This window comes from Oncorhynchus tshawytscha, linkage group LG02 (genome assembly GCF_018296145.1).
Source record: "Oncorhynchus tshawytscha isolate Ot180627B linkage group LG02, Otsh_v2.0, whole genome shotgun sequence".
In the NCBI taxonomy this organism is placed as follows: Eukaryota; Metazoa; Chordata; class Actinopteri; order Salmoniformes; family Salmonidae; genus Oncorhynchus; species Oncorhynchus tshawytscha.
Window position 1 is genome coordinate 27,332,193 of NC_056430.1, and position 576,716 is coordinate 27,908,908.

Here is a 576,716-nt window from a genome sequence, read left to right on the forward strand (position 1 = left end):
CATCATGACGCACTCTGTGTATTTGGGCTGTTTCCATTTAGATGGGTTCAGGTGTAGTTCACAAAGGCCGCCTCCAAACCATATGACTAGCTCTCAGGCCTTGGACTAGAGAGGCCAATGTTTATGGAATATTGCATTGCCAGGGATTGAGAGGTTTTCCAAGCCAAGCCAGCAATGAAAGTGCAGTTTGACTATACCATCCTCTTTATTCCAGCAGACGTTCCTGTTAATAGTAACAAATGGCAAGAAAAGTCCACACAAAAGTTCACATCTGGTGTCTCACTCGGTTGTGATTTGGATGGCGTGTTTTAGAGAGAGTGCATAAGCTTTTTAAGCTGGTCTCCTTTTATGCCTGGGGCACTGAGATGAGGATTCTTCCCCTTGACCCACTTGTGATTCACCTTGATCAAGGCAGGCTGCTGGCAGGGCAGCAGGGAGAGGATAGTCTGATCTGACAACAGAGTTCAGTGGAGCTGTGGCACCATTGCGTAACCTATGAGGAAGCAGTTCAGTAATAAATTATCCGCCTGAGACAGTCCATCTGGGAACAACATTTTTCAGCCTAACCTCCTGACGTGATGCCTGGTGAGCTTTATAAATATCCCCAGCCCATCCACAGTGTGAACTGTGTTTCACCCACACACACCCACACACAACCTCTGACTGTTTGCCTTCTCCTCTTTCTGAAAAGACAGCTTTGCTTTGTTTTCCCCCTGAGCGCTTACCTCCCACTTTCTCTAGTTAACTGTCAACGTTCAAAAGCATAACATTCAAGGTCACATGTACACTAGCCCCTACCCAGGTTGAATCCAATCATATTGGACCTTTAGAAGATCATACCTTAAGCTAAGATCAGAAAAGATGAACACATTTCATCCAAAATTAGGGTAGAAAAACAGAAACAAATGGAAACCATTGATGGACCGAATCCAGGCCTTTTATGCCAGTATCAGTCTGTTTCAACACAGCAGAGAGATGCTTGAAAGCAATACGTTTATTTCACGAGACTCTGTTATGCAATTCCTTGTCAGATGTGCATGGCGCTCTCTGTGATCTCCGTGGCACTGTTGTTGTTCCTGATCAGATGTGTCGACGCGATACGCTGTTCCAGAAATGAACCTTAATGAAAAACAAGAGATAGGAGGAGAGGAAGTATGCAGTGCGGCTCCGAAACCTTTACCCCCCAAAGATCATAGGAAGATATGGTGTTCTGCACAGATTGTTAGGAGACCTGTACGGTGTTGTGTGGCCAGCATCCAATAATAAATTACACTACTCAGTAGGTCTCATTTCAAAGCTTTTAATATTGAATTGGTCCCATTTCAGTCAGCTAGTAGTATAAAGAAAATAATTAGATATCTTGAATTTTTTAATTAACATTTATCATTTTCAAATAACTGTCAATGTTTAGTAGTAGTAGTAAATCAATGAAAAGCAATCACATTTGACAATCATGAAGCTGTAGTTGCTTGGCTTTCCAGGTCACCTTCAGTGTACACTAACACTACAGCCACAGTGTGTGTTTTACCACAGCTATAACCAAAGGCATTTACTTGCCCTTAACACCCTCTGAGCTCACTGGTCCTTTGACCTCTAACCACTGCTGCTCAATATTTCTTGTTGTTTGACAGGCCAACCGAGCTGTGGAGGCGGGCCCCTTGCTGGGGGTTAGTACTGACCCTTTTATCACACAACCAACCTGCCTCTTGATGGATGAACATAGCATTAGACTGGCAAGAATGCTAACAAAAAACTAACGAAATTTTGGGACATATTTAAAATAAAATTGTATTTATCACGTCCACTGAATACAACAGTGAAATGCTTACTTACAAGCCCTTAACCAACAATGCAGTTTTAAGAAAAACAAGTGTTAAGAAAGTATTTACTAAAAAAAAAGAAAAAAAAAGAATAATTAAAGAGTAACAATAAAATAACAGTAACGAGGCTATATACAGGGGTACCGGTAGAGAGTCAATGTGCATAGGTTAGTCAAGGTAATTGTGGTAATGTGTACATGTAGGTAAAATGACCATGCATAGTAATAATAACAGAGTAGCAGCAGCGTAAAAATGGGGGTGAGGGGGGCGGGGAGTCAATGCAAATAGTCCGGGTAGCCATTTGATTAGTTTATGGCTTGGGGGTAGAAGCTGTTAAGAAGCCTTTTGGACATAGACTTGGCGCTCTGGTACCACTAGCTGTGCGGTAGCAGAGAGAACAGTCTATAACGAGGGTGGCTGGAGTCTTTGGCAATATTTAGGGCTTTCCTCTGATATGGTGATGCAACCAGGATGAGACATTGGTTTCTCTCATTGGAATACAATGACTGTATTGTCAGAATGTTTATTGCAGGATAATTCCATTCCTCACTGTCCTCCTAGCACCGATCAATAGTTTGTTTGCCTAGGGCTTTGCTAATGCTGCAATGCCCCAATATCAGGCTGTGAGGAACCAACGGCCAAGAAAATCAGAGTCAGGGGATTAGATGAAGTGAGAGACGACAGAATGCTGCACTGCCCAGAATTTTACATGCATTCGGCATCACTGTACTACTAGCTAAATGGACTCCAGAGCCAAAGGCCTATAACGTATTTAATAGATCATTGGAGGGGGACTCTGAGCACCTCTGTTGGGTTTCCAAATGCTTGGCAAGAATTTAGGAAAGTACACTCAGGCTTGCAGCTTTAAAGTGAAGCACAAAGATGGCAGATTATTACAGTTCACTTAAGAGCAATGCAACAATAGTTTCTGATTGCTGATGGGGAAGAAGGCTGTGAGAGAATTTAGAGGACAGTGGACCATGCCTGTCTTCGATTAAAACATATGCTTTAATGATATCAATCTAAGACAATAGATGTGCTGAATTCTTCCTCAGCTCAAATCCCTTAACATTACTGAAAATGTTGTTACCCTACATATATCTGCATCTAATTTCTTTGTTACTTCATGCCAGAATGTTCTGAGTGTACCGTTGTTCTTGGTGAGGCCAATAAGACAGTGTGACATGTACTGTAGTTCTCTCTCTATGCATCAACACCTCTACCCTATTCACACCTGCTTCCACCTATGCCTGGTACCTCAGGCTCAAAGACTGTTTGTGGTTGTGTGTATCTTCCCAAGCCTCCCTCTGATTTATCCACCATTTGGCTAACCTTGCTCTCTTCCATCATACTTGCACTACATAGCTCCCTCATCGACCTAGTTCAGTCTCAACATGCCTCAGTCTTCTCCCTCTTCTTTAGCAACAACTATAGCCCAGTCAGGGAATGAAAAACAGGCCCTTAACAGAGGCTCAGGTTTTCTCCCAGCAGAGCACATTCTCTCTCCCTCTGACCAGTGCGGTGCGGGTCACCTACTAATCATAATGAACGGCCCTATCTTGAGCACACAGTAAGGTATTTATGGTTCGCTGGGATTCAAATGAATGTTTATGAGTCTTGTCTGGCAGCCAAAGGGTAGACACTTTCCCTGTTTTTACAGTTCTCTTATTGGTTGGCCTGGGGCTTTGTGTGTGCGCTTGCTTTGCCTTCTGCTCAGACAGAAGGCAAAGCAGCAACACAGCTCTGGGTGTTTATCTGTGCACTATACTATAGATCACTTTTTTAAAGATGCAGTCCAGGATCTTAAGCACAACAAATGTGTAACATATTGTATGAATTGGATTCGTAACATATCATACAAATTGTAAGTACACAAGTGCATGACATTGTATACAAAAACGGGGACCCGTCTTGTCTTGTGAGCACCACATTCAAAACTACTAGCTGAAATTATAGAACATTTCAGAGCATCACTTTAACTAGAGGAAGGGTCTCTCTCACACAGTAAGGAGGGCAAAGATAACTGTACATTTTTCCCCTGATGATACAGTACAGCATGGCAATGTCATAAAGATAACCAAGGCCTATTTATTAATCATTAAATACCTCCACTCTGGAAGATGAAAGCTTGTCCTTCTAAATCAGGTTTTCCCCGACACCACATACTGTAATTTACAAGGTTCTCTTTGATGATATCAGGGATATCCTTTTTAAACCGCAAGGCCTTTTTAAACCGTGTTTTCAATTATTCAATAAAACATGAATGGTTTAATGGTTAATTATTTTCCAGCATGCAACAACTTGTGGCCGGGATTCAATCCGAGCACTCTAGTCGTCAACGCTACTTTTAAAGGCAATGTTAGCGCATTTATGGTCAACGCTACTTTTAAAGGCAATGTTAGCGCATTTATGGTCAACGCTACTTTTAAAGGCAATGTTAGCGCATTTATGGTCAACGCTACTTTTAAAGGCAATGTTAGCGCATTTATGGTCAACGCTACTTTTAAAGGCAATGTTAGCGCATTTATGGTCAACGCTACTTTTAAAGGCAATGTTAGCGCATTTATGGTCAACGCTACTTTTAAAGGCAATGTTAGCGCATTTATGGTCAACGCTACTTTTAAAGGCAATGTTAGCGCATTTATGGTCAACGCTACTTTTAAAGGCAATGTTAGCGCATTTATGGTCAACGCTACAGATGTGTCGGCTTGGAAATTGCCTTTAAATGTTGTTTTGGATTTAATCCCGGCCCTAATCTTCTTTATAGTGTATAAGTGAGCAGTGCATGGATTTGTCTTGCCTTTCAATGAATGTTGCTCATTTGCTGTTTTGACAACACATCCTGGCATGGTCAAAGATCTCATGGTTTGCATAACTGTGTTATCATTCTCTACCATGTGAGAATCATCCGGTTAACTCGGCTGTGTTGACCACTCAGTAGACATTTTCCAGTCTACATGCACAAAGAGACACCTTGGTTCTCTGAAAAAGTATTTTATTAATGTGATTCCATTCAAAGACACATTATTGGTAGGTTAAAGAAAGGATCATCAAAAAAAATGACTTGTGGAAAAAAGGCTGTTGATCCAGGCAAGTTTCGCATGGCTTATGTTCAATGTGTGAATGGTATTAAGTCCGTCCAACTACACACAGGAGATCAAGAATGTGACCAGGATAAGTTCCAGCAGCTTGTAAGCTAAAGTTACCTGCCGAAGCAACGATACATGCTGAAGTCCCCATGGCACTATGCTGCATACTTTCTAAAGGCTTTCATTGTTTCCCAATGTCCTGTAGCCCATGTATACTTCCCTTCAACATCCTCTGGAGTTAATGAGGTTCCTCTGATATGTATTGACATTCAGGATCATTTGTGTTTATGTCCTCCCTTTGAATGTATTCATGCAGGTATAGGTTCCAGAAAACTTGTGGATCTCTTCAAGTGCAGCCTGTGGCATAAAGCTAGGGTGTGGAGAAAATACAGAGATAGGGGGTTACCTATGAGTGAAAAACATGTGTTTACTTTGAATTGGTCAAAATGACATGAGGCATTACCTTTTGAGGACAACGAGAGCATGCATGGTCCAGGGCATGTAAAGGTAGGCTGTGTTAGTCCTGACTGCATCCACAGTCCTTTCAGCAACTGTCTCTGGCTTGAGGGGAGGGAAGAGCGCTGGAAACCTACAGGACCAGAAAAACCAGCAAGATTAGGTATGCAGTAACTGCAATACATGGTTTCATCTAAACTAGGGTGTGAAGAACCATGTTGCTCACCTGACTCTCATACCCTGGAACATCTCAGTGTTGGTGTGGAAGGGGAGCACGGTGGTGCAACCCACCCCGGGACAGTCCAGCAGGCCCAGAGTCAGGCTCTCCATGAAGGCCAGGGAGGAGGCCTTAGAGGTGCAGTAATCTATGGCCCCGGGGATGGGTGATTGGGAGAGGATGGAGTTTATACAGACTACGTGGCCATGCTGGAGCTCCAGCATCCGTGGCAGGAAGGCCTTTGTAGTCTGGATGGGGGAGAAAAGGGGAGGGAGGGTGGATATGGAAGAAAATGTGCCGTTAAAGACATGAAATAGAGACACACAGGGGAAGCAGGCCCGAGTGGAGCCACAGATTGAGTATACATTTATTTTTAGCTGATGATTGCATTTCTGTCTGCACACAACCTGACAGTTTGATCTATATTCAAACAGAGTGCCATAGGCCTTCTGATTTTCTACCTAGGGGCTGAAGCAGTAAGCCTATCATTTGGAAATACCACTATACTCATGTAAATGAAGCTGAGACTGACATGCCTGCTGGGCGCCCACCTCTGTCAACATGCAGGGTTATTGGCCACTAAAAGCACTTGTGGAGAATGATAAGATTGATCTATCTATAAGGAAACCCACACCTCTCTAAACCTCAACAACACTTACCCAGAACTGCCCCATTGTGTTGATGTGTTGAGATTTCAAAAGAGCGTCATCGTCGCAGTCCATCAGACTTTTCCCATGGACCACTGCCGCGTTATTCACCAGGATCGTAACATCTCCCACCTGGGGAAAAGAATAACATAACAAACGTCAAAAAAAAGACTGCGTTTCTATTTCCCCTACGGAAGTTATCCACTTTCTACCTACTTTCTTTTCATATGAAGTTATGTAGTAGACCTGACAGATAGTCATATTCAACACTATTATCTTATCCAGACATTGCAATTGAGGTGTAATCTATATGTCAGATGGTGAAGAGGAATTAAGGAGCTATGAAACCCTGCCAGTTCTGTGGAGGGAAGTAAACAGCAGTGATAGAAACCTTGACCTGTGAGCGTTTCACTGGCTCAAAACAACTTTTTTTTATTTGTGTGGATAAAAATTGCTCATTGGATTTACTATGGATCTACTGTAAACAGCATACCTTCTCTCTGACCACCTTGGCCTGCTTGTAAACCTCCTCCCGATTGGCGACGTCGCACAGAAAGTAGTGGCACTCTGTTCCTGATTGGGAGATCTCTTCGCATGTCTCTTTCAGACACTTCTCTGTGCGGCCCCACAGGATCACCTAAGAAAGGAAACATATTGAAGGTAAACTAGCCATGGGTTACAAAATAGGGTTAGAAAATGACTGACAATGAAGTTGTGTTATACTCTATGTAATATGCTCTGAATAGAAGGCGAACAAGTAACTCAGCTGCTTGAATAGTGATATTTAGCTTTTTAACAATCAGCGATCTGTATATTTATTGTTGTCCAAATCCTGAGAAAAACGTGACTAAAATAAGTTTAATGGTGTTGGATTCTGGCTTGAAATATACTTATTCATGTTGCCATACTAGAACTTATTGATTACTTTACATGTAAAATAAATGTATATGTTGGGGCTCAATGAAGGGTGAACAGGGACTTTGTGTATGCAAAGTTACTGAGTGAGACAGAAAATGTATTATGAATTATTAAACATGTTATTAAACATGGATATTAATATTCTTAAGGAAGTAGGCAAAGAGCAACAGTCTAGTCTCAGTTCCTGATAACGCAGGCCAGTTGCTGTGGAACTAGGACAAGGAAGGATGTGGAACTCAACTCGAAATACGGTCAACAGTTGAAGAGAGATGAAACCTCTGGGAGGGGGGCCAGAGGGGCCCGCCCCGAAGACCATCTAATGGAAATGGAACTACTGTCCTATCTCACACACACACACACACACACACACACATACACACACACACACACACACACACACACACACACACACACACACACACACACACACACACACACACACACACACACACACACACACACACACTTCAAGGATTATGTGGTTCTAAACTTAGGGAGGACCATGACAATACCAGTAAGAGGAACCTACTGAGTTTCTGCCTAACAACAGAGAAGGATGTTTATCTTAGACATACAAAGAGGTGACTCCTAGTCAAAAGGTGTAAATATGTGCTTGTGTGACTTGTATGTTGTGTCTGCAGCTAAAGCACCCAGTGGGTTGAGTAAACCTTGGTTTGAGCTTTTACTAGTCGTCCGTTTGAGTTTTTACTCTCTTTGCTCAGAAGCTAACAATGGGTAGCCAAAACCAAATAACTATACCAACAACTCATGCTCTCAATAAGTGCATAGACATTTCATGTTTGCAGCATTTGGTCCAAAAGGATGAGAAGACATCGTTTGGTTGAAATGTTCATTTAATTCATAGAACAGAGAGGCCATTTTTAGGTGCAACAAATAGTTTTAGAGTGGGATAAAGCGGGTGGAGTTGCAGTATGAATGAACTGTCTCTTCATCAGCCTGGTGAGGCTAAATGAAGCTCAGTCATTAGAGCAGAGAACATGGGGTAGGATGGAGGTGGGGGGCAGCGATTGGGCAATTAGATCTGTCAGTCTTTGGGGTCAGGGAAAGGTAATGAAATAAGGTGTCGAGCCCCCCTCATCTCTCAAACACACATTCTCAAAGAGATTACACAGCCTGTTGGGCACATGAGCCCAGTCATTTCTGGTCAGGGAGTCTGAAAACAGTGAGTCTGTGAAGTACTGAGGGGGCCAATGTAGGGCTTGGCTGGTTGCCTGTGACCCAGGTTAATATTTGAGCAGAAAGAAAGTGATCCTGTGTGTATGTGTGTGTTTGTGTGTGTCTGGGTGTGTGCAAGAACTTGCATGTCTTTCACCCACCCTTACAGTATGATATCAATGTTGTGTAACTATAACAATCCTAATTCTAATAGGGAAGATCACTTAAACACAAGTACAGGTCACAGTGACATCCTTGTCCTGATGGAGAAGAGCACAGTGACAGCCAGGGGCTATAAGCACATATTTCTTTAGGGATTAATAGGAGGATAGTATATCTCAACCTCTCAAACATGCATAGCTTTCCAAAGGTTGCCTAAGGTTTTGCTGCTATCTGTCTTGTTTTACTGCAACACCACATCTAGGGCAATCTGATCAGCTGTCTGTGATTTACATAATGGAAGCACTAAGCGAATGAGACTTTAAAGTGAAACGTTTGCTTTGGGGCCTTCATTCATTTGAGTGGGAGGATCACAATCTGCATGACATGTAGTTTCTATCAGTTCCAAGACTTCAACATGGTTGTCTTTCCACTGGATGGGTCTTTGTTTGCTTCCTTTGCCAGCCCAGTTTAGTAATCAGAAGAGATGGACAAGTGGCAAGTGGGTCTAGTTAAATGACTGAAAGCCTTTTATAGGATTTCATCCTAACAGTATTCACACTGTGTTTTCCTGTTATTTAATTCATTATGCTTATCTGCCAGTGCCAACACAAACAATGGCCAGTTAAATCTAGAGCTATCAGTTTAGGATGCCTACGTGTTGAGGTAAAACTAATTCTAAATCTCTGATAAACCAGTGATTACTCTGAAGCGCCATATCTGACAAGATGAAACAACATTCACCAATTGTGTAAAACTGATGGTCTATTCAAGGACAGTAAGTCTTCGCCATTACAGAGGGCTGATGTGTCAGGGTGCAATGATGAACTGGCGGTGTGGTCATCCACATGCCTACACCACAACACAATTATATTTCACAAGGGAAAACCTGGGTTCAAGGATGGGCATGAACCCTTCTCTTCACAGCAGCTGTAGAGGATAGGGGCAAACAGGGAGAGAGGGCTTTGGGAGTTCAGGAGGCAGTCGCCTGTCCTGCTGCTGTCTAATTAGTGCAGAGATAGCAGGGTCAGTTGCAGGGCAATACCCAGCTGGGAGCAGCGTGCTTCCTGCACACACACACGCAGCACACACACAAGCACAAACACACACACAAGCACACACACAAAGACACACTATATAGTGCTTCAACTAATCAACCTGGGTAGAGGCATATGTTCCCAGTTCTCCAGATGAGAAGCCAGGGCTGAGAAAGATTGCATTATCTCTTAGTTTTCTAAATTGTACTTCTTCCACATGTTCACAATATTATGATCAAAATATTGAGTTTCAAAACTGACCCCCCTTTGTTGTGAAGAAGCAAATGATAGCTTTTAAAAGCCACAGGTTTCCTCCGGGTTCTTCCATGAGAAGATGTTGATGGAAGGATGATGAGCGAGGCCAAAGCACTTTAACTTAAAATGTTTTTTTTATTTATTTTTTAGCTCAGACAGTAATAAGCTGCAATTTTACATGAGGAAAAGGCCACATAAAAGAACAGCAATTATAAACCGGTACGTTTGAGGCATGAATGCTGACAAAACATTTATTTTTACTGCTCTAATTACGTTGGTAACCAGTTTATAATAACAATAAGGCACCTCTGGGGTTTGTGGTATATGACCAATATCCAGGCACTCTGTGTTGGGTCGTGCATAAAGACCCGCCCTTAGCCATGGTATATTGGCTGTATACCACACCCCCTCGGGCCTTATTACTTAAATAACAACTACGACTCTGTCGTTTGAAACATGGCAATTCATAAAGCTAGTCATTATTGGTCTAAGTTACATGGCGAACATGCAACTATCTTTTGATTTGATTTTGATTTGTAAAAGGGGGATGTGGTATTCATATGAAATCCTTGTGACATGATTATGTTTCAATCTGTGTCCGAGAGGTGTAAAATAGACTGGACTCTGTCCATTACACGTGAGAGCAAACAGAACACCACGGTGGCTCACTATGCACTCAGCTGTGTAATGTTTGAAGGAAGTTATAATAGGAATAGTGGGTAATCTGACCAGTAGTAGAGGCTTGGCGGGGACTGTCAATGTAGTCACTGAGGTATTTCAAACCTAAGTGACTGCTCCTTGTTAGGGAGGGGGATGGGGGTGGAGACAGGCTATTTATAAGACCCCTGGCTGGATGGTGAATGTTTAGGATGGGCGAGGCAGCTAAAACATGTCACCTTCCTCTGTAGGCTTCATTTCACCTCAATAATGAACTCAATGTAAGGTCATTTCTGCCTTTCTGGTTTGCTTGAAAAACACATCTGAATCTGTTTTAATTCTGGCAATGTGATGTTTTATGTTGGCACTTGGCATAGGTAAGTGTTCCTTTGCTGGTCCCAGATGAACAACAACACTTATTCTGTGAGGATTATGTGATTAGCTTTCAAACATGTTTCTTCAGAGAGTTTCAAGTAGAAAAAAGAAGCACACATTCATCCCAAATCCATAGTAGGGTGTTGTTATCAATTGATCAGTTCTGCTGGCAGTCATAAACCAATAAAACTTTCTTCTGGACATGAATGATGCCTGATCTCATCCACTATACATTTTCAGCCATAACTCCTATTCCGGAGCTTTGGATGAACAAATATAATTCTGTGCTTCACTATATCATGGCAGCGGTCAAACGGTCAGAGGGGGACCATCGATTTCTGCAGACATGCCCTCTGGTTGACCTAATCTGTTGTGCAACTTGTACCAAAACTGAGAACCCTGTCCTGCAATCTCAATGGCCCATTTACTCCTAAAGTCATGGCACCCTGCATTCATATTGGAAGAAACAATAGTAACACATGGGCAAACTGATGTCTTTGCCCTCACAATGTACCTAGGCAAACATATGGAGATTTTGGTAAAGGAGGATGGGGGTGGGGCAGTACTACATCAATAAAAAATAATAGTTTTGTCAAGAAATGTGTGTAAATAAGACTATGTATAGCACAGGAGGTGTTCAGAGGTACAGGTTGGTACAGGGTTTGAACTCAGTCATTGTTATAACCATATAATTAACAAGTACTAATTCAAAAGATATGAAAACCTGCACAGGTGTGGGCTAATACTGGCTATTTTGAGTACTCCTATTGTCTAGGCTAAGTAGACCGACTCACTTTTAATGCGCAACAAGTTGCATAATAAAAACAAAAAATTGAGAAACTAAACGCATGCATCTGTTTAATTTACCTTTTTAGCGCCCTGCTTGGCAAACTCTTGAGCCAGGTGACGACCAATACCTCGCCCCCCGCCTGTGATCAGCACCACCTCCTTGGTCAGGGTTCTCCGTCTACTTGGTTGCAGTAAGCACACGCTTGCTTTCAATATGTAGTATAGAATGTGGATGGGGAACAGCACCATACAGCCCAAACACTTAAAATCCATGTTACTTCTTGTACAGTAACCTAAATTCTCAGAACAACTTTCGAACACAGAAACACAAGTTCAGTAACGATATCCTCCAATCGTGACGTCCTTGGCAGAGCAGAGTTCAATATTAGGTTTTTAGGTAATTATCGGGTTAAAACTAATAGCAGACTAAAGTAGGATACTGCAGCACTTGATGTCAAAATTTCCTACAATTGATAAGCTCGTCAATATACGGAGCTCAAGCATGTTTCTCGGTTTATTCAGAATACTGGCAAAACTATGTTATTTGATTCAATACCTCTTTACACCGGTAGTACTTTGTTACTTTTAACAAAACTGAACTCGAGTAACCTAAAGAAGGCGCGAGTGTCTCCAAAGGCATGCGCTACGGAATCGTCTACAACAAGTGTGTTGTGTTCCTTCCTTTAGACGTTACCGCCTCTGACTCTGGCAGCTTAATTTATAGAGCTCTGACTACCCGTTCTCGCAGTGCTGGAAAGACCTGCGATCTGAAGGGAGTTTTTTAAAGACCATTAATCCTGATTGACTGGTTGACTGGTGAGGAATATATTTATTGACTGTGTCGGCTGTGAATGGTTGTCTCGCTCCCCACCCCCGAGAAACGTTGGCCACCACTGCTGTGAAGACACATTTCAGTTGCTCCCACTCTGTGATAAGTAATAGTTGGATACGTTTCTCATGCACTTTAGAAGTGGCATAACCTGCTTTGATAATTTACTTGGATTACTTTGATGGCACTTTGATGAGGCAACATTCACCCAAACTGGTTTAAGGCGTTGGTCACAGTATCCAGGTTGTGTGCACACACACAATCTCTGAAACTGAGAGCTGGCGGGGAGTAGATGTGTCAAGTGACTGGATTCGAAAATATTTGGTGGAAAAAAGTGAAGGGAAAATAGGAACCACAAAATTCTGCAGGAGCAAGCAGCAAAGAAACAAAATAAGTTAACATGCCAGCAGCAGATTCTTTCAGATACCTCCAAATCAGGAATTTCTTAAGGACACATATCCCATATCCCACATTAAGCCAAACAATCCTAGACTTTATGATGTGCTACAGGCCCACATTGAGGCGTCCACAGACACTATTAAAAGGGCTTGGGAGCAGGAACTTGGTTCAGAATACTCAGATGAGTAGGACTGGGTAGAAGCTCTCCGGAATATAAACCACAGTTCAGTGAATGCCAGACACAACCTTGTTCAGTTTAAGGTGATACACAGGTTACATTACTCAAAAGTTATACTGCATACAATATTCCCAGACACCTCACAACTGTGAGAGGAACAAGTAGGATGAGGGGACTATGACCGACTTATTTTGGACATGTCCTAAATTACAGTTGAAGTCGGAAGTTTACATTCAGTTAGGTTGGAGTCATTAAAACTTGTTTTTCAACCACTCCACAAATTTCTTGTCAACAAAATATAGTTTTGGCAAGTCGGTTAAGGCATCTACATTGTTCATGACACATGTAATCTTTCCAGCAATTGTTAGACAGATTATTTCACTTATAATACACTTTCTCACAATTACAGTGGGTCAGAAGTTTACATTCACTAAGTTGACTGTGCCTTTAAACAGCTTGGAAAATTCCAGAAAAGTATGTAATGGCTTTAGAAGCTTCTGATAGGCTAATTGGCATAATTTGAGGTGTACCTGTGGATGTATTTTAAGGCCTACCTTCAAACTCAGTGCCTCCTGACTTGACATCATGGGAAAATCAAAAGATCAGCCAAGACCTCAGAGACCTCCTTGGGAGCAAGTACCAAATGCCTGAAGGTACCACATTCATCTGTACAAACAGTATGCAAGAATAAACACCATGGGACCACGCAGCCGTCATGCCGCTCAGGAAGGAGACGCGTTCTGTCTCCTAGAGATGAGCATACTTTGGTGCGAAAAGTGCAAATCCATCCCAGAACAACAGCAAAGGACCTTGAGAAGATGCTGGAGGAAACAGGTACAAAAGTATCTGTATCCACAGTAAAACGAGTATATCGACATAACCTGAAAGGCCACTCAGCAAGGAAGAAGCCACTGCTCCAAAACCGCCATAAAAAAGCCAGACTACGGTTTACAACTGCACATGGGGACAAAGATCGTGCTTTTTGGAGAAATGTCCTCTGGTCTGATGAAACAAAAATAGAACTGTTTGGCCATAATGACCATTGTTATGTTTGGAGGAAAAAGGGGGAGGCTTGCAACCCGAAGAACACCATCCCAACCGTGAAGCACGGGGGTGGCAGCATCATGTTGTGGGGTTGCTTTGCTTCAGGAGGGACTGGTGCACTTCACAAAATAGATGGCATCATGAGGATGGAAAATTGTGTGGATATATTGAAGCAACATCTCAAGACATTAGTCAGGAAGTTAAAGCTTGGTCGCAAATTGGTCTTCCAAATGGACAAGGACCCCAAGCACACTTCCAACGTTGTGGCAAAATGGCTTTTAAGGACAACAAAGTCAAAGTATTGGAGTGGCCATCACAAAGCCCTGACCTCAACCATATAGAAAATTTGTGGGCAGAACTGAAAAAGCGTGTGCGAGCAAAGAGGCCTAACCACCTGACTCATTTACACCAGCTCTGTCAGGAGGAATGGGCCAAAATTCACCCAATTTATTGTGGGAAGCTTGTGGAAGGCTACCTGAAACATTTGACCCAAGTTAAACCATTTAAAGGCAATGCTACCAAATACTAATTGAGTGTATGTAAACTTCTGACCCACTGGGAATGTGATGAAAGAAATAAAAGCTGAAATAAATCATTTTCTCTACTGTTATTCTGACATTTCACATTCTTAAAATAAAGTGGTGATCCTAACTGACCTAAAACAGGGAATATTTACTAGGATTAAATGTCAGGAATTCTGACATTCTGCCCACAACAACTTCTCCTCAGACGCCAGTGACGGAGGATGTTGATTAAGGCAGCCCCCCACATCTCTCTGATTCACAGGGGTCACGTTAAATGCAGAAGACAAATATCAGCTGAATTTATCAGCTGACAATTAATCTTGATAATCTTGATGGTTGTACAGTCATCTCAAATAAAACTGTGAAGGACGTCGGCATTACTCTGGACCCTGATCTCTCTTTTGACGGACATATTAAGACTGTTTCAAGGACAGATTTTTTCCCATCTACGTAACATTGCAAAAATCAGAAACTTTCTGTCCAAAAATGATGCAGAAATACTAATCCATGCTTTTGTCACTTCCAGATTAGACTACAGCAATGCTCTACTTTCCAGCTACCTGGATAAAGCACTGAATAACCTTCAGTTAGTGCTAAACACAGCTGCTAGAATCTTGACTAGAACCCAAAAATGTTATCATATTACTCCAGTGCTAGCCTCTCTACATAGGCTTCCTGTTAAGGCTAAGGCTAGGGCTGATTTCTAACCTACAAAGCATTACATGAACTTGCTTCTATCTATCTTTCCGATTTGGTCCTGCCGTACATACCTACACCTACGCTACGGTCACAAGATGCAGGCCTCCTTACTGTCCATAGAATTTCTAAGCAAACAGCTGGAGGCAGGGCTTTCTCCTATAGAGCTCCATTGTTATTGAATGGTCTGCCTATCCATGTGAGAGACATGGACTCAGTCTCAACCTTTAAGTCTTTATTGAAGACGTATCTCTTCGGTAGGTCTTATGATTGAGTGTAGCTTGGCCCATGGGTGTGAAGGTGAATGGAAAGGCACTGGAGCGACTAACCGCTCTTGCTGTCTCTGTTTTTCCTCTCTCTCCATTGGGATTCTCTGCTTCTAACTCTATTATGGGGACCGAGTCACTGGCTTACTGGTGCTCTTCCATGCTGTCCCTAGGAGGAGTGCGTCACTTGAGTGGGTTGAGTCACTGACATGATCTTCCTGTCCTGGTTGGCGCCACCCTTGGGTTCGTGGGCTATATTTGGCCTTGTCTCAAGATAGTAGTTTGGTGGTTTGAAGATATCCCTCTAGTGGTGTGGGGGCTGTGCTTTGGCAAAGTGGGTGCGGTTATATCCTGCCTGTCTGGCCCTGTCCGTGGGTGTCGTCGGACAGGGCCACAGTGTCTCCCGACCCCTCCTGTCTCAGCCTCCAGTATTTATGCTGCAATAGTTTGTGTCGGGGGGCTAGGGTCAGTCTGTTATATCTGGAGTAGTTCACCTGTCTTATTCGGTGTCCTGTGTGAATTTATGTATGCTCCCTCTAATTCTCTCTCTCTCTCTTTCTCTCTTTTTCTCTTCTCTCGGAGGACCTGAGCCCTAGGACCATGCCTCAGGACTACTTGGCCTGATGACTCCTTGCTGTCCCCAGTACACCTAGTTGTGCTGCTGCTCCAGTTTCAACTGTTCTGCCTGCGGCTATGGAACCCTGACCTGTTCACCGGGCGTGCTACCTTGTCCCGGACCTGCTGTTTTTGACTCTCTCTCTCTCTCTACCGCACATAATGTCTCTAACTCTGCATGATCAGCTATGAAAAGCCAACTGACATTTACTCCTGAAGTGCTGACCTCTTGCACCCTCTACAATCACTGTAATTATTATTATTTGACCCTGCTGGTCATCTATGAACGTTTGAACATCTTGGCCATGTGCTGTTATAATCTCCACCCGGCACAGCCAGAAGAGCACTGGCCACCCCTCAGAGGCTTGTTCCTCTCTAGGTTTCTTCCTAGGTTCCTGCCTTTTTGGGGAGTTTCTTCTAGCCACTGTGCTTCTACATCTGCATTGCTTGCTGTTTGGGGTTTTAGGCTGGGTTTCTGTATAGCACTTTGTGACATAAGGTGATGTAAAAAGGGCTTTATAAATACATTTGATTGATTGATTGATGAAAGAGGAGGATGGCATTGGCATTTCTCTACAAAGTGACTCAACATGGTTTTTTTCTACTTGCACACACACATAAATCAGTGCCATGGACAGCCACATCCTATATAGCTTACATTGATTGGGCTAAATAATTCTTGGTATCTTTTAGTTGTCACTGTATTAGACTAAGCATAGTTGATTAGATGTTGTTGAAATGGTGCTGGAATGGTGGAGGCAGCGCCTGTTTTCAATGCAACTTGCTGTAAATCTCTGTGGTTCTAAATCAATAGTTGTTTAGTAGTCCGAAAATGTGGGAAACGTTAACTTGCTTGACCATGCTGTAGGTAACGTACCTGTTTATTTTTGCAATATGCTTTGTGGATTTCATCGGACAGATGTTGCTCTCCGGTTTTGTAATGAAACAAAGCTGTGGTTGAATTTATTTGGTGACTGTGTCACTTATTGCCTCGGCCATAGGCCTATATATCATGATGTCAAGGCATAAGAACTAACAGGTTATGGAGCAAACAATCACAACACATAGGTTGTAATATGGCTATTGTATCCCGGCAATTTTACCCACACATCGCTACTACAGCCACTACCTGGGCTACAACACTATGCAGGACGTCTTCTCCACTAAGGCCATGAAGGCCAACCCCATGTGTGTTGACCGCCACTGCAGGAAACAGCAGAACAAATACACTGAGCAAAAATATAAACACAAAATGCAAGTGTTGGTCCCATGTTTAATGAGCTGAAATACAAGATCCCGGTGAGTATTTCTCCTATGCCAAGATAATCCGTCCACCTGACAGATGTGGCATATCAAGAAGCTGATTAAACAGCATGATCATTACACAGGTGCACCTTGTGCTGGGGACAATAAAAGGTCACTCTAAAATGTGCAGTTTTGTCACACAACAGAATGCCACATTGTCTCATGTTTTGAGGGAGCATGCAATTTTTTATTTTTTATTTTTTTTTATTTCACCTTTATTTAACCAGGTAGGCCAGTTGAGAACAAGTTCTCATTTGCAACTGCGACCTGGCCAAGATAAAGCATAGCAGTGTGAGCAGACAACACAGAGTTACACATGGAATAAACAATTAACAAGTCAATAACACAGTAGAAAACAAAGGGGGGAGTCTATATACAATGTGTGCAAAAGGCATGAGGAGGTAGGCGAATAATTACAATTTTGCAGATTAACACTGGAGTGATAAATGATCAGATGTGAGGTAGAGATATTGGTGTGCAAAAGAGCAAGTAAATAAATAAAAACAGTATGGGGATGAGGTAGGTGAAAATGGGTGGGCTATTTACCAATAGACTATGTACAGCAGCAGCGATCGGTTAGCTGCTCAGATAGCTGATGTTTGAAGTTGGTGAGGGAGATAAAAGTCTCCAACTTGGCTGCAGGAATGTCCACCAGAGTTGTTGCCAGCGATTTGAATGTTCACTTCTCTAACGTTAGCCGTCTCCAACGTTGTTTTAGAGAATTTGGCAGTAAGTTGAACTGGCTTCACAAATGCAGAGCACATGTAACCCCGCCAGCCCAGGACCTCCACATCCGGCTTCTTTACCTGCGGGATCGTCTAAGACTGAAACTGTGTGTTTGCACAACCAAAGAATTTCTGCACAAACTGTCATAAACCATCTCAGACAAGCTCATCTGCGTGGTTGTTGTCCAAGGTATTGACCTGACTACAGTTCGGCGTCGTAACTGACTTTAGTGGGCAAATGCTCACCTTCGATGGCCACTGGCACGCTGGAGAAGTGTGATCTTCACAGATGAATTCTGGTTTCAACTGTACCGGGCAGATGGAAGACAGCGTAGCATGTATGACGTCGTGTGTGCGAGTGATTTGCTGATGTCAACGTTGTGAACAGAGTGCCCCATGGTGGTGGGGTTATGGTATGGGCACGCATAAGCTACGGACAACGAACACAATTGCATTATATCGATGGGAATTTGAATGCACAGTGTGACGAGATCCTGAGGCCCATTGTCGTGCTATTTATCCGCTGCCATCACCTCATGTTTCCGCTGATAATGCATGTCGCAAGGATCTGTACACAATTCCTGGAAGCTGAAAATGTCCCAGTTCTTACATGGCCTGTACAATAACCAGACATGTCACCCATTGAGCATGTTTTGGATGCTCTGGATCGACGTGTACAAAAGCGTGTTCCAGTTCCCGCCAATATCCAACAACTTCGCACAGCCATTGAACAAGCTGATCAACTCTATGTGAAGGACATGTATCACGCTGCATGAGGCAAATTGTGGTCCCTACTTTTTTTAAACTAACAGATGTATATCTGCATTCCCAGTCATGTGAAATCCATAGACTAGGGCATACTTAATTTATTTTAGTATATGAGCATGCAGCCAATAGTGTTGAAATTCAATTTGAAATGTAAATTACATTTACATTTTTGTCAATTAGCAGACACTCCTATCCAGAGCAACTTACTAGTCGGTGGTGATATTGATTTATCATTATCATCAAATTATCATTATCCAATTCAAATTGAATTTCAACAGCTACTATATGCTTCCATAGATGGTACAGAGACCTGTTCATTTAATTTGGACATTTTTGTGAATATGGAATAAAAACAACTTTATAACCTGAGTTTCAGGCCCTGACAAGTGTGATATTGACATAATTGCACATGATTTTAAAATATGAAAAACAAATCAATAAAAAAATCTGCATTTTATTTTATTTTTATTACTGCATTACAATTAACAATACAATATATTTCCATAAAGGTAGTTAGCAACTGCTTAACAACTGCTGTGGAATAGAACATCAGTTGGTCTGGGACAACATTGACATTAGCAACCTCTAGAGCTTGTTGAATAGATAACGTTAGTCAGAATCAAGGTGACAGAATCATTGAATTTCTCAGCATTTTTAACATAAGAGAAGCCCTTAATAGATTAAAATAAAAAATCACTGACACGGTGTCCCTCTTTGAGATGTTCTTTTTTTAAAGTGGTAGTTGTCGGAAGATGACAAATGTCTTAGCAATTTGCTGAGGTACACACTGGGTGCCTCTAACTAAGTTTAGTAATGTGGGGTTCCCAGTTTCAAACATAAAGTTTCATGTGCCCCACAAGGGACCCCAGTTCTCCACCGACTCTGTAATATGAAGTAGTTGATGAATATGAAAGGTCATGTGATTCATAACATATAAATCTGGGACTTTGTGAAAAAGGTTGTCAACAATTAATTTGCTCTCAACAGGTCATTTGGACTTCTTTATTCTAGAAGCAGCAAACCAATACCTTCAACTAGAAAGTGCCTTAGATAGATCATTGGAAGAATACCATTGTCATGACGTTGGCCTGGGGGGTAGGTTTATGACAGTCATAAATACCTTTTCCCCCTTTTTCCTCTCTCTACCCTACTGAGGTTACATTTGCAAAACCCTTGGTTAACATAGAGATTCTGGGAACGTCAGTAGGTGGGGGGAAATGAACTATATTCTGGGAATCCGAACAATTGAACATATGCGGTGGTACTTAATGAATATGATTTCAGTTCAGTCTTCATCTGAGACATTTTCATCAATGATAAGATGACATAAACTCTACAGTGGAAAGTCTACATATCAGAGTTATCGGATTCACATGGAATTGTTGTTCAATGTAAATGTTTGAATAGGAAATTATTTGTGATGGGATGAACTGTGATTTTAGCTTCTAAAATGTAACATTTGGGTTTTCATAAGATAGAGCTGCTCAATCAGTGGCCATCCCCTGTGAAGGGACAAGGGCTATAAACTTTTCAAACACATCCTCCTCTCCCTTCCTATATAAGCCCTTGACGACAACATAACTTCCTTTTCCGAGGACGACGGTCCTATGTCAGAATGGTTCAGATAATAACTACAGAATGAAGCCAATATCAGCGTGAGCTTTGGTTGGGAATGGTATGAACTTTGAACTCTTATTGACTACAGAAGTGATACCTCCTAGCCATTGAGTTAGCAACAGCAGCTGCAAACGAGGGTTAGGAAGCAACAGACAGAGTATCCCGTCTATCACACAACGACGTTACTACAACTTATCCAATTGACTACCAGAGACATTCTTCAAAGGTTAGAGGACTCGGTTTGGCAACACGGTCTTCCATCTACCACCAACCTACTGAAGCGCAACTCAGAGTAAATATTTATTGCATTTTCCTTTTCCAAATGGGCGGTCATTTAGAATGCATAAGATACTGTATTTACGATAGCACAGCTTCGCCTTTGTCCCCGTCTTCCCGCTCTTTCACTCAACCCAGCCCCTTTTCCTTTGTTTAACAAGCTAAGCTTCATGATGTAATTTGTAATCAAGTTCTGATTTAATTATGTGTATGTGTGATTCGTTAGGTATTTAGTAAATAAACAATTAAACCCAATTTTGTGTTGCTGATTCAAATTGTTAGCCAGGGTTCGTGCAGATAAAATAATTTACAACTTTCAGATGAGACTGAATTAAGATGATAATTGATATTGACAGCTATTGATGTAAAATATTATTAGGTCTTTGGGAGTTTATTCGGAAGAGAACAGCTCTATAAATATTATTTCGTGGTGCCCCAACTCTCTAGTTAATTACATTTACATGATTAGCTCAATCGGGTGATATTAATTACGGAGAAATTATTTTATAGAATAGCATGTCATATCAATTAATCTGGCATAGCCAAAGACACAACACCATTAACACAAATGAGTGGGTAAAACAAAAGCCAGTTCCTCCTTTCAGAATCTTTACAAAGTGCTCTTTCAGATAATGACCTTGGAGTTCTGGTAACACTCTTTGTAAGCATTACACTATTCAAGCGATTGTCAACGTCACCAACTTCTCTACCAATGTACCATGGGGATATATGATGTAAAGAGTCAAACCACAAGTTGTTCATGTACTTAGTATCACCTAAGAGGAAAGCCATTGACAATGTCAAATGAGTCAATAAGCAACAGAGGGGATGCACCTTTAACACAATTTCGTATTGCATTATATCTTACTGCATGATGGATCTTAAAGGGCAACTCATTAATAACAAAGTGTATTGGCCATATGGACAGCTTGGAGATTTGAAAACTGATGCACCATCAGAATTCTATGTCAATTAAATATTGTTTGCATCAGATAATGCTTCAATAGTTTTGCATTGTTTAACAACATAAATGCCTTCAATGTTTTCCTCAGATTATGTGATAAGATCCAACAGATTGCTATTCTCAAACATATCACGTAGTTGTTGCTTCATTGGAATTACAATGAAAAAACTTTTTTATAGTGTGTTCGACCTTGTCTCTGTATGGCAAGAACTGCACGTAGCATTACAGTTAGAACCTATGTGTGTAGAACATTCAGGGCAAACAAAATGAAACTCCACTATACCCTTACATACCTTGAAGACTTATGAACAGGTACTTTGTGGTTAGCAGGTTAGAGTTTGGCTTTAATGCAGAGAGCAACGTAAGCAGCCCTTGCTGCTGACAGATTGAGCCATACAACAAAACACATGATTAGAACAATAGCCCCACCAACAGTAAGGCTTGATCTGTCAAATAGCGGTCTTCCATATGCCTCTTGCTCTCTTTCGTCTGAGGGGTCTTCATCAGTATCCGTATCTTCAAATGTTGCCTGATATTAAATTATGTCAAGAATAGTGTGAGACTAAGTAAGCACTTATATTCTGTTATCTAAATAATATAGAAAACATGCTCTCCATTGCATAAGATGGCATATTGATATGTATGTGAAAGGATAGCCTCGCTAGCCATCTGTTTAATTATTTTCAAGCAATTTTGTAGTTTTTGTAAATCCATAAGAAGATATATGAGGTCAGTCGGAGCAACAATTCAACCTACCTGGCCATCATCATCCATGTCTTCATCATGGTCCAAGTCTAGTCCAGTATTCCTGAGGTTCCCCTGAAACAAATGAGGACATATTGTGTCAGCAAACTTAAGGCTTTGAGGACTATGCGTCTTCTCACGTTTTATTCCTTCGTCATGGTCCAAGTTCAGTTGGGCATTCACAAGGTTCCCCTGAAACAAAGTAGAGGAGACCGTGTCAGCACTGCTAGCAAACCTGTGCAAACCTAGTGGGTCTAATGTTTCCTGGCTATTTTCATCCACATCATACTGGTCCAAGTACAATTGAGCATCCATGCAGTTCTCCTACAACAAATAATAATTTTATTCAGAGATAGAGGCAAAGGTTAGGCAAGCTAACGTTACTTACGTCGCTTAATCGATATCTTATAGTTGACTTAGACACTATGGTCCCAGAGGTACCGTTTATACCTCGACATTGGCAAATAAGAGCTACTGCAGAACACCAAAATAAAAGTAACGGTAGCTAAAGTTAGCTGAAAAAGATTAAAGAAAGAAACTTTGAGCACTCAAGTGGTCCTTAAGAGTCAAATCCAAGCCTTGATGAAGCGGGTGCTCATCGGTGCTTCTGAAGTATGATTTCTAAAGACAGTGCTCAAGCGCACAACATTTGGAAATAAATCTTCAAAGACAAAGTTTTTTTCGCCAGTCACTTGGTCGGAGGACAATTTAAATCGTTAAACATTTGCTAAAAGAACTGAAAACCAAGAAAACAACATAGTATTTAGCTTTACCTTTTTATTGTAAGTCACTTTGGAGACCTTCACTTGCTGGAGACGTGTAACATTGGGTTTCTACCTCCAACTTTGTAGCCAAACGTTAAACCAAAAAAAATCATAACATTAATTTCCATTAGTTAGCTAACGTAAGCTATCTTCCGTGTTCATGAAAGACATAGATAATGTTAGCCTACCAGAGACACAAAATTTCTATGTAGGGATAGCTTCAACAAATAACATCCCTGGATAGCTTACTAGCTACACAAGTAACATTAAACTCATAGAGAATGATATACGCCACTCATGGCCAAAATGCCATTTTAGCATGGTCAGCGCCATTGAGAGCTTCCACCATGCTTCTGCCATTTTAAAGTAGTCAACTGGGTGGGGATTCCTATAAGTTGTAGCCCTAACCCTTTGAACCATACAATCGCATATTTGTGATCATTATTGGGTGGTCCCTTCAGCGTACCATCGCAAATATGTGATTGGAACAGTAGCAACAGAATGTATGATGCAACAAACGGGTCTATACAGCATTGTTGTCTGAAAAGCATCTAAACAATGTTTTGTGGTGATGGGAAATAAAGGTCTTCACAACTTTATTCCTCAATTTCACCTTTTTTGTAAAAGATAAATGGGAACTTCATCATCCAAGTATCTCATGGAATACTTCCACATCCAAACTCATTCCATAAACCAGTCTAAATAGCAGGTTGCGCTGACAAAAAACCTAAATATAAGTTAGCTACCTAATAGCTAGACCTGCTTACAATGTACCACATCCCTGGTAAGCACAAGGGAGAAATGTAATATTGTTTAGAACAGAGATGCGTTTCAGCTAAGCTAACAGGAGCTAAATTCTTTATAAAGGCAGCCATGTTTTTTTATATTTGACAAGCGAAAACTCCCTAATCCCAGAATGCCATTCACTATAAGATGCAAATAAACAAAGTCAAAGTTGTTTGCGCCCATTGCCTGGGGGATATATTGCAGTAAATATTTCTATGATAGGTGATTTATCAATAAATGGTGGCAAACAAAGGGGACGTTTATAAGCTAAATAAAAATAAAACTCCTGGAAAATGGGGTCTAAACTGGCAACATGAGGTACCATAGTTACAATCTGATGCCACATTCAAAACAACTGGGCACTCGGACATCTCTGACTTCCAACATTAGTGCTTTCAAGACAACTGGGAAAATAGTTTTGAACGGTCATCCAACTCAGAATTCCAACTTGGAAGCTCGGGCCTCTTTTTAGAGCTCCGACTTTTCGACATGAAGATCAATGACGCCATGATCTGACCTTGTATTTTTCCTGAGTTCTCAGTTATCTTGAAAACACCAGAATTCAGTCGAGTGAACCATCCCTTCACCTCGATTTGTTGTAACATCTTACGTGACAACCAGAATGCATTGTATGTTGTCAACAAACATGGCGCCAGACATAGCTGTCTCAGCCTCCAGTATTTATGCTGCAGTAGTTTATGTGTCGGGGGGCTAGGGTCAGTTTGTTATATCTGGAGTACTTCTCGTGTCCTATTCGGTGTCCTGTGTGAATCTAAGTGTGCGTTCTCTAATTCTCTCCTTCTCTCTTTCTTTCTCTCTCTTGGAGGACCTGAGCCCTAGGACCATGCCCCAGGACTACCTGACATGATGACTCCTTGCTGTCCCCAGTCCACCTGGCCGTGCTGCTGCTCCAGTTTCAACTGTTCTGCCTTATTATTATTCGACCATGCTGGTCATTTATGAACATTTGAACATCTTGGCCATGTTCTGTTATAATCTCCACCCGGCACAGCCAGAAGAGGACTGGCCACCCCACATATGCTCTCTCTAATTCTCTCTTTCTGTCTCTCTCTCGGAGGACCTGAGCCCTAGGACCATGCCCCAGGACTACCTGACATGATGACTCCTTGCTGTCCCCAGTCCACCTGGCCATGCTGCTGCTCCAGTTTCAACTGTTCTGCCTCATTATTATTTGACCATGCTGGTCATTTATGAACATTTGAACATCTTGGCCATGTTCTGTTATAATCTCCACCTGGCACAGCCAGAAGAGGACTGGCCACCCCACATAGCCTGGTTCCTCTCTAGGTTTCTTCCTAGGTTTTGGCCTTTCTAGGGAGTTTTTCCTAGCCACCGTGCTTCTACACCTGCATTGCTTGCTGTTTGGGGTTTTAGGCTGGGTTTCTGTACAGCACTTTGAGATATCAGCTGATGTACGAAGGGCTATATAAATAAATTTGATTTGATTTGATATCTGGCAAATAGCTTAGCATTATCTCCTTATAATCAGTACCTTCAAAAAAGTATTTTACACACATCATATGTATCCATTACAATCTATGCAAGAATCTGAATTCATGATTTGTCACCAGTACTTGAAAATGTGACTAAAACAGTAAATAGATTATACTCCATTAGTGCTGAAGATATGGCCAAAATATCATCACATCACATTTGTAAAAAAAAAAAATTCTGGTATGACTTTATTTTACAGTATTCTATGTTTTTAAATTATAATATTTCTAAATTCGCTTTATAAGTAGTGCAGTACCTCAGGGTGGCAACACATACATTCTAAGTGATTTCAATGGGTCATTCTCTATTCTGATTGTTTTATACTGCTCAATTCAACTTCAACCCTCATTTGAGATAATTTCCACGCAGTGTCTAAACCTTATTTTGAACCAAATGTTGCAATTGCGATTTGACTTATGATTTAGAGCAAAACAAGGGTGAAATGTTGGAATCATGGCAATAGAATGGTTATTCTAATTATACAGTTAGAATATGACAGTGGGCACTTTGAATAGTGTTGTTTGACATGAAAACGAATGAAAATGCCTGGGAGGAGTTATTGTGATAGGCTAGGAACCAAAGTGTTGATAATTGTTTCCTAGGGGACCCTATAATCTTTGGCTACATTGTCTGTTTTCTCTTAGCTACTTCATGTAGCGAACATATTAATGCTTATTGTATTCCTCTTTGTGCTGTTGCACAAACAACATGCTGATTTAGGTCTACATCATCACTGGTATTATCAGGTTGTATAACAAATTTTGTTTGCTCTGACTCTACATTTATTTGCTAGCTAGTGATTAGCTTTAGCGGCTAACAATATTTAGGCAAAAGTTGCTAAGAAAATACAAACTAGCTGTTTGCAGATGTAAGCAACACAAACTAATAGTGTAATTATAGAACGCTACTGGATTTATATTAAGAAGCAAAGTGAAAACAGCATTGTTGTCATCAACATTGTTGCATGTGGTGCATTGACCATGTAGACTGAACACAAGTGTCGCGTGGTCGAGGAACAACAAATGCGCTCCTTGAGTGACAGGGGGCGGGGCTAGGTCTGTGTGGGAAGCGGCATGGAGAGAGAGAGAGCGGAGAAAGATCGACTCAAGTAGAGAAGTGAAACTGTAAAAATGGACGTTAAACATGGCGTATCACATTTAACAAATCATACTTTCAAATATTCAGACCCTTTGCTACGAGACTTGAATTTAGCTTAGGTGCATCCTGTTTCCATTGATCATCCTTGAAACGTTCATTGGAGATGATTTTGAAATGCATACACCTGTCTTTATAAGATCTCACAGTTGACAGTGCATGTCAGAGCAAAAACCAAGCAATGAGGTCAAAGGAATTGTCCATAGAGCTCCAAGACAGGATTGTGTCGAGGCACAGATCTGGGGAAGGGTACCAAAACATGTCTGCAACATTGAAGGTCCCCAAGAACACATTGAACACCACCCCTGAGGGGCCCATGTTTTGAGGATCAGCGTGGCGGATGTGTTGTTACCTACACTTACCACCTGGGGGTGGCCTGTCAGGAAGTCCAGGATCCAGTTGCAGAGGGAGGTGTTTAGTCCCAGGGTCCTTCGCTTATTGATGAGCTTTGAGGGCACTATGGTGTTGAACGCTGAGCTGTAGTCAATGAATAGCATTCTCACATAGGTGTTCCTTTTGTCCAGGTGGGAAAAGGCAGTGTGAAGTGCAATAGAGATTACATCATCTGTAGATCTGTTGGGGCGGTATGCAAATTGGAGTGGGTCTAGGGTTTCTGGGATAATGGCGTTGATGTGAGACATGACCAGCCTTTCAAAGCACTTCATGGCTACAGACATGAGTGCTACGGGTCGGTAGTCATTTAGGCAGGTTACCTTAGTGTTCTTGGGTACAGGTACTGTGGTGGACTGCTTAAAAATGTTGGTATTACAGACTGACAGGGAGAGGTTGAAATGTCAGTGAAGATACTTGCCAGTTTGTCACAGCATGCTTGCAGTACACATCCTAGTAATTTGTTTGGCCCTGCTGCCTTGCTAATATTGACCTGTTAAAAGGTCTTACATCGGCTGCGGAGAGCGTGATCACACAGTCTTCCGTAACAGCTGGTGCTCTCATGCATGTTTCAGTGTTATTTGCCTCGAAGCAAGCATAGCAGTAGTTTAGCTCGTCGGGTAGGCTCGTGTCACTGGGCAGCTCTCGGTTGTGCTTCCCTTTGTAGTCTGTAATGGTTTGCAAGCCCAGCCACATCCGACGAGCGTCAGAGCCGGTGTAGTACGACTCAATCGTAATCCTGTATTGACGCTTTGACTGTATGATGGATCTTCGGAGGGCATAGAGGGATTTCTTGTAATCTTCTGGGTTAGATTCCCGCTCCTTGAAAGTGGCAGCTCTAGCCTTTAGCTCAGTGCAGATGCTGCCTGTATTCCATTGCTTCTGGTTGGGGTATGTACAGTGGGGAGAACAAGTATTTGATATACTGCATGTAGAGGTCTGTAATTTTTATCATAGGTACACTTCAACTGTGAGAGACAGAATCTAAAAATCCAGAAAATCACATTGTATGATTTTTAAGTAATTAATTTGCATTTTATTGCATGACATAAGTATTTGATACATCAGAAAAGCAGAACTTTTGGTACAAAAACCTGTGTTTGCAATTACAGAGATCATACGTTTCCTGTAGTTCTTGACAAGGTTTGCACACACTGCAGCAGGGATTTTGGCCCACTCCTCCATACAGACCTTCTCCAGATCCTTCAGGTTTCGGGGCTGTCGCTGGGCAATACGGACTTTCAGCTCCCTCCAAAGATTTTCTATTGGGCTCAGGTCTGGAGACTGGCTAGGCCAGTCCAGGACCTTGAGATGCTTCTTACGGAGCCACTCCTTAGTTGCCCTGGCTGTGTGTGTCATGCTGGAAGACCCAGCCACGACCCATCTTCAATGCTCTTACTGAGGGAAGGAGGTTGTTGGCCAAGATCTTGCGATACATGGCCCCATCCATCCTCCCCTCAATACGGTGCAGTCGTCCTGTCCCCTTTGCAGAAAAGCATCCCCAAATAATGATGTTTCCACCTCCATGCTTCACGGTTGGGATGGTTTTCTTGGGGTTGTACTCATCCTTCTTCTTCTTCCAAACACAGAGAGTGGAGTTTAGACCAAAGAGCTCTATTTTTGTCTCATCAGACCACATGACCTTCTTCCTCTGGATAATCCAGATTGGCAAACTTCAGACGGGCCTGGACATGCGCTGGCTTGAGCAGGGGGACCTTGCGTGCGCTGCAGGATTTTAATCTATGACGGCGTAGTATGTTACTAATGGTTTTCTTTGAGACTGGTCCCAGCTCTCTTCAGTTCATTTACCAGGTCCTGCCCAGTAGTTCTGGGCTGATCCCTTACCTTCCTCATGATCATTGATGCCCCACGAGGTGAGATCTTGCATGGAGCCCCAGACTGAGGGTGATTGACCGTCATCTTGAACTTCTTCCATTTTCTAATAATTGCACCAACAGTTGTTGCCTTCTCACCAAACTGCTTGCCTATTGTCCTGTAGCCCTCCCAGCCTTGTGCAGGTCTACAATTTTACTCCTGATGTCCTTACACAGCTCTCTGGTCTTGACCATATTGGAGAGGTTGGAGTCTGTTTGATTGAGTGTGTGGACAGGTGTCTTTTATACAGGTAACGAGTTCAAACAGGTGCAGTTAATACAGGTAATGAGTGGAGAACAGGAGGGCTTCTTAAAGAAAAACTAACAGGTCTGTGAGAGCCGGAATTCTTACTGGTTGGTAGGTGAACAAATACTTATGTCTTGCAATAAAATGCAAATGAATTACATAAAAATCATACATTGTGATTTTCTGGATTTTTGTTTTAGATTCCGTCTCTCACAGTTGAAGTGTACCTATGATAAAAATTACAGACCTGCAAAATCGGCAGTGTATCAAATACTTGTTCTCCCCACTGTACGTACGGTCACTGTGGGGATGATGTCATCGAGGCACTTATTGATGATGCCAATGACTGATGTGGTGTATGTTGCAGAAATTCTCAGTGCCATCGGAGCAATCACGGAACATATTCCAGTCTGTGCTAGCAAAACAGTCCTGTAGCTTAACATCTGCTTGTAATGACCACTTTTTTATTGATATAGTAACTGGTGCTTCCTGCTTAAGTCTTTGCTTTGTAAGCAGGAATCAGGAGGATAGAATTATGGTCAGATGTGCCAAATGGAGGGTGAGGGAAAGCTTTGTATGTGTCTCTGTATGTGGAGTATTGGTGGTCCAGAGTTATTTTTCCTCTGGTTGCACATTTAACCTGCTGATAGAAATAAACAGATTTCAATTTCCCTGCATTAAAGTCCCCGGCTACTAGGAGCGCTGCCTTTGGGTGAGCATTTTCTTGTTTGCTTATGGCGGAATACAGCTCGTTCAATGCTATCTTATTGCCAGCCTCTGACTGTGGTGGTATGTAAACAGCTACAAACAATACAGATGAAAACTCTTTCAGTAGGTAGTGTGGTCTACAGTTTATCATGACATACTCTATCTCAGGCGAGCAATAGCTCGAGACTTCCTTAGATATTGTGCACCAACTGTTGTTTACAAAAATACATAGACCGCAGCCCCTTGTCTTACCAGACAGTGCTGTTCTATCCTGCAGTACATCGTATAACCAGCCAGCTGTATGTTGATATTGTCGTCGTTCAGCCACGACTGTGAAGCATAAGATGTTAAGATTTTAATGTCCCATTGGAAGTTTAATCTCCCGCGTAACTCTGTGATTTTATTCTCCAAAGATTGCACGTTTGCTAGCAGAATGGAGGAAAGTGGGGGTTTATTCGATCGCCTACGAATTCTCAGAAGGCAGCCCGCCTCCTCTTCATGCAGATCACGGAGATCGGGGCCTGTTCCTGAAGGAAGCAGTATATCCTTCGCATCGGGATCGTCAGGTTCATGAAAGGAAAAAAACGATTCTGCTAGTCCGTGGTGAGTAACACAGTCCTGATGTCTAGAAGTTATTTTTGGTCATAAGAGACGGTAGCGGCAACATTATGTACAAAATAAGTAAAAGAATAAGTTATAAACAATCAAAAAAACACAATCGGCTTGGGGCAGGTAAGACGTCTGCCTTCTTCTCCGGCGCCATCTTACAATGCTCAATGCTGTAATCGCTGCCAAAGGTGCTTCAACAAAGTACTGAGTAAAGGGTCTAAATACTTATGTAAATGTGATTTTTTTTACGTTGAATAAATTATCAAACATTCTTAAAAACCTGTTTTTGCTTTGTCATTATGGGGTATTGTGTGTAGATTGAGGAAGGAAAAAACAATTGAAATAACTTTAGAATAAGGCTGTAACGTAACAAAATGTGGAAAAGGTGAAGGGGTCTGAATACTTTCCGAAGGCACTGTTTATCCGAAGTATGTGGACACCCCTTCAAGTTAGTGGATTCGGCTATTTCAGCCACACCCCACACTTATTTAGGCTTGCCATAACAAAGGGATTGAATACTTTGATTCATATTGAGTATATTGATTCAAGACATTTAAGCTTTTCATTTTTAATTCATTTGTAAAATTTTGAAAAATATAATTCAACTTTGACATCATGGGGTATTGTGTGTAGACCAGTGACAAACCAATCTCTTTTTAATCCATTTGAAATTCAGGCTGTAACATAAAAAAATGTAGAAAAAGTAAAGGGGTGTGAATACTTTCTGAAGGCACTGTACCTTGGCTAGTCTTGGTAGCTAGATAGCTTGTTGTATATGCAGGTTGTTGGCTTGCATAACAGATATGTGTATAATTGTAAGAGAGACTTCATGTTTTATGGATAAGTTTTACATTTACAGAGTGGCTGAGACTGCTAATGAATCTGATCAAGCTCTGAGGCTGATATTGAATCAGATCAGCCACATATCAGTTATGCAAGCTAACAACCAGCATAGATAGCAAGCTGGGAGACGAGTTTGCCTGTCAGGCATCGTTCAGGGCTTAAATGGTTATCGTGCATCTGAACAAATGAATGAATGATGCTTGGTACTTTTGATTATCTCGTGATCTCGACAAAACACCTTTTGTTATGTCGTGATCACCAAAAAATGATCTTGTGATCTCGACAAAACACCTTTTGTTGTGTCATGATCGTGATATTCCCTTATGAAAAATTCAAATTGGATTCCCATAGGAAAAATTCTCACTGGAAATATTACATTGGATTCCCATTGTGAATTAGCCCCCCATGAACACTTAAAAACCATGAGATTGTAATGGTACTCTCATTGGAATCCAATTAACAAGAATATCATTGGGGTTTCATTGTATTACTCATATTCCCATTGGATGTTAATGGGTTATTCATTGGTTATTCATTGTTTTGTTGTGTGGGTATTTCATGGGACTTATTTAACATTGCCATAGTATTAGAAAAGATAATCTGGCACAAAAAAATGTTGATTTGATTTATTTTATTCTGCTTTTAGCTTCAGTTGGTTGACAAAGTCCTTTAGCTTGTAGGCCATGGCAGTCCACATTGAGGCCTAGTCCAACCCCTCAAAACATCTCTGGAAATGAGCTGAAAGTAAAATAAAACAAATCTTAATAATGACAAACACTACATGACCAAAAGTATGCTCATCGAACATCTCATTCCAAAATCATAGGCATGATATGGAGTTGATATTGATATGGAGTTGGTCCCGCCTTTGCTGTTATAACAGCCTCCACTCTTCTGGGAAGGCTTTCCACTAGATGTTGAGACATTTCTGCAGGGACTTGCTTCTATTCAGCCACAAGTGCATTAGTGAGGTCAGGCACTGATGTTGGGCGATTAGGCCTGGCTCGCAGTCAGCGTTCCAATTCACACCAAAGATGTTTGATGGGGTTGAGGTCAGGGCTCTGTGCAGGCCAGTCAAGTTCTTCCACACCGATCTCGACAAACCATTTCTGTATGGACCTCGCTTTGTGCACGGGGGCAGTGTCAAGCTGAAACAGGATAGGGCCTTCCCCAAACGGTTGCCACAAAGTTGGAAGCACAGAATAGTCTAGAATGTCATTGTATGCTGTACCATTAAGATTTCCCTTCACAGGAGCTAAGGGGCCTGGCCTGAACATTGAAAAACAGCCCCAGACGATTATTCCAGTTTTCAAGTGAAATGGAAAGAGAGCCTGTGATGCAACTTCTGCTTTTGGATGTTAACAAGGCGACATTCCATCTTAACTCCTCTACATTTACTGGATTCGTTGAACAGTGCAGAAGAGAACCTCCTCTGAAAAGTATGTAGGAAATCTAGTTTCAGGTATTTCCTTTATGCCTGCTACGTTAGAATAAGTAAAACTCCCATGAGCTTTTAGGTTATATTATTCTGGCAGACATAATTACATACTACTTCATGTGATATAAGTTAATTGTATTCACAATGAAGATGGGGGACTTTGAAGACCCCTGATGTATTGATATATCAATACATCTTTCTCTGTGACAATACAGAAATGGGTCAGTCCCAGAAATTTGTCAAGGTGGCAAATAGAGACCTGTATAAATACCTTCTAAACAAATCCAGTGAATTCATGGGCTGCCGACAAGATTCCAGTATGTTATTTTTGGCGCAGGCCTTGTCACTTTTACTGGGTATAGCTGCTGAAACTGTGATAGGTTGGTTGAAAGAACAGCTTCACAATGCGAGCTTTGTACTGGGTTCAGATTCTCAGAAGGCTGAGACTCTGACAGCTAAACGGTTGGCTAGTCTTAGAACACCGCTCCAGTTGCTGTCATTTTCTTGCACATTTCACAGAATACCAATCACAAGGCATTGAAATAAGAGATATATACAGTACTAGTCAAAAGTTTGGACACACCTACTCATTCAAGTTTTTATTTTTACTATTTTCTACATTGTAGAATAATAGTAATGACATCTAAACTATGAAATGAAACAAATGGAATTATGAGGTAACAGAAACCGTGTTAAACAAATCAAAATATGTTTTATATTATGAGGTAGTGTCATGGCCGTTGCATGAAGAGGACCAAGGTGCAGCGTGGTGAGCGTACATATTCCTTTATTTATATGACGCCAACAATAAACAATCCAAAAACAACCGTGAAGCTAAAGGCAATAGTGCCAACAAACAAAGACAACTACCCACAAAGACAGGTGGGAAAAGGGCTGCCTATGTATGGTTTCAAATCAGAGACAACGATAGACAGCTGTCCCTGATTGAGAACCATACCCGGCCAAAACAGAAATACAAAACATGGAAAAATTAACATAGAATGCCCACCCAAATCACACCCTGACCAAACCAAAATAGAGACATAAAAAGCTCTCTAAGGTCAGAGCGTGACAGGTAGTCTGGAATGCATTTCAATTAACAGGTGTGCCTTGTTAAAAGTTCATTTGTGGAACTTATTTCCTTAATGCGTTTGAACCAATCAGTTGTGTTGTGACATGGTAGGGGTGCTCAAATAAATGCTTCACAGCATTCAAGTAACAGACACATCTCAACATCAACTGTTCAGAGGAGACTGTGAATCAGGCCTTCATGGTCAAATTTCTGCAAAGAAACCACTACTAAAGGACACCAATAAGAATCAGAGACTTGCTTGGGCCAAGAAACATGAGCAATGGACATTAGACCAGTGGAAATCTATCCTTTGGTCTGATTAATCCAAATTTGAGATTTTTGATTCCATTTACAATTAGAATTCAAGGCACACTTAATCAACATGGCTACCACAGCGTTCTGCAGCGATACGCCATCCCATACCAAACACACCTCCAGGCGGTGTAAGGGCTATTTGGCCAGTAACCCGACCTCAACAATCACCCAACCTCAACCCAATTGAGATGGTTTGGGATGAATTGGACCACAGAGTGAAGGAATAACAGCCAACAAGTGCTCAGCACATGTGGGAACTCCTTCAAGACTGTTGGAAAAGCATTCCTCATGAAGCTGGTTGAGAGAATATGCAAAGCAGTCATCAAGGCAAAGGGTGGCTACTTTGAAGAACATAAAATCTAAAACTTTAAAACTTTTTGGGTTACTACTTTATTCCATATGTGTTTTTTCCTAGTTTTGATGTCTTCACTATTATTCTACAGTGTAGAAAATAGTAAAAACAAAGAAAATCCCTTGAACTGAAGACGTGTGTCCAAACTTTTGACTGGTACTGTATATATTTTATATTTTATTCTGAATTATAATGAACATCAATAGTTTTGTAAACAACAACACATTTATATGTTTTCAATTCCAAATAGCATGCATTTTGTTGCCACTTGTCTAGACTAGGGAACATGGTCTGCTATCACTCAAGCCATCACTGCCATCTACAGATGAACAGTGAAAGTTCAGATCCTCTGCTTCACAATAAATGTGAAAGCAGTTTTCATTTTTTAAAGTACATTAAAAATGTATTAATTTCTATCCTGTGTTTATACAAATTAAGAGACTGTATATTCATAAAAATAGCTAATTGTGAAATATGTGTTAAATGTATCTAATTGCTTGAGTCCATAAAATACATGGAATAAAATAATGAATGTCGCTTTGTTACTGCCACTCAAAGTCACTTAGATAGAACAAGGTCAGAGCAGGGTGTACACAAAGATGTAGGAGGGGCAAATAAAACCAAAGCAGCTGGATAAAACATGCATACCTAATGACTTAGCTATTTCTACTGTAGCCTACCTGGGATCACACTAGAAGCACCATGGACATCATCACTGCAATTTTAATAATTGGCTTTGCTGCCTTGATTTCAGCCTGGGAATTGGTCTACTGTGTTCTGAGCTGATGAATTCAGACATTCCTCAAGGGGTTGCAAATCGAGGGAAACTACATGTAGTTCATGGCATGTTTGTTGGCATAGCAATTGTGGTGTGTATCTATCTATGGAATTGTTAGTGCTTATTATTTTATGTTTTCTGCAGTCAAATCACGTTCAAGTCTCTGAAAAAATAATTGATTTAATGTATTCCTTGGTGAAAAGAAAAACATCCTCATACTTGAATACTATTAAAAAGAGAACTCAGCTCTTTTAAAAGATGTTTGTCCTTTCAATGTACACTAACCACTGATAAATTTCAATGGTGTTGATAAGAGAACAATAAATGACAAAAAGTCAGTCATTGTTCGGGTAAGGACACTCAAGCAGAGTTTTCACAGTACTGTACTTTAGTCCACCTTCTGGTAAAACCTTAACTGTGTCACTGGTTATTCATTATGTTGTTGCATTCATTGTTGCTTAGTGTGCAAGCAACAAGAAAAGCAAAGCTATATTGTGGCAATTGGAAAATATTTCACTTCACAATGGTTCATGTTAACCTTATATCTAAGTTCGTCTGTCATCAGGTCAGGTTCCCCAGGTGGTTCAGAAGACGGTTCCTGGAGACCAGTTCCCCCTATACTACATGTGACGGAACTCACCTTCTCTGAGGTGCCAGTCAGAGTGTATGAGCCCACAGCTGGCTCACTGGGCCTGAGGAAGGGCCTGGTGTATATCAATGGTGGAGGATGGGCTTTAGGTTATTCAAAAAAAAAATATATATATATATTTCACCTTTATTTAACCAGGTAGGCTAGTTGAGAACCATTTCTCATTTGCAACTGCGACCTGGCCAAGATAAAGCATAGCAGTGTGAACAGACAACAACACAGAGTTACACATGGAGTAAACAATAAACAAGTCAATAACATAGTAGAAAAAAATAATCTATATACATTGTGTGCAAAAGGCATGAGGAGGTAGGCAATAAATAGGCCATAGGAGTGAATAATTACAATTTAGCAGATTAACACTGGAGTGATAAATGATCAGATGAACATATGCAGGTAGATATACTGGTGTACAAAAGAGCAGAAAAGTAAATAAAATAAAAACAGTATGGGGATGAGGTAGGTAAATTGGGTGGGCTATATAACGATTGACTATGTACAGCTGCAGCGATCGGTTAGCTGCTCAGATAGCAAATGTTTAAAGTTGGTGAGGGAGATAAAAGTCTCCAACTTCTGAGATTTTTGCAATTCGTTCCAGTCACAGGCAGCAGAGAACTGGAAGGAAAGGCGGCCAAACGAGGTTTTGGCTTTAGTGATGATTAGTGAGATACACCTGCTGGAGCGTGTGCTACGGGTGGGTGTTGCCATCATGACCAGTGAACTGAGATAAGGTGGAGCTTTACCTAGCATAGACTTGTAGATGACCTAAGAAAAACCTGATGTCTAGATAATGTTGCATATTTATCTTACAATAGGGGCCTGCTTATATATAAAAAAAGAAAAGCATTATTCTCTGTTTACTCTAGTCTAACACTATGTTCTGTTTCTTGTGATCAGATACTGCAAGTGAGGTCTGCAGGCACATTGCCAAAGAGGCTGAAACCACAGTGGTTTCTGTTGGGTAACTTTTACTTTCTGACTCACTGACTCAAAATGTGCTTCCAAAGCAGATCAATACAGTGAAAAGGGCTGTGAAGTTGTCAAAGACATGTTGCTCCTTTTTGTACCCTCTTTAGATACCGGCTTATCCCTGAACATCAGTATCCCACTCAGCTGGATGACTGAGACTGCAATGTGTCACTTCCTGTCTGTGGCAGAGGCAGAGTTCGGGGTGGACCCAGGAAGAGTGGCAGTCGGGGGTGATAGTGCTGGGGGAAACCTGGCAGCCATACTGTGACAGCGTCTGGCCAAGAGAAAGAATGGACATCTGCTGTCTCCCTGTGCCCAGGTCCTCATCTACCCAGTTTTGCAGATGGCAGATTTCAACCTGCCTTCATACCAGCAGAATCATGCTGTGCCCATATTGTTCTGTGGCCGGATGGCATTCTACTTCCTGCAGTATCTCAACGGGGACACATCAGTGTGCCAGGATGTGCTGGAGGGGAACCACATCCCTGCTGAGATGAGGCTGGCCTTCAAGGAGTGGTTCTCCCCAGAACACCTCCCTCCTGAGTGTAGGGTGCGGTGCCACCGCCAGCATGTACACTCAGCGTTGATTACAACAGAGGTGTACCACAAAATCAAAGACCGTCTGGATCCGGTGTCCCCGCTCCTGGAGGATAACACTGTTATTCGTCTGACCCCACCGGCCTTTATCCTGACCTGTGTGTACGACATGCTGAGGGATGTTGGGATCCTTTACAGGAAGTGGCTGCTGGACCTGGAACTGGAAGTCACATGGCATCACATGCCAGACCGCTTCCTTAGACTAATGGAATAAAAAAATAGGCTGGTTAACTTTCCCATCTGCAACGTGGGCTGTAGATAGAACTTTAAACTACGTAAAAACGCTTTGAGAAACACTAAACTGATCAAATCGATGTTAATGTCTGGTGTTTGGATTAAAATTATATAGGGATTATTTCGAGGTTAGATTTTTCATGTTCCTGGCAAGTGACTTTGTTCTGTTTACAGGCAAAGCTAATAAACTCCTACACAACTTAGAGCATGTTTTACTCTTATTTTAACCTGTTATTAAGTCATTCATTTTTCATTTATACAGAAAGATGTATCCAATTATGTTCATTATGATTTAAATGAAGACGTGTGTTGCATGTATGAGCTATATGTTAACTGCTGCAGAATTCTCTGACATTCAAAAATACAGTACCATTCTAAAGTACTGCAAGTGTTATCACAATGCAGGTCATTTGCATTCAGTTTGCCTCCACTACTGTTCCACTATTCTGTTTCAGTCACAGAATGTTTGCTGTATCCATAGCAACCGAGCTTCCTCTTCCTATGTCACAATGAGAGCAGGTGAAATGCACCATCATCCGTTCTGTTTGATCTAACTATGCTCTAATATTAGGACTAAACCAGCTCTTAATCGGACGTATGTGACACCATGTGCAGTACCACATACAGTATGGGAAATCAGGAAAAGAGTTATGATAAATGGACCCAACCTGGCTGGAGAATAGAGCAGAAGTATGCAAACAATGTTCTTATTGGCAACTGGGTGGAAGAGAAGTTTCAGGTATGGTTTTTAATCATTTATTTTGGGATTTTCAATTAATTGCTGTTGCTATCATGCATTGCCTGTGATGAATGTTGCCAATTCATCAAATAATGCAACATTTGGCAAGAGTCATCAAAAGTCATTATTAAGAGTTTTAATTACAGCAAAGCGTGGGTACAGCAGCCTTTTCTTTCGATCCAAATGAGATTCTCACAAGAAAAACCTGCACTGAGTGTGAGAATGTGCTGTACCTCCTGCTTTCTGTAGCCAAAGATCTTCAACAAACTAGTTCAATGGCTGGTTTCCAATGGTTCTGCTGCTTCTCTGTCGGTTTGCAAATCTATACAAAAATAATTAGAGGGCTTCAGTTAAGCTACATCAGCACAGACTCCCAGTGTGAGAGACTCAAGAGGCAGTCTAATTGCATTGACGCCAGGCAGGGCCGCGGGCTGCTGCTTCAGGATCTGACTAGAGGGATGTCTTTAGAAATACTGTACAACAGCATGGATCGATGGTGAAGTGTGAGCTTTGCTGAGCTCATGCTTAAGTGGCTGAGCAATCCCTCCTCTCCTCCTCTCACCCCCTCCTCCTCTTCCTGTCTATTTACCCTGTCTGTCCAAGACAGTTCACTCGAGAGTGTAAGACAGCCAACAGCACCAACCGTGCAGACTACCAGCCACAGTGGGACCACCGGCCAGACGTCATCCTCAGACGAGAGGCGCTGCGGAAAGCTGAGGTCAGTCTTACACAGCATGATCATGATATCATTAGCATTAGCAAAATGCCATTCAAGTTAGGCCTAAAAGTCTGTTAGAACAAAATCTAAACCTAGATTATTCGTATCCCCAGAGGTAATGAGCTAATCAATCAAAGAAACAGTGTGCAATCTGCCATTGTTTTTAAAGCAATGGATGGCCAGTAGAATAGTGGGTTGCGTTACGTTCCAGGGCCTTCCCGCTAAGCTGCTTCTCTCCCACCATGGCACGCTGCCCTCCCATTACCTGGTCACCCTCTATGATGAGATGTATGGGCGCCAGGGCACCTCCACCCTGCCTCCTTTGCGTTCCTGGCATCCAGACAGGCTGGCGTGGACGCCAGAGAAGTCTGACCACCCAAGCTTGGGTAAGAAAGGAAGTCAACATTAGAATAACCCCTTTCTAAAGCATTGGTTCCACCAAGTTTTGAGTGCAAAACCCATACGGAACAGAGCACCTTGGTTTGACAAACCCACTTGTATATGGTAAAAAATCATCGCACAGTATGTTTGAATTATAAAAAGCTTGTATTTACTTGACTGTGGCACAGAAACATGTCAGCTGTAATTACAAACTAGTCTCAAGTAAAGAAAAACCGGGAAGAACAAAGATGCAGTGTTCAACAATTAAAGTTCAGGCAGAATAAATGGCCTTGGATTGTTCCAAATCTGTCACAGATATAATTAATGACTGCAGCACTGTAACAGCTGAGCCCTCTCTCTCTCTCTCCCTCCCTTCTCCCTTCCAGCACCTCCAACTAACTTTGGCCTGGTGGAGTCTAGACAGGTCCGTCTGGACCAGCAGCAGTCCCCCCTCCCTGCGCTGAGTGTGTATAGGTCAGCGTACCAGAAGTACCCACTCAGTGCTTTCTGCCAGCCCCGCTTCGCCAGTGTGCCACGAGTCCACTCCAGTAAGCTCCATCCTGCCAATCGAATCAACAAGGACATGGATCTGAAACAACGGCCCTGCAGACAGGTCCCAGAGAACTCAGTCTCCGCCAGCCTCCTCCCTCCCCTGTCTGTTGTGTAGACACAGAGCTCGGGCCCTGAGATGGCGCCTCACACGCTGTTTCGATACTCCGTGCTCCAAGGCATGAAAAATTAAATGAAGCAGAACATATGGGATATCAAAATATGTAGAAAATTAAACAGGAGTCTCATTATAATCTCTTGAAATCTAGGCTGTGTGTGTGTGTGTGCAGGAAGGAAGGAGTGTCCGCAAAACACATCTGAACATTTAGGATAATCACATGCTAATTATTTTCCTTGCACTTAATATTTTCAATTCACTGTTTCGATATTTGCCGTTCTTGTCTATTAATGTTTTGTATTATGTGATGTTTCATGTTTTGTGTAGACAGGAAGAGTAGCTGCTGCCTTCGCAACAGCTAATGGGGATCCTAATAAAATACCAAAATACCAAATACCCTAGCCTAGATGCTTTGGAAATCAAAGAGAGTGTTGATGTCAGAGCTGACCTGGGTGTCCATATCAGGAGCAATGAGTGATGCAAGGCAAACTCTGAGGGGACCTGTCTAACTCCCATTCCATTAGGTGTTTAATTACAGGGAATCAAAGTGTTTAATTAGGAGGAATAAAAGATGCTTATGTGTTTGATGGTCAACCATCTGTGTCTCTATTCTCCTGCTGCCTCAGCTAGTGCAGCCCTCTGCCCGCCTCTCCGTTACTCATTTCAATACTCAAGTTGATTTTTGTGTGAGTCAGAAAATGTGGGTAGATCCAAGTGTTATCAATTACTCCTTTGTATGTTTGGTTAGTCAGACCACATGATGGCGCTATAGCGACATGTCACACAATGGAATCCCAGACAAGGGTGTCGTGCCACTCAATTATTCTTAGTCAATGATTGCTCTTTGTGAGACAACTCGATTTGAATGAAAAAACTATTAGACATTTAAACATTCATTCAAACATGTATATTGTTGTGGTAATTATGCAACACATCAATTAACTGCCACATCTATCATCCTACAAATTCATTGATTTACTCTACAGTCAGACACGACACATCACACAGCAGAGCTCTGTTTGTTAAATTGTTGATGACTTATCATTGAAAATCAGTCACTGTCTGGAAGGAAAACATATTTCATTTAAATCATGATTCAACAACATGACTTAACTGCCAACACAATGCTGAACTGCTTTCAGTTTTTTATTATTTTTGCATATTTCTTTCTTCTGCTGATTAATATTGTACAAATGTAACGATAAATATTTGTTTAGAAAATCAAGAGTACTTTCATCACAGTCATTCATTATGTTGGTGCATTAATAACTTCTAATATCAACAATGTTGAAAACAACAGCAGAAGAAAACAGGTGAATACTATACTCCAATCTTAGAAGAGATTCAAAAGTAGCATTGACTTTTGTTTATTGAAGCTCACATACAGTACATTATGCTCTGTCACAACCTTCTACATTGTGTCATATTTACAGACCAACTGTGGATAATTGTATTGAGTCCAGTCCTGTGTGAGTAATGTTTGTACCCTACACAGATGCCCTCTGTGATGGATTATTATCATATCAACCCAGTACTTCAAAGCATTATGGTTGAGTGAATTAACTTAAGACTTGTTGATTAATTATTTTTATATTTGCATGATTTAGAAGTAACTCTGTAGTGCAAGGGAGGAGGGAAATGAAAAGAACAAGCAGCAAAAACATGGAGTTTCTATGGCAGTACACCCTGAATAAATCTAAACAAGCAGTAGTCTAATTACCATTAATGGCGTTAATATTTTACTTTCATTGCCTCTGATTAAGATAGCTGTGCTTCCCAGTAGGACACTCTCAGCTATGAAAATGGCCTGGGTGCATAAAAACACGAGATACTCCCTCACTGCTCTGTCCTTGTCTGTGCTGAGGAGAATCATTCCTGGTCACACACTGGTCTGGAGAGCTTTCTTATCAGGAAGTGAGAGAACAAAGGGGAAAAGGATGCCCTTAGCTGCAGTGAGGACACTCAAATCATCCGCTATGAAGCTCGGAGAGATCTCATCAGCCAGGAACCTCATGGTGAACTGGTGGCATATGCAGTAGATGGTGTCGTCCACAACAACACACTGAAAGGCAGGGCAGTGGGCGAGGCGTTTGGTGCAGCATTCATACCATAGTCGTGCCACGGTGTGGTAGCGGTACACACTGATGCCTAGCTGTGGGTTGACATCAAATCGATACAGAAAGTTTCCTACTCCCACTATCTCGGTGGTCCTCATTTTGCTTCCCGTTATTGCGCTTTTCCTCCACACATTGGTTTTTGGGTTGTAGCGCAACAGTGTGTATCTCAGTGTTCCCCCTAGAACAAAGAGTTCCCCATTGCACACCGTGACATGATGGGCCACAGCAAATGTATCATTGGGCAGTGGGGCCACAAAAGTCCATCTGTCAGAGCGGGGGTCATAGCGCTCTACGGTAGACAGACACTCCCCTCCGATGGCATAGATGCAGCCCTGCAGGGCTGCCAGTTTGCAGTGGGGCCTGGACTCATTCATAGGACTGATCTCTTTCCAAATGGACGTTACAGGGTTGTAGCAGAACACTCTCTTGGAAGGTTTCATCTCTCTGTCTGCGCCCTGCTGGCAGCCCCCCACTGCTACAAATAAGTAGTTGTCCATAGTGCACACGGCACAGCCTTTGGAGATGACTTCCTGCGGGATGGGACACAATGGGTGCCAGCTGTCTATATAATCATCATAGCAGTAGAGACCACTGGATGGCTTGTTGGTGGCTCGCTGCTCTGTTTTTGTCCCTTGAGGACTACTCCCCACCCAGTCCTGAGGGACCATGTTGGCTGCCACTAAGAACTGCCTTCCTCTCATGCGCTGTTTCTGAATCTCATCCCGCTCGCCTGCTCTCAGCATCCCATACAGACCTGGGTCCCTGAGGACCTGGAAGTAGTTGTCAGACATCACTCTGAGGGCTGCCTGCTGCAGAGGGGCCTGCCCATGCTTCTTAGACAGCTCCAGCACCTCCATGCAGTTGCCCAAATCAAGTTTGGCCTTTAAGCTCTCCAACTCTGAGCTGCCCATGTTTTCTTGAGGCAGATTTACAAATCTAGCCCCAGCTATGGTTTCTAGGCTGGGCTTCTCCCATGCACTGGGGCCCCTGGTGTTTGTTGTGGGACTGAGGGGACTGACAGGGCTGGGATCCCCTGATGAATAGGCCTGAGAGTGGGGCCTCAGCTGGGTCGAGGCTCTGGGTATCAGAGAGGTGATCAGGAGTTCTGAATGTTCAGCCGCTGTGAGGTAGCTCTCCTTGCGTATAAGACCCGGCTTGATGGGAGATGTGGGCTCCGGACTAACTGGGGAGAACGGCCTCTCATCAGGACTCTGTGGCAAAACCAGATCACGCATGATGATGGGGCTTAGGGACGAGGGAGGCTCAGTGAGGCTGCTGCCACGGCTTCCAAATTTCACAGACTGTGAGTCCAGTGAATTCCCCTCAAACTGACCCAATATGGAGTCTGTGATGGAGTGAGAGGAAGATTCCACAAAGTATTCATAGATCTTTCCCCGCACAATGCTCTGGTCCCCAGGTCCTTCCATCACAAGGTTGGCATCCTCCACTGTGATCTCTGCCTTGGAGAGAAAGCTGGAGTAGGCCCCCTGAAGCCCCAGGTCCTGCCGCAGCTCTCTGCCGACACCCAGCCCCACACTGCCCTCCAGCCTCTGCAGAAAGCAAGGGGATCGACGGCCTGATGGGCTGGCCAGCCCACTGTCATTAGGATCAGGGAGTTTCAAGATGGATCCAAACATACAATTATTGGTCTTAATCTCAGCCTCCTCAACAAACACGGGGAAATCTTCCTCCAACTCCAAGCTGTTGTCCTCCTCTACATTCGATTCCTCCTGCAATGCAGCCATTTCCTTAGTGTTTGTGAACTTGCCTGCTTCTTCAGTCTGGGTCACTTTTCCTTCCCCTGTCCCTGTATTGGTCTTGTCAGGTGTCAGGTCATCACTCTGTGAGTGGCCGGGCTGTTTGTCCCCATCACTTCTTGTGTCATGTTTGACTGTGCTTGGAGCTCGCAGTTCCATCTTGCAGTTCAGACAGGTTCCAATGGGTGCTTCAGTGGGCCTGTCTGGAGGAGGCCTCACATAGAGCTGGGGTTTAGCTGCTGTACCCCTGGAGCTGTAGAACCTGTAAGCCCAGGAGATGAGCAGAACAGCGGCCACGGAACACGTCAGCTTCCCCAGCAGTTGCATGTCGAACTGGACACCCAGCAGATCTGCTATGGGCATGACTAAACGGAGGAGTTGCCAAGGTGAACAACCTTTTTGTCTGGGTATTTCTTTTCAGTGCATCTTAGCCAATGGTAGCTGGTAACCTACAGGCTGTAGAGGTCTGATGACTGTGTCTGTTCTCTCTCTTCTCTCTGGACAACTTGTAAACTGATACCAACACTATTTGCATCTCTCGCTGCTGGGGCGGGGCAGCGGTCACATTCCACCTGCAACAGGTGATCATGTTTGCTCTGGCCTTCACTATGTCGTAGAGAACAGTCATACTTAGATAGTTCCAGTGTACATATTTACATTTGTTGTCTCATCACAAAATTAGTTTATCATGTTGTTTACTGAGTGGTTTAATTAAGTGTTTGAACAATTTGGAAACTATATCACCACAAGGTTAAACACAGATTCAGACTATAGTGCTGTTGAGCCTAACTTTTACATGACTGTATTTGTAGGAGTGGCCTGGATCATATGTCTCTATTTCAGACCTATGTCAACAAGAAAATAATGATCCAGTTCAAACACATGACAGGCTGCTGTCTGCTGAAGACGTGGTTTGACTAAGGCGTGGGAAAGGCTGATTGGTCACATTTAAGGACATCATGACCAGGATACAGTTGTTTGCACAGACAAAACTAAAGATGAAATATCTTTCACTATACAACACACTATACAACACATTGGTTTTGGCTCAGCTACAACAGGAAAAGAGGCCAGGGATCATGTTCTTATAGAAATGAACTATACATTTAAGCACAGACTTCTAAAAACAATGACTGGGTAAGTGCATTTCTATCACACACCGTTATGAACACGTACTGTAAGACAGAGCCTCAATGCCAAAAAGGAATGTTGACTGTATGAATCTGACAATATCATCCATATTTATAGACTGCGTTGACATACAATACATACATCTCTGTCACGCCTGAGTCCTGTCACTCAGTCACTGCAGTTAAGCTGTCAAATTGTAATTTGTGTTGCCGATAACGACACGCTTGACCGAGGCCAGGGTCATAACAAAGAGCTGGGCCGGCAGCGATGCGATGATCTCAGGGAGGTGTGTCCTGCAGGGAGCCATTTGACCGGTGTCCTCTGTGACATAGACACTATTTGGCCATCTGATAGCATAGGCTCCAGATGCCCATAAAGGGATCTGGATTCAGCCGGCGTGGTTAGTCGTGAATAATTCACTGGTGTCACACAAAGGCAGCTCATCCTCCTCACTGCCTCCGCCATCTCAGGTGTACCATTCAGGAGCACTGCAGAACAAAATGATTGCCAGCATGTGCAGTGTTGTATGGAGACACTTTCACCTCTTCTCCTCCTGTGAAATGATATTGTGATAAGATATGGACAGGAAATGGGAAATGTAAACAGTTTAAACAGCCACAACTATTTTAGGTCAACCATATAACCATAAGGGTTCTTTTTGGAGGATAGGTGGAGTGTGTAATAGATTAAGATAAGATAGGATGAGGGGAAAGTGAACTCGATAGCTATACATGACTATCAGAGGGCGTAATTGCCATAAAAGGCCATTCTGATTACAAGTTTAGCACTGACGTGTGAAAAGATAAAGCAATTGATGTGTATATGTGTATTTTGTTATCTACTTGTGAAAAATATATATTGCATACATTACAAGCATGATTACATATATTTCCTCTGTTGGCCATCAGATATGCATGCCCTACAAATATCCGGAACACGACACAAACACAATAGAGCCAGGATGTGTGCTTTTATTTGGTCCACTATCTCTTTTATCATAGATGGGCCTTCAATGAACATCCACATACAGTGCATTCTGAAATTATTCAGACCCTTCCCTTTTTCCACATTTTGTTGTTACAGCCTTATTCTAAAAATGTATGAAATAAAAAAAAAATCTTTATCAATCTACCCACTATACCCCGTAATGACAAAGCAGAAACAGGTTTTTAGACATTTTTGAAAATGTATTAAAAAAACACATTATTTATATAAGTATTCAGACCCTTTGCTATGAGACTTGAAATTGAGCTCAGGTGCATCCTGTTTCCATTAATCATCCTTGAGATGTTTCTACAACTTGATTGGAGTCCACCTGTGGTAAATGCAATTGATTGGACATGATTTGAAATAGCACACACCTGTCTATATCAGGTCCAACAGTTTACACTGCATGTCAGAGCAAAAACCAAGGGTACCAAAACATTGCTGCAGCAAGAAAACAGTGATTCTTAAATGGAAGACGTTTGGAACCACCAAAACTCTTTCTAGAGCTGCCCTACAAAACAGAGCTATCGGGGGAGAAGGGCCTTGGTCAAGGAGGTGACCAAGAACCAGATGGTCACTCTAACAAAGCTCCAGAGTTCCTCTGTGGAAATGGGAGAACCTTCCAGAAGGACAACCATCTCTGCAACACTCTACCAATCAGACCTTTATGGTAGAGTGGCCACTCCTCAGCCACTCCTCAGTAATAGGCACAACAGCCTATTTGGAGTTTGCCAAAAGGCACTCTCAGACCATGAGAAACAAGATTCTTTGGTCTGATGAAACCAAGATTGAACACTTTGGCCTGAATGCCAAGTATCACGTCTGAAGGAAACCTGGCACCATCCCTATGGTGAAGCATGGTGGTGGCAGCATCATACTGTGGGGATATTTTTCAGTGGCAGGGACTGGGAGACTAGTCAAGATCGAGAGAATGATGAACGAAGCAAACTACAGAGAGATCCTTGATGAAAACCTGCTCCAGAGCACCCAGGACCTCTGACTGGGGAAAAGGTTCACCTTCCAACAGGACAACGACCCTAAACACACAGCCAAGACAATGCAGGAGTGGCTTCGGGACAAGTCTCTGAATGTCCTTGAGTGGCCCAGCCAGAGCAAAGACTTGAACCCGATCTAACATCTCTGGAGAGACCTGAAAATAGCTGTGTAGTGACGCTCCCCATCCAACCTGACATAGCTTGAGAGGATCTGCAGAGAAGAATGGGAGAAACTCCCCAAAAACAGGTATGCCAAGCTTGTAGCATCATACCCAAGAAGACTCAAGGCTGTAATTGTTGCCAAAGGTGCTTCAACAAAGTACTGAGTAAAGGGTTTTGGATACCTATGTAAATGTGGTATTTACAGTTAGTTTAGTTTATTACATTTGCAAACATTTCTAACAACCTGTTTTTGCTTTGTCATTATTGGATATTGTGTGTACGTTAATGGTTGAAACCCCCCCGATTTAATCCATATTAGAATATGGCAGTAACGTAACAAAATGTGGAAAAGGTCAAGGGGTCTGAATACATTCTGAATGCACTGTACATATGTACTTTTTGTAAGTTAGAGACTGGATACATCGTTTCCTCAGGTGGACTCTAAAAAACATGATCAGGAAAACAAATTAGTATATCCTGAACTCACAGACTTTATCATTTTGTAAACAAAGTAATGATGTGCATTTTACTTAGGCAGTAAAATTACAGACAATATACACATTTCCTAATGCATTCATCATAGCTTTTGGAGCTGTTTTCTAAAAAAAGAACAAGAAAAGTATGACGTGCCTCTTGAATCCAAATACACAATACTGAAAAGATAGTTATCATTCATATCCTCCCCTCATACTGTTCCCTAGCTACTCAGCACTCATCTCTAAAACAATTGAATGTGCATTGTACTCAAGGGTGGACTGGGACAAGAATTGGTCTCTGGCCTTTTATCCACACAAGCCCTCATATCTGTGCTCTCCGCCAATTTTATTGAGCGAAAAAAAAATGAATAAAAAGATCTGGAAGTGTTTTTTGTTGTTGTAGTTGTGTTTCATTTTTTAAGGTTACAAACACATTTTATTGTCTTAACCAATACTAGTGACTAAATGACAGCTTAAGTTTGAAATTGTTGGTAGTCTTGGATGCAAGCCAGGGAGAAGTTACAAGAGAGAGGGGCGGTGCGGAAGTAACATTGGTAAGGCTAAGCTGGAATAGTCAATGAACATTTTGAAAAAACATCTCTTACTACATTCCTATTAAAGTGAGATGAGAACATTATGGTTAATATAGCTATTATGTGATCCATTTTAGTCTGCTTAATATTATAAGGCAAAATATTGGCAAAATACTCATGGTTCATTTTCTTAAATATCAAACCTATAACCTTATTTATTGAATCAACACAAACATGAAATGATGGATTATAGTACATTTGTTGAAAGTAATGAGCATTACAAATAATAAACATGTACTTCTCGCCTGCCGTTACTTCCATCCCAAGCCTGTGTTTCTTCAGCCCCACCGGTAGGTACAAAAGTACATTTGCGATAGTTCAGTTTTCGACTTATTTCGTTTCAACTCAATTAACCTAGAAATGAAATGACACTTTCTAATGGTAGAGGACATATATACGTTTGTCATAAAATATGGTGGCCCTAACTCTATCAATTTCTGAGTAAATAGGAAAGAAAAAAAGTGTTACTTCTGTCCCAGTTCTCCATGCTGAAACATAACATTGGGCATTACAGTATAGTGTTTCTCAACCATACCTACAGAAATCTGATACCATCCTCGCTTCGACAGGAAAAAAGGGGACATAACTTCCAAAGCTATGCTTTTGTTATAGAATCAGATCCCATTTTTCTCTCTAGTGCATGGGGGAGAGGAGAGTGGCTCGCTCATCACAGCAGCAGGCCCCAGCAAAACAGGCACAGCGGCAGAGCAGACACTTTCATTACAGGAATCATGAGAATAATGAACTTACTGTTTGACCAAATTATGGTTTTAGCCCCCCAAAAAAGAGGAAGTTCTGAGTGAGGTGAAAATGTAGAATTTGCTCTTTCTAAATTTATAGGCACCCTTATATTTTTATATGATCCATGATCTTGCCTGTCTTAACTGATGACAGAGTTGGAGCATGTCTCTTTGCTGACTTTTTTTGTTTGACTTTAAATGTTGCGTGACCTCAGCTTAACCTATCACAAATCCGGGGCCGGTCATTGCCGACTGATCAGTCAAAGGCTCATTATAGATGAGTATAACAGCGAAATTGCACAAACATCTTAAAAAGAAATCTTAACAGACCCATGGGCCTGACAGCCGTGTCACTTTTTATTGTTTTATTTATATATAAAAAATATTTCTGTGTGTAAATTTCAACCAGACCACCCATTTGCCAGAATTGCCAGATGGCCAATCTGCCCCTGATTGTAATTTAGCAAGGTGAGACGACCCCATCCTCATAAGGATGGCTCTATCCGTTCTATTAAGCCCTAAAAATATCCCCTCTTACCCCTCTGCTGGTTTAAGCCTTAATCCTTTAATACACGGTGTATCTAGAATAGTTGAAATTGCAATTCTCCAGAATTTCTGACGCAGGATTCTTTTGCAGTAAGCAAACCCCTCACAGTGTGACAGTGGAGCGTAGACAAACATACAGAGCAGTAGAAAGGGGTTAATGGCAATGTCAGAATGCTGTATATTCCAACCTAATTATTTCCAGAAACTGGAGTCTTTCAGACAAGGCCAAGACAGATTTGAAAAGTTGTGAAGGGCAGCTAAATTGTGTGTTAATCGCCAGCTTTAGTATAAATATTCTGTAAAGAAAAGATGGCCCAAGGGATATTCTGGAGGTAAAAACGTCTGGAAGGATCATCAAATATTCCAGCGAAATTCATCCATATATACTTAACCATGACCTCAAAGTAGAGTAACTAACGGTTACTGTAACCGTTACTGTATACATTAGATTCCTCATTATTCTGGGATGGGATTATTCTAACGGTTTTGTATGTATATTGACATCCTGTTATCCAAGATGTGATTAAGTAGGCCTTTAGAAGTAAGAATGAATTAAGTAGGTTTATCTATCTTCCATGGTAAAGACAACAAGGTAGTTTACTGCATGTCATTTTAAACACAGTTAGGTTGTAGAAGTAAAGTCAAACCAAATGATTTGATAATCTCTCCATTTTAATACAGGTGATATGAAACAAATGCAACAACCCTGTTTACACTCTGCGTCGGGTGAGCATCTTCCTGGAATGGTGGATAACATGACCCTACTAGTAGATGTCAGGGGGAAGAGTTACATATTGTACACAACGCAGGTCACTTAAGATAGTATGCAACAAGTAAATAACTGGATTACAGGCCAGTGACAATGAGATGTTGAGCACTGCAACACACGAAAAGGAGAAAGAATTGTCAAACGTCACATGCACCACAACCCCGAACGGCGGACATAATGTAAGATACTGTACTTGCATTGTTTTTTCTATCCTCATTTAAAGACGATTCTGTCCTGACAGCCTATAGGATTATCTCTTGAAACAGCAAGAAAGGATGAGAAAATACAAACAAAGGCTGTGAGCTGCTGCAAACCCTCACAACTCTTCATCAACCATTCCTAACCTGAACCCATAAAACCTCTGATTATCTTCAATATTTACGCGGATGTACACAAAATACACTCAAAAAGAAGATTATCCATTTTCTCTTTGCGTTTAGTCCTATTGCACATTCCAAGCCATCCGAAAAAAACAACAACCGATTAGCAATAAAAAACAATGTTCTCATTGAGTATTTAGTTTCCAGTTGTTCATCTGTAGTTTAAAGATTGGGTACAGCACAGCCCAGTGAATGGGACAATTGGGTGGGGTCAATGTGGTGGGCCTGCCAACACCGGTCGGTTCATGTCTCTCTCCACAGTCAACTCCTGCAATGTTTGAACATATCAAAACAAACCCAAATGCTTTTTTCCCCCTTTTTTAGCAACTGATTTTTATTGATCAACAGGCAGAGGTGGGACAATAAACAAAAAAGAAGGTGTGGGGAAGGGGTATACTGGAGGTGGTTATTCTCATGTTCAGTACGTTATGCTGTTTTCTTTATATTATAATCTTGGTTATTATTTCATTACAAAAACAGAGTGGAGGGCCATCGGGTGGTGGCACTGGTTCCTGAAAGACTGACGCATGGAGGGCCTGTTGGATGACTGGAAAAGGCTTGCAGGACTGTGTGTGTGGTGTGGGTGTGTGTTGGAGGGGCTTGGGATATGTGTGTGTATGTGTGTGTGTGTGTGTGTGTGTGTGTGTGTGTGTGTGTGTGTGTGTGTGTGTGTGTGTGTGTGTGTGTGTGTGTGTGTGTGTGTGTGTGTGTGTGTGTGTGTGTGTGTATTGTGTATGTGTGCATTGTGTGTGTTGGCTGGAAGGTTTCACGTCAGTTCCACAGTCACTGTGAGGACCAGGGCCAGCACCATCCATATAGGTCCAAGCACATCCACGCGAGGGGTTCCATCTGCAAGGGCCAGAGGAAGACATAGTCAGATCACTATTTATAATATCCAATCACTAGACACACACAAACTAAACTAAATCTAAATAATTCAGACAAAGCAGACTTGAATTTCAATTAAAACATTGATATTTGTTTTCACCCTCTATGCCATAATGTTAAACTAAATGAAACCAAATCATGTACTGAGAGAGCAGATTTGGTCCGATGTTATCCCCTGGTAATGGCTTTCAATACAAGGACAATTGGCAATTCTTTCTCTTTGCTTTTATGGCAGCTTAACCCATTCTCCACTAAAAATGATATCGCTGCTAGAACTACACTTGAAATAGCCTCATGTTCTCCAGTTGTTTAAGTAGGATTGCAATAAAAACAACTACTATGGCCACTGCCTTCACTCCTTGCCTTGTGTCTCTATCCCTCAGTTAATTTCCATTATCATCAATATTCTAAAACATTTGTTAGGACAGCCAGAGCATTGGAGCTCTGACAGAGATGGAAGAGGAGCTTGGTTTGTTGCTCTGCTGTAGCCCCTGTTCTGACTGACTGATAGGGTGATCTTCCCACACACTCAGGGGGAGGAGTGGGCCGATCAGCCACTGAGCGTTCAGACATGTGTGTGTGTGTGTGTGCAGCGACCTCTCGGGCCATGTTCTACACCGATTTGACTTGCATGCGAGTCATGTCTGTGCCTCGCACTGCCTCGCACCGTGATTGGTGGCTTCCACGTTGACCTGATTCTGTCCTTGCTGTGGCACACCTGCCCCTGTGCTTGCCGGATCATTTGCATATTCAAATATACATCCGTAAGATACGGCAAGCAGAGCAGCAGAAAGAGACAGAGAGAGCCCTCATATACCTATGGGCTTCCTCTGATAATCCCTTATCCTTACATATGATAATCTGAGGTGCTGCAAATGAGGCCTCACACTGGGTATGATACAACTCTAATCTCACAGTTCTCACAAAGTGACAAAAGTGGATAGTGACTGAAACATGATTGTATCTGAACATAGAGGGGAGAGATTTCTGGTTAATCTGTTCCCTTGTGTTGATGATAGAATGATAGACATGTCTACACCTGTCGTCAGTTTGCTTATACATCAAACACTAACCAAGAAGTAGCTAGAAGTCCTTTGTTACTGTGCCATTTTGGATACAAATTGCATGCTTGTCATTGCAGATGTCTGCAACTACATCTTGAGAAATGTGTGAGAAGCAAACAAACAGGAGAAATGCTTTTTAAAAGACAACAATAGAAACTTTCTCTGTCAATCGTCTTCATAGCTGCCATACTTACTGTTCGGATTCTGAGTGTTTTTCATCATGGCCGGATTTTCTGTTGAGAGACATGAAGGGGAAACGGAGAGAGAGGGAGAGAGAGACCAAGACCAAGACAGAGCAAGAGAAAGAGAGAGAGAGAGAGAGAGAGAGAGAGAGAGAGAGAGAGAGAGAGAGAGAGGCAAAATAAGTGAGATGAGGAGAAAATAGAGAGCTGTTCCTAAAGCTCATGTAAAATAACATCCCCCCGGTGAGTCTGTATTAATAGAGCTGTGAACATTGGGTACTCTGACAGAACAAGCCAGAGAAGCAGTTAGAACAGTGGTCCGACAAGAAGGCAACAGCAGAGCTCCTATTCTAACAAACTCCCCAAACTGCTGGTCTTTTAGCATCCACATGTGATTTCCCCACTCACTCCACAAAGACAGAGAGAAATCAGTGGGTTTGTGACAGCCCGCCTCTTCACTGCTGAGTCACTTCAGTGTAATCACCGAGGGTATTATATCTAAGGTGCTTGGAGATGTTCATCATTAAGATATGAGTACTGCTTTCTGCCAGAGGAGAGTCTCAATAGCATCCCATCCTTATACTCTATTATACCTGATGATGTATAATGAACAGTTAGCCAAGTGAGCAGAGCTCCAAATATCCACCCTGCCCCTGGAGAGAAAAGTGTCTCATTTCAAGGCCACGGGGGATGGTGCCAAGGTCACTCAATCACCATTTAGCTCCCCTAAGTATGAGTGGAAGCTATCTAGGATATAGACGTAGACAGATAGCCTACACTCCACACATAGCCGATGACAACTGATCGGGCATCCGGGTGTTAAATAAGCATTAGTGCTCTTTCTACCAAAACGCTCCCCAAGGTAACACCTTCCAAAGTGGCAGTTTCCCTAGAAGGAGGCTCTTTGAGCCCTTCCAACAATTTGTACATTTCTGACATTTTCTAAATCGTGCTCACGGAAGGATGTCAAGGTGGGGATTTATAAATCATGGACAGATCGTTTCTTAGTTACATTATAGCAATGTAAGCAGATTACCATGTCCTGTGAATATGTTAACCCTGGACACTAGCCCTTAAACATATGGACGCATTTAGACTACAATTTACACTGGGTGTACCAAACATTAGGAAGACATGCCTAATATTGACTTGCACCCCCTTTGACCCCAGAACAGTCTCTACAAGGTATCGAACGCGTTCCACAGGGATACTGGCCCATGTTGACTCCAATGCTTCTCACAGTTGTGTCAAATTGTCTGGATGTCCTTTGGGTGGTGGACCATTCTTGATTCACACGGGAAACTGATGAGTGTGGGAAATTCAGCAGCGTTGCAATTCTTTACACACTCAAACTGCTGAGCCTGTCACCTACTATCATACCGTGTTCAAAGGCACTTAAATCTTTTGTCTTGCCAATTCACCCTCTGAATGGCACACACAATGTCTCAACATTCTCAAGGCTTAAACGTCCTTCTTTAACCTGTCTCCTCCCCTTCATCTACACTGATTGAAGTGGACTTAACAAGTGACACCAATAAGGAATAATAGCTTTAAACTGGATTCCCCTGGTCAGTCTATCTTGTATGAAGAGCAGGTGTTCTTAATGTTTTGTACATTCAGTGTATATCAGTTCCATCTCTTGCACAGCAGTTATCTCTAAAATGAGAGTAGAGAATATATAATACATAGGAGACGTCATTCATCCTTGGAGCAGCAGATTTGATTAAAGTAGAGCAGCTATGATTGACAGACCTCTGATCAGTTTTAATTCCAAAGGGCTCAAGGGTAAACACATCCAGGGCAGCAGGACATACAGTACAAGAGTAATAGTCAGCAAGCAGTCCAACTCCCACATCAACTAAAGCAAACTGGGACTGCGATAAATAGCACATCATGAAAAGACTGATCTAGCTTGCACGTGGTGGGTCGTTGAACAAAGAGGTGGGATGACACTGTCAACAAAAAATATGATTTATTATATTATGGGCCTCTCATGTGATTAGTAGCAGTCAGTGTTGGAGAAAATGGGTACAATACACGCTGCTTGTGGGATTCTAATGGCTGTTGGATTTTTACTCACCCAGATGAGAGGCATTACTCACTTATGTAAATCAGCCTTTGTTGGAGAAGCATTGTTGAGTCATTTAGTGATACAATCACTTATTAATCATGCACTTAGTTTGCATAGATAATTCATATCTAAAAATGGCCACAAATCTCTTCTTTTTTTTTTTTACATAAATGCGATGCTTAACACTTTACAGTATGTGGATGAATAATATTAACCGTTGAAACACAAATTTAATGGTGTTTGAAATTTGAATAAAGATATTCCTTTGAATAGTGGGAATAAAATATCCCATGAATAAGAATTAGTGTTAAGTTTTTGATTTTCTGCAATGCTCTCTAGGATTAGAGAATATGGTGATGAGTTTGGACACGTACCAAAGACGATGAGGCGAGTGTGCGTGTCCGTGGAGCCCAGGGGATTCTGGGCCGTGCAGCGGTACATGGAGCCGTTGAGTTCGGCTGGCACTCTCTCCAGAATCAGCTCCTTCCCATCCCACTCGGCACTCCCGTCCAGCAGACGGCCCCCGACCCGGGTCCAGGTGAAGAGGGGCTCAGGGAACACCTCATTCTATCACCAGACCACCGCAGTGTGTGTGAGGGAGGGAGGGAGGGACAAGAGGGGAAAAATAGATAAGTCCCAGCCAAGAGATTAAGAACAAAGGCTACATGAATAATACACGCTCTATTTCCGCCAAACGCAATGGTGAGTTAACAGCATGCATTAATAATCAACACTACATTTACAAAATGTTTCTCATTCTCATGCCTCTTCAGAGAGTTCCCCACACAGTTTTAAAATATTTCCCTTTTCAAAAGGGTTGTCATGGTTATTAAGAGGGCTATTCTCCCTCAGAGAATAAGCCTTCCTGCTGTCCTCCTCTGGATGTCTTTTCTGCCATCTGCTGGAAACAGACATGTTATTAGAATCAAGTCAGCTGGAGAACACGTCAGCAGGGGAGGAGAGGGCGTTAAGTAGAGAGAGTGGTATGAGGGGTTGTGGTGCTCAAAGGTTATTCAAAGGGAACAACACATCATCAGGAATGATGATCACTCCACACATGGTCAAAGAAGAACTGGCTAGGGAACTCTACTGTTTCATCTAGTCTGCACTGCAGGACTGAGGGACAAATATGTTGCCGTTAATCATCTTGGGTGAAAGGGGACAAAGAGATTGACAAACGGTTGACATCTATTCCTAAAGAAAAGTGTGATGCAACAGAATGAAATTCCATTAAGATAAACTAACTGTTAGTGATAATCTGACTAGATTTTCTTTTAGCAATTAGAAATGTGACATCCCAGCCCTTTTAAAGAATCTATGACGACTTGACTCTTGCCACCTTGTGTGACCCATAGAAATGCTTTAATGAACTGAACATCTGCCTTGACGAGCTGGTTTGTCATCGTTCTGACTAAGCTGGTGTGATTTGTGTCACCTTTCAAAAACGACTGTGCTGATAAGAGTTATTGAACCTCCGAATTCACATAATGACAGAAGCGAAAGGGGTTTGTTGATCCGGGATAGTCTCATGGCATAAGGTCACACCAAGCTAATAAAAAACATTGAAAGTTCCGAGTGAGACCTTCCTGTCACATATCCCCAACGGCCTTAGAGAAACCAAATTAAAAAGACCAGCCCCAATGAAAGAGTCAGTGCCTTTCTCATCTTCATGTGTATTAACACAGATTGGGGACTAAGCATATCAATGGAAAGAAAGGCAAAACCCCACACTTTGTGATTATGCATTATTCTGATACTATAAACCGTAGGGGATACTGATATCTTTTTTATCACACTATGAGAAGCCAAAAGAGGTAAAATATTTAGCACTAAATCTTATCTACTGGTGAAACCTCAGAGCCTTGGTCCAGTGAAGGATAAGGGAGATTTACTTTTCTGCTTCCGAAGGGCCCAATTGGTTGTACGTCCCAGTCAAGCCTGTTTATAGTGACCATTCTTAACACTATTCAAAGGACAACTTCAAATACCATGAGATCAGTGGGTGGAGATACTCACATACATCTGCCCAGGTTTCAGCCTGCTGCACTACACTAAATTTAAAGGCACCGGATCAGTGCCATGATTAGATCCTCTTCAATTCAAAAGTAGCAAACCAGAACAAAACAATGACAAACAGACACCTTATGAAAACAAACAGTGCTATCATGTCCAGAAATTCATGAAGCAGTGAATGAACAGTGAATGAACTGCAAAATTGTAATTATTCGCCTACCTCCTCATGCCTTTTGCACACATTGTATATAGACTCCCCCCTTTGTTTTCTACTGTGTTATCGACTTGTTAATTGTTTATTCCATGTGTAACTCTGTGTTGTCTGCTCACACTGCTATGCTTTATCTTGGCCAGGTCGCAGTTGCAAATGAGAACTTGTTCTCAACTGGCCTACCTGGTTAAATAAAGGTGAAATTAAAAATAAAATAAAAACAGTAACAAAGGCGATTGGTGTGCTGGTTCATTAGCATGGCCTATCAGGATTAACCTTATCCTCTCTACCTGCGCCACAACTGTGTCATCCCTATCCCTGTCACTGAGATGGGGATCAGCTAAATACCATTCACACTGCAGGAAAGATTGTCTTTTTTTGACAGAGGATGATAGTATAAAAAAACAAAAAAACTCCTAACTGGAATGCTCTAGCAGGAACAAACCCTCACTCTGCTCTGCTGAGGAATCCTCTAACAGCTTGACATGGATGCCTGTTGGCTTAAGGAGATAGACTTAAGAAAACAACAGAACATCAGAGAATTGGAGGTATCCATAAACAAACAGATTTGAAAAGGGTTATTCATTTTTCATTGAAATAGTTTAATGCCTTGAGGCATAGACAGTACGCAACAGTGAAACAGAAATGTGAAAAGATAAGAATATTCCCCCCAAAAATTCAAACCAGTCACATTTTCCAATAGTGCACTTTTTCCACATTTTTTTCCACAGAACAACAAACAGTATGCTAGCCGTAGACCGAGAAGACATGGTATATCCCTCACCCTGTAAGAATGGTCACTATATCAGAAAACTCGTCAGGCTTAACTGCACATCTCCCCTGTCCCCTCCTATCCCAAACTGACATGGCTCTCCGGTTTCATAAACCCCCATGCACTTACCCCAGGAACCCCAGCGCCTACCTGGAATCCTTGCACAGTGATGCGCACCGTGTCCCCTACCTTTGCCCTGGTGGGGGTCATCAAAAGCTTGGGGCCCTTAGGAGCCGAGAGGGAGGAGGAGAGAGAGAGAGAGAGAGAGAGAGAGAGAGAGAGAGAGAGAGAGAGAGAGAGAGAGAGAGAGAGAGAGAGAGAGAGAGAGAGAGAGAGAGAGAGAGAGAGAGAGAGAGAGAGAGAGAGAGAGAGAGAGAGAGAGAGAGAGAGAGAGAGAGAGAGAGAGAAAGAAAGAAAGAAAGAAAGAAAGAAAGAAAGAAAGAAAGAAAGAAAGAAAGAAAGAAAGAAAGAAAGAAAGAAAGAAAGAAAGAAAGAAAGAAAGAAAAAAAGAAAGAGAAAAAGAAAGAGAAAAAGAAAGAAAAAAAAGGAGATCAAAAAAGCAGTGTCATCCCAGTGGCATGTCAAGTAAATCCAGGAGGCACCTTTTTATTTTGGAGAGGGGTAGAGAGAGGCGAATACAATTTCCTGTCAATTAAGGTCATGGTGCGAGAGGCTAGGGACCTCCATGTCCTTTCATCAACAGCTAGGACAATGGTGGATTTATTTCCCCTTGGAGAGAGGGGACTAAATTGGATAGATAGTCATTACTGGAGGAGAATCGGAGCTCCCCAGGAGGAGTGTGGAGGCAGCGAGATAAGGAACACTCAGAGAACCTTGTCTTGGTACAGACAGGGGTCCTCAGATGATATCCATTATGTTCCTACTGAAACAATGAACGTTTCAGGGGAGGGGAAATGGAAGCTTCCATATTCTTCACTTTCAGAGGGGCTTTGGATTGTGTATGGAGCAGAGATTGAATGAAGACATTGAGTGATTTGCAAATTATTTAAGATTTAGTGTCATCTGTTAATCTACTGTATGTAACCTTGTTGATGTTCTGTACAGCACTGTAGCAGGAGGACAGAGAGTCATTTTGTGGTGATGTGGCCATCATCATGGGTTAAATGGGATCTGTATGAACTGGTTCTGCATTGTTTGAGTTGATTAACAATTTCCCTCTGATAACCATATAGAACGCTGTGATCCCAAATGTTAGACAATGAACCAAATACAAGTGATGAGATTTGGTTGGTCAGAGATGCACGCACGTGTAGTTATTCAGGAACCTTACAATAATTCAAATTCACACTTTTCAATATAAATCAAGTGCTTGTTTCAATTGATGAGTGAAACAAAAATAAAAATATATAAATGACCTCAATTTCACCCATAAATCAAGTCATAAAGTGTTGGCCGAACCGAATGAAGCATCTCTTTTCTTGGGAAGTTACTGAATCTTACCCTGCATCTGCCTAATGGAATAAGAGTTCCTCTGTCACATTTGAAATGGGGATTGGAAATATGCATTGCACACATATATAAAGTCAGGGGACCCTTTTAGATAACAGGATCTCCATCCTTATCTTTCTGTTGCTCTCTTCCAGAGACATGAATCAGATGGAGGCATCACGATGTAGAGCACGGAGTGGGGAGACAGACGCAAGACTAGCGATACACATGGGAGATTAAGAGCTTGTCAACACAATGACAACAGTGACTCACTACAGTTACTACGTTGAAATGAAATGGGGGAATGCATCTTGGGCTAGCTAAATGTGTAAGAATAAATATCTGAAGGAACTGGGAAGAACTATAGTCGAGCACCTCTATTGTGTTAGGCCTAAAGTAGCCATAACAATCATCGCCCCATAAATGAAAGATATGACATTGAACCAAGCTTATCATACACATCAAAATAACAGTATTTTGCTTTAAGTGGTCTCAAGTCCATGATGAAGATGTCACTTTGCCAGTTATCATGGGAGTGTGATTGCCACGCTGCCTGCTTCCCACCTCCCACTTTCCGTCTGAAGGGTATTTTCAGTATTGGTTTCATGGCGTCACAGTGCTTGCTGGCACCGCCAAGAGGATGATGGCTGATTTCTGGGATCCACTCCAACAACGACAGTTGGTGTCCCACGTCATCACTTTTGATTAGGATAGCATGCAATGTGACTGACATACTGCGGCACCCAGGAGGGCCTCATAAGGAAATAAGTCCTGGTCTCCCAAGACGTCGGCCAGCAACCCAACCTCCTCACTTTACAGCATGGAACTGTTAGCACTGTGGGATGGGTCAGTGCACACACAGTGCCCTCAGTAAACAACAGCGCTCGCTGCATCAGGTGAGCTTTGTGATCCAGCCAAACATCAGCAGGCCTGGCCTCTGACTTTACAGATTTGGATGTCTGCAGAGAACTCTAAAATAGACAGAGAACCTGCAGTATTGGCTGGTTGAGTGGTTTGACTGTGTGGTAGAGAGAGCGAAGACAGAACCAACAATTTAAAAGGGGTGACTGTAGGATCATTGGGTCATCATCAATCCAACACTGTATAATTCAATGCACACATCCAACCCCCAGCCTGGATTGGGCTTCATACAACAGCAAGATGAAAGTGGGATAAATATGGAGATGAGACGCAGGTGAACATAGAGACACACACACGCAAAGATGCAAGCGTGCACACACACACACACACCGCACAGACCAACACACAGAGCATCTGCTCTCTGATTATCAGTCTGGCGAGGAAATGACTGGTGTATGCAGCCGTGGATCATTTCTCAGCACTGTATATGAAATTATAATTCCTCCAGTCTTTTCATGCTGATAAATAATAGACCATGCAAATAAAAAGAGTACTTTTAATTATTCAGATGTGCTGAGATCATAAATTCTGGAATGGAGAGGCCCAGGTGAGAAACCCACAGAGGTGTTGCTCATTCTGAGAGGTTCCCAAGACCTCAGCCCAAATCCATTTGTAAGGCGAGCACGGAGCAGCTTGTGAATATTCATGAAATGTAATACAACATTGGTCGGTTGTCAGATTGTCGCTCTGTCTCGTGGCAATATTAAATCAGTGAAATATTTATTACTTATGGGCAGTGCAAAGACTGACCAAATACACCTTGGAAGGCCAGTGTAAGGGAGTGGGTGACACATCCCAGGAGCAATTAGCTGGCTTTAACTGTATCATCAGAAGACCGAGTTCTGCCCAATCTGAGGGATGGATTTCAAATGTGTCCCATTTTAGATGATCACATTCTACCAGGATATAAGGATATAAGAAATAATGTTTTGAAGTGGTGACATACATTTGCTACCTCAACACCTGTACTGTCTATTGTTGCATAGCCTACCCCAAGAGCTCTCACCCATACCACTCCAGTTTGAATCTGCTCCAAGCAGGTTTATGAATGCTATGAATTTCAAGTGTGCTCCAATTAAAATCAACTAATGCACATGTTCTGTTCTCTATTCTCAGGGTGTTGAGGAGGAATATCTGGAGAAGCTCTTTCCATCTCTTTAAATAACAAAGCTACTGATAATTGAATGGCTTGAATTGCAGCATAGGAAAAGCCTTGTGAACATATGAAAGGCATTGACAGTTAGCAAGGCTTTCTCTGGGCCTAAATCCCTCTGGGCCAAGTATTTTTTACCATCAACATGTAACAATGGTAAAGAGGAGGCTGTTTCAATCAACACTCCAACTATTTGTCTTGAGAAGACAGATAATACAGGTGTAGGATCTTAATTTGAACCAGTTTGCTACAGCATAAAAATAATCCTGTAGAAACAGGACAGTTGAATTAATTGATTATAATTAATGGATATTTTTGTAGGGGTTGACATTTTTCTTAAGGGAAAATAAAGTCTGGAAATACAAACTTCAGAAGCCTTTTTAAACATCAAATACACTACACGTTTTTAAATTAAGGCATTGCAGAAAAGTTATCCTGCAACAGGGTGATCAAATTATGATCCTACATCAGTAGATCCTTATTAATCTTTTCATGATAATGTTCTTATTCCTATGTGTTATATTCCTGCTTGGCATTGGAGCATTAATGTATGAGAGTAAAAATATAAACAGGTTAAACATTTATTATTTGCGCTATGCAGGTTCTTAAGCATTAAGCTGTCTCTTTCCCTGGCACATAGCCACTTGTCAGCCATGGTTGGTAAATCCTTTATAGGCCCTAAACACTGGGCCTTCCATGTTGGTTGAGTATTTTTCTCGCTCCGCAGTTGTTGTTGCTCTAACAACAGAAACACTATGAAAAGCTAAAGGGCGAGCAACGAATGCCGCCCCCATGTCTATCAATACAACACAGTGAGAAAGGGACACTAGCAGGAGGAGAAGGAATTTTAAGCCTTGAGTGTGTGCCAGCCTATGTGTGCCATTCAGAGGTTGAATTGACAAGATAAAAAATGTAAGTGCCTTTGAATATGGTAGCAAGCGCCAGGCTCACCGGTTTGAGTAAAGAAGTGCAACGCTGCTGGGTTTTTCACGCTCAACAGTTTCCCGTGTGTATCAAGAATGGTCCACCACCCAAAGAACATCCAGACAATTTAACACAACTGTGGGAAGCTTTGGAGTCAACATTGGCCAGCATCCCTGTGGAACGCTTTTGACACCTTGTAGAGTCCATGCCTCGACGAATTGAGGCTGTTCTGAGGGCAAAGGGGGAGGGGGCAACTCAATATTAGGAAGGTGTTCCTAATGTTTGGTATACTCAGTGTATATTTTCTTCACTTTGATTATTTGTAGAATCAACTACAAACAAATAATCCCACAGTCACATTCCCTCGTTTATCTTTGAAACAATTTAAATGAAAGTAAAGAAACCTCCTCCAATACAGGACATTTGTTGAGATTATGTCATCATATTTAGAGCATATGGGAGGCAGTGATTTGTGTCAGATGTGGGGGTACACAGAGTCGCCTCTACATTGACATCACGTGGCTGGTTGTGTTTAAATTCTCATTTGGCTTCCCTTATTCAGGTTGACTTTTTCAATAACGGTTGTGAGTTAACTCAATCTAGCAACAGACGGCTCAATGAATTGCACCGTCAGTCACTACTGAGTTTTGCATTTCACTCTAAACTCGCAATCTGCTCAGCTGTAACACAATTAAGCATCAAATGGAAATCAGTGTTGTTCGGAGTAGATTTGCGAGGGAGACATAAGGAGGCTTGAGTAAAGCAGAGATTGAATAAGACTTCGGGGAGACAAGGAGAGAAGGGGAGAGGAGTGAGTTAGGGGAGGGGTATGTCTGTGTTGTACTCACCTAGTGTGACCTCTGTCTGCATGGGCATGGAGAGTGCTGGGTGCTTGACCTCACAGCTGAACATGGCATCATTGTCCAGCTGGGGGTTAAGGGTCCAGGTGAGTCTGGCCTGCACCAGCACAGAGCCATCACTCTGGGGGATGTGGGTGTGGCTGAAGTAGTAGAGTGGGTCAGTGCTCTGCACCCAACGGGGGAACTCCCGGCTCACCACAGTCTCTGGAATGACCTCTGTGGCAGGGCTGGGCTGCTGCTGCTGGCCCTGGGTGTGCTGGCCCGTGTTACGACCACGCTCAGGGCTCTCGGTGAACAGGCGGCCTGGCCGCCCCTCTGGATCCAACAAGGAAAGGGACCTCTGCAGCTTGGTGTCGTCCAGGTCCCTGCTGATGAGCGGCCTGGCACCACGCACCCCCGCTGAGCCACCTCCGTCCTCTGCAACAGCTGAGGGGTGGATGTAGGAAATCACCTCTATCAACTCTCCATCTCGCTTAAAGTACACCTGAGAGAGAGAGAGAGAGAGAGAGAGTTGTCCCATTGACAATTTTGATTCTTATTATCTTAATATTGTAAATATCCAAAGTAAGCTTTGGCAATATGTACATTTTTACGTCATGCCAATAAAGCAAATTGAATTGAATTGAATTGAGAGAGAGAGAGAGAGAGAGAGAGAGAGAGAGAGAGAGAGAGAGAGAGAGACAAAAAGAGAGAGAGAGAGAGACAGAGACAGAGAACAAAGGGAAAGTGAGAGAGAAAGAGAGGGAGAGAGAGAGAGAAAAGGGAGAGATGGAGAGAATTGAGAGAGAGAGAAAAAAAGGGGGGGAGAGAGAGTGAGGGAAATAGAAAGGGAGAGAGAGAGAGAGAGAGGGAGAGGGAGAGGGAGATGAAGAGAGAGAGAGAGAGAGAGAGAGAGAGAGAGAGAGAGAGCGAGAGAGAGAGAGAGAGAGAGGGAGATGGAGAGAGACAAAAAAGGGAAAAGAGAAGGAGAGATTTGGGTTGAATTATATCCCTTCCAGTATTCTTATTACAGCTTCAAGTGGTGATCATGGGCTGTAGGTACTCAGTCACCAGTGAGCTGCTGAAGAGGAGATGTGTCAGAGCTTTGCCCGGTCCTGGTGTTCAGCCAGGCTTTTCTGTCATATTACAGGAGTTTCCTCACTATTTCATGGGAGCATTTAAGATCCCTGGCTGGTAAATTCTCTTGACAGGGAATTCCCATTTCAACACATAACCTCCAGATATTAGCTTTAACATCAGGATGCAGAACTAGTGCCCGTGGCATTGCTAGTTGTGAAGCTCCCTACTCATACTGTGATTTTAGATGTTCTCTTTTCTTTATTTATTCGAAAAGAAAAATGTGACTCGCAGTCCGTTAGGGGACCTGTGGACATTTGGAATCAATTTGCAAAAGTATTATTAGCCTAATATATATTTCACTCCATTGTTTGGCTTTTCTGTAAAAAGAGATCGCTGAGGCATGCTTTGATTTGATGCCACCTCAGGGGCTGTTCACTCTGCTGGGTAAATAGCAGTAATGAGTGTAAACCAGTGTGACGTAAGGCCATGCTCCTGGGGGCTGACTCTCTATGGCTCCATATGAACAGATACCAATAGGGAGAGAACAGACGACCAGCACTCCTCCTAACATGAACGCAACACTTTCAGGTTTATAGGCTTTTAGCTACAGCACATCATAGACAGTACAGTACATAGCTATTGATTGAACAATGAACAAGGGATTTAAATGACTCCTCCATACGGTGTACTGTATCTCCTTGTTTAACACAACAGTGCTGGCGTGTTATACACTCTATTGGCAAGACTGAACAGCCGCATCTTGTAAGACACGGGGCGGGGGCCAACGCATTTATGTAAACAACAGTTGGTGCACAATATCTAAGGAAGTCTCAAAGTTTTGCTCACCTGACGTGGAGTATCTTATGATAAGCTGTAGACCTCACTTTTTACCCAGAGAGTTTTCATCTGTATTTTTCATAGCTGTCTACATACCACCACAGAGCAAGGTTGGAACTAAAACCGCACTCAATGAGCTGTATTCCGCCTTAAGCAAACAGGAAAACGTTCATCCAGAGGCGGCTATCCTAGTGGCCGGTGACTTTAACGCAGGGAAACTTAAATCCATTTTACCGAATTTCTATCAACATGTTAAATGGGCAACCAGAGGTAAACAAATTCCAGACCACCTCTATTCCACACACAGAGACGCGTACAAAGCTCTCCCTCGCCCTCCATTTGGCAAATCTGACCATAACTCTATCCTCCTGATTCCTGTTTACAAGCTAAATTTAAGCAGGAAGCACCAGTGACTCGGTCTATAAAAAAGTGGTCAGATGAAGCAGATGCTAAACTACAGGACTGTTTTGCTAGCACAGACTGGAATACGTTCTGGAATTATTCCGATGGCATTGAGGAGTACACCACATTAGTCACTGGCTTTATCAATAAGTGCATCGAGGATGTCGTCCCCACAGTGACTGTACGTACAGTACATACCCCAACCAGAAGCCACGGATTACAGGCAACATTCGCACTGAGCTAAAGGGTAGAGCTGCTGCTTTCAAGGTGTGGGACTCTAACCCGGAAGCTTATAAGAAATCCTGCTATGCCCTCCGATGAACCATCAAACAGGCAAAGAGTCAATACAGAACTAATCAAATCAAATCAAAGTTTATTTGTCACGTGCGCCAAATACAACAGGTAGACCTTACAGTGAAATGCTTACTTACAGGCTCTAACCAATAGTGCAAAAAAGGTATTAGGTGAACAACAGGTAAGTAAAGAAATAAAAAACAAGACAAAAACAGTGAAAAATAACAGTAGCGAGGCTATATACAGACACCGGTTAGTCGGGCTGATTGAGGTGGTATGTACATGTAGATATGGTTAAGTGACTATGCATATATGATGAACAGAGAGTAGCAGTAGCGTAAAAGAGAGGTTGGCGGGTGGTGGGTGGCGGGACACAATGTACATAGCCTGGTTAGTCAATGTGCGGGAGCACTGGTTGGTCAGCCCAATTGAGGTAGTATGTAAATTAATGTCCATTTAAAGTGACTAACGGGCTACATACAGACACCGGTTAGTCAGGCTGATTGAGATAGTATGTACATGGAGATATGGTTAAGTGACTATGCATATATGATAAACAGAGAGTAGCAGCAGCGTAAAAGATGGGTTGGGGGGGAACACAATGTAAAAAGTCCGGTTAGCCATTTGATTACCTGTTCAGGAGTCTTATGGCTTGGGGGTAAAAACTGTTGAGAAGCCTTTTTGTCCTAGACTTGGCACTCCGATACCGCTTGCCATGCGGTAGTAAAGAGAACGGTCTATGACTGGGGTGGCTGGGGTCTTTGCCAATTTTTAGTGCCTTCCTCTGACACCGCCTGGTGTAGAGGTCCTAGGTGGCAGGCAGCTTAGCCCCAGTGATGTACTGGGCCATAAGCACTACCCTCTGTAGTGCCTTGCATTCGGAGGCCGAGCGATTTTTTTGAGGACTCAGCTTTGCCATTGAGGAACTGAAGCAAGCAGGTTTTTAGGTTTTTGTTTGAAACACAGCCCTGCGTCCCCACCATCACACAATTACTGTAAACGTACCATTAGAAATCACAATCTGGGTCAGGCGGGCATCATTTGAAAACATATTTTATTGCCAACATGGCTAGATAAGATATAAAATACAGTGTTAGACTTTCAAAAGGCACTTCAGACAAACAGATTGTAATTTTTCTGCGCATAGAATGGAGTCATGAGTGCATTTAAGTGCTTGTTCCACAGCAAAAAACATAAGGAACTCTGTTCAGGATAATCCAGGGTATAACGCATGTCATCCCTGTAACTGTGGATCAAACATCGCAATCATAAATGTTAATACTGTAAATTACATGAGTTTTCAAATAAGGAAATGTGAAGTGCACAGTTTTCTTGTATGATTTTCAAACTGTATAGTAGATAACAAGGGCTGTGAGTGGAAAGGGCTACGTAACCTTCGGTCTTAAGTAACCATACCAAATGTAACATATCAACATTATTGTAGGTTTACATAAAATACCAACTGTCAGTCCAGGATGAATGGCTGCCTTGACATTTGAAAAAGCTTGAATCCACAAAGCACCTTGCTTTTATCCAGAACATATAACAAAATCAAGCTCTAGGATGTGTCCTTCCTATTTAGAAAAATATCTCAAGATTTGCTGAAGCAGTGGCACATTTGGTGCAGTCACATCTGTTGTATGCACTGCTGACCAGTGTGGGGCACTATCTCTCCTACTTTCCCAAACAATGAAGTGAGTGCTTACTTACCAATTGTAAGTCAGAAGGATTCATACAACTCTACTGTGCAATTTATTTATTTACTGTTTTCTTTAGAAATATATTTTGACAGAGAAAACTGTTGCTTTGAGGTTGTTTTGTACTTAAATAATCATTGCATGTTATTCAAACCAGTAAAAGGATATATTGTATAAGGTCTGGAAGAGTTGCATCATATGGACCTCAGGTGCCAGTGAGAGACCATCATTGTGGATGCCTATATAATCCCATTATCATTTTATATAGGGTAGCCTAGTGTTTAGGGTAGCCAAGTGGTTAGAGCGTTGGACTAGTAACCGGAAGGTTGCATGTTCAAACCCCCGAGCTGACAAGGTACAAATCTGTCATTCTGCCCCTGAACAGGCAGTTAACCCACTGTTCCTAGGCTGTAATTGAAAATAAGAATTTGTTCTTAACTGACTTGCCTAGTTAAATAAAGGTAAAATAAATAAAAAATAAACAAACTACTCAATAATTCAGGATCATTCATACACATACAGTGGGGTCCAGAATTATTGGATCCCTTGATAAAAATGTGTACATATACTGAGCTGTATTGTATGCAAAAAAAATGTTTTTACATAATATTCTGAGGAAGAGATTTTGTAAAAAAAAATCCATTGAAAAAAGATTGGGGTCAAAATTATTGGCACCCCTGTTTTCAATAGTCTCGCACCCTCCAGGATAACGACATTCTAAAATGTTTTATGAGATTGGAGAACACGTTTGGAAGGCTCTTAGACCATTCCTCCATGCACAATCTTTCCAGATCCTTGATATCCTTCCACTTATGGACTGCCCTCTTCAAAACAAACAAAATGTTGATTTTGTGGTCGAATAACCATTTCTTTGTGGATTTTGATTCATGCTTGGGATAATTCTCTTGCTGAAAGATCCATCTATTTTTTGCTTATCTTTATTAAGGGTGCCAATGAATATGGACCCCACTGTATATACATGATAGTCAGTACCTTCTGGAAGATAGAACGCTTTAAAAGTAGGTTAAATCATTGAATAGTAATTAGTCAGTATTGTATTGGTTTACTATGCATAATTTACAATGGGAAGAATACCGTTTGTTACATTTCATGGATTATGAAATCCTCTCACATTAAGACAAAAATACACTGATCAATTGAATTTTCCTTTGAATTTGTGAATACACTTTCGGGAAAAGAAATTGAAAATGATATCCTGATATTCATCCTGATAGTCAAACTGATCGATTTACCTGAAATACCTAATCCTCACGTTTTCACTAGGCTTAAAGGGGCAACCAGAAGTTGCTATGTCCATTGATTATTGAAGACTATAACCTATAAATACCTCATGAGCCCATCAGAACTCAAAATATAAGCTTGTTTTTCTCCAATGTTTGTAAACAACGTAAATGTAAACAAACACTATAGAGCCTCAAAACTATCATCTGTTTATGAATTTGAGAGTCTTTACATTTCTCCAGCCCCATCCCTTAGCTTTATTTTTGTGTTATTGCCACTTTAATCAGCATACTAGAGGCAATGAAAGCCCATTGTAATAGAGATATCTTTAGGCTGGCTACTTCTTTTGGTGTCTGCATATGAGTCTTGCTGCTGGCTGTAATTTTGACAGTGGGCAGTGGTAGCTGTGTTGTAATGAGAAGCTATTTGTGGTTTTCAGTGGTCTTTATGCATGGTCCTTTATAGTGGAATAAAGTGATTATCAATCACGCCTCTGTTCTACATCCCCAAATGCATCAGGGTCCAATGTGTTCAGACAATAGAGCCAGAGCACACACCACCAGCTTCATTCGGATTCGAGAGAGCTTCGACAAACAAACAAAGATGTAATTCTGAACGCCCGCCCAAGCACAATGCCTTGGTGTTAGCGAAATTAAGCTGGTGCGGCACGAGGTAGGCTCTGCAATCCGCCTGTGAATAGACAGTGATGAAAAGCACCTGCACTTCAGATACTGCCAGCCTTAACCCCTTCGCCCTAACACCTTGGTTCCAAAGCTCATTTGGAAGCGTAACAATAACCCTTTCTCTTCCCCCAATGGCCCAAATACACCTTAATGTTGACAAAATCAGAGGGACAAGGCAGTACATGGTGACAGTGTGACTCAGAGAGAGAGAAAAAGAGATATAGAGAGAGAGAGAGAGAGAGAGAGAGAGAGAGGGAAAGACGGAGAAAGAGAGATTAAACAATAGTACCTACGACTTAATCATCTCTCATAATTAGCTGTTAATGCTATATGATAGGCTCATCAAAAGTATCTAAAATTGAAGATGATACACTTTTTACAGTACCTAGCGAAGCAACAACACTCTTGTTGCTTGTATAGTTTCTTCAAAGCTGACAAATTAATCTTTCTGGTGAAAGAAAGGAATGGATGTTCACAACCCAGTGCACAGCTCTTGTATGACATAGCAGCCATTGATTACGCTTACAAGCTAACCTAAAAAAACTCCCACCCAGAAACAAATGATGGCTGATCACATAAGCTGCAATGTGAAAGTCTGTATGGTAACCAAAACACTGTTGACCTCTGTTAAATGGTGTATGTATAAACACAGAACATGCATTGATAAAGACTTAGAAAAGCATTTAAGACTGGGAAAATAGCAAACAGAGCCCACAACAGCTCATTTTGTAACAAGCTCCCAGGCAACAGCACTGACAAAGAGCAAATGCGTTTCATCCAAACGCAGAATGGCGTTTGAAGTTGCATTCACAAAACCCAGGCCAATACAGTAGTGCTGCTGGAGCAGATCCTTATACAGCTAATAATGGGGTTTCATAATACCATAACTTCAAATAACAACAATTAATGACATAACGAGAATACAATTCCATTATGCTCTATACTTTGGTTAATGACATGTTACAAATAAAGACTACTGGTTGATGAAGCACTATGTAGTATGGTGTATACGTATTTGCAACTAAAAAGTCTGCAAACATGGTATTTACTATGCTGGCGAGTGTCTCTTGAAATAAATCCAAAACGATTTCTTCTGACTTAACTTTTTTTATTTATTAATGTTTTCCTCCACTGGTTAAGGACCACAGCACTATATCTCCAATGAGATGAAAAAGAGAAATGTGCAGGATTGGGGAGTCAAGAGGCACTCCTGTTATAAAATATATCTGTGAACAATGTCAGAATTTGTTTACTGGGTTTTGATTTAGTCCTACAGCACTGGGCAACCCTGGCAGGGTGATTAGCTCTCCACAGAGGCATTAAAACTTCTTCTGGAGTCAACAAAAGTACTGTATCCTCTAATATTTAGAATCATAGCATGGTCATGTTACAAACACAGACACACTTTCATTCAGACCTTCATGTAAATATATAGTTACTTGTTCCATTTCCTTGGAGACAACTCTCCTTGTCAACCAGTTTCTTAATCATAAATCTAAACTGCCCACTCCTACCACTCAATCTTCATCCAGAAAGGTTGCTTCTTTTGTTACCTCACGTAACCTAACATGAATTTAATGCTTGAACCTCTAAGTGTTTTTGAACTGAGTCCCTGATCGTGCTGGTTTAGTAATTATTTATTTTTAAATCAAATCAAATGTATTTATATAGCCCTTCTTCCATCAGCTAATATCTAAAAGTTCTGTACAGAAACCCAGCCTAAAACCCCAAACAGCAAGCAATGCAGGTGTAAGAAGCACGGTGGCTAGGAAAAACACCCTAGAAAGGCCCAAACCTAGGAAGAAACCTAGAGAGGAACAAGGCTCTGAGGGGTGACCAGTCCTCTTCTGACTGTGCAGGGTGGAGATTATAACAGAACATGGCCAAGATTTTCAAATGTTCATAAATGACCAGCATGGTCAAATAATAATAATCACAGTAGTTGTCGAGGGTACAACAGGTCAGCACCTCAGGAGTAAATGTCAGTTGGCTTTTCATAGCCGATCATTGAGAGTATCTCTACCGCTCCTGCTGTCTCTAGAGAGTTGAAAACAGCAGGTCTGGGACAGGTAGCACATCCGGTGAACAGGTCAGGGTTCCATTGCCGCAGGCAGAACAGTTGAACAGTTGAGATGGGACAACATAATCCTCTTGTCTAATTTCACACAGCCTAACAGTTAAACAAATCAAAATTCAAAGGTTAAAACATGCTACTAAATCATTTTGAAACGTCAAAATGATCGAGGTTTTAGGGGTTCTGTTAGGCCATATCAAAATGCATTAAGAGTATATAGTGAAAGATTTAGTCAATTAAGCTCTTTTTCTAATTACCAAGAGTCAGATGAACTCATAGACACAATTTGTATGTCTCTTTGTGCAGTTTGAAGGAAATTTTATGAAGGTAATTTAGCCTGCCATTGCTAACTAGCATTAGCGTAATGACTGAAAGTCTACCCGAACAGCTAGCAAGCCTTAACGGACCACTCTCTGTGAATCATCCAATAGTCTTCTATAATAATTGGCATATTTGCCACAGAGCTTCTAACACATAAGCTACAAAGGAGAGCAGAAAGTTAAAACAATTATGGAATTAAAAGTTAAAGGAGAAAGATAGGCTACAACGACCAAGACGCAACAGGTAGGCTGCTACTTTATATTCTGAATGAAGTTGTTGTTGTTTGTAACTATGTAGGACAAGAAAGCGCATGCAGTGTAGCTTCTCTCAGTTTGATGCAGTCAAGACAGGTACTACCTAATCATATTGGATGAAAAATAATCTAGTTTGGAAGCTATTATTCTACTATAGCGTGAGTCGGCACGGTTGGTTGCTATCTCTCGGTCTCTCCCCATTCTGTCTCACTCGCTCACACTCACCGAAGCCTACACACACACATAGCACGGTCCCTGCTAGAGCGTCACCTCTCTGTACCTCCAGTCCCTCACGCTTTATCAGCTCTGGTTAATAAAGTAGCTTATAGAATTTACTTTTCTGCTGCTTCCCTTGCTCGGCTCAGATCGTGTCTAGTTGTCCTCGCATCCATTAGGAACGATTATCTATATTTAAAAAATGTATTCATGCACATCGGGTCCGGATGGGAAAGCCCCAGGTCTATTTCTTGAAAGCCTCTAGTGTGAGGTGGCTAGATGTACAAGTATAAATCCTGGACAGGACACTAGTCTATCGCAGGGCCATCACCACCACAGTCTCCTTACGTAACATGTACCCTCTATATTACCTTCTATATGTATTTAGACAGAAGATTACAGTCTGACCAAATCCACTCGTAGAATCATCAGTGATTTGATGAGTCATAAAACTCCTGACCAGATCCACTGACACCCATCTTTGAAACCAAATGACTACCCCACTGCATGAGTTGATCCTCTGCATGACCAGAGCTACTCAGGGAGTCTAATGGAAAGACTACAGGCATACATATATTTGGAGAGATGGTCTTTCAGATCTATCTCATTTCCTCCTTCAAGGTTGGGAGAGAAGTCCAGCAGAGCAGGACTGTAATGACTTAAAACCAGCTGTGGGATCATTATAGCAGAGTGTCAGGCAGGCCATGGAACACACTCATGGGGCTTTATATAGGTGGTCAGTCAGTACCTGAGAGACGGAAATCATGTTCACCTTGTATTCACCTCTCACTGGGTTCATAATTAAATGATTAATGGCCCAGTGGGGACGAACAGCGAGTGGCGCCACTCAAGCAGTGTTCATAGGCTCATAGGCCAGAAGACAGAGAAGCTCGTGGCTTCAGCTATCTCTACTACCTTGTCTGCTATCTCAAAAAGTTTAGGGAATAGCAGGGTGTCTAATGGAAATTCCTGGTACAATCATTACTAATTAGTCACTTTGTGATAAGATTAATGATCCAAACTCGGTCTACCCATATGTCCATGTTTGATATTTTTTTAAATAGTCTCTATAATGACTACATTGCCTGGTGTATTTATATAAATTATGATTCACAAGTCAAACTCTTCCATAGAAAATAATCTCTGCAATCATCCCCTTCTACAACTACACAGAACAAAAATATAAACATGTAAAGTGTTTGTCCCATGTTCTATGAGCTGAAATAAAACATCCCAGAAATTTTCCATGTGCACAAAAAGCTTATTTCTCTCAAATGTTGTGCAGAAATGTGTTTAAATCCCTGTAAGTGAGCATTTCTCCTTCATCAAGATAATCTACCCACCTAACAGGTGTGACTTATCAAGAAGCTGATTAAACAGCATGATCATCACACAGGTGCACCTTGTGCTGGGGACAATAAAAGGACACTCTAAAATGTGCAGTTGTGTCACACAACACAACGCCATAGATGTCTCAAGTTTTGAAGGAGCGTGCAATTGGCATGCTGACAGCAGGAATGTCCACCAGAGCTGTTGCCAGAGATTTTTATGTTAATTTCTCTACCATAAGCCACCTCCAACGTCGCTTTAGAGAATTTGGCAGTACGTCCAACCGGCCTCACAACCGCAGACCACGTGTAACCATGCCAGCCCAGGACCTCCACATCCAGCTTCTTCGTCTGAGACCAGCCCCCGGACAGCTGTGGGTTTGCACAACCGAAGAATTTCTGCACAAACTGTCTCAGGGAAGCTCATCTGCATGCTCATCATCCTCACCAGGGTCTTGACCTGACTGCAGTTCGGAGTCGCAACTGACTTCAGTGGGCAAATACTCACCTTCGATGGCCACTTGCACACTGGAGAAGTGTGCTCTTCATGGATGAATCCCCGTTTCAACTGTACCTGGCAAATGGCAGACAGCGTGTATGGCATCGTGTGGGCGAGCGGTTTGCTGATGTCAATGTTGTGAACCGACTGCCCCATGGTGGAAGTGGGGTTATGGTATGGGCAGGCATAAGCTATGGACAACGAACACCATTGCATTTTATCGATAGCAATATGCACAGAGATAACATGATGAGATACTGAGGACCATTGTCGTGCCACTCATCACCTCATGTTTCCGCATGATAATGGCCTGCATACTCACCAGACATGTTAATAAATGCTCTGGATGGACGTGAACGACAGCTTGTTTCATTTCCCGCCAATATCCAGCAACTTCACACAGCCATTGAAGAGCAGTGGGACAACATTCCACAGGCCACAATTAACAGCCTGATAAATTCTATGTGAAGGAGATGTGTCACGCTGCATGAGGCAAATGGTGGTCATACCAGATACTGACTGGTTTTCTGATCCATGCCCCTGGTATCTGTGACCAACAGATGCATATCTGTATTCCCAGTCATGTTAAATCCATAGATTAGGGCCTAATAAATTCATTTCAACTAACTGATTTCCTTATATGAACTGTAACTCGGTAAAATCTTTGAAATTGTTGGCATGTTGCGTTAACATTTTTGTTGAGTCTACTTTACCTCCTATCTTTTCAACAATACCTTTCAGAAAACAATGAACAATTATGTACAAGTCTTTATACCACAACATATAGCAGTGGGCTAGTTGTAGAAGGGGATGATTGAAGAGATTATTTATACATGCCGTGGGCTAGTTGTAGAAGGGGATGATTGAAGAGATTATTTATACATGCCGTGGGCTAGTTGTAGAAGGGGATGATTGAAGAGATTATTTATACATGCCGTGGGCTAGTTGTAGAAGGGGATGATTGAAGAGATTATTTATACATGCCGTGGGCTAGTTGTAGAAGGGGATGATTGAAGAGATTATTTATACATGCCGTAGGCTAGTTGTAGAAGGGGATATTTAAAGAGATTATTTATACATGCAGTGGGCTAGTTGTAGAAGGGGATGATTGAAGAGATTATTTATACATGCCGTGGGCTAGTTGTAGAAGGGGATATTTAAAGAGATTATTTATACATGCAGTGGGCTAGTTGTAGAAGGGGATGATTGAAGAGATTATTTATACATGCAGTGGGCTACACCTGACTGGAACCTTTCATGTGTACATTAATATTGTTAACAGCGTGAGTTGTCCTATATACTGCACTGTATATGCACTGAACAGCATGTTCAAGTGCGTAAATGTGTGACTCACCGAAGGGGCAGGTTTGCCTCCCTTTGCAGTGCACAGTAGAGTGAAGTTCTGGGCCTGGTACCGGCTGAATGGAGCTGGACAGTTCTCTGCCGTAACTGAGATGTTGTTTGGAGGAGCTTTGGAAGGAGAAAGGGACAGGTTAGGCAACAACACATGACAGCTAAAAATGTACTAAAAATGACTAATTATACTACTATTATAAACGTTAAACTCATTATCCTTGACACTGTGTGCTCAGGATTGTTTGTGTCATAAAGCAAGGCTGTTGGCCAGGGCCCTATGCTGTGTTCAGGATCCCCTGGGTTTCATGCCAGTCTAATGGGGCTGGTTAAAGATATGGAGCAGAGCTCATGCACATCATACAGTATTAGCAGCCCATTGCCTGGCTCTCTCAAGGGAAACCTACAAGCATGTCACAGAAATAGGAAAACATGTGAGCACCACTTTACAGCAGAGAAGAGCAATGGGAGTTAAGCTGAGTGAACAGGAAATATAGCCCCTTCACATAAATTCAGATGCTTAACATGCAATCCATGTTACACTACACTAGTGCTGGTCTTTTGAAAGCAAATTCCTCAAATAGCGGTCCCTCACTGAATGTGTAGATCAATAATAAACCCATCAAGGGAGATATAGGAGTGGATGACCAGGAGTGTGAAAAGAGGGCGAGTTGAATAAATGGATGAACAATATGAAAATGCAGATGGCGGTCACAGTGACAACATCAGTTGAGGAGGATGAAAGATAGAAAAAAGTGTTGACATCTAAATTTCCTTGCTACTCTGAATGTTTCAGACTTTCCCAGTTGCTGCATCCTCAAGGCTGGCATTAGATCTTCTGCCTGCTATATTATCACATAAAGCATTTCCTGTGAATTTGCCTTCACACCCGGCATAGAGGAAGCAGAATATGTCTGGTCCGTTTGGCTTCTCTGAGCCTTTATAGGAAAGAAAAACAGTGTGTGAAACCAGGAGAAGGGGTTAAAAGAGAGCCCAGTGGGAGTTCCACCATGAATCTCTCAATTGATAAGACACGCTTAAAAAGATCCTACATCAGCGATACTGGCCTGGGAATAGAGCCGTTTCATGTGTAACTTTTATATCTAAATCTATTTGGGGGGTTTCAAGCAGACATGCCAAAGCGATTAATTGATTAAAACGAAGGGGGGACAATGTCTGATGGCCTGAGAGCCTTCTTGTTTCCACACCTCTTAATTGCTTATTGATGGGGGATGTATGGCTGTAAATTAACCTTAGAACACTCCATTAGCTGTCTAACAGAGGTCTGTCTGAAACGGGTATGATTAGCTCTCAGAGGCATCACAGGCCCAGACGGCTAGAGCTCAGAGCCTTACGTTAAATGTACAGCAGCGAAACTGTTATCCACTGCCAGAGCACCATTGACTTCACCAAAGCAAAAGGCTGCATTGCATTACAGAAGGATATTTGAGAAAAACTGGTCATTAACATGCTTTGTTCAATGAGATGCAAAGCCACAAGTCTCCTTGGCAAGTCTCTGCCTCTGACAAATTTTTAAACTGAGAGCAGGAAGTTTATCATGACTCTATTCTAACCTCATGGTTGATGCCTAAAACCCTGTGATACGTACGATGAGCCATACATATTGAAGTAAGCCTTGATTAAATATTTTAAATGATTACAAGCAAGACCTGTCATGCATAAACCACGATTTGAAAACACAACAATAGTTTGTTTAATCCTTTTAAGGATTAAGATAGTTGTTAGATGTGATATTGGCCTTACATACTCTATTTCATTACATTCCTATGTTTCTTGCACCATTTGTGGAACATTATGGATTCACACTTTGTATCATGAATTTTCATCATTTCACCACCTCATCAGTTCTGACATAATTGTTAACCTCTTTCTGCATTTCACAATTCCTCAGCACACCTTCTGTTTTCAGAATGAAACTGGGATTCTCTACTGCATGGTAGAATATTTACTTCATGTAAAAAGATGTGGCATGTGCAAAATCCATAGCAGCTAAGTTTCCTAGGCACACGTAAACATTGATTAACTGATTTCATACAAAAAAACTACATCCCTGTGTTGTGTAAGAAATTGTGTAAGAAAATTGCGTTGTGTAAGAAAAATCCTTTACACTTTGAAGAGGATGTCAATGTCTTTGACAGCTTCTTCTCTGTAAAGCGTCATATTCTATTGCTATGCAGTGACACGAGCTGCTTTACTTTGTATCTGTGCATCCTGACTGCTACAGCCTCCGTAGCCATCTCTATCACTGCATTACATACAAAGGCAAAGCTGGGAAGGACATATTTGAGACTACGTTTGAGAGGAGGCCTGGGAGGAGAATCAAAGGACGGAGGCTCTCAAGTCCAGGATATTCATCTTATCAAATACTACATTTGAAAGTGTTTGTATGGTAAAACTCTGCTCTGCATTCAATTGCTCCGCCAAGGCCAGCCTTCAAAGATGCAGCCCTTTCTCCTACATCTATACACTAAAGAAATCTCAAATTAAAGTGGAAACCATTTATTTTCCTTTCTCAGTCAGCTCAACTACAGAACAGTTCATACCACTAACAGTCCAAGCCCCCCTCTCCCTCCTCCATCTTGCTCTACACCCTCAAGCACCATTACCCTGCTCTCTTTTTAAAAAATAACAGCAAATTGGATTGGAGAGTGTGTAGAGCAGAACCACATTTAACAGAGCTCACTGGGGACTTATCTCCCAGGCCTGATAATTAAGGGAATTAGTGCTCAGGAGACAGTTGTGCGAACAAGGCAGCATCCCAACATCTCCTTTTACTCAGCGCACAGGTCTCAAGTTCACATCTCCAGGGTTTGGGGGAGAAAGGACAAAAGGAGAAGGTCCCTAGGTCTTTCTTGGCTCCTTTTCACTGAAAGTAATTTTGTAATAACTATTTAATGGAATTGTACTTTTTAGTCATGTGCTCAAGAGTAATCAGTCCAAATAATCAGTCCCAAAGTAATCAGTCCAAATGTCTGCATGACCTTTCATTTGTTTCGGTCTGCCAAGAGATTGTTGGAGGCATTGTCCTACGTGGCTTGATCAAAATCATATTCAGATTACCTTCTTGACAAATCAACCTCAACAGCTCTCTGTCATTGATGGTGATGATCTACTTGTCAGAGTATAGGGCATTCTGACTCCAAGTAGCAGCCTGAATATTGTATCATTATGTGATTAAACATGATCTATTATTGACACTGAATTTCGAGTAGATCATCATTTTGTCTCCACATTCCATAGCATGTCCCAAGTTTCCATATAATCTAATTTCAGTAACATACGTGAGTGGCAATTGATGCTAAAATGCAACCCTTGTGTAAAGCCATTATGGCAGACTTAGAAACTTTTTTTATTTTAATTCCTCTGAATATTTAATATGGATACATGCACATTACTCATACCTGCTAATAAATCATGCATGTATGTCACAGAGAGATTTGCAGGTGATTTGAGAGATCTAGGTGAACCCTAAATGGAGGGGAAGCGCTTCATTCCCCCGTGCCACAGACCATGCTTCTACTGCTGGTCTACAGAACAGACTGCAATAGGAACATTGAGCTGTGCTTGCAGGTTTAAATATAACACCACCATGAAAAGGAACAGAGGGAGGAGTGAGACATACAAAGACAATGTACAATGTTAATTTGATGATGAACTTTCAGTGGGAACAACCCACCGGAATGAAAACACTTTCCACCCCAAAAGAAAGGCTGCATCCATTATTAATTTAGCAAACTGACACAACGTAATACTTGCATCTGGTGTCAGACCTTCCTCTGACACAAAAACGAGGTAAGGCATACAGAAAATAGAAATGTCTCTATACTTTCACGCAGATTCAGAGATAACATTCTTAACACTTTGAGTCAAAGGGAATGCAAAAATACTCATATTCCATTCCATATACATATTCCAATGTGTCTCTATAGAAATACATTTATTCTCACAGCACCGTGTGTGGGGGAGACGCTTAGATGGTGAGAGCATCACTATAGCAGACAATGAAGCATAGACAGGAGTTCATGTTACAGGTAATTGGCTATTGTAACCTATCAACAAACAGCAAAAGCTATTTTCTAATAACTGACACTAGTTCTTTACATGGCACCTACTATTCACTTAAGATCTAAGAAAACTCATATACTGTAGTCCGCCTCCACACCGACAGTCACTCTCTCAATGCGAAAGCACAATGTAGCCTAGATAGAGTGGGGCTAAGTGAGTCAATGACAGGAGACGACTTTGCCAAACTGCTTGCTTACAGAAGTTTGAGAAGTCGCCCACTTGGAAGGGATACGATTGAAGGCAGAAGATGGAAGGCAGCCTAAAAAACAATCAAAGCCAAGTCCTCTCTAGGGGGTAAGAGACACGTTGAAATAAGTGCTGGCGAGAGGCTCCAAGACCTAAGACTGCTCCTTTGAAAGCAGTACCAGGAGATAAAAGACACTGAAATGCTTTTTAATCACTTTTCCATTGTGCTTTCAGCATTTACATTTACCCCCGTCCCTTTCATTTTCATTCATCATTACTGGGCTGTCAGCTCTTATCGCGTTGTCCCACCGCTAACCAAACAGGAACAAGGAGCAGGAGGAAGGGGATGAGGGACTCCTTCAACTCTGGTGACTGTCAGGAAGAGGAAGAGGATGACACACAGACAAAAGCTTGTGTCACTTTGAACAAGTTCCTCAGTTAGAAAGTCCATTAATCAAATCAAACGCTGCTGAAAATGCAGCATGCACACATACATAGTAGCTTGTGAGTGCATGTGTGCATATGGTTTCATAGATATTCATTGCTGTCAGCCCAGTCCTACCTGCTGTCTGCAGTGTTTGGACGTATCGTGGTGGCGATGTCTCTGTCGGAGAAAGAAAGCTCTATAGACTTATTATAATTTTTTTATCCATTGTTTCTTAAATATGCCACCTTGGACTGATTAGTCTTAGCCCTTCAGAGCAAATCTTTCCAAAGTTTCCCCCCAAAAATGTGCAGAAACTTTTACAAAGGAAGGCTTTCTTTCACTAGGGAGCGATTTGCGCATTTAAGCTCAATTGAGAGATGCTCTGTTTTCTCCCTCTGGTCCCATACGATAGGCAATAAGATATGTCATGGCTGTGTATAGCTTTACTGTCACTCCACTCTCCCGTGCCTGCAGCTCTCCGAGGGTAAAAACCAGCCATGGACTTAGAGCCCTGTGCATATAATGAGGACATGGGGGACATAAGAGAGGATTTCTCTAGCACGGCTCTAAGGCTGGGTTCAGAAGGGACAAAAGGGAAGGGTTTTTTGGTGTAAAGCGTAGAGTGGCAGATGGGCACCCACTACCCGGCACAGTGTCAGTAATGCTTTGACTGGCACCCTCATCCCTAAAGTCTCTTTTCCCTTTCGGGTGGGGAGGGTTGGAGGAAGCTATGCAATCTGCTTTGACTTGGCCCCCATTTACCTCTGGCCTAGTCCCCTTTTCTTGCGGGTAATTTACAGGGCCCAGGCCTGCCGGCTCCTTTAGGGCTCCCTGGTGCCTGGTGTGTCACAGACAAATTGGTTGATCAGTGTGATTGTAATGCCTGGTTCAGATGCTTTTTTTATTACACCTAATTTACCGACCAAGCAGGGAAGAATGGGGCCATAAAGTTATACGAGGCCAAAGAGATTCAGACGAGGCAGTGGAGTATCCATCATTTAATTCTCCACCATTGGCCCCTGACCATATGAGCAATCCCTAAAGAAGTATTTGAAAGAGTCTACATCAAATGCCCTCAGCTAGACAGCCACAAGCTCCCCAACTGTCAGCAAGTAGTATACACAGCCTTCGAGGACAGACAGGCCGAGGAATTCATATTTCAAACTGACAACGCCTGGGGGTTTGATGGGGAACAGACATGAACTCATAACAATGACAGATGGATGACCATGCAACCAACCATTTGGCACACCACATCATTTCAACATAGAAATTTGGTAATAAGTTGATTAATGAGATTTCAACCTTTATTCACCTATTCAAAAAGACAGCCAGAAGTTTGTTGAATTCCCAATGTGTTATTACCATTTGAAAGCACAACAAAGTTCAAATGGGAATACAATGTCAGATATTTTGTATTTATACCACGACTTCTTCGGGGTAGCCCCCCTTCTTCTCAATTTCCGCCTAAAGACATACCCTAATCTAACTGCCTGTAGCTCAGGCCCAGAAGCAAGTATATACATATTTTTGGTATCATTTGAAAGGAAACACTCTGAATTTTGTGGAAATGTGAATTGAATGTAGGAGAATATAACACAATAGATCTGGTAGAAGAAAATACAAGGAAATAAACACACGTTTTCTGTTTTTTATTGTTGCTGCATCATCTTTCAAATGACCAAGAACAGCCAAACATACAGATGGGATGCTGAGGATTATTTGAATGAAGAACATAAGATGGCAATAATAGCTGAGCAAAGTTTTAGATAGATAACTTCCGAAATGAGCGAGCTACATGATACATGACATTGAGCATGAAGTCACCCAGGTGTCCCACACACATGTACCCAAATGTACCCAAGTGGCTGAATTGGTACAGTGATACATTTTGAAGGAAAGAACTATATACAAAATACATAAATGCTATTCTAACGCACACCCCAAAAATATATATAAAACATATTTAAAAAATAAAATAACAAGGGTAACTATTTACACATTTTCTATTTACAATAATGTGAAGACCCTCAGTCCTCTACACAATATTGTGCAGCTGTTGCCATGGCCCATAGCAGTCTCTTTCTGCTGTAAAGCAGAGGCTTACTGAACAGGTGGTGCTGGTGATGGGGCATTTCCTGTGACAAAGGGCACAACGACGTCTCCCTACTGTGCCCTTTTTGCCCTGAGGCACATTCATGCCCGCAGAGATGAATCTGGGAAGGTGAACACCACTGGTTGGAGCAGAAGGGACAGAGGTAGAGGGGACAGAAGGTGCTACAGTGGACTTGCTGTAGCTAGCAAACTCCTGGATGAGCAGCTCCCTGAAGGCTAGCTGTGAGATGGGGGGCTGTCCACAGCTCTTGGCCATTTCCTTCTGGAGGATGAAGGCATTCACCACAGCAATGTCAATGAAATGATAGACAAATGTATTGTACCATTTCGTGGTCTTGTGGAGAACATTGTAGTATCCTATCAATTTCTTCGATAATTTGGGTAACATCTGTATATCTAGACTTTGTTTTCGCTTTTCCTGATTTATTCGCCATAATTTAAATATATAGAATTTCGGAAAATGCTCTTCACTGTGTACTGCTATGCGTAACACTCGTGGCTCCGTCAAGTAGGATTATCAATGGGGAATGAACCTCCTTTATGCCAGAGTTTACGACAAAGGCTGGTCTTCGAACGTATAACCATTACATATTGCCGTTTACCTCAGCTCATTGGCTATCTTCCAAGCTAGATTTCAAGATGATCAGTGGTCATTGGGCCAAAATACAGTCAATCAACGATAGACCGCTCCTACCATTGGTGAGCAATGAGGTCATTGATTGGTGTCTTCAAATCGGTTTGTTTCGGTCAATACGTCCCAGAAAAGAGCCATCAAGTGATTGTGTTACTACCAAACAGAGGATTGCAATGAAACCAACCATGACTGGATAAACGTGTGTTTAGTGTGTGTATTTACCATGAATGTTTCATCCAAAGTTGAATGAGACGGAAATCACGACGCAAGCGTTTTACAAATATTTAATGTTAGGCTATAAAAATAGATTTTATCAAACAAAACTAACATTCACTGTGGAGCTAGGACAATTGGCATTGCCAATGAGGAATATTTTCACAGGTAAGAGATTTATTTTATTGTTATTTCTGACTTTTGTGACGCTAATGCTTGGTTGGAAAATGCTAGTAATACTTTTGTTAGCTGGGTGCTCTCCTCAGACAATCGCATGGTTTTCTTTTGACGTAAAGCCTTCTTGAAATCTGACACAGTGGCTGGATTAATAAGATGTTAAGCTTTGAAATGATGTAAAACACATGTATTTACAAGAAATGTTTATATTACAAATGGTGTATTTAGAATTTTAGCGCTCTGCAATTTCACTGGCTGTTGGCCAGGTGGGACGCTACCGTCCCACTGGTGCCAGAGAGGTGTTATCACTGTGCTTCATCCAATAGCACAACCAAATGACCAGGATTGCGGTTGAGATTATTGTGTAAATACATAGTGCAAGTGAGCAATGCTGTTCGAGATTCTGCACAGATTATTATAAGAACTTGTGAAGATTTTTGTGAAGCTCTCCACCGACCTGTGATTTTTGCATGCTATCTTGAACATGCACTCTTTCTATGATGACATTAGAATACATGTATAGTCACTGTAGGCTAACCTGTGGCCATGGATGTGTTACTCATTTTAAGGTTGAATAAATACTGTGACATTAGTTTGTAAAATAGTCTTAACTTTAGGCTATTTACTTTATTACAAAAGTCATATTTAATTGTGTTTGGTTATTAATGCAACCAAATACCAACATTGAAAGTATATCTAGTGCTTTGATAGTTTCATCTGAGCCACTGGCTTAATACTATTCTTTAACTATTATTTTTGGGTTAGTTGGATGCGTGAATCCAACATATCATATGTTAACTTGTCGACAAGTTAATAGGCTATTTACTGTATTCCAAAATTAATGTTAAATTGTGTTTGGTTGTCAACACAACCAAATATCAACATTTGAAGGAAATATTGTATATTTTGTGCCCCTAACTTAGTCTGGCTTTAATTCCAGTTTGTCTACGAAGTAAAAATAAATATGTTGGATTCACGTCTCCAGCTCAACCAATAATCAAAGTTAAAGAATAGGACTAAATCTAATCTAATCAAACATTAAATGCACTTTAAATTAAATATACTGTATTTGATTTAGTCCTATTCTTTAACTTTGATTCTTGGTTGAGATGGAGAAGTGGATCCAACATATAATGATTGACTACATTTGAAATAAACCAAAGCTTGAAATCCTAGGCCTATTTGTACTGTCCATTTTTAGTTTAATCCTGGAATGAATTGAAACAATAGCTCTTGATGACTTTGCAAATGCTATATTTATTTCAATCTCTTCATTCAAAGACTCAATCATGGACACTCTTACTGACAGTTGTGGCTCTTTTGTGTGATGTATTGTTGTCTCTATCTTCTTGCCCTTTGTAATGTTGTCTATGCCCAATAATGTTTGTACCATATTTTGTGCTGCTACCATGTTGTTGCTATGTTGTGTTGCTTCCATGCTGTGTTGTTAAGTGTTGCTGCCTTGCTATGTTGTTGTCTTAGGTCTCTCTTTTATGTAATGTTGTGTTGTCTCTCTTGTTGTGATGTGTGCTTTGTCCTATATTTATATTGTTTTTATTTAAAATAATTAATCCCAGGCCCCCGCCCTCGGAGGAGGCCTTTTGCCTTTTGGTAGGCCGTCATTGTAAATAAGAATTTGTTCTTAACTGACTTGCCTAGTTAAATAAAGGTAAAAAATAATAACAAATATAGGCCTAAATAGTATAATTGATGACATGATTTATAGATTATGGTTATATTTAATTTGTTCTGTTGGAATGACTTTGATAATAACAGTGACTATATTTAGTCATTAAGAGATCTCTCAATAATCATTCTAACAATAACACATTGGTAATAGTCAGTGACAAATATCAAAGCTATGCTGGGCTTGGAACCCTGGATGGGAGACCAAATGAATAGCAGTTAGATCAACTCTCCAGTAGGACGTGCTGCCCAGCCGTATTTTTTTCTGGTAGCGGATATAACGTTAAAGATCTGACTTTGTTTCAAAGGTAAAAATGTAACATATTTTATACAAGGTTTGTCTATGTTGAAAATCAGTTGCAATTACGACACCTTCCACCCTCAAAACAACAGTTTATGTTCATTACTTTTCCACGTAGGTTCCATGTCACAATACGATGACAAATTACATTGAAACAACGTTGATTCAACCAGTTTGTTCTCAGTGGGAAGAGTTATTTTCAAAACTAGGAATATTGTACCCCAAGAACCTGTTTAAAAACACATAGTATGAAAATCGTTGGTAGTTTAGTAAGTGAAATAGGGAGAAGGTAATATTAAAAAGCTTTTTGAGTGGATGTCTGTGTAACTGCCTCAACAGTATTGTGGACCACAAACGTTGTTTCCCCTCTGTAAGCAAATAATTAATTTAATGATAATGGAAAAGTGGCTTAAGATTTCCCATTTTTGTTTGTGGGCGTGTGTGTGAGTGTGTGTGCGTGTGCATGTATGTGTGTGTAAAGCAAATAAAGGGGTGAAGTCCCCGTAGGTGATGTTGGCAACACTGATTGGAAACTCTGCCAATTCTACCTCTCACTGGTTGCCCACAATAACCAAAGAGCTGTGTGAAACAACCTCAATGACCAGTGAAATAAATGGCATATAAAATATTTACACTTTAGAATTCACTAATATAGTTAGACCTTCTAAGCTAGGCCTTTGCTTGTTTTTTCCTCTGACTTAACCTATTCCTTTCATTGAGAGTTGAGAGACGTGAATAAAGAAATGTTTCCTATATACTGTACAGCCTCCATACAGTAGCCTACTGTATACTTAACTTCTAGCGACTGCTTCCTCTTACAGTATCTCTCTTTTAAAACTTGTTATGGCTGCAATCCCGATATCGGGATAAGTGTCATCAACAACCGCTGAATAGCATAGCGCCACATTCAATAAATATTACTACAAATATTTATATTCATGAAATCACAAGTGCAATATAGGAAAACACAGCTTAGCCTTTTATTAATCCACCGGTCGTGTCAGATTTTGAAATGATGCTTTTCAGCGAAAGCAATCCAAGCGGTTGTGTAAATTTATTGATCGCACTACAAAACATTAAGTACACTTAGCATCAGGCAGCTTGGTCACGAAAATCAGAAAAGCAATCAAATTAATCGTTTACCTTTGATGATCTTCAGATGTTTTCACCTCACGAGATTCCCAGTTACACAACAAATGTTCCGTTTGTTCCATAAAGATCATTTTTATATCCAAAATACCTGTTTGTTTGTCGCGTTATGGTCAGAAATCCACAGGAAAGAGCGGTCATGACAATGCAGACAAAAATTCCAAATAGTTTCCATAATGTCCACAGAAACATGTCAAACGTTTTTTATAATCAATCCTCAGGTTGTTTTTAAAATATATAATCGATAATATATCAACCGCAAATGTTTTTCAGGAGAGGGGAAAACAATGGCTGTCCAAACTCTGTTGTGCGAGCAAAACTCATGTGACCACTTGAGTTTGTTATCGATGTTATCGTTCTGGCTCAATTTTCAAAATAAAAGCCTGAAACTATGTCTGAAAACTGTTGACACCTTGAGGAAGCGATAGGAAAAGGAATCTGGTTCATATCCCTTTAAATCCAGCAAAGGGAGGCTATGGAACATGGAGTTTTCAAAATAGAAGCCACTTCCTGTTTTGATTTTCCTCAGGGTTTCGCCTGCAATATCAGTTCTGTTATACTCACAGACAATATTTTGACAGTTTTGGAAACTTTAGAGTGTTTTCTATCCAATACTAATAATAATATGCATATATTAGCAACTGAGACTGAGGAGCTAGCCGTTTACAATGGGCACCTTTTCATCCAAGCTACTCAATACTGCCCATGCAGCCATAAAAAGTAAAAATTACACTATGTTTTCTCATTGATTATATTATGGAATAACGGATGCACTGAAGCCAAAAACTGACGTACAGTGTTCATATTTTCATACATATTTTAATAAAATCCATAGGAAAACCTGCAATGAAGAGATATACATTTATCAAATCGATTAATAGCCTAAGATACAGATGTAGGATCCTAATTTTATCCAGTTTGCTACAGCAAGAAAATAATCCTGCAACAACAGCAATTATGAATTATGATGTGGATTATAATTAATGGACATTTTTGTAAGGGTTGATACACTTTTCATTAGGGGAAATCCAGTCGGAAATGTCAAATTGGAAATTTTGCAGGAATATTCTCAGCAACAAAATAGTGATCAAATTAAGATCCTACATCTGTATGCATTGGCAATCTGTCAAATAAACCACAGCAATGTGAAGAGAGTGTGCCTATCTGTCTGCAAATCAATTGTTCACTTTAGATCCAGCACTCCCCCTCTTGCATAACATCACTGACTGTTCAGCCTGGAAGCTACCTTCTTTTTGTAATCAGGATATGAAATGGAAATTATTATTATAATAACAATGATTATAATAATTATTGTAGTTACTAATTTTAAAAAAAGAGTTCAGCTTTACTCTTTCTCAATTCCCGAATGGCCACATTTATTTATTTGCCAAAAATACCTATTCCACCCTGAGAAGCTCTATATCTGGTTAGATCTGCATGTTTCTGGGTTAAGTCGGGGGCAATGTTGCCTACATCTAGTCTAGGGAGGGATGGGGGTTACAACATAAAAATGTGCATGGGAATTAATTCATAAGCATGGAAATCCATTCATGAATTCTTCATGGGGATATTTTCCATCTGTATCCAGAGTATTTCACAAGGATGCTGTAGTGGTATTGGGATGGGCTTGTTATGATGCAAATGGCACATTGTGTTGGGGCCTGAGAGAGGCTCTGTTTATTTAGGCCTACTAACTGAAATTCTGGACCTCTTAGAAAAACAGGAAACAAGGAAAGAACAAATAATTATTCCCAAGTATCTTTGTTGCTGATATGTTTTAGAAGAAGCCAACACAGGGGAATTAATGAAAGGAAACAAATGAAGGGATTTTGTCATCATCAACCCCTTCTCAATCAAAAACATTTCCATTTTCCACTTGAGATGTTTCACTCTCAGCAGATTGCCAAACATCCTAAATTGAATCTGTAACATTTGCCTCTGGACATGAGACACTTTGTTTCAAGGGTGCCTTTCATTGCTCAACTACTTCAGAATTTAATCTCCCAAGTGAGCCTTTTATTGTGATAAACCCAGTGGCTATGGTAGTATTGGCAATGCTATAATAGTAAAAAAGCAATGGAGACGAAAAGCAATGAGATGTTGAGCAGGTAAAAATGTGTAGGAACAGGAAAATCAGGAAAATCTCACTAAAGTACATTCCTATGTGATTTGTGCATTTGTGTGTGTGCCTGTGTATAAAGTATGAGACATGATAAAGGCTCTTTGATGTATTCTGAGACGGAGCAAAAGCTTCATTACATGAGTCTCTGCTTATATTATGAGCCACAGCATGTCCTGTTCTTGTAGGCAATACTGACATCCTGTGAATAATAAAACATCAGTGTAATATCAGGAACAGGGGTCACCAGCACATTCTCTGTGCAATTACCACTTTATATCCACACCCCACCCTCAGTTAGTGCCAACATTTTTTTTAAAAATCACATAGGAGTTTAGTATGTAAGCTTGTCAGACAGACAAATGGATGTTTCCACACCTTACACCCCTTACTGCTATAGAAGACAACCTATGGCAGTAGGAGAGGACAGAACCAAACAAAAGGACATTGAAAACTATGTGACCTTAAGGTTTCACAGAGAAAGTATTACATTAGATTGAGGCTTCAAGGCCACTTTTACTTCCTGGTGACAATAGGTTGAGACTAGAAATTACATGATACACTGTAATGAGTATGCCTAATACATACACTGTGTTTGATCAGAAGGTCATGAATTTGCATTGACATGCCTCCATATGAACCTGTCTGTCAGTGGTTGTGATTAAAGGCTGGCTACAGTCCCCGGTCTATCTCTGATACAACATGCCATTAGGATGACCAGATTGCTTTGATGCACCCTGGCGGCAGTAGAGTTGTTGAGGGGTTGTGTGTCCTTTACATTTCTTAGATATTAGGTTTTGTAGTGGAATTGTTAGATATTACCTTAGTGGATATCTAGTGTGGAATTGTTAGATAATGCTGCACTGTCGGATCTAGAAGCATAAGCATTTCGCTACACTCGCAATAACATCTGCTAACCATGTGTATGTGACCAATAAAATGTGATTTGATTTGATTAAATGTAGTCATTTGTCACTCATTAGATGCTACTCCTCTACTCACTACGGGGTCAACACAGGCCAGGTCTGACTTTCTCACGCAGTCCACTTTGTTTGTTCTTTTCAAGGGGATAATATATCAAAGGAATAATTACCATCATCCTCTCATGCATTACAAATGGAACATGGAAATTATACCTCTCGAGTTGACATGAGTCATCAGAAGAGAGCTTCAGAGAACGACGTGTAATTTGCGTTTGACTTTCTTTAGATAATGAGCCACTACCCTTATGTTTGGTCACTGATATAGTCAGGTTCATTCTCTGATGATTCAGTCCAGCCTCTTAGGTCAAATCATCCCAACACAAACAGATTGTCACACAAGGCTAAAGGTGCCCTTCACATTGCTGGCAATTGAATCTAAAAACAGTCCTAGTTTCACGGACCACAGTGAACACCCATGCGGACAACTGTGTGGATAAGGATTCTTCATACGTCCATTTATGTCTATATAGTACGTCTTAATAAATTACACCAATACATGGCTGATACATTAACATTGTGTCATCTGTCACTTGGCAGTAGGACTAAAGTCATGCCATTAATAATATATGGATGATTCTCAAGTGTCTGTGAAATCAAGCTAGATATAAATCTGCTACGTAATTACCTGTCAAAAGATGATGACAATAAATCATTAAGCTATGAGGAGAATTGAAGTCTGGAAATGAAATTGACTTTTTGATTTGTCATCTAAAACCTTCAAATGCATAATATTAGCTACTCTGGTTTAAAGGTTAACATTAAATACATGATAAATGGTAATCTTCACCTCTCCTTGATTTCATTGAACAGGGTCTGTCAAATTCATGATATTCTGTTTGGAGAAAGAAGAAAAACAGGACCATTTAATGGATTACTCCATGTATTTCTCTTCAGATCAGTAGAGCAGAAAGCCAGGACAGAGACAACCTCTCACGCCCTAACAGAAATAGCCTGGCTATAATTGTAAATCAGGTTGTGAGCCTTTTTCTATTCAACAGTCATTCAGTCACAATAGGTTAGAACAAGTGAGAATATGCTCTCGGGCAAAGTCACAGCAAGTGCCAAGTTTAAGAGACTTCATTACATAGAACACGATATCATTTATGGAGTCGGGTTACTGTTCAGGGGCAATCTGACAAACATATTGACTTTGACACACTTGAGGCTGCAGATATTCTGCACCTACTTTCCATTTTACCGTAATCTGATTTAGGAGGTACCTTGGCTCAGTAGAAAGCTACCTTGATTTCTGCACCTCATAAACTTTTGGTATCAACATTTGGGTGAAGGTATTTCAATTCTCAAACAGAAACAGAAATCATATGTATTTTTACCATGCCATAAATCGACTATAATATGGTATAATAAAACGTAGAGATTTTCAGACTTATGGTTATGCAATAATATTACAGAGCACATTAGTATCCCTTTGTTATTCAATATTTGGTCAAGTGTGGATTTGTGGCATGCAGACACAACTCTTTAAAACCACTATATCATGTTCTTATGGTTGGAATGTACCATACAGCACATTAATAATGCACTAACAGTAATTATCCTTCATAAGTACATGCAAATGGTTGCTCATTGACATTTCCTGCTAAGCTCACTATAAGTGACAGAGTTTGTGCAAGTTGTAGTGAGAGGCTACACATGAACGACATGAATGTGATAGATAAAAGGCCGCAGAGTTGTTCTCCCATGAGGAGTCATTACAAATCTCTCACTCCAGCACGGCTTGGCAGTTACAGTCCAGACATCTTGTACATGGCTTTTCCATTTAGGCAATTAAAAGATCTGCCGACCCACAGCCACTACTCGTAGCCTAACTTGATGCATTCCAGAGGAGAAAAGAAAGGTCCCAAATCCAGGCTGAATTTCCCTTTCTCATTTCCCCCCTTTCGTTTCCCTCACCTATTTTGTATTCAAGTTTAGATAAATGGGCATAGTGGGAAGAAATCCACTCGATACATGCTCATGGGCTGCCTTTAGTGCAGCCAACAGAGATGAATGTGGAATCTCTAAAAGCTAAGACTACCGTGAAGGGGCGCTCAGCAACGCTCCAAAATGTCTGCCACTTTTCCCTCTCAGATGGGCCATACCAAGTAACACTTACAAGCTCAGGATGTTTGACAGGGACTAGGAAGTGAACATCTGATTACAAACTCTTACCACAATAGTTAGTAATAGTTATGCCCTCAACTATGCCCCTATTATTGTATAGTTGTGCTGGCAGTGCCACGTAAAGACCCATCCAATGAAAACCTACCACACCACATTCTAATGCCAACACAACAATATCACATGGTTGGATTTATCTCTGAAATCTGTCAATAACAAATTAAGACATTTCCTGACAATGTACAATTTTGTTGAACTTGTAGAACTGAGCGATTAAATGTTTTAAAAATATATATTATTAAACAACTAATTGACCAACGTATTTATCAACGCACTGTTTCTTCAGAGAGAAATCCTATAAAGCATGAGAGAAATAAAATCGAAAACAAACTGTGTGACGCTGTAAGGAGTTGTAGTTTTCAATAGGCAAATATTCAAACTAGTTCAGTGAAGAAAATGTGGTAATTAATTACAAGAAAGTTGGATTTCATTATTACTGAAACAGGACCCAAGTGTTAAATATAAAGATCCAGTCCATTTAAAAAAATTGGAGGCCCCCTTACATTTCAGTGTTGTGATGCAAAAATTCTAGCAAAATGCATAGCACATAGAATTAAAAAGTTATTTTCGGATATGATTCATCCTAATCAGACAGTTTTTTTTACATGGATGATACATTGGAGATACTAAACTCAGCAAAAAAACATGTTTATTTTCAGCAAACTTAACATGTGAAAATATTTGTGTGAACATAACAAGATTCAACAACTGAGACAAAAACTGAACAAGTTCCACAGACATGTGACTAACAGAAATTGAATAATGTGTCCCTGAACAAATCAAAAGTAACAGTCAGTAACTGATGTGGCCACCAGCTGAATAGTACTGCAGTGCATCTCCTCCTTATGGACTGCATCAGATTTGCCAGTTCTTGCTGTGAGATGTTACCCCATTCTTCCACCAAGGCACCTGCAACTTCCCAGACATTTCTGGGGGGTCCCAAACATGCTCAATGGGATTGAGATCTGGGCTCTTCGCTGAACATGGCAGAACACTGACATTCCTGTCTTGCAGGAATGAGCAGTATGGCTGGTGGCATTGTCATGCTGGAGGGTCATGTCAGGATGAGCCTGCAGGAAGGGTACCACATGAGGGAGGAGGATGTCTTCCCTGTAATGCACAGCATTGAGATTGCCTGCAATGACAACAAGCTCAGTCCGATGATGCTATTACACACTGCCCCAGACCATGACGGACCCTCCAAATCAATCCCGCTTCAGTGTACAGGCCTCGGTGTAAAGCTCATTCCTTCGACGATAAACACGAATCCAACCATCACCCCTGGTGAGACAAAACCGCGACTCGTCAGTGAAGAGCACTTTTTGCCAGTCCTGTCTGGTCCAGTGACGGTGGGTTTGTGCCCATAGGTGATGTTGTTGCTGGTGATGTTTGGTGAGGACCTGCCTTACAACAGGCCTACAAGCCCTCGGTCCAGCCTCTCTCAGCCTATTGCGGAGAGTCTGAGCACTGACTGATGGAGGGATTGTGCGTTCCTGGGCAGTTGTTGGGAAGTTGTTGTTGCCATCCTGTACCTGTCCCGCAGGTGTGATGTTCAGGTGTGTCGATCCTGTGCAGGTGTTGGTACACATGCTAGGATGATCAGCTGTCCATCCTGTCTCCCTGTAGCGCTGTTTTAGGCATCTCACAGTACAGACATTGCAATTTATTTCCCTGGCCACATCTGCAGTTCCCATGTCTCCTTGCAGCATGCCTAAGGCACATTCACTCAGATGAGCAGGGACCCTGTGCATTTTTTGTTGTTGGTGTTTTTCAGAGTCTGTAGAAAGGCCTCCGTAGTGTCCTAAGTTTTCATAACAGTGATCTTAATTGCCTATCGGCTGTTAGTGTCTTAATGACTGTTCCACAGGTGCATGTTCATTGATTGTTTATGGTTCATTGAACAAGCGTGTTTAAACCCTTTACAATGAAGATCTGTGAAGTTATTTGGATTTTTACAAATTATCTTTGAAAGACAGTGTCCTGAAAAAGGGACGTTTCTTTCTTGCTGAGTTTACAAGACAAGTACTGAAAACAATAGAACTCTATGAGAAATCTGGGAAACCAGGCCTGGTATTCTTAACTGATTTTGAAAAGACTTTTGATAAAGTATGACTGGAATATATATATAAATGCCTGAAATATTTCAAATTTGGAGAATAACTTATACAATGGGTTAAAGATATGTATAGTAACCCTAGGTGTAAAATAGTAATGGCTACTTCTCAGAATTGATTAAACTGTCAAGAGGGGTAAAACAAGGTTGTCCACTCTCTGCATATCTATTTATTATGGCCATCGAAATGTTAGCTATTAAAATCAGATCCAACAATAATATGAGGGGCTAGAGATCCAGGGCATAAAAACAAAGGTGTCACTGTACGCTGATGATACATGTTTTCTTTTAAATCCACAATTTGGTTCCCTCCACAGCCTCATAGAGGATCTAGATAAGTTTTCTAATCTCTCTGGATTACAACCAAATGATGATGAGTGTACTATATTACGTAATGGATCACAAAAAAAATATAACTTTTACATTACCGTGTAATTTACCTGACGGTGTCTGACGTTGAAGTGGACATACTCAGCATTCATATTCCAAAAGCAAGAAATGATCTCACTACAACACATTTTCATAGAAAATTAGCATAAATAGATAAAATCTTGCTACCATGGAAAGGAAAATACCTGTCTATTTGTCCAAAAAGCACCCTGATTAACTCTTTAGTCATATCCCAGTTTACCTATTTGCTTATGGCCTTGCCTAAACCTGGCGACTTGTTTTTTTTAAAATTATATGAGCAAAAAATTTAAAAAAATTATTATTTAGAACGGCAATCCAGACAAAATTAAACGGGCCTATTTATGAATTCAGAGGGTAGAAATGATTAAATATTAAAACATACCTCTCACGAAAGGCTTCAGTCATAAAAAAGTTATAATTAAATCCGAAATGGTTCTCTAGCAGATTAGTAAGAATGTCTCACCCCATGTTCAAGAATGGCCTTTTTCCCTTTATTCAGATTACAACTTCTCACTTTTGGTTATTTGAAAATTGGTTGCAATTTGAGTTTAATCCACCAGAAAAGACAGAACAAATAATTTAACTCAAAGATACTAATTGATAAAAATAAAAAACATTATTTTTGGAAAAAACTGTACAATCTTTGTAAATGATACAATAAATAGGACTGGTGGAGTTATGTCACACATGCAGCTGACAAAAATATACAGTGGGACAAAAAAGTATTTAGTCAGCCACCAATTGTGCAAGTTCTCCCACTTAAAAAGATGAGAGAGGCCTGTCATTTTCATCATATGTACACTTCAACTATGACAGACAAAATTAGGAAAAAAATCCAGAAAATCATATTGTAGGATTTTTTATGAATTTATTTGCAAATTATGGTGGAAAATAAGCATTTGGTCAATAACAAAAGTTTATCTCAATACTTTGTCATATACCCTTTGTTGGCAATGACAGAGGTCAAACGTTTTCTGTAAGTCTTCACAAGGTTTTCACACACTGTTGCTGGTATTTTGGCCCATTCCTCCATGCAGATCTCCCCTAGAGCAGTGATGTTTTGGGGCTGTTACTGGGCACCACGGACTTTCAACTCCCTCAAAAGATTTTCTATGGGGTTGAGATCTGGAGACTGGCTAGGCCACTCCAGGACCTTGAAATGCTTCTTACGAAGCCACTCCTTCATTGCCCGGGCGGTGTGTTTGGGATCATTGTCATGCTGAAAGACCCAGCCACGTTTCATCTTCAATGCCCTTGCTGATGGAAGGAGGTTTTCACTCAAAATCTCACGATACATGGCCCCATTCATTCTTTCCTTTACACGGATCAGTCGTCCTGGTCCCTTTGCAGAAAAACAGCCCCAAAGCATGATGTTTCCACCCCCATGCTTCACAGTAGGTATGGTGTTCTTTGGATGCAACTCAGCATGCTTTGTCCTCCAAACACGACGAGTTGAGTTTTTACCAAAAAGTTATATTTTGGTTTCATCTGACCATATGACATTCTCCCAATCTTCTTCTGGATCATCCAAATGCTCTCTAGCAAACTTCAGACGGGCCTGGACATGTACTGGCTTAAGCAGGGGGACACGTCTGGCACTGCAGGATTTGAGTCCCTGGCGGCGTAGTGTGTTACTGATGGTAGGCTTTGTTACTTTGGTCCCAGCTCTCTGCAGGTAATTTACTAGGTCCCCCCGTGTGGTTCTGGGATTTTTGCTCACCGTTCTTGTGATCATTTTGACCCCATGGGGTGAGATCTTGCATGAAGCCCCAGATCGAGGGAGATTAATAATTGCTCCCACAGTTGATTTCTTCAAACCAAGCTGCTTATCTATTGCAGATTCAGTCTTCCCAGCCTGGTGCAGGTCTACAATTTTGTTTCTGGTGTCCTTTGACAGCTCTTTGGTCTTGGCCATAGTGGAGTTTGGAGTGTGACTGTTTGAGGTTGTGGACAGGTCTTTTATACTGATAACAAGTTCAAACAGGTGCCATTAATACAGGTAACGAGTGGAGGACAGAGGAGCCTCTTAAAGAAGTTACAGGTCTGTGAGAGCCAGAAATCTTGCTTGTTTGTAGGTGACCAAATACTTATTTTCCACCATAATTTGCAAATAAATTGATAAAAAATTCTACAATGTGATTTTCTCAATTTTCTTCCTCCTTTTGTCTATCATAGTTTAAGTGTACCTATGATGAAAATTACAGACCTCTCTCATCTTTTTAAGTGGGAGAACTTGCACAATTGGTGGCTGACTAAATAATTTTTGCCCCACTGTATATATATATATATATATTTATGTATATATATATATATATATATATATATATATATATATATATATATATATATATATATGTATACACTGCTCAAAAAAATAAAGGGAACACGTAAACAACACAATGTAACTCCAAGTCAATCACACTTCTGTGAAATCAAACTGTCCACTTAGGAAGCAACACTGATTGACAATAAATTTCACATGCTGTTGTGCAAATGGAATAGACAACAGGTGGAAATTATAGGAAATTAGCAAGACACCCCCAATAAAGGAGTGGTTCTGCAGGTGGTGACCACAGACCACTTCTCAGTTCCTATGCTTCCAGACTGATGTTTTGGTCACTTTTGAATGCTGGTGGTGCTTTCACTCTAGTGGTAGCATGAGACGGAGTCTACAACCCACACAAGTGGCTCAGGTAGTGCAGCTCATCCAGGATGGCACATCAATGCGAGCTGTGGCAAGAAGGTTTGCTGTGTCTGTCAGCGTAGTGTCCAGAGCATGGAGGCGCTACCAGGAGACAGGCCAGTACATCAGGAGACGTGGAGGAGGCCGTAGGAGGGCCAACAACCCAGCAGCAGGACCGCTACCTCCGCCTTTGTGCAAGGAGGAGCAGGAGGAGCACTGCCAGAGCCCTGCAAAATGACCTCCAGCAGGCCACAAATGTGCATGTGTCTGCTCAAACGGTCAGAAACAGACTCCATGAGGGTGGTATGAGGGCCCGACGTCCACAGGTGGGGGTTGTGCTTACAGCCCAACACAGTGCAGGACGTTTGGCATTTGCCAGGGAACACCAAGATTGGCAAATTCACCACTGGCGCCCTGTGCTCTTCACACATTTGACAGACGTGACAGAGTCTGCAGATGCCGTGGAGAACGTTCTGCTGCCTGCAACATCCTCCAGCATGACCGGTTTGGCGGTGGGTCAGTCATGGTGTGGGGTGGCATTTCTTTGGGGGGCCGCACAGCCCTCCATGTGCTCGCCAGAGGTAGCCTGACTGCCATTAGGTACCAAGATGAGATCCTCAGACCCCTTGTGAGACCATATGCTGGTGCGGTTGGCCCTGGGTTCCTCCTAATGCAAGACGATGCTAGACCTCATGTGGCTGGAGTGTGTCAGCAGTTCCTGCAAGAGGAAGGCATTGATGCTATGGACTGGCCCGCCTGTTCCCCAGACCTGAATCCAATTGAGCACATCTGGGACATCATGTCTCACTCTATCCACCAGCGCCACATTGCACCACAGACTGTCCAGGAGTTGGCAGATGCTTTAGTCCAGATCTGGGAGGAGATCCCTCAGGAGACCATCCGCCACCTCATCAGGAGCATGCCCAGGCGTTGTAGGGAGGTCATACAGGCATGTGGAGGCCACACACACTACTGAGCCTCATTTTGACTTGTTTTAAGGACATGACATCAAAGTTGGATCAGCCTGTAGTGTGGATTTCCACTTGAATTTTGAGTGTGACTCCAAATCCAGACCTCCATGGGTTGATAAATTTGAATTCCATTAATAATTTTGGTGTGATTTTGTTGTCAGCACATTCAACTATGATAATTAAGAAAAAAGTATTTAACAAGAGTATTTCATTCATTCAGATCTAGGATGTGTTATTTTAGTGTTCCCTTTATTTTTTGGAGCAGTGTATATATGTACTGTATATATGGGGGATTCAACCATCCCAGCTCTGCAGATTTTGCCTCGAGGAAACAGAATCATTAGATAATTAGCATCATGACTCTGGACGGTTCTGACTTAGAATATGTGGACAACTATAAATACCTAGGTGTCTGACTAGACTGTGAACTCTCCTTCCAGACTCATACTAAGCATCTCCAATCCAAAATTAAATCTAGAATTGGCTTCCTATTTCGCAACAAAGCCTCCTTCACTCATGCTGCCAAACATACCCTCGTAAAACTGACTATCCTACCGATCCTCGACTTTGGCGATATCATTTACAAAATAGCCTCCAACACTCTACTCAGCAAATTGGATGCGGTCTATCACAGTGCCATCCGTTTTGTCACCAAAGCCCCATATACTACCCACCACTGCGACCTGTATGCTCTTGTTGGCTGGTCCTCACTACATATTTGTCACCAAACCCATTGGTTCCAGGTCATCTATAAGTCTTTGCTAGGTAAAGCTCAGCCTTATCTCAGCTCACTGGTCACCATAGCAACACCCACCCGTAGCACGTGCTCCAGCAGGTATATTTCACTTGTCATCCCCAAAGCCAACACCTACTTTGGCCGCCTTTCCTTCCAGTTCTCTGCTGCCAATGACTGGAAGGAATTGCAAAAATCACTGAAGTTGGAGACTTATATCTCCCTCACTAACTTTAAGCATCAGCTGTCAGAGCAGCTTACCAATCACTGCAGCTGTCCACAGCCCATCTGTAAATAGCCCACCCAACTACCAACCTCATCCTTATAGTTGTTTTTTGTTTTTCTGCTATTTTGCACACCAGTATTTCTACTTACACATTCTCATCTGCACATCTTTCACTCCAGTGTTAATTGCTAAATTGTAAATTGTAACTTATTTTCCACATAATGTTGATGCTACCGTCTCCTATGACAGAAAAGAGCTTCTGGATATCAGAACAGCGATTTCTTACCTCGAACTGGACAAAGATTTTTTCTTTAATGAGTCAGACGAGAAGAATATAATGTTGCTCCCAGACAAGGTCCAAATCCCCATCATTCGCATGAAGAAAATAAGGAAATACAGGGGGCGGAGATCAGTGTGCCTTGTGAGAATTTGTCAGCGAGTGGTTAACCCGCCTCTACCATCCGTTCTATTAGCCAACGTGCAATCCCTGGAGAATAAACTGGATGAGCTCCGTTCATGACTATCCTAACAATCGGACATAAAACATTTGAATATCTTATTTTTCAAAGAGTCGTGGCTTAACAATGATGCAGATAATATACATTTGGCTAGGTTTTCTGTGAATCGGCAGGACAGAACAGCTAATTCTGGAAAGATGAAGGGTGGGGGTGTGTGAATATTTGTCCATAATAGCAGGTGCGCGATGTCTAATATTAAGGGAGTCTCGAGGTATTGCTTGCCTGAGGTAGAGCTTCTCATGATAAGCTGTAGACCACACTATCTACCAAGAGAGTTTTTATCTATATTTCTTAGCCATCTATTTACCACCACAAACTGATGCTGGAACTAAGACCACACTCAAGAGGCCATAAGCAAACAAGAACATGCTCATCCAGAAGCGGTGCTCCTAGTGGCCAGTGACTTTAATGCAAGCAAACTTAAATTTGTTTTATCTCATTTCTACCAGCATGTCACATGTGCATCCAAAGGGGAAAAAAATTCTAGACCACCTTGGCATTGAGGAGTATACCACCTCAGTCAACGGCTTCATCAATAAGTACATTGAGGATATCGTACATATCTCAACCAGAAGCCATGGATTAAATGCACATCCGCACTGAGCTAAAGGATAGAGTTACCGCTTCAAGGAGCGGGACTCTAATCCGGATGGTGATAAGAAATCCTGCTATGGCCTCAGACAAACCATCAAACAGGCAAAGCGTCAACACAGGACTAAGATTGAATCATAATAAACTGGCTCTGAAGCTCGTCGGATGTGGAAGGGCTTGCAAACTATTACGGACTACAAAGAGAAACCCACCCACGAGCTGCCCAGTGACACGAGCCTACCAGACGGGCTAAATGCCTTTTATGCTCGCTTCGAGGCAAGCAACACTGAAGCATGCATGAGAGCACTAGCTGTTCCAGATGACTGTGTGATCACGCTCTCTGTAGCCGATGTGAGCAAGACCTTTATAAACAGGTCAAAATTCACAAGGCCGCAGAGCCAGACAGATTACCAGGAAGTGTACTCAGAACAAACCCGGACCAACTGGCAATTGTCTTCACTGACATTTTCAACCTCTCCCTGACTGAGTCTGTAATACCTACATGTTTCAAGCAGAACACCATAGTCCCTATGCCCAAGAAAGCGAAGGTAACCTGCCTAATTGACTACCGCCTCGTAGCACTTATGTTGGTAGCCATGAAGTGCTTTGAAAGGCTGGTCATGACTCACATCAACACCATCATCCCGGAAACTCTAGACCCACTCTAGCATACCTCCCAAACAGATGATGCAATCTCAATCGCACTCCACACTGCCCTTTCCCACCTGGACAAAAGGAACACCTATTTGAGAATGCTGTTCAATGACTACAGTTCAGCATTAAACACCATAGAACCTACAAAGCTCATCACTAAGGAGCCTGAGACTAAACACCTCCCTCTGCAACTGAATCCTGTTGTTCCTGACGACCCGCCACCAGGTAGTAAAGGTAGGGAACAACATATCTGGCACGCTGATCCTAAACACGGTGGCCCCTCAGGGGTGCGTACTTAGTCCCCTCCTGTACTCTATGTTCGCTTACAACTGCGTGGCCAGGCACAACTCTAACACCATCATTAAGTTTGCTGACCACACAACGGTGGTAGGCCTGATCACCAACAACAATGAGAGCCTATAGAGAGGAGGTCAGAGACCTGGAAGTGTGGTGCCAGGACAACAACCTCTCCCTCAACGTGAGCAAGACAAAGGAGATGATTATGGAGTACAGGAAAAGGAGGTGCAGACGCACTCATTCACATCGACGGGGCTGTAGTGGAGAAGGTCTAGAGTATCAGATTCCTTGGTGTCCTCATCACCAACAAACTATCATGGTCCAAACACAACAAGAAAGTCATGAAGAGGACACGACAACTCCTGTTCACCCTCAGGAGACTGAAAAGATTTGGCATGGGTCCCCAGATCCTCAAAAAGTTCTACAGCTGCACCATTAAGAGTATCCTGAAGGGTTGCATCATCGCTTGGTATGGCAACTCCTCGGCATCTGACCGTAAGGCGCTACAGAGGGTAATGCCTACAGCCCAGTACATCACTGAGGCCAAGCTTCCTGCCATCCATGACCTATATACTAGGTAGTGTCAGAGGAAGCCCCAAAAATTGCCAAAGCCTCGAGTCACACATAGACAGACTGTTATCTCTACTACTGCACGGCAAGTGGTACAGGAGCGCCAAGTCTAGGTCCAAAAGGCTCCTTAACAGCTTTTACCTCCATGCCATAAAGACTATTTACATTTACTTTGTTTTTACACTGCTGCTACTCGCTGTTTATTATCTATGCATAGTCACTTTACCCCTACCTACATGTACAAATTACCTTGACTAACCTGTACCGCCGCACATTGACCCAGTAGTTGTAGCGTCCCCCCTATAGCCACATTATTGTTATTTTGTTACTTTATTATTATTACATTTTTTGTTTATTTAGTAAATATTTTTTTAACTATTTTCTGAAAACTGCATTGTTGGTTAAGGGAGTGTAAATAAGTATTTCACGGTAAGGTCTACTACAACTACGCCTGTATTCAGTGCATGTGACAAATACACTTTGATTTGATTAATTAATTTATTGTGGTTAGAGACAATGGAATGTATTCAATGTTTTGGCAATTGAATGTTCTCGATATTTGTCTTCAGAATTTTTAGTAAAAAGCTCTAAAATAATTTAAAGTACATATTTCCTAATTCATTTAATGATTTAAAGAATAAATTGAAACCAAAATCGAAAACCGTGATTTTTTTAAAACCAAAACGGACCTCAAAAGGCACTAATGACTCAGTACTACAAACTTGTAATGTCAGGGACTATTTCTAGAGGAGGTGGTTTGGGGGAAAGGGAAAGTTATTATGCAAGGTGACATGCAGGCTTCCAATAAAAAAGGAGAGAAAAGGTCATATGAACAAAATGTATATGTTTTCTCAGCCTCAGGTACAATCAGTGTCTCTCTGGGGAGGAGGAGAGGCAGTGATAGAGACATCCTGGGATGGAAGTGAGGGAGGCACACTAGGAATTAGGCCCAAACTTCACAGTGAAGAGACGTCAGGGGAGGACTATGCACAATATCAGACACACATCAGACACACTCACAGAGAGCAGGATGAAGGGAGGAGCGCTATTCAGGAAAATAGAAAAGAGACGCATCATGAAAGACATCACAAGGTTATGTTTTAAGCTATTTTTTTTAAAGAGTATGGGAGCTATTTGAATATGAATACTTTGTGAGTTTTTGAACTGTACTCCCCCTAAAACTTTGCTGAAAGTTACTTGCTGTGGCTCTATGTGTGCATGAATATGTGCATCACCAGTGTTCATCCAAGTGTGAATAATTAATAAGAGTTAATAATGTCTTGATTTTGTAATGGACTGTGAGAACAAGAATGTGGTTCAGATCCTTTTGTTTGAAATCATAAGGTTCATACTCATAATAACTACACTCTTAGAAAAAAGGATTCCGAAAGGGATCTTCGGCTGTCCCCATACTTCGAGTTGGTATTCATGTCAGAAGAAGGAATTCCCCATGACCATGCCGACAAATTGGGGAAAACAAACATGTTCCCATGTAGGGAAATAAAGCCTAGAAGAAGTAGGTTACACGTAGCTATGTGTCAACACAGGTAATACTTTTCATTTGTTTAGTATAGTCCATTTGTAACTCCACTCACTACTTGTAGCTTTATAGTCAGTCTGTTTGTGTTGTTGGTCTTGGCTTGCTTAATGTTCTGGTTGGTAGTTAGCATTCCCTCACGTGGCTAACGTGGCGTCGTAATGAAAAGGAGCATGAGGGAAGCCCTACACTATCCATGTCAAATCAAATCTAATTGGTCACATACACATGGTTAGCAGATGTTAATGCGAGTGTAGGGAAATGCTTGTGCTTCTATTTCCGACAGTGCAGTAATATCTAACAAGTAATCTAACAATTTCCCAACAACTACCTAATACACACAAATCTAAAGGGGTGAATGAGAATATGTACTTATAAGTATATGGATGAGCAATGGCCGAGCGGCATAGGCAAGGTGCAGTAGATGGTAAAAAATATAGTATACACATGTGATATGAGTAATGTAAGATATGTAAACATTATTAAATTGGCAATATTTAAAGTGGCATTGTTTAAAGTGACTGGTGATCCATTTATTAAAGTGGCCAGTGATTGGGTCTCAATATAGGCAGCAGTCTCTCTGAGTTAGGGATTGCTGTTTAGCAGTCTGATGGCCTTGAGATAGAAGCTGTTTTCAATCTCTCGGTCCCTGCTTTGATGCACCTGTACTGACCTCGCCTTCTTGATGATAGCGGTGTGAACAGGCAGTGGCTCGGGTGGTTGTTGTCCTTGATGATCTTTTTGGCCTTCCTGTGACATCTTGTGCTGCAGGTGTCATGGAGGGCAGGTAGTTTGCCCCCGGTGATGCGTTGTGCAGACCGCACCACCTTCTGGAGAGCCCTGTGGCTGTGGGTGGTGCAGTTGCCGTACCCAGCGGTGATACAGCCCGACAGAATGCTCTTGATTGTGTATCTGTAAGTTTGTCAGGGTTTTGGGTGACAAGCCAAATTTATTCAGTGTCCTGAGGATGAAGAGGTGTTGTTGAGCCTTCTTCACCACACTGTCTGTGTGGGTGGACCATTTCAGTTTGTCTGTGATGTGTATGCCCGGGAACTTAAAACTTTCCACCTTCTCCACTGCTGTCCCTTCGATGTGGATAGGGGGGTGCTCTCTCTGCTGTTTCCTGAAGTCCATGATCATCTCTTTTGTTTTGTTGACATTGAGTGAGAGGTTGTTTTCCTGACACCACACTTCGAGTGCCCTCACCTCCTCCCTGTAGACTGTCTCGTCGTTTATGGTGATCAGGCCCAATACTGTTGTGTCGTCTGCAAACTTGATTATTGACTTGGAGGCGTGCATGGCCCCGCTGTCATGGGTGAACAGGGAGAACAGGAGAGGGCTGAGCATACACCCTCGTGGGGCCCTAGTGTTGAGGGTCGGCGAATTGGAGATGTTGTTTCCTACATTCACCACCTCAGAAAGTCCAGGACCAAGTTGCACGGGGTGTGGTTGAGACCCAGGGACTCCAGCTTGATGATGAGCGTGGATGGTACTATGGTGTTGAATGCTGAGTTGTAGTCAATGAACAGCATTCTTACGTATACATAATTTTTTCCCAGATGGGATAGAGCAGTGTGCAGTGTGATGGCGATTGCGTCATCTGTGGACCTGTTGGGGCGCTATGCAAACTGAAGTGAGTCTAGTTAAGGGTGTGGGTAAGGTGGCGATGATATGATCCTTGACCAGCCTCTCAAAGCACTTCAAGATGACAGAATGTGGGGACAACAGATGGGGATAGGGAGAGATTGAATATTTGCATTTCTTTGAATGAGAGTGTGTGTATATGCATGTGTACAAATACCTGCATGGCATCAGCCTCAGGCAAACCGGCATTAGTTGTAAAAACACTGGCCCTCAGTGTCATTCAAATGTATTATGTTATGTTTATTATTATGTTTTATTATGTTTTATTTAGTTTTATTTATTTATTTAGTCCATTTTAGATCAATGCTATGCATTTTCAGCCATTCCTGAACCCGAGCTGACAAGGTACAAATCTGTCGTTTTGCCCCTGAACAGGCAGTTAACCCACTGTTCCCAGGCCGTCATTGAAAATAGGAATGTGTTCTTAACTGACTTGCCTGGTTAAATAAAGGTAAAAAATAAAAAATAAAAATGGCCATAATGAATTGATATGTTGACAGCGGACACCCTTGTTTAACTCCCCTTGACAATTCAAAACTCTCTGAGAAGTAGTCGTTGTTCACTATTTTACACCTGGGGTTGCTATACATTATTTTTACCCATTTTATAAGATAATTACCCGAAATTGAAAAAAATCCAGGCATTTATAAATACAATTCACTCTTTATCAAATGCCTTTTCAAAATTTCGTTACCAATACCAGGCCTGGCTTCTTAGATGTTTCATGATGTTCTATTATTTGTAGTAGTTGTCGTATATTATCTCCAATGTATCGTCCATGTAAAAAACCTGTCTGATCAGGATGAACAATACCTGGTAAAACCCTTTTAATTCTGAGTGCTTTGCATTTCGCTAGTATTTTTGCATCACAACATTGAAGTGTAAGGGGCCTCCAGTTTTTTAGATAGAATTTATATTTGCCACCAGGGTCTTGTTTTGACAAGAGAGAAATCAGACATTCGTGCTGAGTACCTGACAGACCACCATTTCTATAGGAGTAGTTTAAAACAATCTAACAATGGAGCTTTTCTTATTTCAAAAAAGGCTTGATATACGTCTACTGGTATGCCATCAAGCCCTGGGGTTTTTCCAGACTGAAAGAATTTAATAGCCTCAAAAAGTTATTCCTCTGTAATTTGGCCTTTGCACTGATCTTTCTGTACATTTGTTAATTTTTCATTTTTATATTACTTGGAAAGAATTCCTTAACGTAATCCTTGTCCAGTGGGAGATTAGACGGAAAGAGAACATCCTCCTAAAATAATTAGCCTCCTCTTTTAAAATATAATTTGGAGAATCATAGATGACTCCATCTTCAGTAACGAGTTTCTGCAAATTATTTTTGTTAGCGTTCCTGTATTGGAGATTCAGGAAGAATTTTGTGCATTTTTCTGCATATTCCATCCAGTTTGCTTTATTTTTGTAATAGATTACATTCAATCGTTCTTGAATAAGTTCCTCAAGTTCTTTTTGTTTTCCCTCTAACTTATTTTGTATTTCTGTTGTATCATTTTTATTGCTATCTACCTGTACTATTAGTTCATGTATTTATTTTGTTAGTCTTGTCTCTTTAGCCAGAAACTGTTTTTTACTATTGATGAATATTGAATTGAATGACCCCTAAAGGTACATTTAAAGGTATCCCAAACAATAAGGGGATTTGCTGAACCTACAATATACTGGAAAATTCAGTTATAAATAATTTTGTCTGAGTTAAAAATAAGTCGTCCTCCAGTAAACTTCCAGTAAATTTCCAATATCCCCGTCCACGTGGAAAATCTATAAGAGTTATGTGAATGCCAATTAGATGATGAGATGATCGCATTCTGTCTCCTAATCAAGACACCTAGGTCAGGGTTTTTTAGTCTCCAAATATCCACTATTTCTAATGTGTCCATAATATTTGTGATTTCCTTAAGGGCACAGTGATGATAGTTTGTAGAGTGATTAACTTTATTGTTCATTGAGATACTTAACACTGTGTTATAGTCTCCTACCATAATGATTTGATCATTTGTTGCCTGTAAGTTCAATAAATTGGTATAAATGTTTATGAAGAAGTATGGATCATCCTGATTTGGACCATATAGATTAATGAGCCATAACTCTTTTTCGTCCACTTTCATATTCAAAAGGATCCACCTTCCTTGCGAATCATTCCTGAATATTTGCACATTCAGATCGAAATTTTTGTTAATTAATATCATCATACATTTTTAGTTCCTTTGCCCATGACAGAAAATTATTTCACCACCCCATTCCTTTTCCCACGCAACTTCATCTAAGGATGTAGAGTGAGTTTCCTGTAAACAGTACATGTTATATTCCTTTTCCTTTAGCCATGTAAAGACTGATCTTCTTTTTTATAATCTGCTAAACCATTACAATTATAACTGGCTATACTTATTTCACCCCTTACCATAACTAGATACTATTCTCAGTTTTGACCATAATTAGTGCTTGTAAAGTTACTGCCATCAGAGGTATTATGATGGTCAAAACTAGAGCTTTCAAATGTCTGATATTTAGAATTCAAGAAATAGGTTCTAGCAATATTTGTTTTATTCTCTTGCCTGTTTGCCTGTGAGCCAAAGCCACAGATGTTAGAAAATTGAGACAAGATATTATGTGTATAGTAAATCTGAGTAGGTTGATGTGTATGATATTGGATGTGATTTAGTGAGTGTGTACAATGTCTCTATAAGAGTAAGACTATAATGTGTGATGTCCAAATAAATAATAACTTTGCCAATTTGCATGTTTGAGTGTATATGTGTGTAACATGTAGAGCGTATAGCCTTAATATTCATGATGATAATTGTAATCCATATCGTATCACCATCATAGTTGCATCATAATTACCTTTAACATCATTGAAAATCACATCCCAGCATTTCCATAGCAATTGACGTTTCAAATGATCATGAAAGAGACCTTGCATTACTCTAGAGACGGCTTCACTACAGTACAAATGTATTCCGTACAATATGTTATTATTCCCCAATGCCCCTATTCTGATATCTTCCCCGTGCTTGTTGTAAACATATATAAACGATAGACAAACAATAAACACATTCAATTATAAAGCAGTTCTCAACAATAGAGAGAAAGGGAAGAGTGAGAGAAGAGAGCGAGATCAGGTATGTGTGTGTGAAGTCCCTGTAGAATTTAGAACAGCCATGGTGTTATGGAGCTGTCTCGGAATAAATGTTCATCTACAAAGAGTTTGTCCACAATGATAAAGGCATGCTTACCCTTCTCCCTTTGTTGCCTTTGTACCAGATACAGTCTCTTATGATGTTTGTTTATCCCCCTTGGAAATTGGTCATTGAGACAGAATTTGGTCCCTTTAAGCTCCCTGCCCCTGCTTTTGATCAGCTCCTTTTGTTGGTAGTGTTCACATTTTGCAATGATCGGTCCGGGTCCCTTGGTTTTGTCACTCCGAGCTCTAAGTCTCTGTACTCGGTGGAAAGCAACCTTGTTTTCAGTCTCTATAGGAAGTTTCAAGGCAGAAGGCATGAATTCTCTGATCGTGCCCTCTGGATTATTGGATGCGTCCTCAGGAATCCTAGAAAAAAAATGATTTTCACGCATGCTACGACTTTGTATGTCTAGTAGAGACTTCTTAATCACCCTGTTTTCCCTGAGTAGACAATCCATGTTTGAATTGTGGATTTTTACCTTGGCTCTGAGTGCCTTGTTTTCTCCTTGGAGCGTGAGAATTTCACTCGGGCTGAACTACAAACTCCCCCCAGCCCTGCTACCTCCTCACACAACTTTTCCAGTGTTGCATAGATTCCAGCCAGAGCACTAGCCTCTACTTCAATGGTAAGTAAATTGTCTGTGTCTGTAGATTAATCTGTTTTTCCTTTTTTGCAGGGTTAACTTCTCTAGGGTAGGGGGCAGCATTTGGAATTTTGGATGAAAAGCATGCCAAAATTAAACTGCCTTCTACTCAGGACAAGAAGATAGGATATGCATATAATTAGTAGATTTGGATAGAAAACACTCTAAAATTTCCAAAACGGTTAAAAGAATGTCTGTGAGTATAACAGAACTGACTTGGCAGGCGAAAACCTGAGAAAAATCCATTCAGGAAGTAGGATTCTTTTTTTTGTAGTTTTCTATTCAATGCCATTACAGTATCCATTGACTTAGGACTCAAATTGCAGTTCCTATGCCTTCTACTAGATGTCAACAGTCTTTAGCAATTGTTTCAGGTTTGTATTCTGAAAAATGAGGGAGTAAGAGCAGTCTGAATGAGTGGACCCTGCCATGTCACAGAGCTTTTTCATGCGCGCGACCAGAGAGAGTGCCTTTCTTGTTTACCTTTTATATTGACAACGTTATTGTCCGGTTGAAATATTATAGATTATTTAGGCTAAAAACAACCTGAGGATTGAATATTAACATCGTTTGACATGTTTCTATGAACTTTACGGATACAATTTTGATTTTTTTTTTTTCTGCCTGTTGTGACTGCGTTTGAGCCTGTGGATTCCTTAAGAATCGTGAACAAAACGGAGGTTTTCGGATATAAAGAGAGACTTTATTGAACAAAAGGAACATTTATTGAATAAATTAATGTCTTCTGAGTGCAAACATATGAAGATCATCAAAGGTAAGTGATTAATGTTATCTCTATTTCTGACTTGTGTAACTCTTCTACTTGGCTGGTTACTGTTTGTAATGATTTGTCTGCTGGGCTAGGTTCTCAAATAATTGTAAGGTATGCTTTTGCCATAAAGCATTTTTTAAATCTGACACCGTGGTTGGATTCACAAGAAGTTAATCTTCAAACCTATGTTTAATAGTTGTATCTTTTCTGAATTTTTATAATGAGTATTTCTGTATTTGAATTTGGTGCTCTGTAATCTCACTGGATGTTGGCAGGTGGGACGCTAGCGTCCCACATACCCTAGAGAGGTTAACTTCTTGCGACTAGCAATCCAGGATCCGGGAGCGTAATCATAAATACCCCTAGAAAATGTTCATATTCATGAAAATCACAAATGAAATATATTGAGACACAGCTTAGCCTTTTGTTAATCACACTGTCATCTCAGATTTTCAAAATATGCGTTACAGCCAACGCTAGACAAGCATTTGCTAGACAAGCACCTGCCCATACAAGAGACTAGGGGCTGTTGCTTAAATTCAACTGAGTTTATAAACAAAACTGACTTTATAAACATGTTATAACAGGTACCAGCAGGTTCCCTAGATTGTTAGGGCTGAAAATGTTGGTAGTATCATATGAAACGGTACTATGGTATCCAAAAATGTTGGTATCATAAGTATCATGATGTTTTGGTACAGTGATATTACCGTGGTACTGGTACACCGTGCAAGACTACTAGAAAGCACCTTTTTTTCATAAGAGTGTAGTTATACACATGTAAGTTAACACATAATAACTCTACAGTGACTGTACTTTAAAGTAACATATAAAATGCTACTTATATTACTTCCCCCATTGACATGTCTCTGTCATAACAGGGGTTCTGTAGCAGGGGAGGTTAGGGAGTTTATCTGTGATTAACACAGGGTAGTTTGAGGATTCTGCGTCGTTGGGCTCATGCTGTGAATATAATGGTTATAATAATAATGTTTTTTTTCCACAAGGCTGCCCAGTCTAAATCACTGCTGTTAAACAATAGCCATGCATGGGGGAGAACACACAGCAAGTCCTACTCAGGACACTTCCACACATTACATGAGAAGACAAGCAAACCATTTATGTGCCTGCAGGGTCCCTCATCTCAAGGTATATTTAGTATGGAGAAGCACACATATACTTCCACAGACAGGTGCTGGTTTTGAGTGGTTGTGTTAATCAATTTCTTTGTGTTCCTATCATTTCCAAAACTACTGTAGACTAGTCAAGAGATTGACTTACAAAATAAATAAAAATAAATAAAAGATATTGACAGTGGTTTTAATGTCAGTGTGTCAAGACTTCCTATACAGTCCTGACATCAACACAAACCCACTAACAACAATAAATGATCAATGACATCACGAACAATATTAAAAAACGGGAAAGCTAAAGGCGCTTATAACGTAGATGCAGAATAATTTAAAGTTATTCTATTCAAACACAGACATATAGCTGCACATCGTAGAAGGGTTCAATATCTAACTGCAACAACATGAGTAACATCAAACTTTGATATAAACTCAGCAAAAAAAGAAACATCCCTTTTTGTAGAACCCTGTCTTTCAAGGATAATTCGTAAAAATCCAAATAACTTCACAGATCTTCATTGTAAAAAGTTTAAATACTGTTTCCTATGCTTATTCAATGAACCATAAACAATTAATGAACATGCAGACGGTAGACAATTAAGGTCCCAGGTATGAAAACTTAGGACACTAAAGAGGCCTTTCTACGGACTCTGAAAAACACAAAAAGAAATATGCCCAGGGTCCCTGCTCATCTGCATGAACATTCCTTAGGTATGCTGCAAGGAGGCATGAGGACTGCAGATGTGGCCAGGACAATAAATCGTAATGTCCATACTGTGAGACTTCTAAGACAGCGCTACAGGGAGACAGGACAGACAGCTGATCGTCCTCACAGTGACAGACCACGTGTAACAACACCTACACAGGATCGGTACATCCGAACATCACACCTGTGGGACAGGTACAGGATGGCAACAACAACTGCCCGAGTTACACCAGGAACACACAATCCCTCCATCAGTGCTCAGACTGTCCACAATAGGCTGAGAGAGGCTGGACTGAGGGCTTGTAGGCATGTTGTAAGGCAGGTCCTAACCAGACATCACCGGCAACAACATTGCCTATGGGCACAAACCCACCGTCGCTGGACCAGACAGGACAGGCAAAAAGTGCTCTTCACTGACGAGTCGCGGTTTTGTCTCACCAGGGGTGATGGTCAGATTCGCGTTTATCATCGAAGGAATGAACGTTACACCGAGGCCTATACTCTGGAGTGGGATAGATTTGGAGGTGGAGGGTCCGTCATGGTCTGGGGCGGTGTGTCACAGCATAATCGGACTGAGCATGTTGTCATTGCAGGAAATCTCAATGCTGTGCATTACAGGGAAGACATCCTCCTCCCTCATGTGGTAGCCTTTCTGCAGGCTCATCCTGACATGACCCTCCACAGCATGACAATGCCACCAGCAATACTGCTCGTTCTGTGTGTGATTTCCTGCAAGACAGGAATGTCAGTGTTCTGCCATGGCCAGCGAAGAGCCCAGATCTCAATTCCTTTGAGCACGTCTGGGACCTGTTGGATCGGAGGGTGAAGGCCAGGGCCAGTCCCCCCAGAAATGTCCGGGAAGTTGCAGGTGCCTTGGTGGAAGAGTGGGGTAACATCTCACAGCAAGAACTGGCAAATCTGGTGCAGTCCATGAGATGGAGATGCACTGCAGTACTTAAATGCAGCTGGTGGCCACACTGTTACTTTTGATTTTGACCCCCCCTTTGTTCAGGGACACATTATTCAATTTCTGTTAGTCACATGTCTGTGGAACTTGTTCAGTTTATGTCTCAGTTGTTTAATCTTTTTACATTCATACAACTATTTTCACATGTTAAGTTTGCTGAAAATAAACGCAGTTGACAGTGAGAGGACGTTTCTTTTTTTGCTGAGTTTATAATCGGCATAAAAAAGACAAGTTACGTTATCAACAATTGACCAGCAATAAACTAGTTGGTTTCAGGAAAAGAAGGAGCTGAAAAGACCTGATTGTTGCTCCTGGGAGTGTTCTAACCAGCGTAAATGAGTACCACTGAGCCGTGTAGCACGTGGTAAACATCAATAAACATCAGAAAGAAAAGCAATTTATTCTAAGGAGGTAGAATAAGCAGGAGTGAAAAACAGGTTGGTCATCAGAATGGAAACTATTAGACTGACTGGTCGGATATTAAGCTAAGTCCTGCTAATTGGCTAATAAAATGATGATGATTGGTGACCTTATTCCATTAAGAAAACCTTGGGACTTGGAAAGGACATGAACTGGCCATTTTTACAAACAATTCTGCAAATCATCAACAGAGAAAGTATGACCTGAGGAGGACCTTGAGTCTATGTACAATTTCTCTTAACAAGGAAGTAAAAACTACAAGAACATATAACCAGGGTTAGCAAAACATAAGTGTACCCTTTAAAAAAGCTGAAGGCTAGTTTTGAAGTCAAGTAAAAACCTTGACAGAGGTCCAGGTCAAGCTCTAGTGTAATCTCTGTCAACATTAGTTTGAATTCTGTCTGATGACAGAACATCCCAACAGCTGAGGCCCATTGGAGAAGACGGCCAAAGACTTCCTTTGTTGCTATCCTACATTGGCGCAATAGGGGCGAGTCAGTGAGTGAGTTGGTAGCAATCTGACAAAATGTTGCTTTGGGTTCTGCTTGATGTCAAAACAGCACTCGTACAAATATAAATGTGTGTATGTATAGAAGTGCTCCATGACAAACACAAACAGTATTTCTGATTTTCTTTAGGGTAATTACTATTTGTCCCATTTGGAATTAATTGGCAAAAAAAACACAGCAGTCCACACTTTTTCAGATAAAGGTTCAAAACGCTGCTTCATAATTGCATGAATCATACAGCACTTCACAGAAAATGTTTAAGGCTTCACATCAACATAAACCAGACATGTTTTTATGTCTTAAAACTTCAGAAAGCTAAAATCATTTTAAAAAAGAAGGCACATTTTTTTTCCTAACTGATGTGCATACTGCCAGTTCAATTTTGGAGAGGAAAACCTAGAGGAAGTCAATGGGTTGTTTATTTTCCCCTATATTATCGCCCTAGGTTTTTAGCTCAGAGAGACACAGACATGAAATAATTCAATACATTTTTTATACATTTCAGTCTATTTTTACAATGAGCGCTCCAAGCTAACCTATTATAATGGTGCCTTGCTATAAGTTGATCCCTATCAGAGCACAGTGACTGGTGGGGGTGGTCACTTGATCAGAAGGAACTATTTATGTCAGAACAAAATTATCTTGGTGGAGACTGGGTACTATGTCTCTCTTAAACTGAAGCAAAAACAAAGACCGGGGCATAAACAGCCAAACCATATGCCACGCGGAGGGGCATTTGTGTGACTCTCATTAAAATAGGATATAGACGAAACACAGACCTGAGGAATGTTGGTACCGGATTAGTTAAATGGGTTGAGAGGAGGATGTATTATAGAGGGGAAGAGGACAGATCAGAGAGAGAGTAATGGATAATCACATCAAGGACACTCTGTGTGCTGGTGACCTTAGGCACAGTAATTCACTCACTTCCTAATGCTTGTGATGAATCTGGCGTAAACGGCGTCCTTGTCAGGAGCTGATGATGATTAGCCCATTGTGTTCCAGTTCTTCCCTACGTCAGGCATAGGCTAGGGGTGCTCTACCCTCTCGTAACAAGTACAGGGCACAAGGGGAACAGCCGCCCCATAGCCATCCATCAAAACCCGTCACCGCCCTATCACCAAATTCCGACTGCTAACCCTCATTGCTGTCTGCAGGCGTTGCTGTGTTTGGGCATGGCTGGTACGTCATTAATCCCAGCCGTTTATAAACGAGCAGCTAAATATACACAGCGCTTAATTAAAGTTGGGCATCCATTATTGAAGCAAATCCCAGTTTTATGGGATGAGAGAGTAATTAGTCCCTATACACCTTAGAGCTCATCTCAGTGTTCCTGGGTATATAAATACCAGCCCTGCTGCCTCATGAAGGGTATCCTCTAAATTACATCTTTGCGCCATGCAAAGGTTATAACAAAGGATTTCTGGGATTACGTGACATGGCGTTTAAATGCGTCGCATGCCGCCCAAGATGCTCTTTATCAGGAAGGTGAATCTAAGCCTAACATTCAGTCAGCTGATAGGTTTTATAGCCAACACTTGAAACACTGGAGGGCAATAGAACAACAGACTGTTGTCTTAATATGGCTCTCAAGGTTTCTCTGCCAAGGTCAGTCTGATCTCTAAGATACAAATTACTACTCCTAATCTTTGAAATGTCACAGAGGAATCACTTTAGGTAATAACAAATGATGACTCTATTTCTACAAATGGGAAAAGAGCTATTGATTTTTTTCATTTTGTCTGGAATTTCAATGTCTGGAATTATGACCTTTGCATGTGATGTACAGGGGATAGATATCACTGGAACTCTAGTAAAGAGAAATTCCATAATCTTTTGTGGTTAGCAGACAGTAAACTGTACCTCGGGTGCAGTGAATACATCAAAACCAACCCGATCACTGTATTTCTGTACTTCTCACATCCAAAATGACCTTTTCGTATCATATGTATACTAAATGACTTCTCTACCTCATAATTAATTAGTTATTTAAAGCTGGACAATAGAGATTAATTCAAAATGAATTGGCAGAGGACTCACAGCTAAATATCTACAGTGCCCAAGGGTTCTCGTATTTCCATTTCAAACCCCAGCTCTTGGACTCATGATTTGCTCAAGTGAGTTCAACTAGAACAGTTGTATCAAGGTCACTTGCATTGGTGTTAAAATGTCCCTGATAGCAGGTAGGCTACATTGGCACAGGAACTATGGACTCAGTAGAGAAATAGATGTGAGAAACACATGTACTGTATCAAACTTTATGCCCAATATGTGACAGATCACCAGCCAACCAGTAAAGTGGACAAAGAGGCAGAAGCTGTAGCAATGAATATGATGCATTATGACCCTCTAATGACACATAGCAAATAGGAACTGTTTTTAATTTCATGACTAAGCAATAAGGCACAAGACGCTGTGCTATATAATGAATACAGTCACAGGTAAATGGTGTTGTTCGGCCCAACGCGATGCAGAGGCCAACCAACCCATTTACCTGTGACTGTATTCATTATATAGCACTGACTTGCATGCTTTTATAAAATGGTTACTAACATATAAAAATAACAATTGTCACGCCCTGGTCAAAGTATTTTGTGTTTATCTTTATGTATTTGGTCAGGCCAGGGTGTGGCATGGGGTTTTTGTAATTGTGGTGTGTTTGTCTTGGGGTTTTGGTGGTGGTATTGGGATTGTAGCTTAGTGGGTTATCTAGCAAAGTCTATGGCTGCCTGGAATGGTTCTCAATCAGAGGCAGGTGCTTATCGTTGTCTCTGATTGGGAACCATATTTAGGCAGCCATATTCTTTGAGTTTGTCGTGGGTGATTGTCCTTAGTGTCCTATGTGTACTCTCGGTTAGTTTGCACTAGATAGGCTGTTTCGGTTTCGATTACGTTTATTGTTTTGTGTAGTGTTCGTGTTTCTTTGTTGTATTAAACATGGATCGCAATCGACACGCTGCAGTTTGGTCCGACTCTCCTTCATCACCACTAGAAAACCGTAACAGAATCACCCACCACCAACGGACCAAGCAGCGTGTTAACAGGCAGCAGCAGCTGCAGTGGGAGAGGCTGCACCACCTGGAGAAATGGACATGGGAGGAAGAACTGGACGGTAAAGGACCCTGGGCTCAGCCTGGAGAATATCGCCGCCCCAAGGAAGAACTGGAGGCGGCGAAAGCTGAGAGGCGCAGATATGAGGAGGCAGCACGGCGTAGCGGATGGAAGCCTGAGAATCAGCCCCAAAAATTTCTTGGGGGGGGGCTCAGGGAGAGTGTGGCAGAGTCAGGAGTCAGACCTGAGCCAACTCTCCCTGTTTATCGTGAGGAGCCAAGGAGGAGACCAGAACCAGAGCCGGTGTTGGAGGTGAGCGAAACAGAGACTGTGAAGGAGTTAATGGGGAAATTGGAGGAGAGAGAAATGAGGGAGTTGCTGTGTTGGTGCTTTTTGCATGGAATTCGCCCGACGGAACATGTTGGGGATTTGATGGCACCTGGGTTAGCGCTCCATACTCGTCCTGAGGTGCGTGTTAGTCGGCTGGTGAAGTTGGTGCCAGCCTCACGCACCAGGCCTCCTGTGCACATCCCTAGCCTTGCACGTCCTGTGCCAACACTGCTCTCAAGATCTCCAGTACGCCTTCACGGTCTAGCCCATCCTGTGCCACCTCCACACTCCAGTCCTCCGGTAGCAGCTCCCCGCACCAGGCTTCCTGTGCGTGTCCTCGATCTCGTACCACCAGTTCCAGCACCACACACCAGGCCTTCAGTGTGCCTCGCCTGTTCAGCGCAGCCAGCGCTTTTCTCCTCTCCTGCGCTGCTGGAGTCTCCCGCCTGTTTAGCGCAGCCAGAGCCTTTCTCCTCTACAGCGCTGCCGGAGCCTCCCGCCTGTTCAGCGCAGCCAGAGCCTTCCTCCTCTACAGCGCTGCCGGAGCCTCCCGCCTGTTTAGCGCAGCCAGAGCCTTTCTCCTCTCCTGCGCTACCGGAGTCTCCCGCCTGTTCAGCGCAGCCAGAGCAGCCAGTCTGCAAGGAGCAGCCAGAGCTGTCAGTCTGCATGGAGCAGCCAGAGCTGCCAGTCTGCATGGAGCTGTCAGTCTGCATGGAGCAGCCAGAGCTGTCAGTCTGCATAGAGCAGCCAGAGCTGCCAGTCTACATGAAGCAGCCAGTCTGCATGGAGCAGTCAGAGCTGTCAGTCTACATGGAGCAGCCAGAGCTGCCAGTCTGCATGAAGCAGCCAGAGCTGTCAGTCTGCCCAGCGCCGCCAGTGCCGCCAGTCTGCCCAGCGCCGCCAGTGCCGCCAGTCTGCCCAGCGCCGCCAGTGCCGCCAGTCTGCCCAGCGCCGCCAGTGCTCCCAGTCTGCCCAGCACCGCCAGTCTGCCCAGCGTCGCCAGTCTGCCCAGCGTCGCCAGTCTGCCCAGCGCCGCCAGTCTGCCCAGCGCCGCCAGTCTGCCCAGCGCCGCCAGTCTGCCCAGCGCAGCCAGTCTGCCCAGCGTCGCCAGTCTGTCAGGATCAGTTAGATCCGCCAGTCAGCCAGGATCCACCAGTCAGCCAGGATCCACCAGAAGTGCCAGTCGGCCAGGATCCGCCAGTAGTGTCAGTCGGCCAGGATCTGCCAGTTGGCCAGGATCTGCCAGTCGGCCAGGATCCGCCAGTCAGCCAGACTCTTCCAGATCTGCCAGTCAGCCAGACTCTTCCAGATCTGCCAGTCAGCCAGACTCTTCCAGATCTGCCAGTCAGCCAGACTCTTCCAGATCTGCCAGTCAACCAGACTCTTCCAGATCTGCCAGTCAACCAGACTCTTCCAGATCTGCCAGTCAACCAGACTCTTCCAGATCTGCCAGTCAACCAGACTCTTCCAGATCTGCCAGTCAATCAGACTCTTCCAGATCCGCCAGTCAGCCGGGATCTGCCAGAACTGCCAGTCAACCAGGATCCGCCAGTCGACCAGGATCCGCCAGTCGGCCAGGATCCGCCAGTCGGCCAGGATCCGCCAGAACTGCCAGTCGGCCAGGATCCGCCAGTCTGCCAGGATCCGCCAGTCTGTCAGGATCCGCCAGTCTGCCAGGATCCGCCAGAACTGCCAGTCGGCCAGGATCTGCCAGTCGGCCAGGATCTGCCAGTCGGCCAGGATCTGCCAGTCGGCCAGGATCTGCCAGTCAGCCAGGATCCGCCAGTCTGCCAGGATCAGTTAGATCCGCCATTCAGCCAGGATCCGCCAGTCTGCCAGGATCCGCCAGTCTGCCAGGATCCGCCAGTCAGCCAGGATCCACCAGTCAGCCAGGATCCGCCAGTCTGCCAGGATCCACCAGTCAGCCAGGATCCGCCAGAAGTGCCAGTCAGCCAGGATCCGCCAGTCTGCCAGGATCCACCAGTCAGCCAGGATCCGCCAGAACTGCCAGTCTGCCAGGATCCGCCAGTCTGCCAGGATCCGCCAGTCTGCCAGGATCCGCCAGTCTGCCAGGATCCGCCAATCTGCCAGGATCCGCCAGAACTGCCAGTCGGCCAGGATCTGCCAGTCGGCCAGGATCTGCCAGTCAGCCAGGATCCGCCAGTCTGCCAGGATCAGTTAGATCCGCCATTCAGCCAGGATCCGCCAGTCTGCCAGGATCCGCCAGTCTGCCAGGATCCGCCAGCCAGCCAGGATCCACCAGTCAGCCAGGATCCGCCAGTCTGCCAGGATCCACCAGTCAGCCAGGATCCGCCAGAAGTGCCAGTCAGCCAGGATCTGCCGAAACCACCAGCCAGCCAGGATCTGGTAGATCCATCAACCTGCCTGAGCTTCCTCTCACTCCTGAGCTTCCTCTCACTCCTGAGCTTCCTCTCACTCCTGAGCTTCCTCTCACTCCTGAGCTTCCCCTCGGTCCCGAGCTTCCCCTCGGTCCCGAGCTACCTCAGTCCAGTGGGGCCCGTTATTAGGTTTCCTAGGCCAAGGTTAGCGGCGAGGGTCGCCACTCAAGGGACACTAAGGAGGTGGACTAAGACAATTATGGAGTGGGGTCCACGTCCAGCACCAGAGCCGCCACCGCGGACAGATGCCCACCCAGACCCTCCCCTACAGGTTTAGGTTGTGCGTTCGGGAGTCCGCACCTTAGGGGGGTTCTGTCACGCCCTGGTCAAAGTATTTTGTGTTTATCTTTATGTATTTGGTCAGGCCAGGGTGTGGCATGGGGTTTTTGTAATTGTGGTGTGTTTGTCTTGGGGTTTTGGTGGTGGTATTGGGATTGTAGCTTAGTGGGTTATCTAGCAAAGTCTATGGCTGTCTGGAATGGTTCTCAATCAGAGGCAGGTGCTTATCGTTGTCTCTGATTGGGAACCATATTTAGGCAGCCATATTCTTTGAGTTTGTTGTGGGTGATTGTCCTTAGTGTCCTATGTGTACTCTCGGTTAGTTTGCACTAGATAGGCTGTTTCGGTTTCAATTACGTTTATTGTTTTGTGTAGTGTTCGTGTTTCTTTGTTGTATTAAACATGGATCGCAATCGACACGCTGCAGTTTGGTCCGACTCTCCTTCATCACCACTAGAAAACCGTAACAACAATGAATTGCATATTTTCATTATTACAGAGATGGTCGCCTCACTTCGAGTTCTTAGGAAACTATGCAGTATTTTTTTTTTTTATGTATTATTTCTTACATTGTTACCCCAGGAAATCTTAAGTCTAATTACATACAGCCGGGAAGAACTATTGGATATAGGAGCAACGTCAATTTACCAACATTACGACCAGGAATACGCCTTTCCTGAAGCGGATCCTCTGTTTGGAACACCACCCAGGACAATAGATCTAATCCCAGTAGCTTACCCAAGACAAAGGCACCGCAGAAGGGGCAGATGGTGCGGCCTCCTGGTCAGGCTCCGAAGACGTACACATCGCCCACCACTCCTAAGTGTGCTACTCGCCAATCTACAGTCTCTTGACATCAAGGCAGATGAAATTTAAGCAAGGGTTGCCTTCCAGAGAGACATCAGAAACAGTAACATTCTCTGTTTCACGGAAACATGTCTCTCTCGAGATATGTTGTCGGAATCGGTTCAGCCACCGGGCTTATCCATGTATCGCACCGACAGAGATAAACACCTCTCTGGGAAGAGGAAGGGTGGGGGTGTATGCTTCATGATTAATGACTCATGGTGAAATCATAACAACATACAGGAACTCAAGTCCTTCTGCTCACCCGACCTTGAATTCTTTACAATCAAATGCCGGCAATTTTCCTACAATGAGAATTCTCGTCAGTTATAGTCACAGCTGTGAACATTCCCCCTCAAGAAGACACCAAGACGGCCATCAAGGAACTTCACTGGACTATGTTAACTGGAAACCATATATCCTGAGGATGCATTTATTGTAGCTGGGGATTTTTAACAAAGCAAATTTGAGAACAAGGTTACCTAAATTCAGCATATTGATTGCACTACACACAGGGGTAATACACTCGACTACTGCTACTCTAACATCCACGATGCACACAAAGCCTTCCATCACCCTCCCTTCGGGAAAATCCGACCACGACGCCATCTTGCTATTCCCGTCTTATAGGCAGAAACTCAAACAGGATGTACCAGAAACGAGAACCATTCAACGCTGGTCTGACCAATCGGAAGCCACGCTTCAAGATTGTTTTGGTCACGCAGACTGGAATATGTTCCGGTCAGCCTCAGAGAACAACAATGACATACGCTGACTCGGTGAGTGTGTTGATAAAGAGGTGCATTGGAGATGTTGTACCCACTGTCACTATTAAAACCTACCTTAACCAGAAACCATGGATGGATGGCGGCATTCGCGCAATACTGAAAGCGCGAACCACCGCATTTAACCATGGAAAAAGATCTGGGAATATGGCTTAATATAAACAGTGTAGTTATTCCCTCCACAAGGCAATCAAACAATCAAAATTCCGGTACAGGGAAAAGGTGGAGTTGCAATTCAAACGGTTCAGACACGGGACATATGTGACAGGGTCTACAGGAAATCACAGACTACAAAAAGAAAACCAGCCACGTCACGGACACCGACGTTACGTACCCGATGTCACAGGAAGGCCAAAATGATCATCAAGGACTACAACCACCCGAGCCACTGCCTGTTCACACCGCTATCATCCAGAAGGCTTGGTCAGTACAGGTGCATCAAAGCTGGGAACGAGAGACTGAAAAACAGCTCCATCTCAAGGCCATCAGACTGCTAGACAGCAATCACTAACTCAAATAGGCTGCTGCTACATTGAGACCCAATCACTGGCCATTTTAATAAATGGATCAATAGTCACTTTAAACAATGCCACTTTAATAATGTTTACATATCTTACATTACTCATATCATATGCATATACTGTATTTTATACCATCTATTGCACATTGCCTATGCCGCTCGGACATCACTATAATATCCATATAAGGAGGGGTGGTCTGTGCATATTTGTAAACAACAGCTGGTACACGGAATCTGAGGAAGTCTCTAGATTGTGATCGCCTGAAGTAGAGTATATTGTGATCAATTGAAGGCCACACTACTTGCCTAGAGAGTTTTCAGCTATACTTTTCATGGCTGTTTATTTAGAATCACAGACAGATAGATGCTGGCACTAAGACTACACTCAGTCAGCTGTGTAAGGAAATAAGCAAACAGGAAACCACTCACCCAGAGGTGGCGCTCCTAGTGGAGGAGACTTTAATGCAGGGAAACTTAAATCAGTTCTACCAAATTTTTATCAACATGTAAAATGTCCAACCAGAGGGAAACAAATTCTAGATCACCTGTACACACACACAGAGACTCGTACAAAGCTCTCTCTCGCCCTCCATTTGGTAAATCCGACCACAACTCTATCCCCCTGATTCCTGCTTACAAGCAAAAATTAAAACAGGAAGCACCAGTGACTCGGTCTATTGGTCAGATGAAACAGATGCTAAATTACAAGACTGATTTGCTATCACAGACTGGAACATGTTCCAGGATTCTTCGGATGGCATTGAGGAGTATACCACATCAGTCACTGGCTTTATCAATAAGTGCATTGAGGACGTTGTCCCCACAGTGACTGTACGTACATACCCCAACCAGAAGCCATGGAGTACAGGCAACATTCGCACTGAGCTAAAGGGCAGAGCTCTACTACCACATGGCAAGTGGTACCGGAGTGCCAAGTCTAGGACGAAAAGACTTCTCAACAGTTTTTACCCCCAAGCCATAAGACTCCTGAACAGGTAATCAAATGGCTACCCGGACTAATTTGCATTGTGTGCCCACCTCCCCCCCAAACCCTCTTTCACTCTGCTGCTACTCTCTGTTTTTCATATATGCACAGTCACTTTAACTATACATTCATGTACATACTACTTTAATTGGCCCGACCAACCAGTGCTCCCTCACATTGGCTAACCGGGCTATCTGCATTGTGTCCCACCACCCGCCAACCCCTCGTTACGCTACTGTTACTCTCTGTTCATCATATATGCATAGTCACATTAACCATATCTACATGTACATACTACCTCAATCAGCCTGACTAACCGGTGTCTGTATGTAGCCTCGCTACTTCTATAGCCTCGCTACTGTATATAGCCTCGCTACTGTATATAGCCTCGCTACTGTATATAGCCTCGCTACTGATTTTCACAGTTTTTTTTACTGTTGTTTTTATTACTTTACTTACCTATTGTTCACCTAATACCCTTTTTTGCACTATTGGTTAGAGCCTGTAAGTAAGCATTTCACTGTAAGATCTACACCTGTTGTACTTGGTGCACGTGACAAATAAACTTTGATTTGATTTGACATATTCTCATTCACCCCTTTAGATGTGTGTATATTATGTAGTTGTTGGGGAATTGTAAGATTACTTGTTAGATATTGTTAGATATATTACTGCACTGTCAAAACTAGAAGCACAAGCTACACTCGCATTAGCATCTGATAACCATGTGTATGTGACCAAATAAATATGATTTGATAACAGTGTATTTATGCAAGCATTTCAAACACTAGCAACACATTGGAACGGCAGTCCAAATAGCAATTTTTCTCATTATCATTGCAAACATTGACTAGTTATTTTTTCAGCAACTCTCACTACGATATGGAATCGTATCTACAGTTGTGTTCAAAAATATTGACATCCTTGCCCTTTAAAGAAACACACAATTTTCCCTAAAAACAAGTTGAAATTGTCCAAAGTATTTGGTCTCCACAATTCTTTATTTCACTGTTAATATTACAGAACATTTGTTTTTAAATCAGCATTTTTTCAAAATAACAGCAATAAAGCACTTCCATTAGCCATGAATGAGCTTCCTGCACCTCTGTACTAGCAGTTTGGCCCACTTCTCTTGTGCAAACTGTTCCAGTTCTCCCCTATTTGAAGTGTGCCTTCTCCAAACTGCTGTTTTCAGATCTCTCCACAAGTTTTCAATGGGATTTACAGTAGATCTGGACTCATTGCTGGCCACTTCAGAAAAGTCCAGCATTTTGTCTTGAACCATTCCTGGTAGCTTTTCGAAGTGTGTTTGGGCTCATTGTCCTACTGAAAGATCTATGACCTTCGACTGAGACCCAGCTTTCTGACACTGGGTCTGACATTGCGCTCCAAATTGCCTTGAGATTCTCCTGATTTCATGATGACATGCACACGTTCAAGGCACCCAGCGCCAGAGGCAGCAAAGCAACCCCAAAACATCACTGAACCTCCTCCATGTTTGACTGTAGGGAAGGTGTTCTTTTCATTGAAGGTTTCATTTTGTTTTCTGTAAATGTAGAGATGGTGTGCTTTACCAAAAAGCCATAATTTGGTCTCATCTGTCCACAGGACATACACCCAGAAGGATTTTAGCATATTCAGGTGTGTTTTGTCAAATTGCAGTCAAGCTTTCTGCCTCTCTCTCAGCAGTGGTGGTCTCCTACCATATAATCCCCTTTCATTGAGTTGGCGACGGATGGTGCGAGTTGAAATTGTCATTCCTTGTGTCTGAAGGTCAGCTTGAATCTGTGTGGCAGTTGATCGAGGTGCATTCTCCACCATTCAAAAAAATACTTCGCTGCGATCTTCCATCAAGTTTTCTCTTGCGGCCATGTCCAGTGAGGCTGGCTACAGTGGCATGGGCCTTAATCTCTTTGATAACATTACGTATGGTGGAAACAGGAACATCAAGGTCTCTGGTGATGGACTTGAGATTGGCCATGCTTGGCTACAATCTTGTGTCTGACCTCCTCAGATTTTCTCTGGTTTTCTTTTTCTTTCCATGCCCATTGCGGTACACACAGTGACACAAAACAGGAGAATGAGTCCTTTTCTCTATTCAAACTGGTTGAATTTGTGATTTTTATAATGCAGACATCTTCAGCTCACCACAGGTGAGTTCAGCTCCAAAGTAAACGAGAATCACCGGCCTGAAATCTAATTATTTATTTTAGAAGGTGCCATTAATATTTCCCATTAATATGTATTTGTGGAATAAGCTAACATTTAGTAAATTATTCACATTTTTTTTGTTCAACTGCAAACCAAAGACATACATATGTGGATACCTGTCACGACTTCCACCAAAGGTGGCTCCTCTCCCTGTTCGTGCGACGCACAGGCGGTCGTCGTCGCCGGCCTACTAGCTGCCTCGGATCCCTTTTCTTTTTCGTTTGGTTTTGTCTGTCTTGTGTTCACCTGTGTCTAGTTTAGGCTAATCAGTGGGGTATTTAATCTCACACACCCGCTAGGTTTTCTGAGGGATTATTTGTGTTACTATCGTTGGCTTGGGTTGCATTTTTCCCTGTTAAACAGGTTTATTTCACGGGACTGTGTTTCCCGCACGTTACTTTAGTCAGAGGAGTGTGTTCCTCCGTTTTCGACTAGACTGCGTTCCTGTTTTCTAGTGGCTGCTTTTGTGGTCCTGTACCTGTTTTGTTGGTGGACCAGTAAATAAAACACCCTTCTTGAAATTCTTGCTCTCCTGCGCCTGACTCCACACCCACCTCTCATAGGGAGATACTGACAATACCAAAATATATATAGATGAAGTAGGAAGATTACATACACCTTAGCCAAATACACTTTAACTCAGTTTTTCATAATTCCCAACATTTAATCCTAGCAAAAATTACATGTTTTAGGTCAGTTAGGATCACCACTTTATTTTAAGAATGTTAAATGTCAGAATAATAGTTGAGAGAATGCTTTATTTCAGCTTTTTTTTCCCTTTCATCACCTTCCCAGTGGGTCTGAAGTCTACATACACTCAATTAGCATTTGGTAGCATTACCTTACATGGTTTAACTTGGGTCAAACGTTTCGGGTAGCCTTCCACAAGCTTTAAATTGGGTGAATTTTGGCCCATTTCTCCTGACAGAGCTGGTTTAACTGAGTCAGGTTTGTAGGCCTCCACGCTCGCACACGCTTTTCAGTTCTGCCCACACATTTTTTATATGATTGTGGTCAGGGCTTTGTGATGGCAACTCTAAGATCTTGACTTTGTTGTCCTTAAGCCATTTTGCCACAACTTTGGAAGTATGCTTGAGGTCATTGTCCATTTGGAAGACCCATTTGCAACAAAGGTTTAACTTCCTGACTGATGTCTTGAGATGTTGCTTCAATATATCCACGTAATTGTCCTGCCTCATAATGCCATCTATTTTGTGAAGTGCACCAGTCCCTCCTGCAGCAAAGCACCCCCACAACATGATGCTGCCACCATCATGCTTCACAGTTGGGATGGTGTTCTTCAGCTTACAAGCTTCCCCATTTTTCCTCCAAACATAACAATGGCCAAACAGTTCTAATTTTGTTTTATCAGACCATGTACGAATTTTGTCCCCATGTGCAGTTGCAAACCGAAGTCTGGCTTTTTATGGTGGTTTTGGAGCAGTGGCTTCTTCCTTGCTGAGCGGCCTTTCAGGATATGTCAATATAGGACTCGTTTTACTGTGGATATAGATACTTTTGTACCTGTTTCCTCCAGAATCTTCACAAGGTCCTTTGCTGTTGTTCTGGGATTGATTTGCACTTTTCGCATCCAAGTATGTTCATCTCTAGGAGACAGAACGCGTCTCCTTCCTGAGCGGTATGACAGCTGCGTTGTCCCATAGTGTTTATACTTGCATACTATTGTTTATACAGATGAACGTGGTACCTTCAGACGAATGGAAATTGCTCCCAAGGATGAACCAGACTTGTCGAGGTCTAACATTTTTTTTCTGAGGTCTTGGCTGATTTCTTTTAATTTTTCCATGATGTCAAGGAAAGAGGCACTGAGTTTGAATGTACGCCTTGAAATACATCCACAGGTACATCTCCAGATTACTCAAATGATGTCAATTAGCCTATGAGAAGCTCCTAAAGCCATGACATAATTATCTGGAATTTTCCATGCTGTTAAAAGGCACAGTCAACTTAGTGGATGTAAACTTCTGACCCACTGGAATTGTGACACATCTAGTTATATGTGAAATAATCTGTCTGTAAACAATTGTTGGAAAAATTACTTGTTTCATGCACAAAGTAGATGTCCTAACCGACTGGCCAAAACTATAGTTTGTTTACAAGAAATTTGGGGAGTGGTTGAAAAATTAGTTTTATTGACTCCAACCTAAGTGTATGTAAAGTTATGACTTCAACTGTATTAATTTCAACAGTTGTTTAGAAGAAATGGTGCATTATATGAAAAAAGTGCAAGGGTGACAATATTTTTTGCCACGTTTGTTGAAGATTCTCATCACAAATAGTAGGCAGTCTAAAGCAGTAGTTGAAAACGACATAAGGAATTATAAAGCACCAGCACGAGCGATGCTAAATGAACTCGTCTGTTGTCAGATTATGCTTACCGCTCAGGTAACCTAATGTAGCAGGCGTAAAAGCAACCCCTGAAACAAGATCCTCCACATTCTGGTCATGACGAGAATTAAAAAAATGGGGGGAGAGGTTCTCTTCTGCACTGTTCAACCAATCCAGTAAATGTGGAGGAGGAATTACAGTGGCTTGCAAAAGTATTCACCCCCCTTGGCATTTTTCCTATTTTGTGGCTGGGGTTGTATCCTGCCTGTTTGGCCCTGTCCGGGGGTATCATCGGATGGGGCCACAGTGTCTCCTGACCCCTCCTGACTCAGCCTCCAGTATTTATGCTGCAATAGTTTATGTGTCGGGGGGCTAGGGTCGGTCTGTTATATCTGGAGTATTTCTCCTGTCTTATCCTGTCTTATCGTGTCCTGTGTGAATTTAAGTATGCTCTCTCTAATTCTTTCTCTCTTTCTCTCTTTCTTTCTTTCTCTCTCTCGGAGGACCTGAGCCGTAGGACCATGCCTCAGGACTACCTGGCCTGATGACTCCTTGCTGTCTCCAGTCCACCTGGCCGTGCTGCTGCTCCAGTTTCAACTGTTCTGCCTGTGGCTATGGAAACCTGACCTGTTCACCGGACGTGCTACCTGTCCCAGACCTGCTGTTTTCAACTCTCTAGAGACAGCAGGAGCAGTAGAGATACTCTCAATGATCGGCTATGAAAAGCCAACTGACATTTACTCCTGAGGTGCCGACTTGCTGAACCCTCGACAACTACTGTGATTATTATTATTTGACCATGCTGGTCATTTTAGAAAATTTGAAAATCTTGGCCATGTTCTGTTATAATCTCCACCCAGTACAGCCAGAAGAGGACTGGCCACCCCTCGTAGCCCGATTCCTCTCTAGGTTTCTTCCTAGGTTTTGGCCTTTCTGGTTTTTCCAAGCCAACGTGCTTCTACACCTGCATTGTTTGCTGTTTGGGATTTTAGGCCGGGTTTCTGTACAGCTCTTTGATATATCAGCTGATGTAAGAAGGGTTATATAAATACATTTGATTTTGATTTGTTGCCTTATAACTTGGAATTAAAATGTATTTTGGGAGGGTTTGTATCATCTGATTTACACAACATGCCTACCACTTTGAAGATGCAAAATACGTTTTATTGTGAAACAAACAACAAATAAGACACAAAAACAGAACTTGAGCGTACATAATTATTCACCCCCCCACAGTCTGTACTTTGTAGAGCCACCTTTTGCAGCATTTACAGCTGCAAGTCTATTGGGGTTTGTCTCTATAAGCTTGGCACAGCTAGCTACTGGGATTTTTGCCCATTCTTCAAGTGTTGCTTTAGCAGTATGCTTAGGGTCATTGTCCTGCTGGAAGGTGAACCTCTGTTCTAGTCTCAAATCTCTGGAAGACTGAAACAGGTTTCCCTCAAGAATTTCCCTGTATTTAGCATCATCCATCATTCCTTCAAGTCTGACCAGTTAGTTCCCAGTCCCTGCAAATGAAAAACATACCCACAGCATGATGCTGCCACCACCATGCTTCACCGTGGGGGTGTTGTTCACGGAGTGTTGAGTTGTTGGGTTTACGCCAGACATAGAGTTTTGCTTGATGGCCAGCTACATTTTTGTCTCATCTGACCAGAGTACCTTCTTTCGTATGTTTGAAGAGTCTCCCACATGCCTTTTGGCGAACACCAAACGTGCTTGCTTATTTTTTAAATATTTTTTATGGCCACCCTTCCATAAAGCCCATCTCTGTGGAGTCTACAGCATAAAATGGTCCTTTGGACATATACTCCAATCTCTGCTGTGGTGGTTTGCAGCTCCTTCAGGCTTATCTTTGGTCTCTTTCTTGCCTCTCTGATTAATGCCCTCCTTACCTGGTCCGTGAGTTTTGGTGGAGGGCCGGTTTGTTGTGGTGCCATATTCTTTACATTTTTTAGTAATGGATTTAATGGTGCTCCGTCGGATGTTCAAAGTTTCGGATATTTATTTATAACCCAACCCTGATTTGTACTTCTCCACAACTTTGTCCCTGACCTGTTTGGAGAGCTCTGTGGTCTTCATGGTGCCGCTTGCTTGGTGGTGCCCCTTGCTGAGTGGTATTGCAGACTCTGGGGCCTTTCAGAACAGGTGAATATATACTGAGATCATGTGAGAGATCATGTGACACTTAGATTGCACACAGGTGCACTTTATTTAACTAATTATGTGACTTCTGAAATTAATGGGTTGCACCATATCTCATTTAGGGGCTTAATAGCAAAAAGGGTGAATACATATGAACGCACCACTTTCTGTTTTTTTATTTACATTTTTTAATATATATTTATTTCTTTTTTCACTTCACTAATTTGGACTATTTTGTGTATGTTCATTACATGATATCCAAATAAAAATCAATTTATAATACAGGTTGTAATGCAACAAAATAGCAAAATGCCAAGGGGGATGAATATTTTTGTAAGGCACTGTAAGATGGCATGTCGCCATGTTAACATCCAAAAGCAGACTTTGCATCACAGTCTCTTCTTCCATTTCCCCTGAAAATCAGAATATCCGGATGTTGTCGACTCCACTAAGGGTGCTCTTCTGATATACATGCTCGGGCTGCTTAGACCAGCTAGATAGCCTATATGTAAGGTACGTGCATGTTCATTGAGAAGTTAATAGAAGTTAGTAGGGCCTGTGTGTGGTTAAAACGCACATTGTTTTTTTGCCCTAATGCTAAACTCCAGTGTGGAGTTACTGTACAACATTTTTTCAGGAACTCTGGCTAGTGCCTACAATATGGCAGCAACTATAAAGATTAGCTTACATCATCACACAAAACACTGTTTGTTTTTTGCGCCAATGCAATGTCTTTATTTAAATTTTATTGAACTAGTTAAGTCAGTTACGAACAAATACTTATTTACTATGATGGCCTACCCCCCCGGCCAAACCCTCCCCTAACCTGGATGACGCTGGGACTATTGCGCGCTACACAATTGATCCCGATCACAGTCGGTTGTGATACAGCCTGGGAACGAACAAAGGTCTGTAGTGACGCCTCTAAGCACTGCAATGCCCTGCCATAGACCGCTGCCCCACTCAGGATGTCTAAGGGCCGCGTTCTGCTTGTGTAACTCCATTTATACTTTACAAATGACAAAGAAGGTTGTATAGCCTTCAATAATTATTTTTGAGAACGTTCGTTCAAATTGCCACAGGGTTTTATTTCAGCTGTTCAGAAATATGAGGTAGAGATGGACTACATCAGGGGTAGGAAACCCTGGAGTGCCGCAGGTACTGCAGCATTTTGTTCCAACTAGGCACCACACCTGACCAACTGAGCTAATTGATCAGTTCAGTGATTGACCAAATTCAACACATATGGTCTTCCAGGTTGGTTAAATTAAAATACAAGAAGTGCCTGCAGCACTCCAGGACCAGGTGAGTCAAGAGAGAAACGTAAAGTGAGGGGGAGTGTGAGCAGCTGAATGTGATCCGGATCCTTAACCTTGATAAAGAGGATTCCAGAAGGGCGGGCGGGGCCGAAAACTCCCTATTTGTTGGATATTGTTTTTCCACATTGCTTTAGCGTAGTTGTCAATGTCAACAACTGGATGCTTCCGATTTTCAGGGATATAGAACTCAAATGTGTTCTCCAGCACTCTCTAGCCAGTGAAACTTTTGACTCCATTGGAGAAAAAAGACACCAGAAAACAAATTTTCTTTTCTTTAGCATATCTTTGAGATGTAGTTTTAGTAGAAAACTGTCACCATTGGCTATAATAGCATTGCCTTAATAATCCTCAAGGCAGAGGTCTCCCATGCCTTGAGGCATCACCAAACCACTGTGAATTTAAGCAGTTGAGGATGAAAGCAAAGACATCTCAAATGTTCCCAGAGTGAAAGATAGTGGCAGAGGTACCAAGAGTTCGAGGTTTGGCCTTCTGAAACTGAGTGATTTCATTTCTTGGCAGGGAATTCATTAAAATGATAATTCTTATTTATGAAGCCCTTTAAGAAATTGAAATACTCTCCATGTACTGCCTCCTATTAATTAACTTTTTCCTCTCATTTTCTTTCTTTCTCCCTTCTCCTTTTTTCTCACTTCCAAGTGAACTTGGCACACTAATAGGTTATGAATAATTCTGTTTCAGTTTAGACGGCAATTAGCCACAATGCCAGAGGCCATTCTTCTTCTCCTCCACCAGTGGAGATTTAATACCCAGCTGATAGTCCTCACACTTTCCCCTGGCTGTATCATTCATATATCTCCACCACCACCACCACTCCTAAACGATTAAGGGGTTAACTTGGGCTGAATCCTCTCCCATTGATAAAGATCTGTTCATTTACGTCTGTGAAGAGTTAATCCGGTTCGGTATCTCAGGTTTATTGAATGGTTTTATGTCATTCTGGGAAAGTGAAGGTCAGCGAAGGAGCTATGAGAACCAGAAGTAGTCTTTGGGTAAACCTGCAGCTTAATGTCAACAGCCATTGGCAATATGGCAAATGAACAAAATATGCTAATGGTCTAACCATGTCCTTGTGTTTTTCTTTGTCTTCTGTTTGTCTGAGAAATATTACTGTTGATAATTAGCGATAGGCTGTACATAAGAAGACTTGCTGCCGGACTTTAAATGCCAGTGAGCCAGCTGTCATTAGAGAAAGTTACACCAACAATTATGCCAAAGAGTGAGTGAGAAAAGCAGCTCCTCGGGTCACTGGCAGAAACATGGGAAGAAGAAGAAACACGTCATTCTCCAAAATAGCAGTGAAATGGGTTTGTAATTATACAGAGAGAGGATGGGAGGACAGGTTCAAATCCTGGTCTTCACAGTATTCTCAGAAGCAGCATTAGAGAGGGGAAAAGTTCAGGTTATTTTGTCTTTCTTTTTTGGCAGTCATGTATCCTGTTAGTAGGGAACTTGGGGTTCAGTAGGGGTAGGTGAAATTGTGTTACAGTTTGATATAGTACAGTCTCCAAAAAAACAGTGCCTCTGCTGACACATACACTCATTATCACACTGAGACAGAGTGTCATCCATCAAACTTGCTGAGCACACCCTATGAGAAATGTTCACTACCAGTCAGAGAAGGAGAGCTAAGGGTAATGATGATGATTATGATTAGTAGCTTAAACCGGATGATTCTTCTTCTTTGTCAAAACTTGACAGTTCTACATCTTTAGAACTGCATTCAGTTCTGTAGTACAACTGTCCTTAGTGTGTGTCAGTAGTGCATGTCAACTTGAACCTATTTGACATTTCCTCCAGCCTGTCCAACTACTCTCATGGCTGTCTGTCTGCTACCTTCACTCACAAGAAGTGCTGAGGTAGATTTCTTGTCATTTTGTGCTGCTTTAATGTATTTCCATAGAACAGAACAGCATGTGTTTCAGACATAAGGAAGTGGATGGCTGCAAACTTTCTACTTTTAAACTCGGACAAAACAGAGATGCTTGTTCTAGGTCCCAAGAAACAAAGAGATCTTCTGTTGAATCTGACAATTAATCTTAATGGTTGTACAGTCGTCTCAAATAAAACTGTGAAGGACCTCGGCGTTACTCTGGACCCTGATCTCTCTTTTGAAGAACATATCAAGACCATTTCAAGGACAGCTTTTTTCCATCTACGTAACATTACAAAAATCAGAAACTTTCTGTCCAAAAATGATGCAGAAAAATTAATCCATGCTTTTGTCACTTCTAGGTTAGACTATTGCAATGCTCTACTTTCCGGCTACCCGGATAAAGCACTAAATAAACTTCAGTTAGTACTAAATACGGCTGCTCGAATTCTGACAAGAACCAAAAAATTTTGATCATATTACTCCAGTGCTAGCCTCTCTACACTGGCTTCCTGTCAAAGCAAGGGCTGATTTCAAGGTTTTACTGCTAACCTACAAAGCATTACATGGGCTTGCTCCTACCTATCTCTCTGATTTGGTCCTGCCGTACATACCTACACGTACGCTACGGTCACAAGACACAGGCCTCCTAATTGCCCCTAGAATTTCTAAGCAAACAGCTGGAGGCAGGGCTTTCTCCTATAGAGCTCCATTTTTATGGAACGGTCTGCCTACCCATGTCAGAGATGCAAACTCGGTCTCAACCTTTAAGTCCTTACTGAAGACTTATCTCTTCAGTGGGTCATATGATTGAGTGTAGTCTGGCCCAGGAGTGGGAAGGTGAACGGAAAGGCTCTGGAGCAACGAACCGCCCTTGCTGTCTCTGTCTGGCCGGTTCCCCTCTTCCCACTGGGATTCTCTGCCTCTAACCCTATTACAGGGGCTGAGTCACTGGCTTACTGGGGCTCTCTCTTGCCGTCCCTGGAAGGGGTGCGTCACCTGAGTGGGTTGATTCACTGATGTGGTCATCCTGTCTGGGATGGCGCCCCCCCTTGGGTTGTGCCATGGCGGAGTTCTTTGTGGGCTATACTCAGCCTTGTCTCAGGATGGTAAGTTGGTGGTTGAAGATATCCCTCTAGTGGTGTGGGGGCTGTGCTTTGGCAAAGTGGGTGGGGTTATATCCTTCCTGTTTGGCCCTGTCTGGGGGTGTCCTCGGATGGGGCCACAGTGTCTCCTGACCCCTCCTGTCTCAGCCTCCAGTATTTATGCTGCAGTAGTTAATGTGTCGGGGGCTAGGGTCAGTTTGTTATATCTGGAGTACCTCTCCTGTCCTATTCGGTGTCCTGTGTGAATCTAAGTGTGCATTCTCTAATTCTCTCTTTCTCTCTCTCTCTCTCTCTCTCTCTCTCTCTCTCTCTCTCTCTCTCTCTCGCTCTCTCTCGGAGGACCTGAGCCCTAGGACCATGCCCCAGGACTACCTGACATGATGACTCCTTGCTGTCCCCAGTCCACCTGGCCGTGCTGCTGCTCCAGTTTCAACTGTTCTGCCTTATTATTATACGACCATGCTGGTCATTTATGAACATTTGAACATCTTGGCCATGTTCTGTTATAATCTCCACCCGGCACAGCCAGAAGAGGACTGGCCACCCCACATAGCCTGGTTCCTCTCTAGGTTTCTTCCTAGGTTTTGGCCTTTCTAGGGAATTTTTCCTAGCCACCGTGCTTCTACACCTGCATTGCTTGCTGTTTGGGGTTTTAGGCTGGGTTTCTGTACAGCACTTTGAGATATCAGCTGATGTACGAAGGGCTATATAAATAAATTTGATTTGATTTGATTTGAACAGAACATGTTGATTACTGTTGCAGAACGTCAGAGTAGAACAGAGCTAAACATTTTTGCATATCCACAGTCACGGGCTGACTACAGAGTATAAATTACTTACACATAACGGTGAGAAAGACATTTCCCGATGCCAAGACCACCTTTTCTCTCGTTGCTCGGTCGTAGATGCCCACGTGGCACTCATAAGGCCCATTGTCCGAGATCCGAACCTCCGGGAGCCTGCAGAGACATGACAGAAAAAAACGTACGTAAAAACACACACAATAATAAAAACATTTACACTACCGTTCAAAAGTTTTAGAACACCTACTCATTCAAAGCATTAAAACAGCCAAGTGCAGTTGCAAAAATCATCAAGCGCTACGATGAAACTGGCTCTCATGAGGACCGCCACAGAAATGGAAGACCCAGAGTTACCTCTGCTGCAGAGAATAAGTTAATTATAGTTACCAGCCTCAGAAATTACAGCCAAAATAAATGCTTCACATAGCGCAAGTAACAGACACATTTCAACATCAACTATTCAGAGGAGACTACATGAATCAGGAATTCATGGTCGAATTGCTGCAAACAAACCACTACTAAAGGACACCAATAATAAGAAGGTACTTGCTTGGGCCAAGAAACACAAGCAAAGGACATTAGACAGGTGGAAATTTGTCCTTTGGTCTGAGATTTTTGATTCCAACCGCTGTGTCTTTGTGAGACGCGGTGTAGGTGAACGGATGATCTCTGCATGTGTATTTCCCACCGTAAACCATGGAGGGGGAGGTGTTATGGTGTGGGGGTGCTTTGCTGGTGACACTGTCTATGATTTAAACCATAATGGCTACCACAGCATTCTGCAGTGATAAGCCATCCCATCTGGTTAGGGCTTAGTGGGACTATCATTTGTGCATCAGATGACCTGGCCTCCACAATCCCCCGACCTCAACCAAATTGAGACAGTTTGGGATGAGTGGGACCGTAGAATGAAGGAAAATCAACCAACATGTAATCAGCATATTTGGGAACTCCTTCAAGACTGTTGGAAAAGCATTCCAGGTGAAGCTGATTGAGAGAATGCCAAGAGTGTGCAAAGCTGTCATCAAGGCAAAGGGTAGCTACTTTGAAGAATCTCAAATATAAAATATTATTTTGATTTGTTTAACACTTTTTTGGTTACTACTTGATTGCATATGTGTTATTTCAAAGTGTTGAAGTCTTCACTATTATTCTACAATATAGATAATTGTAAAAATAAAGAAAAACCCTTGAATGAGAAGGTGCACTAAAACTTTTGATCGGTAGTGTACATTGATTTTTTTTCATAATACATTATTTTCTCAGACAGGAAATAGTTTGGACATTTTGAAGTGGAAATCAATATTGAAGTGGAATTCAGTTAATTCATTCCACTTGCAAATTGCATGACTGTCCTTCATAGTGTTCCTACTTTTGTCCCTAGTGAATGATGTCGAAAGGAGGTGAACAACAGACATGCACATGTCAGAATACAACATTTTTGTTCTCTTGTTGAAATTCAGGAAGCAATAATTTGACCAAAACGTAATTCTTTTTTTCAGGAGCAACGCCTCCATGTTAGTTTGGAGAAATGAAGGACAGCAAATTATTCAGGCAGCCAGCAGATTACCAGGAAACGGCCATATTTGAAAGGCCTGCGAGCTCAATCTGTATTCTGTTTCCGCCTAATGTGTCAACAGCGATAATCAAAGTGAGACACCACCAGTCGCATTTAGGCCCTGTGATTTATTTCCACAAAACGGGAACAATTGTCCTTGCCGCCCGGCTGTTTCAGAGGGAGACCTCTGTTGGAACAGCGGCAGGGCACTCGGAGCACCGTAGCTCTGATGGGTTCAGCAGTGGTGTGTGAGTGTGTGTGTGTGTGTGTGTGTGTGTGTGTGTGTGTGTGTGTGTGTGTGTGTGTGGGTGGGGGGTAAAATGAGATAATTCTGTTGGAGAACAGTCAACCCTGTGTGGGGCCATCGTGCACCCTTCCCACCCCCAGCCTGTATAGAGCACACGTCCACAATCACTATGGAGAGGTCCCATGGGTCAACGGTTGCTGATGCTGACTGATAGAGACTCAGTGGCAGTCACATTCTACCATAAACTATGCATTTCTAATCCTATACCTAATCTCTGACATGACATGGCTGTTTTAATGCTGAATTCAACAATGGCCTCCAGCTTCAAAACACTTCACCAACATGATAGTCACACAATGATTGACTGACAGCAAGCTCATTTATATTGAATGGGGGCAAAATGGGAGTCCACTGTGCATCTCACACACATTGCTCTCATTCAGCCACTCATTTTTTCCAGCATGTCAGATCACATCAATCAATCAAATGTATTTATAAAGTCCTTTTTACATCGGCCGATGTCATAAAGTGCTCTGGATCCTGACCAGATGTCCCTTCCACTGGAATTTGTTTCACAAATTAATCCTGATATAATAACAATGTTGACCACAAAAAAATGCTTTTTCCTTTTGGAGTAGCATGCAGTTTCACCCACTAATTCTAGTTTCGAGGGCACTTTGACAAACTGTGATTATGACGATTTGACGAGAGCCCTGGCACCAGTGATACCTATGTTGGCATTATCCTTGCATTCCTCTTAGTGTCTTGGCTCCACTAGCTGTGCCAACCAACTGCCATGTGACTCCAGTCCAGCACATCTCTTCTTCTCTTTGTCTTTCTCTGTCTCGTTCTTTATCTCTCTCTCTCTCTGTCTCTCTCTTTTTTCTATCTGTTTGTCTGTCTCTCACTCTTTTCCTCTGTCTGTCTGTCTGTCTGTCTGTCTGTCTGTCTGTCTGTCTGTCTGTCTGTCTGTCTGTCTGTCTGTCTGTCTGTCTGTCTGTCTGTCTGTCTGTCTGTCTGTCTGTCTGTCTTTTCCGTCTGTCTCTCTTTTCCGTCTGTCTCTCTTTTCCATCTGTCTGTTTGTCTGTCTCTCTGTTCCTTTTGTCTCTCTTTTTGTCTTTATTTTTGTCTGTCTCTTGGTTTGTCTGTTTGTCTCTCTCAAACACCACTGATACTGCATTATGGGTACAGTGTTTTTTAAAAAGTATTTCCCGAATCCCTCCACCCTGTCATGGCTCATTAATCAGCAACTAATAAAAAGCTGATTAACACTAAACCACACCAAGGTGAGGGGCTGCAATACAATCTCTGTGTGTGTGTGTGTGTGTGTGTGTGTGTGTGTGTGTGTGTGTGTGTGTGTGTGTGTGTCTTTTGTCCCTGAAACTCTAAGAAGTAGTTTACCTTGAAACTTAGAAGTTCAGGGAATCAAAATAGTGTCATTAGTCACACATTGTTGTCATTAGAAATAGTATCATTAAGTGACTCAGCACAAAAAAAATGACTCTCTCACAGTACAGTCAAAACAACATACTACATACTGTTCACAATATAGAAACACCCATGTACACCCCACACACACACACACACACACACACACACACACACACACACACACACACACACACACACCAGGATAGGATCAATGGCAATGAGGCCACTCAGAAGAGCGGCAAAACAGCAAAGAAAGGGAAAGGAAAAGAGAGAGAGGGAGAGAGAGATCAATCCTCCCTGGGGAGTAATGACTATTCTGTTTAACTCTGTGTTTTCTTCTTGCAGCCCTTCCTGTGCTGTCCATGCCTGGAAGCTGTGCTGTGTTACAGGGACAGGGAGGTGAGAGAGAGAGTCATTCTGACAGAACACTGCACAGAGTGGTCCCTGTTAGCTCAGCCAGACAATCTCTGCAGCAAATCAGCTAACGTGGTGTCAGGAACTGGGCTTCTGCTTCGCTGTGCTCTTCTTACCCTTAAGTGCAGGAGCCTTGTATCCCTGCATTAAGGCTGGTTAGGGGGAGGATTGTCTGATGTAAGTATATGAGAAACAGAGACTGTTAGCCTAGAGGACAAAGATATGAAGAGACTAGAAAGGTGTGTAAGGCAGTAAGGCAGAGGCACACTGTGTCTCCAGTGTTTCCTCTGGAGAGGAAAGTCCTATTTTAAACACAATGCCATTGATGTGAACACTGTGATTCTCTGTGCTGTGAGAGGGGGATGGCTTTGTAGGCCACTATGTGTATGCTGGTCTGTCCCAAACCTGTGTTTACACACAATGCTGTTATCCATAGGCCTGGATGGTTGTCTGGAGCCTAACCCACACAAGAACAGAGGAAGATTCTGAGAAGACAGCTCTTAGACAAGATGGTGCAAGGCATGGAAAGATAGGTGAAACAGCGGCAAAGGGTCACAGAGAAGCCTCACAACACTGATATATTTTCCTGAGTCAGAGTCTTTCTGTGAAGCCTGTTGAAGAATGACAGCGGGACTTGCCCTTCAAATTTAGGAATGGGGAAAAGGTTGTATGTCTAACATTGTGACTCCTATTAAATATTCACACTGATGGAATACATTTTTAAACACCTTCAACAACTTATTTTCCCTCAGTAGTATGGGAAAGTCACATGGAGGGTTGCCAAGCTACTGGTAATTTACCAAAATTGCCAGAATATTCTGTAATGTTGTAATTAACACGTAATCTATCGCAATTGAGGTAACATTGGTAATTAATACTTGAATAACTTAAAAAAATATATGTATTCATATATAGTATACATTTTGTATGTCTGTGTCCATTTTGTCCATCAGTTACTTATAGATAGACCATATGGTTTAAGAGAAAATAGCCTAATTAATGAAAAAAGCATCTAATTACGTCACGACTTCCGTCGAAGTTGGTCCCTCTCCTTGTTCGGGCGGCGTTCGGCGGTCGATGTCACCAATCCACTTCTCATTTTCCATTGGTTTTGTCTTGTCTTCCATCACACCTGGTTGCCAATTCAATCAATTACATGTTGTGTATTTAACCCTCTGTTCCCCCCCATGTCCTTCTAATTGTTTCTTGTAGTGCTTATGCATGGTATGCTGGTATTTACCTTTTTTTTACCCATTTATTGTATTGTTCCAACGATAGACAGCTGCCTCTGATTGGGAACCATACCAGGCTAACATAGAAATACAAAAACTAGACTACACATAGAAATAATAAACTAGAACACCCCCCAGTCATGCCCTGACCTACTCCACCATTGAAAATAAAGGCTTTCTATGGTCAGGACGTGACAGTACCCCCCTCCCCCCCAAAGGTGCGGACTCCGGCCGCAAATCCTGAAACCAAAAGGGAGGGTTAGGGGGGGTGTCTAGTGTCGGTTGCGGCTCTGGTGCGGGACGATGAACCCTCTCATCCCGCGGATCCTCCAGCATCGGAGGCGGCTCAGATGCGGGACGAAGAACCCTCTCATCCCGCGGATCCTCCAGCATCGGAGGAGGCTCAGGTGCGGGACGAAGAACCCACTCATCCCGTGAATCCAGCCATGGACCCGGGCTGGACACTGTGCAGCAACGCAGAAGAAGACTCTGACCTTGGAGCTGGACTGGTCGCCGTGCTTAGACTGGGCATCAGCGCTGGGGGAGGCTCCCGCCATGGAGCGGGAATGGACGCTGTGCCTGGACTGGGAACCAACGCATAAGAAGACTCTGGCCTTGGAGCTGGACTCGACGCCATACTTAGACTGGGCATCGGCGCAGGAGAAGGCTCCGGCCATGGAGCTGGAGGTTCTAGACCGTGGAGCGTCGCAGAAGGTTCCGGACTGTGGACCGTCTCAGGAGGTTCCGGACTATGGACCGTCTCAGGAGGCTCCGGACTGTGGACCGTCTCAGGAGGCTCCAGACTGTGGACTGTCTCTGGAGGTTCCTGACTGTGGACCGTCGCCGGAAGCTCTGGACCGTGAACTGTCGCACGAAGCTCTGGACCGGGAACTGTCGCCGGAAGCTCTGGACTGGGAACTGTCGCTGGAAGCTCTGGACTGGGAACTGTCACCGGAAGCTCTGGACTGGGAACTGTAGCCAGAAGCTCTGAACTGGGAACTGTAGCCAGAAGCTCTGGACTGGGAACGTTTGCCGGAAGCTCTGGACTAGGAACTGTCGCCGAAAGCTCTGGCCTGTGGAGGCGCACTGGAGGCCTGATGCATGGGACCGGTACAGGTGGCACCGGGCTGATGACATGCACCTCAGGGCGAGTGCAGGGAGGAGGCACAGGATGTACTGGACTGTGGAGGCGCACTGTAGACACAATACATATGGCCGGCGCAGGATATACTGGGCTGTGAAGGTGCACTGGAGGTCTGGGGCGTAGAGCTGGCACAACGCGTCCTGGCTGGATGCTCACTTTAGCCCGGCAAGTGCGGGGCGTTGGCACAGGACGCACTGGGCAGTGAAGGCGCACTGGCGACACAGTGCGTAGAGCCGGCGCAGGATATCCTGGACTAAGGAGGAGTACTGGAGACCAGGAGCGCTGAGCCGGCACAACCCATCCTGGCTGGATGCTCACTTTCACACGGCAAATGCGAGGAGCTGGCACAGAACGCACCGGGCTGTGGATGCGCACTGGAGACAAATTTCGTATCTCCGCAAAACATGGTGCCTGACTGGTCCCACACTCCTCACGGCGACTGTCTTGCTCCAGACACCAAAACATCCACTCTACCTCATCACTCCCCTCAACTATCTAGCAATACTCATCGTTCAGTCTATCCCAATATTCCTCTTCGCTCTCATATTCGCCCCTCTGCTTTGCCGACGAACCCAAAAATTGGGGGGCTGCCTCTCGGGCTTCCGTCATGGAGTCGCCGTTGATCCTCCTGCGTCTGCTTCCATGGAAGGCTTTCGTCTCCTGCCATTATCTCCTCCCAAGACCAGAATGTCTTCTCCTCCTGGCCACACTGCTTGGTCCATTTGTGGTGGGATCATCTGTCCTCGTGCTCCTAGACCTTAGTGCTGCTTTTGATACCATCGATCACCACATTCTTTTGGAGAGATTGGAAACTCAAATTGGTCTACACGGACAAGTTCTGGCCTGGTTTAGATCTTATCTGTCGGAAAGATATCAGTTTGTCTCTGTGAATGGTTTGTCCTCTGACAAATCAACTGTAAATTTCGGTGTTCCTCAAGGTTCCGTTTTAGGACCACTATTGTTTTCACTATATATTTTACCTCTTGGGGATGTTATTCGAAAACATCATGTAAACTTTCACTGCTATGCGGATGACACACAGCTGTACATTTCAATGAAACATGGTGAAGCCCCAAAATTGCCCTTGCTAGAAGCATGTGTTTCAGACATAAGGAAGTGGATGGCTGAAAACGTTCTACTTTTAAACTCGGACAAAACAGAGATGCTTGTTCTAGGTCCCAAGAAACAAAGAGATCTTCTGTTGAATCTGACAATTAATCTTAATGGTTGTACAGTTGTCTCAAATAAAACTGTGAAGGACCTCGGCGTTACTCTGGACCCTGATCTCTCTTTTGAAGAACATATCAAGACCATTTCAAGGACAGCTTTTTTCCATCTACGTAACATTGCAAAAATCAGAAACTGTCTGTCCAAAAATGATGCAGAAAAATTAATCCATGCTTTTGTCACTTCTAGGTTAGACTACTGCAATGCTCTACTTTCCGGCTACCCGGATAAAGCACTAAATAAACTTCAGTTGGTGCTAAATACGGCTGCTAGAATCCTGACTGGAACCAAAAAATTTGACCATATTACTCCAGTGCTAGCCTCTCTAATCTGGCTTCCTGTCAAAGCAAGGGCTGATTTCAAGGTTTTACTGCTAACCTACAAAGCATTACATGGGCTTGCTCCTAACTATCTCTCTGATTTGGTCCTGCCGTACATACCTACACGTACGCTACGGTCACAAGACGCAGGCCTCCTAATTGTTCATAGAATTTCTAAGCAAACAGCTGGAGGCAGGGCTTTCTCCTATAGAGCTCCATTTTTATGGAACGGTCTGCCTACCCATGTCAGAGACGCAAACTCGGTCTCAACCTTTAAGTCTTTACTGAAGACTTATCTCTTCAGTGGGTCATATGATTGAGTGTAGTCTGGCCCAGGAGTGTGAAGGTGAATGGAAAGGCTCTGGAGCAACGAACCGCCCTTGCTGTCTCTGCCTGGCCGGTTCCCCTCTTTCCACTGGGATTCTCTGCCTCTAACCCTATTACAGGGGCTGAGTCACTGGCTTACTGGGGCTCTCTCATGCTGTCCCTGGAAGGGGTGCGTCACCTGAGTGGGTTGATTCACTGATGTGGTCATCCTGTCTGGGTTGGCGTCCCCCCTTGGGTTGTGCCATGGCGGAGATCTTTGTGGGCTATACTCAGCCTTGTCTCAGGATGGTAAGTTGGTGGTTGAAGATATCCCTGTTGTGTTGTGGGGGCTGTGCTTTGGCAAAGTGGGTGGGGTTATATCCTTCCAGTTTGGCCCTGTCCGGGGGTGTCCTCGGATGGGGCCACAGTGTCTCCTGACCCCTCCTGTCTCAGCCTCCAGTATTTATGCTGCAGTAGTTTATGTGTCGGGGGGCTAGGGTCAGTTTGTTATATCTGGAGTACTTATCCTGTCCTATTCGGTGTCCTGTGTGAATCTAAGTGTGCCTTCTCTAATTCTCTCCTTCTCTCTTTCTTTCTCTCTCTCGGAGGACCTGAGCCCTAGGACCATGCCCCAGGACTACCTGACATGATGACTCCTTGCTGTCCCCAGTCCACCTGACCGTGCTGCTGCTCCAGTTTCAACTGTTCTGCTTTATTATTATTCAACCATGCTGGTCATTTATGAACATTTGAACATCTTGGCCATGTTCTGTTATAATCTCCACCCGGCACAGCCAGAAGAGGACTGGCCACCCCACATAGCCTGGTTCCTCTGTAGGTTTCTTCCTAGGTTTTGGCCTTTCTAGGGAGTTTTTCCTAGCCACCGTGCTTCTACACCTGCATTGCTTGCTGTTTGGGGTTTTAGGCTGGGTTTGTACAGCACTTTGATATATCAGCTGATGTACGAAGGGCTATATAAATACATTTGATTTGATTTGATTTGTGTTCTGCCATGGAGGAAGGCATGGGATACATCAGGGAGGATTGACTGGTCTTGGGTGACTATGGCTGTAGCCCTTTTACCTCTCTGTTTGACTAACGCCGGCTAAGCACTCTGCCAGACAGACAGGTCAGAGCAGGTACTGTCCAACTGTTCCTCATGCTGCGACTGTCGATTCAAATCCTAATGAGAGTGTGTGTGTGTGTGTGTGTATGTGTGTGTGTGTGTGTGTGTGTGTGTGTGTGTGTGTGTGTGTGTGTGTGTGTGTGTGTGCGCGCACTTGTCCTTGTATGAGTACATGTGTAAAATAGTCCATTCCAATGATGACTACTCCCCTGAAGGTACTGTTGGATTGTCTGAGCACATCATACTCAGTTGGGAAATGCTCAGTAGCTCAGAAATAAAAGATACATATGAGAGAGGTTGGGAATGGTGGAGAGAGAAAAGAGAAGGGCGGAGAGAAGAGGGAGTGAGGAGAGGGAGGGTGGGGGAGAGGGAAGGGGGAGAAGGGGGGAGAGAGAAGAGGGATGGGGAGAGAAGAAGGGGGAGAGAAGAGGGAGGAGGAGAGAAGAGGGAGTGGGGGATAGAGAAGAGGGGGTAAGAGAAGAGGGAGGGGGAAGAAGAGGGAGGGGTAGAGAAGAGGGGGTAGAGAAGAGGAGGGTAGAGAAGAGGGAGGGGGAGAGAATGGGGGTAGAGGGAAAGGGAGGGAGGAGAGAAGAGGGATGCGGGAGAGAAGGGGGAGAAGAGGGAGGGGGAGATAAGAGGTACTAGATGATGCAGTGTGTTGGCTTAATGGCTTCTATTACTCCTCTATACAAAGTATGAGTGCCAATATGAGAGAGGGATGGAGGGAGGCAATGAAAGCAAGAGGAGAGAATGCATGGGAGGAGAGGGAGATGGGTGGGGGAGAGGGTGGTAGATGGTTGTGGGAGAAGGTAAGGGAGAGGGAGGGAGATGGTTGGGGTAGCGGCAGAGGGAGGGCGAGAGGGAGGGAGATGGTTGGGGTAGAGGGAAAGGGAGAGGAGAGGGAGGGAGATGGTTGGGGGAGAGGGGAGCAGATGCCAGCCGTATTGTTAAGGCTCGGGATAAAGGAAGACAGTACCCAGGACTCCTCAGACATGTCATCTACCCAACCAGAGCCAGATGATTCCTCTCGCTCCATCCTTCTCTTGTACTCTGCAAACCTTGCTCATGCATAAACAGAAGGGCTCTATATTCTGGGATCAGGTAGGGTGTGTATGTACGTGTGTTTGATGGGAAGGAGGGTGGCGAAGGAGGTATGGAGCACAGCCCGCATGCAGTAGTGCTGCCCCAAGCTGTGCCTAAGGTGAACCACCCTACCTTGAAAATAAAGGAGAACAACACTACCTGGAAAATAAGCAGCTCTGTGGTGGGAATAATGATTGACCTGGCCAGCTGTTCAGACAGAGCTCAACAATGAAATCTACATCCTGAGCAGCAGTGTGGCGGAGTAGAGTCTCACCACCTCTCGTCCCCTCCCTCCTTCTCCCTGCCAAGACGATGATGGTGTTAACCCTCCATCGGGGTCATCACATCCAGTCCCAGTATCATCCGCAACAGATGGTAGGAAGGAACTAGCAAAACCTCTGCTCACTAATTCCTAGCAACATGGTGAGTTTATTGGGATATACTGTAGGTTAAATAGGCTTACAGTGTACAACGTAGCAGGGCAACAAACTAAATGGGAGAAGATTACATTTAAACATTCAATGTAGAAGTGATTGGTTGGGATGCTTACCGGACCGTAGATTGGTACACAAGGTCTTCTCGTTTGCGATAGTCCTCCATATGCGAGTAATTGGTATTAAACATAGCATCGTAGGTGAAAATTTTCTGCTTAATGGTGCCCCCGTCTGTGACCTGTCAAGCAAAAATAGAAAGCATTAACAAAATATGGTCTATAATACATGGGACGGATATTTCTATACGTGAAAGGTACGTTGGTACCACCAGCCAGAACACAGCTTGCAAAAGGCAAATTCAGTACCCTTACAAAAATGTACCATGGTACTACTATGGTACTTTCATTCATACCATGGTGCCACTATGGTACTTGCACTTATACCATGGTATAGTCTGAATCATGGAAATGTACCATGGTTTAAGCCTTGGTACTACCATGGCACTGCCATTGTACTTAAATATTACAATGGTATTGCATCATTTATACCATGGTATAGATCTGAATCATGGAAATGTACCATGACTTTAGCTTTGAATTATGATGGTACTGACATGCGCCTAAATAATACCATGGTATTGCCACATTTTTCAACATGGTAAGATGTGTATCATGGAAATACCATGGTTTTAACCTGCATTATACATTCTACCACGGTAATGGACAATTATGATACATGGTAACAAAAAATATCATATGGTACCATCTTTATTAATTGTGCGTTACCATAGCAAAATGGCAGTATAATGCATTAAATAAATAAACACCCAAAGGTCAAAAGAGGTTGGTTGAGATTATATTGATGAATTTATATACCAGTATGGGAAAGTTTCTGATAAAGTCAGAGGCAGACTACTATTATTGGTCCTAGTTTGTCTGTAACATCAATGAAAAAGGGAAACCATTTCTGTGAAAAAGGGATAATACTTTCTGTATAAATAGTACTGTTTTTTGCTCATGTTTGGTTTCCCTGGCTTGCCAATCTGAAATGTGGGAGAATGAATATATATGGCAGCCTAATTTTTGGCATTTTGCAATCATTTAAAGTAGTTATAGTCAAGGGATGTTGTGCTTGTTTCGGGCCAGCAGAGGGAGCCGCTCGCTCTACTGGTTGCTTCACACTCTTATCACTCTACAGTGGCTCTCACACTATACTTCCTAGCCAGTGAGTCAGTTGAATGAGAGAGCCAAGCCACCTGAAAAATGAAGAGAAAAGTGCCAGATAAACAAAATATTTTAAACGTTATCATCACGGTGAGCGAGTTATAAAGCATAACATATTAAACACCAAGTTAAGCGGAGTGTAAAGATATAATTGTTATTTTTGATGTTTTGATAGTTTCATTAATATTTAATATTTGTTAGCATAGAAGCTAACGTTGGCTAAAGTTAGAGCCAGTCAAGCTAGCCTGTCGTCATGGTGACAGGATCAATACACGTTCACACAGAGTGTAAATAAAGGGAAACATTGGGTGTGATCGTAAATTCAATCTGGAGTGCCAGACTGCGCTCAGAGTGCACTCTGGGTTAGGGTTTATCCGAGCTGGCCGCACAACGGCAGTCAAGCACCCAAGCTAACTGGCTAACGTTGGCTAGCTTGCTAGCTACTTCAAGACACAAATGAGAGAACACCTCACTCTGACCATTTTACTTGCCCTAGCAGAGCTGGCTAGGCTGTTTTTATGTTATCCAGAGCGTTGGTGACTGTAACTGTTGCTGGCAACAATTGAATTAACCTTTTTTGTTGACGTTTACTGACACCGGCCATATTCAATGGGTATTGAGCGTTCGTAAATTTGTCACTTATTCTGCGCTTTGGCACACTCAGACGAGAGCTCTCTGAAATGGGAGTAGACAGCCAGTGTGAATTTACAATGCGATATCTATGCGATAAGATGATAATTAATACCTTTTTACAAATGTTTTTTGTTGTTGTATGTTGACTATTTAGAATTTTATAAGAGTAGCCAAGCCCGATGAATGAGTGAGAGACAACTAAAAACTGTATTGAAGAGAGAAGCACCAGATGAAGATTTAAAATAGTTAGTTTATATGGTGCTTCTCTCTTCAATGCAGTTTTTAGGGTATGTTGGGAAGAATGAAGCCTTGAAGATTTAAAATAGTTAGTTTAAGGTTTCAGAATCCCTTCATTCTTCTCACCATACCCTATCCATGTCCCAAGGTGAGGGTACACCACACTACTAGACCATGTGTGTTGGGGTTTTTCACTATTAGCTAAATGGGTTTAAGAGGGTACTAGCCCTACGCCTTGCCATTGCAGAACGAATAGTTAATGTTGCATTATGTGAGCACCATAAATTAATAATTTTTGGTCACTTTACCCGAAAAATGGTGGGACACAGATCATCATAATACATTGTAAACAACTACCATGCTTTCATGTTTCATAAAGACATGCTGCAAGTGTCACGTTCTGACCTTAGTTCCTTTGTTATGTCTTTGTTTTAGTTAGGTCAGGGGGTGAGTTGGGGTGGGTGGTCTGTTCTTTTTTCTATGTTGTGGTTATGTGTTTGGCCTGGTATGGTTCTCAATCAGAGGCAGGTGTCGTTCGTTGTCTCTGATTGAGAACTTAGGTAGCCTTTTCCCACCTGTGTTTTGTGGGTGATTGTTTTGTGTCTTCACCAGAAGGACTGTTTTGTTGTTCGTTCTTTCACTTTGTTGTTTTGTTATTCAGTGTTCAGTTGATTTATTAAATATTAACATGGACACATACCACGCTGCGCATTGGTCCGATCTTGACTACTCCTCGTTAGAGGAGGACGAATTACGTTACAGCTAGTATAAAACCATGGTATTTTGTTTCATTGTACTACCACGGGTTCATTTTTGTACCATGGTAGCCAGTACAATGAAAAAAACAACTTTTTTTTTTGGTCACTACCATGGCAGGAAAATACCCTGGTAATGGTGCAAATACCATGGTATTTTCCTGCCATGGTAGTACAACGAAAACTACCATGCTGATGCCATGGTACATTTTTGTAAGGGTACCCAGGACTTAAATTATCTCATTGAACCATTTGCTGCCACAATAAGGTGTTTTTTCTGTCTAAAAATGGTGATAAGGAGCCTTACAAACTAATTTTGAAAACTGCCAATGTGATGAAATCAATGTGACACTCACTTATGTAGCTTTAGGTATGTGCCCATGTATATAGCTGAGTCTTAATGAAGACTGTCACTCTGCAGCGTTCTGTAGGTGTCAAGCAGTCGGAGGTAATGGCTTGTGATGAGATATTGCGGAGGTGGGGGATATATTCAAAGCACCATAGTCTCATTTTGCATCCCCTTCTCTTTTTTTGTGGGCTGCAGAGTAAATGATGGAGCACCGCTCTCCTCTCTAATATTCACAGGGGAGAGGAAGTCACTTAGCATTTGAATGACTGTGATTTCTCTTCTCTTCAGCACGACAGACAGACGTAAAGAAAAAAGGTGACAGGATTTTAATGGAGCCGCTAATGCCGTTTTGAAGGAGGACATTGTTGGTGGGTTGGGGATCTTTCTTCCCTTCGCTCTGAAGATGATCTCATCTGCTTCCTACAGATGTAAGATCTTAATTTTAGTCAGTTTTCTACAGAAGGAAAATAATCCTGCAGCAACAGGAAATGTGAATTATTATGTAGATTATAATTAATGGACATTTTTGTAGGGGTTGATAGATTTCACATAAGGGAAAATCAAGTCAGAAATGTGTAAACTTCAGAAGCCTTTTTAACCTCAAATAAGTTGAACATTTCCTACATTGCAGTAAAGTTCTCCTGCAACAGGGTGATCAAATTAAAATCTTATCTGTAATCCAATCCTCTCACAAGTAAATATGGCCTATGCATATTGTGATTAGTGTACATTATGTAGTAACAACACTTCACGAGGGGACAGTACTGCATAATTATTTTTATTTGAGCAAACAATTCTGGTGTCCCATAAATGACTGGAACAACTCATATCACTTCTCTGTCTCTGGGGAAAGGCGCTAAATACCTCAGGCAGTTACTAAGAGGTGCACAGGGATTGCTTGGTTACCAATCCACACCACTCCGGCCAACTGATGTTTCTTCTTCAGGATGAGTCTAGATTTGCCTCCCTCCCTGACAATTTCTAGAATGGAACACATTCTGACCATTTTCATTGGTCCCATAAACCGATGGGTTGAGCCAGAGCCGGGTCTATATGATGACGTTATAGACTTTGATACTCACATAAACAACTTCCAGGATGGCAGTTTCAGACTGAATGTACTGTATGTAGCAATCAATTAAATGCAGGGTGTGTCGTCCCGGCAAACACAGAGGTAGAAGTACTGGAACAACAAATATTGTGTTTTTTAGGATATGTATAACAGTTGTAGGCGGTATTAGTGGAATACACTTTTGTCTGCTGTAACAAAGGTGGGTGACATCACATTTTCATTGCTATGGAAGATTAATTGCAGGGAGGTGTAATCAGTGAAAGGATGCAGGACCTACTGGTGAGGATAGGGACCATGACCCCCCACAGGCACAAAGTGTTTACTTGGCTTGGCCACAAACAGACATTCCTTGAGAGACACCACTTTGCCCAAGGAATGCTTTGGCACCACACTCAAGGACCGAAGATTATTATAGCCATCTGTTCCTCTTTTAAATGTCAATTCAGGGATGTAGAGACACACCAGCGAGGTGGCATCATTCCGAGGTTTACAAGGAGAGGCAACAGCAAAAGGTCAGCCGCTAAAAGCAAAGCCGTGTTGGAAAATGGTGCTTTCCCACCAACCTGCTCTGTGCCTGGATTGTAGTCATTGTAATGGACCTTTCAGAAAAACTGTAAGATATATTTTTGTCTGACATCACTTTACAACAAAGCATGGAAAATTGTAAGTGAATGATGTTGATATGTTGAACTCAGGGGAATGTGTGTTTGAGATATAACAGTTAAATGACAAGTTCAAATCAATGACAAGTGTGACGGCTGTACCGTGGACCGCACAGTAAAAAACCCTGCCTAAAAATATCCTTATCCTTCTTTTATCCCATAACTGTTTTGCAGAAATGCACAATTACAGTCGTAACATTACAGTTCACGTTGTAACAGCCACTGGTGTCATCTAACGTTATAATTGAACTAATATCCTTATCTACAAACAGTCAAAGTTCTAGGTAATGTCTTCTGTTTACCTCCGTGCCCCATGTCGGCAGCATGTAAGCCAGTTGTGTTCTGGAATTCCGTTGTTAAAGTATGTTTCCGGAGGAGTGTTGGAAAGTGCCACAGATCTGTTCATTGCAGGAAAAAAAATGTTTCCGTCACATGTTGAAATAGCAAAGTGCTTTTCAAACATTGATACTGTGCACCGTTAATCCTGAAATAACTTAATGTATTTAGAATAACCTGAAACAATGTATCATGATCATGTTCATTGAAAATGAATGGTTTGCAAAACCGGCCGGCTCCAAAAGGGGACAAAAGGGGGCTCAGCCCCCTAAGTTGAAACTTGCGCCCCTCAGTTTTAGTTTTATGTCCCTTGATAAAAATATCTAAAAAGGTTCAAATGATTGAGTGACAGGTTGGCACAAAATCTGTATCTTCGCTGCGCTGTGACAGCACAATGGACAGAGTTTGCCGTGGTGTATGTAGGGGACTATGGAAAGCTACTGGGGCAGTTAGGTACACTATATATACAAAAGTATGTAGACACCCCTTCATATTAGTGGATTAGGCTATTTCAGCCACACCCGTTGCTGACAGGTGCATAAAATCGAGCACACAGCCATGCAATCTCCATAAACAAACATTGGCAGTAGAATGGTGTAACTGAAGAGCTCAGTGACTTTAAACGTGACACCATCATAGGATACCACCTTTCCAACAAGTCAGTTTGTCAAATTTCTTCCCTGCTAGAGCTGTTCCGGTTGACTGTATTTGCTGTTGTGAAGTGGAAACATCTAGGAGCAACAACGGTTCAGCCACAAAGTTGTAGGCCACACAAGCTCACAGAATGAGACCGCCGAGTTCTGAAGAGCGAAAATCATCTGTTCTCAGTTGCAACACTCACTACTGAGTTCCAAACTGACTCTGGAAGCAACGTCAGCACAATAACTGTTCGTCGGGAGCTTCATGAAATGGGTTTCCATGGACGAGCAGCCACACACAAAGCTAAGATCACTATGCACAATGCCAAGCGTCAGCTGGAGCGGTGTAAAGCTCTCTGCCATTGGACTCTGGAGCAGTGAAAAAGCGTTCTCTGGAGTGATGAATCACAGTTACCAATCTGGTAGTCCAATGGACAAATCTGGTTTTGGTGGATGCCAGGAGAACACTACCTGCCCCAATGCATAGTGCCAACTGTAAAGTTTGGTTGAGGAGGAATAATGGTCTGGGGCTGTTTTCCATGCCTCGGGCTAGGCCCCTTTGTTCCGGTGAAGGGAAATCTTAACACTAGACCATACAATGACATTCTAGACAATTCTGTGCTTCCAACTTTGTGGCAACAGTTTGGGGACGGCCCCTTCCTGTATCAGCATGACAATGCCCCCGTGCACAAAGTGAAGCCCATAAAGAAATGGTTTGTCGAGATCGGTGTGGAAGAACTTGACTGGCCTGCACAGAGCCCTGATCTCAACTCCATCGAACACCTCTGGGATGAATTGGAACGCTGACTGCGAGTCAGGCCTAATCGCCCCCACTAATGCGCTTGTGGCTGAATGGAAGCAAGTCCCTGCAGCAATGTTCCAACATCTAGTGGAAAGCCTTTCCAGAAGAGTGGAGGCTGTTATAGCAGCAAAGGGTGGACCAACTCCATATTAATGCCCATGATTTTGTAATTAGATGTTCGACGAGGAAAAAACACATACTTTTGGTCATGCAGTTTATGACTCCTTAGGGTTTCCAGAAAGAGCGGGAAAAAACTAGCTTTACTTAGTGTTCCTTCACGCAATGTCACCTGAGAATGCGCTGAATGACTTTTAAATGTTAGGACTTTTTTATTTCAGATTTTTTTTAAGTTGAAGCTTTAGGAGAGTTTGTTTTTTCAATTCAGTTTATATTTGTTTATTTTAACACACCTTTTGGTTTATCTTCTCCTGTCATGGAATAAAAACCCTAATTCTGTGTGTCTCTTGTTTCCTACTTGGTCATCCATGGCAACAAGTACCTCTTTCACTGCATAGAAAGTACTTTTGTACAAACCTGAATAACTACCATAACGTGCTTAGGCAGAAAGTGCAAAAAAAACAAAGCACTTACCAAAGCACTTTGTAGATAGATACTAGCCCTGGCGCTGAGTTATAGGACGCTCTCAAAAAGCCTGAGGACTGTTAACTGGACATTTTCAGTCCCTCTATCTTTTCATCTAATCCAATAGACATTACAATTGTTCATGTCTTCCCCCTGAATGATGTGTCAAATTATGCAGGTATCAGATCCAGGTTGTCTGGATCTACAAGTACTAGCGAGACGATTGCTGCCTCAGACAGGTGGTCATGTGGCACCCTCTCTTTTTCTAGCCCTCAATGAATTCACTTCTTAATTAGGAACGACCTGGATGCACAGGCAAAATGACACCTCTCACAACGCACACACATCCGTGGAACGACCATGTTCCTCGAGAAGGGGCAGCTTTGAGGAGAGAGAGAGGGAGCGAGGGAGAGAGAGAGACAGTGGCAAAGTAGTTGCGCAAGAGTGAGGGTGAAGGTAAGAGGGAGATGAGCACTCTTTGATGTTAGAAAAGCACAGTTTGGGGAGGCAACGCTTTGCTTCAGTTGCTTTGTTGATTCCAGGCTGTGCTTTACAGAGGTGCAGTGGCGATTTTAGCATGTACATCTTGGTGGACAAATTCAAAAACGTTTTTTTAGATGCATGAAAGCAAAGACACTACACAACACTAAACAATACATTAATTGCACTATAACGGCAACACGTGGTGCCCACAAACTGTTAGGGCCTACAGAGCTTTCTATCCAGCACAATGGAGTGAATCCTTACCACCGCTACACCTGGCTATCAGCGGAGCCTTGTCTAGCAGCGAAACAATTCATTTAGACTCGTTTAGTGCCTTTAAAAAAAAAACATAGCTGATATGGCTGACTTGCTTAAGGCATACAGTATTAAAGTCCAGAGAAAATACAAACAATTTTATTTGAAGTAGCATCAGAGAGAAGTACCAAGAGGAGGAGTAAAAATAAGCCCAAGTTAGAATCAAAGGTCCATGGCTACTTTTTTCACTGCAGCGATTATCTCTTACAGCCAGCCTGTTACAGTACTCTATCCTATTATGATTGAGAACAACATCAAAAGATAACTTCAGGATTCCTCAGGTCTGATTAGCTGCCACTGTTGCTTTGAATCATTTTTCTTGAATGAAACGCTCTTCAGGGACTCAATGGGAAGCATGAATGAGATTTAAGGAGGAGTTGTGTAAGACATCTGTGATTGTAATGTCAGCAGTTTTCTCAATTAAAAGTTGCATGTTGTAATCTAGTTGGATGCATCGTTGACATAGCAGTAGTGACATGTACACTCATGCGGTTAATCACTCACAGATAGACTGCGGGAGTTGAGTTGACTCCTGAGTCCTAGGCTGCTGCACTAACTTACTTATAATGTTACATGGCATTGATATCAAGAACAACACACAACCACATTGAAGTGAATTTAACAGCTTGGTTATCTATTCTGTCTTATCATTTGATTTGAAATGTTGACCTCTCTTCTAATGTGTTGCAGATAGAAGCGATCAAGCGGCTATTTGATATTGCGTTAGGAATAATTGTGAGATGTTAGACAATTATGAGACAATTATGTTTTCAAAGTATTTAACACAATTGTATCCCCTGAATATGATCTCATTTGGAAGTGCTTTACCATAGAAATACTGGTTATGATGCTCCAAAGCAAGTTATTTTGGAGAGAGTAAATCTTATTTGGCTTGCATACACTTTATTTTATTGCTCCTGTAATTGTGGTCAACATATCATTTTGATTTAGAGTGCCTAGTCCACATCCTGATTCCCATGCGGAAGGACGAGCATCCTCAGGAGTGCAGTTAAAGTATTTAAAAAGGCATGTTGTGTAGGCCTACTGGTTCAATGACCTTATTCAAATAGTCCCATAAAAGGCAGCGATACACGTACATCAGTCGAAATTTATAGCATCAGATAAATCTGTCACCTGTCATGTACCTTTTAAAAGCTGTTAAGATAGCTCTGAGTCAAGCTCTTTTCGTTCCTATCAGTAAAAATCAGTGAGGAAATGTATGCCTGCAGAGTAAAAGCCCTGATGAATTAAGTTGAGAACAGTCACAGAAAGATAGACTGAGATGTAAAGCAGCTGTGATGCGTTGATAGAGTGCTCTGACGTCCCTAGCCCTTTGCTGACACGCTTTTGAATAAAACAAGACATCTGATTGGATATGTGGATGTGGATGTGGTTGTGTACTGTATGTGGTCTAACCATTGCCTCCCTCCCCCGGGGCCTCTTGACAAAATAGTTATTGCTCGGCAGATTCTGGTGTTCAGCTAGAATTGATATATCTGCATGCAAGCTCCACCATTGTAGTCACAAATCCACATGTAAACAACAACTGACAAATATGGAGCGTTAGCTTTTTGCATAATTAATCTTTTATTATCTATCATACAGTTTTGCTTTTTAATGTTTCAGTAACTTTGGCCTTGGAGACATGAAAACTTCTACCAAAACCACTCAACAGCCCGCTGTATCGTTTTTATAAACACAAAGCCCTTGTGACCCTTCTGAGCTTAGGGGAGTACATCAAAAGCAAAAACTTTGTTTTGGGTTAATAAAAATATATATTTTTAAATATTGTCTCTTTGATATAATTTTAAAGACACATTTCACCATGAAGCTGTTACTGTGTCTGATATTCACAAAACATGTCAGCACCCTTCAGGAGATGAAGGAGGTATTTCTCAACCTCTGACATCTTTGTTTGTATTTTTCTCATCTTTTTATCTTTTTCTAAGGGTTTTCTACAAGGACAAGGACATAATAAGCAGCTTACTCTTATTTCATTCTGTTCTGACTTAGTCTGTTGAATGTGATGCAACTAACTGATGTAAGCATATCTGGAAAGTTATGGGGCGAGAAAAAGGATAAGGTGTATTTAATGGAGCCTCCTTATCCCAGCTCAGTGACTGTATAAGCATCAAGCTTTGTGACACCCTCTCACAGATTCTGGTGTTCATGGCTATTTGTAGCCTTGTTTTAAGTCTTCACATCAAATCTAAATTATTGTAAAGACAGATAACTGATCAGTTACTGCAAGAAATGGTTTTAGTCATGGAATATTTATAAGACCTCTTCAATTGCCCGTCAAAAAAACAAAGCATTTCTCCTTTAGCTCACAAAGGTCAGGAATCTGTGATCCGAGAAACAGGCATGCCGTTTGAACATCCTTTTATCCCAATGCCTCTCTTAGAACCCATTCAGCATTGTGGTCCGCCTACAAAATACATTATTTCCTTACCTACTCAACCATACAAACATAGGATGATGTAGACGAGAAGGGTTACCTTTTTAGGCAATGCTGTTTATCCCATTTTACTGTTGAAATTAATGGGTATTTTTTTCTCAGCCTGACCACAGCAAGACCAACATTAATCCAGTTGCACTTAGAGGCTCAAAACACAAGACCTCTTACAATAACATCCATTTAGACAAACATCAATGTCTCCAATTTCATCAAGGACATATACTACCGGTCATAAGTTTAAGAACACCTACTCATTCAAAGGGTTTTCTTTATTTTTACTATTTTCCTCATTGTAAAATAATAGTGAAGTCATCAAAACTATGAAATAACACATATGGAATCATTTAGTAACCAAAAAAGTGTTAACCTCTTAGGGCTGAGATTTAAACAAATATATTTTATATTTGAGATTCTTCAAATAGCCACCCCTTGCCTTGAGGACAGCTTCGCACACTCTTAGCATTCTCTCAACCAGCTTCACCTGGAATGCTTTTCCAACAGTCTTGAAGGAGTTCCCACATACGCTGAGCACTTGTTGGCTTTTCCTACACTACACATCTCAATTTGGTTGAGGTTGGGGGATTGTGGAGGCCAGGTCATCTGATGCAGCACTCCATCACTCTACTTCTTGGTAAAATAGCCCTTACACAGCCTGGAGGTGTGTTGTCTCATTGTCCTGTTGAAAAACAAATGATAGTCTCACTAAGCCCATACCAGATGGGATGACGCTTCGCTGCAGAATGCTGTGTTAGCCATGCTGGTTAAGTGTGCCTTGAATTCTAAATAAATCACAGACAGCGTCACCAGCAAAGCACCCCCAAACCATAACACCTCCTCCATGCTTTGCAATGGGAAATATACATGCAGAGAGCATCCGTTCACCCACACCGCGTCTCACAAAGACACGGCGGTTGGAACCAAAAATCTCCAATTTGGACTCCAGACCAAAGGGCCAAAGGAGTCAAGCCCTTCCACCTGTCTAATGTCCATTGCTTGTGTTTCTTGGCCCAAGCAAGTCTCTTTTTCATGTTGGTGTGCTTTAGTAGTGGTTTCTTTGCAGCAATTTGACCATGAAGGCCTGATTCACACAGTCTGTTACTTGAACTCTGTGAAGCATTTATTTGGGCTTCAATTTCTGAGGCTGGTAACTCGAATTAACTTACCCTCTCCAGCAGAGGTAACTCTGGGTCTTCCATTCCTGTGGCGGTCCTCATGAGATCCAGTTTCATCATAGCGCTTGATGGTTTTTGCGACTGCACTTGAAGAAACTTTAAACGTTGACTTACCTTTCATGTCTTAAAGTAATGATGGACTGTCATTTCGCTTTCCTTGTTTGAGCTGTTCTTGCCATAATATGGACTTGGTCTTTTACCAAATAGGGCTATCATCTGTATAAACCACCTGCCTTGACACAACACAACTGATTCCACAAATTAACTTTTAAGAAGGCACACTTGTTAATTGAAATGCATTCCAGGTGACTACCTCATGAAGCTGGTTGAGAGAATGCCAAGAGTCATCAAGGAAAAGGGCTATTTGAAGCATCTCAAATATAAAATATATTTTGATTTGTTTATCACTTTTTTGCTTACTACTACTACTACATGATTTCATATGTGTTATTTCATAGTTTTGATGTCTTCACTATTATTCTATAATGTAGAAAATAGAAAAAATAAAGAAAAACCCTTGAATGAGTAGGTGTTCAAAAACTTTTGACCGGTAGTGTATCTCATCAGGCAGTTTATAAAATAATGTCGCTCTCCTTATGAGTTGCAGGTATGAGTTTAATGGTTGTGGGGCTTTATTTATGGTAACATTGTCTGACAGTTTTGTTCCATGTTTAGTCTGTTAGACCTCCCATGGGGAATGTTAGGATGCTTCTAGCTTTCATGCTTTCCCTACCCCACATCTGAACCATAGCTACCTTTTAAGCTTTGAAGATCTGAAAGCTGTAAAATGCACAATTGTCAGTGCCCTGAGCCGATATGGGCTGGTACAGTATGTGCAAGAAACCATCTATTTACAGACAAAAATCACTGCACCAAATGTGTTCTCTACATTGAGGACATCTAACCTCATGTAATAGTAAAAATATAATGCATTTTTTCAGATGACAGACACGCTATTTCCCCCCTGCCGCCTCATGTGGGTTTTTGCAGTTGCAGTCTGTGATTCGACTGCTCTGGAATCTTTTCCCAAGGGCTCCTTCAGTAAGGAAACAATGGCTTTTTTCACACTTTCATTTGACAGCTCTTGCTTGCAGCAGACTTGGAAACAGATTAATGAGAGGAGATGTGTGGAGTAGACAGTGAGGGAATGAGAGTGAGACGGAGAGTGAGACTTTTCCTCTGTCCTATTTACACCCTGCACCCTCTCTGCAATGTGATGCTGTTGTCTCTCGCTTCATTAGCCAGTGCCGCTTGATCACTGGGCCTTGAAATCCCCTCAGCCCTCACCAGACGACCAAAACACCTCTCAAACACAGTTCATATTTCTCTGGTCCCTAGACGGTAACAAGTCGTCCACCACACTCTCATGCTTTTCCCCCTTTAGCTGTGAGACTCTTTTAAATCAAGGCCATGTTTTCTGTTCTCATCACCACAAGCAAGTAAACATTAACGCCGTGGACACACTCATTGTTTTCTCCCTGCTTTTTCTCTCAAATTGGAAGCCATTAGACTACGTCTCTACAGTGACTCGTAATACCAGTCCCTTTTAAAGAGCCCTGTTGAATGAGCCCCCATAAACTGCACATCTCAGTGTGAGCAGGAGGGGTGAGGTAGTGATGTGATGTTAGCGATGTTAGTGGTGTGTTCGACGATCCAGCTTGTAAAGTGTGAACTGTGATCTGGCATCAGTGGAGAGGTTACTGCCTGGTGCTCATCATTAGATATGATGTCTCTGTGCAGTAAGAATGTGCCCTACAGGGAGAGGGCAGAGATCAAATGGCTGCCCAGTCTCCCCAGTCCTATCGGATAAGTCATCCTGTCCTGTTCAGTCTCCTCTCACAGTGGGGCGCAGATGGGATTGGAATCCCTGTCCATCACAGCAGACAAATGGTGCAAGGACAAACACATCTGCTGCCTGGGGGCGCAGTTCTGATGCTGTTTTCCTTCCACCCTGTGCTCTGAATCTTACCTCTTTGGACTACCACACCAGGGCCGTGCAAAATGTGTCACCTCTGCAAAATCATGGCTGCTACTTTAGCAGGCCTTTAATGTCAACACAGTCCTCATGACTGTAGTGGGAAATTATTTCATTTAGATAAGCAATATCTTCTACTTCAGAGGCTTAGGGGTGCTTCATTTATGGAAGAGCTGTGTGTGTGTGTTTAATAATAATAATTTGGTGGGTGTTTATTTTTGTCCTATTTCACACCTAAATGTGTGTATTATACACGTGTGAATTGGAAATGTGTTTGCATATCCCAACGCCCCCTGAGAGTGGGGTCACAGCCTGGGTCTGCCATTATTAACCGCAACACCAGAGCAATTAGGGTTAAGTGCTTTGCTCAAGAGAACATTGGCAGATGTTTCACCTTGTCAGCTCAGGGATTCGAACTAGCAACCTTTCAGTTACTGGCCCAGCACTCTAACTGCTAGTCACGTGTGTGCGTTTGATTGTGGGTGTGTGTGTGTTGCACCAATGCCATGGATGAGCTCACTCCCACTGTCCATCAGTGGCTCACATTGTGAGTGTATGATGTTTTACTCCACATACCAAGTTTACCTGCTGAGAATCCTTCACTTCAAATCACATACAGTCATACAATATGGTAAATTAATTCACCTTGCAGTCATATTGAATAACTATGTATCTTCCCCCATCTCGTCTATCCCTAGCCTGTGATATTTATTCCAGATACCGGACATAATCAGATTATTGAAGAATAATTTTCCAAAGGATATGTTTGTTTTGCATTACATGTGTTTATCATGCACTAAATGCAGTGTTAATAGCAACCTTTACTTACTGTTAAGCAGCTTTCTTTCAAGGCATTGAAAGTAGTAATAAATAATGTAGTAAATAAGCCTATTCTGTTATTGTTTTATGGGTCATTATAAACTCTGCAAGGTATCCAAGTTGCTCCTGCTAATAATAATAATTTACCCGCCTTGATTTGGTTTGCTTGTTATGTCATAGGCAATTCATGTTTTTTTAGTTGTCAGTTTTGTGTCCTCTGAATGGCTACACTGACTACTCGGTGCCAATATCATTCATTAGCCTCTTGTTATTTGAGAACCATCCTTTTAATTAAGAAATGATGGGTAGCTGTCCTGGATGAAATGTGGAATGGAAAGCTGGGCTCCCTGACAGGTTGAGCTCTTTGGTAAAGTGCAATGTGACTGTTTCAAAGCAAGACACAAACAACATTTTGTTGTATTTTTCTCTCTACTAGAGCAGATACAAACCAGGAGGATTAAAGTTATTAATTGCATTAAGGGGAGGTTCTCAGGGAACAGCCAGTGTTCTAGTTAATTAACTATTTTGAAATGTGAAAAATCAACTTGCATCATGTCCTGGAGGGATTATAAAAATGGAACAGAGTTTACAGAGGATGAACGCATTAGAGATACTAGTGTTCATCAGTGCTATATTCTGGCGTGAAACACTAGGTAGACAAACTTCCAGACAGTAATGTTAAGATCACGCCATTACATCTCATTTTAAAGCACAAGTCTCTTAGGAGTGCACCTACCTGTGATAGAATATTGCCATATCGTCAAAGCTCTTCAGTCAAAACCGCATGACAAAAAGATAAACAATGGAATATCCGATTAGACGTGTGGTTAAAATGAGAAAAATATAACAATTTAATATTGAATGAGGATTTTTGTTTCATAATTAACAGTGCTGCACTCAGTTCAACGGGGTAGACAAAGTCACCCTGAAAATCGGCATTACTAGTAAATAATGTGTGTCACTGTCTGCTTCCTCAATTTAACTCAATCATGTCTTATTAAAAATGGAAAAAGCTCCTATGCCACATTAGGGATTAGAAAGTTGATGTATTTAAGCATGAAATGAGCAGAATGCATTGCAGATTGATGAATATTTCCCCCAACCCAGGAAGGATCCATTTGCAGTGGTTGCATGGGGAATGTGAAGAAGGATTGGTGCAAATCTGTATGTTAATCCCTAGTAACCTGCCTGACACCTCATCACCAGAAATTAAAAGCAAAATCCCTCCACTGGATTACTGATAAGCTTCCCATAGGGGAGGCAATGCTGCCTTTTAACAGGTGGAACCCAAAATGGCTGCAACAGATGAAATTCATAATTAACTTGGAAATTGCTTTTTTTTTCTTCAAATGCATTTTGAATATTACATTTACCATGCAGTAATGAATTATAGGCAGAATGCATTTTATTTAGTCTTTATCCTCTGCAGGTTTATATTGAAGAGCTCAAATAGTTATTTAGTCATTGGTACAGTAGTTACACGTTAAATGCATAAGCATTAAACACCAAATTTGTGTTTAAATAATTGACAACCTGCTCTTCTTCCAATGCAATGAATAACATCCTTTTAATATTGTGCTATCAACAGTTACAGATGGTGACTGCAGCTATCTAGAGGGTATAAGGAATAAAGGGTGGTGGTTAGGGACTGCATAGCTCCACAGTGGCCCTGATGTCTTTTAAACCATCTGTCTTCCAGCTTGCTCGCCCTTGTGTGCCCACACCAATCTGCAGTGTGAGGAGGAAAATGGGAGAGATTGCTTATAGACCTATGTGATGAATAGAAAAACATAGCTAGGATACATAGTTCAACTTAAATGGTACCTGAAGGTTTCTCTGTGACTTAATTGAACCCCAGTGCGTAATGTGTTGACTCCATAGGTGGAGTCCTCTGGTTTCCTCATTGGTGCTGTACGTACATGGGGATGAGAGAGAAGATGTCCGCTGACTATCTGATGATTAAGTCCAAGTTAGAGGAAGGCGTGAGTTTGTAGTTCTGTGTTCACTTAGTGCTCATTGATCAAACAGATTAAGGACAAGTGCACATAATGATGTTGTCACCTTGCCATGGATCTGCATTTATTATCCACCTGTCTTTGATTATCCCCTTTGTTTCTAGATAGAAGCGCTGTATTGCACAACATATCATTCAATTACTTCTGCAGTTATGTCAAGCTTTCTTGCTTTTCCACCTTCATGTTATTGTTCCTGACCCACTTAAATCTTAAATATCTTAAATATTACTTTTTGTAAGAGTTGCTGAGGCATTTGTTAAAAACCCTGGCTTGGATCCCCAAAGAAAGTCATTCATAATAGTGGGAGAGTGTTCTCTTAGTAATGAACCAAGGCTACATTTCCTGTCTGCTAAATAGCACTAAAACCTGTATTACTCACTATATTTGCAGCAGTATACTGTACGTATCCAACCCTCTCTTTACAATGTACATGGGATGGAAGAAATAAGGTTTTGCGAGCTGTGGGAGCTATTTGGAACTCGTTTCGTGTTAGGTGTTTTCCCTTCTATAGCTAGAGCACTGTTAGTGCCAACTTTGGCTCGGATTTCATTTTAAAACCAAGTGCTGTTTTCAGAGTGAAGGGTATGGTTCACATTGTTCTTCAGCAGAGGCACAGACATAATATCTGATCCAGAGCAGCACTCTCTGTCTGGTCTGCTGTGCTTTGATCTCATCATCCGCTAACTGTCAGGCCATAGTCAGCCTGTCTCCCTCTCACTGACAGCATTAATAACCACTTCTCAATGGCCTTGTCTGGGATGGCTGTAGATGGCCACTTTTAGTAGGCCCTTGTGCATTGTTTAAATGCCTGAAGTAATTCCCTGACGTAGGTAGGTTGACCCTCACCCTGCTTTCTCCAGCCTACCTCGGCCTCGCCGACACAGGGTGGCAAACAAGGCTCGGCCCTTCCTGTTGGCGACACAGATTCATGAAGCCACAGCTTTAATCCCTGCATGCCAATCTGCCAGCTCAAACCTTAGCCAATCCCAAACCAGTACTACTCTGATATATTGGGATGAAAATGAGTAATAGCGTGCAGAGAGAATGTGACACAGATAATATCCACCACACTAATAGGCATCTATGGCTGGTGTATCTTCTCACACTAAGGGGTCCCAAGAAATCACGCTCATGTTTCTTCACATTGCCTTGAACAACGTCAGTTAAAGTAGTTGGCTCTGTATGGAATAAAGGACCGCAATGTGATTGTGCGTCAGATTGCCTTTCTTAGTTCATGTGTGACATGACTGAACTACCGCACCGCTAAAGCCGCATTATCTGTCAAAACACAGACCATCTCATTCAGAATGATAGAGTAGGGCCTCTGACATCTATGTGGATGGAAGAACATGTGTGCGTCATCTATGAAAGCCCTGGTTGAATTAGCATATTCTCCTCCCTGCTGGGAGCAGTGACAGAGAGAGAGAGGGAGGGAGGGAGGTTGGAGAGGAGGGAGGTTTGCGAGAAGGGAGAGAGGCAGGTAGGAGTGGAGCGTGTTATCTGGAGTGTGAAATCCCCTTAAACAAGCTGTGTGACACTTAGGGCCCAGCAGGGGGCCACAGGCAGTAGACAGTCCAGTACAGTTTAGCACTAACTAGGCTGGATGACTACAACTGCATGCTGTTTACTTCCAGGATTAATTTCCCAGTAGCACATGTTCTGAATAAAGCATTTCAGCACACTACATGCTAACTGGTTCAGTGGACAGCGCACTGCAGCATGTTGTGTTGACAGGTGTCACCACTGACTGTCAACAAGGTGAAGCTCTTCTGCTTTGCTTAACTGACATGTTTTGTCATTACAATTGATTCATAGAATATAGCTTGTGTTGTTATACTGGTTGTTTTCTTTGTTTAGTGTAGCTTCTGGTTTACCCAGCCTCACCCCCTTTGAGGCTTCAGTTGAACAGCTCAATGGAGCTCAATAGTTGTTATGACTGCTTTGTGTCTTATCCCCATTCATTATTCACAACTAACTGACAATTTATCCAGATACTTTGATTAAGATGCTACTATTGCTCCACCTCCTGCAGATTTATAGATGCCAAGTGAGAATCGGTGTAAATGGACACTATCATGTGAAATGTACCCAGACTGTAAGTGATCCTTTCAATATATACTAGCTCACACCTAAGCTAACAGCAGTAGAGGAGACTGTATGATTGATGTGAAAGGATGCCAGATTGACCTGAAGCAGTGTTCTGGTTTAGAATCCTCCCAATAGCCTGAGCAGTGGCGATTTTGGCATGTAAATCTTGGTGGGGCAAAAAAAATTTTTTTTACATTTTGGTCCCCAAATCAAACCAAATTTTATTTGTCACATGCGTCGAATACCACATGTGTAGACGTTACCGTGACATGCTTACTTACATGCTCTTAACCAACAATGCAGTTTAAGAAATATAATTAGGAAAATATTTACACAAGAAAATGATATAACAATGCAGAGGCTATATTTATTTATTTCATCTTTATTTAACTAGGCAAGTGAGTTAAGAACCCATTCTTATTTAAAATGATGGCCTACCAAAAGGCAAAATGCCTCCTGCTGGGATAAAAATAAAAATAAATTAAATAAAAATATAGGACAAAACACACATCACGACAAGAGAGACGACACAACACAACATAAAGAGAGACCTCAGACAACCTAGCATGGCAGCAACACAACATGACAACAACATAGCAGCAGCACAACATGGTAGCAGCTCAAAACACGGTACAAACATTGTTGGGCACAGACAACAGCACAACGGGTAAGGTAGAGACAACAATACATCACGCAGCCACAACTGTCAGTAAGAGTGTCCATGATTGAGTCTTTGAATGAAGAGATTAAGATAAAACTGTCCAGTTTGAGTGTTTGTTGCTGCTCGTTCCAGTCGCTATTTGCAGCGAACTGAAAAGACGAGCGACTCAGGGATGTGTGTGCTTTGGGGACCTTTAACAGAATGTGACTGGCAGAACGGGTGTTGTATGTGGAGGATGAGGGCTGCAGTACATATCTCAGATTAGGGGGGAGTGAGGCCTAAGATGGTTTTATAAATAAGCAGCAACCAGTGGGTCTTGCAATAACCAGTTTACAGAGGAGTATAGAGTGCAGTGATGTGTCCTATAAGGAGCATTGGTGGCAAATCTGATGGCCGAATGGTAGCCGCTCGAGAGCACGCTTACCTGCCAATCTATAAATTATGTCTCCATAATCTAGCATGGGTAGGATGGTCAACTGAATCAGGGTTAGTTTGGCAGCTGGGGTGAAAGAGGAGCGATTACGTTAGAGGAAACCAGGTCTAGATTTAACTTTAGCCTGCAGCTTTGATATGTGCTGAGAGAAGGACAGCGTACCATCTAGTCAAATTCCCAAGTACCGTAATTTCCGGACTATAAGCCACTACTTTTTTCCCACGCTTTGAACCTTGCGGTTTATACAATTTATACAATTGCTTCATTTGCTAATTTATGGATTTTTCCCGCTTTCACAAGATTCATGCCGCCAAAAAACTGAGCACCGTCACATAATGTGACATAAATCGAGCGCGCTCAAACTTCCCATCATTCTGATTACGGTAGTCATTTTGTCACCCTCATCATGGCAAAGACACGGAGAAATGCATATGATGCAGCTTTCATGGTTGTTGAAGGTGTTGAAGTTGAAGGTGATCGATCTGGCTGTTGGAAAAGGAAATAGAGCTGCTGCACAGGAGCTTGGCCTTAATGAGTCGATGATAAGACGTTGGAAACAGCAGCGTGAGGAACTGACTCAGTGCAAAAAGACAACAAAAGCTTTCAGAGGGAAGAAAAGCAGATGGCCCGAACTAGAAAACGAGCTTGAAGACTGGGTCAACACACAGAGAGCAGACGGCCGAGGTGTTTCAACTGTGCAGATCCGACTGAAAGCCAAAACAATCGCCACCGCAATGAAGTTTGAGTATTTTAGAGGTGGACCATCGTGGTGTCTAAGATTTATGAGACGTAAAGGGCGGTCCATCAGGGTACGGACGAGTCTGTGTCAGCAGCTCCCTCCCGACTACGAGGAAAAAGTTTCAAACTTCCACAAATTCACTGATGCAAAGATAGTGGAGCATTCCATCGGCCCGCACGACATCATAAATATGGATGAGGTTCCTCTGACGTTTGACCTGCCTCTCACTCGGACTGTCAACAGGAAAGGCGATTCATCCGTCACGCTGAAAACAACTGGGCATGAAAAAACGCACTTCACCTGTGTTCTGAGCTGCACGGCATCGGGAGAAAAGCTTCCACCGATGTTGATTTTTAAACGCATGACGATGTGCCAAAATAAAAATTCCAGAGAGGAATTGTTATGAAAGTCAACAAGAAAGGATGGATGACGGAAGGCCTAATGCATGAATGGCATACGGAGTGTTACAGCAAGCGACCGGGAGGAATCTTTCACAAGAACAAGGCATTGCTCGTGTTGGACAGCATGAGGGCCCACATAACAGATTCTGTGAAAGAAGCCATCAAGAGGACAAACTCAATTCCAGCTGTGATTCCTGGGGGCACAACAAAGTATTTGCAGCCACTCGACATCAGTGTAAATCGTGCATTTAAGGTGGCGCTCCGTGTTCAGTGGGAGGCTTGGATGACAAGTGGGGAGAAATCCTTCACTAAAACGGGCCGCATGCGAAGAGCCACTTATGGTCAAGTCTGCCAGTGAGTTCTGACAGCGTGGAGCATTGTCAAAAAATCCACTATCATCAACGGGTTTCGAAAGGCTGGACTGCTGCGTGTTGTTGAGGGAAGTTCAGCGGGGAATTTGCCTCCAGATGAAAGTGACGAGAGCGACAATGAAAACGATCCAACATCGGATTAAGCAATTCTGAGGCTATTCAACTCCGACACTGAAGGAGATGACTTCAGTGGTTTCAGTGCCCAGGAGGAGGAAGATAGTGACCAATGACTTTCTTGGTAGGCTACTGTTTAATGTTTGTTACAAGCCGTGTTTCGTTAAAGCCTATTTATTTTTGTTACAAGCCGTGTTTCGTTAAAGCCTATTTATTTTTGTTACAAGCCGTGTTTCGTTTAAAGGCTGTGTAAAGTTCATTTGTTTCAATGTACCGGTAGGCACCTGCGGCTTATAGACATGTGCGGCTTATTTATGTACAAAATACTTATTTTTTAATAATTCAGTGGGTGCGGTTTATATTCAGGTGCGCTTAATAGTCCAGAAATTACGGTACTTGTATGAGGTGACTTCCTCAAGTTCTAAACCCTTAGAGGAAGTAATCACACACTTGGGTTACTGGAGTCGTTTAACCTTTTTTGGCCTTCCTCTGACACCGCCTAGTATGTAGGTTCTGGATCTCAGGAAGCTTGGCTCCAGTGATGTACTGGACCATCCACACTACTCTCTGTAGGGCCTTACGGTCAGATGCCGAGCAGTTGTCACACCAGGCGGTGATGCAACCTGTCAGGATGCTCTCGACGGTGCAGATGTAGAACTTTTTGAGGATCTGGGGACCCATGCCAAATCTTTTCAGTCTCCTGAGGGGGAAAGGTGTTGTCGTGCCCTCTTCACAACTGTCTTTGTGTGTTTAGACCATGATAGTTCATTGGTGATGTGGACACCAAGGAACTTGAAACTTTCGACCCGCTCCACTTCAGTCCCGTCGATGTTAATGAGGGCCTGCTCGACCCTCCTTTTACTATAGTCCACGATCAGCTCTTTTGTCTTGCTCACATTGAGGGAGAGGTTTTGGGAGGTGTTTAGTCCCAGGGTCCTTAGCTTAGTGATGAGCTTTGTGGGCACTATGGTGTTGAACACTGAGCTGGAGTAAATTAACAGCATTCTCACATAGTTGTTCCTTTTGTCCAGGTGGGAAAGGGCAGTGTGGAGTGCAATTGAGATTATGTCATCTGTGGATGTGTTGGAGCAGTATGCGATTTGGAATAGGTCTAGGGTTTCCGGGTATGATGGTGTTGATTAAAGCCATGGCCAGCCTTCATGGTTACCAAAGTGGGTACTACAGGGTGGGATGCATAAGGGATGAGACAAGCGGATGAGAGGCAATCCGTAATTTCGATTAAGACATTATTGAGCGAGCTACAATGCTACCTTATATAATGTTACTTACCCTACATTGTTCATCTCATATGCATACGTTGATACTGTACTCTATATCATCGACAGACATATTCAATTTGATATTCAATATAACTACTTGTTCAGCACTTCTGAAATGTACAGCGACAAAACACAGAACATGGGCCATTCTTACAGAATTCTCCCTGTACACCAAGTCAGAACCGTAGGATAAATAAAGGGGGTATTTTAGCAGACATTGAAAGCTCTTAGAATATTCTATTATTACATGTCCTTAAAACAGGTTACAGGCTACATGTGCACCACAATGTTAGAACAGTAGGCGAAATGGATAGGGTGAGGCACATGGGCTACTAACAGCTTACTACACAACATACACTTATTATTACTTTCTTAGCTACAGTATATATATATCTCCCTGACATATTACATAGTTTATGCAGCAGCATAAAATATATTTTTGGACTCACCCTGTCATGCTGTGCTCACTTGAACAGTAGTAAGGTGGCACAGAGGTCCTTCGTGGGCAAAGTTTGTCATCCAACTTTGTCATCAAATCTGTCATTCTCTGGAAATGTGGTACATTCAAGACAACTGGGAACTCAGAATAAAAACAAAGTCAAATCATGATGATGTCAGTGATCTTCCGGTCATAGCTCTAGAAAGAGGCTAGAGTTCCCGACTTACAATTCCGAGTTGAATGACCATTCAAAAAATATTTTCCCAGTCGGAGGTTGTTTTTTCCTGAGTTCCCAGTTGTCTTGAACTCACTGAAGTCAGATTTCCCAGTTCCCAAGGTAACAGTTGTTTTGAGTGCGGCATAAATCATGACAGCATGGCCAATGTTGAATGTTTATCATTTTAAGCTTGGAAAAGAAACCCTTAAACACAGACTTGGGACCACACACCCACTCTGCTGAATATAAGGCTAGTGATTGCTTTGCAATGCTTGCAGTTAGCCACTGATTCCTTCCAAACGACTCTTTGTTGAATTTGCGATTTCCAACTTAATTATGTAATCTTTATATCCAATGGACGATGATATGTTTTATCTATAATTTCTCTTCACTATTTCTCTTCTTATGACAATGAAATAAAAGGATTTGCCAGTAGATTGTCAACTTCATTCATGATGATTACTGCTAGCTAAGATTTTGAAAGTATGATGTTGACATGATCAGTCCAATCAAAGCTACAGTACTCTAGATATAACATTATTTTATCTGTGGCCAATGACCTTGAGCCTTCTTGGATGGGCACTTCTAATGTAACTCTATGGCAGCACCCAATGGGCTTACATTTTCGAGCTCTACCCTTAGATTTAGTGGTGATGTAGTGTCCCCATGAGTGAAAGAACAGTGAGCCAATCACGGAGCAACTAGAGAACATTACCAACCCCTACGCTCTGTATTTTCTGCTGGCTGCCCCACCACCAAAGAAAGCACTGAGCTAGGCTGAAACAACTGCATTTTGGAGCTGCCTTACTCACAAAAGAGACTATGTTTGTATGCAGCTTTATTAAAACTTGTTAGGGAGGATGTTCCTCTGGTGGGATCAAATCAGCGGATATTTTAGAGCGCCACCTATTGTTTTCGATAAAACTCAAACTTTCATTAAAACACAAATGCAAGGTAGTGAATTAAAGCTTCACTCGTTGTGAATCTAGACACCAAGTCAGATTTGTAAAATGCTTTTCGGCGAAAGCATGAGAAGCTATTATCTGATAGCATGCACCCCCCAGAATACCAGACCGTCAACAAAACAACAGATTTTGCGGTAGCCGGCGCTACCCAAAACGCAGAAATAAAATATAAAACATTCATTACCTTTGACGAGCTTCTTTCTTGGCACTCCTATATGTCACATAAACATCACAATTGGGTCTTTTTCCCGATTAAATCCGTCATTTTATACCCAAAATGTGATTTGCTGACGACCGGTCTGATCCAGAAAAATGCCCCTTTACATGACGCAACGTCACTTTTTAAAATTACAAAAGTTACCTATATACTTTTACAAATCACTTCAAATTACTTTTCTAAACCAACTTTAGGTATTAATAAATGTTAATAGTCTATTAAATTGATCACGGGGCAATCTGTATTCGATAGCAGCAAGTCTTGAAATCATCATGTTTTCACTTTCATAACATCCTGTGGTGAGCCCAAAGAAAGGAAATGCGTCACGTTTCCAAACCAAGGATAAACCAGCCCCTAAATGACAGCATTGGCGACATCGTGTGGAAGCTGTAGGCGTTTACAGGGGCTTGACATGTATTTTCTTCAGCCTTAGACAATACATTGACTGGCGGATGGATATTATTTTTGTGTTTTGGGTGAGCAGTTTTTCGAAGGATTTTGACTCCTAAACACGTTATGTTCTAGCCACAGACACGATTTAACCAGTTTTAGAGACTTCAGGGTGTTTTCTATACACACACACTTATCATATGCATATACTATATTCCTGGCATGAGTAGCAGGACACTGAAATGTTGCGCGATTTTTAACAAAAAGCGAAAATAACGAAAATTCGCAGCCTCCTTAAGAGGTTTTAACTCAATGATATATTTATTTTTTACATTGTTTGCAAACTGATATGTGACACTTATTATTGCCATAATAACATGCAAAACAGGCAACCCCCCCTTTTTAGCAAAAAATGTGGGGCTCAAAACAGGTGGGTCTCTGCCCCACCTTCCCTGAATGATGGGTCACCACTGAGCCTGTGCCACTGAGCCTGTGCTATTACTTATTTCCCATGGCTGCTGATGCAGCTGCAGCCTATAAATAAGCACACCTCTGATGAGCAGAGGGAGAAGGGTTAACCCCAGAGACCTGGGCCTATCTCACCTGACCTCAAAGAGGGAGCACAGCACAGAGATCAGGTAGGATTAGGTTCACTCTCTATCTGGAGAGATCATATATCTAGACACTGTAGGACACTCTGTAGTAGTCTCTAGTATATGTACGCAAACCCAACCCATGTCACCTACTTTACCTGGTCCCCTCACTCCTCACCTGGCGATTCATTATGGCCTAGTGTAGTAGGAGTAAGAGAAGCAGCATGTCCACCCATGCCTGTCTTTCATATCTCCAGATGGCAGAGGTGTTTGGAGAGGCCTTGGTTTGTTTGTTTGTGCCACCTCTGCAGTGGCGACCCGTCATTCAACTTTATTGAGGTAATAAAGCCGCATACACACATGGTCTCTTTTTTGTTTTCTTGAGTAAGGCAGCGCTAGAATGCAGGTCTTTCAGCCTAGCTCAGCACTGTCTGTGGAAGAGAAATTGTAGATAAAATGGATCGGTGCTTATCGGCCATTGGACATAAAGATTACACAACAAGTTGGAAATCGCAAATTCAACACTGAGTCGTTGGAAGGGATCAGTGGCTAACTGCAAGCATTGCAAAGCAACCTATAGCCTGCTATTCAATGGAGTGGCTGTGTGTTTTTTTCTGAGTTCCCACCATAAATCCAGAGAATGCCAGACTTTGATGACAAAGTTGGATGACAAAATTTGCCCACAAAGGACCGTCGCACCACCTTCATGTTTAAGTGAGCACATCACAAGCCAAGGTGAGTCCAAAAATGTATTTTATGCTGCTGAATAAATTATGCAATATAAAGGGATATGTATACTGCAGCTAAGAAAGTAATACTAAGAGTATATTGTGTAGTAAGCTGTTAGTAGCCCATAGTAGCCTCACCCTAATAATTTGGTCTATTTTCACCTCTTAATTTTGCCTAATGTTACTGTTCTGACTCGGTGGTGCTGCACATGTAGCGTATAACCTGTTGTTGAGAAATGTCATAATTTAATATTGTAAGAGGTTTCATTGTCTGCTTATATGCCCCTTTTATTTATCCTACGGTTCTGACTTGGTGTACAGGGAAAATACTGTAAGAGCAGTCCATGTTCTGCATTCTGTTGCTGTGCATTTCAAAAGTGCTGAACACACTCAGCGCTGAACTCGCTCATTAATGTCTTAATCGAAATTACGGATTGCCTCTTATCAGCTCCTTGTTCCCTTATGCCATAGTTTGTACATTTTAATTGTCAGTAGAAAGCACATTTATTTAAATATCGAAAGTAAATGTAATTGCAAAATTATACTTGTATCAAAAGTAAAAGTAAAATTGTGGAATAATAATGGAAAATTACTTATATGAAGCCGGTTAAACGGTAGTTTTTTATTTTGTTATATTTATTTATTTATCGATAGCCAGGGGGACACTCCACCATCTTTTACAAACAAAGCATTTGTGTTTAGTAAGTCCGTCAGGTCAGACGCAGTAGGGAATACCAGGGTTGTTCTCTTGATAAGTGCATGAATTAGACCATTTTTCTGTCATGTTAAGCATTGAAAATGTAACGCGTGCTTTTGGGTGTCAGGGAAAATGTATGGAGTAAAAAGTATATTATTTTCTTTAGGAATCTAGTCAAGAAAAAGTCAAAGTTGTCAAAAATATAAGTAGTAAAGTACAGATACCACAAAAAAACTATTTAAGTAATACTTTATTGCATTTTTACTAAAGTACTTTACACCACTGGCGCCTGTCACCTACTACCATACCCCCTTTCAAAGGCACTTAAATATTTTGCCTTGCCCAGTCACCCTCTAAATGGCACACATACACAATCAATGTCTCAATTGTCTCAAGGCTTAAAAATCCTTCTTTAACCGGTCTCCTACCCTTCATCTACATTGATTGAAGTGTATTTAACAAGTAACATCAATAAGTGATCATAGCGTTCACCTGGATTCACCTGATCAGTCCATGTCATGGAAAGAGCAGGTGTTCTTATTGTTTTGTACAATCTGTGTATATATTTAGACCAAGTTTCCTGCTGCTACAGTATTATTTAGTAAATAAGAATCCCCCTCCTCTTCAGAAAAAAACTAATATTAAAAATATAAATAAAATGAAACAATAGAGTGTTCTAGTTAAGATGAAAGCCTGCTTTTAGCCTTGATTTTGTTTGACTCCGTTTCTTGAGACCATAGGGAAGGCTTCTGGTTTCCATTCGTCAGACTCTACAATTGCTTCTTTGATTAATTATATGCGTAATATCTATTTATATCAACCAATGGCAAGCAATATACCCAGATATGTAACAAAACTATGTTTTAAAGAGAAATGGAGTTAATTTATGTTGGCCTTTAATTTCTGACAAATTGTGGCCTGGTAAGCCAACATATGATGTCTTTATTAGACTCTGATTCACGATTCTCTTACACAGCATAATATCATCTTAAGGATTGTACCCTTTTTTTCATTTTTCTCCCAAAATGACATAACCAAATCTAACTCTAATCACGAACTGAAGCAAGGATATATATTCTTTATACCATTTGAAAGTAAATACTTTGAAGTGTGTGGAAATGGGAAATTAATGTAGGAGAATATAATACATTAGATCTGGTAAAAGATAATACAAACCAAAAAACATTTTTACATTTTTTGCAAATCAGAGCAAGATTACGGGATGTTAATACATTATTTACCTTCAGAGGTGAATGCATCAAACCAGTTGCCGTGATAAAGGTTTTTGGTTGTTGTGCACTCTCCTCAAACAATAGCATGGTATTTTTTCACTGTAATAGCTACTGTTAATTGTACTGTACTGTTAGATTAACACGAATTTAAGCTTTCTGCAAATATAAGACATGTCTATGTCCCTGAAAATTGGCTGTTGTATACAACATCATTCTAGTCACATTAGCACACGTTAGCAACAACCATCCCAGTTATGGGACACCCACCCAGTAAAAAATATACACTGAGTGTACAAAACATTAGGAACACCTTCCTAATATTCAGTTACACCACGTATTGCTCCCAGAACAGCCTCAATTCGTCGGGCCTGGACTACAAGGTTTCTGTCAAAAGGGATTCGAAAGGGATGCTGGCCCATGTTGACTCCAGTGCTTCCCACAGTTGTGTCAAGTTGGCTGGATGTCCTTTGGGTGCTGACCATTTTTGATACACATGGGAAACTGTTGAGCGTGAAAAACCTAGCAGGGCTGCAGTTCTTGACACACTCAAAAATGGTGTGCATGGCAGCTACTACCATACCCTGTTCAAAGGCACTTCTTTCAAGCTTTTGTCTTGCCCATTCACCCTCTGAATGGCACACATACACAATCCATGTCTCAATTGTCTCAAGGCTTAAAATCTGTCTTTAACCTGTCTCCTCCCCTTCATCTTCACTGAATGAAGTGGATTTAACAGGTGACATCTGTTAAAGACGTTTGTTTTTACTAAATTTATATCAACAGGTTGAAATTATTAGATTGCTGATTAAAGTTTTTTTAGGAGTTTGATTTAACTTAATTAAACATCGTATCATACATATACATTGATGTTGATTAAAACTTATGATTAATGATTTGAGGTACAGTGGAATTATCATTAGGTTTGGTTTATAGTTCGCGTTTGAGTTTCTGAATCGATGTAGTATAATGAATACTAACTAAGTGTTTTTGTGTTTTCTCCGGGAAAATGGGTATTTCACTGTCTCTCTTTGGAATATTTCCAGGGACTATACTCTTGGGGAGAGTGAGTGAAATTGAGGCCATAAACTACCACATTTAAAAGGGCCTGGAAGTTGTTTGTTTTTGTGCAAAGGTAGTTTAAAGGGGCACTCACCACATGGGATTTTAATGAGTTTTTATTTTCTGAGTTTTCATTACACACGCTAATTCTTTTGATAAAGGAATGTTCTAGGAACATGGAAATACAAAAATGTTGGAACTAGTTGACTATTGTTTGCAAATGGTTTAATATAGTGAAAAACACTGCTTTGAAGGGTTTTGTATGACCTATGACCTTCTGATGACTTTCCGTTGAGGCTTGATCACCCGCATTGGAAAGCCATTTGGATAATGAATTTATGGTCATTTGTAATACTGCTTTCAAAATAATTTGTGAAATTGGTAAATATGTTTCTTAGCCATATTTGTAATTTGGACCACTGAGAGGAGGGAGAGGGCATTACTTTTAACTAAGGTTATGCTGCTTTAAGTCTATTTTCCTATGACCATAGGGGTTAAATCATTTTTCTTTGTGGAGTTTTTTTCAGTTTAGTGATTTTAATTTGATTAGGTTAGTTGAAATGTTGTTTTATATATATATATATATTTTTTTTTTTGTTTTTTTTTTTTTTTTTTTTACATTACTCTCATATGGAGAGATGTGAGTAAAACATGGGGGAGGATTCAGTTTTTTGAGGGTTTGAATTGAAATTATACAACTTAAGTGATATGTGAAGGAGTGTATTGTATTGTTGAGTGTATTGTATTGTTGTTTGTTTTGCTCTATTCCCGAGGTGTATAGGTCTAACTTCTTGATCCTTGGCTCTATGATGGAGTTGACAGTGAGATGGGGAGTATAAACCAATTTGAAAGAATAGTTTCAATAGAATGTTTTGATATTCTCTGTGAAATATGTTTAGATATATGTATTAAGAATAATTGGTAAAAGTAATAATTTATCATGTAGTTAATGAACTGAACTAAACTGTTGTTCTGATCTGTTCTTTCGAGGTTATCATGAAAAGTGACATCAGACGGTATCTTAATGCATGGAAGAGATAATTGGACCGAATAGTGTGTGTACCTCAAAACCCACTCTACCTGGCTGAAGAAGGGTGACAAAGGCATCGAAGGAGGCTTTCCAAACCACTTCTACCGAGAGAAAAGAACCAAGCCAGAAATTGGTGTACAGTCTCAGATCTAAGCTATCAACTGCTTTTCTTTCATGTTTCTCTCATACTGTGAGAGTCCACTTGGAGTGATCATGGAGAAAGATCTGTTCTAACATTTTCTTATGATGCTGGTATATTGGTTGACGAATGGACAAGACATGAGTGGTAAAGATGAGACATTGAAATTGGGACATTATCATGGGCCGTCCACTTTGAACTGTAAAGCTATCTGAAGAAGAACGAAAGAGACGCCAGAAGAATCAGTGCCTGAGAGGTGGGGTTGGTCAACTGTGCCATTAAATTGTTTATACTTTTGTGGTATCAGGTTGATTGAAGAGGTCTACACCATGTAAATTGTAGTAATTTAGATTAAGAATGCATTGAGATACTGAAAAAAGTGAATAGTAGAATTATGGGATAATTATACTGAATGTAAGTAAATCTGCTAATATTGATGTGTGTTAAATTGAGGTTTTTACTTTGAGTGATAAGACAAATTTGAATCACTGAGGAATGCTATTCTAAATATTGGTTGGATAAATAGTTGGGTTGTTACTTATGATTTGAAATATGAATGATTTCCCTGACCTATTCTCTATTCCTGAGTATATTTCTGAGCATGAGTACTTAGAGGGATGTCTGTCCTATATGTTGTGAGGAGGCCGGTGTTTAGATACTGGTTCTCATGTAACTTAGGGAGCATTTCTAAATATTGGTTATGTTTTTAATTTCCTCAAATGGATTATTCTGTGTTATTAAACATGTGCAAGTTTGTCTTGTAGAATAAAGGTTGTAAACTTAGTTTCAGAAGGGAGAAAGCTTACATATAAGCTAAGGTATTTGACATTGAGGGGATTTGAATTTTTATTTCCTTTTAAATATTGAGTATGTAATTAATATTCTGATTCTTTAGAAGGGACAATGTCCCTGAGAGGGGAATGTTGGGGAATAATCAGAATTAGTTGGTAACATAGGTAAGATGTTTTATATTCATCATATGTTTGTAAGTTACTTCTCATCAGAATGTTTATTTTTGTATAATACTGTGGCCGGGTTTGCAGTCATCTGTTCTCTGTCAAGACTAAGTTACTGGGGCCGGAGAGAGGGGAGAGGTCAAGCGTGTATCTCTTGGCTCCACGATGTCTGTGTGCCAGTTAATGTGTCTCTGTGATCTTGTCAAGATAGGATGGATTTGATATATGCCTGTTGATATGAGGATTTGTTTAGGTTCTGAGTTTGAGAAAAGTACATAGTTTAGGAGACAAAGCTGAATGATAAATTATGGCCAATGCTGTCTGGCTATGTGTGTCTTTGCTATAAAGGATCTCAGTTGCAATGTGTAAGGGACTCTCAGAGAATTCATTTATAGACACTGAATTGATCTGAGAGTCACAGGGTTGTGATGGAGCGCATATAATTAAAAATGGACTTTGTGATAACTCTGACTTGTGTGTGGTTTGCTCTCATGATTTGGTAAATACAGGAAATTTCCACGACAATAGACAATTATTAGGATTGTGAAAATACAGTAAGACCCCATTTGATTTTGGATTTAGACATTTTACATGCATATTTTATGCAAGAATGCAGTCTGGTTATAGCACATATCTGGAGTCTTCTTGGCATTAAAAGTGGTGAACATTTGTTTTTTTTAGAGCTTTGCTAATTCACAGAGCCAATCAACTGTGAAATACAGTGGCTTTAAATGCCAGTACATCCTCTGAGCATTGCTTTTGGGTGGAGCATTAGAATATTGCCAATTGATGCATTTTTATAGATGCAATGAAACTGTCAAGGCCTGGAATACAGAGACATGAGCCCTCTTAAGGTAGCTCTCCATAGTGCCATTTAATAGGTCCTATCAGGTCCTATCCTTAACTGCACACACTCCAAACTCGCTCTCAGTGATGAGTCTTAGTGAAGAAGAGAGGTAATTTAAACATTGTTTGATGCTTTTAATATGTTGTTTGAGTGTCATTGGCTCAGATAAGAATCATTAATAAGAGCTATTAGCATCATTGCTTTTATAACCTGATTGTGGGTTGAAGAACTCCATAACTCCAAACACAAAGTTAATACTGTATTGTCTACTTTAAGGCATTGTGCCACTACCACCCAGCTGTAATGGTAGAAAACCCCAAAGCTTGCATTTCTCCTTTCTCTTTATATTTCAAAGGTATAGCCTTCAGAATCTGCTAGAACTCCAAAAGATCCCTTAATTCCATGGTCTTCGTCATAATTATGGAGAGAGACTGTGATTCCAGGCTGTCTTTGCAGACATGCATCTCAACTGGGTTTATCTATGGTCTGGTTAAACCCTTTTCCTCACCAAGCTAATGACTGAGGCATGCTGAGCCATGTGGCATCACAGAAAATGTAATCCTTCCTCGTAAAAAAAAGCTAATATACACTGCCAAACGTATCCCGATTATTAGTATTTTTGTTTCAACACAGCCTTAATTTGTCAACAAGAAATGTTACTGAGCTACGTAGGGGAGAGTGGGGTAAGTTAAGCCATTTTTACATTCAGCATCATGCTGTCAAGGGAAATATAGTATTCTTTCTAACAAAGATATCTACATAAATTTCAGAATGTTGTGTATCCCTGGAAATAATCAGAATGAATTCATGTAGTTTTGAAAATATACTTTTGTGCCATCAGTACAGATACCAACACATCTTTACCACCAAAGTCTATTTGATGTCACAAAGCTGTCCAGTACTTTAAACATATCCTATCCTGTTGTCCTGGTTTCCAGTGGTTTGTAGAAGAGGATGTCTTCCTTAATTGACCCCCCATAAACATAATGGACATATACCAGGAGCTGTGCCATGCCAGGTCTGTTGTCTCATCTAGCTGTAACGCATAGAATTCAATGACTTGTATCCGAAGCAGTAATTGTTTCAAAACATCTCCTGCCATATGACTGATGAGTTGTGAAACAGTGTTGTTTGATGAAGATATTGTCTGTATATTTTTTTATGGCCTTTTCCCCAAGCATTGTCCAAGCCATATTCACGGCAGAAGGAATAATTAAGTCCTTCCCCAATAGTATGGGGCTAGCCTGTCCTAGCCACTCAGTAGCTCACCATATAAGAAGCTTCGAGCCACTTCTTATTAATGGTATCTGTGTCACGTTCATTGAATGGAGGAGACCAAGGCGCAGCGTGATATGAATACATGTTACTTTTAATAAAGACGGACAATAAACAAACTATACAAAATGGCCGTGACGCTATAATATAAATGTGTAGACACAGGCAACTAGACATAGGCAATGACCCACGAAATAACCTAAGGAATATGGCTGCCTAAATATGGTTCCCAATCAGAGACAACGATGAACAGCTGCCTCTAATTGAGAACCAATCCAGGCAACCATAGACATATAAATACCTAGACTAGTGAAAACCCATAGACTTACAAAAACCCCTAGACAATACAAAAACACATATGTCACCCTTGTCACACCCTGACCTAACCAAAATAATAAAGAAAACAAAGCAAACTAAGTTCAGGGTGTGACAATCTGTCACTTTTATACATGTCTTACTACTCGAAAGTCATCTTAACTCTCGCTCAAAAAACTCCTGTGGCTTAGTTTTCAAATTTACACATTTTTTTCTAAATGTCTGCACAAGAGTGAAGGTTTCATCGAGTTATGAGATAGTACTTTTGCACATTTAAACCTCTCTGGGATAGGTGGGACGCTTGATTCAAACAGTTTTAGAAACTTCAGAGTGTTTTCTATCCAAATCTACTAATCATATACATATCTTATATTCTGGGGATGAGTAGCAGGAAGTAGAATTTGGGTACGCTATTTATCCAAAAGTGAAAATGCTGCCCCCTATCCCGAAGAAGATAACACACTGTGGCTGAGGAAAGGCACTACTATCAATATAAGTGAACCCCAAATCAATGTAGTTCTCATCATATTTGCGCCTCTTCGATGATCCAAAGTCCCTCTGTTGTTCAGTGCTTTCCTGGGTAAGGGGGCAGTAGCTCTTCGGCTGAATCAGATTCACAACTGTCAGTGTCCATCCTCGCTGGGTTAACAACAAATGTAGAATTACTGATGCTGGCATTGGAAGCTGAACAACTTGTGTTGTCGACAGATGCAGGTGTAATACTGCTGGTAGTAGCAGTACTACCAGTAGACCTGGTATGTGTCTGTATGAACGCGGGCCTTACTTTTTTTTACCATTCATCCATTTTCAAGCAAACGGAATGAGCAACAGCTATGTTTGGCTACATACACACCGTTAGTGGAATTCGGTAACGGTTAATGTGATTGGATGTAAATTATTTGACTAGGCTACCTGTATTTGACATTGTGTTGTTATTTCGCTGAACACTAGGATGTTTAACCTCTACAGGATCAGTGGGTCCCCAGTTACTGTTGAGCTAACATAGGCTAATGTGATTAGCATGAGGTTGTAAGTAACAAAAACATTCCACAGGACATAGACATATCTGATATTGGCTGAAAGCTTAAAATGTTTTTAATCTACCTGCACTGTCCAATTTACAGTAGCTATTACAGTGAAAAAATACCATAACATTGTTTGAGCAGAGTGCACAGTTATGAACGTGAAAATATATTGATAAACCAATTAGGCACATTTGGGCAGTCTTGATACAACATTTTGATCAGAAATGCAATGGTTCATTGGATCAGTCTAAAACTTTGCACATACACTGCTGCCATCTAGTGGCAAACATTTAAATTGCACCTGGGCTGTAATAATACATTATGGCAGGTATTCCCAACTGGGGTACCCCCAGGGGTACACGCAATGCCGTCGCAGGTACGCCAAATAAAAATTGGATTCACATTTTATATATATATAAAATCTTCACATTTTCAAACAGTCCATTTATATTTTCCAATGGGGCTATACATTTGGGTGAGGATTTTTTCTTGTCTGAGTTGTCTCGTTTCACTGCCAAAAATAAAATGAAGTATATAAAGTATCTAAACCAAATACTTGTAGACTTTTCCTCAAGTTGTATTTTACTGGGTGACTCACTTTTACATGAGTCATTTTCTATTACAGTATTTTTACTTTTCCTCAAGTGTGACAATTTGGTTTGTGTCAAGTACTGCAAAAGTTTCCTGTGTATATCAACTTAATATTAGGAAGGTATAATGTTTATGTTGATGTTTTGTACACTTAGTATATAACAATCTGTTAACACATTTATCAACTAATCATGTTGCCCTTTACTTACCCATACACTAATAGGATAATCCACACTTGAGATAAATGCTTGCAAAGTGAAATGTCAAAACTACCTGATGTTTTCTATTTTTTCTATTTGTTTTCTATTTGTATAACAGTGTTGTGATGTATGGTATAGCAATTTAGTCACCCCAGCTTTAATTAGATTATATTTTATAGACATTCATAGGCATTTTATTGAAAAGATATTAGGGCACGTTGAGCAATAATTATTTTTTGTAATTCTAACTTTACCTAAAAGGTTCATGACGGCCCTTGTACCAATCACCAATACCAGGGTGAGAAATACAGAGCGGGCAAGCAGCTTGTCAATACTTCAGTGACGTTGTAATGGGAACACTAACATAACACTTTGTCTCAGTGACTGATCGATCATAAACGAGTGAACATAAGCTACATCAGCAGGGGAGAGAGGCCATGGAAGCTTAAATTACATAAACATCTTTGTTTGAAAGTGAGGCTAATATTCTGGATCACATCAGTACAGGGGAACAACATCACCACTATCACATACCAGAAAGATTTGGATACTTCATCCAGGAAATAATATTGGATTTACTGAACAGATGCATGTTCCAAACAAAATGGTCCTTGAATATAGAATATTGCTTCTTTATAATACACAACATTACCTGAATACGGTGGTAGTTCTACAATGGATACATTTGACCTTCGGAATATTACTCTGGTCTGCTCTAGCCCAAAGGAGAAGCTGAGATATCTGTCTCTCTCCATTTGTCAGGCTGGAATTTGCTTGCAACAGCCAAACACAGGAACCAAATTGGAAGATTTCCGCTGGCCCAGTGGATACGTTTTTCTAATTGTCATGGCATTTTTCATGTTGTTTTCGCACGCCCTCAACTACCAAAGGGGCCAGCCGGGCAATGATTCATGGCTAACAGGGATAAACCATTTACACAACAGGACAGAGCATAGCCATCCATATAAATGGTTGAAAGCTAGTCAAGATCAGTTATGTTATGTTAAACACATTGGCTGTCTGTGCACATATGTAGAACAATGTAATGATCCAAAAGGCCTGACAAATTATTCACATTACACATGCACACACAAGCACACACTGACACACACATGCCGACACACACATGCCGACACCCTCATGCCGACACACACATGCCGACAAAAACACTGCCCTACCCCATCATATCAGAGAATAAAACCAGTGACACAATCTTGGAGAAAATCGTTATACTATAACGGTGTCCATTGAGAAAAAAAAGATAAATACAACGGTACATCTCTGAATACTCTATGCTGTCATTTTGTCCATTTCACAGTGCTTTGGTGCTTAATGTGGCTCATTCACTTATTATCCCTAGTTATTGTAGATGGAGACAGGCAATTCCTCTGTTAAATGGTTGTGGTATAGATCACGCATAGATTAGGAGGAATTAGATGTTGGTTTAAACACTAAGGCAAATGTGTAAAGCAAAAATAATATAAAAACTACACCAATATAGTTAAAAATATATATGTTTTGCCTTCATGTCACTTTACACAATAGCATATTGAGTAACTATTGATACATTTTGGCTCTAAAAGTCACATTGCTGAAGAGTTTTTTTTTAAATGGCGCGGGAAGGTATGGCAGTAGTTTTACTGGTGCCCAACCAATTGTGTAATTATGTGTTTTTCTTGCGTTATTTGTAACTTATTTTATACATAATGTTTCTGCAACCGTATCTTACAGCACAAAAGAGCTTCTGGATATCAGGACAGCGATCACTCAACTCGGATTAGACTAAGAATTTTTCTACAACAAGGACGACGCACAAGACATTCTCCAAACACCCCACAGGGTCGACATCCCCGTGATTTGCAAGAGAAAGCGACGCAGGTACAGAGGACAAAGAGCCGGATGCCTGGTCAGGACCCGGAAAAGGCGACTGGGAAAGCTGCCGTTACCTTCAATACTACTCGCCAACATGCAATCATTGGACAATAAATTAGACGAGGTACAATCATGAATATCCTATCCAATGGGACATCAAAAACTGTAATATTCTATGTTTCACGGAATCGTGGCTGAATGACGACATGGGTATTCAGCTAGAGGGTAATACGCTGCACCAGGCAAGATAGAACAGCACACTCCGGTAAGACAAGGGGGGGGTGGTCTGTGCATATTTGTAAACAAAATCTGGTGCATGAAATCTAAGGATGTCTCTAGATTTTGCTCGCCTGAAGTAGAGTATATTGTGATAAATTGCAGGCCACACTACATGCCTAGAGAGTTTTCAGCTATACTTTTTGTGGCTGTTCATTTACCACCACAGACAGATGCTGGCACTAAGACCGCACTCAGTCAGCTGTATAAGGAAATAAGCTAACAGGAAACCACTCACCCAGAGGCAGCACTCCTAGTGGCCGGAGAATTTAAACTTAAATCAGTTCTACCAAATTTCTATCAACATTTTAAATGTGCAACCAGAGGGGAACATTTTTTGAGATCACCGGAACTCCACACACACAGACGCGTACAAAGCTCTCCCTCGCCCCCATTTGGTAAATCCGACCACAACTCTATCCTCCTGATTCCTGCTTACAAGCTAAAATTAAAGCATGAAGCACCAGTGACTTGATCTATAAAAAAGTGGTCAGTTGAAGCAGATACTAAACTATAGGACTGTTTTGCTATCACAAACTGGAACATGTTCCGGGATTCTTCCGATGGCATTGAGGAATACACCACATCAGTCACTGGCTTTATCAATAACTGCATTGAGGACATCATCCCCACAGTGACTGTACTTACATACCCCAACCAGAAGCCATGGATTACAGGCAACATTTGCACTGAGCTAAAGGCTAGAGCTACCGCTTTCAAGGTGCAGGACTCTAACCCGGAAGCTTACAAGAAATCCTGCTATGCCCTGCGACGAACCATCAAACAGGCAAAAGTCAATACATGGCTAAGATTAAATCATACTACACCGGCTTCGACGCTCGTCTTATGTGGTAGGGCTTGCAAACTATTACAGACTACAAAGCGAAGCACAGCCGCGAGCTGCCCAGTGACACGAGCCTACCAGATGAGCTAAATCACTTCTATGCTCGCTTCGAGGCAAGCAACACTGAGGCATGCATGAGAGCATCAGCTGTTCCGGGTGATTGTGTGATCACGCTCTCCGAAGCCGACGTGAGTAAGACATTTAAACAGGTCAACATACACAAGGCTGTGGGGCCAGATGGGACGTGCCTCCAGGACGTGTGCTCCGGGCATGTGCTGACCAACTGGCAGGTGTCTTCACTGACATTTTCAACATGTCCCTGATTGCGTCTGTAATACCAACATGTTTCAAGCAGACCACCATAGTCCCTGTGCCCAAGAACACAAAGGCAACCTGCCTAAATGACTACAGATCCGTAGCACTCACGTCCGTAGCCATGAAGTGCTTTGAAATGTTGGTCATGGCTCACATCAACACCATTATCCCAGAAACCCTAGACCCACTCCAATTTGCATTCCGCCCAAAGAAAACAGATCCACAGATGATGCAATCTCTATTGCACTCCACATTGCCCTTTCCCACCTGGACAAAAGGAACACTTATGTGAGAATGCTATTCATTAACTACAGCTCAGCGTTCAACACCATAGTGGCCTCAAAGCTCATCACTAAGCTAAGGATCCTGGGACTAAACACCTCCCTCTGCAACTGGATCCTGGACTTTCTGACGGGCTGCCCCCAGTTGGTCAGGGTAGGTAGCAACACATCTGCCACGCTGATCCTCAAAACTGGAGCCCCGCAGGGGTGCGTGCTCAGTCCCCTCCTGTACTCCCTGTTCACCCCCGACCACATGGCCAGGCACGACTCCAACACCATCATTAAGTTTGCAGACGACACAACAGTGGTAGGCCTGATCACTGACAATGACGAGACAGCCTATAGGGAGGAGGTCAGAGACCTGGCCGGGTGGTGCCAGAATAACAACCTATTCCTCAACGTAACCAAGACTAAGGAGATGATTGTGGACTACAGGAAAAGGAGGACCGAGCACGCCCCCATTCTCATTGACGGGGCTGTAGTGGAGCAGGTTGAGAGCTTCAAGTTCCTTGGTGTCCACATCACCAACAAACTAGAATGGTCCAAACACACCAACATAGTCATGAAGAGGGCACGACAACGCCTATTTCCCCCCCAGGAAACTAAAAAGATTTGGCATGGGTACTGAGATTCTCAAAAGGTTCTACAGCTGCAACATCGAGAGCATCCTGACTGGTTGCATCACTGCCTGGTACGGAAATTGCTTGGCCTCTGACCGCAAGGCACTACAGAGGGTAGTGCGTACGGCCCAGTACATCACTGGGGCTAAGCTGCCTGCCATTCAGGACCTCTACACCAGGCGGTGTCAGAGGAAGACCCTAAAAATTGTCAAAGACCCCAGCCACCCCAGTCATAGACTGTTCTCTCTACTACTGCATGGCAAGTGGTACCGGAGTAACAAGTCTAGGACAAAAAGGCTTCTCAACAGTTTTTACCCCCAAGCCATAAGACTCCTGAACAGGTAATCAAATGGCTACCTGGAGTATTTGCATTGTGTGCCCACCCCCCAACCCCTCTTTTACACTGCTGCTACTCTCTGTTTTTCAAATATGCATAGTCACTTTAACTATACATTCATGTATATATATACACTGGGGCAAAAAAGTATTTAGTCAGCCATGACAGACAAAATGAGAAAAAAAATCCAGAAAATCACATTGTAGGATTTTTTATGAATTTATTTGCAAATGATGGTGGAAAATAAGTATTTGGTCACGTACAAACAAGCAACATTTCTGGCTCTCACAGACCTGTAACTTCTTCTTTAAGAGGCTCCTATGTCCTCCACTTGTTACCTGTATTAATGGCACCTGTTTGAACTTGTTATTAGTGTAAAAGACACCTGTCCACAACCTCAAACAGTCACACTCCAAACTCCACTATGGCCAATGTTTTATTTCTTTACTTACCTACTGTTCACCTAACACATTTTTTGCACTATTGGTTAGAGCCTGTAAGTAAGCATTTCACTGTAAGGTTTACAGCCGTTGTATTCGGCGCACGTGACAAATACACTTGGGTTTGATAAGGGGGTATTAAAAAGTGAATCAAATAAATAGTTGAGGAAACTGTAAAGGTCGGATAAGGCAGCAACAGGATTATTTCAAAGAAAGACCACAAGAGATACATCCATTGGGGAAGGGCAGGGCCAGATTAAAAGAGACATGAACAACCCAAGAGAGTGAAACTCTTATAAAGTAGAAGAGTAGATACAGTCAGTGCATGAGTGGTGAGGGGCATGAGTGGTGGATAACCTTACATTCTTGAATTGCAAACCGTTATGATGGCTAGACTTAATTCAGCTCTTAAAGCCAACTAAGTCAATGTCATTTACAAGTGTCTAGCCGCCTGCTCGCAAATGTCCACGTCTGGATGGAGGCAATCTTCAACATTCTCTACAGCTGTCTAGTGATATCGAGCATGAATAGTAGCTGTCATATATCTGGTAACATGTCTAATGCTATTGTAGAGAGTGGCTTCCTGAATTAATTTCCTTGAACCCCACAGGGAGTACACTGCCCCCACTGCAACAATTTCTTTGAGCGCCTTGGACCTAGAGGTCATCGTCTCATTTTACACGGACAAAAATCTATTATAAAACCTATCTCTCTCCACAAGCATTATACCCACTGGAGTAGAGGGGTTTCTTTAATTGTTTCTCCTGGGCTACAAGCCTGACCCGGTTATCAGTGAACTGTCAGAGGTAGCAGGGACTATTTATCCCAAACTATTCTATGGAGGGTGGGGGACTAACCAGGAAGAGATGATGGTTCACCTCACCAGTTATGGTTGGACCTCAGCTACAATGATCAATTCCTGAATGTCACAAACACTTGACTTAAAGGTGCAATATGGAGAAATCACTCCTCCGTTTCCTGGTTGCTAAAATTCCAATAGTTTGCCTAATTTCAGTTCATGTGAAAAAACAAGCAATAATCATGGAACCATCTAAACCGCTGTGAAATATATTTTCAATAAACAAAAATGTTGTATTTTCAACGGTTTGAAGCTGGTTTACAAAACCGAAAGTAAAACACAAAAATGATTGTGAGCTGTGGAATGCTGTTCCACTTCAATGGCTGTGCAAAGTTGCTGGATATTTGTGGGAACTAGTACACACTGTCGTACACACTGTCGTACACATGAGTATGCATGTGGATGCACTGTGGATGCATGTGGATGCACTATGGATGAACTGGGACATTTTCAGCTTCCAGGAATTGTGTACAGATCCTTGCGACATGGAGCATGCATTATCATGGTGAAACATGAGGTGATGGTGGCGGATGAATGGCACGACAATTCCTCAGAATCTCGTTACGGTATCTCTGTGCATTCAAATTGCCACTGATAAAATACAATTGTGTTCATTGTCCATAGCTTATGCCTGCCCATACCATAACCCCAATGCCACCACAGGGCACTCTGTTCACAACGTTGACATCAGCAAACCGCTCACCCACACATCACCATACACATGGTCTGCGGTTGTGAGGCAGGTTAGACGTAATGCCAAATTCTCTAAAATGACATTGGAGGTGGCTTATGGTAGAGAAATTAACATTACATGATCTAGCAACAGTTCTGGTGAACATTCCTGCAGTCAGCATGCCAATTGCATGCTCCCGCAAAACTGTACAGTTTAGAGTGGTCTTTTATTGTCCCCAACACAAGGTGCACCTGTGTAATTATCATGCTCTTTAATCAGCTTCTTGATATGCCAAACCTGTCAGGTGGATGTATTTTCTTGGCAAAGGAAAAATGCTCACTAACAGGGATGCAAACAAATTTGTGCACAAAATTTGAGAGAAACACAATTTCTGTGCGTATGGAACATTTCTGGGATCTTTTATTTCAGCCCACTGAAACATGGGACCAACACTTTACATGTTGCATTTATATTTATTTTTTGTTTAGTTACCAAACACTTGAGTTTCTATCTAAAGAAGTTTCAAACCCATCTCCCACTGATATAAACACACACAACAAATCCCCCAAAATGGCATATCTGAGGTGTGGGGTGGATTAAATGGTGGTAACAACCATTTAGTGTTGTTATCCTGTCCGTATGAACCAGCTGGACCACATCATACACTATTTCTTACAATACGGGCTATTCAGCCTGCTCTCCCCTGCTGGCCCTTCATGAAAGCAGAAATGGAGGTCTCAGCATGATAACCATGGTAAACGGCCTTTAAAAACAACAAAGAGCCCAAATCGCTGACAACACCAATCTCCCTATCCCTCTAAAATGGCAAAGTGCAAATTGCGATTTCCAAAAGCCTTTGATGGCAAATGTTAAGTTAAGTTTAAGCAACGGCATCATGTCTCCCTCTGCCTCGCCCACTGTAAGTGGTCTTCTGAAAGCTCCATCTTCTAGCTTGATATTAATTACTGATCTACTGTAAATTAGTGTAACATTTCTATATACTGTGGACTCTGCTGCACACACACACACACACACACACACACTTCAGTTTTGGTGTTTGGCATTCATTCTTAGAACCAGTCCCTCTTTCCTCTTTCCAATGTTTCCAAAGGAACTCACTTTGTTGTATTTATGAACAGGCTACAGCTAAGACTCTGCTGGCATGGAAATCTCTTCCCCCTCTAATGCAAATGTCACAATCAATCCCTGATCCACTCCTAATCGCTAAGTAATCACTTTCATCTTTGATCATTCTGTGATACCAAAATGGATTTAGAAAATCTGCTGTGGTTTTACTTTGGAGATTGTCGATGTGCAAGCCCTCTAAAAGTTAGCAGAGCTTTATGTTTCTGTGGAGAGGAGTGTCATGCCTTCCTTCAGCATCATTAGATAACAAAAGCTACTAAGGAATGGAATACAACAGTTGGTCTGTCGTCTGCACCACTCTAATTCATGGAATTGCTGCATTGCATCATGGGAGAAATTATATCAATTGTAAATATTGAAATGGAGAGTAGTGGAAGGATGCAAGGGAACCTTGGAAACAGGTAAAGTATGTTTCAATGAGTCTTCAACTTAGGATAATGCTCATTGAGGTATTACATAATGAATTAGATATAGTAAGTATACTTGTAAAATGTTGGTATCCCTTGATGATGTCAGATACTTGGGGGATCTAAAGGAAATTAATGTGAGGAGATGTTACTTATTCACTGATAAAAGTGCGACAATACCATGCTTTCACTCCAATTACATTTCAAACATACAGAGGTAATGTCTTCTCTGTCTTTAAAACATTGTGAGTAAAAAATGGCACATCTTGCAGTTTTCTGACAGCAGTGTGTAATTATAATGCAATGTAGAACCGATGGCTTATTTGCCATGGTGACATCCTCAAAAGGGAAGGTTGTGATGCAGTGATCCATATCACCTTATCACCACTCTCCTCTTGGGGCCCGATTCACCACAGAGCCAGAGACTGATTGATATGATGACAGAGGCCTTTGTCAGGAACAGGCTGTCAACTCTATTATTGTTTCAGTACGTTTGCTATTTTCATGTAAAGTATACTGAAAGCCGGGAACATGTTAAAATAGTTATTTTTGTTGAAATACCATCAATTCCATGGTCTCAGACCAAAAGCATGACTGCATCACTGCAGAAATAAGATGACAAATGTATTCCTATTATGCAACACCCAGGGATAACACTCAACAGCAAAGGCACTGATTGGACATCAGCACTGTTTCATGCATTCCCTTATAACATGGTCCTATTTCAATTGTGCATGCTCATATAATTACCAGGAAAATATTACAACAGACCTGACAGCAGGTATCCTAGCGACTTGAGCATTGGGCCAGTAACCAAAAGGTTGCTGGTTTGAATACCCAAGGTGAAAGAAACTGTCAATGGGCCTTGAGCAAGGCACTTAAGCCTAATTTGCTCCAGGGTTGCTGTAATACTATGGCTGACCCTGTAAAACAACACATTTCACTGCACCTATCCGGAGTGTACTGTAATACTAACACTCCCCATGGATGTCTAAAATGTCCTTTTCTTTTGGAAACATAGATCATGTATACTTGCTGCACTGCCTTTCTAACTAGACCAAACTGTATTTCCCAGAAAATATGAAACCTTTACACGTGTGGAAATTGGCCTAAATGACATCCTTGTGTTCAGTATTTATTTTTTATTTTTTTTACAGATAGGGACAAATTAAAATGTTTCTAACAGAATAACTATTAAAAGCAAATGAATGACCACTGTAGCAATTGAAAGAGAACACTGGGGATTATGGGGAAAGTATCAGACCAAAAGTTAGGACACAACAGTTCACCTGACACAAGACTGAATCCAAACATTACAGTGTTGATTTTATGTGCATTTTACATTTACAATACTTTTCACAGCATTTGTCAATAACGAAATCTCAAAATACTGTGGTCACATGATAACAATATTCATTGAAAATTTGGAGTAGGTGCAAGATTTAAAAAAATATTATAAGGGTTTGAGTGAGAGGTCTAACTGTTGTTTCCAAGTGGCCACACACTGTGCACAGTTCCTAAGTAATTTCAATGCACTTTTATGACTCAAGGAAAGAGCCTTCAAATATAAGGTGTTTTTTTGAGCTCTCCTAGCTTTGCCATTGAGGAACTGAAGCAAGCATACTTGTAGTTTTTTGTAGCCCAATTAGCGGGAGGGATGTGGGCATCTTCATGTTTATAATGGCTGTCAGTCAAAACCCATAAAGAGCTGTGAGGAAGAGAACCTGAGCTCTGATGTCATGTATAGCATGTTCCTATATAGCCACTGTGTTCCAATTTAGGTGCTTATCAGTGACGCCATCTGCCATTTTCAACCTGTATACGGGATGACAGGGGCTGTGAGTGGAAAGGAATACCAAGGCTAGGCATAGGCCTCATGTGTGATCTTCAGTGGATGAAATTAGAGGTGCTTGAGGTCCCAAATATCTGAGTGGACAATGACCCCATTATCATCATAATATAACAGCAGTGCATCTCTGAAAATGAAAGTCTAAGACACAATTGCTAAATTGTCTGTAAATATCTGAGGATGTCAAACAATTACTTGGATCATTGATTGCAAGATTCATCATCAGTGCGCTGTATACGGCTCCAGTGGGCCAACTTCAGACAAAAATGAATCAGTAAACCACCAAAAGAGTCAACATGGATTTCAGCACACATGTTGAGCGAAACTACCAACTGGAACAAATGGCTATTGGTCTTTTCTAAAAGAGTTCTCACCATCCGTCGAATTGATCTGCATGGTTGTGGATGATATCAAAATAAATCGCATTTACAACATTGCTGTACCTAAACATGAATAGGACATATTCAAATAGGTACAATAACGTGTCATTACACTGAATAATCTATATCTATATCTGTGTGTGGGAATGGTGCTGCGTTTAGAAAGAAGATACATTTTTAGCTAGTACATTTTATTCAGATTCATCAAATTCTTTCAAAGATGTGCCACTTTCAAAAAATCTGTTCAGGTAGTAGATCTGTCCAAGGGTCATGGCTACCAGCACAAGAGCTTCAAAGAAGGGCCAAAGCACCACTTGGTAACAAAATAATATACTGTACACTGAGTATACAAAACACTCACATAGACTGACCAGCTGAATCCAGGTGAAAGCTATGCTCTCTTATTGATGTCACTTGTTAAATCCACTTCAATCAGTGTAGATGGAGACAGGTTAAATAAGGATTTTTAAGCCTTGAGACAACTGAGACATGGATTGTGTACCCTTGTGTCAGAGGGTGAATGGGCAAGACAAAATATGTAAGTGCCTTTGAATGGGGTATGGTAGTAGGTGATGTAGAACTGCTAAACTGCTGGGTTTTTCAAACTCAACAATTCCCCATGTATTTTGAATGGTGTACCACCCAAAGGACATCCAGCCAACTTGACACAACTGTGGGAAGCATTGGAGTCAACATGGGCCAGCATCCCTTTGGAACACATTCGACACCTTATAAAGTCCATGGCCTGACGAACTGAGGCTGTTCTGCAATGTTTGGTATACTCAGTGTATATATACACTGCATGACCAACCATATGTGGACACCTGCTCGTCAAACATCTCATTCCAAAATCATGGACATTAATATGGAGTTGGTCCCCTCTATGTTGCTATAACAGCCTCCACTCTTCTGGGAAGGCCTTCCACTAGATGTTGGAACATTGTTGCTGGGACTTGCTTCCATTCAGCCACAAGAGCATTAGAAAGGTCGGGCACTGATGTTGGGCGATTTGGCCTGGCTCGCAGTAGGTGTTCCAATTCATCCCAAATGTGTTCGAAGAGGTTGGGTTCAAGGCTCTGTGCAGGTCAGTCAAGTTCTTCCACAACGAACAAACCATTTCTGTGTGGACCTCGGTTTGTGCACGTAGGCATTGTCATTCTGAAACAGGAAAGGGTCTCCCCCAAACTGTTGCCACAAAGTTGGAAGCACAAATCAAATTTACTTGTCACATACACATGGTTAGCAGATGTCAATGCGAGCGTAGCGAATGCCTGTGCTTCTAGTTCCTACCCTCACCACATGGGGGCGTCCTGTCAGGAAGTCCAGGACCCAGTTGCACAGGGCGGGGTCAAGACCCAGGGTCTCGAGCTTAATGACGAGATTGGAGGGTACTATGGTGTTAAATGCTGAGCAGTAGTTGATGAACAGCATTCTCACATAGGTATTCCTCTTGTCCAGATGGGTTAGGGCAGTGTGATTGCGATTGTGTCGTCTGTGGACCTATTAGGGCGGTAAGCAAATTGGAGTGGGTCTAGGGTGTCAGGTGGAGTGGAGGTGATATGGTCCTTGACTAGTCTCTCAAAGCACTTCATGATGACAGAAGTGAGTGCTACGGGGCGATAGTCATTTAGCTCAGTTACCTTCACTTTCTTGGGAACAAGAAAAACGGTGGCCCTCTTGAAGCATGTGGGAACAGCAGACTGGGATAAGGATTAATTGAATATGTCCATAAACACACCAGCCTGCTGGTCTGCGCATGCTCTGAGGACGCGGCTGAGGATACCGTTTGAGCCGGCAGCCTTGCGAGGGTTAACACGTTTAAATGTTTTACTCACATTGGCTGCAGTGAAGGAGAGCCCGCAGGTTTTGGTAACGGGCCGTGCAGTGGCACTGTGTTGTCCTCTAAGCGATCAAAGAAGTTGTTTAGTTTGTCTGGGAGCAAGACATCGTTGTCTGAAACGGGGCTGGTTTTCCTTTTGCAGTCCGTGATTGACTGTGGACCCTGCCACATACCTCTCGTGTGTGAGCCTTTGAATTGCGACTCTACTTTGTCTCTATACTGAAGCTTAGCGTGTTTGATTGCCTTGCGGAGGGAATAGCTACACTGTGTGTATTCGGTCATGTTTCCGGTCACCTTGCCCTGATTAAAAGCAGTGGTTCGCGCTTTCAGTTTTGCGCGAATGCTGCCATCAATCCACGGTTTCTGGTTGGGGAATGTTTTAATAGACGCTGTGGGTACAACATCACCGATACCCTTGCTAATAAACTCGTTCACCAATCAGTGTATTCAATGTTATTGTCCGACGCTATGTGGAACATATCCCGATTGTTCGGACCAGCGTTGAACAGACCTGAGCACGGGCGCTTCCTGTTTAAGATTCTGTCTATATGCTGGGAGCAACAAAATTTAGCCGTGTTCAGATTTTCCGAAAGGAGGGCAGGGGAGGGCTTTATGTGCGTCACAGAAGAATCGTCTAGAATGTTATTGTATGCCATAGCGTTAATATGTCCCTTCACTGGAACTAGCCCAAACCCTGAAAAGCAGCCCAAGACCATTATTCCACCTCCACCAAACTTTATAGTTGGCACTATGCATTCGGGCATTCTTCTGGCATCCACCAAACCCAGATTAGTCTGTCGGACTGCCAGATGGTGAAGCATGATTCATCACTCCAGAAAAAGTGTTTCTACTGCTACAGAGTCCAATGGCAGCGACCTTTACACCACTCCAGCTGACGCTTGGCATTGTGCATGGTGATCTTAGGCTTGTGTGTGGCTGCTTGGACATGGAAACCCATTTCATGAAGCTCCCGACGAACAGTTATTGTGCTGATGTTACTTCCAGGGGCAGTTTGGAACACGGTAGTGTGTATTGCAACCAAGGACAGACAAAAAAAAATAGAGGGGGGGGGGACTCAGCGATCTCGTTCTGTGAGCTTGTGTGGCCTACCACTGAGCCATTGTTGCTCCTAGACGTTTCTACTTTACAATAACAGCACTTACAGTTGACAGGGCAGCTCTAGCAGGGCAGAAATTTTACAAACTGACTTTTTGGAAAGGAGGCATCCTATGACGGTGCCACGTTGAAAGTCACTGAGCTCTTCAGTAAGGCAATTCTACTGTCAATGTTTGTCTATGGAGATTGCATGGCAGCGTGCTCAATTTTATACACCTGTCAGCAACGGGTGAGGCTGAAATTGCCAAATCCACTATTTTGAAGGGGTGTCCACATACTTTTGTAGTATATGGCCAATATACCACGACTAAGGGCTATTGTTACGCCCGACGCAACACGGAGTGCCTGGATACAGCCTTTAGCCTTGGAATATTGGCCATATACCACAAACCCCAAAGTGCCTTATTGCTATTATACACTGGTTACCAACATAATTAGACCAGTAAAAAGAAATGTTTGTCATACACGTGGTATGCGGTCTGCGTTAAGATTCAAGTTACAGTTTTTGCTGCTACACATTATTCAGATTCATCAAATATTGTACAGTATGCTGTAGCATTAAGATGTCCCTTCACTGGAACTAAGAGGTCTGATATATATATACTGTATATATTTATATATATATTTACATACAATCGAGATACTCCAACAAGCCGAGCCATTTTCACAATGACATAATTACACTTGGGGGTTTAAAGCAGCAGAAAGTTGAGCACACAAACCCCCCACAGGAGTGTGCTGTGTGTACACAAAGAGCTCTTTACTGTGCTCACATATTCCTGTTGCCTGGGCAACCCAGTCCCTGAGTTTTTCCGACTCGGATTTGGAATGTGACGCCTCCCTCATCTCTCCGCAGTCAGGAAACAGGATTACCGTAGAAAGAAAAACACTACTTCTTGGTCAAGTATTATACCAGCCATCCTATCCCTGTTCAAAGGTATGTATAGTTACATGTATCTGGACAAATCCATCTGACTCTGGACTGAATAGCCCAGCCAGCTATAGATTTAGCCCTGGCACAATGCACTCCAACAACCTCCTCCAACTTCTGGTGTTGTATTACTCCCAAGAGAAAAGTCATTTGCATACCCATGATCTTGTGCTTTTTCTGTGTCAACAGCGTTAATGCGATTTGTAGAGAAATGTAGGCCACAAGTTAAGCTTGATGCACACCCAAAGACATTGTAAGTGTGTCCCTTACCAAAATGAAGTTGCTACTGCAAACTTCCCGCAAGTTTCTGGCACTAAATAGTGTGCCACAAAGTGTTGCCAGATGTTTGTAAATGTTTGCCACTAGTGGGGATTTGCAGCAAACCTTTAGCAATAGTGGCAATACATAATATTGTTGCCACAGGTTTGCCACAGATGAAAAAATAATCTTCAGAGAATTGTTTGCCAGAAAAGACCTCTGGCGAACTGTTTAGCAATAGTGGCAATACATACTATTGTTGCCAAACAGTTCGCCAGAGGTTTTTTCTGGCAAACAATTATCTGAAGATTCTTTTTTAATCTGTGGCAAACCTGTGGCAACAATATGCATTGTCACTAGAAGCAAACAGTAAAAACAAAATTCAGTAAAGGATATTAGAATAAGATGAGGTGCAGGAGGAGTCTGTGTGGGCAGTCTCATTCTCATCATCATTCCACAATTGCTTTTATGTTCCAGCTTAGACTGCAGGAATTACATCACAGTGTGTTACAGATAAAAAATAAACTTTCCCAATTTTAAAGACAAGCTTTTCCTTTAAGGCAGTGGTTCCCAAACTTTTCATAGTTCCGTACCATTTCAAACATTCTACCAGCTGCGTACCCCCTCTATAGCACCAGGGTCAGCGCACTCTCAAATGTTGGTGTTTTTTGCCATCATTGTAAGCCTGCCACACACACACTATACGATACATTTATTAAACATAAGAATGAGTGTGAGTTTTTGTCACAACCGTGGGAAGTGACAAAGAGCTCTTATAGGACCAGGGTACAAATAATAATATAATAATAATCAATCATTTTCCTCTTTATTTAACCATGTTACATATAAAACCTTATTTGTTCATTGAAAATTATGAATAACTCACCACAGGTTAATGAGAAGGGTGTGCCTGAAAGGATGGACATAACTGCAATGTTGGGATGTATTGGAGAGAGTCTCAGTCTTAAATCATTTTCCACACACAGTATGTACCTGTATTTAGTGTTCATGCTAGTGAGGGCGGAGAATCCACTCTCACATAAGTATGTGGTTGCAAAGGGCATCAGTGTCTTAACAGCAAGACTTGCCAAGGCAGGATACTCTGAGCGCAGCCCAATCCAGAAATCTGGCAGTGGCTTCTGATTAAATTACATTTTCACAGAACCGTTTGTTGCAATTTTGATGAGGCTCTCTTGTTCAGATATCGGTAAGTGGACTGGAGGCAGGGCATGAAAGGGGTAATGAATACAGTTGTTTGTGTCATCTGTTTCCGGAAAGTATCTGCGTAATCGCTCACTCAGGTGCTTCGCTATATCACATTTGACAGTGTCCGTAAGCTTGAGTCATACAATGATGGAAAGATCTGTGTGTTGTCCTAATGCAGACAGAGAAGAGCTCCAACTTCTTAATCATAGCCTCGATTTTGTTCCACATTGAATATAGTCCTAGATTCAGATCATTCAGGCGAGAAAAACATCACCCAATAGGCCAGTCGTGTGAGAAACTCGTCATCATGCAAGCGGTCAGACAAGTGAAAATGATGGTTAGTAAAGAAAACTTTAAGCTCGTCTCTCAATTCCAAAAAATGTGTCAATACTTTGCCTCTTGATAACCAGCTATCTTGTAAAAGAGCTACATGGTCACTGCCCATATCATTGCATAGTGCAGAAAGTTCAGGGGCCTTGCTTTAACAAAGTTAGCCATTTTCACTTTAGTGTCCAAAACGTCTTTCAAGCTATCAGGCATTCCCTTGGCAGCAAGAGCCTCTCGTGGATGCTGCAGTGTACAGTAGTTGCTCCACTAAAAGATTTGTTATTATGCTGCGGGACATAGAGGTAATTTGTGGTTTAGTACAGTACCCTGCGTCACCACTTCATTGCTCCAGACCAGCGCAAGGGGGAGTTTTACTGTTGTGTTCTACTGTGTCTCTAACTGACAATGAATGGGCAACATAAACCTAAATAGACATTCATAATTGTGCACGACTTCAGTATTACTTACGAAAACTGTTGTTACACTGAGGTTTTTATTATTTTATTTTATTAGGATTATTTTGCTCCTACTGTATGTAGTACTGTAGCCCACTCCAGACCGGTCACGTGGCTACATACGGATCGTTAGTGGAATTCCCGCAAGAGAGTAATGGTTAACGTGATTGGATGTTAATTATTTGACTAGGCTACCTGTATTTGACATTGCGTTGTTATTTCGCTGAACACTAGATGGCTTAATTTTATTTTTGGCAGTGAAATGAGGCTACTCAGGCAAGAAAAAACCTCAACCAAATGTTTAGCCCTGCTGTAAAATATAAATGGACTATTTGAAAATGTGAAGGGAAAAAAAAAGTAAAATTTTTATGAAAAAAAAAGACAAGTTTTTCACATTTTTATTTGGCTTACCCCGACGCCATTGCTTGAACCCCAGTTGGGAATACCTGCTCTAAGGAAACTAAATTGCAGGACTGAAACAATGTATTTTAATAATATATATTTTCAGGAAACTTCTCCGCTACATGCATGTTTCCATTTTTCCAACATTTACCAACAAAAGGTTGGAAAGTCATAAGAGGGAATGTTATTGAGGGGGAGGTACTGTATTGTTCCTATATCACATATGAAAATGAGTTCATAGATAATGGTGGCTTTGTATTCCTTTGTTTACTTATTTGGTAGTTATAGGTTCATTGCTCATGCTCATAACACTGTATTTAGTAGAGTTAAATATTATTCCTACCAATATTCTTCTCATATATCTTACAAATTTATGCTAGGCTACCTCTCACAAATAAATGAGCTCTCATTGTCTAATAGTCCCAAGTGGGAGACTGTAATGCATTACACAGAACAAAAGCAAAATCAGTGAAAAGGAAAATGGATTCCACAGCAAATAAGCCTAGTTGACAAATAAGTGCTACTCCCATTACAGTTTACTGATAAAGTGATAGCAAACATCAAAGCCTTGCAGTATTGAAAATCTGAGATAGGCTATTATTGAAAGTAAGCCTACCTCTATTTTGAAGTGCAGCACTTACTGTACATCTCCCCTTTAAATCCCCTCTCTCTCTCCATGCAATCTCCACTTGTCAATCAACAATCATTTCTGCATGAGAGCCCATGTGATCTATTCAAGTGGAAGAATATCATGTGTCTAACCAAATGCTCACATCAATACTCTACAATTCAACTTAATCAAGAGGCTCATATGAATTATATAAATTCCAGCAAATTCTCAATGGCTAATGACACATTCAGATCATTAACTTGAACTTAAACATCACAGGTGTCTTGCAATATCAATAATCAGACTGTTGAAAGCAAAAAAAAAAACTAATATATATATATATATATATATATATATATGTATCTCCATGATAACACTATTAGTTCCATCCTTTCTTAACAGTATCTTCGATCTCTTCTATGAGGTGAGAATAGAGCTCAAACTGACAAAGAGCAGAATGAAGACAGCTGGTCCTGAGGAATTATAATGAAAGAGGCTGAGGTTAACCTGCCCGAACCATGTGGACCCTATGTGTGAGATAGCATTAATTCAAACGGATGAGCTTAGCGACAGGTCCGTGGTAAATTGCCCATGTTTAGGGCACTGGGCTCTGCTGACTATGTTGGCCAGAGAGATGATCCCATAAGAGTGCTGTCAAAGTGGGAGGAGGGATGTAGTAATGAGAGAGGGGAATCGGGGAGAGAGAGGGAGGTTAAACTAGGGAGAATTAAGCGTAATGCAGAATGGCACTCAACAGGCAGCCAAGCGGAAACCCTGCGCTGTCACCATCAACACTGCTGAGGTCCCCATAGGGAGAGAGCCGTGGGTATCTCTTCATTATAGTGACATAATCAGAACAAGCACAGCATGAGGTGAGCTGCCACACGTCTCAGTGAGGATAAGTCTCCACAGGCCTCCCCAGCCAGCATCTTATCCCTCCATGTCCCTACTGCACATGTTCAGAATGGTTTCAGAGCTGATAGAGATTCTCTCCTCCACTCTATTTGTAACCCCATCATGAAATGCTATTACAATGTTGAGGACAGTTTGATGGTATTACATATCCACAGTGCCTAATCCATGGTCTGCCAGAACCCACTGCAAAATAAAAGCATTCATGTGGCCCTCAGTGGAATATCACATACACTTGAGATGCTTTTATGTGTTTGCTTATGGAGCATAGTGGTCTGATCTGACTAATACATTTAAACATCCAATAGATGGAAAAAACACTCATGGTGAGTAAGCCCTCTCTAGTATTATAGTCCATCTGGGGTTTTTTCCTACAGTATTTTCCTCTTCACTGGTCTAGCTCAACATGACCGATATAAACGTGGAATCGGAGATTCTTCCGATCCTACTTTTGATAATTTTTTTATAATGAGCCTTTTTGCATTATTGGTATTGGTGAAACAAGAATGAAAATGATCACAAAACCACATTTCAATCTTGGATGTTGGTGTAGTCTTTATCTTCCAATATTTACCCCCAAATTACTTTAGGCCCAAATGGGTTTCTTCCCAATGAACTGATCTTTGTGTAATTCAGGGGATTACATCTCCTCTCACAGATAAGTCCCTAACATAAACACAGTGTTGACATACAGCAAGATGGAAATCTGCTCTAACTTCCAGGGAGATATTAGGCACTGTGCTGATCTGGATAGCTTCTTCGTAAGGTGCAAGTAAACAATAATACATTCCCGAACTATGAAAAGAGGCATGTAGAAAATGGTACTTACAAGAGGCATATTGAACCTCCATCAGTTTATCCAGGTTGTCTGACTGTGATTTGTATGATTATCTTTGTTATCAGGGCTATGTCAAATGCCACACATAGAGATTGTTCAAAATGTAAAACGAACAAGTTTTGAATAGTAGTTTGAGCTTTTTTAGGTGACTATGTTTGACATCTTTCTACATTCCGATATGCTGCCCACTAAGTCTCTACTAGGCCAGCTTGAAAGCCTCTCAATAGCAATCTTAATTATCTTGAGGGACTACGATAGGCCTTAGCCATACTAAGGATATGCAAGATTTCAAGAGCAGTCTGGCGCTGGTGTGCATTACAGAATCCTCAAACAGAATCTGTTAAGATAAGGGCAACCTGGTAATGAATGAGTGGCTAGCTGAGATCTTTAGTTCATTCAGCTTCTGTTTCGTTGGCCAGACTTCGATTAGATATGATGATTCCCCAGGTGGGTATCAACCCCACTTCCATTTGAATGTGGGGGAGAAATGAGAAGTCGACAGTTTAGTTAAATAAAAGGCAGAGATTAAAGAGACTTTGGCAGCTGAGTGTGGATAATTGATTTATAATTTATTCGCGGTTGCATCGAGCAGTGGGCACAAGAGAGATAAGGCTGGTTTCTCTCTACAACCTCTGCATTTTCCTCACTATCCAATACTTGATGTGGACAGCCTTGCTCTCTATGGAGTTTGTTTTATACTACAGCAGCATACCATAACAGTCTAGTTCCTGCCTGGCAAAAATGATAGCGAGGACTCCATAAAAAATTATCTATTGTTGAATTCTATTAAATGTCCTCTTCCAAATCCATTCCCCCAAAGGGCAGACATGTTCACTGTGTAAAAGGCATTGCTATGATCAAGAGACAGTGAATTACTTCAAATACTTTGCATTCATATCTGCACCAATATTAAACATTATTGTAGGCAAGTTAGTCCTTGAGAGCACGAAGCTTACAAGCCCAACAAGGTAAGGACTCCATATAAACTAAACTGGCTCATGTTCTACTCACATATCAGTCAGGATACTGTCTATGACTGCAGCATTCCACAGAATAAAGAAAGCATATTTCATCATGCATACTTGTATAACCCTTAACAGCGTTTAATTGGGGAGTTTAGGGTAAATTAAATAATCAGGCCATGAGCTGACAGCTGTTGCTTCATTGATATCCATCCAAGTGCTTCTATGTGACCTCTTTTGAACACCATTGTTTCAGTAGACAAAACCCAGCCTCTGATCTATAATCATCTGCCTATTAACGTCACATTAGTTTCCATTTTATGCAAAATATCTGGGCATAGTTTTGGTACACATTATCCACAAAGCAACAGCAACATTATAGACCCGAGTATTAGAGCTTGAGGGGCTGAGACAAAGACATTCTTTCTCTGACATACTGTACTTAATTATCTTGAACATTTATGCAGTTTAGTCCACCAACTGGGGCTGTGATAACTGCAGAGTGACCAGCTGTGAACCATTAAGACATGGCAATAACTAGCTAGCAGATTGTAATGGGCTTATGTGATGCTCCATTAGCCGTTACAGGTTAGGTACTGTTTGGAATACTGTAGGTACTGTCAACCAACCTTAACTTGGCGATACTTCCGCAATTTACAACTTTGAAGACAACCAATGTCTTCTAAACGTCCATGTCTAGTTTCAGGGGGTTCGTTTGAATTTAGAAAATGCTTTGTTAATAAACATGAAGTTGTTATTAAACATGAAGCTTCACCTGGAATGCTTTTCCAACTGTCTTGAAGGAGTTCCCACATATAATGAGCATTTGTTGGCTGCTTTTCCTTCACTCTGTGGTCCAACTCGACCCAAACCATCTCAATTTGGTTGAGGTTGGGTGATTGTGGAGGCCAGGTCATCTGATGCAGCACTCCATCACTCTCCTTCTTGGTCAAATAGCCCTTACACAGCCTGGAGATGTGTTGGGTCATTGTCCACTGAAAAACAAATTATTGTCCCACTCAGCGCAAACCAGATGGGATGGCGTATAGCTGGAGAATGCTGTGGTAGTTATGTTGCTAAGTTTGCTTTGAATTCTAAATATATCACTGACAGTGTCACCAGCAAAGCACCCCCACACCATCACACCTCCTCCTCCATGCTCACGGTGGGAACTACAAATGCGGAGATCATCCATTCACCTATTCTGCATCTCACAAAGACAAAGGGTTTGGAAACAAAAATAAAACATTTGGACTCATCAGACCAAAGGACAGATTTCCACAGGTCTAAGGTCCATTGCTTGTGCTTCTTGGCCCAAGCAAGTCTCTTCTTATTATTGGTGTCCTGTAGCAGTGGTTTCTTTGCAGTAATTCAACCATAAAGGCCTGATTCATGCAGTCTTCTCTGAACAGTTAATGTTGAGATGTGTATGTTACTTGAACTCTGTGAAGCATTTATTTGGGCTGCAATTTCTGAGTCTGGTAACCCTAATAAACTTATCATCTGCAGCAGAGGTAACTTTGGGTCTTCCTTTCCTGTGTCGGTCTTCATGAGAGCCAGTTTCATCATAGCGCTTGATGTTTTTTTACGACTGCACTTAAAAAAACCTTTGAAAGTTCTTGAAATTGTCCGTATGACATTCATGTTTCTCTTTCCTTATTTGAGCTGTTCTTGCCATAATATGGACTTGGTCTTTTACCAAATAGGGATATCTTCTGTATACCAACCCTATCTTGTCACAACACAACTGATTGGCTCAAAAGCATTGAGAAGGAATGAAATTCCACAATTTAACTTTTAACAAGGCACTACTGTTAATTGAAATGCAATTCCAGGTGACTACTTCATGAAGCTGGTTGAGAGAATGCCATGAGTGTGCAAAGCTGACATCAAGGCAATGGGTGGCTACTTTTAAGAATATAAAGTATATTTTGATTTGTTTAACACTTTTTTGGTTACTACAATATTCCATATGTTTTATTTCATAGTTTTGATGTCTTCCCTGTTATTCTACAATGTAAACTTTTGACTGGTACTGTACATCTTGTAAAATGTATAAATACAGTGCATTCTGGCAGATCCTGGCTGACTGGCAGCTCTGGCAGATCATGGCTGACTGGCGGATCCTGGCTGAATGGCGGATCCTGGCTGACTGGCAGATCTGGAAGATCCTGGCTGACTGGCGGATCCTGGCAGACTGGCGGCTCTGGCTGCTCCATGCTGACTGGCGGCTCTGGCTGCTCCATGCTGACTGGCGGCTCTGGCTGCTCCATGCTGACTGGCGGCTCTGGCTGCTCCATGCTGACTGGCGGCTCTGGCTGCTCCATGCTGACTGGCGGCTCTGGCTGCTCCATGCTGACTGGCGGCTCTGGCTGCTCCATGCTGACTGGCGGCTCTGCCTCCTCCATGCAGACTGGCAGCTCTGGCGGCTCCTTGCAGACTGGCAGCTCTGGCGGCTCCTTGCAGACTGGCAGCTCTGGCTGCTCCTTGCAGACTGGCAGCTCTGGTTGCTCCTTGCACACTGGCAGCTCTGGCGGCTCCTTGCAGACTGGCAGCTCTGGCTGCTCCTTGCAGACTGGCAGCTCTGGTTGCTACTTGCACACTGGCAGCTCTGGCGGCTCCTTGCAGACTGGCAGCTCTGGCAGCGCTGAACAGGCGGGAGACTCCGGCAGCGCTGTAGAGGAGGAAGGTTCTGGCAGCGCTGGACAGGCGGGAGACTCCGGTAGCGCTGGAGAGGAGGAAGGCTCTGACAGCGCTGGACAGGCGAAGCGCACTGTAGGCCTGGTGCGTGGTGCTGGCACTGGTGGTACTGGGCCGAGGACACGCACAGGAAGCCTGGTGCGGGGAGCTGCCACCGGAGGGCTGGTGCGTGGAGGTGGTACTGGATAGACCGGACCGTGCAGGCGCACTGGAGCTCTTGAGCACCGAGCCTGCCCAACCTTACCTGGTTGAATGCTCCCGGTCGCCCTGCCAGTGCAGCGAGGTGGAATAGCCCGCACTGGGCTATGCAGGCGAACCGGGGACACCGTGCGCAAAGCTGGTGCCATGTAAGCCGGCCCAAGGACACGCACTGGAAACACCGTGCGCTCTACAGCATAACACGGTGCCTGCCCGGTCTCTCTAGCCCCCCAGTAAGCACAGGAAGTTGGCGCAGGTCTCCTACCTGGCTTCGCCATACTCCCTGGCTTCGCCATACACTCCCTGGCTTCGCCTACCTGGCTTCGCCATACGTCCAGAAATCTGGATTTCGCTGCTCCTGCTGCCGCTGCCTGTCACCACGCCGCTTGGTCCTGTTTTGGTGGGTGATTCTGTTAAGGTTTTCTTCCGGTGAATGAGAGGAGGACCAAAATGCAGCGTGGTTACCTTCATACATCTTTAATAAAGATAATGACGAACAACACAAAAACAATAAACGTAACGTGAAAAACCGAAACAACCCTATGTGGTGCAAACCAACACAGAGACAGGAACAATCACCCACGAAACACTCAAAGAATATGGCTGCCTAAATATGCTTCCCAATCAGAGACAGCGATAAACACCTGCCTCTGATTGAGAACCACTCTAGGCAACCATAGACTTACCTAGACAACTCTACTATACCACAATCCCATAACCTACAAAAATCCCAAGACAAAACACACCACATAAATAACCCATGTCACACCCTGGCCTGACCAAAATAATAAAGAAAACACAAAATACTAAGACCAGGGCGTGACATCAGAGCTGTTCGATCGGGTCCAAGTCCGGCTTATGGCTAGGCCACTCAAGGATATTCAGAGACTTGTCCCGAAGCAACTCTTGCATAGTCTTGGCTGTGTGCTTAGGGTCGTTGTCCTGTTGGAAGGAGAACCTTTGCCCCAGTCTGAGGTGCTGAGCGCTCTGGAGCAGTTTTCATCAAGGACCTCGCTGTACTTTGCTTCGATCATGTTTCCCTCGATCCTGACTAGTCTCCCAGTCCCTGCCGCTGAAAATCATACCCACTCCATGATGTTGTAACACAACCATGCTTCACCGTAGGGATGGTATTGGCCAGGTGATGAGCGGTGCCTGGTTGCCTCGAAACGTGACACTTGGCCTTCAGGCCAAAGAGTTCAACCTTGGTTTCATCAGACAAGAGAATCTGGTTCATCATGGTAGGAGAGTCCTTTAGGTAGCTTTTGGCAAACTCCAAGCGGGCTGACATGTGCCTTTTACTGAAGAGTAGCTTCCATCTGGTCACTCTACCATAAAGGCCTGATTGATGGAGTGCTGCATAGATGGTTGTTCTTCTGGAAGGTTCTCCCATCTCCACAGAGGAACTCTGGAGCTTTGTCAGAGTGACTATCGAGTTATTGGTCACCTCACTGACCAAGCCCCTTCTCCCCCCGATTGCTTAGTTTGGCCGGGCGGCCAGCTCTTGGAGGAGTCTTGGTGGTTACAAACTTCTTTCATTTAAGAAGGATGGAGGCCACTGTGTTCTTGGGGACCTGCTGCAGACATGTTTTGGTACCATTCCCCAGATCTCTGCCTCGACACAATCCTGTCTCGGACCTCTATGGACAATTCTTTCGACCTCATGGCTTAGTTTTTACTCTGACATGCACTGTCAACTGTGAGATCTTATATAGACAGGTGTGTGCCTTTCCAAATTATGTCCAATCAAGTTGTAGAAACATCTCAAGGATGATCAATGGAAACAGGATGCACCTGAGCCCAATTTCGAGTCTCATTACAAAAGATCTGAATACTAATAAGCAAATAAGGTATTTCTGTTTTTTATTTAGAATAAATTAGCAAACATTTCTAAAGACCTGTTTTTGCTTTGTCATTATGGGTTATTGTGTGTTTATTGATAAGGATGTTTTAATTTAATCTATTTTAAAATAAGGCTGTAAGATATAGTAACAAAATGTGGAAAAAGTGAAGTGGTCTGAATAATTTCATAATGCACTGTAATTGACACCAAAAAGTGATTAAGCCACACAGATCAGAGTTGATGGGCCAGTGTACATGGCATATACAGTATAGAGTATGAGCTTGTAGCTTTACTCACCCTGTACCACACAATCTCTCGAAGTCTTCCATCAGTCTTGAAGTTGCACTTCAGGGTCACAGTCTCTCCCACAACAACAGGAGGAAGGGGCTCAATGGTTACTGTCAGATATCCTATAGGGAAGAAGAAAGATATAATGAGTATGGTTAGCAATGGCATATCATGAATACACTGAGTGTATACAACATTAAGAACACGTGCTCTTTCCATGACATAGACTGACCAGGTGAATCCAGTTTAAAAGTAAGATCCCTTATTGATGTCACTTGTTAAATCCACTTCGATTACTGTAGATGAAGGGGAGGGGACAGCTTAAAGAAGGATTTATTAGCCTTGAGAATATGGAGACATTGATTGCGTATGTGTGCCATTCAGAGCATGAATAGAAAAGACAAAAAAATGTAAGTTCCTTTGAATAGGGTATGGTAATAGGTGCCAGGCGTACCAGTTTGTGTCAAGAACTGCAACGCTGCTGGGTTTTTTACGCTCAACAGTTTCCTGTATGTATCAAGAATGGTCCACCACCCAAACGACATCCAGCCAGCTTGACGCTGCTGTGGGAAGCATTGGAGTAAACATGGGCCAGCATCCCTGTGGAACGCTGTCGACACCTTTAGAGTCCATGCCCAGACGAATTGAGGCTGTTCTCAGGGAAAAAGGCAGGGGGGCAACTCAATATTAGGAATGTGTTCATAATGTTTGGTATATTCAGTGTATAATAGCAAGTTTGCTATCAACAATTCAATGTCAGATCAATCTTTGTTCCCTGTTGATGGAACACCAGCAGCGCATGCATATTAATATGATTGTTTCAAACATGGAAATGTGTAGTTTGACATCAACAAAAAATATTATTATACTTTAGAGCAGGGTTTCCTAACTCCAGTCCTCGAGTACCCCGAACAACACATATTTCTGTTGTAGCGCCAGACAAACTCACCTGATTCAACTCTTTGAGGGTTGAATGATTATTTGACAAGTTCAACCAGGTGTGCTTTTCCCAGGCTACAACAAAACCTTTTACTGTTGCTGGTACTGGAGGACTGGAGTTCAGAAACACTGTTTTAGCACAGCTGTTTCATTACGGTCCTGGAGGGCTGAAACCATAATGTTTTTTGTTTCTACCTGGTAATTGCACTCACCTGGTGTCCCAGGTCTGAATTATTCCCGTATTAGAAGGAGAGGATGATAAACAGAAGTGTTTTGGCCATCCAGGACTGATATTGAACAGCCCTGCTATAGAGTGTATTTCAGGGGGGTGGGGGCGTGATCAGAAATAGCTTATATAATGTATTGACATGTTTTGTTTTTCATTAATATAGGGAATACCTTATCATTGGCTTCAACACTTTTAAGTGAAATAAATGAGAAAAGGGTCTAAAAGCAGTATAAAATGTACTATTCATGTATTTTAAATAGATCTGGATTACACCACAGAAAATATTCTAATTGAATGCCCAACATGATTTATTCAAAGTTTTCTCAAATTGTTGAGGTCCCAATAGATCAGGCCTCTCCCTGTTTTCGATTCCAACCTCAGTTGTAACTAACCTGATTCAATTTATCAACTAGCTAATTATTAGAATCAGGAGCGCTAGATTAGGATTGAAGCTAAAACCTACAGGACGATATTGCTCCAGGAAGATGGAGAGCCCTGCAATAGATACACAGTGACAACCAATTTGAACTAAATATGATCAACCTGTGCATAGCCCCACATGTTTTGTTTGTTGTTTCAGTGACTCCCACCCACAGCCTCCAATTTACATTATGTTATGATAACTAGAGAAGAAACAGCTAATCTGAAACAAATAATGTCACTGAAGGACATAAACATTGCTCAGCTATACCGTACTTTGAAGATTCTTAGACATACCAGTTTTGTCAGTTAGTTTTGTCAGTATAAAATTATAATGAAACACAGACTCTTTGACATTGAATTAACTTCCTCTGTCAAGTAGCAACAACTTCCAATACAAGTATGACAATTAGTAAAGAGTAACATATGGCTTCATTCCTTCATACCATGGCTTGTGATTACTCCTAATGATCTGAAATGCTTAAGAAATGCCTAAGAAATGTTGTGATTATCAGTTCAAATTAAACTAAATGTTGTCTTTAATTACTCATTTAACAACTACACATATGTTTTCATGTTGTAGTTGTTCATGAAAGTGTTTGCCAAACTCTTCAGAAAATATTGTAACTTTCTGATGAAAACATGCAAATGTTCGGGAAATGTCTCATTATCCATGACAGAAAATCGAAGACAGAAATCTTGATTTACAGCCCGGAACACGAGACTGTGTAGGCCTACACTAGTGGCTGAAGTCGATTACACTCAATGTAAAATTCCTTGCTTTGGGTTTGACATTATTATGGCTGAGTAGCGGGTAGAGGATGGTATCCTAAATCCGTGATGGATGTTTTTTTTTATGTATATGACAAAGTATTCTGGCGCAACTCGCATGGTACACATTGAAGGAATCAGGAGCACATTGAGTTAGGTGTCAGCTAGCCAGACTAGATTCCAATCCATTGCTTGATTGTAAGTACATCTCACTATAGGGTCGGAGAGGGCTTCTGCTTAGATTAGGGCAAGGCAGAGCAGGAGCAAGTTATGGCTCGGGAAAACCTACCTCAATCCAGGAATAGTCCATGGCACTGTCTTCCAAATGTTCCCATTATCCAAAAAGTCACATCAAGAAGATTTAAATACTGCTGGTTTTTTCATCCTCATGCTAGGTAGCAGAAGCAACAGCCGCCATTTTGGAATGCACGTCACGTTGAACAACAAAGGATAGTCAGCCAATCAGGATCCTTGTTGTTCAACACTACGTGCTTTCCAAAATGGCTGCTGTAATATTATGCTGTAGTATTGGCCAATCATTGTTATGTGAAATGTGCAAAAGCATTGCTTTTAAAGCATGATCACTGTCCATAAAAATGTTTGCCTACCCATTTCAAGATGTTAATGGTTTATGCCAGGTCAGGGCAGGTCCTTATTGGAGAACTGCTTGGTAAGGTAACATGTTGCTACAGAGGTTTGAGAGTTTCCATTGTTGCTCAGGAGACTTACATTTCCCTCACTAACTTTAAACATCAGCCATCTGAGCGGCTAACCGATCACTGCAGCTGTACATAGTCCATCTATAAATAGCCCACCCAATCTACCTACCTCATCCCCATATTGTTTTTATTTGCTTTTCTGCTCTTTTGCACACCAGTATCACTACTTACACACCATCATCTGCTCATCTTTCACTCCAGTGTTAATCTGCTAAATTGTAATTACTTTGCTACTATGGCCTATTTATTTCCTACCTCCTCATTCCATTTGCACACACTGTATATAGACTTTCTTTTTTTTCTATTGTGTTATTGACTGTACTCTTGTTTATTCCATGTGCAACTCTGTGTTGTTGTTTCTGTCACACTGCTTTGCTTTATCTTGGCCAGGTCACGGTTGTAAATGAGAACTTGTTCTCAACTAGCTTACCTGGTTAAATAAAGATGAAATAAAAAATAAAAACATTTTAGGGCATTTTTCCTTTTGTGCCCGAGTGAAGACCTTTTTAAAAAGTTTTTTTTCTCTTTTTCTCACCATTCTGCATTTGTATGTTTTGTAAATAACTTCTCACCTGCACTGTTACCTACATGTTTTGCTCCTGGTCCTCTGACTGTTGCTGCTCAAAGACTACAGTAGTTAACTAGGCTACCGGGTCATCTATCTTAAACTCATTGTGGAGAGGCTCTCTTCTTCACTCCTATCACTTACAGTAAGTCACATGTTACTGCAGTCTGTACAGGGGTGTGGTAGATTTATTCAGTTTATGAAAACCTCAATCCTTGCCATAAAATAATATGGAGAGTCTCCTGTACAGACTTCAGGGACTTGAAAAACTGCTGCTGTAGGTCTGTTCTGTTCAGCTCCTCTAACATCCCTCCCACTGAGAATAGCTTTTACTCTACCTCCCTCTCTCAGTAACTGAACAATAAGTAATCATGAAGTGATACAATGGATATCAATGCAATTGGTGTGGAACAAACACTAATCTCAGTTTTCAAAATCTCTAGTAGTATGTTTGTAATGGAAAGACAACTGCTAAATATACAGTACCATTCAAGGTTTTTTCTTTATTTTTGCTATTTTCTACATTGTAGAATAATTGTAAAGACATCAACACTATGAAATAACACATATGGAATCATGTAGTAGCAAAGAAGTGTTAAAAAAATCCAAATATATTTTAGATTTTAGATTCTTCAAAGTATCCCCCCTTTGCCTTGATGACAGCTTGGCACACTCTTGGTAATCACTCAACCAGCTTCATGAGGAATGCTTTTCCCACATATGCTGAGCACTTGTTGGCTGCTTTTCCTTCAGTCTGCGTTCCAAATCATTCCAAACCATCTCAATTGGGTTGAGGTCAGGTGATTGTGGAGGCCAGGTCATCTGATGCAGCACTCCATCACTCTCCTTCTTCGTCAAATAGCCCTTACACAGCCTGGAGGTGTGTTGGGTCATTGTCCTGTTGAAAGACAAATGATAGTCACACTAAGTGCAAACCAAATGGGATAGCATATCGCTGCAGAATGCTGAGGTAGCCATGCTAGTTAAGTCTGCCTTGAATTCTAAATCAATCACAGATGGTGGCACCAGCAAAGCACCCCCACACCATCACACCTCCTCCTCCATGCTTCACGGTGGGAATCACACATGCGGAGATCATCCGTTCACCTACTCTGTGTCTCACAAAGAGACAGCAGTTGGATCCAAAAATCTCAAATATAGACTCATCAGACCAAAGGACAGATTTCCACAGGACAAGTGTCCATTGCTTGTGTTTCTGGGTACAAGCAAGTTTCCTCGTCTTATTAGTGTCCTTTAGTAGTGGTTTCTTTGTAGCAATTTGACCATGAAGGCCTGATTCAGGCAGTCTCCTCTGAACAGTTGATGTTGCGATGTGTCTGTTACTTGAACTCCGGGAAGCATTTACTTGGGCTGCAATCTGAGGTGCAGTTAATAACTCTGATGAACTTATCCTCTGCAGCAGAGGTAACTTTGGGTCTTCCTTTCCTATGGCGGTGTCCATGACAGCCAGTTTCATCATAACGCTTGATGTTTTTTAATTAAAAAGAAATATATACATATTTCACCTTTATTTAACCAGGTAGGCCCATTGAGAACAAGTTCTCATTTACAACTGCGACCTGGCCAAGGTAAAGCAAAGCAGTGCAACACAAACAATAACACAGATTTACACATGGAATAAACAAACGTACAGACAATAGCACAATAGAAAATGTCTATATACAGTGTGTGCAAATGGCGTAAGGAGGTAAGGAAATAAATAGGCCATAGTAGCGAAGTAATTACAATTTAGCAAATTAACACCAGAGTGATAGATGTGCAGATGATGATGTGCAAGTACAAATACTGGTGTGCAAAATAGCAAAAAAGTAAAAACAATATGGGGATGAGGTAGGTAGTTGATGGGCTATTAACAGATGGGCTGTGTACAGCTGCAGTGATCGGTAAGCTGCTCAGATAGCTGATGCTTAAAGTTAGTGAGGGAGATATAATTCTCCAACTTCAGCGATTTTTGCAATTAGTTCCGGTCATTGGCAGCAGAGAACTGTAAGGAAAGGCGGCCAAACGAGGTGTTGGCTTTGGGGATGACCAGTGAGATATACCCGCTGGAGCGTGTGCTACGGGGGGGGTGTTGTTATGGTGGCCAGTGAGCTGAGATAAGGCGGAGCTTTACCTAGAAAAGTCTTATAGATGTCCTGGAGCCAGTGGGTTTGGCAACAAATATGTAGCGAGGGCCAGCCGACGAGATCATACAGGTCACAGTGGTGGGTGGTATATGGGGCTTTGGTGACAAAACAATTGCCCTCTGATAGACTGCATCCAGTTTGCTGAGTAGAGTGTTGGAGGCTATTTTGTGAATGACATTGCCGAAGTCGAGGATCGGTAGGATAGTCAGTTTTACGAGGGTATGTTTGGCAGCGTGAGTGAAGGAGGCTCTGTTGCGAAGTAGGAAATCGATTCTAGATTTAATTTTGGATTGGAGGTGTTAAATATGAGTCTGGAAGGAGAGTTTACAGTCTAGCCAGACACCTAGGTATTTGTAGTTGTCCACATACTCTAAGTCAGAACCGTCCAGAGTAGTGATGCAAGACGGGCAGGCGGGTTCGGGCAGCGATCGGTTGAAAAGCATGCATTTAGTTTTACTAATGTTTAAGAGCAGTTGGAGGCCACGGAAGGCGTGTTGTATGGCATTGAAGCTCATTTGGGGGTTTGTTAACACAGTGTCCAAAGAAGGGCCAGATGTATACAGAATGGTGTCGTCTGGTACCCACATAGAGGCTGCCAGAGGTCCGGACAACAGGCCCTCCGATTTGACACACTGAACTCTATCTGATAAGTAGTTGGTGAACCAGGCGAGGCAGTCATTTGAGAAACCAAGGCTGTTGAGTCTGCCGATAAGAATACATTGATTGACAGAGTCAAAAGCCTTGGCCAGGTCGATGAAGATGGCTGCACAGTACTGTCTTTTATCGATGGCGGTTATGATATCGTTTAGTACCTTGAGCGTGGCTGAGGTGCACTCGTAACCAGCTCGGAAACCGGATTACACAGCGGAGAGGGTACGGTAGGATTCGAAATGGTCAGTGATCTGTTTGTTAACTAGGATTTCAAAGACTTTAGAAAGGCAGGGCAGGATGGATATAAGTCTGTAACAGTTTGGGTCTAGAGTGTCACCCCCTTTGAAGAGGGGGATGACCGCGGCAATTTTACAATCTTTAGGAATCTCAGACGATACGAAAGAGAGGTTGAACAGACTGGTTATAGGGGTTGCAACAATGGTCATTTTAGAAAGAAAGGGTCCAGATTGTTTAGCCCAGCTGATTTTTACAGGTCCAGGAATTGCAGCTCTTTCAGAACATCTGCTATCTGGATTTGGGTGAAGGAGAAGCTGGGAGGCTTGGGCAAGTAGCTGCGGGGGGTGCGGAGCTGTTGGCCGGGGTTGGGGTAGCCAGGAGGAAAGCATGGCCAGCTATAGAGAAATTATTATTTAAATTCTCAATTATCGTTGATTTATCGTTGTGACCGTGTTTCCTAGCCTCAGTGCAGTGGGCAGCTGGGAGGAGGTGTTCTTATTCTACAGTGTCTCAAAACCTATTGGAGTTAGAGCTACAAGATGCACATTTCTGTTTGAAAAAGCCAGCCTTTGCTTTCCTAACTGACTGCGTGTATTGGTTCCTGACTTCCCTGAAAAGTTGCACATTGCGGGGACTATTCGATGCTAGTGCAGTCTGCCACAGGATGTTTTTGTGCTGGTCGAGGGCAGTCAGGACTGGAGTGAACCAGGGGCTATATCTGTTCTTAGATCTACATTTCTTTGAAAGGGGCATGCTTATTTAAGATGGTGAGGAAATTGCTTTAAAGAAATGACCAGGCATCCTCTACTGACGGAATGAGGTCAATATCCTTCCAGGATACCCGGGCAAGGTCGATTAGAAAGGCCTGCTCGCAGATGTGTTTTAGGGAGCGTTTGACAGTGATGAGGGGTAGTCGTTTGACCGCGGACCCATAGAGGATGCAGGCAATGAGGCAGTGATTGCTGAGATCCTGATTGAAAACAGCAGATGTGAATTTGGAGGGCAAGTTGGTCAGAATAATATTCATGAGGGTGGCCATGTTTATGGATTTAGGGTTGTACCTGGTGGGTTCCTTGAAAATTTATGTGAGGTTGAGGGCATCTAGCTTAGATTGTAGGACTGCCGGCGTGTTAGCTCACCTAACAGAATTAACTCTGAAGATAGATGGGGGAAATCAATTCACATATCATGTCCAGGGCACAGCTGGGAGCTGAGGGGGGTCTATAACAGGCGGCAACAGTGAGAGACTTACTTCTGGAGAGATTAATTTTTAAAATTAGAAGCTTGAACTGTTTGAACATAGACCTGGAAAGTATGGCAGAGATTTGCAGGCTATCTCTGCAGTAGATTGCAACTCCTCCCTCTTTGTCAGTTCTATCTTGAAGGAAAATGTTGTAGTTGGGGATGGAAATCGGCAACACGGCAAGGACATCAGGTTTGGCAGAGTGTACTAAAGCAGTGAGTAAAACAAACTTAGGGAGGAGGCTTCTGATGTTAACATGCATGAAACCAAGGCTTTTACGATTACAGAAGTCAACAAATAAGTGCGCCTAGGGACACACAGGACCTGGGTTAACCTCTACATCACCCGAGGAACAGAGGAGGAGTAGGATGAGGGTACGGCTAAAGGATGTAGAACTGGTCGTCAAGTGCGTTCGGAACAGAGAGTAAAAGGAGCAGATTTCTGGGCGCGGTAGGATAGATTCAGGGCATAATGTACATACAGAGGTATGGTAGGGTGCGGGTACAGTGGAGGTAAACCTAGGCATTGAGTGACGATAAGAGAGGTTGCATCTCTGGACACACTAGTTATGCTGGGTGAGGTCACCGCATGTGTGGGAGGTGGGACAAAAGAGGTATCTGAGGCATGTTGAGTGGGACTAGGGGCTCCGCAGTAAACTAAAACAATGATAACTATCCTAAACAACAGTATACAAGGCATATTGACATTAGAGAGAGAGACAAAAAGCGAGGCATAAAGCAATCACAGGTGTTGATTGGGAAAGCTAGCTAAGACAACAATGGGTAAGACAACAACAGCTAATCAGCTAAGACAACAACAACAGGTAAAATGGCGATTGCACTTGTAGGGTGCACTTTTGCGACTGCACTTGTAGAAACGTTCAAAGTTCTTGACATTTTCCAGATTGACTGACATTCATGTCTTAAAGTTGATGGACTGTCATTTCTCTTTGCTTATTTGAGTTGTTCTTGCCATAATATGGACTTCTACCAAATAGGGCTATCTTCTGTATACCACCCCTACCTTGTCACAACACAACTGATTGGCTCAAACGCATTAAGAAGGAAAGAAATTCCACAAATTAACTTTTAACAAGGCACACCTGTTAATTGAAATGCATTCCAGGTGATTACCTCATGAAGCTGGTTGAGAAAATGCCAAGAGTGTGCAAAGCTGTCATCAAAGCAAAGGGTGGATACTTTGAAGAATCTCAAATATAAAAATTATTTTGATTTGTTTAACACTTTTTTGATTATTACGTTTCAATATGTGTTATTTCATAGTTTCTACAATGTATACAATAGTAAAAATAAAGAAAAACCCTGGAATGAGTATAGTAGGTATGTCCAAACGTTTGACTAGTACTGTGCGTCATACAATTAATTCAAAGAATCCACACATATGCTATTAACAATATGTTAACTCTGAAATAGTGTAATGTAATTCTACACACATTAACTGCGATAGTGTGTTGCTTGTCATTGCCAACATGCCCTTAAGGTGAAACCACTGAGAGCTGTGATGGACCGATAAAGCTCTACAGCTTGAGGAAAGACTGTAAAAGACTGCTCTCTACTTTTTACCACACCTTCATATGCTTATTACAGAATCTTAATTTAATCATCAGACTTCAGAGCGCCTCTCTGTGGAGCTGATTTGAATGGATAAGCCCGGCTGAATTCAAGACTGCAGGTCATTAACATGAGCTGATGCTCTTAGAGCAAATTCCAACCACTTAGTACCGACGCTCCGCATCACTCTCTAGCACACGAGGAGCCCAGGCACGGCTCATACAGTACTGGCTCCCTCCCTGTGAGTTCTCTTTATATGGATGCAAACCCTCATATGTTGTGGGAAATTAAGTTTCCTTCTTTGGAAATGTCAACTGACTCAGTGGGATGCAATGTCACTCACCAGGGGAAAGAGTCTATCATGCCTTCTCTAAATGGCATACGTTGTTGTGGGGGTTGTGGAAATTCACCATTCTATGAATAATGCATTGCCATATAAGTAAATATTAACTGCCCACATTGAAACGGTTGGGGAAAAAGTGTGGAAATGCATGGGTGAAATGAGCAAGAATCTTTTCAATCTAAAATGCAATTATTAACACATATTATGCAATTATACTGAAATACATAGCTCCCTGTGCTCCTATGTAGGTCTACGTCATAAATAAGTAAGTAACTATAGATAATAATATGCAATATAATTGAATTGCATAATATCTATTTCTGTAGCAAATAATAAACTAAAATTAGTAGGAGGATGGTTGTAGGGATTAATTGTAATAAATTATGTGGCCATGTACCAAAGGAGGAAACAGAGATGTTGTTTAATATTGCTTGGCATAATCATGGGTACAGTAGAAAAGGCTTATGGCAGTGGGTGGGGAAGGATGATGGATTTTTAAAAGAGCAAATTACATGGGCTATGCACTCGTGCCAGTGAAGTTCATATTTCAAACAGTCCCTGGGAGAAGCGAGATCCAATGCTGCAGCAGTAAAACTGCCACTTCTACAAATACATGGACGGTGTCTGTTACGATGACATATTTTTTTAACCTTTATTTAACCAGGTAAATCATTGAAAATACATTTTATTTTACAATAACAACCTAACCAAGATAGGGTAATAACCGTGCAGCAAAGCAGACAAGTGACAACATACATACAAAACAGACATTTCTTAAAAGCTCCATGCAAAAATAAAAATACATATTTATAATATCATTCAATCACAGGGGACACAACTAGTAGCTACTGAGTCTAAAAGCAGTCCCAGGGGTGGATAACCAGGTCATGTAAACTGTTATTGAAACTGGGGACAGAGATGAATTGTTGGAGTTTTAAATTATGTTGGAGTTCATTCCAGTCGGCAGTGTTGGGGGTAACGCATAACAAAAGTAATGCGTTACTCATAGCATAGACTAGTGAACGAATTCTGTAACGTTAAAAATAAATGTAACACAGCGGTTGTATTAAGAAGAAGTGTATCTTTGTAACTTTGTAACGTTAACATCCGAGTATATTTTAGTCATGTTTATTGCTTGTTATCTGTGTAAATATAATCAGATTACTTTTATGACTAGTGGATTAAGGTAACATGTAATGTTTTCAAATTGGGTAATATATTTACAGTTACTTTGTCAAACAACGCATGTGTTAATACCCGCCGCGTGTTTCCATGATACGATCTCGACTTATTCCTCATTTAGTACTTGAGAGAAAGATTTTGAATGAAAAGACAGAAAATCTGTACAAATGTTTGGCTTACAGTATACAGTGCCTTCAGAAAGTAGTTACAGCCTGAATTTAAAATCGATTATATTGAGACGTTTTGTCATTGGCACACACACACACAATACTGTCACACCCTGACCATAGTTTGCTTTGTATGTTTCTATGTTTTGGTTGGTCAGGGTGTGATCTGAGTGGGCATTCTATGTTGGATGTCTTGTTCGTCTATTTCTATGTCTGGCCTGATATGGTTCTCAATCAGAGGCAGGTGTTAGTCATTGTCTCTGATTGGGAACCATATTTAGGTAGCCTGGGTTTCACTGTGTTCTCAATCAGAGGCAGGTGTTAGTCATTGTCTCTGTTGGGTTTCACTGTGTGTTTGTGGGTGATTGTTCCTGTCTCTGTGTTTGCACCAGATAGGACTGTTTTGAGTTTTCACATTTCTTGTTTTGTTAGTTATTTCATGTATAGTTGTCTTTATTAAAAACATGAATAACCACCACGCTGCATTTTGGTCCGCCTCTCCTTCAGATGAAGAAAACCGTTACAGAATCACCCACCACAACAGGACCAAGCGGCATGGTAACGGGCAACAGCAACAGCGGCGCAAAGAGGAATGGACATGGGACGAGGTATTGGACGGCAAGGGTTGCTACACCTGGGAGGAGATCCTGGCGGGAAAGGATCGCCTTCCATGGGAACAGGTGGAGGCAGCTAGGAGAGCAGAGGCAGACGGAGAGAGGAGCCGGCGATATGAGGGAACACGGCTGGCAAGGAAGCCCGAGAGGCAGCCCCAAAAATTTCTTGGGGGGGACACACAGGAAGTGTGGCGAAGCCAGGTAGGAGACCTGCGCCAACTTCCTGTGCTTACCGGGGGGCTGGAGAGACCGGACAGGCACCGTGTTATGCTGTGAAGCGCACGGTGTCCCCAGTGAGGGTGCATAGCCCAGTGCGGTACATTCCAGCTCCGCGTATCGGCCGGGCTAGAGTGAGCATTGAGCCAAGTGCCATGAAGCCGGCTCTACACATCTGGTCTCCAGTGCGTCTCCTTGGGCCGGCTTACATGGCACCAGCCTTGCGCACGGTGTCCCCGGTTCGCCTGCATAGCCCAGTGCGGGCTATTCCACCTCGCCGCACTGGCAGGGCGACCGGGACCATTCAACCGGGTAAGGTTGGGCAGGCTCAGTGGTCAAGAGCTCCAGTGCGCCTGCACGGTCCGGTCTATCCGTCACCACCTCCACGCACCAGCCCTCCAGTGGCAGCCCCCCGCACCAGGCTGTCTCTCCGGCTCATCCTTACAGGGGCTCCCGCCTGTCCAGCGCTGCCGGAGCCTTCCTCTCCAGTGCCGCCTGAGCCACCCGTCTGCCCAGCGCCGCCTGAGCCACCCGTCTGCCCAGCGCCGCCTGAGCCACCCGTCTGCCCAGCGCCGCCTGAGCCACCCGTCTGCCCAGCGCCGCCTGAGCCACCCGTCTGCCCAGCGCCGCCTGAGCCACCCGTCTGCCCAGCGCCGCCTGAGCCACCCGTCTGCCCAGCGCCGCCTGAGCCACCCGTCTGCCCAGCGCCGCCTGTGCCGCCAGTCTGCCCAGCGCCGCCAGTGCCGCCAGTCTGCCCAGTGCCGCCAGTCTGCCCAGCGCCGCCAGTGCCGCCAGTCTGCCCAGCGCCGCCAGTGCCGCCAGTCTGCCAGGGGCCGCCAGTGCCGCCAGTTTGCCAGGGGCCGCCAGTGCCGCCAGTCTGCCAGGTGCCGCCAGTCAGCCAGGGGCCGCCAGTGCCGCCAGTCAGCCCAGAGGCTCCAGAGCCCCTCAGCCCAGAGGCTCCAGAGCCCCTCAGCCCAGAGGCTCCAGAGCCCCTCAGCCCAGAGGCTCCAGAGCCCCTCAGCCCAGAGGCGCCAGAGCCCCTCAGCCCAGAGGCGCCAGAGCCCCTGCCCCTCTGTCCCGAGCTTCCGCCCCTCTGTCCCGAGCTGCCCCTCTGTCCAGTGGGGTCATTAAGTAGGGTCGCCGTGGCTAGGAGGCCACGGAAGCGGACAAGGTGGGGGACTAAGACTATGGTGAAGTGGGGGCCACGTCCAGCACCAGAGCCGCCACCACGGACAGATGCCCACCCAGACCCTCCCCTATAGGTTCAGGTTTTGCGGCCGGAGTCCGCACCTTGGGGGGGGGTACTGTCACACCCTGACCATAGTTTGCTTTGTATGTTTCTATGTTTTGGTTGGTCAGGGTGTGATCTGAGTGGGCATTCTATGTTGGATGTCTTGTTTGTCTATTTCTATGTCTGGCCTGATATGGTTCTCAATCAGAGGCAGGTGTTAGTCATTGTCTCTGATTGGGAACCATATTTAGGTAGCCTGGGTTTCACTGTGTGTTTGTGGGTGATTGTTCCTGTCTCTGTGTTTGCACCAGATAGGACTGTTTTGAGTTTTCACATTTCTTGTTTTGTTAGTTATTTCATGTATAGTTGTCTTTATTAAAAACATGAATAACCACCACGCTGCATTTTGGTCCATAATGTCAAAGTGGAATTATGTTTTGTGAAATGTTTACAAATTAATTTACAAAAATGTAAATGTGCTTAATAAGTCACATAATAAGTTGAATGGACTAACTATTGTGCAATAATAATATTTAACATGATTTTTTTAATGACTCCCTCATCTCTGTACCCCACACATATAATCTGTAAAGTCCCTCGGTCAGGCAGTGAATTTCAAGCACAGATTCAACCACAAAGACCAGGGAGGTTTTCCAATGTCTTGCAAAGAAGGGCACCTATTGGTAGATGGGTAAAAAAGCAGACATTGAATATCCCTTTGAGCATAGTTAAGTTATTAATTATACTTTGGATGGTGTATCAATACACACAGACACCATAATGATACAGGCGTCCTTCCTAACTCAGTTGACGGAGAGGAAGGAAACCGCTCAGGGATGTCACCATGAGGCCAATGGTGACTTTTAAAAAGTTACAGGGTCTAATGGCTGTGATAGGAGAAAACTGAGGATGGATCAACAAAATTGTAGTTACTCCACAATACTAACCTAGTTGACAGAGTGAAAAGAAGGAAGCCTATACAGAATAAAACTATTCCAAAACATGCATAGTGTTTGCAACAAGGCACTAAAGTAATGCAGCAAAAATGTGGCAAAGCAATTAACATTTTGTACTGAATAAAAAAGTGGTATTTTTGGGACAAGTACAACTCTCCATATTTTCAAGCATAGTGGTGGCTGCATCATGTTATGGGTATGCTTGTAATCGTTAAGGATCTGGGGAGTGTTTCAGTATAAAAAATAAATGGAATGAAACTAAGCACAGACCGAGTGGCGCCGCAATCTAAGGCACTGCATCTCAATGCGTCACTACAGACCCTGGTTAGATTCCAGGCTGTATCACAAACAGACGTTATTGGGAGTCCCATAGGGCAGCGCACAATTGGCCCATTGTAAATGAGAATTGGTTCTAACTGACTTAACAAGTTAAATAAAGGTTAAATAAATAAATAAAATAATAAAACAGGCAAAATCCTAGAGGAATACCTGGTTCAGTCTGCTTTCCACCAGATACTCAGAGATGAATTAATATTTCAGCAGGACAATAACCTAAAACATTTGGCCAAATCTACACTGGAGTTGCTTACCAAAGAGTGGCCAAGTCACAGTTTTGATTTAAATATACTTAAAAATCTATTGAAAGACCTGGAAATACTGCTACCTTTCATGGAAACCTGCCACTTTCATCCTCATGCTAGCTAGGAGTAGCCACCGAAGCCATTTTGGAATAGCAGTGTCAGCCAATCAGCTTCTTTGTTGATCATTCCATAATGACTGTTGTGGCAGGCAGATGTTTTTCATGAAAGTAATGCAAAGTAATATAACTAGTAATATAACGCATTACTTTCCACACAAAGTAATATTGTGAAATAACATGTTACTTTTGTTAACTGTAACAAGTAATATGTAATGAATTACTTTTTCAAGTAACTAATCCCAACACTGCCAGTCAGTAGCAGCAGAATGTTGAAATGTTGTAGAGACAGAGTTGGAGTGGAATGTGGGGATATACAGGGAGATGTAGATAGTAGAGCATAGGCTGTAGGTAGGAGGAATGGGAGATGGAGAGGAGTTTAGAGAGGTTAAAGTGTGGCTTTGCCAGTAAGGATTTTGTAAATGAGGGTGAACCAGTGAATGTGTCGTCTGCTTGTGAGGGATAGTAGACCAAACTGCTTGTAGAGGGATCAGTGGTGGGTGAGGTAGAGGGCTCCAGTGTCGAATCTGATGGCTGAGTGGTATAGATTGTCCAGTTTTGAGAGCAGAGTTTTGGTTGCGTGGTGGTAGAGTGTCACCAAACAGAGGGAGGACTTGACCAGGGAGATTTTGGAGGGATGGGTGAAGCAGGATCTGTTGCATTACAGAAAGCCCAGTCTGGATTAGATTTAGCTTTGTAGGTTGTTGATATAGATGCTGAAGTTGAGTGATTCATCAATTCCCTGCCGTCGACTCTTATCAGCACCTCACAACCCTTTCAAGCTGCACACTCCACTCCCCATCCCCCAGGAGCTGTGACTGAGAGTCTAGAGGTACCATAAACCTGCCTCTCAAACTCTCTCTGATCTGTGTGACCTGGGACCTGATTGGTTGCTAAGGGGCAAGTTGTCAGGGGGCAGGACACCTGACAGCTCTTCTCACTGTGCAGGCCACAGTCTCCTCAGTTATCCTCTGAGTGGACTTGTGGGATGGAGTGCAGTTAAGTGAGTTAATATTGTTATTGTAACTTTACGTTACTGTTGGTTGCAGTTACTTATAGTTGTTTTCATATTTAGTTATATTATACAGTCCTTTCATATGACTGTTATTATTAATCCACACGTGCTACTGTTAGTACCATTCCATTCTGTTGTATTCTGCATCCATTTGATTATCCTGTTATATCTATTGCATAATATGTATATTCATTGCTCCTATTTTCCTGTAAGGCAAATAACCAAATCCTTCTCACATCCATTCTGTGTCTATTGTGTGTGTGTATGGTAATACAGTGTCTATGTGTCTAACTCTGCAAGGTCAGCCAAAACGGAAAGTCGCTCTTTTTCAATGTCCACACTACTCAATAGTCCCTAACTACTGTTAAAGATAATGACAGTATAAACAAACACAATCATTTTAATTGTAGATTCCACATCAAAATGATTGCTCCATTTCAGTCTGAAATTATTCAGTGATTCATTGATTCACCAGTTCCCCACACCCACAAGCCATGCATGGATATGACTAAGTCTATAAAGCGTCATATCATTCAGACCCACTCAGCTGAAGAAAGACAGTGGGCTAAGCAATGAAATGGTGCAGTGATTGAATGATCAGACTAAGTATTTAGAGAGAGATAGAGAGGAGTGAGTGTGAGAGAGGGAGTGAGTGAATGATTGAATGAGTGAGTAAGTGAGAGAGACAGAGAAAGAGACGGAGAGAGAGAGAGATCACAATGGAGGATTTCTCAAGGGGTCCTTTCATTAGTCTCCAGGGCAACTGAGCCTTTGCTGACGCATAATATGATCATATTATTAGTATCTGAATTATTATTCCCTATATTTTGAGGACAGCATTGAATCTAGGCAGTAAGTGATCGGTTTGTAGGTTTGGAACCCTGCACAATGCAGCAGGGTTGTCTTTTTTGTGTCACTAGTTGTGAGCGACCACTCACAACAGTAACAGACAGGATAGGACTTGGTGAGTCCCTTAACAACTGTATCTGCCAAATGGCAAGGACAACAATGGGCCCTCAAGTCTCTGCTTTCCTTATACGCATCATATTTAGTCTGCTGTACTGGTTGAAGAGCGGCAGCTGCTGGATTTGGACATTCACCAGGCTGAAGCTTGGCAAATCTATTCCCTTTGGCGACAACTACACTACCGTTGAAAAGTTTGGGGTCACTTAGAAATGTCCTTGTTTTTGAAAGAAAAGCACATTTTATGTCCATTAAAATGACATACAATTGATCAGAAATACAGTGTAGACATTGTTGATGTTTTAAATTACTATTGTACCTGGAAACGGCTGATTTTTTAAATGGAATATCTACATAGGCGTACAGAGGCCCATTATCAGCAACCATTACTCCTGTGTTCCAATGGCACGTTGTGTTAGCTAATCCAAGTGTATCATTTTAAAAGGCGAATTGATCATTAGAAAACCCTTTTGCAATTATGTTAGCACAACTGAAAACTGTTGTGCTGATTAAAGAAGAAAAAACTGGCCTTCTTCAGACAAGTTGAGTATCTGGACCATCAGCATTTGTGGGTTCGATTACAGGCTCAAATGGGACAGAAACAAAGACTTTCTTCTGAAAATCGCCAGTCTATTCTTGTTCTGAGAAATGAAGGCTATTCCATGCGAGAAATTGTGAAGAAACTGAAGATCTCGTACAAATCTGTGTACTACTCCCTTCATAGAACAGCGCAAACTGGCTCTAACCAGAATAGAAAGAGGAGTGGGAGGCCCCGGTGCACAAATGAGCAAGAGGACAAGTACATTAGTGTCTAGTTTGAGAAACAGATGCCTCACAAGTCCTCAACTGGCAGCTTCATTAAATAGTACCCGCAAAACACCACTCTCAACGTCAACAGTGAAGAGGCGACTCCGGGATGCTGGCCTTCTAGTGCAGCGTGGTACATATTCATAATGATTTTAATAAAGATGAATACTCAAAACAAAAACAACAAACTAACAAACGAACAGTTCTGCAAGGTGCAACAAAAACACTAAACAGAAAATAACTACCCATAAAACCCATGTGGGCAAGAGCTACCTTAGTATGGTTCTCAATCAGAGACAATGACAGACAGCTGTCCCTGATTGAGAACCATACCCGGAGAAAAACAAAGAAATACAAAAATATAGAAAAAAGTACATAGAACGCCCACCCTAGTCACACCCTGGCCTAACCAAAATAGAGAATAAAAAGCCTCTATGGCCAGTGCGTGTCAACGTGCCATTGGAACACAGGAGTGATGGTTGCTGATAATGAGCCTCTGTACGCCTATGTAGATATTCCATAAACAATCTGCCGTTTCCAGCTACAATAGTAATTTACAACATTAACAATGTCTACACTATATTTCTGATCAATGTTAATGGACATAAAATGTGCTTTTCTTTCAAAAACAAGGACAGTTCAAAGTGAAGGCTTTTGAAGGGTAGTGTACATTTGTTTTGGAAGGTACTATCCGATATGAGCTCTACTTTCAAAAACACTTTATAATATCAGGTTTCAGTGAAGAAATCTGTCTTTCTTGTCATGTGCTGGATATCTCCAGTAAGCTCTGACAAGGTCTGTCTGTCTGTGTAGGAACACCTCAGGGAGGCTTACATTCTGTTTTAATGCTTACACTGCACAATATTGATCCTTCCTGTGCCATAAGCCCTATATTCTGAGGAAGCTGAGCAGATGCATCTAGACACTTGCTCACCACCAATTGCCCCTACCTTTCTACCACATGAATCAGTAGTTCAGTTGGACTGATATTATCATAAGATTATGTCACACAGCTGAGCAGAGAAAATATATCATAATGGCTCCTCAGGCAGGGGCTAAAATGCAGTGGCTCAAGATCGACATGAACAACTGGGGTAGATATTACTAACATGGAACCTCTGTGGTGCTGGGTTGATATGAACGACTGCCATCGGCACAGTTCCCTTACTAAAATGCTAAAAATAAACTGCAGTAAGTGTAAAGTAGTGTTAGTGAGTGTACACCTCCTTAACATCAAAAGCTTTGTGCAATGAATCGGCAGACTGAGTTATAATTGTTGGGCCACATAAAACACTGTGGAGAGGCTGCAGAGTGCATGGCTTTAATTGGCTCATATTAACTGGTTGTAGAGGCAGACGAGGCCTCCGGCTTGTCTTAATCCATCAGGCACTGTTAGAACAACATCTAATGAGGGCTGCAAACTATGCATTCTTCCATTTTAATAACAGCAATTTGCCAAACTGCAATGAGAAAACAAAACCGTTCCCAATGATGGGCCGGCCCAAAATGTCCTGCTATTGTGCTGTGTGATTTATGGCTATGGTCAACCTTTGCTTAGATGTCAGTGCAACTGACTGTATGAGAAAAATGAATAGGCGAGATTGTGTTCCACCGGCTCTCCTCCTCTCTGTGTCTAAATCTGCGTAAACAAACAGAGCTGATTTGTAGTGTCTGGGACACGTTTAAGCAATATCATCCCCCTCACTACGTCAACAGAGAATGGGTGTTCATAGTGTTTTATGAAGATGAAGCTTGTTGAGAACAACGACTGGTGATACCATAGAAGCAGGACACCAGCGAAATGCATTTGGTCCATGTTTCATTTATTGTTACAGTCGAGGTTTAGCCGACACCTAAATTGTATTCTATTAAACTACAGTATAACATTGGCCTACCCACATAAACAGGGAGTAGGGATGGGTAAGGAGCACTATATAATATAATATAATATAATATAATACTCTATTAACAGTGCATAGAAACTGGCAAAGGTTGTTGTTAAGAGCACCCAGAGGGCCCTGTATGTTTTCACCACTTCAATGAACAAATGACTAAGCAGCAAGTATTTTACTTTTTTGTTCACTCCTACCTTTTCACTTATAGTGAGAGGCATACATATAATTAGCCGAAATAGTAATCCTGGTCCATATGTTAAATTAAAAGGTACAGTATTTCATTATATAGCCAAGGCCTTGAGTCTGAATATAAAAACTTAATATGTAAATCTATAAATATAAAATTTGGTTGTAGACTATCTATGCTCAGATAATGTGTAATATGAGACACTCATTGGTGGCAATTAAAGCTCGTGAGTAGAGAGGTGGCTAAGGCAATGCTGGGAACATGTGTTGATTGCCTCTTGTCTCTCAGCTCTATCTGCACATCGGTCAACGAAAGTCAACTCCAATTCAGGAAGGATTCTTTTTTTTTTTAAATCAGAAGATGGAAATTTCAACCGTCAAAAACACACAATCCACCCGTCCACCAGTCATAATCTATGGCATTATAGAAAGTGTTTTGTTGTTACCGGAGCTGAGTGGTTGTCATTTGTAACATTATTGTAACGGTTATGTGGATAAAACTGTTTTAAGGAACACAAAGCAGTTGTTGCAACATTAAAAGCTTCTATAGCTAGGTTTCCATCTAATAATAATCATTTTATTTGTATAACACTTTTCGGCACAAGTAACAAAGTGCTTCACATCATAAAATAATGACATTAAAGTACTAACAAAGAAACAAAGACAAGGAAGAATTAAGAAAAAAGACAGCTAATTAAAATCATACATTAAGGGCATCTTCATAGTAGTGTGTCTTCATCCGCGATTTTAAGAGGAGCCACTGAACCAAGCATGATAAATAACATTTTACAATCTATTATAAAAATGACTCGTATCCAGTATAGAGAAGCTAAAATAGGTGTGATATGGTTACATTTGTTTGGGCTGCATTTATTGGAAAGGCGCATCAAGCTCATCACCATGCACTTTCACCACCTTGTGAAGTGTACCATAACTTATTTCATCTGTAGCCTAAGAAACTGCATGCTTTCCAAAGTTGTAGTGGGAGGACACAAGTTTAATTCGATATGATGGTTATTATATCAATATTTGTGCATATAGGCGTTTCCACTGCCATTTCTGGCATAATTAATATTCAGACACTAAAGACACTGTCGACATTTATTTTAAAATCCTGCATTTCCATCAGCCCGTTTGACTTTTTTCATGCATTAGGGAATTCATCCGCATGAAATGGTTGGATGGAAATCTGGTTACTGTCTACAAAGCCTAAATGTAGATTCCATATTTTTGCTTTCCTGTGGCAATAACAACCTAAATGGAATTCTTGACAGCAAAATATAACTGAACTCACAATCAAAAACCATGATGCTACACTCCTAGAAAAAATGTGCTATCTAGAACCTAAAATTGTTCTTTGTCTGTCCACAAGGAGAACCTTTTGAAGAACCCTTGTTGGTTCCAGGTAGAATGTTTTTGGTTCTAAGTAGAACCAGACTGTGATAGCCAGTCTTTTGGGTTCTACCTGGAACCAAAAAAGGTTTTACCTGGAACCAAAAAGGGTTCTCCTATGGGGACAGCTGAATAACACTTTTGAAACCCTTTTTTGGCCCTCACAACTTACAAACACCAAGAGAATCATGATGAGTCCATTAATTATATCTTGAGTGATGAAAGTACATTTTTATCCCCAAAATAATAAGGTTCAATATGTGATGATTTGTCACTGAATCAATGGCCAAAGGGCATGGTTGAGGAGTGCTTTGAGTGGGAGAACCTAGAGTATGACTGGCCCTTGATTTATGCTGCTGAAGAACACAGTCTGGGTCTGTGGATCAGGTCTTGCTTTGTAAACAGGATGCTGGGAGCTGATGCGTTTTTCAATCAGAGTGATTTACTGTTTAATGACACGCTTCAGCTTGGAGAGTGTCAGCGCCTTCGGCTGTAATCCAGCCCACTCCCACAGGCCCATGCTGCCTCATAGGATAGCAATCAGGAAGAACTCCTATCACCAGGCCCTCATTCTGAACGCAACTGGGTGAGTGGAATTATCTCTCCATCACAAGGAGTCTGGGGCAGTAAGGAAACAGCCCGCCAGCCCGCCCAGCCATGAGTGCCTGGATGCACTGTCATATCCTCCAATGGCACAGCAGGCCAGGCACAGTGCAATGAACCAACAGCTCTCTCTCTCTCTTCTGTTTTTCCTCCCTCTCTTCCTCTATTTTCACAAAGGCCTGTCTCCCAAGAGCATGGTCGTGGATGACCACTAGTATGGCGTATAGTGATGGGGGAAAAAATAGGTACAGTTAACATATCAGGATATTATCTTTGACGATATAGCGTAACGTATTGTTTTGATAATATCGCAACATTAATTTTGAGCTAGTTGGCTGTACTTGTACCTGCACCAAAGCTCATTTTTCCTTTTTCCTTCATAGCCTGTTCTACATCTTTTTAATAGAGAGCCAATTTATTTTCAGCACTTTTATTTCCATTACTGATCAAAACTCATCTTCTCATTGCTCTCTCTTGTCCCTCTGCAGCAGACATATGGTGAGCAATATGTTTGGAACATCAAATCACAATAAAATCACAGTATTTAATCACAACACGTAGAATCATGAGAATCACAATACATATCGTATTGGCACCTAAGTACGGTGTATAATATAGGTATATACCTAAGTATAATATTGTATCGTGAGGTCCCTGGCAATTCCCAGCCCTAACGGCGGGCTAGAGTTCCCCATGGTCTGTGAGAGTCATGTTTTCTCCCAAAAGGGGCAAATCACTCTTAGACTGTGTCTGATTCGAGGAGTAAAAGAGTAGCCAAAACATGTGCAAAACTAAAGGGCCCTAAGCCTGTGTGCCTTTTTCTGGAGATTGTATCACAACGACACGCACAACTGTGATGGATGATATAATCTGTTAAGGCAAGTTGAAAGTTGAGGTCCTCTGTAGGGTGGCATGGAAGACTTTTTTGCAATGTGTTTATTTCTATTTATGGACCTTTAGTACAAGAAATAAGGAAACAGACTGCATTAACAAAAATTGAGTCCAGGGAAATCAAAGACAGACAGTATGAGGCAAACCGAGATTGATTTGCAGAAGGTTTTTCCAAGCAATTTTGGCTCAGTGGATGAAACAGTCAAAACTCATAAAGGTAGGGGAGCAAAAAGGCTGCATTCTTGACTTGAAAACAAAATGACTATTTTGATCACTGTATCTGCTGCAGAAACAGAACATAAATATTGTATGAATAACAATGGCAATGGCGTCGTCTAAGAAATAAAGAAACCTATCACAATGTCCCATAATTACATTTTTATTAAGCATGTTAGAGATGAAGATGGGTATACTACTGTCATGACGTTGGCCTGGGGCTAGGTTTAAGACAGTCATAAATACCTCTTCCCCCCGTTTTCCTCTCTCTACCCTACTGAGGTTAGATTTGCAAAACCCTTGGTTAACATAGAGGATGACATAGACAGTCTGGGAACATCAGTAGGTGGGGGGAAATTAACTATATTCTGGTAATCCGAACAATTGAAGATATGCGGTGGTACTTAATGAATATGATGTCAGTTCGGTTGTCATCTGAGACATTCTCATCAATGATAAGATGACATAAACTCTACAGTGGAAAGTCTACACATCAGAGTTATCGGATTCACATAGAATTGTTGTTCAATTTAAATGTTTGAATATGAAATTATTTGTGATGGGATGAAATGTTGTTTTAGCTTCTAAAATGAGAGATTTTTTCATAAGATAGGGCTGCTCAATCAGTGGCCCGCCTCTGTGAAGGGACATGGGCTATAAAACTTTTCAAACACGCCCTCCTCTCCCTTCCTATATAAGCCCTTGACGACAATATAACCGCCTGTTCCGAGGATGTAGGACGACGGTCCTATGTCAGAATGGTTCAGATAATGACTACAGAACGAAGCCAACATCAGCATGAGCTTTGGTTGCGAATGCTATGAACTTTCAACTCTTATTCACTACAGAAGTGATACTTCCTAGCCGTTGAGTTAGCAACAGCAGATGCAACGAGGATTAGGAAGGAACAGACAGAGTATCCCGTCTATCACCCAACGACGTTACTATAACGTATCCAATTGACAACCAGAGACATTCTTCAAATTGACAAACCAAATCAGACAAATTCTTCAAAGATGACTCGAAATGCTTGGCTTCTAGTTCCGACAATGCAGTAAAACGAGCAAGTAATCTTCCATCTACCACCAACCATAGGCAAGATACAGTAGCGCAGCTCAGTGGCATAGTTAAATATTTATTGCACTTTCCTTTTCCAAATGTGGCTAGTGATATATTTACATAATTTAGAATGCATAAGATACTGTATTTACAATAGCACAGCTTCTTCCCTTTGTAAATATTTATTGCACTTTCCTTTTCCAAATGGGCGGTAATTTAGAATGCATAAGATACTGTATTTACAATAGCACAGCTTCTTCCCTTTGTTCCTCAGTCTTCCCGCTCTTTCACTCAAACCCAGACCCTTTTCTTTTGTGTAACAAGCCGTCATATCTGTTCCGCCTAGGGACGTTTTCCTTTATGATGTAATGTGTAATCAAGTTATGATTTAAATATGTGTATGTGTAATTCTGTGTGATTAGTTAGGTATTTAGTAAATAAATAATTAAACCCAATTTTGTATTGCTGATTCAACTTGATAGCCAGGGTGCAGAAAACTAAGAATTTACAACTTTCAGATGAGACTGAATTAAGATGACGATTAATATTGACTGCTATTGATGTAAAATATTACTAGGTCTTTAAGAGTTTATTCGGAAGATAACAGCTCTATAAATATTATTTCGTGGTGCCCGACTCTCTAGTTAATTACATTTACATGATTAGCTCAATCAGGTAATATTAATGACGGAGAAATTATTTTATAGAATAGCATGTCATATCACTTAATCCGGCATAGCCAAAGACACGACACTACACTACATTCAATCAAAACCTTTTTCTCAGGCATAGTGGTCACAAGGATTTCCTTACCACAATGACAGCATACCACAGCACCATGTGGTCCTCTCACCTAACACTTGTGTTTAGCATTTTTACTATTTCATTAGTTTACAAACAACCCTAGGAAAATAAATCCACATCAAACTAAAACCAAGATGGAGCCTGGGAAAATGAAATGCCACAGTCTTGCCAATAGACATTCCAATCTGTTTTTAATAAAGTAAACAGGACTTCACTTCCAGATAAATCTAGTCTTCCTACCTATCTACAAGCCAGGTCATGGTTATCCAAGGAGCATGTTGTCACGGTATCCCAGAGACTCACTGAGAGATCAATCACAGTTTGTGCATTCAATCTGGAGACTCCGGCATCACTACAGGTCATGAGCAATGGCAGGAAACGAGGGAGGAGATGGGGGCATTGTAGACAAATGGCCATTCTGAATGTCAAACGGGAAGATTTGAGGAACGCATGCCGCATACAGGAACATAAACTGCAGAGTCCATCAATCAAAGTGGAATTGCTGCTGTTACAAGGAGGCCATTTCATGGAGGGGAGTGAACCCTGTTTCACTGTTCATTCGCAATCTCCCCGATCTGTGCTCTTCTCACTTCCTTCCCTTTTATTCCACACTCTAAATAAAGGGCCACATTTGTCACAACCAATGACTGCAGGCAGTAGTCTTTAACACGAGAAATGCCGAGTGAGTCGTTTTGACTTAAATTCTAAAGTCAAATATCTCTGCCATTTTTAAAGTCATGCCTCCCTCCATCCTTGACTTTACCTAAATAAGTCTATTTAACACACACGTTGTAAGAATTTCTATATCACAAACTGAATTTGTGTTAGAAACCGTTTTAAGAAATGTTTTTTTTATCCAGAGCGAAAATAATTTACTTTTTCAAATCGTCCTACAGAGTCACATGCAGGTAAGACATTTTGATTTCTATACAGTATCAAAAAGAACAGATTCTGAGGTTTCAAAATATAACTTTTTCCAAGAATAACCACTTCCATGCCCTACATACTGTACTGTATGTGATCACATGGCAACAACTAGCTTACAGTAACAGAAACTAATGAAAAGGCTATTGTGTTCTTTGAAATATATATTTTTTGTATTCTGATGTTACCCAAGACCATAAAAAGAATCAAAGGATTATGTTTCCGATAGCATATATTACACATATTTATTAAACTGTTAGAACGTTTGAGTCATAATGACTGCTCATTGGCTCAAAAGAGGGTCCCCCGAGGACCGACTTATCTAGTGTTAAAAACCACATCACTACTGAGGGTGAAAACAATGTATTTCCAGTTTGTCTTGATTTGTCAAAAGAATAGAAACACCAATGTTGTGGGACTGGCCTCAATTAAGAGATCAACCCGCCTGTGCCTGAGTGAGCCCTGCCGGGTTTGCAGTGTTGTTAGTGCTCATCTCCCTTGTGCTGTATAATGCATTTCTATTAACTCGCTTGGCCTCCAAAACAAGCTTCCCTGGAGCTGTATCCTTGTCTCTTTGCTTACGGCCCTGCATGTGTACTTCCCCTCATATTAAAGCAACGCTACAAGACACCGCTGGAAAAAAATCTTAATCCACTCTCTCAGCATCTTCATTTGGGGACAGAAAAGACACATTGTGCCTGACGTAATGAAGAACTGGAGCGCATAATCTCCAATCTACGCCTACACAATCATGATACGGCTTAGGGGGCGCTGGGATCAATTTACAAAATGAGAGCGCGAGGATGCAGACTATTTCACAGGCAAAACCAACAAAACAAATCATAGTGAAATGCAGAAATTCTCTATGAGGGTCTGGTTGGTACTGCATAGAGGGACATCAAACAGTTGGCACGATCACTAATTCAACTGTGCAGCTATGATCACTACAAAAAACAACACGGTGGAACGATAAGGAAGGACTGCAAAGACTGAAAAGGTCTGGCTTTTGGTCTGGTGAAAGAGCAACACTACTGTTTCAGTCTCAGTTTCAATCTCATACAGAGGTGGACAATTCGTGTTCTATAGAGCCACGGGGTGAAAAGGCTTTTATTCCAGCCCAGGCTTTACACACCTGATTAAAATAATCAGCTAAATCGTCAAACCACAATGGGAGCTGTTATTATTAGACCTCTGGACTACAGTCTTTATGGCCATTCAGTACAACAAAAGCTTTGACTAACCTCTCCTTTTGTGCCCACTATGAACAGGTCAAGCAGAGTTCAGATGCAACACTTGAGGCAATCTGTCTCTGATTGTTTGAAAGCGAGGGAGAAAAGGGAGGGAGAGATCCCAGGTAGCTCTTATTGGCTGTGCTTGGTTAGGTAGGGGAGAAGTGCCCTCGGTGTGTCCGGTAGTGATGGAACGTTCTGGCTGTGTTTTGAGCCTGCCCCCCTCCCCAGTGATCCAGTGGCTGCCTGGGTCTGTACAGGAGAGTGGACCACAGGACCATGCACCTGCTAGCCCACCACTTCCATCCACCAATCTGTCGCAAGGCAGAGGGGGTAATCCGGGGTTGGATATTACATCAAAGGGCCTGAGGGGCGAGTGGGGGTTTGTTCATCACTCAAGGGCCAGGCGAACTGGTGAGGGGGATAAAAATGAAACGCGTGCCGATTTATCAGCACTGCGGCGAGGATTAAAAGACTGCCAGCCTCCTGCCTGTGCTGCCAACCTGCTGCCTGCTTGCTTTGTTTCAAAAGCTTTTAAACCCCCTCTGTCTTTCAAGATGTGCTTCATCACTTCAATATAATTATGCCTTCTTCTCATCCACATCGCAGAAAAAGAATTGCATGGCGGAGCACAGATAGAATGCTCTGCTCATTGATACAAATCACCTCTATCAAGGAACATAAGCATTCTGGTGGGGAGAGCAAAGAGTCTTTTTCATAACTCAACCTCTGCCTTCCTATGAAGGAGAAAGGGGCACACCTAAACCCAATTACAGGGTTTGTTTTGATATGAGCAGAGGCCCACATGCATACTGATAGATCACAACCATCCCCCACCACCCCACCCTCATCCCCATCTGTACTTCTCTTACACTGCAGACTACAACCAATCCTGCCGTGCCTTTTTAGTGTTGGGAATAGCATTCATCTTGGTTGCAAAATACACACAAAGTAACTACTCAGCCCAGGCTGGAATTATTCATTAGAAGGGGAAGGCAGGGGCAAGCGGACCTGTATTAAAAACCGCCAGTAGAGGAGACAGCTGTCCCTGCCCACGTTCTTATGTGATCTCTGCTTAGGGAGCAGGCTGGTATTTCCAAAGCCCCATCTGAAAACAAATTAAAGAGGATTAGAGCTTGCCACTGCAGCTCCTCTGCTCTCTGTTCTAAGAAATGGAAGGCCCTGCCTGGTGGCCAAAACAGTGACCTTCACACCAAGTTCCAGGCCTCAGCAAAAAGTGCAGAGCAGGAGGCCTTCACATGTGAAGACAGAAACTAGTGTGGTCAAATAGCAACAATTGCAAAATAAGCAATGACAAAAAAATATGAATCTTATGAACTCATCAGTCCATTATTCTCATTGTTATTTTGGAGTACAGTGTATAAGGTACTGTAACTATAACTTGCTTAGAATGGCTGAAAATTCATTTTTATAACACAGTCAATTTGTTGGTAATATTCAGTGACTTTTTTTATGGTTTAGTTTTTGATTTTGTGTTCCTCCTGTGTGTGCATTTTGCTTTCAACTTTGTTTTAGAGGACATATAACAAATTATGATATTGGACTTAAATAATTATACACTGCAGTAGGCTATAAGTGTTTTATGATTACAATGAATCTAAGTTGCTCTTGTAAGCAATAATTGCCATTGTGGTTAAATGATGGATACAGATTCTAAACATTTTCATCATTTATCCAGAGCAACTGAGAGTAGTGAGTGCATACATCTTCATTTTGGCCATCTGTGAGGATCAAACGCATAACCCTGGCGTTATAAGCGCAATGCCCTACCAACTGAGCCACACAGGACCACGTGATGGATGTGTTGCCTACAGACGATCTACCATATCAATATAACTGAGATTAAACCAAATCAGAATACTTCTAACAGCCCTGCTGCTCAACATCCAGAGCCACTGTATATAGATACCATCAGCCGTCAAACATTGAGGGAATGATTCCCTTGAAAGCAATGAGAGCTGCTATACTGCACGGTTCCAATGGCATCTTTCCAAGCTCCGAAAATGCAGGTTCAATTCTTGATGGCTGACGCGCACATTCATTCTATGTTGTGAATTGAAATAACGACAAATAAAGGTGATTTTGGTTGCCTTCTGGTTTAGCAGGTAGAACGCCACATTGACGTCACATTGATGGCAACACATGTAGGTTAGCTGAAGTGTTAGCATGTCACATACAAATATGCTTGTCACACACAACAAAACATGTTTGTCACAATATGTGATACCAGGTAGCATAACCCTGCAACCCAGCAATATTAACATTTCACGGTTACAACAATATCACCGCTGCTTGGTTACGCAAATCGCCTGCATGACTTTCCCCACCCACTGACTGTCAGAGTCCCAGTGATCTGACGGACGTCGATGCCTCCCCCCCTACAGCTGTCCCCTCTACTTTGACTTGAAACAAGGGCATCGGCACTGATTAGACAGACACCAGTGTGATCATCTTTCAACACTTTCACCCTGTGGCTACATTTATACCTAACATTAATCAGCCTTCCTTACCTTTGGTGTCATACGTATAATTCTGCTGTCATTTCACCTACATATCTATCCCCCCTCCTCCTGATCCACAGGTACTGTAGGTGTCACACCCTGATTTGTTTCACCTGTCTTCTACTTGTCACCATCCCCCACCAGGAGTCTCCTATTTTCCCATTATTCCCTTGGTATTTATACCTGCGTTTTCTGTCTGTCTGTTGCTAGTTCGTCTTGTTTTGTGAGGTTTAACCAGCGTGTTTCTCGTTTCTCCAGTTCTCTAGTTCTTATTTTCTAGTCTTCCCGGTTCCGACCTTTCTGCCTGACCTGACCCTGAACCTGCCAGCCATTCTGTCCCTGATAGACTCTGCCTTGGATTACGAACCTCTGCCTGCCCTCGACCTGCCCTTTGCCTGCCCCTTTGTTTATAATGGATATTCTGAGAACCAAACTATCTGCCTCCTGTGTCTGCATCTGGGTCATATCCTGAGTCGTGATAGTATGACTGTAAGATGAGCTACTCCATCTCTATCCTGTGGGGATCCACAGGAATAGAAATACAGAGAACAGACAGTGATAACAGTGATAGTGGACTGTATTCTAATCTGGGCATCTAAGTGCAGAGGTTTCCAATTGAAGAGTGGACCATCTGACAACAGCTAGAAGAGATCACTATCACTTCATTATATTACCCATCAGTGTTTCAATAAGAGATAGAGGAGGAATCTCACTGGCTGACAGTTCTAGTTTTTGCTTTTCTGCAGGGCTAAATAGGCGGAACTTGTTTTACTATGTCAGACCCACAATCCTATTCTTACCAACCTCAATGACCTTTCTCTATCCTAGATCTAGTGCTTCTGCAGCTCTTTTTGTTTCTCTTTAGTGCTGCTGGTTCACAAACATAGCATGAAGATGGAGCAGTGGCAGAGAGAGAGAGAGAGAGAGAGAGAGAGAGAGAGAGAGAGAGAGAGAGAGAGAGAGAGAGAGAGAGAGAGAGAGATGACTCCCCAATCACCACTTGCCTAGCAATGGGTACCATTGGTATTCACAGAGGTGTCTCAATGTTGGATCTCCTTCAGCACTTGGCTGCAGCCAACTGCAGCTCTAACACACCCACATCTTCCCTCACATAGTTAGTAAAAGAGCCACTGTGTTAATTGGGCTAAACTGCATTAGGAGGGGAGGGGAATGTAATGCACGGCTCTAAGCAGGAATGGATGAATCACATCTGTCAGGTTTATGAGATCAAAGAAGACGTACCGTGTGTGTGTCTCTAGCGTTTTATTTCCTGTGTACATCTGGTGCACTGGACAGCTTGATCTACAGTGAATTCTAAAAGTATTCAGACCCCTTGACTTTTTCCACATTTTGTTACGTTAGAGCCTTATTCCAAAACAGATTAAATAAATAAAAATACTCAGCAATCTACACACAATACCCCATAATCACAAGGTGAAAACAGGTTTTTAGAAATGGACATGATTTGGAAAGGCGCACATCTGTCTATATAAGGTCCCACAGTTGACAGTGTATTTCAGAGCTAAAACCAAGTCATGAGGTCGAAGGTATTATCCGTAGAGCTCCGAGACAGGATTGTGTCGAGGCACAGATCTGGGGAAGGGTACCAAAAAATGTCTGCAGCATTGAAGGTCCTCAAGAACACAGTGGCCTCCATCATTCTTAAATGGGAGAAGTTTAGAACCACCAAGACTCTTCCTAGAGCTGGACGCCTGGCCTAACTGAGCAATCGGGGGAGAAGGGCCTTGGTCAGGGAGGTGACCAAGAACCCGATGATCACTCTGACAGAGCTCCAAAGTTCCTCTGTGGAGATGGGAGAAGGAAAACCATCTCTGCAGTACTCCACCAATCAGGCCTTTATGGTAGAGTGGCCAGATGGAATCCACTTCTCAGCAAAAGGTACATGACAGCTCGCTTGGTGTTTGCCAAAAGGTACCTAAAAACGCTCAGACCATGAGAAACAAGATTCTCTGGTCTGATGAAACCAATATTGAACTATTTGGCCTGAATGCCAAGCGTCACATCTGGAGGAAACCTGGCACCATCCCTACGGTGATGGCAACATCATGCTGTGGTAATGTTTCAGCGGGGATGTGGGGATGTTTCAGAGGCAGGGACTGGGAGACTAGTCAGGATCAAGGGAAAGACGAACAGAGCAAAGTAAGAGATCCTTGATGAAAACCTGCTCCAGAGTGCTCAGGACATCTGACTGGGGCAAAGATTCACCTTCCAACAGGACAACGACTCTAAGCACACATCCAAGACAACACAGGAGTGTCTTTGGGACAAGTGTCTGAATGTCCTTGAGTGGGGCAGCCTGAGTCCGGACTTGAACCCGATCGAACATCTCTGGAGAGACCTGAAAATAGCTGTGCAGCGACCCTCCCCATCCAACCTGACAGAGCTTGAGAGGATCTGCAGAGAAGAATGGGAGAAACTCCCCAAATACAGGTGTGCAAAGCTTGTAGTGTCATACCTAAGAAGACTCAAGGCTGTAATTGCTGCCAAAGGTGCTTCAACAAAGTACTGAGTAAAGGGTCTGAATACTTATGTAAATGTAATATTTCAGTTTTTTGTTTAAAAACAATTTTATCCATTTTAGAATGAGGCTGTAAGGTAACAAAATGTGGAAAATATCAAGGGTTCTGAATACTTTCCGAATGCACTGTACTTAGTGGAAAAGACCAAAATGAAAATCACTATGTGTGCTATATCTACATAGAAAATCTTACATTTAGCATTATTACACAGAGTGGTTATCTGGTTCACCTTGTTATAGCTTGTTGATACAGTGAGTGTCGGTAAGTTATATACAATAGTTGTAATGGGTGTTGCAGAAAGAGATGCCACTATGTATTTCCAAGTGTCCGGCTTATATGTTACACCCCTATAGCAATAACAAAACAACGGTGTGATGTTATACTGTAGCAATATGATGATTGTGACTCGTGAAGTCATGTACAGTATATCTACAGAGACACCCACATAGTAAACATCCATGTCCATCTTTACAACTCACGAATGAATGAGTCTGATAAAACCTGTCGCAACATCTTTATTTCCAATGTAGCCGTAAAATCAAACCACGCTAATCCTAAAGCTGAAGCAACCAGTGTTACAATCCTACTGGCAAAGTGTGAGAGTGTGAGAGTGTGAGAGTGTGTGAGAGAGAGAGAGAGAGAGTGTGAGAGTGAGAGAGAGAGAGAGAGAGAGAGAGAGAGTGAGAGTGTGAGAGTGTGAGAGAGAGAGAGAGAGAGAGAGAGAGAGAGAGAGAGAGAGAGAGAGAGAGAGAGTGAGAGAGAGAGAGAGAGAGAGAGAGAGAGAGAGAGAGAGAGAGAGAGAGAGAGAGAGAGAGAGAGAGAGAGAGAGAGAGAGAGAGAGAGAGAGAGAGAGAGAGAGAGCGGGGGTGATCAGAGAGAGAGAGAGAGAGAGAGAGAGAGAGAGATTTCTGTAACAATGTGCAAATTAAATGAACAATTTGTGAAGTGCCTCTTACAACACAGGTGGCAATCAATCCCAATTAGAGAACAAATTACTATTATAGCTAATAATGATTTCTGGATACCTTAATTTTTGTTTGACCATATATTAATTATAATAATTAATGGGATTTTTTGTGTCAGTTTCTGTAAAGCTCCTTGTTTAATGGAATGTCAACAGGCTAGCCCTGTCACTTAGCTATGTCCCTATGGAGGCCTCACTGCCAGCCTTAAAATAGCACTTATACTACAAAGATGTGCAGGCAAAGATACTGGGAAAGTTAGACAAAAACATATATACATTATATATGAAGCATGTAGGAAGCACATTGCAAGTTGCCTTGACATGTTGATATGGAACAGAACATTTTGAAGCATCCTGCATCCTGCAATAAAACAGGCAGTGTAGCCTAGTGGTTGGAGCATTGGACTAGTAACCGAAAGGTTGCAAGTTCAAATCCCCGAGCTGACAAGGTACAAAATCTGTCGTTCTGCCCTTGAACAGGCAGTTAACCCACTGTTCCTAGGCCGTCATTGAAAATAAGAATTTGTTCTTAACTGAATTTCCTAGTAAAATAAAGGTAAAAAAAAAAAGTTTTTTTAAAACAATGGCTGAAAACTATAGCATTAATCATCCATTCTCTGATTTATTTTAAGACTCTTCCACAGTTATCAGCCGGTTGAGTCATAATGCGTATACTAACAACTAACACGAATGTTTAATCAAATCCAACCTTGAGCCAAAAAACGAAATCTGGTTATTATTCATTTTCTATTTGTGGATGCTTGGACCAAAATAAAAACAGTTCCTACTCCCTGTGTACTTATTTAGAATAATTATAAACAGAGTGAGGCAGAGCATGTAGATCGTTGCTGCCAGTGCTGGTTGCAATCAAACAAAAAACATATACTGAACAAAAATATAAATGCAACAATTTCAAAGATTTTACTGAGTTACAGTTCATATAAGGAAATCAACCAACTGAAATCAATTCATTAGGCCCTAATCTATGGATTTTACATGACTGGGAATACAGATATGCATCTGTTGGTCAAAGATACCTTAAAAAAGGTAGGGGTAGTGGATCAGAAAACCAGTCAGTATCTGGTGTGACCACCATTTGCCTCATGCAGCACAACACATTTTCTTCACATAGAGTTCATTAGGCTGTTGATTCTGGCCTATGGGATGCTGCCCCACTCCTTTTCAATGGCTGTGCGAAGTTGCTGGATATTGGTGGGAACTGGAACACACTGTCATACACATCGATCGAGAGCATGCCAAACATGCTTAATGGGTGACATGCCTGATGAGTATGCAGGCCAATGAAGAACTGGGACATTTTCAACTTCCAGGAATTGTGTACAGATCCTTGCTGTCATGTTCGTCATAACGAGGAGACCAAGGCGCAACGTGATAAGAATACATACTTCTTTTATTACATGAAGAACACTAAACAACCTAACAAAACGACCGTGACGCTATAAGCCACAAGCACTGACAGGCAACTACACATAGACAATAACCCACAAAACCAAAATGGAAAATGGGAACCTAAATAGGATCCCCAATCAGAGACAACGATAAACAGCTGCCTCTGATTGGGAACCAATCCAGGCCACCATAGACCTACATTTACCTAGACATACCAAAACCCCGTAGATATACAAAAACTCTAGACGAGACAACAACACACATACCCACCCTCGTCACACCCTGACCTGACCAAAATAATACAGAAAACATAGATAACTAAGGTCAGGGCGTGACACTTGTGACATGGGGTCATGCATTATCATGATGAAACATGAGGTGATGGCGGCAGTTGAATGGCAATGGGCCTCAGGATCTTGTCACGGTATCTCTGTGCATTCAAATTGCAATAGATAAAATGCAATTGTGTTTGTTGTCCATAGCTTATGCCTGCCTATACCACCACCATGGGCCACTCTGTTCACAACATTGACATCAGCAAACCGTTCGCCCACACGACATCATACACGTGGTCTGCCGTTGTGAGGACAGTTAGACATACTGCCAAATTCTCTAAAATGACGTTGGAGGTGAATTATGGTTGAGAAATTAACATTAAATTCTCTGGCAACAGCTCTGGTGGACATTTCTGCAGTCAGCACGCTCCCTCAAAACTTGAGACATCTGTGGCATTGTGTTGTGTGACAAAATAAAACATTTTAGAGGGGCCTTTTATTGTCCCCAGCAAAAGGTGCACCTGTGTATTGATCACGCTGTTTAATCAGCTTCTTGATATGCCACACCTGTCAGGTGGCCCACTAACAGGGATGTAAACACATTTGTGCACAACATTTGAGAGAAATAAGCTCTTTGTACGTATGGAGAATTTCTGGGATCTTTTATTTCAGCTCATGAAACATGGAACTAACACTTTACATGTTATGTTTATATTTTTGTTCAGTATATAAAAGGCTGGTGATTTTTAGACCAAGCAAGGCACATAATTGCATGATGATTTTGATATAAATGACTAGAGTTCTCTCTGGATGTCTTAAAGCTGGAATCGTTAATGGTGAAACAGCCACGTCTGGTCACGATATTACAACGACAAAGAATTACTGCAAACAACAAACACAGTTTTTCCCCTCGTTTATCATTGCACGCGTGATAGAAGAGCACAATATGTACTGCTAAACAATTTTTAGATGCTGTGCGACGCTCCTCAGCTCGGCAACAGAAACAATAACAACGGTGATGGGGCGGCCAGTGACGCTGTTCCCCCTATTGCTGATTCCATACTTAAACTGACATGGTTGTTATTCTGTCCTTTACTTCAGCGAGTGTGGCTTAAAAGTTTTTACAGCAACATCGAAAGAAAATATTATTTTTGACAGCTCCTTTCACGCATTTAAGATGACTATAATTGTGTGTAGGGAGTGCGATGAGGGCATTTCAGCAGCGAACGACAGGTACATGTGTCACACAGATAGAGGCTGCTAAATGCTTGACTACGCTTGGTTACTCTGCCATTATTTTCTTTGGCTTGTGTTTGTGCTTATTTATTTATTTATTTCCGGCGTATCAGAAATAATTGAATTTGTTTCAAAGAATACATATCTGCCATAAAAATATGTCCCTTCTAAATAACCGAAGTCTGAACACAGAAACAATTTAAGTTCCTGAGAACATTTTAATTGTGAGCAAGGTCAGAATGTCAGCTGCCTCTCCCTCTCAGATCAGAAGCACTGTGTTCCAGCTACCCTGTCAGCCAGTCACTCACTGCAGTAACAGACAGGCCCCATGCCCCTGCACACAACAGGGGGCTCACGCTAAATGATGAAAATCCCTGCTGTCACGGCGTGTCCCTGCAGCAGGTTCACTTGGGATGCTCGTTTAATCTCCGCTTCCTGCTGACAAAAGCAGCCTAAATAAGGAACACGGGAGGCATCCTCACCACTGCTCTGAACCTCTCCAAAAGGTCAGCCATCCCACAGGGGCCTTGGGCTACCGTCAGGAAGTCTGGAGCAATCAGGTGTAAATGTCTGCTCTCAGAGAGCCTTCCCAGGGCCCCATAGTTTTGCAGCTCCAGTGGCCCACTGGGCAGTCGTGAAGGGTAGACAGGATGGGCTAGGCCAGGGAAGGTCTGTATGGAAAAAGGGTTGGTAATGTGGAGGTATCAGGGACCAAACCACAACTCCGAAACTCTAACACAAACACACTGCTTTGATGGAGACTTTACTAATAAGGTATTTTTCAGAAAAGGCTGATATCCAAGGATCGTGTTTCTTTGATTTTCTAATTGGTCCTTTAAGTGTCTTTATGAGTGAATCCGTACTTAAGTCACCAGAACATTTTTAAGATCAATACATCATTTAGTTTTCTCCATGGCAAGACGTCCCAACTCCCTGAGGGCCTGTCCATTGAGGACTATGGGTGAAAAGCATAATGATTATCTGTGGTAACTTGTGATAGTGCCATCTAAACTATCCATAACCAGTGAAGGTCAATGGGATACTAGGAGAGATGACAGAGACCTGACAAATACAGTACATAGGCTTTGTTTTCTCTCTAGTTCTTTCCACTATCCATTCCACCTGCCTGCAAAGTCACTATACACAATTTCATCTGGGTAAAACAAAATAAGCTGCCAGTTTCAAATCTGCCCTCATTTCATTTATTCATCTTATTTTTTTAATCTAATAATTATTCCATGATGTCCCCAACCTCACAATGACAAATCAGATCACCTGTCCCAAATATCAATTGTAATCTTGTTCACTGCAAACACAACAGAATGACTCATGGTTCTTCATAGATTATTTTGCGACCTGCCAGGTCCGGGGCCTCTAATAATGTGGCAATCATTGCCTCATTTACTTTTAATATGCTGAATTTCAATGTTTAGAGCAGTGTGGTGGCAAAGGGGGAGAAAAGTGATGCTCCTGTTCCTCCTCACCTCTGACACGCACGCTCCTTTGAGGCTTTTAAACTTTTAAATGTGTTGCAGTAGGAAGTATTAAAAAAATGACAGTCAAGGGAGCCCTACGAGACTATGGGGGAGACAAAAGAGGACATCTTGACTTTGTGGCACAGGAGAGGAGCATCAATGTCAACCAATGACAGGAAGACAGATGCAATAAATATTAGCTCAGTAAGGCATATGCTCTGTAAGATGATGACACTGAGCTGCCCGATATGGCCGTCAGTCACTCATTGAGATTGTAAGGTAAATGCTGTATATAGATGTGTGACCCTCGCATGAACTGGGTGATTTTTCGTGCATGGGTGAAGGTTAAAATGACAAAGGGACTGCTTAAGATGGATGCAGCAATGGAAGAGTGGAAGGTAGGGGATGGAAAACAGGACTGTTTTGACATGCATCGGATATCTGCTGTTTTACGAGCTCCTGACCAATTCTGCTGTTTTGTGTTTTGTAGACTGCCATTGCCCTCTGTTTTGTTGGCGAACATGCAGTCACTGGAGAACAAAGGGGATCAAATCAAATCAAACTTTATTTGTCACATGCGCCGTGAAATGCTTACTTACAAGCCCTTAGCCAACAATGCAGTTCAAGAAAGAGTTAAGAAAATATTTACCAAATAAACTAAAGTAAAAAATAATAAAAAGTAACACAATAAAAAAACAATAACGAGGCTATATACAGGGGGTACCAGTATCGAGTCAATGTGCGGGGGTACAAGTTAGTCGAGGTAATTTGTACATGTAGGTAGGGGTAAAGTGACTATGCATACGTAGATAATAAACAGCGAGTAGCAGCAAATAGTGCTGGTGTCCATTTGATTAATTGTTCAGCAGTCTTTTGGCCTGGGGGTAGAAGCTGTTAAGGAGCCTTTTGGTCCTAGACTTGGCGCACCGGTACCGCTTGCCGTGAGGTAGCAGAGAGAACAGTCTATGACTTGGATGACAGGAGTCTTTGACAATTATTTGGGCTTTCCTCTGACACCGCCTAGTATATAAGTCCTGGATGGCAGGAAGCTTGGCCCCAGTAATGTATTGGGCCGTACGCACTATGCGAGCAGTTGCTATACCATGCAGTGATGCAACCGTTCAGGATGATCTCGATGGTGCAGCAGTAGATTTTTTTGAGGATCTGGGGACCCATGCCAAATCTTTTCAGTCTCCTGAGGGGGAAAAGGTGTTGTCATGCCACAACTGTCTTGGTGTGTTTGGACCATGATAGTGATGTAGACACCAAGGAACATGAAATTCTCGACCCTCTCCACGACAGCCCCGTCAGCGTTAATGGGGGCATGTTCTGCTCGCCTTTTCCTGTACAGTCGCGGCCACAAGTTTAGAGAATGACACAAATATTAATTTTCACAAAGTCTGCTGCCTCAGTTTGTATGATGGCAATTTGCAAATACTCCAGAATGTTATGAAGAGTGATCAGATGAATTGCAATTCATTGCAAAGTCCATCTTTGCCATGCAAATTAACTGAATCCCCCAAAAACATTTCCACTGCATTTCAGCCCTGCCAAAAAAGGACCAGCTAACATCATGTCAGTGATTCTCTCGTTAACACAGGTGTGAGTGTTGACGAGGACAAGGCTGGAGATGCTGTCATGCTGATTGAGTTTGAATAACAGACTGGAAGCTTCAAAAGGAGGGTGGTGCTTGGAATCATTGTTATTCCTCTGCCAAACATGGTTACCTGCAAGGAAACACGTGCCGTCATAATTGCTTTGCACAAAAAGGGCTTCACAGGCAAGGATATTGCTGCCAGTAAGATTGCACCTAAACCATTTATCGGATCATAAACAACTACAAGGAGAGCTGTTCAATTGTTGTGAAGAAGGCTTCAGAGCGCCCAAGAAAGTCCAGCAAGCGCCAGGACCGTCTCCTAAAGTTGATTCAGCTGGGGGATCGAGGCACCACCAGTACAGAGCTTGTTCAGGAATGGCAGCAGGCAGGTATGAGTGCATCTGCACGCACAGTGAGGCAAAGACTTTTGTAGGATGGCCTGGTGTCAAGAAGGGCTACAAAGAAGCCACTTCTCTCCAGGAACAAAGCTTGTCCGGGAAAGACAAGGTGAGCGCTACCATCAGTCCTATATCATGCCAACAGTAAAGCATCCTGAGACCATTCATGTGTGGGGTTGCGTCTCAACCAAGGGAGTGGGCTCTCTCACAATTTGCCTAAGAACACAGCCATGAGTAAAGAATGGTACCAACACATCCTCCGAGAACATCTTCTCCCAACCATCCAGGAACAGTTTGGTGACGAACAATGCCTTTTCCAGCATGATGGAGCACCTTGCCATAAGGCAAAAGTGATAACTAAGTGCCTCGGGGAACAAAGCATAGATATTTTGGGTCTATGGCCAGGAAACTCCCCAGACCTTAATCCCATTGAGAACTTATGGGCAATCCTCAAGAGGTGGGTGGACAAACAAAAACCCACAAATTGTGACAAACTCCATGCATTGATTATGCAAGAATGGGCTGCCATCAGTCAGGATGTGGCCCAGAAGTTAATTGACAGCGTGCCAGGGCGGATTGCAGAGATCTTGAAAAAGAAGGGTCAACACTGCAATTATTGACTCTTTGCATCAACTTCATGTAATTGTCAATAAAAGCCTTTGACACTTATGAAATGCTTGTAATTATACTTCAGTATTCCATAGTAACATCTGACAAAAATATGTGAAGACACTGAAGCAGAAAACTTTGTGAAAATTAATATTTGCGTCATTCTCAAAACTTTTGGCCACGACTGTAGTCCACTATCAACTCCTTAGTCTTGCTCACATTGAGGAAGAGTTTGTTGTCCTGGCACCACACTGCCAGGTCTCTGACTTCCTCCCTATAGGCTGTTTCATCGTTGTCGGTGATCAGGTTTGTTGTGTCATCAGCAAACTTAATGATGGTGTTGCAGTCGTGTTTGAACACGATGTCGTGGGTGAACAGGGAGTACAGGAGGGGACAAAGCACGCACCCCTGAGAGGACCCATTGTTAAGGATCAGCGTGGCAGACGTGTTGTAGCCTACCATTACCACCTGGGGGCGGCCCGTCAGGAAGTACAGGATCCAACTGATCATACACTGTTTACCAGGGGGCAGGGCTACCGACGTTAAGGCTAATCTGAAAATGGTGCTGGCTAAAGCTAAAACTGGCGAGTGTAGAGAGTATAGAGATATTGTTATCCACGTCGGCACCAACGATGTTAGGATGAAACAGTCAGAGGTCATCAAGTGCAACATAGCTTCAGCGTGTAAATCAGCTAGAAAGATGTGTCGGCATCGAGTAATTGTCTCTGGCCCCCTCCCAGTTAGGGGGAGTGATGAGCTCTACAGCAGAGTCTCACAATTCAATCGCTGGTTGAAAACTGTTTTCTACCCCTCCCAAAAGATAGAATTTGTAGATAATTGGCCCTCTTTCTGGGACCTACCCACAAACAGGAACAAGCATGGCCTGCTGAGGAGTGACGGACTACATCCTAGCTGGAGGGGTGCTCTCATCTTATCTACCAATATAGACAGGGCTCTAACTCCTCTAGCTCCACAATGAAATAGGGTGCAGGCCAGGCAGCAAGCTGTTAGCCAGCCTGCCAGCTTAGTGGAGTCTGCCACTAGCACAGTCAGTGTAGTCAGCTCAGCTATCCCCATTGAGACCGTGTCTGTGCCTCGACCTGGGTTGGGCAAAACTAAACTTGGCTGTGTTCGCCTTAGCAATCTCACTGGGATAAAGACCTCCTCCATTCCTGTCATTATTGAAAGATATCGTGATACCTCACATCTCAAAATTGGGCTACTTAATGTGAGATCCCTTACTTCAAAGCCAAGTTCCCTGAATTCCTATCGGACCTTGTAGTCATAGCAGATAATATTCTAATTTTTGGTGACTTTAATATTCACATGGAAAAGTCCACGGACCCACTCCAAAAGGCTTTCAGAGCCATCATCGACACAGTGGGTTTTGTCCAACATGTCTCTGACCTACTCACTGTCACAGTCATACTCTGGACCTAGTTTTGTCCCATGGAATAAATGTTGTGGATCTTAATGTTTTTCCTCATAATCCTGGACTATCGGACCACCATTTTATTACATTTGCAATTGCAACAAATAATCTGCTCAGACCCCAACCAAGGAGCATCAAAAGTTGTGCATAAATTCACAGACAAAACAAAGATTCCTTGATGCCCTTCTAGACTCCCTCTGCCTACCCAAGGACGTCAGAGGACAAAAATCAGTTAACCACCTAACTGAGGAACTCAATTTAACCTTGCGCAATACCCTAGATGCAGTTGCACCCCTAAAAACGAAAAACATTTCTCATAAGAAACTAGCTCCCTGGCACACAGAAAAGGCGCCATACCAAACTGGAAGTCTTCCGACTAGCTTGGAAAGCCAGTGCCGTGCTGTTTCGAAGAGCCCTTACTGCTGCTCGATTATCCTATTTTTCCAACTTAATTGAGGAAAATAAGAACAATCCTAAATTTATTTTTGATACTGCCGCAAAGCTAACTAAAAAGCAGCATTCCCCAAGTGAGGATGGCTTTCACTTCAGCAGTAATACATTCATGAACTTCTTTGAGGAAAAGATCATGATTATTAGAAAGCAAATTACGGACTCCTCTTTAAATATGCATATTCCTTCAAAGCTCAGTTGTCCTGAGTCTGCACAACTCTGCCAGGACCTAGGATCAAGAGAGACACTCAAGTGTTTTCGTACTATATCTCTTGACACAATGATGAAAATAATCATGGCCTCTAAACCTTCAAGCTGTATACTGGACCCTATTCCAACTGAACTACTGAAAGAGCTGCTTCCTGTGCTTGTCTCTCCTATGTTGAACATAATAAACGGCTCTCTATCCACCGGATGTTTACCAATCTCACGAAAAGTGGCATCAATAAAGCCAAACCTTGACCCAGAAAATATAAATAACTATCGGCCTATAGCGAATCTTCCATTCCTCTCAAAAAAAATTGAAAAGGCTGTTGCGCAGCAACTCACTGCCTTCCTGAAGACAAACAATGTATACGAAATGCTTCAGTCTGGTTTTAGACCCCATCATAGCACTGAGACTGCACTTGTGAAGGTGGTAAATGACCTTTTAATGGCATCAGACCGAGGCTCTGCATCTGTCCTCGTGCTCCTAGACCTTAGTGCTGCTTTTGATACCATCGATCACCACATTCTTTTGGAGAGGTTGGAAACCAAAATTGGCCTACACGGACAAGTTCTGGCCTGGTTTAGATCGTATCTGTCGGAAAGATATCAGTTTGTCTCTGTGAATGGTTTGTCCTCTGACAAATCAACTATAAATTTCGGTGTTCCTCAAGGTTCCGTTTTAGGACCACTATTGTTTTCACTATATATTTTACCTCTTGGGGATGTCATTCGAAAACATAATGTTAACTTTCACTGCTATGCGGATGACACACAGCTGTACACTTCAATGAAACATGGTGAAGCCCAAAAATTGCTGTCGCTAGAATGCCTGTGTTTCAGACATAAGGAAATGGCTGCAAACTTTCTACTTTTAAACTCGGACAAAACAGAGATGCTTGTTCTAGGTCCCAAGAAACAAAGAGATCTTCTGTTGAATCTGACAATTACTCTTAATGGTTGTACAGTCGTCTCAAATAAAACTGTGAAGGACCTTGGCGTTACTCTGGACCCTGATCTCTCTTTTGACGAACATATCAAAACTGTTTCAAGGACAGCTTTTTTCCATCTACGTAAACATTCCATGCTTTTGTTACTTCTAGGTTAGACTACTGCAATGCTCTACTTTCCAGCTACCCAGATAAAGCACAAAATAAACTTCAGTTAGTGCTAAATACGGCTGCTAGAATCCTGACTAGAACCCCAAAATTTGATCATATTACTCCAGTGCTAGCTGGCTTCCTGTCAAGGCAAGGGCTGATTTCAATGTTTTACTGCTAACCTACAAAGCATTACATGGGCTTGCTCCTACCTATCTCTCTGAATTGGTCCTGCCGTACATACCTACACGTATGCTACAGTCACAAGACGCAGGCCTCCTAATTGTCCCTAGAATTTCTAAGCAAACAGCTGGAGGCATGGATTTCTCCTATAGAGCTCCATTTTTATGGAATGGTCTGCCTACCCATGTGAGAGACGCAAACTCGGTCTCAACCTTTAAGTCTTTACTGAAGACTCATCTCTTCAGTGGGTCATATGATTGAGTGTAGTCTGGCCCAGGAGTGTGAAGGTGAACGGAAAGGCTCTGGAGCAACGAACTGCCCTTGCTGTCTCTGCCTGGCCGGTTCCCCTCTTTCCACTGAGATTCTCTGCCTCTAACCCTATTACAGGGGCTGAGTCACTGGCTTACTGGTGCTCTTTCATGCCGTCCCTAGGAGTGGTGCGTCACTTGAGTGGGTTGAGTCACTGATGTGATCTTCCTGTCTGGGTTGGCGCCCCCCCTTGGGTTGTGCCACGGCGGAGATCTTTGTGGGCTATACTCGGCCTTGTCTCAGGATGGTAAGTTGGTGGTTGAAGATATCCCTCTAGTGGTGTGGGGGCTGTGCTTTGGCAAAGTGGATGGGGTTATATCCTTCCTGTTTGGCCCTGTCCGGTGGTGTCAGGGGCGGCAGGGTTAGTAACCGGAAGGTTGCAAGTTCAAACCCCCGAGCTGACAAGGTACAAATATGTCGTTCTGCCCCTGAACAGGCAGTTAACCCACTGTTCCTAGGCCGTCATTGAAAATAAGAATTTGTTCTTAACTGACTTGCCTAGTTAAATAAAGGTAAAAAATAAAAATAAAATAATCAGATGGGGCCACAGTGTCTCCTGACCCCTCCTGTCTCAGCCTCCAGTATTTATGCTGCAGTAGTTTATGTGTCGGGGGGCTAAGGTCAGTTTGTTATATCTGGAGTACTTCTCCTGTCTTATCCGGTGTCCTGTGTGAATTTCAGTATGCTCTCTCTAATTCTCTCTTTCTTTCTCTCTCTCGGAGGACTTGAGCCATAGGACCATGCCTCAGGACTACCTGGCATGATGACTCCTTGCTTTCCCCAGTCCACCTGGCCGTGCTGCTGCTCCAGTTTCAACTGTTCTGTCTGCAGCTATGGAATCCTGACCTGTTCACCGGACGTGCTACCTTTCCCAGACCTATTATTTGACCATGCTGGTCATTTATGAACATCTTGGCCATGTTCTGTTATAATCTCCACCCGACACAGCCAGAAGAGGACTGGCCACCCCTCATAGCCTGGTTCCTCTCTAGGTTTCTTCCTAGGTTTTGGCCTTTCTAGGGAGTTTCTCCTAGCCAACATGTTTCAACACCTGCATTGCTTGCTGTTTGGGGTTTTAGGCTGGGTTTCTGTACAGCACTTTGAGATATCAGATGATGTACGAAGGGCTATATAAATAAATAGGATTTGATTTGATTTTGATTTGATGCTCTCATGCATGCGTCAGTGTTGCTTGCCTAGAACCGAGCATAAAAGGCATTTAGCTCATCTGGTAGGTTTGCGTTCGATCTTCGTTCGAGACTATCCTATCAATGGGACCTGAAAAATTGTAATATTCTATGTTTCTCAGAGTCATGGCTATGCATCGTCAAGACTCAAAGGTGAGAGGGGTGAGAGGGGGAGGGATGTGTCACTTTGTTAACAGCTGGTGCACAATTTTCCTCTTAATGATCGGAACCTTTTTTTCAATGTTCACCCAAATCCAATTGCCTGTATCTCAGGACCTGATGCAAGGATATGCATATTCTTCATACCATTTGAAGGGCAACACTTTGAAGTATGTGGAAGTGAAATTAATGTAGGAGAAAATAACACATTAGATCTGGTAAAAGATAATACAAACAAAAAACATGCGTTTTCTATATATTTTTTGTTGATCCATCATCTTTGTATTATGGAAGGGACATAATATAATGTTGCAGTTTAGACACAATTTAGATTCTGGCCACCAGATGGCTGTAATCTCTGTGCTAAGTTTCAGATTGATCCAGTGAAGCATTGCAATACTGGACTGCTCAAATATGCCGAATTGTTCAATTGGTACATAACTATAGAAAACATACAAAAATGATATGGTAAAACAAAATGTAAGTTTATACAGTCCCAGGAATGTCATACATGATGGATCATAAGGTTATACAATCAGCCTGACTAACCAGTGTCTGTATGTAGCCTCGCTACTTTTATAGTGTCACTACTGTATATAGCCTGTCTTTTTACTGTTGTTTTATTTCTTTAGCTACCTATTTTCACCTAATACCTTTTTTGCACTGTTGGTTAGAGCCTGTAAGTAAGCATTTCACTGTAAGGTCTACACCTGTTATATTCAGCGCACGTGACAAATAAACTTTGTTTTGATTACACTAACTTTCACACATCTTGATGGCCGGGCTAGGTGGGTGTGGAGCCAGAGACAGCAGGGGATTCAAACTGTAGAACCCAGTTCCTACATTTGAATATAAAAAACGATGCTACATTTTATCCCTAGGACCCTCAGGATGACAAATCAGGGCAAGATTACTGAATGTAAGTAGTAAAGAGGTGAATGTATCAAATCTGTTCCAGTGATTTGTTTTTGTTGTTGTGCACTCTCCTCAAACAATAGCATGATATTCTTTCACTGTAATAGCAACTGCACATTGGACAGTACAGTTAGATTAACAAGAATTTAAGCTTTCTGTCCACATAATACATGTCTATGTCCTGGAAAGTTTGCTGTTACTTACATCACACTAATCACATTAGCGAACGTTAGCTCAACCGTCCTGGTATAGAGACACCGATCCCGTAGAGGTTTCAAGGAAACCTCAGGCTAATTTTTGCTCCCCTGCGTTAGAATACCTTATGATAAGCAGCAGACCATACTATTTATCAAGAGATTCTTCATATATATTTTACGTAGCTCTCTATTTGCCACCACAAACCGATGCTGGCACTAAGACCACACTCAACTAGCTGTATTGTCCATAAGCAAACAAGAAAATGCACATTCAGAGGCAGCGTTACTCATGCAGGAAAACTGAAATCCATTTACCTAATTTTTAACAGCATGTCATCTACACAACTAGAGGTGACAAAACTCTAGATCATCTTTACTCCACACACAGAAATGCATACAAGGCTGTCCCTCACCCTCCCTTTCACAAATCAGATCATAACTCTATCCTGCTGATTCGTGCTTACAAGTAAAAACTCAAACAGGAAGTACCAGTGACACGCTCAATACGGAAGTGGTCAGACAAAGCAGATTTGTACACAGTACCAGTCAACATTCTACATTGTAGAATAATAGTGAAGACATGAAAACTAGGAAATACACATATGGAATCATGTCGTAACCAAAAAAGTGTTAAACAAATCAAAATATATTTTAAATTTGAGATTCTTCAAAGTAGCCAGCCTTTGCCTTGATGACAGCTTTGTACACTCTTGGCATTCTCTCAATCAGCTTCATGAGGTAGTCACCTGGATTGCATTTCAATTAACAGGTGTGTCTTGTTAAAAGTTAGTTTGTGGAATTTATTTCCTTCTTAATGTGTTTGAGCCAATCAGTTGTGTTGTGACAAGGTAGGGGTGGTATACAGAAGATAGCCCTACTTGGTAAAATACCAAGTCCATATTATGGAGAGAACAGCTCAAATAAGCAAAGAGAAATGAGAGTCCATCATTACTTTAAGACATGAAGGTAAGTCAATCTGTAAAATTTCCAGAACTTTGAAAGTTTCTTCAAGTGCATTCGCAAACACCAACCAGCGCTATTATGAAACTGGCATGAGGACTGCCACAGGAAAAGAAGACCCAGAGTTACCTCTGCTGCAGAGGATAAGTTCATTACAGTTACCAGCCTCAGAAATCGCCAATTAACTGCACTTCAGATTGCACCTCACAGAGGTAAAGTTACAGACACATCTCAATATCAATTGTTCAGAGGAGGCTGCGTGAATCAGACCTTCAAAGTTGAATTTCTGCAAAGAAACCCTGACTAAAGGACACCAATAAGAAGAAGAGACTTGCTTGGGCCTAGAAACATGAGCAATGGACATTAGACCCGTGGAAATCTGTCCTTTGGTCTGTGAGTCCAAATTTGAGATGTGAGACACCGCCGTGCCTTTGTTAGACGCAGAGTAGGTGAACTGATGGTGTCCTCATGGCGGCAGGTAGACTAGTGGTTAGGGCGTTGTACTAGTAACCGAAATGTTGCAAGATTGAATCCCTGAGCCGACAAGGTAAAAATCTGTCGTTTTGCCACTGAACAAGGCAAGTTAACCCACTGTTTCCAGGCCGTCATTAAAAATACGATTTTTTTCTTAACTGACTTGCCTTGTTAAAGAAAGGTAAAATAAATATGTGTGGTTACCACCATGAAGCATGGAGGAGGAGGTGTGATGGTGTCGGGTGCTTTACTGGTGACACTGTCTGTGATTTATTTAGAATTCAAGGCACACTTAACCAGCATGGCTACCACAACATTCTGTTTTGCACTTAGTGGGACTATCAATTGCTTTTCAACAGGACAATGACCCAACACACCTCCAGGCTGTGTAAGGGCTATTTGACCAAGAAGGAGAGTGATGGAGTGCTGCATCAGATGGCCTGGCCTCCACAATCACCCAACCTCAACCAAAATGAGATGGTTTGGGATGAGTTGGACCGCAGAGTGAAGGAAAGCAGCCAACAAGTGCTCAGCATATGTGGGAACTCCTTCAACACTGTTGGAAAAGCATTCCAGGTGAGAATATCAAGAGTGTGCAAAGCTGTCATCAAGGCAAAGGGGGGCTCTTTGAAGAATCTAAAATCTAAAAAATATTTTGATTTGAAGTACTTGTTTATGAAAGTTATGTCACACCTTGATCTGTTTCCCTTGTGCTTGTCTCCTCCCCCCTCCAGGTGTCGCCCATCTTCCCATTATCCCCTGGGTACTTATACCTGTGTTCTCTGTTTGTCTGTTGCCAATTCATCTTGTTTGTCAAGTCAACCAGTGTTTTGTCTCAGCTCCTGCTTTTCCCCAGTCTCTCTGTTTTTTGCTCTCCTGGTTTTGACCCTTGCCTGTCCTGACTCTGAGCCCGCCTGCCTGACTGTTCTGTCTGCCCCTGACCCTGAGCCTGGCTGCCATCCTGTACCGTTGCCCACTACTCCGGATTATCTACCCCTGCCTGCCTTGACCTGCCGTTTGCCTGCCCCTGTTGCTGTAATAAACATTGTTACTTCAACACAGTCTGCATTTGGGTCTTACCTGAAACCTGTTAAGATGACAGCTTTGTAGAATGATAGTGAAGACATCACAATTATGAAATAACACATATGGAATCATGTAGAAACCAAAAACAGTGTTAAACAAATAAAATACATTTCATATTTTATACTCTTTAAAGTAGCCACCCTTTGCCTTGATGATGGCTTTGCACATCCTTAAGGAGATGGATGGGGCTGGCTTAAGAGGGTGTGAACAATGCTGAATGGGTGTAGACAAAGAAGAGCTCTCCAGTAGGTGTACCAAAACATTCAAGGGCCATTTTCTCAAAAGTGAGGTTACAAGTTTATCAACTTTCAAGCAGATTTACTTTCCCATTGTTCCTCAAATGTAGTGTATGATATACCAGTTTGTAGCTCTGTGTCTCTGCTTTTATCCAATGTAAAAAAACACAATTTCACATTTTTTACATAAGACCGAATCAAGGCGGTTGGTCACAAATAAGTGCATTGAAGACGTTGCCCACACATTGACCATGCGTACCCCAACCAGAAGCCATGGATTACAGGCAACATCCGCACTGAGCAAAAGGCTAGCGCTGCCACTTTCACCATCATTATGTTTGCTAATGACACAACAGTGGTAGGCCTGATCAGAGACAACGATGAGACAGCCTATAGGGAGAAGGTCAGAGACCTGGCAGTATGGTGCCAGGACAACAGGAGCTTCTGGTTCCTGGCAGTATGGTGCCAGGAGATTCTGGCTCCTCTGTGTCCACATCACTAAGGAATTAACATTCCACACACGCCCACACATTTGTGAAGAGGGCACATCAGCGCCTCTTCCCCAACAGGACGCTAAAAAGATTTGGCTAGGGCCCTCATATTCTCAAAAAGTTATACAGCTGCACATTGATAAAAATCACCTTGTACACGGTTATCAAAATGTTGCGCCTGAGTAAGCCTACACGAAACACAGCACTTATTTGAAGTGTTTCTAAAATCACCTATGGGAAAAACTAATGCTAGAAAAACAATTGGAACCATTTCCCTGTATGACCGCTAAGTTTTATAGGTATTATGACTCATATTGTGGTACTCTATGGCCTGGTACTCAGGGCTTTATTGACTCTTTAACCACTCGTAAATCAATGCAAATGCAATGGAAAATCACAACAGAAACGTATCATCAAAACAGTATGTGCTTTTAAAACTCACCTCGACGTGATTGATCAATTTGTGACAGCACCTTTATTAGGTCTTATGTAGCAACATTTTAAAATGTGTTTTTTACATTGGATAAAAGCAGAGACACAGAGCTACAAAACGATATATCATAAACTGCATTTGAGGAACAATGGGAAGGTCATTCTGCTTTGAAAGTCAATAAACTTTTGAGAAAATGGCCTTTGAATGTTTTGGTACCTACTGGAGAGCTTTTCTTTGTCTACACCCATTCAGCATTGTTCACACACTCTTAAGTTTTAGCCCCCACCTAAACTCTGACCATTTTACTCTCCCTAGCAGAGCCTGTTAGGCTGTTTTCATGTTATCCAGAGCGTTGGTAACTGTAACTGTGCTGCTGGCAACAATTTAATTACGCTTTTTTGCTGACGTTTACTGACACATGATGTTCTTTTGAAATGGATACTTGCATAGTGAAGTCTTTTGTTTAGATATGTAGCTATCTAGCTACCTAAACAATGAACCATAATCACAACTCATGACATTACTACCCTGCAGGAATCTGCATGAAGCTAACGAAACAGGTTCAATGTTAGCTAGCCAAGCAAATGGCTCTGAGATACAAAAAATAAGATCATACACGTAATGTTAGCTAGCAAGCCAGCCAGCTAATGTTAGCTATCTAACAGTACACTTTATTAACTTGAAATGAAACCACTTTCTTACCCGTATACATCATATATGGATGCGTCTCCTGTCATGGATGCCATGGTTGGCCTTAATTTGAAGATGTAATCCAGAGACAGGTATTTTCTCTATCTCCTAAATTATCATACTTGAATTCCAGTGAACTTGGTCCTCCAAAAAGTGGAGAGCAACACTTATGCAGTTTTACTATGCAATACATTTTTGAAAAATCAGCATTAGAAAGGATTACCAACACATACCGACCAGCTCAAATAGACAGAAGTGTGCTATATGGCAGACCAATCCAAACTCATCTTGCGGCATGTCCAGCCCACCTATTATCTCAGCCAATCATGGCTAGCGGGAAGGTTGCGGTAACAAGTTTGTTATTAAGGCACATGAAAGTTCACATGTCCGAGAAGGCATTTCTGCAAAAAAAATGCCTTTTGATAAAAAATTTTTAAAGTTTACGTTCAAACGGCTCTCCTGTGAAGTAGTGACCCGCAACATATGCCTAGTTTCCTAAAATGGGTCACATTTAAAGAGAGAAGTATGTTGTTACAAAGCACAACGAAATGGACAGCACTTCCTAAGGTGATAATGAATTATAAACACCAATATGCATATTAGAGGTTATGCATATGCATAGGCCTATATATGAACCGAAGCCTGAAAAAAAAACTTTAATAAAATAATAATTGTGCCGTTATACGAAACATATCCTACCGCATATTACACATGGCAGAAAAATATTTTTTTTTAAATGATTTAAGATATCTTTGGAAGGCTACACAATTGGTCTAGCCTAAATACAGTGGCTTGCAAAAGTATACACCCCCCTTGGCATTTTCCTATTTTGTTGCCTTACAATCTGGAATTAAAATAGATTTTTTGGGGGGGTTGTATCATTTGATTTATACAACATGCCTACCACTTTGAAGATGCAAAATATTTTTTATTGTGAAACAAACAAGAGATAATACAAAAAAACTGAAAACTTGAGCGTGCATAACTATTCATCCCCCCAAAGTCAATACTTAGAACAGTTATGGCCAAAAGTTTTGAGAATGACACAAATATTAATTTTCAGAAAGTTTGCTGCTTCAATGTCTTCAGATATTTTTGTCAGATGTTACTATGGAATATTGAAGTATAATTACAAGCATTTCATAAGTGTCAAAGGCTTTTATTGACAATTACATGAAGTTGATGCAAAGAGTCAATAAATGCAGTGTTGAACCTTCTTTTTCAAGACCTCTGCAATCCGCCCTGGCATGCTGTCAATTAACTTCTGGGCCACATCCTGACTGATGGCAGACCATTCTTGCATAATCAATGCATGGAGTTTGTCAGAATTTGTGGGTTTTTGTTTGTCCACCCACCTCTTGAGGATTGCCCACAAGTTCTCAATGGGATTAAGGTCTGGGGAGTTTCCTGGCCATAGACGCAAAATATCTATGTTTTGTTCCCCGAGGCACTTAGTTTCTTTTGCCTTATGGCAAGGTGCTCCATCATGCTGGAAAATGCATTGTTCGTCACCAAACTGTTCCTGGAGGGTTGGGAGAAGATGTTCTAGAAGGATGTGTTGGTACCATTCTTTACTCATGGCTGTGTTTGTTCTTAGGCAAAATTGTGAGTGAGCCCACTCCCTTGGCTGAGAAGCAACCCCACACATGAATGGTCTCAGGATGCTTTACTGTTGGCATGACATAGGACTGATGGTAGCGCTCACCTTGTCTTTCTCGGACAAGCTTTTTTCCGGATGCCCCAAACAATCGGAAAGGGGATTCATCAGAGAAAATGACTTTACCCCAGTCCTCAGCAGTCCAATCCCTGTACCTTTTGCAGAATATCAGTCTGTCCCTGATGTTGTTCCTGGAGAGAAGTGGCTTCTTTGTAGCCCTTCTTGACACCAGGCCATCCTACAAAAGCCTTTGCCTCACTGTGCGTGCAGATGCACTCACACATGCCTGCTGCCATTCCTGAGCAAGCTCTGTACTGGTGGTGCCCCGATCCCCCAGCTGAATCAACTTTAGGAGACGGTCCTGGCACTTGCTGGACTTTCTTGGGCGCTCTGAAGCCTTCTTCACAACATTTGAACAGTTCTCCTTGAAGTTCTTTATGATCCGATAAATGGTTGATTTAGGTGCAATCTTACTGGCAACAATATCCTTGCCCGTGAAGCCCTTTTTGTGCAAAGCCATTATGACGGGACGTGTTTCCTTGCAGGTAACCATGTTTGACAGAGGAAGAACAATGATTCCAAGCACCACCCTCCTTTTGAAGCTTCCAGTCTGTTATTCAAACTCAATAAGCATGACAGAGTGATCTCCAGCCTTGTCCTCGTCAACACTCACACGTGTGAGTGAGAGAATCACTGACATGATGTCAGCTGGTCCTTTTGTGGCAGGGCTGAAATGCAGTGGAAATGTTTTTTGGGATTCAGTTCATTTACATGGCAAAGATGGACTTTGCAATTAATTGCAATTCATCTGATCACTCTTCATAACATTCTGGAGTATATGCAAATTGCCATCATACAAACTGAGGCAGCAGACTTTGTGAAAATTAATATTTGTGTCATTCTCAAAACTTTTGGCCACGACTGTAGAGCCACCTTTTCCAGCAATTACAGCTGCAAGTCTCTTGGGGTATGTCTCTATAAGCGTGGCACATCTAGACGCTGGGATTTTTGCCCATTCTTCAAGGCAAAACTGCTCCAGCTCCTTCAAGTTAGATGGGTTCCGCTGGTGTACAGCAATCTTTAAGTCATACCACAGATTCTCAACTGGATTGAGGACTGGGGTTTGACTAGGCCATTCCAAGACATTTAAATTTCTCCTTAAACCACTCAAGTGTTGCTTTAGCAGTGTGCTTCTGGTCATTGTCCTGCTGGATTGTGAACCTCTGTCCAAGTCTCAAATCTCTGGAAGAGTGAAACAGGTTTCCCTCAAGACTTTCCCTGTATTTTACATCATTCCTTACAATTCTGACTAGTTTCCCAGTCCCTGCCGATGAAAAAGATCCCCACAGCATGATGCTGCCACCGCCATGCTTCACTGTGGGGATGGTATTCTTGGGGTGATGTGAGGTGTTGGAATTGCACCAGGCATAGTGTTTTCCTTGATGGCCAAAAAGCAACATTTTAGTCTCATCTGACCTTCTGTACCTCATCTGTACCTTCTTTCATATGTTTGGGGGGTCTTCCACATGCCTTTTGGTGAACACCAAACGTGTTTGCTTATTTTTTTCTTTAAGCAAATACTTTTTTACTCTTTTGTAAAGCCCAACTCTGTGGAGTGTCCGGCTTAAAGTTCTCTTATGGATAGATACTCCGCTGTGGCGCATTGCAGCTCCCTCAGGGTTATCTTTGGTCTTTTTGTTGCCTCTCTGATTAATGCAATCCTTGCCTGGTCCGTGAGTTTTGGTGGGCGGCCCTCTCTTGGCAGGTTTGTTGTGGTGCCAAATTCTTTCCATTTTTTAACAATGGATTTAATTCTGCTCCGTGGGATGTTCAAAGTTTCAGTAACTTTTTTATAAACCAACCCTGATCTGTACTTCCACAACTTTGTCCCTGACCTGTTTGGAGAGCTCCATGTTCTTCATGGTGCCGCCTGATTGGTGGTGCCGCCTGCTTGGTGGTGCCTCTTGCTTAGTGGTGTTGCAGACTTTGGGGTCGTTGGAAACAGGTGTACACAGTTGAAGTCGGAAGTTTACATACACTTAGGGTGGAGTCATTAAAACTCATTTTTCAACCACTCCACAAATTTCTTGTTAACAAACTATAGTTTTGGCAAGTCGGTTTGGACATTACTTTGTGCATGACGAAAGTAACTTTTCCAACAATTGTTTACAGACAGATTATTTCACTTATGATTCACTGTATCACAATCCCAGTGGGTCAGAAGTTTATATACGCTGAGATGACTGTGCCTTTAAACAGCTTGGAAAATTCCAGAAAATGATGTCATGGCTTTAGAAGCTTCTGATAGGCTAATTGACATAATTTGAGTCAATTGGAGGTCTGCCTGTGGATGTTTTTCAAGGCCTACCTTCAAATTCAGTGCCTCTTTGCTTGACATCATGGGAAAATCTAAAGAAATCAGCCAATACCTCAGGAAAAAAATTGTAGACCTCCGCAGGGCTGGTTCATCCTGAAGGTACCACGTTCATCTGTACAAACAATAATACGTAAGTATAAACACCATGGGACCACACAGCTGTCATACCGCTCAGGAAGGAGACGCATTCTGTGTCATAGAGATGAACATACTTTGGTGCGAAATGTGCAAATCAATCCCAGGACTACAGCAAAGGACTTTGTGAAGATGCTGGAGGAAACAGGTACAAAAGTATCTATATCCACAGTAAAACGAGTCCTTTCTAGACATAACCTGAAAGGCCGCTCAGCAAGGAAGAAGTCACTGCTCCAAAACCGCCACAACAAAATCCAGACTACGGTTTGCAACTGCACATAGGGACAAAGATTGTACTTTTTGGAGAAATGTCCTCTGGTCTGATCAAACAAATATATAACTGTTTGGCCATAATGTTATGTTTGGAGGAAAAAGGGGGATGCTTGCAAGCTGAAGGACACCATCCCAACCGTGAAGCACGAGGGTAGCAGCATCATGTTGTGGGGGTGCTTTGCTGCAGGATGGACTGGTGCACTTCACAAAATAGATGGCAACATGAGGATGGAAAATTATGTGGATATATTGAAGCAACATCTAAAGACATCCGTCAGGAAGTTAAAGCTTGGTCGCAAATGGGTCTTCCAAATGGACAATGACCCCAAGTATACTTCCAAAGTTGTGGCAAAATGAGTTAAGGACAACGAAGTCAAGGTATTGGAATGGCCATCACAAAGCCTTGACCTCAATCCTATAGAACTGAAAAAGCGTGTGCGAGCAAGGAGGCCTACAAACCTGACTCAGTTACACCAGCTCTGTCAGGAGGAATGGGCCAAAATTCACCCAACTTATTGTGGGAAGCTTGTGGAAGGCTACCCAAAACTCTTGACCCAAGTTAAACATTTTAATGGCAATGCTACCAAATACTAATTGAGTTTATGTAAACTTATGACCCACTGGGAATGTGATGAAAGAAATAAAAGCTGAAATAAATCACTCTCTACTATTATTCTGAAATTTCACATTCTTAAAATAAAGTGGTGATCCTAACTGATCTAACACAGGGATTTCTAACTTGGGTTAAATGTCAGGAATTGTGAAAAGCTGAGTTTAAATGTATTTGGCTAAGGTGTATGTAAACTTCTGACTTCAACAGTATATACTGAGATCATGTGACACTTTGATTGTGCGCAGGTGGACTTTATTTAACTCATTATGTGTCTTCTGAAGGTATTTGGTCACACCAGACCTTATTTAGGGGCTTCATAGCAAAGGGGGTGAATACATATGCACACACCACTTTTCCGTTTTTCTTTTTTAATTTGAATTTTTTTAAATATATTTTTTTCTTTTTCACCAATTTGGCCTATTTTGTGTGTGTCCATTACATGGAATCCAAATTAAAATCCATTTAAATTACAGGTTGTAATGCAACAAAATAGGAAAAACGCCAAGGGGGATGAATACTTTTGCAAAGCACTGTAATTAAACAAATTCAGAGTTAGCCTACAATTATAGCGAATTTGTTTTTGACTAGCCTAGTACTAAGGCATTTTTTATATTTTCTAAATTAAGAGGCTGACACATGACCTTTAGCTACATAATATTTGACTACCGTGAGTTTCCATCTCCTCCCCTCTCTCCTTCATTCCTTTCTCCAGAAAGGGACTTGGTTACATTCAGCCACAAGAGCATTAGTTAAGTCGGGCGATTAGGCCTGGCTCTCAGTTGGCATTCCAATTCATTCCAAAGGTGTCCGATGGGGTTGAGGTCAGGTCTCTGTGCAGGCCAGTAAAGTTCTTCCACACCAATCTTGACAAACCATTACTGTATGGACCTCGCTTTGTGCACAGGGCAATGTCATGCTAAAACAGGAAAGGGCCTTCCCCAAACTGTTGACCCAAATTTGGAAGCACACTATTGTATAGAATGTCATTGCTGTAGTGTTAAGATTTCGCCTCACTGGAACTAAGAGACCTAGCCCGAACCATGAAAAACAACACCAGACCATCATTTATCCTCCACCATACAGTTGGCACTATGCATTGGGGCAGGTAGCGTTCTCCTGGCATCCTCCAAGCCCAGATTCGTCCATCAGACTGCCAGATGGTGAAGCGTCATTCATCACTCCAGAGACCGTGTTTCCACTGCTCCAGAGTCCAATGGAGGTGAGCTTTACACTACACCAGCCGACGCTTGGCATTGAGCATGGTGATCTTAGATGTGTTTGCGGCTGCTCGGCCATAGAAACCCATTTCATGAAGCTTCTGACGAACAGTTATTGTGCTGATGTTGGTCTCATTCTGTGAGCTTGTACCATTTTATGGCTGAGCCGTTGTTGCTCCTCGACGTTTCCACTTCACAATAACAGTTGACCGGGGCAGCACTAGCAGTGCAGAAATTTGACGAACTGACTTGTTGGGTGGCACAGTGGTTAAGGGCGCTGTACTGCAGCACCAGCTGTGCCACCAGAGACTCTGGGTTTGCGTAACCGGCCGCGGCCGGGAGGTCCGTGGGGCGACAACCGGGAGGTCTGTCGTAACCGGCCGCGACCGGGAGGTCCGTGGGGCGACGCACAATTGGCCTAGCGTTGCCCGGGTTAGGGAGGGTTTGGCCGGTAGGGAAATCCTTGTCTCATCGCGCACCAGCGACTCCTGTGGCGGGCTAGGCGCAGTGCGCGCTAACCAAGGTTGCCAGGTGCACGGTGTTTCCTCCGACACATTGGTGCGGCTGGCTTCCGGGTTGGATGGCGCTGTGTTAAGAAGCAGTGCGGCTTGGTTGGGTTGTGTATCGGAGGACGCATGACTTTCAACCGTCGTCTCTCCCGAGCCCGTACGGGAGTTGTGGCGATGAGATAGTAGCTACTAAACAATTGGATACCACGAAATTGGGGAGAAAAAAGGGGTAAAATCCAACAAATAAAAAAATAGAAAAAAAATAGAAAGTAAGACAATTCTACTGCCAATGTTTGTCTATGGAGATTGAATGGATGTGTCCTTGATTTTATACACCTGTCAGCAGGTGTGGCTGAAATAGCCGAATACAGTAATTTGAAGGTGTGTATACAAGCCGACAGCCTATGGCATAGCGCATAGCCAGATAACATTCAGTAGGCCAAATCATATTATGTTCTTCGGAACTACATTTTCTTCCTATAATGTTTCTTTAGAACTGCCTAAAATAAAAAATGGATTTATTGTGATGGTGTAAATTCAATTGATTTATTAGACTTGTAGATGATCCAAAGGCACGCATCAGCGGCTTGTATGCAGCTTGTATGCATGGAGGCCTGGCGATGCTAAACCTGTTCATGTTAATTAACAGTCAATTACTGTAAAACCGTCAAACTTTTGCATAACAATACCCGGCTGACAAAATGTTATGACAGTCACAGCTCTAACTCTGACTACCTGCTTTTACCCTTTTTTGCACTAACTCCCTTGCAATGATTCTGCACTCAGTATACAAAACAATATGAACACCTTCCTAATATGTGACCGACTGTATCGATTCTGTCTTACATAGCAAAATTTGAAATGGTATTTTTACATTGGATAAAAGTAGAGAAATTGTATATCATACACCACATTTGGGAAAGTAGTTCTGTTTTGAAAGCTGATAACCTGAAACACCACTTAAATTTTTATTTTACCTTGAATGTTTTAGTTCACCTACTGGAGAGCTATTCTTTGTCTACACCCATTCAGCATCGTTCACACCCTCTTAAGCCTTAGCCCCACATATCTCTTTAAGGAGTCACGTGAGGCCATGTGCTAAACAGTATGGTGAGTACGGTAGTGTACTAAACCACCAAAGATTTCAAGACTAAATGCTTGTTTATGCTATTTCTATCGACATGTCTGTATACAGTTGTCACAGTGACATTATAAACATTATATTGTCGTTATGAAAAAGTATAAACACAAAAAAGACAGGCTGTTGACATCAGCAGCCTGCTGGTCCAAAATAGCATGACTGGTGTATTTTAACACCAATAAACTCATCCATTTAAAAATGTATTTAGTATACACCAATCAATATTTCAAACCAAGCAACTAAAATCAACTTTCTTAACAATGTTTTGGTTAGTTTCTAGCTAATGTTACATTAGCTGGCTTGCTAGTTCAAATAATGAGTATCATATAGCTGACAACGTCTTAACTTTAGCTAATTTGTATTCAAAATAAACTCACAACAAGATTATTTACAAGTTAATTGCAAGCTAACTACAGAAAATAGCTTACGATTGTGAGTGTGACAAAATAAAAGCAGGCCATTCTACCAGAGAATTTTAGAACTTGGACACTGTCTCATTAGCCTAACGTTATATCCTAATTTGACTTTCGTGCAGGTCATGTTGTTCTTCACATTACCGTCTCTGGTAAACACACACTATATCAAATAAAATGTAAGGTTATTTGTCACACAGGATACAGAAAGTGTAATAGGCACAGTTAAACGGTTACTTGCATAGTGGAGTCTTTTGTTTAGACATGTAGCTAGCTAGTTAACTAGCTAAACAATGAACCATAATCCCAACTCATAATGTTACTACCCTGCATTAATCTACAGGTAGCTAAAGCTAATCAACTAGGTTCAAATTAGCTAGCTAACTAACATTATGCTATAACTAGCAATGTTTGCGGACGACACAACAGTGGTAGGCTTGATTACCAACAACGACGAGACGGCCTACAGGGAGGAGGTGAGGGCCCTCGGAGTGTGGTGTCAGGAAAATAACCTCACACTCAACGTCAACAAAACTAAGGAGATGATTGTGGACTTCAGGAAACAGCAGAGGGAACACCCCCCCATCCACATCGATGGAACAGTAGTGGAGAGGGTAGCAAGTTTTAAGTTCCTCGGCATACGCATCACAGACAAACTGAATTGGTCCACTCACACAGACAGCATCGTGAGGAATGCGCAGCAGCGCCTCTTCAACCTCAGGAGGCTGAAGAAATTCGGCTTGTCACCAAAAGCACTCACAAACTTCTACAGATGCACAATCGAGAGCATCCTGGCGGGCTGTATCACCGCCTGGTATGGCAACTGCACCGCCCTCAACCGTAAGGCTCTCCAGAGGGTAGTGAGGTCTGCACAACGCATCACCGGGGCAAACTACCTGCCCTCCAGGACACCTACACCACCCGATGCTACAGGAAGGCCATAAAGATCATCAAGGACATCAACCACCCGAGCCACTGCCTGTTCACCCCGCTGTCATCCAGAAGGCGAGGTCAGTACAGGTGCATCAAAGCTGGGACCGAGAGACTGAAAAACAGCTTCTATCTCAAGGCCATCAGACTGTTAAACAGCCACCACTAACATTGAGTGGCTACTGCCAACACACTGTCAATGACACTGACTCTACTCCAGCCACTTTAATAATGGGAATTGATGGGAAATGATGTAAATATATCACTAGCCACTTTAAACAATGCTACCTTATATAATGTTACTTACCCTACATTATTCATCTCATATGCATACGTAGATACTGTACTCTATATCATCGACTGCATCCTTATGTAATACATGTATCACTAGCCACTTTAACTATGCCACTTGGTTTACATACTCATCTCATATGTATATACTGTACTCGATATCATCTACTGTATCTTGCCTATGCTGCTCTGTACCATCACTCATTCATATATCCTTATGTACATATTCTTTATCCCCTTACACTGTGTATAAGACAGTAGTTTTTGGAATTGTTAGTTAGATTACTTGTTCGTTATTACTGCATTGTCGGAACTAGAAGCACAAGCATTTCGCTACACTCGCATTAACATCTGCTAACCATGTGTATGTGACAAATCAAATTTGATTTGATTTGATGTAAATGGCTCTGAGATACGAAGGATATTAGTACACAGATCATACATGTAATGTTAGCGAGCCAGTCAGCCATTCAGCCAGGTAACGTTAGCTAGCTAGCAGTATGCTTTAACTTGCAACAAACAATGTATAATATCTGAAAAAGCAAGCTACACTATCTTAGCTGTATACATGGATGAACGCTTCTCCCTCTCTGTCACGGATTCCATTGTTGCCCTTAGTTTGAAGATGTAATTTGGAGACAGGTGTTTTTGCAGTTTATCATGACATCTTAAAAAAAACACACATTGGAAAAGGATTACCTACACATACGGAGCAGCTCATGTTATAGACAGAAGCATGCTACGTGGCAGACCAATCCAAAGTCATCTCTCTGCCTATTCAGCCCATCCATTATCTCAGCTAATCATGTCCAGCGGGAAGGTTCCTGTCTTTTCCCTTTGCTAAACCAACTAGGCTTTTAAAAATATGTATTTTCTCATCAATCTACCCACAATACCTCGTAATGACAAAGCAAAAACAGGTATTTGGTAAAAACAGAAATACCTTATTTACAAAAGTATTCACACCCTAGCTCAGGTGCATCCTGTTTTCATTGATCATCCTTGAGATGTTTCTGGAATTTGAATAGAGTCCACCTTTGGTAAATTCAATTGATATGACATTATTTGGAAAAGTGCACACCTGTCTATATAAAGTCCCACAGTTGATAGTGCATGTCAGAGCAAAAACCAAGCCATGAGGTCAAAGGAATTGTCCAAAAATGACTGCAGCATTGAAGGTCCCCAAGAACATAGTGGCCTCCATCATTCTTAAATGGAAGACGTTTGGAACCACCAAGACTCTTCCGAGAGCTGGCCGGCCGGACAAACTGAGCAATTGGGGGAGAAGGGCCTTGGTGAGGGAGGTGACCAAGAACCCAATGGTAACTCTGACAGATCTCCAGAGTTCCTCTGTGCAGATGAGAAAACCTTCCAAAAGGACAACCATCTCTGCAGCACCAATCAGGCCTTTATGGTAGAGTGGCCAGACAGAAGCCACTCCTCAGTAAAAGGCACATGACAGCCCACTTGGAGTTTGCCAAAAGGCACCTAAGACCATGAGTACTCCCAAAATGACTCTCAGGCCATGAGAACCAAGATTCAAACCTTTGGCCTGAATGCAAAGCGTCACGTCTGGAGGAAACCTGGTACTATCCCTACAGTGAAGCATGGTGGTGGCAGCATCATGCTGTGGGGATATTTTTCAGCGGCAGGGACTGGGAGACTAGTCAGGGTCAAGGGAAAGATGAATGGAGTAAAATACAGAGATCCTTGATGAAATCCTGCTCCAGAGCGCTCAGGGCCTCAGACTGGGGTGAAGGTTCACCTTCCAACATGACAATGATCCTAAGCACTCAGCCAAGACAATGCAGGAGTGGCTTCGGGACAAGTCTCTGAATGTCATTGAGTGCCCTAACTTGACAGCCAGTGCCCTGACTTGAACCCGATCAAACATCTCTGGAGAGACCTGAAAATAGCTGCCAAAATTGCGTCAACAAAGTACTGAGTAAAGGTTCTGAATTCTTATTTAAATGTGATATTTCACATTTGGATTTGAATAATAAATTAGCAATCATTTCAAAAAAATCTGTTTTTGCTTTGTCATTATGGGGTATTGTGTGTAGATTGATGGGGGAAAAAAGATTTGAATCCATGTTTAAAATAGGTCTGTAATGTGGAAAAAGTCAAGGGGTCTGAATACTTTCTGAACGCACTGTACTAGTTTGTTACTAAGGCACATGAAAGTTCACATGTTCCAGAAGGCATTTCTGACCAAAAACATATTTGCAGTTCTTGACACAATCAAACCGGTGCGCCTGGCAACTACCATACCCGATTCAAAGGCACTTAAATCTTCTGTCTTGCCCACTCATCTTCTGAATGGCACACATACACAATCCATATCTCAATTGTCTTAAAGATTAAAAATCCTTCTCTAACCTGTCTCTTCACCTTCATCTACAGTGATTGAAGTGGTTTTAACAAGTGACATCAATAAGGGATTATAGATTTCACCTGGATTCACCTGGTCAGTCTGTCATGGAAAGAGCTGTTCCTAATGTTTTGTACATTCAGTGAATACACACACACTGGACTCTATCCAACATACTCACACATTCTTACACTGACATCACACACACACACACACACACACACACACACACACACACACACACACACACACACACACACACACACACACACACACACACACACACTTAGCATGTGCACACATGCATACTGATGCCACACACACACATACTCACACACACAAAATATTTGGCATGGGCTCTCAAATCCTCAAAACGTTCTATAGCATTGATAGCATCTTGACTGGCTGCATCACTGCTTGATATGGCAATATCACCACCCTCGATAGCATGGGACTACAGAGGGTGGTGCAGACAGCCCAGTACATCACTTGGCCTGAGCTATCTGCCATCCAGGACCTCTATATCAGGCGATGTGAAAGAAAGGCCCAGAAAACCGTTAAGACTCCAACCACCCAAGCCATAGACAGTTCTCTCTGCTTCCTAACGGCAAGTGGTACAGGTGCAAGTCTGACACCAACAGACTCCTAAACAGCTTCTATCACCATGCCATAAGACTGCTAAAAAGATAACAACATAGCTAACACAATGGCTACTATCTGAGTTGAACTTTGTATTTTATTTTTGCACTCTCACAGGGCAATACACACTACACACACTGATACTCCATCACACATAGAAACACTCACTCCATCATTTGCTCACACACACAATATGCACACAGATTTATACTGACTCTACACACACCCACTCACATGCAATCATCATATATGCTGCTGCGACTCTGTTTATCATATACCCTGATGCCTAGTCACCTTACCCTGATACATACTGTATCTACCTCTATCAATCCAGTATCCCTGCACATTGTAAATATGGTACTGGAACAGACCCTGTATATAGTATGCTTACTTACTTTATTGTGTTCTTATTATTTTTATATCTTGTGTGTTTTGGTTCTATGTTGGTATTTTTAGTATTATGTTGTTATTGATTACTGCATTGTTGCGGTTAGCACTTGCAAGAAAAGCATTTCACGGTACTTGTGCACGTGACATTAAAAACGTTAAACTTTAAACATTCCCCACATACGCTGCTGCTACTGTCTATTATCTATCCTGTTGCCTAGTTACTTTACCCCTACATACTGAATGTACATAGCTACCTCAATTATTAGCTTGTACCCCTGCACATCGACTCTGTACTGGTACTCCCTGAATATAGCCATGTTACTTTTACTTGTTATTGTCATTCGTTATTCACTGTGTATTTATTTTGCATGTCTAATTAAAAAAATTTTCTTTCTCTTAACCCTGCATTATTAGAAATACAATATGATTGTCCTCTCCTGACATTCATAATGGCTAAAGGACACAGTGAGCCTCCAAAGCCCTCCTCCCATGTCGCTTTATGACAGGCTCAGACACTTGGCAATCTGGTGGCACCCAGGTACCTTCACTCCAGTCATTATCTCTAGAAACCCATTCCATTCGACCTTTGCTGTTGATGCACATTACTCACGATAGGGAGAGTCTCCCACACATGGAAACACACCTCAGCACAGGTGAGACGAAGAGGGACAGGGGGAGAGGAAGGGAGGGAGACAGCAACAAAGAGAGTAATGGGTTAAACAGCTAAGGGGAGTTTGATCACAAACAGAGAACTGAACTCAAGTTAAAAACCTTCAAATAAAAACAAAGTGACCGCTGAACGTCTCCACCCCATTGGTAGCGTCTTTCCTGCCTCCTCATTAACATGTAAGTGCACCTTTAATGTGCAGGAAAAAAATCTGCGTTCCAGACAAGACTAATGAATGTGAGGAGTGTCTCTACGTTTCTCTGTCTGATGCCATAGCCGTGACTCTGTTCATTAGAGAGGGATCCTTGACGCAGATCCTTCAGGGCCCCAAGAGCCAGTCATTATATCATTTAACAAATTACTCACAAAATCATTACCATGGAAACCTATTGAGATGAAACCTCTTTATGGATCAAGAGCAGGTAATGACGCTATGGAATACATACAGTATTGGGTGAAGCGTCTACAGCTGAGGATGGATATGATCATGATGCACTTATGTCTGTTCCTGCATCTCTCTACACTTCTGGGCAAGGCCTCTGTCACATTTGTCGTAAAGAGGAGACCAAAGCGCAGCGTGATTAGAATACATTCTTCTTTTAATGAAGGAAGACCACGAAGAACACTTAAACTAACCAAAATGACAAAACGAACGTGACGCTATGAACGACGAGTGCAGACACAGGCAACTATACATAGACAATAACCCACGAAATACCCAAGGAATATGGCTACCTAAATATGGTCCCCAATCAGAGACAACGATAAATAGCTGCCTCTGATTGAGAACCATTCTAGGCAACCATAGACATAAAAACACCTAGAATGGTTCCCTATAAACATACAAAAAACCTAGACAGGGTCAAACACATATGCTACCCTCGTCACACCCTGACCTAACTAAAATGATAAAGAAAACAAAGATAACTAAGGTCAGGGTGTGACAGCCTCATTGGTCTACTACAGTGATGTGAGAGACGTTGTAGGTCCTGAGCTGTCCTGCCAGTTCAGCAGAGTGGTCAGACGACAAGACTAATTGTATGACTTCAGCATTGCATGGCCGGGTGGACCAAGACTTGTGCCCCGGCAAGGAACATTTTAAAGGCCTGCCTCTTGGCTTCGAAGAGAACATTTTGCAGTTTTCAAGCAAACTTTCTGCAACTGTACACGCCTATGTTTTGGCAAAAACCTGAGGGATGGACTTGGAGAAATGTAACCTCTCAAATTCATGGACAACATAATGGATACAAGGACTGACCATACATGATATCAAAATTATAGTTTTAACATGTTTTAAGGCTATACCTTGTTTGTTTAAGTTTACTTTTTAAAAAAATTTTTTTTTTACAAACGTTGGAATAAAAAAAGCTTACATGTTGGGTTCTGATGGGGTACAACAGCTGAACTAAGCTCATAGGGCATTTACAAGTTATATTTTTCAAGAATCAATGGGTATATTATGATATTCCATATAAAAAATGGATGTAGCAACTAAGGACTTTAGCTTTAAATTACAGGGCATTTACTGTACGTAAAAAAATAATACAAGAAGTATTATGTTGAAAAATTGATAATTGGTGGAGCACTGTGGTTAACAATATCCCTGTGAGCCTCCCAGGCCCATGTTGCCCAGAGTTAAGAACATACAATGTAGATTAAAAATATCATGTTGAACTTTATTGTATTGTATTTTATTGGACCCTCTAAACTTATTCCACGGATTTCTTGGCCAAAATGTGTTTTAATGTCTTTTCTATTTGCTTATTTGAGATGTTCTTGCCATAATATGGACTTGTTCCCCTACCTCGTCATAACACAACTGATTGGCTCAAACACATTAAGAAGGAAAGAAATTACACAAATGAACTTTTAAAAAGGCACACCTGTTAATACAAATGCATTCCAGGTGACTACCTCATGAAGCTGTTTGAGAGAATTCCAAGAATGTGCAAAACTGTCATCAAGGCAAAGGATGGCTACTTTGAAGAATCTCAAATATTTAAAAAAAAATCGTTTAACACTTTTTTTTTGGTTACAACATGATTCCACGTGTTATTTCCTAGTATGTTTGTCTTCACTATTATTATACAATGTGGAAAATAGTACACATATAGAAAAACCCTTGAATGAGTAGGTGTGTCCAAACCTCTGACTGGTACTGTATATATATATATATATATATATATATATATAGAGAGAGAGAGAGAGAGAGAGAGAGAGAGAGAGAGAGATCTGGCCGAAGAACCCCTGCAGACCCCAATTAGAGAACCCTTGGCTTATACATCTGTACTTTTTACTGTGAAAACGAGGAGAAAATAGTGGACTTACCAAATACTACATTCACCATTACGACTGATTTCCTTTGAAATCTTTGTTATTAGTTGCTTCCTAGCTATGAAATACTAGGGGAATGGGCCGGAAGGGAACACATAACCCAGTAAGTCATAATGCTTTCAGAAAATAGGAGACCTAGATTCAACAGACCTAACAGAGGGGTAGTGGAAGACTGTGGCATACTGAACTCAATGATGGATAGAGCTGTCCTGTGCTTCTCATGGAATAATCATTGTTTAGAGCTAGAGAGCATGGTGCAATGCAATTGCTTGCATATTATTTGTAGGCTACTTCAACAGATGCTTATGGAATTAATGTAGAATAATTACAACTTTCTTTGTTTCCTATATATGGGTTAGCTGACAATGTCACTAAAACAATGTGCATGCTTCTATGGGGCAGAAGTCTGTGTGTTGTGATTCTGGATGACCAGATTGCTGGCAAGAACAACAACATTTGCCATGTGGGAAATCGTAAGTGGCTCGTTTCAGCTCGTTGATACGATATCTTGTTTGAGGTGTTTTGACTGATTTCATGTCAATGCTAATATGGCAAGAAATTCGCTAGCTAGCAAACCAACAACTGTAACTTCAATAGACATTGGAGACAATATATAGTTTGGATGTTGTGAACAAAACAGGCCAACCATGTCTGTTTTGCCCTATAGTTGTGCATAGTTTTGTTGCTTAACAACCAACCCGTCTATATGAAAGCATGTTGTTATAAAATGTTGTAAAATTATGCTAATGCTCCTAATTGTATATTGCACTTGGACTATTGGAATTTACGATAGTAATTCCAGGGCACCTAAAACATTACAAGTTGTATATAGTATGTATTTTAATTTAATATTTTAACTGTGAAAATGGTTAGTTGTTCAGATTAGGCCTAAGTGCGGCCTTGTATTCAGAATGTCTGAATATATTCGTTTAGACATTGTTTTGAAAGGCCTTCACAGAAACAATGGAGGTTGATCCATGGGTTGAAATCCCTACAATTTCATTTTTCAACACATTTCAAAAGGCCGGCAGGGCTGGTCTGGCGAGCAGAACATTTACACTGAAATGGACAAATGGATGTAATGAGGAGATAATAGATCGTTGAAACTCAGCTCAGAGAGGCACCAGGCAAAGTAGCATCTGTAGCCCCACTGTTTGCAGAGCAGTCAGATGGAAACATTGTTGCAATACATTACTGGCCACTCAGAATTCATTGAAAAACCAAACTGCTTATTCGAAATGGATACAACACTCCATTTGACTATCCCATTTAAGAAGAATCCAAAAATAAGCAGCAATAACTGCAGAATACTGGGTACTACATTGAGACAAGACAGGGCTACAGTGTACTGTCCAGAATTATGGCTATGAATGGGAAGTGCACCATCTAATAATTGAGATTCAGGGAGCAAAATAAATATAATGAGCAACAGCATGAGCTTTATGTTGAAACAACATATTCTAAATGCCTTCAATTTAGCACGGGAATTGATTAATTGAGTCATTTGACGTATCTACTCACTTGCCAAAATGTACTTTTTCCCCATCTCTCCAAGGAAATCACACTTAACTCGAGCTATTAGGTTTCTGCTCTTTGGGAGCCAGTGGTGTGAGACCACACATAAATATCTGCCAATCAATCTCCTCATATCCTCTTGCCTCTCTCCATCCCACATAGAGGAGCACAGTTTAGGGCAGCAATACAGACGTCGGCAAATCCTGACCTGACTGACAAGCCATGGTGGGGGTGTGATCATTCTTAAGGGTCAGCTTGGCACTCACATCTCTTTTCCCCAACACTCCAAAATTGGTGACAGTCAGGGTGCAGACAGGGTGCCAACACAAGCACAATTTAGCCCTGGACTAAGGCACACCTGTGTCAACCATGACAGCCACTCCACTTACATGGTTTAATGAGGTGGTTTAGCACAATGTGACACAGTGCTGGAGAGAAAGAGACCACGGTGCAATGCTTGGCCTTTTTTAAGCAATTTCTTGAGAGTCGTAAATTATGTGTCAAGTACTGTAAGAGAGGGATTCTTGGAAAGTTTCAAAAACTGTTTTAAAAATTATTTCTAAGTAAAATAAATCAGCTAAGTTTACCAGACAATCACAGTTTGAATTGTTAAGTAGTCTGTGACCTTAGGTAATATTTTGCCCACCTTTTTAACTTTATCCCCCCTCCCTCCCACCCCCACCCCCACTCCCCCTAACCTTAACCACACTGCCAAAAACCTGTGGCTGTAGAATCTGACTTTGAAGCTGTGTTATCTAGTGGAAACCCAACTGAAGGGACACCTTGTACTCTCCTGCTGTACCCTATCCTCTATGTTCCCTCCAAAGGAATGTGTCTGTTTTGTATGCACCCCCTGCCTTTGGCACTAAGTTACCATTGCATTGTGTGAAATACATTGATCGAGCAAGATTCCCTTGAAAATGTGTTATTATGAAAACGGGAACATTTGCAAAGCACAACTAAATTAATATATTAGATTGAATAAAATATAATCAATTTCCATATTTTTCTGGGTGGAAAAGGAAAGGGGCTTGGAGCCATACATTTTTGTCTTGAAAAATACATTTTGAAAATAATCTTCTGACGATGCTAGAGTGTTTTAATCTTCCTGTCTCGAGTCTCTAGTCTGCAGTTTGAATGCATTCCCTTAGGACACAGTGGGGTGACACTGTAACTTTTGTCAAATATATTCTAGGAGCAAGGAAGAAAAAAGCTTATGCCATGTTAATACCTGACTTTTGCAACTGTTTGCTCTGCACTTTTGAATCGGAAACTACATTCTAAAATACTAATAGAAACCGATTAATTTCAGCAGATGATTCAAAAGTTTGTATTGAGAGAGCAACGTGTACAGGATTTCGACAATCCATCTTCCATCTCTCCAAGATTATTGTTGAGTCATGAAAACAAGACGCTGTACTACTTGACAGAAGCAATTGACCTGATAGAAATATGAGGCATACTATTCTATAGAGTCATGGGTGATAATTGGAGTACTGCTGACTGGAATTCCTCCTCCATCAAGTAAATCAGATGTGACAAGTGTCACAAATTGTTTGTGATTTTCTATAAATTACTCACTGTCAATTCAGGAGAGCAGGGAGGAGCAAATTGAATGATGGTTAAGTGCAGGCATGTCACAATATTTCATGAGCTTATACCAATTAGAGCTTTGAAATTGACTTGTGTCACTGTAAATGATAATTACATAGGAATAGGACCATGGTCATGGTTATCTCTATCAAAAATCTTTAAAAAGTCCACAAATGTTAAAAAGGCATAGGTAAGCAGAACTAAGGAAAACTAAAAAAGAGGGTATATTCCATCCAGATCAGGAATTTCCCCTGCTGAACATGGTGTCGCTGTAGTGTATCTCTAGGCTATTAGAACTACCATGGTGAAAGTGTTGCATGTTACATGTATTTACTCATAGCATTATGAAATGGCTTTACTACTTCAAATTTAAGCAGAAGTAGAATTGAAGGGCAGGTAAGTAAGAGCTATAATTCAAATACTGATTTTGTCTTAGCAGGACAAACACATATTTTACTTTGCCTACTGACAGAAGATAGATACTATCTCAAAGCAGGGCATAACGCTTACAATGGCCATTAACACTAGAACCACCATAGGCCTCTTCTGAATCAGAGAGGGGGGCTGCCTTAATCGACATCCATGTCTTTGGCACCCAGGGAACAGTGGGCTAACTGCCTTGCTCAGGGGCAGAACAACATATTTTTTACCTTTTTAACCTGTCGGTTACTGGCCCAACGCTCTAACCACTAGGCTACCTGCAAGAAGGGCGCATCTTGTCATTTACAGATGCCGAGAAAGGAGCATCACTTTATCAAATCCTCCTTCAGAGCCACATACGGGTAAAACATTTTGATTTCTATACAGTATCAGAAAGAGCATATTCTGTAGTTACTATTAAACCTATCTCTGTCAGACAACTCTCATAATTCAAGAGGTTCAGCTCTATTTCCAAATGTAACTTTTTCAAAGAATATCTATGCTATCCCTGCATTCAGCACATGACCACTTGAGTGGCAGCATTGCTCAGGCTACTAAGCAAAAACTAGTAACATAATAAACTTCAAATTAAATTATGCTATTCTGTTGTCAATGGACAAATAGGCGATAGAAACTGATAATGGTGCATGTGACTTCAATGAACTGAATGATGAGGAATATGAAGAGGATGATTGATCTGAATGATGAGGGTGAATAGGATGATTGAATTTAGAACAATAGTGTAATTTTGATGAAGAATTGTGGGAATTGTGGGCGGTCTAATTATTTTATTATGATAGGCTGGAAATGGTATATAATTTCCCCTCAGAGTCAAATCAGACACGAAGTACAACATACAATGTGTGTAGTTCACAATGGCAAGCCGAACCAAACGAATCGACGCACCGACAGCATTGCAAATGCTGCAGAATTTAGATGAGTTGGGGTCAAATGGAGGATCAGATATTGAGCTTGAAATTGGCATTGCTGATGAAGAGTCTTCATCTGATTCTGATGTTGACTTCGAGTCTCCACCACTGATGCCTGAGCCTCGTCGCAGAAAAACCGTAATGGAGCCAACTGAGACGTTGATCCAAACTGCCACGGTGAGACAGGAGTCTGGGAGAGATGGCACGGTTTGGGTAGAAAAGTAACGAGTTTATGTGACATGGAGATGTTGCAGAACATCGGCGATCTGTTGCTCATGCACACAGAAAAGGAAAATGTAGGTGGGATATGTCTATGGATGATCTCTAAGCATTTACTACACTCTTGTATGTCCGCGGGGCATATGACGGAAAGAGCATGGATGTGGGGTCATTTTCATCTCATAGTACTTTTTCTGAGAGACCATGCCACGCAACCACTTCAGAGAGATTATATGACACCTGTGGCAGATGCACACGAAACAAGGTTAATGAAAACTATGTGCAGTGCAACCGATTGGTTTGTGGGGCTTGCTCACACAAAGCCCTGAATCTGTGTGCTGACTGTGGACCCAAAACATAAAGAGAAGACAAGATCGATTAATGCGTAACGGTAACGCCTATAAGGGCACAATACCATCAACAAATTACCGTTTTTATATCTTGTCGTGAATATATTTCCACTAATATTTATTTATGCAATTCATACTTCACAATTGTTCATGCACGGGTGCTTTTGTTTAAGAATACAGCAAATAATTTTACCTGTGCACCTGGCTGGTTATATTATTATCTCCTTAGTTTCTACTTTGTCAAAATAATCTGTAACTGGACTTTATTAATTATAACTATAACTCTATTACTAATCTAATCTACAAATAAAGTTGATCAAATAGATTACACTGTAATGTTTTATTGTAAGGGAAACAAAAAAAGGATAAATGGCCACTTGTGTTCTAGGACTTTGTAGAATTATACAAAACATACCCTTCACTCTATCTAAACAAATAACTGGTGTTGTTATTTTTTAGTTCCACTAATATTTCTTCATGCAATTAATCCTTTATAATAGCTCATGCACTATTTATAAAGCATTGTGCTTATTATTGCTGCACCTGCATTTTTGCAGGTTGATATGCATCTAATGCATATGCTAACGGAGATGCCCGGCAATGTTCTCTAGCGGGTACTTATAGGCTGAAAGGCCAGGCGGTTTTAGTGTTAAAAACAAAATGGATAGCTTTCATATCACGCACCAATAAAAATATTACATTAGATTGAATAAATATTAACCTTACTTCTTTGTAGGTCCTCTCTGTATTGTTTGTAGCCCACATACTGTAGGAGTGGGCCTTTTAAGGTATAGTGGGCCTTTTTAACAAAAGTGTACGTGTGTATGAGTACGTGTGTATGAGGCCTAAGAGGCATACAGATTACACGATACAAATGATCCCAAGGCTTGACAATGAAGAAAGCAGCATGGAACGTGTGGTTAACCACTCAAAAGGAGCTACAAGGATTTAATTCAAACGATCCACTGAAAACTGGCAAGAAAGAATGTTATTGCAATATCCCATTGGAGCTCAGCACTTGGGAATGCAGCCCTATCACAATACGAGAGGTATGGGGCTCTCTAGAAAAAAGATGCATCTACAAACTCAAATAATAAATTGCCTACAATAAATCACCATGAGTGCAATTAGAACAACTATACTTTATCAAAGCCATGTGTATCTTATGACTATAATTTTGAAAAGTTATTATTGTTATTCAAGTATCTATGCTCATTTCCAACATCCTCCACTGACTGCAACATAATATAAGTTTGCCAAATGAAAACCGTAACATAACATTATGACAGAAAACATTATGGTTTATGAGGACTTGAAATAGTTAGCAAAATAAACTGACACACTGTCCCACATTTATGTCATAAATGACACGGCTGTTACATAAATACTTGTTATACAACTGGTGGTTCTAATCTTGAATGCATTCCAGCCGGTGTCTATTCCACAAGTTACCACCAGCTAAATCCATGACGTTAAAATGCCTATTTACTCTGTTCCATCTGACTGCGCAATCCCCTGTCTCATCAGCCCAGCCTGGCAATTTATAAACTTGATTTCATCTATAAAAAGCATCAAGACATTATCTCACATTTCTTTTAGACCAAAATTTATTTTTCAACAGCGGAGATTTGTATAAACCTTGCTGTCTGTCTCTCTGATATTTGCAACATTGTTTCAATATTCAAATTCGATCTCCAGCTGTGCCATAGTAATGAACATGTCGGGAGTCAGGATGAGAGAGACAGGCAGGCAGCGTTTCTCAGTCAGTTGAAATCATGAATCAGGTGGCATACTTTTATGGGTATATACAAAGAAATGTGAATTGAAAAAAGGTAAAACTAAACAAAGTGCAACTATTTTATAGTCTTTCCAGCTTCAGTTTGAAGTGATTGTGTTAGCTGTGTTGGCGAGATAGCACATTTGTGACCGGTTTCAGAAAACGACTTCACAGGAGAGCCATTTGAACGTTATTTTTTTATTTTTTTATCAAAATGCATTTATTTTGGCAGAAATGCCTTCTGGAACATTTGAACTTTCATGTGCCTTAATAACAAACGTGAATGCCATCTGTAAATACGAATAAAGTTGTTACATTTTGAGCCTAATTGGTTAAGTCACAGAAAATGTCAGGAACCGTCTCGCCAGCCATGATTGGCTGAGATTAGGAGTGGGCTGGACATGCCGAGAGATGAGTTTCAGATTGGTCTGTGATGTAGCATCTTCTGTCTTAAAATTAATCAGACGATGAGCAGATCCCTGATTAAGGTAAAAACATTTTAATTGAAGAAGACATTGTTGAGTCTTCTGATGACAGTGATGGGGAAGAAACGGTGATTAACAGTGTTGTTGTCACGGAAGAAGTTTGAAATCAGTGGAATGTCTAGTAGAAGCAGAGTATGATAAGTAGAGGAATACAATTCTGGCGTTTGATTGCAAATGCAGAGGGAGTCGAAAAGAGAACACAGAAGGCTGTTGTGTAAAACACCTCTCTGGATTACATCTTCAAACGAAGGGCAACCATGGCATCCGTGATAGAGAGGGAGAAAGATCTGATGATTCTTATGGCATTGCACACGGTCAGTGTGAACCTGAGTGACTGAACAGAATGGGCCAACCAAGCTGTACAAACAAAATGGAAACGACACAAGACGTCTTATTTAATGAAAGGGGTTGCAGTCTGCCGTGAAGAGTTCATCCATGTATACGGGTAAGAGTCTAGCTACAGTTTCAGATGTTATACGTTTCTAATTTTGTCAGAAAATTGTTTTCATTGCAAGTTAAAGCTTACTCTTAGCTAGCTAGCTGACGATAGATGGCTGGCTTGCTAGCTAACATTATGTGTATGCTCTGTGTGTAGTAATGTTCTCAGAATGCCAGTTACAGTCACCAATGCTTTGGATAACATAAAACAGCCTAATCAGCTCTGCTAGGGCGAGTAAAATGGTCAGTGGGGTGTTCTCTCATTTGTGTCTGGAAGTAGCTAGCAAGCTAGCCAATGCCAGGCTTGGGTGCTTGACTGCCGTTGTGAGGCCAGAACCTTCGGATCAACCCTACTCACCGGCCAGACCGTCCAGTGTGCGCTCTGAACGTTGCGAGAGCGAAACGCTCTGAATTCTACTAATGGACAATCTGACAGCACAGTTGCAGTCACCACCACTCTGGAAAACATAACAGCCTAACCAGCTCTGCTAGGCCGAGTAATGTTCAGTGAGCTGTTTTCTCATTTGTGTCTGTGAGTAGCTAGTAAGTTAGTTTGGGTGCTTGACTACTGTTGTCAGTACAGAACTCTCGGATCAACCCTTAAAGAGATGGGTGTGGCTAAAGCTTAAGAGGGTGTGAACGATGCTGAATGGGCGTAAACAAAGGGCTCTCCAGTAATAATACCAAAACTATTTTCTCAAAAGTGTGTTTACAAATGTATCAACTTTCAAAGCAGAATTACTTTCCCATTGTTCCTCAAATGCAGTGTATGATATACCATTTTCTAGCTCTGAGTCTCTACTTTTATCCAATGTAAAAAAACACAATTTCAAATGTTGCTACATAAGACCAATTTGAGGTGGTCGGTCACAAATGCAAATTCAGCTACTGTTGTTATTCTGGCTGCACTGTTTAATGTGACCGTAATTAGCCGTAGTTGGCTAGCTAGCAAGCAAGAGATAAGAACGTTGACAGCCAAAATAAAACATTTATTAAGATGTTATGAAGTATTTATGCCAGATGTTATGAATGCTTTATGTATACCCCCTTCATTTAAGTTACCATGAAAGCAATGTAAAATGGTGAACTTATCCCAGTCATAAGATGGTATGGCTCCACAATCAATGTTAATTGTGACTTCTGGTTATGACAATGACAACCAATCATAATCGCCATCTGCAACCAAAAAGAACCCAAGAATTGATTGTGCATTCGGAAAGTATTCAGACCCCCTTACCTTACATTACAGTCTTATTCTAAAATTGATTAAATTGTTTTTTTCCTCATCAATCTATACACAATACCCCATATTGATCACTGTGATTGACATCTTATACTTATAATTATAAACTTTGCCTCTTATTTCAACAGCAGACATGGTGTGGCCAGATGTGAGCCTTTGAGAGCCTTTTCCTGAAAGACACCAGTTACTACAAACGCACCATTGAGAGCATCATGTCTGGCTGCATCACCACCTGTAAAGGCAGTTGCACCGCCCCCCGGAAGATCACTAAGGATTTCAGCCATGGCCTGTTCTCTGCTTCTGTCTGGCAGACGATACCGGAGCTTCCACCACCAGGACATAAGACTGTTGAAAAGCCTAGCTGCCCACCTGCACAACCTGTTGTTCACCTGCACCTTAAGATACTATTTCCACTGACTCTCTTAACATTATTGCTTCCATCCCTCTCCTTGCCCCAACTTGGGCTCAAACCAGGGACCATCTGAACACATTAACAACTTGCCACCCACAAAGCATCGTTACCTACTGGTCCACAAAAGCCGCTGCCCTTATATATACACACAGTCTCTCTCTCTCTCTCTCACACACACACACACACACACACACACTGCTGCTATTATTTATTACTGCTCAATTTATCTACTTGGTTGACATAGCACATTTCATAGTACATACCGTTACTGATAGTTTTACTACTACCTTTAAACCTTTTTATATGTGTTTACTACGTGCCTTATTGTGTTAATGTTTGATATTATATTTTGATATAATATATTTTGATATCTCATTGCGCCATTTACACCCAACTATATCCTGTGTATATAACTCATAAACGTGCATTAGATTTAATTTAATTTGATTCGATTTTTGACAGTAAGGATACTTACCATTTCAGTTATAAAAGAGAGTGCACCAGGGCTATGTCGCTGGATAAATTCAGCCAGGAGGGCTGTACTGCTCAGAGGTGGCAACCCAGCAATAAAACACACTTGCTGGGTTAACAGGAGATGCAGTTCAGCCTTTACAGGAAGCAGACCTTCAAGTGGGTGGTTGAAAATGCTCAGGGGGTATGCTGGGTATTTTGTGGCATCGATGCAGAATCTGCCACTCAGCAAGCTAGGAGTGATGTGAAAAACCATGCTGCCAATCAGATGATTTTCAAGGAGTACCTGGAGGTCCCACCCCACCTGTCAGCATCCAGTCCACACCTCTACCCACATCAGTCCTCCGCTCCTGTACAGGCTACTCCACCAGCTGGGTCTCTGTCCGTGCCCTCGACACTTGTGCCTGGCTGGGCCTCTGTCTGTGACCTCCACTCCAGCTGGTCCTCTGTCCATCCTCCACATCTATCCTCGACTGTCCTTCAGTCAGCCCCCTGTCTTCCGCTACTTACAGGCTAGGCATTCTGATGGAGCCAGTGATCAGTCTCTCTCCATTTTCAGTTAATTTTAAATAATTGTAATTATTTTTGCTCAATTGTTTGTCCCTCTGTGATGTTTATTCAACTCTATAACTATTTTGTCAATCTTATACAGCATATATTTTCATTGATGTAAAGTGCATTCGGGAAAGTATTCAGACCCCTTCCCTTTTTCCACAGTTTGCTATGTGACAGCCTTATTCTGAAATTGATTTAATTATTTTTTTTGCTCATCAATCTACACACAATACCCCATAATGACAAAGTGAAAAACATTTTGGGAAATGTTTGCAAATGTATAAAATATTAAAAACAGTAATACGTTATTTACATAAGTATTCAGACCCTTTGCTATGAGACTTGAAATTGAGCTCAGGTGCATCATGTTTCCATTGATCATCCTTGAAATGTTTTTACAACTTGATTGGAGTCCACCTGTGATAAGTTAAATTGATTGGACATGATTTGGAAAGGTAAACACCTGTCTATATAAGGTCCAACAGTTGACAGTGCAAAAACCAAGCCACGAGGTCGAAGAAATTGTCAGTAGAGCTCCGAGATAGTAGAGCTTAACACAATTAGTGGTAATATGCCTCTTCTGATTTTACTGTGGAGCTTATCCTTACTGAAGCATAGGCACAGGTAGACTACAGTATACTGACCCAAAATATAATACACTCTAACTGGCCTGAGAAAAGTCCATCGGTTTCTAACTGAAAGTTCTTCCACTTTATTGGCTTCTCCTGCCAGCGCTGCTTGCCTGTCTCAGACAATTTAACTCTCCTGGAAACAGCTAACAGGAGGGTTCATATCAAATATCTGCTTCCCCTATTATTCTAATGATCACTGTCAATCTTGATGGATTAGCATATGCATTATCGACCAAAAAATACAAGAAGACAGATTCAGCATGCATCGTTGAAGGAACAGGTTGGTTTTATGAGCGAACCCATTATTGGCGTTAATCAGGATAAAATGTGTATCTCATCCATTTTCAGTGGCTGACCAGAATAATGAGTCATTAACTATTGTGTTTCAGAGAAAACCATCTCTATATTCTCCCAGAAATACCATGACATTATTCGTATTAGTCCCCTCTCACAACCTAAGTTCAACAGAATAACACATTTAAAAAACGTTTGCAGTGGAAGATAGACTTATTAGAAATACTGTAGATCAAACAAATGTATTATGAGGCTAATCAGCGAAAGGCGATTATGCCTGTGCTCGTCAAATCATTTTCAAAGAAGACCTATTGCCATTACTCCAGCAGAATATAACTATTATGCTACTCGTGAAAAATGGAAGATCCCATTGATTGCATATTGGAGAGAATTTTAGGCTATTTTGTTACTGTTTTATTAAGCAATTATGTTTATGATTACACTGAAATGGAAGAAACGTGTTAAAACGAACAATAATTAGTTACATATTCAGATGTTTTTAATATGTTCAAGGAGGTTAAAGACAGTGCTTTGAATGATTTACAATAATGAGAATGAATTTGTTCTTTGCTTAGTAAGCAAGTCTCAAGGTTGGCTTGGCAGAAAAAATAAGCTTTAACATTAAAAGATGACCCATTGAATTCCCCTCTCTGTTCTCCAGCAAGAGGATGACACGCCTTTGTTCAATTTAAAGACTCTTTAGCTAATTAAATATGATCATTTTGTCTAAATTGTATGTTAGCCATGTGTTACCGCTACTTAGTCTAATTCAATGTTCTATGTGATAGTAATGCAATGAGTGATAATTTGCAGCGAATTTCTCTCATTTTGGTTTAGCGATACTCATTCACACAATGTAGAGAGAAAGTGTACTGACGGATGACAAAGTAAAAGGTGATCTTGAGCAGAAGAGTGTATACAGATGTAGGATCTTAATTTGACCTGTACTGTCACAGAAAAATAATCCTGCAGCAAAAGGATTTTAAGATTTAGTCCATAATATTGCTTGATCGGTGGTTAGGCTATTGGCTGTTCAAAATGAGACTACATGAAAAGTGGAATACTGTTAATATAACCGTGTGTTAGTGTGGGTTTTCAGTGAATTTATGTAAATCACAAAGCTCATCTCCTTCAGCCGCCCTGGTGCACTCTCTGCATTTCCTACGCCACAGGAAAATTCTCAGCAACAGAAGAGTGATCAAATGAAATCCTACATCACGGAAGATGAAGAACAGAAAATTGCTCCCATGGATCTTGCATGACCTCGACACAAACTTAACCTCAACACAAACCCCTTCATAAGTCTGGTACAGCTATTCACATGCTGTACAGTAAACATAGTATAACCAAGAGAAAAAGGACACTTAAAGTACAAAAGAAAAAGGGTTAAGCACTGAACACCAAAGTAGGGCCCTGTTTATTCACTCTTAGTACCCAAATAAGTCTGAACAATGAGATGTATGACCTTCCAGAAACTGGGGAGCGTATTGATTTTGTTAATGATAGGATTTCCTATTAGTTTAGCAGCTCCAGGGAGAGCTGAGCTCATCAGTTTTGCATGTCCTTAAATACAATGTCTAAAGACTGCAGGATGAGGGATAATGATGATATGGTGGATCTCTACAGAACCCTGCTGTCTAATTCTAAACTGGCTTCATTATATCAGACAACTCAACAAACAAATCACCTGAACAAGCATACCAGAAAAAAATGATCAATATAAACTTCTTATAACTTTTCTCAACAATGTGTTTCCATTATCTGGTGCCATCTAAACCCTTTAAGCATATATGCAATGCATGCAATTGGTGCATTAGAGAATTTTTCCACAGTTCAGTGCTGTTGCAATTTGAGACCTGAGGCACACAATGCCGTTGATAAAAATGTATCCTTGGGGTGGACACTCACATGCCACGTTGTAATCTTCCACAACATACTGTCCTTAGCCTCTTGTAAATTACCATGAGGTAGGTGTGTGTGTGTGTGTGTGTGTGTGTGTGTGTGTGTGTGTGTGTGTTTGCATGTTTGCAAGAGGGAAATAATCTACAAAACGAGATTACTTGCATATGCCTTTGAATTATGCCGCCAGATTGCTCTGCCTAGCGTTTAATCGGGCATTTAATCAATTCACCATGTACAGCTGTGTAGCTTCCCTGTTTTGGTCTTCCCCTTCTAGGCCTCTCTCTTCTCTCACTCACCCCAGCCAAACACAGCAAACTGACACAGCCTGGCTCACTCAATCAGAGATCAAATGTCTACCATCGATGAATACCAATGGTAGTGCTGAGCGATTAACTGAAATTCCTGTTATTTTTTGTTTTTTAAACAAGTAAATGACCGACGTCGGTTCAATTATTTGAATTCCATTTTGTTCAGTTTTTTTTCTGTGAGCTCCATGTGCAGTTTATGTAGAGATAAATCACATCAAGCCTGAACTGTGCAATGTAGAAGTGAGTTGTAGTCTCCAACAGGGCAATACTCTACATAATTTAGTGCAGTGCATAATCGTGCGTGGTCGCTTAAACTTGTCTGGTCTGTGCAGAGCAAGACATGGAGACTAAGAGAAATTATCCAACGAGTGGGTCTAATCCTGAATGCTGATTGGTTAAAAACACATTCCAGCCAATATCAATTCCACAAATTACCACCGGCTAAATCTATGACGTTAAATGCCTATTTACTCTGCTCCATCTCACTGTGCAATCCACTGTCAGCCCAGGCAGGGAAGTTATAAACTTGATCTCCACTATAAAAAGGATCTTGACATTATCTCACATTTCTTTTAGACTAACCTTTAGTTTTCAACAGCGGAGATTTGTATAAACATTACAATATTCAAATTCGATCTCCAACTGTCCCATAGTAGGGGTCGGGGTCCGGACGAGAAAGAGGCAGGCAGTGTTTCTCAGCCAGTCGAAATCATGAATCAGCTGGGATCATTTTTATGGATATATACAAAGAAATGTTAATTGAAAAAGGTAAAATGAAGTGCAGCTAGTTTCCAGTTTCAGTTTGAAGTTATTGTGTAAACTGTGTTGTTGGCTAGCTCCGCTGAACAACAATGTCCTAACGAGAGAGCACATTTTCTATGCCAGGCGAAATGTTGCCTCATTAGTTAATTGTTATGGATCTATCCAAATAAATGTCACTAGAAAACAGTTTAAACAAATGCAGCTACTGTTGTTATTTTGTCTGCACTGTTTGATGTGACTGTAAGTTAGCAGTAGTTGGCTAGTTAGCAAGCAAGGGATAAGAACGTTGCCAGCCAGTATGGAAATGGAACATTTAGAACGAACGACTGGGTCCATAGATACAGAACAAGAAGACTGAACAACTGGGTCGCGTCTCTGGCAACTGAACCAATAGAACAAACGACCAGCTGGCTTGGGTAGCAACCCTAGATTTGTTTCGGCACTATATCTTGTGGAAGGATGAAATAGTAGGAATAAATTCATCAAAATAACGTTTTCAATTAAAATATGTCAATCATTATTTGAATATGTTGGTAACCTGTTGTATAAGTGATATTGCCATGGCATTTGGAGGATTAATTGTTTTATTCTGTGTTGCACAGTGCATTTAAAGTCTAAAATAATAACCAAAACCAAAATAAAAAAACATGATTATTTTTAATAATCAAACTGAAAATGAACCTACCTCAAAAAGCACTAATTGCTCAGCACTAAACAATGGTCGGTATTCACATTCAATATGTGGTTTATTATTAGGGATACTACTGGGTTGGATCTTTTTCCTGACCCAGCCTGCATAAAAAATTTAGAAAAAATATACTGTATATATATTAAAAAGGAGAGAGCAAAGCTGCATTTGATAAAACAGACCTAAGGTGAATTTCCAATGCTTTACCATAGCAAGATGTCTGGTAACTCACTCTGAGGTGGGCATTCAAAATGAAGCATCATAAACAACAACAAAACATTGTCACAGTATGAGCATGTCCTGGGATATGATGAGTGTTTAAAGGAAGGATTCACTGTTTTCATTACTGTTTCATTTCTTACATTTAATATAGTTGGAGTTCACACTAGAAATCACTTTTTATTTTTCTGTTGTTGTTTAAATGTTGTCTTCCATCCTTCAGTCAAGATTGCACTACTACTTCTACTGACTATGCTGTCTACAGGGACGGATTAAGAAATCATAGGCCTTGAAGCTTTGGTATTTTATATACACTTGAGTAAAGGAAAGATGTGGGGTACTTTTTCTTGGCATAGTATAGGTTCACTTGTAGAATATATGCCAAGGCACAGTGAATCTGTTCTGGTGGCTCGTGGTGGCCCAACACCCTATTAAGACAGTTTATGTTGGTGTTCCCTTTATTTTGGCAGATACCTGTATGTGCTTGTGATAAAACTTAATCCACAGTTATTTTTAGAAATTATTGATTCTCTTTGGCAAAATTATGCTCTTTGCTGTATTTAGAACATTTGTTCTTTTTTTTGCCTCCCGGGCCCCCTGGCAGTCTAATACAATTCCCATAGTATTCACCTCTAATGTTATTCCTTTCTTTCACACTGCCTCTCCTGACAAAATAAGTTGTGTTCACATGCCACACAAACACTGAAAGATTCATATTTCAAGTAGCTGCCCGTCGATTGGAAAAGCCTACTCTGGTTAGAATTATGAGGGTGGAACACGGGGGAGCGATCAAACTGTCCCTTGTAATGTGGCCAGATTGAGCAAAAGTAACTCAACCTGTTCTTCGCTTTCACGGCTGGCAAAGTCTTTGGACAAGACAGATGCCCTGAACTGTTCTCTGAACACATACAACAGTCTCCAGAGCTGAAAAAAAAGTGCTATCACATTTTGGGGAGGTGAATCTTCTATTTAATGTCTTTCTGGAGACATGAGAAATGCAATAGCCCTTAAAATCCAATTTATCAGTGTTTACTTGAACACAGAGGATTTGATTAGGCTGCTGGCTTCATGCCAGTTGCCGGGGTGGCTTTAGTGGTATAGTGGAGGAGGGAGTTTAATGAGTATGTCAGCAGTGTTTAGGGAACGCACAGCCTAGAATCTCCCTGCTTGACACATTTGAGTGCTTTTGACTCCCTTTAAAAAGGATTGACCTTGTTAACCAACAGACAGTCCCACCTGTGGTACTGCTGTTTCTAACTAAGACACAGTGAAAGTTAGCTATGCAGCTGGACTCTCCATGTGAGTGACAAATAAAGGGTTTGATTCCAAAACGCGATAAACGCTAATATTTCACATTTTCATCTGTCCATATAATTAGAAATTAGAATACTATTAATGTAATATGATCTCTATGGCTCTGGCTATATCCACTGTCCAGATGCATGGAACGTTCCATGGTTTTAGCAACGGGCGCAAAACTGAGTCATTTAGCAAATGATTTCCATTATATTTGTCTGTTCAGTCAAAAGTTAGGTTTTTCTAAATATTTCTTCCACACTTACGAACGTAATCAGAACCTAATCTTATTCATTTAGGCTAACCCCTGGTTTAGTCAGCCAGATGCAGATATCTCTATCAACTGTTTGTGGACTGGATACCTAGCGTTACGTTAGCTTTGAGCTCTTGAGTGTCATGGACCTTTTGATTATTATAGATCCCTTCGACAGTATGTGGACACCCCTTCAAATTACTTCAAATTAAATTAAAATTTGACTATTTCAGCCACACCTGTTGCTGACAGGTGTATAAAACCGAGCACACAGCCATGCAATCTCCATAGACAAACACTGACAGTAGAATGACCTTACTTAAAAGCACAGTGGCTTTCAACGTGGCACCATCATTTAAAAAATATATATAATTTAACCTTAATTTAACTAGGCGGGTCAGTTAAGAACAAATTCTTATTTACAATGACAGGCTACACCGACTAAACCTGGATGACCCTGGGCCAATTGTGCGCCGCCCTATGGAACTCCCAATCACGGCCGGTTGTGATACAGCCTGGATTCAAACCAAGGTGTCTGTAGTGACGCCTCTAGCACTGAGATGCAGTGCCTAAGACCGCTGCGTCACACGGCAGCCTAACTTAGGAGCCCACATCATAGAATGCCACCTTTTCAACAAGTCCGTTTTTGCCCTGCTAGAGCTGCCCCGGTCAACTGTAAGTGCAGTTACTGTGAAGTGGAAATGTCTAGGAGCAACAACAGCTCAGCCGCGAAGTGGTAGACCATACAAACTCACAGAACGGGATCGCCGACGGCTGAAGCGTGACGTGCGTAAAAATCATCTGCCCTCGATTGCAACACTCACTATTGAGTTCCAAACTGCCTCTGGAAGCAACGTCAGCACAATAACTGTTCATCGGGAGCTTCATGAAATGGGTTTACATAGCCGAGCAGCCGCACACAAGCCTAAGATCACCGTGCACAACGCCAAGCGTCGGCTGAAGTGGTGTTAAGCTCGCCAACCAGTGGACTCTGAAGCAGTGGAAACTTATTCTCTGGAGAAATTAATCACGCTTCACCATCTGGCAGACCGACAGACAAATCTGCAGTTGGCGGATGCCAGTAGTTCGCTACCTTCCCAAATGCATAGTACCAACTATAAAGTTTGGTGGAGGAGGAATAATGATCTGGGGCTGTTTTCATGGTTCAGCCCCCTTAATTGCACTGATGAGAAATCTTAACACTTCAGCATACAATGACATTCTAGACGATTCTGTGCTTCCAACATCGTGGCCACAGCTTAGGGAAGGCCCTTTCCTATTTCAGCATGACAATGCCCCTATGCACAATGCCAGGTCCTTACAGAAATGGTTTGTCGAGATCAGTGTGGAAGAACTTGACTGGCCTGCACAGAGCCCATCGAATATCTTTGGGATGAAATGGTACACAGACTGCGAGCCAGTCCTAATCGCCCAGCATCAGTGCCCGACCTCACTAATGCTCTTGAGGCTGAATAGAAGCAAGTCCCTGCAGCAATGTTCCAACATCTAGTGGAAAGCCTTCCCAGAGGAGTGGAGGGTGTTATAGCAGCAAAGGGGGGACCAACTCCATATTAAAGCCCATGATTTTGGAATGAGATGTTCGACAAGCAGGTGTCCCCATACTTTTGGTCATGTTGCGTATTTGTTTCTGTTGGGCCGAAAGACAAAACTTTCTAAACAAGCTCATGAAAAAGAGAGAGCCAAGATCCAGCGACGGGAAACACTGAAAACATACGGAGACCGCAAACAAAGAATTGGGTCACTCTGACAATAAGAATCAATCCATCCTTGACCGGCAAATTAATTGTGACATACTTTCCTTGTAATAAACTCAAAAACTTTCCCTTGACTGATGCTAATGGAAAAAAATGGTAAAAGTCCCCATAAACATTTTAAAAAGTTGTTTAAAAGTGCAATATGCAGATATTGATCCACCATTTCCTGGTTGGTAAAATTAAAATAGCTAGGCCTAATTTCAGTTTGTGATAAAACAAGCAATATCCAGAGAATCATTGTACCATCTAAACCGCTGTGAAATATCATTTAAATAAGCAATATTTTTATTTTAAGCTTTTTAAAACTGGTGTACAAAACTGAAAGAAAAAGACGTCAAAAAGAAACTTAAGAACGGGACACATAGAAATAGTGCACATTGAACAGATCTACTGCTTCTTAGACTTTATTTCAATGAGAATGACAGATCTATAATTTACATTTCTTTCTGAATTCGTCCGGGTCACCCCAAATGTTACACATTGCAGCGTTTAATGTCCAAAAAGAAAACACAAAATGTATATACAATGTTCACTCTGGATACAATACATTGGATATGTGATAGGCTATTTGCACAATATAGTTTAAACAAATAATATATACACATACATATTAGAGGTCGACCGATTATGATTTTTCAACGTCGATACCGATTATTGGAGGACCAAAAAAGCCGATACCAATTAATCAGCCGATTAAAAAAAGTTTTATTTATTTGTAATAATGACAATTACAACAATACTGAATGAACACATATTTTAACTTAATATAATACATCAATAAAATCAATTTAGCCTCAAATAAATAATGAAACGTGTTCAATTTGGTTTATATAATGCAAAAACAAAGTGTTGGAGAAGAAAGTAAAAGTGCAATATGTGCTATATAAAAAAAGCTAACGTTTAAGTTCCTTGCTCAGAACATGAGAACATATGAAAGCTGGTGGTTCCTTTTAACATGAGTCTTCAATATTCCCAGGTAAGAAGTTTTAGGTTGTAGTTATTATAGGAATTATAGGACTATTTCCCTCTATACCTCTACATCCTTTGACTATTAGATGTTCTTATAGGCACTTTAGTATTGCAAGTGTAACAGTATAGCTTCCGTCCCTCTCCTCGCTCCTCCCTGGGCCCGAACCAGGAACATAGGAACATATCGACAACAGCCACCCTCGAAGCAGCGTTACCCATGCAGAGCAAGGGGAACAACCACTCCATGCCTCAGAACGAGTGACGTTTAAAACATTATTAGCGCGCACCCCGCTAACTAGCTAGCCATTTCACTTGGGTTACACCAGTCTCATCTCGGGAGTTGATAGGCTTGAAGTCATAAACAGCGCAATGCTTGACGCACACCGAAGAGCTGCTGGCAAAACGCTGTTTGAATTAATGTTTACTCGCCTGCTTCTGTCTACCACCGCTCAGTTAGATACTTAGATACTTGTTTGATTGTATGCTCAGTCAGATTATATGCAACGCAGGACACGCTAGATAATATCATCAATCATGTGTAGTTAACTAGTGATTATGATTGATTGATTGATTGTTTTTATAAGATAAGTTTAACTAGCTTGCAACTTACCTTGGCTTACTGCATTCGCGTAACAGGCAGTCTCCTTGCGGAGTGCAACGAGAGAGGCAGGTTGTTATTGTGTTGGACTAGTTAACTGTAAGGTTGCAGATTGGATCCCCTGAGCTGACAATGTGAAAATATGTCGTTCTGCCCCTGAACGAGGCAGTTAACCCACTGTTCCTAGGCCGTCATTGAAAGTAAGAATGTGTTCTTAACTGACGTGCCTAGTTAAATAAAGATTAAATAAAGGTGTAAAAAAAATATGCAAAATCGGTTTCCAAAAATACCGATTTCCGATTGTTATGAAAACTTGAAATCGGCCCTAATTAATCGGCCATTCCGATTAATCGGTCGACCTCTAATACATATGTATCAATACTTTCTACATGTAGCTATTTAAAATCCAATCGGGATACTTTTTCTATTGGAGTTATGTTGTTTGGGGTAGATATATAGCATTTATTTTACAAAAATTGATTATTTGTCTCTCTAAAATAAAATGACCTTCCAATATATTTCAAAAAAAAAATTGGGTCTTTTCACTAGCCCATGTCATGATAAGATGAAAAAAACAACAGCTCTATCCCTTTCACACAATGTGTTTTAATTCATGTAAATTTGCCAACATTTCTGAAAATGGATATATCTCATTATGGAATGAATGTCTTCTTACCTTCGGAAAGTATTCAGACCCCTGGCCTTTTTCCACATTTTGTTACATTACAGCCTTATTCTAAAACGGATTAAATACATTTCTTTCTTCTTCAGTCAACACACGATACCCCATAATGGCATAGCAGACTTCCACCGGTCTAATGTCCGTTTCTCATGTTTTCTGATGTATCTGTTTCTTGGACTCTCTGAAGCATTTATTTGGGCTGCAATCTTAGCTGCAGTTAATTCTAATGAACTTATGCTCTGGAAGACCCAGAGGTAACTTTGGGTCTCCCTTTCCTGCGGCAATGCTCATGAGAGCCAGTTTCATCATAGCGCTTGAAAGTTCTTGAAATTTTCCACATTGACTGACCTTCATGCCTTAAAGTAATGATGGACTGTCATTTCTCTTTGCTTATTTGAGCTGTTCATGCTATAATATGGACTTGGTCTATTACCAAATAGGGCTATCTTCTGTATACCACCACTAACTTGTCACAACACAACTGATTGGCTCAAACGCAATAAGAAGGAAAGAAATTCAACACATTAACTTTTAGCACACCTGTTAATTTAAATGCATTCCAGGTGACTACCTCATGAAGCTGGTTGAGAGAATGGCAAGAGTGTGGAAATCTGTTATCTAGAAAAAGGGTGGCTACTTTGAAGATTTTGTTTAACACTTTTGTCTTTACAACATGATTCCATATGTGTTATTTCATAGTTTTGATGTCTTCACTATTATTCTACAATGTAGAAAATAGTAAAAATAAAGAAAAACTATTGAATGAATAGATGTGTCCAAAATTCTGACAGGTACTGTAAGCATTCTGACCCTTTGCTATGAGACTCGAAATTGAGCTTCCTGTTTCCATTGATCATCCTTGAATGGACATGATTTGGAAAGGCACACACCTGTCTATATAAGATCTCACAGCTGACAGTGCATGTCAGAGCAAAAACGAAGCCATGAGGTCAAAAGAATTGTCCGCAGAGGTCCGAGACAAGATTGTGTCGAGGCACAGATCTGGGGAAGGGTACCAAAACATTTCTGCAGCATTGAAGGTCACCAAGAACACAGTGCCCTCCATCATTCTTAAATGTAAGAAATTTAGAACCACCAAGACTCTTCCTAGAGCTGGACGCCTGGACTAACTGAGCAATCGGGGGAGAAGGGCCTTGGTCAGGGAGGTGATCAAGAACCCCATTGTCACTCTGACAGAGCTCCAGAGTTCCTTTGTGGAGATGAAGGAAGGTTCTCTAAGCACTCCACCAATCAGGCCTTTATGGTAGAGTGGCCAGACGAAAGCCACTCTTCAGTAAAAGGCACATGACAGCCTGCATGGAATTTGCCAAAAAAAACCTAAAGACTCTCAGACCATGAGAAACAAGATTCTCTAGTCTGATTAAACTAAGATTGAACTATTTGGCCTGAAGACAAGGATTCACGTCTGGAGGAAACCCGGCACCATCCCTACAGTGTACCATGGTGGTGGCAGCATCATGCTGTTGGGATGTTTTTCAGCAGCAGGGACTGGGAGATTAGTCAGGATCGAGGAAAAGATGAACGGAGCTTAGTACAAAGGGATCATTGTTGAAAACCTACTCCAGAGCGCTCACGCCCTACAAAATGGCGCTGGAGGAAATGGCAGCAGTTTTACAGGCACCCAACCAATTGTGCTATTATGTGGGGGTTTCTGCACTATTTGTAACTTATTTTATACATAATGTTTCTGCAACCGTATCTAACAGCAAAAAAAGAGCTTCTGGATATCAGGACAGCGATCACTCACCTCGGATTAGAGAAAGATTTTTTCTTCCACAAGCAAGACGCACAGGACATTCTCCAAACACCCGACAGGGCCAACATCCCCGTTATTTGCAAGAGGAAGCGACGGAAGTACAGAGGACAAAGAGCTGGATGCCTGGTCAGGACCCGGAAAAGGCGAGTGGGAAAGCTGCCATTACTTTCAATACCACTCACAGACGTGCAATCATTGGACAATAAATTAGACGAGGTACAATCACAATTATCCTACCAACGGGACATCAAAAACTGTATCATCCTATGTTTCACGGAATCCTGGCTGAATGACGACATGGATATTCAGCCAGCGGGATATACGCTGCACCGGCAAGATAGAAGAAGCACAATTCAGAAAGACGGGGGTGGAGGGGTCTGTGCATATTTGTAAACAACAGCTGGTGCACGAAATCTAAGGAAGTCTCTAGATTTTGCTCGCATGAATTAGAGTATATTGTTATAAATTGCAGGCCACTCTACTTGCCTAGAGAGTTTTCAGCTATACTTTTCATGGCTGTTTATTTACCACCACAGACAGATGCTGGCACAAAGACCACACTCAGTCAGCTGTATAAGGAAATAGGCAAACAGGAAACCACTCACCCAGAGGCGGCTCTCCTAGGGGCCGGAGACTTTAATGCAGGGAAACTTAAATCAGTTCTACCAAATTTCCATCAACATGTTAAATGTGCAACCAGAAGGAAAACAATTCTAGATCAACTGTACTCCACACACAGAGACGCGTACAAAGCTCTCCCTCACCCTCCATTTGGTAAATCTGACCACAACTCTATCATCCTGATTCCTGCTTACAAGCAAAAATTAAACCAGGAAGCACCAGTGACTAAGGCCTATAAAAAAGTGGTCAGATGAAGCAGATGCTAAACTACAGGACTGTTTTGCTATCACAGACTGGAATATACGTTCCGGGATTCTTCCGATGGCATTGAGGAGTACACCACATCAGTCACTGGCTTTATCAATAAGTGCATCCAGGACGTCATCCCCACAGTGACTAAATACTCCAACCAGAAGCCATGGACTACAGGCAACATTCGCACTGAGCTAAAGGGTAGACCTACTGCTTTCAAGGTGCGGGACTCTAACCCAGAAGCTTACAAGAAATCCTGCTATGCCCTGCGACGAACCATCAAACAGGCAAAGCGTCGATACAGGGCTAAGACTGAATCATACCACACCAGCTCTGACGCTTATCTTATCTTATGTGGCAGGGCTTGCAAACTATTACAGACTACAAAGGGAAGCACCTCCGCGAGCTGCCCAGTGACATAAGCCTACCAGACGAGCTAAATCACTTCTTTGCTCGCTTCGAGGCAAGCAACACTGAGGCATGCATGAGACCATCAGCTGTTCCGGATGACTGTGTGATCACGCTCTCTGTAGCTGACGTAAGACCTTTAAACAGGTCGACATACACAAGGTTGCCTCCCGGTTGGCGCAGTGGTCCAAAGCACTGCTTCGCAGTGCTAGCTGTGCCACCAAAGATTCTGGGTTTGAGTCCAGGCTCTGTCTCAGCCGGCTGCGACCGGGAGGCCCATGGGGAGTCGCACAATTGGACAAGCGTCGTCCGCGTTAGGGAGGGTTTGGCAGCAACGCTCCCCATCCAAACTGACAGAGCTTGAGAGGATCAAGTGGGACAAGCTTGTAGCTTCATACCCAAAAAGACTTGAGGCTGTAATCCCTGCCAAAGGTTATTCAATAAATACAGAATACTTATGTAATAATGATGTCTTTTTCTGTTATAAATAAAATGTAAAAAATATCTGAAAAACTGTTTTTGCTTTGTCATTATGGGGTATTGTGTGTAGATTGATTAGGGGGGGAAAATGATTTAATACATTTTTTAATGGCCTCCCGAATGGTGCAGTGGTCCAGTTCGAGTCCAGGCTCTGTCACAGCCGGCCGTGACCGGGAGACCGATGGTGCGGCACAATTGGCTCAGCGTCGTCCAGGTTAGGGAAGGGTTTGGCTGGCAGGGATGCCCTTGTCCCATCGTGCACTAGCGACTCCTGCGGTGCGCTGGGCACAGTGCATGCTGACACGGTCGCCAGGTGTACAGTGTTTCATCCGACACATTGGTGCGTCTGGCTTCCGGGTTACGTGGGCATTGTGCCAAGAAGCAGTGTGGCTTGTTTGGATTGTGTTTTGGAGGACTTACAATTATCGAACTTCGCCTCTCCCGAGTCCGTACGGGAGTTGCAGCGATGAGACAAGACTGTAACTACCAATTGGATACCATGAAATTTGGGAGAAAATGGGGTAAAAAAAAAAAAAAATTACAATAAAAATAAAATATAAATACATGTTACAATAACGCTGTAACGTAAAAAAAGGTGGAACAAGTCAAGAGATCTGAATACTTTCCAAATGCACTGTATCTGCCCCAAATTAGTTGCATTCGGTGGTGGAGGATCGAATCCCCACTCTGCCATTTTCTCTACTCTATGTTCTCTTTCTTCTCTCCCCTCTCTTTCTCACTGTCTAAAAAAAATATAATATGAAACTAAAAAAAGCACAACAATGTCAAAATGATGCTTGAGCTAAACTTTCCTGATATACAGGAAGTGGGTACTTTTAAGTGATGTTCAGGATGTACAAGCACACCAACACATGCTGATGGCTGTAAAATTTGTTTCTCTCTCTCTGTAAATGTGTATTGATTGTCCAATGCTGACACTTTGCAAGAGGTTGATATTGTCTGGGTATACTTTAAAGACGAATACTTAAGGTGAGACACCTACTGGAGGTGCCCATCTTTGCTGACATTTCACACTTATGAGGAGGACTATAAACCCAAGTTGGGAGACTTGGCTGGCTTCCTGTATATACTCTGGTCTCCCTCCACTCTCCATTCATAGAAGCACCTGCCCTGTTGGCCTCATAGGACACAATAATAGTCAAGTTTACTGCAAGTCAATGATGGTGTTAAACACACTCTTAGAAAAAAAGGTGCTATCTAGAACCTAAAATAATTCTTCAGTTGTCCCCATAGGAGAACCCTTTGAAGAACCATTTTTGTTTTAGGTAAAACCTTTTTGATTCCAGGTAGAAACCCTTTGGGTTCCATGTAAAGCCATTTCCACAGAGGTTTCTACATTGAACCCCAAAGGGTTATTCTATGGGGACAGCCAAAGAACCCTTTTGAAACCATTTCTTCTCTAGGATTGCAATTAAATACCTAAATGGTTTTAGGTAGAAACCTTCCTCAAATGTCAGAAAATACATTCCAAATAATCTACATAGCCTCTCTAACTGCTGTATAGCCTCACATGTGCAGTGGGTGTAAACAATGAGGGTACAGACACAACAAACATGTTGACTCCTAGCCAAGGTCAGCTTCAAACAATACACTCATGCTTGCCCCTGGCCGTTTGACTTTAGCATTCACATGAAACACGGTCATATATTACAGTGTCCAGAACACCTGGGGGCGGTCTTTAATTGTCCTGTCTAGTGCTGTAGCACTTCAATTCAACTCAATCTAAGGAATCTCCATAGTCATTCACAGATTATCGTATCTAAATATACATATCTAAATTAATATCATAATATCATGCTACCAGATCTGACCTCACCCCTTATACCTATCACTCCAACAACAAAAACTCAATTACAATAAATGCATGAAATTGCTAAAACGTCTGACATTTAGACTTTAAAGTCTCAATATGATGTTACTGTCCCTTCCCTTGTTACTGCAAGGGCATTTTACTATGCACTCAGGTCATCTGGAGGAATGAATATGAAACAGTCTGAGCTCAGTCACCTGCCCATTTCCATGCCACTGACATTATACAGAAGATCACAGCCTTGTCTGGCCACAGCCCTTGGAACATGGAATTTATATGAGATTACAGTTTAACTATCTCTGATTATTCCTAAGGCACCAGGCCAGGGCTTTGACAAAATAACCACTAATGCAGTGGTTGTAGGGAACAAGGCAATAGTGTTTACTTGCAATATTTATGTGAGCCAAATAAAGGTTGAGGGAGCTTCAGGCATAATGTCAGACATACTGTATTACTGTAAAATATGTTTCTGCCGAGGGGTCTATGTGGCTAGAGCTCTATTAAAGATAGGCCTGATGAAAGAGCTGTGGGTTGTGTAATTCATAGACTCTCCACTTATTTTATCAGGATGATTGCCTCTGCCAACTCAGTCTCAATATTAGCAGGGATGTTATTCTGCAGACTGCATGTCCTCGGCCATACGGGCAGATGAAATCTTAGTTGCTTCATTACATATTGTAAATGGAATTTGGTTGCAAATATCTGACATTTTGACTGAGTCTATATACACTCAGTCAAAGCCACAGGAAGATGTTTGCATTTTTAGTCGCCCACGCGACAGACGTCTATATCGGTCTGCTACTACAAGACTAGTATTGTTTCAAAACATCTCCTGCCATGTCACTGATGCGTTGTGAAACAGTGTTGTTTGATGAAAGCATTGTCTGTATAGTTTTTTTGTCTTTTTCCCCAAGCACTGTCCTAGCCATATCCGCAGCAGCAGGAAGAAGAAGTCCTCCACAATAGTATGGGTCTTGCCTGTCCTAGCCACTCGTTTGCTCACCATATGAGATGCTTCTAGCCCCTTCTTATTAATGGTATCTGTTACTTTCATACATGTCTTACTACTCGAAAGTCATCTTAGTTTTCAAATTGGCATGTTTTGTTTCTAAATGCTCTCACAAGAGTGAAGGTTTCATCGAGTTGTGAGATAGTACTTTTGCACATAACATACTGAGAAAAGGCACTACTCTCAATATAAGTGAACCCCAAATCAATGTAGTTCTCATCATATTTGCTCCTCTTCGATGGTCCAACGTCCCTGTCTGTTGTTCAGTGCTTTCCCGGGTAAGGGGGCAGTAGCTTTTCGGCTGAATCAGAATCACAACTGTCAGTCTCCATGCTAGCTGGGCTAACAACAGATGCAGAATTACTGATGCTAGCATTTGGTGGTGCACGTGGAAGCAGAACAACTTGTGTCATCGACAGGTGCAGGTGTAGTACTGCTACTACCAGCAGTACTGCACCTGTAGAGCTGGTATGTGTCTGTATGTACGCGGGCCTTACTTTTTAAAACATTTATCAATTTTCGAGCAAACGGAATGAGCAGCAGCTGCGTTTGGCTACATACGGACAGTTAGTGGAATTCCTGCGAGGGAGTAACGGTTAATGTGATTGGATGTTAATTATTTGACTAGGCTACCTGTATTTGACATTGTTTTGTTATTTTGCTGAACACTAGATTAGTTTAATTTTATTTTTGGCAGTGAAACGAGGCTACTCAGGCGAGAAAAAAACCTCACCCCAAGTATAGCCCCGTTGAAAAATATAAATGGACTGTTTGAAAATGTGATTATATTCATATTTTTTTAAGCATGAATCACATTTTTATTTGGCATACCCCCGACGGCATTGTGCGTATCCCGTACCCCAGTTTAGGAATACCTGCCCCACACCATTACACCACCACCACCAGCCTGTACCGTTGACACCAGGCAGGATAGGGCCATGGACTCATGCTGCTTACGCCAAATCCTGACTCTGCCATCAGCATGACGCAACTGGAACCGTGATTCTTCAGACCAGGCAATGTTTTTCCAGTAACTGAATGCCTAGATGCCTGTCTGCCTCCTTTATATAGCAAGCCATGGCCACTTGACTCACTGTCTGTAAGAACAAACCATTTTCATGAGTGGGGTGGTGGAGCTAATAAACTGAATGTATACACCTCATGTTCATTCATATCTTATTTAGAAATAGAAATACAGCTACAGTAGCAGTGTTACATACCATAGGAGCTATTTTAAGTAATGTAATGTAATGTACTGTATACATTGAGAAACTAACGTGTCATCCAATGTATGACACCCACTTTCCTCACACTCTTTCCTTAATAATGTAACGGGTTTCTTCTTCCTCCTCTGAGGGGGAGTAGTAGGAAGGATCGGAGGACCAAAATGCAGCGTGGTATGTATAATGTGATTTAATGGAAAATGAATACAAAATACAAAAGAACAAGAGAATCAAAATGAAAACCGAAACAGTCCCGAATGGTGCAAACACTGAAACTGAAAAATAATCACCCACAAATCAAAGGTGAAACTAGGCTACCTAAGTATGGTTCTCAATCAGGGACAACGATTGACAGCTGCCTCTGATTGAGAACCATACCAGGCCAAACACAGAAATCCCAAATTATAGACTGCCCACCCCAACTCACGCCCTGACCATACTAAAACAAAGACAAAACAAAGGAACTAAGGTCGGAACGTGACAAATAACACCATTAGACAACACCATTAGTCCTTTTTCTTTATTTCTTAGTAAAGCTGAAATTTAAGGGAACAGTGTCGTGTCACTGACTAATTATTGACTGCATGCTGAAAGTTATCAATCAGAGTAGACTTACTCAGAGAAACATGTCAATATTCAGTACCGATTGGCACAGCCACCTATCACATTTTTTTCCATATCATTTGTTTTGCTAGTCTAGAAAATTGAGAAGAAAAAAAACGAATAACAACGCAATCCTGGATTGCTGGTTGTGAGATTCCTTCACCTATCACGACTTCTACAATCTAATTTTAAATATGCTATATGAATGTCACAATAAATTATATAACTTAGATAAAAGAAGTGGGAATTCATTCACATTTCCCATAAATGTCCAAAAATGTGTATCTCTGTAATATAAAAAACGACAAAAGCAGAAGAAAAAAGTTATTGTCAAAGGATAGAACCGCCACCATTGTGTAAATCACAAAAGCTGTCAGTCCTTTATTAGAACATGGAGGAGCAGAAAATGAGCCATAGCCTCTCTGGGTTGCCCTCGCTGCTCTCTTCTTAATTAGCCCCACATATTGTCACATATCAGCCCTCCACTTCCTTGACAACCTCTTGGTTTTTGATCTAATCAGTGTCCTTTATGTGTTCCATTTGCAATTTCACACATATCCAACCTCCCCGACCTCTTCTCCTTATCCGCGCTAAAGATCATCTATGACGCCATTCTGTTTAGAAAAAATGACATTGTCTTTCTCTCTGTGATGCAGCTTGGACTGGGCTGACAGTATGGGATGAGCCATGTTCATTTACATCAGAGATGCAATATTCTTAAACTACATAAAAGATGTGAGGTAGAGCTAAAAAGAGATATCAGCAATCAGCCACCAGCAGTGTGAAAGTGTTTAATGTGCAGCTCTTAACATCAGTAGAATAATGATTCCATCAGACTCAGCAAGGACACTGGAAAGCTTTCGTCTCTCATTCAGCTGTAGGATTTATTACATGATTTCCAAATTCCATCTTCAAAGACCGAGAATAAAAACGCAAAACGCCTCTCAGTCAAACTGTGCTTTCTATTCTAATGGAAATGCTGTTTAAAAGAGTAAAGAAGTCTGACTGAAGTCTAGTTATGAAACAGCAAGCTTTCAGATCAGTGTCCCTAAATTGAATTAAATAGTTAAATTGTGAAGGCAAAGACAACTTTTAAAAGTACTAGAAACATTGTACTTTCAGTTAAAAAGAGGGACAAGGGACTATTCAACTTTGAATAGGGACAAGGGACTCCCAACTTTGAACAGGGACTATTCAAAGTTGGGAGTCGATATAATACTGTATTTTTATAAGGATGGTCTCTAATTGTTAAAATTCACTAAATAGGTTCACAATTATTCAATGCTGTTGTACACAAAATATATATACCAGTCAAAAGTTGACACACCTACTCATTCAAGGGTTTTTCTTTATTTTTACTATTTTCTATACTGTATAATAATAGTGAAGACATCAAAACTATGAAATAACACATATGGAATCATGTAGTTACCAAAAAAAAATTAAACAAATAGCCACCTTGCCTTGATGACAGCTTTGTATACTCTTGGCATTCTCTCAACCAGCTTCATGAGGAATGATCTTCCAACAGCTCTTGAAGGATTTCCCACATATGCTGAGCACTCGTTGGCTGCTTTTCCTTCACACTGCGGTCCAACTCATCCCAAACCATCTCAATTGGGTTGAGGTCGGTGATTGAAGGTCAGGTTATCTGAAGCAGCACCATCACTCACCATCTTGGTCAAATAGCCCTTACACAGCCTGGAGGGGTGTTTTTCGGTCATTGTCTTGTTGAAAAACAAATGATAGTCCCAATAAGAGCAAACCAGATGAGATGGCGTATCGCTGCAGAATGCTGTGTTAGCCATGCTGGTTAAGTGTGCCTTGAATTCTAAATAAATCACAGACAGTGTCCCCAGCAAAGCACCCCACACCATCACATCATCATTACACGGTGGAAACCACATATGCGGTGATCGAATTTCATTTTCCGGATTGACTGACATTCATGTCTTAAAGTAATGATGAATCCAGCTTATTTAGCCAAAAAGCCTGGATTATACCTTATGGCTGGGACATGCTGCATTTCATTTTAAGGTGTATTGCGAGATTATCATGCCTCGAAGACTTGCCCCTACATGGCCATCCGAGGACCTCACACAGTACAGAGAGAGATTGGGGAAGGGGACGATGACGAGGGAGGTGTCGTCATAACCTGGCTCTCAGTGATGACAGATGTAGTGTGGCCGTACATCACATATATGATATTATACATACCTCATAGTGACCCATAATAAGACTAAGCAATTAACAAAGCATAATTCTAGGCATATAAATTCTAAACTTAATTACAAGACAAATAATTAACTAAGAGACGCATACTAGACCAGATGCCTAGAAGCCTAGGAAATTAGAAAATATCAATCATCTATGTGCGATGACCTGAGAAGGGAGTGGACTGGGTACAATAGCGATAAAAACACATTCCTGAGAGTACAATTGCATACAGTGGATGGGGAGATGGGCGGGAGGGAAGGGTGTACTGACCGTTTGGCATTGTCTTGGGCCATTGGTGAGAGAAAGCACATCAATTAGGGCCGAGCCTACAATGCCTTCAGAAAGTAATCACATCCCTTGATTTTTTCCCACATTTTGTTGCGTTACAGCCTACATTTAACATGGATTAAATTATGATTTTGTCTCACTAGCCTATACACAATATCCAATAATGTCAAAATAGAATTATGTTTTTAGACATTTTTACAAATAAATACAAAATGAAAAGCTGAAATGTCTTGAGTTAATACGTATTCACCACCTTTAAATAATTATTTAATTTATTTAACCTTTATTTAACTAGGCAAGTCAGTTAAGAACAAAATCTTATTTACAAAGACGGCCTACCAAAGGGCAAAAGGCCTCCTGCTGGGATTTGGGACTGGGATTAAAAATAAAAATAAATCAAATTAAATATAGGACAAAACACACCTCACGACAAAAGACAACAAAACACTACATAAAGAGAGACCTAAGACAACATCATAGCATGGCAGCAACACATGACAGCCACAACTGTCAGTAAGAGTGTCCATGATTGAGTTTTTAAATGAAGAGATTGAGATAAAAACTGTCCAGTTTGAGTGTTTGTTGCAGCTCGTTCTAGTCACTAGCTGCAGCAAACTGAAAAGACGAGCGACCCAGGGATGTGTGTGCTTTGAGGACCTTTAACAGAATGTGACTGGCAGAATGGGTGTTGTATGTGGAGGATGAGGGCTGCAGTAGATTTCTCCGATAGGGGGGAGTGAGGCCTAAGAGGGTTTTATAAATAAGCATCAATCAGTGGGTTTTGCCACCCCTTTGATATGGCAAGCCTAAAGTTCAGGAATAAAAATGTGCTTAACAAATCACGTAAAAAGTTGCATGGACTCTTTGTGCAATAATAGTGTATAACGCTAGTAAATGCATGCTTTTCAACCGTTCGCTGCCTGCACCCGCACGCCTGACCAGCATCACCACCCTGGATGGTTCCGACCTTGAATATGTGGACATCTATAAGTACCTAGGTGTCTGGCTAGACTGTAAACTCTCCTTCCAGACTCATATCAAACATCTCCAATCGAAAATCAAGTCAAGAGTCGGCTTTCTATTCCGCAACAAAGCCTCCTTCACTCACGCCGCCAAACTTACCCTAGTAAAACTGACTATCCTACTGATCCTCGACTTCGGCGATGTCATCTACAAAATTGCTTCCAACACTCTACTCAGCAAACTGGATGCAGTTTATCACAGTGCCATCCGTTTTGTCACTAAAGCACCTTATACCACCCACCACTGCGACTTGTATGCTCTAGTCGGCTGGCCCTCGCTACATATTCGTCGCCAGACCCACTGGCTCCAGGTCATCTACAAGTCCATGCTAGGTAAAGCTCCGCCTTATCTCAGTTCACTGGTCACGATGGCAACACCCATCCGTAGCACGCTCCAGCAGGTGTATCTCACTGATCATCCCTAAAGCCAACACCTCATTTGGCCGCCTTTCGTTCCAGTTCTCTGCTGCCTGTGACTGGAACGAATTGCAAAAATCGCTGAAGTTGGAGACTTTTATCTCCCTCACCAACTTCAAACATCTGCTATCTGAGCAGCTAACCGATCGCTGCAGCTGTACATAGTCTATCGGTAAATAGCCCACCCATTTTTACCTACCTCATCCCCATACTGTTTTTATTTATTTACTTTTCTGCTCTTTTGAACACCAATATCTCTACCTGTACATGACCATCTGATCATTTACGACTCCAGTGTTAATCTGCAAAATTGTAATTATTCGCCTACCTCCTCATGCCTTTTGCACACAATGTATATAGACTCCCCTTTTTTTCTACTGTGTTATTGACTTGTTTATTGTTTACTCCATGTGTAACTCTGTGTTGTCTGTTCACACTGCTATGCTTTATCTTGGCCAGGTCGCAGTTGCAAATGAGAACTTGTTCTCAACTAGCCTACCTGGTTAAATAAAGGTGAAATAAAAATAAAATAAATAACATGATTTTTTAAAGTCATTAAGTCATGATGTTTTACCTCATCTCTGTACCCCACACACATAATTATTTTTAAGGTCCCTGAGTGGAGCAGTGAATTTCAAACACAGATTCAACCATAAAGAGAGAGGTTTTCCAATGCCTCGCAAAGAAGGGAGCCTATTGGTAGATGGGTAAAAATATAAAAAGCAACTAACAATTGGATACCATGAAATTGGGGAGCAGTGTGGTTGAGATTGCATCGTCTGTGGACCTATTTGGGCGGTAAGCAAATTGGAGTGGGTCAAGGGTGTCAGGTAGGGTGGAGGTGATATGGTCCTTGACTAGTCTCTCAAAGCACTTCATGATGACGGATGTGAAAAAGGGGGTGAAATTTAAAAAAATATATATATATATATATATATATATATATATAGTATATATAAAAAGCAGACAGTGACTATCCCTTTGAGCATTGTGAAGTTATTAATTACACTTTGGATGGTGTATCAATACACCCAGTCACTACATAAATACAGGCGTCCTTGCTAACTCAGTTGCCAGAGAGGAAGAAAACCGCTAAGGGATTTCATCATGAGACTAATGGTGACTTTAAAACAGTTACAGAGTTTAATGGCTGTGACAGGAGAAAGCTGTGGATAGTTACTCCACAATACTAACCTAAATAACAGAGTTAAAATAAGGAAGACTGTACAGAATAAAAATGTTCCAAAACAGGCATCTTGTTTGCAATAAGGCACTAAAGTAAAACTGGAAGAATGTGGCAAGGAAATTAACTTTATGATCCTGAATACAAAGTGTTATGTTTGGGGCAAATACAACACAACACATCACTGAGTACCACTCTTCATATTTTCAAGCATGGTGGCGGCTGCATCCGTGTTGCCCAGCAACAGCCCCAAAACATCACTGCTCTAGAGGAGATCTGCATGGAGGAATGGGCCAGAATACCAGCAACAGTGTGTGAAAACCTTGTGAAGACTTACAGAAAACGTTTGACCTCTGTCATTGCCAACAAAGGGTATATAACAAAGTATTGAGAAAACTTTTGTTATTGACCAAATATTTATTTTCCGCAAATAAATTCATAAAAAATCCTACAATGTGATTTTCTGGATTTTTTTTCTCATTTTGTCTGTCATAGTTGAAGTGTACCTTCTGATGAAAATTACAGGCCTCTCTCATCTTTTTAAGTGGGAGAACTTGCACAATTGGTGGCTGACTAAATACTTTTTTGCCCCACTGTATATGATGAACAGAGAGTAGCAGAAGCATAAAGAAGGGTTGGCGGGTGGTGGGTGGTGGGACACAATGCAGATAGCCCGGATAGCCAATGTGCGGGAGCACTGGTTGGTCGGCCCAATTGAGGTAGTATGTACATATGTATATGAATGTATAGTTAAAGTGACTATGCATATATGATAAACAGAGAGTAGCAGCAGCGTAAAACAGGGGTTGGGCGGGGGCACACAATGCAAATAGTCTGGGTAGCAATTTGATTACCTGTTCAGGAGTCTTATGGCTTGGGGGTAAAAACTGTTGAGAAGCCTTTTTGTCCTAGACTTGGCACTCCGGTACCGCTTGCCATGTGGTAGTAGAGAGAACAGTCTATGACTGGGGTGGCTGGGGTCTTTGACAATTTTAGGGCCTTCCTCTGACACTGCCTGGTGTAGAGGTCCTGGATGGTAGGCAGCTTAGCACCAGTGATGTACTGGGTCGTACGCACTACCCTCTGTAGTGCCTTGTGGTCAGAGGCTGAGCAATTGCCGTACCAGGCAGTGATGCAACCAGTCAGGATGCTCTCGATGTTGCAGCTGTAGAACCTTTTGAGGATCTCAGGACCCATGGCAAATCTTTTTAGTTTCCTGAGGGGGAATAGGCTTTGTCGTGCCCTCTTCACGACTGTCTTGGTGTGTTTGGACCATTCTAGTTTGTTGGTGATGTGGACACCAAGGAACTTGATTGATTTAAGTTTCCCTGCATTAAAGTCTCCGGCCCCTAGGAGCGCCGCCTCTGGGTGAGTGGTTTCCTGTTTGCTTATTTCCTTATACAGCTGACTGAGTGCGGTCTTAGTGCCAGCATCTGTCTGTGGTGGTAAATAAACAGCCACGAAAAGTATAGCTGAAAACTCTCTAGGCAAGTAGTGTGACCTGCAATTAATCACAATATACTCTACTTCAGGCGAGCAAAATCTAGAGAGTTCCGTAGATTTCGTGCACCAGCTGTTGTTTACAAATATACACAGACCGCCCCCCTCGTCTTTCCGAATTATGCTGTTCTATCTTGCCGGTGCAGCGTATATCCCTCTAGCTGAATATCCATGTCGTCATTCAGCCAGGATTCCGTGAAACATAGGATATTACAGTTTTTGATGTCCCGTTGGTAGGATATTCGTGATCGTAACTCGTCTAATTTATTGTCCAATGATTGCACGGCAGCGGGTCCTGATGATGATGATTCCCACTCGCCTTCTGTGGGTCCTCACGAGGCATCCAGCACTTTGTCCTCTGTACCTGTGTTTCTTCCTCTTGCAAATAACGGGGATATTGACCCTGTCGGGTGTTTGGAGAATGTCCTGTGGGTCTTGCTTGTTGAAATAAAAATCTTTGTCTAATCCGAGGTGAGTGATCGCTTTCCTGATATCCAGAAGCTATTTTTTGTCGTAAGATACGGTTGCAGAAACATTATGTACAAAATAAGTTACAAATAACGTGAAAAACCCCCACATAATAGCACAATTGGTTGGGCGCCCGTAAAACTGCTGCCATTACTTCCGGCGCCATTTTAAAGTTTGCTGGCTATTGTGACATTTAGCCTCTGCAGCATTTACAAACATTCAGGCAGATATTTGAAACTGGGTGTTAATACTCTAATATTGTGTAGAGCATCTCTGCTGTGCCACACTAGGAATCTGGGGCACTGACCTTTGGTCCTTTCTTCCATCCAGAAAAAGGACTCAGGGTGAGCCTAACAGGAAATTAATCATGCTTGGATGCTCCTTTGTGCAGGGCTGCCCATCCTTTTTTATAGAATGGAATCAAAATAATAAACTAGGTTATTTGTAATTACAGTATACTTTATCACAGTGGTCTTGTTGTTATTGTAGCATCAGATGTCTAACAACTGACGTCACCAACATTACCCGAAATATGATCAAAGCTACAAACATATACAGTACAATATGATACATTATTTATTCATATTACTGTGAAACGTGTGGATGAATATTCATGAGCGTGGTCTGGGGGAATGGATAATATAGAAAACAAGACGGCTGATACGGTTATCTACAATCCCAACGCATTCTTTAACTGGCATTTCACATTCCAGCATGCTGCTGCTACATGTTCAAGGTCTCAGAACCCTGCAGAATTTGATGTTCAGTCAGCTGTGACCAGGGCTAATGTGAGCCTTCCCTCATGTGCCAGTCTCCTAGAATAGAGTCAAGCAGTCACATGGGTAATCTGCATATCTGAAAACATAGGTCAGTCTAACTGAGGAAATTACTGTAAACCAACTGAGAGGAGGAGATTACTACCACTGTTTCCCCCTCAAAAAACACACAGTGCTATTTACCTCTCTGGGATAGGGAGTGGGATTTTCACATCCGGATGAAAAGCGTGACCAAAGTAAACTACCTGCTACTCCGGCCCAGAAGCTAGGATATGCATATTATTAGTAGATTCGGATAGGAAACACTCTGACGTATCTAAAACTGTTTGAATAATGTCTGTGAGTATAACAGAACTGATTTGGCAGGCGAAACCCCGAGCACAATCCATCCAGGGATTTTTTTTTTAGGTAAATCTATGGTTTACCTATGGCAAACCCGTTTTAATAGAAATATGCATGCAGTTCCTATAGCTTCCACCAGATGTCAACAGTCTTTAGAAATTGGTTGAGATTTTTTATTTTGAGAAATGAAGAAGTAGTCATTTCCTTTCTGGGTGTTTTGCCAAGTGTACTCTTTTGTTTGGGGGCGTGACCTGAAGCTCGCTCCACTTTCATTTTATCCGGCTATTGAACACAGTTTATCCCGTCTTAAAATGTATCAATTATTTACGTTTTAAAATATTTAAAGTTGGATTAGGAAAGTTGTTTGAAATTTTTGGACAAAGTTTACAGGTATTTTATTAGATATTTTGTAGTCATGCAGGGCGAGTTGGAACCGGTGTTTTTCTGAATCAAATGCGCCAGATAAATGGACATTTTGGGGATGTAACGATGGAATTAATCGGACAAAAGGACCATTTGTGATGTTTATGGGACATATTGGAGTGCCAACAGAAGAAGCTCTTCAAAGGTAAGGCATGAATTATATCGTTATTTCTGATTTTTGTGTCGCGCCTGGCGGGTTGAAATATGATTGTCATGTGTTTGTTTGATGGTTTGCTGTCCTCAGATAATCGCATGGTTTGCTTTCGCCGTAAAGCCATTTTGAAATCTGACATGGTGGCTAGATTAACAAGAAGTTAAACTTTAATTTGGTGTATTGCACTTGTGAATGTGTAAAAATGTAATATTTCTAATATTTTTTATTTTTTATTTCGCACTCTGCAATTTCACCGGATGTTGTCAAATCGATCCCACTAATGGGATTTGATCCATAAGAAGTTTTAAAACCTCAGCCACACAACTTACCTGACATTTCATCTAAATTGATCTATTTATCTCTAAGAGGGCAACATTTTATTTCGCTACCTTAAAAATGTATGGATTATTTAAGTTTTAAAATACTTAAAGTTGGATTAGGAAAGTTGTTTGAAATGTTTGGACAAAGTTTACAGGTAACTTATTAGATATTTTGTAGTCATGCAGGGCAAGTCTTTACCCGTATGTTAATCTCCAGCAGTGAATTTATGCAACTCCATATATTTTTTGGTATAAACTTTCTATAAATTCCTTTGATGCTCTAACCCAGGGACTGTTTTTTGAGTTGCTGGGTATGGAATTTGAAGATGATCTTTTAATTCAGATTTTTTTTGGGGGGGGGGGTCAGTGTTTGTAATGCTGTCAAATACTCACATAAACCTGCATCGATTTACTTCAAAAACGTAATGATGTTTACTACAAAGTGTTCGGTGCTAGATCTACTTCCACAACTATTGCTGGTCCTATAAAAGTAGTGACACATCAGTAAAAGCTGAAGAAAGCTTTGAGAGTACGCACATTATCATTATCCAACACGTGGCAGCCTTTTGTTAACCGAGTGCCACTACGAGCTATTTTTGGGGGGGCACATGGGAAATTAACTCAGTGAACTTGTGTGACAAGTCCTGCGATGGATCAAAGGTTTTAGCGAGCTGGGTGAATGTTGTTCTAAATTACAGATGTTATGTGTTGATTATGTACTGTAGTGCTTATATAGGGGCAATGAAATTGATGAATGGAACTCTTCCCAAATACCCTGGCTAAGACCTCCAGTGGCTGAGGATTTGGCTAAATTACGTCTTTATGATTTTTGGTTGTCTCCCGCTCGACAGTTACACCTCAGGAATGCAATCTCCAGGAAAAAAAGCCTTGTCTGTGGTTCAGAGGGAAGAAGTTGCCATGAATAATGGGAAATAATCTGTTGTCATAAAATGCACAGCCCACACAATCCCCCCTCATCCCCGCCCGCCTGCACAGCTCCGGCCCATCCAGACTGACGTCAAAGTGCAGATTAGGATGCTTCTCCTCTTTTTTTCCTCACCTAATCTGACAGCTGGACTTTCATGAAACCCAAAGATGGTGCATTCACTGTAGGGAATACTCGTTTAGATACTGTAACTGAAGATGCAAGTAACTGGAGTCCCTCACTATGCAAACATCATGTCAAATAAAAAAATATTTGCAGGTAGAATCTTAGGCTATTGCAGACAACAATGCTATGTTGATGGAAATGCAGATAAAGGATACATGCCTACATGTATGTAGCTAAAGAGGCCTTAAGGAAACAGACCCTCAAGGATGGAGGAGGGGTCCTAGCAGATGGTATAGGGTGGAAATGTCAGTGCTGGCAGGTATCACTGTCAGATGAAGGCAGAGGAAGAAAGATAAAGCACCTGCATACACTGGCACACACATTTATAGGGTTCTGCTGGGTTCATTGCACGGGAGGGCTTGGGCCTGCGATGGCTGCACCAGCAGTACAGTTCAGACATTTAAATGTGCACGCTCATTACTCCAAGCAAGACGCTCCCTGCCACAGAGACCAAATCATTGAGGATGATCTTTGAAGAATATTTTTGCCAGTAAATGTGCCTGTCCTTCCTTATATATTTCATCTTTTAGAACAGGCACCGCAGCGTGAAGACATATCTTTCCTCTTATCATCTCAAATTTGACATACTTTATAAATGCTAATGGAATCCGTGTTGATACTTTATTATGTGCATTTCTAACCTTGATATAGCACGCATCAAGGACAAGCAGAAGCCTATGGTTTAAAGCTGAGGTCATGGTGACGTTGAATAAATCTAGCGCTGCCTGGCAGGCAGATGTTCTGCCTCTCTTTAGGAATGTCATTGTATGAATGGCAGACAGAAGTGAAAAGGATAAGAATGAGTTAAGGTGTTGACAAGAGATGAGAAATCGCCAGTGCTTAGGAGTGCTATTCTTAGAGGCTTAAGCCCACTGTGATGAACCATGAACACAGATATAAGTGGAACACTATTGTACGCTGAGACACTTTACCAAGCCTCTAATAAGGGGCCTAATGTGGGCACACAGTGGCACAGAAATTGTTATTACTCAGCAGCCATGTTTGAACACAATAAGCAAAACCACATAATCCATATTAGGATGTAGGAAACAGTGAGGAAAGACTACAGTGAAATTTCTGATGAAGAGATGTCAGAGCACAACCTATTTTGGGACCCACCTGTTTAGCTAATATATATATATATATACAGTGCCTTGCGAAAGTATTCGGCCCCCTCGACCTTTTGCCACATTTCAGGCTTCAAACATAAAGATATAAAACTGTATTTTTTTGTGAAGAATCAACAACAAGTGGGACACAATCATGAAGTGGAATGACATTTATTGGATATTTCAAACTTTTTTAACAAATCAAAAACTGAAAAATTGGGCGTGCAAAATTATTCAGCCCCTTTACTTTCAGTGCAGCAAACTCTCTCCAGAAGTTCAGTGAGGATCTCTGAATGATCCAAGGGGGCCGAATACTTTCGCAAGGCACTGTATGTTATGTTGTGAATTTGAACAGGAATTATGTCCCTATTTAAGATTATTCTGATGTTTTTCGTACGATGTACCCAATGAATAATGAAAACTTGCTATGTCCTCATTGTGGTTTTACAGACGTGTTTAATACGTCTTATTTACACACTTTTGTAATATTTATGAAATGCATATTGTTATATTTGGTAGCACTTATTTGTTTTTCCTTCGCTTCCAACCCCTTTCGATGCGTGGAACGGATGTGGGTGGGGCTAGGTCTACATAAGGGTGAAAAGAAAAATCACAAAAGCTCTGACAAAGGCCGTGAGGCTTATTAAATATCAGTGATACTATCAAGAGCAGTGTGTCGTTTCCTTTTCCTTCAAAAGTGCTAAACAAATTGTTATATTGACTACATCTGTCTTAGCTCACTCATTAATATCTTAATCGAAATTATGGATTGCCTCTTATCCGGTCATCGTTCCTTTATGACATTGTTTGTAAATCTCAATTGTCAGTAGAAACCACATTTGTTTAAGCAAGTCAGCCATATCATCTATGTTTTTTTAAAGGCAGTAAATGAGACTGAATGAACTGTTTCGCAGCCAGACAAGGCTCCGCTGATAGCCAGGTGTAGCAGTGGTAAGGATTCACTCCATGTTGCTGAAAAGAAAGCTCTGCTGTTGGGACAGCTTTATGTAGGCCTTAACAGTTTGTGGGCATCGTTTGTCACCGTTATAGTGCAATTAAGGTATTGTTTAGTGTTGTGTTGTCTAGTGACTTTGCTGGTATGCATCTAAAAACATATTTTTCGTTTGCCCCACCAAGATTTAAATGCTAAAATCGCCACTGGTATTATGCTACTTTGAGCAAGGCACAAAGCTTTCATGTACAAACGACTCATACATACCACGTTATAACGGGTGACGCTTATTGTATACTGCCAAAGATCTCAGGATTTTTGTAATTTTTCTATCAAGGGAGGGAACCTACCTCTAAATTCCACCATGTGCGCTGTAGAGATCATGGAAAGTAGCCACAACAAATATTGTTATGTAATTTTTTGGGGTTACTTATTATTTTATTTTTTACTTTAGTTTATTTAATAAATATTTTCTTGTAAGTAAACATTTCATGTGACAAATAACATTTGATTTGATTTGAAATATTATGCTTAACTGTTTGAACCCCGAGAGCCAAGCCTATCCTTTGTTTACCTATCGCTGCACCAACAGCTTCTAGAGGAATCAGAGTACCTTCAAAATCTCACACAAGTCAAACAGAGCAGCAACCTAGCTCTTTTCAACACAGTCCAAAATCAAATCAATTCAATTCAAATCAGTGCAGGACTTCAGGGCAGAGAGGGAAGTTACAGTGCTTTTTGAACTCTCTTGCCCTTGGCATTTACTTATCTCCACTAATCGTAGTTTTTATCATATTGACTGATCCCATTGACTGGGATGGCAGACTGCATTGCATCCATACAGGCCACTTAAAGTTCATCTGCCAGGACTTTCTCTTTTATTTCTTCCAACTACCCTACACAAGAGGTGGGTATTATGGCAGCGAGGGAAGATCAATTTGGCATAATGGCTACAGATTCTGTTGCATTATTCACATTGGGGGAGATGTAAGCCCTTTGGTGTTCCCTAGGACCTAAGACAACTTGGCAACAAGTCATCGTGGATGCAGAACCCATTTATGTGGATTCCGTTAATAAAATATGTTAAAGGTTAATTAAGCTTTTTTTTTACTACCAAATCTCTATATTTGATGTAAACGTTATGTTAAAGAAGGGTCCAGACACTTCGTTTGCAATTTCAAATCTTTTTGAGAAACTTACCCCAACCAGAGATGGATTACCTAATCCTTGAGGTGCAGTATGGGGGCTTTTAAAAATATGAACAAATGCTCCAAAAACACCCAAATATGTCCTTTTGAAAATGGAGAAGTTCTCAATATAGTGATGCAGGTCTTTACATGTTGTACACATGAAATTGTTATCATTCAAAACTTTATCCGCAACGTTATATTACTTTCTTTTTTTTAACTCGAGTGATACCTCTCCATCTAGTCTACATGTAACTGCCAAAATATTTATTTTATTTACCTTTATTTAACTAGCTCAGTTAAGAACAAATCCTTATTTTCAATGACAGCCTAGGAACAGTGGGTTAACTGCCTTGTTCAGGGGCAGAACAACAGATTTGTACCTTGGGGATTTGAACTTGCATCCTTTCAGATCCTAGTCCAACACACTAACCACTAGGCTACGCTGCCACCCTAAGAAACAATATATTGAAAACAGGTGCTTTCACACAGGAAGTTCAAGACACTTGTAGAATCAATGCCAAGGAGCATTAAAGCTGTTCTGGCGGCTCGTAGTGGCCCGACGCCCTATTAAGACACTTTATGTTGGTGTTTCCTTTATTTTTGCAGTTACCTGTAGCAGCAGGCTACCCAGAAAATGGAACAGCTGGATAGGGGAAGCAGCTCAAGTCGCGCAAAATGGAATATAACGTTGCAGATAAGTAAAAAATAAAAAAAGACACAATTTAATGTGTACAACATCCAAAGACCTTCATTACTATACTGAGACCGTTCCCATTTTTAAAAAGACACATCGTTTTTTTTTCAGAGCCCATGTACAGCACAACGAGGATGAGGAAATGGATCGCTTGTTGCGGTAAGTTAAAAAATATTTTTTTGTCTGGACCATTCTATTACATCCCATTTACATCAAGAATATATATTTGGTTGTGAAACAAAAGCTAACTCCTCCTTTAATGGATTTACAAATACTGTTTTTTAACAAAGAGAGCATTTTAAGCTAGTCCCAAAATGTTAGAGGCATGGTTTACCCATTACCTGAAAGGCAAATAGATCTGACACATGCAAATACCCTCTGGGCTTTGGTGGTTTCCTCAGTTTATTCTTAACATGTGGCTCAATATAGTGCCATAAAATATAAAACAGATTCATATATTGCCATATCATGACATGAATCTTTAAAAAACCTGTGATTAGGAACTAAAAACTAAATTAAGGCCATTCCTCCCAAACTATACCACTATCTGAAGAAGAGAGTCAACAAAAATACTGGCATACATTCTTGAGTGTGGCAATGTAAGACAAACTCTGTAGGGTCTATTTGAGGATAGGAAAATGAGTAAACCAGATGAGTACACACCGGTTTATACAAGTGTTTTTATACGGCAGCTGAGCAGCATAATTGAGCAGCAGTGTGGAACATTGTGTATTGGTGGAATCTAAACAACACATTACAGTTAATTAGGAAGAAGGCTCAAGCCCCACCTCCTCTCTCCTCTTCATTCTCTCTTCTTCATTTGACAGAACACAAAACTGGGGGACAGCATATTGAGCTACACAACTACAAAGGCAATGTAAGGTCAATTTGATGTTCTATAATAGCCGAATAACTTGCACGCTATAGGTTTACATGGAGGGAAACGTTGAAAATCTTGAAGAAAAGTTGTAATATGTAAGTCACAGTGTTCTTTGTGGATTTGTACAGCCCTCTTTTGACATTAAGGCGTCACAAGGCTTCAGAAGGTCCAAATTGCAAGATTAAAAAAGTTCAAAATTAACTTTCTGTGGACAATAGTCACTGGCAATTCAACAGGCAATTATTGTTCTATACTCTAGGCGGAACAAAAACAACTCTACTAAAACATTGTTCAGGATATTGTTGGTAACAGTTGCCCGCTCTAATCTCAAACATGTTTCCGGAAACACAATGCATGGTTGATGACCCTGCATGTAAAAAAGACACATATCAAATGAATAAGGTAGCTGCTCTGACCACACAATAGCGAAATAAAATGCAAATTAAAAAACACAGAGGGTAGGCTTTAGATTTGTTCATAATCATTTTATAAAACTGCTGAAATAAAGCCCTGTGATTGGTTGATGGAGGAGCCACCATAGCCCACTTTCCTGCCAATATCTATTCATACTTCCTGTGAGTCAAGCCCAGCTGTCACTAGCAGATGAGAAGGGTGAACAGGAAAGCCTCAGATCAACTCCAACACACAACTTTTTAACTCCCCACTAAATCTTCCCCCACTGTTATGATCCACTGCATGTTGGACAGCCTGCCATGGAGCGAAGCAAGCCATCAAAGTAAACGTCCAAGATAACGACTTATACTGATCTAGAAAGGGACTAAACAGACTAAAAGCCCAAACCAAAAAAGAACGCTGTATGTAAAACTACAATATCAAATATTTCATTATCTAATCACGAGATGTGGGTTGATTAAAACTAAATCAGCACATTGGCCTATAACAGAGCAGAAATTCAACTACAGTGCTTAACCACCACACAGTATTTGTGTCGTGGACTTGGAAAAACACATGATGTTCAGTATCCCTATGCCCTCTGACCCTGTTGTGCCTGAACAGCGATTATTACTATCCTTATCCCTGTAATGGAGAGATGTTCCTATCAGATAACACCAGCAACACATCATGAGACCACATCCTTTTTCCTGATTCAATTCAAAACACATGACATTGTTCTCCCCACGTTGGCCTTTGAACCCATTTCCAGCTGTTTAGAGTTGAGATTTCAACTTCATTTCCTTTTCATATTGGTTTACCAAGACCATGTATCCATGTAATAAGGATGTTATATTACAAAACAATATCTAATGAATCTATCAATTTCATAAATCTATCTAGTGGTATTTACAAACAATTTAGAGGAAATTGTATAAAGCATGAAAAAACGCATCACTCATGTAAAATGTATGCTGACAAAATGTGTCCTCTGCATTGATATTGGGTTTCTCATTTATTTTTTATTCTGTTTGCATTTAGACCCTGACTCTGTGGAGGAGAGGGCAATGTGGGGAAATAGGATTATGGATAGCTACTGTAGTTCATTGTAGAAAGTTAAACTCTGCTCTATGACCTGAATCATTGACATGGAATACATTACAGCAGGTTATAAATCGATACAAAATATCCTTAGGCTTGTGTGTTATCCACAGACTCAAAATATGACAGGGACAGTAATTAAATACAAGTATTTGAGATTCAGCAATAAGAGACGACATTGTGCTGCCACAATGTGCACATCCATATAGATGAATAAAAACATCTCTCCATATGGGGGGGTACTTACAAAGAGTGCCCAGCTAGACATATAAACAACCACTAGGCATTCAGCTGCTCTGGCAGAGTTGACTCACAGAGAACAAAAGAGAGCAAAACGTTTATTAAATGAGAATACACATGCCCATAGTTGGACAATGCTGCCAAGAAACATTGAAGACAGAGCTGCATTGGAATGCAAAAGGAGTAGATTAGTACATTTGTTTCTCATTTAGCAGACACTCTTATCCAGAGTAATTAAGGTTAAGTGCCTTGCTCAAGGGCACATCGGCAGATTTAACTTAGTCAGCTCAGAGATTCAAAACAGCAATCTTTAGGTTGCTGGCCCAACCTCTTAACCGCTGGACTACCTGCTGCACTAAATGAGAAACTATTGCTGTGTATCTATACCATGTCCATTTTTATGTGGGTAATACAGAATGTGTTTTTAGTACATGTGTGGGAAAACTTCCAACCTGGACCCTCATATAATCATGGCCATCTAATAATGGAAAATCTCTCCCTCATCTCTCCACTGTGATAGCTGATGTGAGGTGAGTAGTATCTTAAAATGGCTGTCATGCATTACCCAGGTAGGTGCTATACATTGGTGCTGGATGTGGTGTTTCTCAGTGTACAGATCTTTTAGATCCATTGAAAAATACTATATAAATGTCTGTACTTTTATAATTTATTTATATAGTTACACAATTGTGGCCAGACTCTGTCCTTGTCAACAATATTACTCTTTCAATGTCAGGTTATGACATACACACACACAAAATAATACAAGAGAGACTAAAGGGCTGTTCTAATCTAAACTACTATGACACCTTCCCCTCGTTCTCTCACCCTCGAACAATAAGAGCTCCCTCGGGAAAGTGTCAGTGAAACGTCAATGGAGGGGCTCACTGACTTGAGTCGAGTGGGAAGTGAAGGGTTGATGCTGCTTAGAGTGCAGTGGGCCAATGTAGGCATATGCACTGCATTTTCAGAGCACCCTGGATCTAGTGGCAAGTAGCCCGACATTCCTAACTACGCTTTCGCTAGAAACAGAGTTGACCCCTGATATTTTGTAGGAGATATTAGTCTGGCTAATGAAATCGTGATGAGGTTGCCCTGCCTGCAACTTCAAAATTAGTATCACCCTTAGCCCTTGAGGGAGTTGCTCAACTGTGGGACGGTCTTTCATGGGTTAGGAGGTCATAGGGGGTATATGTAGAGGACATGAGCCAGGCTCATGTTGTCTTGATGAGGTAGCCCTGCATGCGACTTCAAAATCAGTGTCATGCTTGGTTGAATAGGAAAGTGCCAAAGCTTTCCCTCCCTCAATTGGTTAAAGGTGCAGCAGCATCATTGATGATTTGCATTCCCTTTCCTTAACCTTTTCGCCTCACTCCACCCACCAGAATCAATTTACTCTGCCCACATTTTTTCACTTCACCTCAATTCCCTTTCCTTCAAATGAAAACTAATGACTTATAGTATTTTGCCTCCATCCTTTGCATTCAGTGACAAATTGATTAGACTGCTCAATCACTGTATTTCAAATTTCTTATGTGTTTCAAACCTTTTATGAATGGAATAGGACAGTCAAAAGGCAGCCTATAGATTGCATCAAGGTATTAAAGATGCACTATGCATAAATTGCTCCGCCATTTCCTGGTTGCTAAAATTAGAATAGTTAGCCTTATTTCAGTTTATGTGATAAAACAAGCAAGTATAGTGTAGAGAATCATTGTACCATCTAAATTGCTGTGAAATATATATTTTCCATAACCCAAAATATTGTATTTTCAGCTGTTTGAAGCTGGTGTACAAAACCGAAGGGTAAAAGAGCAAAAACTAAATTTAAGAATGAAACATAGAAATAGCACACAAAGAACAGATCTACCAGATCTATCAATGAGAATCATAAATATACAGTACCAGTCAAAAGTCATTCCAGGGACTTTCTTTATTTGCACTATTTTCTATATTGTAGAATAATAGTGAAGACATCAAAACCATGAAATAGCACACATGGAATCATGTAGTAACCAAAAAAGTGATTAACAAATCAAAATATATTATATATTTGAGATTCTTCAAAGTAGCCACCCTTTGCCTTGTTGGCAGATTTGCACACTCTTGGCATTATCTCAACCAGTTTCATGAGGTAGTCACCTGGAATGCATTTCAATTCAAATCAAATCAAATGTATTTATATAGCCCTTCGTACATCAGCTGATATCTCAAAGTGCTGTACAGAAACCCAGCCTAAAACCCCAAACAGCAAGCAATGCAGGTGTAGGTGTAGGTCTACAGCAATTAAAAGGAGTGCCTTGTTAAAAGTGAATTTGTGGAATTTCATTCTTCTTAATGTGTTTGAGCCAATCAGTTGTTTAGTGACAAGGTATGGGTGGTATGCAAAGATATCCCTATTTGGTAAAATACCATATCATGGCAAGAACAGCTCAAATATGCAAAGAAAAACGACAGTCCATCATTACTTTAAGAATGTCAGTCAATCCGGAAAATTTCAAGAACTTAAAGTTTCTACAAGTGCAGTCGCAAAAACCATTAAGCTTTATGATGAAACTGGCTCTCATGAGGACCGCCACAAGAAAGGAAGACCCAAAGTTACCTCTGCTGCAGAGTATAAGTTCATCGGCGTTAACTGCACCTCAGATTGCAGCCCAAATAAATTCTTCACAGAGTTTAAGTAACAGACACATCTCAACATCAACTGTTCAGAGGAGACTGCGTGAATCGGGCCTTCATTGTCGAACTGCTGCAAAGAAACCACTACTAAAGGACACCAATAAGAAGAAGAGACTTGCGTGGGCCAAGAAACACGAGCAATGGACATTAGAACGTTGGAAATCTGTACTTTGTTCTGATAAGTCCAAATGTTTTATTTTTGGTTCCAATTTTTGGTTTATTTTGGGGTTTTGATGGGGGTGCGTTGCTGGTGACACTCTCTGTGATTTATTTAGTATTCAAGGCACACTTAAGCAGCATGGCTACCACAGCATTCTACAGCGAAGTGCCATCCCATCTGGTTAGCGCTTAGCGGGACTATAATTTGTTTTTCAACAAGACAATGACCCACCACACCTCCAGGCTGTGTAAGGGCGAAGGAGAGTGATGGAGTGCTGCATCAGATGACCTGGCCTCCACAATCACCCAACCTCAAACCCAAATGGAGATGGCTTGGGATGAGTTGGAGCACAGAGTGAAGGAAAAGCACCCAAAAAGTGCTCAGCATATGTGGGAACTCCTTCAAAAAAAGCTGGAAAAGAATTCCAGGTGAAGGTGGTTGAGAGATTGCCAATAGTGTTCTGTGAAGAGGCGACTCCGGGATTCTGGCCTTCTAGGCAGAGTTGTCCAGTGTCTGTGTTCTTTTGCCCATCTTAATATTTTATTTTCATTGGCCAGTCTGAGATATGGCTTTTTGGCTTTGCAACTCGCATCCCGGAGTAGCCGCTTCACTGTTGACGTTGAGACTGGTGTTTTGCAGGTACTATTTAATGAAGCTGCCAGTTGAGGACTTGTGAGGTGTCTGTTTCTCAAACTAGACACTCTAATGTACTTGTCCTCTTGCTCAGTTGTGCACTGAGGCCTCCTACTCCTTTTTCTATTCTGGTTAGTGCCAGTTTGCGCTGTTCTGTGAACGAAGTAGTACACAGTATTGTACGAGATCTTCAGTTTCTTGGCAATTTCTCGCATAGAATAGCCTTCTTTTCTCAGAACAAGAATAGACTGACGAGTTTCAGAAGAAAGTTCTTTGTTTCTGGCTATTTTGAGCCTGTAATCAAACCCACAAATGCTGACGCTCGAGATACTCAACTAGTCTAAAGAAAGCCAGTTTTCTTGCTTCTTTAATCAGAACAACAGTTTTCAGCTGTGCTAACATAATTGCCAAAGTGTTTTATAATGATCAATTAGCCTTTTAAAATTATAAACTTGGATTAGCTAACACAATGTGCCATTGGAACACAGGAGTGATGGTTGCTGATAATGGGCCTCTGTACGCCTATGTAGATATTCCATAAAAAGTATGTCATTTCCAGCTACAATAGTCATTTACAACATGAACAATGTCTACACTGTATTTCTGATCAATTTGATGTTATTTTAATGGACAAAAAATGATTTTCTTTCCAGATCAAGTCAATTTCTAAGAGACATCAAACTTTCGAACGGTAGTGTATATATAGATCACATTTCTATGTGAATTTTGCCAGGTGGCCTAAAAAGTTACATTTTGCAGCTTTACGGAAAAATGTGTGCTTCAATGCTGTAGAATCTGGTCAGATCTTTGAGTGTCAGACAAATAACCGAAATCTACTCTAACAGTGACTGTGCTGTAGCCTAGTTTGGCTAAATAAACGTTATTGATCTACATCTTAAATGTAAGCCTAATGCAAGACCCCAGGAGCCCATGGAATAGCTTTCCATTGTTTATAAAAATATGCAGCAGTACACAATGCCTTGATCTTATGAGAAACTTCCAGTAGTTCCATTCAAAGTTCCATTATCACTATTATATGTAGGAGATAAGTAAATGTATCAATTGTCTTCATTCACAGATAGAAGGCTACTGATATTTTGTTATTATTAGAAGTCTGGTCCTGGCTGTATTCATGGGCTGTGGAGAACACTTGAGCTAAGGCTGCATTCAATGTGAGTCGCCGAGGAGCCCGATACATAACGGTATTTGAATGCCATAACTCACAGGCAGCAAATCTGTTAGCGATCTGAAGTAGTAATGATAACAATCATAATAAAATAACAAGAAGAAGATAATTACTTGATTTCACACTGTAAAGTTTATGGACCATTTGCAAGAAATACCATGATGTGTGATGCACACTTCCTCCATCTATGCTCTCCTTTACCAAACCCTAGTACCCAACGATACCATATCTGAGAATGCCAGCAGTCAAAACTGAAGCTGCGGAGGAATACCATTCTAGGGTCTTCAAGGAAACCATTCACTTTATCGGAATGGAGAAAAGTTTAGGCAATTCTATGTGCATACATATTGAATGCTATGGTTCATAATATGAGCGGCCAACATTTAAACTGTTTCAAATGTACATGGACTCAGCCATCTGCCTTCCACAGCGTCTCCGAAAATATGACCTCACGAATTCTTAAAATGTGAGAGGCTTTTTCTTATTCAACTCTCGCATACTGTGTTTATGCATAAATGATGACTTACCAACGGCTAAATCCAGCAGATCTGCGAACAAGAGGAGACACAAAGAGAAGACAGTCATCTTTCCCTTATTTTGCAATAAATCCCAAACTCCATCTGCGTTTACATGCTCCCCATTTGTCGGCTGCGTAATCCCCACCATTCCAAAGGTGTGAGATCGAGAGGTGCCCACAAACTGTTCATGATGCAGTTCAAGTATAAATAGAAATATGATAAATTCGTTCCAAGAACACTTAAATTACAGCAAAGAGGACCAATAATCGTCAACTGAAACGGTTCCTCAACTGCGTAGAAAAATATTTTCCTGCTAGACAATCAACGTTAAGCAGTGCAGTCGATGATTAGAAAAAAATGATATAGGTTGGATGAAAATCTATGCTTCTCAGTCAATGCTCTTCTCTCTCAACCGCGCGCTCTATCCTCCCGCCCTCCAGCACACACGCAAGCACACAGTCACTCCTGATCACTCGCTCTTTATTTCACACAATTTTCCTTAATCCTACCCTGGCTCTAAACCCTTCCCCTCTAATTCTGTCCACTAAACCGATTTATTTCTGCAGGATTTTGTTTTTCTTTAGTGAAAAGGTTTTTAAAGATCATTATAACCTGCTGAATACTGCAACGCCGTATTCTACTGTACATTAACGCAATGAACCTGGATAGTTTCAGCATCTTTAGCTGGCACTATACTATAGCACCAAAACCATGAGCGTCATCACCCTGAAAAACTATGAATTAATCCCGAAGTGCACCTTGCCCCTCTATTAAAAAAAACATTAAACCTTTTGCCCCAATATTCACATTTTAGTAGCCTGCGCCAAGCTCCTAATGCAAGTGTAGGATTATGTCAGTTTCTCTCCCCTCCTTTACTCTTTATCATGTCCCATGATGTCCCATGACCAAATACAAATGAGGTATGGATGTTATTGTGAATTTAGTGTCCACACATACTTTATTTGTAAGGTCTGCATTTGTCCATTTGTCCAATTCTTGAAAATCATCCACAATAGATTGAATAAGGCATATGCATATGTTATCCTCTATGCACTCACTGCAGGTGCTCACAAAATGTCATCAAATCAGCAGAGTTAGATTTTGAACTCAGAGACAGCGTTGCTACTGGAACAAATCAAGATGAAATTCTATCTTCTCACTGTACACAAACAGACACCTGAAGTTGCTTCAAGGTTCACATAATGCAAAATATTTGTAGGGTTTATCCTATCCTATGTTCCCTTCCACCCACAGACCAGGTTGTAATCCCCAATATTATTGAGTATAAAGTATGCACTCTGATTTTTAGATAAATAGCAGTAGCTTACAACAATGGATTTGGAGCGAATGGTGGCATATTTGATTATCTTTGGTCAGTGGATTGTATAAAGATATTTGTATTTTGAATGACCTTGCCTATAAAACAAGGAGAGAGATTACATAAAAATAGAAAAATAGAAGGAAAAAGTTGTCATAAATGGCTAAAGACAGTCTTATTCCCTGGAGCATTTAATTGCACTGCTATAGAGGAACTGGCCTCAGTGCAGAAGACTGCTGTCTGGGATAAGGTCTGCAGTACTAATGCACTATCACACATCTCTAGAGGGCAGTGTCAACAACAATTTATTGAGGCAACAGAGCTGAACGTCTTCCTGTCCATATGGCACCTGCCCCATGAACAAAGAGGGGTCTGCAGTCTCGAGGGGATACACATCTTCTACTGTTGTCATGTATGGTGTGGCCGGCACAGGTTTCATACCAACAGAAATTAAGTTGGGGGACACAAAGGGATGCCTTTGGTTCGATAAACCGTAAATGGTGTTTATTCCTTTATTTGTGGACTGAAGGACAGCAGGGGAGAGTTAGACTGACACAGAGGTAGATAGGTAAATAGGGTTGAGTCTAAATCCTGTTTTATTTTGTCTCAGATACCTTCCACAGTATTTATTTGTATCTATCTTTAACTACGTTACACTGGTCGGTAGACATTCTCTGTTTTCATTGACACGTGTACTAAAAATGCACTTGTACTGTATACCACATGCATAGCAATAGCCTGTCATACCATCCTTTGCCACTCATCACATTTTTTTCTTCAGGACAGAAAAAAAGGAAAATACAATGCAGTAAAGGAAGATTTGTTTCCAGAGTCTGTTTAATGTGATGGCACAGAGCTTTTGTATAATTTCAACCAGTAGTTATGAAAGTAGCGCTCGTGAGCAAAAACGGGTCAGCATAAATGTTGCACAATTGTGTACAACGTCATCCATTTTGTACGATATGTTAAGTCCTGCACATTTTTTTGTTGTGCAATTGGTATGTTACGAATTTGTAAGTGCTTAAGATCCCATTCAATCTCTTTAAGCAGTTACATCAAGGTTCCTGAACATCATGGCTCAGTTGGAAGAGCATGGTGCTTGCAACACCAGGGCTTTGGGGGACCAGTATGGGAAAAAAGTACTGTATGTATTCACGCACTACGGTAAGTCGCTCTGGATAAGAGTGTCTGGTAAATGTAATTATGATATTTTGCTGCTGGTTGGAACAGAATAATAGTTTAGATTTTTTGCACCAAAGAACACATTCTATGCTCAAAAGCAAGGGCATGTGTACAATATAGCTCTGTCCTTTCCTCCCTCTTATTCCTGAAACTCAGCGGTTTGAGGTTCTTATATGGTGCAAGTGCTCATTTTCAAAGAGATTACAGCACATATCTGTCTGAGGCAGAATTGCATGGATATTATGCATGGGAGTCGACTCAGAAGTCTTCCAGTGTGAAACACATTGAAATGTGCCCTTACCATCACCACCGATTAGGGCTGATTTCTGAAAATGGGACGAGAACAGGCTTGAGGGGTTGACCAGGTTAAAACCTGCTGTAGACATGCTGGAGCTGCAACATTTTATGTCATGCAGCCTGAATAGGTACAGACAATAAAACCTTGATGTCAGCTTAAGGTATTTCCTAGAGCTGCTACCTCACATGCTACCTCTCATGACCTGTAGAAAGACATTGTGCTATAGTCATGTATATTTGATTGAGCTGTGGCCTTTTGGCCAACTGAATTAGTTTGTAAGACCTCTAGGAATTTGAAATATTACAGGATGATCTAGATCTTTAAAAAGCATTCACTGGTACTGTAAGAATTACAGATGCACTTGAGCACATGCTGTACTATAGTAACCTAATGTTATTTTCTTAATAACAATGTTAAAGTCCTGAATCACAGGATGTGTCACTGGATCAGCCTCCCACTCCTCCTGGTTGGGTTGGCCTACATGAGGACTCTCAAGATCACATGTATCTCTTTGTGATGTCAGGTGGGGTTGGAGAGGAAGGCAGAGGGGCTTTCTTAAGGCCAGATTCAATCAATCTTACTATAGCAATGTTTACTCAGTGCCTTTGTTTACACAACAGCTGTTTGCACACATACACTTCTCACTCTGACAACTGAAGGTCTCAACTGTATGTGAGAGGAGTCCATGTACTGTTTTTATAGTGTCTTAAACAAAATAACAAACCAATGTATTTGTCTACGGGGAAAGCAAAAAAGCAAAAAAATGACAATGTTGGTTTGATTGAACTGAGCCCTTAGTTAAGCTCACAGTGCCAGGTGAGCTCAGAGTGGATGTGATAGAATATATACACTGAGTGTAAAAAACATTAGGAACACCTGCTCTTTCCATAATATACAGTAGAATGACAAGGTGAATTCAGGTGAATGCTATGATCCCTTATTGATGTCACCTTAAATCAACTTCAATCAGTGTAGATGAAGGGGAGGAGACCGGTTAAATTGAGACATGGATTGTGTATGTGTGCCATTCAGAGGGTGAATGATTTGAATGATTTGATTTGAAGACAAAATAATTAAGTGCCTTTGAATGGGGCAGGCGCACTGGTTTAAGTGTCTCAAGAACTGCAACGCTGCTGGGCATAGATGGGTTTCATATTCTTTTTAATTGTCATTTGTTAATCTTTAACTGAATGTGTTTCACCATGCCTCACAGGGTGTTTAGTCAGATTTAAGATCTATTAATGCATCTTTGCAAGGTGCTAACTGCTATTTCATCAGGAAATTGATGTTGTGCGGTTAACATTATTAAATAGACGTCATAAATTATTAGACGCGATCCACTAGAAACATAGTATTTACACAACTTGTGTTGCTAAACTATATGTGCGCAACAGGCGTATAACTAACTGTAGGACACATCTTCTATATGTGCGCAATGCACTGCAAGATAATACTAGCAAGGCTCCAGCCAGAAATAAACCTGGATCACAAGATGGATTTTGACCAACGGACCAGCTTTCCTGAAGGTCACCTTTACATTAGTCTCACTGAGTGCCTCTTAACAGTGGCCCACTGTCCATTCAAATGGATTGAATTATCCTGAACTGTACAACAAAATAAAATGCACTGGGCACAGAAAACCCTTAAAGTTGAGAAATACCTAAGAAAAGTGAACTGAACATCCCTCTATTGGGGATTTATGTTTATTGCCTATTATTTCTCCCAAGGTCATGGCTCATATGTCTTCTCAGATGTCTGTCTTGTCACAAGCAAAATTCTGGTTCAAATTCTATGAATTTGTTGGATATTTTCTCTACTTCTGAGCACTCTATTTGATATTTGAAAAATACAACAATAATTGTGTGTCCCTAGACAAACTTTGTGATGCACTCACATACTTGGAGTGTCACATGCTGAACAAGGACAATAGGACAGAAGACAGGACCGGAAACCTGACAGAACTGTACAAATCTTTTCTCAGACAATATTCTTCCGAATATTACAAAATGTAGCTTCTGAAATATAATGCTTGAGGGACACCAGCCAACAACATCTGGTGAAATTGGAGGGAGCACAATTCAAATAAATAATCGTAATGTTAAACATTCATGAACATACAAGTATCTTATATCATTTAAAAGCTTAAATTCTTATTAATCTAACAGTGTTGTCCGATTTACAATAGGCTCTATGGCGAAAGCATGCCATGCGATTGTCTGAGGATGGCGCCCCACATCAACATATTTTTCAACCAGCAAAGGCTTCTTAAAATCACAAAAAGCGATTAAATAAATCACTTACTTTTGAAGATCTTCCTCTGTTTGCAATCCTTCTTTATATCCCATTTAGTTGGCACCATCAATTTCAGTAATCCACTTGTTCTACATGCAGACAAAGGAGTCTAAAAAGCTACCGCTAAACTTCATCCAAACAAGTCAAACGATGTTTCTATTTAATCCTCAGGTACTCTACATGTAATAAACTATAATATTTCATTCGGAAAGTAGTATCTTCAATAGGAAAGGAAAATTAGTAAGCGCACGCCCTCGCACGCCGAAAGACTGATATTGTTCCGGTGCTCTTCTCACCAAAACTCCAAATTCTTGCTTGTTTTTCAAAACACAAGACTGGAACCTTGAAAAAATACTGTTGACATCTATTGGAGGCCATAGAAATTGCAATATGGGAGATGGATTTACATAGGAACAATAGTTTTCCATTATAAGAGCCTGGGACCTCAAAATGAATATATTCTGGTTGGATTTTTGCCTGCCATATCAATTCTGTTATAGTCTCAGACATTATTTTAACAGTTTTAGAAATTTCAATGTGTTCAAATGCTACCAATGATATGCATATCCTGGCTTCTGGGCCTGAGTAACAGGCAGATTACTTTGGGCACGTCAGTCAGGCGGAAATTCAGGAAACTAGACCCTATCCCAGAGAGGATTTATGACTAAGGAAATGAGTGGGCTTCTAGAAATCCTGGACAGAAGTGCTGTTCCTCAGAGTGGTGCTGCATTGAGCTGTGATGTACATGAACTTGGATCTGTTCAGTAGCAATGCATTGCACGACACTGTCCATGGTGCTGAACTGTCCATGGTGCAACTAATAGTGCCACAGACCCCTTGAAAAAAATGTTTTACTTAACTTCCTCAGTGTTGCTGTTTCAAGATGTTGAAGACTGTGAAACTTGCCAAGCACATACTATCCATGGGTTTTAGTCAGTGATCATGGGAAGAGGTTGTGGCTGATAATTCATCCAACCACCTTTTATGGCTACACATAGTTTGAGTGTGTCAGGAATTAAAACGCTGCTGAGTTTTTCATGCTCAACAGTTTCCCGCGTGTATCAAGAATGGTCCACCACCCAAAGGACATCCAGCTGTGGGAAGCATTGGAGTCACCATGGGCCAGCATTCCTGTGGAACGCTTTCAATACCTTATATTCCATGCCAGATGAATTGAGGCTGTTTTGAGGGCAAAGGGGGGTGCAGCTGAATATTAGAAAGGTGTTCCTAATGTTTTGTACACTCAGTGTAGACCCATACAGTCATTAACTTCTTGGATATAGGGGGCGCTCTTTTAATTTATGGATAAAAAAACGTGCCCGTTTTAAGCGCAATATTTTGTCACGGAAAGATGCTCGACTATGCATATAATTGACAGCTTTGGAAAGAACACCATGACGTTTCCAAAACTGCAAAGATATTATCTGTGAGTGCCACAGAACTCATGCTACAGGCGAAACCAAGATGAAACTTCAAACAGGAAATGAGCAGAAATTTTGAGGCTCTGTTTTCCATTGTCTCGTTATATGGCTGTGAGTACGCCAGGAATGAGCCTGCCCTTTCTGTCATTTCCCCAAGTTGTCTGCAGCATTGTGACGTATTTGTAGGCATATCATTGGAAGATTGGCCATAAGAGACTACATTTACCAGGGGTCCGCCCGGTGTCCTTTGTCTAAATTGGTGCGTAATCTTCAACTGGAGGCATTTTCCCATGAGATTCAGAAGAGAACGCACACTTCCACGAACGATATATCATCGAAGAGATATGTGAAAAACACCTTGAGGATTGATTCTAAACAACGTTTACCATGTTTCAGTCGATATTATGGAGTTAATTTGGAAAAAAGTTTGGCATTTTGATGACTGAATTTTCGGGTTTTTTTGGTAGCCAAACGTGACGCACCAAACGGAGCAATTTCTCCTAAACAAATAATCTTTCAGGAAAAACTGAACATTTGCTATCTAACTGAGAGTCTCCTCATTGAAAACATCCGAAGTTCTTCAAAGGTAAATGATTTTATTTGAATGATTTTCTGGTTTTTGTGAAAATGTTGCCTGCTGATGCTAACGCTAAATGCTACGCTAGCTATCAATACTGTTACACAAATGCTTGTTTTGCTATGGTTGAGAAGCATATTTTGAAAATCTGAGATGACAGTGTTGTTAACAAAAGGCTAAGCTTGAGAGCTAGCATATTTATTTCATTTAATTTGCGATTTTCATGAATAGTTAACGTTGCGTTATGGTAATGAGCTTGAGGCTGTATTCACGATCCCGGATCCGGGATGGCTAGAATCAAGAGTTGTTCTTTCACTATGCTGAAAACAACAATTGAGACACAATGCAGTTGGTAAGCTCTTACAGGAGAAGATCCCCCACCCACTATACACATTAAAAGGTAATGCCTTTTGTCAGCATTGGTTGCTTGCCTGCATCACAGACCTACATTTTCTTTCATCTTCCTCTGCTTTCCATCATGGAATCTCTATCCATAACCCTGTCGCTGTCTCTGCCTGACTTTATCAGACTAAATGGGCTAAAGGGACCAGACCCACTCATCCCGCTACCCTCAGCTTCTTATTGATAGTAATAACCACATGAATGTGTGTGCACTGGACTGCAGCACCATTAATCCAAACAAAGCATTCTGCAAATTCTGCATGCTTCTTTAATTTTCCAGTACTGACAAATTGAGATAATGGTAAGCCATACTTAATAGGCCTAAAGCTTATTTTCACGTTAAATGGGCACCCATACTGTGCAATGTTATTACAACCAAATAAAGGAAATATTTATGGAAATGGAAATGGGACAAGAAGTCACATTATACCGTGGTCATGTTAAAATCTTATTGTTTTTATTTACAAAATGTACTTTGCAAAGGATATTCTTGTATTGTAAAGGGGATGAATGAGGGGTACTGTATGTAAGTGATGCGTTAAGGGATCACTTTTTCAAAAACAGTAGGCAGTCTCAGAACACTATACGAATCAACACAAATTCTAGTGCACTGCAGGGGAGAAAGAGGGAAAAATACATACAGAGCTGTTCCAGATTTAGAATTTTAGTAAAATTGTGTTGTGTAAAATTGTCTACCTGAAAATATATGATGACGGCCATGTTGACAAACAAAGCATCATATTGATTGAATGAATGATACAGATTACTATAGCATGTCACATTTACTCATGGAAATACAGGAGGATCAGTGGGAAACTTTAAGTTCGCAGATTACAGGTAACAAGACTGTCACACCCTGACCTTAGAGATCCTTTTTATTCTCTATTTTGGTTAGGTCAGGGTGTGACTAGGGTGGGTACTCTAGTTTTTGCATTTCTATGTTTGACAGGTATGGTTCCCAATCAGAGGCAGCTGTCTATCGTTGTCTCTGATTGGGGATCATATTAGGCAGCCTTTTCCCACCTGTTTTGTGTGGGATCTTGTTTTTGTATTGTTGCTGTTGAGCCCTACAAGGCTGTACGTTTCGTTGGTTTTCTCTTTCTTGTTTTGTTGCTGGTTTTCATTAATAAATATGATTAACCTACCACACGCTGCATCTTGGTCCGACTATTCTTACAACAATGAGCATTACAAAGACACATGGCCATGGTCGTTTTGCATTCATAAATATACATTTCTCCCTGTATCTGCCGAACTGTATGAATGACACAGTAACAGTAATATCATGTTTTTCTAAATCACTGTAGGCATTGGTCAATGGTAAGCAGTGAGGATTTTAGCATGTGAATCTTGGTGGGGCAAAAAAAATCTAAGTGGGGTGCATGCCAGCAAAGTCACGAAACAAAACAACACTAAACAATACATTAATTGTGGTGACAAACGGTGCCCACAAACTGTTAGGGCCTACATAAAGCTGTCCCACCAGCAGAGTCCCAACACCTGCTACACCTAGCTATCAGCTGAGCCTTGTCTGGCAGCGAAACAGTTCATTCAGCCTCATTTACTGGCTTTAAAAAAACATAGCTGATATGGCTGACTTGCTTAAACAAATGTGGTTTCTACTGACAATTGAGATGTACAAACTATGGCAAAAGGGGACGGCAAGCAGACAAGAGGCAATCCATAATTTCGATTAAGACATTAATGAACGAGCCAGGACAGACGTAGTCAATATATCTGTATGTTCAGCGCTTTTGAAATGTACAGCGACAAAATTCAGAACATGGGCCATTCTCAGTGTTTTCCCTGTACACCAAGTCAGAACCGTAGGATAAATAAAGGGGGCATATAACCAGATAATGAAAGCTCTTACAATATGCAATGATTACATTTCTCAAAAACAGGTTAAAGGCTACATGTGCACCATTGAGTCAAAACAGTAACATTAGGCAAAATTAAGAGCTGAAGACAGAGGCACATGTGCTACTAAAAGCTTACTACACAACATACACTTAGTATTTATTTCTTAGCTACAGTATAAATATCTCCCTTGCATATTACATAATTTTTGCAGCAGCATATAAGACATTTTTGGACTCACCTTGTGATGTGCTCACTTGAACAGGAAGGTGGCGCAGCCGTTCTTCGTGGTGAAATTGTGTAATCAAAGAAAGAAAAAGAGGCTAGATTTACAATTCCGAGTTGGATTTGGATGACCATTCAAAAGGTATTTTCCCAGTCTGAGCTCATTTATTCCCGACATCCTAGTTGCAATGCTTGCAGTTAGCCACTGCGACTGATTCCTTCCAAAACACTCATTGTTGAATTTGAGATTTCCAACTTGTTGTGTAATGTTTATGTCCAATGGCCAATGAGCACCGATATGTTTTATCTATAATTTCTCTTCATTATTTATCTTCATATGACAAGGATTAAAAAGGATTTGCATGTAGATTGTCGAGTTGATTCATGATGATGACTACTAGCTAAGATTTTGAAAGTAAGATGTTGACATGATCAGTCCAATCAAAGCTACTGTACATATAATGTGATTTGACATCAATTTATCTGTGGCCAATGACCTTGAGCCTTTTTGGAAGGGCACTACTCATATAATTCTATGGCATGAGCCAAAGGGCTTGAATGTCCACCCTTACTACTTAGCTGTGACGTAGTGTCCTCATGAGTGACAAAACACTGAGCCAATCATGGTGCAATGCTTCTATTTTCTGCTGGCTAGCCCCACCACCACAGAAAGCACAGAGGTAGGCTGAAACACTTGCATTTTGGAGTTGCCTTACTCATGCGGCTTTATTAACCCGATGATATATATTTTTTTACATTGTTTGCAAACTGACATGTGACTGGTATTAATGATTAATGACCGTATTAATGCCAAAATAACATGAAAAACAGGCAAGCCCCCATTAAAAAATAAATAATGTATTGCATAAAATGTGGGGCTTAAAACAGGTGGGGCTCATGAAATGTAACACTTGTATAACAAAGTAAACAAGGACAGTAAATAAAGCGTTATATTGTCTAAACACGGTCTTTGAATTCCAAGTGAAGATGGTCCTTATTGGGATTCATATCTAGATTTCCTCCCCTCATTGTGCTCTTGGATCCATTGGCAGGCATTCCAGGAATCATGAGAACAATGGGTAAGTGTTCCAGGAAAAATAACTACCAGCCTACTGTATCTCACAGATTACTGCACCTGTACATAGCCCACCTATAATTTAGCCCAAACAACTACCTCTTTCCCAACTGTATTTAATTTATTTATTTATTTTGCTCCTTTGCACCCCATTATTTTTATTTCTACTTTGCACATTCTTCCATTGCAAAACTACCATTCCAGTGTTTTACTTGCTATATTGTATTTACTTTGCCACCATGGACTTTTTTGCCTTTACCTCCCTTCTCACCTCATTTGCTCACATTGTATATAGACTTGTTTATATTGTATTATTGACTGTATGTTTGTTTTACTCCATGTGTAACTCTGTGTCGTTGTATCTGTCAAACTGCTTTGCTTTATCTTGGCCAGGTCGCAATTGTAAATGAGAACTTGTTCTCAACTTGCCTACCTGGTTAAATAAAGGTAAAATAAATAAAATAAATAAATAAAATCTGCAGTTTTGGATATACTATATGGTATACTAGTTTGAAAAGCTATTGAAATATATTGACCCAGTGCTACATTTGACACAGAATCCTGGAAAATGATGATAGGGGATGGACCAACATAGGATTTGTTAGGAGAATGTATGGCTGCAGCTGACGCTCAGTGATGTATTTGTAATAAAGCATTTGGTCAGAATAACAATATATCTGTAAAACAATATAGAAGTATTACTATTATTTCTCTGTTTTTACACTCTTTATTTTGGTATCTTACCTGACCAGAAGCTTTCTCAGTGTCCAGTGGTGAAAATGTTTTGTCTATTCTCTCTGCGAGGCCCCTGGCTGGAGTTTGAGACATTCTAATTTCAGTCTGAGAGAGTATGAATGGGGAGGTGGACACAGCACTAGCTCAGGAAGATGGATTGTGGCTTCCTTGGGAACTAATTAGCCAATGTTTTTCAAGGGTCATGTTGAAATGCCAGGGCCTAGAACAGCATGCGAAGAAAAGCTGGGGGAGAGATGGACAGGGGAAGGAATCACAAAATAGAGGCGAAGTACAGTATAACTTAATAGGAGTTACCAATTGCCCACTTTAAAAGGCCTCTGTACCAGTTAAGAGAGTTTGGAGGTTGGTTGATTCTGCTAACTCTGAGGTCCTGCACTGCCTTTAACAACTACACTTTCTGTACTATGTCAAGGAACTTGCAGGTAATCGATCTTGTATGGAGCAAATGAAAAGGTCATCGCTCCATCTGCAGCATTTAAACCCTCAGATTCCAGAACAGCCGAATCATGATTTATCCTCATGAAGCCACCCATAATAACACATCAACAACAAACTATAATTATATAAAACAGGAATTGTTCAAAGTTTACCAAAGTAAATCCCAGTGAAAATGTACACAATTTCCCTGTTGCAAGCAAGTACATGCAGTACATTATAAACTACATATTTTGTTCTGTTTGTGGAAAGCAGAATGAACAATGCTAAGTACCTGAATGTACTTGCTTACCTGAACCTGTACCTGTTACAAGGTCATTACATACGGTATCAGTCAAGTTTGGACAAACCTACACCTTCAAATGTTTTTCTTTATTTTCACTATTTTCTCCATTGTAGAACAATAGTGAAGACATCACAACTATCAAATAACACATATGGAATTATGTAGTAACCAAAAAAGTGTAAAACAAAAATTTGAGATTCTTCAAAGTAGCCACCCTTTGCCTTGATGACAGCTTTGCACACTCTTGGCATTCTCTCAAACAGCTTCATGAGGTAGTCACCTGGAAGTGATTTCAATTAACAGGAGTGCCTTGTTAAAAGTTAATTTGTGGAATGTTTTTCCTTCTTAATGCGTTTGAGCCAATCAGTTGTATTGTGACAAGGTATGGGTGGTATGCAGAGATATCCCTATTTGGTAAAATACCATATCATGGCAAGAACAGCTCAAATATGCAAAGAAAATGACAGTCCATCATAACTTGTCAGTCAATCCGGAAAATTTCAAGAACTTAAAGTTTCTACAATTGCAATCGCAAAAACCATCAAGCGTTATGATGAAACTGGCTCTCATGAGGACCGCCACAGGAAAGGAAGACCCAAAGTTACCTCTGCTGCAGAGGATATACAGAAGATACGCCTACTTGGTGAAAGACCAAGTCCATATTATGGCAAGAACAGCTCAAATAAGCAAAGAGAAACGACAGTCCATCATTACTTTAAGACATGAAGGTTAGTCAATCTGCAGAATGTCAAGAACTTTGAAAGTTTCTTCAAGTGCAGTCACAAAAAACATAAAGCGCTATGATGAAACTGGCTCTCTTGAGGACAGCCACAGGAAAGGAAGACCCAGAGTTACCTCTGCTGCAGAGGATAAGTTCATTAGAGTTACCAGCCTCAGAAGTTGCAGCCCAAATAAATGCTTCACAGAGTTCAAGTAACAGACACATCTCAACATCAACTGTTCAGAGGAGACTGTGTGAATCAGGCATTCATGGTCAAATTGCTGCAAAGAAACCACTTCTAAATGACACCAATAATAAGAAGAGACTTGCTTGTGCCAAGAAACACGAATAATGGACATTAGACCGGTGGAAATCTGTCCTTTGGTCTGATGAGTCCAAATTTGAGATTTTTGGTTCAAACCGCTTTGTGAGACGCAGATTAGGTGAACGGATGATCTCCGCATGTGTAGTTCCCACCATGAAGCATGGAGGAGGAGGTGTGATGGTGTGCGGGTGCTTTGCTAGTGAATTCAAGGCACATTTAATCAGCATGGCTACCCTAGCACTCTGCAGCGATATGCCATCCAATCTGGTTAGCACATGGTGGGACTATCATTAGTTCTTCGACAGAACAATGACCCAACACACCTCCAGGCTTTGACCAAGAAGGAGAATGATGGAGTACTGCATCAGATGATCTGGCCTACACAACCACCTTTTTCGGGATGAGTTGGACCGCAGAGTGAAGGAAAAGCAACCAACAAGTTCTAAGCATATGTTGGAACTCCTTCAAGACTGTTGGAAAGCATTCCAGGTGAAGCTGGTTGAGAGAATGCGAAGAGTTTCCATATCTGTCATCAAGGCAAAGGGTGGCTACTTTGAATAATCTCAAATATAGAATATGTGTTGATTTGTTTAACACTTTTTTGGTTACTACATGATATGTGTTATTTCATAGTTGTTATGTCTTCACTATTATTCTGCAATATAGAAAATAGTAAAAATAAAGAAAAATCCTTGAATGAGTGGGCGTGTCCAAACTTTTGACTGGTACTGTATATATACACTATACTATGCAAAAGTATGTGGACACCCCTTCAAATGAGTGTAATTGGATATTTCAGCCAAAACTGTTGCTGGCAGGTGTATAAAATCGAACACACAGCCATGCAATCTTCATAGACAAACATTGACAGTAGAATGAACTTACTGAAGAGTTAATTTACTTTCAATGTGGAACCGTCATAGGATGCCACCTTTCCAACAAGTCAGTTCATCAAATTTCTGACCTGCTAGAGCTGCCACGGTCAACTGTAAGTGCTGTTATTGTGAAGTGGAAACGTCTAGGAGCCACAAAGGCTCACGGAACGGCGAGTGCTGAAGTGTGTAGCACGTAAAAATAGTCTGTCCTCAGTTGCAACACTCACTACCGAGTTCCAAACTGCCTCTGGAAGCAATGTCAGCACAAGAACTGTTCATCGGGAGCTTCATTGAAATGGGTTTCCATGGCCGAGCAGCCACACACAAGCCTAAGATCCCCTGGGACTGTATTTCATGGTTTGATCTAGGCCCCTTAGTTCCAGTGAAGGGAAATCTTAACACTACAGCATACAATGACATTCTAGACAATTATGTGCTTCCAACTTTGTGGCAACAGTTTGGGGAAGGCCCTTTCTTGTTTCAGCATGACAATGCCCCCGTGCACAAAGCGAGGTTGATACAGAAATGGTTTGTCAAGATCGGTGTGGAAGAACTTGACTGGCCTGCACAAAGCCCTGACCTCAACCACATCAATCACCTTTGAGATGAAATGGACATTTCCAAAATATAGTGGAAAGCCTTCCCAGAAGAGTGGAGGCTGTTATAGCATCAAAGGGGGGACCAACTCCATATTAATGCCCATGATTTTGGAATGAGATGTTCGACGAGCATGTGTCCACATACTTTTGGTTATGTAGTGTATATATTGCTCGAACCTTGAGGGGTTGCCCCGCGAAACTGCTCTACGCCACTGGTTTGCTGTGAACGTTTTTAATGACTGCTCATTTTTCACATACCTATTACCCTTTTCTCTCCTTAATTGAGTTTTCGTAATGGCATATTGAATATCACTGAAAAGATAGTAAATGTGCAATGAAATGCCTTTATGATCAGAAGGCTCACTCAATTAGCCATTGTGTCTCACAGTGAGACATTCTTCTGCAGGGGAGTGGAGTTGAAAATGGTGTGTGTTGGAAAATACTGCCAATTAATTGCTGCAACCTGCTTCACTACCTTATATCTAATCCACTCATAAGGGTTGTCACACATCCCATGACCTGATTGGAAAGTCATGGGAAGCTCATGCCGTTGCCTACTGAATAGAAGACCCTCACGTGGGCTGGATTATAAATACCTCCCATAGTTTTCTGCTAAATTCAGCCAGGGCACATAATCACTCAATTCCCTGCTAGGGAATTCAAATTGGACTTATTTAGCTTTTCATTAACTGTTGGAACATTTTAATGTATGAATCCTATGTTTAGAATAGGTATGTGATGCAGGGATAGAACTGTGTGTGGTTGAAATCACTTTCCTTTTATACTTTTGTATTACACATTTGATATGATAATTACTCCAATTTGTGTTTTAGCCTCAATCTGACCATCAATTACTGAGGCCTCAACTTTAGTTAGCCTATACCTTCATCTGGTTTACTTGTATACCTTCCTCAAATTTTAAAGATGATCTTAAGTCTCTATGATAAATGGTGCAGTCTTCAGGCTCCTCACTAGTTTTTGATGTGCAGCGATGAGATGGTACTTCCATGGAAGGTCAGCCCAATGAGAACAGGCAGACAATGACAAGCCATGATTGCTAATTTCTCTCTAAGAGCCTACTCCAACAGCACTCTCTCCATATAGATGTGCATCCTCTCATCTCAACAGCTCCAATGACTCATAACAGAGCAAAAAATACAATGCTAGAAATAGGAAACGGGCAAAGTGGGGTCTTTGACTATCTACTCAATCATTGTTGCTGTTTTGAAAAAGTGATAATTTCAACTCTGTCTCTATATGGTCCGTTTATTTACTATAGGAAGAAACAAATTGGTGATTTAACCCCTAAAAGTCTATGCTGACATATGGAATTGTTTTAAGATGGTCATACCATGGGTCATTTAGCTATTTGATTTAGAATTTTAAGACCCTTGTAGTTATTTGATAAAATATTGAATTTGGCCTTTTACGCTATAGCCCATAGAAAAGCATTTAAATGCACATTCATAAATGGCAAAACAGACAGTCCCAAAAATTATTCATAAGGAAAAAGGTTTTGAAGTGTCTGTCCTATATCTAGGAGATACTGTATAAGAAAGCTCAGGATTTTTATTTTTTTTTACAAATATTTAACCCCTTTTTTGGGGGGCCACAAAACTACTTCCAACTTCAATAATTCTAAAAAACTAGAATCGGGTTACCTTCAAAATAGTCCTGTGACACTTGTGGGGGTCGCAGAACAAAACAGACAACACCATTGTGTTCGTGAGAGTCTTAACGTCTCATAGAGTCATGTTAGTCAAACCGTTCAGAAGCTACAGACGGTTTCGTGAGAAGGAGTGATTTTGACAAACTGCATTGTAGCTCTGCCACTTTCCACCACAGATGCAGAAGGCCGACATAGGCGGATGGGGCAGATGGGGTGGATTGAGATGCAGCCCACACCAAAAAAAACATGTCACTATCTTAAACAGATGGATATCGATTGAGATGTTTTTTATTATGTTAAATGATTGACTCATGGATGCGTCAATCAATTCTAGGAAGTTTTAATGTATTTCTATGATTTTTTAAGCGAAATGTCCGACATACACTATTATAGTCTGAATGACTATATTTTTCAGCTTACAGGACAGGTCTTTTTATATACCTGAAATTGTCATTTTGCTGTTACCCATGCTGAAGTATTTCTCTTTTTCACTTTGGCATTATTCACAAAAAGTAAATTATTCACAAAATAAAAATAAAGAGAGTGAAATAAATTACTGGGAGTTTATATGTAGAGTGTGCGACTCTATTTACTTTTAAAGCTTACAGTTTATTTGGTGTTAGTAAACACAAAATTATTTTCTCTGGGTGTGCGCGCCAGCTCATGCTTTTTATTCGATTATTCATTCTACCAACATACTTTTTGTAATTACATAACACGCTCTGGTAGCTTGTTGTGCCTTTCTTTACACTTGAACTCTACAGTTTCCACCCTGTAATACGCTAAGATGCTTGATAATGAAAACTTTGCTACTGAGCATAGTGTTAGCATACAACTGAGAACCTTGAGGAAAAACTCTATACAGGCACTTACAGAACCCTCAAAAAGGTAAATCTATACTCAAGCCCTTGACTTTTTCCACATTTTGTTACGCTACAGCCTTACTCTAAAATCGATTAAATGTTTTCTTCCACATCAAATCTACACATCCCAATACCCCATAATGACATTTCAAAAACAGGTTTTTAAACATTTTTGCAAATGAATAAAAAAAATACAATGAAATATTACATTTACATAAGCATTAAAACCCTTTACTCAGTACTTTGTTGAAGCTTCTTTAGCAGCAATTACAGCCTTGAGTCTTCTTGGGTATGACGCTACAAGCTTGACACACGTATATTTGGGGAGTTTCTCCCATTCTTCTCTGCAGATCCTCTCAAGCTCTGTCAAGTTGGAAGGGGAGCATCGCTGCACAGCTATTTTCAGGTCTCTCCAGAGATGTTAGACCGGGTTCAAGCCCAGGCTCTGCCTGGGCCACTCTAGGACATTCAGGGACTTGTCCCAAAGCCACTCCTGCATTGTCTTGGCTGTGTGCTTAGAGTCCTGTTGGAAGGTGAACCTGAGCGCTCTGGAGCAGGTTTTCATCAAGGATCTTTCTGTACTTTGTTCATATTTGCCTTGATCCTGACGAGTCTCCCAGTCCCTGCTGCTGAAACACATGCCCACAGCATGATATTGCAACCACCATGTTCACCTAATTTATTATTATTTACTTTTTAAATTATTTCACCTTTATTTTACCAGGTAGGCTAGTTGAGAACAAGTTATTTTTTGCAACTGCGACCTGGCCAAGATAAAGCAAAGCATTTTGACACATACAACAACACAGAGTAACACATGGAATAAACAAACATACAATCAATAATACAGTAGAAAAATCTATATACATCATGTGCAAATGAGGTAGGATAAGAGAGGTAAGGCAATAAATAGGCCATGGTGGCAAAGTAATTAAAATATAGCAATTAAACACTGGAATGGTAGGATGTGCAGAAGATGAATGTGCAAGTTGAGATACTGGGGTGCAAAGGAGCAAGATAAATAAATAAATACAGTATGGGGATGAGGTAGATTGGATGGGCTATTTACAGATGAGCTATGTACAGGTAAAGCTTAAAGCTAGTGAGCTGCTCTGACAGCTGGTGCTTAAAGCTAGTGAAGGAGGTAAGAGTCTCCAGCTTCAAATAATTTTGCAGTTTGTTCCAGTCATTGGCAGCAGAGAACTGGAAGGAGAGGCGACCAAAGGAAGAATTGGCTTTGGGGTGACCAGTGAGATATACCTGCTGGAGCGCGTGCTACGGGTGGATGATGCTATGGTGACCAGTAAGCTGAGATAAGGCGGGGCTTTACCGAGCAGAGACTTGTAGATGACCTGGAGCCAGTGGGTTTGGCGACGAATATGAAGCGAGGGCCAGCCAAAGAGATCATAAAGGTCGCAGTGGTGGGTAGTATATGGGGCTTTGGTGACAAAATGGATGGCACTGTGATAGACTGCATCTAATTTAAGTAGAGTGTTGGAGGCTATTTTGTAAATGACATCGCCGAAGTCGAGGATTGGTAGGATAGTCAGTTTTACAAGGGTGTTTGGCAGCATGAGTGAAGGACGCTTTGTTGCGAAATAGAAAGCCGATTCTAGATTTAATTTTGGATTGGAGATGTTTAATGTGAGTCTGGAAGGAGAGTTTGCAGTCTAACCAGACACCTAGGTATTTGTAGTTGTCCACATATTCTAAGTCAGAAGCGTCCAGAGTAGTGATGCTGGACGGGTGGGCAGGTGCGGGCAGCGATCGGTTGAAGAGCATGCATTTAGTTTTACTTGCATTTAAGAGCAGTTGGAGGCCACGGAAGGAGAGTTGTATGGCATTGAAGCTCATCTGGAGGTTAGTTAACACAGTGTCCAACGAAGGGCCAGGGGTATATAGAATGGTGTCGTCTGCGTAGAGGTGGATCAAAGAATCACCAGTAGCGAGAGCGACATCATTGATGTATACAGAGAAGAGAGTCGGACCTTGAGCGTGGCTGAGGTGCACCCATGACCAGCTCTGAAACCAGATTGCATAGCGGAGAAGGTACGGTGAGATTCGAAATGGTTGGTAATCTGTTTAACTTGGCTTTCAAAGACCTTAGAAAGGCAGGGTAGAATAGATATAGGTCTGTAGCATTTTGGGTCTAGGGTGTCTCCCCCTTTGAAGAGGGGGTTGACCGTGGCAGCTTTCCAATCTATGGGAATCTCAGATGATACGAAAGAGAGGTTGAACAGGCTAGTAATAGGGGTTGCAATAATTCCGGCAGATAATTTTAGAAAGAGAGGGTCCAGATTGTCTAACCCGGCTGATTTGTAGGGGGTCCAGATTTTGCAGCTCTTTCAGAACATCAGCTATCTGGATTTGGGAGAAGGAGAAGTGGGGGAGGTTTGGGCGAGTTACTGTGCAAAGCATGGCCAGCCGTAGAAGAAAGCTTATTGAAATTCTCAATTATTGTGGATTTATCGGTAGTGACAGTGTTTCCTAGCCTCAGTGTAGTGGGCAGCTGGGAGGAGGTGCTCTTATTCTCCATGGACTTTACAGTGTTTAACCTTTATTTAACTAGGCAAGTCAGTTAAGAACAAATTCTTATTTACAATGATGACTTACCAAAAGGCAAAAGGCCTCCTGTGTGGACGAGAGCTGGGATTAAAAATACAAATTAAAAAATATATATAAATATAGGACAAAGCACACATCACAACAAGAGATAACATACCATCACATAGAGACATAAGACAACAACATAGCAAGGCAGCAACACAACATGATGACAACATGGTAGCAGCACAAAACATGATACAAACATAATTGGGCACAGACAACAGCACAAAGGGCAAGAAGGTAGAGACAACAATACATCAGGCAAAGCAGCCACAACTGTCAGTAAGAGTGTCCATGATTGAGTCTTTGAATGAAGAGGTTGAGATAAAACTGTCCAGTTTGAGTGTTTGTTTCAGCTCGTTCCAGTCGCTATTTGCAGCGAACTGAAAAGACGAGCGACCCATGGATGTGTGTGCTTTGGGGACCTTTAACAGAATGTGACTGGCAGAACGGGTGTTGTATGTGGAGGATGAGGGCTGCAGTACATATCTGAGATTAGGGGGAGTGTGTGAGGCCTAAGAGGGTTTTATAAATATGCATCAACCAGTGGGTCTTGCGATGGGTATACAGAAATGACCCGTTTACAGAGGAGTATAGAGTGCAGTGATGTGTCCTTTCAGGAGCATGGCCGAATGAACATCAATGGTAAAGAACATCTAGCCGTTCGAGAGCACTGCCATTCTATAAATGACGTCTCTGTAATCTAGCATGGGTAGGATGGTCATCTGAATCAGGGTTAATTTGGCAGGTGGGGTGAAAGAGGAGTGATTATGAAAGAGGAAACCAAGTCTAGGTTTATCTTTAGCCTGCAGCTTTGATTCGTGCTGAGAGAAGGACAGTGTACCGTCTAGCCATACTCCCAAGTACTTGTATGAGGTGACTACCTAAAGCTCTAAAACCCCTCAGAGGTAGTAATCACACTTGTGGGGAGAGGGGCATTCTTCTTACCAAACCACATGACCTTTGTTTTGGAGGTGTTCAGAACAAGGTTAAGGGTTGTGAAAGTTTGTTGGACACTAAGAAAACTGTTGCAGAGCATTTAACACACAATCCGGCGAGGGGCCAGCTGAGTATAAGACTGTATCATCTGCATATAAATGGATGAGAGAGTTTCCTACTGCCTGAGCTATGTTGTTGATGTAAATTGAGAAGAACGTAGGGCCTAGGATCGAGGCTTGGGGTACCACCTTGGTGACAAGCAGTGGCTGAGACAGCAGGCAGATGTTCTGACTTTATACACTGCACTCTTTGAGAGAGGTAGATAGCCTTAGGGATGGTGCCATTTTGCCTCCAGACGTGACACTTGGTATTCAGGCCAAAGAGTTCGGTCTTGGCTACATCAGACCAGAGAATCCTGTTTCTGATTGTATGAGAGTCCTTTAGGTGCCTTTTAACAAACTCCAAGCGGGTGGTCATGTGCCTTTTGCTGAGGAGTGGCTTCTGTCTGGCCACTCTACCATAAAGGCCTGATTGGTGGAGTGCTGTAGAGATAGTTGTCCTTCAATGCTGCAGAAATGTTTTGGGTACCCTTCCCCCGATCTGTGCCTCGACACAATCCTATCTACGGACAATTCCTTTGACCTCATGGCTTGGTTTTTGCTCTGACATGCACTGTCAAATGTGGAACCTTATATAGACAGGTGTGTGCCTTTCCAATCATTAACCACACATGGGCTTCAATCAATTAGAAGAAACATTTCAAGGATGATCAATGGAAACAGGATGCACCAGAGTTCATTTTCGTCACTCATAGCAAAGGTTTGAATACTTATGTAAATAAGTTTAATATAGGATACACACACAATTATTAAAACATGTTTTCACTTTGTCATTATGGGGTATTGTGTATAGATTGATGAGGCAAAACAATTATTTTATACATTTTAGAATAAGGCTGTAACATAACAAAATGTGGAAAAGTCAAAGGGTCTGAATACTTTCCTAACACACTGTATGTGATTGCTAAGTAAGCACTAAGAGCATTCATAGTTGCCATGAAAGTAACACTTTCTATTTACGTAAACTGGTATGTGGTTGAGAGGGAGGGGAATTACATTTTTGTTTAGAACATCTACTTATTTATAAGCCTCATTAATTAAAAAATAATTCAACTGAAATCTTATGTCTCTTAATCATAGCACTGCAAATATAATTCAAAATCCTTTTTTTAATCAAAAGCAAACTGGGGTAATGGACCACAGAGTCTCTCTCCCTCTTAATAAGGATGTAACCTTAAAGCAAAAACTGCCAACCCAATTTTGTAAAACTCAAAAGAGGTGTGGAGAACAGTACACAAGATATGTGGAATTTCACATCTAAAAACAAGGATACTCAATCCTAAACTACGGATAGAAAAGTCTGTAGCTCCCTTCAGTAACCACGAGAACAACCGTTCCTTGATTTTAACTGGCGGCTTTATTCTGTAGTTTTAGTCAGAATTATCACCTTCCGTGAGAACTATAAAGTAAATGAAAAATACAGTTAAGCACACTCTTACAACCTTATCTTACGAGTGACTTATTAGCTTGATATAACTCTGAAGTGCTTACATACATAACAGTTTAACCGGCGTTATAACAACGGGTTCAGATTAAACACATGAATAAAGAAAAAAATACCTCATTGGCTGCTTATTACAGAAGGGAGGAAATCAAACTTCACACTTTTTATTCCTGGCATGAATTCACACTTCATCCTAACATACACTCTTCAACCTTTATGAACTACACCCGATGACATGAAAACTTAGCTAACGCAGCGCAGGATTGCCTTCCCTCCAAAAGTGTGTTGCTACAATAAGGATCCCCGTTACAACAGTATTAGCTACGTAGTTCCGCTTGTATTATCATTTCCCCCGCACAGCGGACACGTAAACAATTCAAACAAAAGACAACGACATAACCTGTAAGTCTAACTGTCAGTTACAAAGTCTGTGTACTGAAAACATCGGCTAATGAAAGGAATTCATACTCTACAGTAGGTGATATGTACAATTAAGATGTTTAATGTCATACTCAGATTTGGTACAAAAAGATGTGGGAAACAAGGGTAATTCCAAATAAATATATATTTAAATATATAACCGGCTATGAACAAAATCCAGGAAAGAACCCAATAGCGGAGCATTGGGAATTACCCACACATAAAGCAGCCATTTTTTACTTAATATTTAATCATCTGCAGGGTAAAGACTAAAAACCTCAGAACAATATGGCAAACTGACCTTAAGTGTGATATTGAGGATGATACCTGGTTGAAGATCTTGTCCAACTCAGGGAGGAAGACAAGCGATGCCAATAAGATACCTAGGTTTTATTGTACCCCAACAAGGCTTCATAAGATGGTGCTGACCAACAATTCTCTGTTGGAAATGCCAAAAAGACACTGGGACAGTTTCACATGCAGTTTGGGAATGTACAGTGCTAGGTTTCTGAAAGGATGTTTTGAAATATCTGTGAAACTGTGGGGTTAAAAAATTCCAGTTTCACCAAGAATATGTCTCCTGGCCAAAAGAACAGAGTTACCTAAAAAAACCTCACTGGTAGTAATGACCATTCTAGAATCTGGATGCATTTTATTTGTCATGCTCATTAAGACTCTGTAGGGATGAATTACACTTGTACACCCATTTACTTCTGTTTTGTAGCTTATGATATGATTTGACTGTGTATGTGTGCCATGTTGGCTAATTTGACTGGATGTCATGATCAATGTTATAATGTACAATTATTTTATTGAATTTAAAAATAAAATGTTATATATATACACACACACACACACACACATACACATATATACACACACACACTACGGGGTTACTTTCTGCAGCTGTATTTCTATGCCAAACCCACCACTTGTGTGCCTGGAGCCCTTAGGGTCAACAGCATCTTGAACTTTACTCAGAACCTGGACATTTTTACCAAAAACCTGGTTGCCTCTGATAAGAGGCTGAAACTTGGCCACAAATCAGTCTTCACAAAAACCCAAGGAGAATCCATCCAAAAAAAATGTTTTTTTTGGAGGTGACACCATTTAAAATTCCTGTCTATAGGAAAATCAATGGAATACCTCCCAGATTGCAGTTCCTAGGGCTTCCAGTAGATGTCAGTCTTTAGAAAGAGTTTCAGGGTTGTTTTTTGAAAAATGAGCTAGAATTTGTCATTTTTCTAGGTGGCTCCCATTTTGGCTGTAGTGTTGTGGCGCGAGTCGGTGAGGGCACGCACTTCGTTATTTATCTCCGGTAATGAACATACTATTCTCAGTCTTACATTTTATTTACATATTAGGGTACCTGAGGATTGATTAGAAACGCTGTTTGACTTGTTTGAACGAAATTTATTGGTAACTTCTGGGATTCATTTGTATGCATTTTGAACGAGGGAAACCGGTGGATTACCGAGTCAAACACTCCAACTAAACTGAATTTTTGGGATATAAAAAGGACTTTATCGAACAAAAGGACCATTTGTTATGTAGATGGGACCCTTGTGATTGCAAACAGAGGAAGATCTTCAAAGGTAAGTGATTTATTTTATTGCTATTTCTGACGTCTCTGCTTGTTTGGAAAATGTTAAATTCTTTCGTATGCGGTCCTCAGATAATCGCATGGTATGCTTTCGCCGTAAAGCCTTTTTGAAATCTGACAAAGCGACTGGATTAACAAGAAGTTAAGCTTTTAAACAATTTAAAGACACTTGTATTTTCATGAATGTTTAGTATTACAAATGTTGTATTTTGAATTTCACGCTCTGCAATTTCACCGGATGTTGGCCAGGTGGGATGCTACTGAGGAAGTTTACCGAGGTTACATGGAAGGTGCTCTTTCCAGTCTTCAAAGGTTATGTTCAACGAGCCGTTGAAGAACCTTTTGCACATGCTGTATGTGTTCCTTCAGGGAGTAAAGCAGAATGTCATCAACGTAGACGATGAGAAAGCAGTTGATCATATCCTGGAAAACCTCATTCATAAAGGATTGAAGACGGCGGGGGCAATTGGTATGGCATGACCAGGTATTCGTAGTGCCTTCGTTCGGTGATAAAGGCAGTCTTCCATTTGTCACCTTCACGTACGCCGACAAGGTTATATGCACTTCGCAGGTCGAGTTTTGTATAGATGTTGGCGCGGCCCACTTGTTCAAGGGTCGCTGGGATCAGAGAGAAACAGTTCTTGACTGTGACGTTATTCAGGGACGGTAAACAATACATGGACGAGACCGTCTTTTTCCACGCCAGGGAGCAAGTCAATGGCATAGTCCCCTGTGCGACTTTGCTGTACTGGGTGTATTCAGATGGCATGGTGGGTGGCACTGCAGAGGCAGAGTCCTCAATGGTGGTGGCTCTGCAGGGTAGGCTGAGACAACTAGAAGACCAGAGTAGTTCACCTGGTCGCCACGAGTTGGCAGGGTCGTGACAACAAAGCCGAGGGTGTCTGAGGATGAGTGGCTGTTTGGGGGATAAGAGTTCCATGAGTTGAATGTTTCAGTGTGGAAGACTCCAATCTGGAGGGTGACGCTCTGTGTCAGGTGCATAATGAAGCCTGTGCTCAATGGCTGCCCGTCCAGGGTGTTAATCCTTAAGGGAGGGGTGACAGGTGTTAGATCAATGTCAAGCTCTTGTACTAGCTGGTGATCAATAAAATTACTTGCTGCTTCCGAATCTATCAAGCCCTCTGCGTAATTAGTATCCCCATTCGCCGTTATCACTACCGGGATGGAGAATTGCTTCTGGGAGATATTTAGAAATAAGGACACGCCTACCTGCATGGCAGCGGAGGGGACCCTTCTCTCCGTGGGGGGCGAACAGGGAAATGGCTGAGAAGATGATCTTTCCCTCCACAGTATAGGCAGAGCCCTTCTTGGATCAGCCTTTGACGTTCGATACACGGGAGAAGAGCTTAGCCCAACTGCATGGGCTCTGGAAGACTCAGACTGGATGACGGAATCATGGAAAGAGAAGGTTTCGGGTTCCTGGGTGGCAGAGTTCTTTGGCGGTCGGCGATGAGGTGGTCGATGGACATACGAATGTAATGATTTAAATCCTGAAGGTCACCTCTACAGGCTAGCTCCGCCTGAAGTTCCCTGTTGAGCCCTCATCGGTAGATGGTAAGTAAAGCAGCCTCACTCCATCCACTCCCTGCAGCCATGGTGCGGAACTCGAGGGCATAATAGGCAGCTGAATTGCGTCCTTGTTGTTCGGAGATCTCGTATTGGACGACTGGAAGGAGAGTGATCAAATACCTCTTTGAAGAGGATGTGGAAATGGGTCTCGGATCCGAGTTCTGTGCTGTTGGCAGTCCATATGGCGGTGGCGCAATCCAGGGCTTTGCCTGCGAGTAGAGACAACAAAATCCACCTTGCTCTTGTCGGTGGCGAAGTAAGTGGGGTTGTGCTCAATGCATTGCATCAGAAATCCCTGTAATTTCCCAGGTGAACCGTCACATTCTCCAGGCATGGATATGAATGGAAGGCTATGGGTTACAATACCTGTCATCGGAGGAGTAGGCTGGCGGAGAAGATGTTAGATTTCCTCCATATGCTCCTCTTGCTGGGTTTAGGCGCCACTGTAGCTCCACTGAATCATTCTGGTTTTAGATGAGGTATTCTGTAATAAATACTCAGTGAGAAAAAGGTGTAGATTCATGCACAGAGCGTGGCAGGTGTTTATTTCGCCTTCACAGAAGGCAGGAATCGTGGTCACAGGTAGGCAATGGTCATACACAGGTAGGCAAACAGACATGTGACTCAAATCTAGGAATGGAAAGGCTATAGTCAAAACAAACAATACCTCACAAAGGCACAAACAGAATGAACTGAACTAAATAAGGAGCTGATGAGACCAGGTGAGTAACTAACACAGGTGAAATCAATGAACAAAAATGAAAGACAGGGCTACGTTCAAGAACACAATGAAACAGAACACAAGGTTGACCAAGAACATAAATACAGAGCCTTACACAGGGTAGACAATGTAGTATTGTATTGTAAATGTCAACGTCATTATGAGCAATGGTAAACCACAAAGTATCAGCCACAGTCAGTCTATTACTGTATGTATCATTCATTTCTGTAAACAGGAAGTGGATAGGAGTGTTTTCAGTTTTGAGTTTTTTCAGCATGATTCCAGGTGACACTGAGGGGAAGAATACCATTTATGATTTAATCAAGGAAGTTGCATAGTGTCCTTGAAGTCCAAATGTATTATTTTGACCAATAAATTAGAATCATTCATGACTCAAACATGGCTCAAAGGTAAGCTAGTTACAATGCAAATCTTCACCTGTTAAGTCATTGTAAAGTATCTTGCTGGATTGGTATCTCATTGCTTACTAGACATACAACACATCCCAAGGGACAGATGGAACAGTATAATGACAACAGGGACACAATTCCTCCATCAGATTAACAATTCCTCTAACCCCTCAATCGTATGCCATTTAAACATTCAGGTTGATACGATAGATTTTAGGCCACTAAATGCCACGGAAACTAGCTTGAACACCTCACTCCCCCTCCATGTTGTATACAGTAGTAATGGATGTTTACCAGGTTGGAAGAAATGTAACCTTCGTCTGCACACTTCAGTGTGCCATTCTCAGTTGTTTTGCCCTTAGGCAGAGTTGATGCTGAAGATGGGGGTATAGCGCCCTGGAGACAGTCACGCTACACTTTCATTCATTTGTGTTTCATTTACAGATCCTTATCCACCCATGTTCCCCCTCAGAGAACACAGTCGTTGAGGATAGCCACGGAATATTCATTAGGATGGGGAATAGACACAAAAATAATCAGCTTGGATGATTTTGTTTTTCTAATCCAACAGATGGATCATGCATCTGACCTGAGAGTTTAACACAACCTTCTAGATTGTAGATGTCATTTGGGATTAAATGCAGTAAATCCAATGAACTTCATTGATACATTCTACAGATGGACTTTGTACTACAGGGTGAGCGGGTAACATTTGATTTATCCGACTGAAAGTTATTGTTTCAATGTCCAGAGTGCTCTCTGCATGTATAGAGAACGTATGACCAGGACATGAGATCATCATCAGAGGGCATTAACCATTAATACCGTGTATGAGTGAGTGTGTCTGTGTGTATGTCAGTGTCACAGTTTGAAACTTCAAGAGCAGTAACCACTCTGAATACTCCACCCATGCAGGACCTTATCCCTTGAGTTCCCAATACACACAGAAGATCAGGACAAAAGGTAAGAACAACCAAAGTAGTTTATTGCCTAAATTAATAGGGTTACAGAAAATGTGTACGGCCTCCTGCTTCCACAGCTGTATACCATCCCCGCTGGCTAACCTTTACCCTTTCCAGGACAATGGAAAACTCTGGCTCAGGGAGAAATCACTGTGCCCACAAAATATGAATATATATTAGATTGATAAGAGGAATAAATATATATATAAAAAACACAATCTACTGCAAACGGTATAAAGATCTTGCTCGGTCACTGCAAACTGTTTTAGACTGGTTCTCTGTCACTGAAAACTGTTTCAATGGTGTTCTCAAACAAAAGCCCCGCCCCAGAATAACCACTGACTTAGTGGGACCCACTGTACTGCTTTTGGGGGGAGTATAATGGCCCATTAGACAGGGTTGGGGAATACATGTAACTGATTACAAAAAAACGGTAAGTGTAATCCCTTATGTTACCAGCAAAAATATTGTAATTAGATTACAGATACTTTGAAGAAACTAGATGATTACATCTAGAATTACTTTTAAATTCCGAAAGGATGTTTGTGAAAACAATTTCTTTGACACCTTTCTGTTTTCTCAATGACATTCAAATCAGCATTGAAAAAAGGCACAAGTTTAAGTTTGTTCCACCTGAGCGAGTCTGACCACAAGTCAGAGAACACAATGATGACACACCAAATGCATTTGATGGATCATGGGAAAGAGCAGATATTGGCTTTTCTATGTCTTCCAATGGTGCGACTGAAGGCCAGCATCCAAAGATTATCCAATTTAAATAAACGCTTGGAGGTAGGGATGACAGCAGTGGTGTAGTCTACGGGCGATGCGGAAATCACTTATCATTAAAATCTATATAGTGCATGGATGTGAATCACACTGCTGGTCTCTCATTTAACAATTTGCGCCTTACAGATTATGGTTGTTGTTTTGGATGGCTGTTCACAAATGTTTATGTTTATTTTAACCCAATAATGGTTGAATTGAAGAAGTTTAAGCCGCCCATCAAATCATTGTTTCGGTGACCAGTGGACAGCCAGTGAAAATGCACTCTTGCACTCTATGGAGTAAAAGTTTGAGAGAGGTTCTCCCTTCTAAACTCCTTCGAGTTCTTGTGCTCCATACTGTCAAAAAGTTTTTAATTTAAGAACACCATGAGTGAGGCTTTTATTGCTCAATCTAATTCTTGCTGATTCATTCCATAGACCTAACAGACATGCTCACACTAGTGCAATTCTGATGGACTTACACATCTACAAATTATAGAGATATCAATATGTCACCAACAAAAACGTAAACAATAGGCCTATAGCATATGCAGCATATGGGATACATTTTTCTCATGCAAATAGCACTTTACGTTAGTCCTCAAAGCATGCCATTCCATGAGAGCAGCATTTCATTTTCAACTCGAAGCAATGAGCCCAATCAGTGCAGGTTAGCGTTTTTCGCCATGAATCTTGTTCAGGAGGCAGTTCTGCAGTGGTTATTAGCTCCACAGCCACAAAGTCATACAATCTGCTAACCATAATGCCTAACCCTAACCTTAAACGAAGACCAAAAAGCACATTTTTGTTTTCAAAATATAGCAAATTTTGACTTTGCAGCTGGCCCATCTAGTGGAAATCCCTCAGTTCTGGCTCAAGGACAAGACAATATGGCTAATCTATATTTCTAAGTCCTATTCTTGAAGATCAAGTGGTATTCAATTAATTTGAATGACTGGAAATCTGACATATTTTGGTTTTTAATGTAAAGATATAGCTTAACGGTATAATTACCTGTAGTAGAAAGCAGTGGGTTAGAAGAAGACTACATAACCAACCCATAAAGTAAAATGCAACATCCATTTATGGCCAGCTATGTAAATTCTAACATTGATTTATCCTGCAATAGATGTCTTTCAAATGGTAATATTCTAAAAGTAACTGAAAGTAATCAGATTATGTTACTGAGTTTGGTTAATCCAAAAGTTACGTCACTGATGACCATTTTGGACAGGTAACTAGTAACTGAAAGGATTACATTTAAAAAGTAACCTACCCCACCCTGCCAGTAGAAATGACAAAGCCCTGGAGGCACACAGACACACAGGACAAACAGATTAGGGATTAAAAATAAAAAATAAAAATAAATAATAATAAAATATTCTGAACCAAAATATAAATGCAACATGCAACCATTTCAATGATTTTACACCCACTTGGGAGCCAGTCCAAGCCAATCAGAATTAGTTTTTCCCCACAAAAGGGATTTATTACAGACAGAAATACTCATCAATTTCATCAGCTGTCCGGGTGGCTGGTCTTAGACAATCCCACAGGTGAAGAAGTCAAAAGTGGAGGTCCTTGGCTGACATGGTTACACATGGTTTGCAGTCAGCATGTCAGACTCCATCAAAACTTGAGACATCTGTAGCATTGTGTTGTGTGACAAAACTTCACATTTGAGAGTGGCCTTTTATTTATTTTATTTTGTGCACAACTTCTGAGAGAAATAAGCTTTTTGTGTGTATCGAAACATGGGACCAACACTTTACACAAATATTTTTTTTTTAAATAAAGAAGTGAGAAATCTTGAGCTCTGGCCCCTGGTGTGGATTATCTCAGGTTGTGTCTGGTCTGGACCAAGTCATAGACTGTCTTCTCTGCTACTGCATGGCAAGGGGTACCAGAGCGCCAAGTCTCAGACCAAAAGGCTCCTAACAGCTTCTACCCCCAAGTCATAAGACTGCTGAACAATTAATCAAATGGCCACTGGGCTATTACATTGACCCCCCCCCCCACATATGTTTTGAACACTGCTGCTACGTGCTGTTTATTATCTATCCATAGTCTCTTCACCCCTACCTATATGTACACATTACCTCAACTAACCTGTACCCCTGCACACTGACTCGGTATTGGTACCCCCTGTATATAGCCTCGTTATTATTATGATATTGTGCTACTTTTTATTATTTACTTTTGTTTATTTGGTAAATACTTTCTTAACTCTTCTTGAACTGCACTGTTGGTTAAGGGCTTGTAAGTAAGCATTTCACGGTAAGGTCTACACTTGTTGTATTCGGCGCATGTGACAAATAAAGTTTGATTTTGGCCTCGTCCGGGTCCCTGGGGTAGGCCGTCATTGTAAATAAGAATTTGTTCTTTATTGACTTGCCTAGTTAAATAAAGGTTCAATAAAAAAAGAAAAACTAAAGTTGGTCCTTTTGGAGGTAGGAATGTGGGAAAATATATCCAAAGGAAAGTATAATTACTTCATCTTTTCAAAGTGCTGGTAGTGTGTTCAGATTTCTATCACCTGAAGCTCACACCAGGCAGGCAGGAAGGCAATCAACCTTCTCCCTCTCTCACACTCTCCGATTCAGGGTTGCTGCACCACAAAGTGTTCAGCTTCTCGGTCCCTGCCTAATATACCGAAACGAGCATGAGGAATAATCTTCCTATTTATCCCTAGTTCCCTTCCAGTTTCAGCTGGCTCAATATGCTACAGGTGCGCCACATTTACTACACTTCCTTGTGTCTCCTGTCAACCTATGACATGAACTTTAAAAAACAGTAAGAAACTTTGGTTTAACAGTACATTACTGTTAAACGTTACGGTAACATAAATAAACTTTTTACAGTAACTTATAGGTAACGGGCTGCCAGTAAGTTACCGTAAAACAACAGGATCTTTTTACAGAGTTGGTGTGCATGTGAGCATGTGTGTATGCGAGCATGTAGGTGGAATGTGGTGAAGTTTGAGTGAATACTGTGTAGCTAAACCCTTCAATTGGATTAATTCAAGGTGGGCCCAGGGAAGATGCCAAATTAACCCACTTAAAATGCCCACAACCTATACTTCTTTGGTTTAGAAAATGTACTGTTGTTATGCATAGTTTATAATGACATAGAAAAGGAAATGAATGTAGTAAGAGTAACTTTTGTAAAGTAAATGACTTTACATTTTGAATTGATAAATTCAGTCAATATTTGGGATTCTTTAATTCAGGCTCCAGTGGGAGCCTTTGGATGCGTCACAGTACTTTAGAGACTTTATTTAAACCGGATGTCAGTCACGCCTTAAAACTGACCTTTTCTGCCAAATGTTGAAATATTTATTGCAGGACGCAAGGGTTCGCCAAGCTCAGGGGAGGCCTTGCCTCCAGAGAGTATACTGTACCTACAGTACCACTTCCAGTACTTTGCAAATCAACAGTGATGCCATTGTCATTATTTCTTCTCATTACGCCTGTATCCTCAATCAGTAATCTGAATGATACAATGTTTTATATTATACTTAGGGAGACCATCTCAGTTCTAATGAAAAGTATCTCTGCTATTGCACCTGAGTAGATTCAAATCAAATCAAATTTGATCAAATCAAATTTAATTGGTCACATACACCTGGTTAGCAGATGTTAATGTGTAGCGAAATGCTTGTGCTTCGAGTCCGACAGTGCAGTAATATCTAACAAGTAATCTAACAAATTCACAACGACTACCTTATACACACAATGTAAGGGGATGGAATAAGAATATGAACATATAAATATATGGAATGCGCGATAGCCGTGCGGCATAGGCAAGAAGCAATAGATGGTATGAAATACAGTATATACATATAAGATGAGTAATGTAGGATATGTTAACATTATTACAGTGGTATTACTTGAAGTGACGAGTGATACCATTATTAAATCCATTAATTAAAGTGGGCAGTGATTTGAGTCTGCATGTTGGCAGCAGCCTCTCTATGTCAGCGATGGCTGTTTAACAGTCTGATGACCTTGCGATATAAGCTGTTTGGTTTGGACCATCAGCATACTTACAACTGTTGGAGAGGAGAGGAGCTGCTCTCGTATACATTTCCCCCACAACCTGAATATGAACCTTGGAGTTTGTGCTGGAAACTGAAGATTGTTTGCATAGCAAGTGAAAGCTACAGTTGAAGTCGGAAGTTTACATACACCTTAGCCAAATACATTTAAACTCAGTTTTTCAAAATTCCTGACATTCAATCCTAGTAAAATGTCCCTGTCTTAGGTCAGTTAGGATCACCACTTTATTTTAAGAATGTGAAATGTCAGGATAATAGTAGAGAGAATTATTTATTTCAGCTTTTATTCCTTTCATCATATTCCCAGCGGGTCAGAAGTTTACACTCAATTAGTATTTGGTAGCATTGCCTTTAAATTGTTTAACTTGGGTCAAACGTTTCAGCTAGCCTTCCCATAATAAGTTTGGTGAATTTTGGCCCCTTCCTCCTGACAGAGCTGGTGTAACTGAGTCAGGTTAGTAGGCCTCCTCGCTCGCACACGCTTTTTCAGTTCTGCCCACTAATTTTCTTTAGGATTGAAGTCAGCTCTTTGTGATGTTCACTCCAATACCTTGACTGTGATGTCCTTAAGCCATTTTGCCACAACTTTGGAAGAATGCTTGGGGTCATTGACCATTTGAAAGACCCATTTGCGACCAAGCTTTAACATCCTGACTGATATCTTGAGCTGGTGCTTCAATATATCCACGTAATGTTCCATCCTCATGATGCCATCTATTTTGTGAAGTGCACCAGTCGCTCCTGCAGCAAATCACCCCCAAAACATGATGCTGCCACCTCCGTGCTTCACGGTTGGGATGGTGTTCTTCAGCTTGCAAGCTTCCACCTTTTTCCTCCAAACATAACGAGGGTCATTATGGCCAGACAGTTCTATTTTTGTTTCATCAGACCAGAGGACATTTCTCCAAAAAGTATGATCTTTGTCCCTATGTGCAGTTGCAAACCATATTTTGGATTTTTTATGGCGGTTTTGGAATAGTGGCTTCTTCCTTGCTGAGCGGCCTTTCAGGTTATGTCGATATAGGACTCTTTTTACTGTGGATATAGATACTTTTGTACCTGTTTCCTCCAGCATCTTCACAGGGGCTTTTGCTGTTGTTCTGGGATTGATTTGCACTTTTTGCACCAAAGTATGTTCATCTCTAGGAAACAGAACGCATCTCCTTCCTGAGCGGTATGACGTCTGTGTGGTCCCATAGTGTATGTACTTGCGTACTATTGTTTATACAGATGAACGTGGTACCTTCAGGCATTTGGAAATTGCTCCCAAGGATGAACCAGACTTGTGGAGGTCTACAATTGGTTTTCTGAGGTCTTGGCTGATATCTTTTGATTTTCCCATGATGTCAAGCAAAGAGGCACTGCGTTTCAAGGTAGGCCTTGAAATACATCCACAGGTACATTTCCAATTGACTTAAATGATGTAAAGGTAGCCTATCAGAAGCTTCTAAATCCATGACATAATTATCTGGAATTTTCCAAGCTGTTTAAAGACACAGTCAACTTAGTGTATGTTAACTTCTGACCCATTGAAATATTCTGTCTGTAAACAATTGTTGGACAAATTACTTGCGTCATGCACAAAGTAGATGTCCTAACCGACTTGCCAAAACTATAGTTTGTTAACAAGAAAGTTGTGGAGTGGTTGAAAAATGTGTTTTTATGACTCCAACCTAAGTGTATGTAGACTTCAGACTTCAACTGTAAGTTATTTTCAGTCATTTCCAATGTGATTTCGTCTGCTGCTTTTGCCAAGGATAAAGCAACTGATTAAATAAATGTAATCCCGGGTGGCCGTCTTGTGACTTTTGACAATGGAATGATATTAAGTGACACATGCCAGGACCCAGAGAACTGTCCGGGTTGACACCCACAACTTGAGTTTACGTGATAGAGCGGTGATCGATGAGTACCGTCTGGACCAGATGATTAAAGGAGAAGTTTTCATTTTTTACAACCAGATCTCTATTTTTGATGTACATGGAATGGGTCCAGACACCAATTTTGTGATTTCACGTTTTTGAGAAACTTTCCTAAAACAGCAAATCACTTCCTCGTTGTCATTATGTAATATGGGTCCCACCAAAAACACATGAATAAAGGCTCCAAAAACATACAAATATGTAATTTTAGAAATCGCAAAGCTCTCAGTATAGGGATGAAGATCTTTAGATGTTGTACACATGAAATTGTGTAATTCTGAACTTTATCTACAATTTTATAATCCATTTTGTTGTGACTCGAGTGACACCTCTCCTTCCATTCTACAGGGAACTGCTAAAGTAAAGGAAACACTTCAATAAATGAGGGACCGAGAGGTTGAAAGCATGGGGTGCTTCCACACAGGAAGTTCCAGACCCTTTAAGAATCTATGCCAAGGCGCATTGATCAAACTAAAAGGACACATTTGGGTGATTTTGAGCCTTTGTTCATTTTTTTTCAGGGCCCCCATACTCTTCTATAACATGCCATTTATATCAGAAATTGAGATTTGGTTGCAAAAATTTCACTTTATTAAAAGTGCAAACTTCAACTCCGTGGAAGCTTCCATATAAAGTTAGAAGTTAACCAGACATTGAGGGAATGGGAAACCTAAAATGTTCTATGTGATTTTCTGGGAGACTTTTCAATGTCTCTATTTTGCTCCTGTAGGCATGTACTGTAACACCCAGCATATGTGGCCGAGCTCTATCCAAGGAACTGAGGAGTGTAAGCGCTCCCTCTTGGAGGCAGTTAGCTGCTGAAGCAGGGTTATTTGCGGACTACAGTGACTCTCACTGATGTGTCATGGCCCCTGCATGGATACTTTGACATCCACATAAAGGACAAGCTTAGGAAAGCCGGTTATCTCTCAGTCCAGTGACAGGAATGGCTGTGTGGCCAGGACAAGATGAAGGCCTCCCTCAGCAGTGTTTGTGAGTCTCTGTTATAGGGGTTAATAAAAATGCAGGCTCATCTGGGGGTGGGAGTGGGCTGAGGTGTTTTTATTACTAGACCCAGCAGCAAGCAAAGCATGTTCTAAAATCCACTTGATTTACAGATTGTACTGCTTTGCCCAAAGTCTCAGTGAACAGAGATACAGTAGATCATGGAGTGTGGACATTGTGCACCACCAACAGCAGCATGACTGACAAGAATCTGTGCAAAATATTTTTAAATATAAATCTTGTCTCCTTTTGCCACATCCAAGTATGATGATAATACAACTGTGGTGAAAGTGTGAAAGTGATTCCAGTCAAGGCAGATTTCCAAAAGACCTGTATCCATAGTCAAAATGGACTCTTTGACCTTCTAAGATCCTGTTAGTGTCACTAAAAGCCAGGTGGTGTAACTGTGCTGAGATAGGGAAAGGTCAAAAGAGCCATGAGGTCTCAAAATGCTCACCATTACTGTACAATCTCAGCCTATTTTCTTTACATTCTGCACACAGCCTACTGCATTTCTGGCAAAACACTATGTGGTTGACAGATTGAGGGGAGATAAATTCTGGAACAGAAGCTAATAGTTTATTATTTAAAAGTTCATGAAGCCTGCTTTGAAGTTGCTGTTACCATGGTAAAGGAGAAGAGCCTGCTTTGTTTTAATAAAACAAGCTTTCCAGTGCAGCTCCGTCCACTGTGCTCCATCTTTATTATAACAATCTGTCACGGTGCATCAAACAGCTCCTGGCTTATAAATTATAAAGATTATTTATAATGTATCTTTCGTCAGAGTGCGGCTGCAGCAGCACCTCCAGGCTCCTTGTTTTCAACCACATCATTGCCACAGGAAGTCACACAGGGAGGTAATCATTTATCACCGAATACTTTTAATCAGCCCACTTGACAAGCTTTTCATGTAGGGATGATTCAACCCATGGGATCAAAGTACTTAAAAAGAAGGAGGGGGGATGCTCCAATACTCAATACTAAATTCCCTTCCACTACAAACATCTGACATGTATGTGCTTTAGAAATAATTTACATGTCATTATTAGAAAAACAAGTAAAACTCTGATAAGCAAAAGCCTTGAACCACCTCAACTAGGTCATACACACTAAAGTTGCAAGTTTTAAGTTCCTCGGCATACACATCACAGACAAACTGAATTGGTCCACTCACACAGACAGCATCGTGAGGAAGGCGCAGCAGCGCCTCTTCAACCTCAGGAGGCTGAAGAAATTCGGCTTGTCACCAAAAGCACTCACAAACTTCTACAGATGCACAATCGAGAGCATCCTGGCGGGCTGTATCACCGCCTGGTATGGCAACTGCACCGCCCTCAACCGTAAGGCTCTCCAGAGGGTAGTGAGGTCTGCACAACGCATCACCGGGGGCAAACTACCTGCCCTCCAGGACACCTACACCACCCGATGCTACAGGAAGGCCATAAAGATCATCAAGGACATCAACCACCCGAGCCACTGCCTGTTCACCCCGCTGTCATCCAGAAGGCGAGGTCAGTACAGGTGCATCAAAGCTGGGACCGAGAGACTGAAAAACAGCTTCTATCTCAAGGCCATCAGACTGTTAAACAGCCACCACTAACATTGAGTGGCTACTGCCAACACACTGTCAATCCAGCCACTTTAATAATGGGAATGGATGGGAAATGATGTAAATATATCACTAGCCACTTTAAACAATGCTACCTTATATAATGTTACTTACCCTACATTATTCATCTCATATGCATACGTAGATACTGTACTCTATATCATCGACTGCATCCTTATGTAATACATGTATCACTAGCCACTTTAACTATGCCACTTGGTTTACATACTCATCTCATATGTATATACTGTACTCGATATCATCTACTGTATCTTGCCTATGCTGCTCTGTACCATCACTCATTCATATATCCTTATGTACATATTCTTTATCCCCTTACACTGTGTATAAGACAGTAGTTTTTTGGAATTGTTAGTTAGATTACTTGTTCGTTATTACTGCATTGTCGGAACTAGAAGCACAAGCATTTCGCTACACTCGCATTAACATCTGCTAACCATGTGTATGTGACAAATAAAATTTGATTTGATTTGATTTAATCATTTCCTTTGTCTGTTTTTCACACGGTCTTGGATTGTTTGAAACGTATATGATCACTATCAGATTGTTTTGGACAAGATTGAAATAAATCAATAGATTTACTATAATATGTTATGAATGTCAATTGGAATAGTCATTGATAACCGAAGGCCCTGACGATGGACTGGGCTCTGGCCTAGCTGGATGGTTCTCCATGGGGTTCTGGACACAATTGGATCAGTGAAGATCTTTGCTTTGGAGAGGTGAGGATGCTGGGGTTTCCTCCAGTGTCCAGTGCCACTGTGTAGAACAGGAGATAATGTCAGCACTGTCGGGATTAATCTGTCTCAGCTAAGGGCAGAGATTAAGGCCACCTATGTATCTGGGCCAAATGTGGCACTGATGCTTAGTGGGATGGGTTAGAGCAGAGTCCCACCATCTGGAACAGCACAGCCTAGTGTAGGGAGTAGGAGCGACTCATTAATCCCACTATATGAAAGAATGCCTTTAGGACTGAGGCACATGATTTGTTAATTTTTTTCTGTTCTGGTCTTTTTTGGTCTTTTTTTGGAACCTTTTTGGTTCCAAGTAGAACTTTTTCCACAAAGGGTTCTACATGAAACCAAGAAGGGTTCTACTTGAAATCAAAAAGAGTTATCCTATGGGTACAGCCAAAGAACCATTTTGGAACTTTTTTTATAAGAGTGTAAAATAACTACTTTTCACAGAATACACACTGATACTGCTCTCTTTGTAGATTCAGAGTGTATTTTAGTTATGAAGTTTTATCAATTATTGAAAACCATTGGCATATTTTGTATACAATTGGCATATTTTTATATGCACCAAAATATGTTTTTCTGTTTTCAACATACGATACATGGTAGAGAAAAGGTACAATCTTGGGCAGGGTACATGGGGAACTATATCTTTGCAGATGACCTGTCTATCTGGTCAAAATCACTGATACAGGTCCCCCTCCACCCTCTGGGGGTATGGATGACTTCTTATTATGTCTCCAGAGTAACCTAGATTCAAATAAAGGTCCTATCTATCAAATTACTATAGGTGGAATGAGGTGTTTTTATAAAGAATTTGAAGAATTGAATAAACCACTGTTGGTCTATGATAAAAAATATATGGTCAAAATGACCCCAGTCAGTAGTATCAGGATTAAAGTCAATTTTCAGCAATTCTATATATTTTTTTTGCAGTTGTACAACTAATTTCCTGCAATTCTACCCATTTCGACATGGGGAGGAGAGAAATATTTTCAGTTTTGAAGCAGATTTCCATGTCCTCAGCTGAGGTGGTCACAATCAGGATAACAAGGCATCTTATTTGTGGAACTGAGACTTAAATTCAACGTTTTATGGATGAATGTCTATTTTTTACATTAATTCCGCGTGGTTACAGGGTAAATTCTGTGTGGTTTCAGGGTTTAAACAGAAACAAACTCAAAAAGTTAACAGTTTAGACATTCATTCCGAGTGGTTAATCAAAGTCTATTTCCAGTGATCAGGCTGCTCCCATACTAATTTATCTCAGTCTGCCCTTACGTCATATTCAGCACCACAGTGTAAATTACAGTCTGTGATATGTAAGGCGTTTGCATTTTAGGAGTGTATAATGAGTGCAGAACTAGTGGATAACATGTGCATAATAAGAACTGTTAGTGAAGGAGCTGACTGTGTGGAGGGATGCCTCCATCCCCTTCTCTTATGCCCACAGAAAGCCCCACTACCACTCTCATAGTTGTGGGGAGCACCTGAAAATCATCTGCCTGCTTAATTAGGAAGCTTGCAGTAGCTAAATCAGTTGTGACTGTCATTAATCGGACCAAGCTACTATACGTCTCAGAAACACTGCATGTGACACTTTTATTAGGTCCTGCTGACAAATAGGAATCAGAGCTGCCTTCTGGCATTTACTAAATGGCTCTTCAAGTGCCTTCTAACAATATAATACGCTCTGTATATGAAGCTGGACAGCAATATGTCACCTATTATTGTATTATTTCTTAATAACACATTTGTGTAGAACAGTGTATGAAGAGATTTAGGATGGATTTACATCGATAAGACAGATGGATTGTGTTGTACCCATTTTTCAAATAGCATATACATCAATTGTAGTGCAAACATGGCTAATGTAACACTAATTTAATTGTTTATATTTAAAATAATTTAATTGATTAAAATTATTGCCCATAGTGAAAGTATTATGATGTAGGTGTGACAAAGTTAAAGTCAAGTACTTGATAGCCTACATTTCTCGTGTCAATGAATTACCACCATATATTATAGTTACACCTGCATAGTATCAAGTAAGTATCATCCAATTTTAACCACCTCTAATAACGTGTTTGTTGCAATAATAGGCCAAAGGTTACTACAAATGTACATGTCAGCTCATAGTGATATGAGACTAATAACCTTCCTGTCGTTGTATGTGAAAATGTTTATTTTAATTAGAGTATTAATGAGGGAGCAACATCATTATCATCAACAGCAGTGGCGACCCATCTTTTCAGGGCAGGTGGGGGGGTTGCCAGTTTTGCATGTTATTGTGTCACATATCAGTTTGCAAAAAATATATAAATAATCATAGAGTAAATATAGCCGCATAGAAACATGGTCTCTTTTTTTCTTTATTGAGTAAGGCAGCTACAAAATGCAGGTTTCAGCCTAGCTCAGTGCTTTCTGTGGTGGTTGGACAGCCAGCGGAAAATACGAAGCATAGGGATTGGTAATGCTCTCTAGTTGCGGAGTGATTGGCTCAGTGTTCTGTCACTTATGGGGACACTACGTCACAGAAAAATCTAAGGGTAGAGCTCGAAAATTCAAGCCCCTTGGGTGCTGTCATAGAGTTACATTAGAAGTGTCCACCCAAGAAGACTCAAGGCCATTGGCAACAGATAAAATTACATCAAATCACATTATATCTACAGTAGCTTTGATCGGACTGATCATGTCAACATCATACTTCAAAATCTTAGCTAGCAGTCATCATCATGAATCAATATGACTCGATGTTGGAAAATTGCTGCGGAGACTTGCTTCCATTCAGCCACAAGGGCATTTGTGAGGTTGGCACCGATGTTGGGCGATTAAGTCTGGCTCACAGTCGGCATTCCAATTCATCCCAAAGGTGTTCGATGGGGTTGAGGACAGGGCTTTGTGAAGGCAGGTCAAGTTCTTCCACACTGATCTCAACAAAAAATTCTGTATGGGCCTTGCTTCCTGCTTGGGGCATTGTCATGCTGAAACAGGAAAGGGCCTTCCCCAAACTTTTGCCACAAAGTTGGAAGCACAGAATCGTCTATAATGTCATCGTAAACTGTAGCCTAGGCCGAAACAAGAAGAACAGCTCCAGGCCATTATTCCTCCGCCACAAAACTTTACAATTGGCACTATGTATTGGGGCTGGTAGCGTTCTGATGGCATCCGCCAAAACCAGATTTGTCTGTCAGACTGCCAGATGGTGAAAATTTGATTTGATATGTTGTTGTCTCACTGAGCTATCTTAATACGAATACACTTACTGTAAGTCACTCTGGTTAAGAACATCTGCTAAATTACCAAAATATCAAATGTAAATGTTTTATGTACAGATCTCATATTACTGTAGGCCTATTTATTTTTTATTTTAAATATTGATGTCACAAATGTATAATTTCTACAGTTCTTTATAAAAACATTTGTGGCGATATCCTGCACGGAGCCTTCACCGTGTGCTGCCACTTTAAGAGAGCATCAGCAGTAAGGAAGGAGGAAATATATAGACAGCTTTTTCAGCTCTTTGGGGAGGAGCTCTGGGTTGGCGCGACAGTTTGATTGTGTGTGCTATGCTGCAGAAGTTTGGTTTATTTTCAGCGTATATAGTTTATAAAGTATTTAACTCAATCATAAGGCACTAGTCGATTCAGGCGCAGCTGGGAACTTTATGGATCGCGGACTCGCCATCAAGCTGGGAATTCCTCTAGTGCCGATAGATCCCCCCTTCCCCGTGCACTCCTTAGATAGCCAGCCATTAGGGTCAGGGTTGGTCAGGGAGGCCACGGTTCCACTGGAAATGGTAACGCAGGGGAATCGTAAGGAGCGGATTAGTCTCTTCCGTATCGATTCACCTGCGTTCCCAGTGGTGCTGGGGGTTCCCTGGCTGGCTAGTCACAATCCCAGGATTTCGTGGAGACAGGGGTTCTCCAGGGGTGGTCAGAGGAGTGTTCAGGGAGGTGTATGGGAGTTTCCATCGGTGCCACGTCGGTGGAGAGTCCAGGCCAGGTTTCCACTGTGCTCTTTCACCCTGAATATGCCGATTTGGCATATTTTCTGTAAGAAGAGGGCGACTAAATTACCACCTCATCGACAGGGAGATTGTGCGATAAATCTCCAGGTAAACGCTGCGCTTCCCAAGAGTCATGTGTACCCATTGTCGCAGGAGGAGACGTTGGCTATGGAGACATACGTCATGGAATCTCTGGGACAGGGCTACATTCGGCCCTCCATTTCACCCATCTCCTTGAGTTTATTTTTTGTGAAAAAAAGGAGGGAGGTCTGCAACCGTGCATTGATTATAGAGGTCTAAATGCCATCACGGTGGGGTTTAGTTACCCACTACCTCTCATCGTTACGGCGGTGGAATCATTTCACGGAGCACAGTTTTTCACAAAACTCGACCTCAGGAGCGCGTATGATCTGGTGCGTATTCGGGATGGAGACAGGTGGAAAACCGTGTTTAGTACCACATCAGGTCATTATGAGTACCTCGTCATGCCATGTGGGTTAAAGAATGCTCCAGCTGTCTTTCAATCCTTTGTAGACAAGATTCTCAGGGATCTGCACGGGCAGGGCACGATTGTCTATATCGATGATATTCTGATTTATTCCGACACCCACGCTGCACATGTGTCTCTGGTGCGCAGGGTGCTTGGTAGACTGCTGGAGCATGACCTATACGTCAAGGTTGAGAAGTGTGTGTTCTCCAAACGAGCCGTCTCCTTCCTGGGTTATCGCATTTCCACCTCGGGGGTGGTGATGGAGTGTGACCGCTTTAATGCTGTGCGTAATTGGCCGACTCCAACCACGGCGAAAGAAGTGCAGCGGTTCTTAGGGTTTGCCAATTACTACCGGAGGTTTATCCTGGGTTTTGGCCAGGTAGCGGCCCCCATTACCTCACTGCTGAAGTGGGGGGCCGGTGCGATCGCAGTGGTCGGCAGAGGCTGACAGAGCCTTCGATATGTTCAAGGCGCTGTTCACCGATGCACCCGTGTTGGCGCACCCGGACCCCTCTTTAGCATTCATAGTGGAGGTGGACGCGTCCGGGGTGGGGTGGGTGCCGTGCTATCACAGCGCTCGGGTAAGCCACTGAAACTCCGCCCCTGCACTTTCTTTTCGAGGAAGCTCAGTCCGGCGGAGCGTAACTATGATGTGGGGGACCGGGAGTTGTTAGCGGTGGTAAGAGGCCTGCAGGTCTGGAGACACTGGCTTGTGGGGGCTAGGCACCCTTTTCTCATCTGGACCGACCACCAGAATCTGGAGTATATCCGGGCAGCTAGGAGACTGAATCCGCATCAGGCATGGCGGGCCATGTTCTTCACCCGATTCAGGTTCACCATTTCTTATAGACCAGGCTCCCTGAACACGAAGGCCGACACGCTGTCCCGTCTCTATGACACGGAGGATTGGCCCATCGATCCTACTCCTATCCTTCCAGCCTCTACGCTGGTGGCACCGGTGGTATGGGAGGTGGACTCGGACATCGAGCGGGCGTTACAGGTGGAACCTGCGCCTCCTCAGTGTCTGACAGGTCGCAAGTATGTGCTGCTTGGTGTTCGTGATCAATTGATTCGGTGGGCTCACACACTACCCTCTTCGGGTCATCTTGGTGTGGTGAGGACAGTGCGGGGTCTCAGGGTGAAGTACTGGTGGCCCACCTTGGCTAGGGACGTTAGGTTCTAGGTCTCTTCCTGTTCGGTGTGCACCCAGAGTAAGGCTCCTAGGCACCTTCCTAGAGGGAAGTTACAGCCCCTCCACGTTCCACAACGGCCATGGTCTCACCTGTCAGTGGATTTCCTGATCTCAGGGGAACACTACGGTCCTGGTTGTTGTGGAGCGGTTTTCTAAGTCCTGCCATCTACTCCGGTTGCCCTTGTCTCCCTACAGCCCTATAGACTGCCGAGGTGCTATTTACACATGTCTTCCGGCACTATGGGGTGCCGGAGGACATCGTCTCTGATCGAGGTTCCCAGTTCACGTCCCGGGTATGGGGGGCGTTTATGGAGCGTCTGAGGGTCTCGGTCAGCTTGACCTCCGGTTATCACCCCGCACAGAGACGCGTACAAATCTGTCCCTCACAAGCAAAAATTAAAGCAGGAAGTGCCAGTGACTCGCTCAATAAGGAAGTGGTCAGATGACGCAGATACTAAGCTACAGGACTGTTTTGTTAGCACACACTGGAATATGTTCCCGGATTCGTTCGATGGCATTGAGGATTACACCGGCTCCGACGCTCCGACACTTGCAAACTATCACGGACTACAAAAGGAAGCAGAACCGCGAGCTGCCCAGTGACACAAGCCTACCAGACGAGCTAAATAATTTCTACGCTCACTTTTAGGCAAGCAACACTGAAGCATGCCTGAGAGCATCAGCTGTTCCGGATGACTGTGTGATCACGCTCTCCATAGCTGATGTGAGTAAGACCTTTAAACAGGTCAACATTCACAAGGTGCAGTGCCAGACTGATTTTTTTCATTTTTTTATTTCACCTTTATTTAACAAGGTAGGGTAGTTGAGAACAAGTTCTCATTTACAACTGCGACCTGGCCGAGATAAAGCAAAGCAGTGTGACACAGACAACAACAGAGTTACACATGGAATAAACAATAAACAAGCTAATAACACAATAAACAAGTCAATGACACAGTAGAAAAAAACGAAAGTCTATATACAGTGTGTGCAAAAGGCATGAGGAGGTAGGCAATAAATAGGCCATAGGAGTGAATAATTACAATTTAGCAGATTAACACTGGAGTGATAAATGAGCAGATGATGATGTGCAAGCAGAAATACTGGTGTACAAAAGAGCAGAAAAGTAAATAAAAACAGTATGGGTATGCGGTAGATAGATTGGGTGGGCTATTTACAGATGGAATATGTACAGCTGCAGCGATCGGATAGCTGCTCAGATAGCTGATGTTTAAAGTTGGTGAGGGAAATAAAAGTCTCCAACTTCAGCGATTTTTTGCAATTCGTTCCAGTCCCTGGCAGCAGAGAACTGGAAGGAAAGGCGGCCAAATGATGTGTTGGCTTTGGGGATGATCTTTGGGGATGATCAGTGAGATATACCTGCTGGAGCGTGTGCTACGGGTGGGTGTTGCCATCGTGACCAGTGAACTGAGATAAGGCGGAGCTTTACCTAGAATAGACTTATAGATGACCTGGAGCCAGTGGGTCTGGCGACGAGTATGTAGTGAGAGCATACAGGTCACAGTGGTGGGTGGTATAAGGTGATTTGGTAACAAAACGGATGGCACTGTGAAAGACTGCATCCAGTTTGCTGAGTAGACTATTGGAAGCTATTTGGTAGAGGACATCACTGAAGTCGAGGATCGGTAGGATAGTCACTTTTACTAGGGTAAGTTTGGCGGCGTGAGTGAAGGAGGCTTTGTTGCGAAATAGAAAGCCAATTCTAGATTTGATTTTGGATTGGAGATGTTTAATATGAGTCTGGAAGGAGAGTTTACAGCCTAAGCAGACACCTAGGTATTTATAGTTGTCCACATATTCTAGGTCGGAACCTTGCTAGTCGGGCGGGCGGGTTCGGGCAGCGAACGGTTGAAAAGCATGTATTTGGTTTTACTAGCATTTAAGAGCAGTTGGAGGCCACGTTGTATGGCATTGAAGCTCGTTTGGAGGTTAGTTAGCACAGTGTCCAAGAAAGGGCCAGAAGTATACAGAATGGTGTCGTCTACATATAGATGGTTCAGGGAATCGCCCGCAGCCAGAGCGACATCATTGATATATACAGACAAAAGAGTCGGCCCGAGAATTGAACCCTGTGGTACCCCCATAGACAACATGCCCTCCGATTTGATACAATGAACTCTGTCTGCAAAGTAGATGGTGAACCAGGCGAGGCAGTCATTAGAAAAACCAAGGCTATTGAGTCTGTTGATAATAAAATGGTGATTGACAGAGTTGAAAGCCTTGGCCAGGTCGATGAAGACGGCTGCACAGTGCTGTCTCTTATCGATGGCGGTTATGATATCGTTTAGTACCTTGAGCGTGGCTGAGGTGCACCCGTGACCGGCTCGGAAACCGGATTGCACAGCGGAGTAAGTATGGTGGGATTCGAAATGGTCAGTGATCTGTTTATTAACTTGGTTTTCGAAGACTTTAGAGAGGCAGGGCAGGATGGATATACTGTAGGTCTGTAACTGTTTGGGTCTAGGGTGTCACCCTCTTTGAAGAGGGGGATGACCGCTGCAGCTTTCCAATTTTTAGGGATCTCGGACGATACGAAAAAGAGGTTGAACAGGCTGGTATTAGGGGTTGCAACCTTGGCGGCGGATAGTTTTGGAGAGAGAGGGTCCAGATTGTCTAGCCCAGCTGATTTTTACATGTCCAGGCTTTGCAGCTCTTTCAGAACATCTGCTGTCTGGATTTGGGTGAAGGAGAAGCTGGGCAGGCTTGGGCTAGTAGCTGAGGGTGGGGGGGGTGGAGCTGTTGGCGGGGGTTGGAGTAGCCAGGAGGAAGGCATGGCCATCCGTTGAGAAATATTTCTTGAAATTTTCGACTATCATGGATTTATCGGTGGTGACTGTGTTACCAAGCCTCAGTGCAGTGGGCAGCTGGCACGAGGTGCTCTTGTTCTCCATGGACTTTACAGTGTCCCAAAACTTTTTGGAGTTAGAGCTACAGGATGCAAATTTCTGTTTGAAAAAGCTAGCCTTTGCTTTCTTGACTGACTGCGTGTATTGGTTCCTGACTTCCCTGAACAGTTGCATATTGCGGCGACTATTCGACGCTATTGCAGTCCGCCACAGGATGTTTTTGTGCTGGTCAAGGGCAGTCAGGTCTGGAGTGAACCAAGGGCTACATCTGTTCTTAGTTCTGCATTTTTTGAATGGGCATGCTTATCTAAGATGGTGAGGAAATTACTTTTAATTACTGATAACCAGGACGTGTACTCTGAACATGCGCTGAACAACTTGCAAGTGTCTTCGATGACATTTTAACCTGTCCCTGACCGAGTCTCTAATACCAACATGTTTCAAGCAGACCACCAAAGTCCCTGTGCCCAAGAACACCAAGACAACCTGCCTAAATGACTGATGTTTATTAACAGTGAGAATCGCAGAATGGTGAACTTAACTAAACGACTGAGAGTTTTGACTGTGTGATATTAGATTGCTTCTTGTGTAAATATTTTCTGTCTGGATTTTAATGATTTGTATGTCTGTAGCCATGAAGTGCTTTGAAAGGCTAATTTGACAGTATTTACTGATAGCTCATTTTATGTTGCTTATAATTCTTGCGCCCATGTCCCCTGTATAAACTTTTGTTTTAAATCTATTTCAATATACCCTGAAAAGCAAAGGAAGTGCCTGGGCTGAAATCTGAGGTTCTCTCATCCCAAGCATTCCCTTACGTTGTTCATTCCCTTATTATGATCTAAGATCATAATGGCACAAGGCGAGACCCAAATGCAGACACAGGAGTCAGATGGTTGAGCTCAGATATTTATTATAACAAAAGGGGTAGGCAAAAGGCAGGTAGGGTACAGGTGATAGTTCATAAACCAGGTCAGAGTCCAAACGGTACAAGACGATAGGCAGGCTCGAGGTCAGGATAAGCAGAGTGGTCAGGCAGGTGGGCTCAGAGTCAGAACAGGCAAGGGTCAAAACCAGGAGGGTCTGGGAAAAGCAGGAGCTGAGTGTGTACCATCCCCCTCTGCGAGTACCATCCCCCTCTCTCTGCACCATCCCCCTACCTCTCTCACCACAGCTCTCTCTCTTCTCTCTACCAACAGGCTCTGTTAGGCAGGTCATAAATTCCTGGAGGAGTTCTCTCCTCATGGCCAGAGTATAAGAGAGAGTGAGTTTTCATAGATAGAACAAAGGAACTTCTCCCACATCACAGAACTTGAGAACTGAACAATATCCATGTTTCGGAGAAGGTATAAACGGTCGGTGAAGTAGCCAGCTACGAACTGGTCCATTTTGTACAATTTGGTGACCACAGGAAAGACAATACAGCCACATTACCTTGCATCTAATTGTTGTATAAAATGAATGAGTAAAGATTAAACTATTTGGAAAATTATGTAATGTGATTTTAAACTGTTTAATGAAGAAAACTCCAATTCCCTTTGGAGTTTAACTAAATCATTGGCCCGCCCAATGAGCACAGACATTGATCTGGCATCATGGGACAGCCCCATTTTACGAATATAACCTCCAACGGGAGGAATTCCCTTCAGACCAGTACCTCATCACAGAGGGAGTTAACTTCATATGGCTGCAGGGGCAGTATTGAGCAGCTTCGATGAAAAGGTGCCCATTGTAAATGGCCAGCTCCTCAGTCTCAGTTGCTAATATATGCATATTATTATTAGTATTGGATAGAAAACACTCTAAAGTTTCCAAAACTGTCAAAATATTGTCTGTGAGTATAACAGAACTGATATTGCAGGCGAAACCCTGAGGAAAATCAAAACAGGAAGTGGCTTCTATTTTGAAAACTACATGTTCCATAGCCTCCCTTTGCTGGATTTAAAGGGATATGAACCAGATTCCTTTGCCTATCGCTTCCTCAAGGTGTCAACAGTCTTCAGACATAGTTTCAGGCTTTTATTTTGAAAAATGAGCCAGAACGATAACATTGCGTCAAGTGGTCACATGAATTTTGCTCGCGCGACAGAGTTTGGATAGGTATTGCTTTTCCCTCTCCTACTGTGAAAGACATTTGCGGTTGATATATTATCGATTATTTTAAAAACTACCTGAGGATTGATTATAAAAAACATTTGACATGTTTCTGTGGACATTATGGAAACTATTTGGAATTTTCATCTGCGTTGTCGTGACCGCTCTTTCCTGTGGATTTCTGAACATAACGCGACAAATAAACTGAGGTATTTTGGATATAAAAATAATCTTTATGGAATAAAAGGAACATTTCTTGTGTAACTGGGAGTCTCGTGAGTGAAAACATCCGAAGATCATCAAAGGTAAACGTTTGCTTTTCTGATTTTCGTGACCAAGCTTCCTGATGCTAAGTGTACTTAATGTTTTGTCGTGCATTTGATCAATTTACACAAACCCTTGGATTGCTTTCGCTGTAAAGCATAATTTCAAAATCTGACACGACAGGTGGATTAACAAAAGGCTAAGCTGTGTTTTCCTATGTTGCACTTGTGATTTCATGAATATAAATATTTGTAGTAATATTTATTGAATGTAGCGCTATGCTATTTAGTGGTTGTTGATGACACTTATCCTGATAGGGGGATTGCAGCCATAACAAGTTAAGGTTTGAATAGATTGCTAAATCTTTTAACCATACCACGTGGTTAAACTCTGAGACTATCGATCTGACAGAATAAGAGCTACTTTTCGATTCTAATTACTAGTCTGCAGCTAGAAATTATGTGAATGCGAGGACCGACAACCACCGAAACATCTATTCTATAACAACATTTCTGAATGTTACTCTGAACTATCCATTCTAACCACGACAGAGAGAGAGAGGGCGGACAAACTCTCCAACAGAAACAAACTTTCCAACAGAGATCACGACGACACACTGAGCGTAAATATATGTATTGATTGCAATTATTCCAGAATTAGTGAGCGTTCATGTGCAAAGGATTATCATTTCAATTGTTAGAATTATCAAGTGTGCAGTGATTCATTTGCGTAATTCCCGCCTTTCTCAGTCTACACCCACTTCCCTTTTGTCCACCAAGCCGCCATACCGGTTTAGCCCATTAGGGCACATCCCCTATCATTTCCTTGTAACCATATCTACTTTGTTTGTGTGTGCATTTCTGTGATTATTTAGTTAGTTAATTAATAAATGATTGAGACAATTGATGTATGGATGATGCTTAGGGAAGACTGGGTTCGTGCAGATAACCAACAATTTACAACGTTTGGAATGAGACTAACGTGAGGTAAAGAATAATTCATTAATTAGAAGACTAATTGATCATATATTAAAATATCTGAAAGTAATATTAGGAAAATTATAACTTTGTAATCTGAATATTTTCCTTGGTGCCATGACTTCCTAGTTAATTACATTTATCTGATTAGTTAATCACGTAATAATAGTTACGGAGAATGGATTTGATAAACTAACAGTCTTCAGTTTAATGATGCCAAAGACGCGAAATGAGACACAAAAACGCTTGTTGACTTGACATACAAGACGAACTGGCACAGAGAGACAGGAAAGACAGGGATAAATACACAAGGGATAATAAGTGACACCTGGATGGGGGCGGAGACAAGCACAAGGACAGGTGAAACAGACCAGGGAGTGACACAGTTCACTTCAATGTACTAAAGAGTGGAGAAGAAAGACACCGTAGGTTTGTCACCTGAAAATATACTTCAAAGGTTGAGAGAGTATTTACACTGTTTATTTCTGAGTCTGCCAAACAAAATAATTGAAATACAGTGCCCAAGGGACTTTGTATACACATTTATATCAAGTGTTTAAAAAGGTGAAGGATATAAAGTATCTTTTACTGATCTTTTACTGACTGTCAGGTTGATTGCCAGAAAAAGTAAGGGAGATGAGTGTAATTGTCCTTTGTGTGTCTTTCTAACGGTGCCAAAAAGTGTATTCCTTTGCACTTTTACTGCAACTTCAGACATACACTATTTTGCTTTCCTCTGAAAATCACCCTGCTAGCGTTATATACAACATCTTCATTAAGCATAATTAGTGCACCTTTAGCTAGCTCTCATACAAACACTTTCTGATTTGAGTTTTTCACTCACGTTTCTGGTTTCATGCCACTAAAAAGCTATTAGCTGCATTCAGCAGGTCTTCGGCTTTTGATTGTTTTCTGGATAGGATTCCATTGAAAGAACAGCGTCAGCTGCAAAAGCTCCCATTAATGAAGATGCTGGGATGAGCCAATTCATAACAAGACAGATTTCTGCAAAAAAGTTCTGCATATCCTCAAGTCTCCTAATTGTCTTCAAATATAAAAACAGACACCTCTTAAGTCCTCAACTGGCAGTTTCATTAAATAGTACCCAACAAATCACCAGTCTCAATGTCAACAGTGAAGAGGCGACTACAGGATGCTGGCCTTCTTGACAGAATTCCTCTGTCCAGTGTCTGTGTTCTTTTGCCCATCTTAATCTTGTATTTTTATTGGCCAGTCTGAGATATGGCTTTTTCTTTGCAACTCTGCCTAGAAAGCCAGCATTCTGGAGTCGCCTCTTCACTGTTGCCGTTGAGACTGGTGTTTTGAAGGTACTATTTAATGAAGCTCCCAGTTGAAGACTTGTTAGGCGTCTTTTCCTCAAACTAGACACTCTGATGTACTTGTCCTCTTGCTCAGTTGTGCACCGGGGCCTCCCACTCCTATTTCTATTCTGATTAGAGTCAGTATGCACTGTTCTGTGAAGGGAGTAGTACACAGCGTTGTACGAGATCTTCAGTTTCTTGGCAGTAACTTGCATGGAATAGCCTTCATTTCTCAGAACAAGAATAGACTGATGAGTTTCAGAAGAAAGTTTTTGTTTCTGGCCATTTTGAGCCTGTAACCAAACCCACAAATGCTGACACTCCAGATACTCAACTAGTCTAAAGAAGGTCAGTTTTATTGCTTCTTCAATCAGCACAACAGTTTTCAGCTGTGCTAACATAATTGCAACAGGGTTTTCTAATGATAAATTAGCCTTTTAAAATGATATACTTGGATTAGATGACACAATGTGCCATTGGAACACATGAGTGATGGTTCCCGATAATGGGGCTCTGTACGCTTATGTAGATATTCCATTAAAAAATTGCAGTTTCCAGCTAGTCATTTACAACATTAACAATGCCTGCACTGTATTTCTGCTCAATTTGATGTTATTTTAATGGACAAAAAATGTGCTTTTCTTTTAAAAATAAGGACATTTCTAAGTGACCCCAAACTTTTGAACAGTAGTGTAAGTCTATAGAAAGAGTTACACAATATGAACAATTTTCCCTAAATTCTCTTTTAAATTGCAAATAAGTGAAAGCAGGATCATTCTGTGTTTGGCGAGTTTTGTAAAGCTACTTATACAGTAATAACCTCCACTCACCATTGTTTAAAAGTGGGCCTTCTGCAAAAAGCCTCAATAAAACACACCATTCAGAAACACAGGATACTTTCATAGTGTGAGTGGTGTTAGATTTGATTTGCATTAGTCTGTAGTGTATGTTCAGAAAATGAGTTTATTATCACCTACGCTGTTAACATAATTACACAAGATAATATTGTCTTGTATGGCTATATGCCATGCCATTTTGATGTCTTAATGGTAAAAAAAATGGGTCTATTCACGTCTCGGTTGAGCAAAAGTGACACAGAGTTGAATCCCCCCCCATATAAATTTGTTGGGGCATGGACTACAAGGTGTCAAAAGCGTTCCACAGGGATGCTGGCCTATGTTGACTCCGGTGCTTCTCATGGTTGTGTCAAGTTGGTTGGATATCCTTTGGGTAGTGGACTATTCTTGATACACAAGGGAAACTGTTGAGCTTGAAAAACCCAGCAGAGTTGCAGTTCTTAACAAAATCCGGCGTGCCTTGCAAATACTGTACTACCATACCTCGTTCAAAGGCACTTAAATATTTTGGCTTGCCCATTCACCCTCTGAATGACACACATACACAATCAGTGTCTCAATTGTCTCAAGGCTTAACAATCCTTCTTTAGCCTGTCTCCTCCCCTTCATGTACACTGATTGAAGTGGATTTAACAAGTGACATAAATAAGGGATCATAGCTTTCACCTGGATTTACCTGGTCAGTCAATGTTATGGAAAGAACAGGTGTTCATAATGTTTTGAATAGAATAAGAATCACAGAACATCTCAGGGATAAAATAAATACATACATTCTCAGTTTTTAACAAAGTGCACTGTCACAAATAACACTGAAATAATGATAAATGAACAAAAAGGAAAAAGACAAAAAGACCATTTCATTGATGCTAAATCTGTCTAATTACACTTTGGAATCAGATATGTATTTGGCTTACAATGACTAATGCCTTTCTATTCAATTACAGATACACAGACTGTCAAAACTCTCTCTAGCCAAAAATACCTTGATGGGTGTCATTTTCCCCACTGACACATTCAACGTTCATGCCGCATTTCTTTGGCTCAGACATGGGGTGTCAGCCTCCTTTGCCAGGATTGAATGGATTTCCTGCTGCCATCCAGAGTAATGTATCTGGTTGCAGATGGCTTTCCTCATTTCATTAATGTTTAATTTGTTCACAGGCCACCTTGAGCACTGTCACGAACCTCGCCGAAGATGGTTCCTGTTCGGGCGGTGCTCGGCGGTCGTCGTCGCCGGCCTATTAGCTGCCATCGATTCCCTTTCCGTTTGTTTTGGTTATTGGGTAATTGGGTACACCTGTTTTGTATTAGGGTTTGTTTGTAGGTTATTTAAGGGCACTAGGCCCGCTGGGTATTTGTGCGGGATTGTTTTTTGTTACTCTGTGTTTGATGGTGTGATTTGTTCGTGTCTTTATTCTCCGGACTATTTTTGTCCTGTTGTTTGGACTGGCAACTTGTATACGCCCTGTGTGTTGGCGTGACCGTTTTTGTTGCGCTGGTGAATAAATTTGACAAACGACTGAACCCTGCTCTCTGCGCCTGATTCCACCCACCACTCCTAGTTGATCGTAACAAGCACCCCCAAAATTACCAACATGGATAATAGCTTCTTATGGCTGCAGGGGCAGTATTGAGTAGCTTGGATGAAAGGTGCCCATATCAAACGGTCTGCTCCTCAGTCATAGTTGCTAATATTTGCATATTGTCATTAGTATTGGATAGAAAAAACCCTGAAGTTTCGAAAACTGTTTGAATGATGTCTGTGAGTATAACAGAACTCATATTGGCAAGCAAAATCCTGAGTTGAAATCAAAACAGGAAGTCAGAAATCTGAGCTTGTATGTATTCACCAGAGTCCCCAATGAAATCCCCTTGAGATATGAATGATATTGCACTGCCTAGGGGTTCCACTAGATGGTTGACATCAATAGAAATTGTAATGAGGCTTCTATGTTGTTGTGGGAGTGAATGAGAGCAGAATATATCAGATGTCCATCAAGCAGCCATTTTGTGATCCCACTTTTTCCTCACGGTAGTCACTTGCATTCCATGGCTCACGAAGACAAGAAAGAATACTCCAGTTGGAACTTTATTGAAGCTATATGTTAAAAACATCCTAATGATTTATTCTGTACTTAGGTTGAAATGTTTCTTCGACCGGTAATATTTCTTTTTTAAGATTTTGTCCGATATAACGCTGACCAGAATTAGCGTTTGGATATGTACACCAAACGCAATAACAAAATAAGGTATTTGGACATAAATAACGGACATTTTCGAACAAAACAATTGTGGACCGGGAATTCCTGGGGAGCTTTCTGATGTAGATCATCAAAGATAAGGGAATATTTGTCATGTAATTTCTTGTTTATGTTGACGCCATCTTTGCGGCTGTGTTGTTTTTACTTTTGAGCGCCGTCTCAGATTATTGCATGTGTTTCTTTTTTCAGTAAAGTTTTATTAAAATCTGACACAGCGTTTGCATTAAGGAGAGGTATATCTATAATTCCATGTGTATGACTTGTATTATCATTTACATTTATGATGAGTATTTCTGTTGAATGATGTGGCTATGCAAAATCACTTGATGTTTTTGGAACTAGTGAATCTAACGCGCCAATGTAAACTCAGATTTCTTTGACATAAATATGAACTTTATCAAACAAAACATGCATGTATTGTGTAACATGACATCCTATGAGTGTCATCTGATGAAGATAATTCAAGGTTAGTGATTAATTTTATCTTTATTTCTGTTTTTTGTGAATGCTATATTTTGCTGGAAAATGGTTGTGCTTATTATGGTTTGGTGGAGACCTAACATAATCGTTTGTAGTGCTTTCGCTGAAAAGCCTATTTGAAATCGGACACTTTGGTGGGATTAACAACGAGAAAAGCTTTAAAATTATATAAGACTCATGTATGTTTTAGGAATTGTAATTATGAGATTTCTGTGGTTTGAATTTGGCGCCCTCTATTTTCACTGGTAGTTGTCATATCGATCCCGGTATCGGGATTACAACCACAACAGGATAGGGTGGCTAAAATATCTATATTTAAAATTGAAGGATTTTTGATGAGGGGTATACATACTGTAGGCTACAGTACATTCGTACATACATACTACTTGCAGTACAAATGCATAATATTGTTTGCTTGGCATGTTAGTATATCATCTTTGAATTTAATTCACACCCATTGCATTGGTAACTTGTCCATATAATTTATATGGCATCCCGTGACACACCACCATGCAAGATGTGGGAATCACTGGGGAAGTGTTAAGAGCTTTTAAAGAAGGGCTCCACATCATTGCAGGTCAAAGAGATACAGATCGTACAGTGCGTATATTTCCATTGATCATGTCAAAATAATTCAATTATCAAAGCACCATTGGGTACAGTCCCCTTTTCAGGCTGAATTCTTTGGGCAAATGTCATTCTTTGTAATTTATCTTGGAAACACAGATGTAAATCTACTTTCTTGCATTTTTCAATTATGGTCTTTGCTTGTAATCTCTGCTTTTATGGAAATGTATTTTTAAAGACACCTTTCCTTGTCTCCATTCTAATAAAACGAGGTCTTGAAATTGTCTGAAACATCGTCTTGGTCCCGGCAACCAAAAGTAATTCAAACTATTTAAACTATAGAAAAGGGATCCTAACATTTGAAGGCAAGTGAAAGACACAAGAGGAGAGTTGGGTTGGAATGATCCATGAGTTTGCCAACATCTGGTGGAATCAATCCATGTTCCTTTATTGAAGAATGAGATTTCTCCACTCTGTAGAGCTTTGGCTCTATTACAAGTACCAACCTCTATGAGTAATGGCCCACTAGACTGGTGATCCCCCTGCAGTCGTCAGTCAGGTGATAGAACACAGGGAGAATGGTTGGATAGATCTGGCTCTGGGCAGTAATTACATAGGCTTGGTGTCCATACAGAGCTGCTGTATGGATCATATTGACTCAGAGAAATGATTGTGCGACCAAGGGAGCTAACGCATGGGCCTGCGAGTTAAAATGAAACGGTTAAAAGGAAAAGGAAATCAATGAGTCAGTCAAGCCAGAGACATAGCTCTCTCCCTCTGGGCCTCGTCCCCCGTGTTTGTTTCAGTGACACATCTGTCAGAAGGAGTAAAAGTCACAGAAATATTGTTCTACTCATTGGATCGAATGAAATAAAATAAAAACACTTCACTGCCATCTGTCATATGTCACAGTCATCTGTCGCATGTTTTGTAGACATAATTATTTTTCTTTTGACATTAATCATTTGGATTAGACTAATTAAAAGTCAATATTCATACTAGGTCATTAGAGGTTCAAGTTATGACTTGGTGGCTAGAAGAGAGTTCTATACAAAAGGAATGATTAATGATTCCTTTAAGTATTTAAATGCAGGAGCATCCCTTTGTACTAAGTTGTTTATCCCTGACTGAAGAAATTATCCCCATCAGGCAAGTTTCTTAACTTCTATGTCCAGACTTTCTGCTGGTGCTACAGCTGCTGCTAACATGGTGACACTGATTAAAGTGTCAGCTGGAAATGGTGGGCAACAGTGAGAGGTGCTGGAGGTTAACCTGGGTCAACCCGCTCAACCCACACCATAATGAGACGTAGCCATATAGGTCCATCTGTTTCTACAGTCTACTCTGTGACAGTTCAATTGTTTAATCTTAAGGAAGGTCTGAGTGGATTTCCATAGCCACACTTGCCAGGGGCAAGGCCTTGTATTTGTGTGAACTGAGGGACACCTGCATTACCAATGTTTTGTTCACGTCCTTACAGGTATTCAATATTGTCTGCCGAAAGAGTGGGGACATTAACAACATGCCCAATGGCAAGTATAGTTTTTTTAAAGTACAGATCAAAACAGCTCAAAACAGATATTAAAACACTGAGTCCCTCTCTAATCACATCTTCTTTCACGACTCTGACGAGCCAGAGGTGGAGGATATACGGCTCCCTCGGGAACAGGCCCTCTGACCCCAGTGATATGCGTGAAGAGGAGGTGAAGAGAGGCCGGAGGGCGGGCTGCCTTCTGAGGTGTAGGAGGCGATTGAATAAACCCCCACTCCCCTCAATTCTGCTCGCAAACATGCAATCTTTGGACAATAAAATGGACAAGTTATTGGGAAGATTAAACTCCCTGGACTTGCTGTCACGCTAGCGTGCCACATCCGGTGAAATTGCAGAGCACGAAATTCAAAATACAAAAGTCGTAATATTAAACATTCATAAAAATACAAGTGTCATACATCATTCTTTAGCTTAGAATCTTGGTAATCGAACCGCTTTGTCCGATTTACAATAGGCTTTACGGCGAAAGTATAGCATTTGATTGTCTGAGGACAGCGCCCCGCATACACCCCGCAAGAAAATATTTTTCAAACCAGGAAATGCGTCACAAAAATCACAAATAGCGATAAAATAAATCACTTACCTTTTAAAGATCTTCCACTGTTTGCAATCCCAAGGATCCAAGCTACACAACAACTGGTTGTTTTGTTTGATAAAGTCCTTTTTTATTTCCCAAAAAAGTCCGTTTAGTTGGCGTGTTTGAATCAGTAATCCACCCGTTCAACTCGTTCAACTTGCAGACAAAGGAATTCCAAAAGTTACCGGTAAACTTTGTCCAAACAAGTCAAACAACGTTTCTAATCAATCCTTAGGTACCCTAATATGTAAATAAACAATACAATTTAAGACGGAAAGTAGTATGTTCAATCCCGGAGATAAATAACGAAGTGCGCCCTCATTCACGCGCGCCACAAGACTAGAGTCCTAATGAGGGACACCTTGGATTAACTACAACTACTTGTTCATTTTTCAAAAAACAAGCCTGAAACCTTTTATAAAAAGAGTGTTAACATCCAGTGGAAGCCATGGGTACTGCAATCTGGGTCCTATTTGTTTGGAAATTCAATAGGCCAACATAGGAATGGCCTGGGAGCTCAAACACATTTTTTGGATGGATTTTCCACGGGTTTTCGCCTGCCATATCAGTTCTGTTATACTCACAGACATTATTTTAACAGTTTTAGAAGCTTCAAAGTGTTTTACATCAAATACACAAATACATATATGCATATCCTAGCTTCTGGGCCTGAGTAACAGGCAGTTTACTTTGGGTATGTCAGACTATCCAAACTTCCGAACACTGCCCCCTAGCCCAAAGAGGTTTTTAATTAAAAACAGTAACATCTTTTGCTTCATGGAGTCATGACTGAACAACAACAATAGGCTGTTTTTTAAAATTTAATTACACCTTTATTTAACTAGGCAAGTCAGTTAAGAACAAATTCTTATTTTCAATGACAGCCTAGGAACAGTGGGTTAACTGCCTTGTTCAGGGGCAGAATGTTGTCAGCTCGGGGATTTGATCGTGTAACCTTCCGGTTACTAGTCCAATGCTCAAACCACTAGGCTAGCTGCCACCCCAATAAAATAGACAATGTACCGACAGGATAGAAAAGTGGCATATGGTAAGACAATCATGGTCGACGTATTTTTGTAAACAACAGCTGGTGCATGATATCTAAGGAACTACTGCTCGTCTGAGGTAGAGTTTCTCATGATAAGCTGCAGACCACATTACCTACCAAGAGAGTTTACATCTATATTCTTTGTAGCTGTTTACATACCACCACAGTCGGAGGCTGGCACTAAGATAGCATTGAATGTGCTGTATTCCACCATAAGCAAACAAGAAAATGCTCAACCAGAGCCGGCGCTCCTAGTAACCTGCCTAAATGACTACCGACCCGTAGCACTCACATCTGTAGCCATGAAGTGTGTTGAAAGGCTGGTCATGTCTCACATCAACACCATCATCCCAGAAACCCTAGACCCACTCCAATTTGCATACCGCCCCAACAGATCCACAGATGATGCAGTCTCTATTGCACTCAAAGCTCATCAATAAGCTAAGAACTCTGTTGACTAAACACCTCCCTCTGCAACTAGACCATGGACTTCCTGACGGGCCACCCCCAGGTGGTAAGGGTAGGTAACAACACAAGAGTCACGCTGATCCTTAACACAGGGGCCCCTCAGGGGTGCGTGCTCAGTCCCCTCCTGTACTCCCTGGTCACTCATGACTGCACGGCCAGGCACGACTCCAACACCATCATTAAGTTTTCAGATGATACAACAGTGGAAGGCCACCGACAACAACAAGACAGCCTATAGGGAGGAGGTCAGAGACCTGACCGTGTGGTGCCCGGACAACAACCTCTCCCTCAACATGATCAAGAAAAAGGAGATGATTGTGGACTGCAGGAAAAAGAGGACCGAGCACACACCCATTCTCATCGACGAGGCTGCAGTGGAGAAGGTTGAGAGCTTCAAGTTCCTTGGTGTCCAAACTAACATAGTCCAAGCACATCATGACAGTCGTGAAGCAGGCACGACAAAACCTATTCCCCCTCAGGAGACTGAAAAGATTTGGCATGGGTCCTCAGATCCTCAAAAGGTTCTACAGCTGCACGAGAGCATCCTGATGGGTCGCATCACTGCCTGGTATGGCAACTTCTCTGCCTCCGACCGCAAGGCACTACAGAGGGTAGTGCGAACGGCCCAGTACATCACTGTACTGCTTCCTGCCATCCAGGACCTAGAGGACCAGGACCAGGTGGCGTCAGAGGAAGGCTCTAAAAGTTATCAAAGACTTCAGCCACACTAGTCAAAGACCGTTCTCTCTGCTACCACACGGCAAGCGGTACCGGAGCGCCAAGTCTAGGTTCAAGAGGCTTCTAGACAGCTTCTACCCCCAAGCCATAAGACTCCTGAACATCTAGTCAAATGGCTACCCAGACTATTCACATTGCCCCCCCCTCCACTCTCCTCGCCATTCTCTGTTGTCGTCTATGCATAGTCACTTTAATTAACTCTAAATACATGTACATACTACCTCAACAAACCGGTGCCCCCGCACATTGACTTTGTTCCAGCTCCCCCCTGTATATATTGTTCTTTTTTTTTGCTCCTCTTTAATTACTTGTTACTTTTGTCTCTTATTCTTGCACAGTCGGTTAGGAGCTCGTTGTATTCGGGGCACGTACCTGTTGTATTCGGGGCATGTGTGAAAATTAACATTTCATTTTATTTGATAAAATGTGTATTCCAATCTTTAAGCTGCAATATGTAACTTTTTGGGCAACCTTCCCACATTCACATAGAAATGGTGAGTTATATATCTGTCATTCTCATTGAAAGAAAGTCTAAGAAGTGGTAGATCTGTTCTACGTGCGCTATTCCAATGCTTCCCATTCTTAAGTTTAGTTTTTGCTTCTTTTACTTTCGGTGTTGTACACCAGCTTCAAACAGCTGAAAATACAATATTTTTGGTTATTGAAAATATATTCCACAGCTGTTTAGATTTTACAATAATTCTCTACACTATACATTGCTTGTTTTGTCACAAACTGAAATTAGACGAACTACTCAAATTTTATTTAAGCAATCAGGAAATGGCAGCGCAATTTCTGCATATTGCACCTTATATTGATATATATATGCATATTGCATATTGCACCAAGTAACTGCCTAGTGTTTCCAGATTTCTATGACATATGACCTATCAATCCTTACAATATGAGTGTGAGAGTTTTCCTTACAAGTGGTAACTGAGTATGTTAAAAAGCAGCTTTTCTGTGTTTTAATGTTGTGGGCATACCCCAACAACAAGATGGTGTGGGCGTATACCAGTTATGACAAATATTCATACAAGTCGACCACTGATTAGCCAGTGTAAGAGTGTTCCTTCCATCCCTCTCCGTGCCCCAACCTGGGCTCAAACCAGGGACCAGGTAAACATATTCTTCAAGGGCTTAGAGCGAGTGAGATCACCATTTGAAATGCTATTAGCACGCACCGCCAACTAGCTAGCCATTTCACACCAGTTACACTCACCCACCTTTGACCTCCTTCTCTGTTGCAACTCCAGCAGCTGGGCAGAGCCCAACTGAGTGATCCGGGTCACGATACCAATGTGACAGTGTTCCTTCCATCCCTCTCCTTGCCCCAACCTGGGATCAAACCAGGGACCCTCTGAACATATCAACAACTGCCTCCCACAAAGCCTTGTTACCGATTGCCCAAAAAAAGCCCAGGCACCTGCAGAGCAAAGGAAACAACTATTTCAAGGTCTTGGAGCAAGTGCCATCACCAATTAAAATGCTAAAGTACTAGCATGCACAGCTAACTAACTAGCCATTTCACACCAGTTACACTAGCTCATCCTCCTCTTGACCATTGATTGGCCAGCCCACACTCCTCAGGAAGATGACACCAGTCTGTTTGAGATACAAGTTTGATGTGGGGTTTTTTTCCTCCAAAAATATTTTTTCTCTCCACAAATATAAGTATAGGATGTGTCAACAGCATTATTTGGATATGAACTTTTAAATATGAACAGAATATGAACTTTTAAAAGTGAGATTTCCACTGGGCAGTTACTTTAAGTATACACATGGCATAGGAATTGATATTACGTCTATATTTATAGTTTTATGATATAGATTTACTAGAACTCCATCCTAAAGTACAATCCCATCATCAAATCTCTTCACCTAAAACAAATTATTAGAATTGAGGAACAGAAAGAAATCAATGTTCAATTTCCTTTGCATCAGCTGAGTAAGTGTTGTACATAATGGGTTAGTCTGAGATGGTCATATAAAGAGCAATAGTGAAAATTGCACTGATTGTACTGCAAAGATTTGACAGAATAGAAGATGACAATGAATGAGTCTTTCACTTCAGAGAACTGACTCCTGAGTGATTCTGCATCATCTCACAGCTAATTTTGACCTTTGACAAGATCAATCTGTTAACTTCTTTGGGACTGGGGGGCAGTATTGAGTAGCTTGGATGAATAAGGTGCCCAGAGTAAACTGCCTGCTACTCAGGCCCAGTTGCTAGAATATGCATATAATTATTAGATTTGGATAGAAAACACTCACGTTTCTAAAACTTTTTGAATGATGTCTGTGAGTATAACAGAACTCAAATGGCAGGCAAAAACCTGAGAAAAAATCCAACCAGGAAGTGGGAAATCTGAGGTTTGTAGTTTTTCAAATCATTGCCTATCGAATATACAGTATCTATGGGGTCATATTGCACTTCCTAAGGCTTCCACTAGATGTCAACAGTCTTTAGAACCTTGTTTGATGCTTCTACTGTGAAGGAGGGGGGAATGGGAGCTGAATGAGTCAGAGGTCTGCCAGAGTGGCATGAGCTGGTCACATGCGCTCACGTGAGAGGTAGCTCTGTTCCATCGCATTTCTACAGACAAAGGAATTCTCCAGTTGGAACATTATTGAAGATTATGATAAAAACATCCTAAAAATTGATTCTAAACTTTGTTTGAAATGTTTCTACAAACTGTAATATGACTTTTCATTGGGACTTTCGCCTGGACTTGCCCGAGCGTTGTTTGGATTGTGTACTAAAACGCACAAACAAAAAGGGGGGATTTGGACATAAATAATGGACTTTATCGAACAAATCAAACATTGCTTGTGGAACTGGGATTCCTGGGAGTGCATTCTGATGAAGATCATCAAAGGTAAGTGAATATTCATAATGCTATTTCTGACTTCTGTTGACTACACAACATGGCGGGTATCTGTATGGCTTGTTTTGGTCTCTGAGCGCTGTACTCAGATTATTGCATGGTGTGCTTTTTCGGTAAAGCTTTTTTATAATCTGACACAGCGTTTGCATTAAGGAGAAGTGGATCTAAAATTCAATTTTTAACACTTGTATATTTTAGCAATGTGTATTATGAGTATTTCTGTAAATTGATGTGGCTCTCTGCAAAATCACCGGATGTTTTGGAACTACTGAACGTAACACGCCAATGTAAACTGAGATTTTTGGATATAAATATGAACTTTATCGAACAAATCGTACATGTATTGTGTAACATTAAGTCCTATGAGTGTCATCTGATGAAGATCATCAAAGGTTAGTGATTAATTTTATCTCTATTTCTGCTTTTTGTGACTCCTCTCTTTGGCTGAAAAAAATGTCTGTTTTTCTGTGACTAGGTACTGACCTACCATAATAGTTTGGTGTGCTTTCGTCATGAAGCCTTTTTGAAATCGGACACTGTGTCTGGATTTACAACAAGTTTGTCTTTAAAATGGTTTGAAATACTTGTATGTTTGAGGAATTTTAAGTATGGGATTTCTGTTGTTTTGAATTTGGCGCCCTGCACTTTCACTGGCTGTTGTTGAGGTGGGACGCTACCGTCCCGAATATCTCAGAGAGGTTAAAAACAGATATAGTAGGGAAGAAAGGGTCATTATTGTTATTACAATTATCTGTGGGCACCATTACACTATTAATCCTCCATTTTTCTATGTAAGGTGCCAAGGCCTGAGGGAAGAAGTATTAACGTTTGTTGTGGCATGTTGCGTAAATGTGGCCTGGGACCTGTGTGGCAAAAGGATGGGGACTTTGGCAGTGAAATAAATAATTATTGAAAATTAAGTGCTGTTGGACCTGAAATTAAACCATTGACAGGCTTGGAATAAAGTGTGTTAGTGGTCATTAGGTGTACTGGCCAAGGGCTTCCTATACAAGCAACCTTCTCTAGGGGCCCTTCAGCAGAAATATTCCCAGTCTCTTCTAATCAAGTTGGCCCATCCAAAAGAACAATCGCTTTTGGCACTTGCTCGATAGTCAAGCAATCCTTAGGTGTTGGCAATCAATGTGGCAATTAGGCAGATGTTACTGATATGGGAGGATACTACACAGAATTTACAACCTGTTGAGCTTTCATGTGCTCCTTAATAAATCATTGGGACACACTGCTGTTATTTGACTAGGCCACTCACACACACACTACCTCAGGGCCCCTGTGCAGAGCAGAGTTGAAGTGGGGAGACTGCTTGCACAGAGGGAGATTACATCACCTAGCTAATTTTATAAAGTTTAACCTCAATTCTCTGGTCATCCATGCTGAACATATGGCTGCTCAGGGTCCTCATTGGACAACTCTGCCTGTTACTCAGGGAGCAAGCAACGCCTTATCTGTTTAGATAATCACATTGAAGTTGAATGAAAATCTGGGTTTGTATAGTCTTTTCACTTCTTCATGTATAGACAGTTCAAGGGACGATATCTGTTATTTGGTGACTGTCAGTCAAAATGTAATTTCTCATTAAGCTCTGTTCTGGCACAGAGGCCAGCACATACATAGAGACAAACTTCAAGCATCTCATTTTCTCATCTGACAGAAATTCCTAATAATACAATATTTAGTTATAACTATTCAGATGGAACCTTTGTTTGTGTAGTTTTTGAATTAGTGAGTACGTGACTGAATATAGGAGTTGTGAGAGAGAGGGAGTGAGAGTGAGCGATTTAATTAAACAGTTGTATACCTCTGTAACTAGCCTCATTTCTGATATACCAGCCAAGACCTACATTGCAATTATAAATCATCAAGAACATGGGATTTAAACAGATGGCAAGGTGAAACACTGCTTACTTCCATCTTTGCTTCATGAATCACATTTCAGTTTGTTTTCCTAGAGCTCAGGGTGGATTTACATAGGTACAGTAGGCTACCTTCTCAATTAAATATAGTCCATTGGCACATTTTCAGGAGCTTCAGTTTTTGACTCGCATTAAACCCACTGTGTAAGTTTTTGCGGGTATAATACCATAGTAACAGTGATAATAATACTTTAGGAATAACAGTAATATTATAGTTTGTCAATACATTTATTTATTTATCAAAAACCCTCCTCCGGCAAGGAACAAAGCCAAGACATAGACATCATATAATGGTGTAAGTGGTCTGTCTTCCAGTAAGTAAAAAATTGCATCTATTTTCAAGATCAAACAAATTCCCTCATGGACATATGAGCCCACTCAGATGTGGAGATATGAAACCAGATCCATTTTTCTTTCAATTCAGTTTTTTATGAATCTTACTTATATAATGAATCTTCTGTCACCACTGATTACATACAATGAATTGTATGTATAGCAAATCTACATTCTGCACCTCATGCTATTTTTTTATGATTCTTTCAAACAACTTAAAGGCCCTGTACTCAACATAAGTGTTTTTATCCATTATGACTAATGTTATTAATGTATGCTTATGATTGAGTCAATGTGCATAGGTAGGCTGAATAGAAGCATAATGACTGGTGAGTGTGAAGGATCTTGAAGCAGTCCAATTGCCTTAGCCTTTTACTGCAGTGGGCTAAATCAAGGTCACACAGAGGGTTTCTTGGTAGTCTTAATTAAACAAATCTACTTTGAAACAGAAGTATGTATTCAATTTTGAGTATTACACTTTATATACGTACATCACTGATAACTGAAATATAATGAAACCGTTTGACATATGTTTATTAATTATGAAATTAACATTCCACAAATGAGGACTGAGAAGAGGACTGGCCACCCATCATAGCCTGGTTCCTCTCTAGATTTCTTCCTAGGTTTTGGCCTTTCTATGGAGTTTTTCCTAGCCACCGTGCTTCTAAAGAATCAAATCAAATCAAATTTTATTTGTCACATATCAAATCAAATCAAATTTTATTTGTCACATACACATGGTTAGCTGATGTTAATGCGAGTGTAGCGAAATGCTTGTGCTTCTAGTTCCGACAATGCAGTAATAACGAACAAGTAATCTAACTAACAATTCCAAAAAAAAACTACTGTCTTATACACAGTGTAAGGGGATAAAGAATATGTACATAAGGATATATGAATGAGTGATGGTACAGAGCAGCATAGGCAAGATACAGTAGATGATATCGAGTACAGTATATACATATGAGATGAGTATGTAAACCAAGTGGCATAGTTAAAGTGGCTAGTGATACATGTATTACATAAGGATGCAGTCGATGATATAGAGTACAGTATCTACGTATGCATATGAGATTAATAATGTAGGGTAAGTAACATTATATAAGGTAGCATTGTTTAAAGTGGCTAGTGATATATTTACATCATTTCCCATCAATTCCCATTATTAAAGTGGCTGGAGTAGAGTCAGTGTCATTGACAGTGTGTTGGCAGTAGCCACTCAATGTTAGTGGTGGCTGTTTAACAGTCTGATGGCCTTGAGATAGAAGCTGTTTTTCAGTCTCTCGGTCCCAGCTTTGATGCACCTGTACTGACCTCGCCTTCTGGATGACAGCGGGGTGAACAGGCAGTGGCTCGGGTGGTTGATGTCCTTGATGATCTTTATGGCCTTCCTGTAGCATCGGGTGGTGTAGGTGTCCTGGAGGGCAGGTAGTTTGCCCCGGTGATGCGTTGTGCAGACCTCACTACCCTCTGGAGAGCCTTACGGTTGAGGGCGGTGCAGTTGCCATACCAGGCGGTGATACAGGCCAGGATGCTCTCGATTGTGCATCTGTAGAAGTTTGTGAGTGCTTTGGTGACAAGCCAAATTTCTTCAGCCTCCTGAGGTTGAAGAGGCGCTGCTGCGCCTTCCTCACGATGCTGTCTGTGTGAGTGGACCAATTCAGTTTGTCTGTGATGTGTATGCCGAGGAACTTAAAACTTGCTACCCTCTCCACTACTGTTCCATCGATGTGGATGGGGGTGTTCCCTCTGCTGTTTCCTGAAGTCCACAATCATCTCCTTAGTTTTGTTGACGTTGAGTGTGATGTTATTTTCCTGACACCACACTCCGAGGGCCCTCACCTCCTCCCTGTAGGCCGTCTCGTCGTTGTTGGTAATCAAGCCTACCACTGTTGTGTTCCGCAAACTTGATGATTGAGTTGGAGGCGTGCATGGCCACGAGTCGTGGGTGAACAGGGAGTACAGGAGAGGGCTCAGAACGCACACCCTTGTGGGGCCCCAGTGTTGAGGATCAGCGGGGAGGAGATGTTGTTGCCTACCCTCACCACCTGGGGGCGGCCCGTCAGGAAGTCCAGAACCCAGTTGCACAGGGCGGGGTCGAGACCCAGGGTTGAGGATGATGACGAGCTTGGAGGTACTATGGTGTTGAATGCCGAGCTGTAGTCGATGAACAGCATTCTCACATAGGTATTCCTCTTGTCCAGATGGGTTAGGGCAGTGTGCAGTGTGGTTGAGATTGCATCGTCTGTGGACCTATTTGGGCGGTAAGCAAATTGGAGTGGGTCTAGGGTGTCAGGTAGGTGGAGGTGATATGGTCCTTGACTAGTCTCTCAAAGCACTTCATGATGACGGATCTTGCCATGGGGCGGTAGTCGTTTAGCTCAGTTACCTTAGCTTTCTTGGGAACAGGAACAATGGTGGCCCTCTTGAAGCATGTGGGAACAGCAGACTGGTATAGGGATTGATTGAATATGTCCGTAAACACACCGGCCAGCTGGTCTGCATGCTCTGAGGGCGCGGCTGGGGATGCCGTCTGCAGCCTTGCGAGGGTTAACACGTTTAAATGTCTTACTCACTTCGGCTGCAGTGAAGGAGAGACCGCATGTTTTCGTTGCAGGCCGTGTCAGTGGCACTGTATTGTCCTCAAAGCGGGCAAAAAGTTATTTAGTCTGCCTGGGAGCAAGACATCCTGGTCCGTGACTGGGCTGGGTTTCTTCCTGTAGTCCGTGATTGACTGTAGACCCTGCCACATGCCTCTTGTGTCAGCCGTTGAATTGAGATTCTACTTTGTCTCTGTACTGGCGCTTAGCTTGTTTGATAGCCTTGCGGAGGAATAGCTGCACTGTTTGTATTCAGTCATGTTACCAGACACCTTGCGCTGATTAAAAGCAGTGGTTCGTGCCTTCAGTTTCACACGAATGCTGCCATCAATCCAAGGTTTCTGGTTAGGGAATGTTTTAATCGTTGCTATGGGAACGACATCTTCAACGCACGTTCTAATGAACTCGCACACCGAATCAGCGTATTCGTCAATGTTGTTGTCTGACGCAATCTAAACATCTCCCAGTCACGTGATGGAAGCAGTCTTGGAGTGTGGAGTCAGCTTGGTCGGACCAGCGTTGGACAGACCTCAGCGTGGGAGCCTCTTGTTTTAGTTTCTGTCTGTAGGCAGGGATCAACAAAATGGAGTCGTGGTCAGCTTTTCCGAAAGGGGGGCGGGGCAGGGCCTTATATGCGTCGCGGAAGTTAGAGCAACAGTGATCCAGGGTCTTTCCACCCCTGGTTAAATATGCTGATAAAATTTAGGGAGTCTTGTTTTCAGATTAGCCTTGTTAAAATCCCCAGCTACAATGAATGCAGCCTCCGGATAAATTGTTTCCAGTTTGCAGAGAGTTAAATAAAGTTCGTTCAGAGCCATCGATGTGTCTGCTTGGGGGGGGATATATACGGCTGTGATTATAATCGAAGAGAATTCTCTTGGTAGATAATGCGGTCTACATTTGATTGTGAGGAATTCTAAATCAGGTGAACAGAAGGATTTGAGTTCCTGTATGTTTCTGTCATCACACCATGTCACGTTAGTCATAAGGCATACGCCCCCGCCCCTCTTCTTACCAGAAAGATGTTCGTTTCTGTCGGCGCGATGCGTGGAGAAACCCGCTGGCTGCACCGCTTCGGATAGCGTCTCTCCGGTTAGCCACATTTCCGTGAAGCAGAGAACGTTGCAGTCTCTGATGTCCCTCTGGAATGCTACCCTTGCTCGGATTTCATCAACCTTGTTGTCAAGAGACTGGACATTGGCGAGAAGAATGCTACGGAGTGGTGCACGATGTGCCCGTCTCCGGAGTCTGACCAGAAGACCGCTTCGTTTCCCTCTTTTCTGAGTCGTTTTTGGGTCGCTGCATGTAATCCACTCCGTTACACTGGTTGTAAGGCAGAACACAGGATCCGCATCGCGAAAAACATATTCTTGGTCGTACTGATGGTGAGTTGACGCTGATCTTATATTCAGTAGTTCTTCTCGGCTGTATGTAATGAAACCTAAGATGACCTGGGGTACTAGTGTAAGAAATAACACGTAAAAAAACAAAAAACTGCATAGTTTCCTAGGAACGCGAAGCGAGGCGGCCATCTCTGTCGGCGCCGGAAGTACAGAGTTAGCAGATGTTAATGCGAGTGTAGCGAAATGCTTGTGCTTCTAGTTCCGACAACGCAGTAATAACCAACAAGTAATCTAACTAACAATTCCAAAACTACTGTCTTATACACAGTGTAAGGGGATAAAGAATATGTACATAAAGATATATGAATGAGTGATGGTACAGAGCGGCATAGGCAAGATACAGTAGATGGTATCGAGTACAGTATATACATATGAGATGAGTATGTAAACAAAGTGGCATAGTTAAAGTGGCTAGTGATACATGTATTACATAAAGATGCAGAAGATGATATAGAGTACAGTATATACGTATACATATGAGATGAATAATGTAGGGTATGTAAACATTATATTAGGTAGCATTGTTTAAAGTGGCTAGTGATATATTTTACATCATTTCCCATCAATTCCCATTATTAAAATGGCTGGAGTTGAGTCAGTGTGTTGGCAGCACCTGCATTGCCTGCTGTTTGGGGTTTTAGGCTGGGTTTCTGTACAGCACTTTGGGATATCAGCTGATGTAAGAAGAGCTATATAAATACATTTGATTTGATTTGGATTTGTTCATTTGACTTCAGGAAAGGTGCTACTCATTCTTTGTCTTGGCCATGTCAGCTGTGTAGTAAATCATACCGTTTGTCATTGGAAATCTCTGTATATTAGTTGCATTACAGTGACTGGCCTTCACCAGAAGTTATCCAAGTAATGTTCACCTGAAGAACCAATGATACTGTAGTTATTTGACGTTAAATTTTAAGCAATCTATAGCTTCCATACCATAGCAATCTATAGCCACTATACCTTAATGCGCTGGCCGGGTTGCAGTCCTTAATAAGGATAGGGCTGATTGCTGCCCCCTTTGGGGTGATTGGGTGCCCATAGTAAACAGAAAAAAAATCTGTCAAAAATTGCTAATATATGCATATAAAAATTATTATTGAATAGAAAACACTCTAAAGCTTCTAAAACCGTTTAAATTATGTCTCTATGTAAAGCAGAACTCTCAGGGCACTCATTCTCCCAAACTCTCTCTTGTCATCATAAAAGTTGGCCCAACTTTGACGTCATCGCCCCCACCCTTCCCAAGCACTTACAGTCCTGGGAACAGTTCCTATCTCTTCAGCGCGATGTCTGCTTTCAATGGGGCTTCTCATTCCTAGAATCGCGCGCTCACGAGGGTTTTGACGGGCCGAAACCTTGCTGTCACGGGAGAAAACAGGCTACTCTCATGCGCGCTCTGTCTTTGTTCCAAGATTGATTAAACGACTCCTGTGTTTCTCTTCGTCCTGAGAATTGCTGTGAAGCTAGATAACATGCTAATGCTGTGTTCTGAACATAGTTTTACAAGTTTAGTCGACATATAATATGTAATTTCGACGTTTTGGTGCGCACCCACTTGACTTTTGGCTGCATTTCAACCGAAATGTGTCCGTGTTTGATCACCGAAAGACACAGACTTCCAAACTAAAGCTGTTTTTGGTAAGTATAAACCCTTCCAGGTCTACTGATGGAAGAACAGCAAAGGTAAGGGAATATTTATGTGTTTATTATGGGTTTCTGTGGACTCCAGTAGAGGAGCCAAAATGCTAATTCCTGAGCGCCGACTCATATTATAGCCTAGTGAACGAAATCTGTAACGTTAAAAATAAAAGTAACACAGCGATTGCATTTAGAAGAAGTGTATCTTTCTATACATATGTAGAACATGCATATTTAGTCTAAGTTTATGTTGTCTATTCCATGTTAGCTGACGGCATATGGCGGAGCTATCGTCATTTCTCCGGACATTTGAGTAGCATTTTTTTGAACATGCCGTCATTGTAAACAGATTTATGGATATATATAGCATATTATTAAAAAAAAAAAAAATGTACTGTGTAACATGTTATATTACTGTCATCTGATGAAGATTTCAAAAGGTTAGTGCAATTATTTTTCTTTTAATCCTGCATTTGGTGATTGCATATTTTGTGGAATTTGGCTATGGAAATTAGCTTGGTCTTCGGTGTGTCTTCGGTGGTGGTTTGACATAAATATGTGCTATGTTTTCGCCGTAAAACATTTTAGAAATCTGACTGGCTGGCTAGATAAACAAGTTGTTTATCTTTCATTTGAGCTATTGGACTTGTTAATGTGTGGAGGTTAAATATTTTTAAGAATATTTTTTGCGTTCCATGCGCCACATTCCAGCTGACGGTGGGAGGGCTGGTTCCCAATTGGGACTCAACATGCTTAACAGGTTTTAACAAACATATTGGTTGCAGTTTTAACAATGATAATAAGATTAAAGATAGCCTCACCATCTTTTGTGTTTTTCTTTGTTTAATTACATTCTGTAATAGGTCTAGCTATTATTAGTGTGTTTCAAGTTTCTAGTTTTATTTTCACATGCACAGGATACAGCAGGTGTAAAACAGTACAGTGAAATGGGAGAGAAGAAAAAGAAAAGAAAAGAATGCAATTATATACAGGTCTTAAATACAGGTCTTATATACAGGTCTTATATAAAATCAAGTCAAATTGTATTTGTCACATGCACCAAATACATCACCTTACAGTGAAATGCTTACTTACAAGCCCTTAACCAAAAATGCAGTTAAGAAAATACCCCAAAAAGTAAGAGATAAGAATATATAGATTTAGAGGTCTGATATAGAGGTCATGGATGGCAGGAAGCTTTGCCTCGGTGGTGTACTGGGCCGCACGCACTACACTCCGTAGTGCCTTGCGGTCGAAGGCCGAGCAGTTGCCATACCAGGCAGTGATGCAACCCGTCAGGATGCTCTCGATGGTGAAGCTGTAAAACATTTTGAGGATCTGAGGACTCATGCCAAATCTTGAGGGGGAATAGGTTTTGTCGTGCCCTCTTCACGACTGTCTTGGTGTGCATGTTAGTTTGTTGGTGATGTGGACACCAATCAACTTGAAGTCGTGAAGAGGGCACCTGCTCCACTACAGCCCCATCGATGTGAATGGGGGCTTGCGCGGTCCTCCTTTTCCTGTAGTCCACAATCATCTCCTTTGTCTTGATCACATTGAGCGAGAGGTTGTTGTCATGGTACCATATGGTCAGGTCTCTGACCTCCTCCCTATAGTCTGTCTCATCGTTATCGGTGATCAGGTCTACCACTGTTGTGTCATCGGCAAACTTAATGATGGTGTTGGAGTCGTGACTGGCCGTGCAGTCATGAGTGAACAAGCAGTACAGGAGGGGACTGAACATGCACCCCTAAGGGGCCCCTGTGTTGAGGATCAGCGTCGCGCTTGTGTTGTTACCTACCCTTAACACCTGGGGGCAGCACATCCGGAAGTCCATGATCTAGTTGCAGAGGGAGGTGTTAAGTCCCAGGGTCCTTAGCTTAGTGATGAGCTTTGAGGGCACTATGGTGTTGAATGTGGAGCTGTGGTCAATGAATAGCATTCTCACATAGGTGTTCATTTTGTCCAGGTGTGAAAGGGCAGTGTGGAGTGCAATAGAGATTGCATCATCTGTGGATCTGTTGGAGCGGTATTGCAAATTGGAGTGGGACTAGTGTTTCTGGGATAATGGTGTTGATGTGAACCATGACCAGCCTTCCCAAGCACTTCATGGCTACAGACGTGAGTGCTACGGGTCGGTAGTCATTTAGGCAGGTTACCTTAGTGTTCTTGGGCACAGTGGTGGTCTGCTTGAAACATGTTGGTATTACAGACTCCGATAGGGAGAGATTGAAAATGTCAGTGAAGACACTTGCCAGTTGGTCAGCGCATGCTCAGAGTACACATCCTGGTAATCCGTCTGGCCCTGCGGCATTGTGAATGTTGACCTGTTTGAAGGTCTTACTCATATCGGCTGTGGAGAGTGATCACACAGTTGTCCGCAACTGCTGATGCTCTCATGCATGTTTCAGTGTTACTTGCCTCGAAGCGTGCATAGAAGTGACTTAGCTCGCCTGGTAGGCTTGTGTCACTGGGCAGCTCTCGGCTGTGCTTCCCTTTGTAGTCTGTAATAGTTTGCAAGCCCTGCCACATCCGACAAGCGTTGGAGCTTGTGTAGTACGATTCAATCTTAGTCCTGTATTGACACTTTGCCTGTTTGATGGTTCGTCAGAGGGCATAGCGGGATTTCTTGTAAGCTTCCGGGTTAGAGTCCCACTCCTTGAAAGCGGCAGCTCTACCCTTCAGCTCAATGTGAATGATGCCTGTAATCCATGGCTTCTGGTTGGAGTATGTACGTACGGTCACTGTGGGGACGACGTCCTCGATGCACTTATTGATAAAGGCAGTGACTTATGTGGTGTACTCCTCAATGACATCGGATGAATCGCGGAACATATTCCAGTCTGTGCTAGCAAAACTGTCTTGTAGTTTAGCATAGGTTTCATCTGACCACTTTTTTATAGACTGAGTCACTGGTGCTTCCTGCTTAAATTTTAGCTTGTAACCAGGAATCAGGAGGATATACTGTAATTATGGTAAGATTTGCCAAATGGAGGGCGAGGAAGAGCTTTGTACGCGTCTCTGTGTGTGGAGTAAACGTGGTCTAGAACTTTTTCACCCTGGTTGCACAATTAAAATGCTGATATAGGTATTTTATACATGTCTTATATACAGGTCTTATATACAGGTCAGTGCCGTGCCAGTACCGTTATTATAATGTGCAGGGGTACTGGAGTGATTGAGAAAGGAATGTAGTGCCTTGCGGTCGGACCTGAGAATGTGAATAGAGTCATGCAGGTAGTCAGTCCGGAGAGAGAGGGCAGGGATAGTTTGCTTGATTTTTAAGCTATTAAACATTCGTATTGGCTGGGGATAGAAGTTCCTTAAGATCCTGTTGATCCGCGACCCGATGTTGGTACCGCCTGCTGGACGGCAGCAGAGAGAACACCCCCAGTGATTTTCTGGGCCGTCCACACCACCCTCTGTAGGGCCTTGCGGTTGCGAGCGGAGCAGTTACCATACCAGGCATTGATACAACCAGTCAGGATGCTTTCCATGGTACACCTGTAAAAGTTCTGGATGATCTGCAAAATGCAAAATCTCTTCAGTCTCCTGAAGGGGAAGAGGTGCTGTCATGTCTTCTTCACAACTGTGCTGGTGTGAGAGGACAATGTTATGTCCTCAGTGATGTGGACTGTGAGGAACTTGAAACATTTGACCCTCGGCGTCAGTGATCAGGCCAACCACAGTCGTTTCATCAGCAAACTTGAAGGTGGGGTTTGAGTCTTGTGTGTCCACACAGTCGTGGGTAAACAGGGTGTACAGGGTGTGGCTAAGCACTCAACCCTGGGGGTACCCGTGTGGAGACCCAGAGCGGCACAGAGACAGGCTTGTTAAAAATACATTTTCGAAACAACAGCACACGAATCAGCATCCAATATACACTGTTCAAAAAAAAGGAACACTTAAACAACACAATGTAACTCCAAGTCAATCACACTTCTGTGAAATCAAACTGTCCACTTAAGAAGCAACACTGATTGACAATACATTTCACATGCTGTTATGCAAATGGAATAGACAACAGGTGGAAATTATAGGCATTTAGCAAGACACCCCCAATAAAGGAGTGGTTCTGCAGGTGGTGACCACAGACCACTTCTCAGTTCCTATGCTTCCTGGCTGATGTTTTGGTCACTTTTGAATGCTGGCGGTGCTTTCACTCTAGTGGTAGCATGAGACGGAGTCTGCAACCCACACAAGTGTCTCAGGTAGTGCAGCTCATCCAGGATGGCACATCAATGCGAGCTGTGGCAAGAAGGTTTGCTGTGTCTGTCAGCGTAGTGTCCAGAGCATGGAGGCGCTACCAGGAGACAGGCCAGTAGATCAGGAGACGTGGAGGAGGCCGTAGGAGGGCAACAACCCAGCAGCAGGACCGCTACCTCCGCATTTGTGCAAAGAGGAGCAGGAGGAGCACTGCCATAGGCCTGCAAAATGACCTCCAGCAGGCCACAAATGTGCATGTGCTCAAACGATCAGAAACAGACTCCATGAGGGTGGTATGAGGGCCCGACGTCCACAGGTGGGGGTTGTGCTTATAGCCCAACACCGTGCAGGACGTTTGGCATTTGCCAGAACACCAAGATTGGCAAATTCGCTACTGGCGCCCTGTGCTCTTCACAGATGAAAGCAGGTTCACACTGAGCACGTGACAGAGTCTGGAGACGCCGTGGAGAACGTTCTGCTGCCTGCAAACATCCTCCAGCATGACCGGTTTGGCGGTGGGTCAGTCATGGTGTGGGGTGGCATTTCTTTTGGGGGCCGTACGGGCCTCCATGTGCTCGCCAGAGGTAGCCTGACTGCCATTAGGTACCGAGATGAGATCCTCAGACCCCTTGTGAGACCATATGCTTGTGCGGTTGGCCCTGGGTTCCTCCTAATGCAAGACTATGCCAGACCTCATGTGGCTGGAGTGTGTCAGCAGTTCCTGCAAGAGGAAGGCATTGATGCTATGGACTGGCCCGCCCGTTCCCCAGACCTGAATCCAATTGAGCACATCTGGGACATCATGTCTCGCTCCATCCACCAATGCCACGTTGCACCACAGACTGTCCAGGAGTTGGCAGATGCTTTAGTCCAGGTCTGGGAGGAGATCCCTCAGGAGACCATCCGCCACCTTATCAGGAGCATGCCCAGGCGTTGTTTGTTGAGTGTGACTCCAAATCCAGACCTCCATGGGTTGATAAATTTGATTTCCATTGATAATTTGTGTGATTTTGTTGTCAGCACATTCAACTATGTAAAGAAAACAGTATTTAATAAGAATATTTCATTCATTCAGATCTAGGATGTGTTATTTTAGTGTTCCCTTTATTTTTTGAGCAGTGTATATTTTTTATATACAATTGTCCTGTATAGCCTACCTGAACCGGCATGACATGAGCCGTCCTTGCACTCTCTCCCAGCTTGAATAGAAAGTTGTTGTGTATAAAACCAGTTTATTAATGCTCATCTTTTTTTTCTATGCAGATGCCTATAGTAGCTACAGTATTTGACTGCGTCACCTTGCATTTTTGTGTGCAAAAGTTTTCACCAAGGCCTGTAGGTTCAGGTTGAGGGCCCGACTATTTTCTATACTGAGTATTGACAACCCAGACAGTTTTTACTGAGACATTGTTCATTATATGTTCATTACGCTGCACAAAATTTTAACAAAGATATACCAGAGGTAAGGTACTGTTGATATTGTTTGAGCCCTCAATAACTGTTGTCCACTAAAGATGAAAATCTGTTTGCATCTGCCAATTTATTCACTATCCAATATCCAGATGACCTATCCCAAAGATTCCTATACAGTTAATCTCTTTCCATAACGTGTTGAGGGCGGCAATTAAGAAGAATATGAGCGGCTCAATTAAAGATGTTTCAAAACTGCTGTATTTAAAGCACCACTCCCTTCTGCCCAGTTTCCCTGATGTTGCTACGGCAATCAAGCTGTTTTTAAGCATCCCAGTAACTGTCGCTTCTTCCGAGAGATCATTTTCTAAACTAAAACTTTTGAAGAACTACCTAAGAAGCATTAGGCTTCTGATATGCACTTTTGAACACTTGAGTAAGCTCAACTCATTGCACTGGCACTGTCGTAGCCTTGACCATGGCATTTGTTCACCAATATCCCTTTACTATCAATCAGTTAAATTATGTATTTTTCAAGGAGGCTTAAGGCACTTTGATCAGTCACATTCTTCAAGCCCAAGAAACACATACCTAGCTTCCTAGTACATATGAATGACGTTTGAGGGTTACTGACTAAATTATTTATGAAAAATAAAATATATAAAGTGCATTTGGAAAGTATTCAGACCCATTGACTATTTTTTTTAAATTACATTATAGCCTTATTCTAATATTGATAAAATTGATTTTTTCATCATCAATCTATACACAGTACCCCATAATGACAAAGCAAAAAATGTTTGTTTTTTTATCGTAGCAATTTTATAATAAAACCCCCAGGAAATATCACATTTACATAAGTATGCAGACTCTTTACTCACCCTTAACTGGTACCCTTCCCCTGTATTGGAGCTCTACGGACAATTCCTTTGACCTTATGGCTTAGTTTTTGCTCTGACATTCACTGTCAACTGTGGGACCTTACATAGACTGGTGTGTGCCTTTCCAAATCATGCCCATTCAATTGCATTTACCACAGGTGGACTCCAATCAAGTTGCAGAAACATCTCAAGGATGATAAACGGAAACAGGATGCACTTGAGCTCTATTTCGAGTCTCTTAGCAAAGGGTCTGAATACTTATGCAAATAAGGTATCTGTTTTTATTTTTAATAAATATGCAAGCATTTCTAAGAACATGTTTTTCGCTTTGTCATTATGGGGTATTGTGTGTATTTTAAAATTAGGCTGTAACGTTAAAAAAATGTGGAAAAAGTCAAGGGGTCTGAATACTTTCTGAAGGCACTGTACACCAATATCAGAGAGGCGCATGGGCCCCCAGAGCTCATGCCGCCGCCCCCCCACACACACACCTTACGGAGGCTTCGATGGTGGCCGGGTCGCCAGTGGGTGCTATCTATTCAGTATGCTTCTTTGACTAAGGAAACTGTCACAAGTCACAATAGGGTCATCATCTTGCAACATAATATAGTGAAACCAGTGAACGAGTAGTAAAAAATGTCATATGCCATACAATTACAAAAGAGATTTACAGCATATAACCACAGACAACAGAACACAGGCACATACAAATCAAACATGTCCAGAAGTAGGCCTATCCTGCAAAAAATGTAATCAAACATAAATCATACGTTTTGTCTCTCTTTAGACAAGCGCCTACCTCCACCTACCTGCTTCATTTCAATTCTTTAACAGTTCATCCCATCTTGTAGTTATTGCAGCATATACAATTACGCTCTTAGATTAGATATTGTTGATTCATGGTAAGAGTCCACTTAACTCTTATTGCAAAATGCAGACATCTTGTAAGAGCCTCTGTCAGTAATGACATGCTTGAGGAGGAAGGGCCCTATAAGTCTGATATGGCGGACCACAGTCATAATCATTCCTGTTGTCCCTGTTTGTCTCAGAGCTAGTAGAGGTAATTTTTGTGGGGTTTACCTTAATCAACTGGTCATGATGTTAAGTTAGAGCATGCGTTCTCCATGGGTCTGATCACCCCTTTTTACTGTATGTTGACTTGTATTATGTCTGGATCAAGCTTACTGGTCATGGAAATTGGTCATCGATGCTCTCATTACAACAACTGTTTGAAATATAACGTGTTAAAAGGCCCAAGCATGTCTTCATTCATTTAGTTGAAAAGCTTGGTCAAATGAATTAATAAATAAGATGTGTGTATCCAATTTACATTTCAGCACACAGTAACACTATTTGGATAGTCCATCTGTAGATGCTCTACAGACTATCAGAAAAATGTAAACTATCTACTAACCCTAACCCTAGCTCTAACCCTAACCTTCACCCATATCCTAACCCTATAATTTATCCCTTACTCTAAACCTAACACTAACCCTAAACCTAACCCATAGTTTGTTGATAATGACCATCTGTAGAGCATCTAGCTGATGTTTGTAAACTGTTCTGTGATCCTTTCAAGTGTAGGCTACAACACCTCAATAGGGATTAATTTTCCATTCTGGATGAACAATAATGACTTTGACAATCAAAGACTGGATTGATGTAATGAATCACACACGGGCCTGGTTCGGAGTTGTATACCTGAGCTAATATGACAAAATCACATGATGCCAAGCACAGAGCCTTACAGTGATGGTAGACACCAATATATCCTGCTGGTAGTGTCCTGGAGAGCTGGAGAGTAGATGTCAAGTGTCTCTTGTGCTCTCAGTGTGGTTCCTTGCTAGGGACCAGGAGCAGTAAATACCCTGTGGTTCTGTGGCATTTAGAGGGATGTGAGAGCAACCAGGATGTTCTTTTATCAGAATGTACCAGGACTTTCTTTTATTTAGCCTATCCCTCTCTGTAATGACACTTTAAGTAGCACTGGAAATGGCTGACTAATGTCGGGTCTGAAATGTTCCCAGTCTGTTCACCTTGGAAGCTTGAAGCTTGGGTGAAAGGTACATCCACTGATTTCAAAGGTGCATTTCATTTGCACAGCAGCGTGTACCAGCCAGGTAAACGGACTTAACACTTGATAAAGAAATCAAATCAGCTGGTTGACCCGACCAGTGCTGGTATGCAAACGTTGCACCATTCTTCAAAGGCTTAATAAATCCAGCCCAGACTTTACGTTTCCATAAAGAGCAGTTAGGTCACCAAATGGTTCAGATTGTGGGCAAATGAAATACCCAAAGCATGGCTAGTCGTTTTTTCTGTATCAATATAGTGAACATACACTGCCTCAAGCACAAAATATAGAGATTCAGAGATGGTACCTGCTTCTCATCTGTTATTTGCTTGTTTAGCAGTTATCACATTTCTGTTGGTTATAGTGCATTAGTCTTTGTTACAGTAAATATGCTAAAGATCATTACAGTGATTGTGAAGGTGGCTGTTACTGTAATAATGGTATTTGTCTGTTGCAGACTTTACCTTAGAAATTATCATAAAGCCTGCTTCCCTTACAGCGAATGAGGGGGAGTGATTGACTGAATTTATCTAATTAGCTCTGAAGTTGCTCTAAGAGTCCCCATCTATTCCCCACGGAATCAATTGGAGGCATTCTGCACTGTGTTCTGTTTACTATACAAAGCCATGCTTTGGGATATTGAAGGATATTCTTGGGAGTGGAGCCATAGTCAGTTGGATTTAGGCTAATGCACACATTGTTTGTAAACTGGTTTTAGTTAACAAGTCCCAGCACTATATTTCGAATATCCTTTGTGGTCAAGTTATTATGCTTTAAACAATACAGCATCTCCAAAGCCAAAAGCATGTACCTTGTATTATCCCCATGTAACGACGTGCGCTGAGAGTTGGGAAGCAAGTTCAGCAAGTAAGTGTTTTAATAAATAAATGCAACATAATACAAAACAAGAAACACGAACAATGCACAGACTAGAAGTAAAAACAGAAACAATAACGCCTGGGGAAGGAACCACAGGGAGTGACATATATTTGGAAGGTAATCAGGGAAGTGATGGAGTCCAGGAATCTGATGATGCGCAGGTGCACGTAATGATGGTGACAGGTGTGCGCCATAATGAGCAGCCTGGTGACCTAGAGGCCAGAGGGGGAGCACACGTGACAGTACCCCCTCCCCGACGCTCGGCTCCAACTGCAGGACGCCGACCAAAATGAAGATCCCTGGGATCTGGAGCAGACCGGACACCTCTGGTGCAGGAAACCTGTCAATCCGGCTGAGACGCAGGAGCATGGCGATCCTTGAACACCGGAGAGAGAGCATACCTAACGATACACCCTCCCTGGCGCGTTCGGGTCCAGCCACAGGACGCCAACCCAAGGGACAATTCTGGGGATCAGGAGCGGACACGCCTGCTGATGCGTGGGAACCTGTCGCCGGCTGGGATGCGGGAACCTGACAGACCGGCTGAGGCAGGGGAGCCTGGCGATCAGGCTGAGGCATGGGAGCCTGATGAGCCGGCAGTCATGAAAGCCTGTAGCGGCTCCCGGACTTGACGTCATTCCACCTGACACATAAAAAAACACTCCCTGATGCTTCCCTTAAGCGTGGCGTTATTCTGTAACGATGTGCGCTGAGAATCGGGAAGTAAGTTCAGGGAGTGATTGTTTTTAATAAATTAATGCAACATAATACAAAACACGAACACCGCAGAGACATGAAACTGAAACAGAACAATAACGCCTGGGGAAGGAACCAAAGGGAGTGACATATAGGGAAGGTAATCAGGGAAGTGATGGAGTCCAGTTGAGTCTAATGACACGCAGGTGCGCATAATGATGGTGACAGGTGCGCTCCATAGTGAGCAGCCTGGTGACCTAGAGGCCGGAGAGGGAGCACAGATGACACCCCATTTAAATACAAATAAATAACAGAATAATATCTCATAAAATAGTGTTGTTGAGGAGCAGATTGTTGGTTGGTCTCCTTGCTATTGTTTTCCCCTTCAAAACCAAGTTGCAATGTAACATCTGCTGTGAACAGCATGCATTCTGATTGAGTCCTATGAAGGTCTGTATCGTGTGGAAAGATATATTAGAAATCCAATTCATGCATATTCGACAATGGCAGGTGAATATGTCTCTGACTGTGAGATCAATAATTTCCCACTGAATATTTACTTGGATTACTCTCTCCGAGGGTGTCTCAGGGAGAGTTGGGATATGCAAAAAACACATTTCCAATTCACAAATGTGTATAATACACAAGTGTGAAAAAGAACAAATAAGCAATCACCAAATTACTATTATTATTATTTACAGTATATGTCTCTGACTGTGAGGTCAACATTTCCCACTGAATATTTATTTGGACTATTATTTAATGAAGACGTAAGGATATGGCATGTGTGTGTGCAAGAATGTGTTTGTGCACACACGCACGTGTGTTATTTTCAGGCACCAGTCATGGATTAACGGAGAAATTCTCAATGCTCACTCCAGCACAGCTCTATTGGCACCTGTCTTGGCTGTGCATCTTCCATATGATGCACAGACTAATCCCTACCTGCAAATGTGTTTCCTGAAGGACAGATAAGAGCTGTCACATATGATATCTGGATATTTTTCTTCAAATCGCCTTACTGCTAATGTCCCGAATTGGTGTAATGGGCACAGGTGATTTGGAGACATGGCCAGACGAAGAAGTAAATGGAACATTCCAATCTCCCCACAGGCAATGAACTAGCTAATTGTGAATCGGAAAGCCAGTGCACATAATCTATGCAGGAATCCAGAGAACAAGCCAATCACCATCTCACCTGTAACCATTTTAGACATGGCAATTTAATCATGTTATATATAAACGATAAGTAGCAATGCACCAACATATATATATATATATATATATAGTATGTCAGTGTGCACAAGCAATAGGCAAAATCATTTGCATTACTCAGAAATAGTAGAAAGTCATCCCTTTCAGATGGATTGGCCAGTCACATCACAGACGCTGTACTATTTTAAGGATTTTAACAAGCACTTGTGTTCAGCCTTTGGAGAGAATTCTGTAAATGAGTCCCTAGGCAAAGAATACTAAATCTGTTTGTTAGACAGTATGCCCATATATGTCCCCAGTGGTCTCACTCAGCCATATCAACCCTTTGATTCATTTGGATAGGACTTGTAGGTAGTAGTCAATGTCATATTTTAAGATGTTAAAACGTATTTTACAGCGGTGTGTAAGTCCGGGGTAATTTACAACGCTGGCAACCATGGCCCCGGAGTGCCATACATAATGTGTTTTTGTGATAGACCAACACATATAAGTAAACTTGAAAACTGTGAGAGGCAGTGTAGCTCCTCTTTTTAGGGTCAAGTCAGTGCTTTGAGTTCTTATTTGTAAAGATAGCAACAAAGATAAGCACTTGTAATGGGTGTTTTGCTGACTGAAAATCAGGGTTGGGTAGGTTACTTTCTAAATGTAATCTGTTACAGTTACTACATACCTGTCCAAAATTGTAATCAGTAATGTAACTTTTGGAATACCCAAACTCAGTAACGTAATCTGATTACATAGTTACTTTTAGATTATTTTCCCTTTAAGAGGCATTCGAAGAAGACAAAAATGTATCTTACCAATTTAACGATACCTATTGCAAGATAAATCGATGTTAAAGTTTACATAGCTGGCCATATATGGATGCTACATTTGATGTTTTAGTTGTAGGCTTTTTTAAACCCATCACTTTTTACTACATATGATAACAAGATTCAATTGTATCTTTACATCAATATATATTTGTCCAAAAATGGATGTAGCAACTAAATATTGCCCCTTTAAGTCTATCAAAAAAAATGTGTGTGAATTTGAGCATGTGTCCATTAGGCCTATGGATATTTATTTGTATCAGCATGAATTAGATTGAGCAATAAAAGCCCCACTTTTATTCCATAGGCTGGGATCCGCAGTATGCAGCTGTCGTAAGAGCTCATTCTTCACTGGCTGTCCAATGGTTTCAAAAACAATCATTTATAGGCAGCTTAAAGTTCTTGCATTCAACCATTATTGGATTCAAATACACATTTAGATTTGCGAACAGCCTTCCACAACAACCACAATCTGTGAGGCACAAATAGCTAAATGAGAGAGCAGCAGTGTGATTCACATCAATGTGCTATGTAGATATCAATAATAAGTGATATCCGTATCGCCGTAGACTACACCACTGCTGTCATCCTTACCTCCAAGCATTTATTCAAGTTGGATAATCTTTGGATGCCAACAGCAGCCGCACCATGTGCACACTACAAACTGTGACAACTTTATTCATTTGAATGTTTTACTCTGGGTCGGGTTGTGCACCATGCCCACTTTATGCAGCATACAGAACCAGTCACAAGTTTGGACACACCTACTCATTCAAGGGTTTTCCTTTATTTGTACTATTTTCTACATTGTAGAATAATATTGAAGACAAATCAAAATAGGTTTAAACAAATCAAAATGGGTTTTATATTTGAGAATCTTCAAAGTAACCACCCATTGCCTTGATGACAGCATTGCACACTCTTGGCAATTTCTCAACCAGCTTCATGAGATAGTCACCTGGAATGCATTTCAATTAACAGGTGTGCATTCTTAAAGTTAATTTGTGGAATTTCTTTCTTTAATGCGTTTCAGCCAATCAGTTATGTTGTGACAAGGTGTGTGTGTGTGTGTATGTGTGTGTGTGTGGGGGGGGGGGGTATACAGAAGAAGGCCCTAATTGGTAAAAGACAAAGTCCATAGTATGGCAAGAACAGCTCAAATAAGCAAAGAGAAATGACAGTCCATCATCACTTTAAGACTTGGTCAATCAATCCGGTAACGCTCAAGTTTTTTCCAAGTACAGTCGCAAACACCATCAAGCGCTATGATGAAACTGGCTCTCATGAGGACCGCAAAAGGAAAGGAAGACCCAGTTACCGCTGCTGCTGAGGATACAGCGGGGAGAACAGGTATTTGACACACTGCCGATTTTGCAGGTTTTCCTACTTACAAAGCATGTAGTGGTCTGTATTTTTTTAATCATAGGTACACTTCAACTGTGAGAGACGGAATCTAAAACAAAAATCCAGAAAAATCACATTGTATGATTTTTAAGTAATTAATTTGCATCTTATTGCACGACATAAGTATTTGATCACATACCAACCAGTAAGAATTCCGGCTCTTACAGACCTGTTAGTTTTTCTTTAAGAAGCCCTCCTGTTCTCCACTCATTACCTGTATTAACTGCACCTGTTTGAACTCGTTACCTGTATAAAAGACACCTGTCCACACACTCAATCAAACAGACTCCAACCTCTCCACAATGGCCAAGACCAGAGAGCTGTGTAAGGACATCAGGGATAAAATTGTAGACTTGCACAAAGCTGGGATGGGCTACAGGACAATAGGCAAGCAGCTTGGTGAAAAGGCAACAACTGTTGGTGCAATTATTAGAAAATGGAAGAAGTTCAAGATGATGGTCAATCACCCTCGGTCTGGGGCTCCATGCAAGATCTCACCTCGTGAGAAAACCATTAGTAACACACTACGCCGTCATGTATTAAAATCCTGCAGAGCACGCAAGGTCCCCCTGCTCAAGCCAGCGGATGTCCAGGCCCGTCTGAAGTTTGCCAATGACCATCTGGATGATCCAGAGGAGGATTGGGAGAAGGTCATGTGCTCTGATGAGACAAATATTTCAGTCTCTCGATGTGCAAAACTGATAGAGACATACCCCAAGCGACTTACAGCTGTAATCGCAGCAAAAGGTGGCACTACAAAGTATTAACTTAAGGGGGCTGAATAATTTTGCACGCCCAATTTTTCAGTTTTTGATTTGTTAAAAAAGTTTGAAATATCCAATAAATGTCGTTCCACTTCATGATTGTGTCCCACTTGTTGTTGATTCTTCACAAAAAAATAGTTTTATATCTTTATGTTTGAAGCCTGAAATGTGGCAAAAGGTCGCAAAGTTCAAGGGGGCCGAATACTTTCGCAAGGCACTGTATATGTGTTAGTTTTGATGTCTTCACTATTATTCTACAATGTAAAAATACAGATAAACCTTTAGATTTGTCGAAAGATATCGGTTTGTCCTCTGAGAAATCAACTGTAAATTTTGGTGGTTCCTCGAGGCTAGGTTTTAGGACCACTATTGTTTTCATTATATATTTTACCTCTTGGTGATGTCTTTTGGAAACAATGTTAAAAACATCTTAGGATGAGGCGTCCAGTCAGCGGAACACCTGTCGACAACATCCGGTGAAATTGTAGGGCGCGCAATTAATATATAAGTATCTTATATTGGTTAAAAGCTTAAATTCTTGTTAATCTAACTGCATTGTCTGATTTACAATAGGCTTTACAGCGAAAGCATACCTTGCGATTGTTTGAGGACGGCGCCCCACGTCTACATATTTTTCAACCAGCACAGCCTTCATAAAATCACAAATAGCGATTTAAATAATCACTTACTTTTTGAAAATCTTCCTCTCCTTGCAACCTCAAGGGTCCCAGCTACAACATGCATGGTCGTTTTTTTTAGATAAAATCCTTCTTTATTTCCCAAAGTCTGTTTAGTTGGCGCCATCGATTTCAGTTATCCACTCATTCAACCTGCAGACCAAGGAATCCAAAAAGCTACCGCTAAACTTTATTACAAGTCACAAGAAGAAACAAGAAATTAAGTTTCTATTTAATCCTCAGGTTCCCTAAAATATAATTGAATTATAATATTTCATACGGAAAGAAGTATGTTCAATAGAAAAGTAAAATTAAATTTCTCAAAATCTTTCTCGTTTTGGAAGACAAAAGCCTGAAACCTTGAACAAAGCCTGTTGACATCTAGTGGTTGCCATATGAATTGCAATCTGGGAGCTGGAATTGCATAGGACCCATAGTTTACCATTGAAAAAGCATGGGATCTCAAAAACTAAATCTGGTTGGTTTATCATTGGATTTTCTCCTACCATATCAATTGTGTTATAGTCTCATACATTATTTTAACATTTGTACAACCTTCAAAGTGTTTTCTATCCAATGTTACCAATTAAATGCATATCCTGGCTTCTGGGCCTGAGTAAAAGGCAGTTTACTTTGGGCACGTCAGTCAGGCAGAAATTCTGAATAAAGGACCCAACCCTAAGAAGTTTGAACTTTCACTGCTATGCAGATGACACACAGCTGTACATTTCAATGAAACATGGTGAAGCCCCAAAATTGCCCTCCCTGGAAGCCTGTGTTTCAGACATGAAGAAGTGGATGGTGACAAATGTTCTAGTTTTAAATTCAGACAAAACAGAAATTCTAGTTCTAGGTCCCAAGAAACCAAGGCATATTCTGTTGAATCTGACAATTAATCTTGATTGTACAGTCGTGTCAAATAAAACTGTGAAGGACCTCAGCGTTACTCTGGACCCTGATCTCTCTTTTGATGAAAATATCAAGACTGTTTCAAGGATAGCTTCTTTCCATCTACGTAACATTGCAAAAATCAGAAACTTTCTGCCCAAAAATGATGCAGAAAATGCTCCAGTTTCAACTGTTCTGCCTGCGGCTATGGAACCCTGACCTGTTCACCGGATGTGCTACCTGTCCCAGTCCTGCTGTTTTCAACTCTCTAGAGACAGCAGGAGCGGTAGAGATACTCTGAATGATCGGCTATGAAAAGCCAACTGATATTTACTCCTGAGGTGCTGACCTGTTGCACCCTCTACAACCACTGTGATTATTATTATTTGACCCTGCTGCTCATCTTGAACATCTTGAACATCTTGCACAGCCAGAAGAGGATGATCTGTTTTTAATCTGTTTTTTAATGCATTAACTACTGTTTGGGGTTTTAGGCTGGGTCACTGGCATCCAATTTATTGTAACAATGGTTAATGATTATTTAAATAATAAGATAAACAAACCCCTAATGGAGGTGAAAGTCACATCCATTGGGAGTGTTGTGACGGTGAGACAGCCAGGTCTCCTGTTCGATGATGGATGGTGACAATGGCTTCCATTATTTCAGAAGACAGAAGCAGAATGCCTTTTTGTGATGTTGAGGAGGACGTAATTACACAATGCCCTGTCAAAACACATCAGACTAATGGAGGTCTTTGAGTTCACTCTAAAACATTCATTAAGTATGTGTTGATACAGGCGTACTAAATGATGGGAGGTATAAAGCTTAATGACATGGATGTACGGAAACAGGGGCCTCATTTATAAAAATGTTCTTCGATTTATACTTTAACTTAGTTGTAAGATAAGCACAGTCGGAAATTACGTTCGATTCATAAAAGATACTGAGCATTAAAAAAAACCTTGCTTATGCAGGTTCTAAGAAGCCCATTTGTAACTTACGCACCTGTGATCAATAAATCTCAAATTAACGACACTTGAGCGTGCCTTACAATCAGCAATTTCCTGTTGTAGAATGCTTGCACAAATTAGCGTTTAGTCAGGAATAGCCATGGACCGAAAGAGAAAAGCAAACATTTTGGAAGATGAGATCAGGGCAATGGTAGAGGAGATTGAAGACATGCAACATGTATTTTTCGGTGGACTAAATATTGGGTTGACAAACAAAGCCAAACAGGTAGCTTGGGAGTGTGTTGCCGATGCAGTGAATGAGGTGGGGCAGCAAGACAGAACTGTGGCTGATGTGAAAAAGAAATGGTCAGACCTTAAACTGCAAGGGAAAAAAATAATAGCCATACATAACCGCAGCATTAAGGCAGCGAGAGGGGGCCCGGCACGCCGGATCTCTCCCTAATGGACCAGCGGATCGGGGAAATCATTGGGGAAAGCGCATACACTGGCACATGCTCCGACGGCAACGGTGAATGTTAAAAAAGGTGAGTTTCTTCTATTTTTCATATGGTTTAATCCCAACTTTTACATTGTTTATCAGTGACATCGGAAAGTGACGTCGGAGTGCAAAACCCGAAGACTGCATCACTGGATCACGGTAAGTAATTAGGAGAATGTGAAACTTGGTTGTCAGTAACTTAATATACAAGACAAACACTGATTTTTAAACATTCTTTTATACACATAGAAATGGGGGAAGCTGCGTTGCAGCTAGTGCACCGGGTGAGGGTGCACACTCCACCAAGGGAAGCTGTGTTGCAGCCCGTGCTCCCTCCACCCAGAGATAAAGTGTGTGAGTCTCCCAAATCAGCAGGTGCCCGGAGTGAGGGGGAAGGTTTGGCCACAGGTGTCGAGGGTCCGTCACCATCTGTGTCCATGCTCCAGGATGAAGTCCGTGAGGCCCCGGTTCATAAGCGTCACAGACCCGCAGGTGACAAGAGTGAGGGGGAATGTTTGGCCACAGGTGTCGACGGTCCATTCACATCTGCATCCACATCTACAGTTTGTGTGTTGACCACCTCAGTCCTGCAACGAAGAACAAGTTGAACACATTTGTTGGGCAGATTGTGACTGAACTCGGAAGAATATGCAGGGTTTTGATTCCTGCACCTAATGTAATTGTTGAATGTTTTCCACAACATTAATTTAAAAAACTATGCTTTGTAAATTGTCTGGCATTCTGTTTCTTACCAATCTCGGTATGAGCCGCCTCCTTTTCACTGCATCAGCCGGGGCATGTACTCCATTGGGTAGTGGGTTAGGAGGCTCTTGGGGGTCCATTCTAAACTCCGCATCCATTTCAATACCATGCCTCAGGGCTATGTTGTGGAAGACGCCACATGGCATTATTATGCGTGTCACCTTTGATTGGAGAGGGAAACCATTAATTCTTAAAACAGGCCAACATTTTATATTTAGGTTTGAAATTGCACACCAATGTTCTTGTCAAACAAACTTTCACTACTAATGGGCAATACAATTACTGAGATGTCTCCTTAGCCTGTTTGGGTGCATGTCCCATTAGCGGGACACCTACGACAACATCCTGTGAAATTGCAGAGCGCGAAATTCAAAATACAAAAATCGTAATATTAAACATTAATGAAAATACAAGTGTCATACATAATTTAAAAGCGTAACTTCTTGTTAATCCAACCGCGTTGTCAGATTTCAAAAAGGCTTTATGGCGAAAGCATGCCATGCGATTATCTGAGGACAGCGCCCCACACAAATACTTATTCAACCAGCACAGGCATCACAAACTCACAAATAGCAATTAAATAAATCACTTACCTTTGAAGATCTTCCTCGGTTTGCAATCCCAAGGGTCCCAGCTACACAATGAATGGTTGTTTTGTTTGATAAAGTCCATCTTTATATCCAAAAAAGTCAGTTTAGTTGGCCCTAATGACCTCAGTAATCCACTCTTTCAACATGCATACAAACTAATCCAAAAATGTACCAGTAAATTTCATCCAAACAATCCTCAGATACTCTAAATGAATGATATATATATATAAAAGACAGAGAATAGTATGTTAAATAGGGAAGATAAATAACCAAGTGCTCGCACCTCATTCACGCGCCAACAAGACCACTTTTGTAATGAGAGACTCATTGGAGTTCTTCAAACTACTTCGTTATATTTAAAAAAAACAAGCCTGAAACCCTTTCTAAAGACTGACATCTAGTGGAAGCCATAGGAACTGCCATCTGGGTCCTATCTATTTGTATATCCCATGGGCAACCACTGAAATAACCTCTGCCCTAAAAAAAATCATTCTGGGTGGATTGTCCTTGGGTTTTCACCTGCCATATAAGTTATTTTAATTAACAGTTTTAGAAACTTCAGAGTGTTTTATATCCAATGCCACCAAGTATATGCATATCCTAGCATCTGGGCCTGAGTAACAGGCAGTTTACTTTGGGCAGGTCAGTCATCCGAAATTCCAGACAATAACCAGTATGCTAATGAAGTTAGCTAACAGAATTAGATACAGTTATCATATGCGACCCATTTTAGGAAACTAGGCATATGTTGCAAGTCACGACTTCACAGGAGATTTTGATAAAACATATATATATATTTTTTAACAATGTGTTTTTTGGCAAAATGCCTTCTCGAACATGTGAACTTTCATGTGCCTTAATAATATTGACAGATATGCATCAATAAAGTAACCAATAATGCATTAACTGTTTATCATCCTTAATACCATTATGATCTGTATATTCCAGAATATTCCAGGTCCATATTTAATCAATCCTGGTAACCGGGTTTACATTTGAATTGCAAAGTAATGTTTTCTCTATATGTTGGTCTCTAAACTGTGCACTGATAGTGAAGGTTGAAGTCAATGGAGCAAGCATTCTTGCGTGTAAAAATTGATACCTGGCTAAATGGCTTTTCTTTTAGATGAATCCAATTTTAAGACTTTGTTTGCTAACTGTGTAGCAGGGCTGTTGGCAGACATGCAGTGTGAAAGAACAGAAGCACCAGGCCCATGAGCAAACAAGCCATCCATCGTGCTGAGAGGAATAATGGTTTTATGCTATGGGAATCTCCACTAAATGCTGCAATCAGCAGAACTTCATATAAGTATTTTGCAAGAAAGTTAACCCTAACATAAATAACATTGACTTTCAAAGTGTGAAAACATTTATCAGAAAATATAAATATTATATTGACACAGAGACAATGTGTTAGATCTGATAGTTTCTGGACAAGCTTTGACCCCACTGTATGTTGTTTGGTATGCGTCTTTGGTTGAAGGTGAATGAGTTTCCTGGGAAAATGTTACACATCATATCAAAAGAATGGCTGAAAACTAGTTTGTCACTTCCTCTCTGCATTAGACCTGATAAGCAGAGGGATCTATTAGTTTTAGGAAAGTGATAAGAGCAACTGTCACAGTATATTAAAGTGATGATCTCATGCACTGCTTATGCTAAACTTTGTTGAGTGTCAGCCCAAGTGACTATCAATGAAGAATATGAGGGTGACAATAAACAAGCTGTTGGATTTCTGCATTAAGCAAATGTGGTACGCAGGCCTGATAAAGTGTTGACCTGGCTGATGGCACCTACAGTCCCCACACAGTAGGGCGTTACGGAGCTAAATTATTGTTACATTCTATTTAGTCGAAATGAAACGAGTAAGTCAAGCAACCATAACTAGTGGTTAGGCAAAGTGTTGCTATATTTATAACATTACCACGAAAAAAGACTATGGAAAAAAAAAAATAGTTGACTTTTTAATACTCCTGGGGCCTCAGTTATAAAACGGTGTTACGATCCATTTTGGTCTTAAGTATGATTTACGCAGAAAACCATGTATAAGTAGTTATTTATAAAACCTTACTTTGACGTGGAAATGATCTTATCTCTACGCAAAGTCTAGACTTGACATAAGTGATTTTCCTGCTGGTTATGTAGGGGTATTGCAGTTTGGGACGCATATGCGTCCAAGCCTGTGGTGAACTTTGCGTTAACAAATTGTTTTTAAAGCTAGGAATGATCAATTAAAGGTGAGGTATTAATTGCCAGACACAAGATGGTTTAAATTGAAAAACAGGATGTGATGTTCGATAAATAGTGTGTCAAATTAGTAACCATGGCTGTTCTTGCATCATTGGAAGACATTGAAAACCGTGTGTTTAGAAGGGAGAGAGTTTTCAGAGACCAGAATGACTTTTTTGCGCATGAGGATCCATGGCTTATAAATCACTATCGTCTCCCAAGAAATGTCATGTTAGATTTATGTGCGGATTTAGCCCCTAATCTGGAAAGGAAAACACGTTGTAATCAAGCCTTATCTGTCCAATTACTGTCCACTCTGGGATTCCTCGTTACTGGGACATTCCAGATGGAAACTGAATTTTAAAACTAAATATGAGCTTTGTATTTTTCCACTGAAAACGTGGCTTCTCATTCCTTTTGCTGATCCCCAAACAGCAGAGGAAATGCGCTACAATTTGGTGCATGGCAGAACAAGGTTGGTTGTGGAGAGCACCATCGGACTGCTGAAGGGCAGGTGGCGTTGCTTTGATGCATCAAGTAGAAAACTCCAAGCCAGAGAAGGTAACGTCATTTAATAAAAATACAAAACTTAAAATTTAGTTTTAAAATGGGTCAACTTAAAGCAACATACCAACATTTTATATATAATTTTATTGAAATTGCAGACCCAAAGGTGTTGGCCAAATAGCTGGAACAGTTATTCATTTGGCCCTACGGTTACTGAGATGTCCCCTTGAAGATTGTTAGTTATGAGCACCCAATCGTTGCCAAATTTGCTTTCTTTAAGGATAACGTAATGGTTAAAAGCCTGGATAAAAGACTCGCTGGCATGAAAATAGGCATGAATGATCAGTTCCCAAGGGAGATTCCTTTCATTCCCGGTTACAACTTGTAGACTTGTTTAAGTGCTGCTGTGTCACTCATTCAGCCGACAGAAACCTTCAACCGGTTCTCCCCAACCTGTTATGGCTGCAATCCCGATACCGGGATCGAAATGACAACTACCAGTGAAAATATAGGGCGCCAAATTCAAACCACAGAAATCTCATAATTACAATTCCTAAAACATACATGTGTCTTATATCATTTAAAATCTATTTTCGTTGTTAATCCCACCAAAGTGTCCGATTTCAAATAGGCTTTTCAGCGAAAGCACTACAAACGATTGTTAGGTCTACACCAAGCCACAATAAGCACAGCCATCTTCCAGCAAAATATAGCCTTCACAAAAACCAGAAATAAAGATAAAATTAATCACTAACCTTGAATTATCTTCATCAGATGACACTCATAGGACATCATGTTACACAATACATGCATGTTTTGTTTGATAAAATTCATATTTCTATCAAAAAAAATCTGAGTGTACATTGGCGTGTTAGATTCACTAGTTCCAAAAACATCAAGTGATTTTGCATAGCCACATCATTCAACAGAAATACTCATCATAAATGTAGATGATAATACAAGTCATACACATGGAATTATAGATATACCTCTCCTTAAAAAAGAAATGCATGCAATAATCTGAGACGGCGCTCAATTTAAAACACCACAGCCGCAAAGATGGCGTCAACATAAACAAGAAATTACATGATAAATATTCCCTTACCTTTGATGATCTACATCAGAAAGCACTCCAGGAATCCCAGGTCCACAATAAATGTTTGTTTTGTTCAAAGTTTTTGTCCGTTATTTATGTCCAAATACCTTATTTTGTTAGAGTGTTTGGTATCCATATCCAAACGTTAATTCTGGCCAGCGTTATGTCGGACAAAAACTTCAAAAAGTGATATTACCGGTCGAATAAACATTTCAAACTAAGTACACAATCAATCATTAGGATGTTTTTAACATATAGCTTCAATAAAGTTCCAACCGGAGTATTCTTTCTTGTCTTCGTGAGCAATGGAACGCAAGTGACTACCATGAGGAAAAAGTTGGATCACAAAATGTCTGCTTGATGGACAGCTGATATATTCTGCTCTCATTCACTCCCACAACAACATAGAAGCCTCATTATAATTTCTATTGATGGTTGACATCTAGTGGAACCCCTAGGCAGTGCAAAAATTATTCATATCTCAAGGGGATTTCATCGGGGACTCTGGTGAATACATACAAGCTCAGATTTCTGACTTCCTGTTTTGATTTCAACTCAGGATTTTGCCTGCCAATATGAGTTCTGTAATACTCACAGAAATAATTCAAACAGTGTTAGAAACATCAGAGTGTTTTCTATCCAATACTAATGATAATATGCAAATATTAGCAACTATGACTGAGGAGCAGGCCGTTTGATATGGGCACCTTTTCATCCAAGCTACTCAATACTGCCCCTGCAGCCATAAAAAGTTAAGCAGCGAGTCAGAGTCAGAGTCCAAGCCTTCTCTGGTCTCTACTCCTCTCGTGTCTGAAGACGCTTGAGCATCCCACCATTAGCTCTAACAAATTGAAAACCCTAGTCACCAGCGACTCCATTACCCACCGTATTAGACTTAAAACTAATCATCCAGCGATCATACACTGTTTACCAGGGGGCTGGGCTACTGATGTTAAGGCTAATCTGAAGATGGTGCTGGCTAAAGCTAAAACTGGCGAGTGTAGAGAGTATATGGATATTGTAATCCATGTCGGCACCAACGATGTTATGATGAAACAGTCAGAGGTCACCAGGCGCAACATAGCTTCAGAGTGTAAATCAGCTAGAAAGATGTCGGCATCGAGTAATTGTCTCTGGCCCCCTCCCAGTTAGGGGGAGTGATGAGCTCTACAGCAGAGTCTCACAACTCAATCGCTGGTTGAAAACTGTTTTCTGCCCCTCCCAAAAGATAGAATTTGTAGATCAGTGGCACTCTTTCTGGGACTCACCCACAAACAGGACCAAGCCTGGCCTGTTGAGGAGTGACAGACTCCATCCTAGCTGGAGTGGTGCTCTCATCTTATCTACGAACATAGACAGGGCTCTATCTCCCCTAGCTCCACAATGAGATAGGGTGCAGGCCAGGCAGCAGGCTGTTAGCCAGCCTGCCAGCTTAGTGGAGTCAGCCACTAGCACAGTCAGTGTAATCAGCTCAGCTATCCCCATTGAGACTGTGTCTGTGCCTCGACCTAGGTTGGGCAAAACTAAACATGGCTGTGTTTGTCTTAGCAATCTCACTGGAATAAAGACCTCCTCCATTCCTGCAATCATTGGAAGAGATTGTGATTACTCACATCTCAAAATAGGGCTACTTAATGTTAGATCCCTCACTTCCAAGGCAGTTATAGTCAATTAACTAATCACTGATCATAATCTTGATGTGATTGGCCTGACTGTAACATGGCTCAAGCCTGATGAATTTACTGTGTTAAATGAGGCCTCAACTCCTGGTTACACTAGTGACCATATCCCCGCGCATCCCGCAAAGGTGGAAGTGTTGCTAACAAAAAAAAACGATGTTTTTTGTCTTTTGAGCTTCTAGTCAGGAAATCTATGCAGCCTACTCAATCACTTTTTATAGCTACTGTTTACAGGCCTCCTGGGCCATATGCTGTGTTCCTCACTGAGTTCCCTGAATTCCTATCAGAACATGTAGTCTTGGTAGATTATATTCATTTTTTTGGTAACTTTAATATTCACATGGAAAAGTCCACAGACCCACTCCAAAAGGCTTTCGGAACCATCACCAACTCTGTGGGTTTTGTCCAACATGTCTCCGGACCTCCTCACTGCCACAGTCATACTCTGGACCTAGTTTTGTCCTGTGGATTAAATGTTGTGGATCTTAATGTGTTTCCTCATAATCCTGGACTATCGGACCACCATTTTATTACATTTGCAATCGCAACAAATAATCTGCTCAGACCCCAACCAAGGATCATCAAAAGTCGTGCTATAAATTCTCGGACAACCCAAAGATTCCTAGATGCCCTTCCAGACTCCCTCCGCCTACCCAAGGACGTCAGAGTACAATAATCAGTTGACCACCTAGCTGAGGAACTCTATTTAACCTTGCGCAATACCCTAGATGCAGTCACACCCCTAAAAACAAAAACATTTGTCATAAGAAACTTGCTCCCTGCTATTAAGAAAATATCCGAGCACTAAAGCAAGCTTCCAGAAAATTGGAACGGAAATGGCTCTACACCAAACTGGAAGTCTTCCGACTAGCTTAGAAAGACAGTGACGTGCAGTATCAACGAGCCCTCACTGATGCTCTATCAACCTATTTTTCCAACTTAATTGAGGAAAATAAGAACAATCCAAAATGTATTTTTGATACTGTCGTAAAGCTAATTAAAAAGCAGGATTCCCTAAGAGCGGATGGCTTTCACTTCAGCAGTGATACATTCATGAACTTCTTTGAGGAAAAGATCATGATTAGAAAGCAAATTACGGACTCTTTAAATCTGCGAATTCCTCCAAAGCTCAGTTGTCCTGAGTCTGCACAATTCTGCCAAGACCTTGGATCAAGGGAGACACTCAAGTTTCTCAGTATCATATCTCTTGACACATTGATGACACATTGACCCTATTCCAGCTAAACTACTGAAGAAGCTGCTTCCTGTGTTTGGCCCTCCTATGTTGAACATAATAAATGGCTCTCTATCCACCAGATGTGTACCAAACTCACTAAAAGTGGCAATAATAAAGCCTCTCTTGAAAAAGCCAAACCTTGACTCAGAAAATATAAAAAAACTATCGGCCTATATCGAATTACCCATTCCTCTCAATTTTTTTTTTTTGAAAAAGCTGTTGCGCAGTAACTCACTGCCTTAATGAAGACAAACAGTGTATACGAAACGCTTCAGTCTGGTTTTAGACCCCATCATAGTACTGAGACTGCACTTGTGAAGGTGATAAATAACCTTTTAATGGAATCATACCAAGGCTCTGCATCTGTCCTCGTGCTCCTAGACCTAAGTGCTGCTTTGGATACCATTGATCACCACATTCTTTTGGAGAGATTGGAAACCCAAATGTGTCTACACGGACAAGTTCTGGCCTGGTTTAGATCTTATCTGTCGGAAAGATATCAGTTTGTCTCTGTGGATGGTTTGTCCTCTGACTAATCAACTGTAAATGTTGGTGTTTTGTTTTCACAATATATTTTACCTCTTGGTGATGTCATTTGGAAACTTTGTCAATGTTAACTTTCACTGCTATGCGGATGACACACAGCTGTACATTTCGATGGAACATGGTGAAGCCCCAAAATTGCCCTCCCTGGAAGCCTGTGTTTCAGTCATAAGGAAGTGGATGCGTTACTCTGGACCCTGATCTGTCTTTTGACGAACATATCAAGACTGTTTCAAGGAAGCTTTTTTCCATCTACGTAACATTGCAAAAATCAGAATCTTTCTGTCCAAAAATGATGCATGTATGCATGCTTTTGTCACTTCTAGGTCAGACTACAACAATGCTCTACTTTCTGGCTACCCAGATAAGGTATTAAATAAACTTCAGTTAGTACTAAACACGGCTGCTAAAATCTTGACTAGAACCCAAAAATGTGATCATATTACTCCAGTGCTAACCTCTCTACACTGGCTTCCTGTTAAGGCAAGGGCTGATTTCAAGGTTTTACTGCTAACCTACAAAGAATTACATGGGCTTGCTCCTACCCATCTTTCCGATTTGGTCCTGCCGTACATACCTACAGGTACGCTACGGTCACAAGACACAGGCCTCCTTACTGACCCTAGAATTTCTAAGCAAACAGCCGGGGGCAGGGCTCCATTTTTAATGGAATGGTCTGCCTATCCATGTGAGAGACATAGACTCGGTCGCAACCTTTAAATCTTTATTGAAGACTCATCTCTTCAGTAGGTCCTATGACTGAGTGTAGTCTGGCCAGGAGTGTGAAGGTGAACGTAAAGGCACTGGAGCAACAAACTGCCCTTGCTGTCTCTGACTGGCTGGTTCCCCTCTCTCCACTGGGATTCTCTGCCTCAAACCCTATTACAGGGGCTGAGTCACTGGCTTACTGGTGCTCTTCCATTACGTCCCTAGGAGGGGTGCGTCACTTGAGTGGGTTGAGTCACTGACGTGATCTTCCTGTCCGGGTTGATGCCGTGGCAGAGACCTTTGTGGGTTATACTCATCCTTTTCTTAGGATGGTAAGGACTCCGAACTTCCGGCACCGACAGAGATGGCCGCCTCGCTTCGCGTTCCTAGGAAACTATGCAGTTTTTTGTTTTTTGTACGTGTTATTTCTTACATTGGTACCCCAGGTCATCTTAGGTTTCATTACATACAGTCGAGAAGAACTACTGAACATAAGAGCAGCGTCAACTCACCATGAGTACGACCAAGAATATGACTTTCGCGAAGCGGATCCTGTGTTCTGCCTTTCACCCAGGACAACGGAATGGATCCCAGCCGGCGACCCAAAAAAACGACTTCGTAAAAGGGGGAAACAGAGCGGTCTTCTGGTCAGACTCCGGAGACGGGCACATCGTGCACCACTCCCTAGCATTCTTCTCGCCAATGTCCAGTCTCTTGACAACAAGGTTGATGAAATCCGAGCAAGGGTAGCATTCCAGAGGGACATCAGAGACTGTAACGTTCTTTGCTTCACGGAAACATGGCTCACTGGAGAGATGCTATCGGAGTCGGTGCAGCCAGCTGGTTTCTCCACGCATCGGGCAGACAGAAACAAACATCTTTCTGGTAAGAAGAGGGGTGGAGGCGTATTCATCATGGTTAACGTGACGTGGTGCGATCATAACAACATACAGGTACTCAAGTCCTTCTGTTCACCTGATTTAGAATTCCTCACAATCAAATGTCGACCGCATTATCTACCAAGGGAATTCTCTTCGATTATAATCACAGCTGTATATATTCCCCCCCCAAGCAGACACCATCGATGGCTCTGAATGAACTTTATTTGACTCTTTGCAAACTGGAATCCATTTATCCGGAGGCTGCATTCATTGTAGCTGGGGATTTTAACAAGGCTAATCTGAAAACAAGACTCCCTAAATTTTATCAGCATATCGATTGTGCAACCAGGGCTGGAAAAACCTTGGATCACTGCTATTCTAACTTCCGCGACGCATATAAGGCCCTGCCCCGCCCTCCTTTCGGAAAAGCTGACCACGACTCCATTTTGTTGATCCCTGCCTACAGACAGAAACTAAAACAAGAAGCTCCCGCGCTGAGGTCTGTTCAAAGCTGGTCCGACCAATCTGATTCCACACTCCAAGACTGCTTCCATCACGTGGACTGGGATATGTTTCGTATTGCGTCAGACAACAACATTGACGAATACGCTGATTCGGTGAGCGAGTTCATTAGAACGTGCGTTGAAGATGTCGTTCCCATAGCAACGATTAAAACATTCCCAAACCAGAAACCGTGGATTGATGGCAGCATTCGCGTGAAACTGAAAACCCGAACCACTGCTTTTAATCAGGGCAAGGTGACCGGAAACATGACCGAATACAAACAGTGTAACTATTCCCTCCGCAAGGCAATCAAACAAGCTAAGCGTCAGTATAGAGACAAAGTAGAATCTCAATTCAACAGCTCAGACACAAGAGGCTTGTGGCAGGGTCTACAGTCAATCACGGATTACAAAAAGAAAACCAGCCCCGTCACGGACCAGGATGTCTTGCTCCAAGGCAGACTAAACTATTTTGCCCGCTTTGAGGACAATACAGTGCCACTGACACGGCCCGCAACTAAAACATGCGGACTCTCCTTCACTGCAGCCGACGTGAGGAAAACATTTAAACGTGTCAACCCTCGCAAGGCTGCAGGCCAAGACGGCATCCCCAGCCGCGCCCTCAGAGCATGCGCAGACCAGCTGGCTGGTGTGTTTACGGACATATTTAATCAATCCCTATCCCAGTCTGTTATTCCCACATGCATCAAGAGGGCCACCATTGTTCCTGTTCCCAAGAAAGCTAAGGTAACTGAGCTAAACGACTACCGCCCCGTAACACTCACTTCCGTCATCATGAAGTGCTTTGAGAGACTAGTCAAGGACCATTTCACCTCCACCCTACCTGACACCCTAGACCCACTCCAATTTGCTTACCGCCCAAATAGGTCCACAGACGATGCAATCTCAACCACACTGCACACTGCCCTAACCCATCTCGACAAGAGGAATACCTATGTGAGAATGCTGTTCATCGACTACAGCTCGGCATTTAACACCATAGTGCCCTCCAAGCTCGTCATCAAGCTCGAGACCCTGGGTCTCGACCCCGCCCTGTGCAACTGGGTACTGGACTTCCTGACGGGCCGCCCCCAGGTGGTGAGGGTAGGCAACAACATCTCCTCCCCGCTGATCCTCAACACTGGGGCCCCACAAGGGTGCGTTCTGAGCCCTCTCCTGTACTCCCTGTTCACCCACGACTGCGTGGCCACGCACGCCTCCAACTCAATCATCAAGTTTGCGGACGACACAACAGTGGTAGGCTTGATTACCAACAATGACGAGACGGCCTACAGGGAGGAGGTGAGGGCCCTAGGAGTGTGGTGTCAGGAAAATAACCTCACACTCAACGTCAACAAAACTAAGGAGATGATTGTGGACTTCAGGAAATGGCAGAGGGAACACCCCCCTATCCACATTGATGGAACAGTAGTTTTAAGTTCCTCGGCGTACACATCACAGACAAACTGAATTGGTCCACCCACACAGACAGCATCGTGAAGAAGGCGCAGCAGCGCCTCTTCAACCTCAGGAGGCTGAAGAAATTCGGCTTGTCACCAAAAGCACTCACAAACTTCTACAGATGCACAATCGAGAGCATCCTGTCGGGCTGTATCACCGCCTGGTACGGCAACTGCTCCGCCCACAACCGTAAGGCTCTCCAGAGGGTAGTGAGGTCTGCACAACGCATCACCGGGGGCAAACTACCTGCCCTCCAGGACACCTACACCACCCGATGTCACAGGAAGGCCATAAAGATCATCAAGGACAACAACCACCCGAGCCACTGCCTGTTCACCCCGCTATCATCCAGAAGGCAAGGTCAGTACAGGTGCATCAAAGCTGGGACCGAGAGACTGAAAAACAGCTTCTATCTCAAGGCCATCAGACTGTTAAACAGCCTCCACTAACATTGAGTGGCTGCTGCCAACACACTGACTCAACTCCAGCCACTTTAATAATGGGAATTGATGGGAAATGATGTAAAATATATCACTAGCCACTTTAAACAATGCTACCTAATATAATGTTTACATACCCTACATTATTCATCTCATATGTATATGTATATACTGTACTCTATATCATCTACTGCATCTTTATGTAATACATGTATCACTAGCCACTTTAACTATGCCACTTTGTTTACATACTCATCTCATATGTATATACTGCACTCAATACCATCTACTGTATCTTGCCTATGCCGCTCTGTACCATCACTCATTCATATATCTTTATGTACATATTCTTTATCCCCTTACACTTGTGTCTATAAGGTAGTAGTTTTGGAATTGTTAGCTAGATTACTTGTTGGTTATTACTGCATTGTCGGAACTAGAAGCACAAGCATTTCGCTACACTCGCATTAACATCTGCTAATCATGTGTATGTGACAAATAAAATCTGATTTGATTTGATTTGGTAGTTGAAGATATCCCTCTAGTGGTGTGCGGGCTGTGCTTTGGCAACGTGTGTGAGGTTATATCCTGCTGGTTTGGCCCTGTCCGGGGGTGTCGTCGGACAGGGCCACAGTGTCTCCCGACCCCTCCTGTCTTACCCTCCACTATTTATGCTGCAGAAGTTTATGTGTCCGGCACTAGGGTCAGTCTGTTATATCTGGAGTATTTTTACTGTCTTATCCGGTGTCCTGTGTGAATTTAAGTATGCACTTTCTTTCTCTCTCTCTCTCTCTCTCTCTCGGAGGTCCTGAGCCCTAGGACCATGCCTCAGGACTACCTGGCCCAATGACTCCTTGCTGTTCCCAGTCCACCTGGCCGTGCTGCTGCTCCAGTTTCAGCTGTTCAGCCTGCGGCTATGGAACCCTGACCTGGAACCCTGACAGCAGGAGCGGTAGTGCCAACTGACATTTACTCCTGAGGTGCTGACCTGTTGCACCCTTCACAACCACTGTGATTATTATTATTTGACCCTGCTGGTCATCTATGAACATTTGAACATCTTGGCCATGTTCTGTTATAATCTCCACCCGGCAGAGTCATAGCCTTGTTACTCTCTAGGTTTCTTCCTAGGTTCTGGCCTTTTAGGGAGTTGTTCCTAGCCCCCGTGCGTCTACCCATTGCTTGCTGTTTGGGGTTTTAATCTCGGTTTCTGTACAGCACTTTGTGACATCAGCCGATGTAAGAAGGGCTTTATAAGTACATTTGATTGCAGAACAGCGCAACGTTATGTACCCAATCTTCACGGAAAATAGATTAAAAGGGAAGCGTGTAGTTCTCGTAATCGATAAACTTTATATGGACAAACAAATGTTCTGAAACACAATGACTACTCCATGGCTATTCTAAACATTTAAAAGTTCTCATAGAGGTTCTCAAATAATTGAACACCCAATACTAGCCATTGTAGGGATTGTAATAATAAATCAAAATAGATAGAAAAGCAATAAACTAAAACAATTGTTAAGTAAACTACATCTACACTACACCTTTCAAGATAGGGAATGTTGTAAAATAATTTGTTGGGCTCCCGAGTGGTGCAGTGGTCTAAGCCACTGCATCTCAGTGTAAGAGGCAGTACCCGATTTGAATCCAGGCTGCATCACATCTGGCCGTGATTGGGAGTCCCATAGGTCATTTTCCATTCATAGTATTTCATAAATGCATAAGATAGCATCAGACGAAAGGGTAACTAGCAAAATGATACATCTTCAAATATCACTAATTGGAACACAAATATACTGGAGATAAAAACACAGCAAACAGAAGACATAGAAGACACAGTATTTGGGCGCCGACAGAGATGGCCGGAAACTATGCAGTATTTTGTTTTTTAAATAATTTTTGACATAGTTACCCAAGGAAATCTTAAGTCTTATTACATACAGCAGGGAAGAACTATTGGATATAAAAGCAACGTCAACCTACCAACATTACGACCAGGAATACAATTTTCCCGAAGCGGATCCTCTCTTCAGATCACCACCGAGGACAATGGATCTAATCCCAGCAGCTGACCTCAAACAACAGCACGCAGAAGGGGCAGATGTAGTGGTCTTCTGGTCAGGCTTCATAAACGGGAACATCGCCCACGGCTCCTGAGTATACTACTCACCAATGTCCTGTCTCTTGACAACAAGATAGGCGAAATTCGTGCAAGGGTTGCCTTCCAGAGAGACTTCAGAGATTGTAACATTCTCTGTTTTCCGGAAACCTGGATCTCTCGAGATATGTTGTCGGAATCAATTCAGCCACCGGGCTTCTCCATGCATCACGCCGACAGAGATAAACACCTCTCTGGGAAGAGGAAGGCCGGGGGTGAATGCTTTATGAATAACAACTCATGGCAATCATAACAACATACAGGAACTCAAGTCCTTCTGCTCATCTGACCTAGAATTCCTTACAATCAAATGTTAGCCATTCTACCTACCAAGAGAATTATTGTCAGTTATAGTTACAGCTGTGCACATGCCCCCCTCAAGCGAACACCAAGACAGTCCTCAAATGAAGTTCACTGAACTATGTAAACTAGTATATATCATCTGGAGGGTGCATTAATTGTAGCTGGTGATTTCAACAAAGCAAATTTGAGAACAATGCAACCTAAAAATCTATCAGCATATTGATTGCACAACACATAGGGCTAATACTCTCGACCACTGCTACTCTAATTTCCGCGATGCATACAAAGCCCTCCCCTGCCCTCCCTTCAGCAAATCCGACCACGACGCAATCTTGCTCGTCCCAGCTTACAAACAGAAACTCACAGGATGTACCAGTGACGAGACTCATTCAACTCTGGTCTGACCAATCGGAAGCCACTCTTCAAGATTGTTTTGATCACGTGGTCTGGAATATGTTCTTGTGAGCCTCAGAGAACAGTACCGATCTATACTCTGACTCGTTGAGTGCGTTTATAAATAAGTGCATCAGAAATGTTGTACCCACTGTGACTATTAAAACCTACCCTAACCAGAAAGCGTGGATGGGTGGCGGCTTTCGAGCAAAACTGAAAGCGCGATCCACAGCATTTAACCATGGAAAGAGGTCTGGAAATATGGCTGAATATATACAGTGTATGATATACAGTGTAAATAAAAACAAACTAGACACCTTCTTTGCCCGCTTCGAGGATTACACAGTGCACCCGTCACAGCTCGCTAACAAAGATTGCACCCTCCCTCTCCTTCTCAGTGGCTGAAGTGAGTAAAACATTTAAACTTGTCAACCCTCGCAAGGCTGCTGGCCCAGATGGCATCCCAAGCCATGTCCTCAGCGCATACGCAGACCAGCTGGCTGATGTGTTTATGGACATATTTAATCACTCCCTATCCCAGTCTGTTGTCTCCACATGCTTCAATATGGCTACCAATGTTCCTGTACCCAAAAAGGCAAAGATAACTGAACTAAATTACTACCGCCCCGTAGCACTCATTTCTGTCATCATCAAGTGCTTTGAGAGGCTAGTCAGTGATCATATCACAGCCACCTTACCGGCCACCCTAGACCCACTTCAGTTTGCATACCGCCCCAACAGGTCTACAGATGACGCAATCGCCATCACATTGCACACTGCCTTATCCCATCTGGACAACAATTATACCTATGTAAGAATGATGTTCATTGACTACAGATCAGCATTCAACACCAATGTACCCTTCAAGCTCATTATCAAGCTGGAGGCCCTGGGTCTCAACCCCGCCCTGTGCAGCTGGGTCCTGGACTTTCTGACAATCCGCCCCCACAACATCCCCACTTCACTGACCCTCAACACTGGGGCCCCACAAGGGGGTTTTCCCATCCCTCTGCACTACTCCCTGTTCACCCATGACTGCGTGGCCATTCACGCCTCCAACTCAATCATCAAGTTTTCAGACAACACAAGAGTAGTGGGCTTGATCACCAGCAATGATGAGACAGCCTACAGGAGGAGGTGAGGGCACTCGGAGAGTGGTGTCAGGAAAACAACCTCTCACTCAACGTCAACAAAACTAAGGAGATGATCTTGGACTTCAGGAAACAGCAGAGGGAGCACCCCCCTATCCACATCGAAGGGCCAGCAGTGGAAAAGGTGGAAAGTTCCTTGGCGTACACATCACAGACAAACAGAAATGATCCACCCACACAGACAGTGGACCCAGGCTGAAGAAATTTGGCTTGTCACCCAAAACCCTGACAAACTTTTACAGATGCAGAATCGAGAGCATCCTGTCGGGCTGTATCAGTCTGGTATGGCAACTGCACCGCCCTCAACCGCAAGGCTCTCCAGAGGGTGGTGCGGTCTGCACAACGCATCACCGGGGGCAAACTACCTGCCCTCCAGGACACCTATAGCACTCGATGTCACAGGAAGGCCAAAAAGATCATCAAGAACAACCATCTGAGCCACTGCCTGTTCACACTGCTACCATCCAGAAGCCGAGGTCAGTACAGGTGCATCAAAGCTGGGACCGAGAGATTGAGGCCATCAGACTGCTAAACAACAATCACTAACTCAGACAGGCTGCTGCCTACATTGAGACCCAATCACTGGACACTTTAGTAAATGGATCACTAGTCACTTTAAACAATGTCACTTTAAATATTGTTTACATATCTTACATTACTTATATCACATGTATATACTGTATTTTATTCCATCTACTGCACCGTGCCTATGCCGCTCGGCCATTTCTCATCCATATACTTATATGTACATATTCTCATTCACCAATTCCGATTTGTGTGTATTGGGTAGTTGTTGGGGAATTGTTAGATTACTTGTTATATATTACTGCACTGTCGGAACTAGAACCACAAGCATTTACGCTGCACTCACATTAACATCTGTTAACCATGTGTATGTGACCAATAAAATTTGATTTGATGTATTGTGATGGAAGGTGTAGTGTGTGTTTTGTGTTTGGAAAAGTGTGGTATTGAGTGAGTGAGAAAGGAAACCGTGCCAATGTGTGTCTGTGAGCAGGGGTTGTGAGAGAAAGCTTTCAATGTGCAGATGACGGCTATACATTTAAAAATCTAATTTATTTATTTATTGTCCTAACATGACGGAACGGTCCCAAACCATATACCTTAGACACCCACCTGAGCAACCCATACACTAAAGAGAAGTCCTTATCTGTTTTATGGGCCTGCTGTAAGTTGCCTATATGCATCCAAAACAGAAAGATAAATGTGGTAAGAGAACCTACTAGAGCAGCACCGTCCCCACAAGATTCTGAGCCTGCCTGGCAGAGTTGGTCCTAAAAAGCCAGAGCCCCCTAATGGGGGAGCATAATATACAGTACAAGGAAATTCTCAAAGCTGCTAATGAGAACCTTGATGCCCTTGTACCTAGCCGATGGGGATTCTGGTGGGGTACCCCCACCCAGGTAGTGGCAGTGCTGGCAACACTGGCTGCAGTAACCCATGGGGAGAGGGTCGCACTCGGACACTCAGAGAGGGGGCATATTATTGTGGCCCTGGTGGCACAAAATAATCAAAGGTCTGACTGCACAGAGATGCTTGGGAAAATGGTCACAACGGGGACCAGCGTCTGTGTTTCAGGGAAAGGGGTGGATCTGATCTCTATCACCTCGGACTTGACATTGGTTTATCAAAAAAAAAAGCTCAATCTTGCATGCTTTCTCAAACAGCTTAACTGTATATGCATTCGTAAATCAGGTACTTTCTTGAGTTGGGCTCTGGGATGTAACAACTGTTGAGCTAAAATAATAATTGCTTGGCAAAAATGTAATGTAATGGCAATAATTATAGGTAACAATCATGTCCATGAAATCCCAACATTATTACGCATATTAATTGTTAATGACGGAAATTAAAATACGCAAGATTTGCATTACATATACTGTGTGTTTGTGTGTATATATATATATATATATATATGCTCTCACCTCAATGTGCTTTATATATATATATATTCCGCTAAAAGTATTTCCAATGCTCTCATATATATATATATATATATATATATATATAAAGCACATTGAGGTGAGAGCATTGGAAATACTTTTAGCGGTTGATCTGCTTCTGTTCTGTGGGTGGCACTATGTGCTTTTTTCAGAGGATGGGTCCTGGCCTCTCTGGGGGCCTAGGGTTCCGGGGGGATAGTAGTGGTCTGCCGGTCACTGGGATGACAACACAGCTTGAGATGGGGAGGGGCTTTAGTGGGTGAAATAATGGAGAACAATTGGAGGGTTATTTAGTAGCAATGCAAATATCATGGTACAGCTAAATGGTGAAATAAGTATGGCCAGACATAGTTGTAATGGCTTAGCAGATAATAGGAAAAGAAGAAGACATATTTACCTGGCTCAAAGAGAAGGAATATAATATCTATTGTTTACAAGTAACTCATTCAACAATTTTATATTAAGTTGTGTGGAAAAAGGTCTGGGGGGGGGGGTGAAATATACTGCTCCCATGGGCAAAGACACTCAAAAGGGTTGATGATATTAACAGTAATTTTGATCCAAATGTGCAAATTGTCCATACAGATCCGCAAGGTAGATAGATGTGTCACGCCCTGACCTTAGAGAGACGTTTTATTTCTCTATTTGGTTAGGTCAGGGTGTGATTTGGGGTGGGCATTCTATGTTGTCTATTTCTTTGTTTTCTCCGAGTATGGTTCCCAATCAGAGGCAGCTGTCTATCGTTGTCTCTGATTGGGAATCATACTTAGGCCGCCTTTTTCCCACCTGTGTTTGTGGGTAGTTATTTTCTGTTTAGCTATTTTGTTGCCTGACAGAACTGTGCGCTTTTGTTTTTTCTACTTTGTTATTTTGTTGCGGTGTTCAGTTGATTAAATATCATGAACGCCTACCACGCTGCACCTTGGTCTCCTTCTTCAACCCACGAGAGTCGTTACAAGATGTTTTAAAATATGTCATTGGACCATAAACAGATATGGCTCATTAACCTTTACGGAACAAATAATGATGATCCACACATCTTTGAAAATATATATAAATAAATGGTCAACCCTACAAGCAATACAATACTCTATTATTATAGTGAGAGATTATAATACTGTTTTAAATACCTCAATGGACCATTTAGGCAATCACACTACAAACTACCACCCTCATGCTCTTAAGGAAATTGTGAATGTCATGAATATATTGGAACTAGTGGATATAGGGAGGCTTAAATATCCTGACATAGTGAGGTATACATGACAGAGGCTCATTCAAGCTAGTGGTCTTGACTTCTATCTGATGTCATTCTCGTTGGCACCAAAAGTTTAAAAAGTGTTGATCAGGGACATAATGAGGTCGGACCATCAGATAATTGGCATACAGTGGGGAGAACAAGTATTTGATACACTGCCGATTTTGCAGGTTTTCCTACTTACAAAGCATGTAGAGGTCTGTAATTTTTATCATAGGTACACTTCAACTGTGAGAGACGGAATCTAAAACAAAAATCCAGAAAATCACATTGTATGATTTTTAAGTAATTAATTAGCATTTTATTGCATGACATAATTATTTGATACATCAGAAAAGCAGAACTTAATATTTGGTACAGTAACCTTTGTTTGCAATTACAGAGATCATACGTTTCCTGTAGTTCTTGACCAGGTTTGCACACACTGCAGCAGGGATTTTGGCCCACACCTCCATACAGACCTTCTCCAGATCCTTCAGGTTTCGGGGCTGTCGCTGGGCAATACGGACTTTCAGCTCCCTCCAAAGATGTTCTATTGGGCTCAGGTCTGGAGACTGGCTAGGCCACTCCAGGACCTTGAGATGCTTCTTACGGCGCCACACTTTAGTTGCCCTGGCTGTGTGTTTTTGGGTCGTTGTCATGCTGGAAGACCCAGCCACGACCCATCTTCAATGCTCTTACTGAGGGAAGGAGGTTAGCCACTTAAAAATCATACAACGTGATTTTCTAGATTTTTGTGTTAGATGCCGTCTCTAACAGTTGAATTGTACCTATGATAAAAATTACAGACCTCTACATACTTTGTAAGTAGGAAAACCTGCAAAATTGGCAGTGTATCAAATATTTGTTCTCCCCACTGTATACTGTACATTGCTCTTGCTGAATTTCCACATGGGCAAGGATATTTGAAATGTAATCAAAGCCTATTGGATAACTTGTTAACTTGTCTAGGAGAGAGGAATGTACGACCTAACATAGGTACAGCAAATTCCCTTATTGTATGGGACACTTTTGAATGTGCCTTTAGAGGCCATGCTATTCAGTACTCATCTCTAAAACAAAAGCAATTTAGGTCAAAAGAGTCCATACTAACAAATTAAATAGAAGGTGTAACAGAACATATAGATATCAATAAAAACGGTACCATAGAGGCTCAGAATAAGTTTGAGGAAAAAACAGGATACAAGTGGTAAATATAAACTTAAAAAATTGGACGCCCCTTACACTTTATTGTTGTGATGCAAAAATTTCAGCAAAATGTATAGCACATCGAATTTAAAAGGTTTGCTCAGACATTATTCATTCTAATCAGACCGGCATAACTATTTATTATCGCCATCGAAATGTTAGCTATTAAAATCAAATCTAACAATAATATCAAGGGATTAGAAATCCAGGGCTTAAAAACAAAGGTGTTTTCTTTTAAATCCATGACTTGATCCCTCCACAACATCATAGCGGATCTAGACATTTTTTAACCTCTCTGGATTACAACCAATTTATGATGTGTACTATATTACGTATTGGATCACAAAAAAAAATACATCTTTGACATTACCGTGTAGTTTACCAATAAAATGGTCTGATGGTGATATGGATATACTCTGTATACAAAATAAATAAATTATCCCACTCCAATACATTTTAATAGAAAGTTAACATAAGATCTTGCTACCATGGAAATGTAAATACATGTCTATTTGTGGAATATCACCCTGATTAACTCTTTAGTCATATTCCAGTTCACCTATTTGATTATTGTCTTGCCTTCTCGTAGCAAACTGTTTTTTAAATCATATGAGAAAAAAATATTCAATTTTATTTGGAACGGCAAACCAGACAAAATTAAACTGGCCTATTTAAAATAATTAATATGAATTTGGGAGGCAGGAAGTATTAAATAATATATCCTTAGACTGCTCACTAAAGGCATCAGTCATACAAAAGTTATACTTAAATCCGAACTGGGTCTCTAGCAAATTAATAAGAATGTCTCACCCTATGTTCAAGAATGGCCCTTTTCCCTTTATTCAGATTACAATCTCTCACTTTCAGTTATTGGAAAAGGAAATCCTTTCCCAAATATCACTATTTTTAAAACAAGCCATAGAAAGTTGGTTGCAATTTCAATTTAATCCACCAGAAATGGAAGAACAAATAATACAACAAATATTGTGGTGAAGCTCAAATATACTAACTGATTTAAAAAAAAAGGTATAATCTTCGTAAATTATATAATAAATTGGACTCGTGAAGTTGTCACACATGCAGCTAACAAAAACATATGGACATGTCTGCTATACTCAAAATTACAACCAACTAAATGCAGCATTACTGAAAAATGGAAGTGGAAAGTGGAGGGGAAAAAGTAAGGAAATTGTTTGTCAGTCCTGCATTAAAGACTACAAATGGTTAAAGACAAATGTGATAAAGTATATTTGTTTTATTTAAGGAACAAGAAATTGACATCTGTGCCATATACATTGCAAAATAGTTAGGAAGAGAGGTGACGTACCAATTCCATGACACACAGTTTATGAACTGATATGCAAAATGACGCCAGATTCAAAACTTAGAATTGTTCAATTTAAATTACTATACAAAATTCTTGCAACCAATAGAATTGTATTTATATGGGGGATACAACCTTCCCAGCTCTGCAGATTTTGCTGCGAAGAGACAGAATCATTAGATAATTTATTTTGGTACAGTTCATACGTAGTTTGTTTTTGGTCACAGGTCCAGGAATGGCAAAACACCAGTCTCAACGTAAACAGTGAAGAGGCGACTCCAGGATGCTGGCCTTCTAGGAAGAGTTGCAAAGAAAATGCCATATCTCAGACTGGCCAATAAACATGAAAGATTAAGATGGGCAAAATAACACAGACACTGGACAGAGGAACTCTGCCTAGAAAGCCAGCATTCCGGAGGCGTCTCTTTACTGTTAACATTGAGACTGGTGTTTTGTGGGTACTATTTAATGACACTGCCAGTTGAGGACATGGGAGGCAGCTGTTTTTCAAACTAGACACTCTAATGTACTTGTCCTCTTGCTCAGTTGTGCACCGGGGCCTCCCACTCCTCTTTCTATTCTGGTTAGGGCCAGTTTGCGTTGTTCTGTGAAGGGAGTAGTACACAGCATTGTACGAGATCTTCAATTTCTTGGCAATTTCTCGCATGGAATATCTTCATTTCTCAGAACAAGAATAGACTGATGAGTTTCAGAAGAAGGTTATCTGTTTCTGGACATGTTGAGCCTGTAATTGAACCCACACATGCTGATGCTCCAGATACTCAACTAGTCTAAAGAAGGCCAGTTTTATTGCTTCTTTAATCAGGACAACAGTTTTCAGCTGTGCTAACATAATTGCAAAAGGGTTTTCTAATGATCAATTAGCCTTTTACAATTATAAACTTGGATTAGCTAACACAATGTGCCATTGGAACACAGGAGAGTGATGGTTGCTGATAATGGGCCTCTGTACGCCTATGTAGATATTCCATAAAAAATCTGCCGTTTCCTGCTACAATAGTCATTTACAACATTAACAATGTCTACACTGTATTTCTGATCAATTTGATGTTATTTTAATGGCCAATTTTTTAAATTTTCTTTAAAAAACAAGGACATTTCTAACTGACCCCAAACCTTAGTTATCTTTGTTTTCTTTATTATTTTGGTTAGGGCAGGGTGTGAAGAGGGTGGTATATGTGTTTTTTCTTGTCTTGTTTTTTGTATATCTATGGGATTTTGGTATTGTCTAGGTAAATGTAGGTCTATGGTGGCCTGAATTGGTTCCCAATCAGAGACAGCTGTTTATCGTTGTCTCTGATAGGGGATCCTATTTAGGTTGCCATTTCCATTTTGGTTTTCTGGGTTATTGTCTATGGTTAGTTGCATGTCAGCGCTCGTTATATGTAGCGTCACGTTCGTTTTGTATAATTTGTTCAGTGTTCTCTTTCATTAAAGAATGTATTCATATCATGCTGCGCCTTGGTCTCCTCGTTATGACGAACGTGACACATATACATTTTTTTTAAATATTGTGTTTTCCTTTATTACTTTCTAACCCTACTACCCCTCTTCTAATTGGAGTAAACTAGTGAACAACAACGCTTAGGCTTTTACATTTTTGTTTTTTAAATAACACTGGAATATGAAATAATTAGTTCAACGATAATTCTCTCACTAAAAGCTGTACCAGTGTGTTGATAGCCATCCATTCCAAATCAATGTTAGACAAAGAAGGTGATCAACATCAAGCAAATAATTATTGTGGAAAACAAAGCGAATGAAAACATGGTTCCCTGATTGATATTCAAGAAACCCTCTAGAGGAATCAACATGAAAAACGTAGGATAGATGGTCTCTATGGCAATAACTTTAGAACTTCCACACATAGTGGCAATCAACACAAGGAGCACACACTGAAATTACTTTAGACGTGACATTTTCGTCTTGTTATTAATTTAATGCTTAACATACCTTTTTTTCATATTGGAATATCTGGTTCAGCATGTGATTATGGCACTATGTGCCTGGAGTATTTCCTATTAGACTGTTTTGTTGGGCATGTGCATAAGAACAGACCCTTACAGAGTGTAGGCATGGAAATGGTATCATAGAGGGTTTAGATGATGAAAAACAGTCTCGACAGGAGCTGTTCAAACATTGTTACTGAAGGACAAAAGGCTGTGAGAGAGAATGTGCTCAACTGCTGGAGGATATCAATAGTATGGAGGGATCAATGGCAAATATTCAGCAAGAACAAAAGCAACAATGTGCAAGGGAAAGCCATGTTTAAAAGCCATGCAGCTATAGAAATAACAGTCTCTGAAATCATGCTCTTGTGAAACTGTATCTTATGGTTTATTTACACTGGGTACAATTTATAGTCAAATTGTTCCACATTAACTTCATTCATAACAATATGGTTGTAGATTTAGAAACTAGACCGAAATGATAAGGCCACCGACCATCCTCAGGTAATCTACTCTTGGGAGCAACAGATTGCAAAGGCTCCAGTTTTTTCTTTGCACTGACACCACATGGCAGAAAAATTTGACATTATGCTAGAACATCTGATGAAGTGCTGTGGGCTGCTAGAGCTCATCCCAGAAAAATACAATATCTGTTCAATGAATCACCCAACAACATATTATGCCTTTTAACTGAAACAACTCAGAATGCACTTCATGCTGATGACAAGTAAAAACCTTGCTTCAAGCAAACACAAATCTTTGAATTATCAGACAGAGTTGTGATGATTAAGAAAATTAAATTGTTCAATAAATCAATTTTTCTACATGGGAGATGTCATTAAAAGTCTGAAGAACTCCATCCATCAAATCCTTTGATTGTTCAGGTGGTGCTTGTTGAGTGAAGCGACGGTCTACGGTTTGGGAACACCTCTATCCTTGTTTCGCTTATACCTCTGATTTTGATAGGTAAATAAGTAAACATGCAGGCATCGATTTACTCTGATCTAATATCAAATGTTTTATAAACAACCATCACATGAACTATGTGTTATTTCTGACACCATGGCAGGCTAATGCCTCACCACTGTGAATGAAATAGTAATCAGTTCATAAAATGCGACACTGCTAGTCATGGAACATACATGACTTTTGGTGTTGAATGAAGAATATAATATGTTCCGGCGGTATTTACTTTGGTTTGGCCATGTATGCAGTTCCTTTCTTTTCTGGTCACCTGCAGTGTCAATGGGGAGGGAAGAAAGGATCCAATTAGAGTCACATTTGACCTGTCAGGCAACCACATGTTGGAAGAATGGAAATAGCTAAACAATTTTGTAACATTTATTTTAATTTGGTACCGTTTATATGGACAGGGGGTATGTATTTATTTATTTAATCTTTTTTCTTCTTCCCATCTAGTAATTGCGCTATCCAAAACACATTTTATAAATCATCTGAAATGTTTCAAAAAATCTAAAAGTGTGACATAAATGAGGTGCACCCTTTCATTTTCATATAAATAATACATATTTAATTTGATGAATTGACCATGTAATTATTTTGTGGATCCAACTTAGTTTCGCATATCCCAAACCTTCAAGAAACGTAAGCTAAGCAATAGCACAAGGTCTAAGGAGGATGTTGGCTTCTCTCTGACATTTTGAAAGGAAAAAAACTATTGGGGGATGGTCCTCTTCAGGCAGTCATCTCTCCCATCAAACCAAGAGTTTGGGTAGGCAGGCTTAAAATGCGGGCATAAATTGTGTTCATGTTTAGCTAGGGACACAAACAGATTGTGTTACCAGCAGTGTTGTTAGCGGTGACAAGCTTCCCATTTCCGAATCCTCTTGTTAAGCTGGAGCTTTCGTACCTGTCTATCTAAAGAAGCTACATCCAACTAAAAACATTTTGCTGCCTTTTTTGTGTGCCTGTTGCTGCCATGGGTTGTGAAAGAAATAAGCTGAATAGCAATAAGGGTTGAAGAGGATATTCAAACCACTTACAATTTGTATAGTGATATTCATAATTTCCCATGGCTTCTTTTGCATTATGGCTTGAGATTTATTGAACAGTCAAACATGATTAAGATCACCTTTGTGATTGGCATTGGAGAGACACAAATTTGTCTTTTGAATAAAGTTGTGTGATTGGTTTACAGACTAAATACCAGTTTTCTATCCTATAATCAGTTCCCCTGCTCCTGGCAGATGTTGACAAGTGTAGGCTGCAAGTCCCACGGCATTCCAGAGTGTCCAATGATGAGATATTACTGACTTGTAAAAAAAAAAAAAAGATAAATCACAGCCAGCTGGAGCTGAAAGTTCCCTCATTAGCCTTAACCTTTTAGCAATTAGTTAATGTAGCAGCCAGAGCTCAATAGAAGTTATGTTGAGCCAGTAAAATGCTGAGGAAGAAGATGAACCTATTTGTCAGATAATAAACTCATGCATCAGAATGGAGACTTCGTTGAAAGGGTGTGTGAGAAGGTGGAGTAAGAGGTTGGCCTTTTGTAGTGGTGACTTGATGTTTTGTACTTCGAGCTATGTGATGAAGACAGATGAAAGCAGAAATACTTGACAAGCTCCCGTAATGGCAGGAGGGGCCATTTTTGCCTGGCAATGAAACGCTTGCATCGAGGCAATGAAAAGACACACTGTGCATGGACTTTCCACATGCTGTCTCATTTGACACACAAATGGAGCCATTATTTTATCTCACAGAGGCATTGTGAAAAGATAGTACAGTATGTCAGCATCGTTAAAACATCTTTGAACTTAGACGGAGACAGAGTAGCTGATTCCTGCCAAGGCTCCTTAGGAAGAAGTCTACCTACCCTAATGTAAATCCATTTTTAATTGGATGATTTATTACTTGTTTTAACATTTTCTTCTGAGGTTTTTCTGTCCGTAAACACAGCAAGACAACGTTTTAGATGAGCAAAAAAACAGATTGGATATAGACTTCTTCAGTGTGTCTACCCATCCACAGAAAACATCTTGATGAGGTCCTGGGATCGATAAAGTAGCCTACTGGTAGTCCGATAAGCAGGCTAGACTGAGCGGCCTCATCTCACTGTTCTATTTCGCATGCCTTTAACAACAACCTTGGTTTCTTTTTTGGCAAACTAATAGTGAGGGAAATAAAATAGCCTTTACCCTCAGAGCCCACTGGTTTTTTAAAGATTTAGATGCTTTAGATATATGCATATAGCCTACACAGTCAACATTACAACTATGGTTTCACTTGTATGTGTTAGTGGATGCTAATGCATGGCTTATGCTAAGCTAATTGCATACAGTAAGTTGACATGTCACTCACTACTTGAAAGATCTTTGGTGGTTGACTCACAGATGTCTTGACTCACACAGATGTCAATTCATCTAAACCCAGATGTCAGTTTATCTAAACCCAGGGTATGGTAAAGTGGGTTATGGAGGTCATAATTTAGGCTAATAATATAACTCAATCACTGTTAGCAAAACAGCTGCGCACATGGTGATATTTCCTCCCCGCTGTCCAGGGGCATTCACAATGGCACAGCGGTCAATAATGTTCCGTCCCCTTCTTTTGGCTAGGTTGTAGCCAGCCTCATCAATGTAAATATAAATGTTCTGAATTGCAGCAGCATCCAGCTCCATGACTCTCTGAAAAAGACAAGACAATATGTGACATAGACCTAGAGCAGTCAATATGGTGAGGCACAATACACTGGAATACAGTACTGTAATTTGTCTATACAGTGCTGATATGATAGTAAATTCATAGTATCGTACTTACTTGCACATAATCATAGCGCTGTTCTTTAACCCTCTCTGAGTTCCGCTGAAATGGCACCCTATAGACCTGTTTCATCCGGATTCGGTAGCACTGTAATACATGGTTCAATGTAGACAAGCCCATCTGGTGAATATTATTGAATATTGTGTTGTCTGCAATTATGTGATTCTGGATTTCTCGTAGTCTAATGGTATTGTTTTCCACTCCCATTTTCACAATAGAGGTCTCCTGTTCTGGTGTGAACAGACGGCGTCTTCCACCATGGCCTGGCCATCTCTCAGTTCTGCAGAAGATCCACAAATATGATATGATTGGTTACATTAACCTAAACGAATCTATTTTCTTTCAATTTGAAATGACATTACTGTAACATTGGCCAACAATCACTGAGTAACATAGGTCTACTAATATGTTGGACTGCTGTATACTACAGTATACATACATAAAGAGCATAGTGTAGAGAGGTAGGCAACTTATTGATTCTCATTTCTGAATGTACGGATGAAAGATGCAACCGTGTAGTGGCTCAGGCTGGGCTGAACTCTCTGCCCAGCCTCCCTCATACTCAATCCATAGATGAGCACATGGTTAACCAATGTGGCCCTGATCTCATCTGAGACAACTGTCATTTCTTGTCCTAGTCCTCCTCTTCCTCCTCTTACTCTCACCCCTTCACCTCTAGCTCTTGCTTCTTTAACTTCCATTTTCCTCCAAAACAGGAGAGCTCATCTGTGGCCTTTTATAGTGCTAAAGCTCTGATTTCTATGTGAACAATTCAGCAACTAGTGTTTACACCTGTGAGGAGTGGGTGTTGCCAATTAGTGTATAGAGCTTGGCATTGTGATTGGGGTTGCTTTCCAAAGGGACTAAAGATATTTTAATTTTGAATGTTGTGCCTAATGTAGAGAGCTGTGTGTAGTGTTAAGCAAATTGTATGATTTAGAATTGAAAACTGAGTGTAAAGCAAGAATTGTGCTTGAAACTTTGCAGACTTGGTTTAGGGATTTGGTACAAGAGTTTCAAGTTTTGGTGATTGCGTTTCAAGTTCCAATTTTAGTGAGTAAGCAATTGGGAAAAACTGTAATCTGGACTGTTATTGTTGCAAACACCATTATTTTGGATGTGGCAGTTGGGCTAGTTAGTATGCTAGCTAACCATCATAATGGACATGTATTCAGCATTATATTAATGTGAGCATTATAATATGGTTCTAACCCAAAGTAAATGTGTAATGACATATATATTTAGACTTTGGCTGGGCTTGCTAATTGCTAACATTAGCCAGTGGAGCATTGCATCCTGGGAGTTTCAATGCAGTCTGGGAGTTGCAATGCAGTCCAGGAGTTGTGGTATCACTCGTTATATTATAAAGTGATGGAATTGAATTTTTTATATTTTTAACACTTGACCTCAGAATGCAATTAGCTGCGCTTGTTTGATATAATCTCTTTGGTGTTATTGTATTTGGTAGACTTGTGTTCCACACTAGTGTAGTTTAATTTTCAAAGACTATGAGTGGGGCTTTTTATTGCTAATTCGTAGGCTACTGATTCAATATTTATTTCAAAACGCACACACTAATTATACATTTCTTCAGTGTGATGCTTAGAGTAATCATTATTATATTTAACCTAATAAAGGCAATTTGCTATGTTAGTATGATTTGTTGATCAGATGTAACCTAATATAAATTGACTGGTCTAGCTAGGTTCAAAGTGTCCAGTAGAAAGCGCAGCTACACCAGGAATCCACTGAGGTGAGGCCTTATAGCTTCACAACTCATGAAGCCGATGGAGATAGACCTAGGGTTGCTTGAGAGGATAAGAGCTGGTGAAGAAAGAGTAGATCCAGTAAATATTGTAAGCAAACATTTAACAACACAGTACTATGCTTTCTTGAATATATTCACAGATGGATCTAAGGAGCTTTTAGTGTTACTGAGTTTAAGGTGGCAGTGACAAAAAGAGCAACAGATCATTTATCTGGTTACACAATGGAGTTGCTGCCTATACTCTTGGCTGCAGAGTGTGGGGAAGGTGAGGCCAAACAGGGTAGCCATCTATTCTGACTCCTGCACAGAACTGATGTGCTTAAATGTATTTGTGTCTCAGAGCAGACATGATCTATTGTATTAGATTTTGGAGTGTTTGTATAGGGTGAAACAGATGGGGGTATTTGTGATGTTCCTCTGGGTACCAGTTCATGTGGGAGTATGGGGGAATGAGGAGGTAGATGTTCTCGCCAAGCAGGTTCTCAAACATCCTAATGTTGAAATGGAATTGTCAATCAGTAAAGCAGAAGCCAATGGGGTTGATAAGAACAGTGGCTAAAAACAAATGGTAAGAGTTGTGGAAGAGGGAGGGAAAGAGAAGACACATATAGGATCAAGGAAAAGGTGAGGGCAGGGAGGTCCTCAAATTGAGAGAGAAGGCAGGCTCAATAGTAGGCTCAATATTAGGCTCAATAGTAGGCTCAATAGTACATTGAAATTCGTAGGAAAACATCTGACTAGGAGGTGTGACTACTGTCAGGAGGAGATGGAGAAAATGGAACACATTCTATTTCAGCACCAGCAATATGGGACGGAAAGGTAGAGATTGTAAAACTGAAGCTTTACAAACATGCTATGTTTCAAAAGCCATAAAAAGCTATTTAATGAGGCCAACTTGGCTTTAAGGTGCACTACAAAAGTGAGTTACACTTTCTATATAGCTATTCTTCTCTTCCCAAACTAGCTTGTAGATTACATATTCTTGTCCTAACATAAAAAATCCCAATCTGCACATTTGTTTTCTGAACTGGAATACCAGGTGGATCATCATAGCAGACCTGAGTTGGAGATTTTCTGCACACAAGCAGATTTAAAAATGTACATTCAATCTTAGCAAGTCGGGAATTCAATAGCTGTTACCAGTGAACATATATGATCCCTTTACTGATACTATTTTTAGGATGCATTTGCACTCACAACTTTACCAAACTATGTGATGGTGGGACATTCAAGAAGGTTTAAGAAATGTTGATTTGTTCTAAGGAAGTTATACTTTACGGTGAATGTTGTGCAATAAATACATGCTAAATATCATAATATCCTTGAATGCTAAAATCATAATTTAATAAATATTTCATCAGTTTTTAGTCGTTTACTCCTGCAACCAAAGTTTGGCGAAGAAAGGGGGATACCGAGTCAGTTGTACAACTGAATGTATTCAACTGAAATGTGTCTTCCGCATTTAACCCAACCCTTCTGAATCAGAGAGGGGGGCTGCCTTTAATCGACATCCACGTCTTCGGCGCCAGGGGAACAGTGGGTTACCTGCCTTGCTAAGAGGCAGAACGACAGAGTTTTACCTTGTCAGCTCGGGGATTCGATCCAGCAACCTTTCGGTTACTGGCCCAACGCTCTAACCATGACCACCAGGGTCCAATAATCCATCAACATTTTCCTGATGTTATTTATTTCATCCGAAAAAGCAATTATAGCACACCTTTGTCCTGATGGGTTTTCAATTTGACTGAGAGCAATGACGCTGTGAGCAGATAAACATTGCCAGCACTTTCAAAGGAGAGGAGGGAGGATTGGCAGATGCTCTCTGTACTTTACTCAAATAAAACACTTTATACATTTAAATGGAACTCAAAGTAATTGAATTAGTCTGGCCTCCCATTGAAGACAGACATTGTTGTCAAACATCAGTTATACTATTTAACCATTTCCACGTACTGCATTAATGCTCCTGCTGGTCAGACAGTATTATCAAGACTAAATTCCTTAAAGACATATGACCTCTGTCTAAAACTGCTGTCCACAGTCCAGATAGCCTTATAGTCTTCATGAAATGTATTATCTTTGACCAATATGTAAGCACTCAGCTGTTCCAACTCTGGACATCAGCAGCATAATGGTATCTGTACCTGGCAAAGAGTATCACAGACCTCGACAACCTAATGGTCTTATGCTTTCCAATATGCATTACTGTATATAAATGTATAATCATTTCAGGGTATGGTTTGTTGCTCTGATATGTGTCTATATTATGTTATTTGGCTGTCCCCATAGGATAACCCTTTTTGGTTCCAGTTAAAAAAAACTTTTGGTTTCAGGTGTAGCCCTTTTGGGTTCCATGAAGAACCCTCTGTGGAAAGGGTTCTACATGGAACCCAAAAGGGTTCTCACTGTAACAAAAAGGGTTCTTCAAAAGGGTTATCCTATGAGGACAGCCAAATAACCCTTTTAGGTTCTAGATAACACCTTTTTTTCTAAGAGTGTACAACTCTGAGATTGAATTTATACATGAGCAAGAAGAACTAGCCTAATTTCTTTCTGAAATACTGCGAAGTTAAATTCCAAACTAGAAAATGTTTTGGTGTTCACTTGATTGAGGAAAATGCCATTTCAGCGAGGTGTTAACATTTTATTTTACTATGCATGAAACTATTTTCTGAAACACATTTGTTGTTTTCTATTTGGCACAAGAAAAATAATGCTACAATACACTTTTTATTTTTTTATTATGTCAGAAAACCATCTCTCTGTATTCAGATCATATCATAAAAGTTAACTGAAATGAGCCATGAGATTTTAAATTCGACCAGCTCTCTGACTGTCAGAATCTAGAGGCCAAAACATGCCATGATGTATGGGAGACACCAGCAGAAAATCAATATGCTCCCCACATTTCACTATTGACTTAACAGCACATGCCAACCACCTCGGAGGGGAGTTGAAAGGGATTGTCGGCATAGTTTGTTAGACGTGCCATGCTGATATGATCTCTGAACCCTGCGTCTCGCTTCAGCAAATCTCCTTGCCTGCCAGACGCTCCTACAGCATCTCTCTGATTGGCTTGTAATATTTAGGTTTCTTAGTGTGGTCAGCCTCCATCCACCTTCTGTCAGACAGGTGTCTCCTGCCATGACAGAGTGTGTTTTACCCCACACCTTGTATGTCCTTTAAATGTAGAGTGAATGAACAGCTTGGGGTTTTGATGCAGTAAGAACAATGACAGTGAAATTAAAGGCAGGCAGTCTTTGTACAGAGCTTTTGATTTCATGCAGTATTGTATCTATCTTTTTGTGTGTTATCCACACAGCGACTTAGATGGAAAAGCCTCTGCTTTCTGATTTCATGTATATTTGTGAGTCTTTTGAATTTTTTACTTGTGTATTAGGTTATAATGTTTATATCAGTTTCCCAAAATGATCTGCGCTATCTGTACCTCAAATCAAATCAAATGTATTTATATAGTCCTTCGTACATCAGCTGATATCTCAAAGTGCTGTACAGAAACCCAGCCTAAAACCGCAAGCAATGCAGGTGTAGAAGCACGGTGGCTAGGAAAAACTCCCTAGAAAGGCCAAAACCTAGGAAGAAACCTAGAGAGGAACCAGGCTATGTGGGGTGGCCAATCCTCTTCTGGCTGTGCGGGGTGGAGATTATAACAGAACATGGCCAAGATGTTCAAATTACCTCTGCTAATGAGTTCTTAATGAATGGCACAGCACTAGTGATGAAGGTCCAAACAGTTTGTAAAATAACTAGCCTACTATATCCCTGTCATTTCCCATTTAGTTCCAGCACAGCTTCTAATTTAATATGTTACAACAAATTATTTCCTCATGGCTTTAAAGTTCTCGCATTAAAATCCTGATTACTGTTATGTTTAGCAGCATTTAATTATATTCCTTATTATGTATTGGTATTTGTTCAAAGGATCAAAAGAATAACAACATTAAAGCAAATTGGGAAGCAAATTAAATACAAACAAATTGTAAACAGAGGTGAAGGGTAGGTCACAGTATATTTCCTTTGATGTCAACAGTTCATCTACAGGTCTTGTTCTTATCCCCATTTCTGAAGCTAAAATGATCAGAAAACAATTGCAGAAGTCTCCACAGTGTGTTGATTCCTTTACTTCCTGTCAGCAATTTGCTTTTTTGAGACCATTTGACGAAAGTTGTTTTTTTTGCGATGCCATTTTGTAATAAGAACGCTTGATATTTTGTTATTTGTGTCCTAGCCTTAAAAGCAGTTTATGAACAAGGAAAGACTGCAATTCACACTTTGGTTTTACCAGCAAATGGTAATACCATTTTTGAACCAAGTCTATGTCCCTCATCTAGCATGTTTTACATTGTATGCGTTCCTCAGGCTAGTGACCTGATGCTAGTGTAGTATAGGGCATTATTGCTGAGGTCAAAAGGTTGTTCATGATCATTTGTTGTTGGCAGTATGTGGAGTTACCAATGGAGCTTCAGGAAAATAAAAAAGTCGATTAAATAGTGTATGCTAATTGGGGTCAACTATTTCAGTATGAGGAAAAAGTTTGATAGTCACTTTTTTTCTGACTGATTTCTTGCTGGTGCCGTATGTACATGTCAGATGGGGTTGCTGACAGTCTGACAGCCCTAAAAAAGTATCTATCATCTTATGGGACAATGGTTACCAACAGAGGTTACAATCAAAAGTAAACGTTCGGGGTGAGGACAGAAACAATGAATCATTCGCTCAGAGCTTTGGATGTATTTCATCTCAGTATTGTATTAATGCAACTCCAATCTGTACAGAATTGCAACAACAGTCATATAAAACATTTGAGTCTTTTGGATGGTTTGTATGATTATTAAAACGTGAGCTATATTTTTTAATAACTGCTTATGTAGAATTCTATGTAAATAAATATGAGCTCAATCTCACAATATATTTAGAACCTCGGCATTACTCTGGACCCTGATCTATCTTTTGACAAACATATCATGACTGGACAGCTTTTTTCCATCTACGTAACATTGTAAGAATCAGAAACTTTCTGTCCAGAAACTTTCTGATGCAGAAAAATTAATCCATGCTTTTGTTACTTCTAGTTTAGACTACTGCAATGCTCTACTTTCCGGCTACCCGGATAAAGCATTAAATAAACTTCAGTTAGTGCTAAATGCGGCTGCTAGAATCCTGACTAGAACCCCAAATTTGATCATATTACTCCAGTGCTAGCCTCCCTACACTGGCTTGGCAAGGGCTGATTTCAAGGTTTTACTGCTAACCTACAAAGCATTACATTGTCTTGCTCCTACCTATCTTTCCGATTTGGTCCTGCCGTACATACCTACACGTACGCTACGGTCACAAGACGCAGGCCTCCTAATTGTCCCTAGAATTTCTAAGCAAACAGCTGGAGGCAGGGCTTTCTCCTATAGAGCTCCATTTTTATGGAATGGTCTGCCTACCCATGTGAGAGATGCAGACTCGGTCTCAACCTTTAAGTCTTTACTGAAGACTCATCTCTTCAGTGGGTCATATGATTGAGTGTAGTCTGGCCCAGGAGTGTGAAGGTGAACGGAAAGGCTCTGGAGCAACAAACCGCCCTTGCTGTCTCTGCCTGGCCAGTTCCTCTCTCTCCACTGGGATTCTCTGCCTCTAACCCTATTACAGGGGCTGAGCCACTGGCTTACTGGTGCTCTTCCATGCCATCCCTAGGAGGGGTGCGTCACTGATGTGATCTTCCTGTCTGGGTTGGCGCCCCCCCCCCCCCTTGGGTTGTGCCATGGCGGAGATCTTTGTGGGCTATACTTGATCATGTCTCAGGATGGTAAGTTGGTGGTTGAAGATATCCCTCTAGTGGTGTGGGGGCTGTGCTTTGGCAAAGTGGATGGGGTTATATCCTGCCTGTTTGACCCTGTCCGGGGGTATCATCGGATGGGGCCACAGTGTCTCCTGTGTATTTATGCTGCAGTAGTTTGTGTCGGGGGGCTAGGGTCAGTCTGTTATATCTGGAGTATTTCTCCTGTCTTATCCGGTGTCCTGTGTGAATTTAAGTATGCTCTCTCTAATTCTCTCTTTCTCTCTCTCGGAGGACCTGAGCCCTAGGACCATGCCTCAGGACTACCAGGCATGATGACTCCTTGCTGTCCCCAGTCCACCTGGCCGTGCTGCTGCTCAAGTTTCAACTGTTCTGCCTGCGGCTATGGAACCCTGACCTATTCACCGGACGTGCTAACTGTCCCAGACCTGCTGTTTTCAACTCTCTAGAGACAGCAGGAGCGGTAGAGATACTCTTAATGATCAGCTATGAAAAGCCAACTAACATTTACTCCTGAGGTGCTGACTTGTTGTACCCTTGTCAACTACCCTGATTATTATTATTTGACCCTGCTGGTCATTTATGAACATTTGAACATCTTGGCCATGTTCTGTTATAATCTACACCCAGCACAGCCAGAAGAGGACTGGCCACCCCTCATAGCCTGGTTCCTCTCTAGGTTTCTTCCTAGGTTTTGGCTTTTCTAGGGAGTTTTTCCTAGCCACTATGCTTCCACACCTGCATTGCTTTCTGTTTGGGGTTTTAGGCTGGGTTTCTGTACAGCACCTTGAGATATCAGCTGATGTAAGAAGGGCTATATAAATCAATTTGATTTGATGATAATTAATGTAGAAAACAGTAGAAATAGGTTATCCTAACTGGATGTAATGATAAGAGTATGAGTATGTTCTGTCTTTTGGTCTTAACCTGTGATTTGATGTTTAAATCTCCTCTGGATCAACCCTGATTTTCCTGAAGGAAAAGTCCTGCCTTCCCTCCACCTTTGATTAAAGAGACATGCATGAATGATCAGCCACAGCTGGCATCAGACTGAATTTGCGAAGCTCTGTTATCCCAAGCGCTGATTTATTTTTTGTCTATATAACTCTGTTTCCCTCCCTGGGCTATAGCATTACTCTGATGTCCATGGATGGCAAATGACATGGAAAACGCCTGCAGCAGGAGCCAAAATTTCATGCCTCCATGCACTCTTGGGTGAGAATAACCCTGCGGTGCAAGGGGAGCCCAGTGGACGTTGTAGTACATAGAAGAAACTATTGGATACGTGTGATTCACAATGCAGTGTCTTCAAAGTAGATTGGGGAGAGAAACGAGTGAATTGTGAAGGATGAAGAGAGCCATGTATTTATGAAATTGGGAACAGTAATCCGTACAGTGATTTATCAGTAATAAATACCAACATACAAATAAATGTGGTAATCAACTTTCAACTGCTGAGCTAGGCTGGCACGGCTTGCATGTTTGCTTTGGCAGTTGACCTATTCTAACACAGGATAGGAGGTGAAGGGAGTAGATAAACACATTCACCTTGTGGCTAATGGTAGAGGAGTTGAAAGTGAACTAAATAGATAAAATACAAAAGAGGGTGTCAAGACAATATCCACTCAGGGTTGCAGAGTGTCCTCTCCTCTCCTTGTAGTGTCCTCTCCTTGTAGTGTCCTCTCCTTGTAGTGTCCTCTCCTTGTAGTGTCCTCTCCTTGTAGTGTCCTCTCCTTGTAGTGTCCTCTCCTTGTAGTGTCCTCTCCTTGTAGTGTCCTCTCCTCTCCTTGTAGTGTCCTCTCCTTGTAGTGTCCTCTCCTTGTAGTGTCCTCTCCTTGTAGTGTCCTCTCCTTGTAGTGTCCTCTCCTTGTAGTGTCCTCTCCTTGTAGTGTCCTCTCCTCTCCTTGTAGTGTCCTCTCCTTGTAGTGTCCTCTCCTTGTAGTGTCCTCTCCTTGTAGTGTCCTCTCCTTGTAGTGTCCTCTCCTTGTAGTGTCCTCTCCTCTCCTTGTAGTGTCCTCTCCTTGTAGTGTCCTCTCCTTGTAGTGTCCTCTCCTTGTAGTGTCCTCTCCTTGTAGTGTCCTCTCCTTGTAGTGTCCTCTCCTATACTGCATCTCTTTCCTGTGAAACAGTCCTCTTGCACAACTTTGCAGCTTGCATATGATCACCTATTACGTATAATTTTTGATATCTTTCCTGATGAAATTAAATGAATATTTGATTGTGTAATGTCAACAAAATATATTTTTTTTTCTAAAATCATCAAGGGTAGAAAATAGTGCATACTCTAGATTGCCTTTGCAGAGGACACATTCAGAAAACTCTGTGAACCCATCTTGAGGAAAGCCTATGTGGTACACACGTTAGTGAGGATAGTGTATCCATCCTAAGCCATATAAACATGGTACAACATTTTGCAGAAGTGACACTGCCCTGTACTTGCTTAACTTAACAGAATAACCAGCAAACCAAAATTATTATTATAGAATGTTTGTATAGAACAGTTGCCTGATCATGCAAGAACATTGCTAGAACACAGAATGTTTCATTAGGTTGTGGGAAGAGTCTGGTGAGAACAATGTGGGGACATCACAAAATATATGTTCCCAAACACAAAAACTTTCCAGTTGATTATACATGATTCTTTCTTTTTTGGGTGCAAAAAACACTCACCTGATGTTACAAGAACATCCCAAAAAAACATTTAATAGGTTATTTAAAAGTTCCTAGAATGTTTCATTAGGTTGTTGGAACAGTGTTGTTGGGAACATTGTGGGGACATCACAAAATATGTGTTCCCAAAACACAAAAACTGTCCAGTTGTTTGGACGATTATACAATGTTAATTTCAGAGTGTATAAAACATTCACCTGGTATTAAAAAAACGTTCCCAGAACACATTTAGCTTGTTCTTTAAAGGTTCCCAGAATGTTTCATTAGGTTGTGGGATCATTGTGTGAACATGACTGGAGATAGTCCCAAAACACAAAAAATGTTGTTTGCGCTGATTAGAGAATACCATAGGTGAAGAAACCAAATTCAAATTCTCTAAAATGACATTGGAGGCGGTTTATGGTAGTAGAAATGAACATTCAATTATATGGCAACAGCTCAGGTGGACATTCCTGCAGTCAGCATGCCGATTGCAAACTTGAGACATCTGTGGCACTGTGTTGTGTGGCAAATTTTAGAGTGGCCTTTTATTGTCCCTAGCACAAGGTGCACCTGTGTAATGTACATGCTCTTTAATCAGCTTCTTAATATGCTACACCTGTCAGGTGGATGGGTTATCTTGGCAAAGGAGAAATGCTTACTAACAGGGACATAAACATATTTGTGCAAAAAAATACTTTTGTACGCATGGAACATTTCTGTGATCTTCTATTTCAGCTCATGAAACATGGGACCAACACTTTACATGTTGCGTTTGTATTTTTGTTCAGTATAAAATCACATAAGGCTTTCAACACATGATGACGAAAGAAAATCATAAAATACAGTGTTACAAGTACACCGCATATGATGAGGATGGTAACATTTTAATAACTGACCATATTTGACAGAGGGACAAAAAACAACATACAACAGCTATCCTATGGTGGCGCAGACGGTTAATTATCTTCCTTCAGTTCTGAATATTGCAGGTTGAATCCCACATATTCTGTAATGATGCTCAGATATACTCTACTAAAAAAGAGGATATCTTTATTTTGGCCTGATTTACAAATCCAGTATAGACTAACTGTAAAACATTTTACATTGTGTCAAAATGTACTGTTCAACTTTTTAAAAACGCACCAGATATAATTCCTACTTTGAGACTCTTGATATGGTCCCTCCTGGCTTATTTTTCAAGATCTGAAAAGCATAAGTGATCCTAGATTACCACTCAGTCTTTAATACCTTGTAAATATGGGCCCAGACGTATGCAGCATCCAAAGAGGATGGGTGAAGTGGTGGTGAATAACCCAGTTACCAGTATTTCCCTGGGTTAGTTATGCCTAAGAAGAATAAAAAGGAAGCATGGAATTCCTGATTGACCTTACTGCCATGGCCATGTACTGAAAAGAAGACGATGAAAGAGAATTTACCTGGTGGTGCAGATGATAAAAGCCCTGGCTTGGGAACCAAACATTGCAGTTTCAAACACCGCATGTGTAGATTGTCGACATATGAAGATTAAAACATATTGTTGTGCTTGTATGATTAAATGCTGTTCAAATGTCCTATGAATTAAGATAACATGCCATGTGTCTCTATATCATCTACAATAGAGTTATCAAATGTGAATTGGCATTAAATCTGGAGACAAAGATAATGGTAATGTATTCCAATCTTCTTTCATTTGCATGCTGAGAATGTTGTGGTAAAACTTAAATATAACATTTTCTAAGTGTTCTTGAAATGGTCTAACCTCCAAGACAAGAATATTATGTTTAACCTAAATCAAATATGCTATGAACATAATAAAAACAGACTTATTTCATTCTTGCAACATCAAAGGAATGTTTTGTGCACCCTGATACAAACATTATCGGAATGTCAGCACAATGGACAGTTTTTGAATTTTGGGAACATATCTTTTGTGATGTCCTCACAATGTTACCACCAGACTGTACCCACAACCTAATGAAACATTCTGTGAACCTTTAAAACTAATGAAGAAACAGTGTTTAAAGAACAGACAAAATGTGTTGTGGGAACGTTCTTGTAACATCAATTTAATGTTTGTTTTTTGCAATGTAAAAGAAACAGTGTAGAAACATGTGCACAACTGGACAGTTTATGTGTTTTGGGAACATATATTCTGTGATGTTCCCACCAGACTGTTCCAACAACCTAATAAAACATTATGGGAACCTTTTATAGAACATATTACATGTGTTATAGGAATGTTCTTGCAACATCAGGCAATTGTTGTATGCAAAATGTTCTGTGGTGGTTGTTGCATATGTTGTGCACAACATGTGAGTGAATGTTAGGAGAACATTCCAAGGATATTTCATCATTTGATAAATAAAGACATTTTATGAAAATCATTCTCTGAATGTTTTTGGGATGTTGTCATTCTAATGTTAGATAAAACCCGAACTAGAACTTCATGGGAATCGTACCTAATGTTCTGGGAATTTTTTGGTTTGCTGGGTATCCACTTAAATGTTGAGTTCTGAGGTCGGCTGCAAATCTCTCAACTCCCCTGCTGACTAGTGTGCATTATTGAGCTGTGCTCAGTAGGGGCTTGTGTTTCTAAGGAAGGAACAAAGTGTGTGAAGTGGGCCGACTCTGACTGAGGGATCCTGTCTATCTCTGAGATCTCCCTCTGCATGCAATGAGGTTTTGATGCACTGGTTTGACAGAGTTAATCAGCCAACTAAAATCTCCCCATGCAAAGTAACACGTCCTGTCCCTAAATAGAGCAGAGGGGCCCACTAAGTAATTCCTGAGATGTCCTTGACTTGAACGTCATGAGCCAGATAATGTGTACTGTATGTACCCTATAAGATAACATATTTACTTGTGGTTTGAATATTATAGTATGGAATTTCAAATTTGTAACACATGCTTTGAGTCTATGCAAGGGCATGTATGGAAAGGACTGCCAGCCAGACCTACAATCACAAGTTAGTTCTTACAACAAAGGCAACTTCACTCATACTAGTCTTTTAGTCTGTCTCCTCACCGTTTACTAGAGCACAGAGATCTGAAGAGAAAAATGGCAGCTGAGGAGTTGTATGATTCATTCACTCCAACGTCTGTCTCTGTGTAGCCTGGTTCCAGATCTGTTTGTGCTCTTGCCAACTCCATTGCTGTCATTGTCATACCAAACATATCATCTGTTTGGCATGACAATTACATTAGGAGTTGGCAAGAGAGCAGAGACAGACTGGTACCCTGGCTAGTCTACATGCAGTCTTTTAGCTGAAATCATAGTGATCTTGACTTCTGTTCACCAGTTATTCCAAACCACCAATTGAAAAAAAATGTTTTTGTCACTGCAATGAAAAATCTCAAACTAGAGGTTAGCATTTTTCATTTTCTTCCAACCCTTCCAAACATCTTCAGTCAGCCCCATGGGAAAATGTTTCAATTAAAACAGCCTACTTTTCTTGTGTATGCATGGGCTAGTGATAAAGGTGGGGGTCTGTATGTGTTGAGGGGAAATGTAATATAATAAACAACAAGTTAAGTTATTTAATAGGATGTTTTTAATCATTTTCATATTTTCATTGTCTTGCCTAGCCATCAGTGCCCCTGGGCTCAGTATGACGCTCACGTCTTCATCTAAAGTCAGTCATCGCTCAAAACCCTTAGCTACATTTACAGGCCCCAGCCCATGACCAATGGGAGTACTGTTAAATGACAAAGGCTTTCATGAAATTATTTTAATTTCACAATTATCCACAACAAATTATTTCTGCCTCGTATGAGCACTAATTTGGCCCTTGTTGAGTGGCAAATGTAGTCAGCACTAAGGCATTAACTTGATACATACAGTGGATACATTTTCCATGTTAACCAAAGTCACAGGATTAACCTTATCTAAAAAGAGGTGAGTATTGATTCTCTGTGTAATGTACTGCATTTCAAACAGCAGATGTAAGAGACGCTACAATTTGGTTTGTTTCCTGGACCCAAACATTAACTGTGCTTTAAAATCAGTTGCTCCTTCAGGCCCACTCCAGACCCCAGCACAGCTGTTGGGAGTGGTATTAATTGCTGGCTAGCATCACTGACAGGACTGTCCTGCAATTACTCATCAGTCAGATTGAACCCTCATCTCTCTGCACACACCCTGGCCCCTTTCCTCTGTGATTGATTGTTTGTGCGGCCCTCCCCATGCAGTGCCCTGTAAAAATACCTTGGTAATTTTCCACTCAGAGGGGTAAAGACTGTCCACTGACCACCATAAGAATCCCGACCTCATGTCACCTCTAAAGGACGGACAGTATACTGGATCATGTCCTCACTCCTGAAGTTTGGAGAGTTTGGATGTTTGGAGAGTTAGCTAGTACAGTTTGAAACAATCAGCAGATTATTATTTTTGACATAGTTTGATTTGCATCTAAGTAGACACAATACAAGTTATCCAAAGTTGAAAAGAATATATCTTCTAAAAAGTTAATATACTACTTAAAAAATAATTTTACTGATGAACCTGAGGGTCAGTTAATGATTTTTTACTGAATTTAAATGCTGTAATAAACATGAGTTGCCTGTTTGTTATTGAAAATGTCAGAGGAAAATGTGATGGATTAGTCATTAGAAGAGGAAGTGTGAGTGCAGCCATACTAGAGAGAAACATGATGACTGTGACCCTTCCAGCAGAGACATACACAGACACAAAGCACTTGGCAGCAGCCTTCCCTCTGATTGACTTCTCTCAGCTGTAGGCAAAATAAGTCTCTGTCAATGTTATGTGCAGTGCCAACACTCAACCACTATTCAAAAAAACAAATTCACACAGCATTAAAATGCAATCACTGTGACTTATTATGGTCTGTAAAACATTAAGGCAAGATCCCCAACAAGTTTTCAGCCCCATTTACTTGATGGTGAACCTGTTATGCAATTAGGTCATTGAAATATCCATTGATTTATGGATCAACAACCATTTAGAATCCCACTGTACCTTCTCCGCTATGCAATCTGATTTCCGAGCTGGAAATCATAACGTTAAATCATCATAACGTCATAACGTCCATCGTTAAAAGACAATACTGTGCAGCCATATTCATTGACCTGGCCAAGGCTTTCGACTCTGTCAATCACTGAATTCTTATCGGCAGACTCAACAGTCTTGGTTTCTCAAATGACTGCCTCGTCTGGTTCACCAACCACTTATCAGACAGAGTTCAGTGTGTCAAATCGGAGGCCCTGTTGTCCGGACCTCTGGCAGTCTCTATGGGGGTGCCACAGGGTTCAATTCTCAGGCCGACTCGTTTCTCTGTATCCATCAATGATGTTGCTCTTGGCCCTTCTTTGGACACCGTGTTAACAAACCTCCAGATGAGTTTCAATGCCATACAACTCTCCTTCCATGACCTCCAACTGCTCTTAAATGCAAGTAAAACTAAATGCATCCAACGATCGCTGCCCGCACCTGCCCGCCCATCTAGCATCCCTATGGACGGTTCTGACTTAGAATATGTGGACAACTACAAATACCTAGATGTCTGGCTAGACTGTAAACTCTCCTTCCAGACTCACATTAAGCATCTCCAATTCAAAATTAAATCTAGAATCAGCTTCCTATTTCGCAACAAAGCATCCTTTACTCATTCTGCCAAACATACCCTCGTAAAACTGACTATCCTACCGATCCTTGACTTCGGCGGTGTTATTGACATGTGTAACTGTGTTTTTTATTTTTTTATATTATTTTACCAGGTAAGTTGACTGAGAACACGTTCTCATTTACAGCAACAACCTGCAGAATAGTTACAGCGGAGAGGAGGGGGATGAATGAGCCAATTGTAAGTTGGGGATGATTAGGTGAACATGATGATATGAGGGACAGCTTGGGATTTTAGCCAGGACACCAGGGTTAACGGCCCTACTCTGAAAATAAGTGCCATGAGATCTTTAAGGACCTCAGAGAGTCAGGAAACCCATTTAATATCCCATCCGAAAGGCAGCACCCTACACAGGGCAGTGGCCCCTATCACCACCCTGGGGCATTGGGATAATTTGCCATGTTTCTGTCGATATTATGGATCTAATTTGGAATATTTTTCGGCGTTGTCGTGACCGCAGTTTCCAGTGGATTTCTCAACCAAACGTGAAGTACAAACGGAGGTGTTTCGGCTATAAAAATCATCGTTATGGGACAAAATGAACATTTGCTGTCTACCTGGGAGTCTCGTGAGTGAAAACATCTGAAACTCATCAAAGGTAAAAGATTTAATTTGATTGCTTTTCTGATTTTCATGACCAAGCTCCCATAATGGCATAATGCTATGCTAGGCTATCGATAAACTTACACAAATGCTTGTCTTGCTTTGGCTGTAAAGCATCATTTCAAAATCTGAGATGACAGGGTGATTAACAAAAGGATAAGCTGTGTTTCAATATATTTCACTTGTGATTTCATGAATATGAATATTTGTGTAATATTTTTTTTCCGTTGCGTTATGCTAATTAGTGTCTGTTGATGACAATTCTCCCGGATCCGGGAGAGGGAGTTCCAAGAGGTTTTAACAGGTCAACATTCACAAGGCCAGGATGTGTACTGTACTCTGAGCATGCACTGACCAACTGGTAAGTGTCTTCACTGACATTTTCAACCTGTCCCTGACTGAGTCTGTAACACCAACGTTTTTCAAGCAGACCACCATGGTCCCAGTGCCCAAGGACACTGAGGTAACCTGCCTAAATGACCACTGACCCGTAGCACTCACCTAAATGACTACTGACCCGTAGCGTCTGTAGCCATGAGTGCTTTGAAAGGCTTGTCATGACTCACATTAACACCATCATCCCAGAAAATCTAGAACCATACCACCCCAACAGATCCACAGATGATGCAGTCTCTATTGCACTCCACACTGCCCTTTCCCACCTAGACAAAAGGAACACCTACTTGAGAATGCTATTCATTGACTACAGCTTAGCGTTCAAAACCCTAGGGCCCTCAAAGCTCATCACTAAGCTAAGGACCCTGGAAATAAACACCTCCCTATGCAACTTGATCCTGGACTTCCTGACGTGCTGCCTCCAGGTGGTAAGGGCAGGTAACAACACGTCTGCCACGCTGATCCTCAACACGGGTGTCACTCAAAGTTGTGTGCTCAGTCCCCTCCAGTACTCCCTGTTCACCCATGACTGCATGGTAAGACACAACTCCAACACCATCATTAACTTTGCTGATGACACTACAGTGGTAGGTCTGATCAACGACAACGTTAATACAGCCTATAGGGAGGAGGTCAGAGACTTGGCCGTGTGGTGCCAGGATAACAACCTCTCCCTCAACATGATTAAGACAAAGGAGATGATTGTGGACTACAGGAAAAGGAGGACCGAGCACACCCCCGTTCTCATTGATAGGGCTGTAGTGGAGCAGGTTGAGAACTTCAAGTTCCTTGGTGTCCACATCACCAACACCAATAGAGACGTGAAGAGGCCACGACAAAGCCTGTTCCCTGTCAGGAGACTGAAAAGATTTGCCTTGGGTCCTCAGATCCTCAAAAGATTCTACAGCTGCACCATCGAGAGCATCCTGACTGGTTGCATCACCGCCTGGTATGGAACTGCTCGGCCTCTGACTGCAAGGCACTACAGAGGTTAGTGCGTACGGCCCAGTACATCACTGGAGCCAAGGTTCCTGCCATCCAGAACTTCTATACCAGGCATTGTCAGAGGAAGGCCCTAAAAATTGTCAGACTCCAGCCACCCTAGTCATGGACTGTTCTCTCTGCTATCGCACAGCAAGCGGTACCTTCAAGCCATAAGACTACTGAACAGCTAATCAAATGACTACTCAGACTATTTGCGTTGCCCCCACCCCACCCCCTCTTTTACGCTGCCACTACTCTCTGGTTATTATCCATGCATAGTCATTTTAACTTTACCTACATTTACATATTACCTCCATTACCTCGACTAACCTGTGCCCCTGTACATTGTACCGGTAGCCCCTGTATAACCTCGCTACTTTACTGCTGCTCTTTAATTAAAAAATAAAATAAAATTCTTAACACTTATTTTTCTTAAAACTGCGTTGTTGGTTAAGAGCTTTGTAAGTAAGCATTTCACCTGTTGTATTCGGCGCATTTGACAAATAACATTTGATTTGATTTTAAGATGAAATCAAGAATACTGTGATGGTTTGTATCACAACTAAAGTGGCCAAATAACTTCTTAAAATTAAGCACATTAATCCTAACTGGCATACAGTACCAGTCAAAAGTTTGATCATCCGTACAAAGCTGTCATCAAGGCAAAGGGTGGCTACTTTGAAGAGTCTAAAATATCAAATATATTTTGATTTGTTAACACTTTTTTGGTTACCACATGATTCCATATCTGTTATTTCATAGTTGTGATGTCTTCATTATTATTCAACAATGTAGAAAATAGTAAAAATAAAGAAAAACCATTGAATGAGTATGTTTGTCCAAACTTTTGACTGGTTCTGTATTTTGACTTATTAATTAATTATATTTACCGGGAGGCTGCTGATAATAATGGCTGTAATGGAGTGAAATCAAACATTTAAAAATCATGCATTTGTGTCAATTAGCAGACACTCTTATCCAGAGTGACTTACAGTAGTGAGCGCATACATTGTTGTACTGGTCCCCCATGGGAGTCGAACCTGCAATCCTGACATTGCAAGCGCCATTCCCTACCAACGGAACTACACGGGACCTTGCACTTAATATCATTCCAATCTGGACATTTTTATGAAACGTCCTTCCCTCAACAATCTCCACTGATATGTGCCCATTGATTCTTGAATAATCAAACTCATAAATGAGTTTAGTCCAACTGTCGTACCCCGTCAGAACCCAAAATATAAGCTTGTTTTACTCCAATGATTGTAAACAAAGTAAATTTAAAATATATATATATATATAACTAAATCATTATTTTGATATCATGGATAGTCAGTCCTTGCATCCGTAGTTTGGTCTATGAATTTGAGAGTGGTTTCCCCAGCCCCACCCCTCAGCTTTTTACAGCTCTGCTATTGTTTCAACTGCTGATTGCCGCTTTAAGTGCATTTTGGCAGGACTTTCTTGTCTTTTTTGTCACTTTATTGTAACCGCATCACTCGTAATCATGCATCAATTTCGCCGAAATATGGGTAAGGCTGGAGCTGTTGGTTTAGATCGATCACATAACTTTACCACTGTAACCTGTTCCTGTTGGCAGTCCAGCGAGGAACTGGGAAAAGCTATGTGATGCGTTGTGGGGAGGATGGTGACTGGGATTCTTCAGGGCTTTCCAGTCTGTTTGCCAGGCTGATTTCCCATGGTGAGAGCCACATAGGAAGTCTAGTCACTAATTAAGATTAGGCAAAGCAGTGTGAATGTGATTCGCATGATATGGTTGGTCAAACATTGCCCTGTCAATCAATCTGTCACACGATTGGACTACAAGTGGAGGATCTTAATTTGATCTGTATTTTCACAGCAAAATAATCCTGCAGCAACAGGATTTGAGTGTTTAGCCAATAATGTTGCTTGATTGGGGTTAGGCAATTAGCTGGTCAAAATTAGGCTACATGAAAAGTGGAATACTGTTAATATAACTCTGTGTTAGTGCGGGTTTTCAATAAATCGTGAAGCTCATCTGCATTTCCTGCAGAGCAGGAAAAGTCTCAGCAACAGAAAAGTGATTATATTAATATCCTATATCTGTGGTAAATACTAATAAAATAACTAAATGTTAATGACTAACAAAAATTATAACTAAATGATGCATCATTTGACGATATAGATAATGTTGGACCAACACATTTTGCATTCATGCATTCACCACTTAGAGTTGACAAGCACAACAACATTGATTGTGTTTACTCTCGTGTCAATAATTACAGAACCTCACCCTAGGGAAGATGGAATAAGTTGGAAATATATTTCTGCATACAATGTGTGGTAATAGAAAATTCAGTTTCAACTTGAAACTCAAACAACCAGAAACGGTTCTCCTTTTTATTTATTGGCCACCAGATCCAATTAAATCATATAATGGAACATTTGCAATGTATCAAAAACAACTATTCATTGCTCTGAATGACGCAGCACACAATCAGGAATGCTGAAGAATGTCATGGTACATTTTGTTTAGTTGCATAAAAAATTGGTAACAAATCAAATAGACAGGGCAGAAGCTCATCTAAAATAAGTTTGAAATACTGCAGCTCAAGATTGCATTAATATTTTATTCAGAGTTAAAGTAAACAATATGAAAATGAGTTGCAGACAAACCATGTAGGCTACAGGATGAAAAAACAACAGACATTATTAAGGCTCAGATTGGTGTGTAGGTTGGTATTAACTACTTAGCCAGTTTTGCTTCACTGGCTTAAATAGTTGTATAGTTCTCTGAGGCACTTCTTCTACAAACATCCCCCATGCTTTGTAAATGCATTCATTTAGTATTTTGAAGTGTATGTAGCGTATTTGTGCTTATTTGCCACCAATTCAGCCCCGGGTGAACTATTACTGGATAAATGTATGTTCAAATTCTTTAAAAAACACTTATTGTGAACGCAGCACATAACAAAAGCATTTAAAATTGCACTTTCTTAATGAAAACTGCCTGAGGGGCTACATGTACGTTGTTAGTTTTTCTTTCTGTGGAGTTTCAAGATGGTTTCATAGTAATTCCAGTCTGCAGTAGAGTGGATCGGTATTGTGAATATTTGATGCAGCAGAAAGGGAGGCTGAACATCCAGTTTCGTACAATCTTCAAGCTATATAGAACATGACTAGAATGTTTGAGACAAGGTTAATAAAAACAAAGTAGAGTTGTATTGAGCAGTTTCTAGGAATGCTTGCTTTTCTAATGTTGTGCTTCCATGTTCTATGGTCTCCATGACAAGGTGTATGTGTACTTGGAGACTGTATTGGAGAAGTGTTTAAGATTCGATGGTACTAAACGCCTCTTGCCTGTTCAGTTCGAACTCATTGATTTGCCAACCAAACACCTTGATGTACACTTTTCTATGAAGTTGCTGCTTTCCAAAGAACACTTTACAGACAGATTTTAGTCCTTTGAGAGAGGGCATAAACACAGACATCCTACTTTCAACAGACATCCCTTCACCCTCTTCATCATCTAGCACTTTAGAAGTACCTCTGTACAAGACAAGCATGTTTCTGTTTTGTATTGCAGGTCTAAAGTATGTGACTCTTTTCCACCCTTGTAATATCATTCCTGTATTCACAAACATATTCACATGACTCATCCTGTCTTCAGCGTTTTTTTCAATGTGACTGACAAGACAATCAGCGTTATCAGGTAGACTTATATAATTAGCTTTTAAATTAGAAATTAAAAATGCAAAACGTGTAAGCCTCTCTTTGAACACTGTTTCAAAGATTAGCCAAGAAAAGCATTCATAAAACTGATATTAAGATTTCCGGGACTAATTTTCCCCCTTTGCATTCCAGGGGTGCTTTAGTATTTATAAACCATCCGACCTGTTCTTTGTCAGTAATTAACAGCCATCCCAGAGGCCACACACAGAATTAATACATATCTGATGCTTAACACTAATTCAATCAATCACCTCATGGGAAACTTGTCTAGCCATGTGAAGCTATTCAGTTAGACCCATATGAAGATACTTTATTCAGTCATACAGCTATGCAACAAAATGTGTTATCTTCTTGTGCTTCAAACTGTCATGTGTTACAGTACATTTTCACTTATAACAAATGTTAGATCAGGGATAGACAACTGGAAGCCTTTTGTAGGCCCGCAGATAAATGGCCAAAGAAAAGGTGCAATTTCAGAAAATAGGTGGTGCATCAGCAGTTTTTCTCTTGTTATGTCAGTCACTGACAGTCACTTAATTAGCCCATGTCAGCTATAATTGTTTAGATTGGTAAATTAGTCTAGCCAGCTACAGTATCTAAACTTGTAGTAATGATGGTCGAATTATTGACTGGGGGACCCCCATTGATTTTGTTAGTCACTCTCACTCAGATTTCATGTTAAAAACTGCTCATTTCTCTCCACACTATGGCAACATGTGTAGAATTGAAGGAAATTAGCTGTAAAACTGCACATTTCTCTCTCTGGCCCATGGCAAAATGTGTAGAATTGCAGGACATTAACTCTAAAACTATATATTTTTTACTCTCCGCTGTTAAGGGGGGAGGCGCTAAAATGTTTGGCTCGCAAGGTGAAACACAATTTAACTTAGGGCCCTCAAAATGCTGACTGCATGTGTGGATATGGATGTGGGTACGCAGATCCGTAAGCCACTGCGGCCCCTGAAGATGAGTTCAGATTTTTTGTGGCTACCACCCCAATCAAAGTTTCCCATCCCTGTGTAAGATGATTGCCAAAGCGTGTGAATCAAATCATTCAGTGGTAAGATTACTAAGTGATTCCAATTACAACGTCCAGTTCCCTGGTGTTATTTTTTTTGGTACGTATGTATATGATCCATTGTTTGGCCCTGTAGTGAAGTATATTCTGAGACTGATTGTGAATAGATGTTTTGTTCCATTGTGTGCTATTCCCAGCAGGTGAATCTAGTGTGTTATTTGGCTTTGTCATTATGTGCTGCAGTATTCCCAGTTGGAGGCCTCATTCCTCCATGGAATGACTCAACGCCTTGCCTGGTATGGCATGGCACATGGGTCTCTTCCAGCTATCGCTGCAGTGCTGATTCAGGGGCTGGGGGATTGAGGGGCTTCAGTTACAATTTGGGGAAATAATGTAATCTCAGGAAGGACAGAATTGTTGAACCACTCTCTGAGATTACTCTCCTCTACGCTTCAGTGATTACTGATCATTGGCAACGGAGAAAAAATAATTCCCTCAATATGTTTCCTGTCTTCATTCTCACTTATATGTCTGTGGAGACTCACTTTCGATGGGGTTTCAGAATTGGTATCTCTCTTCTTTAGCTTTTCGATCAGTAACCTGAGTTCACTCCTCTTCTTTATTGTTTATAGGAGAGGTCACATGGTCCAGAGGCCATCATACACAATGTAGTGTATTAGAACAACTACATTGCTTGTTATGCTTAAACCTCAACCTACCCATCATCTGATTCTATTTTAATGGACAGAGTAAAAAAAATCTTCTCCTTATCAGATAAAACACTTAACCATTTATCACCGGTTTGCACTGGAGAAATGGCAGACACTTACATATGCGTTTACATACAGTATGCAGTAATGATCACAGCAACTCTTGGTCAGCAGCACTCTCAAATACACAGTCTGCCCCATTGTCTCTAAACACAGAGAGGAGTAATCTAGAGGAAAGGACAAGGCGGTAGGTCTAAGTGCAAATTAAATTAGCCCCATCTGGAAACTGTCACTTAGTTGGCCCAAAGGGAAAGCAGTGGCTGCAAACATGCCTGCACAACAACACTTAACAGGCCTTAACAGAGCTCCTAAAGGTATCGATCAAGACTTTCTAATGCACAGCCTGTACACCTTTCATACCAGTAAGAGCATTATACAGTATGTGTGGATGAAAAAGGAGGAGGAAATAAATGGTTCAGAGTTTAGTAATGAAAAATCAAAATTACTGATGTTCAGTGAGACTAAGGTGCTATTAACGGCTCATATATTTTTTAAAGAATTTCCAGATTTTAGCTCGTGAATCAATTGCTATTCAATTCTCACAGTAGGTGTTAGATCAGCCGGTGGCTATGACTGAAAACAGTCTGAATGAAGTGCACAATGCTTCAAAAGTCACTTACCTAGAGAATCATTAGTCATTAGTTGTTTCCCTCATTTCACAGCTTTAATGAACCCAATTTAATAGACTGCTATTTTGTCTTTCTGAGTACATCAACTATTGTTCTGAATTGGATAATTGGTTACAAATTACAAACAAAAGTATTCATATCTGGAGAGGATCAGAGTGTACGATATTAGATGCAGTATAAAGCATTGTCCACCTAGTCTGGGTTTGACTAAAAGCTTTCTCAGTATTTTATTGAACATTTCTTCCAGACAATTGAGACATTGATTGTATGTGTGTGCCATTCAGAGGGTGAATAGGTAAGTCAAAATATTTAAGTGTCTTTGATCGGGGTATGGTAGTGGGTGGCAGGCGCACCGTTTTGAGGGTGTCAAGAACTGTATCGAGAATGGTCCACCACCCAAAGGACATTCAGCCAACTTGACACAACCGTGGGAAGCATTGGAGTCAACATTGGCCAGCATCCCTGTGGAACGCTTTAAACACCTTGTAGAGTCCATGCCATGACAAATTGAGGCTGTTTTGATGGCAAAAGGGGGTGCAACTCAGTATTAGGAAGGTGTTCCTAATGTTTGGTACACTCAGTGTACACGAGCATATCAAGGTCAATATGCTGCACATATTTCCTGCTTTCATTTTCAGAACTTGTGGATCGTTCATATGGATTGTGTTTTACCACAGGTAAAAATGAACAGCATTTTTTGTGAAGATAATTAGTGATTAGAAAATAGTGATTTGCAGAGTAAAATGTAGCTCTACATCCCAACTGCCATGGCTTGTAGAGAGGATGATACGAGCTCTGAAATGTGTGAAGTGTCCAATGATGGTTTTCACAAAGCCACAAAAACATCCTCTCAATGTGTATCAGTTAAGAAAGGCAAACCGAGAAGTAATGTTGTCGTTCCCATCAGAGAAAATCTATAAACACTGACAGCCTATTTTAAATGGTCAGTCCAATGGAAAGTTATTTTGAATACAGGCTCTGAGCTCCAAATCACAGATCTATTTTTATTCAGGAAGACAGTGAAGATCAGGCACACCCACTCCTTAATTGTTTCATCAGTGGGACTTCCTGTGATGAATGGTTCCAATGAGCAGAGGAAAGAGAGGGAGGATGAGCGGCATGTCTGCCCCACCACTTTGGAATGGGTGAAGAGAAAGTGTGAGCATTAGTCTTTGTGGCATGGAGAGATGGATACCTACCCTATTTGCCATGAGATTATGGAGACTGGGCGAGGTGTTATATCTCTCAGCCAGTCCATCACTGGCTCTAATTAGATGAGCGAGAACATTTCTATGGCTCCATTGCACAAAATACCTGTGTGGATATGGCTTGGAAGACCTGCAACCCGCAGTGAAAAACAATCTGACCCCACCTGCAGAAAAAAGACTGCCAACAGCATTTGAAATAAGTATTTTTTTTCGGAAAGTATTCAGATCCCATGACTTTTTCCACATTTTGTTAGGTTAAAGCCTTATTCTAAAATGTATTAAATCATTTTCCCCCCTCATCAATCTACACACAATACCCCATAATGACAAAGAAAATACAGGTTTTTAGAAAATGTTGCTAATTTATTCAACATATAAAACTGAAATATCACATTTACATAAGTATTCAGACCCTTTACTCAGTACTTTGTTGAAGTGCCGTCGGTAGTGATTACAGCCTTGAGTCTTCTTGGGTATGACGTTACAAGCTTGGCACATATATTTGGGGAGTTTCTCCTAGATCCTCTCAAGCTCGGTCAGGTTGGATGGGGAGCATTGCTGCACAGCTATATCAGGTCACTCCAGAGATGTTCAAGTCCAGGTTCAAGTCCGGGCTCTGGCTGGGCCACTCAGGGACATTCAGAGACTTGTCCCGAAGCCACTCCTGCGTTGTCAGTCTGAGGACATGAGCGCTCTGGAGCAGGTTTTCATCAGGGATCTCTCTGTACTTTGCGCCGTTCATCTTTGCCGTGCTCCTGACTAGTCTCCGAGCCCCTGCCGCTGAAGAACATCCCCACATTATGATGCTGCCACCAACATGCTTCAACATAGAGATGGTGCCAGGTTTCCTCCAGTATACAAAATATATCCCTATTATGGTAAGAACAGCTCAAATAAGCAACGATAAATGACAGTCCATCATTACTTTAAGACATGAAGGTCAGTCAATGCGGAAAATTTTAAGAACTTTGAAAGTGTCTTCAAGTGCTGTCGCAAAAACCACCATTACCTTGACTTGTAAGAGTTCCAGTGTTAACCAGCTAGCTGACATAGCTTCCCTCTTTTGGAGCAGGGTTTTTCAGTAGGCTAAACTAGCTAGCTGTATTTGCTAGCTAAGTAAGTGAAACTGAAAAAAATGACAATCTCTGCCTATTTCTCCCTTGCTTCTCCTTCATTTTGGAATATTGTCTTTCTCTCTCTTTGGTCAACAACTCACCACATTTTATACACTGCAGTGCTAGCTAGCGGTAGCTTATGCTTTCAGTACTAGATTAATTATCTGATCCTTTGATTGGGTGGACAACATGTCAGTTCATGCTGCAAGAGCTCTGATAGGCTGGAGGACATCATTTGAAAGTTGTCATAATTACTGTGTAAGTCTATGGAAGGGGGTGAGAACCACAATCCGCCTAGGTTTTGTATTGAAGTCAATGTACCAAGAGGAGGACGGAAGCTAGCGGTCCTCTGGCTAAACCATGGTGCTAACCGACAGCAGTGGTGGAAGAAGTACCCAATTGTCATTCTTGAGTAAAAGTAAAGATAGAAACTGACTCAAGTAAAAGGGAAAGTCACCCAGTAAATTACAAATTGAATAAAAGACTAAAAGTATTAAATTCCTTATATTAAGCAAACCAGACGGCACAATTGTCTTGCATTTAATTTAATTTACGGATAGCCAGTGGCACACTCCAGCTGTCAGAAATCATTTACAATACTATGCAGTTGAGTTTAGTGAGTCCGCCAGATCAGAGGCAGTAGGGATGACCAGGAAGGTTATCTTGATAAGTTTGTGAATTGGACCATTTTCTGTCCTGCTAAGCATTCAAAATGTAAAAAGTACTTTTGGGTGATAGGGAAAATGTAAGAAGTAAAAGTAAAGTTGTCTAAAATATAAATAGTAAAGTACATATATCCCAAAAAACAACTTAAGTATTTTAAAGTATTTTTACTTAAGCACTTTACACCACTACCCGATGGAGTGCTGTTGTCGACATTCTTTGTAAAATAGTGTGTTCTAATCAATTATTTGGTGACGTGATTATATTTTTAATGTTTGTGCTTTTCTAATAATTAATTTCTGTAATATATTCATGTGCTTTTCTAATAAATGTTTTCTGTGTTCATACAAGTGACTGACTGAACGAATCCTCACTCTCAGTAGCTGCAATTTGTCAGTATACCCAGACCTTTGTTTTGAGAACAAAATATATCTCAATTTCAAGGTCTCAGCTTAGAGAGAAGAAGTCTCATGAGGTATTGGTCTGTCACATGTCATGAACCAGTATTGGTCGGTCACTTGAATGAAACAAAATGGTAATGATTCATTAATTATGCTAAATCATGCAAATATAACTTGTCTGTGTATATCCGTATACAAGACAACTGCTGAGACTGCCCCAGCAGAGCTCCTGATTGACATGTCTACTATGTTGCAATGAGTTGGTTGGAACCTCTTCAGGGTGCTGATAATAAAGGATGATTAATTTAAGATTGACTTCGAGTGTCCCTGGTGGTATTTTACACGACATGGTGGTGAATTTCCACGACAGTATATATATGATCTTACACATATTATATTCTCTGTTGATAGTGTAGTTTGTAATTTTTTGGGGGACGGAAAGTCCTCTCCCAGCGTGCAAAACAGCAACAATTTAATTTACTTGTTTAAAAGTCTATAGTCATATGTTTATTATTGCATAATGCCGTACTCACATTGAGGTCTAAAGTATTTTGCATAATGGTTAAAAAATGTCAATTGAAGTCAAAATATGTATGTTGCAAAAAACATTGCAGTGACCAGAGACTGCTATAAGTCCTTACAAACCTATTACCAGTTTGGCCTGCAGCAGAGTGCTCTGTTTGGGTCCATTCGCCAGTGCGACAGCCCTGGTCACAGAGCTGAGGGCTCTCTGAGAAAATTTATTCGAACTAGTTTATTACTGTATAATAAATGTATTTATTTTAATCTGCCAATAGAGGGCTCTAATTAAAATAAAATAAAGCAATGGTAAATCTTAGTGCTGGCAGTAGTGTTATAGGTTTGGGGGTGTGTCAGAATTTTTTTCACAACCGGAATTATGGGCTCAGTAGCTGGCGGTGGCGCGAAAGGCCTGGGTTTTGTTGAATAAATGTCGAAGGCTAGTCCCCTCACTGGCTAATCAAACAGGCTATAGCATTCACACTGATATAGGGGCTAGACCTACTGTAAAACGCAGTCTGGACATGGACATGCCAAACTTAGTCAATAAGCAAGATTAAGTTCACTAAGCTATTGATAAGGCTTAAAAAGACTGTGTAATTCTAATAAAAACAGAACAATCTGTTTGCTATGTCTAAATACAATTACAGTACAAGCACCATAATTGCTCACATGGGTGTATAATACAGACGAGGCAACTTAGACTATGGATGGTTTTACCCACATCAAAACTTTCCATGGGAGCTGAATAAAAAGCCAATATCAAGAGAAAGGGAGAATGTCCACTCCCCGTTATACTGTTCGCAAATTTAATGTTTTATAAACAACAGAACATTTTTAAAGATCATTTTTGCACTTAAACAAAATTGCATTGCATTCAAGCCATGTACGTTCTCACCATTAACCCATGGACGGTGAATCTTTAATGCATTTTTTATTTATTTTATTTAATTAAAAAACTATCAAGCTGTTTTAAAAACTTGTTATGGCTAGGAGTCCCTCAAAAGGAACACCCCCCAATTCAGCTGAAAAAATTCAAAAATAGATTTTTTAAATATTTAACTTTCACACATTAACAAGTCCAATACAGCAAATAAAAGATAAACATCTTGTTAATCTATCCATCATGTCCGATTTTTAAAATATTTTTCAGAGTTGAAAATCAACCAGCCCCAGAATTTCTACTTCCTGTTTGGAAGTTTGCCTGCCCTATGAGTTCTGTTATACTCACAGACATAATTCAAACAGTTTTAGAAACTTCAGAACGTTTTCTATCCAATAGTAATAATAATATGCATATATTAGCAATCTAGGACAGAGTAGGATGCAGTTCACTATGGGCACGCAATTCATCCAAAGTGAAAATGCTGCCCCCTATCCCTAACAGGTAATATATATCAATACAGTTATGAGATGTGTATGCAAAACATTTACATTTGACATTTTAGTCATTCAGCAGATGCTCTTACAGTTAGCACATTCATCTTTTAAGATAGTTAGGTGAGACCACCACATATCACAGTCAAATACACAGTATATGAGCATTCCATTCCAACTGAACAATGGATAAATTGTGCAAAAAACTACACACCTAAAATCTATGAAATCACTGTGACCATGATGTCCTTTTGGACAGACTGTAGAGGTGGGATGGCCTCTCAGGTCCAGTTCTAAATTGGTTTAGGACCTATTTAACTGGTCACTAGTTTTTTGACACCCTTGGTGAACATAACTCATAGAAAATAAATATCACATGTGGCGTTCCACAAGTTCGTATTTGGGCACGTACAGTTCAGTTTATATACAAATGAAGTTGTAAGTTTACATACACCTTAGCCAAATACAGTCAAACTCAGTTTTTCACAATTCCTGACATTTAATCCTAGTAAAAAAACCTGTCTTAGGTCAGTTAGGATCACTAATTTATTTTAAGAATGTTAAATGTCAGAATAATTGTAGAGAGAATGATTTATTTCACCTTTTATTTCTTCCGTCACATTCCCAGTGGGTCATAAGTTTACATACACTCAAATTAGTATTTGTTAGAATTGCCTTTAAATTGTTTAACTTGGTCAAACATTTCAGGGAGCCTTCCACAAGCTTCCCACAATAAGTTGGGTCAGGTTTGAGTCAGGTTTGTAGGCCTCCTTGCTCACACAGGCTTTTTCAGTTCTGCCCACACATTTTCTATAGGATTGAGGTCATGGCCACTCCAATAACTTGACTTTGTTGTCCTTAAGCAATTTGCCACAACTTTGGAAGTATGCTTGGGGTCCTTGTCCATTTGGAAGACCAAGCTTTACCTTCCTGACTGATGTCTTGAGAAGTTGCTTCAATATATCCACATAATTTTCCATCCTCATGTTGCCATCTATTTTGTGAAGTGCACCAGTCCCTCCTGCAGCAAAGCACGATGCTGCTACCCCCATGCTTCATGGTTGGTATGGTGTTCTTCGGCATGCAAGCATACCCCTTTTTCCTCCAAACATAACAATGGTCATTATGGCCAAACAGTTCTATTTTCGTTTCATCAGACCAGAGGACAATTCTTCAAAAAGTACAATCTTTGTCCCCATGTGCAGTTGCAAACCGATGTCTGGCTTTTTTATGGCGGTTTTGGAGCAGTGGCCTCTTCATAGCTGAGCGGCCGTGCAGGTTATGTAGATATAGGACTCGTTTGACTGTGGATATAGATACTTTTGTACCTGTTTCCTCCAGCATCTTCACAAGGTCCTTTGCTGTTGTTCTGGGATTGATTTCCACTTTTCACACCAAAGTATGTTCATCTCTAGGAGACAGAACGCGTATCATTCCTGGGCGGTATGACGGCTGCGTGGTCCCGTGGTGTTTATACAGATGAACGTGGTACCTTTAGGCATTTGGAAATTTCTCCCAAGGATGAACCGGAATTGTGGAAGTCTACCATTTTTTTCTGAGGTCTTGGCTGATTTCTTTTGATTTTCTCATGAAGTCAAGCAAAGAGGCACTGAGTTTGATGGTAAGCCTTGAAATACATCCACAGCTACACCTCCAATTGACTCAAATTATGTCAATTCGCCTATCAGAAGCTCCTAAAGCCATGTCGTAATTTTCTGGAATTTTCCAAGCAGTTTAAAGGCCCAGTCACCTTAGTGTATGTAAAGTTCTTACCCACTGGAATCGTGATACAGTGAATTATAAGTGACATAATCTGTCTGTAAACAATTGTTGGAAAAATGACTTGTCATGCACAAAGTAGATGTCCTAACCGACTTGCCAAAGCTATAGTTCGTTAACAAGAAATTTGTGGAGTTGTTGAAAAACAAGTTTGAATGACTCCAACCTAAGTGAATGTAAACTTCCGAATTCAACTGTATGCTTACCATTCGCAGGCATTATCAGAAAACCAAGCATTGTTTTTCAATGCTGTGTCACCAGAGGATTTTAGCTTTATGGATAAATGATTAGACTATATTAGTGATTTAAATACTTGGATGGCTCACAACTTCCTCCAGCTAAATCAAGACACGACCAGACAGACTGTAGACGTGGGTTGGCCTAACTGGTCCATTTCTAAGTTGGTTTAGGACCTATTTAACTGGTCAAGAGTTTTTTGTCACCCTTGGTGAACATAACTCAGAGAAAATACATATCATATGTGGTGTTCCAAAAGGTTCGATTTTGGGCTCGGTCCTGTTCAGTATATATATGTTACCCCTATATATGTTCAGCTGCATGGATAAATTATTAGACTCTATTCATGATTTAAATCCTTGGATGGCTCACAACTTCCTCCAGCTAAATCAAGACAAGACCGAGGTACTTATTATTGGAGCCAAAGCACAGAGAGATAATCTAGCCGCACATTTTATTCCATGGGCAATAAAGATAAAACACCAGGTAAAAAACGTAGGAGTTATTTTAGATTCTGAACATTATTTGGAATCACACGTTTGTAATGTGGACAAAATAGCTTTTTCCCACCTGAGGAACATTGCAAAGGTAAAGCCGTTTCTCTCTCAGTGTAACGGTTTCCATCCTCCTCTTCTGAGGAGGAGTAGGAAGGATCGGACCAATACACAGCGTGGTAACTGTATGTCATATTTTTTTAATCAAAACTGAACACAACACAAACTGAGAACAAAACAGTTCTGTGTGGAAAACACAGACACAGAAAACAATCAAAATGGGGAAAACAGGCTACCTAAGTATGATTCTCAATCAGAGACAACGATCGACAGCTGCCTCTGATTGAGAATCATACCAGGCCAAACACAGAAATACAACATAGAAAAAAGAACATAGACTACCCACCCCAACTCACGCCCTGACCAAACTAACACAAAGACACAATAAAGGAACTAAGGCCAGAACGTGACAGTACCCCCCCCCCCAAAGGTGCGGACTCCGGCCACAAAAACTTAACCTATAGGGGAGGGTCTGGGTGGGCATCTGTCTGCGGTGACGGCTCTGGCGTGGGAGGTGGACCCCACTCCACCATAGACTTGGCCCACTGAAGTGGCGCCTTTGAAGCGGCGACCCTCACCACCGACCTCGGACTGGGGAACCTTGCGGCGGGCCCCGAATAGATGGGAGACTCCGGCTACATCGGACAGGCGGGAGACTCCGGCAGCGCCGTAGTGAAGGGCGACTCTGGCAGCTCCTGACTGATGGGCGGCTCTGGCAGCTCCTGACTGATACATGCTTATGCTTATACAGAGAGACTCATCCATGCTTTTATTACAAGCAGGCTTGACTATTGTAATGCTCTCCTGTCTGGTCTACCCAAGAAAGCCATTGGTCAACTGCAAAACATACATAATGCGGCACCACGGATACTGACCAAGACCAAATGGAGAGCACACATTACATTGGTTTTAAGGTCTCTGCACTGGCTGCTTTTGAGTTTTCGAATAAATTTTATGATTATTCTATTGGTTTTTAAATCTATCTGTGATTGTGCTCCCCGATACATGTCAGGCATGCTTTCAAGTTATGTGCTTTTTAGTTAATCAGTTTGTGTCATTCTTTTGTTTTTTATCTTATGTTTGTTGTGTAGTAAATATGTCAGCTTTTAATTTCATTGTTTTTCATTTGTTTTTTTCCTGTAAAGCACATTGTGTTGCATTCCATGTCTGAAATGTGCTGTATTAATAAAGCTTGATTTGATGTGAGTATTTGACGTCCATCTATGTCTGAGGATGTCGGGAGAAGAAACCATCCACTAGGGTCAACAGTGATCACTGTTATCTTCAAATAGGCTTTGGTTTTGCTAAGGTGTAGACTGTAGAGGATGGGTATGGGTGTAAGCATCTGCCTCTGGTTCCAAAGGTTTGAATCCAGCAATAGAATGTTGTTTTTGACATATTTTGACATATTTGTTTTAAGCCTATCCCAAACCTTAAACCTTACCTTACCCTTTCAGAGTTAATGGCTAAACGTAACCCTAATCTAAACAATTCAGAGTTAATGCCTACATTTAAGAAATTTGACGTTTGGAACAACTTCAAAATGTGACGTTTCAGAAACATGGATGAACGTCTAATTCTGTTGTGAGACTGTGAGAGCTTGTGATTTTTTTTAGGGGAGCTATAGCATTTTGGAAATAAACTTCAAATTAACAATTGAGGAATGAGGAACTATAGTAGGAAAGGTGAATATGACGACAGAGAGTCTGTGCATAGTGAAATCGATTGTCTGGCCTCAGGAGCTATGGTACCATTATTCTCCCTTCCACAGATTGATGAGGATCCAACAACACCCTGGGGTGTTCCTATGCTCCTGAGTAGACTGACAACGGAAGGGCCCAACGTCTCTCCCTGCCACACTCGGTTACCTGGACCCCACACTCCAGTAGGCCATCGGCATTCAGAGGAGAAGGAAGGTGAGAAAGCTTGGGGTAAAGGAAAGGTTTATGCGTGTCAAGCATGTATATACAAAGTCACCCATGACATAGATACTCTTATTTCAACTTTTCCTGCAACCCCATTGAAGGCATTTTCAGCTGACTTAAAGGGGAATTTCACCCTGGGGGAATCTGGGCTTGTTGTCAAGTCTGAGGCATTTCTAGGACAGTGAGATGTCTTTCACACATAATTGCCCAGGAGGAAGGCAGGTCAGGGCTTTGCGCGCTGAATGATACACTCTATGACGGGGGGGGGGGGTCTAAAAAAGAATGGAGTCCTACTTTGTGGCTTTTCGCAAAGGCTATGTTATACTGATCGAACTATATGTTTTTGTGGGTGTAGATATGTTTGTGGAGCCACAATGTCTTTTCAGCAATGTTCCTATTGGCAGATTCATTGCTAAATATACAAGCAGACACATTTTTTTCCAGTCTCTGAAAGACGACAACTTGTATTGGGCAGTGCTTTACTTGTGTTGGGTGATGCAATGGATTCATGTGATTCCTCGAATCAACACAAATTTGACGATGGAGCATCTATTAGCTAAATGGTGACATTCAACCATACGTTTCAACCTGAATATAGCGAAGAGGATTTGAATCAGAGTTGGATTTAACTAACGTTAGAAGCTCAGCTATAGCTGATGCAAGCACCAAGAGGGCAGATGACAAGTATGGTGCCTAGCTAAGTAAGTTATTTTCCTGCAAGCCACCTAGCTAACTTTAGTTTATCTACTGAAACCCATATTGTGTATTGCAGGCTAACATTCTACTGTATTATAGTGGGGGGATATTGAATTGTTTTTCTGTTTGCTAACTTTGCTAGCTAGGTAGCTAGCTAACTAAGTTAGCTAACTTAGTTAGCAACTACGGAAGCCATTTTTATGACTAAAAGTAGAAGAGGGTTTACAATCTGAGATTGTTTGTATATCAGTTGTAAAAACCTTTATCTTTTTAGTCTTAGATATTTACAACTACCAGCAGCCATTTCTATGACTAAAAATAGAAGAGGGTTTACAATCTGAGATTTTTTGTATATCAGTTGTAAAAACCTTTATCTTTTTAGTCTTAGATATTGCTAGTTTTAAAACAGCAAGTTACAACCAGTCAACTAAAGCTAGGTTAATCAGCAAACGTTGGCATGACTGGAATTGGCTAGCTAGTTGGTCTAGCGCCTCCTAACGTTTTATGTGCCACACCTCGCATTTGTAACTTGTTCACAAACATGTGTAACATCAGCAACTGTAAATCATTTTACTAGCTAGCTATGTAACATAATTGACAAGAGTTGACATTCTGATGACTGTTATCCGATTAAATGAATAATGTAACAATTAACTCATTAGGATTTGGGGCACCACGGAAGAAGTTATTTAAAGAGTTAGCATCTCCCGAATTAAACTCTAAAAGGTATATATCTATTTAATTGATAAACAGTCATTATTAATCATTACTTCTTGTCAAATCAACATTCTGGCCAGTCGTAACCTTCTTGGATCCTCAAAAATCCCAGCCTTGCTCATTATTCAGTACTACAAAAATTGGTTTCAATTATTTATTTACTTGCTAACTAAAAAATTACACAGAATAAACCTACACCCTTTACATGAGACAAAGGTTCCTAGTGGACTGACAACATATGATGACTTCTTACAACATAGATAGAGAGGGAGAAGATAGACAGAGAGAAAAAAGGCACACTTATCATCAAGACAATTCAGAATTATTCTCACAGTAACATTAATCATATAGTTTGCCTACGAACCACCGCCCGTTTGCAGTAAGAAATCATGACAGTATTTACGTGGGAAATGCCTTCGTTCGTCGTCTATCTCTGTCAGAACCAAGCCTTCTTGGAAACGGTTTTGGTTGAGTCTCCTGTGGGTGTAAGGCTCTAATTGTCCACAAGAGGTCACAATGTCCTTCTTAGTTGTCTGGTCTCCAGTGAGTGCTCATTCCTCAGAGCAGCTATTTAGCTGTACCAGACTGGCGGTGGTCTGGTCTGGTAGGTGAGTTAATTTCTTCACCTCATGTTGAGGTTGGTTTCAACAATTTCAAATGTGCAGCTCTCCACCTCACATTTCCTGGTCTGAAGGTTGATTTCTCTTCCAAGCCTTTATGCACTCTTGGTCAAAAAAGGGGCATGCTGACAAGCTCTCTGACATCACTTGGGGCGTGGCTACTTAATGTGCAAAGGATATCAAAAACTTTTATCTCATTAGAAAACTAAAATCAGATTGCTATCTTAACACAAATACCTTCAACACTTTTCATATTATATACAGAATGTATTGGATGGAAACTTGACAGATAAAGAGTATATACTTCCCACGTTACAGTATTTTGTCCATACAGTTGTTAATGACATCATAAAATGAAAAGCAATATTATATTTATTTTCCATAGCTCCCCACTGACCATTCCCCATGTTCTTTATGTTAGAATTATTGTTCCATTATCCAGTGTTGTTACTTTAGAGTTTTGGGCGGGCAAAACTCTCTGGAGACAAAGGGACATCCCTTTAGCCAATACTGGAGCTTAAAGAGAGAAAGTCTCCCTCTCTTGTAATTTATGACAGGGTGTGAACAGTCAATCAACTAGCAGCTCCCCCTCTCCCTTCTGTGGGAGAGAGATAGGCCTGGTTACTCTCACCCCCCCCACCATCAGTCTGATCTGGCCCATTCTGATCCTCAAAAGGTAGTCATGACGCATTAGTTATGATTATGACAGTGGATGCATTTCAATCTCACAGAAGTATAGGCATGATGCAAGATAGGATTCTAAACAGATGCAAATAACAAGTATTGCATATCCAGCAAGCTAGCAAGCTAGGTTTACTAGCAAACAGTGAGGAGAAACAATAATACAACAATTTAATTTTGTAAATCTCTAAAACTGATGCTGGTTTTACTATTAAACTATTTCCCTAAGCATGCCTGATAGTTATGACTGTAGGTAGATACTGTCTGCCTACCTACACAGGTTCATTTGTATGGTCTGGTCACTGTGCAAAGGTTGAGGGTTATGCCACATTTCTTTCTAATGGGCGATATATTGTTGCAAATGTAATCTCTGTGCCTGTGCACATGTATGCATGTTCAACTAGTCTAACCTAATGTTGATGTTATGCTGACACGGTTCAACTGTTGTTCAAATTGTACAATAGAGTTTAAAGTTTTTGTCTTACAAAAAATACTGTGTGGTGTCTGGGCTTCTTCCTGGAGGGGATTCTAGACACAGAAACAGAATTCCTCTGCCTGCATGTGTCATTGTAGCAGAACTGTATCCCTCCCTCTGGATTTCAATCATATGACTCAGGAAGCTCCTCCCACATCTTTACAAGCATTCCCCAAACTTACTGTATGTATGTTTTTTTGGAATGTTAATTTCATAATGACTACCCCTTCCATCATCTGCTGATCACCAGATTTCTTGGCTACAGATTGTTACACTAGATAATGTGATTTAACAAAAGAGTTTTGGTATCCATTACTCTACTCCCATGGTGTGCTGCACTGCTTGGCCCCCACCTTTCAGTCTGCTCCTGATTACCCAGGCCTGCTCCCCCCATCTGGTACAGGTATCCCCAAGCTTCGCTCACTGCTCCAGCACACATGTACACTTACAAATAGCAGTCTCTGATCTGAATTGTACCTGAAGCCTGTGGACTTCTATGAGCTTTTACTCAGGAACTTGTATGCATTTAAGATTGTATTACTTGGCCTTTGTTGTTATTTTATTATAGATTATTTATTGAAGTTTTTTATGGTTATGCCTCTTAGGCGCATGAACCGCTAGCGGGACACCTACGACAACATCCGGTGAAATTGCAGAGCGCGAAATTCAAAATACAAAAATCATAATATTAAACATTCATGAAAACACAAGTGTCATACATCATTTAAAAGCTTAACTTATTTTTAATCCAACAACGTTGTCAGATTTCAAAAAGGATTTACTGCGGAACATACCATGCGATTATCTGAGGACAGCGCCCCACACCAAAATATTTATTCAACCAGCACAGGCGTCACAAAATCACAAATAGTGATTATATAAATCACTTACCTTTGAAGATCTTCCTCTGTTAGCAATCCCAGGGGTCCCAGCTACACAATGAATGGTCATTTTGTTCGATAAAGTCCTTCTTTATATCCAAAAAAGTCAGTTTAGTTGGCGCCATTGATCTCAGTAATCCACTCGTTCAACATGCATACAAACAAATCCAAAACGTTACTGGTAAAGTTCGTCCAAACAAGTAAAACTATGTTTCTAATTAATCCTCCGGTACTCTAATATCTAAATAAACTATAATATTTATGACGGAGAATAGTATGTTCAATAGGGAGGATAAATAACGAAGATCGCACACCTCATTCACACACGCAACAAGACAACTTTTCCAGAGACACCTTGGAGAGACACCTTGGAAAAATTACAACTACTTGTTCATTTTTCAAGAAACAAGCCTGAAACCCTGTCTAAAGACAGTTGACATCTAGTGGAAGCCATAGGAACTGCAATCTGGATCCTATTAATTTGTATATCCCATAAGGCTGGTATTGAAATGGCCTGTGACCTCATAAAAGACATTTCCGGATGGATTGTCCTCTGGTTTTCACCTGCCATATCAGTTCTGTTATACTCGCATACATTATTTTAACAGTTTTAGAAACGTCAGAGTGTTTTCCATCCAATGCTACCAATTATATGCATGTCCTAGCTTCTGGGCCTGAGTAACAGGCAGTTTAATTTGGGCACGTCAGTCATCCGAATTTCCGAACCCTGCCCCTAAGAAGTTTTAAGTACTGTTTGGTGTAGCACAGAGAATTTTTGACCAACCTTGGCGATGCCATCTTCGTCCTCGATTCAGGGGAACAGGAGTCTCATAAAATGTACACTACCGTTCAAAAGTTTGGGGTCACATAGAAATGTCCTTGTTTTTGAAAGAAAAGCGACATTTTTTGTCCATTAATAACCATTAATACCCCCTACTTTTTTAAATTTCCGCCTGAAGACATACCCAAATCTAACTGCCTGTAGCTCAGGCACAGAACCAAGGATATGCAAGGATATGCATATTCTTGGTGCCATTTGAAAATACTCTGTGTAAATGTGAATTGAATGTAGGAGAATATAACACAATAGATTTGGTTTAGCTAGTACAATGAAAAAAAACACATGTTTTTTATTTTTATTGTTGTATCATCATCTTTAAAATGAACAAGATAGGATGATGGGGCCAATTTCAGTGAAAAACATAAGAGGGCAACAGTACTTGTGCAAAGTTTCAGAATGATAACTTCTTAAATGAGTGTGCTACATGACATTTATCATGAAGTCACCCAGGTGTCCCACACAAGTAGCCCAAATATACCCAAGAGGCCAAATTGGTGAAGTTATACATTTTGAATGGAAAATATACAAAATACCAAAATGGTATTCTAACACCCCCAAAAGGAGAAAAAACATAAAATATATACATTTACAAAATAACACTTTCAATATTTGGAAGACCCTCAGTCCTCTACACAATATTGTGCTGCTGATGCCAGGTGCCATATCAGCCTCTTTCTGCTGTAAAGCAGAGGGTCACCAAGCATGTGGTGCAGGTGATGGGGGACTTAATTTTGCAAAGAACACAGCGATGCCTCCATGCTGTGCCCTTTTGGCCTTGAGGCACATCCATGCCTGCAGAAATACATTTGGGCAGATGAACACCACTTGTGGCAGGAACCAGCTTCAGTGGGGGATGGACACCTTGGCACTGGGGGCTCCCATTCGGAGTCAGTGTCACTGTGAAAGAAAATGTCCAGTTAGAATAGTTTCACATATGAGCCCTGTATCAACAGGTATAATAAACATATATATATAGAGTACAGGGAACATAAGGTTGAATATATTATTATAGACCTGCTAGATCTACTGTCTCATTTATATCATGACATTTAAGCTAGATCTACTGTCTCTATTATATTATGACAGACAGCTAGATCTACTGTCTTTATTATATTACAACAGACCAGCTGTATCTACTGTCTCCACTTCACTTTGGCCATTGTTGTGGGTCTGCCCTCCCCTCAACAGCCTCAAATAGGCTATTTCATTTCACAAATAATATTTTATATTATTAATTTCAAACAACAGCATTAGCATGAGAAGAACTTACCAGTCCAAAACGATGTCCTCTCCATTCAAAAAATATTCCTCCATTTGGGAATTGGTAAATGAATCGTCCTCGATCAATTTCTAAAATTGTGTGTACATCTGTATATCTAGACATAGATTTAGCTTTCCCTGACTTAGTCACCATACTGATTGATATATAAACAGCTGAATATGCGCTTTACCAAAACAATGCTGTGCGTAACAAGCGTTGCTCCTTCCGGTATGAATCGTCAATTGCGAATGAACCTCTTTACGCCGGAGTTTACTACATTGGTTGGTCTTCCAACACATAAACATTACATATTGCCGTTTACCTCAGCTCATTGGCTATCTACCCAGCTAGATTTCAAGACGATCAGTGGTCATTGGGTTAAAATACAGTCAATCAACGAAACAGCATTCTTATCATTGGTGCACAATGATGTCATTACTTGTTGTCTTCAAATCGGTTTCTTTCAGTCAATACGTCCCGCGAAATGACCTATCAGGTTTGGTTGTCTTACAAATAAACCAGTTGATTGCAATGAAACCAAACATGACTGGAAAAGTCATGTTTTGTGTGTGTATTTACCTCGAATGTGTCGTCGAAAATGGAATGAGACGGAATTCACGACACAAGCGGTTCACAAAATGTTTCGTGTTAGGCTATAAAAATTGATTTTATCAAACAAAAGACCATTGGGATTGCAAACAGAGGAAGATCGTCAAGGGTAAACAATTTATTTTATTGCAGTTTGTGATTTTGTTACGCCTGTGCTCTATCCTCAGATAATCGCATCGTATTCTTTCACAGTAAATACTTTTAAAAATCTGACAACGCAGTTGGATTAGCAAGATTCTAGGCTTTCGACCCATGTGAGACACTTGTATTTTTATGAATGTTTAATATGGCTATTTATTTAGCGATCACCGTATGTTGTAGAATTTCATCCCGCTAACTGGTTCTGTGCTCTACTTGCTTACTGTGCTTTACTTGTACTTCCGGCGCCGACAGAGATGGCCGCCTCGCTTCGCGTTCCTAGGAAACTATGCAGTTTTTTGTTTTTTTACGTGTTATTTCTTACACTAGTACCCCAGGTCATCTTAGGTTTCTTTACATACAGCCGAGAAGAACTACTGAATATAAGATCAGCGTCAACTCACCATCAGTACGACCAAGAATATGTTTTTCGCGATGCGGATCCTGTGTTCTGCCTTACAACCAGTGTAACCGAGTGGATCACATGCAGCGACAAAAAAAAAAAAAACGACTCAGAAAAAGAGGGAAACGAAGCGGTCTTCTGGTCAGACTCCGGAGACGGGCACATCGTGCACCACTCCCTAGCATTCTTCTTGCCAATGTCCAGTCTCTTGACAACAAGGTTGATGAAATCCGAGCAAGGGTAGCATTCCAGAGGGACATCAGAGACTGTAACGTTCTTTGCTTCACGGAAACATGGCTAACTGGAGAGACGCAATCCGAAGCGGTGCAGCCAGCGGGTTTCTCCACGCATCGCGCCGACAGAAACAAACATCTTTCTGGTAAGAAGACGGGCGGGGGCGTATGTCTTATGGCCAACGTGGCATGGTGTGATGAAAGAAACATACAGGAACTCAAATCCTTCTGTTCACCTGATTTAGAATTCCTCACAATCAAATGTAGACCGCATTATCTACCAAGAGAATTCTCTTCGATTATAATCACAGCCGTATATATCCCCCCCCAAGCAGACACATCGATGGCTCTGAACAAACTTTATTTAACTCTCTGCAAACTGGAAACGATTTATCCGGAGGCTGCATTCATTGTAGCTGGGGATTTTAACAAGGCTAATCTGAAAACAAGACTCCCTAAATTTTATCAGCATATCGATTGCGCAACCAGGGGTGGAAAGACCCTGGATCATTGTTACTCTAACTTCCGCGACGCATATAAGGCCCTGCCCCGCCCCCTTTCGGAAAAGCTGACCACGACTCCATTTTGTTGATCCCTGCCTACAGACAGAAACTAAAACAAGAAGCTCCCACGCTGAGGTCTGTCCAACGCTGGTCCGACCAAGCTGACTCCACACTCCAAGACTGCTTCCATCACGTGGACTGGGAGATGTTTCGTATTGCGTCAGACAACAACATTGACGAATACGCTGATACGGTGTGCGAGTTCATTAGAACGTGCGTTGAAGATGCCGTTCCCATAGCAACGATTAAAACATTCCCTAACCAGAAACCGTGGATTGATGGCAGCATTCGTGTGAAACTGAAGGCACGAACCACTGCTTTTAATCAGGGCAAGGTGTCTGGTAACATGACTGAATACAAACAGTGCAGCTATTCCCTCCGCAAGGCTATCAAACAAGCTAAGCGCCAGTACAGAGACAAAGTAGAATCTCAATTCAACGGCTCAGACACAAGAGGTATGTGGCAGGGTCTACAGTCAATCACGGACTACAGGAAGAAACCCAGCCCAGTCACGGACCAGGATGTCTTGCTCCCAGGCAGACTAAATAACTTTTTGCCCGCTTTGAGGACAATACAGTGCCACTGACACGGCCTGCAACGGAAACATGCGGTCTCTCCTTCACTGCAGCCGAAGTGAGTAAGACATTTAAACGTGTTAACCCTCGCAAGGCTGCAGGCCCAGACGGCATCCCCAGCCGCGCCCTCAGAGCATGCGCAGACCAGCTGGCCGGTGTGTTTACGGACATATTCAATCAATCCCTATACCAGTCTGCTGTTCCCACATGCTTCAAGAGGGCCACCATTGTTCCTGTTCCCAAGAAAGCTAAGGTAACTGAGCTAAACGACTACCGCCCCGTAGCACTCACATCCGTCATCATGAAGTGCTTTGAGAGACTAGTCAAGGACCATATCACCTCCACCCTACCTGACACCCTTGACCCACTCCAATTTGCTTACCGCCCAAATAGGTCCACAGACGATGCAATCTCAACCACACTGCACACTGCCCTAACCCATCTGGACAAGAGGAATACCTATGTGAGAATGCTGTTCATCGACTACAGCTCGGCATTCAACACCATAGTACCCTCCAAGCTCGTCATCAAGCTCGAGACCCTGGGTCTCGACCCCGCCCTGTGCAACTGGGTACTGGACTTCCTGACGGGCCGCCCCCAGGTGGTGAGGGTAGGCAACAACATCTCCTCCCCGCTGATCCTCAACACTGGGGCCCCACAAGGGTGCGTTCTGAGCCCTCTCCTGTACTCCCTGTTCACCCACGACTGCGTGGCCATGCACGCCTCCAACTCAATCATCAAGTTTGCGGACGACACAACAGTGGTAGGCTTGATTACCAACAACGACGAGACGGCCTACAGGGAGGAGGTGAGGGCCCTCGGAGTGTGGTGTCAGGAAAATAACCTCACACTCAACGTCAACAAAACTAAGGAGATGATTGTGGACTTCAGGAAACAGCAGAGGGAACACCCCCATCCACATCGATGGAACAGTAGTGGAGAGGGTAGCAAGTTTTAAGTTCCTCGGCATACACATCACAGACAAACTGAATTGGTCCACTCACACAGACAGCATCGTGAGGAAGGCGCAGCAGCGCCTCTTCAACCTCAGGAGGCTGAAGAAATTCGGCTTGTCACCAAAAGCACTCACAAACTTCTACAGATGCACAATCGAGAGCATCCTGGCGGGCTGTATCACCGCCTGGTATGGCAACTGCACCGCCCTCAACCGTAAGGCTCTCCAGAGGGTAGTGAGGTCTGCACAACGCATCACCGGGGCAAACTACCTGCCCTCCAGGACACCTACACCACCCGATGCTACAGGAAGGCCATAAAGATCATCAAGGACATCAACCACCCGAGCCACTGCCTGTTCACCCCGCTGTCATCCAGAAGGCGAGGTCAGTACAGGTGCATCAAAGCTGGGACCGAGAGACTGAAAAACAGCTTCTATCTCAAGGCCATCAGACTGTTAAACAGCCACCACTAACATTGAGTGGCTACTGCCAACACACTGTCAATGACACTGACTCTACTCCAGCCACTTTAATCATGGGAATTGATGGGAAATGATGTAAATATATCACTAGCCACTTTAAACAATGCTACCTTATATAATGTTACTTACCCTACATTATTCATCTCATATGCATACGCTGATACTGTACTCTATATCATCGACTGCATCCTTATGTAATACATGTATCACTAGCCACTTTAACTATGCCACTTGGTTTACATACTTATCTCATATGTATATACTGTACTCGATATCATCTACTGTATCTTGCCTATGCTGCTCTGTACCATCACTCATTCATATATCCTTATGTACATATTCTTTATCCCCTTACACTGTGTATGACAGTAGTTTTTTTTGGAATTGTTAGTTAGATTACTTGCTCGTTATTACTGCATTGTCGGAACTAGAAGCACAAGCATTTCGCTACACTCGCATTAACATCTGCTAACCATGTGTATGTGACAAATAAAATTTGATTTGATTTGATTTGCTCAGAGAGGTTAAAATAACATCAAATTGATCAGAAATACAGTGAAGACATTGTTAATGTTGTAAATGACTATTGTAGCAGGAAACAGCAGATTTTCTATGGAATATCTACGCAGGTGTAAAGAGGCCCATTATCAGCAACCATCACTCCTGTGTTCCAATGGCACATTGGGTTAACTAATCCAAGTTTATCATTTTAAAAGGCTAATTGATCATTAGAAAACCCTTTTGAAATGATGTTAGCACAGCTGAAAACTGTTGTCCTGATTAAAAAAGCAATAAAACTTCTTTATACGAGTTGAGTATCTGGAGCATCAGCATTTGTGGGTTTGATTACAGGCTGGCCAGAAACGAAGAACTTTCTTCCGAAACTCATCAGTCTATTCTTGTTCTGAGAAACGAAGGCTATTCCATGTGAGAAATTGCCAAGAAACTGAAGATCTCTTACAATGCTGTGTATTATTCCCTACACAGAACAATGCAAACTGGCACTAACCAGAATAGAAAGAGGAGTGGGAGGCCCCGGTGCACATTTGAGCAAGAGGACAAGTACATTAGTGTCTAGTTTGAGTAACAGACACCTCACAACTGGTAGCTTCATTAAAAAGTACCCGCAAAACACCAGTCTCAACGTCAACAGTGAAGAGGTGACTCTGGGATTCTGGCCTTCTAGGCAGAGTTCCTCTGTCCAGTGTCTGTGTTCTTTTGCCGATCTTAATCTTTTATTTTTATTGGCCAATCTGAGATATGGCTTTTTCTTTGCAACTCTGGGTCAGTTTGAACTTAGAAAATGCTCTGTTATTAAAATAAATACTTTCTTTGCTCCATAAAGTAAACCAACAATATATGCACCACCATCGAGTCTATTTCAAGTCTTCTCACTCATTGATTGAGACAGGTCTCTGTCATCATGACATGCAGCACTTTGGGGTGGACACCCACCTGTCTCAATTAAATGAGAGAAGACTTGAAATAGAAAAGATGTCGGCCAAAGTCTTTGCGTAAATCACAATATCTGGTGTCACAATCTGTAGAGTAGCTACAGTTCTCTTCACTTGTGTGTCTGTACACCTGAAACACACTCGCACACTCGGGCACACTGAAATGTACTACACTGTTTATACATTTTTTTTGCATGTTACTTTTACCATATAACATTCTTCTTGAATACCCAGTTCTTTGAGTTAGCATTAAATAGTGTACACTCCCCTGTATTTTAGAATTTGACAAATAAACAAATACAACTATCTGAATGTCATCTTATATATATATACGATTGATAGAAAATATTCATATTCATTTTATTGTGGCTCTACATTAGGGCTCTACAACCCTGTTCCTGGAGAGCTACCATCGTGTAGGTTTTTACTCCAACCCTAATCTAGCACACCTGATTCAAATAATTTGCTGGTTGATAAACTGAACCAGGTTAGTTACAACTGGGGTTGCAGCAAAAAAAACTACAGGAGGGTAGCTCTCCAGGAACAGGGTTGGAGACCCCTGTTATACATGGTCTTATGCTGAGCCACACTGGCTGTGTTTACACAAGCAGCCCAATTGTGATATTTTTTCCACTAATTGGTCTTAATCACATCAGATCTTTTTCAGGACTGATCTGACTGGTCAAAATACCAATTAGTGAAAAGAAGCTCAGAATTGGGCTGCCTGTGTAAATGCAGCCATAGTCCTTTATCCGGCTTCAGTACTCTGGCAGGGGTGTTTGACATGGTGGACTGGGGAAGCTGAGACTATTTGTTCTTATGGCGATGGGCTTGTCCTGTCTGCGGTGAACGACCAGCTGGATAATGCTCTACCGAACGTGGTGTATGGTCTAATTAACCACCAACGGTTTCGTCCTCTTGCAGAAGATTTGCTGATACTGCGTGTCTCCTGGAAAGACATGGTTGAGGTGTTAGCATTTTACACGTTTAGTGGAGGGAACCTAGGGCAAGAGGCCTTTGTTGGTAAATGTATCAACCGAATGGGACCGTCTGGCCTAATGTTAAGTGACAGTGAGGGGACATTTAGAAGCTGCTTTTGAGAGGAAAGATCAGTCAACAAAGTAAATGGGCTGGGGGGCTAAAGATGTGAAAAGTCTTAGGAAGGCAGTTCTTACACAGTATGAATTGTTGTGTATGGGAGATTGAGGAGAAATGGCACCTCAATCGTTCTCATACACAACAATACATTTACTGTCTAAGCACAAGTCTGCACAACCAAAAGCCCCATCCTTATCTCAAAGTACTGGCTATAAACCTCCCCCAGCCCATTGACGTTGACAGATCATTCTTGTCAATAGTAATCCTTTGCAGGGGGATTTTGTAGACATGTATTTGTATTGTGTTTGGAGAATCTGCAGAGACAAGAATTAAGTTGTTGTGGCATTACTGTTGTAGTCTTGATTTTATACCTTTTAGTGCTCCTTGCTGGTTTCTGTCCCACAGTCCTGATGTGATCCATAACTGCAAGGTGTGTCCACTCTCTCATGCTTGTGTACCCAAATTGCCCCCACTTTGGGGTATTTTTCAGCAGGTAACTGTGGAATCACTCCAGATATCCTGAATTTTACAAAAAGAAAAACGTAAAAAGAGAAGAGGGGTAGAATACATTGATTACATGGTCTGGAAGGTACTTTGTAGTCCTCAGGCTACCTCTAACCACCTGTAACCCCATAACACAAGCACAAACCATACAAAAACTAGCCAATACATGTTTATGCGTACTGTAAATTGAGCTTTCTTAGCCGTCAGCTTGTAAATATTATGACCAACTTACCTTCACATTGTGCAGAGCTTGGGGTTGGAAGCGCAAGTTGGTGAAATCCGACTCTGTACTACTTACAACAAATACATAAAGATATACAATTTAACCACCCCACTAATTGTGATGATATCCATTAGACTGGCTAGCTAAGCATAACTAACATGGACATTTCAATATTGTTAGCTAACTAGAGTCACTAAATTGGCAGAAAGATTTCTAGCCAACTGAGACTGGCTGAGAACCAACTAACCAAACATAGATGATTTTATACACATTTATCATTGCTACCAACACAAAAACAGAGAGTGAGTTAGCTATATCGACAATACAATGTTATTAACGGAGTGTTTTTTCCAGACAAGGGTGGAATAGATGCCTACCAAATTGAGATACCAAATAAGGGCAACATTAGCTAGCTTACATTATCTAAAGTCAGTCAATGATAGAGCGAACAACAAACATGTTTACTCTAGCTAGCTAGCTAATTTTAGGTTACCTCTAATTGAAAATATTCTGTTTTGTTGTGGAAGAAAAAAATTGATAGATCGGTGAAAGGTAACACATTTTTGCGCTTGTTTGTAATTAACATAGCCAGGCACAGAACACCACACAGGAAATGGTGACAAACAAATGTAATAAAATAAGAAGTTCTGAGATTACTGTGTGTTGGTCGTTCAAAGTTAACAATGCCATTATTCAAGTTTGTGGGCACGCTCCCTCTACCTAGCGAGTGGTATCATCATTCACTATAAATGCCAGACTTTGTGGTTCACTATGAGTAGACGATACACAGGGAGCGATTCTACCAGTTATTGCTACACTCACAATAACATCTGCTAACCATGTGTATGTGACCAATTAAATCTGATTTGATTTTAAATGAAAATGTGCGTGTTCTAGCTTGTGGTTTGGATAATTGTGATGTTTATGTAAAATTGTAATGTTGTTAATTTTAATATAGTAATAACTATATGCCTTGGCAGAGCCAGGGTGAAATTACCCTTTAAGTAAAATAATAACTAAGATGGGGTATCAAAACTGCCCCTGTGTGAGTTTATGCTTAGCATGTAAAATGTCTGCATTGGATTGAATGCCTGACATAATTAAATAACTGTCACTTTTATTAATTGAAATACCTCATTGGTAACCTATAACCACTGATAACCTATAATGTGCAGTCATATTTTTTTGTATTAAGTTGAGAATTCAAATATCACATTGGTTTAATGAGATGATATCACACAGTAGGATTTAATTTGACCCATGTTTATAACATAATTTAGCACAATGGTAGAGAGTAGATATCTATTTACAGTATGTCGCTGAAGCCACTCGAATCCCAACTGTGTACCCATTTGGCATGGGCCCTCAGATCCTCAAAAAGTTCTACAGCTCCACCATTGAGAGCATCTAGACCGGCTGCATCAAAGTTTAGTACACTCTTAGAAAAGAATGTGCTAAATAGAACCAAATAGGGTTTTTTGTTTTGTCTTGTACCCATAGGGGAATCATTTTTGGTGCTAGGTATAAACCTTTTCCTGTGTGTAGGGTTCTTCATAGAACCCCCTGTATACACCTGCATTGCTTGCTGTTTGGGGTTTTAGGCTGGGTTTCTGTACAGAACTTTTAGATATCAGCTGATGTACGAAGGGCTATATAAATACATTTGGTTTGATTTGATATATGCTTCTACCTAGAACCTTCTATGAAGGGTTCTGCCTAGAACAATAGCCATTTTAATTCGTAGAACCCTCTTTGAATGTTTCCACCATCCTTATTAGCCTTTAAAATGTAATTATTTATGACAATACATTATGTATACTGTATCATAAGGTATTTCGTTGAGGGCTTAGTTATATCCTATACGCCACATTAGGCCTGTATTCCTATAAGAATACAGACAATTAGGATATCCAACAAGTGGATTTTTTAATCACCTGCTACCTGCATTCAGAATGACTGGCAGGGTAGGGAAGATTAAACACTGAGACTACTAAATCCTACTACTAATTGGTTTTGTTGTTTAATGTATGTTATTTATCTTTGTGTAGCATAACATTGATCAACCGATCAATGTACATGCAAAAACACACACAAAAAAAAAAAATCTCAAAATCACCCTGTAATAGAGCATGCTGGTAAATTTGATATATATGGTTCTATGTAGAACCTTTCTTGCCTTCCAAAGAATCCTTATTACCTTCTGTCGTGACGTTCTATTAGTTAATGTGACGACTGTTGTTCATCGAATAATTAAAGTTTCTAATTGCGTGATTAACAGAATCAAGCAATTATTAACTCATTAACCTGGGGAACCATGGGAAAACTAGTTTTTATTGAGTTTCTATTTCCCAAATTAACTCAAAGAATATTAGAATATCGATTTTACAACAGCCGCTAATTAAGCAGTTGCCTCTACCTATCTCGTTCTGATCGTCGTATAGCCCTAGTATCTGCACGGACCCGGGTCTCACCAATGAGTTTGTACCACACCAATCTTAGTTGATAAAAAAGCTAAAAAGCTAAAATGATTATAAAAGATACACAGACAAAACACATTATAGGTAATTGATTAGAACTTAGTGTAACAGGCCAACATACTGTGGTGCGTGTTACCCACATTGAGGATTTCAAAAGAGAGAGAAAAAAGAAAGTACACGAGAGAAATATACATTTGGGTTAATTTGTCAGCTATGCTATTCTAACCCTAGCCTTGCCCCAAACTGCCGCTCTTATGGGTCGGAATATAATGATGTAAATACGTGGGGATGATCTCCGAGGATTCACTACGTGGACCGTCCAGGCTGCTCGATGACGCACTACTCTGGCGCACCTCTCTGACCGTCCTCCAGATGTCAGTGTCCTTTTGGTTTAGGAGTCTGTTCCCTCACCCTTTGCTCTGGAAAGGGTCTTCTGAGGACAGACAGCTCTGTAGCTCAGAGCTCACAGCATAGGAATGAAGCCCTTTAGATACCACGATTCAATGGGAGATGGAGGCTAGGTGGTTCGACTTGAATTCACCCGCTTAGACACAGCTACTCATCCGTAGGTCCACTGCCGGACCTCCCAGGTCCATTCTGGTGGTGGTCCGCAGCTTAGGCTAGTGTCCGCAACCCGGCTAGTGGACCTAGGCAGTAACTTGGCAGACGTTAATAACGCACAACACTCAGGCAATACATCATTACATTTCCTCCTCAAACGAGCGGCATTGGGCTCTAAAGCTTCCTAACTGCCAAAGGTAATTAAACGTAAAATAATGGAATAAAAACATAAAAGAATACAAAATGTGTCTACCACACCTTAATCATCTAATTTGGACTATGTTCTATATATGTCCAAGGTCTTGGCTAAATTACTCTATCATGGCATTGTCTCTAATGTCATGTCTAGGGTGATCCTATTTGCAGGTGGATAGTTAAGGCACTTGGAAAAACTGGGCCCCTGAAGGCCAAAGCTTACATTTGGCACATTACTGGGCTGACCTAACAAGTTCGGGAGAGGAGGCTGGGACTGGGCCCCCTAAGGGGGTTTCAGGATCTATTGCCAACTTTCCAAAAATCGGAATCACTTCCGTCCAACGGGTGATCCTAGTATAAGACCTCATTAGGTCTTCCATTGCGCGTGTGCGCCTGTGGTCGTAGTAGGTGCACACGCTAAGGAAAATAAGACCAAGGATCATGGTAACAGTCAGAATACTGTCCGGCACCATCCAAGAGCGGGCGACAGACCAATCTTTTGGTCTGTAGTCAGTTGGGTCAATTAAAAGTGCCTCATCCCGTACGCTAAGATCAACAGTCATGGATCGCTCGTACTGGATTTGGTTTTGAATGGCTTGTGGTAACTCAAGGGAACGTTTAGCAAAAGCGTCCGGCATTTCAATCTCTGTGTCTATCCTGTCGTCGGGATGTTGGTATAGAGCGAGGTCGTCTATGTGAATAATCGGCCCCCTCTGGTACCTTAGCAAAAACAGTCTGGTTGGGGAGGTTCAATTGGGTGATGGAGTCATGGCGTTCGTAAGTCATAGTGGCAGACGGGAACAGTGTGTTGACCAACCATCGGTTCCCTACCACCTCCACTTGTGTGGTGGTGGCCCCATCCCTGGCTGTTAGTTTGGCTCTACAACGTTCTTCACTGGTGATAGCTTTAATACCACAAAAATACTCAAACAGTTTGCTAGGACAGAGGTAGTGGACCTATTTGGTTAGAGTACACATTAACAGGTTAGGGGTGAGATAGAAATCTGGGTTGTTTTCCTGATTAGCTACAACTGGGGGCGTGGCAATCTTTACGTGGGTACTGTCGCGCCAAAATCCTACATTGAGAACTGTTTTCAATCTGTAGATATTCTCCAGTTCAACAACCGGTAGGGTCAGTAGAAATCCCACTTCATTACGATCAACATCAATGTGTATTGGGATGGCCTACCCCAGACTATAGGCCAAATGTGACTGTAATGGCCTTATCGTGGTTGAAGTAGCTGAGGTCAATATGTTGTGCACCATTGAGAGGGGCACTAGATATGAGGGGATTCTATTCATGGCCAAGTGGTCCATAGAAGAGCTAACTTCTCTGAGAAAATCCTCCAGTAACAATCGAACCAATTGGACATGGGCATAGTCATGGTTCATGAACTCTGCTAGCTTTCCTACAGACAGGATAGGATGTTCAGGAGATTAACCTGTGTGTTGACCACCAGTGTCCTGGAGAGACTTTCAAACATGTTGCAACCTGAGGGCCTGTGCCTTCACCTCAGCTGGATAAGTGGAATCTCTTCAGTAATCTCCCTAACATTCCTCTTAACTGTGGCTAGACCTACTGCGTTGACGGCAGTGGTACCTAGGGAAAATAGTGACCCTACGGCTGCCCCTATCGATAGTAGCACCCCAACGAATTGTTTCTCTCGCCTGGGCTCGGCTAGTTCTGACTGGGTTACTGTGAACTTTTGGAGTTGGGCCAACATATGGGCAGTGTCTAGCTGGGCGTGCTTAATTGCCTGGCTGGTCCAGTCAGCCCCGGCCCAACTCAAATGTGCCGCAGGTGAAATGTGTTGGCGGTACACATTCTCTGCATCTAGGCGGACATACACCCTCTGCGTGTGTACTCTGCAGTTAGTTATGAGGAGTCCTGGGTCGTCGCTGAGAACGATTCCCTTAGGGGGTTCGTTCGTGATTACGTCTGCTGGGTTGGTTTTGACCAGGGCGCAGAGTGTCAGGATCAGCCAAAGGAACTCCATCCTACAGAAACGCATAATCAGAGATTGTTGGATTATTTAAGTTATTCGTTTTTGTAAACAAAAATAGTTTTGACAACTATTCTTCTGGTTTTCTTATTTTGAAACAGTTCAGCGTGGGACGATATCAATAGTGTCAACAGATGTATATCTGGTAGCTGGGAAACAAATAAGAGATGTTGGGTGCAACATACTGATCTCCTGGAAGGGATCAGCTGAGGGTACTTAAGAATTTTCTTAGTACCTCTGACTTTGCTAGGTTTTTATCTATTCGGTGCTGGCTAGCACCCCTTCTATTCTCATGGGGGAGTGTACAACTTGATTTGGTTCCGTTGGACCCACTTTAATGTGGCTTTTTTTTAACCTTTGCTGATTCTGATCTGGTAAGCTACAGGTGATAGCTTCACCACAATCTCGTGTGGCCCCGTCCAGTTGGGCAGGAACTTTGTTGCGACGCCCGCAGGTTTGGTGTATATGTAGTACCACACCTTATCCCCGACCTCGAACACCTGGTGTGAGGCCTTTTTGTCGTAATAGGTCTTGTCACCTTCTGCTCTTCTTTCCAACTGTCCTTGAGCATACGCAAAGGTAGTCTGGAGATGGTTCCGCAGGTCGGTCACGTATTGATGAGCCGTGTAGGCGGTGGCTGTGGTGACATCTCCCGGTTGGTACAGGAGATGCAGTGGAAGCGTAATTTGCCGGCCGGTCATCATCTCGAAGGGTGTTATTCCTGTAGACCTGTTGCGTGTGGCTCTGATCGCCATCAGTACCAATGGGAGTTTGAGGTCCCAATCTTTGTGGTTGGCTGCCACATATTTCCTCAAGATTCTGACGATTGTTTGGTTGCTCCTTTCTACCCTGCCCAAGCTCCTAGGGTGGTATGCGATGTGGACTTTAGCTTTGACTCCCAGAAGCCTCCACAGTTCGGTCATTACAGCTGCCGAAAAGTGGGTTCCTCTGTCGCTGTCCACGGTTTCTCCTGGCAGGCCGAAACAACTGAAAACGTGGTTTAGCAAAAGAACCGCCGTGGTTTCCCCTGTGTCATTGGTCGCCGGCAGGCACTCCACCCACTTTGTGAATGTGCAAGTCACTGTGACTGAAAGTGACTTGCAACGATTGAAAGTAAAGAGCTTGTTCGAGAAAGAGAAAGCCAACTTGTGTTGGTCACGAGGGTCGACTGTCATGGTCCAGAAACCATTAGCCACGTCAACGGTGGAGAAGTACTTGGCATTTGCCACCTTTGGCAACTCTTGGTCTAGCTGTGTCCTTGGCCAACGAGACAACGGAACCAGTTTGTTGAGTTCTCTATAGTCAACGGTAAGACGCCATTTACCCGTTGGTTTTAGAACGGGCCACACGGGAGCGCTGTACGTACTGTTACATTCCCTGATTATCCGTTTAGCTAATAAGGAATCGATAATCTCTTGTACCGCTGCGAATGCTGCGAGCGGGATTTTGTATTGTCTAACAAACGTGGGGGGAGTTGCTCCGGGTGGCATAGGAATACGCACCACATGGATACCCGTAACCCCGCAATCCAGTGGTTTTTTAATTTTTTAATTTTTTAATTTTACCTTTATTTAACCAGGTAGGCAAGTTGGTTCTGTTGACCAGATCTCACTGTGTTTGTTAAACAATTCTCTCAACTGATGGCGTTCAGTGTCATTGACAAGAGCATCAGCCTCCGACAGTAGTTGTATTACCTGTGCATGGAAACCAGGATATTGTTCCGTGACATTGTACAGTTCTTCATAGGGTGGTGATGGCATGTCACTTTTGGGAGAGTCATCAGTTGTTACCTCACAAGTGTGTACTTCGCATGCAGGAGGAGACGCGATATCATCCTCCGTGACGAAAGAGTATATTAACAGGTTGCTGTCAGAATCGACATCCAGCCGGAACGTTGATGTGTCGTCAAGTGGCAATACGGGAGTTAGTGCGGTTGCTTTTGACTGACAAGTAAACAGTGTACCTCCCTCTCCATCTAGGTCAAGGGAGAACGGAAGAGGCCCAATCACGGGAACAACCAGTTCAAAATCATGGAAGGAGCAATCGATCAATGTTCCTAGCTGAGTGTGATGAGAATCCGCTTGAGTCAGATTTTGTACCAGGAGGTAAGTGGATCTAGCGGTTAGTTCCAACAGCAGGTTGCCATTGATAGTTAGCCCCAAGTCGAATAGTTGCGGAGAGCCTTGGAAGAGTGCGGTGAAGTCAACGGAGTTAGCATAGGTATTTGTGACCAGATTTGATTGGTTTTCCAATCCATTAGTGGTACTAAACGGTCAATTAAATCAATCCCAATCAGCATCCGTTCAATTTCGATGCTAGTCACATACACGGGGTGGATCAGTGACACGCTTTCGAAGTTGAGTTTAAGTAGGAGACGTTTGGTTAGGGGCGAGGTAGCTTGAGTGAAGCCTCGAAGATTCGTATCGCAATGTTCCGTTTTCAACTAACGGTTTGCAGGGTCCCCTGCCCTTTTTAGTTCATCCAGCAAGGTTTCGGATATGAGGGAAATTGTCGAACCCGAATCTATCAGAGCGTGACAGGTCAAACAGTCCTCCAGGACTGTTCTAAGGTATGGCCTGTTCGAGTTGTTTTTTCTCGTCATATCCCCAACAAAATGGAGTGGGTTGGGAGAACGGAGCGGTTTGTAATCTGTGTCGATTTCCAACACAGATAAATCACCTAAGTGACCCAGTGGGTAAGGAATCATCTGTTGCAAAGCTGCTTATCTTGTGCATCTCCACATCCGTATCCAAGTCTGTAGACAAAACCTGCAGGCTTGTGTCTGGAACGAGCGGTTCCTGGACAGGGATTTCAGTGGGGGCGGGGGTAATGGAAATGTTTGTGTCCTTTCGAATTGCATGAGTTTCGGCGGACTTGGTTTCCAACGATTTTACGCCTATTCATGATGACTTATCCTTGTCATCCTTCTCTGATTTCTTACGATGCAGTACATCTGTTATCAGAGCTTCTAGATCAATTCGGTTAGCTTTTAGATCATTGTTGAACACTTTGTTGCCCTTGTTACGCTTGTTACCCTTAGGTCCTGACCCTTTGTGAGAGTTAGGCGCAGCAGCATATCGGCTAGGTTGATCTCTACGGGACCTGTTAGATTGGGAACGTTCATCGTAGCTATTGTTATGGCGGTGGTTGTCGGGGTGGTAGCCAACGTGGTAGCCGATGCAGCACCTTCTAATTCGAGTGATGGTTCACGCCTAAGCTCGAAGGTCGAGGTGTCCGGGCTCTTAGCCCGGCTTGCTTTTGATGCTTCAAAAGTGGTGCTTGCAAGTTCTCGGAGCGTCGAGATTCGCAACCCAACGTTGGCAGTAGGGCCCAAGTAGTTAATGAAGTTGGGAGACATGTTTTGTCAGGAACAGTTGTTTAAATGGTAATAGATCTTTCATTCCGGTTTCAGTGAGCATGCCAAAGTAAGCTGAATGAAGCCGGTGATAGTAGGCTTGTGGATGTTCATTTCGAGCTTGTCTGATATTGTTAGCCAATGAGCTATCGTGTTTGCGAGTCGCAGAACCACTGAATTCTATTTTCAAAACCGTGGCAAGTTTACCATAGTCGTTTTGCATGTGTTGCTCTTGTAAACGGATGAACCTTGTCACGTGTCTGTTGGATGTTCGCTTCAAAAGGTAGAGCCTGTCTGCATTCATAGCATTTGGGTAGCCATCCAAGGCATCCTCTATGTCTGCTAAGAATGTCTCAGTGTCGTTTGGCTTTCCTGGAACGGGTCAAAGAGGCAGAAGTTTTTGACGATTTTGTCAAGGCGATCTGCGACAAGTGCGCTGGGAGCATCTGCACTCTCCCGTGGGGAATTGTGGGCCGAAAGGTCAAGAGGAAAAGTCAAGCTGTGGTTGTGTTGGCGAGGAGGCCTCAATTCACTGTGGGCCGAGTGGCCGAAATCTCCTGTCATCTACATTCCCTCAGTCTCTGAGCTCCGGATGTGAGATAGATTGCTTGGTTTGGTTGTCCCGCGATAGCGCGTGACTGTTCTGGAGTTCCTCTAGATGATACCTAAGGGTGGTGTTCTGCTGCATCGCAGAGTCCATCTGGGAGTTGAGGGTGTATATTTTAGACACGTAGGTGTCGCCCTTGCTCCGCTCGGCCTCATACTTATCTGTCATGGTTTGCAGTGAGAGGTCTCGAGTGTGGAGTGAGAGATCCAGTGAAGCGATCTCCTCCTTTTGTTTTGAGGTCACATTTTCCAACTTCCTCACCTGGTCTTTCTCATCCTTCATTAAATCAGCAACTTCAATGAGTTCTGCTGTTTTGTCCTCCAACTTGGTCATTGTGTTTATTAACTGATCGTCTTTGATCTGCAGCTTTTGGAATAGAGCATTATTGCTTTGAGTGGTTTCATTCACAACCGCTTGCAGGGCATCAAGTTGCTCACCCTGGTGTCTAGCTAGCTCGTTAGATTCATCTAGTTTTGCGTGGACTTCATCGTATTTAGTTTTGGCTAAAAACGAGTTGTTCCTTTAGAATACAGACTTGGTCAAGAGTTTGTTCGTGTTCTTTGTTATAAGTGTTAGACAAATCTTCCAATTTATCTATCCTCACCCACAGTTCCTCGGCTAGCAATAGCTTATCCTTTTCGGCTTTCGATGCCAGCTCCCTGGTTCTCTCCACCTGTGCCCTGAACTCCCCAGCTTCCTGCTCGTGCTTCTGCTGGGCACTGAGGTACTGGCGCACTGTCCATCTCTGCTGGTGGGCATAGTTGAGGGCTAAACTGGAGAGAACCTTTACCAGGTCTCCGCCTGATGGTCTATTTTGAAGAGCATCTGTCACAATGTCTGCATTCTTCTCGCTTATGGCATCGAAATCTAACATTTCCAGCCCCTTGGCATAGTTAGGATTTGCATCGTTGCTAAGGTCAGCGATCAATCTTTCCATGGGTGAAGGTCCACTGATTAGAGGGGAAATGGGTGGAAACCCATTTGATGGATTGCTCATTGTTATGATTATCAATTATTTCAATTTACACAATGTTTGGGTTTTTGAGTTGGAGGTTGCAAACACGATTTAACTCAGTTTGTAAACGTCAATGAATCATCAAGACTAGGTCAGTAACGTGAGTTGGTTATTACTGAACTTGCCAAAACAGATTTAATTGATTAAATCAATTTTAATGGTCAATTTAACCTTTGTAGGATATTTGGGAATGTTATCTTTAATTCACCTGAAAGAGTTGCTATCTCTAAGTTAACGTTGAAAAGTTTAACTATGTCTCATTGGTTAGAACACATTAGTTTGCGTATTATTCCAATAATCAACCTGGAAAGGTAGTGTAGCAATTTAATGTATGTATTAAATTGAATGAGCCAATGATATCCAATCAGTTGAGACTGGTTAGATATCGTACAGCATCACCTGAATTATTTAAAATAATTACTGGGGATTCTTCACCACCGGAGGTTACTGTTAACACAAGCTCAAATCGACCAGGTACCAGTGAAGGTAGACATTCACAATGCTGTATAAATGTCTCCCTAAACAGCATTTAGATTACCAGATTTAATTTATTAATCAATTTGAATGATTAGTCAACCCCATATAGGCTACAGGGATTAGCTTTAATTAACCTGAAATCGTTGCTATCTCTAAGTTAATGTGGAACAGTTTAGCCATGTCTCATTGGTTAGAACACATTAGTTTGTGTATTATTCCAATAACCAACCTGGAAAGGTAGTGTATCAATTTAATGTATGTATAAAATTGAAAGACAATATTATCCAATCAGTTGAGACTGGTTTGATATCCTACAGCGTAACCTGAATTATTTCACGAAAAATGACTTGCAATTCGCTGCCAGGTGTTACTGATAGCGCAAGCTGAGATCTCACAGGATTCCCACCTGGCGCGAGAATTCACTATGAACAAAGGAGAAAACAAAAATGGCTGCTGCCCTTTGTGAGCTTAGCATCTGGCGCAATGCTTAGCTTTCCTTGTGCAGGGTTTCCACCTCGCCGCACAAGGGAAGTTCCCTCCAACAAGGGAACCGGTTTACTAGGTGACGTCTCACGTTCAACCCTTATCCTCTTCACGTTACCCAACGCGAGAGGTGGAGAGATGATGACTTCGCTTCAGTCAAACGAATATATTTACTCCAATTACCGTAATGGCTGCCTCGTATGTCCTCTGATCTAGGAATTGCTTATGACCGAGTCAGGTCGCTCCTGAAAGCGATCGACAGAAATAACACTAAGTTGGGCCCGACTAGTATTATTTTTAGAATGCCTGCATCGGCTGGTACATATGCCCTGGCTCGTAGCATTCAGTAGACCCCCCCTGCACACTGGCTTTCTTCATAAATACCACAGGGGTGGTTCTCTCCAGATCAGTATCTGGGTGCAATTGAACGTCGCACACACACGCTTCTCTCCAGCACCAGTCCTGCCTATAGCTATTAATGGTATATATGTATCTTGTCACACAATTGGTATGGAATTAACCCAACAGTGCGGCCTATTCCTATATTATATTCCTTACAGGGCGCACCAATCTGTCGTGACGTTGTATTAGTTAATGTGACGACTGTTGTTCATCGCGTGATTAACTGAATCAAGCAATTATTAACTCATTAACCTGGGGCACCATGGGAAAACTAGTTTTTATTGAGTTTCTATTTCCCAAATTAACTCAAAGAATATCAGAATATCAATTTCACAACAGCCGCTAATTAACCAGTTGCCTCTACCAATCTCGTTCTGAACGTCGTATAGCCTGTGAATCTGCACGGACCCGGGTCTCACCAATGAGTTCGTACCACACCAATCTTAGTTGAATATTTATTTACTAAAAAGCTAAAATGATGATAAAAGACACACATAGACAAAACACATTATAGGCTATTGATTAGAACTTAGTATAACAGGTCAACACACTATGGTGTGTTTTACCCACATTGGGGATTTCAAAAGAGAGAGAAAAAAGAAAGTACACGAGAAATATACATTTGGGTGAATTTGTCAGCTATGCTATTCTAACCCTAGCCTTGCCCCAAACTGCCGCTCTTATGGGTCGGAATATAACGATGTAATTACGTGGGGATGATCTCTGAGGATTCACTGTGTGGACCGTCCAGGCTGCTCGATGACACACTACTCTGGCGCACCTCTCTGACCATTCTCCAGATGTCAGTGTCCTTTTGGCTTAGGAGTCTGTTCCCTCACCCTCTGCTCTGGAAGGGGTCTTCTGAGGACAGACAGCTCTGTAGCTCAGAGCTCACAGTACAGGAATGAAACCGTTTAGATACCACGATTCGATGGGAGATGGAGGCTAGGTGGTTGACTTGAATTCAGACACAGCTACTCATCCGTAGCTTGGGTAGAAAAGGATTTCTTTGTCTTCAAACTTGACTAGAATCAATCCTCAAGGTGTTTTTCACATATCTCTTCGATGATATATCGTTCGTGGAAGTGTGCTTTCTCCTCTGAATCCCATGGGAAAATGGCTGCAGCTGGAGATTACGCACCAATTTAGACAAAAGACACCGAGCGGACCCCTGGTAAATGTAGTCTCTTATGGCCAATCTTCCACTGATATGCCTACAAATACGTCACAATGCTGCAGACACCTTGGGCAAACGGTAGAAAGCTTAGGCTCGTTCATGGCACATTCACAGCCATATAAGGAGACAATGGAAAACAGAGCCTCAAAAATTCTGCTCATTTCCTGTTTGAAGTTTCATCTTGGTTTCGCCTGTAGCATGAGTTCTGTGGCACTCACAGATAATATCTTTGCAGTTTTGGAAACGTCAGGGTGTTTTCTTACCAAAGCTGTCAATTATATGCATAGTCGAGCATCTTTTCGTGACAAAATATTGAGCTTAAAACGGGCACGTTTTTTTATCCATAAATTAAAAGAGCGCCCCCTATATCCAAGAAGTTAAACATTCTAGGTAGAACCATTTGCCATATGAAGAACCGTTGTTTTCCAAAAAGGGTTCTTCAGATCAAAACAGTATAAATGTATCCCTCTGGAACCCTTTTTTCTAAGAGTGCATGGCAACTGCTTGGCATCTGACCGCAAGACACTACAGAGGGTAGTGTGTACGTCCCAGTACATCACTGGGGCAGACTGTTCTCTCTGCTAACGCATAGCAAGCAGTACGAAAGTGTGGAACACACATTCATCTTCTGCACATCTATCACTCCAGCGTTTAATTGCTAAATTGTAATTATTTCGCCTCTATAGCCTATTTATTGCCTTACCTTCCTTATCTCACCTCATTGGCACACAGTGTATATAGACTTTTTCTATTGTGTTATTGACTGTAGATTTGTTTATTCCATGTGTAACTCCGTTGTTGTTTGTGTTGAACTGCTTTGCTTTATCTTGGCCAGGTCGCAGTTGTAAATGAGAACTTGTTCTCAACTAGCCTACCTGGTTAAAAGGGGGGGAAAAAATTAAGTTCAGGAGTAAAAATGTGCTTAACACATCATGGACTTCTGTGTTCCGTAATGATGGTGAACATTATTTTTGAATGACTACTCCATCTCACACATACAATTATCTGTAAGGTCCCTCAATCGAGTAGTGAAATTCAAACAGAGATTCAACCACAAAGACCAGGGAGGTTTTTCAATGGTTCACAAAGAAGGGCACCGACTGGACGACGCTGAATATCCCTTTGAGCGTGGAGAAGTTATTAATTAGGTTTTGGATGGGGTATCAATGCACCCAGTTACTACAAATATACAGGCGTCCTTCGTAATGAACGGAACTGCTCAGGGATTTCACCATGAGGTCAATGGGGATTTTAGAAGAGTTATAGTGTTTTATGGTTGTGATATGCAAAAACTGAATGTGGATCAACAACATTGTAGTTACTCCCTAACACTAAACAAAATGACAGAGTAAAATGAAGGAAGCATTGTACAGAATAAAAATATTCCAAGAAATGCTTCCTGTTTACAACAAGACACTTTCGTAATACTGAACAAATGTGGTAAAGAAATAACCTTTCTGTCCAGAATACAAAGCATTATGTTTTGGGCAAATCCAACAGAACACATCACTGAGCACCACTCTTCATATTTTCTAGCATGATGGTGTCTGCATCATGTTTTGGGTATGCTTGTCATCGGCAAGGACTTGAGAGGTTTTGGGGGATGAAAAGAAACGGAATACAGCTAAGCACTAGTAAAATATTAGAGGAAAACCTGGTTCAGTCTTTTTTCCAACAGACACTGGGAGATTAATTCACCTTTCAGCAGGAAAATAACCTAAAACACGAGGCCAAATTTACACTAGAATAGCTTACCAAGACGACATTGAACGGCCTAGTTACCGTTTTGACTTAAATCGTCTTGAAAGTCTATGGCAAGACTTGAGAATGACTTTCTAGCAATAATCAATAACCAGATTAACAGAGCTTGAATGCATTTTTAAAGAATAATGGGCAAATGTTGAACAATCGAGGTGTGCAAAGCTCTAAGAGACATACCCAAAAAGACTCAGCTGTAATCGCTGCCAAAGGTGTTTCTAACATATTGTCTCAGCGGGGTGAATACTAATCTAATCAAGATATATTGGCGTCTTATTTTTCATAAATTGTTCATAAAATGTTACAATTGTTTGTCCACTTTGACATTAGAGTATTTTGTGTAAATTATTGACCCAAAATGACAATTAAGTCCATTTTAATTCCAGTTTGTAACAACAAAAATAGGAAAATGAATACTTCTGAAGGCACTATATCTACCTCAATTACCTCATACCCCTGCATATTGACTCAGTACGTGTATATAGCCAAGTTGTCATTATTCATTATGTATTTATTATTACTTTTATTATTATGTGTTATTATCTTTCTATTATTATTTTTCTTTCTCCCTGATTTGTTGGGAAGGACCCATAAATAAGCATTTCACTGTTGTTTACAAAGGATGTGACAAATAAAATTATATTTGGTTTGAATAACAACTCGGTATCCTGCCTGCCCTTTCCTAGTTTCCTAGCTGGATATTGGTAAGAAGTAGATGCATGTTATTTCGTGTAGTTGTCAAAATGGACTCCGGAATCATCTCTTTATAAGTCAGCTAAACTAAAAAAAACATGACTCTTTGCTTTGACATATTTTTACAAACACACTTATCCTTCTGCTTTGCACACTGCCAGAAAATATTTAGCAATTCAAGAACATTAATATTCAAGTATCTTAATCTCTGTTTATTCTGTGGATTAGTGCTTGGTGATGAATCAAGGGTGTATGTATTGCATCTGAATATTATCATCCCACTCACACTTGCTGTATATACACAGTATCATACATAGTGAAACAGCGAATACATCTCTGAAAAATACTGTCAGAACTGTATTGATTTTATATTGCACATATACATATACAATTGCTTCATTATTTCTGAGGTATAATATTGGTTATTACATGTATAGGCTACTGCTGAAAATAAATGAAACATCATCCTGTCTTTGAAAGCTTATGGTATGCTTGCTGGATTGTTGGGCCTGGAAGGGGTTCATGATTACAGAAAAATAAACCAAAGAGCTGACCAGAGACCTTAACCAGAGAGGTAATTATAAATGAATAATAGATTGATGCCCTCTGTGGTCAAAAACTACCAACTAAACTTTAATTAAACACCCACAGATTCGACCCTAGTCCATTCTGAACTTGCTTTTGTGTCTCCGCAGTCTTGTCCTGGAGGCAGAACTGAGCAATTTCCTCTTAGATAGGCCAGCTGCAAAGTAAAAATGGGCTATATTGTAAAAATTCATGAAAACCAAAATATGCTTTAAGGTTAGGATTAAGCATTAAGGTTAACAGTGTGGATAAGGTTAGGGTTAAGGTTAGGGTAAGTTTCAAATCCGATTGTATTACTTTGTGGCTTTGCCAGCTAGTGACCACTCTGCTGAGCTCCCTGAAGAACAAGATTCATGACAAAAAATGCTAACCTTCTCCTTTTATCACGTAGTGTAATGTTAAAGAGAAATTCAAAAAAGTTAACTTCATATTCATCATCTCCAGCACTACACCAACATCAACATCATGTTATTTTAACCAATGAGTAGGCAATTAGTAGGCAATGCCTACTCATAATTGATTGAAATCACATGATGCACACCAGATGATGACATTGGAAAAACTTACCTTCCTCTATCTTTCTGACTGCAAAACATAGAAACGTGCATTTTCACATATGTTGATGTTGGGTTCGTGCTGGAGATGATCAATTAAAGAGTTCCATATTTATGTTATAGTGCAGGTTAATAGCATTAAGATGGACTAATTAAACCAATACATTTCACCTGACTTTTTGCACAAAGTAGCACTCCGTACATCACTTTAACTACAATGTGAACGTGACGGTCCTGGCGTTCCCATCACTGTGAACACAGAACTGTAAAGGGCCAAGGCCACTCAATAGGTTCATCCACCATTTGGGAAAACTTATTTCATCAGGAAACATATTTTTCATGAGGAATGACAGTTCCAGGGCACCTTATTTTATCCCCAGTGTCTCACCATAAGAAACCCACAGTAGTAAATACTTGTGTCCATGGGAGACATTGACCATGCAATCTGAAGTCACAGCAAAGGTGTTAAATTATTAAGGTATTTATGTGATGATGAGCAACGGATGCCTAATTGCTGGTGTGACATTTACATTTCAACCTCCTACTCTGTCAGGGCAAAGGTATCTGAAAACGGTCTTATCTGGACAAATGCAGCAGGAGAAATAGCCACACCAGGCCACCAATGTTTGAATGAAGAAGTTTGTTTTTTAGGAGGTGTGTCTAGGTGGTGCATTCTAAAAGCTGTGGGTGCAACCTATCATAGCAAACATTCAAAAAATATTTAGCTCCATGTGGTGGTCAGTTATTTTTGAGATTGGAGTTATATCACAACCTATGACCATAAATCATGATCTGATTGTCCATCATTCATGGGAATAATGCATTTTTTAAAACTTTCATGGAGCATTTATTTAAATTTGACCTGAAGCACAATTCACAATTTTGGACACCAACTCATTCAAGGGTTTTTCTTATATTTTACTATTTGCTACATTGTATAATAATAGTGAAGATATCAAAACTATGAAATAGCACATATGGAATCATGTAGTAGCCAAAAACGTGTTAAACAAATCAAAATATATTTTAAATTTGAGATTCTTCGAAGTAGCCACCTGTCAAGCCCTGACCTTAGAGAGACGTTTTATTTCTCTATTTGGTTCGGTCAGGGTGTGATGTGGGGTGGGCATTCTATGTTTAGTTTTTCTATGATTTTGTATTTCTATATTTTGGCCGGGTACTCTGTCTGTTCCTTCCTAACCCTCGTTGCATCTGCTGTTGCTAACTCAACGGCTAAGAGGTATCACTTCTGTAGTGAATAAGTTCAAAGTTCATGCTATTTGCAACCAAAGCTCACGCTGATGTTGGCTTCGTTCTGTAGTTATTATCTGAGCCATTCTGACATAGGGCCGTCTTCCTACATCCTCGGAACAGGAGGTTATATTGTCGTCAAGGGCTTATATAGGAAGGGAGAGGAGGGTGTGTTTGAAAAGTGTTATAGCCCTTGTCCCTTCACAGGGGTGGGCCACTGATTGAGCAGAGCCCTATCTTATGAAAACCCAAATCTCACATTTTAGAAGCTAAAATCACATTTCATCCCACCACAAATAATTTCATATTCAAATATTTAAATTGAACAACAATTCCATGTAAATCTGATAACTCTGATGTGTAGACTTTCCAATGTAGAGTTTGTCATCTTATCATTGATGAGAATGTCTCAGATGACAACCGAACTGACATCATATCCATTAAGTACCACCGCATATGTTCAATTGATCGGATTGCCAGAATATAGTTCATTTCCCCCCACCTACTGATGTTCCCAGAATCTCTATGTCAACCAAGGGTTTTGCAAATGTAACCTCAGTAGGGTAGAGAGAGGAAAAAGGGGGGAAGAGGTATTTATGACTGTCATAAACCTACCCCTAGGCCAACGTCATGACAGTGTGTCCAAACTGTTGACTGGTACTGTCCATAGTATTCTGATAAACAGCAACTGGGCCTAAGATGAGCCTTCATGGTTCATATAGATTACAATGTTAGACAAATACATTTCTTAAGGAAGTCAAATGGGGGTCAAATGGGGGGGGGGATTGGTCACAGCGATTACCTAATACCTAATCAGAATGTGTAAAATGAGTGTTACATGATGTAGTAATAGGGGGTTAGAACAGAAGACCAGTAGGCCTTTGGCAAAGTTCAGTAATATCTTGATATTCTGAAGAAGATCCATGGCCAGAATTGTTTAATTATATTAGTACTCTAAAGGTTATTCTTTAGGGGAGGGTGATGAGGGTAAAAAATGTCATTCAAATTAATAACCAAGCAAGAGCTTGGCTCTAATTTCACCAAGGGGTGCATGTTCTGGGGCCATTTAAAATGTCATTTCCTGAGGCTTCTCAGGCAATAGGAGCTAATTAGCATCTTAATTTCTCAGAGAATTAAAAATAGCAAACGCTAAGTAAAATACAACAAACACCACAGGCAAGCATTTCAGATATTAATAGACTTGATACATCCTAAAGCTAATTTATGTTTGTTTTTTTACAGTCTCATTACTGTTGGCTCAGGAAGGAGGTTGCTCTGAAATCTGTCATGTGCTGTTTTGTGATGCTCTTCTAGTGAACAGGGATTCAAACCCAACAGATACAGAAAATACCTCATCAACCACTGTCTGTTTTCTATTCACCTACAGGAAAAGTGGTTTTCCGATTGCATTTCATATTAATGTTGGTGTCAGAGTACACCTTTAATGTACCGACAATGTATGACGGGAGGTTTAATGTGCACAGACTAGAAGATGCCCCTTTAGAGCACTAGAGAGCTGAATGGTATTCAGCTGACCAGTAGATGAGCCTGGTGATGAATTGGCATATATGCTATTAGCTGGACAATTACATGATATCTCCACCCAAATGGATCCATATAGATTCTGCTGGACACCCATCTCTTTTCCATTGCTAAAGCACTAAGAGATATTCAAGGCAAGGTAATTATGATAAGACCAGCAATAAATTGTTTGACCAATTAACATTATTTCCAAGGTAAATGGGGAATGGAATGTTTCCTTCTCAGCTTCTCTTTGTGGGCCGAGTCACATGGCACATCTAGCTATATCTGAAATATGTATGCCTATTATCTTATTATTACAAATGACCTTTTGGGCCTGTTGCCATGGTTAGAAGAGAGGGATAATGATGCCATCTGTGAGGGTAAGTGCAAAAATTACATAGACCACTGGGAAGTTGCTGAATGAATCCAGACTAGGTTAGCAAAATTCTGGAAACTTTCAATAAATTTGCTGGTTTTCCTGAAATCCCGGTTGGAGGTTCTCGGAATCATAAACAGGAAAACCATAATCTTTCAGGCAGGATTTCTGCAAAACCAGGAAATGTATTGAATGTTCCAGGAATTTTGTAACTCTAATCCAGACATATAATATAATGTAAGACACTCTGCCTGATTCTTGTATGCCTATTAGTTTAGGTGTGGAACAGTAATGAGTTGGGTCCAAAAAAAGAGAGAAAAGCTTTATTCCACCACAGTACAGAACTCACATCGAAAATTAGCTTGTACGCCTTTGCCCCTTGATATTGAATGTAGTTTGACGAATTCAGCAAAAGTCTCCGTCATTGACGAGTTAATGATGGCTGAATCCTACCTCGAGATAGGGCCTTCTCACCCATAAGTGTGTGTTTCATGTAAAATGTGTATTAAATGTGACTTGGGACTTGGTCGAAACTGTTCCACAGGCAAACATGAATTCTACATACAGTGGGGAGAACATGTATTTGATACACTGCCAATTTTTCAGGTTGTCCTACTTACAAAGCATGTAGAGGTCTGTAATTTTTTATCATAGGTAGACTTTAACTGTGAGAGACGGAATCTAAAACAAAAATCCGGAAAATCACATTGTATGATTTTTAAGTAATTAATTTGCATTTTATTGCACGACATACGTATTTGATCACCTACAAACCAGTAAGAATTCCGGCTCTCACAGACCTGTTAGTTTTTCTTTAAGAAGCCCTCCTGTTCTCCACTCATTACCTGTATTAACTGCACCTGTTTGAACTTGTTACCTGTATAAAAGACACCTGTCCACACATTCAATCAAACAGACTCCAACCTCTCCACAATGGCCAAGACCAGAGAGCTGTATAAGGACATCAGCGTTAAAGGGCTGGGATGGGCTACAGGACAATAGGCAAGCAGCTTGGTGAGAAGGCAACAACTGTTGGCGCAATTATTAGAAAATGGAAGAAGTTCATGATGACGGTCAATCACCCTCAGTCTGGGGCTCCATGCAAGATTTCACCTCGTGGGGCTTCAATGATCATGAGGAAGATAAGGGATCAGCCCAGAACTACACGGCAGGACCTGGTCAATGACCTGAAGAGAGCTGGGACCACAGTCTCAAAGAAAACCATTAGTAACACACTACGCTGTCATGGATTAAAATCCTGCAGCGCACGCAAGGTCCCCCTGCTCAAGCCAGCGCATGTCCAGGCCCGTCTGAAGTTTGCCAATGACCATCTGGATGATCCAGAGGAGGAATGGGAGAAGGTCATGTGGTTTGATGAGACAAAAATAGAGCTTTTTGGTCTAAACTCCACTCGCCGTGTTTGGAGGAAGAAGAAGGATGAGTACAACCCTAAGAACACCGTCCCAACTGTGAAGCATGGAGGTGGAAACATCATTCCTTGGGGATGCCTTTCTGCAAAGGGGACAGGACGACTGCACCGTATTGAGGGAAGGAAGGATGGATGGGGCCATGTATCGCGAGATCTTGGCCAACAACCTCCTTCCCTCAGTAAGAGCATTGAAGATGGGTCGTGAATGGGTCTTCCAGCATGACAATGACCCGAAACACACAGCCAGGGCAACTAAGGAGTGACTCTGTAAGAAGCATCTCAAGGTCCTGGAGTGGCCCAGCCAGTCTCCAGACCTAAACCCAATAGAAAATCTTTGGAGGGAGCTGAAAGTCAGTATTGCCCAGCGACAGCTCCGAAACCTGAAGGATCTGGAGAAGGTCTGTATGAAGGAGTGGGCCAAATTCCCTGCTGCAGTGTGTGCAAACCTGGTCAAGAACTACAGGAAAAGTACAGTATGATCTCTGTAATTGCAAACAAAGGTTTCTGTACCAAATATTAAGTTCTGCTTTTCTGATGTATCAAATATTTATGTCATGCAATAAAATGCAAATTAATTACTTAAAAATCATACAATGTGATTTTCTGGATTATGTTTTAGATTCCGTCTCTCACAGTTAAAGTCTACCTATGATAAAAAATGACAGACCTCTACATGCTTTGTCAGTTGGAAAACCTGCAAAATCAGCAGTGTATCAAATACTTGTTCTCCCCAATGTATTACAAGTGCACAAAAACATAACAATAGTCTCAAAAGGGGTGCGACCAATTCACTATTAATGTCTGTAAAAGGCCTCAAAATGCTCATCTATTGCTACTAACAAGGTCTGTAATGTTACAGTCAGGAGGTCAGGAGTACAGATGCAAGAGGGGGTTGGTGACGAGTGTACCTTGGGAGTAAAATATATTGGTGATACAGGATGTGTGATGAGTGCACCTTTTTATGACATCGCCTAACACTAAAGCAGTTTTCTTCAGCCGCCTCTGTAGGAGAAGGTCAAGGAGGGTAAGGGGACCCGGTCGAGCACAAAGACTGAGCTCACACCATTAGTCTGATCCACAGCAGGATTTAATCACCAGCAGAGAAAACCAGTTGTGTCCGGAGAGTGAAGAGTCTCTCTTCTTATAGTCCCCAGACACGCAAACACCCCTCAGATCTGTCAAGCTGGTAATGTGACGGTGAATGGGGGAGCCTTTATCCTGGCTAGGGATTTTAATGAGTTTCTTGATTCCCCCCAGGGATAAATGGACTTATCAAGTAGGTTTAATGAGATCTTTAATTGAAGAACACTTGTATCACTTGATAATAGAACATGGGAATGGTGTCTTTGAGTGCCCCAATGTCATGTATCCAAGGGTAGGGGAGTAAGAAACATGCTAACTCATTATAAATTTAGCGAGAAAACAACAGGTAGTTATTACCCTAGACACACTTTCAACCGAATGTTTTAGCATTTTTATCAATCATCAATAAACTAGATTTTATTTGATCAATAACCCTAATCATTAATAGCAGTTTAAATACTAATTAACACCATCTGTTATTCCTACTTCAAAAGAGAGCTTTGGAAAAGCCTGGTTAAATATCACAACAATTCTGATCGATATAGAAAAGCATATTTGATGCCATTCCTCCAAATTACTTTTGAAGCATGTCAGGCTCTGCCACACAGTATACACAACACTAGGAGGGCATTCTGAAAAAAAGTTGAAAATAACAAGGGCCATCTACCATGCAGCATTATTATTAGACAATGCTCTTTATCTTTGATACCCACATGGATCTGTCAATATGGATGCTAGCACGGCAATCCAATCACACAAGGATGCATGTGTGGATATTCCGTTTTTGACTAATCAGAGCAATAGCAAACTTCTTTAACTTACCAACTGTAATATCTGCGAACCTCCAGTACGTCAACAGACCTCAATGAAATACCACTTTAATTGAAATAAGTAGTGTTTGAACTATGAGATTGAATTTCTATGTTTGCTCCAAAATATGTGTTTCTAGAATTAAATACTTCTTAGATAAATATGAGGCCATGAAAGAATGACACCACCTTTTTCCTAATTGTACACATAAAACACAGAACCTGACATGCAAAACAGGAACAAAATATAAATGTTTCTGTCATCTGTCGCTGGGTTTGTCTGTGATGGTAATATAACCAATCCCTGTCCAGGTTTTTTCTACATTGTTGCCCTTTTGCTCACAGATTTTCTGGGAAATAAGGTATCAAATACAAGAGCAGGGTTGAAAGGAAGGAAAGAAAGAAAGAGGTATAATAGAAATGAGGAGAGTAGCAATAAATAGCAGGGATATCAGGGTTAAAGTATTAAAGTATATGGGAGGGGGATTTTCTTGTCTACCTATGTATGAGGGGATGTGATTTACAAAGCCATCACCATACAGAGGCTGCTCCGATATGACAGATGCACGCATATGAAACAGAAAGACTGCCTGAGCAAGAAAAACATCAACAAGAGTCATAGTGGAACTGAAATATGAAGACAAACCTCCACTTTTGATGGAGGTATTTTGCAGTTGGCTGCCATCAAAAGCATGCATCAATGAGACTGGCACAGATGTGGACTGTGAAGAAAATATTTCTGACAGGCGGTGGTGAAGAAAATATGGAATTTGACAAAAGACTTGAATGATAGTGACAGTCCAAAGTCAGAAGTAAAAAGTTATTGAATTAACGCCTGAGTCCTTGGTGTCCTTAAGGCAGAATTCGACTTAAACAAGTTATGCTTGGTAGTTGTGCAGTGGAAGTAGTATTGGGAGTTTTATCAGCACAACTGCAATTATTTTACCAAATATTTATCAGAATTTACATAGTCACAATTTGAATATAAATAACTTCAAGCATCATAACCCGTTCCAATGACTCAGTCGTCACTTGGTCATGTAGTCATAATGGCCATCTAACTTCTTAATTGAACATTTTAAGCTCTCTAAGAGTTGAGTGAGTCGGTAATGCATACTGCATTGGAATTAGATAACATTTGAATACTGCAAGAATGTGGCAGTCTCCATTCAACTCAGCAATGCATTCAAAATCCTAGAAAAATATCAAATTTCCTTCAACAGTTTGTGAATGTATGAGGAATGTTGCTGACATGAGCTTTAGCTATTTGTCCATAAGATATTATACACTGACTGTCACATTACCTAAAACTTGATTCCTCAATTCCTTTTTGTATCTCTGTCCTTTTGGGGTATCTGTTCAGGAGATTAGTTGATGAGAATCTGTTAGAGACAAGCGAATGACAGTTCATTTAGATCGTGAAAATTGCTGGTGGGATTTCTGCTGGATTTCCAGAGAGCTCCGTTAATACTGTTTGTGATAGCAGTTGACAGGAAGCCTTTTGGGATATAGAGTTTGGGATTGTGACCTTTCATTTTAGAGGGGGGTTACAGTGTTACTTTATCTTCTATCAATACATGCTACTCAAACTATCCTCGCAGAGCAACATGTTGAAAGTACTTTTATTGATGCTTTGAATCTGGTGAACAGACAGTAAGGAAACATTTTTAGGCTGCTAAAGTGGGCATTGGGCAACATTGTGGAGATGTAAAAAAAATAACCGTAACATCTCAAATAATTGGCACAGCAATTAAAGGGCAATTCCGCCACTTTTCAACCCCATATTCATTATCTCCAGCACCGTACCAGTGTCTACATAGGTGAAAATGGGCACTTCTATTATCTGTGGTTAAAAAGACAAGAAGAAAGGTCCTAAAATAATGCTTCTATGTGTCGGCACAGGGTAGCATTAATCAAAACCTGCAACAAGTTTCTAGCCAGATGGAGGGTATTTTCTTGCTCTCCACATCACCATGAATCTCAATGTTTGAAAATCATTGTTGTCAATGTTTGAACTTTTGATGATGTCATCGGGTAGAAATAAAAACATTTCTACAAAGTGTAGAAATGCGCCTTTTTCATATATGTAGCCGCTGGTATTGTGCTGGAGATAATAAAAATTATGTTGAAAAGTGGTGGAATTATCCTTTAATTTCAAACTTGTTTGGTATGCTGCAGCTAACGATTGGATCGTGTGCACGACATACAGTTTATATATAGGACACATGTAAAAGTAAGCTTCACAATGTCACCAATGAAACATAATGTCAAATAATCATACAAATTATGGATATTAAACATTTAGGTACATATCGGTTGAAAGCTTAAATCCTTGTTAATCTAACTGCACTGTCCGATTTACAGTAGCTATTACAGTGAAAACATGCCATGCAATTGTTTGTTTATATCCCAAAACGTATGTTTAGTTGGCACCATCAATTTGAGTAATCCACTCGTTCAAAATGCAGAGAAAGGAATCCAAAAATCTACCCCTAAACTTTGTTTCAACAAGTCAAAATACGTTTCTATGTACTCCTACGATACCCTAAAATGTAATCAAACTATAACATTTATTGCGGAAAGAAGTATGTCCAATAGGAAACTGATTTTAACAGGTGCATCCTGTCTTCATGGGGAGTGCAAACACGAATGTCCAAGACTGAAAACGGATATTACTTATTCGTTTTTGAAGTTACAAGCCTGAAACCTTGAACATAGACATCTGACACCCTGTGGAAGCCATAGGAATTGCATGCAGGGAGCTAATTTTCAAGAGGATGGTCTCAAAAGAATAATGTCAGGTTTGTTTTTCTTTGGATTTTCTCCTACCATATCTATTGTGTTATATTCTCCTACATTATTTTAACATTTATACAAACTTCTAAGTGTTTTCTTTCCAATGGTACCAATTATATGCATATCCTGGCTTCAGGGCTCTAAGTCGGCTCTTAACCAACAAGCAGTTCAAGAATTAGAGTTCAGAAAGTATTTACAAATTAAAATTAAAATAAAATACAAAGTAACACAATAAAATAACAATAATGAGGCTATATACACGTCAATGTGCAGTGGTATAGGTTAGTCGAGGTAATTTGTACATGTAGGTAGGGGTAAAGTTGCTATGCATAGATTATAAACAGCGAGTAGCAGCAGTGTAAAAACAAAGGGGGGTGTTAATGTAAATGGTCTGGGTGGCCATTTGATTTATTGTTCAGCAGTCTTGCGGCTTGGGATAGAAGCTGTTAAAGAGCCTGTTGGACCCAGATGTTGCGCTCTGGTACCACTTGCCGTGCGTTAGCAGAGTGAACAGTCGATGACTTGGGTGGCTGGAGTCTTTGAAAATATTGGGAACCACCTAGTATATACAGTTGAAGTCAGAAGTTTACATACACTTAGGTTAGAGTCATTAAAACTCGTTTTTTAACCACTCCACAAATTTCTTGGTAACAAACTATAGTTTTGGCAAGTCAGTAAGAACATCTACTTTGTGCATGAAAGAAGAAATTTTTCCAACAATTGTTTACAGAAAGATTATTTCACTTATAATTCACTGTATCACAATTCCAATGGGTCAGAAGTTTACATACACTAAGTTGACTGTGCCTTTAAACAGCTTGTAAAATTCCAGAAAATTATGACATGGCTTTAGGAGCTTCTGATAGGCTAATTGACATAATTTGAGTCAATTGGAGGTGTAGCTGTGGATGTATTTCAAGGCTTAAAATCAAACTCAGTGCCTCTTTGCTTGAAATAATGGGAAAATCAAAAGAAATCAGCCAAGACCTCAGAAATAAATTGTATACCTCCACAAGTCTGGTTCATCCTTGGGAGCAATTTCCAAATGCCTGAAGGTACCACGTTCATCTGTACAAACAATAGTACGTAAGTATATACACCATGGGACCACGCAGCCGTCATACCGCTCAGGAAGGAGACACGTTCTGTCTCCTAGAGATGAACATACTTTGGTGCGAAAAGTGCAAATCAATCCCAGAAAATCAGCAAAAGACATTGTGAAGATGCTGGAGTTAAAAAAGTATCTATATCCACGGTAAAACTCGTCCTATATCAACATAACCTGAAAGGCCGCTCAGCAAGGAAGAAGCCACTGCTCAAAAACCGCCATAAAAAAGCCAGACTATAGTTTGCAACTGCACATGGGGACAAAGATCATACTTTTTGGAGAAATGTCCTCTGGTCTGATGAAACAAAAATAGAACTGTTTGGCCATAATGACCATTGTTATGTTTGGAGGAAAAAGGGGGAGGCTTGCTAGCCGAAGAACACCATGCCAACCGGGAATCATGGGGGTGGCAGCATCATGTTGTGGGGTGCTTTGCTGCAGGAGGGACTGGTGCACTTCACAAAATAGATGGCATCCTGAGGATGGAAATTTGGCTGTATTAAAGGAACATCTCAAGACATCAGTCAGGAAGTTAAAGCTTGGTCGCAAATGGTCTTCTAAATGGACAAGGACCCCAAGCATACTTCCAAAGTTGTGGAAAAAAGGCTTAAGGACAACAAAGTCAAGGTATTGGAGTGGCCATCACAAAGCCCTGACCCCAAACCTATAGAAAATTTGTGGGCAGAACTGAAAAAGTGTGTGCAAGCAAGGAGGCCTAACCACCTGACTCAGTTACACCAGCTCTGTCAGGGGGAATGGGCCAAAATTCACCCAACTTATTGTGGGAAGCTTGTGGAAGGCTACCCGAAACGCTTAACCCAAGTTAAACAATTTAAAGGCAATGCTACCAAATACTAATTGAGTGAATGTAAACTTATGACTCACTGGGAATGTGATGAAAGAAATCAAATCTGAAAGAAATAATATCCTCTACTATTATTCTGACATTTCACATTCTTAAAATAAAGTGGTGATCCTATCTGACCTAAGACAGGGAATTTTTACTAGGATTAAATGTCAGGAATTGTGAAAAACTGAGTTTAACTGTATTTGGCTAAGGTGTATGTAAACTTACGACTTCAACTGTAGGTCCTGGATGGCGAGAATCTAGGCCCCAGTGATGTAATGTGCCATACGCACTACCCTCTGTTGCGCCTTACTGTCAGATGCCGAGCAGTTGCCATACCAGGCGGTTATGCAACTGGTCAGGGTGCTCTTGATGGTGCAGCTGTAGAACCTTTTGAGGATCTGGGGACCCATGCCAAATCTTTTCAGTCTCCTGAGGGGGAAAAGGTGTTGTCATGCACTCTTCTTGTCTTGGGTTGACTGGACCATGTTAGTTTGTTGATGATGTGGACACCAAGGAACGTGAAACTCTCGACCCGCTCCACTACAGCCCCGTCAATTTCAATGGGAGCATGTGCGACCTTCCTTTTCCATTAGTCCACGATCATCTCCTTTGTCTTATTCATGTTCATGGAGAGGTTGATGTCCTGGCACCACACTGCAGGTCTCAGGTCTTTCATCGCTGTCGGTGATCAGGCCTATCACTGTTGTGTTGTCAGCAAACTTAATGATAGTGTTGGAGTGGTGCTTGGCCACGCAGCCATGGGTGAACAAGGGAGTACAGGAAGGGACTGAGCTCGCACCCCTAAGGGTTGATAATCAGCGTGGCAGATGTGTTGCTGTCTAACCTTACCACCTGGAGACAGCCGGTTAGGAAGTCCAGGATCCAGTTGCAGAGGGAGGTGTTTAGTCCCGGGGGTCCTTAGCTTAGTGATGAGCTTTGAGGGCACTATGGTGTTGAACGCTGAGCTGTAGTCAATGAAAAGCATTCTCATATCGGTGTTCCTTTTGTCCAGGTGTGAAAGGGCAGTGCAGAGTGCGATTGCTTCATCTGTGGATTTATGCGAAGCGGTCTTCTGGTCAGACTCCGGAGACGGGCACACCGTGCACCACTCCCTAGCATTCTTCTTGCCAATGTCCAGTCTCTTGACAACAAGGTTGATGAAATCCGAGCAAGGGTAGCATTCCAGAGGGACATCAGAGACTGTAACGTTCTCTGCTTCACGGAAACATGGCTAACTGGAGAGACGCAATCCGAAGCGGTGCAGCCAGCGGGTTTCTCCACGCATCGCGCCGACAGAAACAAACATCTTTCTGGTAAGAAGACGGGCGGGGGCGTATGCCTTATGACTAACGTGACATGGTGTGATGAAAGAAACATACAGGAACTCAAATCCTTCTGTTCACCTGATTTAGAATTCCTCACAATCAAATGTAGACTGCATTATCTACCAAGAGAATTCTCTTCGATTATAATCACAGCTGTATATATCCCCCAAGCAGACACATCGATGGCTCTGAACGAACTTTATTTAACTCTCTGCAAACTGGAAACGATTTATCCGGAGGCTGCATTCATTGTAGTTGGGGATTTTAACAAGGCTAATCTGAAAACAAGACTCCCTAAATTTTATCAGCATATCGATTGCGCAACCAGGGGTGGAAAGACCCTGGATCATTGTTACTCTAACTTCCGCGACGCATATAAGGCCCTGCCCCGCCCCCTTTCGGAAAAGCTGACCACGACTCCATTTTGTTGATCCCTGCCTACAGACAGAAACTAAAACAAGAAGCTCCCACGCTGAGGTCTGTCCAACGCTGGTCCGACCAAGCTGACTCCACACTCCAAGACTGCTTCCATCACGTGGACTGGGAGATGTTTCGTATTGCGTCAGACAACAACATTGACGAATACGCTGATACGGTGTGCGAGTTCATTAGAACGTGCGTTGAAGATGTCGTTCCCATAGCAACGATTAAAACATTCCCTAACCAGAAACCGTGGATTGATGGCAGCATTCGTGTGAAACTGAAGGCACGAACCACTGCTTTTAATCAGGGCAAGGTGTCTGGTAACATGACTGAATACAAACAGTGCAGCTATTCCCTCCGCAAGGCTATCAAACAAGCTAAGCGCCAGTACAGAGACAAAGTAGAATCTCAATTCAACGGCTCAGACACAAGAGGCATGTGGCAGGGTCTACAGTCAATCACGGACTACAGGAAGAAACCCAGCCCAGTCACGGACCAGGATGTCTTGCTCCCAGGCAGACTAAATAACTTTTTGCCCGCTTTGAGGACAATACAGTGCCACTGACACGGCCTGCAACGGAAACATGCGGTCTCTCCTTCACTGCAGCCGAAGTGAGTAAGACATTTAAACGTGTTAACCCTCGCAAGGCTGCAGGCCCAGACGGCATCCCCAGCTGCGCCCTCAGAGCATGCGCAGACCAGCTGGCCGGTGTGTTTACGGACATATTCAATCAATCCCTATACCAGTCTGCTGTTCCCACATGCTTCAAGAGGGCCACCATTGTTCCTGTTCCCAAGAAAGCTAAGGTAACTGAGCTAAACGACTACCGCCCCGTAGCACTCACATCCGTCATCATGAAGTGCTTTGAGAGACTAGTCAAGGACCACATCACCTCCACCCTACCTGACACCCTTGACCCACTCCAATTTGCTTACCGCCCAAATAGGTCCACAGACGATGCAATCTCAACCACACTGCACACTGCCCTAACCCATCTGGACAAGAGGAATACCTATGTGAGAATGCTGTTCATCGACTACAGCTCGGCATTCAACACCATAGTACCCTCCAAGCTCGTCATCAAGCTCGAGACCCTGGGTCTCGACCCCGCCCTGTGCAACTGGGTACTGGACTTCCTGACGGCCGCCCCCAGGTGGTGAGGGTAGGCAACAACATCTCCTCCCCGCTGATCCTCAACACTGGGGCCCCACAAGGGTGCGTTCTGAGCCCCCTCCTGTACTCCCTGTTCACCCACGACTGCGTGGCCATGCACGCCTCCAACTCAATCATCAAGTTTGCGGACGACACAACAGTGGTAGGCTTGATTACCAACAACGACGAGACGGCCTACAGGGAGGAGGTGAGGGCCCTCGGAGTGTGGTGTCAGGAAAATAACCTCACACTCAACGTCAACAAAACTAAGGAGATGATTGTGGACTTCAGGAAACAGCAGAGGGAACACCCCCATCCACATCGATGGAACAGTAGTGGAGAGGGTAGCAAGTTTTAAGTTCCTCGGCATACACATCACAGACAAACTGAATTGGTCCACTCACACAGACAGCATCGTGAGGAAGGCGCAGCAGCGCCTCTTCAACCTCAGGAGGCTGAAGAAATTCGGCTTGTCACCAAAAGCACTCACAAACTTCTACAGATGCACAATCGAGAGCATCCTGGCGGGCTGTATCACCGCCTGGTATGGCAACTGCACCGCCCTCAATCGTAAGGCTCTCCAGAGGGTAGTGAGGTCTGCACAACGCATCACCGGGGCAAACTACCTGCCCTCCAGGACACCTACACCACCCGATGCTACAGGAAGGCCATAAAGATCATCAAGGACATCAACCACCCGAGCCACTGCCTGTTCACCCCGCTGTCATCCAGAAGGCGAGGTCAGTACAGGTGCATCAAAGCTGGGACCGAGAGACTGAAAAACAGCTTCTATCTCAAGGCCATCAGACTGTTAAACAGCCACCACTAACATTGAGTGGCTACTGCCAACACACTGTCAATGACACTGACTCTACTCCAGCCACTTTAATCATGGGAATTGATGGGAAATGATGTAAATATATCACTAGCCACTTTAAACAATGCTACCTTATATAATGTTACTTACCCTACATTATTCATCTCATATGCATACGCTGATACTGTACTCTATATCATCGACTGCATCCTTATGTAATACATGTATCACTAGCCACTTTAACTATGCCACTTGGTTTACATACTTATCTCATATGTATATACTGTACTCGATATCATCTACTGTATCTTGCCTATGCTGCTCTGTACCATCACTCATTCATATATCCTTATGTACATATTCTTTATCCCCTTACACTGTGTTATAAGACAGTAGTTTTTTGGAATTGTTAGTTAGATTACTTGTTCGTTATTACTGCATTGTCGGAACTAGAAGCACAAGCATTTCGCTACACTCGCATTAACATCTGCTAACCATGTGTATGTGACAAATAAAATTTGATTTGATTTGATTTGATTTGATTTATTGGTGCGGTATGCGAATTGGAGTGGGTCCAGGGGGATGGTGTTGATGTGAGCCATGACCAGCTTTTCAAGCACTTCATAGCTACTGACGTGAGTGCTATGGTGGTAACCATTTAGTCAGTTTACCTTCGCTTTCTTGGGTACCGGGACTATGGTGGTCTGCTTGAAACATGTTGGTATTACAGACTGGGTCAGTGAGAGGTTGAAAATGTCAGTGAAGACACTTGCCAGTTGGCACGCTCTGAGTACAAGTCCTGGTAATCCGTCTGGCCCTGCGGCCTTGTGAATGCTAACCTGCTCACATCAACTACGGAGAGCATGATCACACTGTCATCCTGAAAACTGTGCGGATAAGTGTTCCACTCCTTGAAAGCAAGAGCTCTAGCCATTAGCTCTGTACGTACGGTTACTGTCGGCATGCTGTCGTCAATGCACTTATTGATGAAGCCTGTGAAAGAGGTGGTAAACTCCTCAATGCCATTGGATGAATCCCAGAACATATTCCAGTCTGTGCAAATGAAACAGTCCTGTAGCTTAGCATTCACTTCTGTATTGAGCGTGTCACTCGTACTTCCCCGAAAAAAAGGTGCAGTAACTGCAGTCGACTGTTTTTTTGGACGTAGTAAATGCAGAATAACTGCAGTTATACTGCACTCTAACTGCAGTAACACTCCAAAATTACTGCAGTAAAAAAAACTGTTCTTTCGGATGGAGTATTTGCTGCATGCTGCAGTTATACTGCAATCTTTTTCATGAAGGTTGCTGTTTCAGTTTTTGCTAGTAAGCAGGAATCAGGAGGATAGAGTTATGGTCAAATTGACCAAATTCATGGGCGAGGGAGAGCTTTGTATGTGTCTCTGTTTTTGTGGAGTAAAGCTGATTTAGAGTTTTTTCACCTCTAGTTGCACAGGTGACATGCTGGTAGAAATGGGGTAAATCGGATTTAAGTTTTCCTGCATTAAAGTCACCGGCTACTAGGAGCTCCTCCTCAAGAGGAGTACTTGTTGAGTACGATCTTAGTGCCAGCATCGGTTTGTGGACAGATACAAAAAATATAGATAAACTCTCATGATAATTAGTATGGTCTAGATTTTTTTCAGGAGGTTTTCTAACTCGAGCAGAACTTTGAGACTTCCTTAATATTAGAGATCACGCACCAGCTGTTGTTAACAAAGAGACACACCACCTCCCCTGAGCTTCACCGACACCAGCGACCTGGCCTGCCGATGAAAAGAAAAAACATCTAGATTTATATTTACCATGTCCTTGTTCAGCCACGACTTGGAGCAACATAGGATGTTACAGTTCATCACGTTGATAGGATTGTCTCAAACGGAGTTCATCCCCTTTATTTTCCAGTGATTGCACGTTCATCAATAGAACGCAAGGGTAGGGGCATTTTAATCTCCTCAGGTATCCCGTATGCCGGTCCGTATTGCGCCGTCTCCTCCTTCTTCGAGTGTAGGGGAATTTGGGCCTGATCAGGGATATTCAATGTCTTTTGCCTCCGACTCATTGAAGTAGAAGTCCTCATCCAGAATGAGCTTAGTGATAGCTGTTCTGATGTCCAGAAGCTCTTTTCGGTCATAGGAAACAAAGGGGGGGTTAAGATCGAAGCAAAACAGTACACAAAACAGCACAATTGATCAGGAGCCCGTAAAACAACTGCTATTCTCTCCAGCGCCGTTCTCTATTATTCTCACCATTCTCTCTGATGATTCGCAGAGATCTTCTGTGAATGAAGTGACGGAAGAGCAAAAAAGCCTCTAACGACGTTACTAATGAAGGCTCTGGGAAATACTTTGGCTACTTAAGATATATTCCAAGAATGTTCTAATGCTGAAGGCTCTGGGAAACAAGGCCCAGGTAGCTAGACCTAAGACCAGGGTTGGGTAGGTTACTTTCCAAATGTAATCCTTTACAGCTACTAATTACCTTTCCAAAATTTGTATCAGTAAAGCAATTTTTGAATTAGCAAACTCAGTAACAACCTGATTACTTTCAGTTACTTTTGGATTACTTACCCCTTAAGAGGCATTAGAGGAAGACATCAAATGCATTTGGTGTGTCATCATAGTGGTCTCTGACTTGTGGTCAGACTTTAAATTTTGGCCATTTTTCAATGCTGAATTGAATGTCATTGAGAAAGGTGTCCTAATGTTTTGGTTGTTGTTGCAAACATCCTTTATGAATTGAAAAGTCATCCAAGAAATAATCATCTAGTTTTTCAAAAATGTCTGTAATCTGATGACAATATTTTTGCTGATAAAGTAACTGATTTGTTTTTTTGTAATCCGATTACAGATTACAGTAGATTATTGCCATCAATATGCACTCAAATCGCCCGCACAGCTGATCTCAATTGCAAACATATAGGCCACCGAATTACTTCTCCTTAAAACGGATGTCCTCTTCCTAAAGCGGATGTTGGGGTTTACTCTTAGTCCTGGTTACTGCCAACATTGTTCAATAATATTTTGCCCTCTGGTGGGTATTATCATCATAGCAATTTAATTCATCTTTTTTAGGGCAATTTATCTCTTTTAAAAATCATTCCATACAACTGAAATAAAGCTGTACAATGTAACATTACCCACTGCAAATCTACCATTAGTAGACAAGCCAACCTGGAAAAAGTGCTAGCTTTTTGATTTTCATAGGCTGTCATCCATGCCGGATGAAACAATGATGGGATGATACACAAAGTTAAGGTGGATAACATGTTACATTTCGATTTGTGAGGCAATTTTCAAGGGGTAGAAGGTCAAAGCACATATATGGCAATGTAGCCTACCCTACACATTTTATGAATGGAAAAATCATGGTGTAAAATGTTTTTATTTTTTATTTGACTTACTAACAGGTGAAATTGAAATTTTCCTGAATTGTAGGCTACTCATTTGTATTTTTTTTAAATCAAATTATATTGTATTCTAATAGTTATTATATACTGAACATAATTACATAGATGGAAGTTACAGTTTATGTAAGGAAATCTGTCCATTTATATAAATTCATTAGGCCCTAATCTATGGATTTAACATGACTGGGGAGTCAGGCCCAGCCAATTAGAGGGCTTTATAACAAACAGAAATACTCCCCACCATGGTTTCACATAGTCTGTGGTTGTGAGGATAGTTAATGTACTGCCAAGATATCTAAAATGACGTTGGAGGCAGCTTAGAGTAGAGAATTAAACATTATATTTTCTGTCAAAGCTCTGGTGGACATTCCTGCAGTCAATATGCCAATTGCACACTCCCTCAAAACTTGAGACATCTGTGGCATTGTGTTGTATGACAAAACTGCTCCTTTTAAAGTGGCCTTTTATTGTCCCCCAGCACAAGGTGCACCTGTGTAATGATCATGCTGTTTAATCATCTTCTTGATACGCCACACCTGTCAGGTGGATAGATTTTCTTGGCAAAGGAGAAATGCTCACTAGCAGGGATGCAAACAAATTTGTGCACCCAATTTGAGAGAAATAAGTATTTTCTGCAAAATTATATATCACTTTCAAAAACAAAACAACATATTAACAGCATACAGCTTGGCGTGATTGTCTGTGTGTGATGAGCTGATCGTGGTTAGGCTGGTAGTGATTTGCAATGTTGTGTGGCTAGTGGAGATTATTTACTTATCTGTAGAACAACATGATAGCAATTCATGTCGTACCTTTGTTTTCATACAGGGTTACAGTAATGAGGCCAGTAGGCCTACTGTGGCATATTGTACTTTATTGAAGAAACAATGTCTGAATTGTAAAGAAATGTGGTAGAGAGAGGAATTTATCATTATTTTAACCAAAGAAACAGATGCAAAGTGCTTTGTTATAATGATATTCAAATTGTCTATCACATGTTTCTGCAATCCATGTCACTTTCATTTACAATGTGATAATTATTTATTAAAAGTTTGGTCTTCAAGAAGTTAGTTTTCGCAGAAGAGTAGCCTCGATGTAGACAGTAATTGTCTGCAATTAAATGTGTTAACTATGTGTAGCGTGTTAAGAAATCCAGTAGTAACCTGTAGGTGTGTGTGTTATTGGTTTCATAGCAGTGTGTGTGTGTGTGTGTGTGTGTGTGTGTGTGTGTGTGTGTGTGGAGAGTCAGTCCAAATAGTCTCTAAGGTGCAAGCGGGTAGACAGCTGGGGTCTAGCTGTTCAAAAGTCTAATGGCCTGGTGGTAGAAGCTGTCTAGGAGCCTGTTGGTCCGAGACAGATGCTCTGATACCATTTGCCAGATGGTAACGGAGTGAACAGTCAGTGACTCCAGTGACGGAGTCCTTGACGATCTTCTGGGCCTCCCTCCGCCTGGTGTAAATGTCCTGGATGGCAGGGAGCTCGCCCCCTGTGATTTATTGGACCTTCTGCACCACCTTCTATAGACCCTTGCTGTTGAGGGCGGTGCAGTTGCCATACCAGGTGGTGATGCAACAAGACAAGATGCTCCATAGTGCTACAGAAACACTCATTTAAATGTGTTAAGGACAAGTTGATTAACCCTTCTGTTGTGTTAGTTTCATGTTAATTAATTATGTTTAAAATTGATAATAATACATATATTATCACCAAATGTTGTGTTAGATCTTTTTATCATGTCAACATTACAAGTTTTGAACTTCTATTTGCTATTTATGGCCTGTAGGCCTAATTGACCTGAGCTCATACAACTCATTTTTGAGTTTTAAAAAAAAGAAAAAAGCATAATGTATGGATTATTTTGACTAACAAATACTCAGATTAAACAAATTGTACTATTTATCACAGACTACTCTGTGTCAAAGATTAACAAGGACTATCTCCTCACAAGTGTCATGATCAAAGATATGATCAAGAGTCTCACATACAGTATATTGTTTGGTCATTGTGATACCATGGAATGAATTGTGAGCAAGGCCTCAAAAAAGCTTTTTATACCAGAGCTGCGAGAAAAGTTCTATATATTATTGAAACAATGTTGCGATTGTTTGTGTGAATGCCAACAGGTGTGGTTCCCGTGAGGGAAAGATTCTATTGGGGTAAGGTTCCCGTGGTGCTTGGGGCTTACCATGGAAGCCAAGAAGGGGAGTGAGGTGTGTGTGTGTGTGTGTGTACAAACACACATGCATGTGGGGGTCTAGGAGAGGAAGAGTGTCCATCTGATGAATGGGCATGTGCCTGAACTCAATTTTATACACTTATTGTAGTCTCACCCAGTCATTTCTAATGAACGGGAACACCGCAGGTGTACAAAACTTCTTTTTTTTTAAGGAAAACACTCAAAATGTTATGAAAATCATCCAAATGTTTTTTGTGTGTTCAGATGCCCTGTGTGAACAAAGTCATGGAACCTTATGACAATCAGATTAAATTAACTACATTTTTCAGAGAGAAAACTCTGAAATTCGACCGGAACACATCAGGAGGGTTAACAAAGTCAAGAAATGAATAAACCACCTTTGGCTATGATCAAAAATATGCCTCTGTGGTCAAAATGACCCCAGTTGGTAGCTTGAGCTTAATTTAATATTTAACCCTAAAAGCACCAACAGGGTTAAAAAAAATCTCAATTTTGAAACCCTTTTTTTAATTGTCCTTTTTTTAAACATTGTCAAGCAACTATTTACCAGCGTAAAAGATTAGTTTTCAATGCTTCATGTGTTAATTGAAAAATAATCTCTCTTTTATACACTTGTGGTGCGCGGATAAACTGAAAATGTGGAATCAATAGTAAAACAAAACAAAAGTTTGTGATAAAAGCACCAAATTTGGAACAGAGGTAGTTGTTTGTAAATATATAAATATAGAGCCACCCCAGATTTGGCCCATGAGCAATTAACCAAAACTTTTTTGAACAACTAATTGACCGAATTTGGTTCCATTATTTGAGTTCCATTTCGTTGTTTTTTTTCTGTGAGCTCAATGCAGTTCCTCTGGAGATAAATCAGATCCAACCTGAACTGTGCGATGTAGTAGGGAGTTGCAATTTCCAACAGGCCAATATTCTACATAGTTTAACATATAACATATGGTAATTAACTACAATGACCATAATCCATTGCGCATCTACTTGTCCGGTGTGTGTTTCTTTTACGCCTGCTACTGAAGAGACAGAAGAATTCAAGATTGTGAAGTGACATACAGTAGAGAGCAGCTGTTGCTTCACAAGGTAGTCTACCTGAAGATACATGATCCAAGTGACTGACAGTTGGTATTCTGCAGACATAAAAATATGCATTGTTTACTTTGAAAAACTACTAAAATAGTGATTTTTGTCAGACAGCAGCTCTATAGAGATGATGACATTGATGACTTTATTATTTCATTCTAACAAAACAAATGTAATATATACAACAACTTAAATATTTTATTAAAGTAATGTGAAGAAATTACAGTTAATAAGTGATAAGCAGTAATGTGCAGTCACAACCATCATGGGACTTTTATTATTCTGTGTTGTTACAGCATTCAACCCACATACTGCATAGTGTATTTTATGTTTAAACCAAAATCGAAAACCGTGATCATTTTTTAATAATCGAACCAAAGTCGAACCGACCCTTATCGCTCAGCACAAATATTAACACAACAATGACTTTATTAGGGAATATATATCAACTCATTCAAAATATATCAACTCATTCAAACCTAACAACAAAGTGCAAGATACATTGCTATCATAACCATAACATCATACACAATCGCTTGCCCTCACATCCAGGTGCCACACAAGAAAACAAAGTCATATTCTCCTTTTTCCTGTAACAAAGCCAACAATTCTAGACTAGTACTCAAGTACTAGTCTAGAATTGTTGTTTCATTCTTTCTGTTCTGACAATCAGCCAAATGTTAGATTGATCTTCAATATTTTTGTGCTACATGTATGTAGCCAAGAATCATACAGTAGGAGTTAGCAAAACAACATAACCAGACCTGGTTTTCATTTGAGAAAACATTCAATATAATTGAATATCTTATAGTCCATAACTGAAATAATATGATCATGCATGCCTGTAAGTAGCATAGTCACAAACCAGCTCGACCAGGATGATTTAGTTACCATTATGACCACAAAGTGTGAGCTTTGATAGTTAGATCATCTATAATCATAAGGGTTAGGAAGTACAAAGGCAAACTACCTTGTTCACCCTCATTCATTCACTTGTACTTGTGGAGGAGAGGCAGGTTCTTTTCATGCTCAAATACAAATAGGTTAGTTTTAAAACAGGTATTCATTCATCTCCTATAGCTTGTTGACTGTTACAGCTGTACTAAAACACATCAGCTAAAAAAACAAGCTACAAAATGTTGTCTGCTCTGTCCTCGACCTGCTTCCAACCAAACCAAGCTACTGTATGGCAAAGCAGATGCAACAAGATAACATGCAAACAACAGATTGTGTAACGTTAATCCATGCTAGCTAATTTAGTTCAAAGCCAACTTGTTCTCCTGACTCAACATGTGCTTCGATTAGCAAGCGTTATTTATTTGTAGCAAATATTTTGTAACTTACTTTTTAAAACATTCTGCATTTTTGTTTAAGGGCTTGTATGTAAGAATTTCACCATAATGTCTACACCGGTGTTATTCGGTGCGTGTAAGAAATGAAATTGTGATTTGGTTTGATTTGATCCTGTCACACATAATAAAGCATAGTGCATTGTAAAATGTGTCGAATGGCTTCAATAGAGTGGCAGCTGCATTCATGTAAATGATATCACCATAGTCTATAACCGGTGTGAATGTCGACTGAATGATTGGTTTTCTGCTATTTAATGAAAGGCATGATCTATTCCTATAACGGAAGCCCATTTTAATTCTTAACTTCTTAATAAGTCCATTATCTTATTTTCACAATTTCAGAGTGCTATTTTGACCTCATAGTGTAGAAATATGCACTCCCCATTTAAACACGTCTGCAATTAGACTTTTTTCTTGACCATGGAATTTAGATTAGCTCCAGTCTGCTCATTTGATCACAGTAACAGTGAAATGCAGAATTTACCCTCCCTTCCCATTCCCTGTCCTGGCTGAGTGACTGGCCTGGCAGATATTAGCTCCTTTAGTCCACTGACCGCTTTGCCAAGGCTGATAAACTTAGTCTGAAAATTGGATGTGGTCACTGAGGGACAAGCGGACTGAGAAATCAGAATTATTCCACATTTTTATGTGATTTAAATTCCTTCCAGTGGTCCTTAAAAGGCTAGTGTTGGACTCAATAAGAAGATTAAAAGCAAATATAGTTTTGTCAAACTAGGGGCTTGGGTGAGTGCTATTCACTTGCATGTCAGCTTTAAGTCTAGGGCTTGGTGTCGGGCCTGGTTGCTAGCTTAGTGGGGAATTTAAATACTTTTTTGCAACATCTTATACAATGTGAGATGTGGAATGAGGAAAGTACCCTAACCAAGAGTTTTTCACCAGTTATTACAGTACATAACATTCCTCTCCCAAACAGCAAACACATTCAGACACAAAACCTTTTATAAAGTCCTATGTTGCCTATGACCGACTGCACAAGCATCTAACCATTTTAGAAAGGCAACATGCATAGAGCGGTTCATATTTCTCCATGACATTGGGTGACAAAGTTATCTGACTTTCACATTGAATGTAGTATTTATATTATGAATAACTTGATAAGATCATTATCAAGGCATAGAATTACACTAATACATGTGAAATGAATGGACATCTTCCTCTTCTGCTCTGTGATGAATCGTATGGCAAAGGCATGACTGTGTCCCTAAGCTTGCGTGAGAGAAGGAGACCAGGTCAGGGGTTAGAGAGAGAGAGGTAGTGACAGGTGACTGGATGGATCCAAAGCAGCAGAAATACAGGGGGTCCACACTGTGTTGTCCCTGGTAGAGGAGTGTGTGATACAAAGCCATACACCCCAGGAAACATTCAGAGTTCAGAATTCCCTGTCATTTCGCTCTGCTTTTTGACAACTGACCCACGTCCCTTAAGTCCCATGCAGTCACTGCAATGACAATTTCACAACATGGGTTTCCTCTCTCCCTACCTGAATTCCAGCATGGCAAAGGGTTGACAAATACCAAGCCTTCTGTCCTCTGGAAAGGTGCCCACCCTTTATTGTAAATGGACACATACAATGCACATAATTTACATATAAAATGCTCAAAATGTGTCAACATTTTCTCAAATAGACACGACTTGTCATGAGATGCATACTTGATCATGTACCATGTTGCTATATATATATTGCAGATGTACATTTCTAAAACTCAAAGTGGTTGGAAAACATTTGGTTATTTACTGTCTTTCCAACAGCATAACGGTACCTCATCTGTCTAAGTAGGCATTGCTATAAGAAGGTACTATAGACATTGTCGTAGCCAGATAATTTGCTTGCCCCCCTGTGGTTATCGCACTTCAGCACATGATTTACTGTTGGCAAACAGAATAGGAAGAGAATGACAAGTTCCTGTTTTCTTTAAAGTGGGGTGCTGGTGAAGATAACACAGAGGTTGTTTCCATGACAGAAGGGATAAGTACATGAAGTACTAGATGAGACAAAGGACTGCTTCTGCATAGGGTCATTAGAAGGCAAGTGCCAAAGTATCCTAAATTCAAGTTTGAAGTAAATCTGACATTTTGGTAGAACTGAATGTATGATTTGAGAGTGGTTTGAGATTTGTCTCTGTTTAGAAGATTTCAACAAGCATATACTTTCAACAAGTATATACTATATAGTTCAACTGTCATACCCCATCAGAACCCAAAACATAAGCTTGTTTTACTCCAATGTTTGTAAACGAAGTAAATGTAAACAAACATTTTATAGCCTCAAAACATGGTTAAAACCATAATTTTGATATCGTGGATGGTCAGTCCTTGCATCCATAGCTCCGTTTATGACTTTGAGAGTGGTTACATTTCTCCAGCCCCATCCCTCAGCTTTTTACTGAAACAGTGGCGGGGATGATGCTTTATTGTTTCAACTGCGGATTGCCCTTTTAACTTAAATAACTCCCTAATAACTCCACCACCTTTATTCCACCAGGAATCAGGTTGACCGTACCTGCCGGTTTCCAGTAGAAAAAGCATCTACTTTCTTTTCTCCAACAGAATCTCCATGCAATGTAATTCAAAAATTGATAAGAGCTAGATAAATGAGTAATCCATTTGGAGAAGGGGTATGTAAATACACATAGCAATTACTTTAGATGATTTTTCCTTCTGATCCCTGGAGACGAATGTGAAATCAAACATATGGAAGCAAACTGAAAATCATATCAACATGACATGTATTGCGGACCCTTTTCCACAGTGAAGTAGGCTATAAATAGCTGTGTCATTATTCAGAATTTTTATTGTATGCCTTCCTAATTCGCTTTGATGAAATTTGGAGACCCGGGCTTTTCTCAGTTTTATTTGACAATTTGTATCATGTTAAATATTAGGGCTATCAGGAGCCACTGTCAGTAATACCCACACACATTTATAACTGTCACTTTAGTGTTAGTTTCCTTCAATTTGTAGCCTACATTTTGCATCATTCCATTCCTGTCTTTCCTGTGTCATGTCCATGTAGTTGTTCCTGAGGGTTACTCACAATAGTAGATCATATTAGGTTAACTTTGTGCAATAATTTGGGACATGTAGCCTATTTGAATCACTGTGGAACTCAGACCACACATAGCAGTTTAAACCTGGAGCCATGTTCACGATGACTTGACCATTGTCATAAAGTTCCATGATTAGTGGGGATTAGTGTAGATTTATAGGACTATTGCTCAACCTCTATTTTACCCTTTTCTCCACCTTCCAATGTTTCATGCATTCAACTTGAATATGGCAACTTTCAGGATGAAGCAAACCACTGTATTTTTGATTCATCAATATATTTTGTGTGTAAAGGCTCTCCAACCCAGTTTTTTATGATTCATACATTCCCAACCCAACATTTTGCCTAAATAATTTACAAGATCAGAGTATTTCTTTATCCACCAGTTAGTGCTGAAACAGAGTCGAATATGTATATATTTAGATGGCTTTCTTTCATTGATCCCTATCATCTGAACTCACGCTCTCAATGTATTCTAGTGAGTCTGTTGTCAAAACTCAAATTAATGGTACACACCGTATTTAAAGGGATGGCTTAAGATAAATATCCTGAAAAACCTATTGAATTCAAACGCCACAACAAAATCTGTTGGCCAGCAAGTAAAAGGGTTTTCAGTGGTTGAATAACATGCATTCAGCGTGTGCAAGGGAACCACACCTGCAAATCCTGTTAAGCACCTGCATAAGGTAAGTCTGAATACCAACTACTGAAAAGTGCGTAGGAAATGTGTGAGTAGGAAAGGCATACATTTGAATTGGACCCTTAGTCTTCACTGTCAGCCGTAACACAGCTTAATTGGCCATACTTCAGAAATACAATGATTTTCAGCCAAAGTTCCCTTTAGAAGATTATAAATTGTGTGCTTTCGATCCAGCAGACGTAATTGGGTGCTTAAAAAGTTAATAACTTTTGAATGAAAGTGCTCGTCAGCTTTTTAGCACTTCACATGTAATCTGTGACCAGGGCTCCGTAAGCTTGCAAGCTAATGACAACTATGGGGATTTAATTAAACGATTTTGCTCTCTTTTGAGTATCTTTGACTTCACGTTTCAAATACATTCCTACATAATTTTCCAGACAAACATGGTCTAATTTGAATAACGCCCTCACATAAACCACTTTCGATTTAATTAAGATGCCTGTTGGTTGTCGTGTCAACAGATGCCCACAGCCTAGCTGATGTCTCCCCACCACAAGTCAAAACTTTACTCATAATACTTCATATAATGCAGTTTAAATAATATCCTTTTGTTTATCAAATTAATTCATGCTATTTAACACTATATCACTTTATACCAGAGGCCACCATTTAGATCCAAAGGTTACATAGAAATAGAAATCAGTACCCTTTCACTTAACACAATAAATAGTGCTGTTTGTTATTGCTCAATAGAATTTTGGGAACACCTGTGAGGGTCTGACATAGTGTCAAGTGTAAATAACATTGGCATTTGAGTGAATATAAACCCAACATGCAACAATTTCAAAGATTTTACTGAGTTACAGTTTGTAGAAGGAAATCAGTCAATTTAAATATATTCAGTAGGCCCTAATCTATGGATTTCACATAACTGGGAATACAGATATGCCTATGTTGGTCACAGATACTTTTTTTTTAAAGGGTAGGGGCGTGGATCAGAAGACCAGTTAGTATCTGGTGTGACCACCATTTGCCTTATGCAGTGCAACACAACTCCTTCGCATTGAGTTGACCAGGCTGTTGATTGTGGCCTATGCAATATTGTCACACTCGTCTTTAATGGCTGTGTGAAGTTGCTGGATATTTGTGGGAACTGGAACATGCTGTCGTAAAGAGATTCCCAAACATGCTTAATGGTTGACATGTCTGGTGAGTATGCAGGCCATCGAAGAACTAGGACATTTTCAGTTTCCAGGAATTGTGTGTGGAATGGCACGTCAATGGCCATCAGGATCTCGTCATGGTATCTCTGTGCAGTCAAACTGCCATAGAGATCATTGTCCGTAACTTATGCCTGCCCATACCATAACCCCACACCATAACCCCATCGCCACCATGGGGTACTGTTCACAAAGTTGACATCAGCCATACAAGCTGTCTGTCATTTTCCTGGTACAGTTGAAATTGGGATTCATCCGTGAAGAGCACACTTCTCCAGCGTGCCAGTGGCCATCGAATTGGAGCATTTTCCCAGTGAAATCAGCTACAATGCCGAACTGCAGTCAGATCAAGACCCTGGTGAGAACGACGAGCACGCAGGTACGCTTCCCTGAGATGTTGTCTGACAGTTTATGCAGACATTTTTTGGTTGTGCAAACCCACAGTTACATCAGTTGTCCTGGTGGCTGACAACAGACGATGGCGCAGGTGAAGAAGCCGGATGTGGAGGTGCTAGGCTGGTGTGGTTACCCGTGGTCTGCAGTTGTGAGGTCGGTTGGACATACTGCCAAATTCTCTAAAACAACGTTGGAGGCGGATAATGGTAGAGAAATTAACAATCAATTCTCTGGCAAAAGCTCTGGGGGACATTCATGCAGTCAACATGCCAATTGCATGCTCCCTCAAAACTTGAGACATATATGGCATTGTGTTGTGTGACAAAACAGCACATTTTAGAATGGCCTTTTATTGTCCCCAGCACAAGGTGCACCTACGCAATGATCATGTTGCTTAATCAGCTTATTTATATGCCACACCTGTCAGGTGGATGGATTATCAGATTTGTCCACAAAATCGGAAGAGAAATAAGCTTTTTGTGCGTATTGAAAATGTATGGGTGTCTTTTATTTCAGCCCATGAAACATGAGACCAGCACTTTACATGATGCATTTGTATTTTTGATTTGTATATGTCTGATGTCAGATCACTTTAGGAAGAGTGTCACTGTAATTCAGCAATGCAATGAAAAAACATTTTCTTGCTCTTGTTACGGCTTTCTTCCGTCGAAGGAAAGTCGGACCAAAATGCAGCGTGGTTAAATCGAGACATCTTTAATGATGATAAATACGAAACATACAAAAACAACAAACGGAAATGTGAAAACCTAATACAGCCTGTCTGGCGACAACTAACACAGAGACAGAAACAATCACCCACAAACACACAGTGAAACCCAGGCTACCTAAATATGGTTCCCAATCAGAGACAACGAGAATCACCTGACTCTGATTGAGAACCGCCTCAGGCAGCCATAGACTATGCTAGACACCCCTACTCAGCCACAATCCCAATACCTACTAAAACCCCAATACAAAAACACAACACAAAATAAACCCATGTCACACCCTGGCCTGACAAATAAATATAAAAACACAAAATACTAAGACCAGGGCGTGACAGCACTTGGTGTACTGGGAAACACTGGACCAAACAGATAGTGTTTTCCTAACTGAGAATATGGTAGGGTATTGTTGATGTGTTCTACGTGGTGTGGAGGACATTTTTATCAGACTCCCAGCTGACTGTCCAATGGAATCTTCCTCCCCATTGGGCCTGTGTGCACATTTATCCAACACTTCTGATACAGCCATGAACCCACATAGGACCAGAACAAAGCCACTCAAAACAAAAGGGCCATGCTTTGTCCCCCATTCATCAGGCTGATAAACAGTAATAATCAGGGTAATGATGTCTGCACAGGGGAACAGGGGAGGTAGGGAGGTGGATAACAGGGGAATTGGGAGAGGGGGTGCTAATCTGAGAGGCTTGTATGGAGTTCATAGGGGTAGGTAGGGGAGCCATGGCTGCTCACACTGAGATAAGGTTTCACCTGCCTTTGGTTCTGCAGCTCCAGCCCCCAACCCAATGAGACTGGCCCGCTGTCTCCGATCCACCGACCAGGGTTTTTGCCAGCTTGCGATAAGGTGCTCCTGAGCATTGCAAAACAGGCCAGGTATTAACCTGCCTTCCTCTTCACAAAGGAATGCTGTGGAGTCCCAGGAGGGGCCATTGGGATGAGTCAAAACACAAGGCAGACCATTTTTCTGGGGGAGCAGATAAGTGGTGCTCTGAGGGGCACAGAGAATGTGGAGGACAGCCCAGCATAACCCCTGCTGAGCCACATGAAGACAGGCTCACCATGTGTCCTTGTTAGCCTGGCGCACCACAGCCCACACAGCCCTACAGTACACTGCATTACCACTGTATGCATTTGTCTGCCTGCTTTATAATGAGCATTTGAGAGTGTCTGCATATTAGCCTACTGCTCATTTCTGTGTGCCTTATGTGCATACATAACAGATACAGCACTAGTTGTTTTTTTGTGTAGCACATTAGTACTAGAGATTACTGTGATACATGCTGGCAAAAATTGGAATGTAAAACCACCCGAATAGTATGAAGAAAATAACACTTTAATGGATAAAATCATGGAAAAAGAACCACCAGTGAACCTTGGATGGAATACTAATTATTATGCAGTTGAATGTATGCTGATAATGTTATTATCAGCTATATAATTAGGACTATCCATTTGTGTGTGTGTGTGTGTGTGTGTGTGTGTGTGTGTGTGTGTGTGTGTGTGTGTGTGTGTGTGTGTGTGTGTGTGTGTGTGTGTGTGTGTGTGTGTGTGTGTGTGTGTGTGTGTGTGTGTGTGTGTGTGTGTGTGTGTGTGTGTGTGTGTGTGTGTGTGTGTGTGTGTGTGTGTGTGTGTAATGTCGTGTGTGAATGTGTTCTGCAACTAATAATTTCAGTACCCTGTTATTTCCTTTAGCTGATGCTATCAGTGTCAAGATAAAAGGGTAAAAGATGTGTGAGCAGGAAATAATAGATTCAATTGAAGATAGAATTACAAAGAGATATGAAAGGAGAGATAATAAGCCAGATAGATTAGAAATAGAGATATGCAGAATGTATGGCAAGATGATTGGCTTCACACCGATCCATGCATATCCAAAGCCATACCTCACCAAGAGAAAAGAGACGCCGTACAACAGCTGTCCTTGTGAAATAATGCACAGGAATAATTTACCATGAAAATGAGAAAGATAACTGTGCTTTCTGGTTTTTGCTAAATTACAGTGTCTTAAGGAAAGATTGTTGATTTAAAATCATACATTTGTTCTGAAAATGTCAGTCTTAGGCACCATCTGTCAGATTAGAAGATGTGGCTGAAGATGGGTTTGGACTTGTACACTTGTAACTGTTACATAAACACTATGAACATCAATCAATTAGTTAAATACAGTATGGTACCTATAGCTCTGAAGTACTTGGTCACGCATAATGTATTTTTTATTCTCTGAAAAATATTCTTAATGATTATACTAATGTTTCATAATTATATACAGTATGTATAATATGCTAAACATTCTGAATACACTGGTTTAATTTACAATATTAATATTCAAGGAATGGAAATCTGTATGTGACAATCTCACATGAAGTTTAAGTTTGTTCACCAGTGGTGTGTAGGCACTTAGATGTTTTTATGTCATGATGTCCATTATAACGGTCAAAGAATGCACTGCCCAATAAAATATCTCTTACACTTTGTTACATTCACAAGGACAAACAATGTTTTCTTTTTAAACCAATCTATCAGGCTTAGTAATCTAATATCACATAGCGAAGCCTATTACTACTTCTGTCACTACACCATAGCTGTCCGTAACAGGCTGACTACACCATTTGCGTTGCGTCCACGAGTGTTGCAAAATAAATGTAGAAATCTATTTTATTCAATTATTGCACCAACAGTGCTCACACGCGTTAATGAGCGTCTGTGTTGCCAAGGGCTAAAAAATAAGTCAGTTCTATTTTTGACGCAGATTGGGCTGCAATTCCTGCCTCTCCCATCTCCTCATTGGTTTATAGAAGCAGGTCCCCACGTGCATTTCCTCATTGGTCATACCCACGTAGGTGACTGAAAGACGAACGAGGTCGGTGGCGGTAATGCACCAAATTTATGAAAGTTGCCAATCGCAATATAAAGTCCAAAGGAGAAAAAAAATTCAATTTTTCCAGCCAAAGAGAGGAGTCACAAAAAGCAGAAATAGAGATAAATGAATCACTCACCTTTGATGATCTTCATCAGATGACACTCATAGGACCTCATGTTACACAATACATGTATGTTTTGTTCGGTAAAGTTCATATTTATATAAAAAAATCTCAGTATACATTGGCGTGTTATGTTCAATAGTTCCAAAAACATCCGGTGATTTTGCAGAGAGCCACATCAATTTACAGAAATACTCATCATAAATGTTGATGAAAATACAAGTGTTATACATGGAACTTTAGATAAACTTCTCCTTAATGCAACCGCTGTGTCAGATTTCAAAAAAACTTTACCGAAAAAGCAAACCATGCAATGATCTGAGTACAGCGCTCAGAGACCAAAACAAGCCAAACAGATATCCGCTGTTATCCATGTTGTGTAGTCAACAGATGTCAGAAATAGCATTATAAATATTCACTTACCTTTGATGATCTTCATCAGAATGCACTCCCAGGAATCCCAGTTTCACAATAAATGTTTGATTTGTTCAATAAAGTTCATAATTTATGTCCAAATACCTTCTTTTGTTAGCGCATTTGGTAAACAAATCCATACTCCCGACGGGTGTGCAAGTCCAGTGGAAAGTACGGACGAAAAGTCCAAAAGGTTATATTACAGGTCGTAGAAACGTGTCAAACGAAGTATAGAATCAATCTTTAGGATGTTTTTAACATAAATCTTCAATAATGTTCCAACCGGAGAATTCCTTTGTCTGTAGAAATGCAATGGAACAGAGCTCGCTCTCATGTGAGCATGCGAGACTGAGCTCGTGGCTCTCTGGCAGACCTCTGACTCATTCTCCTCTCATTCACCCCCACTTCACAGTTGAAACATCAAACAAGGTTCTAAAGACTGTTGACATCTAGTGGAAGCCTTAGGAAGTGCAATATGACCAATATCCCACTGTATCTTTGATAGGCAATGAGTTGAAAACCTACAAACCTCAGATTTCCCACTTCCTGGTTGGCTTTTTTGTCATGTTTTTGCCTGCCATATGAGTTCTGTTATACTCACAGACATCATTCAAACAGTTTTAGAAACTTCAGAGTGTTTTCTATCCAAATATACTAATAATATCTTAGCTTCTGGGACTGAGTAGCAGGCAGTTTACTCTGGGCACCTTATTCATCCAAGCTACTCAATACTGCCCCCAGCCATAAGAAGCTAGCAACAGCAAGCTGTCTTAATTGGACCTAAATTAGCTAGCAAGTGCAAGCTAGCTAGCTAAATTGCAATATATGTTTAATGCTTTTCGACCTGTCCCCAAATGAATGTAATTGGTTCAGAGTTCGTTTTGATATTTTAACCTGCGTGTCGTGATTGCGTTTGTTGTGGGGGGACAAAATAAATGTATGCACGATGGCGCACGATGGTGCACAGCCGGTTTGGTTTCCGTGTAAGACAACAGACAGATAAAAGTAACAGCACATAACTCAGGCATGAATGCAATAGGCAATGAGTGCCAAAAAACACCAGATGTTTTGATAGTGTAACTCCAGTCTTGACAGATTTTAATTACACTGTGCGTAACACAAGTCAACTCACCTGATTGAGGCAAACAGTGTGATTGTCAGTACATTTCTTTAATCTCTCCCAGAAGTTACTTTTTATTTAATTAAAGTGTGGCACTTGTGTTTGGTACAGTAGCTCCATCTGCTCCAGACAGCCTCTCTGTGTGCCAGGCCAGCCCAGCCCAGCCAATAGCGCGGCTCATGGACAGCCTTCAGACACACACTGTTTCATTTAATGGTGTTGCTTTCAGGGTGACCACACAGAGCAACCCTGTCAACCGCCAACCTGACAGCCAGGAGGAACATCTCATTGAGCGCACAGTGACAGAAGAGAGAAATATCTGCTCCAGAGGGAGCCAACTGATTAACCATTACTGTCAGGTGCCTGTAATTATTCCCCTCCATTTAAAAACTGAAGACAGTTGAATTCAATACCTTGCTTCTCCTACAGTACTCTTACTGCAGAGGCTAAATGTTTTACCCAGGATATCACCAAGTACCACCTGCCACATAAATGTACTTTAAGCTTGAGGGTGAAACTGCAGATGCTCTTATGTCAAACTGTAGCAAATGCATACCGTAGTATTGTATCAAACACAGAACCTTTCTGGTCTTTAATACAAAGGGAGAACACTCTTCCTCTGCTTGTCCGCTCACCCCCACCAAGCCACAGGCAGACAGACTCTATTAATCTTGTTGTCCCGATGTTGTATATAATTGCACCATGACTGCATTTTTTAAGAGGATGGAAAATAGAGATAGTAGCCTCACCAGATTTCTCCACCTTTCTGTAGGAATGGCTTTGTTGGCTTTACGGTTCACCACAAATACATTTATTCACAGCCCTCCAGTTGAGCATGTGTAAATATTCTTCATGAGAGAAGAGGCTGTCACCAAAGCACTGCACTTCATCAAAAACAACCCTTTCCTGTCAAGGACTAATGTGGAGGTGTATATCACGCCAGGAACTCGCTCTCCAAGCAGCGAGCGGTAAAGATTGTGGGTTTGTTAGGGAGCAGTGGCGCTCCCAGAGAGACCATCCACCTCCACTGAGTGCAGGTCCCGCTCTACTGGGTGGCAATTAGATTAATTGGTCTAGAAAATAGACTTTCTAGACCAGTGGACGTCTTTAAACCGACGTTTCAGCCAAGGAAACAGTCATTTGGAGTAGGCTACTGTACAACAGGTATACCTGTAGGTCTGATCATGTTGGTGAGGTTAGTTGAGGTGAGTTGATTAATACAGTACATTGCTTATGATTCATCATGTCAGTGTCCACACAGACAGGTCATGCTGTGTGACAAATAAAGATATGACTTAGTACTGAGAGTGCTGTTCTAAAATGACACACCCTCCTAGGCATGACAATCATCATAATTGCACTGGGTGATCATAACCTTACATAATGTCCCTGTAATGCCCTTGTGTTCTGTGAGAGAAGCCTAAGGTTTTCAGCATGACCCTCTTGAAGGAGTCCTTATTGGATTAGCCTGCCATACCACCAGACTGATGTGTGATCAAACACTTTTATTTTCTTCTGCAGTCTTTATTACACACAATCTTCAGGGAAATGAGTCATAAAGAGCTGTTATGAATCACTTGCAGATGGACGGTTAACCTGCAGTTAGTAATGGATAGTACAATATGAGACGGAAGGATCTAATTTGATTTAATTATGTGACTATTGTGCCATTATCAGGTCGCTTTAGTCAGGTTTAGAACCATTAGTACAGATTCAAAAAGTGATTTTATGTGTCTATAGGTTGTAAATGGAGTGCTGCATTGGTATCTAGACTAGAGGTCAGGATCCACCTGTATCAGAATACCCCAGACTCAATCCGGGACCAGAGCGGGACCAGATCCAGAATTCTAAATAATGTCACGGGCTGGGTCGGATCTGATATGGGTAGATCTCTCTCAGGTATGTGTAATTTTAACTGACTTTTCCTGAAGAACCCTATAGATCCGAATGTGACTGCTGCAGTAGAGACCGAGAGAGAGAAAATTGTACTGTGGAATTTATTCTGCTGCTTTTTGCTTTTCTTTAGAGTGGCGCATGTCACTTGATGTTGCTGTTGTTGTTGGCCAATCATAGGTAATCAAATCAGCAACAGGCTACAGTCCTAGAGCCTCTGGGCAGAAGTTAGGAGATATCTAATCAATGGAAGATGGAATTCAAAGTTAAAGGACAAGGACTTCTCCTGTCCTATTCGGTGTCCTGTGTGAATTTAAGTGTGCTCTCTATAATTCTCTCTTTCTCTCTCTCGGAGGAGGACCTGAGCCCTAGGACCATGCCTCAGGATTACCTGACATGACAACTCCTTGCTGTCCCCAGTCCACCTGGCCGTGCTGCTGCTCCAGTTTCAACTGTTCTGCCTTATTATTATTGGACCATGCTGGTCATTTATGAACATTTGAACATCTTGGCCATGTTCTGTTATAATCTCCACCCGGCACAGCCAGAAGAGGACTGGCCACCCCACATAGCCTGGTTCCTCTCTAGGTTTCTTCCTAGGTTTTGGCCTTTCTAGGGAGTTTTTCCTAGCCACCGTGCTTCTACACCTGCATTGCTTGCTGTTTGGGGTTTTAGGCTGGGTTTCTGTACAGCACTTTGAGATATCAGCTGATGTACAAAGGGCTATATAAATAAATTTGATTTGATTAGGATAGGCTACAACAACCAAGAGCCAACAGGTAGGCTAATACTTAATATTCTGAATGGAGTTGTTGTTTTTAACTGTGTAGGACGGGATATCACATGCAGCCTCAATTAGCTTAACTAGCTTCTCCCGGTTTGATGCAGTCAAGACAGGTACTACATAATCATATTGGATGATAAATAACCTATAGTTATGGCAGATATTTGTCTACTACAGCGCAAGTCTGTTTGGTTGGTTGCAATCTCTCATCTGCCCCTCCCTCCTCCCATGTCACTCGCTCACACTCACAGTAGCCTACACACACAGCACGGCCCCTGCTAGAGACTCACCTCTTTCTACCTCCGCTCACTTGCACTTTATCAGCTCCGGTGAATAAAGTAGCTTAAAAATTGACTCTTCTGCTGTTTCCCTCACTTGGATCAGAGCAGACCGGGTCTAAACGGAACGGGTCTAGTCTCTATATTTAAAAAAATATTTATGCATATCGGGTCTGGATGGGAAACTTTTTGAACCCGTGAAGGCCTCTAATCTAGACCACCTATCCCATGTAGAGACCTCCTGGGGCCTAATGAGCTCAATACTCTAGAATGCATAATTTAACCATATGCCTCATTCTTCCGCCTCTCAGTGTGTTAGAATATTTTTAATATTCATAGGTTATTTAATCTGGCACATTTATAGATCAGTTTACAGCTCTGAGAGGGCAAAGGGGTACGAGGGCACAGCGTGGGAGAAAGGAAAGTCACTGGCGAGGTCACGGTCCAGATAGTATCAGCAGGACCTTTGACATCAACACTTTTAAACAGCTCAGAGTATATGCAGAGGAATATGCAGTGGTGGTGGTGTACAGTTCCGGAGCTTGATTAAACTCCTGACTGGCACAGACTCTGGCATCTGAAAAAATAATGTTATCCACAGTCTGATACATTTCATCTGAGTGTTTAAAAAGACCAGAGCAAAGAGAACATCAATCTCTGTTTTACAGAACTGAAAATAATGAGTTTGAATCCAGGGTGATAACGTACTGTATATTTACAGTTTATCAACCTCATGTCAAATGTGATAATTACTCCTGACAACAACAATAAAGACAACTATATTTATCACAAGACACTTTGTTATTCCTGCTCTCTATATTTATATTTGGGGCCTCGATCTTTTGTGTTCATTAATTAATTCCATTAAGCCTTCTTATGTTTTGCAATTATGTCAAGCATGTATTTGTTGTACTGGTTTAAAAAAAGAAACACTGTTAAAAGACAGTCCTTGGTAAAGAGGAACAATAGCCTTCCCCAGGACACCATCCCTTTGGTGCATCATCCAGGGGATATATAGTACCTTTGTCATTGGTGATGAATACATACATTTAGGTCACAATGATAATTGCCCCATGAAAAGTACAGTGGTATAACAAACATGTTGTCTAATTTGTGTATTCTACAGTTAACCTGACAAGGGGCTCTGACTCAGACGTGTGTTGATGAAAAAGGGGTATACAATAAAACATTTGAAACAATTATGTACAATAGAAGGAAAGATATGAACACTTTATCATGTGCCCATAAGTATCCATTGAGTGGAGAACACAGGTGTGTAAAGGGGTTGCCCGTAGTGACATCTTTAACCTGTAATATAATTGCATTCTGTCAGTTGCTTCTGTAATGATGTCCCATAAGACAACCCCCGTACTGTATATGAACAGTGATGATACTGTACATTTCACACCTCTCCTATCTAAAATGGTTTATTTCGTGGTAATGTAATGAGGGGAATGTAGATTCAGTTGTTGACTTTTTGGGGCAGCTGTTGTATTGAGCTGAATTTCCTTCCAAAACCATTTACATAGTAGTTTCACTGGCTTTTTCAGGGGAATGAGCTTGACTGAAAGGGATTGTCTGCTTCTGTAAGTTGCAAAGCTGTCTCTTCTCAGCCCATAGGATGAATCACAGACTCATTGTAATAGCCTGCCTCTGTCACAGAGTGGATGTACCTGTCAAATCATTTAAATTACTACACATATTTCCGTTGGGGTAGAAGTGCTTGGATCAGCGCAGCAACGCTCCGGAATTTTAAAGACCAAGAAAGAACTCAACTGCATTTGTGTGTCCCAAAACCATAGTAATGCTGGGTGGCATGCTTCTGTACTCATACACAGTAGACTCAAAACTAACAAACCACAACATTAACCCACTGATGACAGTAGTGTTCACGGACGCATGCACGCACGCACATATAGACACTTACACTTGCAGTAAATTGCTTCCTGACACGTCAGCGGTGGGTGAGTGGGGTGGAGTCAGGGGAGTGCAAGTTGTAAAGTTTTTTTTACCCCAGTGAAGTTCAAACACACTTTCATGAAAAAAAACTAACTTGGAGAAAGGGATGAAATCTTGCATTTTCATTTAATTTATACATTTCTCACTCCTCATGTCTCGATAGTTAATGGATTCTTGAATAGGCCCTTGACTGTTCATAAATCAGAAGTCCAGCTCTGGCGCTGTTATAAAAGGAGTGATCTACAGTAGCAAGACCAGCTCCACTCATGAATCTCCTGTGCTAGGGGGGGACTGAGAAAAAACACAAGCTACTATGGAGGCCCTGTTTGTCAAGACTCACAGATCTCCATTCACTTACCATTGGAACATAATTAAACAGAAATGGGAAATACTGCTGGATCATGATGTGACAAACCATGGTCTTCCTAGTCAGTCTCCATGCTGAAAAAGTTTAAGTGGCTTAAATTGTACTTTCTCCCAGATCCAATGTTCTTTTTACAAAAGAGGAACTCTATCTGCGGTTTGGATCTCGAGGACGTCTGTTATATCTCTCAGAAAATGCCTTGAGTCTGAAGGTATCAATGCAGGGAAGGAGACAGATGAGACTGGACACTCAATTGATTTTCAGCCAACACATCCTTCACATAGTCTTTATGTGTTAAATTATTCAAAGTCTTATACTGCTTGGGAGGTGGGAGTTAATATCCTCCCAAAGGAGTTGGCAACTCAGATTCATTGCTTATAACACATCAAGCATTTTCATTCATTTTTACCCTACAGTAAGATGTTCAACCCAGACTGACTTAACATTACTGAGGAGAAGAGTTGAAAAATGTAATCAGGTGTTGAAACACTCTCCCTGATGAGAAAATAGGTGGGTTCAGCCTTTGTTATATGGTGGGGATGTGCTTTTATCACAAAGCTGCAGTTGATTCATACTAAGTCAGCTAATGTCAATTCACCAGCGTCTTCCAGTGTAAAGTAATTGGTAGTTTGGTAAACCATGATTTCAAAGTAACTTCCCCAACACTGGTTCCAAGGCTGTCCCTATAGAATAACTATTTTTGAATCCAGGTAGAAACCTTTGAGTTCCTTGTGGAACCCTCTGTGGAAATGGTTCTACCTTGAACCAAAAAGGGGTTTTCAAAAGGATCCCCTGTGAGGACAACCGAAGAACCCTTTTAGATTCTAGATAAGACCTTTTTTCTAAGTGTGTAGATCACTCATTTAAACTCTGTCTTGACAGTTGTATCCACAACCTTGACCCTGTTTGTAATGATATTGATGGCTGAGGGATCTCTCACAGCATCATACTTTTGGGAATGGCTCAGTTAAACTCATTCCTACTGGCCAATCTGTCTTTATCATCACACATCAGCCTTCCAACAGCAGTATTCCCCTGCTAAATGACCACATTCATTATTCATCAAGGATTTCTGTCATAATCGATCACCATTCTTTCGAGGGGCCTGCGTCACACACTGTGTTCTTAATCCTTACCCCGAGAGACTCTGAACTTTGTCATATCTAATTAGGCAGCTCGAGTCAGCTGCATTGAGACAGCCTCTGAAACCTACCTATTATATGCATGTTAATCTAGCCTGTCTGTTCTTTTCAATTGCATAACTGCCTCTACATATTTTCAACATGGCCAGTCGGATGATGTTACCTGACAGCGGAGTCATGAAGAGTGTGACGGGAGTTTCTGGGCTCCAGCACTCTGAGATCACTGAGGGGGTATTCCTCCAGTGGAATGTGAGTGTGTTTGAGATGGAGCAGCTTCTCAACCTGAAGGGAGGTTGGTGTTTGTCATTCATGCTGAATTAGACCACAGCATGTGATAATGTTAACTTCTCAAAGCCACCAGGAGCACTTCCAATAAGCTTTATACATTTTTCTCGGGCTACAAGAGAAACAATCAGTGAGAGCTACAACAAATAATGAAGGGAAAGTATTCTTCCTAAATTCAGAAGATGGTAATTCATTCACTTTGACGCACCCTCCCTGCCCTCCCGTCCCCCTCCTGTGATTCCTTGTGCCTCCTGTAATGTGATATGTGTTCTGTTCATCATTACAAAGTGAAAGCTGGGCCTGTGCTGCATGTGACATCTGAATCTGCCACTGTCCATGCTGAGCCTGTCATCCCCCCAGCTTCCTGGCTGTCACTCACCAGTGTCTGTGTCTGCGTGCAGCTTGGGACAAGAGGCATTCATGGGTCCAAAAAGTTTGACCCATTCCGAAATGGACCTGGGGCTTTCCCATCCGGAATCAATATAAATAAATACATTTTTTAATATAGAGACCCGTTCCTAACGGTCCCGAAGACAATTCGACCTGTTCCGTATAGACCTAGTCGAATCCAGACCCGGTCCGATCCGAAGGAAACAGAAAAGTACATTTTTAAGCTACTTTATTAACCGGAGCTGATAAAGCATGAGGGAGAGAAGGTACAGAGAGGTGCCGCTGTAGCAGGGACCGTGTTGTGTGTATCGGCTACTGTGAAGGTGAGCAAGTGACACATAATGGGGAACAGGGAGGGAGGGAGGGAGGGAGGGAGAGAGAGAGAGATGAGAGACACAGGAAGGAAGGAGAGATGAGACTTGCACTATAGTAGACTAATAGCTGCCATAGCTAGGTTATTTATCATCCAATATGATTAGTAGTATCTGTCTTGACTGCATCAAACCGGGAGAAGATAGCCTAGCTAGCTAGCTTAACTAATTGAGGCTGCATGTACTTTCTCGTTCTACATAGTTACAAACAACTCCATTCAGAATATAAAGTTGTTTGTTGTTGTAGCCTATCCTTCTCCTTTAACTTTTAATTCCATCTTCCATTGTTTAGATACTGTATCTTCTAACTTTTGCACGAGGTTCTATGACTGTAGCCTATTGCCGCTTTGATGATTTAGAATGGGCCAACAACAACAAGCTTACACGTGGCACTTTCATGAAAAGCAAAGAGCAGCAGCATAAATTATACAATTTCTCTCTTTCTACTGCAACAGTCATGTTTGGATCTATATGGGTCCTTCAGGACATGTACCTGTGACAATCATATCAGATCCTACCAAGACTAGTAACGTGATTTAGAATTCTGGATTTGTTCCCGCTCGGGCCCGGATTGGGTCCAGGGTATTCGGGTACAGGTGGATTCGTGAAGATCTCTACCTGGGACACAATAAGACAGGAACAATCTGCAGGTCCTCTCATCCTCTTGTCTGCTTGGCAAACTGATGTAAACTGATGTTTTTGAAAGGATGTGAAATTCAAAAATTCATGAAATCACTCACATTATTTCAATATCATCTGATAATTAGATATATGTTGTATTATGTATTCACATTTACTTAACCATGTTCCTGTGTGCAGGTGGGCATTGTACCTGAATTGTGACTGACCAGCGCAATTCGGTCATATGTAGCAAAATTTGAAATGTTTTTTTTTACTTTGGATAAAAGTAGAGACTCAGAGCTAGACAATTTTATATCATACACTACAGTTAAGGAACAATGGGAAAGTAATTATGCTTTGAAAGTTGATTAACTTGTAACCTCACTTTTCATAAAATGGCCCTTGAATATTTGTTACCTACTGGAGAGCTCTTTTTTGTCTACTCCCATTCAGTATTGTTCACACCTTCTTAAGCTTTAGCCCCACTCATCTCTTTAAGGATTCACATGTGAGACTATTGTTGTGTATTTATATTCTAGTTGTGTCCCTTTAGGGCACCTGTAACCCCCCTTGCTTACCTAAATGCTTGGAATGTTGAAAATGCTTGGAATGTTCTTCCTGTGAAACGCATGAAGCAATGCCCACGTTAATTTTTACTCGTCTGATGTCCTTTCCTTATATTAGTTGTATAAGTAATAGAGTCTCAGGTCCCATCCTTGTATTAGTTGTATAAGTAATACAGTGTGCTATACAACAAAACTGACGATGAGGAAGAAACGTTTTCACATTTGTGCTCATTATTTTTGGCAGAAAGTCTGAATAAAATTCGTTATTTTTTTGCTGTAGAAAGACGCAAACAAAACATGGAACTAGCCAGTCGAGTGATGCTAGCTAGCTTTTGATGTCACAGCAACGAGTGTGACATGGTCGTCATATGGAGGAGACCAAGGCACAGCGTGGTAAGCGTATATACTTTTTTAATTAAAGAAGTAACACTGAACAAACTATACAAACCAACAAACCGAACCGCTAATATAGCTAGTGCAGCCAGGCAACTAAACATAGAATAAGAACCCACAAACTACCCAAGGAATATGGCTACCTAAATATGGTCCCCAATCAGAGACAACGATAAACAGCTGCCTCTGATTGAGATTCAATCTAGGCAACATAGACATATAAACACCTAGACTTACAAAAACACCTAGACTTACAAAAAACCATAGACAATACAAAAACTAAACAAACCACCGTCGTCACACTCTGACATAACCAAAATAATAAAGAAAACAAAGATAACTAAGGTCAGGGCGTGATAGAGAGCCACGAGGAATTGGAAGAGTTTAGCTTCGGGAGAAAGTGAAATCATGAGTTAAAAGAAGAAAAATAATGGTCTGGGAGTAAGGGACTGTCTGAAAAGTGTGAGAAAGAAAAATAAACCGAAAATGTCTGCATTGGTTGGAAATATAGGAACATTTGGTGAATCTGTGGAGTTCTTACACAGAACGTTTTGAGTACTTTGTGTTGGCAAGTGGAATTAAAGCAAAGTCATTGTGCTTTGTGCATTGTGCATTGTGCAAAGTCATGTTTGACTGTTATGGGAGGAAAAACATTCAATCTACTGCGCAGCCTAGTAACGCCCTTGAAAAACTTGATGATAAATCATACGACGAAATTGTGCTTACCTTAAAAAGGACATTATTCTCCCAAACCACTGATAATTGCAGAGAGATTCAGGTTTCATAAGAGAAATCAAGAGGAGGGGGAATCAATCTCACAGTTTGTGGCTGTATTGAAACAGTTATCTGAACAGTGTGAATTTGGGCGATCAATGAGTGACCCAATACGTGACAGGTTAGTGTGTGGCATGCGCAGCATGGCAATTCAGAAACACCTTTTGACTGAGAGTAACTTAACATTGCAGAGATCAATAGAAGTGAGTACGTCAATGGAAATTGCAAATAAAGATACACAACAGCTGTGCATAAGGTGTTGTCGTGTCTTTACTATCATTAAACTGAAAACGTATAGTTTTTATCAAAGATTCTCTGTAATTAGTATTACGCGATCAAACTGATTAATCATGTAACTGTAATTAACTAGGAAGTCGGGGCACCAAGGATAATATTCAGATTACAAAGTTATAATTTCCTAATATAACCTTTCAGATATTTTCATATCAGATCAATAGTCTTCTGATAAATGAATTATTTACTTTACCTCACGCTAGTCTCATTCCAAATGTCGTAAATTGTTGGTTATCTGCACAAACCCAGTCTTCACTATGAGTCATCCATACATCAATTGTCTTAAATAATGTATTTATTAACTAACTAAACAGTCACAGAAGTGCACACACAAACAAACAAAGTAAATGTGGTTACAAGAAATGATAGGAGAATGTGCCCTAGACCGGCATCGCAGCTTGGTGGACAAAAGGGGGAGTGAGGGTCAGCTGAGAAGTCACTACAGAGTTGATAATTATAACAATTGAAATGCTAATCCTTTTCACATGAATGCTCACTCATTCGGGAACAATTGCAATCAATATATATATTTACGCTCAGTGTGTCGTCTTGATCACTGTTGAAAAGTTAGTTTCTGTTGGAGAGCTCTCTCTCTCTCTCTCTCTCTCTCGGTTAGGATGGATGGTTCAGAGTGACATTCATTCATTTCGGAATTTCAGAAAAGGGGCTGTCCCAGGATGCCTGACCCTAACTGGGCTCATGGGCGGTCCTCTGATTTAGTTAAACTCAAAAGGGAATTGAGTTTAAACAGTCCAAAATCAATCCAGAATCACATTACACAATTTTACAAACTGTATCATCCTCACTCATTCATCTTATACAACAATTAGATGTAAACCTAATATCTGAGGCTATTATATAAACATCGTTATGGTAATGTGGCTGCACCATCTCCCATGAGCCTCACCAAAATGTAACAAACGGACCAGTTCGTAGCTGGATTCTTCACCGATCTGTTATACCTTCTCCGGAACATAAATGTTGTTCGGACCTCTGTGAGGTGGAAGAAATTCCTTTGTTCTCTATGTGTAACGATCTTCATCTTCATCGGATGAGGAGTAGGAAGGATCGGACCAAAATGCAGCGTGGTAAGTGTCCATGATTATTTATTATAACAGAACACAAAAATACAAAATAACAAAGTGAATGTAAGAAATTAAAATCGAAACAGTCCTGAAAGGTGAAAAAACAAAACAAGAAACAATGATAGACAGCTGCCTCTGATTGGGAACCATACCAGGCCATACCATACCATACCAGTGTTGGTGCAAAGACTTAGACTGCCGAAGTTGTGGGAAAAAGGGTCAAATCAAACGTGCATGTAAAAACAAAAAGAGACAATCAAACAAAAGTACTGAACAAAGGAAAAGCGACTTCAGGGAGCACAACAAGAAAATGCATAAAATGGAGCACACAGAGGATGAACAAAGTGATACCCTGTCTGAAGGGGAAGAATCTTTGCATGTTTTGTCCATTTCAGACAATGGACACGGATACTGGGTGACACCGCTACTGGATGGAAACGCAGTACGGATGCAATTGGACACTGGAGCAGCCATATATTTGCTGTCTGAGGCTATATACAAGGAGAAACTACATCACCTCATACTACAGCCCACAAAGATGACACTGAAAACATACACCAGTGAGCTTGTTCCAGTGAGAGGAAGCACGATTGTTACAGAGGAGCTCAAAAAACAGAAGGTAAAGAAATCACTCTACACTGTGAAAGGCAACCATCCAGCATTGCTAGGACGCACATGGCTGGAAAAGATCAAACTAAACTGCCAGGAAATTCACATGTTTGTAAAAGAGGACACAAACCTGCAAGGGATGTTGAGGAAACACACGGCTGTGTTCAAAGGAGAACTTGGCAGTATGAAGGACAGAACAGTTAAACTGTCAGCAAGCCAAAATGCTTCAAAGCTAGACCTGTCCCATACGCCATAAAACCAAATGTTGAAATTGAGCTAAACAGACTTGTCGAGAGTGGAGTATTGGATCCAGTGAATGATTAGTGAATGGGCTACATGCATTGTTCCAGTCATGAAAAAATATGGATCACTCAGACTCTGTGGGGATTTCAAAGTCACCATTAACTTCTTTGGGACTGGAGGGCAGTATTGAGTAGCTTGGATAAAAAGGTGCCCAGAGTAAACTGCCTGCTACTCAGGCCTAAAGGCTAGAAAACACTCTGAAGTTTCTAAAACTGTTTGAATGATGTCTGTGAGTATAACATAACTCATATGGCAGGCAAAAACATGAGAAAAAAATCCAACCAGGAAGTGGGAAATCTGAGGTTTGTGGTTTTTCAAGTCATTGCCTATCGAATATACAGTGTCTATGGTGTGATATCGCATTTCTCAAGGATTCCACTAGATGTCAACAGTCTTTAGAACCTTGTTTGAGGCTTCTACTGTGAAAGAGGGGGGAATGAGAGCTGATTGAGTCAGGTGTCTGGCAGAGTGCCATGAGCTCAGTCTCGCACGCTCCCGTGAGAGTTAGCTGCGTTCCATTGCATTTCTACAGACAAAGGAATTCTCCGGTTGAAACATTATTGAAGATTTATGATAAAAACATCCTAAAGATTGATTCTATACTTCGTTTGACATGTTTCTACGAACTGTAATATGACTTTTCATCTGAACTTTAGCCTGGACACACCTCCGCAGAGAGAACCATTGAAGAGCTACGGTCAATCTTCAGTAGCTTCGGATTGCCAACGCAACTCATTAGCGATAATGGCCCCCAACCGGTGTCTGAAGATTTCCGATCATTCATGGAAGCAAATGGAATTCAGCACATCCAGTCAGCGCCGTATCACCCTACAATGGACGGCCTCACTGAAAGGTTTGTCCAAACGATAAAGCAAGCTTTAAAATCATCACAAGGGAATGGCTCCCTCAATAGGCGCCTAAACACATTCCTGTTAACCTACAGAAACACTCCCTACGCTACAACCAAAGTGGCACCCACGTCAGCCATGATGAAAAGACAGCTCTGCACGCGACTCGACCTCCTGAGACCTCCAAAGACTAAACAGGTTCTACAGACACAACAGAGAGCACAGGTGGAGAGACAGAGCAAAGCAAAAGACAGAAGCTTCATAGCTGGAGAGAGAGTTCTTGCACGGTACTACTGCAAATGTCCAAAGTGGATACCAGCCACAGTGGTTGCACAAACAGGGCCTGTTTCCTACACAGTTCACACACCGGAAAACATAATCTGGAGGAGACACGTGGATCAACTGTTGACAGGAACCAACCTCAGAAATGACCCCTGTCAAGTGACAAACCAAGATCTGCTACTGGAGACCTACCATGACTACGGGCCATCACCTGAACATCCACTGCAGCAACCTACAAATGTGGAAAGTGCTCCAGACTCACCTGAACCAGCCAGACTGCCTACCTACTCAGGGTACTGTTGCACCCCAGTCTGGGAATACACCATCACCACTCAGACTCAGAGACCATGTGACTGTGGACTCACCTGTACGTCGTCAACCCCTTGACTATTTAGTTCAGACTAACCTCCGATATTGGGGCAGAATACACCCCAGGGTTAAGTCTGGGAACTGAGGCAATCTTCCCTCTTTCCCTAGTTTAGAAAAGGTTATTCTGAAAATTTCATTTATTTACATTAAGAGAACTTATGTTAAAAAGAAAACAATAGGCAAAACATATGAATATTTACTTTTTCCTTATGAGTCATCAAAAGTAAAGGGGGAGGAATATGTTGTGTATTGATATTCTAGTTTTCTCCCATTAGGGCACCTGTAACCCCCCCTTGCTTTCTTATGTTGCCTTTCAATTCGACCTGGCCCGGGTATCCTGGAAGGAAATTGACCTCATCCCGTCTGTAGAGGATGCCTGGTTATTCTTTAAAAGTGCCTTCCTCACCATCTTAAACAAGTATGTCCCATTCAAAAAATTTTGAACCAGGAACAGATATAGCCCTTGAATCGCCCAAGACCTGACTGCCCTTGACGAGCACAAAAACATCCTGTGGCGTTCTGTGTTAGCATCGAACAGCCCCCGTGATATGCAACTTTTTAGGGAAGTTAGGAACACAAATACACAGGCAGTTAGGAAAGCTAAGGCTAGCTTTTTCAAGCAGAAATTTGCATTCTGTTGCACAAACTCAAAAATGTTCTGGGACACTGTAAAGTCCATGGAGAATAAGAGCACCTCCTCCCAGCTGCCCACTGCACTGAGGCTAGGAAACACTGTTACCACCGATAAATCACAGTGCCATCCGTTTTGTTACTATAGCACCTTATACCACCCACAACTGCGACCTGTATGCTCTAGTCGGCTGGCCCTCGCTACATATTCGTCGCCAGACCCACTGGCTCCAGGTCATCTACAAGTCCATGCTAGGTAAAGCTCCGCCTTATCTCAGTTCACTGGTCACGATGGCAACACCCAACCGTAGCACGCGCTCCAGCAGGTGTATCTCACTGATCATCCCTAAAGCCAACAGCTCATTTGGCCGCCTTTCCTTCCAGTTCTCTGCTGCCTGTGACTGGAACAAATTGCAAAAATCGCTGAAGTTGGAGACTTATATCTCCCTCACCAACTTTAAACATCTGCTACCTGAGCAGCTAACCGATCGCTGCAGCTGTACATAGTCCATCGGTAAATAGCCCACCCAATTTACCTACCTCATCTCCATACTGTTTTTATTTATTTACTTTTCTGCTCTTTTGCACACCAGTATCTCTACCTGCACATGACCATCTGATCATTTATCACTCCAGTGTTAATCTGTTAAATTGTAATTATTCGCCTACCTCCTCATGCCTTTTGCACACAATGTATATAGACTCTTTTTTTCTTTTTTTTCTACTGTGTTATTGACTTGTTTATTGTTTACTCCATGTGTAACTGTGTGTTGTTGCCTGTTCACACTGCTTTGCTTTATTTTGGCCAGGTCGCAGTTGTAAATGAGAACTTGTTCTCAACTAGCCTATCTGGTTAAATAAAGGTGAAATAAAAAATATTTTTAAAAATCCACAGTAATTGAGAATTTCAAAAGCATTTTTCTACGGCTGGCCATGCTTTCTACCTGGCTACATCTAACCGGTCAACTGCCGGTTAAAAATTATCTACCGAAACTGTTGCAACCCCTATTACTAGCCTGTTTAAAACCTCTCTTTTGTATCGTCTGAGATTCCCATAGATTGGAAAGCTGCCATGGTCATCCCCCTCTTCAAAGGGGGAGAAACTCTAGACCCAAACTGCTACAGACCTATATCTATTTTACCCAGCCTTTCTAATGTCTTTGAAAGCCAAGTTAACAAACAGATTACCAACCATTTCGAATCTCACCGTACCTTCTCCGCTATGCAATCTGGTTTCAGAGCTGGTCATGGGTGCACCTCAGCTACGCTCAAGGTCCTAAACGATATCATAACCGCCATCAATAAAAGACATTACTGTGCAGCCGTATTCATTGACCTGGCTAAGGCTTTCGACTCTGTCAATCACAACATTCTTATTGGCAGACTCAACATCCTTGGTTTCTCAAATGATTGCCTCGCCTGGTTCACCAACTACTTCTCCGATAGAGTTCAGTATGTCAAATCGGAGGGCCTGTTGTCCGGACCTCTAGCAGTCTCTATGGGGGTGCCACAGGGTTCAATTCTCAGGCCGACTCTCTTCTCTGTATACAACAATGATGTCGCTCTCGCTGCTGGTGATTCTCTGATCTACCTCTACGCAGACGACACCATTCTGTATACATCTGGCCCTTCTTTGGACACGGTGTTAACTAACCTACAGATGAGCTTCAATGCCATGCAACACTCCTTCTGTGGCCTCCAACTGCTCTTAAATGCAAGTAAAAGTAAATGCATGCTCTTCAGCCGATCGCCGCCCGCACCTTTCCGCCCATGTTGTATGTAGATTTTTCTACTGTATTATTGATTGTATGTTTGTTTATTCCATGTGTAACTCTGTGTTGTTGTATGTGTCAAACTGCTTTGCTTTATCTTGGCCAGGTCGCAGTTGCAAATGAGAACTTGTTCTCAACTGGCCTACCTGGTTAAATAAAGCTGAAATAAAAATAAAATAAAATAAAAAACGTTGAAATGCTTGGAATGTTCTTCCTGTGAAACGCATTAAACAATGCCCACGTTACTTTCTACTCCCGTCTCATGTCCTGTCCTTATATTAGTTGTATAAGTAATACAGTGTGCTATGCAACAGCTATGTACTAAACAACCAAAGATTTCAAGACTAAATAAAGCCTGGTTTATACTACAGATGTGCTCGTAAATTTAATCTGGAGTGCCAGAGTGTGCTCTGGGCATTTGTAACCTCAGAGCGCTGTCAGATTGTCCGTTCGTAGGGTTGATCCGAGTGTTCTGACTTAACAACAGCAGTCAAGCACCCAAGCTAACTGGCTAACAATGGCTAGCTTGCTAGCTACTTCCAGACACAAATAAGAGAACAGCTCACTGACCATTTTACTCGCCCTAGCAGAGCTGGTTAGGCTGTTTTATGTTATCCAGGGCATTGGTGACTGCAATTGTGCTGGTGGCAACAATTTAATTACGCTTTTTTCCAACGTTTACTGACACCGGCCTTATTCAACAGATGTTGAGCGTTCGTAAATGTGTCAGTTATCCTTCACTCTGACACACTCAGACAAGTGTGTTCTGAAATCAGAGCAGATAGCCAGAGTGAATTTACCAGCTATATCTATCGATATAGCTGGTAATTGAACTAATTACTTGCATAGTGGAGTATTTATTTTAGACATCTAGCTAAATAGATAGCTAGCTAAACAATGAACCATAATCCCAACTCATAACGTTACTACCCTGCATGAATCTGCAGGTAGCTAACCAACCAGGTTCAACATTAGCTAGCTAACATTAGGCTATAACTAGCAATGCAAATGGCTCTGAGATACAAATAATATTACAACACAGATCATACATGTAATGTTAGCTAGCTAGCTAACAATACACTTTAACTTGAAATGAAAACAACTTTCTGACCAAATTATAAAATGTGTAATATCTGAAAATGTAGCTAGCTAGACTATTTTACATGGATGGACCCTTCTCCCTCTCTGTCACGGATGCCATGGTTGCCCTTAATTTGAAGATGTAATCCGGAGACAGGTGTTTTATACAACAGCCTTCTGTGTGTTTTCTTTTCGACTCCATCTGCATATTTCAATCAAACAGCAGAATTTTCTCCATCTCCTTAGCTATCATACTCTAATTCCACTGATTTCAGAACTAGGTCCTCCAGAAAGTAGAGAAAAACACTTGCAGTTCTACTACGTGATATCTTTAAAAATAAAAGCTGTGTTAGAATGGATTACCTACACATACTGACCAGCTCATGTTATAGACAGAAGCCTGCAACATGGCAGACCAATCTGAACTCAATCTCTCAGCATGTCCAGCTCACTCATTGTCTCAGTCAATCATGGCTAATGGGAAGGTTGCTGGCTTTTTCCATGGCTAAACCAACTAGGGTCCTAATTTAACAATTGTATTCGTATTTACAGATAGCATACAAGTTTGTTTTAAGGCACATATTCCAGAAGGCATTTCTGCCCAAAAACACATTTTGATCAAATAAATAAAAAATACGTTCAAATAGCACTCCAGTGAAGTAGTGACGGGCAACATATACCTAGTTTCATGAAATGAGTCACAATTGTGATCCTAGCGCAGTAAGATTGACCCTCACTTTAATCATATGTTCTGCTTGAGCAGGGGTAGCATTATGCCTGAGATCACCGCTGTTTGCTTTGTATGTGCAGTTGCATTCACAAAGAAGGAAAACAATATTTCATCTAACTACATCATCATTTTGTCCTTAGGTTGTCCATTGAACACAAGTAGGTTTGAAAATCTTCTCAGGTGCTTTGATAGACCAAGGCACACAAAAAGTGCTTTGATAGACCAAGGCACACAATGATATCTCAATGCTTCATCACCTCTTGTCTACAACAGTTCAAATATGAGTGGCTGTCAGCTATACTGCATGTATCTTTTTAAATGTTTGGCTTTAACTGATAAGCAATTTTCAATACTGTGAGTACAAGTATCACTGTTAAAATGAAGAAATTAGTGACTGCTAGTTGTCCAGGAATATGACATCACCTTCCTGAGATCTCAGAGTCAACTGTTGTTCCCATGACAAGCTGGCTGCTTCTAGAACCTTCTATAATTGCCTGGAATCCTATTGAATCCTACAGTGGGCTGTTACAGTACATAATTCAAACTGCAAATTGAACATTGAAATAAAAAATCAAATCTATGAAGAGCAGTATTCATAACCTCTTTAATTAATAGTGATCCACACACTTCAGATGCTATTGTTAAGACAATGTACTACAATGCACAAAAGCTCCAACCTTTTAACCCAACCCCTCTGAAACCCACACATACAGTGCATTCGGAAAGTACTCAGACCCCTTATTCTAAAATTGATTTGATTGTTTTTTCCCCTCATCAATCTACACACACAAAACCACATAATGACAAAGCAAAAACAGGTTTAGACATTTTTCAAATGTATAAAAAAAACTGAAATATCACATTGACATAAGTTTTCAGACCCTTTACTCGGTACTTTGTTGAAGCACCGTTTGCAGCAGTTATAGTCTAAAGTCTTCTTGGGTATGACACAACAAACTTGGTACACATGTATTTGGGAAGTTTCTCCCATTCTTCTCTGCAGATCCTCTCAATCTCTGTCAGGTTGGATGGGGAGTGTCGGCCACTCAAAGACATTCAGAGACTTGTCCCGAAGCCACTCCTGCATTGTCTTGTCTGTGTGCTTAGGGTCATTGTCATGTTGGAAAGTGAACCTTCGCCCCAGCCTGACGTCTTGAGTGCTCTGGAGCAGGTTGTCATCAAGGATCTCTCTGTACTTTAATCTGTTCCTCTTTCCCTCGATCCTGACTAGTTTCCCAGTCCCTCCCGCTAAAAAACATCAGCAAAGCATGATGCTGCCACCACCATGATTAATCGTAAAGATGTTGCCAGGTTTCCTCCAGACGTGACGCTTGGCATTCAGGCCAAGGAGTTCAATCTTTGTTCCATTAGACAAGAGAATCTTGTTTCGCATGGTCTGAGAGTCCTTTAGGTGACTTTTGGCAAAGTCCAAATGAGCTGTAATGTTCCTTTTACTGAGGAGTGGCTTCCGTCTGGCCACTCAACCATAAAGGCCTGATTGGTGGAGTGCTGCAGAGATAGTTGTCCTTCTGGAAGGTTCTCCCATCTCCATCGAGAAACTCTGGAGCTCTGTCAGAGCGACCATCGGGTTCTTGGTCACCTCCCTGACCAAGGTCCTTCTCCCCTAATTGCTCAGTTTGGCCAGGCGGCCAGGTCTAGTACTTATTGGTGTTTCCAAACTTCTTCCATTAAAGAATGGTGGAGGCCACTGTGTTCTTGGCGACCTTCAATGCTGCATATATTTTTTGGTACCCTTCCCCAGATCTGTGACTCGACACAATCCTGTCTCGGAGCTCTACGGATAATTCCTTCGACCTCATGGCTTGGTTTTGGGACCTTATATAGACAGATGTGCACCTTTCCAAATCATGTCCAATCAATTGAATTTACCACAAGTGGACTCCAATCAAGTTGTAGAAACAAGTTAAGGATGATCAATGGAAACAGGATGCACTTGAACTCAATTTCGAGTCTCATAGCAAAGGGTCTGATAAATAAATAAGGTAATTCTGTATTTCCCTATTTAAAACCTGTTTTGGATTTTTGTCATTATGGGGTATTGTGTGCAGATTGATGAGGATTTTTTAAAATCCATTTAAAACAAGGCTGTAACAACAAAATGTGGAAAAAGTCAAAGGGTCTTAAAGCCTCTCTGGGGTAGGGGGCAGTATTTTGACATCTGGATGAAATGCGTGCCCAAAGTAAATTGCCTGTTACTCAGGCCCAGAAGCTAGGAAATGCATATAATTGGTATATTTGGATAGAAAACACTCTAACGTTTCATAAACAGTTAAAATAATGTCTGTGAGTATAAGAGAACTGATATGGCAGGCAAACCCAGAGGACAAACCATTCCAAAAAAAAGAAAATTCCGCTTACCACTATATTCAATGGCTTGTATTTTAATAATAAGGCGAAGTCCTCCCAGATTGCAGTTCCTAGGGCTTCCACTAGATATCAACAGTCTTTAGAAAGAGTTTCAGGCTGTTTTTTGGAAAAATGAGCCAGAAATTGTAGTTTTTCTAGGTGGCTCCCATTTTGGCTGTAGTGTTTCCAAGCGAGTGGAGGAAAGCACATCCTTTCTTATTTATCTCCGGTAATGAACATACTATTCTCCATCTTAAATTGTATAGTTTATTTGCGTATTAAGATACTTAAGGTTTGATTATAAATGTTGTTTGACTTGTTTGGAAAAGTTTATTAGTAACGTTTGGGATTCATTTTGTATGCATTTTGATGGAGGGAAACTGAGTGGATTATTGACTGAGCTAAACTGAGTTTTTATGGATATGGACATTATCGGACAAAGGACCATTTGTGATGTAACTGGAACCTTTTGGAGTGCCAGCAGAAGATGATTATCAAGGTAAGGCATTTTGTATATCGCTATATCTGACTTTTGTGTCGCACCTGCCTGGTTGAAATATGATTTTCATGCTTTTGTATGCCGGGCGCTGTCCTCAGGTAATCGCATGGTTTGCTTTCGCCGTAAAGCCTTTTTGAAATCTGACAAGGCGGCTGGATTAATAAGAAGTTAAGCTTTATTTTGATGTATAACACATATTTTCAAGAATGTTAAATATTTGAATTGAGTATTTTTTTATTTTGCGCTCTGTAATTTCACTGGATGTTGGCCAGGTGGGGGACGCTACAGTCCCACGTACCCTAGAGATGCATTCCGAATGCACTGTATGTATCTGTTTAACTATACCGCAATGGGTCAATAGACTGCAGGGCTAAAGTCCATTGACTTCAGGGCTAGAGTCCACCTACTGTAGGGCTAGAGTCCATGTACAGGGCTAGACCCGCTCTCATAAAATGAGGATAAAATCAAGCTGCAGGACTCTGTCTTGTTGTTTCTTGATCTTTTGCCATTTGAAGAAGACCATGGAAAGGTTACTACTATGTTAGACATTCTGGGAGGGAGGTTTCCACTAGAATTGCATTAATCGCTTACAGGAAAGAGAATGTTTGAATAGTCTCTACCTTCTTCGTAAGAATTTTATTCTTTAATTCGGCCACTGCATACTGCTAATGGTAAATCGACATATGCATGTTCAAAGGATTCAATCAGCCGGGATTACTTAATAAGAAAATTAGTAGGCTACTAAAAAATTCCACCCACAATCTCCTTCCAACAAATGTCACGGTAACACAGGTCTTTTGATGTTTATGTCAAAACACATTCACGTGATCTTTTCCACGCATATCACTAGAAGAAAAGCTCTGAAGTTCCATTCAGGGCAGAACCATGAAGCATCCATTGTTGGTTGCCAAGGATGTGCAGAAGGGAATACTTCAACAGCAAAGAAAGCTACACAACTCTTTATGAAAGTGTTTTTTCCCTTTGAACATTATTATAGTGTACTTTGGTCACAGTAAATTAAAATGTTTTGAGATGCAATGTTGTCTGATGGCTCAAAGAGAAAACCTTAACCATTAATGAACCGTTAACAGGTTCTTTGAAAGAAGTCTTTATGCTTCCACTTTTTGCAATAGTTAACCGTTAAGTGACCTATGGATGTCATTATATGGCGCCCTGCTGTTGCAGGAAATAGAAAATGACATTGACAGTTTGCAATTGACAGTTTAGGCGTTCCCCATCAATAATGTTGAACACATGGGACTGGCCTCTAATGAGGCTGAGTGTGTCTGTATGTGTCTCCCATTACCCACAGCTGAATTCTAACAAGGGCGTTGTAGAGACAATGCTGTCATATCACCCTCTGTGTGAAAACAACAGTGTCTGCATTCAGGGGGCTTTCTGCTCCATGAATAATGCAGAGATACCTAGTCAGTCAGGTGATACATTTCAGAATATAAATCTACGAAGCAAATCGGTTAAGTGAATTGTATTCTGACAGCACCTTAGTCAAATGGAGTGAGTTCGTATCCATCCTCTGCAGAGAGCTTGATCCTCCAATAACTTCAGTTTAAACAGCTTAGCTGAAAAGGTATTCAGTTGTATTAGGTAGGGGGTGATCAGACATCTTTTCTTTGTTAAATCTGTGTGGGCCCTATCAAGCCACCCAATTAAATGACTAATGAAATGTCATACATTGGAAATACGAGTGACTCTGAAATGACAATTATTCTGGAAAATTGCTTTATGACTGTGGTACTTACCTAAAGCAGAGACACCCAGTTACTCAGGATGATGTCCTCACAATAACCACTGACAATCAAACAACTGGAAAACAAGTCTCACAAAACAGGAATGGGCTATGCTGTGGTGCAATGTGTCATACAGGCCAATGTGTAGGCCTGTATTTGAAAAAATGAACTGTTGATTAAAATGTTATTTTTCATTCATTGAATGATCACTTGATGGATGATTATGAATTACTTAAGCTGTGTTTGCACAGGCAGCCCAATTCAGATCTTTTGTCAATTATTTGCATATCATTCTCTGATCTTCTCCCTAATGTGTAAACAGCAACAGAAAAAAACATGTACTTTTATTTAGGATCCCCATAAGCCGATGCCAATGGCGACAGCGAGTCTTACTGGCGTCCGGCACATAACGAAAAAGACATTACAGAAAAAAATACTTTACAATTACTTGTAGACATTCCAGACTTATACACTTTTTAAAAGACAACTAAAGACCCTCAAAACAGCCTCAATTCATCGGGGCATGGACTCGACAATGTGTTGAAAGAGTTGCACATGGATGCTGGCCCATGTTGACTCCAATTTTTCACACAGTTGTGTCAAGTTGGCTAGATGTCCTTTGGGTGGTGGACCATTCTTGATACACATGGGAAACTGTTGAGCGTGAAAAACCTGTCAGGGTTGCAGTATTGGACACAAACCGGTGCGCCTGGCACACCTTCAAAGGCACTTACATTTTTTGTCTTTCCCATTCATCGTCTGAATGGCACACATACACAATCCACGTCTCAATTGTTTCAAGGCTTAAAAATCCTTTAACCTGTCTCCTCCCCTTCATCTACACTGATAAAAGTGGATTTAACAAGTGACATCAATAATGGATCATAGCTATGTCATGGAAAGAGCAGGTGTTCTTAATGTTTTGTATACTCAGTGGATAGTTTGTTATATCTAGAGTACTTCTCCTGTCCTATTCGGTGTCTCGTGTGAATCTAAGTGTGCGTTCTCTAATTCTCTCCTTCTCTCTTTCTTTCTCACTCTCGGAGGACCTGAGCCCTAGGACCATGCCCCAGGACTACCTGACATGATGACTCCTTGCTGTCCCCAGTCCACCTGGCCGTGCTGCTGCTCCAGTTTCAACTGTTCTGCCTTATTATTATTGGACCATGCTGGTCATTTATGAACATTTGAACATCTTGGCCATGTTCTGTTATAATCTCCACCCGGCACAGCCAGAAGAGGACTGGCCACCCCACATAGCCTGGTTCCTCTCTAGGTTTCTTCCTAGGTTTTGGCCTTTCTAGGGAATTTTTCCTAGCCACCGTGCTTCTACACCTGCATTGCTTGCTGTTTGGGGTTTTAGGCTGGGTTTCTGTACAGCACTTTGAGATATCAGCTGATGTACAAAGGGCTATATAAAACATTTGATTTGATTTGATTTGATACCACCTCCATATGTGGATCTGAATCCAGATACAAACCCGTTCCTCCATATGCGACCTGTGTCTGGATGCTAGGATCAGATTTTTTTGCACATGCCCTGCAGTTACCATGACAATTACCCCAAAATGTAAAGGAACAGTGACAGAAAATGAGCATTGCATCTGTGTGCTACTTCAGAGGCTACATGAATGCACACATTTGATATGTAAAACTGAGTGTTGACAGTCAGAAAAAAATATTGGATATAGAAAGAAAATCAAATTTGGATTCTTAGGGTGGCTGTGTAAATACAGCAATAGAGACACAGATGCTAATTTCAGATACAGTACTTGACCAAAATGATGTAATACGAAGGAGTTGGGTGTTAACTGTACTGTAGATGTTTTACTCTTTTGTGCTGCTTTTCTGTCACACATGATGAATAAGGAACAGACAAGAGATAATTGAAATACTATTCTCCTCTTGATGAACCCCTTGTGTTCATTAAAGGCAGCAAACAAATGATCTGCCTACTGCATTAGCATAGTGCCTTCGCTACTTTGAATGCAAAGAGATCAATTGCTATTTAATGGTCTTAAAGAGCAATGTGACAGCTGTGTACACATTAAATTCTCAAATTGGAATAAATTAAACAAATCAATTAAAAAAGAAAAGGTGACTCGTTATTAAAATCACCTAAGTCTCTGTTTGTGTTGTTGTGTTGGTGGTTACCCTGCACATCAATATGTTGGCATCATTGGTGTTCATGTTCATCAATTTTCTCTGAGATGGTATAAGCTCACTATTTGGACCCTGTAGAATGTGGTCTTTGTGCTTAGTCACAGTTTGACTCCGAAATTTAAGTTGAGACACTGTTACCAAATCGAACACTCAAGTCGGGCTGGGGGTTTCACATCTTGTTAAGGGTTCAAGTTTGGGAAAGGCATCCACCATCCCTGTCCACAACACCCTAGAAAGCCTCCAGGCTACTTGAAGGTAATAGATCTCACTGTTGCCCACTGGTGGCCGGGTTTGAAGGCAATTCTAGATGTTCTTGGGACCTGGATGGACTTTGAACTTTGACTTCAAACTAGAGCGATCTCCCTGTTGGACGCCCTTACCACAGCCCAAGTCCCATAATTCCCCTCTCTGACCAGGTATGACACTTTTATACAGACATGAGCAGCACTTACCCAGAGCTTACGACTAATCGGTGTAATTGTCTCCGTCCGAACCAGTCTGGAACCAACCGATTTTCAATTACTGCCATCTTTCCAAATTGAAAGGTGAGTCAGCTACAGCACACTGGTGGCCATCTCATTAATCCTCAGAGCAATGAGGAAAAACAATGGCCAACTCGCTTAATCAGCAATTAACTGGCACTGCCACCAGAGAGTTCATAATTATCCACCCGTTTATTTAATTAAAATCAGAGGTGATTCACGTCCCTCTAACTCTAAAGTACAAAAACCAATCTCCCCGATCAAAGCAGTGTTTAGATTTGTAGTTTCCTCTATAATTTGAGAAACAGCATCCATAAAACCTTTGAAGCGCTAGTGTCAAATTGGAACTCCAGTCTACTCTACGCTATGGTGTCTCCTTGGCTGCTGTAGACTTTGGGTTACTGGTAATATGTTTACTCCAATCATGAAAACTGAGTGCTGTGTCTCATGTTCAAGCTTTAAACCATATTGATTTCTACATTGTCGAGCTGCAAATCAATTATTCATGTATTTTATGTATAGTCAATAGGTGGAAACATGGCATAGAGTGAACTGTAGAGTGTATCCGTTCTATATTGAAAGGAATCCGTTGGCAAGGGTATTGAGCTGTTTGCAGTCTGGGGGTGAGAAAAGCAGTAAAAATGTATATAAAATATTCCTGCACGCACAGTAAAAAGGAAACAAAAAAGCTACCCTTTGTACCACTTTTTTTTGTATTTGTGAGACAGCATTAATTAAGATATGTTATTGCCATGCATAGTGTCAAAGTAATCTATGTTTGACACATATGTCTGTGTGTACATGCCATGTATGCATGTGTGTGTGTGGGAGTATGCTAGTGCTATACTGTATTCTGATCATGCATTCCTATGAAAGCACGTAGTTGTTCCTCTTGTAAAGCACATCATTACTTTAATGCATGTCATTTCACCCACCGCATTGCATTCATATTTACATGAAATACATAATAAAACAATTAATGCCTAAAACAAATGAAACCATGTGCAAATGTATTTACATAGTAGAGGTCCCAGTGTCTGATTTAATGTTGAGAGCAAGTGTCTAGTCTATTGCATTGCCTCAAGCCTTTTACATGTAAGCTTATGTGATTATCATGCTTATTATCTCTCACTTTTCACAATCTTTGTCCCCCTCAAGGGGAAGTGGGTTTAGCAATTACCTTCAGCCTCCTCACCCCTCACCCTACAGGAATGCTTGTGAATAACCCAGCAGACTGAATCTATAGAAGGCCCTGTTCTGCTATGGTTCCTAGAAAGATAATAGGTGGAGAGGAAACTAAAGGTATCAACGAGTATGGATAGGCATTCATGTGACAGCACACATATGGTGTGGTACATTTACGTCCCTGGTTGACCAATTTGTTGAGTGGATGGTTGATTCATTTAGCTCTTTCACATGGGCACATTGAGTGTATTTTGAGCATTAACTATATTTTTTCATAGTTCTTACAGATTTCATTCCTCACAGGAACCGGCCCTCCAATTCATTTCTGTAACATTCTCAACAATGCGTGACTAAACCCTAGATTTGAAGAGCTATCTCATATTCCCTTTATTGTGTTAGAAATTGGACGATTTCCTCATAACAGACATTATTAATTTAAGATATTATTGTAAATCAAGTTAGTAGGGTCTTAAAAAAATCTATTTTTATGTTATGAACAACTATCAAAGTTAAAGGTTATGTGTTACAGAGGGTAGGTGTGTAAGCAAGAGAGGCAGAGATTTTTAGTGGAATAATATGAGGTATAGGTTCAGTTGGAAAAGAGGAACAGTGTAATAATAACATGGAGGGAAGCAAGGCAAAAAATAACCTGTGGATACAGGACCCTTTTATGAATCTTCTCAGCGTATACCAACAAGAAATTACAGTTCTGTGTCAAATTGTAATTATTTGAGATTAAAATGATCAGATAAACAAATGCAGGGTAAAACAAGGTCAGTGCATAATGTTCCAGCTCTGTTCAGTAGCTGAACCTTAAAAGGAAGACAAACTGAGAGAAAAACATCCTCCCCCTCAATTTCACTTCATCAGTTTAAAAGTACATCTACATGTAAATGTACTCATGCAAAGACAATAGCTTCCAATTGTGTAAACAATTTTGGGACTGTTATAACACTGGTAATGTTCAATCATGTTATTGTTAATCATACTCTTAAATTCTATTTGAAAAAGGTAGGGGATATAAAAGACTTGGTAGGTTAACCGTAAACAAGCTGTGTTTGAGCACAGTGGTTGAATGATGAAACTGAAAGCACCATTCTACAACACATGATAGTCGGGGAGATGTAAAGAGCTTACACTCTTCAGGGCTTTGGTCTTGTGCAACAGGTAACTCAACAGACCTCGTGCGAGCATGACCATCCTCAACCACCAGTCATTCATTGTTGCAGTTAGAGAGGTGGTCAAAGAGGGATTGATTGTGTGGGGGATTGCCTTTTGACTTGGTCAATTACCCACCATTGTTATGTTGTTGTTCAAGTTGTGTTTGTCCTCTCGGTCTAGAATTAAACCTATGTGCCCTGAGGGAGCCAGATAAATGGGGTATGGATTTCTCCACCACTGTGTCCAAGTCAAGGGAGTCTCTTGCTGTAAAAAGTTGTACACTTAGACTGTGCTATATGGTGTCTCAACCATGTTTAAAGTAACTCTTTAACATCTTGGATCAATATTATTCTATCAGTAAATGAACAGACATGTTAACAGCATGTTCTAGCTGGCATACCATTATGCTTGACAAGGATTCATTCTCTGCCTCAAGAAAGTGGTCAATTGAATAGTCAAAGCCATGACAGAACACAGTGATTTCATCTGGAATCACAGACAAACATTGTTTTAATGAGTAATGGGTGTCCAAATCGATTTGAGTCACCAATTTTCTAAATAGCAACCAGTGTCTGCACTTTACAGTCATCAAACAGCCTTGGCTGTGATAATTCCATCACCCTTTTGTTCTACCACTGCTGGAAGCAGATAAAGAAATCCTGGCTCCCATTTGCATGGCTTGTACAACATCACAAAGCTGCCTTTTGAAAGGGGAGGTCAAAGCTCCCTACCAAGCAAACATGGTGTGTTGTCTGATGATGGCCCCATACTGTTTAGTAAAAAGGACACTGCTCAACTGATGAAAGTGCACAGCGTGATGCATCACATCCAGGCTTCACCAACGCCAAAAGGGTAATCTTGTTTTGTGATTTAGCTAATCTTGTCCTGTGAACTGAACCAAAACATAGCCTCAGCCATTTGTAATGAGACACAAAACTCATAATAGCTATGGTAACCAGGTTGATTTGTCTGCATCTTCTATTTGTAGATGAGTGTGAGTCACAATTACCCCAAGAAGGAAAATGAACCAGCAGTTCATGTATGTTTTGATGCAAGTTCTTCATTCTGTCTTGAAAGTAAGTCTAATTTCTTCCCTGGCCTATGGACAACGAATCATACATTTAACACCATGAATTGTTTGTGAAATACTAGCTCTGCACAAGTGTGATGTCAATTGTGTTAGGCAGATGTGTAGATCCTGTTACAGGCTTTGGTTTTTCCATTTATATTTAGAGGTTGGACATTAGCATGTGGGGCACTGATTGTATTACACCTGTGGTGGCTTCTCCATCTCATTAGTTGAAAGGTGTTTCCAGTTGGCATGAGAGATGTGGAGGGTTAACACCTTTAGTTTGCTCTCCCTATTTGATTTCTAGAAAAACAGTCCTTTATCTGATCTTCCCTGTTTTCGTTTTGAGACACTTTTTGGTTCGCTTCCTGTGTCTACATATATTGTGGATTTTTCTTTTGTTTGCCTCTACTTGGGTAAATGTAGTGGGCACTCATGATGCCGGTCTTAGGTCCCAGTTGTTGCTACTAGTCAACTTTCAGTGGACACCCCAACGAGTGTCTTTCAGAACCCCTCATAAAACCTTACCTGTTTTGTTTTGGTTGTTGTCAGTGACGTTGTTAGTTCTCCTTTCTGTTTGCGTGACAATTTTTGGTTTTCTTGCTGGGGAAAGTAACAATACAACCAGAAATGTGCACCATTTCTTACTTCGCTATTTTACCTCTACTAATGTGTTGGAGGTTGCAGTTACTCCATTAGAAGGACCCATTAAAATGACATTATGTGAGATCATGTGATAATCCTGTGAAAGAAATCCAAGGCATGTAATATGTGATTGTTTTGTTAATATCTTCAGGAGTACTGAAACTAATATTTGTGATCCATTCTGTCATATTTTGTTTAATATTATAAACTGGATGGATCAAGCCCTGAGTGCTGATTGGCTGACAGCCGTTGTATATCAGACCGTATGCCACGGGTATGACAAAACATGTATTTTTACAACTTAATTACATTGGTAACCAGTTTATAATAGCAATAAGGCAACTCAGGGGTTTCTGATGTATGACCAATATACCACGGCTAAGGGCTGTTTCCAGGCACTCCGCGTTGCGTCATACAAAAGAACAAATCTTAGCCATGGTATATTGGCCATATACCACACCTCCTCTGGCCTTATTGCTTAATTGTATCACATCTGCTATGGTGCGTTTGTGGAATAGTATTGCAAAACAAATGACCCGCAGGAAAAAGGAATGTATTGATATTTAAATTTTTCCTGATAGTTCTGCTTCTTCAGCAAGTCATCATTAATTCAAAATCTAAAGGAGTACGACCAAAGCCATATTTGCAGTATAATAGCCATATCTTTATATGGCTATGTATATGACAGTAAAATCATCACAAAGGAAAAATCTGACTGCAGTTCTATGAGTTGCCTGCTGCTTTGATAACAATTGGTTATTCGGGTTTTTTCTGCATTCGTTTGTGACAAGAAAACAGGATATGACTATGTGGTACATTGCATAACAGGAGTCATATGGATGAGAGAGGTTTAAAAATAGTCCCTGTCAATGTTGGTTACAATGAATGTCCACCCGCTAAGACCTGACAGCACTCAGGCTGGTATGCTTCCTGTGCAGGCACCAACCTCCTCTCCTCATGATATCAGAAGCAGAATTTCATTTTGAATAAATATAATGTCTGCCACCATTGATATTTATGTTCACTCCATTTGAAAACTATGACTCCATAACCGTGTCATGTACACTGGAAAAATATATAAACGCAACATGTAAAGTGTTGGTCCCAAGTTTCATGAGCACAAAATGCTTATTTTTCTTAAATTGTATGCGCAATTTTGTTTATGTCACTGTTAGTGAGCATTTCTCCTTTGCCAAGATAATATATCCAACTGATAGGTGTGGCATATCAAGAGGCTGATTAAATAGCATGATCATTACAAAGGTTCACTCTAAAATGTGCAGTTTTGTTACACAACACAATGCCACAGATGTCTCAAGTTTTGAGGGAGAGTGCAAATGGCATGCTGACTGCAGGAATGTCCATCAGAGCTGTTGCCAGAGAATTGAATGTTCATTTCTCTACCATAAACTGCCTCCAACAATGTTTTAGAGAATTTGGCAATAATTTTTTTTTTTTTTAAACAGCCTCACAATCGCAGACTACGTGTATAGCGTTATGTGGGCAAGCAGTTTGCTGATTCCAACTTTGTGAACAAAGTGCCCCATGGTGGCTGTGAGGTTATGGTATTGGCAGGCATAAGCTATGGACAACGAATACAATTGCATTTTATATACGGCAATTTGAATGCACAGCGATACCGTGACGAGATCCTGAGGCCTATTGTTGGGGCGGCAGGGTAGCCTAGTGGTTAGAGCGTTGGACTAGTAACCGGAAGGTTGCAAGTTCAAATCCCCGAGCTGACAAGGTACAAATCTGTCGTTCTGCCCCTGAACAGGCAGTTAACCCACTGTTCCTAGGCTGTCATTGAAAATAAGAATTTGTTCTTAACTGACTAAATTAAAAATTGTTGTGCCATTCATCCACTCCCCATCATTTCAGTTTCAGCATGATAATGCACTGCCCCATGTCGCAAGGATCTGTACACAATTGATGAAGATGAAAATATCCCAATTTTTCCATGGCCTGCATATTCACCACGCATGTTTGGAATGCTCTGGATCGACGTGAACGACAGCATGTTCCAGTTCCTGACAATATCCAGCAACTTTGCACAGCCATTGAGGAGGAGAAGGAAAACATTCCACAGTCAAGAATCAATGGCCTGATCAACTCTGTGCGAAGGAGATGTGTTGCGCTGCAAAAGGTCTGACTGGTTTTCTGATCCACGCCCAAACTTTTTCAAAGGTATCTGTGACCAACAGTTGTATATCTGTATTCCCAGTCATGTGAAATCCATAGATTAGTGCCAAAGGAATTTATCACTCAGTTAAATCTTTGAAATTCTTGCATTTTGCATTTATAATTATGTTGAGTATACGTGCCAGTCAGTCCAGGGGCCCTGTGGAAAAGTCCATTATCCCACCGTACTTCCTTACTCAGATTAAAGATCAGCCTTGACAGGGGTGGTTAGACCCTTTCCAAGTAAACTTTGGAAAGCCTAACAGAAGAAAAATAACCACTGCTGCTACCCTAATCTTACACATCAGAGTGCAGGGAGAATACGGAATACTTTATACACAGAGAGAGAGGGATGATACTCAGTGTTCCTCAGGCTATAGAGAAAGTTTACTACCATCAAACATAACAATGTTAAACCGGGATAGGTCTTCGGGTGGAATCATCATTTGGCAGAAGAAGGACTTAGCACTGAATTAAATGTAAAAAAATACTTACCACATTTGGCAAAAACGTAACATGGGTGCAATGAATTGTGACAATAATGTATACATACAGTAAGTTTGGACACCTACTCATTCATGGGTTTTTCATTATTTTCTACATTATAGAATAACAGCGAAGACATAAAAAACGAGGAAATAACACATATGGAATCATGTAGTAACAAAAAAGTGTTAAACGAATCTAAATATATTTTATATTTGAGATTCTTCAAAGTAGCCACCCTTTGCCTTGATGACAGCTTTGCACACTCTTGGCATTCTCTCAACCAGCTTCATGAGGTAGTCACCTGAAATGCATTTCAATTAACAGGTGTGCTTTGTTAAAAGATCATTTGTGGAATTTCTTTCCTTGCGTTTGAACCAATCAGTTGTGTTGTGACAAGGTAGGGGTGGTATACAGAAGATAGCCCTATTTGGCAAAAGATTAAGTCCATATTATGGCAAGAACAGCTCAAATAAGCAAAAGAAACACGCGCAATGGACATTAGATCGGTAGATATCTGCCCTTTGGTCTAATGAGTCCAAATTGAAGATTTTTGGTTCCAATCGCCGTGCCTTTGTGAGATGCAGAATAGGTGAACGGATGATCTCCGCATGTGTGGTTCCCACCGTGAAGCATGGAGGACGAGGTCTGATGGTGTGGGCGTGCTTTGCTGGTGACACTGTCTGTGATTTATTTAGAATTCAAGGCACACTTAACCAGCATGGCTGCGTCAGCGTCATCCCATCTGGTTTGCACTTAGTGGGACTATCAGTTGTTTTTCAACAGGACAATGACCCAAAACACATTTCCAGGCTGTGTAAGGGTTATTTTACCAAGAAGGTGGGCTGCATGATGGAATGCTGCATCAGATGTCCTGGCCTACACAATCACCCAACCTCAACCCAATTAAGATGGTTTGGGATGAGTTAGGCCACAGAGTGAAGGGAAAGCAGCCAACAAGTGCTCAGCATATGTGGGAACTCCTTCAAGAATGTTGGAAAATCAGTCTAGGTGAAGCTGATTGAGAGAATGCCAAGAGTGTGCAAAGCTGTCATCAAGGCAAAGGATGGCTACTTTGAAGAATCTCAAATATAAAATATACTTGGATTTCTTTAACACTTTTTGCTTCCTACATGTGTTATTTCATAGTTTTGATGTCTTCACTATTATTCTACAACATGGAAAATAGCAAAAATAAAGAAAAACCCTTGAATATCCAAACTTTTGACTGGTACTGGATGTGCAGCTTATTCTCTTTCAGATTCATCATCTTATGATCCATTGTTTTACAATCTCCAAACAGAAATCATTCAATTTTCGGCAGAGGGTAAAGTACTTATTTGTGGAGATTTCAATGTGAGAACAAGTTCTGAGCCTGACTACATTGATTTGGGATGTGACCACCACATATTTGGACACCTCTCCTTGTACAGTAGTTATGTCTCTGTCGTGCCTTAGGCTGATACAAGCTTAATGGTAGAATCAGAGGGGACTCTTTAGGTCAGTTTACTTGCTGGTCAGCCCTTGGTTCAAGTGTAGTTGATTATGTCATCACTGACATGGACCCCTCTTCCATTAGTGCATTCACTTTCAGACCATAGACACCTTTGTCAGATCACATTCAATCGACATGTTTCTGAAGAAATTAACCAGCAATACTCAATCAAAAATTAAACTGTACAACCTTAACCAATCGTACAGATGGGCTCCAAACAGTGCAGAGAAATGATTTGAATGTCACACCCTGACCATAATTTGCTTTGTATGTTCTATGTTTTGTTTGGTCAGGGTGTGATCGGAGTGGGCATTCTATGTTGGATGTCTTGTTTGTCTGTTTCTGTGTTTGGGCCTGATATGGTTCTCAATCAGAGGCAGGTGTTAGTCATTGTCTCTGATTGGGAGCCATATTTAGGTAGCCTGTTTTGTGTTGGGTTTTGTGAGTGATTGTTCCTGTCTTTGTGTTTGTTACACCAGATAGGGCTGTTTTCGGTTTCTTGTTTTTGTATATTGTTCTATTTTCATCTTTATTAAAGATGTATCAAAATAACCACGCTGTGTTTTGGTCCGCCTCTCCTTCAACAGAAGGATCCCGTGACATTGAAATGTTGAAATTAAATGAAATGATGAATACCGATGCTTGTTCTAGCTCCCAAGAAACAAAGAGATCTTCTGTTGAATCTGACAATTAATCTTAATGGTTGAACAGTCGTCTCAAAAAAACTGAAGGACCTCGGCGTTACTCTGGACCCTGATCTCTCTTTTGACGAACATATCAAGATTGTTTCAAGGACAGCTTTTTTCCATCTAAGTAACATTGCAAAAATCAGAAACTTTCTGTCCAAAAATGATACAGAAAAATGAATCCATCCTTTTGTTACTTCTAGGTTAGACTACTGCAATGCTCAACTTTCCGGCTACCCGGATAAAGCACTAAATAAACTTCAGTTAGTGCTAAATACGGCTGCCAGAATCCTGACTAGAACCAACAAATTTGATCATATTACTCCAGTGCTAGCCTCCCTACACTGGCTTCCTGTCAAGGCAAGGGCTGATTTCAAGGTTTTACTGCTAACCTACAAAGCATTACATGGGCTTGCTCCTACCTATCTCTCTGATTTGGTCCTGCCGTACATACCTACACGTACGCTACGGTCCTAATTGTCCCTAGAATTTCTAAGCAAACAGCTGGAGGCAGGGCTTTCTCCTATAGAGCTCCATTTTTATGGAATGGTCTGCCTACCCATGTGAGAGACGCAAACTCGGTCTCAACCTTTAAGTCTTTACTGAAGACTCATCTCTTCAGTGGGTGATATGATTGAGTGTAGTCTGGCCCAGGAGTGTGAAGGTGAATAGAAAGGCTCTAGAGCAACGAACCGCCCTTGCTGTCTCTGCCTGGCCGGTTCCCCTCTTTCCTCTGGGATTCTCTGCCTCTAACCCTATTACAGGGGCTTACTGGTGCTCTTTCATGCCGTCCCTAGGAGGGGTGAGTCACTGATGTGATCTTCCTGTTTGGATTGGCTTACAACATAACCAATTAGAAATTAAATAAAAATGTAACATCCTTCAGTCAATAAAAACAACTAAATCCATTGCATTACCCAATAAGCCTGCAAGATGGTGCTGACAGAGATGCTATGCTTTAAGTCCTTAGGGAACCATGCAGTAATTCGTTTTTTATATATTATTTCTTATATTGTTAGCCCTGAAAATCTAAAGTGTAATTATATACAGCAGGGAAAAGCTATTGGATTTAAGAGCGACGTCAACTTATCAACATTACGACCAGGAATATACGACTTTCCCGAAGTCGATGACTTGTTTGGACCTCCACCCTGGACATTGGATCTAATCCCAAAGGCTGACCCAAAACAATGGTGTAGCCGCAGGAGAGGCAGACATGAGAAGCCTCCTGGTCAGACTTAGAAGGCGAGCACACCACCCACCACTTCCGAGCATATTAGTCGCCAATGTCCAGTCTCTAGACAGCAAGGTGGATGAAATTAGGGCAGGAGTTGCCTTCCAGAGAGACATCAGAGATTGTAACATTCTCTGTTTCACGGAAACATGGCTCACTCAGGATACGTTTTCAGAGTTGATACAGCCCCCGGGTTTCTTCATGCGTCGCGCCGACAGAAACAAACATCTCTCTGGTGAGAAGAAGGGCGGGGTATATGCCTCATGATTAACGACTCATGGTGTAACAATAAAAACATACAGGAAAGTAATTTTGTTCACCTGACCTAGAATTTCCTTACAATCAAATGTTGACCGCATTATCTCCCAAGAGAATTCTCTTCGATTATAGTCACAGCCGTGTATACAACCCCATCCCCGGCCCTGAAAGAACTTCACTGGACTCTATGTAAACTGGAAACCATATATTCTGAGGTTGCATTTATTGTAACTGTGGACTTTAACAAAGCTCATTTGAGAGCAAGGCTACCTACATTCTACCAGCACATTGACTATAGTACCTGCTCGAGCAAAACACTGGACCACTGCTACTCTATCTTCCGCGATGCATACAAGGCCCTCCCCCACCCTCCATTCGGCAAATCCGACCAGGACTTCATCTTGCCCATACCGTCCCATAGGCAAAAACTCAAACAGGATGTACCAGTGACTAGTACCGTTCAAAGTTGGTCTGACCAATCAGAATCCACACTTCAAAATTGTTTTGGTCACGTGGACTGGAAAATGTTCTGGGAAGCCTCAGTCAATGACATTGATTTATACGCTGACTCTGTGAGTGAGTTTATTAGTAAGGGAATATCCCCCTGAAATGGACAAAAATGAATGGGAACTTATTGGCACCATACGAAACATATACATGATGTACAATACAATTCAAATGGACGCCATTTAATTCAAAACACATTGCAAATGTCGTATGACAAATGCCAAGTGTCACACAGCAAAAATCCAATAGATGGCGAGCGCGCTCCACAGTAAATTTTCATATTGCATATGCACATCAAGTCAAGACCCAAGGGTCAAATTTTGAACATTTGAAATATTTTTCAAAAACGTATCACCCCTTAAAAAAGTGCTTTCTGGATCGTTTTTCGAAATTCTTTTAGATTTTTTTGTCAATTATACATGTATTGCAACTGTATGAACATACTTTTGTCATATTTTATTGTCATATTTTTTTAACTTGTCCATAAGGCATATGTTTTGTCCATTTGCAATATGATTTCATAGGATGTCAAAATTTGAAGTCAAAAGTCGGTGAACCATTGCCAAATGCCATAAGAAATGTCCAAATGCAATATGAAAGTATCGAAAGTGCCAAATCAGGATGTTTTGTCCATTTGCAATATCATATCATAGGAAGTCAAAAGTCGAAGTCAAAAGTCAGTGAACCATGTCCAAATGGCATTTATACTGCCCAAATGATGTATATCACTATGTTAAGCCAAGAATCAACCTAGATGGTCTATTTGTCATGTATGATGAGGGAGAAGTGGGACTCTTGTTTTTAAATGATTCTTTGAAAAACGTCCAAAATTACCAGAGGCGCCCCCTATTGGATGGGCACGGGTGGGGGGGTGCTCCCTACCAAACCGTGGACCCCTTGCACCCCCTAAAGGCATTAAAAAATATTTTTTATTGTGCTCCTGGTAACCCATTCCAATCACCAGGTGCACGGCTGTCCATTTGCAATATGTTTCAATGGGCATTTACCATCACGAATTTTACATGCTCAATGTAGAGTTACTGCAGGAATGCGAAATTGACTGGCCCGATGAACTCGGGATGGCCGGGCAGTGATTCTGGTTCCTCTCCATTGCTCGTTGGTGTTGATTTCAGAATGTCAATTTGGTTATGGTCTATCACTGTTTAAACATATTGCAAATGGACACAAGTCAGCCAGGAAGTCACTATCCATCTGTCAATTAGATATCATTCTGACACCAAACTGACACCACATCCACTTTTTCCAACTCGTTTAGAAGCCAACTATCACATATTTCAGAGCAAGCCCAGAATTCACAGCGCCTTCTGTTTAAACCATAATAAAAACATAAAACACCTAGTTACGTTGTAGCTGCGGGTCCAGTTCTGATACCATGTGTAGGGCTAGCTGAGGCGATCCCGAATCCCAAGTTTTGGCTCGATAGGTCATTTGGAGTCCGAGCAGCGACCTTAATTGGTGCTGAATATCCGGGCGTTGCTAAGGGGTCCTTGAATGAGCTATCGGACAAAAACGTTAGAGTCCGTCTCTATGGGCCAAGGCAGTTTCAATGCACCTAGTCTTGCGACTGTGAAAAAAAGTAGGCACAAAATGAAGCCTGTCCCTAAATGTCAGGTGCTTTTGGGGGACAGCGGTGGAACCGTTAGGGTTAGAAGGACAATTCAATCACAGGAATTTTCCTAAGGTCGTCCCAATCTGTGCAAGCCTAACCTTGACTGTGTGGCATTAACCTCTCTGGGATATTCGGGACACAAGCGTCCCACCTCAACAACAGCCAGTGAAATTGCAGGGCGCCAAATTCAAAACAACAGAAATCACATAATTAAAATTCCTCAAACATGCATTTTACACCATTTTAAAGATAAAGTTGTTGTAACTCTAGCCACAGTGTCCAATTTCAAAAAGGCTTTAGAATGATAGCACACCAAACAACTATGTTAGGTCAGCACCTAGTCACAGAAAAACACAGCCATTTTTCCAGCCAAAGAGAGGAGTCACAAAAAGCAGAAATAGAGATAAAATTAATCACTAACCTTTGATCTTCATCAGATGACACTCATAGGACTTCATGTTACACAGTACATGTATGTTGTGTGATAAAGTTCATATTTTTCCAAAAATCTCAGTTTACATTGGCGAGTTCCAAAACATCCGGTGATTTTGCAGAGAGCCACATCAATTCACAGAAATACATTGCATACACAATAAAAAATACATACACAATAAAAAACATTGCTAAAAGATACACGTGTTATGCATGGGATTTTAGATCCACTTCTGCTTAATGCAACCGCTGTGTCAGATTTTTTTAAAACCTTACGGAAAAAGCATACCATGCAATAATCTGAGTATAGCATTCAGACAACAAAACAAGCCATACAGATACCCGCCATGTTGTGGAGTCAACAGAAGTCAGAAATAGCATTATTAATATTCAGTTACCTTTGATGATCTTCATCAGAATGCACTCCCAGGAATCCCATAATTTATGTCCTTTTTGTTCAGTTCAGTACGTTTAGTACACAATCCAAACTCACGAGGCGCGGGCAAGTCCAGGCGAAAGTTCAGACGAAAAGTCATATTACAGTTCGTAGAAACATGTCAAATGAAGTGTAGAATCAATCTTTAGGATGCTTTTATCATAAATCTTCAATAATGTTCCGACCGGAGAATTCCTATGTCTGTAGAAAAGCAATGGAACGAGAGCTACCTCTCTCGTGACCGCACCTCAGAGCCTGTGGCACTCTGCCAGACACCTGACTCATTCATTATGTTATACTCACAGACATCATTCAAACAGTTTTAGAAACCTCTGTGTTTTCTATCCAATACTACTAATAATATGCATATATAAGCAGGCAGATAGTGCCCCTGTCACCAAGAAGTTAACTTAAAAAAGTGTTGAGGCCTCGATGCCATCTTGTTTCTGGGCTAACAGCCCATTAGTCCAAACCTATACTCACCAAGTTTCGTCTTCGAAATCTTTTCCGAAAAATGACCAAAATTTGAAAATTTTATAAACGGATACCGAATATCCGATATTGTACCCATTGTGGCTATTTACACCTACCCCAACCAGAAACTGGGGATAGATGGCGGTATTCGAACAAAAGTGAAAGCGCGAACCACAGTATTCAACCATGGTGTAGTTATTCCCTCCGCAAGACAATTCAACAAACGAAATGTCGGTATAGGGACAAAATGGAGTCGTAATTCAACAGCCCAGACACGAGACGTATGTGGCAGGGTCTGTAGGCAATTACGGACTACAAAAAGAAAACCAGTCACGTCACGGACACCGACGTCTTGCTTCCAGACAAGCTAAACATCTTCTTTGCCCGCTTTGAGGATAATACAGCACCAGTCGCGGCCTGCTACCAAGGACTGCGGGCCCCCGCTTTTGATTATATTTGACACGAAGGTCTATTCTTCAAACTTATACAAATAGGGCTTGAAAGTAAGCTGTATGACTTAATGAAATCTATGTACACAGTAAACAAGTGTGCAGTAAAAATCCAAAACCAAAGAACGTAATTATATTCGCAACATCAAGATGTGAGACAAGGCTGCTGTTTGAGTCCAACCCTGTTCAACATTTATATCACTGAATTAGCAGACATGTTGGACCACTCACACCATTTGATACAGAGCTACCTGCTATATGCTGATTATTTGGTTATTCTATCACCAACCAAAAAAAAGGTCTTCAACCAAACCTTAAAGTGGAACTGACAGACTTTTAGCTTAGATATGGTCATTTTCATGAAAGAGAGAGAGAATGAGAGCCAGAGTGAGACAGAGACAGACAGAGAGAGAGGGAGAGAGAGAGAGAGAGAGAGAGAGAGAGAGAGAGAGAGAGAGAGAGCATTGAATGAGTTGCAGGACAAAATAAAAACCAACCAAGGAGGGCCTACAGCAGCACCTAGATCTTCTGCACAGGTTCTGTCAGACCTGGGCCCTGACAGTAAATCTCAGTAAGACCAAAATAATGGTGTTCCAAAAACGGTCAGTGAGACAGAAAGTCAGACAGAGAGACTGAGACTGAGAAAGAGAGAGAGAGAGACTGAGACAGAGAGAGAAACAGACTGAGAGACTGAGAGTGAGAGATAGACTGAGACACTGAGAGAGACTGAGATGCAGAGCGAGAGACTGAGACACACTGACACAGAGACAGAGACAGAGAGAGAGACACTGACACAGAGACAGAGACACAGAGAGAGAGAGAGAGAGAGAGAGACACACACAGAGAGAGACACAGAGAGAAACTGAGAGAAACTGAGAGAGAGAGAGAGAGAGAGAGAGAGAGAGAACATTGAATGAGTTGCAGGACAAAATAAAAACCAACCAAGGAGGGCCTACAGCAGCACCTAGATCTTCTGCACAGGTTCTGACAGACCTGGGCCCTGACAGTAAATCTCAGTAAGACCAAAATAATGGTGTTCCAAAAACGGTCCAGTTGCCAGGACCACAAATACAAATTCCATCTAGACACTGTTGCCCTAGAGCACACAAAAAACGATACATACCATGGCCTAAACATCAGCGCCACAGGTAACTTCCACAAAGCTGTGAAGGATCTGAG

General features: G+C 41.5%; 4 protein-coding genes and 1 long non-coding RNA gene across 7 annotated transcripts; 1 reads left to right on the top strand and 4 right to left on the bottom strand.

Annotated features, from left to right (window-relative positions):
* Positions 1-4,798: 4,798 nt before the first annotated feature.
* On the bottom strand, positions 4,799-12,394 carry dhrs3b (dehydrogenase/reductase (SDR family) member 3b). The gene is made up of 6 exons (XM_024379351.2): positions 11,674-12,394; positions 6,723-6,866; positions 6,242-6,361; positions 5,592-5,830; positions 5,373-5,498; positions 4,799-5,279 (listed from the first exon to the last, which is right to left on the bottom strand). Exons 1-6 carry the CDS (start codon positions 11,866-11,868, stop codon positions 5,195-5,197), a joined length of 909 nt encoding a protein of 302 aa, XP_024235119.1. The 5' UTR covers positions 11,869-12,394; the 3' UTR covers positions 4,799-5,194.
* A 17,850-nt stretch (positions 12,395-30,244) lies between these two features.
* LOC112218480 (uncharacterized protein C1orf158) lies at positions 30,245-40,939 on the top strand. 3 transcript variants are annotated; one of them, XM_042296010.1, is made up of 8 exons: positions 30,245-30,587; positions 35,957-36,041; positions 36,639-36,734; positions 36,938-37,001; positions 37,117-38,579; positions 39,187-39,297; positions 39,509-39,683; positions 40,065-40,939. In XM_042296010.1, the coding sequence occupies exons 5-8, from the start codon at positions 38,448-38,450 to the stop codon at positions 40,343-40,345; spliced, it is 699 nt and encodes a 232-aa protein (XP_042151944.1). In that variant the 5' UTR covers positions 30,245-30,587; positions 35,957-36,041; positions 36,639-36,734; positions 36,938-37,001; positions 37,117-38,447; the 3' UTR covers positions 40,346-40,939. The 3 variants fall into 3 exon arrangements, with proteins under 3 accessions (XP_042151944.1, XP_024235085.1, XP_042151943.1); XM_024379317.2 differs by lacking the exon at positions 36,639-36,734; XM_042296009.1 differs by lacking the exons at positions 30,245-30,587; positions 36,639-36,734 and adding an exon at positions 32,594-32,875.
* A 76-nt stretch (positions 40,940-41,015) lies between these two features.
* Positions 41,016-44,738, bottom strand: klhdc7a (kelch domain containing 7A). The gene has a single exon (XM_024379304.2). It carries the CDS (start codon positions 44,580-44,582, stop codon positions 42,225-42,227), a length of 2,358 nt encoding a protein of 785 aa, XP_024235072.1. The 5' UTR covers positions 44,583-44,738; the 3' UTR covers positions 41,016-42,224.
* Positions 44,739-50,484: 5,746 nt separating this feature from the next.
* Positions 50,485-323,372, bottom strand: LOC112218463 (immunoglobulin superfamily member 21). The gene is made up of 10 exons (XM_024379282.2): positions 322,900-323,372; positions 205,584-205,696; positions 144,978-145,099; positions 134,377-134,495; positions 75,767-75,882; positions 63,495-63,990; positions 58,329-58,435; positions 55,578-55,770; positions 53,145-53,183; positions 50,485-51,847 (listed from the first exon to the last, which is right to left on the bottom strand). The coding sequence occupies exons 1-10, from the start codon at positions 323,036-323,038 to the stop codon at positions 51,765-51,767; spliced, it is 1,527 nt and encodes a 508-aa protein (XP_024235050.1). The 5' UTR covers positions 323,039-323,372; the 3' UTR covers positions 50,485-51,764.
* An 87,547-nt stretch (positions 323,373-410,919) lies between these two features.
* Positions 410,920-416,318, bottom strand: LOC112262359. The gene is made up of 3 exons (XR_002955345.1): positions 416,111-416,318; positions 411,670-411,840; positions 410,920-411,504 (listed from the first exon to the last, which is right to left on the bottom strand). It is a non-coding gene; the product is annotated as an uncharacterized LOC112262359 (long non-coding RNA).
* Positions 416,319-576,716: the final 160,398 nt, after the last annotated feature.

Coding starts and splice junctions, on each gene's coding strand:
- dhrs3b (XM_024379351.2), bottom strand. CDS start 11,868: ATGGATTTTAAGTGTTTGGGCTGTATGGTGCTGTTCCCCATCCACATT. Junction 6,867..11,673: donor CCAAGCAGGGCGCTAAAAAG/GTAAATTAAACA, acceptor TTCCTTTCTTAG/GTGATCCTGTGGGGCCGCAC. Junction 5,499..5,591: donor TTCCAGGGTATGAGAGTCAG/GTGAGCAACATG, acceptor CTGGTCCTGTAG/GTTTCCAGCGCTCTTCCCTC.
- LOC112218463 (XM_024379282.2), bottom strand. CDS start 323,038: ATGGTGGGGATTACGCAGCCGACAAATGGGGAGCATGTAAACGCAGAT. Junction 134,496..144,977: donor GTGTACCAATCTACGGTCCG/GTAAGCATCCCA, acceptor ATGTCTCTGCAG/GCTCCCGGAGGTTCGGATCT. Junction 53,184..55,577: donor CACTCGCCTCATCGTCTTTG/GTACGTGTCCAA, acceptor GTCTCTCAACAG/AAAATCCGGCCATGATGAAA.
- LOC112218480 (XM_042296010.1), top strand. CDS start 38,448: ATGTGCAGTACCACATACAGTATGGGAAATCAGGAAAAGAGTTATGAT. Junction 38,580..39,186: donor GGGTGGAAGAGAAGTTTCAG/GTATGGTTTTTA, acceptor TGTCCAAGACAG/TTCACTCGAGAGTGTAAGAC. Junction 39,684..40,064: donor GTCTGACCACCCAAGCTTGG/GTAAGAAAGGAA, acceptor TCTCCCTTCCAG/CACCTCCAACTAACTTTGGC.
- klhdc7a (XM_024379304.2), bottom strand. CDS start 44,582: ATGCCCATAGCAGATCTGCTGGGTGTCCAGTTCGACATGCAACTGCTG.